Here is a 575,522-nt window from a genome sequence, read left to right on the forward strand (position 1 = left end):
GCACCACTAAAGAGCTGTTTGCTGGGACATGGTCCTTTTCCCTCCCTCCCTCCATCCCCCCTTTTGTCTTGATGTGGGGGAGATGGAACCAAAATTTTGTTTTAATTTCATGTTGGCTTTTTAAAAGGGCCTTTAAAAGGTGTCTAACCCATTATTATTTTCCAGTGCCCTTTATTTGAAGAGGGACTGGCTTTTTGGTAGAGCAGCAGCTTAGCATACAGAAGGTCCCAGGTTCAATCTCCAGTTAAAAACGATCAGGCGGTAGATGATGGGAAATGTCTCCACCTAAAACCCTGGAGGCCCTGACCTTGCTAGCCCAGGCAAACATGATCTCATCAGATCTCAGAAGCTAAGCAGGGTCGGCCTTGGTTAGTAATGGGATGGGAGACTTCCAATGAAGACCAGGGTTGCAGAAGCAGGCAATGGCAAACCACCTCTGTGAGTCTCTTGCTATGATGAACCCCACCAGGGTCTCCATAAATCAGCTATGACTTGATGTCACTCTCCATCACCACCAAGACCCTGGAGAGAAGCCTATCAGAACAGACAATATTGATATGTATGAACCAAGGGTCTGATTCACTATATGTCTGTATTCGTGTGTCCCGCTCCAAACTGATAATCTTCCAGGAAGATTGTTCTGTTCCTTTTGCACTTGGCAGCTGCCCAAGGAATTCACTCTGTTCCAGGCAAGATCTTTCTCCCGTTCTGAAGAGGGTCCTTGTTGGGCTTTTTGCAAGTGTCCTACACTCAGTCATGAAAGAGTTAAATTGTTATTCTGTTTGTTTAGTCAGATAGCTAGTAGTTAGCATAGGACCACTTAGGCCTCGAGAGAAGTTCCTGCCAGAGAAAGTGGGTGTCTTTAGTCTTAACGAGAGAATCCAGGATTGTCTATTGGATGAGCCAGTTTTTTGGGAGGGGGGCAATTAGCTAGCAACGTATACTAAGGTTGTATTGCTCTTTGTTCAGTCGTCTGCTACTACAGCGCACTTCTCCTACTTCACTAGACCATGCAGTCTAAGCTTCTCTCTCTCTAGGACCTAGCTGGGACTATCAAGATGTAGTCAGAAACTGTTTGTTGTTTTTCCTACAAAATGTACCCTTTTTACCCTATTATGTAGCAAAGTATTTTATAGAGCTAGAATCACAGAAGTCTGTCTACTTATTTCCATTGCGCTGTTATCAAACTCTGCAAACTTATATCTAGTTGCTGTGCAACCGCCAACAGTCCTAAGAAACTCTGAGGATGAACAAAGTCTGCAAACAGCTCCCTGCATCAGGAACTTGAGAGCTGGTGAAACCCTCTGGGCCTCGTGAATTTTGGCTCTTTTCGATTCGGGAAACAGAGCACTTCCCGCGGGCTCACCTGCTGCGATGCGTCTCTGTGCTTCCCTCTGCTCAAGAGTACAAGGTTGGCCTTGAGCAATTCTTCCTCCCACTTCCCCAGCTGGAACACATGCCCCGCTTACTTTAATTCTAGCCGAGGATGATATACGGTGCCCCAGCTCTCCCGTGGTGGGTCTCCTTGCTGTAGAAACACATGGATATCAAGAGGTAATGTTTGCTTATTTACTTACTTAGAAGAGAAATCTTTCAAATGCTCGAGTGTGGGCACCTTCTGCAACAGAAGTGATTTCCCCCCCTCCGGTTAAATTCTTCTCTGAGAGCTTCAGGTCTCCTGCTTTCAGCCTAAAGGAGACATAGCACAACGACTGTTTCTACCTCAAAAGAATACTAATACCTTGTTCTGACTCAGCGGCAAACGGCCTTTGTGAGAATGTTCTTCATATGAGATATTGATGGCGGTGTATCCAGTCCGAGCAGCATCTTGTCAGAGAATAAATAGAAGCTTCTGCCCTAGCTATGGGGCCATTAATGTTGTTCACAACTGATAAAGAGAGCAAAAGTATTCATAACGGAGCCGTATTTTCTTTTTCCTCTTGTATTGCCAAGGGGACACGGAGGCGGTGAACACAAACATGGTGATGGAAAAGAGATTTTATTCAGTATCTTAAGCAGGGCTTTTTTTCTGGGAAAAGAGGTGGTGGAACTCAAGACCGCACAATGACGTCACTTTGGGTCAGCTGGAACAAGGGGGGAGTTTTTTAAAGTTTAAATTGCCGTCGGCGAAAATGATCACAAGGCCGGTGGCCCCGCCCCCTGATCTCCAGACAGAGGGGAGTTTAGATTGCCCTCCGCACCACTGGGCGGTACAGAGGGCAATCTAAACTCCCCTCTGTCTGGAGATCAGGGGGTGGGTCCATTGGCCATGTGACCATTTTTAAGAGGTGTCGGAACTCTATTCCACCACATTCCTGCTGAAAAAAGGCCCTGATCTTAAGTGGTCTACAGAAGAAAATCACATCTACAGAAGAGCAAGATTCAAATTCAATAGCACCTGAAAACCCATCAAGATTTCCAGAGTACAAGCTTTTGAGAGTCAAAGCCCTCTTTGATCCAGAGGAGTTTGTTTGTTTGTTTGTTTAAATTTTTATATTCTGCCCTCCCCTCACTGGCAGGCTCAGGGCAGATCATATTTGTATACATTAAAATTACAACCGCAGTTTAAAAACATAATAGATACAGTATAAATATTTAAAAAAACAAATACAAGCAGCACAAAACAGTTCATTAATCCATTAGCCGTGTTTGTAGATGCAAAATAGTGATGAGTCCAGTAACACCTTTAAGACTAACCAACTTTATTGTAGCATAAGCTTTCGAGAACCACAGCTCTCTTTGTTAGATGCAACTGACGAAGAGAGCTGTGGTTCTCAAAAGGTTGGCTCCAATAAAGTTGGTTAGTCTTAAAAGTCCTCTTTGTAATTCTAGGAGATCTCCAAGTCCTATATGGAGGTCGACAGCCTTCTGCACTGCCAACTGTCCTCACCACAAAGCTATGCAGAAGCTGGGTAATAGATAATAGATAAATACACAAATAAATGCATATACAAATGAATAAATTCTGCAATGGGGATTAATATATGAGGAATGGAAGGGAGTGAGGAGGAAGTATTGCCATTATATATTTTTTAACTAATGTGAACCACTATGAGGGCTTTATGGTCCAAAGAACAGGATATATATTTAATAGAGAAAGCCAGTGTGGTGTTGTATAGTGGTTACAACATTGCCCTAGGAATGGAAAGACCCCGTTTCAGATTTCTATTCTGGCATAAAGTTCACTAGATAACACTGGGCATTTTCTCAACAAGGTTGTCGCGAGGATAAAATAGAAGCGGAGAGTACAGTGCGTGTTGCTCCAAGCTCCTTAGAGAAAGAGCAAAATAAAAATGCAGATGAGAGAGAAAGCCTTAGTGGGTTAATTTTTCTGTATGAATCTGTTTTAGAAGACACAGGATAGAATCTTAAAAATGGTATCCCTGCTCCATAATGGAATCCTAATTCCTGGATCCATTTCACATGTCGCACAAAGGTTTATTTCTGAGAATACAAGGAGCAGGCCCGGTGCGTGCATGGAAGAGGTGCCAGCAGCTGCCTTGAGCGCTGAACTCTGAAGGAGGTGCTGTGCCAGCCCCCAATGACCCCCCCGACCTGGAAGCGGGCCACATCCCCACTCGCCTCTCCACCTCTTCGCCGCTGCTGCCTGCCTCGACTCGGCTCCTGGCAAGCCGGGCACCCAGGCGGCGCGGCAGTGAGCAGGGAAGCAAGCGGGGAAGCGGGCCGCCTCCACCCGCCTCAGGTGAGGGGGACGGTCCTGTGTGATGACTTCACAAATGACATCATCGCACAGGGCTGGATGACAGGGCAAGAGTCGCCACCTTCTGCCTCCTGCCTTGGGACCCTCATGACCACGCTACGCTGCTGCCTCTCCCAGTCACCAAGAATACTGAAAGCAGGCTGGAAAAGCTGGACAAGGTATAATTTTGGAGATGTATTTAAAATTCATCATTTTTAAGCCTACAATATCAAGTTGGTTACCGGGGGGCGGGGGGGGGGGCGGCGCAAGTAGGCATCTCGCCTTAGGCGCCAGGAACCCTGGCACCGGCCCTGACGAGACTACCATAACTCCCGTGAAAGTGCCTAAATGATACTCGTATTTGCAAACTCATACATGTTACATGCACCCTTTATATTTTTGAGTGTATTTTAAAGCCACTTAAGGTCGAACTAAATGTGCAGGATTTTAAATAGTTGGGGCCAGGTTCCCCAGACCCACCTTGGGTGTGCAGCTACACAGCAGCTGTGCAGAAGGGCTGTTAAAAAATAAACGAGAGCCAAAAACGGCCTCAGAACATCACTGCAGAGGGAGGAAGGACTCCTGCCTCCCCCCTCAAGCCATTTTCCAAAATAGTGAGAGGGAAAAAGGATGTCCTTGTTTTTGCTGCCCCACGTGGAGTATTCTATGCATGTGGAGAAGTAAAAACACGGAAATACCCTCCCCCTGTGCTGTTTTGACCAGGGGAAATGTCTTGAGGAGAAAGACAAGAACTCTTCCTTATCCTGTAGTAGCATTCTGAGACTATTTGGGCTCTCCTTGATTTTTTAGCAGCCGTTTCCCGCAGCTGCTGTGAGGCTGTAGGGAACCCGAGTTGGGTCTTGGGAACCCACACCCAACGCTCCAAAAACGAACACATCTACTTTCACCTTTAGCAATCCAGCCCTCAATGCAATGATGTGCAACGTGGCCCCTGATAGGCAATATATTGAAGTTCGGGGCTTCAGAACATCGAAAAATTCTTTCCTCTACTTTTTATTTCAGTCTGCTTGGCTGCATCTCATGGCCACTCTTTGGAAATCATTATGTGATTTGAGCCCTGAAAAAGGGAAGCCGGGATTGCTTATACAAGACTTTTATACAGGAAAAGTTATGGCTTAGCTATACAGCTTGTGACCGAAAAGTTATAATGAGGAACACTTTTCATGTAGAATTGAAATGTCCATCTGTATTCTTGACCTCAGGGACAGCTTGATAGTGGGATGTATAACTGCTGGATCTTACAGTGCAATCCTAAACTGAATTATACCTTCTAAGTACACTGAAGTGATTTGGCTTAGAAGGGTATAAGAGTGGTTAGGACTGCAGTGTTAGAATCTCTGCTTTTTATACAGCACTTTCAACTTGCAAGGTATTTGGCAATCATTATTGTGTTATATTATATGACATGACATGATTATATTATTTAATATTATATTAGTTTGAACATGTACATCCTATCAGTGTCTGACAGTAAATGTAATCCAAACAAAATCATTCAATAACAATGTCCCGTAAATAGGACTAAAACAGATTTGATGATGGTTATATAAAAGCGAAACTGCACATTTTGCCGTGGTTTGAATTGGGGCTATGAGCATAGCAAGGGAGAAAGGATCTCAATTCCTACTTGATTAACCCTTCAATACTTGCTTTGTTTTGCTAATCAAGACCAGCTCTGTAGTGCTGTTATTAGTTAACTTAAAGGGGGGAAAGAGCTGTACTTTAGGAATCCATTTTTCACCCCCTTTGAAACACTTACAAAATAAACCAAGCACAGATAGGTGGCTTAAATCTCTTCTCTCTTCCCACATGTCCCCAATCTAAACTATGACTGTGCATATACATGCAACTTATTGGAGATACTTGTTAGTTTTTGTAGCAAAATTACATAGTCAAGAAAGTGTGGGAACCACATGTGATGGAACACTGTTCAGGCCAGTATATTGCAACAGATAAAACATCTTTTTATGGAAGCTGATTCATATTCACTTTTGTTCTTGTACTAGTAGAAGAAAACATAAAAAACGAATCTAAATAACATTATTCCCTGTTACAATTCTGCTGCATGTGAGTGTGTGTCTTGCAAGCTTGCACGGGAGAGCTTCTAGATCAAACAGAAGCTTCAAGATCAGCTAAAAATAGGCCTTTCATATACAAAGTCTTGTTCTAAAGAAAAGGGGGAAATAGCTCCCTCCCCAAGTCCAGGCATGCTGGGTCATCTCTGTTCCAACACAACTCACCTTTACAGATGGACAGAGATCCATAATCATTGTCAAATCTTTTGGCCCTTAGCTGAGTTTGTGTGTCTTATCTTCTTCTTCTGAACCATCTTAGCAGGTTGAGCAGTAATTAGGCATTATTTTTTCGGGAGGAGGATATTCCTGCTGTGGATCTTCAATTTGTTGTGCAAATCATCCACAGAATAACACTAAAGATGTGAAAGGTGGCATTTTCGTTTGCCCTCCCCTGCTGCTTAACCATGGTAAAGAGCTCTAGGAGTTTGGCTAGCTCTATATTGGTGTGTGTGTGTAAAGTGCCTTCAAGTTGGAGCCAAGATGCTGGCCAGGTTCAGAGTGAGGGCACTGTGCTCCAGTAGTTCCATTCTTACTTGACTGCCCGATTCTGGAGGATGGTGCTGGGGGACTGCTGCTTGGTGCTATTTCATCTATGCCCACAGTTTAATGTCTACATCAGGGATCCCCAACATTTTTGAGCCTGTGGGCACATTTGGAAATCTGGCACATTGTGGCTGGAGCAGCAACAAAATGGCTTCCACAAAATGGCTGCCGCAGGTGGTGGAGCCAGCCACAAAACGACTGCTACAGTGTAGCTTCGGTGGATGTTTTCACACAGGTTGGATAATACACTTTAGTGATTGTTTGCAAGTTCATTTTCCAGTTTCATGCAGGAAAATCCAGTTGCAAACAATTGCTGAAGTGCATTGAGAGTGCATTATCTAACGTGTGTGAAACCAGCTTTGTGCCACGGAAGCAGTTTCTGCCAAAGCAATGTTTTTAGAAATCTGCACTGCCAATCAATACTCCAGTGGCCAATCTGAAGTCATGTTTTGCAAAAGCCACACCTAGCCCAAAGCATTCTCTAAAAACACTTGGCAAGCAGCACAAATGGTGTTGGTGAGCACAAATGTGTCCACGGGAACCATGTTGGCCACCCCAATCTACATAAAGCCACTTCTAGGAGAGACCATCAGGACATTTGGAGTGAGTTGGCACTAATATGCAGATGACCCCTAGCTCTATTTCTCTTAACAAATAATAAAAAATAATGTCCAAAGTGAGCCCTAATCTAACCTACCTGGTTCCTCGTGGCTCTCAGACTCTGTCCTTGCTGGTGAAAAGACAAACAAAGGAAAAATCCACAGTACATTAATGTTATTTAGTCAAAGGCCCGGGCTGTCATTAGACAAAAAGCTAGTGGTAGACCCATTCTCAGTAATCAGGTTTCAGCCTGACAACATTGTATTATTTGGACTCCCTTCTAAATTTCTCAGTCTTGCCAGCACAACTGTGTCATTTCCAATTAACGGCACCGATAGTATTAAGCTCCAAAACCAATACTCCCTAAAATCATTGCAGAGCTGATCTCGCACACGAACTGTCAGGAAATTCACATTTTGCCTCTGACATCTGTTCATTGAGGTCCTTTCATAGCACCATCCTAAGAAGAGTTACACCCTTCTAGGCACCTTGACTTCAATGAACTTAGAAAGGTGTAACTTTGTTTAGGACTGCGCTGTCAGCCTCTCCTGTGAAATAGAGGGACGATAAAACTGACCTACTTTGCAGGGCCATTTTAATGATTACAGGCTGTCGATGCGCACAAAGTGCTTTGGACTATCTGAAACATTATATAAATGTTGAATATTATTACTGTTATTAAAACTTTACAGTTTTTCTGCTTCTGAGCTGTAGAGGGGTATATTTCCCAGCACAGAATTATGAACGTGATATTGTAGAGAACTCTTGATAGTTGAGACTCTTGATAGTCTCAACAAAGCACAATGCTATTAATACTTTTTTCAAATGATGCGCAAGCTTTCCCCTAGTGAGGAATGGCATGCCTCATGTGATCTTACCAATCATTTGGATCAGCAAGCTAATTTTAAATGCTTTCAGGAGACTAGCAAAAGGGGTCGAGAGAGCCATGGGATTTGAAGCATGCTCTTTGTCTCCGTGTTCTCAATGCATGGAAAACTCGTAGAGTTTACAAAATACGGTCAGAATGCCTCCCTCTGTTCTGATAGCCAGGGCCTGCTGCAACGAAGAAAATGTGTGATGCCAAGTTGCTCGAATGTTCAGCTGGAATCAGGGCTATCTGTTGTTACTCTCAGCCTCCTAAGGAAGGAGACTACAAACACCGGGTGTCAATGATCATTAGGTCAAAGTGCCATTCTATCTTTACTGCCGATTGATGTAACACAGCCTTATACATTGGAAACCAAGCCTCGGGTTGGTTTGTGATTGGGTTTGGAGAACCTGGGGGGATAATTAAGAGCTTGTTATGGAATAATTATCTAATTTGGTACATTTTTTCTATAGAGTACAACAATAAATGAAGAGCATTGTGTGGATGCAGTCCTGGGTCTACTGCAATAATTGTATTTTATCACACAATACTAGAGGTGAATTTTGATTTAGTATTTTACCTAAAATCATTCTAGCACTTAATAATAGACTATATTATATTTAAAAAAAATTCTCCTCCCCCACCCTTCTTCTTTTGTTACAGCTCTAGATAAAACACTGGGAGCATTTCATGATTGGTTTCTATATGTGTGGGTGTGTTTGATTATAAATTGTTTACAATTGACCACTGAGGAAGGCCTGAGGGCTGAAACGCATCTGGTTTTTTACTGTACCTTGGTCCATTTGTGTTGGTCATTGCACTGTACCATCATCTGTACCTTAAGATGTTTTAGTAAGTTTTAGCATGCCATTCAGGCCTTACGTTTTAAACTTGTTTTTAATCTACATTTGTGCACATTTTTGGGCCCCTTTTCAGCCATTTTCAGCCCCCTTTTTCCATTTTGGCCCAATTTCGGCCCTGAATGGCCAGGATTGGGTCCAAAACAGCCACGATAGGTGATGTCAGGGGGTGTGGAACCTTGGTAGCAAGATTCACCACCAAATCACCAGGGATTTCCCAACACAGTGGTGGCAACCCTAGGAACAATGACACACTTCCGGTGATGGCAAGAGGCGTGGCATATGCTAATGAGTTATGTTAATGAGTTATGCTAATGAGTTCCTCCAGCTCTTTTTCTACAAAAATGACCCCTGTTTATAATAAATATTTTCTAATATATTTTTAGGTTGTTACTTAACCCCTCTATTTTGTTCCGTCACTGATCATTAGGCCCGGCAAGCATTACACAGCAGGCTAAGCTAGTAGACAAGGTGGGTGGAGGAAGGCTCAGAGAACTTCATTGTAGGCTAGGACACAAAGGGTCCTGTGGATCAAGTGTTGTTGCCAACCTCCAGGTGGGGCCTGGAGTTCTCCTGGAGATACCACTGATCTCCAGACTGCAGCAAGTAGTTCCCTTGAAGGAAATGGGTACTTTTGAGGGTGGACACTATGGCATTATACCCCACTGAGGTCCCTGCCTTCTCCAAACCCCACCCTTCCCCAAGATTCACCACCAAATCACCAGGGATTTCCCAACACAGTGGTGGCAACCCTAGGAACAAGAAAGGGCCTGGGGCATGGTCATTACTGCATGGAGCTCCCAGAAGAGAAGGAATGTAGTTGTATGTTCTTTGGTTGCTTTTATTAAAACCACTTTTGTATTTGACAATATCTTGCTTTGGGGAGTTGATTGACTTCTGAAATTCCTGAAACAACCCTCGGCCTGGGGCAGAACAACATCTACCCTATCTACTCTCCCGCCAAGCTTCCACAACTAAATGAAAATTTGTTTCGAGGGTGGAATTGTGGGTGCGTATAGCCTACCTCGTCCCAATTTGTAGTAGGTCAGTAGTGGCAGCTACTTTGGAAATCAGAATTCCAGTAAACTGCCAGTGAGATCTCCAAAAGGTAATCTTCCAGGTCAGCTTTATTTTAAGAAAATAAGAACAACATTGCTTGATCAGACCATTGATCCAGTCCAGCGACCCATACACCGCACTGGCCTTTTGTCTACAAGGTTCCCTGAACCCATATCACTGGTTTTTTGAGGGTCACAGGGTGGCGGCGGGGGGCTGTTAGGAGAAGGGAAAGGTGGGAGGGTCCCGGTCCCTCTTTGCAAACTCTTTATTCTGCCAGTTTGTCAGTGCCAACCCAATATTATTGTATTTTCACCAAACCAAGACATTCTTGGCCATTGTTTCAAAAATGAATGTTAAGCAAGGAACAGAAGCTTTCTGCTGTCTAAAACTGGCATGAAATATTTGCTCCTGACTCGCTGTTTCTTGGTTGCTGTTCATCCCTGGATATCTGTAGGAGATGTTCAGCCAGCTAAGTGGCATTGCCTCCTCGTTGAATATGGCACTCGTGAAATGATTTTAATAAGGTCCTCTGACTTTTGACGGTGTATTCAGACATCTGCTTGCCACTTTAATTCATTTTGATGGCTTTTAAAAAGAAGTTAGAAGGTCAACATGATCCTAGCAAGGCTGTTTAGTGAGAAATGAGTCCAGCAATTCTGTTGAGTGAGAAATCCACAGGAACCTGGCGGTTTGGTGGCTACAGAGATGAATTTGGAATGGGGTCACCTGATTCAGTAGTCCCCGTACCATGGACTCACTGAGTGACCTTAGGCAAATCTCCAATATGTATGGAAACAAGCTGACAGTTGATGAATAGCCTGATGTCTTGGCGATAGATCCAAAAAGAAGCTTATGGGTTGTTCTGCTGTCAAGAAGCACATGAGCAAATGACACACAAACTGCATCCGGGAATCGTCCAGGCATCATGATTTGATGTGGCTTGTTTCTCAGGTCCGTATGCTCCCAGTGCCCAAGAATTCTGGTTTGAAATAAGCTTCTGTTCTTGTGACTCCATTTGTCAAGATTCTCTACATAGAACCATTCTCTATTTCAGAGCATTTAAACATGCTGTCTACTTATCTGTGGTAAGTCGCTAAAATATGTTATCACTTAATCCTGCTGATTGTGTAAACTGGCTTCCAAAATCCCACAAATCCTGCAGTTCTGGGATTGCAGCAGCTTTGGCGACTTGCATATTGTGTCTGTGATCCTCCTTGGTTCTCATGTTGATGGCTCCTTCCTTAAGCATCATCTCTAATCGCAAGCCAGCTTACATGAGTGATGTAGCCTAACTCATCCCACTTTCAACCCAAAAGCAAGATCTGAGTCCAATAGCATCATAAATACCAATTCGATTTCAAGGTAAGAGCTTTCGAAAGTCAAAGCTCCCTTCTAGTTGAACTTTAAGGTGCTGTTGGACCTGGATAGAATCACAAAATCATAGGACTGGAAGGGACCTTCAGGGTCATCTAGTCCAACCCCCTGCACAGTACAGGAAATTCACAACTACCTCCCCCCTCAAACACATCCCCAGTGACCCCCTGCTCCATACTCAGAAGATGGCAAAGTGCCTCCAGGATCCATAGCCAAACTGGCCTGGGGAAAATCGCTTCCTGGCCCCAAAGTGGCGATAGGCCTTACCCTGGGCATGTAAGAAGGGGCCACAAGACCTAAGCACTGATGCAACCCTTCCTGCCCTCCCTCTCATGACCTGCCCTGGTTCACAGAATCAGCATTGCTGTCAGATGGCCATCTAGCCTCTGCTTAAAAACCTCCAAAGAAGGAGAGCTCACCACCTCCCAAGGAGGCCTGTTCCATTGAGGGACCACTCTGTCAGGAAGCTCTTCCTAATGTTTAGCCAGAAACTCTTTTGATTTAATTTCAACCCATGGATCTTGCTCTTTGACTGCAGACCAATAGAGCTGCCCATCTGAAACCATTTGCAACCTAGTATCTTCTTAGCTACCATTGGAGCAATTCCCACCCCCTTCTACCCAAGGCTGGGTAACTTTCCACTTTCTCTGCCCAAGTGTACAATGGCCACAGATGAGGATTTACTTTCAGTGAAGGTGAGCCTTTAACTCTCACCAGTGAGGTGTCCTTCTGATGAAACGCATTCCAGTGTCATTGAACAGACATCCAAGGCAAAGGAAGAGAGATTCAACTCAGCCCTCGACGACGTTTCTGTGACATTTTCAAGCCATTAGTTTGATGATTTGCTAGTGGTTGGCAGACTCACCAAACCTTCCCCTAGAGGTCAATCCATCCTTTGGCACTCGAGTAATTTTGAATTGCTAACCTGTAGAGCTCTGATGAGGAGCAGAAATCATCCCAAGCTGAACGTCAATTGGTTTTGATCAGTGCGGGCCAAGATACAGGATGGCATTTCTTCATTGCCTCCCTCTCGTAATTGACCAGAGAAGAGCTTTGCTGATTTTTCAAGTTGGCAAGAAGGTGCGTGGGGGAGATTGCTACATGAGAAGTTAGGAAGGCAGCCGTTTGGGTGACATTTCACTTCTCAAGCGTCTTTGAATCCCAAGCTCTAATGAACTCTCTCTGGTCCTGCTCTCTAATGAACTCTCTCTGCTCCAGCTCTAATGCCCTGCATTATACCCGGTAAATAAATTGTTTTCTACGATGGCTTTCAAGGCTGCTTCCTTTCAAATGGGAAAGGAAATGAGACGCAGCTGCAAAGACATGCTGGATGGCTGGAGTTTTTTTATTTCCGTTTGAGAAGTCGCAGCAGTCCTTGCATGGCGGTTATCATCACAGCTAACAAGTGGCTCAGCGCAGCATTAGCGATGGATGACTTTGCTCACGTTTCACTCAGATAGAGGCTGGCTCTTCACATGGGGCTTTCTGAGACAGCCCTGTGCCTACTTGAATGCTTCTAATGTAACAAAGTGTCCTGTGGCACCTCAAAGGTTAGCCAATTGATCAAGGTGGCATTATGAGCTTTCAAGAAGTAAGAGCCCATTGTGTCAGCTGTCAGACCCCCTCCCCAGACTGCAAGGGCAGTTTATGGATATGAAATGTCATGAACCCCTTGCTGTACATCCTAGGCACTGCCTGGCCCCAGGCAGAGAAGATGCCAACTAGCCTGGAGACTGGAAAGTTACCAAACCATGAGCCAGAGAGGGGATTGACAGCTCTGGAGAGCAGCAGAGATAATGAGGCTTCCTGAGAAAACTTGCTGCTTAATCCCTTCCTCTACCTCCCCGCTCCTGCTTACCTACTCAGCACTACTCAGCACATCTGATATCCTCTGCATCTGGTCCGTACCAGGTCATCAAGCAATATTTTTTACCTATAGTCCATCCCAGATAGTCATATCACACCTTTCCCAATTTATTGTCCTTCCTCTGGACAAGTCATTAAGATATTACTTTGGGGAGCAAGACGTCAGCCTTGCCTCAGGATACGTTTTGCTCTATAACTAGGCTGCCCAGCCATGTGCTGTGTGAGTGTGTTCTTGACCCATACATGTACCCTCCGATATATCAGAGTCCTCTCTCCTCGCCGTGAAACACTGGTCATTTTGCTGCTGCTCCTGTGGACCCCTTCCTTCTTCAGGACTAGTAATTATTGCCTTCCCCAACTACTTTCTCTTACATTCCTTCCTGTTTTTCCTAATTAGCCTTGTATGAGTGCTGTGCGTGACTCTCTGTATGTTTGCTTTTTATTTTCTTTAATGAAAAAAAACCTTTCCTGATGAACATCTGCCTAATTTATTTGAGAGTTCCCTAAGAGAATAATCCCCATAAACATTGGTGGATATTCCTAGTTAGGAGATTCTTCTTTAGTTCGTCTCCTTTAATGCTAATTCCCCCAATTAATTAAGGAGACCTCCTATTTGGGTAACAATTGCACCAGATTCCTCAGACATCTGATGAATCAGGCCTATCAAACTTAATTTATGCATCAAGTGCCATTAAGCTGCAACTGATTTATGGCAACCCCTCAAGGTGTTTTCAAGGCAAGCAATGTTCAGAGGTGGTTTGCCATTGCCTGTCTCTGTGTAGCAACCCTGGACTTTGTTGTTGGTCTCCCATCCAGGGCCAACCCTGCTTAGCTTCCAAGACCTGACAAGAACAGATAACTGTGACCCTGTGAGGCAGATTAAGCTGAGATAGCGTAAATGGTCTAATGTCACCCAGTATGGGGATTCAAATCTGGGTTTCCCAGATCCTAGTTTGGCACTCTAACCATTACCCCATGCTTCTTGTCATGTTAAGGAAATAAATGAATCTAGAACTCCAGCACTGTTAATGAGTTAAATGAAAAACGCTACACAAAGGTCAATGGTGTATGAAAAGAAACAGAAAAGGCATATTTGGGCCTCCCTAATTATTACACTAGAATAAGAACTAGGCCAAAGTCAGCAGGCCATCCTGGTTATTTACTAGCGCTGCACTGACCATTTCTCTGATGCCAAAAGCCTGACTTCAGCTTAAAACAGTGTTAGGCAGAGCTTCTAAGATGACAGATCTGCACATATGTTTGAAAGTGCCAGGAAGAGTCCTACTCTATCTCTTCCTGGCACGTTCCCTAAAAGATGGACTGGACACTGGGCCTCCTTTTCTCCCCCATTACATCGAAAGCCTTCGATTTGATGGATAAAATGCCCCAAGTAGTCCTGGACCAAAATTTGTTGAGGGAACAGTGCTTGGCCACAGTGCGATGTACTCTGCAGTGTTTACCGCTGAACTGTCTCCTCAGCTCTCCTCAATTACAAGAGCACAGTAACTGCCCTAATAAATTGCACAGGTCTGTTTATTGCAGGTGAGGATGGAAAATTAGATGGCACCAAGAACCTTGCAGGATTACTGGCTCTGAAACAGCACTCATTTCATGATATGTGTCCTGTCCTTTGCCCTCCTGTAATTCCTCTAATTGATGTCTTTGTGACTCATAAATAAAATGCATCCCTCACAGAGTTATCTCTTTAACCTCTTGTATCATTCATCTAATAGCATTCATCTAATCTAATCTAAAAGGAGGGCGATGCTCTCCTTTCCAGGTAAAACAAGCCACAAGGGGGGAAGGCACACAAGACTAACATCTATGTTTTTGTGGATTACCCCGAGTTAGCAGAAAAATGTAAAATACAAAAAGTTTAAAAATACATACGGGGGTTAAGCCCTCCCCCCCGCCCAATAATCTCTAACACTACAAAAATGCTGTGTGATTGATTACCCCTCTGTCAAAGTAACCTGTGACATATGCACAGGTGCAGACATTGGGAAAAAATAGTACGTGATAAAGTAAAATTAAAAGAACAGGGTTCAGCTGGGTGGAGTGGGAAACATGACTGGGAGGACTGAGGAAGTATAAAGGAAATGGGAAATTAGAGAGAACAGCAGAACCAGGGGTCAATTGGGGGGGGGAGAATGAAATTTCCACTCTCTTGAAGTCCCCATAGGAGAGAGATAAATATAAGTGTGTGTGTATGTGTGTACATGAATGCATGCATGTGTGTTTATACGTATGTAATTCATACTAAGATATTCCCCACTATGTATGGATGTGGAGGATAGACAATGGCCAAATCCACACGCATTCAACATCTGCTTATCTTGTGCAGTCATGGCAGTTGGGTTCATTCCGCTACCATGCTGTGCATCATCACATTCACCCTCCCAGTGTGTCTTTGTGGCATAATCAGTTCTCCACACGCCACTGAGTAAAGCGTTATAGTGGGCGGTTCCCTCCTCTGTCATGAGTGTTGACGGCGCATGTCACTTCCCTTTAAAAAAAAAAAAAGAGTTAATTTTGCGATATACCGATATTCTGACTTTTAAGAAATGGCAAGGTCCCCTCCCCCTCAACTTTGATTGGCCCATTTTTTGCTCATCACAGACCACATTCTAACAATTGGCTGGTGATATGCGCATGCTGCAGGGACCATTTCTTTTCCCGCACAAACTGCTGTTCACTAAAGTAGGTTTTGCGGTATACCGACCATTCTTTATTCTGCAAATGCACTATGAAAGCCCATTTTTTTTAAAAAAAAGGGCCGGGCAAAAACAGATTTCCGCCATTATCACGTGGCACAGAAAGGAGGAGCAATTGTGGTGCAGTGATGGCGGGGAACACACGGAATGGGAAAGCGTGTGAGTATCTGCTTGAACAGTGCTGCAGTTGTGAAAAAGGCTCGGAAACAAAAAGGAAGTGTGGATTCGGCCAGTAAAAAAGCTGGCAGGAAGAAAATTCAATTCATTCAAAATGTAGTGTTGGAGGAGACTTTTATAGATACCATGGACTGCCAAAAAGACAAATAAGTGGGTTCTAGATCAAATCAAGCTTGAAGCAAAAATGACTAGACTGAGGCGATCGTACAATGGTCACATCATGAGAAGGCACGGTTCACTGGAAAAGACAATAATGCTAGGAAAAGTGAAAAGCTGTAGAAAAAGAGAAAGATCCAACATGTTCCCATAAGAGAAGCCACAGCCTTCAGTTTGCAAGATCCAACAAGGCTGTCAGTGATTGGAAATTTTGGAAGTCATTCATTCATAGGATCACTGTAAGTCAAAAGTTACTTGACAGCACATAAAACAGACAATCTTTTAGTTGGTAACTGCACAACATAAAAGGACAAATGGGCTTACTGGCAAAAGTGTATGTTGTTATGAATTCATGGAAGATAGGTCTACCCACCAGCTATTAGTAATGACAACTAACCTCTCTGTAGAGAGGTGAAATTAACAAACCCTCAGAGAAGCGGTTTAGCTGGCTTTGTAGAGAGAGGTGAAATTCAAACTACACTTCCCAGCTAACATTGCATCTCCCTTCACTTGAGCATCTTCGTGTAATTCGTCTCGTGTGGTTTCGCTCTAAGAGTCTCTGTAAATGTGCATGTTTTTAAAGATCTGGCAAACTTGGGTTATCTGCAGCCACACATCAGCTGTGAGGAATGGCTATTAAAAAATAAAATGAGAACCCAAATGGCCTCAGAATGCCACTGCAGGGGAAGGAAGAGATCCTGCCTTCCCCACCAGAGACCCGGCCATTTCCCTGTGTCAAAATAGTACCGGGGAGTTTTTTTTCCTTGTTTTTACTGCTCTATGTGCACTGAATGCTTCATGTGAAATAACAAAAAAAGAGACCCCTCCACTCACTATGGGCCAAGCTACAAGTAACAAATGACACTTGCCTGGCAAGTGAACAGACTCATGTGTATTCTTCCCTGTTCACTTGCCATTCCCTTGCACTCCACTTGATCAAGTGGAACGCAAGTGAATGGCAAGTGAACAGGGAGGAATACACGTGAGTCTGTTCACTTGCCAGACAAGTGTCATTCGTCACTTGTAGCTTGGCCCTAGGGAAAATGGCTTGAGGGAGGAGGGAGCACCCCCCCCCCATGGCTTTCAGAGGCCATTTCGGCTTTCCATTATTTTTTAACAGCCATCCCCAACAGCTGCTGTGTTGCTATAGGAGCCCAAGTTCGGTCTAGGGAAACTGGACACAACTCTTTTAAAACCTGCACATCTAGAGAGACCCTAACTCCTTAGCCAAATTCTATCTTGCTTATGGTGAGGGGACTCTCGGACCCCTGGGGTTCCCATGTAACCCAATAAACAAGCAGTGAATTTTTCTGGAAATGATTTACTCTGATATGAGTTTTCATGGGCAGCAGCCGACGTCATCAAATGTTTGACGAGGACTGAGTTGTTAGCCAGTAGATTTACATAGACACAAATATCCAATTAGCTCTGTCTTTGGGGACTTGGCACGCTCTTTTGGTCTCAACATAGGCAAGATCACTGGGAGCTTCTAGCGTGGCATAAATTACCCATGCATTATCCTCGGGCTTCGTTTGCCCATTACAGAAACAAGCATATTCAACTGTGTCTCAAGCAGCATGCATCTTTAATGGTGAGAGATAGATAAGATATTAGTAGTGTAAATTTGCCATTTTGTTTTTAGAATCACTTCAGAAAAGCCTCGCTGATCATTAAAGTCTGTTGCTTCTTCCACACAGTTAGCAAAAAAGAGAGAGAAATAATTAACGGCAACCCATTTAAATTTTCAACAGCGCTTTTTAGCAAGCAATTTAAATTTAATAAACTTCGTAGTCTGATTAATGTCTTAGTGCAGACTGTTCTAGATTGTGCTGCGTTTCTTGGTGGTTGTATTTGTAGGAATAAAATAACAGAGGGCAGTTTGTTTTCAGTGTAAAAAAACCTGCTTTGAAGAGAAGGATGCAAATATTTTGTGACTCCCTCCTCTCGAGCAGTTTATTGACTGACTGCTTGTTCTCTGATTGGCTGCAGGATTGTTGCAAATCGTGAACTCAGCCAGTCAGGAAGCACATTATGAACATAGCCAATGAGATTTGGCTTCCTGACCATGTCACCAAGGAAAATGTAGCCACTTCAGTTTTTCCTTCATTTCATTGGCCTCACTCTGAAAGCGGTAATAGACAACTCTGCTTTCACTATTCGTTAAATGACATCTATTCTGAGCTTTGTAATCAGTTACCTTGCATGTGCTTAGCATTTGGTTTAATATATGCACTAAATTCACACCTTTTCTCCCTACGACTGAAATACTACACATATAAATTTTATGTGGCAGGAAAGAAATACTGTCAAATTGGTGCAGAGTTTTGAAAATCAATTGTCTTCACTCCTAGCAAACCTGATGGCCCACCCATGTCTATCAGTCAGGCTGCACTGACAAGGTAAAGGTTACTGCCCAACTGAAGGACTCTCTAAGTATGCCAAACAATAGTTCTTTGTAAATAAAAAAGGAGAAAACCTCCCCTCCCCATGTTGCTTGAGGAGCAGTGAAGATTAGACATGGGCACGAACCAAAAAAATTTAACAAACCAGCGGTTTGTGGCTCGCTGCTGATGACGATTCCAAGATCGCGAACCGCAATGAACATTTCCTGTTGCCGAACCGGTTCGCGGTTCGTTGGGCGCGGAATGGCCTCCATGCACTTAGAGAGCCCATAATCCCAGGGAGTCTTTTGCAGACTCTCCTACAGCCATCACCCAAGTTTGGACAAGATTGCAAAAGGGATCTTGGAGTTATAACTTCTCTAATCCAAGGCCCCCAGGAAACTCCCACAAAAATCCAAGCTGAATTATACTCTCAGTCTCTCTCCCCAAAGGCTAGCAAGTGGCAAGACAGACCTCTGTGCCATTCCACTGCTCGCTGAAAGTGAAACCCAGCCTGGGAGCCCACGGCTATTTATAAGCACAGGTCCCATTGAGCAATGCAGGAGGTCTGTGTTTGGCCGTCAGAGCTGCCTATCAGGGTTTGCAGGGATGAGATTGGAGTGCCCATGGTTACAGAACACCCCCTTCCCCCTCCCTCCCCTGGGTGTCTTCTCCCAACTTGTAACCGCTTTGCAGCTCCGTGGTTGAAAGGAAGACCTGCCGATCAAGGTAAACTGGGCTTCCATTTGGGTTTCCAGGGCGACAGAAGTAGCGCAGACAGAGTTCAGGCATTCCCCCGGCTCCGTTGCCAGGGGAATTGATTGCTGGCGCCTGACTGTCTGGCTTCCCGAACTGCGGCCGAATGCACCAAACCAGGCGTCTCCTGAATGCTGGTTCGTTGGCCGTGGACAATCATGAACCGCCGGATCGTGATCGCATGATCGCCAATTTAGTGGGTTTTTGAAGTTCGTAATGCAGTTCATACCCATCTCTAGTGAAGATGTTCAATGCCTTCCCAGAAGCTATGGGATGTTGAGGTCAGTTTCATTTCAGTGGAGCGAAAGGAAAACTGTGTGTGTGTGTGTATGGTGGGGAGAAATCACACATGCAAACACATGATTTGGTGTTGTGGTTAAGAGTAGAGATGAGCACAGAACAAAAAAAAATGAACCAGGAGGTTCATGGTTCGTGGGTTTCATGAACCACGAACGACGGAACTGGAACAGTTATGAAACAGTACGTGGTTTGTGGGGTTTAAATGCTCCTTTCTGGCCTTAACAGCGTCAGGGAAAGGGGCGTTTGATAGTTTAAAGGGCCCTTTCCTTTCCTTTCCCCCCCTGCCGCCTCCCAGCTGATAGTGTAAAGGGACCTGGCCTTGCAAGTCCTTTAAAGGGGCAGTTTAAATGGCCATTTCCCTGGGGAAATGGCCATTTAAACTGCCCCTGTAAATATGACCCAACGAACCAGAATACAGTTCGTGGAAGTTCCGTGAAAAGGAGCTTCCACAAATGCTGGTTTGCGAACCCTGAACCGGCCTGGTTTGTGGGGGTTTTTGGTCATATTTAGGTTCGTTCCTATCTCTAGTTAAGAGCCAGTTTGATGCAGTGGTTAAGAGCGCAGGACTCTAATCTGGAGAACCGGGTTTGATTCCCCACTCCTCCACTTGAAGCCAGCTGGGTGATCTTGGGTTAGTCACAGCTTCTAGCTCTCTCAGCCCCACCCACCTCACGGTGTGTTTTGTTGTGGGGATATAATAACATACTTTGTAAACCACTCTGAGTGGGTGTTAAGTCATCCTGAAGGGCGGTATATAAATCAAATATGATGATGATGATGCTTTAATATCATCTACTTCCTCCTGGTCTTTTTAACTGGAGACACTGGGGATTGAACCTGGTACTTTCTGCATTCAAAGAAGATGCTCTACCATTGAACTATAGTGTCATTAGGATTGCAACCAAAAGTTCCTAACAGTTTTTCAACTTATAAATTAAGGAATGGGGGAAATTAGGGTCAAACATGCTTTAATGGTTTTGATTGTTTGCTGCCTGATGGACCTGAAGTTAGGTGGAAATGTGGCATAAAAATATTTCAAATAATTATATAAAATAAGGGACACAATCCTGCTCCCAAATACACCATTCTGTTTTGAGGTTGCTCAGTAATCAGCACTGAACAACCAGCCTGCCGTTAAGAAGAAACTCCATCAAATTTTATTGCGACTGGCTATATCCTGAACGGCCTCCAAACCAATTGCCCTCTTTGACGAGCTTTTCCAGAAGTGCAGAGCTTTCTGCAGTTGATGCTGAAACTTCTCTCTACACTCCCACCCCTGTCTTTCCGCCTTTGCTGAGAATACATTTCACATCTGAAAGCCATGGAGAATTTTTGTGACGAAATATACTAAGACAGTTACGCTGGCCAATGCGCTCTTAATGAAAATACAGCTGCAAAAATACTCATTACCACTTAACAAAGGGAACAGAAGAGGTTCATTTCATATTTAATAAATGACTGGAATGTTCATCTTCCCCCAAGAGTGACAGAGTAAAATAAAATTAAACTGATGAGGATCATTTTCCTCCTCCGAAATAATCATTTCTGGCCACTGGATCACAGGTGTTCCCACTTTTCAATTTATTCCTTAATTGCATTTTCTTTTTAGAATTTTCCCTCTGACTTCAAGTGTCATAATTCATCTGTCTTCCCTCCCGATTGCTTTGCTACAACTGGCTGTGCTAAAGCCATAGCTTAAGATAGCCCAACTTCTTTTTATTCCAATATGCAAAGGCACACCAACAAAAATATCCCCCCTACCCTATAACCTCACCCCAAATTTGTAGAATGTTCCGGGGGTGGGGGGAGGCTGAGTTGTGAATACATCAGTTTCCATTTTTATGCAGAAATTAACAATATCGGAGTGAGCTGAAATTTTTCAAGAGGAAAAATATATCCCTACACCCCCACCCCCCCTTTTGCAGTATTGCTACCATGTTATTTTTCCTGACAGCAACTCCTGCTTCCATTCCATTTTTCTGTAATGGTTTCCCCTTCTTTCCTTGTCTTGGGTGATTACATCCAATCTGAAACCTCACAGCAAATAAGATAACAGCACAGTGCCATGTAGCCAATCGCATTTGACTAATGATGACATCACTGAGGGCAAGGGAAAGTACAGGAAAGTAAGGGCAATGTAAGTGAATAAGTAAACATTTTTGCCAAACACCTTTTAAAAAATAACCAAAAAGGAGAGGAAGTTCTCTGACAAAGCCAGAAATCTTACTCAAAGATTTAAGGAGCTTCAGCAGGGTCCCTCGTTTAGAGGGCAAGCCAAAGCAATATACGCAACTGCAATATAGGGAAATAAACCACATGGAATAAATCCAGAGGAGTTAGCTGTGTTAGTCTGTAGTTGCAAAATAGGAAAGAGTCCAGTAGCAACTTTAAGACTAACCAATTTTATTGTAGCATAGGCTTTCGAGAACCACAGCTCTCTTCGTCAGATCTGACGATCTGATGAAGAGAGCTGTGGTTCTCGAAAGCTTATGCTACAACAAAATTAGTTAGTCTTAAAGGTGCTACTGGACACTTTACTATTACACAGAATAAAATGTGACTTACTTCTGGGTACAGCAATTTTATTCCATGTGGCTTGCTTCTGTTACAATGTTCTTAGCATTGCATCAGTAGACTTCTTTAACTTCCCTGTTACTCTACTGCAAAGGGCAGTTTCTTACCTGAGGGTAACCCACACACATAGCGTGATCCCATTGGCTCAAAATCAATTAAGATTACAAAGACTGCTAAAAATGCTTCGTGTGACTGGCAGAACATTCCAGCCATTAAGGGTTTCAAAAAGATGGTGATGGTTTTCAGGGCTAAATCTCCACATTAGAACTCCGTGCTCAGCAGCCGCTCGGTTGATCAGATTGAGAGCCAAGCTGCAAGTGGTGCCTGACACAGGTTGGACACTTGTCAGCTTCCCTCAAGTTTTGATGGGAAATGTAGGCGTCCTGGTTTTACAGCTTGGCTCTCCATTACAGCTGCAAGACCAGGATGCCTACATTTCCCATCAAAACTTGAGGGAAGCTGAAAAGTGTCCAACCTGTGTCAGGCATCACTTGTAGCTTGGCTCTCAGTCAAATATTTGGATGACTCTTTTTCCTCCAAAGGAAACGAGAAAGCAAAAGGAAAACATATTCATCACCAGCTCTGAGGCAATCATTTGCTAAAAATAAGGGGAGAGATTTGTCTCTTGCTGCTCAGAGAGAATCTGAATTGTATTCACTTATACTAGAATCTCAGTTTTGTAATCATTTCATTGTCAGATGAAACTGCAGTATACAGACAATTCTTGATTTCTCAAATTGTGTGTAAGACCTAACTTCTTGGGATTTTCATTCTAATAATGCTTGGCTGGCTCAGATTCACCAACTTCTTTCTTTCTTTCTTTCTTTCTTTCTTTCTTTCTTTCTTTCTTTCTTTCTTTCTTTCTTTCTTTCTTTCTTTCTTTCTCACTGAGACTCAAGGCAGACTACACAGTGTGAGGTTAGTACACTCAGTTTCGAGAACATTTCCATAAACAATGCCATAGGGTAAATAGATACAAGTTTACAAAGAGATCACATTAGTAAGAATCCGATATGGAGTTGTAGAAATGCTGAAACAGAACAGAAGCAATTCTAAGGCTGACATTAGACAACATGAAGCACAGGTAGCAATAGAAGCACATATTTAAAGCAACAAATAGTATGTAAGGCAACATAGTGATGAAGTCTATGGTTCCTAACTCATTAGCGAAGCATCGGAGACTCCCTCCCTACAACACAAAAGCCTTTTTTGAATAATTTGGTTTTGCATCATTTGTGGAAAGCTAGGAGAGTGGGGGCTCCTGTCCTGACCTCCTCAGGCATGTCGTTCTACAGGATAGGGGCCACCATAGAGAAAGCCCGTGTATGGGTTGCTGTTGATTTTGCCCATGTGCAGGGTGGCACCTGCAGGAGACCCTGTTCAGATGACCAAAGTTGCTGTGGAGGAACATAGGGAGGAAGGTGGTCCCATAGGTAGCTTTTCAAAGGAGCTTCTTTTTGACATGGGAAGGTCAACTCAGCTTCTAGATATTGTGCATCAAGAAAGTCTAGCAGAAAACCAACTATTGGAAGTGAATATATTCAGCTTAAAACAAGGGTGGTCTACTCCCCACCCACTCCCGTCTAAGACCTAAGATCAACTGAGGAGGTTATGCTGCCCATGCCTTCTTATCAGGAAGCCAGATTGACCTCTACTTGAAACAGCGCCTTCTCTGTTGTTGCCCCAGAGCTCTAAATTGCACCTCCTGGGGATGTGCACTGAATAGAATTACAAGCCTCTCCCAAAATTAAAACTGATCTCCAGGGTACAGAGATCAGCTACCCTGCAGGGTGGATTCTATGGTGTTATACCCTGCTGAGGTCCCGCCCCTTCCCAAACCCCACCCTCCCCAGACTCCACCCCCAGTTCTCCAGGAACTTCTCAATCCCAACTCAGAGCTGGAAACCCTAGACAGCCAAGGTCCTTCATTAATTGTTTTTCAAAGGAGAGTAAAACCATAAAACACCCACCCACATGCCTGCACATATTTCTCAGACCCATCAATTAAATCAGAGCCAAACTACAAGTGATGCCTTACACAGGTTGGACACTTGTCAGCTTCCCTCAAGTTTTGATGGGAAATGTAGGCGCCCTGGTTTTACAGCTTGGCTCTCCATTACAGCTGCAAGACCAGGATGCCTACATTTCCCATCAAAACTTGAGGGAAGCCGACTAGTGTCCAACCTGTGTCAGGCGTCACTTGTAGTTTGGCTCTCAGTTGCTCATATAGCCAGGAAGGGATACTAACAGTACCATGTATGTAGGCTTAGCAACCCTGCTCTTCCTTGGCAGTCTCCCATCCAAGTACTTCCTGTGGACAGCCCAGCTTAGCTTCCAAGCTATGTTGAGTTCAGGCTAGTCTGCCACCAGTGAGCCATGGAACCCGCTAAATCAAGAATTCTAATAGAGTAATGCTGCATAGGATTGCAGTGCAAATCTCGGGGCGGGGCGGGGGATCAAGTCTGTGCCTTTAAGGTTCCTCAAGACTCTGGTTCATTTGCAGGGCAAAAAGGTTGCCTAACCCTCTGTCAGCTGTCAATCTTTTATGCTCTATATCTCATAGACATTCCACATTCTTACTGCTATGCAATGAATTTAGGTCAATAAAACCTGTCTATTAGCAAAGCCTCTCCTCTCTCTTTTTAAACAGCTTTTTAGCAGGAGCAGTTCAGATTTAATCTGATATGACGTTTGCTAATGGATTCAAAGGAGGCTGTCTCACTAGCTCTGAGGTGCTCCCCTCATATCTTTTGCAAGCTTATCAACAGTCTGAGGGCAGCACAGGCCTTACGAGTTCTGATACCCAAAAGCAGAAAACTACAAGTGAAGGAAACAAAATCACCAATTAAGAGCAAGGCTTGCTTACTGGACGTTCTTCCTTCGTGGACTGCTCTGACCATAAGGATATAGTATTTGATTGTTGTAGAACAGCGGCTTGAGTATGCACTGTTTGCTTGTAATTCATTGCTATTAATTGGTGCTCAATTTTTCATTTAAATACATTGTATATTTGGATTTAGGACAGCGATGGCAAACCCATGGCATATGTGCCACAGCTAGCATGCACAGCCCTCTCTGTGGGCACGCGAGCCAAGTCGCCGATCGCTAGGTCCAGGGCTCATTTGGAGGGGGAACACCTGGAATGGCGTTCCAGTAGCTCTGAGCAGAGATCACATGGGTTTTGGCCCTGCCCATGTGATTCCTTTTCCTCAAGGCTGCCCGTCTCTTTAGCAGCAGGAAGTGGAGGCAGCAGCTGGGCTGCTAGGGCTGGTTTTCTAAAGAAGAGTAAGCTGCTTTGATTTAACTAGCTTTACTTTCAGTTGTGGCTCTTGAGAGAGAGAGAGAGAGAGAGAGAGAGAGAGTGTGCGTGTGCTTGCAAGCCGGGCTGCTGGTGTAAAGAAGGGCAAACTGCTTTGATTTAACTTGCTTTACTTTCATTCGTGACTCTTGAGTGAGTGACTGAGTGAGAGAGTGAGATACTGACTGACTGCCAGCCGGGCTGCTGGTGTAAAGAAGGGCAACCTGCTTTGATTTCACTTGCTTTACTTTCATTCGTGGCTCCTGAGTGAGTGAGTGAGTGAGATATGTTAATTAGTTCAGACAACTGTATGAGTTGTTTTTTCTTAACTAAAACCTCAGTATTCAGGTTTAATTGCAGTGTTGGCACTTTGAAATAAATAAGTTGATTTTGTGTTGCAGTTTGGGCACTTGGGCTCAAAAAGGTTCGCCATCACTGATTTAGGATAATTCTATTAATTATTCATTGTATTAAGTGCTGTTGAATGTATTACATAATTAATAATTGTTTGGTGATTTTGTTTCCTTCACTGGTAGTTTTCTACTTCTGTGTAACATTACTTGTAGGTGAAGGTGCCTCTGTTATTAATATTCTTACAAGTTCTGAAGCTGTGTACTGACCATGGCCTGGTTGTGGAGTGTGCTCGAATGGGGTGCAGATAGAGCTGCCAACCTCCAGATGGGGCCTGGAGACTTCCTGGAATTACAACTGTTCTTCAGACAACAGAGATCAGTTCCCCTGGAGAAAATATTAACACCGGAGACAAGCCCAGCTCGGTGTTAAAGCAAAAGCAAAGCTGAGAAAAGCTGCACCACAGTGTCAGTCCCTTTGGTTCCCGGGGGGAAGGCATTGGCCAGCTCTGCAACAAAAAGAACTTATGTTTTATAAAACTTTGGCAGGACTTACCTTGGACTTTCCTGCAATTAATAATTGTATACCTGAAGCACTGTGCACTTTAAGAAACGAAATCAAAAAGAGTCCAGTAGCACCTTTAAGACTAACCAATTTTATTGTAGCATAAGCTTTCGAGAATCACAGTTCTCTTCGTCAGTTGCATGGAGGACAGAAAGAAACTGGTCAAATATAGAGGAGGAGAGAGGAGGGGAGGAGGAGAGGAGGGAAGTAAACAACTCCTTTGATATGGAGATGCAGACAGCTCCTTTTGATGTGGGGGTCAGTTTGCTTGTGTAAAGGTTCAAAGGAGTTTGCCGTGTTAGTCTGTAGTAGCAAAATCAAAAAGAGTCCAGCAGCGCCTCCAAGACCACCCAATTCCACTGCAGTCTTAAAGGTGCTACTGGACTCTTTTTGATTTTGCTACTACAGACTAACACGGCTAACTCCTCTGGATCTTTAAGAAACGTACACTGTACTGGAGCACTGTGAACTTTTTAAAAAAATGTATGCTGATAAGATTAATGTTTGATGATTTTCTGATGGTATATGTTACAAATATTGAATTGTATGTCCATATGATTGACTTAGGATTCAATCTATGTAGTTAGATAATCACAGTGTAATTTGTTTCCTATTTGGACCCCTGGAGAAAATGACTGTTTTGGAGGGTGAACTCTATGACTCTGAGGTCCTTCATCTCCTCCAATCCTGCCCTCCCCAGGCTCCACTCCCCAAATCTCCAGGAAATTCCTAACCTGGCACTGGCTACCCTAGCGCAGAGGAAAGGTCCAGGGCAAAGAACATGGGCTTTGTCTAAGGGGAGATTCCTTGCTTCCTTCATTGTTGCCTTCCTGCAGTGTTGGTTTGACACCCAAAGGGTCAAGAGATGTGAAAGAAACGGGGTCTGAGTCCCCCTCCCCCACATTTAATAGGGGCCAATTTCAATTGCTTATGTGTGTGTAGAGAGAAGAGGTGACAGCGTTTCAGATTCCAAAGGGGATATGAATACGGTTGCCAACTCCAGGTTGGGAAATGCCTGGAGATTTGATGGATGAAGCCTGGAGAGGGCAGGATTTGGGGAGGCAAGGGACCTCAGCAGGGTGTAATGCCATAGAGAGCCAGTTTGGTGTGGTGGTTAAGAGCGGCAGGACTCTAATCTGGAGAACCGGGTTTGATTCCCCACTCCTCCACTTGAAGACAGCTGGGTGATCTTGGGTCAGTCACAGCTTCTAGGAGCTCTCTCAAACTCACCCACCTCACGGGCTGTTTTGTTGTGGGGATAATAATAATATACTTGTAAACTGCTTTGAGTGGGTGTTAAGTCATCCTGAAGGGCGGTATATAAACCTACTGTTACTGTTACTGTTACTGTTACTGTTACTGTTACTGTTACTGTTACTGTTACTGTAGATTCCACCCTCCAAAGCAGCCATTTTCTCCAAGGGAGAATCTACGTGGCTAGAAATCTGTGAGGTTTCTAGCCACCACCTGGAGGTTGTCAACCCTATTTGCAGTGCTTCTAGATGAGAAAGACCCTCCTTTTCCTGTGAACTTGGTGAGCTGCTACCAATCAGACAATATGAACTTAGCTGGATGAGTGGCCCAACAGTACAAAAGAAGAACGTGCCATCGAGTTGCAGCTCGCTCATCGCAACCCCGTTCGATGGGTTGTGCAATTATGTGCGCTGCTGTTTTTAAGTAATCTGTATCATAGGTATTTTTATCTTGTTTTCTGCTGCCATGTTTTATTCTATTATTACGATCTATGTTGTGCTCCGTTCTGAACCCACTGTGGGAAGAGCAGATTATAAATAGAATTAAATAAAGAAATAAATAAATCCAGGCAAAACACAGCAGAGGTGGTTTGGCATTGCCTTCCTCTGCATAGCAAAGTCGGCCTTCCTTGGTGGCTTCCCATCCAAGTACTAACTGCAGACAGCTCAGCTTAACTTCCAAGCTCCAACAAGCTCAGGCTAAACTGGGCCATTCAGGCTGCTGACAGTATAAAGCAGCTATATATAAATCTTGGGAGATGTAAGCGTGCCTCCAATTAATTCAGCAATAGAGTATGCCTCAGCAATCAGAAGTTTGGGAAACATTAGAGTAAATAGTTATCTGCGTAGTAAAAAAAAAAGCGTTCTGTCTCACAGCTGGTGCCTTTTGGCTCAGCTGAATATAAAAAGTTGCTGTAAGGGAATAGCTTTTAATTGGGTTATGTTCAATATTTTAATTAGATTTACGTAAAAGCATGCCGTGATGCTATTCTGGCAGCCAAGCTCAAATGGGCTTAAAAAAAAATCTCCGAAGCAATAAAAAAAATTTCATTTACCTCGGCAAGCTTTATATTTCTTACATACGAAATACATAAAAAGAGCCCTTTAAAATGATTAATGGCGCTCCTGGAAGGATTAAAGCTGTGTTGAATAATTAACATGTCCATTGTGTAATATGACTTTGCATCGGGGTGCCGAGATTCCAACACGTTCAAAGCTATGCATCCCAAAGGAAAGAAAAAGAATTCATTTTAATTACAGGGGCTGGGCTGTGGCCCAGGGGAAGAGCTTCCACTTTGCGTGAAGAAGGTTCCAGGTTCGATCCCCGGCATTTCCAGTTAAAAGGACCAGGCAATAGTAGGAGATGTGAAAGACCTCCACCTGAGACCCTGGATAGCTGCTGCCAGTCTGAATGGATGATACTTACTGTGATGGACCAATGGTCTGACAACTGTCTGAAGGCAGCTTCGTGTGTTTATTTCATTGTACCAAGGAAAGATCCAAGGTGCAAAAGACTATACCGAGAGCGGAGGAGAAGGAAGCATGTCCCTCCCTTTCCATCTAGAACTGATTGAACAGAAAATAGACAGCTTGGGGGTGAAGTGATGGTATGAGACCCCATAACATTTTCAAGTTTGCTCAACGGAAAGTCAATAATGCTAGGAATAATGGAAGGCAGTAGGAAAAGAGGAAGACCTGAAATGAGATGGCGGAACTCAATCGCTGCTTCTACACACATTGGATAATCCACTTTCAATACTCTTAAGTGAACATTTGGAACTGCTTTTCCATGTGTGGAACAAAAAATCCACTTCCAAAGGAAGCATTGAAAGTGCATTATTCAACATGTGTGGAAATAGCCAATAAAAGAAGCCACATCCTCCAGTTTGCAGGATCTGCTCAAGTCTGATAATGATAGGATGGTTTGAAGGCTTTCATTCATAGGATTGCCATAAGCGGGAGGTGATTTGATGATACATAACACACAACACCAATGATTTAAGTTTGCAACACTCCTTTTGTGGGGCTGTGGCTCAGTGGTAGAACATCTGCTTGGCATGTGGAAGGTCCCAGGTTCAATCCCTGGCATCTCCTGTGAAAAAGATCAGGGAGTAAGTGATGGGAAAGACCTCCACCGGAGACCCCGAAGAGCTGCTGCCAATCTGAGTTGACAGCACTGAACTTGATGGATTCGTTGTAGGGCAGGGTCATTTGTGATGTCCGAGAATGACCTAGTCCTTGCCTCTCTCAGACAGGTCTGCTAAGTGTGACATCACTTCCCGATGTTGGGGGCCAAAATCGGCCCTTCAAAGCGCGGGGGCACTCCTCAGCCGGCACAATGATGTCACTTCTGGAAGTGATATCATCATTCCCAGCCAGGAGCAAGCCCACTGCACGCTTGCCCAGGTTGCCTGCTGGTGGTGAGTGATCAATGGTTGTCTTGCTACCTCAAGCAGGCAATGGGTCAAACCGCTGGGAGTTTGCCCACCATTGGTGAGCACCTGGCATCCCTAAATGACATCATCATGAGTGAGGGACTAGGAAGTAACTACCCATGCACCTCTCAGCCCCACCCTCCAACAATTGCTAGGGGACTTGGCAGCCCTTTCTTTGCACCTTGCTGCCAACTTGCTGCCCAGGCAAGATGCTTCTGGCCCTTTGCCCACTGCCTTATTTCTCTTCTATTCCTACTGCTGTCCTTCACCTGGGAAGACCCCTATTTTCCATGCTGTGATGTACATGAGGACCACAGTTTCGGAAGTGATTCGCTGAGTACAAATTATGCCTGTTTCGGAAACATCTGTTTGCCCGTCGCTGCAAGAGAGTGGACTCGTGCCATGTCTAGAGGGACTCATGTAAAGGCTGCCCCTGTGAAGTCAACCCATGTCGCTTATGTGCTATCTGTCGCTGGCAACCAGTGACGGAACAAACAAAACAGCACACCAAAAGACTGCCAGTGCAATCCTAAGCAGAGTGTCACCCTTCTTAAGCCCATTGGCTTTAGTGGCTTTGGAAGAAGGTGACTCTGTTTAGGAGTGCACTGTTGGAGAAACAGCAATGAAATCCTTTTGTTTTTCTGGTGGTCTTGCCTGAGCCCAACCAGTGAGATGCAGGGCGAAGCCTGGTCTCTGGATATATGCAGAAGACTGGCCAGGGGTGTGGAACAGAAAGGACTGTACAATGTCACAATACTCGCCCAGGCAGGGGAGTCTCAGGGGAGGAAAGTATAGCGGGACCATAAAGGCTAGATAGGGTGCTTCTTGACCTTTCCACTGTCCACTCCTGCAGTATTCTCTTTGAGTGATTCTGCACACATTGGATAATGCACTTCCAATCCTCTTTATAGATCATTTGGAACCGATTTTTTTGTGTGCGGAACAAAAAATCCACCTCAAACGATTGATAAATTGCATTGAAAGTGCATTATCCAACATGTGCGGAAGCAGCCTTTGTTACCCAGAATGCTATTCTTAGAGTTTCCTGCATTCTGGCCACTTTAGGGTTGCCAGGGGCTCCAGGGCCAAAGTGGGTGTGCAGGGGGCCGGGGAGTAGGAGGAAGCAGGGTATTTACCTTCCTCATGCACGCAAAGCATGTGTACGCACCTGCGTTTCCCTGTTGTGACAGAAAAGGAGGAACCATTGGGTGAGTGCGACAGGGGAGCCATGGAGCATGATGAAGCCGAACTCAGTAGAAAGCTCATCAGAGGGAAGGCATGAAGGGAGGAGGTAGTGTGAGGCTCTTGTGGCCTCTTCTTACATGCTCAAGGTAATGCCAATTGCCACTTTGGGATCAGGAAGGAATTTTCCTCCAGGCCTGATTGGCTAGGGATCCAGGAGTTTTTTTTTGCTTTCCTCTGGGCATAGATCAGGGGTCAGTGCGGGAGGTGAAGGGGGGAGACAACTGTCAATTTCGTGCATTGTGCAGGCTGATTGGACTAGATGACCTTTGGGGTTCCTTCCAGCTCTATGTTTCTAAATCTTCTTCAAATGGGGTTTCTGCTTAGCTCGACTCCAGCATGCCCAGTGGCACCTCTTTTGTCAGCATAACAGGGAAGAACAGGAGCGAGGGAACATACTTCTCTCCCCCCACCTCCCCTCCACCAGTCAAGTGACTGGGGCCCGGGGGCAGCAGGTGGGGTGGGGTGGGGTGGGGTGGGGGGATGGAAAGCTTAGGTCACTTCCCTCCTCTCTCTGATTCTCCTTTTGTCCACCATGATAATTCAACACAATTTCTACAATCTCTTTTCATCCTGGCTTAGGGAGATAGCTAGAAGCCTTCACTCTGCATTTCCCATAGAGTATGTGGCTCTCTAACAATAAAGAACTTCTGCTCTTTTTCTAATGAACAAACCTCAGTGTGAACTTATTCCTTAAGTAGCCAGACTATACAATTCCGCTGTACAGAGCCTGAGCTCTGTTTTCAACGGGAATCAAGCGGTAATGCTTGCCCTGGGCTATACAGCTTTGGACCGCAAGGAAGTATTTGCCCATTTTAGTACTCAATACAACTTCTGTGCCCAGAGAAAGTTAAAAATTCCAGGAAGGCCGGCCTTGTCAGCCACCAGAGTAACAAAGAATCTCAAGGCATCTTAAAGATTTCTTTGTTTATTTGTTTGTCTTTTAGATAATTTATTTCCTTTTTTTCTTGTCTTTCATTTTCTTCTTCCTTTTATGTATATTTTCTGTTCTGTTTGTTTGGCTGGCTACTGTTGTTTGTCTCCTAGTCATCTTCTTTGGCTAGCTTTTGGGTACTGTATTTCTATGTTTTGCCTTCTTTGTTTTTTTATTTTATAAATCTCTTCATTTTAAAGAAGGAAGCAAACCAAAGCATTTCTGCCCTTAAGTAATTTGTCGTAATTTTTTGGCAGCGGTGCGCAATCAAAACACAATTTCTGTGGTACAGAGATGGTTTTTGTACCACTGCTTTGCCATGTTCTGAGGATCACGTGTTTTGGCACATGTTGGAAAACGGTTCTGCAGGTCAAACTCCGCAGTCCCCGTTTTCCCCGACATTTAGAATGTTGGTGCTACTTCCAACATTGCAAATTGGTGCTGCTTCATTTCTACCAAGAAGCACTGTCCCTGGTATCGTGATGTCATGGCACTGAACCATTTTATTAAATTAATTAACTCCATTTATATCCCACTTTTCTCCCAAAGTGGCTTACCGCATTTCTGGCAGTAAATGGAGGGGGAAGTGGACTCATGATGATTCTATTGAAACAGAGCCCCTGTGTATAGGTGAGGAAATCTGGGAAGGAAATGGTTTCAACTGCAGCATATCCACTGACATGTGGCTTCATAGATCGAGATGGGCAGCCGTGTTAGTCTGTCAGTAGCAGTAGAAAAGAGCAAGAGTCCAGCGACACCCATAAGACAGACAATGTGTGGTAGGGTGTGAGTTTACTTTTCACGGGCTGCAGAAGTGAGCTATGACTCACGAAAGCTCATACCCTATCACAAATGTTTTATTTATTTATTTATATCATATTTGTATTCCACCCTGCCCACGAGCAGGCTCAGGGTGGATAACAACATTAAGAACATTTTAAAAATTCCATATTAAAACATTTAAAAGCATCATACAAAAATATCATACAAAAATAGCAGCACTCTTTTTCCTGATGGCAGCAATAAAATCAATAGCAAATACAACAGTACAATTGAATATAGCAGCAGCTTAAGAACAGTGGTGGGCAGCTTTCACAGGGAGGGGGGTAGGTGTTGTATCCTCCAGCCAGCAGAGGCCCAGCCTCAGCCATAAGCCTGGCGGAACAACTCTGTCTTACAGGCCTGGCGGAAAGATAGTAGATCCTGCCGGGCCCTGGTATCGGTAGACAGAGCGTTCCACCAGGTAGGAGCCAGGACTGAGAAAGCTCTGGCTCTAGTTGAGGCCAGCCGGGCCTCCTTGGAGCCAGGGACTGATAACAATTGCTTTCCTCCCAATCAGAGGGACCTCTGGGGAATATACGGGGAGAGACGGTCCCCCAGGTATGCTTGCCGCAGTCCGCACAGGGCCTTATAGGTCAATACCAAGACCTTGAACCTGATCTGATACTCCACTGGCAACCAATGCAGCTCACATTGTTGTTAGTCTTATAGGTGCTACTGGACTCTCGCTCTTTTCTATTGTGGCTTCATAGCTGGAATGGCCCATGCATCTAATGGCAGAACTTGATTGTAAAGAATGAGCCCAGTATGAAACCATCCAAAATTTTGCCAGAGATTTTCCAGATTGTGCTTTACAAGGATCTGAGATGTCTCTAGTTGTGACTGCTTCCCTCCCAATGCAACAGGTGACACTTTCACTCACATGCACACACATTGTATACATATGTACGTGGCATTAAGTTGCAAATGACTTATGGCCACCCCAGCAAAGGGCTTTCAAGGCAAATGAGACACATCCATACGAGGTGATAGATCCGAGAGCTGTTGATAATGAACAACAATGTTTAACGTACAAGGAAATAACTAAAACTGAAGTGTCTAAACTTAGAATAAAGACGCAAGAGGAACTATCACCGAACTACGATTGGTTCCAGTATAGACAGATCAGAGATTTGTATAACTCGGACTCTGTAAAGGGAGGTATACGAACAGAGAATTCGGAACTAGAGCAGACCCTTTTTAAAGAGGACAAGAAAAGAATATCCAAGGTATACCAAGTACTGTTGAAATGGTATACCGAGGATGAGACAGTTAAAACACAAATGGTGAAATGGGCTATAAATTTTAATAAAGAAATAACAATGGAGGCATGGGAATACTTGTGGAAAACTACAATGAAGACAACGACATGTATTAATATTAAAGAGAACATTTTCAAAATGATCTATCGTTGGTACATGACACCAAAGAAGATTGCGCTAGGAAACTTGAACACTTCTAATAAATGCTGGAAATGTAGAAAGCATGAGGGCTCCCTCTATCATATGTGGTGGTCGTGTGAGGTAGCTAGGCAGTTCTGGGGGGAAATAATAAGAGAAATGAGTGAAATTTTACAGTTTCAAATAAATAAGAACCCAGAACTCCTGCTGCTAAACTTGGGAATGGAGGGAATCCCAGCCCACCATAGGACGTTGATATTTTATATGACTGCAGCAGCTAGACTTTTGTATGCGCAGAAATGGAAAGTACAAGAAGTGCCAACTATTGAAGATTGGATCTACAAATTGCTGTATATGGCTGAAATGGACAAGATGACAAGAAAACTGAGAGATCTGGACTCAGGGCAGTTTAACACAGACTGGGAGAAGCTGAAACAATATCTGGAGAAGAAGTGGGAGGTGGGAGGAAAACTGTGGCAGTTTGAGAACTACTGAAGTACAATAAAAGTATAAAAGAGAGGGGTGACTTTACCGGGGGAGGAAGAGAAATGTGAATTTATAAGCAGTTAGATTAATTAATTGATTGAGATATATATAGATATGTAAAGGTTAATTGATAGAATATTGATAGAGAATAATTAACGGTTTAAACATGAGGATTGAGTAATTAACAATATTTTTTTTTACTTGATAAGACTTATATGCACCAAACTGAATGTATAGAAGAGTTAAAATGACTGACTATGTGATGAGTTATATAGAAATACTATAAAAAGAAGAAATGATTAATATAGAGAGAACAAATCAAATTGTTTGATTTAAATGTGGGAAATTTTTATGGTTTATGACATACAGAAATATTCAAAACTGGAAAATGGGATAAATTGTTTATCTAAAGAAGTATAGTTTGGATGTTTAGTAAGTAAAAGAGTTAAAGATGTACTGCTTAATATAATGGAGAATATATATTTGTTTTAGATAGAGGAAATTAATAGAAGTAAGGGAAAAGGGACAGAGGGTGGGAAAGCTGTTGGAAGTCAACAAAAGGGGGGGAAAGGGAGGGGGTTAGAAACGAAAAATTAGGGGATAATTGAATGCAATGTAATGTAAAAATATTAATGTTCTAACCCAATAAAAATTTTACAAAAAAAAAAAAAAGGCAAATGAGACACAGAGGTGGTTTACCACTGCCTTTTTCTGCAAAGTCTTCCTTGGTGATCCCTCATCAATTTCCGACCCCGCTTAGCTTCTGAGATCTGATAAAATTGGGCTATACCATGCTGCCTTCCCTCCCCGCATATTTGTATAGCTGCATCTTTAAGACAGCAAAGGAAAAGAAAATCTAATTGTGAAAATTCATTATGACAATGCTTCATCTGGCTTCTCTCCATCCCCCCTAAAGAATTTTTCCCTCTTTACATTAATAGGGAGTTTGGGAAGAAGACAATAGTTTACAAATAGCACAGTTCATTTTTCTTTTTTGTACTGCCTGTGATGAAATTTAATCCCAGCGTCATAAATTTGGGGGGACAAGTAATGATCATGAAAGTGGAGGTAAGTGTTGTACTGTCTTGTTTTAATTAATCATATCAATTTTATGTATTGAGAAGGCAGCACTACCGTGTTCGGGAGGCTTTTTTTTAGAAAAAAAGAAAAAACAGGAGAGATTTTGGAAACATACCTTTTTTAAAAGTTTGCTTTATTTACAAACATGCAAGCAGAGCACAGCAGGGCCAATTTACTCCTAGAAGAAGAGCAGACCAGCGGTTGGCCCTGCCTTTGGATGCCTACAGGCTACCGTTGCAGTCCTTCACGAGGGAATGTGGCATGAGAAGAAAGGGTTAAACTCCTTCCCTCCACCTGCAGTCTCAATTCAAAAAGGACCCCTTGCACTGCTGCTATTTGCTAAGCTAAAATAAAATGGGAAGCCCCAAACACAGTCCTTCCAGCTGTGGTCTATGGTTAGGGTAGAAAACCTGTTTTTTCCACCCCACTGCTGCATGAAGCACTAGAGGGAGGAAATGAGGCAGGGAAACTGGAAGTGATGTCACAGGATGATGTAGGACAAGTAAGAACTCTACAGTGATGTCAATGTGCCAGTCCCTGCTAAACATGGGCACAAAGCCCAAAAAAACCGAACCATGAGGTTCGTGGTTCATGGATTTTCATGAACCAGGAACCACGAACTGGCATGGAACTGGGGCAGTTATGAAGCAGTTCCTGGTTCGTGGGGTTTAAATACCCCTTTCTGGCCGCTTAGCAGCAGCAGGGAAAGGGACTTTTAACAGTTTAAAGGGCCCTTTCCTGCCTTGCAAGCGACAGGTCCCTTTAAACTATCAGCCAGCAGGTAGCGGGGAGGATCCCCCCCCTTGCCGCCTGCCAGCTGATAGTTTAAAGGGACTTGTGTGGTGTAGTGGTTAGATCATCAGGCCAGGATCTAGGAAACTTGGAGTCAAATCTCCACTCAGCCCAGAAGTGCATGAGGTAACCTTGGGCCAGTCAGTGTCTCAGCCTAACCTACCCCACAAGGTTGTTGAGAAGTCAAAATTTAGAAATGGAGAACCATGTATGCTTCCTTGAGTGCCTTGAAGGAACAGCTCAGGTTGCCAGCCTCCAGGTGGCAGCTGGAGATCTCCTGGAATTTCAACTGATCTTCAGGCCACAGAAATAAGTTCTGGAGAAAATGGCTGCCTTGGGGAGTGGATTCCATTATCCCCTGCTGAGGTCTCTCCTCCCTCCAAACCCCTTTCCAGGCTCCACCCCCCAAATCTCTAGGAGTTTCTGAACCTGGCGCTGGCAACTCCAGGAACAGCCGAATAAAAATATACTAAATAATGAATAATTGTTGTTTATTTTAAAACATTTGAAAATGTTTCCTTAATTCCATACAGTTTACTGCTATTTTAAATAGCACTATGTAAAGAGATTGTGGTCTGTCTACCTATTCTTACCCTGCCCTTCCTTCAAGGAGAGGGTTCCCCCCCCCTTTTGACTGCATAACAACTCTGTGAGGAAGTTTAGGCTGAGAGAGTAATTGGCCCCAGGTTGCTTCTTGGATCTCAGCAGGGGTCTTCCGGAGCCCACTCTAACCTTTGTGTCACCACCAACATTAATTATTTTACATTTTGCCTCAAGTTAACTACAGATTACTATGGATTCAAAGTCTCAGGTGGCCTTGCTGGATTTCACCTCACTCAAAGCCTATCCTTGGATGAGCTGGGAGCCATCAATATCTTTGCGTAGAGACTTAGCTGTTAGAAACGACAAACAAGGAGAGTGTTTTGCTAAGCCGATTTCTACCGGTGCAAAGAAGACGAGTCCATCCCGTCGAGATTATTTCTGTACTTGTGATTAAATCTAACGGAACTCAGGCCTCCACCATTGATTTATTTCTGTGCATGGTTTGCAGAAAAGACTTGCTTGAATAAAGGAAGTAGTTATCCCAGTTGGGTGGACTATCCCATTTCGTTTCAGCAGAGCGCTCTCCATGGCCTCATACAGGATTCAAAGGGACAAAGGGAAAAGGAACAGAAACAAAGAGGCTGGTAGGCAGGGGGAAGAGACTAAGGGCACGGCACAGTAAATGGGGAAAAGGTCAGAGACTCCAGAGTAAAAGAATCGATTGGTAGTGGCTGGCCTTTAATAAATTTAAGTGGGACAGCATCATTAAAAGAGACATTTTGAAATGGTTCACGTTGACCCTGAGGAACAGTTCTCCCGCTATCTATCATTCATGACTGGAGACAACAGACGGTGGTGTGGCCCCTACTATAAAGGCAGCCGGGCCGGAAGCAGCATCTACAGATGCTGCTGACACAGTTTTCATTTCCACTGTGTCTTTCCTCCCTCCTTTTCATAGGTAGTTAGGATTGCCGGGTCACCAGCATTCCTATGCCACTTCTGGGTACCATAGAATTTCCAGTGATTTCTAGAGCTACCTTTTGTCACTTCCAGGTTGTACCCAGAATGACAGAGTGACTTCCGCAATGCCACTGACATCGCATGCACACCCCTTTGCCCACAACCCCAACCTTCCCGTTGGTTGCCAGGCTCAGCCTGGAAACCGTATGCAGATTTTATAATCATGTGCACCAGGAGTCTACCAACCATGCTTACTGGTAGCACGGCCAAGGGATTCTGGGGTCTTTTTTGGAAAGGAGCAGAGAAGCTTCCTCAGAAGCTGTTGGCACTGATGTTCCTGCCTCTTCTCTCTTGCCAGGGTCTTGTTTCATCAATCTACTTTTTCGGCATGTTTCCTTGCATTATAACAAATACCTTGGGGAACACTGAACGATCACGATGCTACGCTGAAAGATTACAATATGCGACTTCCATGATGAAGAAGATTCATGAAACAGGAGTCAAGCCAGGAATCTGTTGCAATTTCATTCCACCTGTGGGGAGTGTACATGGTGGAGTGCTGCCCAGAGGATGGTGATTCTTCCATCACTTTAACATATACCTGTGAAAGGAGAATACATTAACAAAGGGATTACAAACATTTATTCACACTCACCTTAATCATAATTGTAACCGTAACCGTAACTGTAATCACATAATCACAATCACAATCATAACAACGTTCGATTTATATACCACCCTTCAGGATGACTTAACACCCACTCAGAGTGGTTTACAAAGTATGTTATTATTATCCCCACAACAAAATCACCCTGTGAGGTGGGTGGGGCTGAGAGAGCTCCGAGAAGCTGTGACTGACACAGGGTCACCCAATTGGCTTCAAGTGGAGGAGTGGGGAATCAAACCTGGTTTTCCAGATTAGAGTCCTGCACCCTTAACCATTACACCAAACAGTCCTGCTACCAGCCAGGACTAAAGTACTTTTACTTATGAGAATCACATGGGAATCACCTATACGACCTGTCCAGAGCATTTGAAGATGACGTCAGGTGCAATATTTATTTGACATAGGATTTCTATCATTGGACTCCACCATAGATTGGCTATTGGATGTACTTGCAGATGGATTCTAGCACAATCATTTCATGAATGAATGTATAGATTATTGTGATATTTATTAACTGTCTATCGGAGGCATTTATATAGATTTTAGGATTTGGATGTGGTGTGCTGTTTATAAAAGAGATTTGGATATTACATTGAAAAAGTATTATTAAATATAGTGTTTACTGTATTCACACTATACTATAGTGTGAGCCTGTCTGACGGGGAGGGCGGTCTAGAAATGTGATTAAATAAATAAATATTGGAGGACATTGCACTTTAAGATTCATAAAACGTGGTTCATTTGAATGCTAAGTGACTTATTGTAGTACACAGGAGACGATCAATCTTTTGCTTTGCAGTTATTTACCCATGTGCCTTTGTTGGGTCCCAGTGGTTTTGGTTGGCAGCAACTCAATTACCGGGCTCAATTCATGAATTTGTCATCACATACAAAGTGCTTCACAGCTTTGGTCCTTTATAACTGTGGGAACATCTCTGCCCTATGCTCCAACATGGCAGCTTCTCTCTCGTCTGAACAGAGGTACCGCTCTGCAAATGGGGCAAGATCAATCCATCCCCTGCACATTCTTTCTCTGTTGGGGCCCCCACCTTACGGGACTGCCTGCCTGAAGAAATCAGGAAGGCGCCCACTCTCCTAGTTTTCTGCAAATTACGCAAACCTGAATGATTCAAGGGGGCTTTTCTACACAGGTAATAACACTGGACTGTAACAAAATGGTTCAGAAAGATACTTGGGTAAAAGACTGTGGTCTATACTTCTGTGTGTAGTTCGTACTTCCTGTTGCTGTAAGTTAAAAAAAAATGAAATCCTGCCCTCAAGTCATAGCTGACTTATGGCAGCCCCCTGGTGGGGTTTTCATGGCAAAAGACTAACATACGCAGGCATGGTTTGGGTATTCGTTGGAGGTCTCCCATCCAATTAATAATCAAGGCTGACCCTGCTTAGTTTCTGAGATTGATGAGATCAGGCGCTCCTGATCTGTTAATTATAGGATATTTTGGAGATCTTTCATTCATAGGGTTGCAATAGGTCAGAGGCAACTTGATGGCACATCACACACACACACACACATGTGCATCAGTCACATGATGGGGTAAACGGTGCAAAGGAAGCAAAGGAACGGGAAATGGCCATAAATTGCCATGCACCAATCCTGGAATGAACGTCACCAATTCTTCTAGCTAAATTGGGATTCAGGATAAGCAAAGAGAAAAAGGAATGAATAACAAATGAAGGAATAAAGGAATGAAACAGGGAATCCCTTCATTCCTAATGAAAGACAACTGTTGCTCCGCAAAAATCATCCACCATTCTGCTCTACATGTGACTTTGATTACCAGTAGCAATTCTGAGAGGCAAGTGGCAGTCCTTTAGCTCAGTCACGAGGACACTACACAACTATCTGGTTATGGAATGACATCAGTTTCAACTGGGAATTGGACAATCCAATTTTGCTTCCCCCTTGCACTGACGGCTGTTTTACGTACGTTTCTACAAGTTGAACGAAACGGGAAAGTGGTTGCCAGAACGATGCTGGAGTCTTATCATTTTCCAGACGTGTGGTACATGCAGTTACTTAGCCCAAGGGGTTTCTGGAAGTTTTAATGAGGCAGAGTGTAAATTGCTATTCCTAGGAATAAAGCTGAGCAAGTTAGCAGCGGATGATATGAAACAAAATCTATCCCTGTTCATGTAGGAAGACACCACTCAGCGTTGATGTTCGTGCAGTGGAATAGCAAGAAATTTGGAGTCCCCGACTCCCCACCCCCGGACCAGAATTTATGGGGTCCCAAGTTGGTTGAGCAATATATAGGCATGTTTATCTATGGCTGGGCTTGTTACCCTGAGACTCTGGGGGATCACATGTATGCAGTCATTTATACATGTACCCCAACTCTGAGCCTCTTGGGACCTGAGCCTTTGTCTACACAGATTGCAGATTGATGCAGCATTTTCCCATAAAAGCGACCCCATCTGAAAGCCAGTTTGGTATAGTGGTTAAGAGAGGCAGGACTTTAATCTAGTGTACCAAGTTTGATTCCCCACTGTTCCACTTGAAGCCAGCTGGGTGACCTTGGGTCAGTCACAGCTTCTCGGAGCTCTCTCAGCCCCACCCACCGCACAAAGTTGTTGTGGGGATAATAATGACATATTTTGTAAACCACTCTGAGTGGTTGTTAAGTTGTCCTGAAGGGCGGCATACAAATCATTTTTTTTTCCAAAATAGAATTTAACTGTAGCATAAGCTTTCAAGAACCACAGTTCTCTTCATCAGATGCAGGACTTTTGAGAGCTGTGGCTCTTGAAAGCTTATGCTACAGTAAGTCTTAAAGGTGCTGCTGGACTCTTTTCTATTTTGCTACTACAGACTGACACGGCTAACTCCTCTGGATCTATTATTTTTCAGTGCCCCCCTCTCCTAGTTCCCCAGGAGGAAATAGTAGTTTTGACAACCAGACAATATGGAATCACATCCCAGCTCAGCAGCTTCCTCTCCACAAATCCACTCTCTCCAGGGACTGTCCCAAAATCTCCAGGAAGTTCCAAGCTGAACCTAAGAGTGCAGCTCTCAGAAACCTGCAAAAATCCTTTCTCATAGACAGAGTAGGGACAATCCAGGGCGAGACAGGGAAGGCGAGAGCACTGAAGGAATGGTACATTGCGCTAAGAGGAACTTCACCACCTTGATTGTTTTAATTGTCCCTTTTCCAGCTCTGTGATATCTTTTGGAGTCTGGGGGTGACCAATGGAATTGTGGGGCTTCTGAGTAGGGTTGCCAGATCCCCTTAACCTCCCAGTTGGAGGCCAGGCCCCCTTAACCTTTGAGACCTCCTCGTGTATATTCTGTGTGCGCACTCACTTCCGGCAGGCTCGATGACATCACTTCTGGAAGTGACATCATCGAACCCGTGGGGAACATGCCCACTGTACTTTGGCTCGGAGGTTTCTTGCCTCCCGGGATCAATTTCCAGGGCCCTTTCCCCCACTGACCAGTTGAGTGGCAGTGAGGGGCAGAGGCTAGGAGTGGGGGATTCCCCGCCCCTACCGAGGGGCCTGGCTGCCCTATTTCTGAGGGACCCACACGCCAGAAGTAGCTATTTCTAGCCTTAATTCGAACTGAGGATGAGTATTGAGCTATTTAAAATAATGTGAAAGGCACTTTCTTTCTAAACCCTATTTGTGACTGCCAATCCTGAGAGAAGTATCTGGCCCCTGAGCCCTTAACGAGATTTCAACCAGGCCTAACTAACCTAGATTACTGTCACCTCAGAACTATTTTTAGCATCTCCCCAAACCTCTTTAGCTCTTGCTGTAAAATAAACCCAACGTTCAATTGTGTATAAAGGACGCCGCTTCAAAGATGCCACGGGTATGAAATGTCAGCATTAGCATTTTCGGCATCTTGAGAGCGGCTCTGATTTTTAAACAAGACCGAGTTCATTTCAGCTTAGTTACAAAATGAATCATTAAAAAAAAGGAAAAAAACATTCCAACTTCCTATTAGAGAGACCTTTCCTTTCAAGCAGAAGTCAGTGTCATGCTTATTGTTCTTTGAACAAAAGTTTTAATAGCGTTGGGAAGATGGGAGAAAATATTCTAAAAAATGAATTCATTTTGAAAATGTTAAATATACTGCCTCACCTGGACTCGTTTCTCCCCATTCTCCTCCTCCTTACATAAAGCTGTTCAGATTTCAACACTGGAAGCTGGAAAAAAAATGGCCCTCAGAAGTGGTTGCCATGGTTATGGAGTCCCCTAAGAAATCATGCGCTCCTGCATCTGCCCAGGGAAACATTTATGGCATAATAGAAAAGGAAACTTTCTTCCATTCACCAGAAACCCTTTTTCAGGCATTATTGTGATGACAATTTGAACTATCACCCCACAAACAAAAAGATGCATTTGTACATTTCCTGGTTAAGCCGAGTTTTAAAGGCCCGGCTACATGATGTTTTCACATCCAGGACTATGTATGGTGGTAAAGAGCAAGCAGAAGGAATGAGTTTGCTAAATCTTTTCCTCCAGGGTTGTTTTTCAGCTCAAGATCACCCTCCTCAATCTATGTTGTTCCCTACCAGGGGAAAGATAGTTTGGGGCCCTTTGTCCTTCCCACCTGTGAGTGAAAAGACAAGTTTTGGCGGGTGATTTCAGCTGAAAATTATCAGAAAGGAAAGGGTTAAGCCATCTCTTGCTCTCTACAACACTAGCAAACTATGCAGGTGGAGTTTAACTTTTTTTTAAAAGAAAGGATAGAAAAAAGAACCACATATAAAAGGTAATTGAAGCCACACAATTTTTAAAAACAAATAATAATAGTGTGCTTAAATGCTGCTCTTCCAGACCGATTAGTGCCCAACTCATAGCGGTGAACAAAGTCAGGTTATCCCCACAATACAGCTGGGGAGCTGGGGCTGAGAGGAGTGGCTTACCCAAGACCACCCGCTGAGCTCGTAGCAGTAGTGGGATTCGAACTTACTACTGACTTGCAGTTCAACCACTTAAGCACTATGCTACAGCAGCTTTGATACTTGAATAATAATAATAACATAATAATAACATTTGATTTATATACTGTCCTTCAGGACAACTTAATGCCCACTCAGAGCGGTTTACAAAGTATGCCATTATTATCCTCACAACAAAACACCCTGTGAGGTGGGTGGGGCTGAGAGAGCTCCAGAGAACTGTGACTAGCCCAACATCACCCAGCTGGCTCCAGATTAGAGTCCCGCGCTCTTAACCACTACTCCATACTGGTTCTCACTGCTACTCAATATGTAATTCCATTCACATGGAAAACTAGTATGTCAAGACAGAGTGAAAAACAGTATCTATAGTGGTTAGAGTGCCACCCTGGGAGATCTGGGCTCATATCTAGAGATGGGCATGAAATGTGAAAAAAACAAAAAGAGCGTTTTGTGTTTCGTCGCATTCCATGAATCTCGAATCACATACTTTCATGAAATTGTCCCATTTCATGAAATGATTCATTAGTTTCATGATTCGTCACAACCCAGGGCACTTCAATGACCCCCTTCATACCCAGAGATGCCAAACTCTCAGGGAGACTTCAGCAGGCTCTCCTCCACCCACCCTCACCTAACAAGCCAGTAAGAACAAATTAAATAAGAATATAAACAAATAAAATTAAAGGGGAAAAAAGGTAGGCTTCAGTCAAACTAGGCCCCAGAGCCAGGCAATGCCCTGAGACTGGGGTTGGGTGGGGTGGAGGAAAGAAGGCACCCTTACCCAACGACCTTCTCAGCAAGGCCAAGAACTGAAATAAGAAAGAGGCTTTTCAGTCTTTTTTAAAGCAGCAGCAAATCCAGACCAAACCTCCCAATTACACTTTCTCACTCCAAATCCCAGCAACAGGTCCTCCCTCTCCCTCCGGCTACTGGAACTGAAAAGCATGAGGCAGAGAGCTGTGCCTTGAAATGCTCACATAGAGCAGAACAGGAGGTCTCTGGTTGGCAGACAGACCTGCCTAACAGGGTTTGGAGGGATGAGATTGGTGTTCCCATGGCTACAGAAGGCCCATCTCCTCAGTTGCCTAGGGGATGAATCTCCCTGCTCCTTGCTGTTTAGGGCAGAATGGAAGCTCTCCAGTTGGCAGGGAGAGCTGCCTATCAAGGTTATGTGGGCTAAGATTGGGGTTTCCAATGGCAACAAAAGGTCTGCAGACATTCTGGGCCTATGTTGCCTAGGGAATCAATGGATTGGCACCAGCCTGTCTGGCATCACAAATCATTCATGAATCGAATGAATTGGCCCCCAAAGTCATGAATTTTGTGAAAACTGTGGCCCCACGAAACACATTTCATGAAACACAAATCAACCCAATTTGTCACAAAATTTGGTTCCTATTTCAATTTGTGCCCATGTCTGCTCATATCACCAGTGACATGAATCTTGCTGGGCACTCTTGGGTCAATCACTCACCCTCAGCCTATTCTAGAATTACATAGATTTAGCTACATCTCATGCCCTTGACATGCTAGTTTTTTAAGTGCGGGGGTGGTGGTGGATAGGTACAAATACTCCAACCTGTAGCATGAAATGGCACAATCTAAGTGCTGGTTCACCATTCAGGTGAGAAAACTCAATTTCGCTATTCAACAACTATAATGTTCAGCTTTTCTCAGAAGGTTTCATCGCACTCGAACGAGCTTGCAGGTAGGAATGCTGTGAATTTTACATCAAATGTGTTTGACAGTCAATGTTCAAATGCCATGATGATTTTTAAAAAGAAGCTGGGAGTTCAGAGAACATGGCAGTAGATCATTATAACATTTGTTCATAGAACACACCAATCATTACAATTTAAAGAAAAACCTCAAAAAGCCCTGCAGGGGCATGACGGGGGAAAAATTGGGGGCAAATGGCGACTCTCTTCATTGATGCATCTATGGATAGTTACATCAGTCCTAAATTATATAAATAATAAAAATAATTTTAAAAAATATTACCCTTTGATATTCATGTAAATGTGAGTGTAAAATGCTGTTGAGTCATTGCTGACTTCTGGCAACCCCATTGGGTGTTCAAGGCAAGACATGACCAGAGATAATTTGTCACTGCCTGCCTCGGTATAGTGAATCTAGCAACCCTGGGCTTCCTTGGTGGTCTCTTGTGCAAGCCCCCATCTAGGTCTGCCCCTGCTTAGCTTCCGAGTTCTGATGAGATTGCACTAGCCTGAGCCACTCAAGTCAGGGCATTCCTCGGAGTAGCCATTAATCAATGGCTTGGTTCTGTTCGGTTCTATATAGGTTAGCGGGGGGTTGATGTAAACTTGTTTGATGGGACAGCAGGATTTTCAACCAGTGGAACCTTATAGACCAACAAAAATTTCAGAGTGTAAGCTTTTGAGAGTCAGCTCTCTTTGGACTAAAATCATGCTATTCTACTGCAGACCAACATGGTTACCTATTTAATTGTTTGGTAGGTGTTCAGATTATCAGCTGCTGGAATATCTGATGGCATCAGAGACTGGAATGGGAGAACTCCTTCCCCTATCATTGAGTTTCACATCTGAGCATAATTTGAACCCAGATCCACTGCAGTTCAAAGGTATTTTTGGACGTTTTTGGTAAACAGTGTCCATCCTGCATGCCCTTAGTTTCAATTTTGTGCCCAAATGTGTCTGAAAGGTTCTTTGTTTTGTACTCATCTACTCAGTTGCAGCAAATTCTGCCTTCTCTGTTCCACAAAGAGGCAACGACGTGCTTGCAGCCTCATCATCTGTTTACTTAAGAGTAGGTCAGTGGATGTTGATTCTTCTAGGTTGTATGCTCCAGCTTTGATTGATTTCATCTTGAGTGAAAGCTAGGGTGTAGAGATAGGCAGGAACCAAAATACGAACCAAAATTCATGATGAACCAGGCCAGTTCGTGGTTCATGAACCAGTGGTTAGTCAGATCCCATTTCTGATGAACCACCATGAACTTTAGGCTGGTTCATTTGGTTCATTTTTTGGTTTGTCACTGCAGACAGCCTGGTGCTGATCAATCAGTTTCCTAGGGAACAGGGGATGGACTTCCTGCAGACCTACTGCTGACCTGGAAGTGACCTTTTGCTGGCCCAGAAGTAACAATTTTCTGACCTGGATGTGATGTTTTCATGAACCAAACAAACCAGTTCGCGAACCATGGGCAGGTTCGTGAAAGTTCATGGTTCGTGGTTCGTGAAATTTGATGAACCACGAACCACATGGTTCTTCCCCCCCCCCCCCGGTTTGTGCCCATCTCTACTAGGATGTATTTCAAGGTTAATGTATGAGAATCCCCGAAGTGAAACAATGGCCGTTTCCACATGGCTTACCTTCCCTCGGAACAACCCAGGGCATTGTGCAAAAATGCAGAAGATTGCGTTTTCTCACGTGAGATTTGCGCTATGTTGTGCAAATCTCATGTGAAAAAATGCGATCTTCCACATTTTTTGCGTGATATTCCAGGTCGTTCCAAGGGAAGGTAAGCTGTGTGGAAATGGCCAATGTCATCTTTGTTCATTCTGAAAGAAGACTTAATGGTCCCACGCCTTTTGAGAGGCAATGAAACAGGAGTGCACAGAGGCTTAATTGGCAGAGGGGCTTCCCAGATACAAGTATGTAAAAATTAAAAGAGACAGCCCCAAATGCCCGGGAGAATGCTGAGCATACTTGTTGCTGCCCCGAAACATGGAATGTTCAGAGTAGCGTCAGGTCAGTTGAAGGAAAATAACAGACTAAAAAGAAGTGCTGAAGAATATCAGAGGAGGAAGAGAGGAAGAGGGAACATTGCCAAAACCATGCAGAACTGGGGATGGGTGGGAGAGGGACAGAACTAAGGTAGCCACATCTGGATTAGGAAATTCCTGGAGATTTGGGGGTTGATCCTGGGGACAGTGGAGTTTGGAGAAACGAGAGACCTCAATGGGATATAACGCAATAAAGTCCATCCTCCAAAGTTGCCATTTGCTCCAGGGGAACTGGTCTCTGTAGCCTGGAGATCAGTTGTAATTCTAGGAGCTCTCCAGTCCAGACCCTCCCTGGAGGTTGGGAACTCAAGACAGAACCAACGTTCAGGGCTTGGTGGGTGTCTATGGGGGAGCATGTCAAATGCAAAAAAATAAGAAAAACCCACCCCAAACTCTCAGTCTGGCTCCATCAATGAAGGACTTGACTCTACAACATTGATGAAACTGAACAGGTGTGGACCAGATTTTAAAATACAGGGGCTGTCCATGACAAAGGAGGTCAACTGTACTGTGTAATACCCTAAGGAACAGCTAGGGTTGCCAACTCTGGGCTGCATAATTCCTGGAGATTTGAAAGTGAGATCTGGGGAGGCCAGGGTTTGAGGAAACGACCTCAGCAGGGTATAATGCCATAAAGTCCACCCTCCAACACAGCCATTTTCTCCAGGACAACTGATCCTTGTAGTCTGGAGATCAGTTGCAATTCGGGAGATCGCCAGGCCCCACCTGGAGATTGGCAACCAGAGGAGCATCTCTAAATTTGCAGCTTGAATGTGAGAAGTGCTGAGCCAGCAGGACAATGCATGCACCATCCTTCTTTTTGGAGGAGGTCCTTCTTGGGAAGCAGCCGGTCATAATTTTTCTCTGCTGGGAGCTGTTAGTAGTAGGAAGCTTTCGAAGGCATCACAAAGACCAGGGAGAGCACTTGCCCTAACAGCTATTTGCCCCATCAACATTACCTTCAATATTCAGAGCCTCTCTGGACCCATCTACGTTGCTGAGCGCATAAAGACATTGTGTGCCAATAACTAATGACCAGCCGGCACACATCATTCTTCTCCGCAGCAGTCTCTCCGCAGGCCAGCTTAGCAGCCCACTGTTATTCAGCGCACAATCACAAAGAGCAGGGCTTGCTTGTGAAAGGGCCTGCGGACGAGCCCGAGGCTGCCTTCTGAAATGGTGAAAGCCTGCTGTCAGTGCGTCGAAAGCCTCGCCACGGGAGCAGGCCGGCCCACCGATTTTGCTTGAGATGAAAATTAAGGCTTTTCATGACAGGGCCTGCTTGAAGCCAGCCTCCATTTTGGCGATTGGTTCTGGTATGCTTGGGGGACAGCTGTGAAGATATTGGAGCTAATTGGCATGCCTAAGTAAGTGTGTTTTTTAAAATATGTATCCTTTTTCCAAAGGGGGCAAGATAGAAGGCTGGCTTCTAGAAATCCCAGTTGTTGAAAACGGCTTTAGAAAACATTGGCCGAGACAACCAAAAGAAAAGTCACAAGGCAGCTTGGCGGCACTTGAATCTTGATGCAATGAGCCCTGTGGTGGATCTATGGAGGGCTCCATCTGAGGCAACCCCCTCTGCCAAAGCCACCCCCACCCTATTCCTCCTGTTCACCGTCCACCTCAATTCCCTGGCTTCTTTAAATGCCACTCACCTATTTGTGCATGAACAATAAGATTTCATGCGCTGTTTGCCACACTGTTTCTAAATATACCAGGAAAGGAGGAGAGAGTATGAACTGCTCTGGCTGTGGAGAAGAGGTGGAATCTGAGGGCAAGGTGATACAGCATCAAGCAGAGGTGGTGGTGGAGAATGTGGACGCTGATGCTGCCTTCCCAAATCTGTCGTTAGGGTAACCAGCAGCAGAGGGAGCAGGAGAAAATGCTGTCAGTGATGGCATGACTTCCACTTCCAGACAATGCACCTCTCTAGGAATTGCCAAAAACTCTATGGTTTTACCATAGAGGACTCATGCTACTTCTGGGTTTTTCCCCAGAAGTGATTTCATACCATAACCTCTTCAGCCTTTGTTTTTTGTATTTTTTTCTCAAAAGCTTGGGGCCGGGAGAGAGCGAGGGCTTGTCAGCCCTCATCATCCCACCTCATCTTGCCTCATGATAAATCTGCCAGCCTGACTCCAAGACCCTGAGAACCTCTTCTGAGAATGAGAGCCAAACTACAAGTGACGCCTGACACAGGTTGGACACTTGTCAGCTTCCCTCTTTATGGGAAATGTAGGCAGCTTGGCGGAATGTTGGACGAGTGACAGTTGAAAAGTCCGTTGGACAGCAGTCAGAGAGCCAAGCTGCAAGACCAGGATGCCTACATTTCCCATCAAAACTCGAGGGAAGCTGACAAGTGTCCAACCTGTGTCAGGCATCACTTGTAGCTTGGCTCTGTGAAAAGCCTAATGGGAACTCAGAAGAGCCCATCTCTGGCTGGGCTGGAAAACCAGAGAACATGCACTCTAGTTCTACTTAGGTGAATGTCTGAAACAGCTGCAAGAATTGGCACAGTTTGCCACAACATTCAATTCCTTTAGTGAATTCGTTTTTCTCTCTCCCCTTCTCCCCCCAATCCTGGTATGTTACTGATTTGCATACTTGCATTGAGGGGACGCTGTCAAACATTTGACTGTGTTAAAGTTCTACTCTGCCTTGAAGCTTGCTGGGCAATCTTGGACCAATTACTCTTTCGCAGCCTAACTTTATTCACAGGGTGATAAAGAAGTGTACTCTGATACGCTGCCCTGACACTTTGGGGAAAGGGCAAGGTATAGGGTTGCCACTCTCTAGGTAGGACCTGGAGACCTCTGGGAATTACAACGGAGCTTAAGACTAGAGAGATCAGTTCCCCTGGAGAAAACGAGGGTGGACTCTGTGGTATATGCTACTGTGTACTATCTGTTGCTTTCAGTATGTGGATAGTTAGGTGTGTACTAGCTATGTTGGTCTGCAGTGGAACAGTAGGGTTTTAGCCTGGTGGCACCTTAGAGACCCACAAGATTTTTCAGTGTAAGCTTTCAAAAGTCAGAGCTCCCTTCAGACTTGTGTCTGAAGAAGGGAGCTCTGACTCTCGAAAGCTTACACTCTGAAAATCGTGGTGGTCTCTAAGGAGCTACCGGACTAAAATCCTTTAAATATTTGCTACTGTGTACTAGTTGTTGTTTTAAGTGTGATCCTACTTGGTAGTTCTATGTTGCTTAATATCAATCTTAGAATTGCTTCTGTTCTGTTTCAGCATTTCTTCAGCTGTATATTGGATTTTTGCTGATGTTATGTCTTTGCAAATTTGAATTTATTTACCCTATGGCATTGTTTATTGAAATGTCCTTGATATTGCCTGTACTAATCTCACACTATATAATCCGCCTTGAGTCTCAGTGAGAAAGGCAGACTACAAATGAAATAAATAAATATAAATAAATACCCCATTGAGGTTCCTCCACTCCCAAAAACTTACCCCCAAAGGTCCAAGAATTTCCTAACCCAAAGTTAGCAGCCCTCAACCCCAAAATAAATGTGATAGGAGTAAATTTTCCCCTCTCCCCCTGACTGTTGTCCTCCTCGATCTAATAACGCAGGTTTGCATAATCAAAATGAATGTCACACAGAATAAATTGTAATGTATATTTGAGCCCTGATCTCGGCATAGGTTGGGCAGGTTAATGGAAATACGTAAAAACTGATTTCAAAATCCCTCTGTGACAACATCAAGTAGGAAGGGAGGAAAATAGGCATTCTCTTGGTTAGGAATAGATGTGTATTACAACTTTTCCCACCTGATTGCTGATAGCTTGCAGAGCTACCTTTGCAATGTTCGCCACGATAAGGTCAAACTCTTCTGAGGCTCTTTTATTGAAATGAAGAAGCAATACATTTTACAAAGCCACCTTTGCGTTTTAGCGTTTAGTAAGCTATTTTGTAGCAATCGATAAATCCCCTTGCTTTGCATGCTCAACAGCCCTGCTGGGTATGATGGATCAGTAGATAAATCTTTATTGTCTTGCTGGTGCCTTGCCAAAATGCCCAGAGAGTGGGTATTTTTAGCAACAAAATCACTCTCGGCAGCCAACCACCATATCACCCCATTCAATAAATTGACTTTATTGCTCAATGACATTATGCAACCTGTATCTCTAAGCTCTGCTATTGATTTAAAAGGCGAGCGGATAAGAATTTGAATAGCTGAAGAAATCATCTTCCGTATGACTGTGGATAAGGCCCTGCCAAATAGTCTGAAGTTTTGATTTTGGGATCCAGAATAGCTCTGAGAATGTCAAAAGGTTCTGATTCACATGTACAGAAATTACGATGGTGGGGAGAGTGCTGACTTATAGCAATTCCTGGTGACGTTTTCATGGCAAGGGACTAACAGAGGTGGTTTGCCATTGCCTGCCTCTGCAGCCCTGGTCTTCATTGGAGGTCTCCCATCCAATGACTGACCAAGGCTGACCCTGCTTAGCTTCTGAGATCTGATGAGATCAGGCTCACCTGTACATGCCTGAAAACTGTACCTGCACGGAAAACCCATATGCTGCCCAATTCACATGGTACGGTAACGACAGATGTAATGTTAATTGGGCCAACTGCTCCAAGTCAGCTGTGAAAATTGTTGGCAAATTGTGGTGTTGGTACTTACACTATTGACAATCATAGAATCATAGAGTTGGAAGGGGCCATACGGACCATCTAGTCCAACCCCCTGCCCAGTGCAGGATCAGCCTAAAGCAACTCTGACAAGTATTCATCCAGCCTCTTCTTGAAAACTGCCAGTGAGAGGGAGCTCACCACCTCTCTAGGCAGCTGATTCTACTTTTGAACTACTCTGACTGTGAAAAGGTTTTTCCTAATATCCAGCTGGTACCTTTCTGCATGTAATTTAATCCCATTGCTTCAGGTCCTACCCTCTGCTGCTAACTGGAACAGCTCCTGGAACAATCTTCCAGGTAACGCTATTTTGGCTACAATGGATATTGAATCTCCATACACCAACATCCCCAGTAAAGATGGACTACAAGCCAGTAGGAACGCTGTCTCTGCCAACACCACAGGTGACCTCGCTAACCAAGCTCTGACAGTTTGTCCTCACCCACAACTACTTCAGATTTGTTAAAGATTTATTCCTTCAGATCAATGGCACAGACATGGGCACTTGCATGGTACAATTTGCCAAAATGGCTGACTTGGAGAAGGGCTTTTGCAGCTCCCACCTGCTAACACCCCTCCTGTGCTTAAGATTAATTGATGACATTTTTATCGTCTGAACACATCAAAAAGAAGCCAGGAGGAGTTTCACAAGGCCTACAACAACTTCCACCCCATCGATCAACTGGCCCATGAATCAATCCACACAAGAAGTACATTTTTGAGACACTACTGTACATATACATGATGGAAGATTAAGAACCACCTTCTATGGGAAATCTATTGAACTGCAAATATATACACGCCTCCAGTCATCATCCTAAAGACATCAAACAATCCATCATCTACAGCCAAGCTCTATGTTACAGCCACATCTGTTCAGTCCCTCTGACAGAGATTCTCACCTGCAGGATCTACAATGGACATTTTTGGAATTACAATACTTACCTGATATAGTACGGAAATAGATGGACAAAGTCAGGATGATACCAAGGGATAACCTGCTACAAGACAGGCCTAAAGGAAACAACAATAGAATGCCACTGGTGGTCACATACAGTACTCAGCTCAAACCAGTTCAACGCATCATGAATGACTTGCAACCTACGTGAAACCACGATACTCTGCTTTCACAAGCATCAGGAAGCTAACCTTTTCTTGCCCTCAGACTGCCTTGTAACCTTAAACAACTTCTCACTCACAATAATGTACTTTTTAACAGGGACATGGACTCTGGGATCAAGGCCTGCAATAAACATAGATGCCAGCTCTGTCCTCATATTCACTCCAACAACAAAATCACCAGACCTAACAACTCCAGTTATACCAAGTTCATTCATTTGTTCAACTTCCAGTGTTACATATGCTATCAAGAGTCAGCTATGTCCTTCTACTCTCTACATTGGATAAACATGTCAGTCCCTGTGCAAAAGAATAAATGGACGTAAATCTGCCAGTAAGTATCACAACACTCAAAACCCAGTGGGGAAAATATTTTAATCCCGCAGGACATTCCATTGCTGGCCTGAAAGTGGCTGTCTTCAAATAAAGAAGCGTCAAGGACAGATTACAAAGTAAGATTGCTGAACTTGAGTTCATTCACAAATTCAGAATGGACCCCCAGAGATGAATGGAGAAAGAGGATTCTTACCTTATTATAGATGTTAACTTCTGCTCTAATCAGAGTACATTGTACCACTGTATCTTTGCATCTTGATGCCCTAGCTTACAACACTCCTCCTACCTTTTGGCTGGGATATAAAGGCTCAGCCCAGCCTCTGGACTTACCTGGAGAAGAGGGCAGGAAACCCTCAGGAGATAGATGTGCTGCTGCCCCAACAAACAGCCAGGTCCAGAATCTGCCAGCCATAGAAGGAAGGGAAGAGACACTCAAGCCTCAGAGTGTTAGAAAGAGCAGGTGGAAGCCAGCCTGCCCCACCCTCTGCTGGAAGGCTGGGAACCCTGGAAGGGATAGTAAGGACAGCTAAGAGGGGAGCAGGGCCAGAGGAGAAGGCCCCAGAGATAGGGACAGCCAGCTAGACAGCAACCTTACCAGCAGAGGAAGAAAGGCAACAAAAACAGCCCAGGGCCACGCCCCAACCTGCAAACAGGGAGGAAGGAAGTAATAGGGATCAGCTGGAAGCTCTGAGCAGGGGAGGCTTGGCAGCCAGCCAAAGAGCACAGCTATAGCTGCCCAGGGGCCTGAAGCTCAGAGCAAAGGAGGCTTGGCAGCCAGCCAAGAGAGGCCAGCTGTAACTGCCCAAAGCAGCCAGATGAGCTACCCCAGGTGCAGCTGCTTGAGGCAGCCAAGGCCAGGGCTAGAGGGCAAATGAGGGGTGTGGCTGGTAGGTGGAGCCAGGAATAAGGGAAAGGGTATAAGGGAAGTCCACCCCACAGGGCACGGTGGGATGGGTAGTAGGCAGAGGCTGGAAAGAATGAGTGAGAGAGGAAAGAAGGTGGTGAAGGAGATGAAGGAGGAAGGTAGACATAGGGACAGGACTAGGTTGAGTGGACTTGCTGGTGGCTTGAGAGGGTGCATGGGTGATATATACCTCCCCTCCTACCACAAAGCAGGATCCTGCATAATCCCTAGCGGCACCCCAATGATGAAGCCAGGTGCCCCGGCGCCCAGTGCAGCAGCGCCCAGGGGAAAACCTGACACCTACAACGCTTCAAAAAATGATAGAGCCTTCTATGCTGCCTCTGTTCCACGTGAGAAATGCAAAGCTACAACATCCCTGACAGGTGGTTGGCCAGCCTCTGCTTGGAGACTTCCAATATTGGAGAGCTCATCACCCCACTATAAAATTGACTTGAACTGCTGGCGCTTTGAGGAAGTTTCTCCAAATGTTCAACAGGATCTTCAAGCAGCAGTGTATCTAATTGACTATTGAACCAATGAAACTTGTTGGGAAGGGGAAATTCGGCTTGTGCATTTTTTTAAAGGGTCAAAGTCATCTCTAGTTTGGGTACAGCCAGCGCTGGTATTCTCAGAGATTGCTCTATTCTCCTGGTGGTGGTCCATGGTCCTGCAGTATATTTTGCTGCACATGAATGGCTCCATAATGTCACAATGAGGATGTGGAAGGGTGTAGTACAGCCCAATCTTGTCAGGTCTCAGAAACTAAGCAAGGTTGGCCCTACTTGGTACTTGGATAGGAGACCACCAAGGGAGACCAGAGTTGCTCTGCAGAGGAAGGCAATGGCAAACCACCTCATGTGCCTTGAAAGTCCCTTTCTGGGGATGCACCATAAGTTAGCACATACATGCATTTCTCTCACACAATAAAGCATCACAGTTATGGAGCTGAGGGGCTTCGCTATAACTGGCTTGTAAGGGCACTTTGGAAGGGCACTTTGTATGTAGAAGGTCCCAGGTACAGACCCTGCCATCTAGAATTAAATTGTCAGTAAAATGTGAGGTGAAAGACCTCCACCTGAGACCCCAGAGAGCAGCTGCTGGTCAGAGTAGATAAGAATGACCAGATAATTACACTAAGGAAAAGTATCTGGGTCCAGTGCAGTAAATCTAAACCTCTTGTTTAAAAAAATGCACTTTTTAAAACACTTCCTGAGGTTTCATAGTGTGTCTTGCTGACCCACAACGACCCTGTAGGGTAGATCAACATTTTCCCTGACAGGGAGGGAGTGGCTTGCATAAGGCCCCCTGGTGATTTCAGATCAGGGGCTTTGTATTTCATAGTTCACACAGTCCAGTGGTGCAGTGGAAAACTATTGTTTGATTTCCAGAACAAAAAAAAAAAATCTATTTTGGACTGTTGTGCAATTTTTTCACACCTGGTTGCAGTCATTGTTCCTTCAATCTGCTGCTTCCTCTGTGCTGTTTAAATTTTTTGCTTGAAAAGACAATGACTTGATCCTGCAGAGAGTTTCTGTGGGTGGAAGCATCTGTGTCCACAGAGCATGACTTTCTTGCCTCCCCTCTCCCACTGCGGGCCAAAATGCCCCACAAAATGCTGGTCCTTTGTCTCCAAGGAAGAGCAATTCAGAGTCATTTTGGGCTGTCCTGTGGGTAGGGGGAAGGCGAGGAAGTCATGATCTCTGGGCAGAAATCCTTCCACCCACAGAAACACTCTGCTAGATCCAACCTTTTGCCTGCCCTTTTTGTAAGTCTTATTACTGAGAAGCTGTGGGCCAAGCTAGAGGTGACGAATTACACATGAATGGCAAGTGAACAGACTCAGAGCCAAGCTGCAAGTGACGAATGACACTGGAACGGCAAGTGAACAGACTCATGTGTATTCCTCCCTTTTCACTTTCGTGATCAAGTAGAGTGCAAGTGAACAGGGAGGAATACACGTGAGTCTGTTCACTTGCCGTTCCAGTGTCATTCGTAGCTTGGCTCTCACATGTATGCCTCCCTGTTCACTTGTGCTCCACTTGCGCTCCACTCGATCAAGTGGAGCACAAATGGTGCACAAGTGAACAGGGAGGCATGCATGTGAGTCTGTTCACTTGTCATTCAAGTGTCATTCGTCACTTGTAGCTTGGCCCTATGCGCAGGGTATAAATGAAGTAAAGAAAGACATTTCTAGTCCTCCTGCTCCAAGGCTGCAGGCACGCCAACAAACCCTGTCAATGAAGATAAGGACTTTTCAAAAATGGTAGTGGAAATTTTTGTTTTATCTTTTAGATGGACAAATGATGAATGTATGCTCATCAGTTATTTAACTCAGAGCGTCTCTACACGAGACATCTTACACGAGGATGCTCGTGTAGGGAGACACAATGTTAGCTGGGAGGGGTAGTTTAAAAAGACCCAGAGCTGGCAGAGATCAATCCTCAGAGGGTTTGTTCATTTCATCTTCACCTCCCTGAAGGCTCTGTCAATTTCACCTCCCCTTTGGGGAGCCAAAGACAAAATTAACAAATCCTTTGAGGAGCAATCTCCTTTGGCTCTGTCTTTTTAAAACTACACTTCCCAGCTAACATTGCGACTCCCTATACTTGAGCGTCCTCATGTAAGAGGTCTCATGTAGAGAGGCTCTCAGCAGGAAAGCATGATGCAGGTATGGGAAAAAAATACTGGCACAATGCAAAGGGAGCCATTGCAATATCTCCTTAGTGCCACCATTTGGCGACTTGGTTGATCACACTTAAAAGGAACAGAACTACAGACACAAGGTGGCACGTAACTCCTTAAGATGATGATGTAACAGAGAACTTCCGGCTGCATTGTGGTTCGACAACCCCACCGAAAATACCCAAATCCCACCCACGGAACATACCAGTCCTCAGGGAAAGGCACCATCCCGACGGACTTGGATTCCACCAATACGATACAACTGTAAAATCTGGAGCAGTTTTTGAAAGGGATGAAAGTAAATGAGGACAGGCTCATACAGAGTGCCAGGAAGAAAATGGCCAAGGTGGTATCCCCCATCTTCTGCTTAGACCCCTTCCTCCACCCCTACCTAAAGAGACAGAATATCAATAAGTAATTCCGAGCTACTTTCGCATCTCGGTGTTGGGTGCAAATTAGGCGAAAGACCATACATTTTTCATTGTTGCTCAATATTCAGCACTCCATCTTGAACCTTATACTCTTCTTGACCTGGCTATTGTTGTTGTTGTTGTTGTTGATGATGTCATTTATAGTCAGCCTTTCTAAGAGACTTATAGGCAAAGGAATAATAATCTCTGTCTTGATGCATTGCCCTTATTTCATGCTGTTCAGTGCGAAAATCTCGAGGAATTCACTCCACGCTGCTCTATATTATGCCTCAGTGTCTATTTTGTGCATTTGTGTTTTATTTATTATATTGATGGAGTGCTGTTTATGAGATATATATATATACCAGTGAGGAAGGCCGTTGGGTTGAAATGTGACTGGTTTTTGTACCCACGGAAATGAAATGTCCTAATTTACCTGTATATGAGTGATTTTATTATGTATATATACAAGGTGTTAGTACTTATATGTTGAAACATATTGTGGATGTTTTTAATTCTACATATGTATTTTGATATGATTAATTCAATTTATACCAATGTTTTAAATCTTTTCTCTTATAACAATAAGAGATTTTCCCCCCTTTTGTTCCAACCTCTTTGGTCCCCCTCTCTCGAAATGACCATACAGAGAGAAATGCCGGAGTAACAGATATCCCTTGGCTTTCATTTTGATTTGGGAAATCTATTGATCTCTGCCTGATCTTCATGTTGGGTAGGTCTAGCAGCATAAAACAAAGGGCATAATATGGTGGGTGGGGCCAGCCATGATCGATGATACAAGCTATACATTTGGTAACACAAGGCATAGCAGTGCACAACTATACCTACGGAGAGATCTCAGGATTTTTTTAAAGAACTAACATTCCATGAATGCAGCAATAATTCCTAAATTGGCCCATCCATAAAAGGATATGCCATGATACATGGTCCAAAAGATTCCCCTGTGTCTTGCATAAGGAAATCACCTATTCAGCCTCCCTAGGGGAGTGACTGTGGCTCAGTGGCAAAGACTTGCTTGGTACACAGAAGGTCCCAGGTTCACGCCCTGCCACATCCAGGTAAAGTATCAGATAGTACATAATTTGAAAGATCTCTACTAGAGATTCTGGAGGGGTGCTGCCAGTCTGAGTAGGCAATGATGGACGAATGGTCCGATTGAGCATTAGGCAATTTTTTATGTTCATGTGTTCAATTATTAAGATTTTGGCACTCTAATGTTGTATAAGGGAAAGTGCTTTATGCATAATCCCCTTCATACGTGTAGTCGCCATTTTGTATGAATGAGGCAACCTGTGCATTTTCCAGCATCAGTATGCACAAATGCGTACCCTGAAAAAAAAACATGGAAATCAGGTGTGGTGCACACAACATGACAACTGGGTATACCGAGGCTCTCTCCTTGTGCATGGGTGGAACACCAAACTGAAAATGACTTAAAAAACAATTGAAACCTCAATTCACCAAGTAAGCAACATTTCAGGGAACCTTGGCAGAGCGATTTGAAGAAAAAGAAGGCTTCTCTTTCTCTCTCTCTTTTTTAAACAAAATTCATCCTTTTTTATTTTGTAATAGAGATTATAAATAAATTGAAAGTGTGCATGCAGTCAACTGCATAATATACAAGCAATATCTATGATAATAACTGTTTTCTTTGGCAGACCAGAATCCAGCTGGACATGCAATAAATCTACATATCAAAATCCATTGGTTTTTTTTGTGTTCAAGTCATATTGAATGGAAGTGAAAATATATATGTCTATATATATATATTTACTTTATATACACACACATATATATATAAACACACACATTACGTATGTGTCTTTCTGCGTGTATATGTGCGTGGGGGTGTGCACGCCCATTTTGCAGTATACACCTAGGATATGTATATAAAGAGGAATAGGCATCGTATTATATTAAAAGTGGATTTCGTCTTTTTCTGATTCGGGCGATTCGGGCCTTGAAACACTAAAAATATCTTGACAGGGTATTTGGGATGGTAGCTGCAAAGGTGAATGGGACTGAGGAGAAGGTGTCTGGGACGTGTTCTTCTCAGACAATATTTTTAAAATCTCTGCCACCTGTTTTTCCAGGACAGCCATCCTGCTGCTTAGCAATTGGATGTCTTCTTTGAGTTCGTGTTTCACTTCCTGAAGAGTGGTTTGTAAGGCCTGTTCAGGGATCGGGTAGAAGGGGTGCTTTGCATCAGCTTGGATGGGGCTGTGTTCCAAGGGGCTGCGGTTCTCACCAGCTTTGTCCAAACGAAGGTCACTTTTAGTTATCCCACTGTCACAAGAGTCCGTTTTCCTCAGAGGGTTTTTCGTCATGTCGTTCTCTGAATCGATGCCCTTGGGGTCGTCGGACAACAACCCCAGGGATTCGGCCTTGGTGACGTTGTTCCAGTCCTCCTTTTTCTCTTCTTGGCTCGCCATGTTGTTTTTCAATCGGAGCCACCCTTTCCCATTCCCATTTTTCATCCTCACGGGGCTAGTAACTTTGAGGCATTTGGGGTCGCTGCTGCCATTTGGCTTGAGCTCCATAGATTCCCTATTGTTCTGCTTGATGACTTCGTTGGTTTTCACGTAAGACAGGGACGTCTGGATGGGTGTGATCTGAGACACCGTAACCACACTTGTGCCAGTGATGGCGGCTCCATTCTGCATGGTCCGAGTCTCCACTTGGAGGGTGTTCCTCTCTGGGTCAATGATTGTTGTCCCTTGGTTTCGCATTTCCTTCTGCTGCTTGAACTTCTGGAAGAGTTTTCTCACAGGGTGGTCCACGGGGATGCTCAAGGTCACTTCATTCTTCTGCCGAAGGCGCTCCTCTTCTTCCTTTTTGACATCACTGATTTTCCGGAAAATAATCTACAAGAAAGAAAAATCCAACATGGACTTTAATTTGGGGAGGGGGAGGGAAGCAAACACTATTCGAGTGTGGAAAAATATTACAGATCTAGAGAGAATAACAGCTCCACATCTCTTTGGCGCAATTTTCTTTGAAATTGAATTCAAAGACTGTTGTCCAAGGCAACTTTTGATAATAGAGACAGATATCAAAATTCCATTTGTTCCCTGTTTGCAGCACTATTACTACCCAACTGTATGTACTTCATTGTTATTCATTGTGGTACAATATTCCCCATAGGACCCAGTTAGGACATATTTCACAATGTTCAGGGAATGACACAAATATCAAGAAAAGAGATTATTGAAAGGAAGTTAAGAAACAAGAAGATATTACAGTGTGAAGCGGAAACACTCTTGTTGCCTCAGAATATCATGTTATATGATGATCTATTGACACAGTCTCTCTATACACGGGGATGCTCAAGAGAAAGATCTTACACTTATTCTCTCATTTGAATACACTTGAATATAAGACCACATAGAAAGTCGGTCACTTGAACATCCCTGTGTAAGATGTCTTGTGTAGGGACTCAGAATCTACCACATTTTCCCCACCTTTCTTCCAAGGAACTCAAGGTACACAAGGTATCTTTTCTACAGCTTTGCTCCAGTCTTTCCCAATCCTGGTTTTGGCTGTGTCAGTGAAGCTGAAGGCAGCACTGTCAGGAGTTTAGACTCGGTAAAGGTGGAATAAACAACACTGAGGGCCAAGCTACAAGGGACGAAGGACACAGGTTGGACAACTTGTCAGCTTCCCTCCAGTTTTGATGGGAAATGTAGGCATCCTGGTCTTGCAGCTTGGCTCTCCAACTGCTGTCCAATGGACTTTTCAATGTCACTTGTCCAACATTCCGCCAAGCTGCCTACATTTCCCATCAAAACTTGAGGGAAGCTGACAAGTGTCCAACCTGTGTCATTCATCACTTGTAGTTTGGCCCTGAGACACCAGACCGAGATGCAGCCATCCCCTTCAGGAATCAATGGCAGCATCAGCAGCAGAAAATTGACAGCTCCAATGGCGATGGGGGCAGAGGAATCCTTGTAAGCGATCACTGCAAACTTTGCAATCACCCACCTCCTTTTCAAGGCCTCTTGTCCTCTTTTTGGTTCATTTGTAGGTGGTTGCACTCAGGTCTCTTCCATCTCATTTCTACTTCACTCTATAGGGACTGTTGACTATTGTAGTATATTGGCCCTCTTGGCTCACCGTAGGTGGTGGGATGGGGCTTACCTTCAGGCTGAGCTACTCTCCTAAGCCTTATTTCTGTTCTGGGTTTTTTGCTTATTCTCTCTGTAACTGCAGTTGTTGGTTTAATAACATTCGATTTATATACCACCCTTCAGGACAACTTAATGCCCACTCAGAGTGGTTTACAAAGTATGTTATTATTATCCCCACAACAATCACCCTGTGAGGTGGGTGGGGCCGAGAGAGCTCTGAGAGAGCTGTGACTGGCCCAAGGTCACCCAGCTGGCTTCAAGCGGAGGAGCAGGGAATCAAACCTGGCTCTCCAGATTAGAGTCCTGCCGCTCTTAACCAAACTCTTAACCACCACACCAAACTTGTCCTATTAACCATGAAGTTACAATAAATCTTTATTTAACTCTTTTGGAAGTGGCCTCTCTTTTCTGAAGACATCACACTATACTACTGTGTACTGTCTTTTGCTGTAATTATGCTCATACTGGATAGCCCTCCGTGACATTAATATGCCATGTCTACTCACTTATATCTTGTTTCAGCATTGTTTCAGCTCCGTATCGGATTTCTGCTTGCTTTCACATTTCTACTGTATTGCTTATTGAATGTATTATTTAACGAATATCCCAGCCGTTGATTGTACTGGCTTACACGGTGTAATCCGCCTTGAGTCTCAGTGAGAAAGGTGGACTACAAACAAATAAACCAGGCAAGTTTGCTAGGTTCCCCCTTGTCAATACCAGAGAGCAGGGGGGCACTAGGGGCCACAGATACTCACCTGTAATCGTGCACGATTCTTTAAAAACTGGCCCCAAACACTATGTTTGGGGCTGATTTTTTAAAAATTAGCCCTGGTACAACCCATCACTTTTAGGATGCACCAGGAATGACAATCACTGGAGGATGCTGGCATGTGTACACTCTTTGTGTGCCTGCCAGCTTGCCTCCTCTATTCCTGGGTGACTTTCCCACCTGTTGCCCAGGTGAACAGCAGCAGAGGGTGGCAAATGGTGGGGAATGTTGGCAGAATTCAGGACATAATCCAATACACACTTTGGATGAATTTACTGCAACAGGTTTTTGCAAAAGACCATCACTGCTAATTATATTGTAATTTTATTGTGCGTTAATCCTGTATTTTCTATTACTGTTGTGAGCCATCCTGAGCCTGTTCGCAGGGAGGGCAGGGTATAAATATGATAAAGTAAAATAAATAAAATAAATTGACTGCAGGGCATTAACACAACAGAGAGGCCTTCAGAGCACAAGCACTGAATGCTCAGCAGAGAGGGAAGAAAACGAGAAGTAGGCTGAACTGTAAGAGAAAATTTATTTTTTTTCTTTATTTATTTCAATTTTCTATCCCGCCCTCCCCGTGAGTGGGCTCAGGGCGGATAACAACATATTAAAATACAATTAAAAATCCATCTACGTTAAAACATTAAAACAACAGTGTATTAATACACATTTAAAACAGGGTGGTGGACAGCCTTCACAGGGAGGGTTAAGATTTTATACACCCCATACACCTCTGTAGTCTGGAGATCAGTTGGAATTCTGGAAGTACTCCCCACCTAGAGGTCGGTTACCCTAGGCACAATATACTACCAGACATGTAGGGATCCCATTCAGCCAGTGAGGGTGGAAGATCCCCTGCTCCCACCTTTTGCTCCCCACCACCGGTGGGGAACATTCAATAAACTCTATAAACATGGAGAATGCTCCACAGCTCCCCCTAAGAAAAAAGCAGACTAAACTACTCTTTTGACATTATTTACAGTAACTAGAATCTTAGCAGGCTGTTGCTTCTTCTCCAGCAGTGGATCCCCCACCATAGCATAGGACCTAGCAACCTTGAGACTGGGCCTTATGAAGGATACTTCTTCAGACGAGGGTTGCCAGAGCCCCTTACCCTCCTGGTGGGAGAGTGGGGACCCAGAGCTTACCTTCCTGGTGCTTGAGGACTCTCTTTCACCAGCGTGATGACATCACTTCTGGGAAATGACACCATTGCACAAGGCTGGGGAGCCTGCTCACGCCTCACTGAGGGCTGATTTGGGCCCCAAACAGGACTGATTCGGGCCGTTTGGGACCCAAATCAGCCCACTGCAAAGCACGGGAATGCTCTTTGGGTGGCACAATGAATGTTCCCCGCCGGTGGTGGGGGGCAAAAGGTGGGAGCAGGGGATCTTCCACCCCCACTGGCTGAATGGGATCCCTATGTGTCTGGCACTATATTGTGCCTAGGGTAACCAACCTCTAGGTGGGGAGTACTTCCAGAATTCCAACTGATCTCCAGACTCCAGAGGTCAGTTCCCCTGGAAGAAATGGCTTCTGCACAGCCCATACTCGCAGAGCCCCCTGAGCTCCTCAAACTCCACCCTCCCCAGGCACCACCCTCGAATCTCCGTGAATTCCCCAAGCTGGCAACCATAACTGGGGCCCGAATGTCTCACCTTCTCAGAACAAAGAAGTTTGGGCAAAGGGTGGTAATCAGGCGAATCTTGGGGCCAAGCTACAAGTGACAAATGACACTTGAACGGCAAGTGTATTTCTCCCTGTTCACTTGCCCTCCACTTAATCCACTTGCCATTCAAGTGTCATTCATCACTTGTAGCTTGGCCCTAAGGCTTTCTCCTCCTGGTGTACTCTGTGTATGTATCCAGAAGGCCAGAGTAATTTCTACAGAACTGAGCTAGCAGTTGCAGGAGCGATTTGACACTCTGAATGTTAATCCGGAAAATAAACTCGGTGATCAAAGCTCCCCTTGGCATCCATTTTTTTAAAAGCTTTCAAATACAGTAAGGACATGATTGCCGAACCTGAGTTAATGCAGCTGTTTGCCGTAATTCTGAACCTTAAACATGTTCATCAGAATGGAGTTGAAAAGGCAATAGAAAAGAAAACCAGCTTGATGCTTTTATCTCCCTGCTCTGACCCAAATACAGGGACGTGCATCTTCATTTAAAAGCTGTGTTTGCCCTCGTTTGACTCCCATATTCCACAGTGCAAGCGGCAGGGGGCAGCAAATTAAATTTTTAATTATATGTCACACACACACACCTCTCCTACTGCCAGCCAGTGTTCTAGTCACTTTACAAAACGTAATACAGCCCTGGTGTTAAAAAACAATATTAAAAAACACACTAAAAAATGACAACACTTTTTAAAAAATGAAAAAGTGGGGGTGAAACATACAGGCCAGATGATCTAGCACCACTTGGAGTGAGAAATAGGATTTAAGAGTTAATAAATAAATAGCTGATCGCTTTGGAAAAGGATTCATGGAAAATAGGCCTATTAAGGGTGGAATTCTATTTACGAAGATTGGAACTTCCATGCTTAAAGGCACTGAGCCTCCAAAGGGAAGGCCATTACTCCCCCCACATAGGGTTGTGAGGCTGAGTCTGGTAACCGATAGGAGGACATGGTGTGTTTGTGGCATGAGCATAACAATATCACTTCCAGTAGAAACATGAAAGTGATGACAGGTAGATCTAGGAATCACCAGAAATTCTATGGTAAAACCATACGGTAAAACAATAGAGTTTCTGGCAATCCCACGGCTACCCACTATCACTTCTGGGTTTTCCCTGGAAGTAACATTGTCACTCTTGCAATACCAATTGGCAATGGTTGCTTAGGGTGGGGGATCCCGCACACTCACCAGGGCTTAGCAGCCCTACTTTTACACAATCCCTAGGATGCTTGGCATAGCCACTTTTAAGTAGATGAGCCTGGATCTGCTCAAGCAAGTGGATCCATATCACATACTATATCCATCATATCAGGACAGAGGAAGCCCAGCCCGTGATTCCCAATATCAAAGACACAATCGCATTATGAGTTTTGGTGGGATTTGCACATGCACATACTCAACCCTGCACACACAGCAGTGTGTGTGTGAACGTCCCCTCCCCGTGCCCGCCGGGCCCAGCAGTCACCGCCACCACCCACCTTCCCACATAGCTGGGAACAGCGGGGCGCCCCTCCACTTTGGTCTCCCTGATCCAATCCACGGATCGGAAAGTTGATCGGTGTGGATCGGTGATTTGAGTTCGTTGCAGGCGCGGATCCATGATCAGCTTGATCGGTAATTTTTTTTGGATCGTGCCCACCTCTAGTTGCCATCAATTGGTTGCCACTTGACAGCATGTACGTGCATATTGTTTTTGTCTGCTGATTTAAGGTGGTTTGATGTTTCTGTTTCAGTGCTGCTTTATTGGCATATGTGCAATTTTAATGTCATCATTCATATCCATCCTCTTAAGCCCCTTGCAAAAATAAATAACTAATTTTTTAAAAAAATCAAACTAGACAACAAGACTTTTGTTTTGCTCCTGTAAGGCCACATAATTTTACAACTGAACACCGTTAGCTTGGATCATCATCATCATCATCATCGCACTTATATACCACTCTTCTAGACAGATTACTGTCCTGCTCAGAGCAGTAAGTCAGTGTTGTTGTTATCCCTACAACACAGCTGGGGAGCTGGGACTGAGAGGAGTGGCTTACCTAAAGCTCATGGAAGTCCTGGGAGTCAAACCAGCAGAGTGCTGATGTGCAACCCAACCATTTAACCACTATAGCACTCTTCCAGTCAGATTAGTGCCCTGCTCAGAGCAGTGAAGAAAAAATCAGTGTTGTTATTATCCCCACAACACAGCTGGAGAGCTGGGGCTGAGAGGAGTGGCTTACCCAAAGCCACCTGCTGAGCTTATTGAAGTACTGGGAGTCAAATCAGCAGAGTGCTGATGTGTAGCCCAACCATTTAACCACTCTAGTGCTCTTCTATATGGAATAGTGCCCCGCTTAGAGCTGCAAACAAAGTCAATGTTGTTATTATCCCCAAAATACAGCTAGGGAGCTGGGCTGAGAGGAGCAGCTTACCTAAGGCTGCCTGCTGAGCTCATGGAAGTACTGGGAGTCAAACCAGCAGAGTGCTGATGTGCAGGCCAACCATTTAACCACTATAGCACTCTTTTAGACAGATAAGTGTCCCACTCAGAGTGGTGAACAAAGTCAATGTTGTGAGCAGCTTACCCAAGGCTACCTGCTGAGCTCATGGAAGTACTAGGAGTCAAATTAACAGAGTGCTGACGAGCAGCCCAACCATTTAACCACTATGCTTTTGTACCAGGTACTGCATATAACTAACAACTATTATCACTTTATTTTAAACGAATCCTTCCTATAAGGATCTCTGGGTGTCATACCAGGTTGGCTTGGCCCACCACCACCTTGTTCTCAGAACCCCATGGTCCCTACCCCACACAAGATCTCCGACAGCAAGTATCGAGAAAGACCATTCTTTGCCTGATACATTGAAGAAATCACTGCCAATCAGAGAAGATGACCCTGAGCTAAAGGGTCCAATGGCCAAACTCAGTGTAAGACAAGTTTGTGTGTTGCATGGGTACACATAAAGTAGAAAATAAAATCTGGAGACTATTTAACATCAGAATTTGCAAAAGTGGGTGCCGAGGAGGTTGTTATACTGAACTTATTCAAGTTTGCTTGATATGCTTTGGAAAGGGGCCACGGAACATGCTCAAGAGTGAGTGGAGTATAGTGGTTAGAGTGCTGGTGTTGGACTAGAACCTGGGACAAGAGGATTCAAATCCCCACTCTGCCATGAAGTTCACTGGGCCTGTCACCCTCTCTCAGCCTGATATGCCTTACAGAATTGATGTGGGGATCAAATGGGAAGAAGAAAGAAATGGATGCTGCTTTAAAGATGCATAGACAGAGAGCAGAGCAATTTTTTTGCATGCAGAAAATCCTAGGTTCACTGCCTGGTATTGAAGGATCATCTCACGAAGGAAGCTAGGAAAAGCTTCCTTCTGAAACCCTGAAGAACTATTGTTTCCTTTATTTATACCCCATCATTTTCCCCAATGGGAACCCAAAGTGGCTCTCTATCGCCATTTTATCCTCACAGCAACCCTGTGAGGTAGGTTAGGCTGAGAGTGTATGACTAGCCCAAGGTCACCCAGTGAGCTTCCATGGCAGAGCAGGGATTCAAACTTGGGTTTCCCAGATCCTAATCTGACCCTACCAAACTAACCACTACTTCCCATGAGATGCAATGGACCAATGGTATGACTTGGTATACGGTAGCATGCTATTTTCTACCTGTTGGGTTTTAAGTACTAGTGCGGGGTTAACATTGCCTTCAACCTCCACCAGTGAGATATTTGGTTTAAAAAACAATCTCAAAGTCAAACACCCAAGGAAAACTTTATTTGAAATTACTCTGAAATGTCATGTCAGTACCAATAGAGATCGCTATCATGAAACCATGATGGTTCTGGATCTTTGACGGCTGATGCTCTATGAGAAATATGATGAGGGTTTTATTACCGAGGGAGGGGGGGAATTAAAAGAATAGGACAAGCCCTTGTTGTCTCTTCCTTTCTCCTCTTAGGAAATACAAATCCCCACACAGACAGTGGCATTTGTAAACACGAGGGCCATATCCCAAGGGAAGCCAATGGAAAAAAGAACTCAATTAATCACCGGGTACAGGCTTTCTCAAGGGAAATGGAAACACACTCCCTTGCATGGTGAGAACTGCACTCATTAATAGGATGGGAATCCAGTGTCAGAATCTATTTCCCTTATATGGGGGCTTAGAAAGTGAGCCCTGCACTGCTGGCTTGCGGCTTTAAGAAAAACGGCTACTGTTGCAGTCCTTTCTGCTCTCTTGGATTATGCCGGAGGGTTATTTGAGGGGACGGTCAGAAGGGGGGAAAGGTAGGCAACAGTGCTAGTGAAGGTTAAGTAAAGGTTAACTGACTGTCAGCCCTGGAAAGTGAAGAGCTCTCTTTATCTGTAACCCAGGGACGGGTGAGATAGCAGTAATGCGAGATTCTCCCTACCCGTTATCCTAACCCGAATCTTTCTCTTCTATCTCTCTAGGGCAATGCAAGGTAACTCAATCCAGACTTTAACGCATCCTCAAACACCGGCTTCAACAAACTTATGAATAAAAAACGAGTATAGTCGAGTGGGAGTCCATGGCTTGGATCTCAGAGCCAGCTGCTCCTCCAATGGAACGGCTTTTCCATTTGCGGAGGAAAGCAGCAAGAGAGGAAAGGGAAGTGAAGATGGACTTGGAACAAGTTGAACTGAGAGCCAAGCTACAAGTGATGAATTACACTTGCCTGGCAAGTGAACAGGGAGGAATACACGTGAGCAAGTGGCAAGTGAACAGACTCACGTGTATTCCTCCCTGTTCACTTGCCATTCACATACTCTCCACTTGAATGGCAAGTGAACAGGGAGGAATATACGTGACGTGAGTCTGCTCAGTTGCCAGGCAAGTGTAATTCATCACTTGTAGCTTGGCTCTCAGTGGCTCCTGTTGTGCTACAAACCAGTGCTGCAGGGCCACCGTGAGGCTAATGATGGGCTTTAGCTCTCCTGCTGCATCCTCCCCCAGATTGGAAGAAGTGAAGTGGGAGGCAATTTGTGAGCTGACACCAACTACTGTGGCTGATGAGGGGTCCAGGCCAAGTGGCCCCGGAGGCTCAGGCAGAGCTGCTGGGGCTTGGCACTGTGTGTTCCTGGCAGAGACCCAACAGGGAATTTTCCTGTAAATTAAAGGGCCAGTCTGGCTTGGGAGAAACGGATGGTTTTTGCTGATTCTCCCTACCTGCTGCAGACCCGATTCCCTTCCTCCACCCCATCCTTTAGTGTCATCAACCTGAAAAAGCATCGTTTAGTATGCAAGCCTGTGTGACTATATGTAGCAGTGTTGTAGGTAGGGGTGCTTTTGGATATTCCCAACTTGCAACAACCATTCTTGTTGCCTCTGCTGTGCAGGAGTGAGAGTGGGAGCCCCCAGCCGGGATAGCCGGGCTCCAACTGGCTCCTCCCTTCCCTATCAGCTGGTAAGTCCAGGGATTGCCGTGGCATCCCCATTATTTCTGCCAGCAACCTGGCATTCCTGAACCCCAAAAAAGTGCTCTGAAATAAATTTATGAAGCAATATCAACTTTTCCGAAACTTCGTGAAAATGAGACTTAATGCTCTTTCTGAAATTCCAAAACGAAACGAAAATGAAAATGAACAACCCCTTACGCAAACCGCTAGTTGTAGGTCCGGATCTTGTATCTGCCCTGAACATTTTAGGTGGCCTTTAGGTGGACCTAGACAAGTCATTCTATCCCAGCTTTAGTCTTGCTTGCTTGGGGGCTGGACTGGAAAGCCAAAAAAGCCCTAGTGGTTCCATTGCCCTCACCTGATGGAGGACACAATGGAGCCAAGGTAGTTCCATGCCACAGGAGAGCATTTATGCTTGCATGACTAAATTTTGTTCCTTCTCAAGTTATTCAAGGTCGAGTATAAAGGATTCCATATTCTGATAGACTATGTGACTGTGCTACCAGACACACAGAAACTTTGGAGCATTGTTTATTGGAATGTAACTTTTTTCACGGTATGTGTGTCTTACTCTTATTTTCTGTGACAATGAAGGGTTGGCCATACCAGACAAGATAAAAATACTTCTGGAAGGTGTGGACTTAGAAATAACACTGGCTGTAGACAAATTTTTGGCTTATGTTTTTAAATTCAAAGGATTTTAACAGTAGAAAGATCAAGAATCCAGTAGTACCTATAAGACTAACAAAATTAGTGGTAGGGTATGAGCTTTCGTGAGTCACAGATCACTTCTTCAGATATGGCTAGAATGTGAGTCCATCTGTCCTTATATCTTGGAAAGGAGAGGGATTACAGAAACTGAATAATAGCCTTTGAATGACAATGGCAGCCGTGATTGGATAGGGTGGGGTAGGGTGGGGTGGGCAGAAGGGTAGGGAGTGTGGAGAAATCAGCACTGGTAATGATCTATCTTGATCAGGGGTCATTTTGTGGAAAAAGATCTAGAGGAACTCATTAGCATAACTCATTAGCATATGCAATGCCCCTTGACATCACTGGAAGTGTGTCATTAGCATAACTGATTTGCATATGCCACACCCCCTGACATCACCTATCCTGGCTGTTTTGGACCCAATCCTGGCCATTCAGGGCCAAAATTGGGTCCAAAATGGCAGAAGGGGGCTGAAAATGGCCAAAAAAGGGCCCAAAATGGTCAGGATCGGGCTGCTGCTGAGTGGGAGAGTGATCCACCACCCATCAGAGGCTCGATCCGGACTGTTTCAGCCCCGATCCAGGCTGAAACGGGCCCAAAATGGCTGAGAGTCAGGTGGGCGGGGCCATCTGACATGTGACCTCTTTGGGGAACTGCTGGAACTGCATTCCTGCGCGTTCCCCCTCAAAATGAGCCCTGATCTTGATCGATCCCCAATGGATTTTAAGTGTGGTAAAGTCAGGACTTTTAAAAATGGGTTTTTAAAAATTATTATTATTTATTTTTATTGTTGTAGAATTTAGTATGGCATTGCTCAAGATCTGTTGGCCAGATAAGGAACTTCATATTTAAAAAAGAGCCAAAGTAGGAGGGGCCCCTGACAGGCAGAAAGGAAACCACTGCCCCACTCAATTTAACTATGAGGAAGCTCCCCCTCCCCCATTTCCCAGCTGTCGTCCTGGCAACCAAGTGGGAAATGCCTGGATGAAGGAGACACAGGCGAGCCTTCAGAGATACCAGAGCTAAAATGCTTCTCTTCTCTTCTTCCCATAGAAGCATCCCAGACGTAGCCATGGAGGCAGGCTTCTCACCCCTTCAGCTAGGGGGACAACTGAGATGACCTCCTTCCCCTCCAGCTGGTTGTCCCTTGGTCGACCAGGAGTTCCTCCTGCCTTGGGGGTGTCAGGGGACCAGTGGACAAAGGGAGCTCCTCGTCCAGCTCCTATGCTCCATTCCCTGGCCCCATCACAACACCCTGTCAAGTTTTGGCACCAAGAGGTGGCACTGTTGTGAAGCACTGTGGCTCCTCCTTCAGCTGGCCACGCTGTCTGCCTCCAGCCACCTCTGGCAACTGTAACATATTGTTATATCCTAACAATAGCAATAATAAGAAGGACAACAAATTTTGTGAATGAATATTTAAGACTTTTGGACAGTGCTTGCATAGTTGCCTTCCCCGGAGATATCATCTTTGCATGTTGAGTGTCTTTGATACATGCTGGAAAAAATCAATGCCTGTCACTTTATAATATATGTATAACTATTATGTATTATAATATTTGAATATTGAATTTATATGAACTGGTACAAAACCATATTAATTAGCACTTGAGCACTTTAAATGTTGTAATATACACAGAGTAGAGTATTTTTCTCCCGCGGGAACTTTCTTCCTTTGCTACGTTATTTTCTGTATCGGGAGAGCTGTTGTTGGTCAGGATTCAGACCTCTGTTAACTGTGGCTTATCACCCTTTGTCAGTGCAGCTTTCTTTATTAAGATGGAATTCCTCTAGTGTGAATTTGGGCCACAATGCAAAAGGAACGCATTAATTCAAAAACACACTTGATAACGTGTAAAGCAAGGGTGGGAAACCCAAAATTCTTGTGAAAGCCACAGTATCGTGGCCACAAATTTGTGCATGGCATTAACAGTATGGTTTTGCTTCTTCTTCTTTGGAAGGTCTTCTCTTTGTTGATGGGAGTAATTCAAGGAAGTTAACGTCAAAGACTCTTGAAAGCTCATCCCCAGGAATTCTTGTTGGTCTTTATGGTGCTATTGGACCCGAATCTTGTTCATCCTGGGGTTGTGGGAGGAGGAAAAGTTGTATCTGTAAAATTTCTCCTTATGGTGCAGCTATGAATGGGATTGGTACCTCTGCAGGATTTTATACCATTTTAACTGTCATGGGATTTTTTTGGTAAGGTGCTAAAAATTCCATTTGTTATTCCAAGCATGGCTTTCTCAGAACTACAATTCCCAGTAGCCTCTGCGAAGAAATTTCAAACCAGCTTTGGGACCCCACTGTGGATAATGCATATTAAGTTCCCAAATCTATGGAAATCGCTTTTTCTGGATGGGTGACAAAATCCCAAATGCACAGAGTCAGTTTATAACTGGGGACAACACTGGTAGGCAGTAATTTTAACTAAGAGCTTATTTTCCAAGTTTTTGTCTTACATCCCCCTTTGATTCAAAATTAGAACGGATTTTTAAAGTAAGGATATTCTGAGAAGCTTCAAGCTAAGAACTCCCTGAACGCCAATTACAGTGTAAACTTTCAGCGCTGGAACTCCATTAAGCGTGTATGCACTGAGCAGTCGGCAAAAGAAACACTGGTTGGACAAAAACTAATCCTCATTATGTAACACGGTCTATAAATACGCTCATCAAAAGTGAGCATGCAGAAAGACCTGGGCATTGAAGTTGTCCAAATGAAGCAACTCTTGCACACCATTTGTTATGTAAAATTATTTACAAAAAAAAGCAGGCGGAAAATTGCCAGCGAGTGGATTAAGTAATGATAAAGGGATTTGAAAGCTTCTAATACATGTTGTCAGGGAGCTCAGAAATAGAGGGATAAATTCTCCAAGGGTTTATGATGATGATGGTGATGATGATTACATCATGTATATTCATTGCCTCCCCCTCCCCCAATCTGAATACTTTGAACGTGCCAGAAAAGCAAAGGATATTGATGGAAGGGAGAAAGAACACTTTCATCCCCCAAACAGGACACATCCGCATTGCACGCATGCTTTTCAGCTCATGTTATGGCTCTGGTTTTCTTATGGAGCTCAAAAACCCTACTAGGGCTTCTGAGGCCTTTAGTTAATTGTGGTAAATAAATTATTAAAAACATTTTTGATTCTGCCTTTCCATCAAGGAATTTGGGATGGTTTACCTACTTCTCTCCTCCTCCATTTTACCCAGACAACATCCTCTTGAGAAAAGTTATTTCATTTATTTCAGATATTTACACTCCACCTTTTCTTTGTGGCTGAAGGTGGCTTACATGCACAAAGAGCAGTCAGTCCGCAAGTACTACCCCAATGCCTGCATCCTGTACCCCGCTAAAAGTCGAGCAGGACTCTGGAGAGAGTGACATAAAAATCTCCTAAATAAATTAATTAATAAAAGGCCCAGCAAACAAAACTGCTCACAGCCCCACTGAAAAGTATCTACATATGGTATCTCCCATCTCTTCAAGGAGCTACTACAGTGCAAACACGGGCTTTGATAGATGTCGGGTGGACTACGAGTCTCTCTACACAAAACATCTTACACGGGGATGCTCAAGTGACTTACTTTCTGCGTGGTCTTATATTCAAGTGTACTCTCTCTACCTAGCAATGGATGTATATCCACAATGGGAGAACAAGTGTAAGATCTTTCGTTTGAGCATCCCTGTGTAAGATGTCTTGTGTAGAGAGACACTATGAGTAGCTAGGAGGCGGCACATCAGGCTGAGAGAGGGTGACTGGTCTATAGTCATCTAGCACACTTCATGGTGGATCTGCATTTAGGACTATCACAGCCTAGCCCAACCTCCTTCCATAATTCCGACGGTGCCATGTTTAGTTAGATAAGGGTGTTGTGTCCCCTTCCCATTCAGTAGTATGCAGAAGTGGCTATGCATTGTTCTCCAGAAGATTGCTTCACATGCTATTGCTGGAGTCCATATGCAAACAAGAGACCGTCTGGTTGGTTACCAGCTCCTTCTTTTCAACTGCTAGGCTGCTCGAACTCTCCACCATACTTGCAAAGTGGCTTTTGATTGGTCACAGCTGCTGTCCAGAGCACTATCTCATGGGAATGGTTTTGGACATTCTCAAGGTACAGACTTCTATGTGCCGTTGGTGCTTCAAACTCCAGCTCTGGTGCTTTCGTTTTATTAGTTCGCAAGAATGAATCTTTGTCTTGCTGATTCCAGTAACTGGGTGTCTCAGGAGGGATAACAAAAAACCAGCATTTATTGCAATTAAAACATTGTGAAGGTATTTCCCCCCCTTAGGCAGTTTCACTTTGATTTGCAATTCAGTCTTCCAGGCAAACTAGCCTGTCACTTAAATTGCTCTCCCAATAAATTCAGCAAAATCCCCCTGTCCTAGAAGCCGCATTTGACTGTTAAAATGGCATTGTTAAATCTCATGCGGGGTCGGCGGTTGCAGGAGAGAAAGAGTAGCTGACAATTGGTTAATCTCCAGAATCAGAACACCTCGCTATACGCCTGTGGTCTTTCAAGCTGGAATTTTGCCTGGAAAGGAGATATCGAGGACTTAGTCTTCCCCTAGCTGCTGGAGAGAAATGCTAGAGAATAATAGTCTTTTTCATGGATTTTTTTTACTGCTTTACAAACATTCAAGCATGTGTGGGGAGGAGAAGAGGAAAAGACTCCCTGCTAGGAACATCACAAATTTTCAACACAGCCACAAATGTGCCGTTTCTTCTTAAACCACTCAAGCACTGACTCATGGAAGGTGCAAGGGCTTCTGCTGAAGATAGGAACATGGGACATCTTAAGGATAAAGGAGGTTAAAAACTCCCTTCCCATGGGAGATCCAGCTGGACTACAGTTGCCAACCTCCCAGTGGGGGGTGGAGATCTCCTGGCATTACAACTGATCTCCAGTCTACAGAGACCAGTTCCCCTGGAGCAAATGGCAGCTTCAGAGGGTGGGCTCTATGGAATTATACCCTGCTGGAGTCCTTCCCTTCCCCAAACTCCACCCTCCCCAAGATCCACCCTAATCTCCAAGAAGTTCCCAAGGTGGAGTTGGCAACTCTAGGTTGGACATCTTATTGATGGCCTTCCGGACTGTTCTTTTCCAGAAGGCCCTTGAGATGTGAGCAGGGCCGGCGGGCCTATTGAGGCCAGGTAGGCGGTGGCCGCAGGCGCAGGGTGCCGGAGGGAGTGCCGGAGGAGGCGCGGCGTGCAGGAGCACATGCCACAAAGCACCAGCCTCCTATCCCTCCCACCCTGCACCGCTGCCGCCGCCAGCACAAGCCCCCGGCCAGGCGCAGCCACCACAGGCAGGCATCTGCGGTGGCACAGGCAACCGAGCGGGAGAGCTCGGAGGCCGCCCACCGCAGCAATTGGGCCAGTGGCGGCGCGTGCGCTCCTGTGATGATGTCACGCGTGACCTCATCACGCAGCCTGGTGCGCGCGCGCACATGCGCGCGCGCAGGGGTGCCCGGCCGGCCGCCCGCGAGCGTGGTAAACCCTTGCGCCGCCCCTAGATGTGAGCTAAAGGCTCTCCCGCTCCAAAAGTGAATTGTTTAATCTCAAGATTTTCTTGAAACTTTATCCTGTTTGGTTTTTAGTGTTGTTGAGTTTCTTAAACAATGTATACTGTTATTGTTTTTGTTTAAAGTTTCTTGGGTGGAAGCTGCTGTGAGTTTGGGGGGGGCGGGGGAAGGATGATTTGGTGATACAGCAAAATGCTAAAATGAGTTACTGTTCTAAATCAACAATGATTTAGAATAGGTTATCCTGCACTGGTGACCCCGTTCTGCTGGCTTGGGGCCTCAGCATACCTGAAGGACTGCCTACTCTCTTACAAACCTACCCAACTGCTATCATCACCACCATCATCATCTATGAATCTATGATCTTCTGAGAACTTACTTCGGGTGCTCCCACCTGAGATCAGGCTGGTGGCAACCCAGGAGTGGGCCTCCTCGGTTGTGGCACAAAGCTCTAGAACTCTATCCTCAGAGACTCATTTGTCTCCTTCTGCTGCCATCCTCCACTGGTGAGTGAAGACTTTTTTGTTTCACCTGGCTGTGAGGCTTCTCCCTCACCAGCACCTCCACTTGACTGTCTGCCATCCTGCCAGCTCCCCAGGCAGGTGTCCTCCAGCCTCAGACGAGCAGGGAAGGGAGTTGCAACTCCTTGTTCCTTCTCCTGCCCTGGAAGTGACAGCGGACTCCAGCTGCCTCTCCCTTCACTTCCTCCTCAGGCATCACAGGAAATTGCCTTTAAAGGATTCCCATTGCCCCACCTCCCTGGGTTTTCTCCCAGTCCTCACCCAGCCTCCCTGAATGGCCCTTCTCCCAGCCAATCCGATAGCATGGCTGGGTATATTCTGCAGTCTCCTGGTCCCACCGACTCCATCCCAGCCCAGGGTGGGGCATTTGCTCTGTTCTCTACCTGGCTCACTCCTGCTGCTTCTGGGGGCTCTCCAGTGGCTCCCTTCCCAGCTCGGGGCCTGTGCTTGCCCGGCTCATGCTGCCGACAACCTCCTGTGGGCCTGGCTGAGGTGGAGCTGCCTGGGCAACTGCAGGAGAAGGGTGAGTCAGCTGGGTGGCTGGAGGCTGTTCCCCAGGGTTGTGCCTGGGCATTGGCTGCTGCTGTCCTAATGGTGAAGGTGGCCTGGGGCTCTGTAGAGGCACCTGCAGCTGAGGTACTGGCAGAGGCGGTGCTGCAGGGCCTGAGGACGGTGCCTACTGCTGTAGGGCTGGTGGGGGAGAGGAGTAAACATGAGAACGGCATCACTGGACACTGATATTCTCCCAGTGATTCCTCTTTCTTACCCTATGTTTTAATTGCTGCTTTTATATTTTTGCATGTATATTTTATCTTTGTTTTAATTGTTTTAATGATGTGTTTTGTTTGGTTTTAATGTTTTTAAGACATGTTGTTATTATGTATGTTTTTAATCTGTTAGCCATCTTGGTGGACCAAATGAGGGCAGAAAGTCAGGGTATAAACTGTGATGATTTCTACGATGATGATGACAACGATTACTACTACTGCTACTACTATTACTATCTTGCATTATTACCATAAAAACTGATACTCTGACATAGCTACAGAACCACCTCCCTCCCTATGTTTTTCCATGGCAGCTTTGCTCATCTGAACAGGGTCTCCTGTAGGTGCCAGCTTGCACATGGACAAAATCAACAACAGCCCGTACATGAGCTTTCTCTATGGTGGCCCCTACCCTGTGGAACAACCTGCCTGAGGAGGTCAGGAGAGGCTCCACTCTCCTGGCTTTCTGCAAATGATGCAAAACCGAATTATTCAAAAAGGCTTTTTACTCAGATAGGAGATCTGTAGGGATAGGGTCTCAGATGCTTCGCTAATGAGTCAGGGACTATAGACTTTACCTCTATGCTGCCTTTCATATTATCTATTGCTTTAAATATGTACTCCTATGTACTCTCTGTGCTTCATGTTGTCTAATGTCAGTTCTAGAACTGATAATGTTCTGTATCAGTATTTCTTCTACTCTGTATTAGATTCTTGCTAATGCTATGTCTTTGTAAACTTTTGTCTATTTACCCTATGGCATTGTTTATGGAAATGTCTTTGACACTGTATGGAAATGTCCTTGATACTGTATGAAATGTACTTGATACTGATTGTATTAGTATCTGTGTAATCTGCCTTGAGTCTCAGTGAGAAAGGCAGACTATAAATGATATCAATCAATCAATCAATCATTACTATAATAATGATGATGACAATGATGACAATTACTACTACTGCTACTGCTATTACTATTTTGCATTATTACCATAAAAATGTATACATGTTTTTGGAAACAACTGCATCTAAAGGGCATAAAAACAAAGCAAACAGGGGTGTAAAAGAAACACACAAATTTGGAACACCAGCTGCACCACCATATAAAATGCAAAGGCTCTCAGCAAGAACATATGAAAACAAAGGGGAAAAGAGCCTATTTGTACAAAGCTGTAAAATTATTTCTCACCATTTAGAACAACACTACCATACCCTTTCCTTGGAATCCAGCCAGGCTTGGCTCAGTTATGCCAAGAAATCTGCTACTACTTTCCCCGTTTAGGTTTTTTTCTTTGTAAACACGATGCATAAAATGTTTCCCTTTGGAGCCAATTATAGTTTGGTTGTAAAAGTGCATTATTTCCGGAAGGTCATTTGTTCTGGCAAATATTCCAGGGCTGTCATTTGTATGGAATCCAGCATGACCTTTGACAGATGCCTTCCTGTTACGGAGCCTTTCATATTAAAAATCAATGGTTTTAATGTGGCTCCCATGCACCAGAAAGGTGAGAGGTAGCACAGTGCAATGGTTAGCATCCCCAATTAGGAAGCAGGATGTAATCCTCCCTTGCCCATGAAGCTCGGTTGATGACCTGGGTCCTGGAACCAGTCATTCTTCCTCAGCATAACCAACCCCACTGGATTATTATGAGGATAAAATGAGAGACACCAACCTAGACTCCATAGAGGAAGGCTAGGATAAACACTACTCACTTATTTACAATGTTTTTATGGTGGTTTCCCATCCACATAGGGGCCCCAAGACCGTGAACGTAAAAAACATTAAACCATTTTAACATTAAAACATCATTTAATATAATAGATAAAATAATTCAATAAAACATATAAAACACACAAAACCAAAACCAAGGAGAAGAGCCAATAACAATTACTGCGATTATGGTTAGATCGATTTATCCTAGGGGCATCTGAATATGGCCCTTTTCATTTATTTCTCTTTTTTTGTATGTCATCATGTTTTTTCCCCATTTTGTTAATTTTTATTTCTGGTACTCTTAATTTGTTTCTTGTAACTTTAAGGTATCTTTTACACTATTTTTATCTTACATGCCATTAGAGAAAGGCCCGAACCGAAATATGAACCAAAGTTCATCATGAACCAGGCCAATTTTTGGTTCGTGAACCGGTGGTTCGTTGGAGCTCATTTCTGACAAACCACTATGAACCAGTATGATTTTTTGAGTGGTTCATTTGGTTCATTTTTTGGCTCGTCACTGCAGACAGCCTGGTGCTGATCAATCTGTTACCTAGGCAACAGAGGAGACGGGCTTTCTGCAGACCTTCTGCAGCCCCAGAAGTGACATACGCATGAACCAAATGAACCGGTTTGCAAAGCGGGCAAGTTCGTGGCAGTTCATGGTTTGTGAAACATGACAAACATGACAAACCACAAATCACAACAAACCACCATTTTCCTGATTCGTGCCATCTCTATATGACATCTTTATGCAATGTATCCACCAGGTGAATTTTATCCCATGTTGTGTTTGTACTCCCCCACCCCTGATGACTTGAAAATATTAACTTTTGCAACAGTACTCACCAGTACTGAGTACTGCACCTTTTGGAGTGAAATTCGCACAACCTATATACCTTGTTCAAACTATACAAGCTCTCTTGTGATCAAGCAGTAATAGATCATTCTAACAGTTTGAGAGCCAGTTTTGTGTAGTGATTAAGAGTGGCAGGATTCTAATCTAGAGAACCAGGTTTGATTCTCCATTCCTCCGCGTGGGTCAGTCACAGCTCTCTCCAAGCTCTCTCAGCCACACCCACCTCATAGAGTGATTGTTGTGAGGATAATAACACACTTTGTAAACCTCTCAGAGCCAAGCTACAAGTGATGCCTTATACAGGTTGGACACTTGTCAGTTTACCTCAAGTTTTGATAGGAAATGTAGGCGTCCTGGTTTTACAGCTTGGCTCTCCATTACAGCTGCAAGACCAGGACGCCTACATTTCCCATCAAAACTTGAGGGAAGCTGACAAGTGTCCAACCTGTGTCAGGCGTCACTTGTAGCTTGGCTCTGAGTGTGGCATTAAGTTGTCCTGAAGGGCAGTATATAAATCAAATGTTATTGTTGTTATTATTATTATTGAAAGCTTGGACAGCTCAGAACTTTACCATCCTTTCTATTTTTCCTTCAGTCTAATCTTGTGCATGCTGCTTATTCATAAGTAGAGATGGGCATGAACAGCAATACAAACTAAAAAAACTCATGAACAGCCCAATCTGCTGTTCGTGAAGAAGCTGTTCGTGAGGCCCCATTCTAAGCAAACAGGTGGTTGTTGCAAGCCTCATTTGTTGCTCTTTGTTGCTGTTCATCAAGCCAGACAGTCTGGCACCTGCATTCAATTCCCTTGGCAACTTGGGCAGGGATTCTCTGAACTCTGTCTGAACTCCTGCTATTGCCCTGGAAACCCCAATCTAAGCCCAATTTAGATTGATAGGCAGGTCTTCCTTCCAAGTGTGGATCTCCAAATTTGTTACCAGGGTGCGAAGACCAGGGGGGAGGGGGGCTCTCACCTCTGACTTTCAGGGAGAGACAGCTGCTGTTAGAGAGACAGGGTAAGTGCATTGGAGCTTGAATTTTCTTTGTGTGGTGGGATAGGGACCTACCCTTTCAGGTTCCAGGGCTGCTGCCAGGCTCTGGGGCCAAGCTATTATTTATTATTGATACATTTCCTGCTGCTGGATCAGGTAGGGTTTCTGGGAGTGGTGCAGTAGGGATCTTGATGGCTGGAGGAGAGCCTGCTGGCCCCCGTGAACAACGAATATGTTCGTGAATAGGATCATGTTCATCGTTGTTCATTGTTCATGGAAGGCAACGAACAACGAACACCATGTTTGGGTTTTTTTCTGTTTGTGCCCATGTCTATTCATAAGTAAGCCTCCATTCTGTCAGGTAAGAGGCACTCATCTTCTTGCACAACTGGATTGCAATTTCCCTGAAAAGCACTCACACACATGAAGCTGCCTTTATACTAAATCAGAACCATTGGATAATCAAGGTCAATATTGTCTACTCTGACTGGCAGCAACTCTCCAGGGGCTCAGATAGAGGTCTTTCATATTATCTACTACTAGATTTTTTTAACTGGAGATGCCGGGTATTGAACCTGGGACCTTCTGCATGCAAAGCAGAGACTCTTCTGCTGAGCCACAGCCCCTCCCCCTCTGGCTAGGCAAGTAAAGCTTTCCATCGGAAAGACAAGATTCTATCCTGTTTATTCCGCATCATTCTTCCTGATCTTTGTTCAGCACAATCCAATGCACGATTACTATGTCCAATTGGTTAATTGTGGTTTCTTGTCACGGGATTGCAGTTTCACATTCACAAGATCAGAGAATCCATAAAATCGCAGTGAGTCAAGATTCCCTGAAGAAAGTCAAGCCCCCGCTCCACATTGCTTTTCTTGCCTTCTCAACCCTGACATCTTTCAGCCTGATAAGCATAAATGATGATGATCTTTCAGCTGCTTACTCATAAGAAAATCCCACTGTGTTTGATAGGGGATTGCATTTCCTCTCTCATGTTCACAAGATCAGAGAATCAAGCTTCTAGCCAGACAAACAAGCCTTGAGTCCACTGCCTTTCTTGCCTCCACAGTCTCACCCATTCAACCTGGCTACACACAGAGTGACTCAGAAGTAAGTTCCATTATGTTCAGTAAGGTTTACTCTCAGGGTAAGCATCTACAGGATTGCAAGGTATCTCTGGCACACTGGTTTTTCTCACTATTACAATCAGGCTCAGATATGATCCAAGACAGCCTCAGGGGCCACTAAGCAACGAAAGCAGCTTTGATGTACTACCTATTTCCTTTTTGTCTCCCCCAGTTCCTTTACCGATGTTTTGCAAGCTCTCTTTCACAGAAGCCCTTTGGCTAGGCAAGTCATTGCTTTATCCACAGACAGAAAAGCCTCAGATTGGATGCCCTCTGCTAGTACCTCCTCCACTTTTCAGTCCAGTCCCAACCACTTGAGAAGGAGGGCAGGAAGGGTTACATCAGTACTTAGTTCTTGTAGTCCCTTCTGACATGCCCATGGTAAGGCTGATCCCCACCTTGGGGTCAGGTAGCAATTTTCCCCAGGCCATTTTGGCTAGGGAGCCTGACAGTGTTTTGCCGTCCCCTGGGCATGGAGTAAGGGTGTGTGTGTGTGTGCATGGAGTGTGTGTGTGTGTGGAGGGGAGTGTTTGTGAATTCCCTGCATTGTGCAGGGGGTTGAACTAGATGACCCTAGAGGTCCCTTCCAACCCTATGATTCTACGATGCTACATAGAATCTACACGGCACTAAACACACGGAACTAAACACCTTCATTTTAAACAAGAATTGTACTCATGTTAAGTGTCCTTCCTGAAACTGCAATTTCTTTCAAGTTGACTTATAAGCTTTGCCCCCTCTTCCTCTGTCCACTCTTGCCCTTGCATTTCTAAAGTCTCCCCCAGAAAGAGCCTGCTCAGATGTCAAAGGAGATCACTTTAAAATTATGAGCAGAAGAACTCTTTTGCTGAGTGTTGGCTCTTCTCATGTGTCTGGCTTTAATCAACATGGCTTGTTTGTAGCTCATTTTGGAGCTACAAATTAGCAAAGCATTTCAGCATCTCTCATGTTTATACACACATTGTACAAGCATCCTTATCTCTAAAAGCCAATGGTTGGGCACTGTGCCGACCAAGGAATCTGCCCTGGTTACCATTCAGTTTTCTGCAAACTGAACTGGATTTTAAAAGAATTAAGGACCAAACTACACGTGTGTATTTTTAACAAGTTCGGTCCCGTATCTCCAGACTCGAGCATTCCCTGAAGCCACACAGCAGCTGCAGGGAGTGGAATTTAAAAAAAAAAAAATTGAGAGGCCAAACAGGCTCAGAATGTAGGGTTGCCAACTCCAAGTTGAGAAATTCCTGGAGATCTTGGGGGGTGAAACCTGGAGAAACCTGGAGAAAGTGGGGTTTGGGGAGGGAAAGGACCTTGGCATGGCATAATTCCATAGAGTCCATCCCCCAAAGTAGCCATTTTCTCCAGGTGAACTGATCTCTGTGGCCTGGAGACCAGTTGTAATTCCGGGAGATCTCCAGCCACTACCTGGAGGCTGGCAACCCTATCAGAATGCCATCCCTCCCTGCAGCTGTTTTCCCATGCAAACACAATACACAAGAGGAGCTATTTCCCCAGTTTTGTTGATCCATGTGGAGTATTCGTGCACATGAAGCAGCAAAAACAGGGAAATAACTCCCCCACACAGACACCAGTGCTGTTTTTGTGCCGGGGGAATGGCTTGGGAGGGCACAGGAAAACTTCCTCCTCTTGCAGTGGTGTTCTGAGCCCATTTGGGCTCTCCATTTTTTAAAAAGCCATTCGTTGCAGCTGCTGTGTGGCTGCAAAGAACACAAGTTGGGTCTGGAGATAGGCCATCTCATCAAAAACACAAATATGTAGCTTGGCCATTGGAGTAAAATCCAAATATCAAGAGCAATTTCTTTGCACGTGCAGACAATACCCACACAAAATCATGTGAGATGTGTTCTTGGATAGCAAAGGCAGGTATTCTCCATTCAGCCTTCTGTCTCTTGTAGCTGTGAAGTCTCTTTTATTTGATTGCATTTTAAACAAAAGCTGTGTTCCGCCACCGTTGGTTTCTCAATGAACAAAGAAAGAAAAACCTGTTGGATCTCTTGGATACCTTCAACGAATGTTTATGTTTGCAGAATGTTGCTAGCTCGACAGGTTAATTGGTTACAACCATTTAGAACTCATCAACAAATCATGTCATAAGAATATTTAAAGGATTTTTTAAAATTAGCACAAGTCTCTGTTATAGTGGTACCAAATTAATGCCTCAAATCTGTATTTTTCAAATGTTCTCTCTTCAAGGAACGTTTACTGCAAGTGACTAGTCTCTCCTGAGAATTCTTGGCACTTTGTAGAGGATTCTGGGACATTTTCTAGAGCACAGGCAGCTCGTATAGGGCTCTAGCAGTGCGACTGAGCATTCTCTTGTGGCTGCACATCAGAGTGAATTTCGGTAGCAGGGACAAGCTGCACTTTACAGAAACCAGAGGAACCATCAGGATTGCACAGGGAGAATGTCTGGGAAAAACCGGTCTGATTTGTCATCATGGCGATAACTTATAGTCATTCTAGTGGGAGCAGCAAAAATGATCACTGCGGCTAAATGGAAAGACGATTACTTTCCCACCATTCAAACATGGCACAAAAAAATTATGGGAGTTTTTTATACATGAGAAAATCTCACAAGGTCTGGAACCATCTGATACTGAGGACTCCCAAGCCAAATTCATACAAAACTGGTTTCCGCTGCTGACTTATCTCAGCAAACATGACACTCTACCATCCTCCTATGTCCCCCAAGAGCTCACCCCCTTCTGAGGCATGGTGGGATTTTACATATGACTAGTAAGCTAAACTCCTCTGACATTTCTGTAGTGTATTCTATCTTCAATTTTAATTTCTTCTAGCTCACTGTTATATTTGATTACTATATTGTATTGTTTTTCCTGTAAATTGAATTTATTGCAATCTCTGTAATATGAACATTTAAAGAACAACAATAAAAGATTTGTAAATATGGTTGTTGGGGGTTTTCCGGGCTGTATTGCCGTGGTCTTGGCATTGTAGTTCCTAACGTTTCGCCAGCAGCTGTGGCTGGCATCTTCAGAGGTGTAGCACCAAAAGACCCGGAAAACCCACAACAACCATCGTTCTCTGGCCGTGAAAGCCTTCGACAATACATCGATTTGTAAATACTTAACAAAAAAAAGATTGCACAGGGAGCATCTCAGGTTCAGCAAGACAGCATTGAATTCTTTTGCCTTGCTATCATCGTATTTAAAACAAGCATTTTGTAGGAGCTTAGGGTCTCCTTCTCCAGATATGTGTGGTTCCCCCCCCCCGAATATGACATCAGTCTAGCCTAGATTAGAGAGCCAATTTTGTGTAGTGGTTAAGAGTGCTGGGACTCTAATCTGGAGAGCCGAGTTTGATTCCCCACTCCTCCACTTGAAGCCAGCTGGATGACCTTGGGTCAGTCACAGCTTCTCAGAACTCTCTCAGACCCACCCACCTCATAGAGTGTTTTGTTGTGGGGATAATAATGACATACTTTGTAAACCGCTCTGAGTGGTCCTGAAGGGCGGTATATAAATTGAATGTTGTTGTTGTTGTTAATTAGATTGCTGACATTGGGGCTGTGAATTATAGAGGACTTCACATCACAGGGTCTCATGTATTTCCTAACATTTCACCATTCAAATAACATCAGAATCATCAAAGGTGCCCTTAATAATCTCCTTCCACCCCAAAGTAAAAAATTGCCGCCACTGCTTTAAAATGGTCTCTACACCAACTCTGAGTTGAGAAATTCCTGGAGATTTTGGGAGGGGGGGGGAATCTGGTGAGGTTGGAGTATGGGGAGGGGAGGGACCTCAGCAGGGTATAATGCCATAGAGTTCACACTCCAAAGCATTTTCTCCAGGGTAAGCAAACTTGGTAGCTTGGAGATCAATTATAATTCTGAGAGATAGTCAGGCTCCAGCTGTAGGTTGGCATCCCTATCACCACTGATAACCTAATTCATTTACCAATCAAACTAGGAATGGGCAATCCCTGGCAAGCACAGTGTTGCATCAGACCATTTTGCTTAGTGCCAAGGGTAGGGCAACCAGTGGGACGGTTGGGAGTCAACATGAGGAGGCAAGCAACATCACTGACATTGCCAATATTGCTATGTCACTTTCGGGGAAAACCTGAAAGTGACACAGGGTAGCTCTAGGAATCACTGGAAACTCTGTGGTAAAACCACAGAGTTTCCAGCAACTCCTAGAGCTGCCCTTATGCCACTTCAGGTTTTTCCTGGAGGTGATCTATCTACATCAGCAATATCACTGTTCCCCCCCCCCTATTTTTTTTTGTCTCTGCACCAGCCACTGCTGGAAAAAGAGGCTACCAGCTGAAGACCTGCCATAGCAGGAAACCTGATAGCCCTAGCTTGGGGCTGTTGGAATAGGCTACTCAGCCTGCCTTTGGACACTGGGGGGCGCTGCATGTCTCTTTGAATGTAATGTATAAGTCTAGCAATTTGCTACTCTCTTGTCTAAGGTGGAAATGCCTACTGACTCCTCCTCTCTTGCCTCTGTGCCTCTTGGGAAATTTTCTCTCCCCACATGGTCTTCTAAAGAGGAAGGATGTAAATTCTCCATGCTCCACTATGGAGCTTCTTTTTGTCCACAGACCCACTTCCAGCCTTGCCACCTACTTTTTCAGGCCGTGGCATTAGAATAGGGAATGTGACTCTTTAGATTAGGATCTTTCCCTTCTTATTACCAGAAGATATTGTTATGGAAGAAATCTGCTACAATAAACTGTAAGTTCTATCTTTCTATGATTTTGTCTGAAGATTAATTAATTAATGCACATTTTTTAAGGGTTTAAATGTTTCTGACTAAAATATCTCTGCTATGTTACTCTGCTAAGTTACTGAACTAAACCAAACTAAATATATATTCCCAATATGGGTCAGATTGCCAATCTACAACCAAGGTATTGACAGCACTGCTAGGGCCAGTAGTGGGGGAGAAGGCAATAGGTGTGGCTTCTGCCTGTTATTGCTTCCTTCATGTGTACCAAAACCAGCCGAGACTAAGAGCGGGACCACAAGTGACGCCTGACACAGGTTGGACACTTGCCATCTTCCCTCAAGTTTTGATGGGAAATGTAGGCAGCTTGGCGGAATGTTGGACAAGTGACAGTTGAAAAGTCCATTGGACAGCAGTCGGAGAGCCAAGCTGCAAGACCAGGATGCCTACATTTCCCATCAAAACTTGAGGGAAGCTGACTAGTGTCCAACCTGTGTCAGGCGTCACTTGTGGTCCCGCTCTTAGGCAAATCCATGATACACTGGCAGAATCACTGGGACTTGCTTGCTCCAAGGATATCTGTCCAAGTTTGCTGGCACACCGACATATTCACAGGTGGACGATACATTTTCTTCTGGCTCTTGGCCCAATAAGGTTGCCTACCTGGGTTAAAACTTTAACATGTGCAGCACTGAAGTCCTTGAAATGTAACCCATCCAGTTGCTTTTGATGACGGGATCAGTTTCACGGGCACAAGGAATGGGGGTGGCAATGTGTAAAATAGTTGACAATCACAGTTATGATGCTTCCTTCTTCTGTAGCCTCCCCCTTCCTGAAAGGTCAGAAGCTGCTGGCCTCAGCTAAAGACGGCCTTGAAAGCATTTGGTGCTATAGAGAGATGAGGAATGCCGTAAGGTCTGTCGACTTGTGAGCAAAATGAAACCCTATTGATTTCTGTCAAGTCTAACGCCTCCACCTTATTACACCTTACACTTTCTCACTGCACTGCAAAAAGAACACTGGGTGGGGGGGCGGGGGGGGGAAGGGATGAATGGCCAAGGACAGAAAAGGGAGGAGGAGGAAGAGGAGGAAGAAAGGGGAAGGTCTATGGCAAGAGATGCTTGGATAATCTGCCAGGAACAGTAAGGTGAGCTGCTGACATGCAGAGACCCAGGATGCAGAGGTGGTGATTTTTCTCCAGAGCTTCCTTTTTGAGACGTTTGCGGTGGCATGTCGTCACAGCCGCAGCTGAACATGAACATGTGCGAGCAACATGACTGGAAAACCTAACAAAGGCACTCAAGTTTGTACTGATCTGGTGTATGAATTAGTGGAGCTCGTAATGATCAGACTTATGATGGATTGAGTACCATTTCCCCCTTGACGTTCTTCCTCGGCTCGGAATGACCCAATTGAGGTTGTGTGCATGGGCAAGTCAGCAGTCCAGCCAATCAGGCATGCAAAGCCAGCTCCTCTGTTGTAGGGGAGGGGCTGTAGCTCAGTGGGAGAGCCTCGGGTTTGCATGCAGAAGGTCCCAAGTTCAATTCCATGCACCTCCAGTTAAAAGGCAGTAGGTGATGTGAAAGACTGGAAAGTCGTTACTAGTCCGTATAGATGATATTGACCTTGGTGGACCAATGGTTAGGTTCAATATAAGGCAACTTGATTGATTAATTAAATTTATAATCCACTCTTCCCATAAGCAAGCTCAGAGCAGATAACATCAGTGTTAAAATATACAATTAAATTTGCATTAAAACCATAACTAAATATACAATTCAGTCATAAAACAGCTCTAGATGGTGGCCCGTATTTCCAACCCCAACCAAACTTCATGCATGTTCAAGGATTTTCCCTAGCTGAGTCAGTTCTCCTGATATTTTCCTGCAAATATTTTATGAGGTGACTCACCTTTATTATTCAACACCCTCTGCCTTGCGGCTTGATGTGTTGTTCAGGGTGATGGTTGAATTTTCAAGTCCCTCTCTGCCATTGAAAGGGCCGTGGGGTGGATGGAATCAAGTGTTAGCTCCCAGGGGCAATACAGTGTTACTCTATTTTTACCTTTCTTTCCACAAACATAAGGAAAAAATTAGTTTTTCCTAATTCTGTTAAGTATTTTAGACAAACTGTAATTTTATGGGTTTTTCTGCTTCCTTTTATAATAACAATATAATCATAACATTTGATTTATATACTGCCCTTCAGGACAAATTGACACCCACTCAGAGACATTTACAAACACTGCAATCCTAAGAAGAGTTACTCCAGTCTAGCCCCATTGAAATCAATTGTCTTAGACTGGAGTAACCATTCTTAGGATTGTGCTGAAAGTGTGTTATTATCGTCCTCAGTGCTTTTTTTCAGCAGGAACGCGGGGGAACAGAGTTCCGGAACCGCTTGAAAATGGTCACATGGCTGGAGGCCCCACCCCCTGATCTCCAGACAGAGGGGAGTTTAGATTGCCCTCAGTGCGGAGGGCGATCTAAACTCCCCTCTGTCTGGAGATCAGGGGGCGGGGCCACCAGCCATGTGACCATTTTCCCCAAGAGCAACCCACTGAGTTCCACCAACTGTTTTCCCAGAAAAAAAAGCCCTGATCGTCCTCATGACAATCTCCCTCTGAGGTGGGTGGAGCTGAGAGAGCTCTGAGAGAGCTGAGACTAACCCAAGGTCACCCAGCTGGCTTCAAGTGGAGGAGTGGGGAATCAAACCCGGTTCTCCAGATTAGAGTCCCACCACTCTTAACCACTACACCAAACTGGTTGCCTATCTGTTGGCTGTTTGCTGCTTCTATCTTTTTATCACCCCAGTTTTATATTTTAAGCTTTATCTTGCCATGTAAAAATGTAATTCTGTTTTAACTCTTTTGAATGTGGCATTTAGTTACATGGTGTGTATGCTGGTATGTTATGGCCTATGGCTACAACAACAATAAACTCACTCATTACTCCTAATAAGCGCAACACCATCAGCATACACACCAAAATTACAAATTGGGAGAGAACAAATGCTTTGAGAACAGATGAGCTTTTTCTGAGCATCCACTGAGAAAGCTGGTAAATACCGAGCTAATTCTGAATTGAGCCAAAGGGAGCGTGCTCATTACCACCCTCCTCATTTGATTGTACAGAAGCTGCTGTTCCAGATGTGGTCTCCTCCTATGGCTGCCAGTAGCAATATGCCAACACGACAGCGAAGGGAAGTGATCTCTTTCAGTAATTTCCCACTGACACACTAAACAGTATTGATGTGCCTCGGTTCGATCAAGGTAGTTTTGTCTCACTTTGCCAATTGCAAGCTCAGGGCCAAGCTAGAAGTGACGAATTACACTTCAATGGCAAGTGAACAGACTCACATGTATTCCTCCCTGTTCGCCTCCGCTCTGGCTCGCCCATTGAGGCTGGCCTGGCAGCCGCCTCAGGATGCTAAGGTGCTGGAGGGGCGCTGGCCCAGGGGCAGGGGTACGGGTGCCAGGCCCCCTCGATCTCCCAGTGGGAGATTGGGGCCTGGCTCTTAGCTGGGGGAGTGCATGTGCGTGGAGCGCGCGCACCTGCAGGCACGATGATGTCACTTAGTGACGTCACCACACAGCCCATTTGGGCGTGGATTGGGCCCGTTGTGGGCCCCTGCGGAGCGCAGGAGCGTTCCTGCGCTCTGCAGGGGCCCACAATCGGCCCAATCCATGCCAAAACGGGACCTATCCTCACCCATTTTGGCACAGATCGGATCCGTTTTGGCACGGATCGGACCCGTTTTAGGTCCCTGTGGAGCATGGGAGCATTCCTGCGCTCCACAGGGCCCCACAACGGGCCCGATCCACGCCAAAATGGGCCTGATCCGCACCCGTTTTGGCATGGATCAGGCCCATTTTGGCGCGGATCAGGTCCGTTGTGGGCCCTTGCGGAGCACAGGAACGCTCCCGTGCTCCACAGGGGCCCCGATCCAGGCCAAAACAGGCCTGATCCTGGCGGCTGCTGTGCATGGGGGTGCGCAGCACCACAGGGGGGCGCGTATTGAAGGTACGCCCCCCCCCGCTGGCCAGGTAGGTGTGGGCGGGGGTGGTAGGGTGGGGGCGGGGGATCCCCCACCCCCACCGGGGGTCTGGCAGCCATAGGCAGGTGTGCGTGCCATGGAGCTGCCACCACCACCAGCCAGGAGTGCATGCTGGTGGCAGCAGTGTGGGGCAGCTGAGCGGGCAGCCTCCTGTTCAGTTGCTCTGCGTGCCAGGAGCAGCCAACAGCCAGGGTGGCTGACTGCGCCTGGCCCACAGAGCAACTGAATGGGAAGGCTGGAAGGCCCCCCGCGCATGCACCAGCCCTATGTGATGATGCCATTAAGCTCCCTCAGGTGCTGGTGACACTGGAGCCGGCCCTGGCTCCACTTGCGCCCCACTCAATCACTATTGATCACTCGATCACAGGGAGGAATACATGTGAGTCTGTTCCCTTGCCATTCAAGTGTAATTTGAATGGCAAGTAATTTCCCACTGATGCACTAAACAGTATTGATGTGCCTCGGTTCGATCAAGGTAGTTCTGCCTCCGTCTTTGACAACTGCAAACTCAGTGTGGGAAAGGAACAGACTGCACAGCTGTCAGGACAGCATTTGGAAATGACAGAAAATTGTGCTACTCCAGAACAAGACTGCTTCCACAAAGAGAGGACAGATTCAAAACAAAAATCAAGAACCAACGCCTGCTGATTAATCTGTTGCTAGCTTGGCAGGGCCTCCCCCTGCTCTTGTTTGAACTGAAAATGCCACGGGAAAAAATTATTTTGTCAGAGGTGTTTCTGCCTGTTGCCGTAGGTTGCAAGGTCAGAAAAGAAATAATGTGAAGGCTCATTTTATTGTACTGAGATAGAGCTGCTAAAATGCAGGTGGCAAGGCACCAGCTCCAAGAATGAGCAGAGCTGGATACTAACACATCCTTGAATTGGCTTATGTTGGAACAGAAGGAATAAAAAGCTGGCCCTATTGAAGCTATACCCTGTTTAGAAGTCAGTCCAACTTCTAAGCTATACATACCCTGCTTAGAAGTGAGACCAACTTCAACAAGTCAAAGAACTGCTCCTCTCAAGCGTTCAACGGTTTCCTCAGTGCAGAACCACCCCAGTCCTTCGGAAGATTTCTTACTGTACCTTTGCAGCCATCCAGCAAATAACGATGAATGGAAAAGAGGAGATGAATGAACACAACCCAAACCAAGAAGGGAGACAGATGATTAGGGTCATAGAGCGAGACCAAAGAACCAGTAAAGAACAAGACATCAGGGAGAAAGCCGGTCTACAATCCTTTTACATCCTTTTGATATCCTATTGCATACGAGTCCAGCTAGATCAGTTGCCTACCGACACAGGCATCAATCTCAAGTAGGATTGCCAGCCTACAGGTGACGTCTGGAAATCTCCTGGAATTACAACTGATCTCCAAATTTCCTGGAGAAAATGGCGGCTTTGGAGGGTGGATTCTGATATCGCATCCCTGCTCCCCTCCTCAAACCCTGCCCTCCCCCTGCTCCGCCCCCAAATCTCCAGGAATATCCCAACTCAGAGCCGGCAATTCTAGCCTGCCAGCAAGATGCCTCTGGGAAGTCCATGCAAGTTCTGAAGACAACAGTTTCCCCTGTCCTCACCATCTGAGAGACCTGGGTTCGAATCCCTCCTTCGGCCATAAAGCCCACTGTGGGGTCCCGGGGTTAGTCACAGCCTGGATACAGCCAGCTTTTTCACTCGCTCTCATGCAATTCCTGCCCTACTACAGGCCCAGTCCTACATGGCATTTGTCCATGCAGGCCCCGTGATAGCATTTTTGATAGCCAAAAGGGACTCTTTTTTCCTTTTTAACCAGTAGGAAAGCTAGTTGTATCCAACCCTACTCTCTTAATCTAACCTACTTTATACTGCTGTGGTGAGATTGACAAAGGCCCTGAACTCCATATATGAAGGGGGGGGGGACAAAAAAAAATTCCCCGATTGACATGGTCCATGGGGCCATGTCTAGGAGGACCCTCTGTGGGCTGGCCTCTGGGTCGGTGGTTAGGCAGAGCAGACACCTCCCCCTTGCACACGGGGGGGGGGGGGCGGGGAAAGGACAGACAGATAAACCTTCTTCCATTAATTTGTCTTGTCCCTTTTGAATAAGAATGTCCTTGCAATAGTAAATGTGCAGTTGCCTTCAACCGCAAGCAGTTTCCTCAATGAGTTTCCGGCCCTCCACCGTAGCCCCCTACTGACTTCCTATATCCCTAGAGAAAAAGAATTATTCTCCTTGTATTTTCTGACATTTGAACAAAAGCGAGATGTTTTTTGAAAAACCAGTGTCTAAATCGAATGAGTAATTATTTTTAAAAAGCAACTAATTTTTAGCCATCAAGAAAAGCAACGAGCAAATGGAATCATAAATGAAAATATTTCAGGTGGCTACGCGTGTCAGTCTGCAGCAGAACAGCAAGATTCAGGTTCAGTAGCACCTTAACAACCAAGAAAAAATTCAGGGTAAAAACTATTTGTTTGTTTGCTTGTTTATTTGAGAGGTGTATTTGCCACCTCTCCGGAGACGTGCTTGTGGTGGTTATAACTAATCATGTGCCTTCAGAGCTGTGGCCAGGGGCAGGCAAGCACATTTGGTGCATGGAATGCTGATTTGCCCACCAAAGAATATTTGTGAAAAATGGCCTTTAGAATTTGCCACATGACAGCTTTCATTGGAACAATTTTTTTAAATAGAAAAGGAAATGTTATGATGATTTTAAAAAGTGGTGGTATGCCTTTGAAACTGGTACAGCTACGCTGCCCGATGACATTTGTATTATGTTGTTCCTCGAAGCAGCTCAGGGAGAGCATACCCCTCATCCTCTATTTTATCCTTACAACAACCCTGTAAGGTAGAGAGCTAGTGTGATGCAGTCGCCTATGTGTACAGTCTGGGAGATCCATTTTCAAATCCCTACTCTTCATTGAAGCTTTCTAGATGACCTTTCGCCAATCTCTCTCTCTCTCTCTCTCTCTCTCTCTCTCTCTCTCTTTCTCTCTCTCTCTCTCTCTCTCTCGCTCACACACACACACACACTCTCTCTCTCACTCTCTCTCTCTCGCACACACTCACACTCTCTCTCCCACACTCTAATACACATACTCTCCCTCCCTCTCCCTCTCCCCCCTTCTCTCTCTCTCTCTCTCACACACACACATTCCCCTTCTCTCTAACCTCCTTCTCCGGTTTGTGAGGATAGGAGAGTGATCCATGTACTCTGCTCTAAGTTCTGTGAGTGAAGGGAAGGATGGGATTAAAAAATGTACTGGATAGATTGGGGTGAGAGAATGTGACAGGCTGAAAATTTATGGCTGAGTTAGTCACTTCCAGGTGACGCTCTAGGAATCCCACCCAATCTCAGTTCCCTTTACCATAGAGATTAGAGGAATTCCTAGAGTGTCGTCTGCTCCATTTTTTTTCTTCTCAAATTATCGAGAATGGGAGGTTGAAGGCAGTGGTGAGAGATTGCCCACTACCACTAGGCAAATGGTAAGCCTGAATGCTAATGGCATCCCTATGTCATCCTACTCCCCACTTTAAGCACAGACGCCGGAACTCCTGCAAGGAGGAAAAAATAAATTACCTGCATTTTGTAGCCACAAAAAATTACAAGGAAACTGTGAGTCAGAAATGACATCTCCCCTGTCCCTCAGCTTGAAATCAGACAGCCCACATTGTTTTCCAAAAGTGAGGGAACCCCCTTCAGCAAATTTTGGAAAAAAGCTGAACTAACAAGAAATGCGTTAACTTATTCAGTGAGAAAAAAATATGGTGATTGACAGAAGCTCTTTTAAGGGCTATTTCTATTATTCCATACAGAAACCAGTGCTGTGAAACATCCAGGTTTAAAAGTCAGATGTCAGTCATTTCAAATGAGCATTCTCTGCTTCCATTGCCTGTGGGTTTCTATTTCTAGAGGAACAACCATTATTATTTAATACTAAAAAGTGAGGAATGTGCTGGATTTGAAAGGAAAAGCCATTAAAAAAAATAAGAACATAAGAACAGCCTTGGCGGATCAAATCAATAGGCCCATGTAGTCCTGCATCCTATTTCACAAGATTGTCCAACCAGACACCCATAGAAGTCCTTCAAGTAAAGACTTCTATTGTTATTCCCTCCTCCAGCACTGCCATTCAGAGAACTACTGCAATTGAACATGGAGGTTCCATTTATTTGTCATCATTATGTATTTAATGCATTTTTATCCTCCCTTTTCTCCAAGAAGCTCTAGGCAGAATACTTGGTTCTTCCCTTAATCTCACAACAACCCTACAAGGTAGGTCAGGCTGAAAAAGAATGACAGGCAGAAGGTCACTCCCTAATTTTAATGGCAAACGGGTCCCCCTATCCTAATCTAACATTGTAACCATTATACCATAGTGGCTCAAAACAACATGAATGAGAGACTGATCAAATATGGCATTTTTTAACTTTTTAAAATTCAGCACAGCCTTGGTATTTAGTAGACCTTTTATGTTTAGAATATATGCTTTATAAACGTGATGTGCTATTGAGTAAGCCAACAGTGCCAGAATGTGTACTCTAGCTTTCTTAACTGAATGGAGGGTCTAGTCTGATTATCACACCTCTTCAAGCTGCGAGCCCTGTGACAGGCAAGCCAACGTTTGGAAGTCTAGCCCGGAGCTTTGCAAATTGGACGGCCAACCCTGCTTTGCTACGAGTGCTAGGTTTCAGATCATAATGTTTATTTTGCTCCTACACACTCTTTATCAGATGATGGTGTAGCTAGGGAGAAAAGAAATCCATTCCAGCCGTAAAAGCATCCCGTCGAATGCTTCATAAATCTATTCATCACAGTTATGAAACTGACTCAAGCAAATAAAAATTTATACAGCCTTCATTAATTTGGCTTTAAAAACACACACACAAAGATAAGATCCAGCTGCCGTGCTACATATATCTCTGAAGACAACCCTAAAGGTATTTTTAATAGCTAATTTGAGAGGAGATTAGTGTTGTTTCCAAGGGGGCTTGCACTGATAGAGAGATCTGCTGCATGGTTATTAGATGACACAAACTGATTCCCTCTGTTGGATTTTGCCCCCCAGTATGGCCATACCCTTCTCAAGGCAACACCAGCCTGGAAAACAGGGCTAAAACAAATCAAATGAATTTCAACAGAGATAAATGTGAAGTTCTGCATTTGGGTAGGAAAAATCAAATGCATAATTATAGGATGGGGGAGACTTGTCTTGGCAACAGTATGTGCAAGAAGGATATAGGTAGGGGTCTTAGTAGACCATATGCTGAACGTGAGTCAGCAGTATAATGTGGTAACTAAAAAGGCAAATGCGATTTTGGGCTGTATCAACAGAAGCATAGTGTCCAGATCATGCGAAGTGATGGTATTGCTCTGGTTAGACCTCACCTAGAGTATTGTGTTCAGTTTTGGGCACCACAATTTAAGAAAGTTATAGACAAGCTGGAACATGTCCAGAGGAGGGCAATGAAGATGGTGAGAGGTCTGGAGACCAAGTCCTATGAGGAAAGGTTGAAGTAGCTCGGTATGTTTAGCCTGTAGAGGAGACAACTGAGAGGTGATATGATAACCATCTTCAAGTACTTGAAGGGCTGCCTTATAGAGGATGGTGCAGAGTTGTTTTCCACTACCCCAGAAGGTTGAAATTAAATCAAAAGAGTTTTTGGCTAAACATCATGAAGAACTCCCTGACAGTTAGAGTGGTCCCTCAGAGGAACAGGCTTCCTTGGGAGGTGGTGGGCTCTCCTCCTTTGGAGGTTTTTAAGCAGAAGCTAGATGGCCATCTGACAGCAATGCTGATTCTGTGAACCTGGGCAGATCATGAGAGGGAAGGCAGGAAGGGTTACATCAGTGCTTAGTTCTCATGACCCCTTCTGACATGCCGAAGGTAATACCAATCACCACTTTGGTGTCAGGAAGCAATTTTCCTCAGGCCAGTTTGGCCAGGGATCCTGGAGGTTTTTTGCCATCTTCTAGACATGGAGCAGGGCTCACACGGGGTGTGTGTATGTGGGAGGGAGGGAGTTGTGAATTTCCTGCATTGTGCAGGGAGTTGAACTAGATGACCCTGGAGATCCCTTCTAATCCTATGATTCTATGATTCCATCACCCAGTCAAAAGAGGATGAGAGGTAGGAAATTCCTCATAGCTTTATATAAAGGTCCCTGTGAAATTGCCAGCATCCTAGAGATCTGGATATTAAACTTGTAAATATTGAGACCACCTTGAAGTCGCATTAAATAGCAATCCTAATAGTAGAATTTCCACAACCCACTTGGAATTGTACCACACAGAATCCAGGAATCTGGGTGGCCTTGAAGATACAGAAAGCTGCCTCCCTTCAGCAAGTTACATACACAGTCTTTACTACAATTAGGGGGTTCACTGCTTTCAAATGCCTACTTGCTTTTTTCAGCTGAGGGGAGGGGGAGGAGGGACCCCCTCTTCCCCCCTCAGCTGAAAAATAAAGCAGGGCATTTGAAAGCAACAACACTTTTCTTGCTTTGCAAGAAAAGTGTTGCTTTCAAAGCCACAGGTTTTTTTCAGCTAACAGGAAGGGTTTACTACCAAGAAAGTTGGTTCTTCTTCCGAACTGTTGAGGTTTCACCAGACATTGGCCGCCCGATATCTTTGCTGTTTCTAAAGTCTAGAAACTTGCTTTCATAATAAAAAAGAAGGTTCAGATTTTCAGGCTGCTGCACCCAACGTTGAAAACTGCAGTGATTCAGTAACCATCGTGGGAATATACACTGCACAGCCATAGCTGCTCCCAGGAGAAGGCATCAAGCTACAAACGGAATTATTGGAATCCTCAAAGCAAGGGGAGGGAAATGTTTTACTGAAGAAACAAAGTTTATTCTACACAACGTTCTTTGTGCAATTTTGATTCGAGAAGGTCTTACCCTTTTCCTCAGGTTGCAGGTGAGTGTTAGATTCCTTGAAAAGGAGTTTGCAAATGCAGTATAAAAGTCCAGAACTTTCAGCAAGGCCTCCCTCTTTATAATGTGCAAATCGCAGTAGGTCAAGGCCCTCACGTTAGCGCACGCATGGGCCAAGGTGGTCTCCTTCCAGAAGATGTCACCGAACACATCACCTTTACCTACAAAATGCAAGGGAATGTCCAGTTAAAGTGTGTTTCTTAACTAGCTCTCTTCTCTAGCCACTCTTGCATCCCTGTGATCCTGATTTTATCGCAAATCCTGCTCAATTTAAGCCTGGAGTTGCCAGACCCCCGCTATGGTCTACTATTGCCAGGCCTCATGCAGATAACCCACTAGGGTGGCCAGCAGGAGGGGGTCCCAGCATTCACCTTGTCTTCACTCCTTGATGTCACTTCCTAGAGTGATGTCATCATGTAGGCATAGGAGCGCGCACGCACCTCGCAGCGGGCCAATCTGGGCTACAAACGTGCCAAATCAGACCTGTTTGGGCCCAAATCGGCCCACTGTGAAGAGTGGGAGTGCTCTCGGGGCAGTGTAATGATGTCACTTCCAGGAAGTGACGTCATTGCATTGCCCAGGGAGCATGCCTGAAAGGCCCATTTCCATGCCTTCCCCTTGCCGGCCAGGTGAGTTGTGGGGGTGGTCGGAGAATGGGAGCAGGGGATCCCTGCCTACACCAGGGGACCTGGGATCTCTATAACAAACATTACCCCAAAGCAACTCCATTAGTGGCACATATTTCTTAATGTCATTTTCGACGAAAACCCAGAAGTGATGGCTGATAGCTCTAGGAATCACTGGAAACACTGATTTCACCACAGTTTTCAGCAATTCCTAGAGCTTCCTGCTGTCATTTCTGGGTTTTTTCAGGAAGTGACATCACATTGCACATGATGGTGTGTGGCCTCCCTTGTCCCCATTCCTCCTGCTGGTGCTAGGTATGGCCTGGCAACCCTATTTAAGCCACCTCTGACAAATGAACTCTCAAGGCCTGAAAGCAATTGGCTGAGCATTTCTGTGTACTTCACTGTTTTTAAAACTAGTAAGTCATAGGTTAACGGAGAGGTTTCTAAGCAAGTTCAGAATCTGCAGAACACTCGTGTATTTATTTATTTTATTTACTTCATTTATAATCTACTTTAGAATTGTCAGGTTCCCTTACCCTCCAGCTTGGAGGGGTTACCTGTCACTCACCTTTTTGGACGTCTTCACGCACGCATGCTTCCAGGGTGGCACAATGCTGTCACTTCTGGAAAGTGACACCATCCCGCAGGCACAGAGAGCATGAGCACGCTTCACAGTGGGCTGATTTGGGCCCAAAACAGGCCCAATTCAGCCTGTTTTGGGCCCAATTCAGCTTGCTGAGTCACTTCTGGGAAGTGATGTCATCACACTGCTCCAGGAGCACACCCAGAAGGCCTGTTCCCATGCTCCCCGCAGGCAGCCAGGTGAGTGGTGGAGGGAGGCAGAGGGTGGGAGCAGGGGATCCCCTGCCCCTCCAGGGGACCTGGGATTCCTAGTCCACTTTTTCCCCCAATGGGGCCCCAAGTGGCTTTCTACATTCTCCCATCCCCCCTTTTGTCCATACAAAAGCCCTGTAAGGTAGGTTAGGCTGATCGTGTGTGACTGGCCCATAGATACCCAGCTAGCTTCCATAGTGGGGTGGCATTTCAAACCTGGCTCTGCTAGAACCTAGTTTGACACTCTAATCACTACATCATGCCAGCTCACTTTAGTATTTCTTTAACTCAAAGACACACTCATCAGGAAATATCCAATTAGCACTTTTGAAAATTTATTGCAATATCCATATAGGTTTATTTTTATTTTACTTTTTGACCAAAAAATTGAGTGCAGATATTCCGTAGGAAGGGGATTCACAGCTGCTGCTGAATCCAGGCATTACTGGGGGAAATGGGGCTGAGCATAGGGGAGGATTTGCCATTTAACTTACAGGGAAACTTCCCACTGGGCCGTTATCCTAGAGGGCCAATGGCAGCAAGGAGTAAACTTAGTCAAACCCTGGTGCCAATGCTTCAGGGGCCAGCTCAGCAGCAAGGAGGAGCTGTGCCTGCTCACTATCTGCCTCCTCCTGCACTGCCACTAGTTAGTAAAAGCCAGCAATAGGTGAGCCAATGCCATTTGTTGGCACCACTGATTTGAGAGGCTCTGCCACACTGGCTTGCAATGCCACAGGTGCCACTCCACTTGGCTTGTTCCAGGGCCATTTTCACTTCCTAGTCTACCCCTGCCAGTGTGCTTCCTTCCCTCACTCTATTGCCCCCCCCCCCCATCAACGGTAGCTGGGCAGGAGCATTGCACATAGAGCAAGACCCAGCAAGGAGCATTGCACGTAGAGCAAGACCCAGGTAGGTACAGTGGATTGGAGCCTGCATTCTTCTTGCCCTCTTTTTGATGCAAGAACAGGAGACTTCCATGCTGTCTGATACCATACCCAAAGACTTTCTCTCTCTATTCAAAAACTTCTGGAAAATGCATTATAAGAAAACACTAAATGGCTGGCACCCCCTTGCCTGTTATCTCAACTGCAGCATCTCTATAAAGTAGCCATTTTCTGGTTCCAAGATGTGTCACCATGTGGAGGGTCACTTAGACCCCTAATTCCTTGGGAAAGCAGTGTTTCATTTCCCACCTTTTATGTTGCTTGGGTTTTAAATGACCCCAATGCCATTTTAATAAAGTAAAATAATATTTTATGTTATTTTAATAAAACCCTTTTCCAAAGGTTGAAACACCACAAAATATTCTTTGTTCTATGAGAATACATGGAGTATGGTGTGGCATGCAGGGATGCCAGGCAACTTTTGGTGGCCAACCTCCTGCTGCCAACCTCAAATGAGCAATGGGAACAAAAATGGAACATCAGTTCCAGTTGGGTACCTGGAAGTGATGTTGAGGCATCATGTGTGTCTGGGGTCTGAGGCTCAGGCCCCAGACTTGCCAGGAGAAGAGGACAGGGGACAGCCGGGAGACAGCAGTGTGGCTGCCCCAACGGACACCTAGGTCCAGACCCCACCAGCACCAGAGGGAGGGAAAGAAGCTCCCAAACGTCAGAGGGTCAGACAGGGCAGATGGAAGCCAGCTAGCTCCACCCTTTGGTGGGAGGCTATGAGCCCAGGCAGGGAGAGCAAGGACAGCCAGGAAGGTACTCGACCGGAGGGAGAGGGCACAGGAAGCAGGGACAGCCAGCCAGCAGCAAGCCAGCCATCAACCTTACCAGCGGGGAACAAAAGGCAGCCAGGGCAACCAAGGGCTGCACCCCAACCTGCAGGCAGGCTAGAAGGGGTTAGCCAGGAACAGGTGAAGCTAGGAGCAAAGCAGCCACAGGTGGTGCTGCCTGAGGCCATCAACAGAGAAAGCCCAGCAGCCAGCAAAGGAAGTGCAGGTGTGGATGAAGCAATCAGCAGAGAAAGCCCAGCAGCCAGCAAAGGAGGTGCAGGTGCGGCTGCCCAGAGCAGACAGCAAAACAACCACAGGTATGGCTGCCTAGGAGAGCCAGGGCCATGGCTAAAGGGCTGGGGGCGTGGTTGGAAGGTGGAGCCAGGAATGGGTAAAGGTATATAAGGGAAGTTCTCCCAAAAGGTGGGGTGGTGAGCAGGAAGTGGGTTGTGTAGGAGCAAGGAAGAGGCGAGGAGAGTGAGAGAAAGGATGGAAGGAGGAAGAAATGGAGGGAGGAAGGAGAAAAGGAAGAACCAGCAAGGAGGAGGTGAAGAGGGTGGAAGCTGTGGAAGGCTGGAAGTAGGAGGATGCCGCAGGGACCCTGACAGGTTAAGCAGGCCTATGAGTGGTAGAGAGGGAGCAAGGGTGATGTATACCCTCCTCCTTCCACAGAGCGGGGGCCTGTGCAGTCCCTGTCCATGGCCAAGGGCCGCAGTTCAGGCACACCAATGCCATGTGCAGCTATGCCCCTGCCAAAGCCTGATAATGTGATATCCTTTTATTAGTCTCTCTCCACCCTCCATGCCAGTTGAAGATGCACAAAGAAAGATATATGTATTCACTGTGATAGCCTAACTAAATAATCAATGGAAAGACTATTTTTCAAAAGGTATGCACAATTTATAAACAAATACAAAAGGTTTCAGTAATTTGTATGTCATGAGCAATCATTCATATATACAGCACTTAGAGATCCATATCACAATAACCAAAAAACTATCATTACAATCTCATAAAAAGAACACTTGATATCAAAACATACAACAAACAAAATTCCACACACACACCCCAATATAGTTCAAGTCCAAAGGATGTGAAGCCAAAAGATTTTCAAGGATGGTTGTGGGGACAGAAATGAAATGCAGTCCGCTTGTGCTGACCAACGAGTGGCTGCAAACTCCGGGCAGTCTTTCTGGCTTCAATGGGCTGCACTAATGGGGGACTGGCTTGGAAACCCCATTTCTACAGAAGTCTTTCTCAAAGTGTAGCTGCTTACCTAAAATGTTCTTGTCAAAGCGTCTCTGTTCGTGATCAAACTTCATGGCTTGCATGCCTCTAAAGCTCCCTAATGGGGTTTCCAAGCTGTTCCCCCGTGAGTGTAGCTAATGGTTTGTGCAGATTCTTACCGTGATTTTCTCACCATTTAGTTGCTATTGAAAGGCTAGCAACCCTAACGGCAGGAGCACAGAGCACGAAGCTGCGAGTTTTCAAATTTTCACATACCTTTGGGGTGAGTTCTCAGTCACCCTGTGAACCCATGGGAAGGTTAAAAGGGAGAAGCGCGTGGGTCTCTAGACTGATTAGATTGTATGCTAGCATCGCGTAACCACTCATGGAATATACACAGGGCTGAAAATAAATATTTATGAGCACTTCCCTTCAAAACTCGAATGGGTTCATCTCATTTAATTCACCAAAGGCTGTGTTCAAAATAGCCACTGTTCCCAAAAGCTCCTGAATAGCAAACTGCAGAGCGGGCATCTGTTTGTCATTTTTTTTTAAAAAAATGAGAAGCCTGCCAGAGTGAAATGATGGATTCTCATTTGTAAAAACGGAAAATCAATGAAACCACAAGGACGGCTATGTCATAACAAGCGGCGTCAGTGTTATTAAAATATGCTTTTATAGATACTGTAAAACACAAGAAAGGAAGTGGCTGAGGCACTTCTCCTCCACTTGGACTCTCGGGGGAAGAATTTGGATTCTAGTCACATTCGGTTTGATGGGATTTTCAGCGGAAAGACGGAAACCAGTTCGGAAGCTCAGAGTAAAATCTAAGACGATGAGAAGAACCCTGATGGATCGAACCAGTGTTCATCTTGTCTAGCATCCTGTCTTACACAGTGGCAAAGCAGTTACTCTGGAAGATCAGCAACATGGCATCGAGGCCGAGGCTTTCCTCTGATGTTGCCTCCTGGCACTGTTACCTAGAGGTTGACTGTCTTTGGATGTTGAGGTTCCCTTTAGTCACCCTGGCTGGAAGCCATTGATAGACCTGGACTCCTAGGGTGGTGTCCGGAAAGGGCAGAATGCTACCATTGTGCTTTCTGTCTTACTCCTGCATTTTTTCTTGACTTGAAAGGGCCGCAAGAATATTTCAATTCAGGAAAACAAAAAGGGAGCAGATTGAAGACCCTTCTCCATATGTACTACAATACAGGGATGCCATTCACCCGGTGGGAGCAGGGGATTGCCCGCTCCCACCCACCACTCCCCGCCTCCACTCACCTGGTCGGTGGAGGGGGTGGTGGGGGAAAGGGCCTCCTGGGTACCCTCCTGGGGTGGCGCTATGATGTCACTTCCAGGAGTGATATCATTGCACCATCATCGCATCACCCCCGAGAGTGCTCCTATGCTTCTCAGCAGGCCGATTTTGGCTCATGCTCCCACAATGATGTCATCTGACTGTTGCTCGGGGTGTGGAGCCAAGACTCCGCCTGAATTCTCCATAATGCATGGTCAGAAAACAGGAAAGACAAGGAACAAAAGCAAGAGGCCTTTGCACATTGACCTGGGGGCATTTTCACTATGCACTACATGTCCCACCAAGCAGAGAGATGTGGATATGAAATGCAGTTGCATCTCTAAATATACAAATGTGCCACATGCCAAGTCATTTATCCATCTAGCTCAGGATTTACTATTCTGGCTAGCAGCAGGGAAAGGCATTTCCCAAACTCTTGCTAACTAAGCTCTTCTAGCTGGAGCTGCCTGGAATTGAACCTGGGACCTTGTGCATGTAAGCCAAGGGCTTTTTACTGAGCCACAACTCCTGCTTGAGCTTCCTTCCTTTTCACTTTTCTATCTCACCTTTTCTCACACAAACTAAGTGCCAAGGATACACTTTATCCAGCCCACTTTTTTTTTTACCCGCATGAGACACATGGCTCTGCCTTATACGGAACCAGACCCTCGGACCACCAAGGTTGGTATTGTCCACGCAGACTGGCAGGAAGCTCTCCAGGGTCTCAGGCTGAGGTCTTTAACATTACCTACTACCTAGTCTTTTTAACTGGATATGCTGGGGATTGAACCTGGGACCTTCTGCATGCCAAGCAGAGGCTCTTCCCCTAAGCTACAGCCCCTCCAGTTTCCCTTGATGTGCTCTTTGGTGTCTTGGTGCACAGCACAGCAATGTTTGGCGAGCTAGTAATTCACTGGCTATGGAGGGCAGGAAGCAGAAATAGTATCTCTGCAAACACATTGGACCAGGAAGCCTAGAGTTTACAAAGAGTTCTGTACAAAAGAAAATAGGCAGTACAGAATTAAGGATGTACATGACAAAGCAAAACACACCAGTGAACTGTAGCAATTTCCCCCGAAATCAAGTCAGTAAAAAGAGACTTCTCAGAATTCTCCTTTGCAACTTCTGGTGTCAAATATTCTCTCCCTGACCCTCTGTGTTTATCCAAACAATACGCAGAACTGCCAAGTCCAAGCAGCTCAGGACTGTTTACCCCGACTGGTAGCAGCACTCCAGGGTCCAAGCAGAGAAAGGTCTCCCCTAACACCTGTGACAGTGAATTCTTCAGCTGCAGATTCCAGCTGAGACCTTCTGCACACAAAGCAAGCTACCCTCTCTGACAAGCCAAAACAGAATCAGAGGCTTTGTGGGATGAGGGTGTCCCCTGTCTCACCTCATCTGTGCTGAGCTTTGTAGTTGCAGTACCACCGTCATGCCATCCACAATGGTGGCGCTGAAATGCAGCAGGCCACGGGTTCCCTCTCCTGACCAACTGTTAGGATGGTATAACAAAAAAGGTGCAGACCTAAGCAGAGCGGCAATAGCCTGGGAAGGGTATAACTCTGAGTCTCTCGACATGAGACATCTCACACGAGAACCCTAAGTATAGTTGTAATGTTAGCTGAAAGGGAAGGTGAAATTGATAGAGCCTTTGGAGAGGCAAAGAGGAAACTAACAAACCCTCCGAGGAGCGATCTTTGCCTGCTCTGTAGAGAGATAAAGTTGACAGAGCCTTTGTCTCTGTCTTTTTAAACTATACTTCCCGGCTAGAATTGCGCCTCCCTACAATTGAGTGTTCTCATGTAAGAAGTCTCGTGTAGAGTCTGTTTAGGTATGCATTGAAAATCCTCATCTGAGATTCTGGTGCCTTATCAAGAACAGGTTGAAAAACAGGCTAATGGTTCTGGTGACACTATTTGGCTATTTATCCTGAACCATCAGATACAGTGGGATATAAATCTTGGTCAATCCGTTTCTATTTATTTCTGTTCTTTCCGTTTTCATCTGCAGGCTAGCTCTCGTACAATAAGCTTGATTAGAATATTCTAAATGGATCTTTTTGAAGGACTTAATAGCTTTAGAAAAAGAATATAGGGGAACTGGGAATACACAATCCCAGTAATGATTTCTAGATAACAGTGCGGCAGAAAGTCAATGTTTGCCTGGCTGTGTTTGCTACTAATGGATAACTTACATCACTCTGCTGCTTTAAAATGTGTTTGTTTAACAGTGGTTAAATTTATTCTTTCGGTATTTAAGTGCGCCTCTTGTTCGCAACTGCAACATGAGGAAATTTACTGAAGTGTGACTGTGCTGACACAGTGGATTTTTTCGAAAGGTGTTTGTTCGGTTCTGAAATGTTCTTCAAAACAGAATTTACTACTGTGGGAGCTTCATTGGCCGCAATAGACTCGCTGAGCATCAGCCGGAATGCCGGTTCAAGCATAGAAAGATGATGTGTTGTTAGGGGAGAAACCAGATGTTGGACATTATCTGGCTCAATTTGAATATTAATGCAGAAAGGGGGGGCACACTAAGGCAAAATGAAGATGAACAGACAATTGGTGCAGAAGAAAAGGAATCTTTATTAATTGTACAACTCCTCCGTGTTTCGCATGCAGTTTCAATAGGGGAAATCTTCCAAGTACTTTTTAGTTCTGTTCCCGTGCTAAAGTGTATATACAGAAATGGAACTAAAAAAAATCTAGAAGATTCCCCCAATGAAGCTATATATGAAACGTGTAGTGGTTGTAAAATTATTAAAGATTTATTTTCTTCTGCACCAATTGTCATCTTCAATTTGAATATCCCCAATCTGATTTATTTTCTTTTTTGTGAGAAACATACCCATGAGTCTTTACTTTGGGACCAGGTTCTCTTTTTTGTTAAAATCTATCCGTCTCTAATATATTTTATTCCACACATATTTCAAGGAGTTCAGAGCTGCATATGTGGTTCTCCCTTCCTCATTTGCATTTTTTGAATGTTACTTTTGCATCAGTTGCAAATAAATGGTGCCAAAAAGGCATGTCAATGGTGTAAAAATGACATAGATGTATTATTAATAATAAATATTATTAAAGAATAATCAATGACAAAGATGAAACTTACATGAATCATAACCAATGAGTGTAAGAGAGTAAGAAATTAAAGAAAATTTCAAAATGGCCGCATCAGTTCATCCCTGTATATACAGAGGTCACTGAAAAAAGATCCCATGAAGTCAGTCCTGCAAGGACCCACTTTCCTATTCATCTAGGGTGAGTTAAAATTGTCTTCAGGCAACCAGATGAGAAATTTTCTGTAAGGTAAGTAAGGGTACAGCTGAACACATGAAGCCACCTTATACAAAACCAAAACAACATCAGTGTTGCCTACTCTGACTGGCAGCAGCTCTTCAGGGTCTCAGGTGGAGGACTTTTACATCTCCTACCACCCAATCCCTTTAATTGGAGATGCCAGGTATTGAACCTGGGATCTTTGTCATGCAAAGCAGACACTCTAACAAAGAGTCATGTCCCTCCCCCTTTTTTAGATTGTGGATGACTTATGTTGGCTAAGGATGCTGGAACATCCACCAGTTCAACTCACAACCTGGTTGCCAGTCACCAACAGAGAACTGATTTTTCGACGATCAGTGCGACTGTTCGTTGACCTATTTGTGAATATTCGTCAACCTATTTGTCACGATTAGGGAGATTGCTTCACTGTATTCCTTCTAGCTACACAGTACCATGCAGAAATTTGGCTTTTTGATCATGTGTATTTTCACACAGCCCAGTTGAATTCTACTACCACTCCATCCCTGCTGCCTAATGTTCCACTCAGCAGGCAATTGTTTCACTAGACAATTATATCAGTCACATATTATATATACATAAATGCTGTCTACCCTTCAGTATTAACCTAAGTAGTCCCTTCTGATGTTAAAGGCTGCTGATTCATTTGAATTGTTAGTGTCTTTGTGTCTGTGCAGTTTGGAAACAGATACAAACCTGTTCAGCAGGTGTTTGTGGATATTCCACACAACCTCTACAGGCTGGGTGATCAGCTGACATCCAATTGACACCTTTGAACATAGTAAGTTCAGCTGCCAAACACATCCATGGTGAAATTTGCAGCATTCCTAATTCTGGCATGTGTGAATAGATGGAACAGTAACCATTTTCATGGACTGGTAATTTTGTAGATTTCGTTGAAAATTATATCGCCAGGCAGTAGCTCTATCCAGCTCCGTTCACCAGCCTGAGATCCCACTGACAGAATGGGAGCTACAGAGGATTGCTCACGCTCCTGCATGGCTCCCATTCAGTTCAATGGATCTCACACAAGACTTGTTCCCCCTGGGTTGTATTCCATTTCAGCTATGGAGGCTGATTACTGCTTTTAACAGCTTTTGCTTGACATTTAGGAGAATAACACAGTAGAGATTTAAAAAGACGTTTCTGTATACAAATACACTCTTACACAACATGTGTGTACATGCACGTAGAGGAAATCATCGGCCAAACCAGCTTCTCCACTCCTCTATTCTGAAGGGGAGATTTCTGTCACCAAAAGCATGCAAGATCTTATGAGCGTCTAGACAGTTTGATTTATTCAGAAGCCACAACGCCATTTGATTTCAATAACATTCTGGATCCTTTTAAGCACAGGATCAAAAGGTAAAGCTGATGTTTAGAACCCAGTCCTTGCTACACAAACATCAAGCACTAAGTGGCAGGATACTGAGGGACTGTACGGTGACGTCTATCGTGTGTTCTGGGAAGATCTGAGCAAACAATCTAAAGCTCTTCTGAACTCAACAGCTTTCAGACATCTTTCAAAAAGGCAGACTGATTCTAAACCACTCTGTAAAGTACAGTGTGGTTAAAAAAAATAGCAGAAAGGTAATCCAACAGTGAATTTCCATCAATTTAGCATGCCAGGGGTAGGGGTCCAGCCATTTAGGGCAGGGGAGGGCAGACTTTAAGTTTTTAGGAGCTACTTAATATTTTTTAAAGAGTCACAGGAGTTATATATTTATGTATGTGCCATCAAGTTGCAACTGACTGATGGTGGCCCCAGCAAGAGGCTTTCAAGGCAAGTTAGAAGCAGAAGCGGTTTGCCATTGCCTTAGCCACAGGAGCTACCAGACACAAAATGGCAGCTCAGTGGGTGAAGACAGACATAAAAGGGTGGCTTGCACAAAAAATATTGTATTTCAGAGCAAGGCAACAGTGCTCAGACGAGGAAATCTTTCTTAAGCTGTTTCCTAAAGTAAACCACCCCCTCCCCAAGTGTAACTTGATGTACAGGTAAAAAATATATATACAGTTTACCTCTGTGTTTTTCCTGAAAGAGGCAAATACCAGCCTTTGATATGGGGGGGGGGGGAGTCCACAGCATGCTCGAGTCCAGCACAAGGGTGCATGTATGCACAAGCATGAAGGAGGAGGAGAAGAGGTGGATGGGAAAGGAAGTTGGGGCTGCCATGTCCCCATCCAGAGCAAAGGTGCGTGCATGTAAGTGTGTGCCTCCTTGTTTGCACCAAAGAGAAAAAAGGAGAGATGCTTTAAAGGGGAGGTTGAGAAAGTGATTACACAAGAACTGGAAGAGGAACTAAAGTGACCTGTAATTCCTTGGAGAGTGAACGGGAAATACAACCGTTCTCCAGGCAACAAAGATCAATTTCCCTGGAGAAAATGGCTTTTTGGAAGGCTGGTCTCTATGGCATTATACCCTGCTGAAATCCTTCTCCCCTCCAAACCCTACTGGCTGCAGGCTCCCCCCTCCCCCACCCCCAATTTTTTTTTCAAGGAATTGCCCAAATGAGACCGAGCCACCCTACTGTGGAATGACTATTTTTTAACTCTGCTTTTTCCACGTTCATGTGGGAGTAAGGTTGCCTGGTTTTCAAAGTAAAGTTCATTTGATTCAGTAACAAATGAGGTGTGATTTGTCCCTAGGTCTGGCATTGTTCTTATCCAATTACTCTTATTGCTCAAACCTCTGAGTCATCTCAGCTATTGCCTTGCTCCAAAAACACCAGAGAGAGAGAGAGAGAGAGAGAGAGAGAGAGAGAGAGACGTTGAGGCTCAAGCCTGGCTTTCTTTGGAGGAAAAACATACAGTCTTTAACATCTGGTTTGATTTTTTTTTTAATTTATTGGGTGAGTATAATAAAGATGTTTACATTTCCCAAATCTGCCCATCCTTAATCTATTCCCCCACCCTTTCCCTCCCCCCTTTCTACTATAGACTTCCAACAGCTTTCCAACCCAATATCTAACTACTCTGCTTAATATTATTTGACTATTTAGCAAATAAATTGTTCTCTTAACTCAGTTACTATTTCACATCATTGTCCATATTTCCCCCTTGTAATGATCACTAACTCCTCCCTTAATCAAAAAATAAAAATTATCTAATGCTCACATCTCCCCTTTTACGTCCCACTTTTTCCCTATATACTGTTTCAATTTCCCCCAGTCTTTAAAAAATTCTTCTGGATTTTGTTCTCTTAGCTTCCTTGTTAATTTGCCCGTTTCAGCCATATGTAGTAATTTTTGTATCCAATTCTCTACAGACGGCACTTCTTGTGTCTTCCACACTTGAGCATACAATATTCTTGCTGTCGTTGTCATGTAAAATACTTATGTTCTGTCTTGTGGAATAATTCCGTCTAAGTTCAAGTCCAGCAAAAGCAGTTCTGGATTTTTATTTATTTGGATTTGTAGAATTTGAGACATAGCTTCTATAATATTCTTCCAGAACTGCCTTGCAACATCACAAGTCCACCACATATGATAAAATGAACCTTCATGTTTCTTACATTTCCATCATTTATCAGACATTTGATTATTTCCATATGCTATTTTCTTCAGTGTTAAGTACCATCTGTACATCATCTTATATACATTTTCTTTAATATTGGTGCATGTTGATATCTTTAAGGTGTTCTTCCACAAGTGTTCCCACGCCTCCATTGTTATGTCTCTGTTACAATTTATGGCCCATTTCACCATTTGCACTTTAACTGTTTCATCTTCTGTGTACCATCTTAACAGGAGCTTATAAACTTTAGATATCTTTTTTTCCCCATCTTGCAGTATGCATTCTTCCAATTCAGAGATTTTCAGTTTAAATCCAAATTTCAAACGATCCGAATCGTATAAGTCTTTAATCTGTCTATATTGAAACCAACCATATTCAACTGGCAGCTCATCACATGTTTTCAACTTAGCCATATTTTGCTCCTTTTTCAAAATTTCTTCATAGGTCAAACATTGTTCTCTGTTGTAAATTATATTTGGTTCAACAACTTCTAGTGGCACCACCCACATCGGGATACCGTCATCTAAATATTTTTTTATATTTTGACCAAACCGTAAAAAGGCTTCTTCTTATATAATGATGCAAGAACATAGAGTCTGCTTTAAGTTTTTCATACCATAAGTAGGCGTAACATCTGGTTTGATTATGAAGTCTTACAGAGTTTTTTAAAAAATGATTATTTAGATATATATACAAATAACACTGAACCCACAGCAGTTTCTGCCTGCCCCTTTTTGTTGGAACTCGAAGAAAACCCTGCTGTTTCTTCTCTTTCACACACACACATCACTGTTCCCTCCAGTAATATGGGTTGGGTCACTTTTCCAAGCTTTCACTTCTCCAAACCTTCGAAGCTATTTGAGTTAACACCCAGTGAGGGACTGCCAGCTATCTTTTCTAAGTCATCAACATAATAAAGGGATGGTCAGCCAGCGGATGCAACATTAGACAAAGAATTTGCTTTTGATTCCCAAATCCCCAAACTCAATTTTGACAGAAGTTTTTCCTCAGAATTTCATCCATGTGGCCTAGAAATAGATTTTGGGCCTATATTGGCTCGCTGTGAAGCACAGGGGGCCCTCCTGGTAGCACTCCCACACTCTGCAGTGGCCAGAATCAGGTCTATTTGGGGCCAAAATAAGCCTGCTTCAAAATGCAGGAGCACTCCACGGCCATCACACTGCCTTGGCAGTGCTCTCGCGCTCTACAGCAGGTCGAAGTTGGCCCCAACCAGGCAGTGCTCCTGCGCTCAAGCAGGCCAATTTTGTCAGGAATTTGCAAGTGTTTCCATTTCAGTCACAAAAGAGTTAAACTATTTGTGTTACTTACTTATTTAGTAAACTTTCTTTGCATGTAACCATTAGGGTTTTGAGTAAAGATTCCTGTCATAGAAAGGGGAGTCTCTAAGCATAATGAAGTGGAATTAGGATTTCTTTTGGGGCAACTTGTTTATTGGGGGGGGGGGGCCATTAAGTGATGCTATATACTGAAGTTTTATTGCCCTTTGTTCAAGTTTTTCAGTTGCTGTTTCCCTCTCTTTCAGTTACTTTCTAGCAAAAATGAAGTCTATTAGCCATTTATTATTTTCTTCCAAAGTAACTCTATTTTTTATCCTCTTAGTAAAGTATTTTTACAGAGCTACACTGGAGTCTGTGTCAATTCTCATTACTTCCAATGTGCAAATCCTGCATAATCTCTGCTAATTTCTTACAAATTTCAGCCCCAAATGGGCCGAAATCGGCCAGCTGTGGAGCGTGGGAGCACTCCCAGGGGTGGCAGGAGACCTGGGCAAAGATGCCACATCCCTGAAAAGGTGAGTGCCAGGTCTGCTGCCTCCCTCCCAAAGGTAAGGGGACCTGGCAACCCTAGACTGTGTCTTCTTTCCTTCAGCCCTAAAAAATGAGAGTCAGATCTTGTTAATTATGCAATTGTGGGCAGAAGAATGGGATCAGCCACCTGTCTGCTTATATCACACAGACTCATATGTAATGGCCAAACCCTTCACTTCTACTTTTTCTGCAAAGAATGCTGCTAAATAATCAATGTTTTGGATGAATAAAGTGGGCGAATAAATGTTTTAAATAAACAAATGAATAGTTTGCCATTGCTCGCAAAACGGGTCTGGAAACCAAGTTGCGAAACAGGTTTTGATTGGCTTCTGCAAAGATGAATAACATAGACACATGACAAACTACACATCAATTGTTTGGCCTACAGTCTATTTTACAGCCATGCATTGCTCTGGTTTTAAACATGAGGATATGGTAAGACGTTAACTCACAAATAAGCGCACAATTCACAATAGATTTTTTTGGGGGGTGGATTTTAGAAAAGTTGCTGGTGCCAAAACACCTGAGAACAACAACAGTGTACATTTCTCCCCAGGACAGCCAGCCTAAAAATTATCGCAAAGCCCTAGACACCAGGGAAATCATAACACACCAAACAGGGCAGTATTGCGCCACTAAAAAATCGATGAAACTGAGCCGTTTTGTGCAACAAAGCGAGCTCTAAATACTCTTATTAGGAAAAGGGACACAGCAAGGACACCGATATATATGATTTGCTACTATCACAAGCTCTCTCCATACGGCTCCAGCTGAGCCAATGATTAACCACCGTGTTGCTTATTGCAAAGCCAGGCAAGGCCAACACCTACGGGGCTACACTTGATCCTGGCACCGAGCTCAAGCTCAGCCATGGGATTTCAGTTGCACTATATATAATTTTGCAGCAGCTGGCTTACATCTTCCTTGACGGCCTTGCCTCCTTATCAGAGTCAACCCAAACTGGAATTCAACCTTAAAAACTTATTCAGAGAGGATGAATTTAGTGAAATGGAGCTGAAACCAAAGCAAAACTCCCAGGTAGATTAAAGCCAAGCTGTCCTGAATGTGTGAGCATGAAATGTCTTGCTTATGGGAGGAAGGAGGGCTAGAGTTTATAGTTTAGAGACATGCCCTTCCATTAGGAAACAGTATGAAGGAACTGGACATTTGAGGGGTGGCCCTAAAGTAACATACAATGCTACTTTGTTCTAGAAAATAAATTTCGAGAATGGCATACAAACGGCTTTAGTGATCCTCGTATTAGAATTATTTGGTGCTATATCTCATTAGTTCAGTCTCGGTATCCCTTCACATTTCCGGGGGAGCTACACTAGATAACAGCAACAACAACAACATTCAATTTATATACCAGTCTTCAGGACAACTTAACACCCACTCAGAGCGGCTTACAAAGTGTGTTATTATTATCCTCACGACAATCACCTTGTGAAGTGGGAAGGGCTGAGAGAGCTCTGAGAGAGCTGTGACTGACCCAAGGTCACCCAGCTGGCTTCAAGCGGAGGAGTGGGGATTCACACTCGGTTCTCCGGATTAGAGTCCTGCCACTCGTAACCTCTGCACCAAACTGACTCTTGAATGGCTCCCGAATCTTGGGGGTCTGTAGGGGAAGCATGTGGGGATGTTGCTGGACGGGGGAACTGAAAATGCATAAACGGTTCGTCATGTGCACCACTTTGGATTCTGGTCAAAGGTTCTGATCAGACAGAGCATGTCACCTTTAGAAAAAGCTAATTTTTCTCTCGGCAATTACTAAGGAGCCAATGAAGGGGGAGCAGGGGAGCTCCCCCTTCCACCTTTAACAGCTCATCAAAGACTTTTCAGCTTTGTTCCAAGAGGCATGCATGTGTAGCCCTAGCTCTTGAATCAGGAAGGACAACTGAGCATGCAGCAACCATTTGTGTGTGTGATCACTCCAACCAGCTAGGGATGCGTACGGAGAATCCTGGTTCCATGTGTACCCTTAGCTGGGGTGGGGGGATGTCACCAGTTCAAAATATGAGCATCTGTAACCAAAAACCTGGGAAGATGATTTTTAGGGCAGTGTGGGAGACTCCTGGAACACCTCAGTTACCCCCATGCCTTTTTTCAACTTCTGTGATAGCTTTTTGCGGCCAGGCCTGCATACAATATTCTTAATGTAGCCACAGAATGACATGGAACAGAACTGGAAGGGCTATCTAATTCCTCTCTTTAACTATTTCCCACTTTTCTCATCCAAAAGAGTGACCCCCCCCCACCAAGTCAGTTTACATAATCAGTTGGCAAAAGGACCAAAATAACAAAATCAAAGCAGTAAGCTCAAAACAAATGATAGCATCGGTAATGTGCCCTCCTCTTTTCCACACAGCATCCTGCCTAGCAGCCATCAAAGCCACCGTCTCTTGCCCAAAGGGCACCTCAGAGAAGCCCGGCAATGGTAGGTTGACCTTAAGGAAAACCATTTTTTCTACAGGCCCAGGTTCAAGGCATGAGCAGTGGGGACTGGTGGTGCCCCTTGCCCAAGAGAACACCCGCTTGCTGGCGACACTGGTTACTGTGCAAGACACGACTAGAAAAGAGTCCAGTAGCACCTTTAAGACGAACCAACTTTACTGTAGCATAAGCTTTAGAAAACCACAGTTCATTGTCAGATGACGAAGAGAACTGTGGTTCTCAAAAGCTTATGCTACAGTAAAGTTGGTTCGTCTTAAAGATGCTACTGGACTCTTTTCTATTTTGCTACAACAGACTAACACGGCTAACTCCTCTGGAGCCAAGACATGACTGTCACCTTGGCCAGACCTCCCCAAACAGCCCCCTTCTGGCCCAGTAAGCCAAGGGATCCGTCACCTTTGACTTGCAGGGCTCCTGCATGGTTGCCTCCTTTTCTGTCTCTGCCATGTCCTCTCTCAGGCAAAACCGTGACAACATCATTTAGGAGACACTGAGAGCCAAGCTACAAGTGACTTTTTTCACGTGGAGAACACTTGAATGTTTTCGCAAGTTTTCCTGGGAACTGAAGTCCGAGTGTCCTTCCCTTCTCTGTTAGAATCGCTGCCTGAAGAGCCAGAGAAAGCCGGCAGCAGCAGCAGCTTTTGCAAATCGTTCCTCCATTCACACAAGCCTGCTGCTCTGGAGAAAGCCGCCATGTCGATGAAGCTCCCTGGGAACAGGATGCCCAGGGAGAAAGTAGCAGCTGCCCACCCCCAAATTATCATTGAGAGCCCTTGTGTCCAGCAGGCTTGTGACTGGAGGATCGATTTGCAAAAGGGAAGGACACTCGGACTTCAGTTCCCAGGAAAACTTGCGAAAACAATCAAGTGTTCTCCACGTGAAAAAAGTCACTTGTAGCTTGGCTCTGAGTTGTTTGCCTCTTACCTCTCTTTGTATGAGGCTCTCTGAGGAATGTTTGTTTCCTTTCTTATGCAGCCAGGCAGGTTGTTTGAGGAATAGATTTCACTTTCCTCTTCTTGCAAGTAGCCTAGCTTACTTTCTGTAGGAGTCAGCAGGACTCTGAATATTTGGAATTTTGCCAAATATCTGCAACTATAAAATTCATATTTGGAACTATTTGGAACTATTCCAGATAAAGCGTTATTTGGTGATTCTGAATATTTCCAAATCCAAATTGCACATCACTAATAAATATTCTGGATCATTCAACCCAATCTGTATTCATAATTCAAACCAGGGTCTCATAGGGCTATATATGACCCACTCATCTCTGAAGAGCTCGCCTGTTTCGACCAGGGCCTTTTTTCTGGGAAAAGAGGTGGTGAAACTCAGTGGGTTGCCAGCACAGGGGGCAACTCCTGGCAGGAGATGGTGCCCCTGGTACCACATGCACACGCGCAAAGTGCATGCACGCTCCCAGGACTGCACAATGACATCACTTTGGGTCAGCTGGAACAAGAGGGGAGTTTTTTAAAGTTTAAATCACCCTCGGTGAAAATGGTCACATGGGCAGTGGCCCCACCCCCTGATCTCCAGACAGAGGGGAGTTTAGATTGCAATCTATACTCCCCTCTGTCTGGAGATCAAGGGGCAGGGCCACTGCCCATGTGACCATTTTCAAGAGGTGCCAGAACTCCATTCCACCAAGTTCCAGCTGGAAAAAAGCCCTGGTTTTGACCCTATGTTAAAAGCCATCACCCCATCCAGCAGCAGAAACCTCATAAACTACTTGTGCAAAGAAGCACCTTCTTCAAATTGTCTTAAGATGGGTCTTAAGTATTGCTTTGACTTCTCAGTTATCTTGATAGTTGCCAACAACTGCAAAACCTTTACATGAAAAGGTTACGAATGTTTCCTTGGAAGGTATTTTATCGACTTAAATTGGGTCAAGGCTAAATATGGTGCTGAAGATATTAGACCCACCTCCTTGAAATGGGAAAGGAAGAGGAGGTCTTGGGGAAATAAAAAATGCTGCTGATGAGATCTTAATGGCACATCAGTTTACAGTCATTAAAGAAGTCGAAGCGTTGCAGGTCTCTTTGTGAATTATTTACTTCGGATGCTGATGGCTGCTGTGCTTATTGGGAAAGCAGCTGGGCACTTGCATTACAGGAAATTAGCCACATCAGAGTGAAGTTCCAAAAAGTGCTAAGCAAAACCATTAAAGCTTGCACATAACTCAAGCTTTCTAGTGAGACACGAGGGGTCTGGGGTGCTGCAAAACATCTGGCTGGTTATTTCAAATCAGCATGTGAAATTGATTGGCTGAGTGCTTAGAACAATAAAAGGGCAACACAAATGTTATTATCATCAGGACTTCAGATCAATGTTTAACAGTACCTTTTGTGTATGCTTTTTCACTGCTCAAAGCACTTCACAGACATCATCATGTAACCTTCGCAACAGCCCTGTAGGGTAGCTCAGTATTGTCTCCGTATTGAGGATGAGGCCATCTACAGAATTTGTGGCAGAGATGAAATCTGAACCAGGGACTTGCTTGATTCACAGTCCATTTGCTTCACTCTACACTAAGTGTTGCAGGTCAACCCAAAATTTCCAGCAATAAAAACCATCAGCTTATAAACAACATCTTAATAAAAAAGCATTTGAAGCCACACAAAAAAAATCATCCAGTACCAATAAAACAGAAACCTAACAGAGCAGAAGTAGTCACAGAAATTCACAGGAGAATAAAATCGTTTTCACCAGGTGGCTAAAACTCAAATAGAGTGAGCTTCTTTGGGGAGTAAAAATAAACACCTTAGAGATCAACTAGATATTATTCTAGGATAAATTTTTGTGGAATATAACCTAATCTATCAGATAAAATAACAAAATATTTTTTTAAAAAAAACTTGTTAATCTTTAAGAAGTCACTTGGATATTAATTTTTGCTGCAACAGAGTACAATGGCTGCTACTCCAACTGTGTCTTATACCTGGGGAGTTAGGATGACCCACTGGGAGGAATTGGGGGGGGCAGGGACAGGTGGGGAATGTCACCTCCAGCACAAGTCCCCATGAAACGTTCAATTAAACCATAGAGTTTTGGGTGAATCCTAGAGTGTCAGCCTGATGTGATGACTTCACTTCTGGGTTTGTGCCAGAATTGAAAACATGCACTGTTGGAATGCCAGCACATACCCCATTCCACCCCCAGGAAAATTGCCTGGAGGCCCTCTGTCAGGGAGATTGTTTCTTTCTATCGTTTCTAGGTGAGGGCTCAATTATTTTAATACTGCTTTGAGAGCTGAACTGAAGAGAAGCAGTATAAAAATTGAATAAATAAAAATAAAAATAAAGGAACGGTAGAATGTCTGCTTTGAATACAGAAGATCCCAAGTTCAGTCTCCGGGTGAAAGACCCAAAAGTCCCACTGCTTATCAGAGTGGACATTACTGCCCTTTATAGACCAGTCGTCTGACTCAATATATGGCAGCTAGGAAGAGGCTGTGTCTCAGTAGGAGAGCATCTGCCTTATATGCAGAAAGTCCATGTTGAATCCCCAGTATCTCCACCTGAAAGGAACTGGGAGACAATGATGTGAAAGATCTCTACCTAAGACCCTACAGAGCCATTACTGGATCTCCAGTATTGGTAAGAACAGACGTGATCACCACGGATCAGTATATGGATGATTCCTGTGTTCAGTTATTATGGAGATGATCATGCACTTAAAAGTGTCTGCCTTTGGTCACTGCCAACATAATCTGAAGATACTGGGAGCCACAGACAGGTGCTTGAAACTGATAGAAAATGTGTAGGGTCATATGAGAGCTTAGAATCCCTGGCCTGGTGATTCCAAGAGATTTAGGGCTTTGCAGATCAAAAAGAGCCCATAGCGATCTGACCAGTGCTACCACTATTACATCAGCAGCTGGCCACCAGTGCCAAAGTGGCCCTCAGAATTGGATTTACCCTCCATATTCACTCCATAGGCCCTGACTGGCTCAGTGCACTCACATGACCAGATCAGGAAGTACTGCCATCTTTCTTAACCCACTTTGGTTGTCCTCTAATGTATCAGTATACAGCTAAGTCTGATTGGCTACACAGCATCATGAGGTCATCCACTTTCACTGTGAGATCCCTGATTGGCTGGGATGGCTTTAGGATGACTTTAGCTCAAGGAGGACATGGGAAGATTTAAAAAACAGGCGCCAGTGAATAAGATTTTAGAAGTGATGAACACTTTCATTTATTAACAAGGATCTTCCTACCCCGCCCTCAGAAAATATTAGTATAATGAAAAATGTTGTTTCTGCACTGAAAAGAGTGAATATTTGGAGCACTCCTAAGTTTAAATATCTGGAAAATTGGACATAATATTGGGAAGAATAAGCATAGCACACCAGTCAACAACGGTCCTTTCTCATGTACCACACTCTTTAAAATCTAGTTTTCAGCCCCCAGACCCACACAAGGGCCGTTTCCACACATCTTACCTGCCTGTGGAACACCATGCAAAAGATACGGAAGACAGCGTCTTCCTGGCGGAATTTCACACAAAAAGACGCTGTCTTCCTGGTCTTTTGCATGGTGTTCCGCAGGCAGGTAAGATGTGTAGAAACGGCCAAGGGTTAGGGAGTTGAAAGGCCAACTCCCCAGATGGCCTTTCAAAGAGTCCTCTCATTCTCAGTTCTCCTGTTGGAGAATTCCTGCTCTACCTCACAGGGTAATTGTGAAAATAAATGAGCCAATTAGAGCAAAGCAAGATAAATACTATGCAAATAGTTAATACTAATGGGTATATTTCTGAGAAAGGTAGGTCATAGAAATCTATCCTAGGTAATGATTAGAGGGAAGAAAAGCAGAACTTCAGAGAACCTTAAAAATATGGTTTCCTGTCTCTTTTGGCCTTCTGCTTGAACTATACTCATTGTAGGGCAAGTTCAGAAAAAAAATATTCCCTTTCACTCTTTGATCTGCTCTCTGCCATCTCATGCATTATAGCTATCCGGGGAAAGGCTTTTTGTATATTCATCGGGCATAGATTCTCCTCCGTCCTTGCAAAAAGAAAAAAAAATAGGAAAGAAAAAAGGGGAAAGGAATTTGGATGAAAACCTGCACAATTAATAGCCGCATGCTTCTCTTCAATCGTCTGCCAAAGTACAGGAGGGACAAAGCTTTATGCAGACGCTCTTGCTGTTAAACTTCCTTTGAGCCAACTCTGTCCCTCCCATCAGTTGCTACATTGCACAGTTCGTGCAACTCCCTGAACAATTTGTCCATGATGAAAAGAATGAAAGGCAGTTCCAGTAATTAAAGTTGCTTGCCTTGGACTCCAGGTGGACTACAATTCCCACAAGCCAGTTATTGCATGGGACAGATACATAACACGTCAGACAGAAGGGAGAAGGTTAAAAGCTTTCTCCATTATTCCAGTCAAATGATACTGAACAATACAAAAGGCAAGCTGCCTACCCTTGCATCTGGCTCTCCATTGGAGCCTCCGTGCCAAATGAAATCGAGCCAGCAGGCTGTACTGTCAGAGCCAGCAGATGGCACAGAGGGCCAGAAATAAAGTCTTTTTCACAGTGGCACCTTCTAGAAGAAAGAATGACGTTCTGGAGGGAGTACAAAATCATTGTGAAGGACCTAGGGCAGCCAAGCACCAGGTAGGGGCAGAGCAGCAATGGGAGAAAAATCCCTAGAACTACCTTTTGTCACTTCCAGGGTAGCTCTAGGAATCACTGAAAACTCTATGGTTTTACCATTGAGTTTCCAGCAATTCCTGGAGCAATCCTTTGACGCTTCTGGTAAAAACTTCCAGTACGTATACAAGGCTATATATATATATATATTTAAAAAACGGAAGCTTCCATTTTTCAACCAGAAGTGCATCAACAGGGCCTCTGGAGTGTGCAGATGCACCCTTCTGCCATGTGCTCTGGTGGCTCCAGGCCGCCCTCCTCCCTCCTCCCCCTCCTGCCAGCCAGGTGAGAGAAGCCAGGGGGTGGGGTGGGGAATCTCCTGCCCCCACCGGGAGGGGGGTTGGCATCCCTAGGCAAGGCAGAATACAGGCAGGGGCAACTGCTAGGCATCAAAGCTAACAAACCCAGTTCTACTGCTATGAAACCAAGCTTCCACCCATCCCCTGTATTCAACCATCAGAATATGTCGAGTTTCTCAAATGCTCAAGTGCCATTTGTTGGATTCAGAGATGTCTTAGCTTTCACCAGTGAACAAAGACAGACAGGATGAACATCAGCCAAGGATGAAGCAGGAGGGATTTGCTGCTATGGAGTCTTCCCTCATGGGGCACAGTGTCTCACGCTGTGCCAAACACAAGTCTTATGGATTCCCTGAGGAATATCATTGGGCAGCTGAGCAAAGCAGAAGGCTGTATATTATCCAAAGCCAAATTTGGGGGTGGGGGTGGGAACCATAACCAAACAAGACAATCGCACCTGCATGGGGAAAAATAGGACTGCAGACGTTCATTGATCAGTCTATGCTAAGACTTGATTCAAAGTTTTGTTGCAAAGAGTAAAAACATCCTTAGGAACAGCACAATCTTGGTGCTCCAAAAGCTACCTTTGCTTTAAGAAAAAAACATGCAACACAGGGGAACAAAAACCTCTGTCCAGAAACAGCTAGTGCTTGCATGATGAAAGAAAACAACACCCATCTCTTGACTCTGTGGAGTAGCAGTGATGCTAAATTTTAGAATACCTGAGTCTCATTCCTCTGCATTTGGAGTAAGAATGTTTTTCAGGACCACTTTGGCATTTTAGTGAAATGGATGGACAAATAACACAGGCCTCTATGGTCCTTCTTATGCTGATGATATAATGGTGTATGGGTGAGAACGTTCAAATCCCTCCCCTGCCATGAAGCCTGCTGGGTGGTAGAGATGACAGTCCTTGGCTGGCAACCCCTAGAAGCATCAGAGGACAGAGACTTCTTGGAAGTCACTTACAGTTTTGAAATAAGAAATGATATTATGATGCTCTAGGAATTTTAAAAATCTCTATGGTTTACCATAGATTTTTTAAAGATTCCTAGAGTGTTGTGATATTGCTTCTTGTTCTGAAACCAGAAGTGACTTTCCAGTGCTGTTTCATTCCAATTTCCCCCCCTCCACTGCTCCATTGAGCGAGGGTGAGAGACAGGAAGCAACAATGGAAGGTCCCCCGCCATTACTGGCTAAGTAGCAACCCTTGTCTGTAGCCATTCACTCTTTCTCAGCGTAGGCCAGCCTCTCTCACAGGGTTGTTATGAGGAAAGACTGGAGCGGGAGAGAACTGTGCAAACCATTCTCAGGGATGGTGGGATGGAAATGTACACTAAAGAGATGGATCCACAGGTCTACTGGCTTTTTGTCTACTGTGCTCTCTTGAATGACTGTGCAGGGATATGAGAAGGGGTGGGCTAATCTATACTGACAGAAACACAGCAGACACAATGCACATGAAGGCCTGTAGGTGCCTTTCATGTCATTCAACAACACTGAGAACTTGTAGGGCTCGTAAGGCCAATCTGTAATTGCTTTAGAAAAGATAAATTAATTAGGAATTGGACCACACTAGAAGTTACATTTAACTCATGGACTTCGCAAGGTCTTGCAGTCAGACAGCAGCCGCAAATTCCCTGTGGGAACGCACTTCCACAGTGTCATTGGGGGCTGGTTTGGATAGTTTTCTGACCCAAAAGAGCCTTGAGGGCTTTATCTGAGAGAATGTAATTGTCTATCGGGCTTTCTCAGATATAGCTAATTAAACGGTATAAGCTGCAGAGTCAGAGTATAGTTTAGGGTAAGCAGTTGGTTTTTCATGTCAGAAGAAGTTCCACTTTGATCTCAGAAATCACCAACAGAAAAAAAGAAAGATCTGGGAGGAAATAAAGTCCATTGCCTGAGATGGAGGTGAGCTGTCGTCAGGGGGAATGGCCCGAAATGGGCTGGACGGGCTATTTCTCTGACTTGGTATAAGGTGACTTAATACGTATTTTCTGTTTCAGAGATTTTTGTTATGTTAAAAAGAGGAGAGATTGTGTTTTAAATGTCATTTACTTTAATAAATACTTAAAAAAATAAAAAAATACTCTTAAAGTATTTATTAAACTCAATAAGGATCTCCTAAAGGCCCCCTTGTTATGACGCTGCTTCCGTTTTTGTTTGTCTCCTTGCTCTTTCCTTGATATTAGAACAAGTTTCTCTCTGTGTGTCACATCAGACCAAAAGAACATGTTATGTCTCTCTAGAAATCACTGGGATCTCTATGATAAAAACACAGTTTGGGGCAATTCTTAGAGAAGATTGACATCAGTCTTCTCCAGGAATCTCCAAAAAGTCTTTTACTACAGAGTTTCTGGAAAGTCTTAGAGAGAATTCACTTCTCAGGGAAAATCCAGAAGTGACATCAGTCTTCTCTAGGAATCAATGAAAAGTCTATTGTTTTACTACAGAGTTTCTGGTGATTCCTAGAACAGTGTGATGTCACTTCTAAGTTCCCTCTCCCCATGGCCTCCCTCAGTCTCCCCCCCCTGACCTGGAAGCAAAAAGATTGCAGAGCATGACCAATTTCGGTGAATCTGGCCTACTGCAAGAGAATGAAGGCCTAGAGCTTAAGTGAGGGAACTGCTAATTTCTATGCAAATACATGATAGGTAACAACAAGGGAGAAACTTTAAATTAGAATTTCCCTTTTAGGAAGAAAAAAAAAGAATTTGTCAGGTTGTTAATTGTTTAGTGGTTAAGCTATTGTTTAAACACTTTCCCTTGAGTCATTCTGGCTTGCAGCAGGAGAGAGAAGGCCTACTGCTGGATTGTGGGGACTGCTAATTACTTTGCAGGCTCAAGCCAGGGAAATAAAGCATCAAAAGCAGGAGGAGCCGTTGCAGAGCACTTACAGTTGCCACTTTTTGTTACTGGGCACTGGGCACCATCCATTAGAATTTGCCTTAGGGTTGCCAGATGGCTTGTCCCCTGCAACTGGACAGAGTCCTGGCACTTACCCTTTTTTTCTTCATTGACATACGAGGAGCACATGTGCACCCAGACCAGCATAGGGTCGCCAGGTCCGCTGGAGCTCAGCCCAGGGGGTGGAGGGTCATGGGGAGGTGCATGGGGTGCATGAGAGGGGGACTCGTAGAATCATAGAGTTGGAAGGGGCCATACAGACCATCTAGTCCAACCCCCTGCCCAGTGCAGGATCAGCCTAAAGCATCTCTGACAAATATTCATCCAACTCTTCCTTGTTGTGCTGGGAATGGCATCATTCCTGGTGCAACAAGGAAGGGAAGGCCCTTGTGGAGGTTGATTTGATGAAAATCGGCCCCCGAGGGGCTCTTGGACCCATTTCCCCGGAGCTCCTGGGCCCATTCCCTGCACCCCATCCCCGGCCAGGTGAGTGGTAGCAGGAGGCAGAGGCTGGGAGCAGGGGATCGCCCATTCCCACCAGGGGACTGGTAACCCTAGCAAAGTGTGATGACATCACTTCTGTGACATCATCACTGGAGAGTAAGAGGCCAGGCGGGTGAGCAGGGAGGCTGGCTGGCTGCTCCCTGGGTGCACGGGAGGCCAGGTGGTTGGGCGCACAGATTGGTCACTCCCCAGGCACACAGCATGCCGTCTGTTCCCCAGGCATGTGGCAGGCCAGCCTGCTCGCCACACACACACACACACACACACACACACACACAGGGGTCCAGTTTTCGAACTTTGTTTCCCCCAGACAGTCTGGCCAAAACCCAGACTGTTTGGGGGAAAAGGAGACAAACCTGTCAAACCTAAGTATCCTTTCTGAGGGGCATTGAAGACCTTGTCTCTACACACTTACGTTTCAATTATACCACTGGTTATTCAGTTGTCTTTACGATAAATTTGTTACCTTTAAAATTGTACCACCTTGATGATTTTTAAAGCAATTTCATAATTGCTTAACAAGCCAAAAGGGTGCTGTTATTTATGGGCTTGAACCATCTCCGACTCGCCAACCAGGAAAGAAAAATCAGGAGAGTGATCTAGGCACCCAGGGTTCTGCTGGGTTATACTTGGCACAAAGGTGGGGGGATGGAAAGGGAGGCATGCGGGGTCTGATGGTGGGCAGAGGAGAATGCCAAGCAGTCTGCCCAGCACTCCCCCAAACCTAGAACCAACCCTGCCCATATGTGTTCATGCAAGTATATCCCAAAAGGTATGAGTTTGTATAGCATCATTATTCCCATAAGACCTCTGTGATGTGTATTTGCCTCTTCCCCTTTTGGATCATGGGAGTCTTTTTGACTCCCATCGTGATGTTTGGCCCCTCCACTGGGGCCATCAAGGACTTGGTTCCTATAATCTCCTTGCTTCCTCTGTCATCCTGTTTTCTTTGACCTCCTGCCTCCCCTCTTGCATGGAACAACTAGTATAGCGTTTGTGGAACTGGCTCTTTAGTGAGCTTCTAATATGAAATATTATATGATTTTTAGCTGTGACAGTTGTTGCTAGTTTCCTGGTCCAGATATTTATATCATTCCCCTTAGGAAACCTCATTTTTAGTTTACTTTGTCTGGATCTCAGTGTTCCTTCCAAGCTTGTAGCAGCACCTCACCACTTCATCACGGATCCCTTATGACTGGTGTGCGGATTGCTGTGTACAAAAATGAGTATACAATCTAAGTTGGTATCTTCTAGCAGGGAGAGGTGGTAGAAGCAAGGTAGCCTCCTTATGCTCAGGCTATTGTAGTATTAGAAAAGAGCAAGAGTCCAGTAGCACCCATAAGACTAACAAAATTTGTGATAGGGTATGAGCTTTCGTGAGCCACAGCTCACTTCTTGGTATCTGAGCTCACGAAAGCTCATACCTACCACAAATTTTGTTAGTCTTATGGGTGCTACTGGACTCTTGCTCTTTTCTGCTGCTATAGACAGACTAACATGGCTACCCATTTTAAGCTATTGTAGTATGGCTTTGGACTCAAATTAGAAAGTGGGCCATAAACCAGTGACCGGTATCTAGGGTACCCTTGATCATATGTGGCAGGACCATTACTGGTGTAGATCCCATTGCACACTTCTTCGAGGGCTAGAGTTATAATTATTGTGCTGGAAATTCAGTTCTGTTCTGCCTCCCTCCCACTTCTGCGAGAGATTTGCAAATTCATTTCAAGAATTAAAAAATGCATGCCTAGGAGGCATTGATCAGTGCTCCCACACTGAAAGGAAACGCTGTAATGTAATATCCAAGCAGTTAATTAGCAAAAGGTATTTAATCGGTTGATGAGCACTCACAAAACCATGTTTGTTGACACATGTTGTTGTTATCTGGCTCTTATATCCTCACGGTGAACCGGCAGTAACCTGTAACTAAAAATTATAAAGCATCATGTTGCAACCTTGGTGTGATATCTAATGCTTGGCCACCAACTGCGCTATTCATGACTGGAACAGGCTGTCTCTCTTAGAATGAAAGACTTGATTTACTAAGGCAGGATAGGGGGCATAACCACCCTATCACCCTGCCATTACAATCACATTGGATTGTTGTCCAGAGTTACCAGGATGTTTAAAATAATAATAGTAACAATGCATTTATATGCACCCTTCTGGACAGATTAGTGCCATACTCAGAACAGCAAACCAAGTCACTGCTGGGGAGCTGGGGCTGAGAGGAGTGGCTTGCCCAAGGCCACCTGCAGAGCTCATGGCCATAGTGGGATTCAAACCAGCAGACTGCTGATTTGTATCCCAACCACTTAACCACTACGCTACAGCAGTTCTCATGCATTTTTAAATGCACTATTCCACCCCTATCCTTTGTTCAATATTGACACTCTAACCTCTATGTATTGTCGAAGGCTTTCACGGCCAGAGAACGATGGTTGTTGTGGGTTTTCCGAGCTGTATTGCCGTGGTCTTGGCATTGTAGTTCCTGACGTTTCGCCAGCAGCTGTGGCTGGCATCTTCAGAGGTGTAGATCTCTGTCTTTTGGTGCTACACCTCTGAAGATGCCAGCCACAGCTGCTGGCGAAACGTCAGGAACTACAATGCCAAGACCACGGCAATACAGCCCGGAAAACCCACAACAACCACTCTAACCTCTGTTTTATTCTCAGTAAAGGGAGCTGAGTTGCTATGAGCCCATCTATTCACTTTCCACCGCAGCCTGAGTAGCCCAGATTAGCCTGAGCTTATCACAGCTTGGACGCCAAGCAGGGTCAGCCTTGGTTAGTACTTGGATGGGAGACCACCAAGGAAAGATCAGAGTTGCTATGCAGAGGAAGGCAGTGGCAAGCCACCTTGAACACCCCTTGAGGGGTCATCGAACCCCCCACTCTCCTGGCCGTCTGTAAATGATGCAAAACTGAATTATTCAAAAGGGATTTTTACTCAGATTGGAAGGCTGTATTGCAGGGCGATGATCTCAAAGAGATGCTTCACTAATGAGATAGGAATCATAGACTTCACCACTATGTCCTACCTGTTGCTTTAAGTATGGCCCTACCGGGGAGTTCTCTGTTGTCTGATGTCAGTCCTAGTATTGCTTTTGCTCTGTTTTAACATTTCTTCAACTCTGTATTGGATTTTTGCTAATGTTATAGCCTTGTAAACTTGCATTTATTTCCCCCATGGCATTGTTTATTGAAATGTCCTTGATACTGACAGCACTAATCTCGCACAACGGTAATGTGCCTTGAATCTCAGTGAGAAAGGTGGACTATAAATAACATAAATAAATAAATAAATAAAAAGCCAGTAATGACTTGACAGCACTTAATTATTATTAGGATTCACTTTCCTAAACACCATCTTTTCCCTCCCAGCTTCAGAAGGACATGATGACGACGACGACGACGACAACAACAACAACAAAAACAACAACATTTGATTTATATACCACCCTTCAGGACAACTTAATACCCACTCTGAGTGGTTTACAAAGTATATATCAGAACAAAACACCCTGTGAGGTGGGTGCCCATCTGTCTTTGCTTTGTTTTATGCAGCATATTATTTTAAACTGTATTTATTCTAATTAGAAAGAATGTTGTATTGGGTAGTCAGCAAAATCGAAAGAGGAGGCTCCTCCAACAAAAAACAAAGTCCACGAAGGCAATAAATTGCAAACGGAGGAAAAGAATCAATCAAAGATTACAAAAGTCAAAAATTTATTCAATAGTACAAGACAAATCTCAAATTTGAACAAAGCTATAAATAATACAAATGCACAATAAATAGAAGATAAGTATCCTAGGCAGGCAAGCTGCTCCTACAAACATGTGGAAAATGTCCAATGGGTGAAGTCCACCGAATGACTGGTCTCCATGAGGATAAGCGCAAGAAAAGGTAAACAAGGTAAGTTCATACAAAGAGGGTCAAAAAAGTGCCATGAAACACAAGAAGGTTGATCTTCTTTCTTCCTTTTAGACAGGTGTGTTGCATGGAGAGAAAACCATCATCAAGGAGTATATCCTCCACTGCCCAACAACCAGGGCCAGCTGTTGCCTGTTGTTTCGTGCAGAAACCTCTTCAGGGGCGGCAACTAATATCACCCTTGCAGTCAAACACAATCAAGAAACGGTTAGTTAACAAGAACGAAGTCAAAAAGGCAGCGGCCAAGCTTGGCCACTGCCTTTTGACTTTGTTCTTGTTAACTAACCGTTTCTTGTGTTTGGACATTTTCCACATGCGTTGTAGGAGTGGCTTGCCTGCCTAGAATACTTACCTTCTACTTATTGTGCATTTGTATTATTTATAGCTTTGTTCAAATCTGAGATTGTCTTGTACTATTGAATAGATTTTTGACTTGTGTAATCTTTGATTGATTCTTTCCCCCCATTTGCAGTTTATTGCCTTCGTGAACTTTGGTATTGGGAAATCAAACAAGCAATGACAGGGTGTCACAAACTCATAATTCCAAAACAGCAGAGAGTCCAGTAGCACCTTTAAGACTAACCAACTTTATTGTAGCATAAGCTTTCGAGAGCCATAGCTCTCTTCATCAGATGCAGATCTAGATCTATGACCATGGAAAGCAACTCCAAAAAGAGATCAAGAGGAAGGACTCTTCAGAGGAGGAGCATATGCCTTTGCATACATAAAGTAAGTTCTGAGATGGTTTAGAGATACCTTAAAGCCCTCTTGACAAAACATCCTATGAAGAAGGACTAGCTGGAATGGTTCAGCTGCATTGACAGATGCCACATCCCTGCAGTCCCTGACAGTGATTAGAAAAATCAGGCTATAACAATCCACGCAAGTTACCACTGGGAAGCAGTGACAGGATCACACATTACTTTTTTCTATGCATCTGAACCACAGGAATGTCCCTCACGGAAAGTTGTAGAAAGTCTGAACCACTGTTAACACTTTGGGCAGCAGCAGGAGAAAAAAATGGCCATTGTGCTGACAGCATGACATCACTTCCAGGGAAAACCTAGAAGTGATGTTATGTCTTGGAATCACTGTGATCTCTATAGTAAAAATACAGTTAGGGGCAATTCTTAAGAAAGGACTGACCGTAGTCTTCTCTAGGAATCGTCAAAAATTCTATGGTTTTACTACAGAGTTTCTGACAATTCCTAGAGAGAATTGACTTCACTTCCCAGGGAAAATCCACAAGTGGTGTTGGACCTCTCTAGGAATCAATGAAAATCCTATGGTTTGTTTTCAGTCCCAAGCATGTTTTGATAAATTATCTCAAGCAGAAGGGCTGGGAAAGACCTCTGCTGGAGACCTTAGAATGCGGCTACCATTCAGAACACATGGTACTGGACCAGAGGGACCAAGGGTCTGACTCTGGATCAGGCATCTATCTTCCATCTATCAATCCATGGCTTGGCAGCTCCCAGGGCAAATCCCAGCAGGAGGTGGCACCCCTGGCACTCCACGTGCACTACACGATGACATCATTTCTGGGAAGTGACATCATCGTGCAGGGTGCGGCCACCTCCCGGGAGCACTCCTGCGATTCAGGCTCGCCTCCCCACCCCTTACCAGGCAGCCCTCCTTGGCAGCTGCCTGCAGCACCGCCACCAGCTTGGCGCACTCCTCGGCTGCAGGACAGCCAGCTCAGCGCCCAGCGAGCAGGCTGCCCCATCGGCATGGCAGGCGGTTAGGGCGCCATGGGTGGCCTCCTGAAGATGGAGGATAGGCTCTCCTGGGCATGGCACCCCCTAAAAATTATGCACCCAGGGCGACCGCCCCTCTTCCCCCCCCCCCCCGTGCTACGCCACTGCACTAGATAATCCAGGATGCAATGCAATACAACATCAGCAGCAAGCAGCTCACAAGGGCAAATCGCTGCAGATGGCTCAGGCAAGTGAACTAAGCGACGAACTGCTGGCAAACTTTACTAAAAGTACTATGGCTTTGGATTGGCATCATCCCCATTCAGTTCTCAACCAATGCAGTAAAGAGATGAGAGCAGAAATAAAAAAAAGGAAACCGCAATACCTAAAATAGCCACCACCTCGTCGTCCTGAATGACTTCTAGGGACCCTGAGACAACAAAGCAGAGCGCATCGACGCTCTCCCCAGCATGGTAGATGAGGTCTCCAGGAGCACAGTGGATAGTCTGGAACTCCACCGCCAGGGCTCGCAGGCAGCCGTCGCTCGCTAGCCGAAAGGCCGGGTGCTCGTTGAAAACCTTCCGGTTGAGATGAACGCAGATATCTGCTCTCATGTCCTTGGGACAAATGGAAAGGACCTGAAGAAAGAGAGATAAACGGTGAGTGCAACGCGACAGCTGAAATCACTGTCATAAAAATTAAGCAGAGCATTTATACAGCGATTTAAGGCTCTCAAAATTCTCCCCCAATTACCTCAGTAATGCTCAGAACAAATCTGTAAGGTTTGCCAGTGTTGTTATCCTGATATTTTAGGCGGGGTGAGAGACAATCATTGGTTAACAGTGGGCAAGATGCTTCCAGAAAATTTTGTTGGCTACTGCTGAGCTTTCTTCTATCTTCTACTCTTGCATTAATACACACGAAAACCATCCAACTGTAATAAAAAACCTAAACACTAGAAGACAGTTTGTGCAGTGGTTAGCATGTCAGAGTATGTTGTAAGGCAGCTGGGTTCAATTCCTCACTCAGCCATGAAGCCCCCTTGGGTTACCTTGAACCCGTCATTCTTCCTCAGCTTAATTTACCTCAGGAGATTGTTGCGAGGGTAAAATGAGGAAGGGAGATATGAGTGTGCTAATCTGAACTCCTCGGAGGAAGGGAAAATGTAGCAGACAAATAAACCAGCCTATGGAACCACTTCCCACAACATTTAGGCTATGAACCAGTTCAACAGTAAATTCTGTATTTCTGAAAAGATCTTTCGGGCCCTGTGAACAGCAGTCACAGAGGTCTCTTTTTGATCTTCCCAAGTAAGGCTGTTCCACAGAGGGTATGCTACAACGGGTCCTAGCTGCAGACTTGCTGGATGAAAGGCCCTGTTGGCCTAACTTGTTCCATGGGTTTGTATTGGATGAGGAAGAATTTCAGGATCATTTCACTGAGGTTCTTACCCTTTTTGACCTTCTGAGGTGTTTCAGGATTCCTTGGAACATCCTTTTAAAAAAAAATCTGAGTTTACTAATTCACCAACTTATTTTGGGGAGTCTCACAGCCTCAGCCTATGTATGTCTACTCTGAGAATGATATTGTATATGAGTTAGGGTTACCAGGTCTTTTTACCCAACTAGTGGTGGTGGGGATCCGGAGCTTAACTTTTCGCCACCGTCATGATGCTCCTTGCACACAGGCCCTCCCTGCACCTGTGTGATGACATCATTTCCGGGAAGTGCTGTTATTGCGCCAGCTTGCGCGTGCTTTGCTGTGGGCTGATTTTCGACCCCAAATAGGCTCGATTTGGCCCGTTAGGCCCAAGTCAGCCCATTTGGGGCCCAATACAGCCCGCTGTGGTGGGAGAGATCTTGAGCAGTGTGGTGACATAGTCACACCACCCTGGGAGGGCTCCTGTGAGGCCAATTCCCACACCTCCTCCCCTGCTGGTCAGGGGGCAGAGGGTGAAAGTGGGAGATCCCTCACTCCCACTGGGGGATTGGATCCCTAATATGGGTTAAGAGGAGAATCTGTGCTGTAGGATGTTGCTGGGTCATATCTCAGCTGCAAGCTTACTAGGTGACTGTAGGCCTGGGGTCTTCAGCCTCTCCAGAGAGCAAGACACCAGCATTAACTTGCCTGGCTGCAACATGTGTCTCACTGATATCCAAACATGTGATATGACAGTCACACTATAGGAAGATGGGGAGCCTGAGTTTTAACTTCAGGGCCATGGTAGAATGGGTGAGCCATGGACAGGAAAAGCAAGCCTTGGCTCCTCCTCTTCCTGTCCTGTGGAACTGTGGCTCAGTGGAAGACCATCAACTTGACATGCAGAAGTTCCCAGGTTCAGTCCTCGGCATCTCTAGTTAAAAGGATCGGGTAGGAGGCGATGGGAAAGACCTCTGCTTGAAGAGCTGCTGCCAGTCTGAGTAGACAATACTGACCTTGCTGGACCAAGGGTCTGGTTCAGTATAAGGCAGTTCCATGTGTTCAAGCCAAGTACCAGGAAGGGCGTAATATAGAGAAGGTTAAGCCCTGAAGGGATGCTGTCTGTCACAGAGGGCCAAGCTACACATGACGAATGACACTTGAACGGCAAGTGGATTGAGTGGAGGGCAAGTGAACAGGGAGAAATACACTCGCTGTTCAAGTGTCATTCGTCATGTGTAGCTTGGCCCTGAGTGACCCTGCCCACTGTCCTACTGTTGTTTTGAGCTTTCATGAAAACAGGCAGGAGGCATGGTTTCCTTGCTCTTTGCGCATGTGCACCAGCAGCAGGGCCTTCTGAAAAGTCGGTGTTGGAGGTGGGAATGGCAGCTCTAAAGGAGCTGAAATATGGGGATAATTATACCGACCTACCTTATAGGATGGATGTACTCTGATAAAACGTCTGAAGTGCTTTGAACGCTGAAAAAATTAGGTAAGTGTGCAGTACCACTGGGCGAGTCTCACTTCAGTAAGACTTACTTGTTAGTAAGTGCTCTTAGGGTTGTATTGTAAAATGTTACAAAAGAAGGACTCCGCACTGAAAAGCCCTCTCGATCCTTTTGATGCTGCCATAAAAAAAGATTGGCATGTAAAGAGGGGAAAAATCTGATGTGTTCAGATATCCAAGAGGAGTTATCATAGCAAATGGAGTTCCTTTTTGTATTCACAGTGGTGGTACTTTCATCATGTTCTCTAGCAGTTGGGAAGGCGAGACCTCCACTGTGCTGGAAATATACCCAGCCAAATCCGCTGGGCAGAATTTAGTAATTAACCGAAGCTATGAGCCAAAAGGTTCTATTCACATTACCAGCCTCAAGCTGCCTCCACTGGAATAGCAACACAGAGAGACAGTTCTCCGCCCACCGAGAAAAGAATAGAGGAACAAAGCCCTCCCCACAGGATCTGTGCTTGATTTCCTCCCCCCCCCCCACACCCAATTTGAAAATGGATTCTGCTTCACAAACTGAGATTGGAGGAGTACATCGCAAAACAATCGGAGTTTAGAGGCAAAACGTCCAGGAGTGCTGAATCCGAGACTGTTCTCTTGCACAGCCACAAAAAGGAGGTTAAGAAAGATGGAGAGGTGGTGGGGCCCTCCTTCCTTGGAGGTATTTAAGAAGAGGTGAGGTGGTCACCTGACAGCTATGGGGATGTTCTGACTTCATATGAATGCATGCAGATCAGGAGAGGGAGTGCATGAAGGGATGAGCCAGTGTTTGGCTCTTGTAGCTCTTTCTTCCATGCTACTTTGAGGTCAGGAAGGAATTTCCCTCCAGGCCAGATTGCCAGGGGATCCTGGAGGAGTTTTTTTGCCTTCCCCTGAGCATAGAGTAGAGGTCACTGAGGGAGTGGGAAAGGTAGCTGTGAATTTCCTATATCGTGCAGTGGTTGGACTAGATGACCTTTGGAGGGCCTTACAACTTTATGCTTCTAAACTGGACTTGGGTCAGTGAGAATGAGGTTTATATGTCTAATCCATCATGATACAGCCATCATGATACAATCATGAGCTATGCTTGGCACGCTTCTCGGGCTGTTGCAAAAAGGGGCTGAAAAGGTCAAATAAGGACATTCCTCCTCAGAGCTTCTCTTTGACCACTTGTTTATTTTTATTTTCTTTACTTATTTCTAGTCCGCCTTTCTCACTGAGATCCAAGGTGGATTACACAGGGTAAGTCAATATGATTAGCAACTGGGACACTCAAAGAACAAATAGGATATGGTCAACACCTAGGACATTCAGTGAACAAATACAATGGGGTACGGGTTGCAAACATTTGAAAACAAAATGTAAATCTGAACACAGAGATTAAACATATCTGAAACCAAGCATGAAGTAATTAAACTTGACATCTTTAATATCTACAGCACATCTACAGTCTATGTTATAGAATTATTTTATTTCCCAATATCGTTTTCTATCACTATGGTTTTTTTTCATTCTTGGTTTTTCAAAATCCTATTCCTTGACTTTAAAAGCCCTCCTGAATAATTCAGATTTGCATAGTTTGCAGAAAGCCACCTGTTTCAACACTCTATAGCTCTTGGCGCCATGATCTAATATGTCACATTTTTATCCCACCCTTCCACCAAGGAACTTAGAGACCTGTACATGGTCTTCCCTCCTCCCTCTAACCTCATAACAACACTGTAATGTACATTAATCTGGCAGAGCGAGGCCAGCCCGAAGTCTCAGCTTAACCTTCCTCATCGGGCTGTTGTGGGATTGAAATGATGGACAACAAGGTATGTTATTGTGTGGCTTGCCTCCCTCAGTGGAGGTAACCTCAGCTCTTCATGTCTCCTGATGCCACAGGTGCAGGAAGAATACACTTCAAGGGCTTCCAGCCTTAAGATGCCTTAAGTGTACTGAAAAGCATCTAGTATGATATTAAAACTGAGCCTTTTGATTAAAAACAGGAATTCCCCTAGGTGCTCCTAACATGGAGCAGCCAACTGCCTAAATACACCGGACAAACATAAGTCAATAAAGCTTCTTCAGTCCTCCAGGGCTGCTCACCTCTTTTGCTCATAAGTAAAGACTCAGGTTTGCAGGGCAATGAACAAAGCTCTTGAATTTCCTTCCACCAGCACAATTCCGAGATGATACAACCAAAAACTTAGAAAGGGCTATTTCTCCATAACCTAGCTAATTTCAGCACAACAGATCCATATCCAACAGATCCAATATTGTCACCTTTTCTGGGTATGGTTCCAGTGTTAGTTCACAACCTTTTCTTCTCAAGGCTGGTTCCCTAGGTTGGTATCCTATCATAGCCCAGATCCTAAATTTGCACCAATAGGGTCCCAGATCTAAAGATGCATGGATCAGAATGCAACCCAAAGTTCAGCAATGGACAACTCATTTCCAAAGTTTTGGTCCAATCCCATCACAGATCCCATCACACCAAATTGGGCCAATCCCATCACAGATCCCATCACAGATCCCATCACACCAAATTGGGCCAACATAAGATGTCCTCCATTGGCACTCAGGTAAATTCAAGTGCAGAAGAAGGGCATTGCAAGCCATCCATTTTTGTTGTTGGTTCTGCCCAAAGAAACTTCTTCCAGGACCACAAGCATGAAATCACTGGATTTGCCATGTCAAGAAAAGTGGAATATGTTTTTCTCCAGCACTCATTTTTCTCTTCCTAGAATTCACCCTCCACTTCTTAGCTACATCCTAGTGTTACCCAAATAGGAGGTCTCCTTAATTTGTTGGGGGAAGTAGTACTGAAGGCACCGCAGCACGAGGGGGTATTTAGGAATCTCCACCTATGTATACCGGGATATTTCCTTAGAGAACTCTCAAATAAACAAGCAGATGTTCTACTGGAAAAGTGTCTTTATTATCAGAGGAATAAAAGGCAAGTGTACAGAAAACACAACATACACACAGAGCTAACAAACAGTGAGGAAATGGGGAAGCAATTTTGGGGCAAGGGTGATAATTACCAGTCTCGAAGAGGAGGAAGAGGTCCATGGAGGAGCAGCAAAATGACCAGAGTTTCACAGAGAGAAGCCCAATCAAATTGGAGATATGTGGACCGGTACCAAGGCACACACACACACACACACACACACACACCGAGCACATGACTGGGAGGCCCAGTTATAGGGCAAAATGTATCCTGGGGCAAAACTGACTCTTTGTCCCAAAACAACGGCTTAATGCCTTGTCCAGAGGTAGAACAATAACTTGGGAGAGGTCTAATGTGACTATCTGGGATGTTCTATAGGTAAAATATTCAGATGGGCTGAATAACATGATTAGGTAAGTGGGAGAGGAAAGGCGGAGGAAGGCATTGATGAGATTAGGTAGGGAGTTTTTCAGGAAGCCGCATTATCTCTTCTGTTCTCTGGGGTATGGAGAGCTATGAGTCAGTCATTCCCCTTATGACTCATGGCTTGTTAACTTCCCAGTCTCCAGGCCAGCTCGCATCCTCTCCACTTGGAGCCAGGCAATGTCTAGGACTCATGGCAAGGGGCTTATGATATTTCATATCCATAAACTGCCCTTGCAGTGAGGGGAGAGGGTCTGACTGCTAATATTAGCTTCTTCCTTGTAGCCAATCTATCTTACTGCCAACTGTTCCTTCCCCATAGCATCCTCGCCTGGAAAAGAACTCCTTCTGGTTCCGTTCCAAAATTCCCTCTCTGGGTTGGTTTCCTCTAATCTAGCCCTTTAGGAGGGACATAATTTGGACTGAAAGTAACTCTACCTAAGGTATCTAGCTTAAAGTAACATAACTATGCCTTTGGGTTGTACAAAGTGACTGACTTCCATTGACTTCTGACTGAGACTTAACTGCTTGCTCTTTTGCTATTCCATGCTGATTCCTCAGTTTCTTATCTGTATCTTGGTTAGGATAATAAAATTACTTTCTAGTTAAATGCCTGCCTTCCTACCATTTCCCCATTTGGGAGGTTTATTGTGCCAGGCTGGGAACTATGTAAAAGTAGACTTCAACAATCCTCCTTCTTACTCTGTTAGGGGTTTTCCATGTGTAGGAGACACTCTTTGTGTCACAGGCATCCATGTGGAGGTATTGTGTGTACATGTGAAAGCAGAAATGGGAAAACTCCTCCCCCCCCTGCACTGTTTTTGCACGGGGAAAATTCTTGGGAGAAAGGTAAGAACTTTCCCTCCCCTGACAGCAACTTTCCGAGCCCATTTGGGCTCTTATACAAGCCGTTCCCTAGAGTTGCAGTGTGTCTGCATGAGCCTGGGTTGGAGTCATGGTGAACTCATGAAAGAAGTAATGTTTAGAGTAACCCCCAGGAACTGATAGGGTAATAATGCCACTCTAAGCCCCTCATTTTATTTATTTACAAAATTTATATTCCATCTTTTTGCCCAGTCAGGTTGGTGCCGTGGCGAACTCATGAAAGAAGTAACGTTTAGAATAACCCACAGGAACTGATAGGGTAATAATGCCACTCTAAGCCCCTCATTTTATTTATTTACAAAATTTATATTCCATCTTTTTGCCCAGTCAGGTTGGTGCCGTGGTGAACTCATGAAAGAAGTAACGTTTAGAATAGCCCTCAGGAACTGATAGGGTAATAATGCCACTCTAAGCCCCTCATTTTATTTATTTATAAAATTTATATTCCATCTTTTTGCCCAGTCAGGTTGGTGCCGTGGCGAACTCATGAAAGAAGTAACGTTTAGAATAACCTCCAGGAACTGATAGGGTAATAATGCCACTCTAAGCCCCTCATTTTATTTATTTACAAAATGTATATTCCAACTTTTTGCCCCATTGGGGCCACCAACACAGCTCAGGGCCTTAGAGGAAGGTACAATACCTGGAAACAAGTCTCTAACATTGGGGAGGGGGCTGGCCTGGATAGCCCAGGTGAGCCTGATCTCATCCAATCTCAGAAGCTAAGCAGGGTTGGCCTTGGTTAATAATTGGATGGGAGACCTCTAACAAAGGCCAGGGTTGCAGAGGCAGGCAATGGCAAACCACTTTTGTTAGTCTCTTGCCATGAAAACCCCACCAGGGGTCACCATTAGTCAGCTATGATTAGTCAGCTATGATTTGATTGCTCTCTCTACCACCAACAATGGGGAGAGGGTGCTTTGGCCAACTTCAGACTGGACCATATGTACTTAAAATGATACCATTTTTGGAAGCGTCTCTTGCACCACCCTTGCAGCTGAACCAATGCAAAATTTCCTCTCCAACTCTTCTATTTCCCTCCATGGTGGTCCCACTGCTATAGAAGGCTGGAAGAGCCATATAACAGGCTGACTGCCATAGTAATGTTTCCCTACTGTGTTGCTAGCTTTATCCTAAATCACGGAATTAAGCATGCAGCATGACAATTGTTTTTGCCCAGTGGAATCCTATTTCACAGCAACCACCACCAACAAGCTGGCTGCCAACTTCAGCGCTTGTATGTTCATTGCGGGAAGATTGGGAACAGACGGTTTTCAAAGATCTGTTATTGGTGCAATCAAAAGGGCTGTTACGTAATAAATCTGGGCTGCAAGCATCACAGTCGGGCATCTGTCAGGGGGAGCGTGAAAGAACAGAGCTGCAAAAAAAAAAGCTTGCAAAACAGAACTGGCCCTGGAGGAAGGAAAAGAGAAGAAAAAGTAGAAATGTTCCCTTCCATCATCCTAGGATGGCTGTCTTGACATCCCTCTGTCCACAAGGTCTGGCATCTCTTCTTGAAAGATATCCATCGGAGCCTATCTGTGCATGCGGCATTTCTTTTCCTGAATTATTGTAATAATTATGTACACTGCTTTTAAAAGTTTATTTTCTATTAAGCACACTTTGCTGTACTGACTCACAGAAACAGGAAGGGAGGGAGGGAGGAAGCTCCCATGCAAAATCCAGTTTCTGCCAAGCCAGATCCTTCCCCCCTCCCTGCTCTGTGCTTTTTGAAATGGCCTCAATGAATTGCAGGGAAGAGGAAATCAACAGAACGCAATGCACAAATGAACAAGAAGGAAGCTCCTGCTGGTCTCTCCCATCGGGGCCTGGCCGCCCTACTCCCTGGATCATGCCTGGGAACATGGCCGGCATTGTTGGGCAACTGCTAAGTCTCATGTATTGGCAGGAGGGCTGTTAAAGCCCTCCCCGCCCATAACTACTAAGAAGGATGATTCAGCTCTTTCTCTTCTTCACAGACACAGCTGGTTCCTACTGGACCAAGGGCCAGATGCCCAGACTCAAGTCCCTCTCCAAGGGCCAGTGACAGCAAAAGCAGGGGAGGTCCGGTTTCTGGGAGATTCAGTGCAGACACTCTTCAGAAAATTCCCAAGGGACACCAATGTAGATAAATAGGGCTCCTCAAGAAGATACTTTTTATGCATGGGCATGCACTCATTTTAACATGTTCCCTGCAGTCACACAGCAGCTGCGAGGAACAACTTTAAAAAAAAAGGAGTGCCCAAACAGGTTTAGGATAGTACTACAAGGGGAGGAAAGGCTCCTGCCCCCGACACAATTTTTACATGTGAAAACTGTGCTGGGGGGTGGGGGGTGGGTTCTGATTTGCTGTTCCATGTGGACAATTCACTTGAGAAAACGGTTTGGGGGGCAGGCAGGAGCCTTTTCTCCCCCCATGGTGCCATTCTGAGCCCACTTGGGGTCTTCTTTTTTTTAGTTCCCTACAGCTGCCATATGACTGCAGGGAGCACGTTAAAACAAATGCATGCCAATTCAGAAAAGTATCACGTAGAGTCACCCAAAAAGGAAGCCTCAGAGCCTGCATCCGTATGGCTACCAGGGAAGGCCTCTCCTATTGTGGGAGGCCTTCCGTTAGTAGCCCTCACTGCCTGCTGCCACTTCAAGCATCAGTGGGAGAAAATTTCTTTTAAAACCTATCATCCATCATTGTGTGATCCACAATGCCACTTCCCGGGAAAACTTAGATGTATAGTTGTATAGCTCTAGGAATTACTGGAATCTCTATGGTTTTATCATAGAATTTCGGGCGATTCCCAGAGCAACCCAAAGTCACATCTATGTTTTCTTGCAAGTGACATCATGGTGCATGTGATGCCATGTCTCCTCATGTCCCTACTTCCCAAGCTCCTGCTAAGCCTGGTAACCACACTGGGAGGCCTCCAACTTCCCACTATAACAAGGCTCAGGATTGACCTCATTGCAATGAATTTGCTACTGGGATCCATATAAGCCTGTTCCTCGGTGAAGAGTCAACTTGAAGTGGACTGGCAGTGACAGGAAGTGATGTCAGTGGGCATTTCCAGGCCAGGATGATATAAAAGGACTCCTCCCTACTACTTCAGGGATAGCAGCTTGCCTGGAAGAGTGGACAGCTGAGTAGATAAAAGCAGTTCCCTATCCAGCATGGCTGGCCTCCGCCACTCCCCTACAAATAGGGTTGACAGGCCTCCTGTTAGGGTTGGGAGGCCTCCTGCCAATCAACTCCTACAAATAGGGTTGGGAGGCCTCCTGCCAATCAACTCCATTTAGAGTGGGTTGGAAAGAAAAGCAAACAAACCAAAAAAAGCCACCTGCCTCTGTGTCAGTACAACCTGGAAATGACAGAGATAGCTCTGGCAATTGCTAGAAACTCTATGGCAAAACCATAGTTTCTAGCGATTTCTAGAGTTCCCATTGTCACTTCTGGGCAAAATTGTCCTTGCAACCCTACTAACAAAGAAGCAGAGGGAACGTCGAGGGCTTATTAGAACACAGGCCAGCATCTCTGGTACTACATCAGAGGGTGACTAGAGGCGAATGCAACCAAACCAGGCATTCATGGGGTGGGAACTTGAGGCCCTTCAAGCCACAAGGGAGGTGCCAGTCCCTCCACTAAAAGAGAGAACAGGCTTTACAGCCAGCAGCTGTCAACCAGTGGGAGATGGGAGCAGAGACACGGGGGGTGTTATCAGTGTGACAGCCATTTTAAAATTTATTTTTCTCCTGCTGGCTGACAGTGGCAGCGGGCAGCAGAGGTTGCTGGCGGGAGGCTTCCCTTCCTAGCAGAAGGCTTGGCAACCCTAGCAAATAAATATGCCACGCAGTAGAACGGTATGTGCTAACTAAGTAATAAATGATGCATTTTATGTTGGTAAAGCAGTAGAAGGAGATTAGATTTGATAAGGAAGTAAAGATTGCATATATTTTGATTCTGCTGCAAATGTTTATTTTTTCCTTAAAACTTCAACAGAAATTTTACATTTCTAGCATAAAGGTGGGCTTGGCTACCAGTGGCCCGGCAGGGTATGCAACCCACCAGGAACGTCTCTTGTAAGTTACAAAACATGTTCACCCCTGCAGAAGGCCATGTGTGAGCTTTTGAATCTAGGCAGTGTAAAAAAAAATCAACATGTATATAAGGCACTCTAGGAAAGAATCTGTGAGAAAAGGCAACAGGTTGCCTCTATTTCTGTACTGTTTTGGAGACTGAGATGGGAAGCTTCAACTCCTCAAGGAGATACATCTGAAATTATTTTCTCTTTCCTCCAGCATTTTCTAAACATAGCCAGACCATTTAAGGCAAGCTTCTAGGACAACGGGAAAAGAAATCTACGGGGGATAGAAAAGACTGAAAAGCCAGGGAGAACAACAGAATCCCAAACAAAGATTTTAGTCGATGGGGCTGTATGCAAACACACACATGCACAGACACACACAGACACAAACCAATATATTTAATTCTCAATGTAGCAAAATCTGTATATCCAGAGACTGAAACCATGAATAGACAGGGCAGATCTTCCTACAAACTGGAGAAAAAACCACAGCTTTGCAGAACAATCAGAAATTAACTGGGATTGTTTACAAAAATGCCTTACAATGATACTGCGCCATGCAAATTTTTTTTTGAAAAACGTCTGTCTTAGGCAGGGGTCATTTCGTAGAATAAGAGCGGGAGGAACTCATTAGCATAACTCATTAGCATATGCCACGCCCTTTGCCAGCACCGGAAGTGTGCCATTAGCATGACTGATTTGCATATGCCACACCCCCTGACATCACCTATCCTGGCTGTTTTGGACCCAATCCTGGCCATTCGGGGTCGAAATTGGGCCCAAAATGGCAAAAAGGGGGTGAAAATTGTCAAGATCGGGCCACTGCTGAGTGGGAGAGTGATCTACCACCTGTCAGAGGCCCGATCCGGGCTGTTTCGGCCCCAATCCAGGCTGAAACGGCCCAAAATGGCCGAGAGTCAGGTGGGCGGGGACACCTGACATGTGACCTCTTTGGGGAACTGCCGGAACTGCCTTCCTGTGCGTTTCCCCTTGAAATGAGCCCTGGTCTTAGGGCTTTTTCAAACATCATGAAACCAGTCATACCAAAGCCAGGCCTTTAAGCAAATAAAAAAGCTCTTCCTCCCTCCCAACCAAGCAGGAGACCTTTTGTTCAAAGAGTCCTGTGTGTTTAAGAGAATGAGTGCTTTCTACAGTACACTGGAAAGCAAAATTGTACCAAGGAGAAGATCTCTGAAGATATTTTAAGAGCCTCAGAGCTTGCTACAGCTCCTTAGATTGATATTTTCAGTGGCAGACTTTTGGAGGAAATATTTATCTGTCATGGTGTACAGTTTACCTGTCCCTTTTTTATCCTCAATACCACCTGCGAGGCAAAGTAGCTTAGGCTGAAAGTTTGCCCTGTGCTACCTACTCAATGTTAGGAACTTAAAACAATACCTTAATTTATCTTGCTGATAAGGCACGATCCATACCTGTATAAAGGGAGGAAAGTGGCATTTTGATCTGCCCTTTTCTCTCCCCCGTTGCAGAGGCGGGGAACTTTTGGATGGCGAGAGTGTCCAACTGAGGCATCCCTTTCTACGCAACAGACAAATCTGCACTGCCTTTTCTCTTTTCTCACCCCTCTCTCCTACCTGCCTCCGTTAAGCCTCAGAGCCAAGCTACAAGTTGGACACTTGTAGGGGCGCCCTTTCCTGTATGTTTTATGTCCATGTCATCTGATATATGTTCGTTATGGATTGATAAGAAGGAGCACTGATGGCAGTCACTTTAGAGCAATTAGTAAAATGGTGATCTGTGAGTATATGTTGTATATATGTATCAAATAATGATGGTTGTTATAAGGGATGTATATATTTATTATATTTATTATATATTTATACAGATGTATTTTCATTACAGTCCAGCTTTAATTGTGCCCAGAAGAAGTGTTATATACACGAAATGGGAATTGTCTAATATGCCTGCATAATCCCGTCGGCACATCTTTGGAGATTATTGCAACTTGGATTGGACTGGAGTCACCTCTTCTCCTAGCTCTGTGATTTTTATGAGTGTGCCCATTGTGGCGTTTACTACAGTCTTGCTGGATATAAGTGTTTACCATAACAACTTGGACATAGGAAAAGGATTGTGTATAATTGTATTTATTGAAATTGTATATTTATTAAGGCACTTTTGGCACTTTTGCACTTCGCACTTATTTAAAAAGAATATTATACAATTTAATTGCTGGCTAACGGTTTATTCCCGGACTTGTTATTTCTAGTAATAGAGAGCCAAGCTGTAAAACCAGGACGCCTACATTTCCCATCAAAACTTGAGTGAAGCTGACATGTGTCCAACCTGTGTCAGGCGTCACTTGTAGCTTGACTCTCAGAGCAGACCAGTTACTTGCTGCTGTGAATCTGGTTTGGGATTTTTCCTTTAACTCCAGCTTTGAAATTTTCTGGAAAAGTGTGGATGGTGCCATGTGGGGCATTTGGGGAACGGAAGGAGCACAGCTTTCTGCTTCTCCTAGTATACCATAGCGCCATTCCGCCGAAGCTGCCATTTCTCCAGGGTAACAGATCTCTGTAGTCTGGAGATGAATTATAATTCCACAAGAAGTCCAGATTCTACCCAGAGGTTGGTAAATCTACTTGGGGAGGTTGCAGGTGACTTCCCCTGTCCCTTTTAATTCCCTGGGCAGTGTCTTCTTACACAAGGGAGGTGCTGCCTAGATGTGCAACGGAACCTGAGAACTGAAAAACAAGGCAGAATTTTTAAAAAATTTATTAAAGCAACTATAGTGCTGAACAAACCCCGAGAATGCACATTGAAGAAAGTGGGTCTTATAAGTTTTCCCAGGCTGTTGCCCTTTACTCTGGATTGGCTCAAATTTTCACTTCTGAATGGGCAAGGGCCAATCAGAGTTGCACTCACACCAGCAACTAAAATCAATCAAAAGTGTCATATGACATCTGTATAATACATAATAAGATGTAACTGTGATTGTAACTTTTTTTTACTACCAGAATGAGCATGTAAGCTTGGGCATATCTTGCTCGGGGTGACAAGATATCTTGAGCTGTTCCTATAGAGCTCTCTGTGAGCATCTGTCTAAGGAAGGATTGCCAGGTCCCCTTATCCTGAGCTGCTGTAGCACAGTGGTTAAGTGGTTCGGCTGCGAATCAGCACTCTACTGGTTTGAATCCCACTGCTGCCATGAGCTCAGCAGGTGGCCTTGGGTAAGCCACTCCTCTCAGCCCCAGCTCCCCAGCTGTATTGTGGAGATAATAATAACACTAACTTGTTAACCATTCTGGGTGAGGCACTAGTCTGTCTAGAAGAGCAGTTTATTATTATCCTCCTTCCAGGAGTGACATCATTGCACAGAATCTGGGATGCTCCACACCGGGCTGATTTGGGGCCCAAACAGATCCTGCATGATGATGTCACTCCTGGGAATGAGGTCATTGCACTGCACCAGAAGCATGCTTCCCCCCCCCCTCCAGCCAAGTGAGTGGGGATGGGGGGCAGAAATTGGGAGAGGGGGATCCCCCACCGGAAACCTGGCTGCCCTAGTCTGAGGTGTGATTTGAGTCCAGTGGCACCTTAGAGACCAACAAAATTTTCAGGATATGATCTTTCGAGATCCAAAGCTCCCTTCTTCAGATACTACTTCATCTGTGTGTGAAGAAGGGAGCTTTGACTCTCAGAAGTTTATATCCTGAAAATCTTGTTGGTCTCTAAGGTGTCTCTACTGGACAGGTGTCCCTGAAACTGTCTCAGGTGTGTTTCTTTGGTATGAGTGACGAAGGGCCTCTTCTGGTGCATTCGCTTCATCTCACCAAGCCTCCAAGTTACTTTTTGCCAGTGACCCACCTCATCTCCTGGCCCTTCCCCACCCCCCATAATGCCCACTAACTCTGCAGGTTTTGAGTCGGGCAGCTGACCTACAATTTTTTTAAAAAAATGATAATCAAATAACTTTGTTTTTCAGGCATAGAGTGGAGACATAAAGTGGAGTAATTAATCTAGCTTTCACTGAGAGCCAAGCTACAAGTGACGCCTGACACAGGTTGGACACTTGTCAGCTTCCCTCAAGTTTTGATGGGAAATGTAGGCATCCTGGTCTTGCAGCTGTAATGGAGAGCCAAGCTGTAAAACTAGGATGCCTACATTTCCCATCAAAACTTGAGGGAAGCGGACAAGTGTCCAACCTGTGTCAGGCATCACTTGCAGCTTGACTCAGGGAGCTCCTGTTCCATTCACATGTCTGGGATGTCACAGGTCTTCTTCTCAGGTGCTTGCAGCTTTTTGTATCATTTGCTGCTGCCCGGGGAAATTAAAGGTGGACATTGGACAGCAGTCAGAGAGCCAAGCTGCAAGACCAGGACGCCTACATTTCCCATCAAAACTTGAGGTAAGCTGACAAGTGTCCAATCTGTGTAAGGTGTCACTTGTAGCTTGGCTCTGAGTGGTTGCTTTTTTCTCCGTTTAAAACATTTGATTGGTTAATGAGCACAAAAGTATTGTTTTTTTTTTTAAAGAGAGAGAGAGAGAGGGAGGAGGAGAGAAAACGCTATTATGTCTTGGCTTTAAATGCCACCGTGTGATGCAGCTTGCTGGACCGTCACAGAGCCCCAGGTCGGCAAACCAAGACTAATCAGTTTTCAGCTAACAAAACAGTCAAAGTTAACACCAGAGCTCAGAGAAGGACGTTCAGAGGAATGATAACAATGCTGCTCATTAAATAAATGCGAACCTGTGCAAGCCCAGAAATGGCAACCAGAGCTAGGGATTAAATGATACCTCTATTTGTTCAGCGTGCTTGAAAACGAGCAGAAGGCCTAGCAAGTCAAAAAATCTTTGGAGAAGAGCGTGAGCAAGCTGAGCCATATTGCAAAACTGAGGGCAACTGGCAAGCCAGATGTATGTGTTGTTGGGCTGATGACTCTGGATTGGGACATTCCTGAAGAATTGTGGGTAGAGCCTGGCAAGGAGGGGGGGAGGAGTTCATCATACGATATATAGGCAAGCCATATTGGCGACGACTCACTTTTTATCCTCACGGAGGTGCATTGCCAACAACTCTGACCTCGAGGCCACTGTGAAGCGCCTGCTTGCCTCCAGGAGGGGGCCCACCGAATCAGTTTTCTAGAAACCATTGTATTTTTTTAAACACAATGGGCATTGTTGCTAGTAGAGATATAATGTCATAGAGATCGCCATCCAAAGCAGCCATTTTCTCCAGGGGAACTGATCTCTGTTGTCTGGAGATCAGCTGAAATTCTGGGAGATCTTTAGCCACCACCTGAAAGTTGGCAACCCTATTGTGTGTTGGTGTTGCCCTTTTCAGAAATTACATCCACACATACCGGAAGGCCAACAACATGTTTCAGGAGAGCATGCTACCCTTTGATGGTCCTCCTGATACAGACAGTATCCATGTCATCTGATGTGTATTTTGGTATGTGAAGACGAAAATCCTAGAAAATCCAGTAATCGGGTCCCATGTCCTGAATCTGTCAGCTAGGGTTGCCAACCTCCAGGTGGGGCCTGGAGAGTTCCTAGAATTACAACTGATCTCCAGACTATAAGAGATCAGTTTCCCTGGAGGAAATGCCTGGTTTGGAGGGTGGACTTCATGGCATTATACCTGCTGAGGTCTCTCTCCACCTTTTCTAGGCTCCACCTCCTAAATCTTCAGGAATTTCCCAACCTGGAGCTGGCATCTCTATATGTCACACGTGCAAAATATGTATTCTGTCCCTGTTCAGACAATGTGGCAACTGAATGAATTGGGAGGAGCTATGCACGGCTGCCATAGGAAAGAATAATAGGAGCTAAAATCAGGTCCTGATGGGATGCGCCCTAACTAACCAAATTAGAGCCATGGCCCACGTTCTGGTAGCAACACTACTCTTAATCAGTTTAATTAAACCGTGATTTGGAGGTGACATGTGAACAGAGCCAGTGATTATACCAAACCAATGAATACATGAGGCTGCTTTGTGCTCAGTCGGATCCTTGGGGCAGTCACACCTTGGGCTAGTCACACACTCTCAGCCAAACCTAACTCACACACTTGCTGTGAGGATAAAATAGAAGAGAGAATGACATTGATCAGTTTGGGTCTCCACTGGGGGAGAAAGACAGAGGCATAAATGAAGTAAATAAAATAACTATCTACAACAGTGTCAGGCCTGCTAGCCACAGTAACGCCATATTGTTTCTGAAGCTTTCTCATTCTGTAGTTTTCCAGTGTTATTTGTCTACAGGTTCACAGAGAGCCAGCTGTGTTCCCAGGAAGGCCTTATCTACCAGGACTAGACATCGACCTTGGAAGAGCTTCCCTCGCCTTCCCAGGCATCTACTGTAGCCGTGCAATGGGGGGGGGGGGGGAGTGGAAGGAGGTTTTGATAAATTGCAACTTGTAACTAACACGTCATTCTCAACAAAGCTTCATGGTCAGCCAGAAGCATTCATGCCTTTGGATTAATTATGGACACCTGTACCTTGAATATAATTTCTCAATAAAGAACCTTTTGACTCAAGAGACCTTGGATTTCTTGCAGCAAGGGGTGGGAGATGAAATCAGAGTAACTGGAATTCCATAAACTGACAAACAGCTTTGTCATATAGATCAGTATTTTTATATGTCAGCTAGGGTTGCCAATCCCCAAGTGTAGATGAAAGCCTCCAGCTGTAGATGAAAGCCAAAAGCTAAGAGAGGGTGGTGTGCCAAGCACCATCTTAGAAATTCACAGCTGAAGTGAGATTTTAACCTGGAACTCATACCGGCAGCTGCCTTATACTGAATCAGACTATTGATCCATCTAGTTCAATTGTCCTTTCTTTTAAGCTCATAAATAAAGATTTTTTTTAAAAAAAAAGATGGAAGGTCCGTTCAACCAAAGGTGCAGATATACCCCAATGGTGTATGCCTTACAATCTGGGGAGAATGTGATGTCACTTCCAGATGACACTCTAGGCTGCCTCCCCTACTCTCTATGGTCTTTATGGGGCTAGGAGATATTCATATAGCACCATCACTGTATGAAGGCCTCCACCTGCCCCCAGAGCTTGAAGGACTGGGCACTGGCCACAAGCACCTTTCATACGATTAAACTTTTTATAGCTTTCCTTTCGGCAATGAACCAAAATGAAATGAACTTGCAGTGAAGCTTTAGACCCTTCCCTTGTCCCTGTGACTTTATATACCTTTGGAACAAAGGCAAGGTTAGAGGACCTTTGGCTTCCTCACTTCCTAAGCCTCACTCAAACCAGACTATAATTAAAAAGACCTAGGGAGGGAATATGTATGAGGGCTTATGTTTTCTCTCTAGTCAAGAGAGCAAGCTTAATTGAAAATGCTGGCTGAACCAACGCTGTTTGCCGTTCTCTGTGTAATGACCTATTTTAAGAGAGACAACCTATTAATTTTTCACTTGCTGTCAAGTGTGTTTTGATTAAAGCTCAAACGTCCAAGTGTTTGACTGTATCCAGGCACTGAAACAAATATTGTTAAGGCCACTTCAGAGATCTCATTGAAAATTTGCCTTCTGAGGCCTCTCTCCACCACCACTGCTTTTCTTCCAGGCACACATTTGTTCCCTTGGAATTACTCTGGGTAAACTGGCTTGCCAAAGGTAATCTTAGAAGCAGCGCTTTTTTTCAGCAGGAACGTGGCGGAACAGAGTTCAAGAACCTCTTGAAAATGGTCACATGGCCAGTGGCCCCGCCCCCTGATCACCAGACAGAGGAGAGTTTAGATTGCCCTACGCACCTCGACCATTTTCGCCGAGGGCAACCCACTGAGTTCTGCCACTTCTTTTCCCAGAAAAAAAGCCCTGCTTAGAAGTACACAGCAGAAGTGAGATTTTAACCAGGAACTTAATGTGTGCTGCTTTGGGGTATGATTAGTCACAAGCAGGGGTCATTTTGAGGGGGAACGAGCAGGAACGCAGTTCCCGCAGTTCCCCAAAGAGGTCACATGACAGGTGGCCCTGCCCACCTGACTCTCAGCCATTTTGGGCCCATTTTGGTCTGGATTGGGCCTCTGATGAGTGGTGGATCACTCTTCCACTCAGCGGTGGCCTGATCCTGACCATTTTGCCCCCCTTTCGGCCATTTTCAGCCCTTTTTTGCCATTTTAGGCCCAATTTCGGCCCTGAATGGCCAGGATTGTGTCCAAAACAGCCAGGATAGGTGATGTCAGGGGGTGTGGCACATGCAAATCAGTTATTCTAATGACACACTTCCGGTGATGGCAAGGGATGTGGCATATGCTAATGAGTTATGCTAATGAGTTCCTCCCACTCTTTTTCTATGAAATGACCCTGGTCACAAGGAACTCAATATGAGACCTGCCAATTTCTTACAAGACACTGAGAAGGGCAGTTTGGTGAGTATCGTTGGAGGGGGGGGGGAATAGGATTACCAAGACTGGTTTGGGAAATTCCTGAATATTTGGGAAAGGAGCCTGAGGAGGATGGAGTTTAGAGGGGGGGGGCTCAGCGGGGTATAATGCTATAAAGTCTGCCCTCCAATGCTGCTATTTTTTCCAGGGGGACTGACCTCGGGAGATGTAATTCTGGGAGATGTCCAGGCCTCACCTGGAGGTGGGCAAACCTAGTGGGGTATCAGCTTCCTTATATGGAACACTTACTCCAAGTATTTAACTTTTTATCTGACCTAGATAGCCCAGACAAGACCAATCTTATCAGATCTTGGAAGCTAAGCTGCTGAATGATGTACCCAAGGAAAATCTCTATACACACGAAGGTTTTCTTATGGCTCTTCTGTATTACACATCAGTGAATTTTACACTGTGTTGGCTATCTTCTTGGATCAAATGCCATGTCAAAATATTAAAATTATTCATTTAAAATCTATGTACCCATCTCAGGTCCCTAAGTTGGCAAACATTTCAAAGATTGAAACAGCATTTAAATATATTAACGAGAGTTGGTAAGAGTCACTGAGGCCAAACAAAACAAAGAAGGGTTCTTCACCCATTGGTGGAAGAGAATGACGGAGGGAGACAGATAAAGCTCCCTGGGAAGGGAATTCCAAAGTTTTGGTGGCATGACCAAGGCCCCTCTTGGGGTACCACCTGTCTAGCCTCAGACAATAGATAAAGGAACCACTACAGATCGCTGCATTGGCGCATACCTCTGGCAATCTCAGCTGCCACAAACGCCCCACCACTTCAAGTCCCTAGAAACCACTCACCCCCTTGTCATTTTCTGCCAAGACCCCCCGAGTCATAAACCGGGGAACCCCCCCCCCCCCACACACACACACGCACCATGTCTGGCTATTGATGTGACTCTTGCAAGTGCTCCATTTATTGACTGAGTTGCAAGAGGGCCCATCCAAGGAGCCGGATGCCTGGAACATTCAGCTCATGTCTAAATACCGTTGGACAGATACGCATCTAAGAAAGCAATGGCGGATCTGAGGCTTATGTGGAAGCCCTAAGTCCTACCTGTCCTGCTCTATTCTTTAACCATTCTTCATTGGTTAAAGCTAACTTTTCCCCCTAAAGGACTTGTAAATCTAATGCTAACTGATCATTGTCCACCATCTTGGGCTAGCAAGATAGATAGTAAACTAGCCTCCTATGGCTTATCACAGCAATTACTGCTCAGTATGGGTTACAATCAAGCCAAAAAGGCCATTAAGCAGAGAATAATAGAGGTCAAGAGACAACACAACTTAAACAGATTCAAGGTTACTGTTTGATCCTGACCCCATGGTTAAGCTAACCCCTATGCCTTATCTTTTCGATCTTGCCAATCACGAACACAGGAGAACCTTTACGTTACTGCGTTGGGATGTTCTTCCATCTGCTGTACTGGACGGCAGATACAAAAAAATGCCACTGGAAGAACGCCTGTGTCCCTGTGGTGATGGGAAAATAGAATCACTAGAACATGTCATCTTTGACTGTAAAATACACATGCAACTACGAGAAGTTTACATAGGGCCTATACTTTCTGCCTATCCGGGTAGACATAGAGCTTTTCTACTTTCAAAAATGCTCTCGGATAGATCCCAGGATATAACATATAAGGTTGCTAAGTTTGGTTGGATAGAGGAAAACAACGGGCAACCCTGATGTGGAATTAGAGGAAAGCAACAAGACCAGGGAACCACAACGATATACAAAATTGTTGTTAATCAATCGAAATGCAAAACATGCAAAAGTGCCAATGTGAATAAATACAACGATGATTACAATACAATCATATAATACAAAAATACAGAGTCTATCAATGTATATCACATACAATTCAAGTTAAATATTCAAAGTCCGTAGAACTCATTCAGCAAATTTAAAGTGAAACATGCCAACAGTAATAAGCAGCCAGTAGGTAGGGAGTAGTGCAAGATGTTATTCCTTTGACAGTCCAATAAATTAATATAATACATCACAAATCACTGACGGGAATATGCAGGCAATTTTTCATTAACCCGTTTCGTGAGTGGAAACTCACTTCATCCTGGGCATATAACAGTTCGGACTGGACACAAAATGCAAAGCTTGTTCAAAAACACACTCTCCTACGGCTCATGAAGGGATGGTATGGATGGACTGACCATCCCTTCATGAACTGTTATATGCCCAGGATGAAGTGAGTTTCCACTCACGAAACGGGTTAATGAAAAATTGCCTGCATATTCCCGTCGGCGATTTGTGATGTATTATATTAATTTATTGGACTGTCAAAGGAATAACATCTTGCACTACTCCCTACCTACTGGCTGCTTATTACTGTTGGCATGTTGCACTTTAAATTTGCTGAATGAGTTCTACGGACTTTGAATATTTAACTTGAATTGTATGTGATATACATTGATAGACTCTGTATTTTTGTATTATATGATTGTATTGTAATCATCGTTGTATTTATTCACATTGGCACTTTTGCATGTTTTGCATTTCGATTGATTAACAACAATTTTGTATATCGTTGTGGTTCCAAGTTTGGTTGGATGGCAATAAAGAATAGGAGTTCATTACCAACTAAAGACAGTTCTGTTTTATGGTTTTATGGTATCTGGTTTTTACGATATACTGAAATTTAAATTTTAAATATTTTAAGGCAATGTAATCTATTACGTTACTGAGGTATTTTTTTAATCTGCATTTTCTAGTTTATCTCTGTAATACTGTTCATTCCTGTAATTCTTTTGCTGGTCTAGGACCATGATAATAAATTTGGGTTTTGGATAAGAGTGGAGTAAAACACCTGTGTTGCACCAGGGCTTGGGGGGATCTCTCTCATCCAGGGTTGCACTCTAGTGCTAAGGTGAGAAACTGATCCCACTTTTAACACAAGAGAACCAGCCATGCAGCGGCGTTGGCTCGAGGCACTGACCAGCCTTTCTTATGCCCTGCAGCCTAGCAGCTGCACTTCACAGGGTCATGTGCTTCATTGATAAAACGTGTAGAATTGTGACGGAACAGCTGGCATCTTTACAATCATTTCCCCAACGTTCTGAGCTTCAGACGGATTCTCAGTTCTCTCCGTCATTTTGCAGAAAGGATAAAACAGAATTGTTCTGGATGGCATGTTTACAAAAGAAACAGGGATGCAGTTATTGTCTGCGTAATTGTAGGCAGTTGTCGTTGCATTGTTCACTGTATATATTATAATGTTTTGTCGTGTTGTTCTCCAGCTTTGTAAACCTGCTTCGTTGTGTGTATTACACAGTTTTTCTCTAATTTTGTGATCCGTTCTTTAATACATTGTTTGTTTGTAGGCTTTATTGTTTGCTGTATATTGTTCCTATGGCATTGTTTTTAATTGTGTAATCTACCTTGAGTCTCAGCAAGAACGGCAGACTATAAATCAAATAAATAAATGCACTTCAGTGAAATCCTAAGCAGTGTCTAAGCCCATTGATTTCACTGGGCTTAGACTGGAGTAACTCTGCTTAGGATCTGTTAGAGGCAGTCTCAAAAGCTGCGAAAATATTATTTTTAATGCATCTAAGAGTGCAGCATGGTGCATGTGGAAAAAGGGGAGTTTTCCCTTCTCCCTAGTATGGTAGAATTAGTCTGATAGTTTAGCTGTATAATGTGAGACTCACCTCCATCAGGCATGGTAATGGCCTGATGGCTTAGTCTCATTTATTTATTTATTTATTTATTTATTTATTTATTTATTTATTTATTTATTTATTTATTTATTTATTTGATTGATTGATTGATTGATTGATTGATTGATTGATTGATTGATTGATTGATTGATTGATTACATTTTTAGACTGCCTTCCCCGTCAGACGGGCTCAGGGCGGTTTGACAACAAATTAAAAACAGTAAAAACATTATAAAAACATTAAAACATCGTATAAAAAACCATTAAAACTGGCGGGTGACGAATATTAAATATTAAAATGCAGCATTGTCCTGCATGGGTGGTGGACGGTCTTCAGTGGTATGGCCAGCGAGAGGACAGCCTAGCCCCCACCAAATGCCCGGTGGAACATCTCCGTCTTGCAGGCCCGGCGGAAAGATAACAAATCCTGCCGGCCCTTAGTTTCCTCAGACAGAGAGTTCCACCAGGTCGGAGCTGGAACTGAGAAGGCCCTGGCTCTGGTAGAGGCCAGGCGGACCTCCCTGGGGCCAGGGACCATCAGCAAGTTCTTAGTGGCTGATTTACAGAGGGTAAGTCTATCAATAATCACTAAGTGGAACCTCCATGTACAGGAGCAGTTTATCTTTTAGTGCTGAAGGACAGGAATCAATGGAGGATGGACATTGTCATCTCAAGCTCCCAGACTTGTGTTGTAACAAAACACTTGACTAGATGAACTTTGTACAGATCTAAGCAAGGACATCCTTAAAGTCTTCCAAGGATCTTTTATTGCCACGATGACCTGTGAGGGAGGTGAGGTCGAGAGAGAGTGACTCCCCCCTGAACCTCCTGCAGGAATCATGGCCCGAGTGGTAATTCGAATTCAGAGCTTGGTATGATTTTACCTTATACTGAGTCAGACCATTCCGCCTCCTCTGATGGGCAGAAAGGTCTTCCCAGCATCTGAGTTACTTAAAGAATAAATGCAAGATTCGAGTCTAGTAGCCCCTTAAAGACCAACGAGATCTCCAGGGTATAAGCTTGCAAGAGTCGAGCTCTCTTTGTCAAGGAGCATTAACTCTCAAAAGCTTATGCCCTGGACATCTTTTTGGTCTTTACAGTGCCACTGGATTCAGATCTTGTCTTCTACCACAGGCCAACCCTGCTGCCCCCCTGAAATTAAAGTAAAAATGCCAGCAATTGAACCCAGGATCTTCTAGATGTTAAGCAGATACAGCAGTTCCTCCATCTCCTTAGTCCAAACCCAACATTTTGCCCACTCCTCCACACCAACTCTTTTGCTCATGTCCAAAGACGCACACGCGCACACACAATTTTACAACATGCTCTTATCAGGTTATTCGGGCCAGCAAGTTATTTTTAAACCCTCCCATTCCCATACAATATAGTTTCCCGTCGCCATAGGAACCTGCTGCAAAGGTTTAAATATAGAACAGTGTCTTTAGGCACGTGCAGTCCTTCCCTGTTCCGTTCGTTATTTGGACTGTAGAGAAAGGAATTAATCTTCTCATAACTGGGCACTTTTATGCTGCCTGAAAATGTAGTATATGAGGTTGGGGTGAATAATGTTGTAACGGGAATCTCGTTGCCAAGATAGTCGTCAGCTTTTTTTTTTTTAAATGTTGAGTGGATATAGTAGTGCATATTATTTTAAGATGTTGGGGGGAGGGGTGCCTTATCCAGCTAAACATGATACTGCAATTATCGTTTTCATTACACAGCTGCTAAAGAATAAATGCACTAATATATTTCAGTGTCATGTATTTGGGATGTGCCACTGGATGGTCAAAAAGGCCATGCAGTTCATGAAAGCCAGGTGCAAAAATTGAAAGCATGTGCATTTGTGTGTGTGTGGTGCCCTCAAGTCATAGCTGACTAATGGCGACCCCTGGTGGGGTTTTCAAGTCAAGAGACTATCTGAGGTGGTTAGCTATTGCCTGCCTCTGCAACCCTGGTCTTCGTTGGAGGTCTCCCATCCAATTACTAACCAAGGCCAACCCTGCTTAGCTTCTCAGATTAGATGAGATCAGGTTCACCTGGGCTATCCAGGTGAGACATTTACTGCATTTAAAATCCACAGGTAGAACAGCAGAGAAGTTTTAATGACAATGTGATATTTATTTATTTATACCCTACCTTTATTTATACTTCACCAAATTGGGTTACATTATTTTCCTCTCCTCCATTTTATCCCCACAACAGCTTTGCAAGGTAGGCCAGGCTGAGAGTATGCAACTGGTCCAAGGTTCCCTGGCAAGCTTCCATTGCAGAGTAGGGATTCAAACCGGGCTTTCCCAGCTCCTAGTCAGATGCTATTACCCTAGCCAAGCTATTATTTATTACTGGTACCTTTCCTGCTGCCTGCTCAGGTAAGGTTTCTGGGAGTGGTGTGGTAGGGATCTACCCCTTCAGGTTCCAGGGCTGCTGCCAGGCTCTGGGGCCAAACTATTATTTATTATTGGTACATTTCCGGCTGCCTGCTCAGGTAGGTTTTCTGGGAGTTGTGTGGTAGGGGTCTTGGTGGCTGGAGGAGAGCCTGCTGGCCCCCACGAACAACGGACATGTTCGTGAACAGGTCATGTTCGTCAATGTTCATTGTCCGTGGATAGCAACAAACAATGAACACCATGTTCATTTCTTTTCGGTTTGTGTCCATGTCTAATCATAACCAAGTTTCCCATGCTGTTATTAGTGTTTCAATAGTGTGATCCTATGGAAAAGTGACACATAAGGAATTAATAGTGTTTATGTTGATGGTAGTCTGTAGGGTAATAGCAAATCTGCAGATTTTTTAACATTACATTATTGGTATTCTGAGCTATGGCAAATAGATACAGCAGAAAATCTGACATATCAACTTAGAGTAATTAAAGGTAAAGCTAAAATGTCAGATTTCTATCAAACATGGCACAATGTAATTTCACATACAAATCAGAAAGGTATTCAACATCCACATCTGATTCCTTCCTCAAATTATGGGAAAGAAATTAGATATAAAGCATATAAAGAAATAATTCTTTAAAAATCTGTTGTGCCATTAATGATTTCCTCTTTTAACTGTATCAAGTAAGATAATTTGAAAAATGTGTTGAATATTAAGCCCTCTGTCAAGAATTTGATTTGACATTCTCTATAGTTTTTTCTTAAGTGTTCTTTTTTATGTTTGTAATTTTGACAGTGGTTGTTTTTCTTCCTTTTTTTGGCTTGAAAATTAATAAAATATATTTTTTTAAAAAAATAATGTGACCCTCTGCAGAATTCCTCCCATCTAAACCAATGGAAAGCAAAGGGCTTAGACTGAAGTAGCTCTTTATAAGGTTGCACTGTGAAGGTGGAGAAAAGAAGGGTGGGTAAGGACAGACTGTTTTCCTTTATGATGGAGAAAAGATGGGTTGTTAAGCACAGTCTGTGTTCCTTTAAGGTGGAGAAAAGATGGGTTGTTAAGGACAGTCTGTGTTCCTTTAAGGTGGAGAAAAGAAGAGTTGTTAAGGGCAGTCCTTGTTCCTTTAAAAGGACAGAGAGCCCACCTTTGATTAAAACAAAGCAGGAATGATGTTAAACATCGCTCTTTAACATTGCGCAAAACTCACTGGATGAGGACGTCTTCACGGTGCGATTTTTGACATCACCCCGTCATGATTCCGTTTTCATGGCACAATGAAAGATTCTGTTTTCATGGCACAATGATGTCAGAAATTGCACCTCATTTCGTGAGTTTTGCACGATATTAAAGAATGTGGAAACGGCGCAGATCTATTCAGTGGGGCTTACTCCCAGGAAAGGGTTCTGAAGATTGCCCCGTAAACCCCTTCCCTGCACAGCCCCAGCGTAAACTGAAGCTTCATGTGCAACTTGTCCTTTACAGATAGACAGATGATCCATTATTTTCATCACATCTGCAGAGTGATGGATTACAAGCCATTATTAAGAGTCAGTGCTGTGAATTAGTAATAATAATAATAATCCATTTATATACCACCCTTCAGGATGACTTAACACCCACTCACAGTGGTTTACCGAGTATGCTATTATTATCCCCACAACAATCACCCTGTGAGGTGGGTGGGGCTGAGAGAGCTCTGAGAGAGCTGTGACTGACCCAAGGTCACCCAGCTGGCTTCAAGTGGAGGAGTGGGGAGGAATCAAACCCGGTTCTCCAGATTAGAGTCCTGCGATCTTAAATACTACATGTACTAAATGGTCTGGAATGCAGGGGAGTTAAAGAACCACCTGCTGTTTTCCAAACCTGGCCACCACCTGAAACCCGCCTGGGGGGGCTGCTGTGTGTAACCCCCCCCCTCTTTTGAAGTGAGGTGATTGACCGTGGAAGTCAGGGCTTTTCTTCCCTGGTCCTCAGCACATCCATTCACTGAACCTTTTAAATTTCTGGCACTTTTCCTTTATGGTGGCCATGTAACAAAGCTAAGAAATTTTGGATACAAATACATTCAGTTATCCAGAAGGTTTTAAATGAATGTATAAATGAATGTATAAATGAAGCCAGAGGCTTTCTTGTTGGGACTAATGGGAAAACAGTTGGAAGTTACACATGGTATACCTTTTTTTTGTATATATAATAACAGCAGCAAGACTGTTATATGCTCAAAAATGGACAGCATCAATATTACCTACAGTAGAGGAATGTTTGGAGAAAATGATGGACTATGCCAAGATGACTAAACTTCTTAATCAGGGAAAAGACATTAGATAAATATATGGTTACCTAGAAGCCCCTTATAGACTTTTTGTGAGAAACAGAAAGAAATGAATTAATGACTCATGCTTTTGAAGATTGGGAGGTAAGGAAAGAACGTTTAGAGGGAAAGAAGTATTTACTCGTGGTAATTTTGGAGTTAGTGTATAATATGTAATACTTTTATACCTTTTCACAGACAAAATTGGTATTTATTCCTATTCTTTTTTCCTTTTTCCTTTTTTTATTTTTCCCCATATAAATATGTGCTTTTTCTCTTTTTATTAACTTGCTTAAAAATTCTTAATAAAAATTCTTAGGAAAAAAACGTTTGCTTTCCGCAGGTTTTTTGTGGCTGTGTGGTTTTCCCCCAGGCCCTGACCTTTGTATTTTAACATCTTTTACTGATCCCTGCAATGGCTTTCTTAATTATTCCTTGTGTTTGCAGGTTGGTTTCGCTGCTGAGATATGAATTATTGATTTGATCAATGCTTCTGCTGCTTGTCAATTTTATTGACTGCCTTTGTTTTTAAGATCTATCAGAGCTATTTATACTTAATGAGATTTTTTAAAAGAATCATATTTGAATTGATGCTCAGTGATTGGGTGGGCATAAAAAAGTCAGAGAAACAAACATTCTCCAAGTTCCCCTGTGATCATATTTGATATTGTATATTTTTTAAAAAACAGAGAAATATTGAGAAAAGAATAAATAAATACAATGTTGGATTCAGAGAAATTATTTTTAGCATACTAAGCACGAGAGGTGGTGTGCTTGTGGAAATAAATTTCCCTGCCTCCCCCTTTCAATGTAGCCTGCTGTACACCTTGAAATTATGTCCCTGCAACCCACTGAGCTCCATTAAATTTTGTTTCCGGAGTCAGACGGCCACCATAAATTGCAAAGTGGGGATTCACAATGGGACAATGGGCAAAAATTCTTCCCCACCCAATCAACGTAAGAGCATACATAAGAAGAGCCCTGCTGGATCGGAGCAGTGGCACATCTAGTCCGGCATCCTGTTTTACTCAGTGGCCATCCAGTTTTTCTGGAAGGCATAAAGGCCTTCCCCTAATTTTGCCTCCTGGTATTGTTATTGGGAGGTTGACTGCCTCTGAATGTGGAGGCTCCCTTTAGTCACCATGGTTAGTAGCCACTGATAGACCTCTCCTCCATGACTTTATCGAATCCCCCTTTAAAACTGTCTATGCCTGTGGCCATCGCTGTAGCCTCTGGCAATGAATTTCACATCTTAATCACTCGTTGTTTAAAGTATTTCCTTCTGTCTGCCCTGAGTCTACTGCCCATCAGCTTCATTGGATGACCTCAAATTCTAGGATTAAGAAAGAGGAAGAAAAAGTTCTCTCTGTCCATTCTCTCCAGCCCACGCATAATTTTAATTTCATAAATGCCGTTACTCCAGTGGAAGAGTGCACGGGATACAACCTCTCACACAGTACAGCTCAGTGAATGTACAGCAGCAATGTAAGGAAACGCACTGGTAAGGGCAGAGGAGCGGTACCATGCCACTAACTTATACTGAATTTGGAGCTCTTCTGTAAGTTGATGAGTAGAGGTGGGCACGGACCGGAAAATGGACCAAAATTTAACATGGACTGGGCTGGTTTGGCATTCACGAACCGGCAGGTCATAGTATGCCCATTTTCCATGGACCCCATGGACTTTTTGCTAGTCCGTTGGCCCGTGGTCCATTAAAGCCTCCCCATCCCACTGGCAAGCAGTGCTGGGAGTGCTTTAACATTTAAATCCCCCCTTGCTCCAACTGACTGATGGGCCTGCCAATAAGCTGGTGCAAGGGGGGGTTAAATATTAAAGGGGGGTTAGAGTACTCTCGGCACTGCTGGCAAGTGGCTCCAGGAGCACTTTAACATTTAAATCCCCCCTTGCTCCAGCTGACTGGCAGGCCCACCAGTCAGCTGGAGCAAGGAGGTGGGTTAAAGCTCTCCTGGCACCGGCCCAGACTGACTAACTGGTCAGTTCCCGAACCGGTGCTGGACCATGAAAAGTTTGTGGTCCATGATCTGTGAAATGCAATGGACCACGGACCCACAGCCCATGGGTTTTTCCCGATCTGTGCCCACCTCTGTTGATGAGATAGTATAATGGTTGTCTGACTGCTATGCAAAGAGTGACCTATTACCACAATCTGTTTGAATGGGAACATATGTTAGCTCCCATGCAACCATGAAAATAGATGGGATAGAAACCAACAGTTACCTTTTCAAAGATTTTGGAATATTACCAATAGTCATTATTTTTGTCTGTTGAACATTTATAATACTGTCGATAAAAAATTGCTTCTTCAACAAGTTGTTTCATTAGCTAATGTTTAAATGAACATCCCCTTATTACAAGCATTGATCACTTGGCTGTATATATTAAGCAATGCACAAAAGCTTGACTCATTTAGCAAAGGGGAATTTCTCCATGCACGGTTGTACCTTCTCTGTGTCGATCCCTTTTGACATGGACCACGTGGAGACGATATAATCCATGACGCGTTCACTAAGGCCTTTGGGGACTTGGTATAACTTTAAGAAATCTCTCACGTTGTTCAGCATCTCATGGTAACGGTTGGTGTTGGCATACATTTGTTGGAAAATGGTGGTGACATTTCCAAAAATAGTTGCATAAAGAAGAGCTGGAAGAGAACAAAAAGTCAACGATCAAATAAACTGGAAATGTCGTTCTCATTAGTTTAGCTGACACCTTCGGATCGCCCAACTGACCGTTCAAAATCAGAGTTCCCATGAAATGAATTAGATGCATGAAGGAGAGCATGGGAAAGATAATATTGCAGTGAGCAGTCAGTCTTCATTAGGGTAGCCTTTTAGCCTGTGAGCTAAAGAGTGGAACCCTGCAAACAGAAGGTCGGAGTTTGAAAGGGTAGAAATGGGGCTTAGTGCCACTGGGCAGGGATGGAGAATGGCACTGAAAAGACCAAAGGAAGAAATTACTTGGGCCTGGTGTCTTAGGGGTGAAGCCAGAGTGCATCGATGGTGCCATCACTGAATAGACAGGGAGCAGTCAGGTACTCTTTTCTCATGCTTGGAGTCAGGGCTCATTTGGAGGGGGAACATGCAGGAATGCAGTTCCGGCAGTTCCCCAAAGAGGTCACATGTCAGGTGGCCCCACCCACCTGACTCTCGGCCATTTTGGGCCCGTTTCAGCCTGGATTGGGGCCGAAACAGCCCGGATAGGGCCTCTGACAGGTGGTGGATCACTCTCCCACTCAGCAGCTTCCCGATACTGACCATTTGGGGCCCCTTTTTGGCCATTGTCAGCCCCTTTTTGCCATTTGGGGCCCAATTTCAGCCCTGAATGGCCAGGATTGGGTCCAAAACAGCTAGGATAGGAGATGTCAGGGGGTGTGGCATATGCAAATCAGTTATGCCAATGACACACTTCCGGTGAGGTCAAGGGGTGTGGCATATGCTAATGAATTATGCTAATGAGTCATGCTAATGAATTCCTCCAGCTCTTTTTCTACGAAATGACCCCTGCTTGGAGAGAAAGAGAATCCGTAATGTGATTTTCTGCCGAGGAGAAGAGCGGGGGGGGGGTGGATTCTCTTTCTCTCTCTCTTGGGAAAAGCCATCCTGGATTTCCTGCCTCCTGTTACACACATACACACCTCCCCCAAGCTCCTAGAGGAAAACCCAAGTGGAGGCTTTTTGCCAGAGACAGAGAGAGAATCCCCCCACACACACCACTCTTCCCCTGGTGGAGAATCACATGGAACGGCTGTTATTTGTAAGATTACACTACCCAGGGAACCTTATAGGACCCAACACATGAAGAACACATGCCGGGTATCTCTAGTATGGCATTTGGCATCCATGTAGGGATGAGCCAGTTGACCATTAGAGATGTTGATCGGATGTTCCTCAGAAAAGATCAGAATTACTGTGTGATGGCTCTAGGGTTTCCAGCCCCAGCCCCAACAGTGGCAGGAGTGCTTGGGGTATATGGACCAACAAAATGGCATTGCACGACACCATGATGTCACTTCCGGCTAGGCACCCAGAAGTGACATCACTTCTGCTCTAAGATTTCCCACAATCTCTACAGTAAAAACCGTAGAGATCAGGAACATTCTTAGAGCATCACACAACATGACAACATCACTTCCAGGTTCTTAGACAGAACTGACATCACAGTGTTTGCAACATCAGTCCATTGAGCACCAGCAGGAGAAGAGAAACACTAGTGAGAGTTTGGTGGGCACGTGATAACTTAGATGGCTCCAAGCCTGTGGCAAGGCACTTGTGTGACCTGCTGCCACTCTCAGGTGTCTAGTTTAAGCCTGCATTGGTAAACAATGGAAAGAGAATGCTTCCCAAAACTGGCTTTGTGTTGAATCCTGTGGGTGGTTACAGATGTAGGTGACCAGGGCTACTAAGACCTGAGGGAGGGAGGGCAACTAGCAGTATAAAATTCTAAGGACCAAGTTTGATGGGAGCAATGCACCACTAGGAAATGTTAGAAGCATAACGGATCTAATCCAACATCTTCCTTATGGTCTTGGAAATATGAAAGGGAGCACAATAGGAGTCTTGCCTAAGAGTCTGTATGGTTCTCAGCAGCCATAGACATGACTGATTCATGATACATTGGAAGCGGGCATGTTTTTCCCATAACCATCCCATAACGCCACTGATGTGATTGTGAGAACAAGCATTTGAAATTAATGGAAGATACTTCCAAGGAACTGTGCACAGAACTGAAATCATTATGGTACATTATTTTCTTTAGAAAAGAAAAAAAACCTGCTATTTTTAAATTTGATTTGCTTGGCAATGGGCACTGTCTTGGAACATACTGCAGTGTGTTAAATTCTGTTTATTAACATACCGCCTACCAGTCATAAAAAACTTGCCCTATTTTTCCATCTCTTAGCGTCGAAGAGATTCTTCTGTACACACAGAAATGCAACATTTAAAAAAAGAAAACTCTGAGTAGAAAATTCCACACACCTCCACACCAAAATCCTGGACAAAGCCCTTGTGAAAGAGACATTGAAACCATGGGGGATTTGAACGGGGGACAAAGGAGCCGATGCAGCCGCATTCAGTGCCTTACACAGAAGTAAGTCATGTGATGTTCAATGAGGCTTGCTCTTACATTGCATAAAACTGCACAGTTTCTTGCTGTTACTTGAGGATTTCGGTCTTTATAAAGTGACAATATTCAATGATTTGATTATTTTTTTAAAAAATCATATCACAAGAAACTTGCTATTAGTTATTAAGTTGTAAGAAGGCAGGCTGAAGAGAAATGAACTTGTCAGTTTTGAAAAAAAAAGACCAAAGAAGGAAAATCATAGAAGTTTATAAAATTATGCATGGAATGGAGAAAGTGGAGAGAGGGAATATTTTTCTGCCTCTCCTAAAATATTAGAATTTGGGAGCACCCAATGACCTTGACAGCCAACAGATTCAGGATGTTCAGCGATTAATTAAATTGTGGAATTCACTGCCAATGGATGGACGCAGTGATGTTCATGACCGTGGATGGCTTTAAGGACCAAACTACACATTACATACACTACGTGATCACCCCAGAGCCTTGCAACCATACGGCAGCTGCAAGTTCTCCATGGGAACTCAATTCGGAAGTGCCTCAGGGGCCTGATTCAGACCATAATACAAGGGAATAAGAGCTCAGGCCTTTGTCCTATTTCCCTGACCTGAAATAGCTTTAAACTGGGGTTATTTGTCCTCTGGGTGGTGGAGTACGTATGCAAGCATTCGGTGCATGTTCCATGATGGAAAAAAATGCCCCCTGCAGCTGTTTCAGGTTAGGTAAACATCAAGGGGGCATCTGAAACTGGGTGCCTGAGACACTTCCAAATTGAGTTCCCACAGGACACAAAACTTATAATAATAACATTTGATTTATATACTGCCCTTCAGGACAACTTCATGCCCACTCAGAGCGGTTTACAAAATATGCCATTATTATCCTCATGACAATCACTCTGTGAGGTGGGTGAGGCTGAGAGAGCTCTGAGAGAGCTGTGAGTGACCCAAGTCCACCCAGCTGGCTTCAAGTGGAGGAGCGAGGAATCAAACCCGGCTCTCCATATTGGAGTCCTGCACTCTTAACCACTACACCAAACTGGCTCTCAAACTCGGTAATACATCTATTGCTGTTAGGGATCCCATTCCCCTGGTGGGGGCAGGGGGTCTCTTCTCCCACCTTTCCCCCTCTGCCTCCACTTAACTGGCTGATGGGGAGAAAGTTGGGGAATGGACCTCCCAGGTGTGCTTCCAGGGCTGGCGCAACAACATCACTGACATCATCACACCACCCCTCAAGTGCTCCAGTGCTTTGCAGCAGGCCAATTTTGGACTCAAATGAGCTGACTTGAGTCCATTTGGGGTCCAAATTAACCCAGTGCAGAGCACGTGCATGCTCCCAGCTTTGCGCAATGACATCACTTCCTGGAAGTGACCTCATCACATTGGCAAGGAACATCCGTGAAGCACCAAAAAAGTAAGCGCTGGGTCTTCACCCTCCTGACGGGATGGTAAGGGGACCTGGCAATCCTAACTGCTGGATCAGATACACATTAAACCTACAAGATAGTTACCTCTGGAAAGCCCATAAGCTGGAGTCCACAGCCACCCCATGCCAGCTGTATCCAGCAACTGGTATTCACTGGTATAATGCCCTTGAATGGGACAGACAGGGTGATATAGTGGTTGTAGTGGGAGACTGGATCCAGAGAGACCCTGGCTGAAATCCCTGCTCTGCCAGCCTTGGGCTGATCATATCTTGACCAACTTCATAGAGGTGATGTGGGATAAAATGGGGGAGAGCCACGGATGCCGCCTTCGGCTCCTGGGAGGAAAGGCAGGATAAAAATATATGGGATATTCCGATACAGCTGAGTTCACACAACGCAGGTGACCACTTTGCCACGCTGCCCCGTGCAATGATTGCCAAAACCATCAGGTGTCCAAAGCTGATTTCTGACGGCATGAATCATTCTTAGTTACCGAGCAGCCCTTCATATCAAGGAAACGTAAGATTGATTCTGGATCCTGTTCCCGTGCTGGACACTTTGGCTAGAAGCATTAGGGACCGGAGCATCCTTCTGGTTGTTTGTGCTGCAGTCAGCGCTCTCTGCTGCTCTGGGTCCAAAAATAAAAAAAAACCCTCCAGAGATTACTTTTGTCAGCTACCAAACAAACAGCCGGAGCCTTCCCCGCTGTCAAAACAATTATGGTGTTGCTGCTGCTTCAGCATTTCCCGATACCTTTCATTTGGTCTCTCAAAGGGGAAAATAAAAGCAATGCTTTGTAGGAAATGCTTTTCTTGCATGACTTAAGAACAGTTGGAATCATCATAAAGAATGTAGAACATGTTCCGCCTCTTAGGATAAGAGGGTTTAAGCTACTTAGAGAGGCATGTGGGAATGAAGATCCAGGCACACAACCGGTTACATCTTTCCTTCTTTCATTTATGATTTGCAAGCTTTCTGCCACCAAGGAACACTTTTCACATAGGCTTGTCTACCAAGAAACTCTGATGTGGCTGTCAAGGGATCCCACTGTGAGTCTCTTTACACAAGATGCCTGGGCGCGTGTTCATCCTGTGTAGGGAGATGCAATGTTAGCTTGGAAGCATAGTTTTAAAAGATAGAGCTGGTGGAGATCTCTCCAGAGGGGATGGATTCTCCCACAGATAGAATCCGTTCCCTCTGGAGTGCCACCTCTGGAGTGCTGGACTGTTTCCCCTTCTGGAGCCTTTGCTCTGCTGCCCTCACTGCTTAAAACTTTGAATTCAGTGAGCCTCGGCAGGGCAAAGGCTCTGGTAAGGGAGGCAGTCCGGCATGCCAGAAGCAGCAAAGGTCTGTAAGAGAATCCATCCTCTCCAGAGAGATCTCCGCCAGCTCTGTCTTTTAAAATTATGCTTCCCGACTAACATTTCATCTCCCAACACATGAATCATAGAATCACAGGGTTGGAAGAGATCTCCGCCAGCTCTGTCTTTTAAAATTATGCTTCCCGACTAACATTTCATCTCCCAACACATGAATCATAGAATCATAGAATCACAGGGTTGGAAGTGACCTCTAGGGCTGGAAGGGACCTCTAGGGTCATCTAGTCCAACCCCCTGCACAATGCAGAAAATTCACAACTACCCCCCCCCCACTGACACGTGTCAGAAGTCTTGTGTAGGGAGAGACTCTGTGCTGCAGAAAATTCTGGGGTGTGTTTTTAGGGTGCGGGATTAGCTCACGCAAGGTGCTGATAAGGTTTGTTAGGCCCCAACATTGAACCATTTGCACTAAAAAATACACCCAACATTCTTCCATGGCTGAGTATTGCATGGTGCAATGTGAAAGCCCAAATACAGGCAAGGCTCTGACAACAGATTGCTTCTCACTAAAAAAAACCCCGCAGAAAACTTTCAAGGTACTCCAAGCTTTCCCAAACTCATCTGTGGAGTCTTTGCTTTCAGAGAATGAAAATAAGATGACAACGAGACCGACAAAGAAATGATCTCTCCCCGTTCCTTGTTTTTGCTTGCTCATAAGGTCAAACAGCGGGAGATCATATTAAAGAATAAATATTTTATCAACATCTGTGCATTGCTCTAACCTGCTAGCCTGTATTGAAGACATTTTGCTTAATCAAATAGACCCTAATTAAATCAAGAGGGATTTTTAGATTAAAAATGACACATAGCTGACACAGGCTTTGATTTAATAGAAGAATGCATGAAACTGATACTGAACGTTTAATGCTTCTTTCTCTCAGCAGACGGTAGCCATGTGAGCCAAGTCAGACCGTGGGCCCATCTAGTTTCCCACTGCCTTTCCCAACAAGCAGATTTCTAGTGGTTTCAAGCAGAGAACAGGACTGCTGAGTCCACTGGTGGGGGTGGAGGATCCCCCAGTTTCACTCTCTACCGCCCCCATCTCACTTACCTGGCCAGTGGGGTGAGAAAGGCACAGGAACAAGTCTCCCAGGTGTGCTCCCAAGGCAGTGCAACGACGTCATTGACGTCATCACACTGCCCTGGAAGCACTCCTACACTTTGCTGCAGACTGATTTGGGTCCCGAACGGGGCCGGAAGTGACATCACTGTGCAGCTGTGAGACATGAAAAATAAAGAAGGCAAGAAAAAGGCAAGAGCCAGGTCTTCCCTCCCCCCTGCCGGGAGGGTAAGAGGATCTGGCAACTCTACCCATGTGCAGCAGGTGCAGTCCCCATGGGCACAATGACATCACTTCCAGAAGTGATGTCATCATGCCTGCTGGGAGTGGCCTGCTGTGTGCACATGCAAGATCACCCATGTAAGTGCCAGGTTCCTTCTCCATTCCCACTGGGTGGGGTCCTGGCAACCCTAGCTGAGAGCCACCACAGATCCCTAGATGAAGATTCTCTCTGGGCTCCTCTCGTACCCCCCAAATCCAAGTCAAACATCATATCAAGGCCATTAGCTGGATTCCCCTGGCAACATGGGTATTTAGGGTGATGAGGACCTTCCAAGTTGTCCTTCCAGTCCGCTCTCTCAGTGGTTCTTGCAGAGAGAGATCTTTCCCAGCATCCTCAACCTTTTTTGAGCCTGTGGGCACATTTGGAATTCTGACACAGTGCAGTGGGCGCAGGAGTAAAATGGCTGCTGCAGGAGACAGGACAAGCTACAAAATGGATGCTACAGCTCACCTTCAGCCATACAGTGAAGATTTTTGTGCCGTGGAAGTGGCTTCTGCTAACGTTTTTTTAAAAATCTGCACAGCCAATCAAATCTCCAATGGCCAATTAAAAGCCACGCTTGGCAAAAGCCCCATATAGCCCCACTGGGTGATTGAGCACCATAAAAGGTATCAGCGGGCACAATTGTGTGCCCATGGGCACCACGTTGGGAACTCTTGATCTATTGTCTGAGAGTACCAATTGGAGACACCATGGACTGGACCCAAGACTTCAACATGCAGACGCTGTGCTCTGTAATGAAGCCCCAGCTCCTTATATTTTAAAGTGGGCATTGTTATTATAGTTGGGGGTCACTTTGACCCCAATGCCTTGGACTTGTGGTGTTTTACTTACCTCCCCCATTGCTTTCACTGGGGTCTACATGACCCCAATGTCCTGACCTGGATAGCCCAGGTGAGCCTAATCTTGTCAGATCTTGGAAGCTAAGCAAGGTCAGCCTTGGCTATTAATTGGATGGGAGACCTCCCCCGAAGACCAGGGTTGCAAACCACCTCTGTTAGTCTCTTGCCATGAAAGCCTCACCGGGGGTCGCCATAAGTCAGCTATGACTTGAGGGCACTCTCCACCACCACATGACCCCAATACCATTTTAATAAAATTTAATGAGTCTACATAAAAACCCAAATGGACCTCAGAGGACAATCAGCCTTCTTTTACTGCAAGTGAATAAACAGAGTTAAGAGAAGTTTCCTCCTTAAAAGGCAATTATGTGTAGACAGGTTGAAAAAATTCTTTTGTTATTAAAATGACTTCTCTCCTAATTAACCAGAAGAATTGCCAGTAGATTGTTACTGTCACTCGGAATGAGCTAGTTTTTCTCAGAATACATTGCAACAGTTCTGCATTAGATAATCTGAATGAAATAATGGTCTGGGATTTTTGAAGTCGGAGACAGGCATAAAAAATTAGTACTTAAGCTAAATAACCTTCCATAGCAGGTGTATCATCATGAAACTCAAAGCACTGCTTGGCTTAATGTACTGGAAATGCTACAATTTAAGTGCTAAGCTGTCTTTATTAAAAAAAAATAAGCAAAATAATATAACATTAATATTCTCTAATACAGAAACTGTTTCCACGGAGATTTTAATGGGGATTTACAATTGGAGGGGCTAATAAAGTGCGCTGTAAAATGGAAAAGGGAAGTGCTTGAAATCTGCACTGGAAATGTTCTCTGCTTCACAAGTGAGGAGTCTGCACCAAAACCAGGGTCTCTCCACTATCTCCTCCCAAATGCAAACTCAAAGGACTGTATCCAACCACATTGCTTAGCTTACTGCGAAGCCTTCCATGTCCCAACATGCTATTCTGCAATGGAAGATGCTCTTCCTCTGTAGGAAGGTTGCTAATGCTGGAAGAAGGGTCTATGCTTATCTGGATTGGAGTGGTAGGATACAGGCCAGTGCTTAAGGAGTTTCAGCTGCTTGACAGAAACAAGCCCCCGTAGTTCGGTGGCATTATTGTGTGAATGGGTATTTCAAGAGGTAGCCAGAAGGGAGTGCGCAACATTTTTTTGTAAGTGAGATGGGGCCAGGCAGGGCAACTGTGTCCTGCCCTCACTACAGCAAGGCCAGGTGGGGCGGCCCTGTCCCCTGCTGCAGTGAGGCTGGCCCAGGTAGCCCTGTCCCATTCCTCACTGCAGCGAACCAGGCAAGATGGCCCTAACCCTCACTGCAGTGAGGCCGGGCAGGTGACCCCATCCTATACTTTGCTGTGGTGAGGCCAAGTTGGACAGCCCCATCCCTAGCCACATCCTGCCCTTTTTGGGGGGATGGGGTGACCCTCATAGGGGGCAGCCCCCCCAGGACTGGGTAGGCCCAATGGGGGGTGGCCCCTCAGGCCATCGGCCCCCTGGCACTTTTGCTGGTGACCCTAATGTCCAATCTGCCCCTTCACAAATTAACAACATGAAGAAGATACTGTGGCTCTGGTAGAGCATCTATCTGGCATGCAGGGGGTCCCAGGTTCAACACCCAATGTCTCCAGTGAAAAGAACCAGGTGGCATAAAAGACCTGTACTGGAGATCTTGGGGTGGATGGTAGACAGTTCTGGTGACCAGTATAGGGTAACATTTATTTGTTTATTTATTTATTTATTTATTTATTGATTGATTGATTGATTGATTGATTGATTGATTGATTGATTGATTGATTGATTGATTGATTGATTGATTGATTGATTGATTGATTGCACTTCTAGGCTGCTCTCCCGCCATGATGTGACCATCATGGCTGAATGGCAGTCTGAACATTATTTTGTGCCATGCCCCTAACCACTACAGCCCACTAGCTCGCTAAGCAGTCTTGACTGTGTGCATATTGGCATATGAAAAGTTCAAAAGGTTTCATATAGTATATAGAGGACGTAGACAATTACTTTTGGATTGCAAACCACCCTTTAATAGAGTCTTCATGGGATATCATTTACCAGATGATGTTATTTATCTCCATGCCGTGAAAACCCTCCACTGCCCACTTACACACATGGAGCTTCTGTTAAAGAGACAGGACGTTTTTCTCCAACTTTGTTGGCAACCGAAATCTTCCTGGACCCATGCTTTCTGCAGATGGTGAAGAAGGAAGCAGGAAGAGGATGCTGATGAGCAGGCAGGCCAAGAACATTTGACCAGCATAATCACAGTCCCTTCCTGCTTCTTTTGAAGGGGATACTGGGATGCTGAATTGGGGAGCCTCACCTATGACTGCCAAGCCTCTCAGTTGGGGCAAGGGATTCTCTGCCTTGAGCTCCTGTTGCCTGCCGCCACTCACAGGGAAAATAAAACAACTCGCCAACATCATGACTGTGATGATGTCACTTCTGGGAAAAACCTGGAAGCGACAGCAGTAGCTCTAGGAATCACTAGAATCACCATAGAGTTTCTGGTGATGGCTAGAGCTACCACTGTCAATTCCAGGTTTTACCCAGAAGTGACATCATCAAGTTTGTGACACTGCTCTCCCCCATGTTTTCTCCCCCAACCTTTCCTCTGGTTGCCTTACTCCCATCTCAATAATTCCAGAGGGGTGGTCATATTAGTCTGCTACAGAAAAAAAGAACAACATTTTATTCCAGCATCAGCTTCTATGGTGAAGTGAGCTCTAGTTCATGAAAGCTGATGCTGGAATAAAATTTATTTAGTATTTAAGCTGCATGAATAAAACAGAAAGCAAGACACACATGGGGGATTGTTCCATACAACCCATTTCCTCTCCTTGCATAAAAGCCAGCCACAGGTGGCAAGAAATGTCACTGGTGCAAGTCAATTTTCCTGTCTTGTCTTCATGCCCTGCCTGTCTTTGAAGACATTCCTGACCTCAGCTAGCTGAGTCAGTTCATCTCAGGCCCCAGACATCCTCTGGCAATTGGGTGCTGTGCTACAATTAGCATGTGGTTAATTAGTAGTATTTAACAAGATTTTTTTCAAGAGACCTGTTTCTATCATTGCGGCAGAGCTGAGAACTTCCATGCATTTAATGTTGAATAGCAAGCACACACACACAAAACCATCCTCGGCTGGTGTATCTACATCCTGTTGCAACCAGATTATTGAAATCATAATTAAAACAGTTACACAGCTGAGATTCTCATTACTGTCCATAGATGCTTTGTCTGGAATTGGCAAAAATTTAGATCTATTAAATAATTATGAGTGTGCTGCTAATGGTAATATTCAGCAGCCTGACGGAGAGAAATTAAGCAGGTGAATCTTTTCTTGGCATGGAAAAAACAAAAGGGGGGCTATACGCTTCATTCCGCTGTTTCAGATTGCTGTTAAGGGAACAGATGCAGATCCAGAAAGCAAGCCAACCAACTAAAAAGCAGCCGGCCAGAGCTAATGTGGTATAACGGTTAGAGCAGGCAGAGGTCAGCAACTTTTTATAATAAAAAAAACCATGCCAAAATTCAGAGGAAGAGATCAACAAAGAGCCAGCATAGGAATGCCCATTTGCATAAAGGTCCATTTGCAAGCACTGAGTCATTACTGACTAAGAGCGGAACTACAAGTGACAAAAGGCACAGGTTGGACACTTGTCAGTTTCCCTCAAGTTTTGATGAGAAATGTAGGCGTCCTGGTTTTGCAGCTTGGCTCTCCGACTGCTGTCCAATGGACTTTTCAACTGTCACTTGTCCAACATTCCGCCAAGCTGCCTACATTTCCCATCAAAACTTGAGGGAAGCTGACAAGTGTCCAATCTGTGCCTTTTGTCACTTGTAGTTCTGCTCTCAGTAATCCTCCCATGGGAGGATGTCGCATCATGATGTTTTCTTGGCAGACTTTTGTTATGGGGTGGTTTGCCAGTGCCTTCCCCAGTCATCTACACTTTACCCCCAGGAAACTGGGTACTCATTTTACCGACCTTGGAAGGATGAGTCAACCTTGAGCCGGCTACCGACCTCGGAGGGATGGAAGGCTAAGTCAACCTTGAGCTGGCTACCTGAACCTGGCTTCCGCCAGGATCGAACTCAGGTCGTGTAAGCAGAGCTTGGGCTCCAGTACTGTGGCTTACCGCTCTGTGCCACGGGGCTCCATTTGCATAAGTGAAAATATACAATTCGACATTAATAAGAGCTGATACAGCTTCTGCAGCCCAAATACTGGGATCTGCTGTAGTGTAGGTTAAGTGGTTGCAAGTCAACACTCTGATGGTTTGAATCCCATGACTGCCATGAGCTCAGCAAGTGGCCTTGGTTAAGCCACTCCTCTCAGCCCCAGCTCCCCAGCTGGATTGTGGGGATAATAATAACACAGACTTTGTTCACTGTTCTGAATGGGATACAAATCTGTCTAGAAGAGCAGTATATAATTGCAGTTATTATTATTTATTAGGAAGTGGCACAAATGCAGTCTCACAGTGAGTAATCAATGTACAACCAGAGCACCTTTTGTGATTCTTTTTATAATCGCAGTTAGCAAAAATCTGTGCATTTTTCATACTTGAATAACTGGGTGATGTTCCCTTTCTGTGAGGCATCTCTAAGAATCCCTTTAGTCCCATTCTGTTTGCCATTCTCTTTGCATATTGATTAGTAATAATAACTGCACTTATATACCACTCTTCTAAACAGATTAGTGCCCCGCTTAGAGTGGTGAACAAGTTAGTGTTATTATTATCCCCACAATACAGCTGGGGAGCTGGGGGCTGAGAAGAGCGACATATCCAAGGCCACCTACTGAGAACATAGCAGTAGCAGGATTTGAATACCTCTCCAATATACCTTAACTTAAAGACATTATTCTCATTTCCAACAAGCCACACTTGCTTGCCTAAAGAGCCACGTTTGGCTTTAAAGCTATGGTTTGCAGACCTATGCTTACCATTTTCCCACTAGAGGCAGCAGATCTTGGTGCAATGACATTACATTACTTCCGGAGAAATCCTGGATATGAAGTCATGATGCTCTAGGAATCACCAGAAACTCTCTGATTTCACCATAGATTTACCAGTAATTTCTGAAGCCGCATGACATCACATCCGGATCTTCCCCAGAAGAGATGTAATACCATCATGCCAATGCATACACATACCACCTCCCCCTTCTAAACTTCCAGCGATTGCCGGACATTGTCTGGCAACCCCAGGTAAGCCTCTGGGTATTGAACTAAGACATGGCAGAGCTGGGTCTGAGTCCCCTGTCAGTCAAGAAGATCATGGCATAGCTTTAGGCCAGTCATGTTCTCTCAATCCAGCCTATATAACAGGTAGTTTTGTATCAATAAAATGGAGAAGCAGCATATGTGCTGCCTTGAATTCCTAGGATTAATGACAGGATAAAAATGCATAGACAAATAGAACCCAGGTTTTAAGAATTAGGTAGAAGGCCAAGCTGCAAGTGACAAATGACACTTGAACGGCAAGCGGATTGAGTGGAGGGCAAGCGAACTGGGAGAAATACACTTGCCGTTCAAGTGTCATTCATCACTTGTAGCTTGGCCCTGAGTCTCAAATAGGGTTGGGGGTGGGAATCCAGCTCCTAGCTTCTAGGCTGGCACCAGCAGGTTTGTGCCCCAAGTAGATTCCAGACAGACAAAAGAAAACACTTCTTCTCAGGATGCCTAATTCACTTATCATACTCATTGCTAAATGGAGCTAACATTGCCATTCCCAGGTTGGGAAATTCCTGGAGATTTGGGGATGGATCTTGGGGTGGGTGGAGTTTGGGAAGGAGAGTGACGTCAGGCATTTTCTCCAGAGGAACTGGTCTCTGTAGTATGGAGCTCAGTTGTAATTCCAGGAGATCTCCAGGCTCCACTTGGAGGTCAGGCAGTTCTGTACAGTAATGGCCATTGTTTTAGTAGTGGCCATCAAGTGCCATCAAGTCATAGCTGACTTATGGTGACCCCCTGCTGGGGTTTTCAAGGCAAGAGACTAACAGAGGCCCTTGCCTGCCTCTAGCGACCCTGGTCTTCACTGGAGGTCTCCCATCCAATTACTAACCAAGGCCAATCCTGCTTAGCTTCCGAGATCTGATGAGATCAGGCTTGCCTATGCTATCCTGGTCAGGGCGGCCACTGTCTTAGGTATATTTAAAAGAGGACCAGACAAAACAGAACAGGTCGATGGCTGAACGGAGATTTCCACGTTTAAAGGTAATGTATCTCTGAATATCACATGCTGGAGGGCAATAAAATATCAGTTGCTGGAGGGCAATAAAATCAAGAGGGCAATCAAGATTTCCAGGTTTAAAGGTAATGTATCTCCAAATATCAGATGACAGAGGGCAATAAAATCAAGAGGGGTTTCCTGAGAGGCCTTCTAGTTACATAAATCAAATGTTACTATTACTATCTCATTGGCTGCCATAAGCAACTGGGTTCTGCTGTACTAGTTAGGCTGGGCTTTTCTTCAGTTTGCTAACTGTGTGGCTGTTGTAATGTGTTTCATACAGATTCACAATGTAAAGAAGCAGCAAAGAGCCAATTAAAGGATGTAAAAAAATTGTGGATTGTCTATATCCAGATAGAAAATTATGTTATGGTAATTTCGGCTTCCACAGAGCTTTCTGCTGCTATACTCCCCTCGGGCCACAGAGGAATGTTTGGCAGCACTTGAGGATTTCAGCTCGTCCCTCATTAAGGTAGCACAAAAAGTCTAGTTTGAGTAATTTCAGATTTGTCTTATGTCTTTCTGCATGAAATCTCACAACTCTTCCTTATATCCCCTCTTATTTATTGTGGGTAAAAAGGTGGTGTGGGTTGCATTGCTGTCATAACAGCAGTGACTCGAGCAACGCTTCCGTGAAGATAGTTTCAGGTAGGTAGCCACGTTGGTCTGCAGTAGAAGAGCAAGATGAGTCCTTAAAGACCAACAAGGTTTCCAGGGGTGAAGAGAACTTGGACTCTGGAAATCTTGGTGGTCATTAAGGTGCTACCGGACCCAAATCTTGCTCTTGAAAAACTCACTACTTATTCATTTCCAGACTTTTTCTCCCAGATCCTAACCTCATACAGATTCATTTTTTCTATACTAAAAGCTTCTCTGCAGTATGCTAGCCTAGAAGAAAGGCTTGTAAAGAATAAGCCAGTGAGACTGCAATACTCATGAATGACATGCTTGAAACTCAAATTTGACCTCCTCGTAATATCCATTTTCTCTCACTCTCCTTTTCATAGTAGATATATATATGGTATTTCAATATGAAAAGGTTTTTTTAATTTTAAAATTTAAAAATGTAACCGTATTAACTTTTGATTGTGTGTATCTTTTAAGATTTTTCATTTCTAAATGGTCCAAGTAGCTAGATCTCATCAAATCTTGGAATCTTAAGTAGGGTCGGCCCTGGTCAGTATTTGGATGGGAGATCACCAAGGAAGGCTGTGGTTGCTACGCAGAGGCAGGAAATGGCAAACCGCCTCTGAAATCTCTTGCCTTGAAATCCTTATAGGGTCCCCATACGTTGGCTGCAACTTGATGGCGCAAAAGAAATTGTGTTGTGTTTTACCCAGTCTTTGTACTGGGTGAACAGGTCTGGAAATCTAAGAAGTTGTGCTTTGTGGACTTTTCTACTGAGTATGTGCTTCCCCCCACTCCTATCAAAATTTCTTGTTTGCTTCCTTTGAAATGTCAATTATGTCTCCTGATGAGAAACTCTCACATTTTCCTCAAATTTTCACTTTGGGGCGAAATTTAGTGGCAATTCGACTCCCAGAGCTTGTGCACAGTGACTTCTGCATGGAAAGTTTCTTCAGTGGTCCCAGGTATACAACACAACATCCAGTTTTGATAAGAAACTGAAAATGACTACCATGCAGCTTCCATTTGCCTCCTGCTCATCCTCATGCTAGCTCAGGGTCCCCGCATCTGACGAAGAGAACTGTGATTCTCGAAAGCTTATGCTACAGTAAAGTTGGTTAGTCTTAAAGGTACTACTGGACTCTTTTCGATTTTGCTACTACTGACTAACACGGCTAACTCCTCTGGATCTTAGCTCAGGGTGGCATATATGTATCGCTACCACCACCTCATTTTATCTTCTTAACAACCCTGGGCAGTGGGTTAGGTTGAGTGACTGACCCAAGGCCACTCATATCTAGTGGAGATATTAACTCACATCTCTGTTATTTGTTCATTTGTTTGTATTATATTATTTATAGTCTGCCTTTCTCCTTCAAAAAGAGTCCAGTAGCACCTTTAAGACTAACCAACTTTATTGTAGCATAAGCTTTCGAGAATCACAGTTCAAACTCAAGAGGAGTTACCCAGTGCAAGTCGACCAACAGTTAGAGATCCCAGGTCCCCCAGAAGTAGCATCATCACATAGGTGCAGGAGCATGTGTGCACTTCACAGTGGGTTGATCTGGACCCCAAACAAGCCTGATCCGGCCCGTTTGGAGCCCGAATCAGCTCACGGTGAAGTGCAGGAGCACTTTCAGAGAGACACGATGATGTCACTTCCAGGAAGTGATGTTGTCTGCCCGACCAGAAGTGTGCTCGGGAGGAGCAAAGACAAGGTGAGTGCTGCCTCCCCTCCTGCTAGGATATTAAGGGGACCTGGCAACTCTACATTCAATACAATAGAATATGGGTCGCAGAAACTGGAAAACAAACAAATTTGAGTACGGAGATGAAATACTGCTGAAACAAATCAGAAGTAATTAAGTATGACATCTTTAATGATGCAAACACTACCCAATAGGAGCATATGTATATCAAGAAACAGTACCCTGTAGTATAGCCTACACTTCCCATCCATTTACCAAAGAATCTCTCTGAGCCCTTTCTTACATCCCTGTTTTATGGAAAATAAGAGAATGGGTGCTGTCTTGACTTCCTTGAATGGGCCATTCCATAAGGTTGGGACTACAGAAAATACGCATGTACATTTATTTATTTTATTTTATTCAAATTATACCTTGCCCTTCCCACAAGTGGGCTCAGGGCGGCTTCCAACAAATATAGTGTTAAAATACAATAAAAACCTATTAACATATTAACACATTAAAATCCAAGCGCCATCAGACAGATCGGCTACTACATGCAGTCAACTCTCTAGCCGCTACAATATGCTGACTCTCACTACAACGTGTTTCACATATATTAAGTTCAGAGGTGCAGAACCCTCCAATTGATCAACATTTCTATCACATCCTTCTAAGGAACTCATGGAAGCAGACATGATCCACCCCTTCTCCATTCCCTGTGAGGGAGGTTAGTGAGAAAGAGTGACTAACCCAAGGTGAACTGCATGACTGAACGTGGGTTTGAATTCAGCACTCCCTGGTCCTCCTAATCTGGCAATCTGACCGCTACAATATACCTAGAAATATTGCCAGCTAATTCACCTGCTACCACTTTCACTTCAGGCAAGATTTTGGTGGCCCCAGTCATAACAGTTCCTCAGCTCATGTCTAACATGTACGTCTGATCGTGTGAGTTTTCCTTTCACACTCTGAATGAGCCATGAAAAAAGAACACCAATGTAAATGGTGTACAGGGGCTGCAGTGCTGTGGTAGAACATTTGCTTTGCGTGCAGAAAGTCCCTGGTTCAATTCCTGCCATCACCATTTAAAATAATACCAACACTTCATCTGTACTCCACTCTTTAGGACAGATTAGTGCCCACTCACAGCAGTGAACAAAGTCACTGTTATTATCCCCACAGCAGAGCTGGGGCTAAGAGGAGGGGCTTAGCCAAGACCACTTGGTGAGTACCTGGAAGTAGAGAGATTTAAACCAGCAAAGTGTTGCATCACTGCCCAACAATCTAACCATGTCAAATGATCTGGTAGTAGATGATATGAAGGACTTCTGTCTGAGACTGGAGGGCCTCCAGTGCTCCACTGCTGGTCAGAGGAGACACTACTGACCTGTAACACCTTGAGCTAGATTCTAGGGTATGAGCTTTTGAGAGTCAAAGCTCCTTTAGCCTTGTCTCTCGAAAGCTCATACCCTGGAAATCTAGTTCATCTTTAAGGGGCTACTGGACCCACACCTTCCTCTTCTACTACAGACAAACACGGAAACCAACCTGAAGCAATACTGACCTGGACAGACAAATGGCTGACTCAGTAAAAGAGAGCTTCATGTGTTCACAATGTTCAAATTGTAGCCAAGCAAACTAAGGCCTCAGGGTCAGAGGAATTGCATCCGAGGGTACTAAAGGAACTCACAGATGTAATTTCTGAACCTCTGTCCATTATTTTTGAGAATTCTTGGAGAACAAGTGAGGTGCCAGAAGATTGAAGGTGGGCAAATGTTGTCCCTATCTTCAAGAAGAAGGATCCAGGTAACTACTGAACCGTCAGCTTGACGGGTCCTTCTTTGGTGGTTTTTAAACAGAGGCTAGAGGGCCATCTGATAGCAATGCTGTTTCTGTGAACCTGGGCAGATCATGAGAGGGAGGGCAGGAAGGGTTACATCAGTGCTTAGTTCTTGAGGCCCCTTCTTACATGCCCAGGGTAATGCCGATCGCCACTTTGGGGGCAGGAAGAAATTTTCCCCAGACCAGTTCGGCTAGGGATCCTGATGGTGTTTTGCCATCTTCTGGGCATGAAGCAGGAGTCACTAGGGGAGGGGGAGGAATTTTTGAATTTCCTGCATTGTGCAGGGGATTGGACTAGATGACCCTGGAGGTCCCAGCCGTATAATTCTATGATTCTATATTAACCTATGTAAAGTATAAAGTGGTTCCATGCACCTCCCTAAAACTTAATAGTGTGATACCATGTTCATAATTTGGGCTGACTTTTTCTTCACATGTGAAAAGATATCTAGACACCGAGCATGCTGGCAAATCCTGCCTAGTTTCTTCCGAGAAACTGGAAGAACCGATAATGAGTGATGGGTTTCTTGGACTGCCAAAAGCTAATGAGGACTTAGTTTGATAATAAAAAGAAAAAAACGCAATGTGTATCATTTTGCTCCTTCTCTCATTTCACCCATTAAAAAATAATCCCTTCCCAACCATGGACTAATTGCCATTTCCATGCACACAAACACACCCCTGCTCACATTCTGCTTTGCTTTGATTGGCAGCGTAAATCTAAATTGCACCTGTCAAACAACTGGCAGCGGTACCTGTCACCAGCAACCTGTCCCCTGGTTTTCTTTCAAAAGCAGGTTTTTCCTGAAGGCTCTCCTCACCGTATCATTACCGAGTCACTGCTGACATTTTAGAATTAAAGCCGTATCATGTTTGCTCCTCCGAAAGCCTTGCTGTGTCAGGAATGTCACAGGTAATAAGCATGCAACACAAAGGGGCACTCAGTGGTTCTGTAGGGCAGCCCTGAAGCCGACGGGGTCAACGCCGTCCGCTTCCATCAATAACTTCCATCAGCCGAGCTGGCAGCTGTCATCAGTGCTATACAAGAGAGTCTAACTGCTTTTTGCTGTGTAAGGACGGCTGTTCTTCTAATTTATTCTCAGCAAATTTCCTCAGAGGGACTCAAAGCTCCTGTCATATTAGAAGGAAAATTGAGGGACAAGACAGTTGCTCGAGTCAGACTCCCCAAATAAAACTTCCATGCTACCAAGAGATCTATATTCCTTTTAAAACACAAATGGGGAAATCAAAACATACTTCTTCCCCCCAGTTGGACTTCTGATCAGAGCACGAGGGTTATCTCCAAAGATCATTTTCTGAGGTTCTTACATTCTCTGGAAGACACTTAAAGGGTGCTGGTTTTGGTTTTTCAAAAATTTATAGGTAGTGGACTGCTCTGGAAACATCTTTCACTTCTCGTAAGAAGGATGCTGTTTCTTCTGTTCTGACTAGAGATGGGCACGAACTGGAAAAAAAACAAACCATGTGGTTCGTGGTTCATGAAATTTCACGAATCACAAACTTTCACAAACCTGCCCCTGGTTCGCAAACTGGTTCATTTGGTTTGTGAAAACATCACATCTGGGTCAGAAAATCATCACTTCTGGGTCAGCAGGTCACTTCCGGGCCAGCAGAAGGTCTGTGGAAAGTCCATCCCCTGTTGTCTAGGAAACTGATTGATTGGCACAAGGCTACTTGCAGTGACAAACCAAAAAACGAACCAAACAAACCAGCCTAAAAGTTTGTGGCGGTTCGTTAGAAATGGGATCTGACAAACCATGGTTCACGAACCATGAACTAGCCTGGTTCATGCTTAATTTTGGTTCGTATTTCGGTTCGTGCCCATCTTTAGTCCTGGCCAGCTCACTATTTCTCCCCATGCAAACAATCCACAAGATCCCATTGATCAGTGGTAGATCATCTGCTTAATAATAACCACACTTATACAGCGCTGTTCTAGACAGATTAGTGCCTCATCCAAAGTAGTGAACAAGTTAGTGTTATAATTATCCACACAATACAGCTGAGGAGCTGGGGCTGAGAGGAGCGGCTTACCCAAGGCCACCTACTAAGCTCATGGAAGTAGTGGGATTTGAACCATTAGAGTACTGATTCGCAGCCGAACTACTTAAGCACTGTGCTACAGCAGCTTGGCATGCAGAAAGTAGCAGATTCAATTCCCAGCATCTCCTGTTAAAATGATCTGGCAACAGGTGATGTGAAAGGCCTCCACCTGAGACCCCGGAGAACCACTGCCATCCTGAGTAGAAAAATACTGACTCTGATGTACCAAGAATCTGATTCAGTATGTCAGCTTCATGCGTTCACTGTTGTTTTGGATTACCGTTTTAGGAAACACCCAAATAGCTTTCTTGGGTCAATTTCTCTCTAAGGAAAGGGTATCAAAGACTTGTGCTCTTTGGGGATGCTCAGAGAACTTTAACACAAACACTTCAGTCAACTGTGCATAACATGAGTGAACTCCTTGTTTAGAAGCAAGTTTAGTCCCCTCGATGTTATTGTTTGATGCTCAGCTCAAATGCTGCACCCAGCAGCTTTGTGCCTGCAGCTGTGGCTGTTTTTTAACTCGTGCAGTCCATGAACTAAATCTTCTCGATCACCAGACAAAAAGGCATTTCTCCTCCCTAGACTGTTAAAGTGACCTGCTTATCCAGCTCAAAATTTTTAACACTTTGCATGAGGGCGATGCATGTTGTGAGCTGTGTGTTGTGATTTTTGCTGACTGGAAGGAGAAACTTAGAGTTCCCCTGGAGCAGTGTGAGAAGACATACCTGCAAACTGATACATATCCAGACACCTCAATAGTTATTGATGGACACCAAGTGACCGTGACCAAGGCACACTGAGACATCTAAATAGTAAATCTTATTTGAAAATGTCAAACTTCTTATTCTGATGATCTGGAACATATCTTGGCTATTTTGCAACAGCTACGTGGGCTGCCAGTTTGTTTCCAAGTTCAGTTCAAGGTTCTGGTTATGATGACTTTTAAAGCCTTCTGTGGTCTAGGATCCACATATCTGAAGGACCGTCTCTCCCTAATGTGTCAATCGCAGTCCTCTGGCTGCCACCTTCTTGTTGTTGCAACGCATAAGGTTGCCTGTTTGGCATCCATTAGAGCCCCTTCGCTCTTTATAGCAGCTACCACCTTCGTTCTTGGGGAAATGAGGGTGGCAGCATCCTTGAACTTTTAGGAGGTGCTGCAAAATTATTTTGTTTTCTAGAAAATGGGATAGGATCTGTAAGCATTTACTCGACCAGGAAGCAAAGGGAGCTTAAGTTTTATTTTAGAACTGTAAGTCTCTGTGAGTCATAAGAGGAAAGCGGAGTAAATATATTTTAACAGGAAATAAATAAATATGCAAGCAAGAGCATCAGCTGGCAATCTTTGGCCAACTCCCTTTTCAAAGAACAAGGGACATTGCCTAAAGTAAAATTCTCCTGTTATTGCGATGATGAGTGTCCTGTGTTTAGAAGGAAACGGTTGCATGAATGAGTGCAACAACTAAGGTTGTAACTCTGGCTTGGAAAATTCCCAGAGATTTGGGAGCGGTGCTTGGGATGGGCAGAGTTTGGGAGGGGTGGGAGCTCACGGGAGATGTGATGTTTTCGAGTCTACTCTCCGAAAAGCCATTGCCTCCAGAAGAATTGATGACTTTAGTCTGGAGACCCGTTGTAATCCAGGAGAACTTGAGGCCCCACCTTGAGGGTCATCATAACCCAAGCCGTATCAGGTTTCACCATAAACACTGAGGAGTGATGTGACACAAAGAAGGATGTGCTTACTAAGATGTGTAGTTTTAGGTAGGTAGACACATTGATCTCCATCAGAACAGCAGGATTTGAGTCTAGTAGCACCGTAGAGATGGGCAAGAGTTTTAGGGTATGAGCTTTCGAGAGTCAAAGCTCCCTTCATCAGATAGAAGTGGAGGTGCATGTGCCTTTATATCCCAGTCAGGAAGTGGGAGGTGTAGGCTCAGGGATCTCCACTCCTACTTGTATCTGAAGAAGGGAGCTTTGAATCTCAAAAGCTCATACTCTGAAAAATCTTGTTGGTCTCTAAGATACCACTGGTCTCAAATCCTAAAACATGTAGGAGCTGAAGGCATTTAAAAGCTAAGAAGCACTTGAAAAAGTTAGGGCAGCGTCTCTTCATGCCTCAGAAACTGTAGGAAGCCAGAATAGGATTTGGCTATACAGGGACGCCTACATGTCTCCCTCTTTCTTCTGCATGGTTTCTAGTCCCTCTTTTCCCCAAGGCCAGCACAGATCCGGTCTCCATTCCGGTCTTCCAGGCCCGGCGAAAGGATAATAAATCCTTCTGGGCCTTATTTGACAGAGAGTTCCACCAGGTTGGGGCCAGGACCAAAAAGGCCCTGGCCCTGGCCGAGGCCAAGCGGGCCTCCCTGGGGCCAGGGACCACCAATAGTTGTTTATCTCCTGATCAGAGCGTCCTCTGGGGCACATACGGGGAGAGGTGGTCCAGTAAATAGGTTGGTCCCAGTCCGCATGGGGCTTTGTAGGTTAATACCAGAACCTTGAATCTGATCCGGTACTCCACTGGCAGCCAATGTAGCTGGTGCAATACCGGTGTTATATGTGCACCGCTTGGCACTCCAGGGATGACATTTATAGGGACAGTGACTCTTTAAACTAGGACTCTTTCTTTCTCCTCCAAGATATTGCCATGAATAGAATCTACCTCAAAAACCTGTAAGTCCTATTCTTCTACAATTTGATTGCCTGAAGATTAATTACTGCATGTTGGGGGGAAACACTTCTGACTAAGTAACTCTGCCCTTATTTCTGATAAGGGCAGTGTCATCAAATATGCAAACATTTTTGCAGGGAGTGTCAATATACTGTCAAAAGGGGGAGGTTGTTGTTGTTGTTTTTATATGGCCAAACTTGTAATAAATATGCCCTCTAATAAATATGTCCAGTTTGCATAATCCTGGGAGATCCAGGTTTGTATCCCCATTCTGCCTTAGAAGCTCACTGGCTGACCTTGGGCATGTCACACACACACTCTACCAAACCTACCTCACAGGGTTGTTGAGAGGATAAAATAGAGGAGAGGGGAACAATGTAAGCCACTTTGGGTCCCCACTGGAGAGAAAGGCAGGGGATAAATGAAGTATATGGTTTAGCCTGTGCACAGATCTTTGAATTTCCCAGATGCAAATCTGCACATTTTTTTAGGCAGAGAGAACATCCAGTCCTGAGGGGAAAAATGCATCTTCATCGAACGTTTCTTCCACAAAACAATAATGACCATTAAATGTCAGGATCACTAATTACCACACTGATGAGTTTGACAAGAGATCAAAAGAGCATTGAGCTGAACCGCTTTCTGCAATACAGCACAATCTCAATCTTCTGGCTTGGCACAGCGTATTTCATATTTAATGGCTGCAACATTGCCATTGCAATTGACTTTTTGCTTTCGATTGCCTGGCACGACGAACATATGGCAGCTGTCTCTTGTAAAACTCCAGCTAACAATACGCTGACTTCCACAAAGCTGTTCCAGGGAGCCAAAATTTCAAATAAGTGAGCAGATATTTATAGATATGCACCGAGCACATTCTCTTCCGCATGAGGACAGCTGGAGAGTACAGGTAATATCTCCACAGGAATTACATAAAGCTGGAAGCACGCTGATAGTCAGTGGCCTCTTTGCCTTCACCAAGCTCTTCTTAATGCCTGTTGTCATCGCCATCATTAAGAGAGCAGTGGCGATGGGAAAATGGGCCTAACACCACAAGGAAACAATGCACGGCTATTAGGACTTGGGTCCCAAACTTAGGATCTAATGGATGTTTTGTAATGATTCAGCATCTAATGCCTTCTGCCAAATAGGGGGGCAGGGCAATTGTAAAAAAGCCTGACATAGAAGCAGTGGGAAAGTGCACTAACAAAATTAGTGGTAAGGTAAGGTATGAGCTTTCGTAAGCCACAGCTGTATCTGAAGAAGTGAGCTGTGGCTCACGAAAGCTCATCCCCTACCACAAATTTTGTTAGTCTTATAGGTGCTACTGGACTCATGCTCTTTCCCACTGCTACAGACAGACTAACACGGCAACCCGTCTTGACATAGAAGCTTTTATGATCTCCATGATCTACTCTAGTTTATTGGTTTTACCAGGCTCCCTTGTTGGTTTGACTGCAGCTTGGCCAACTATTTGCAAAATGAATGGACAAATGGCATTCAATTTGTTTGTTTCTAAGGTGCCAAGAAGTCTGGTCAGAGAGATGGAGGAGGTAAGAGAGAGTGACTTCCCAACTCTTCAGTCCAACCCATAGCCCAATACCCCTACAACTCCCAGCATAGACCACTTGCTCTGATTGATTGCCTCCTAAATAGAACACATTCCACATTCCAAGATGCTTGAACTGCACAAGTCCTTTGTCACATTTTCCTACAAGAATCAACACTTGGAAATTTTCTCATGCATTAAGTAGCTCTAGGATGTTTCCCTTTTGGGCTTGTGTTTGCTGGCCAGAATTAGGTTGGCAGGTGCTTGTAATTATTTTTAATGAACATTTTATTATTTTAATGTTGAGTCTGAGTTATTAAGGGTTATTGCCCATCTCAAGCCCTAGAGAGGTATTAATTAATTACGAATGCGTAAAATCTTCATTGCATTAAATTTTCATATATCTTGAGGCACGAAGACGTGTATCCAGCATAAACCTGGCAAGTATCTCTCAGAAGCCTGAATAAATCTGTTCATAAAGGCCAGATTCGTTTCATTTTGCAAAGTTCACTGGCTTCATGTTCTCATTTTTCAACAAGAGGGCTTAAGGTAGTTCACGTGTGAGATTAAAAATGGGAAGGCAAAGTTATCACTACATAAGAGGCAGTTTAGGCAAGCTTTTAAAAAAATCACCCATTGAGTGAAACCTGATGGCCTAGAAACACTATTTTAAAAGAGGTTCACCACAGGACTTTCCTCTTGCCCATCCTTCAGCCAGTTCAGTCATACACATGCTTCTCCATATGGTCAGAGGCAGGGCTTTTTTTCAGCGGGAACACAGTAGAATGGAGTTCCGGAACCTCTTGAAAATGGTCACATGGCTGGTGGCCCCACCCCCAGATCTCCAGACTCTAAACTCCCCTCTGTCTGGAGATCAGGGGGAGGGGCCACCAGCCATGTGACCATTTTCTCCTAGGGCAACCCACTGAGTTCCACCACTTCTTTTCCCAGAAAAAAAGCCCTGGTCAGAGGACATCTCAGCCCATAGGTAGCTTGAGTACAGTATGGATGGATGAACAGCAAGATTTGAGATTAACAGCACCTTAAAGACCAACGAGATTTCCAGGGTGTAAGTTAAAAGACTCAAAGCTCTCTTGGTTTTTAAAGGTGCTACTGGGTTAAAATCATACCCTTCTACTGCAGACCAACTTGGCTACCACCGAGAACTATCTGTATGGTTGGATGAGGAAGGTTTAATTTTCACTCTGCTATTGTTCAGAGGGTAGCTTAAAATTGTCTTCTGGGGTAGGCGGAAGGCTGTAGATCAACTTTTTCTAGCTGACATCAGTCTGCCAGAAGAGGAAGAGTCAATATGTTAATAGAGAGTAACCAAGAACAAATAGGATGCTCTGAAATAGTGGCGCTCACTCCAAAATAGCCCAGAAGATCCTGATCTCATCAGATTGCAGTAGCTAAGCAGGGTTGGCCATAGATAATAATTGGATGGGAGACCTCCAACTAAGACCAGGGTTGCAGAGGCAGGCAATGGCAAACCACCTCTGTTAGCCTCTTGCCATGAAAATCTCACCAGGGGTCGCCATAAGTCAGTTATGACTTGAGGGCAGGATTCCATTAATTCATTCAAATACAGGCAAAGAGCCACATTTTCAACAGATGCTCAAGTTCCTCCTGGAATTGTCCACACATAAAGGGTCTGACGGGTGTTTAAAAGGAGGGAACTCTAGCTCTGTTCAAATGTTATAATGAGCACCCATACAACCTGTAGTTATGTGTAAAATTGAAAAGAGTCCAGTAGCACCTTTAAGACTAACCAACTTTATTGTAGCATAAGCTTTCAAGAATTACAGTTCTCTTCGTCAGATGAGAACTGTGATTCTCGAAAGCTTATGCTACAGTAAAGTTGGTTAGTCTTAAAGGTGCTACTGGACTCTTTTCAATTTTGCTACTACAGACTAACATGGCTAACTCCTCTGGATGTAGTTATATGTACATCTGTAAGAAAAAGCCAAAGCCAAAGTACATTCACTTACAAATGAAACTGGTGATGAGTACCTAGATAAATGTGGGATCTCAACCACACGTTCAGCTGTACATTAGCTAAACGTAACATGTGAATTACTTAACACATGTATAAAGGAAACTCGAGTGTACATTGCACATAGATTGTACTGTGTTCCCTCTAACTTATGAACAGGGCATGTGTTTATGGAAGAAGGCCCAGAATTCTAAAAGCATTTTCCCTAAAAGATTCTGAAGATCAAGGACAAAAAGACTACTAGCGTTGGTTATTCTCTGGCAAAAGCCGCAGGAGAGAAACTGGGCTCCAGAAAAGGTGACAGAAAGATGGAAACTGACATCTAGTAGCTTCAAGGTTATCCTGCCTACCTCCTAACTTGCTATCATAGAATCACTCTAAAATTGCTAGACAATTCATGTTCAGCTGTGAAATTTTCCATTTTGTAAATGAGTTGATTACAAATAAAGCTGCCCCTTCTTTTTATGAATATCGTTTGTGATCATTTGGTGCCAGCCTTTAAAACCTCAACTCAATCTGCATCACCCAAGGGGCCAGGAAACGCCTAAAGAGCTTGGTTTGAAGAAAACATTTTTTAATGACTCAAAAGGTGATGGTTTAGGCTTCAGTCCAAAGGAATAATATCTCCCATGCACTGGGCTGAGGTTCTGAAGAGAGGAAGGTTGGATCTAGGAATATCTTTTTCCCTGCTGAATGAGGTCTGGGCTGAGCTTCCATTCCTTCTCTGCTACGGTGTTTAGCTTGGGTGGAGCATGAGCCAAAGCGCAAGACCCAAAGGGTTTCCATTTGTTTAAACTGTATTTTTGTGGGGTTTTTGTATGTTTCTTTGAGTCCCCATAGGGGAGAAAAGTGGGGGAGAAATTTTTTATATACATTTTTCTAAATCTATCTATGACTAATGATTTTAAGTGTGTGTGTGTGTCTTTAAATGCTTGGTGTGGTACAGATGAAGAGTGGGGGGGTGAAAGAGAGGAATGAGTGAGTGAGATGATTGATTGATGACTGTGAGTGTGGGTGGAGTGAACTGCAGTTTTTAGTTACTGAGCAGAGAAAGAACATTCAGTCTGGGTTTTGACAGGCAAGCTGTGTGCAGCCTGAGAGTAGACATGGGCATGGACTGCAATACGAACTAAAAAAAAACCATGAACAGCACAATCTGCTGTTCGCGAACAAGCTGTTCATGAGGCCCCATTCTAAATGAACAGGTGGTCATTGCAAGCCTAGTTCATTGCTGTTCATTGCTGTTCGTCAAGCCAGACAATCTGGCACCAGCAATCAATTCCCTTTGCAACTTAAGCTTTCGAGAATCACAGTTCTCTTTGTCAGATGCATGGAGGGCAAGAAGAAACTGGTCAGATCTATAGGTGGAGAGGGGAGGGAGGAGTAGATGCACACAGTAGCTTCTGATATGGAGATCAGTTTGCTTCTGTTAAGGAAGTCAGTTACTTCTGATAATGAGATAACCATTCAAAATCCCATTGGATTTTGCTGAATTGGAATTCATATGTAAATTTGACTCAGTCAAGCTGGGATTGAATAGAGACTATGAATGGTTATCTCAACTCTATCATCTATATGCAGGCTACTCCACCATGACTCCTTCAGTGCAGGATCTGAATCCCTGGTTTGAAGTTGTTTTATTACCTACCGTTAGCTAAAACTATAATTTCACATAACATACAAACACAGACATCCTGGCACATTCCCTGGCCAGGCCTCACCCTCACACTCAAGATAAAACCTGGCCATAGCACAAGTGACAAACAATTTGCCCAGAAAAATCAGGATTCTAGCAATCACCGGTGAGCTGAATCCTGGTTTCACAAAGGAACCATAAGTAAAATAAAAATACGGTTTTATCTTGAGGCAGAGGGTTTTTAGGTGTAAAGATTTTACTGCCGTAGCTATTATTTCCTCTGCTGGCCAACATATTTATGAAACATTTTTCACTGCTGTGGCCAGAGAGAGATCCTTCTACGGAAATGAAAGAATAGAGCTTGAATTCAATGGCAAACATTTGCATATAACAGTCCCTTGAAAATTTAGGATTGCAAATAACGGGGAGAAAAAAATATTCTGGAGAGTTAGGGGGGATTTGTTTGTCAAATTGTTTGTCCAGAAGATTTTTAGCTCATGACTCCGGGCTTATGAGTCCCAAGGTGGTTTACTGCCTTAAAACAAACAATAAACCTGACACATAACATCATGAAAACCAGCACTAAAACAGTAAAGTAGAAGATTAACGTTTCTAACAATGAGCTGTAAAAAGCAATGTAAAAATTAAAAGCCACTACAAAGTTTTGTTTTATTTCTGGGCCAGTTGCTAATTTTGTGTGTGTGTGTGGTGTGCTGAAAATGTGGGCTGATTGCCACAATTTTTCAAGAAAAGAGAATTTCCCCAGTAAAATTGTTACAACAATAACAAAATTAATAACATTTGGTTTATATACCGCCCTTCAGGACACTTAATGCCCACTCAGAATGGTTTACGAAGTATGTCATTATTATCCCCACAACAAAGCACCCTGTGAAGTGGGTGAGGCTGAGAGAGCTCTGAGAGAGCTGTGACTGACCCAAGGTCACCCAGCTAGCTTCAAGCAGAGGAGTGGGGACTCAAACCTGGCTCGCGAGATTACAGTCCTGCTGCTCTTAACCACTACACCAAACTGGCTGTCATACTTGAACCAGCTCACAGAGGCTCATTAAAAATCTAAGTTACTCATGGCTCCTCTCTGGAAACTCCCCAGGGTCAAGAAAAATATGGTAGCCAAAGACCAGCACCAAAGGCTGTGAGTAGCACAGCAACATGATGTGACAAGACCACCATGCAGACTGCTCTCTGACTCTGGCGTGCCTTTGCAGTTCCTTCACCTATGCTAGAACCAAAGCGCATGATCTGTGCATCATGCTCACCATCACTGGACACGTAAGCAAAAAGAAAATTATTGCAATTAGTGCTGTCATTGAAACAACAGACTCCACCAGACCTTACATTTGGGCCCACCCCCAGGTCCTGCCCATGAACCTTCTGTCTACAACCCTATTTTGTACACGGAAGTATTGGAAGCTATGACTTTAAAAAGTAGGATAACTATTAATTAGGGTTGCCAGATTGAGCCTGGAAACCAGCAGGAGGGCTGGGAGAGGGAACATGGAGGAGTGAAGGTGACGTTGCTGATGTTGCCATGTCACTTCTGGGTATAACCTGGAAGTAACAAAGGGTAACTCTAGGAATCAGCAGAAACTCTATGGTAGAGTTTCCAGTGATTCCTAGAGCTACTCTTTGCCATTTCTGGATTGTACTAGTGTGTCAATGTCATTTTCAATTTAAACCTAGTGCCAGAAGATGTGCTAGCGTTCGGCAAAAACCCTATGGCAGCTGTTGGAAACCTTATTTTCCAGGTGTTGTAGGTAGGACTGTCAAACCCTGGATGGGGCAGGGGTTTCCATTTACCCACCACCACTACAACTGATGGCAGGGAGGAAATTTTTAAAAAGTAGTGGCACAAGCATAGAGTTCACCCTCTGAAGATGCCATTTCCTCCGGGGAAATTGATCTCTGTAGTCGTATCGATCGATCGATCAATCAATTGATCGATCGATTGATTTGCCAGTTTGGTGTAGTAGTTAAGAGCAGTGGGACTCTAATCCAGGTTGGATTCCCCACTCCTCCACTTAAAGCCAGCTGGGTGACCTTGGGTCAGTCACAGATCTCTTAGAACTCTCTCAGCCCCACCCACCTCACAGGGTGATTGTTGTGAGGATAATAATAACATACTTCTCTACACGGGTGTTAAGTTGCCCTGAAGGGCAGTATATAAATCAAATATTATTATTATTATTATTATTATTATTATTATTATTATTATTATTATTATTATTATTATTATTAAGTAAAACAGAAACCAGCTCTACACAGCAGCTCATATTGCTCAAGCAAGCCAATACATCCCGTGAGGTGCAGGATGGTAAAACAATGATAAACGAGAATGATACAATGATAAACGGTGGAGAACTGGGGCGAGGGGGTTTCGATTCCCTCCTCAGCAGGAGACTGACAGGAGAGCCCACCCATGCCCCAATCTTAACTGTATGCCTGGCAGAACATCTCTGTCTTACAGGTCCAGCAGATCGCAAATCCCACTGGGCTCAAGTTTCAACAGAAAGAGAGTTCCCCCAGGCTGGTGCCAGGTCCAAAAAGGCCCTGGCTCTGGTTGAGGCGAGGTGAGCCTCCTTGGGGCCATGAACCACCAGCAGCTGTTTATCGGCCAATCAGAGCACCTTCTGGGGAACATATGGCAAGAGGTGGTTCTGCAGATACACAGATCCCAGTCCGCTAAGGGCTTTACGGGTAAACACCTGGGGATCAGATTTAACTGTAGAAGAAATCCAGACCCTAATTGGAGAAGTTGGCATGCCTACCCGCCTACAGATAGGTAGATGTCTTCTAAATAAAGCTTTTATTTCCCAGTCTGTCCCACTTTCAATATTGAAGTAGGGCAAGCGTGTGGCATGGAGGGAAGACTTGGATGATGGGCCACAGAGAAGCGCCGTAGTGGAGGGTTCAATTCCCTTAATCTTAAATAAACATGCTTAACACAGTCCTGTCTAGCTTACAGATGCTCATCCACAGATAACAATTCTCACCGTTCTTGTAAACTACTAGGAAATACAAAAAAAAAATTAAACGTATCCAGATAAGGAAGCAAACTTACTCATTTGGGGAAAGATATAACTTGGGGCGGGGAGGCACTATCTACAAAGGTAGAGCGTGCAGCGCTGAAAATCTTCCACAGTTAATATGCAACTATGATTTAATTACAAAGATGTCCTGTGAACATCTAGGTTAGCTGGTCTTCGGGGACGTGCCAGAGAGCACTGTTGACTTTTGCTTCACAGTTAATTTAGGTAGCTATCCTCTGAAGGCTTTTGTCTAATGATGATCCCTTATTCAGGCAAATGATTATTTCCCTCCACTTTACATATGTAAGTGAATATTGCCTACTTGGATCAGTCTTGAATAAGGAATTAAATAAAACTGCCTTTGGTTTCCCCAGAATTCCCAGTATATATATAGCCTATGTGAATTTGCACAGATACTAAGGCAGAATATTGCTACCAAAGGAAATAAAAAAGAATGCAGATGGAGTTATTAATGCCCTTGATGTTCTTGTAATCTAAAATTAAGCAGCACCAAATATTCACTGATGAATATTTTCAACATTAAGAGAGTTTTCAGAACACTGATAGGTCATGGTTTCCTTTCTAATTACTGGACTTTCCCCTAAGAATGTTTCAGATGGGTAGCCATGTTGGTCTGCAGTAGAACAGCAGAATATGCGTCCAGTAGCACCTTGAATGAATGAATGAATGAATTTATTTCGGTTCATGACCAGCTTTAAACTAGTAAAATAAGACATTCCCTTATTTGGTAAGTATTATACAAGTTAAAACTTCAGTTAAAATAGTACAAATATAAATATTATAAAATCTAATTAGCATACATCACATATCTTATAACAGTTATTATGAATATAAATATAGCCCCGCATAAACACTTTGAAATTAGGAAGCAGAGATCTTAAACAGCCTCCATATGGTAACCTCCTAAAGTGGTCTAAATTAAAGCCCGGATACGCCTGGTTGGTGTTTGTTGCGTAATTTGATCACCATCACACAAAATTTAGCTGCTGCCTTCGTAGTGGCTAAAGATTTGTCTTTTAATAGATTATCTAAACATGCACTGCCCGTCACAGTGTCAGCTCTATTTATAATTGGAAAAATCATCTGAACTCGAATTTCTTTATAGAGGGGACAGCACAAAAAAACATGTCCCATGGTTTCCACCTCAGCCAGTAGCACCTTAGAGACCAACCAGATGTTCAGGGTAGAAGCTTTTGAGAGTCAGCATTCCCTTCTTCAGATATCTGGTATAGTAAGAAGCAGCAATGAAATAACCAAGTCTTTCTTTTTATTATTAGTATTATTAATATTAAAAATAAGCGAGATTGGCTTGGAAAACTAAACACATTTTCCCCCTCCCCTATTCACTTTAAAAACATCTCAAAGCATGCCTCAGTAATGCTGTGAGCAAGAGGTGAGATGGTCTACTCAAAACCCGCATCCTCACTAGAGCTAAATTCAGATTTCTTATCTCTGTTGTTTTGCCCTGAATATCCATGTTGCAATGTTGCTTCTCTCTTGTGTTAGAAGAGGACTTGATGCTGTCCCTTTACTCAGGTTTCAGAGGGGGACAAACCCAAGAGTTAGAAAGATAGAGGAATCAGGGTATCACAGAATCACAGAATCACAGAATTGGAAGGGGCCATACAGACCTTCTAGTCCAACCCCCTGCCCAATGCAGGATGAGCCTAAAGCATCCCTGACAAATATTCATCCAGCCTCTTCTTGAAAACTGCCAATGAAGGGAAGCTTTTACTGTTTACTGCTCTGACTATCGTTTGATGTGTAGATTGCTATTCTCGGGACTTCCTAGCTTTGTCATACTTTTCTCCATTTTGCACCATGGATGCAGGACTTGTCCTGCCATCCGCGTCCATCCTTAGACTAGATAGACAGATAGGAATCTCTCTCTCCTCCTTTCCTATCAGAATATGGAGTTCCTATAATAAAGAATTCGTATTTCTTTTCTAAACGTAAGCCAAGTGTAAGTTTGTTGTTGTTGTTTTCTCTCACACACTCATACCAGCCAGCATACAAGCTCTAAGCATCCATCACGCTTACTCTGCAATCAATGCTACTCTGCAAAAAGGCCCAAATATGGATTCCTTTAAATAGGTTCTGGGCCCAGCTTATTGCTCTTGCTTTTAATATCTGCAAATCAAACTCGAGATTATTAATTTTTGTGTCACACGCCAATTTCCCCCCCATAGCATGTCCATATTTTTCAACGTTATTTGGACATTAATAAATCAGAATTGTATACTGTGGATTGTGTCCCACTGCTCTGTTCAGTGAATGGCACCATTTTCCTCCGGCACAAGGAGTCTTCCAGAGTCCATTATGCCAGAGGAACATGTTGCCATGCCAAGGAGAGCCATAGGATACAAGGCTGTAAATTATGTGTGATATGTATATCATACATTATTGCAACTGACTTATGATAACCCCAGCGAGGGGCTTTCAAGGCAAGTGAGAAGCAGAGGCGGTTTGCCACTTCCTTCCTCCGCAGAGTCTTCCTTTGCGGTCTCTCGTCAAGTTCCAACCCTGCTTAACTTCCAAGATCTGACGAGATCAGTCTATACCATGCCGCTTTCCTTCCCACATTATATAGAACCACCAAATAAATTGTATATAAAACCAACCACCATGCCCACACAATGTAAACAAGCCTACAAATCCTGACCGTGAAAAGCAGAGAATCGAAAGCATGGATGAACATACAAAAAAATAACACAACAGGGAAAATAAATCCACCTGTCCCCAAATGGCTGCGCATGTGATGCGATGTGAAAAACCTCGATCTGGGAACCTGGAAAACGGCTGTCAGCCAGAACGGACAATGCTGGTTTTGATAGACCAGGATCAGGCCCAGTAGAAGGCAGCTTTGTGGGTGCTCGTGTGCATGTGTGTGCAAAAACACACTTGTGAGAACAGTTGTAGATCTGAAACAGCTTCATCAGCAGAGAGACAAAGACGAACACCATTTTTTAAAAAAAAAATCATGACGTCTTTATTCCTTTATGAATGACTGGTTTAGTTCATTCTTCATTTAAATGACTGGCAGCAGAGCATGAGAACCAGCAGAAGTAGGATTGTCAGCCTCTGAGTGGGACCTGGAGATTATCTTGGAATTACAGCTGTTCTCCGGACGAGTGAGATCAGGTCACAGTGTGCGACTGCCATAAAAAAAGCTAATGCTATGCTAGGGGTTATTAGGAAAGGGATTGAAAACAAATCAGCCGGTATCATAATGCCTCTGTATAAATCGATGGTGAGGCCTCATTTGGAGTACTGTGTACAGTTCTGGTCGCCACACCTTAAAAAAGATATCATAGCACTGGAAAAAGTACAGAGAAGGGCAACTAAAATGATTAAAGGGTTGGAACACTTTCCCTATGAGGAAAGATTGAGGCGCTTGGGGCTCTTTAGCCTGGAGAAAAGACGACTGAGGGGAGACATGATAGAGGTTTACAAGATAATGCACGGGTTAGAGAAGGTCGAGAAAGATGTGTTTTTCTCCCTTTCTCACAATACAAGAACTCGTGGGCACTCTATGAAATTATTGAGCAGTCGGGTTAGAACAGATAGAAGAAAATACTACTTTACACAAAGGGTGATAAACACATGGAATTCGTTGCCACAGGAGGTGGTGGCAGCTACAAGCATTGCCAGCTTCAAGAGGGGACTGGACAAACATATGGAGCAGAGGTCCATTAGTGGCTATTAGCCACAGGAGATAGATGGTATTCTCTTTGTGGGGAGGTGGTGCTCTGTTGTCTTGGTGCTGGAAGGAAGGCAGTGGGAGGGCTTCTGGTGTCCTGGCCTCACTGACAGTCCTTTAGATGGCACTGGATTTCTAGCCACTGTGTGTGACAGAATGTTGGACTGGATGGGCCACTGGCCTGATCCAACATGGCTTTGCTTATGTTCTTATGTTCTTAGGTCCCCTGGAGAAAATGGCTGCTTTGGAGGATGAACTCTGTGTCATTATACCTCACTGGGGCCCTTCCTCTATTCAAGCCCCACCCCCAAATCTCCAGGAATTTCCCCAACCAGAATGCCCTACTTGTGCTTGTTGTGAGCAGAAAGGCAATTGTTCAGCAAGCAGTGAGAGTTGCTTTCGAGCAGTTTAAACCTGTTTGCTTTCGAGCAGTTTAAACCTGTTTTCTGGGTTGCATCCTGTGCAGTGTACATAGCTCTCATTAACAACCCCACCCATAGCTGCTACCTCACCTTTAGGGATGCCCTATGCAGAAGCCATCTATGTTTCCAAAGCTGCTCCAGCAAGAGTGAATAACCAGTTACATCTTCACCTAGTGGGAGCAGCGCAAATCTTATATTATGCACAGCAGCAAAGGGAGAGGGTACCGCCTCCTTGCCTTGATCGTGAGTATCCCAGAGGCATCTGTTTGTCCACTGTGGTTATCAGAATGTTAGGCTGGTGGGACTCTCAGGCCCAAGCTAGAAGTGACAAATTACACTTGAATGGCAAGTGAAAAGACTCACATGTATTCCTCCCTGTTCACTTGTGCTCCACTTGCACTCCACGCAATTGAGTGGAGCACAAGTGAACAGGGAGGCATACATGTGAGTCTGTTCATTTGCCATTCAAGTGTAATTCACCACTTCTAGCTTGGCCCTCAGTCGCATCCAGCAAGGCTCTTCCTATGTTATTGATATTTACTTAATTCTCCGTTTTTCCTCGACAGAGCTCAGAGGGACTGTGCTATATGTTACTCCTACTCCTATCTCATTCTCACACCAACCCAATAAGGTTGTTTAAGGCTGTAAGAGAGCAAATGTCCTGAGATCATCCAGAATAACTCACCAGAGTGGGATTACAACCAGGATCCCTACCAGTTCAGGCCCAGAGCACTGCAATTTGGTTGCCAAGCGGCCCGTTTTCCACCAGCATGGCCATTGTTGCCTCATTGAGACCAGTTGCCAGATGAATAGCATTACCAGGTGAAGACTAACAACTGACGGGAGCTTGGAGGTCAGGAATATGGGCTGTATTGCATGTGCCATGAGATTACTTTCAGGAAAACCCAGGAGTGGCATCAGATAGTTCTAGGAATCATGAGAAAATCTATGGTAAAACCATCATTTCTGTTGATTCCAAGATCTATGTGACATCATGTCCAGCTTTTCCCAAGAAGTGAAAGAGGAGACTGCTTCTTCCACTGCCCCTTCAGCAAGCAGTGGGCAATGCAGGTTGCCTAAGGGAAGCTTTTTTCAGTACAATAGAGGAAATAGGAGAGAGACCAGTTTTTAACTGTACAGGGCTGTTGAAAGCGGAAGTATTTGCTATGCGGTGCTCACTGCTGGTGGCAGGGTTTTTGGTGCCTGTGGCTACCCCCCCCCCAGACTGCATGATGATGTCACCATGTGATGACATCATCACGCAGTAAAGCCGGGCCCATTGGCCAGCGGGTGTCTGGGGTGGCACATGGAGGCCGCACGCCCTCTGCACGCCGCCCCAGCCGCCTGGCCGGGGGCATGTGGCAGCAGCGGCGCAGGGCTGGCCGTCTGCAGCAGCTGCGGGCCAGCCATGCCAGCTCTGTGGTGTGCGCCTCCGCCCCGGTGCCCCCTCTGGCACTCCAGCGCCCGCAGCGCCCGCTTCACTGCCTCAATGGTGGCACCAGCCCTGGCTGTGCTTTTAAGACATTTATAGCAGAAAGCTTGAAGCCAGTTTTAACTTTCATTCTCAGTGGTTTTTCTTTTCTCCACAGCAGCCTCTCTAAACACAGCAGCTGTCTTCTTATTTGCTTCTCTTTCTTGCTTATTTCTTCTCAGTCAGCCAGAGGGAACTCTGCATAAGATGCCTTAGTCATTTCTGTTGGCTTTGCCCCTTGACCCTTTTTCTCTGCCCTTTGACCTAGGGCTGCCAGGTCTCCACGTGGGGGTGGGGGATACCCCACTCCCAGCCTCCTCCACCTGCCACCACTCACCTGGCTGGTGGGGGGGGGGAGACCCAGGGAACACTTCCGCTGGCAGGTGCGGGGAACTCTCCCACTGGCAGTGACAACATCACTTCCTTACCTTAAGTGAATCCATCAAGTCCAGCGGTGGGCATGCCCCTGTGAAGGGCAGGAGCTTGCCTGCCACCAAGCGTAATGATGTCACTTCCGGAAGTGACATCATCACATCCCACCAGGAGCACACATATGCTTTGTGCGTGCACGAGAACATCATTAAAGTAAGTGCAAGGTTCCTCCCCTCCGGCAGGGTAAGGAGATCTGAAAACCCTACCATGATCCCTTGGCTCTGCACCTGGTTACGTGGACTCCAGCCCATGAACTCACTGAGCTTTCACTCCTTGACTGAACTGTCTCCACTCTGGGATGGACGGGCTCCGCAATGCCATATTTGTGCCTTCTAAGAACTGGCAACCCTACCTGCTTATAAAAACAGAGCTTCCAGGGATGTCGTTTCCACCCCGATCTGGGATCATCTACTGGGTTCTGTCATATGACCCAATGATTCGAAGCCTCTTCTCAATTTTGATCGTCACGTATGGCAGCATACCTTGAATTACACTAGACGTGCCACATCGACCTCCTGCCACTTACCCTGATTCCTTCTTAGTGCTTCCAAGGCCAACAGAAGAAAAAGAGAAGTAAATGAGGGAGGGGTGCACTGGGGTCATGCTGGTGTGCGGTGTCACTTCTGGTGAAAGCTGAAAGTGGCATCACAGCAACAGGGGCAATGCTCTAGGATGAGCCTAAAACTTTTTGGGTGAATCCCAGGTCATCACCCCCAACATCATGACCTTACTTCCAGTTTTCACCAGAAGTGATGTCACATGCTGATGCACCTGTCCCCACCCCCAATTCTTCTCACGGGTTGCCAGGCACATCTAGCAACCTTTAAATAGTGTTCAGGCTCCTGCTCTCCAATGATTTTCAGAGCGGATTGGGGAGTTTGAACCTGGATCTCCTCAGGTCTAGCCCGACACTCGAAGCACCACATTCCACTGGCTATCTTAATAAAATGCAAGCAACAGTCTAAGTACTTTCGGCTTTCTCAGAGAGCACGTCCATAATGCACACATATTATTAACTTCAAGGCTACCTTTAATATATACATTACCTCTGGCAGTCTGGGTGATGGCAGTACATAAATTGATTTTCCTAGAGAATAAGCAAAAAAAGATGGAAAATAAGAATTCCATCAGGGTTGCAAAACACTCAGTGGACCTGGCATCTAAATAACTAATGCTATTTTTGGTGCATTTGCCTACAGCAAATAAATATTAGCTCCCATGAAATAAGAGTGGCTGCTTCATAGTCAACTCTTTGTGAAATTATGCCTCCTTCTCATGTTTTTGTATCATAAAAAATGCTAAAGCTTCCCCAAATTAATCCTTGCTTGTAATGAATTCGCTTCCAAATTAGCAGAATCTCTAAGTTTCATCTTCCTGCTTTATTCAGAAAGTGAGAAAGCATGGAGGTATTCACTTGGCAGCATTTAGTAGTGGTGGGAAGAGGGACGGAAGGGAGGGTCTTATTAGGGTTGGCAGTACCGCCTTGGCAAATCACAGGAGATTTTGAGGGCAGTGCCTGAGGAGGGTGGAGTTTGGGGAGGATGTGATGTCATTTCTCTGCTGAAGCATAGTGGTGAAGTAGTTGGGCTGTGAATCAAATCTCTGCTGGTTCAAATCCCACTCCCACCATGAGCTCAGCAGTTGGCCTTGGGTAAGCCACTCCTCTCAGCCCCAGCTCCCCAGCTACATTATAGAGATAATAATAACACTAACTTTGTTCACCACTCTAACCTGTATAGAAGGGATGTATATAAGCACACTGTTGTTATTTCTGGGTTCCCTTAATACCATAGAGACATAGGGAAATTCCTAGAGCATTACTATGAAAGCCACTTTCTAGCCATTTGTTCTTCCACTTCTCAGTTTCTCGAGAGTGAGGGAATGAGCCCAGGGCCGGCTCCAGCATCGCCAGCAACTGAGGCAGCTTAGTGCTGCCTCTGTGCATACGCGCATGTGATGACATCACGCAGGGCCTGGCGCGCACACGGGGGGCCTTCCAGCCCTCCCGTTCAGTTGCTCTGCGGGCCAGGCACAGCCAGCCGCCCTGGCCGCCAGCTGCACCTGGCCCACAGAGCAACTGAACGGGAGGCTGCCTGCTCATCTGCCCCACACTTCCGCTGCCAGCATGTGCTCCTAGCCAGTGGCAGTGGCGGCAGCTCCGTGGTGCACCCCTGCCCCCAGGCGGAGGCCCTCCGGTGTCTTAGTGCTCTGAGGCGGCAGCCTCATTGGCCTCAATGGGCAGGCCAGCCCTAACTGGGCCAAAGGGACACCTTGATGTACCTATCAAAAATAAGGCTAAAACAGGGCAACAGAATCCCCCAATACGATGGGTGGATCCAAACCCATCCATTTTTATAAACAGTGTAGAAAGTACTGCATGCTTTGAATAAATAGTCCAAATTACAAGTAATAAATAATATCTATACAATAAATATCTACAACCATCAAAGCACTCTTCAATAAATCAATTGCATAATAGCCAAATATAAACCAGTACAATCTGTGTAAATTTAAATAGTTGCTCCTGGTACTTCTCTCTCTCTCTCTATATATATATATAGTGGGGGGGATTTTTTCTAGAAGTATAGGAATATCTTCTCCTACAGAGAGCCTCTTTGTTTGATACAGCTGTTTAGCACAGACCAAACAGAACAATAACAACAATAACAACATCCAATTTATGTACCGCCCTTCAGGACAACTTAATGCCCACTTAGAGCGGTTTACAAAGTATGTTATTATTATACCCACAACAACAAACAACTGTGAGGTGGGTGGAGCTGAGAGAGCTCTGAGAGAGCTGTGACTGACCCAAGGTCACCCAGCTGGCTTCAAGCGGAGGAGTGAGGAATCAAACCCGGCTCTCCAGATTAGAGTCCTGCCGCTCTTAACCGCTCACCAAACTGGCTCTCAGATGATTGTCTCCTCCAATTGACACCTTTGAACAATGTGGATTGTCGAAGGTGTTATTGGCAAAATTTGCAGTGTCCCTAATGTTGAACTTGGAGAAGGCTAAAGAGAGAGGGCATGGTCACGCTCTTCAGCTATCTGTAACACACAAGAGAGGGCAAAGGATGGTAGACTTGTTCTTTGCCGTTCCAGGGGGCAAAATTAGATTTAATGGGCTTAAATTACTGGAGGGGAGATTTGGGTTGAATATGAGAAGAAACTTCTGAAGCAAGATCTAAGTTCAGTAGCAACTTCCAACAAGATTTCCAGGGTATAAGCTTTCTGACAAAGAGATCATGACTCTCAAAAGCTTATACCCTGGAAATCTTGTTGTCTTTAAGGTGCTACTGGACTTGAATTCTACTGCAGAACAATTCTACTGCTGATACTTCCAAATGGTGACAGCAGTTCAACTACTGAACCAGTTATTGGGGAGAGGGGTTTCCCTCACTGGAGGTCTTCAAGCAGAGAGGAACCCTCCAGTTTGGGATTTTTTGCATTAAGCAGGAGGTTGGACTAGCTGGTCCTTAAAGGATCTTCCACATTTAGGATTCTATAACCTTTTCACTCTAACCATTCAATGCTAACAACCACCCTCTCTGCTGCTATTAGGTCTTTAAAGCCAAAAGATGGATCACAGGCCATTTCCTCACACCCTTAAAGGGACGGCCTACTCACTGAATGCAGGCAGCTGTTCCACATCACTCCAGATGTCTATGTTTTCAAAATGGTTGCAGTCTGTTTGGCGTCCATTTTTTTTTTTTGCACCTTTTCTGGCACTGCGGGAATGTGCAGTTCCAGAAAAGGCACTGAAAAAACAGAAGCCAAACAGGCCAGCAACCATTTTGAAAACATAGACTTCTGGAGTGAAGTGGAAAAGCCACTCGTGTTTGGTAAGTGGGCCATTCCTTTAAAGACGTGCAGAAACCGCCTGTGGAGAAACGCTCTTTTGCTTTGGAGAGTTAACTTTCTATGGGCTGCAGAGGGGAGGGGCCAGTTCTGGAGTGGAATGTGATTGGAGGGAGAGCAAGTCAGTTGATGGGAGGGAGTTGGAAGTTGGCAGTTGGTGGCTGAAGGGAGTTGAGGGAGAGATGGCTCTGAGGGGAGGGGTAGATCTAATCTAACCCCAAGTATCAAAGGATTGGGCCTGCCCTACACAACATTAGGGCATGAGGGAGACAGAGTAGGGGGTTCTGTTTCTGTTTTATTATTCCTTCCATTCACTGTACATTTGCCTGTGTATAGTTAGAAGTTCAATAAATGAGTTTTGGAAGTTATGAAGGAAAAAGGCTCTTCTGTTCCTCATAGTCTCCCAACCGCTTGGGCCCAGTAGTAGAGGAGGGAGGTTAGGAGGCTGTTCCGCCTAACCAGGACCCCATACAGGGACAGTGGTGGCAGCAACTGCCCGGAGACAGGAAAGGGAGACAGCCCCTTCAGGTGCCTGGCCAGAGACTAGAAAAGGGAGGGGTAGGCAGAGCGGGGTCTACCAGTGGGAGGAATGGCCCCATTTCGCCACACTGCCACATTAACAGCACAGGAAAAATCAGTTAGCATAACTTGGGGGTGGCAGAAGAATTCAACCCCCTACCTCAAATTGTCCTAGTAGGAACCAGGGCTGTAAGTGGCTAAACAGTATCGTCAAGACATATGTGGGAGCTCTTTGATCTTAAGTTCATCTAGTATCATCTGAGAACAGCTACATCCTCCATTCCTGATTTAAAGAAAAAAGCAAGACAAGATGGAGGTAGAGTTAACACTAATTCTTACTTATCCAGGCAAGCCCTAATCAGAAATAAAGCAGAAAAGAGGAGAGAGTCTTCGGAAGTTAAGACTCTGAATGCCATAATCTTGTTAAATCAGGTTGTAACGTAGAGCCCTCCTAGGGATCCATTCGGAGGGAAGCAACGGGATAGAAAGTTCTTTCACCTCTGTTCTATCTGCTTGAATTAAACACAGGTCATTGCTGTTATATAAACGTCTCATGTGTGAAATGTACAAAAAGCTCACAGCCTTTTAAAAAAGACAAACCCACCCAACATCTTGTGCCATAAAGCCAGCAACAGGATTACCTTGGGCATCTTGCATCCATAAAACGAAAGAATACCGCTAAAACACGCTCAAGAGAGGGAACGTATCAACAGCAATCAAAAGATTTTTTATTGTTTGTCGATGGTTTCTGTTCTTTGACCTTTGCTGTCGGTTTGGTAGATCTATTTGTATTGTGCATGCATGTGTTTTTATAATAATTTATGTTAATATAGGCACATAAAAACATATAATATATAACGCCGATTTTCTGACATGCAAATTGTGTTTGAAAATGCACACATTTTCTGGAGGAAATTCTAAGAAAAAAACGCAGTGCAAAGAAACAGAAAAGGACATTCACATGAAGTTTGGGTATAAGCAATTAAGGAGAGGGAATGAGAGCTGTTATATAATTTAGTTTACATGTTATCTGACGTCGATGCCACTGTAATCTATAAAGTGGCTTTTTTTACCTTGGCCGCTAGAAAAGTAAGAGCAAGTATGGTTTCTAAGACAGCATCTCATCAGTCTAAACAGTAAATCCAGGTCTTGCTTGTGTTTTGAATAATGTTAATGTTGCCTGGTATTTTAGAATTCTTTTAAATTTTATGGTTGTAACTAGGGGTGTGCAAGCCCTGCCTGTTTCATTAACTTGATTCGGATTTAACTGAATCAGGAAACCATTTCGGTATTCAGGGAATACCGAAACAGCAAGCCGATTCGGTATTCGCTTTTTGGCTTGATTCGGCCATTGTTTTCAATGAGAAAACCTTCTCCCGGCTTTTGCACACCCCTAGTTGTAACTTGTATATATGTTTTGTTTTGCCCATATACAATACATTTTACCTACCTATATAATTTAGTTGTATTGTTATATACTCTGAATATATCCTTCTATTAGTCTAATCTAAATTCAAACCTTGTGCTTGTATAAGTTCTTATGCACTTTCTATTGCTATCTTTTCTTTTTAAATATTTTTTTTAAAAAAATTCATTTGACCTATAAAAGGAAGAAGCTGTATCAAAACAGCTATTTGGGGGCCAATATAGTATCTTTAATTTTTGCAGGGCTCATTTTGAGGAGGAACGCACAGGAACGCAGTTCCAGCAGTTCCCCAAAGAGGTCACATGGCAGTTGGCCCCACCCACCTGACTTTTGGACATTTTGGGCCCGTTTCAGCCTGGATCGGGGCCAAAATGGCCTGGATCGGGTGTCTGATGGATGGTGGATCACTCTCCTGCTCATCAGCAGCCCAATCCTGACCATTTTGGGCCCCCTTTCAGCCATTTTCAGCCCCTTTTTGCTATTTTTGGCCCAATTTCAGCCCTGAATGGCCAGGATTGGGTCCAAAACAGTCAGAAGAGGTGATGTCAGGGGGTGTGGCATATGCAAATCAGTTATACTAATGACACACTTCCAGTGATAGCAAGAGGCGTGGCATATGCTAATGAGTTATGCTAATGAGTTCCTCCAGCTATTTTTCTATGAAATGACCCCTGAATTTTTGGAAGGAAAATCCTGAAAATCAACTGCTAGTCAAAGAAGATAATACTTGGCTGAATGGATCAATAGTCTGACTTGGCAGCTTTCAGCGTTTCCCCTAATGTGGGTATGGGTAGATCTCTTTAGGCAAACAATTCCCAAGGACAATAACTGAGAAAAGCTTTGGGTGCCCCAATATACAGAATTCTGTTTTCTTCTGGAATCCCCTTAGCAGCTATTTCCTTGAAAGGAAGTAGAGATATGAAAGCCCAAGGGGCAAAAAACAGAAAAATGTTGGGGAGAATTTTTTCAATGGAAAACATGAATATTTGGAGGAGCCCAGAAAGGGGATTCCCTCCGAAGAAACATCTTCTCTTTTAGAACAAGCGAAACATGTGCAAAGGTAGCATAATGTACCCCTCCTTTAGTGTTGTATGTATTTGCAGTTTTGCTTGTAGAAAATAAACAGTACAATCCTATGCTGAGTTACTCTGTCTATATCCATTGACTTCACTAGGCTTCGATTGCAATAACTCTGCAGAGAACCGTGCTGTAAGACATTTATACTTTTACATTTCATAAATATGGCAAATAGTGCAATTTTATGCGATAAGCAGGGAGGGGGGAATTGCAGGGAATTGTACCGGGCTTCCTCCCCAGCCACCCCATCGACTGACCCTGCTTTCCATAGTCGCCTTAAGGCTCTTAGCAGCTCCTGGGATGGTTTCTTTTTCAGCCTACCCATTCCAGCCGTGCCAGGATGGCTGCATTGGTTTCCCTCCTCCCAAGCCTGCACGCACCAGCTTTGAGCAACTGCCTGCCCTTTTGCCCAGCTGGCCTCCGTAGTGGCACATTTTCGACTGCTTCCCTTCTCATCTCCCTCCCCCATTTCCGGTTGTGGCTGTTGCCACGTCCCCCCTCACCTCGTCTGATTTTACTCTGTAGTAGCAGCGCTTCCCCCTGGCCGGCTGACTAGGGTTGCCAACCTCCAGGTCAGCAGAGATCAATTCCCTCGGACGGAATGGCTGTTTTGAAGGGTGGATTTTTTTGACCGAAAGTCTCCTCTTTACTTTTACTTTGTTCTCCTCGCCCCCTCCACCAGGCCCTTCCCTCCACCCTCAGTGATGACTATGGAAGAAGTTGTGTGTGTTATGCACATGCACGGAACATACTGTTTGGTTTGGGGGGGTCAACCTCCCCCCTTTGTGTGCATTCAGATTTTTCTGCACCCCTGGGACATTCTTCCAGGTTGCAAAAGCATCTGTTTTGTTGCCAAGTGGCCCCAATCCAGGGGTTTATAGATCCACATGGAGGGACACTGGACTATTAGATATATAATAAATGAAGTGTTCTATGTTATTAAAGTCTTAAAATAAGTTTAGGCCTGATAAGAAAGTAAACATTGCATACACTTCCTTTTCTCTATCAGATTCTATGTCTCCCCCCACCCCCACCAACACACACACACACACCATGGCTTCAAAATGTATGTGAATCCTACATCTCTACAAGGAATGACTGAGAGCAGGACACCAATAAATATACCATAAATTTATTTCGAAAGGACAATGGAAAGAGGGAAATAATAATCCTGCACCAGAGGCCAGGCTCAATATCTCTTTAAATAATATATATATATATTTAAAAATCAGTCTGCTAGGCTTCAGTTCCCTTTTTCCTACTGGTGCCAGTCTCCAGTTGCTGGCAACCCTTGGATGGGGTGGGGAGCAATAAGTTTATTGCCTATTTGACCTGTTTTCTTCCAGTTTTATGATCAGATACAGACAAGAGATGTTTTCCAGTGTCTCATCTTTGTTTCTTTGACCCTCCCTCCCAAATCATCATTTTGATTTCATTTCATCCTTTGTGCACGTCAAACCCCCCCAATGCTTTATTTTCCAGTTAATGTTCTATTCCCTCATCCCAAATGCTGCCTTCAAAATACACAACTTTTTCAATTTGCACATGACACATTCAGCCTTCTCCGTATATTATCTGTATAACTGACACAAATTGTATGTCTGAGCACCGTAGAAACTGTGCCAAAACCGTACGACGAGCACACAAAATGCACACAAAAGGCAGGCAAGCCTACAAAAGCAACCGTGAAAAAAGCAGAGGACAGAAACCGTGGGCGAAGTATAAACAAGCATCAAAAGAAATGAAGCTGGGCGAGTTTATTCATCACTGAGAATAATTCTCTTTCATTAACTCCATTACTCAGAGGCAAAAGGTTGAACTTGTAAACTTTTTGACTCCAGTTCCCTCTGAATCACCCACATTTCCATACCAAGGCCACTAGCGTCTCTTCGACATATGAATGACAAGAACTGTCAAAGCAGGAGTGTTTGCAAAGGACAAAATAAATGAGGCTAGAGGCGAACAGCCTTTTAAAAACATCACCGTTGTCCTAGGTGGGTAGCCAGCCAACAAGACCATTACTTATCTTTTTTTAATGAAGAAATAACCTTCTATTGGAATCGGCTGGGAACAATGAATGTCCTGCTAAACATGCTCTCTCTCTCTCTCTCTCTCTCTCTCTCTCTGTCTGTCTGTCTGTCTTTGCAACATGTTAAGAGGCTTAATGCAAAAAGTGAGGAAAACTTTTAGACCTGCCATTAAAAATTCAAAATGTTTTCCAAGCCATTACGTGCCTCTACATTATATAACCTGTTCGTTCTCTTTCACCTGTGCAGCCTGCATGGAACAAACGTGCCGGACACCACATGAGATTATAAATTGTGCATGCTGCTGCACCGGGATGTTTTCAAAATATATATTTAGCATCATTCTCTCTGGGAACATCTCTGGCGCAAATCACGTTGGAAGGAGGGAAATTAACACGGGATCATATCTGTGCTGTTCTCTATACTGCACCCATTTTTAATGTCACTTCCACGGGAGAGGTTTTTGGCTGCTTGTACCATTGAGTCAGAAACAAGCTTCAGAACCTTGAATACAAATGATCAGTATCGGTATGGGCCAACCTATTAATCAGATCGCTCCTTAGAGGGTTTGTTAATTTCATCTTCGCCTCCCCCAAGGGGAGGTGAAATTGACAGGGCCTACAGGGAGGTGAAGATGAAATTAACAAACCCTCTGAGGAGCGATCTCCGCCAGCTCTGTCTTTTTAAACTACCCTACTGTAGAGAGGTGAAATTGACAGAGCCTTTGGAGATGTCTGGCAGGATACAAAATCAAACTTTCAGCAACAAGAGACCTAAGGGCACAACTAGATGTGATGCTGTCCCTGGGCTGGAAAAACTGCTCAGGAGGAGGCAGGAGCCCCTCCTCCCCGTGTGCTTCAGTGGTGCTAACCAGAATCAGGACCCCACAACTCTCTTACATGGCTTTCCCATCACTACAAAATGGAAGTATGTCCCCAGGGTGAATCTAGGGACGGTGTCACATCTAGTTGTACCCCTTGTACAAGCATGTCCCCATTTGGAGAGGACTGCATGATTGAATGTTCAGCCATGTGAAAAATACCTTGGGTTACTAGCTTTTTAAACTGCTCGTGCACACATAGGAAGCCTCTCTCTGCTGAAGCAGACCTCTCATAGATCAACTTCAGTATCATCTACTGTTATTGATAGGAGCTCTCCAGGGTCTCAGGCTGAGATCTGTCATATCTCTTGTTACCTAATCTTTTTAACTGGAGATGCCGGGGATAGAACCCAAAATGTTCTACATGCAAAGCAAAAGATCTACCACTGAGCCACGGCCCCACTTCGCAACAGGAAGATGTCTTAGAATAGAAATACACATTGCAAATTACCTAGGGAGGCTCAAATGCAGGATTTTATGTGGTCCTCAATTCACATTGCTCAGTGCATGCGCATGCCACTTGCATCTGCAAGAGTTTCTGGAGGGCAGAGCACTAATTCAGCTCTGTTTCCGCTGCAAGAATAAGGACTGTAGGCTCCCTTGACTTGCCAATTTATATTTTGTTAAGGTGGGAGAAAGTGTTAAGATCTACATTTGAATCAATCGATGTGGGGGAAACTGCGATACTTTTAGCAGTTGAGAAGGAACTGATATTGAATGTGTGAATGTACTCAAGCGGAGCAAATTGAAGTGTGACTGCGCAAGCGAGTGCATTGGAAGGGAGGGGACACATGAAATGAGGTTCACTTGAGCATCCCTAGGTACTTAGTAATGTATATTTCCACTCTTAGACTGAATCAGGTCATTCGTCTGTCGAGGTCAGTACAGTAGTGACTGATGGTGGCTCTCTGGTCTTTCACATCACCTTCTGCCCTGGCTAGCCTGATCTCATTAGATCCTGGAAGCCAAGCAGGGTCAGCCCTAGTAGGTTCTTGGATGGGAGACCACCAAGGAAGTCCACCGTTGCTACAGCGAGGCAGGAAATGGCAAGCTACCTCTGTTCATCTCACCCCTTGAAAACCCTACTGAGTAGCCTTAAGTTGGTTGCAATTTGTCAGGACTTCTCTCCCCCTGATCCTTTTAATTGGAGATGTCGGAGATTGAACCTGGGATTTTCTGCACGCAGGTACTCGACCGCTGCACCAAGGTTCCTTCCCAAATAGCTCACGAAACTACCTTCTATCGAGTCAAACCACTGATCTATCAAACTCTGCATTGCTTACCTTGAGGAGATGCACAATTAGTTGAATATTGCATCCTTGTGATTATCCATCTCCTCTAGTTTCCTGTACACATATGTAGAACTGGCATCAGCTTTCCTGGGTACAGAAAGTTCTTTCCCGAGAGATTTGTTAATGGAAGATGCCAAGGATTGAACCTGGGGCTTTTTGCATGCAAAGTAGATGCTCTGCCACTGAGTCAAGGCCTTGCTATAAAGGGCCTGCTTTCTTGCAACTTGCTTTGACGTTTGAAAGAATAATGCTTTGGGTGGAAAAAGCAAGATGGCTACCCCATGGGTTCCCGGTAACCACAGTCAATACCAAGTATGGGAAATGCAGCTTTCAGCATTTTCCCGTGATTGGCAGGAGGCAGGTTGGCCGGCCTTCAGCCTCTTTTAAAACCTTCTGACAATGTGCATCAAATGGTCAATTGTGTTGCTTTCGCGGCTATCTGATAATGGAACACAAGGTGAGGACGTCATTCCTTGAGCATCCATTATCTTGTGCTCCTCACAAAGCAAAATTTAAGCTTAGGCAGCTGGGCAGAGCTATAAATAGAAGCCTGATATTTCCATTTACAAGTATTGTTAGATTACTAATTATGCGTCTTCTGTACCAGTAATAGGGTGACTTTTGCCAGCTACAGTGAGAAAATTTTGGATTAATTAGTATACACTGTTTATGTTGCATTCAAGCGCCTGTGGGCTCTTGTCCTTAAATGTAGGTGTGTAATAAGCATTCATTTTACCCTTCATCTGTGGAAATGAACACACGTTCGCCACCCACAATCTTCATGCATTCAAGAGCTGCATGTGCACAGAGTCTATTGCATATATAACAACATTCAACAGCTGGCCTCGCCCCCAACCTCTATGCAATCTATGGTTGCCAACTCCACTTAGGGAAATTCCTGGAGGTTTGGCAGTGGATTCGGGGAAGGGTGGAGTTTGAGGAGGGGAGGGATGTAATGCCATAGTGTCCACCCTCTGAAGCTGCTATTGTCGGGTACCCGCGTTGGCTGAGCTTTCTAACTGTGGACGATTCCTCCTCAGAGGAGGAGGGGCTGGAAGAGCCAGCGAGAGACCCACCCGCAGTCCCTGAAGAGCCATCCAGCAACCAGCAACCCGGTCCCTCGGTGCAAGGCAGTGAAGGAGAGGGGTCAAGCAAAAGAGGCGGTTTGGGAACAGCGAAAGAGTGCGCACCTGCAAGCGCAGCGATGGGCGGAGCTGAATGCCGAGGACGAGGCAGGGCAATCAAGTGAATGAGAAACACCTGGCCCTCATCCTCTTATGCCGTCCTGAGCTTATAAGTGGGAGCAACGTCGTTCACCACTCCTTGCGCCCAGCAGCTCGGCTCCTGGGAGCTTTGCCTCTGCCTCGTACCCTGCCCTCGCTCGGATAGACCGCCTGTGTCCTGACCTCGGCTTTGTCCTCGACCACCCCTTGCTTGTCTCTGCATTGAACTGAGGAGTGACGGCTCGGCTTTCTGACTCTCCTCTGCTTGCTCCCCTGACAGACGGCCTTTTGGGCTCCTGACCCCGGCATGCTTTGGACTCTCGCTCTCCCCCTCCCGCTCAGCCCAGCAACCAAGCAGGAACCCCAGCCCTGACCATGACACTGCCTTCCGGAAGGAAACAAGTGAGTGCCTGTCCCTGATTGAAGACAGAATATTTCATCAAAGGCAAGGGTATTACGACCTGCTCTGCCTTATGTAGTAGTAAAATTGGCTTCTGTTGCATATCTGTACCCTGCTATTCCATTCAATCCACTGCAAAACAAGGGAGGACATCTTGTAATTGTGATGCCTCATTGTGTAGGCATAAGAGGTCCTCCACTCTTATCTGGATAGTCCAGGCAAGCCTGATCTCATCAGATCTCAGAAGCTAAGCAGGGTGGGCCTTGATTAATAATCATATGGGAGACTTACACAGAAGACCAGGATTGCAGAGGCAGGCAATGGTATACCATTTCTGTTAGTCTCTTACCATAAAAAGACCACTAGGGGTTGCCATAAATCAGCTATGATTTGACGACACTCTCCACCATGGAGGGATCCTCCAACCTAAGACTAGGGCAGCTTGACCCAACTGCCTTAGCTTCTGAGCCAGCGTAATAGCCTGCCAGCATGAGCAGTTGGCCTACCATGCACTGCTCTTGAGCGCCACCAGTGCAGATGGTCACAGGGGGTACTGCATCTCAATTATAAAGCCTCTAGCCTGGCTTCTCAGAGTGTGCCATTTGTCTCTTGAGTGAAGCCTAAGCTGTAATTTATTTTATTTATTTACTTTATTTATACCCCACCTCTTTCTCCAGTGGGGACTCAAAGAGAATTACATCATGGTTGCGGGAGGACGGCTTCCTGGGTTTGAGTCTCATCTTCAGGCCCCATGGTGTACTCAGGCAGTGAGAACCAGCCCTTTAAGGTTGCGCTATGACTCATAACCTGGTAATGAAGGCAATGATTCCTGGTGATCTTTGCTTATTACTACATTTTAATAATTACTACATTTTAATAAATTTGGAGACAACTCCAAAGCAGCCGTTGTCTCCATGGGAACTGACCTCTGTCGTCTGGAGATGGGCTGTAATTCAAGGAGCTCTCCAGGCCCCACTTCGAAGTTGACAACTCAACACACACACAAATTTGACATGAAAAGACGGCAACGTTCAGAAACCAGATGTTTCAGTTCATTGGTCTGCCGACCTTCGACAAAGGAGCTCCAATAACAAGAAATAGCTGAATTAGATTTTATTGACATGTTTACTTGTATTGGTGGTGGAGAGTGCCATCAAGTCATAGCTGACTTATGGTGACCCCTAGTGGGGATTTCTAGGCAAGAGACTAACAGAGGTGGTTTGCCATTGCCTGCCTCTCAACCCCGATCTTTGTTGGAGGTCTCCCATCTAATTACTAGCCAAAGCTGACCCTGCTTAGTTTCCAAATGTTGACAAGATCAGGCCCTCTTGAACTATCCTGGTCAGAGTGTTTACGTTTATTAACAAGGACTTAAACAGCACTGAAGCATATTTTGCGTACTGTAGGAGTCAACGAAGTATAATGAAACTTGGAAGGTTGTGTTATACCACCCAGCACAACTGCTGTGAATGGTCCTTGACTTTCTATTATATTCTTTTGGGTTTTGCACAGAAATGTCACCAATTGTACATCTTCTATTTCAGAGCCACTACCAACATTTTTCTTCCTCTCACCATGTATATTTCTGTTGATGCAGGATTAGAGATGCTTGAACATCTGCTGGTTTGTTTCATCTTCTGCTCGCTGGTTGCAAAGAAGGAGCTGATTTTTTGCCAAGCAGTTCATCCATTCCCAAGCAGCTCAGTTCTGTTCATCAGGTTAACTTTTTGAGTATTAAAACAGTACACTACAGCACAATACAATACAATCAGCAGAATTTCATGCCTGCACATTGTCAGATGTTTAATGGGATTTCAAGATTGCCCCTCGACCACATTGCTGTCCTGGCTGCTCACTGTAAATTCATCAACCACTTTTTTAAAAAAACGATGATGTTCATTTAAGTTTGTGTTACTGCCAAGGTTATTTTGTGCATGCATGTTTTCACACAGCCTTATGGGGTAGTAGTAACACCCCTTCTCTCACACACACACACATGCACTGGCACATAATTTAATTATGTGACCTAACCATTCATGACCCTGGGGAAAAACCCATTTCTCTTACTGCACCAACACAAAATCAGCTTGCAAGGCAGAAGGAAGTAAATCTGAAACCCTACAGCTACTGTGCAGCCTTCTAGCTTCTCAGCAGCTGCTGAAGTTTGACTGCCGTGGAACAAGGAGATCCAAGAATCAGCACAAGAGTAACTGTGGTGGTCAAGCACAGTAAGACATCTGTGGTATCCCTGGTTAGGATACATGTCATGCATCTGAAAAAGTGGGCCCTCAGCACAATAAATCTGTCAGTTTTTCAAATGTCGCAAGATTCCTTTTTGCTCAAGTAGCAAGGGCATATATTCATCCATTTCTCCCCCTCAAGGAAATGCTGCCCTCTTTTTTTATGGATCTTAACTTTTCTACTAGTTTATATTGGAGAGAAGTGATCTTAGTTAGCATTAGGGAAAGATTTTTTCTTATGCTGTCTGTTGTCTCGATGCATTGCTATTGGACCTTCTCACTGAAAAAGTCTCATTTCTCTGATTAAGCCCCCACCTAAGCAAAAAGCATTCACATGCCATACCAGCGTCTCTATAAAAGGATGCAAATTGGCAAGAATGAAGTGCATCATACAACTGGCACAAGCAAAAGCTCGTCATTTGCAGCTGCCTTTTTTGGGACCTTGTTGCAGTCTCATCCCAAAGTCCATAAATATAAAATCCAATCCCATTTCAAGCATGGAAAATAAGCTGCAATAAAGAGTACAGTATTTACTCAGATGCAAGACTAGCTCTTTCCCCTTGTATGCCATAAAAGGAAGGGGGTCATTTTATATTTGCATACATGTTACATCCAGTAACAGTTTTCAGCATGTGTATAATATTGGGGGGAGTTCATCTTACATTCAGGGTTGAATTCCTTGTGAATAAATGTAGCATTTGTAGCGTCACGTGTCCAGCAGAATTCTAATCCCCCACAAAATACTCTTTCAATGCATCATGAACAACCCAGTGCTGTTATGATCCTTGCTAAGAACATGATAAATGTCTCGCCGATGAGAAGAGACTTTATTTCGTTTTGAAAGCCAGGCTAGCGTTTGCGTAGGGGAAAAATCCTCTTTAATTCTGCATTATAAAAATCCCAGCCTAATACTCAATGCAACTGTTTCGCTTCTGTGAGAGAGACAGAAGTTTTATGTCTCCTGTTAATTGCGATGAAAATTGGGAAAGGAAAACTTTGGCCCCTAACTGGGTGGGGAATGACTGCAGGGTACTAGAGAGTTAATTGGCACCAACGAAGCAACATCCTCTAATACACCATTGGGTAAGCTCCGTTTTGGTTTTAATCAGTATTGGCATGTGACCACAAACAGAACTCCAACATATGCCCTAGACAGCTTCAGGGCTTAATGCACACACAAACACAAACACACACACACAAGCACCACGGAGCAGTTTTCTAAAGGCAAGCACAGAATTAATACTGAAGTGAATTGTTGCAGGAATTGAAAATATTGTACCTTCCCAATCAGAAAATTCAATGGCAAAAAGTCTCAAATCAGTGAGGTGTAACATTGAATCTCTCAACACAAGATATCTTACAGGGGGACGCTCAAGCGACTTACTTTCTGTGTGGTCTTATATTCAAGTGTACTCTGTCTCCTTAGCAGTGCATGTGTATCCACAATGGGAGAACAAGCATAAGATCTTTCACTTGAGCATCCCTGTGTAAGATGTCTTGTGTAGAGAGTAGAGATGGGCACGAAGCGGAAAAAAACCAAACCATGCGGTTCATGGTTTGTCAAATTTCACGAACCATGAAATTTCACAAACCTGCCCCTGGTTCACAAACCAGTTCATTTGGTTCACGAAAATGTCACATCCAGGTCAGAAAATCATCACTTCCAGGTCAGCAGAAGGTCACTTCCAGGCTAGCAGAAGGTTACTTCTGGGTCAGAAGGTCTGTAGGAAGTCCATCCCCTGTTGCCTAGGAAACTGATTGATTGGCACCAGACTGTCAGCAGTCACGAACCAAAAAATGAACCAATTGAACCAGCCTAAAGTTCGTGGCGGTTTGTCAGAAATAGGATCTGACCAACTGCGGTTCGCGAACCATGAACCTGTCTGGTTGGTGTTTAATTTTGGTTTGTATTTCAATTCATGCCCATCTCCAGTAGAGAGACTCATTGTCTTGGACTAGGACTGGAGAAACCTGGATTCAAATCTTTACAAATGAACTGATACTGAAAAGCAATATACAGGATAACCAATTAAATAAGTATGGGATTATATCCAACCACTCTTTTGAACAGGGCTGTCAGGTCTCCTGGAGACCTCCTGGAGGTAGCTTTGGACCTCCCCCCACCACCACATACCACTTGGTAGGACAGTGGGGGAATGAGTCAAAAATTACTGTTGCATAGAGGGTGTGATGTCATTTCCAGGGCTGAACTCAGAAGTGACATCATACCATCAACATAATTGTGTGACATCACTTCCAAGTTCACCCCCCAAATGATGTCTGCTGTCAACACAATGGTGTCCCCCAGTATTGTGCTGGGGGCCAGTCACTAACTGGCAACCCTAACTCTGAGCTAAAAGCATCACCTCCCTTGGATGCAACAGGAACAGCCTGTCGCATTGGAGGAAGTCTCCTTGCTCCAGAGGAAGGTGCCTAGCCGTTGGTACAACCCAGGGCTCTGAGAGTCCCTTGCAGCCCAAAGGTATGTGAACTGGAGCAGCTGAGACTTGCAGCACTGAGAGTTGCAGCACATGTGATGAGCACTTCAACATGATACAGCTTGGAATGACAATCACACCCCCCAAGGATTTCACTTTAGGTGGCACGCCTGCAGCAACAATACCATCTGGTCTTGCTCTCCATTTACAGAGTTAATGTTTTTGATTCCGAATCTAAGGAAATGACTTTTGTAATGTATTTCAGATTTTATGGATGTGATAAAGTCAGTGATAAATTCTGACAAACATCGGTGCTACTGGATTCGCAGCCGAATATCTGAAATCTCTCAGTTGCTGTTGGGCGTAGTTGGGAATCTGGATGAAACACAAAACCAGCCAGCTGTCCATCTACAGGACACATCTGTCTCTTAAAAAACGACAAAGCTGCCACTGGGGTTTCTGCCCTGTTCTACACACTCTCACTTGCTTAAATACAGTGTACAAATTCTTAGACTGTACAAAATCCAAGTGCTCTGTTTTCTCGCTCATTTGTGGATCTGCCACATAGTTCTGGCTTGATGCCCCATATTTGCATCAGTGGGATGGCCGAGGGAAGATAGATCTTCTCTAGTGCAATTGTTTGCTGGGCCAAGGACTATTCTGAGGGTGTGGCACCACCACCCTATTACACAGTGCCCGTGGCACAGCACACTATGCATGTAGGTTGCTCAGGAACAAACAGGAACACGGTGCCTGCTTTTATCTTTATTAAAGAAATATGAGGCCATACAAAACGGGTGCCAGAGCATATTCTAAGGTCAATATTAAGTACTTCAACCCATTGGCTTATGATTCTGTCACTAAAATAGCCTTATTTTTTTAATAAATATTTTATTGGATAGGTTGAGAACAAACAAACAAACAAATATACACTTCACTCTTTCTTTCTCCTACAAATTACCAATTCATCCCAGCCCACCCTTCCCCTCCCTCCCTTCAGACCTCCCACAGCACTTGTACCCTTCATACAATATTCCCTCTAACTCTATTATTTTCCATAATCTTCAAAGGTAAAGTTACAGTCAATATAAAAATCAACAGATTACATAGTGCTCATCAAATGTTGTCCATGGACCACAATTGGTCCTTTACATCCCAATTCTTTTCCAAATACTCTTTAAATTTTCTCCAATCCATAAAAAAAATCATTTGAACTTTGTTCTTTTAACTTTCTAGTTAATTTATCCATTTCCACCATATACAAAAGTTTTTGTATTCATGCATCGACTTCTGGTATCTTGTCTTGCTTCCGATATTGCGCATACAGCAATCTTGCAGCTATTATCATATACCATAATAACATTCTATCCCTCATATTTACAGTTTCCATATTAAGTCCTAACAAAAACATTTCAGGATTTTTCTGCAAGTTACACTTCAAAACTTTCAATATTTCAACATAAATAGAAGACGAAAATTGCTTTGCCTTATCGCAAGTCCACCACATATGGTAAAAAGGAACCTTCATGTTCCTGACATTTCCAACACTTATTTGACATAACATTGTTCATGTTTGCTAGTTTTGTCGACGCTGAAAATAGCCTTATTTTAATAGCAAACACTTTTAAAAACTCCATCAATTTTGTTGAAAAATTCACTCATTAAAAAAAGTTGCTTCAGGGCCTCTCCAGGATTAGGGCCCCTGAAACTTAAGCTTCATTACTTTTACGGTAGATCTGCCCCTGTGGTCATGTGGACACTAACCACATGGAGAGGGAGAGCAGGCATGAGCATGCCGGCCTCCTGCCTCCAGGCGATTCCCAAATGATCTGCATTGCGCAAACACTCTGAGGAAGTGCCCATATGTCCGCCCCCACCCCATAATCAGCAACATTGGTTTTGGAATGTTGATCATCATGGCGAGAGGGTGTGCACACGGGCCCTTCCTCTACGTGTCTGCTCCATGAATACCACTTGGCTATCACGTGGAGGCAGAGGATGGGGCGTGCATGAGCCTGCTCTCCTTCCTCATGTGGTGAGCGCCCACATGGTTGAGCATAGATCCAGAGGAGTTAGCCGTGTTAGTCTACAGTAGCAAAATATCACAAATCCCAGTAGCACCTTTAAGACTAACTATTGTAGTATAAGCTTTCGAGTATCACAGTTCTCTTCATCATATGCATGATTGGGATATCTGCATATGGCTAGAGTTGCTGTGCAGATAAAACAAAAGTGGGAAAAACCCTTAACATTGTTAATGAAAGGGCAAATGGAAGAAGACTTCTCTGTACCCTGGGGTCCCTTCTACAAATGGATGACAAATAACTATAATCGGTAAACAGAAATATTATACTAAGATTAACTGTATAATGACATAATAGAACTCACAATTGATGTAATAAGATGGAATATAAGAGATAAAGAAATAGATAATAGGTATCGACAAGTAAAATGATAACTGTCTCATGTTTGTATATATGTGTTGAAAAACAATAAAAAATATTATTAAAAAAAAAAGTGGGAAAACCCGTGTCGACTTCACTGAGATTCCTTAAGGAAGGGTGAAATAAAAAATGTGGCCAGAAAGCTGTAGTTGGAGTTTGTGCACAACATGAGCTGCCTACCATCTCTTCCCCTGGAGTTTCCACCCTGAAAATGCCTTCCTAGTCCCCTTGTTTCAGATCTGGCATATGCACAGCTATTAAAAGACTCGAGCCTGAGAACGTGTTGCCTGACTTCACGCATACAGCGGCACCCAAAGCAGTTTCGTGTTTGTTACAGAGATCCAGTTGGACTGCAAGAAACACCCCAGAAGGTGCAGTGTAAATCATCAGCTTTAAACAGCACGCAAAACCAGCGGCCTTCTGCTTCAATCTAAAGAGATTTTTTTTAACTCTCTGTTAGTGTTTCTGTCATGTGGTTTAAAACGGACTGTCAATGTGCTCTGGTTCTTCTCAGTCCATCAGCTATATAGGAAAAGAAAAGCACAGCTGAGAGAAATGCTCTCCACCCCGAATTATATATATGAATTAGCCTTGTCAGGTTCCTGCTTTGGGTGAGAGACCTGCCCCCCCCCTTGACAGTGGTTGCTTTCTGCCACCATCCAGCTGGGCAGCAGGACTATTTGCCAGCTTTGTTCTGGCAACCCTAATATTATATGATATATGGTAGTGGAGGAAAGTGCCATCAAGTCATAGCTGACTTATGGTGACACCTCCTCAATGGGGTTTTCAAGGCAAGAGACTAACCGATGTGGTTTGCCATTGCCTGCCTCTGCGTAGCACCTGATAGACCTGATAGCTCAGGACCCATCAGTCAATACTATGTAGCAGCAGTCACCCTGTGTAGCAATAATTACAGTTAATCCTGTAGCAATAACTAACGGTATGTGATAGCAACCAGCTTTGCTTTGCAACAAAGCTAACAGTAATATGAAGTAACAAACAGCCTTGGTTTGTGATGGCAATAGACTTTGCAATAAAACATGACAAAATCCACAGGCTGTACATGGGGTGGTATGCATTGCTGAAGGGGAAGTCATGACTTTGGAGCATGATGCCCAGCCAAAGAAGACATGTATGCTTTGCTGTAGTAGCATTATAAAAGCTCTGAATATTCTGACCCAAGTCAGAGGAGCATGGTGACTTGCTTTTGAGAGCTCCATTCCTCTCCTTTATTGCAATGAAGCTTTCGTATCATTCTGCCTAGTCCAGCCTCTGTGTGGTGATTGGCAAACACACAAGGGAGCCAACTTTGGCACAACACACCCTTGTCTTCTTTGGAGGTCTCCCATCCAATTCCCAACCAAGACCGACTCTACTTAGCTTCTAAGATCTGGCAAGATCAGGTTTGCCTGGGCTATCCAAGTCAGAGCATATATAAAGTATATATACTAGAGATAATATAATAATTAGAGATCTGCACAAACGGGTCAAAAAACAACCATGTGGTTCATGGTTCGTCAAATTTCACGAACCATGAACTTTTATGAACCTGCCCCGGTTCCTGAAACGGTTCGTTTGGTTCGTGAAAACGTCACATTCAGGTCACCAAATCGTTGCTTACAGGTCAGCTGAATGTCACTTCCGGGCCAACAGAAGGTCACTTCTGGGTCAGCAGAAGGTCTGCAGGAAGTCCATTTCATTGCGGTTTGTCAGAAATGGGATCTGATGAACCGCTGGTTCGCGAACCATGAACCAGCCTGGATCCTCATGAACTTTGGTTCGTGCCCATCTCTAATAATAATACATATAAGAATATGTTATATATAATATGTATGAGGGAGTCTTGGGGTTCTGATCTCTGGAGCCACAAGGAGGAAGTGACTCATCTCCTGCAGCCAGGTGAGGCCTTAAGCTTCCCTTTACCCCAGATGACCAGGTCACAATCCCTTGAAAAAGTGCATACCAGCCATGGCAGCTAGGAAGCATGGGTCACAGAAAACCTTATCAATTCATCTGTTTGGTCTCTTTTCATCCTGCCTTCTCTGCAAGGAGCTCTGGGTGGCATATATCACCCCCACCTCCATTTTATTCTCACAGCAATGCCATGAGATAGATTAGGTTGAGAGAGCATGACAGGCCCAGGGTCACCCTGTGAACTTGATGGATAGGCTTGCCGGGCCTCCTGCTATGGTGAGAGGCCTTCTGATGGCAAGCTTTATTGTCTGTCTATGTTCCCAGTGGCTGCAGGAAAAAAATAAAATAAAAACAGTGATGTCACTTCCAGGTACAATCAGAAGTGCCGAAGGGTAACTCTAGGAATTGCTGGTATGATAGAGTTTCTACAGCAAACAAAGAAGCTCTCCCAGAAAATCAGACCAGACCAAAGGTGGAAACCCACAACCGGGAGTGAATATGAAGAACAATAATAATAATAAACTACTGAAAATATGTAATTTTTTTTAAATTAATGAGTGCAAAGTACTATGTGCTATTTCATATAAATACAATGTAGTGACAGTCATACACAATAAATATCTAAAAGTCCTACAAAATATCCACAATCCATAATAAATATGATCAAACAGACAGCTAACAAAATCCATTCATGGCGGTATGAAACTGACATCCAACAGAGAGCTCGTTGTTGATTCTTTCTTTCTCTCTCTCTGTAGGCATGTAAAGGTAAGTTGTTCCCGAAGGAAATAAATATTTCAGCAGGTAAATGTCCATATAAATAACATTAACCATTCATTTCTTTTCTTTTCTCCTATTGCAGGTGGAGCCGGAACTGGAGGAAGAAAAATAGTTCCACAATCCCAACAAGGGGCTGGCTAATAAATATCTTGTTTCATATGAACAACTTCAGCAGGGGTCATTCATTAATCTAGTCCACCATGCATCTCTGGAGGAGGGCATGGACTCCTCAGAAACCTCATCTAACAGCCAGGAGGGAATTGCAGGCTGACTGAGGCGGGAAGCAACAAGGCCATCCTATGCCAGGGTAGGGACTAGAACTTTCTCCAGCTGGTTAGCAAGGCATGGACCACGGCTTCCCTCTCAGGCAGGCAGTCTAGTCTCTCCCAACCTCATCCAACTGCTAAACCTTGCAGCTGCTATAACAACAGCAATAACAACAACATGTGTTTTATATACCACCCTTCAGGACAACTTAACGCCCACTCAGAGCAGTTTACAAAGTATGTTGTTACTATCCCCATAACAATCATCCTGTGAGGTAGGTGGGGTTGAGAGAGCTCTGAGAGAGCTGTGACTGACCCAAGGCCGCCCAGTTGGCTTCAAGCGGAGGAATGGGGACTCAAACCCAGCTCTCCAGATTAGAGTCCTGCTGCACCAAACTGGCTATGACAACAGAGCCCAGTTATCCAGTCTTCTGAGACCCGCACGTCTCACAAGACTTCCTTGGGAGATCGCAGGCATACTCTCACTGTGAGGGTCTAGTTATGCTAATGCTGCCAATTAAATTACAGGAGGAGAAGGTTAGATTTAAGTAGGCTTAAGGGTAGGGTCAGGTTTAGTTACAGGAGGGTCGATTTCTGACGAACACAAGAGAAACTTCCTAATGATAAAAGCCGTTTGACAATGGAACCAGATACCCAGGAGGGAGGTGGGCTCTCCCTTGCTACAAGTGTTCAGGCAGAGGCTGGCTGCCATTGGTTGAGGATGCTTTGGATTTCCTCCATAAAACAAGGTGTTGGACTACCTTATCATCGTTCTGATTTTAGGAAACTTCTCAGGCCCTGCTCTCTGTGCCCCTGCCTACAGATGAAAGACCGGTGCCAAACAGAGGCAGGGCTTTTTTGGTGGTATCACCTTGCCTTTGGAATGCCTTCCCCATTGAAGCTCTCCCGGTGCCTCCTTTCAGGGGCCAGGGCGAAGCATTGCTTTTTTACCTAGGCTTTTGAATGAGGGCTCTTTTAAAGCTGTTTTATGGGCTGCTTCTAGTTTGAGAACTCTTCTATGACTATCAATATAGACAACCACAATGATTATTTTGTGCGGTTTTTTACACTCTGGTTTGTTATTTATTTGGGGGGAGGTTTGTTTTACTGTTTTAGTTGCGAGCTGCCTCAAGCTGGTCTCTGGAGAGGTGGTGCTGGAATTTTTTAACGAATATGAATTCTCACGTAACATGCATCTTTCTATATAAAAGGGAAACCGTGTTTCTGATGATGCACTTTTATTCTGGTGCACCTGCGCAGGAGCACCAGGATAAAAAGAGTGTCCTGGCCAAAGTGGCCTCCAGAGGGAGCCGCCGCCACAGGATGGCCAGGCAAGCCTGCCCACCCTTCCAGAGTGCGATGCCTCTGCAGGACAGCCAGGTGAGCCTGCCTGCCCCTCCAGAGGGTGCTGCCACTGCAGGGTGGCCAGGTAAGCCCGCCCATCTCTCCAGAGGGCACTACTGCCACTGGAAGCCCAGCATTCCCAGGTTTTCTAGGGCCCGACTTTTTAAAAATGGTCTCTGTTGCTAGTTTTAAAATATGTTTTCTATATATCTGATATGTATAAACCCATATATCAATGTCAATACGAGTATAAATCCTTTATAGTTCCATAGTGATAGTCATCATTTATTATTTCTATATTATTTTTCTCATATAGTGGGGTCCACGAGAATATGAAGATGTGCACACACACACACAAGGGATAAAAGCATAACAATAACAGCAGTCCCCCAAAGAAAACATTAGCCCTCGGCCCCACCCTTCTCTGACAATAGGGTTGCCAACTCTGGTTAGGGAAATCCCAGGAGATTTGGCAGTGGATTCAGGAGAGGGTGGAATTTGAGAGTGGGAGGGATGTGATGCTGTAGCGCCCACCCTCTGAACCTGGCATTTTTCTCCAGGGGAATTGATCTCTGCGGTCTGGAGAGGAGTCACAATTCCGGGAGAACTCCAGGCCCCACCTGGAGGTTGGCAAGCTTACCTGACAAACGGTTCTTAAATCAACAAAAATTCAACCCCAAATCCTTTAAAATAGCATGATCTTTCTGATCTAAGAGATCCGAGCTTGACAGACTTGGGAACAGGCAACCATGGAATGAATCTTGCTGTTGGTGGACACAGAAAGAAGATGTCAGGAGAAATGGACTTTACACGTAGAATTGTATCTAAATGTATTGAAATGTGTATCTGGCAGGCTGGATCTGGCCAGCTTTGTTACTCGGTCTCACCCAGTTCCCTTCTTCACTACATGTCCCACATGGTTTTTGTCCTTGCAGCTCCCATGATCGTTTCTTCCCTTTTCACTAGCAATTAGGCTAGTTAGATCCAACCCAATTCACAAGTCCTCCTACTAGGTAGGGTTGCCAGCTCAGTGCAGACAACAGGCAAGAGACTAGGGAGGTGGAGACCTGCTGAAATAGCACTGTGTGATGCTGCAATGCCACTTCTGGCCACCTAACTGGAACTGACATGACCGGATTGCATGATGCTCTAGGATTTCCCGACAACTCACTGGCAAAATCCACAGAGACTGAGACTGATCATGGTTCAAGTCCAGTATCACCTTCAAGATAACACAGAGTTTCCAAGATATAAGCTTCTGAGAGTCAAGCTCTCTTCATCAGATACAAGTAGATATCTGGGTCTTTTTATCTCAATCAGAAGGTAGGGAGATTGGGGAGATTGCTAGAGCATTTTGAAATGTGGCAACGTCGTTTCCGGTTCTGAGCTGGAAGTGGTTTTGTGTGGTGCCATTTCCCTTTCCCCATTTGATCCACTGTCACACTTGAGGGAGACGGGGAACTCTGGCAGAGGATCCCCTGTGTCTAGCGGGCATCTGGCAACCCTACCACTAAGAAAACACACCAATGGGAAACGGGTTAAAATAATATCCATAATTAATTTAATTTATTAGATTTCGTACCTGCCCTCCCAACGAGTGGGCTCAGGACGGGTCACAACATTAATAATATTCTATACTATGGACAGCTCAGAAGAGTAAGTTTTGCACCTTGAAGACTAACTAGATATCCAGGGCATGAGCTTTTGAAAGTCAAAGTTCCTTTTGTCAAATTCTCCTCATATCCTGGAATTTTAGTTGGTCTAAGGTGCTATTGGACCCAAATCCTGCTCTTCTACTACTATGGATATCTGTCTGAAACTGCTCAGTTCAGAAGAAGAGTTCCTATGGGACAGGAGTTCAGAAGCATTCTCAATTTTAGTTGGGTAGCTGTGTTGGTCTGTGGTAGAAGAGCAATATCTGAGTCCAGTAGCACCTCAAAGATCAACACGAATTCTGGGGTATAAACTTACAAGAGACTCAAAACTTCCTTTGTCGAAATCATCCAGTAGATTTGACTTACAAAGAACGGGAGAGATACTAGATCCCAGGTATCTGTTGGCCATGAAAGCAGATGCCACCCAAGGGATTTTTGCCTCTTTGACTGATGGGCAAAGACCACTAGGTCACTCACTAGCAGCTAAACAATTAATTGCCCATTTGAATTAGCCAAGCAATTTGCAGCTAGAATAGCAAATTAACCAGCTGTGGCAATTTGCCTAATACCTCTTCAAATGTTTCCCCTTACCCAATTGAATTTATCTACCTAATATAATATACAGGGAATTATTTAGCCCAGCTGGATTAATTAAAACCCAGGTTTATAAAAGAGATGATACAGGTATGATATGAATTTGGAACCATGATACATTTATGGTGTTCATTTGTATTCAATGCAAGGAAACCAGCTGTGAAGCCTTTAGGCTTCTCCCATCTACATAAAACCTGTGCCTTAGATCATTAAAAGGCCTCTGTGTGGACCATTTGGGGTCCTTTTTGATATTTCTATCCAGTCACAGTTGAGCTCTTCTTTATTTTTGTCCAGCTCTCCTGTCCCTTCTCTCTATGTGAATCCACTTCATTAAAGGGAGCCCATGAGAATAAAAATAAAGTTTATACACGAATGCTTGGAGATCTGTAAATGCCAGCAACATTTTAATAACCATATATCTTGCCCCCAAACACATGTAATTACTAATCAAAGCCAGCAACATTGTGTAAAGATGCTGTTGGGACGAGAACATAAACTTTAAACAAAAGCAGGCTCAGTCATTTTTCATTTGAAGTTCCTTAATAACAACAACAACAACATTCCATTTATATAATGCCGTTCAGAACAACTTAAGGTCCACTCAGAGCAGTTTACAAAGTACGTTATTATTATGCCCACAAAACACCCTGTGAGGTGGGTGGGGATGAGTGGGCTCTGAGAGAGCTGTGACTGACTCAAGGTCACCCAGATGGCTTTAAGCAAAGGAGTGGGGAATCAAACCTGGCTCTCCAGATTAGAGTCCTGCCACAGTGGTAGGTTTAGGTGTTTATTGACCTTATGGCACTGTTTATGGAATTGTCCTTGAAACTGACTGTACTGGTCTCACACTGTGTAATCCGCCTTGAGTCTCAGTGAGAAAGGTAGACTGTAAATGATATAAAATAAATAAATAAATACACGCTGGGTTGGGAAATTCCTGAAGATTTGGAGGTGGAGCCTAAGGAGGGTGGGGTTTGCAGAGGAGAGAGACCTCAGCCATAGAGTCCACCCTCCAAAGCAGCCATTTTCTCCAGGAGAACGGATCCCTGTAGACTGAAGAACATGTGTAATTCCAGGAGATTGGCAACCCTAGATGGGTGAGACCATTCAGGTCTCTTAGGGAATAACCGGGGGAAGTGGTGATTCTGAGAGATGTCTGGCAGATATATACAAAAAAAGCAGAATCCCAACTCTGGCATAGGGCTGGAGTAGGTTGGGTTCCTAGGTAGGGTTCCCAGGTGTCTACCAGGGGGCGGGCAAATTCCCAGCAGTGTGCTCAGGTTCCCACTGATGACTAGATCAGTGATCCCCACTGACTCCGCAGGCAAGCCTCTGAGGGGCCAGGGAGCAGGCAGGGAGGCACAGCGTAGCCCGTAACCATTGTAGAGATGGCAGGAAGGCCACATGGGGAGGTTGCCCCATGCTGCACCTTCCCGCCAACTTATCAGGCAGGCCTCTGAGGAGTTGCGGAGCCAGCGAGGAGGTGCAGTGCAGCCCTGCAGCCGCCATGGAGGTGGCTGGACGTCTGCACAGGGGATTCCCCTGCTCTGCGCCTCCCTGCCGGCTCCACGGCCCCTCAGAGGCCTGCTGTCAACAATTCCTTTTATCCTGGCGCAGGTGCACCCACAGGGCCACAGTGCACTTGCACCAGGATAAAAAGTGAGTCGTCGCCAATACAGCTCAGCTTTTATGTATGGGATAATGCTGATTTACGTTGAAATGCATACTTTTTGAAAAAGAAATTAGTGCAAGGAAACCGAGAAGGGCGCCAACATCGCAGGTTCAATTTGCACAAGGGAGAAGCAGAATGGGAACATGGCTTTTCAGGCCAAAACACCACAGATGCAAAACACAAGAAAAAGCCCCTTAAACGAATGCCTGTGAATTTGTCCCAGCCAGCTTTTGTAACTTTCTACCTGGGCAAGAGTGTTCAGCCTCTCACTTCTATGAGTCAATGTGGTGCTCATTTAAGAGAGTGACTCGATACCCCTGGCACGAGGCCACCCACAGTGCAAAACAGGACTTATCTCCCGGTGTTCAGGCTCCCTCCTGTCATTGCATTTCAGCCATGACTTGCAAATCCACTCTTGTTCCAGTTCTGGATCTCCCCTGGAGAGGCGCCGATCAGGTGGGCTCGTGCCAAATTGAGGAGTGGTTTCAAGTTCTCCAAAGTCGTCAAGTGTCCACAGAGACAAGTTCAACCCTGCTAAAGGCTGCTTGAGGCTTTGGGGGAAGGGAGCAAAGAAGGCACATTTGAAAGTAACTTCTGCTTCAAGACTAGTAATTTGCTATAGTGTTAAAGGCAGCATTCCTCTAGGTCTTTGACTCCAGTCTTCAAATGCTCCCTTGCCTAGCTACATGTGCCCTGACCTGGACAGCCCAGGATCTCGTCAGATCTCAGAAGCTAAGCAGGGTCAGCCTTGGATAGTTATTGGATGGGAGACCTCCAATGAAGACCAGGGTTTCAGAGGCAGGCAATGGCAAACCACTTCTGTTAGTCTCTTGCCATGAAAACCCCACCAGGGGTCACCATCAGTCAGCTATGACTTGAGGACACTCTACACCACCACCTAAAGGTAAAGGTGCAAGCACTGAGTCATTACTGGCCCATGGGGGGTGGGGCATCACATCACAACGTTTTCTTGGCAGACTTTTTGTTACGGGGGTGGTTTGCCATTGCCTTCCCCAGTCATCTACAATTTACCCCCAGGAAACTGGGTGCTCATTTTACCGACCTCAGAAGGATGGAAGGCTGAGTCAACCTTGAGCTGGCTACCTGAACCTGGCTTCTGCCAGGATCGAACTCAGGTCATGAACAGAGCTTGGGCTGCAGTTCCATACAATCGAACCAATCCTATTTACTGGGGATAGTCCCTATATTCTGATCCTTGTCCCAATGTCCAGTAAAAGGGCACCTGCCATCAGGTACATGAAGGTTTGAACAGGGTGTGAGGCTCGGTCCCAGACTAGATCTGAGCATTCAGCTCTCTGAACCCTATTAGAACAGAAGCAGACAATCCCTCATAACCGACATGCAATAGCAGCCCAGCTTTCTGCTGTAGCACAGGGGTTAAGTGGTTCGGCTGTGAATCAGCACTCTGCTGGTTCGACTCCCCCTACTGCCATAAGCTCAGTAGGTGGCCTTGGGTAAGCCCCTCCTCTCAGCCCCAGCTGTATTGTGTGGCTAATAATAGCACTAACTTGTTCACTGCTCTGAATGGGGCACACTAATTTGTCTTGAAGAGCGGTATATAAATTCTGCTGCTGCTGTTGTTATTGCCTAGCCAAAAGTGCACCCAGAGATGATATAGCAGGGGTTAGATTGTTACAGGTGGGTAGCCCTGTTGGTCTGTATTAGAAGAGCAAGATTTGGGTCCAGTAGCACCTTAACAACCAACAAGATATCCAGGACATGAGCTTTCAAGAGTCAGAGCTCCCTTCTATAACATGGTGAGGAACTGGGTTCAAATCCCCACATGGCCATGAAGACTGGTGATTGTAGAACAGTCATAGTCTCTCAACTGAGCCCGCCTCATAGGGTTGGTGTGAGGATAACAAGGAGGCAAAATAATGCAGTCTGCCCTAAGCTCTGTAGAACAGCAGTTGGATACATGGACAGGTGAAGCTGCCTTATAATGAATCAGGCCATTGGTCCATCAAGGTCAGTATCATCTACTCAGATGGGCAGCAGCTGTCCAGGGTCTCTGGCAGAAGTATTTCACATCTACCTGATCTTTTTAACTGGAGATGCCAGGGATTGAACCTGGGACCTTTTGTAGGCCAAGCAGATGCTCTACCACTCCGTCATAGCATCTCCCCAAGGTTCTCAACCATTCACATCTTGTCATGGCCCAGTCTGAACTCAGTGAGGGTGAGGTCTCCTCCAGCAGCTGAGGCACCAGCATCCTCTGGCCCCAATACCACAGGGGAAGCTCAGCCAGGAACATCCAAGGCTACAGGTGCAGTGCAGCCAAGGGCCTCCACCCCACCCCAGGTTCACCCATGCCCAAAGAACACCGCATACAATGCCAGAGATTGAAACTGCAGGAGAGACGGCGCAGTGCTTGTCTCCTGAGCCAATGCCAGCTGCTGGAAAGCGATGATGAGTAGTATCAGGATGGAGCCCCAGCAGCTGGCTGAAAACCACGCCTGGCTATAAAAGCCAGTCTGGAGAAACTGCCAGGTGTGGAAGCAACTTGTTGATTGCCTACAACCACTCCCTAGAATCTTGTATCTTGTTCTTGCCTGCATCTTGACTTGATACTCTCGTGCTCTGACCTACAGACTGGACTTGACTTGGCTTTTGGATTCTGGACACACCCCTGGTGTTTACCTTGTGCTCTGACTATGGACTGTACCTGGCTTTTGAATCTTGAACACTCCTTTGGCTTCGTGTTAGTGTTTGGACTATCATCTTGGGCAGGCCCAGCCCAGCCCATGACATATATTACATCTCATGGATCACTCTGAGCTGAGCTACAAGAGACAAATCACATGAGGAGGAGCACATGAAGGGAGTAGAGATGGGCACAGACAGGGAAAAAAATGAACATGATGTTCGTTGTTCGTTGCTATCCATGAACAGGGATTCACGAACATCGACGGACATGACACGTTCACGAACATGTTCGTAGTTGGAGGTTCATGGGAGCCAGAACAGCCCCACTTGGGACTTAGCTGAACTTTTGCCGGGGAAAGGAGAGTCCATGGGTCTCCTCCTTTCATGTCATTTTCTGTTCACAGTGGCAAAAACTGGACTGTCTGCTGGAAGCTAATTGAGGAGTTACAAACTGACCTTCCCAATGTCCAATACTCACCAAATTTGCACTGTCCTCACTGTCCTCTGAAGACCCCCTAAGTTTCAGAGAGACCGCACCCCGGTAAAGGCATGATCCATGGGTCTCCCCTTTTCGTGTCATGTTCTCTTCACAGTGGCAAAAACTGGAGTGGGGCCTCACATACAGCTTGCTCGTGAACAGCGGATTGGGCTGTTCGTGGCTTTCTTTTTGTTCATATTCCTGTTCGTGCCCATCTCTAGAAGGGAGTTGCAATGTTAGCCAGGAAGATGAGTTTTAAAAGAGATCGGAAGGTTTTGTCAATTTCTCCTCTCTACAGAGCCAGGGAGATTGCTGGTCAGAAGGTTTGCTTATTTCCTCTTCACCTGGTAGACCGGGAGGTGAAACTGATGGAGACTTTGGGAGTCAAAGAGGAAATTAACAAAACCTTTGAACAGCATCTCCCTAGCTCTTTAAAGAGGGGAAATGGACAAAGTCTTCCAATCTCTTTTAAAACTCAGCTTCCCAGCTAACATTGCGACTCCCTTCACGTGCTCCTCCTCATGTAATTTGTCTCTTGTAGCTTGGCTCTCTGTCAAAGAAACTGGGTCTCTCCACAAAATAGCATTTATACTTTTAAAGGCATGCTTTTGTTAGCATTATGGTAAGTTTTAAGGGCATAAAAAACTGCAGAAGCACAACGGATAAGCCCGGGCAGGTAGGATAGGCAGGAAGCGGCATATGGATGACCTTTGATGGTAGGTGGGGGGAGGAAGGATTAGCAGAAACATCCAAGTGTCCAAGGTTACTACTAGGATGCCAAAAGTCACAGAAGTCACAGATCAATAATCTGTGGCAGGTATGACTGACAGGAGATGGCACATCACACCTCCAGAAGAACATGGGGCTCGAGCAAAATCTTACTAATTGTTATGAAAAACCATGTATTCCAGCTAGACTATCACTGTGTCCCGTCACTGGTATGCATATCATCAACTGAGAATCACTGCCTTAGAGGAAATGTGGGATAAAAATCTAACAGATTGATAGATACATGCTCCTCTTTGTATTTCAAGCTTCTGCATCCAGTTCAAGCCACTGACCTCCGGGACTGCGAGAGCATCGCCTCTAGGCTGAGAGTGGAGTACAGTTCGGTACAAGTCTTTTCAGAGAATGCTTCTCATGCCACAAGTTATGTGTTACAGTCTGGGCTGGTTGTCAGCCAATTAAAGAACTTTTAGTTGATGAATCATCTGCCTTCCAAATGGCTAATTTCCTAAATTTAAATAAATGAACACATTACTGAAACCTCAATTTGATGTCTTTGTGAGAAATTAAAGGCAATGCAATTTAATCAAGAAAAGCTACCAGACGGAAGAGCAATTTTCGCTTTCTTTTCATTCCCTGCTAGTATAACACACCACAGCCACAGGTTCTGGTGGTTTAGTGGAGCCTCCGTATTCAGTAGCAGTATACCACCAAATACCCATCTCGGGGGGGAGGCAACAATTGGAGGAAGACTGTTGCATTCATGCCCTGTGTGTGGGCGTCTCGCTGGCCACTGGGAGAAATGAGATGCTGAACTAAACAGACCTTCGATCTAGCAAGGCTCTTTGTGTGATCTTAAAATAGCCTTCAGAAATTAAACAACTTGGTCCTAATTATTTTTAAAACCAACTTGCTAATAAAAGTTGCCTCTAATATGCACCAATTAGCATTTTAGTTTATTAAACCAGTTGTTTATTTTAAAAAAACCTTTTATTCCACCATTCTCGCTATGGGACCTAAGGCAGTACACATTATAATTTTAAAATAGCAATTTCAAAATGAAGACATGTGGAACAACCATCAATCATTTGGGCAATATTGAAATCATTAAACCAGCAAAAACCTCTCTTACAGCTTATTCTGGAGGTCTTAGTTTTAGCATTTGGCTTAGAATAGCTAGCTATGTCCACAAAAAAGACGTATACATCTTGGTTTGTTTTATCATTTCTTCTGAGGTGTAAACTTCTTCTATTGTCTTAAAAGAAAGACTCTCTGACTTCTGCTGTTCCTCCCTTCCCAGAAGAACTCCCTGGTAAGGGGAGCTCAATATATGTAAGTGTCATCAAGCCATAACTGACTTATGATAACCCCAGCAAGAGGCTTTCCAGGCAAGTGAGAAGGAGCAGGGCTTTGCCATTGTCTTCCTCGGCAGAGTTCTCCTGAGGGAAGGAGTCCCCCTTCCAAGCACCAACCCAGCCAAGCTTCCAAGATCTAGAGTTGCCAGGTCCCCTTGAGCCCAAACCGGGGGTTTACCAGGTCCCTTTACTCCCCAGGTGGGAGATTGGGAGCCTGGCACACACCTTGTTCCTCAGGGGGCTTGCGCAATGATGTTACTTCCGGACATAACGTCATCGCACGGTGTCAAAGGCCGTCCAGGAGCACTCCCACACTCACCAAGGATTGGGACCTGTGGGGCACGATTCTCCCCAGAATGGGCCCAATGTGAGTGCAAGAGCACACGGCTCAGGAGGGTGTGTGGCGTGGCTTAGGGGCACGCCCCAGGGGAATGCACCCCCCACCAGCCAAGTAAGTGGGCGCAGGGGCGGAAAGGTGAGAGCAGGGGATCCCCTGCCCCCAGCAGGGGAATGGTAACTAGACATGGGTACAAACCGCATTATGAACCAAAAAAACCCATGAACTGCCTGATTGTCTGTTCGCAAACCGGCAGTTCATGAGGGTCCCTGGCCAACAAACCAGCGTTCGTTGGAAGCCCAGTTCGTTGCATTCACCCACGGTTCGTGAAGCCAGACATTCAGGCACCATCAATCAATTTCCTTGGAAACGGAGCTGGGGGAATGCCTAAACTCTGTCTGCACTCCTTCTGTCACCCTGGAAACCCGAATCGAAGCCCAGCTTACCTTGATCATCAGGTCTTCCTTCCAACCATGGAGCTCCAAATTGGTTACAATTGGGCCGAATCCACATTACCTCTGCACGTCCCGGTGTTGCGCTAAATGTCCGCGAAACACCCGGAAGTATAGCGTCTTTCAAGCGCGATTTCTGAAATCGCGCTTGAAAGACGCTATACTTCCGGGTGTTTCGCGGACATTTAGCGTAACACCGGGACGCGCGGAGGTAATGTGGATTCGGCCTTGGTTACATGGGAGAAGACACCCAGGAGGAGGGAGGAGGAAGGGGGTGTTCTGTAGCCATAGGCACTCCAATCTCATCCCTGCAAACCCTGATAGGCAGTTCTGATGACCAACCCCTTGTACACTGGGCCAACGTCAACTGGTGGCTCTAATTGTATTGAATGGGAGTTTCCTAGGGTCCTCGGATTGGAGAGGCTATAACTCCAAGATCCCTATTGCAATCTTGACCAAACTTGGATGCTGGCTGGAGGAGAGCCTGCTAAACACTCCCTGGGAATATGGGCTCTCTAAGTCCAACGGGGGCCTTTCTGACGCCCACAAACCATGAACCTTGAACCGGTTTGTCAGCGGGAAATGTTCATTTTGGTTCAGGTTCGTCGGCAGCGCCGAACCACAAACCACTGATTCATTAAATTTTTTTGGTTTGTGCCTATGTCTAATGGTAACCCTACCAAGATCTGATAAGATCAGGCTATCCTTTACTGTGGCACATCCCAAGATAAGCTCTAGCTGGACTCAAACCATCAGCTCAAGAAAGTCTTGTTTCACTCTACTCAGCCTCCAGTCACCCAGGGACTGTGGACATGAGGTGAAGGATTTTCTAGCATCCTGCACTTGTCCGAGGGCCAAGGACTGTCGAGACATGTTTTTTTTAGACCCTTTGGGAGACAGAGGGAATCAGGGCCTGCCCAAGCACTTCTGGCACCCTTGGCCGGGAAGGTAGTGACGTGACAGTTTCCCTCCATTTGACCTCATGTCAGCACAGCAGGAAGATGTCCCTTGACCCTCAGGGACACAGTAAGAGAAGGAGGGGCAGGAAGGGAAGGAGGGACAGACTCGCCTCACCCTGTCTCATTCCCCCAACACAGAAAGGGAGGAGGGAAACTTCAGTCTCACTGAAGCTGCCCACTGAGGCTGGATTAGGGTAACCAGGCCAAGCCTGGCAACTGCAGGATGTCTGGAAGTGAGGACAAGAGGGTGTGCAGGTGACATCGTTGATGTCACCCATGTTGTAACTTCACTTCCGGGTAGAATCCGGAAGTGACAAAGGGTAGCTCTTGGAATCACCAGAAACTATGGTAAAACTGTGGTAAAACCATTATCTCTTTTTCAGGTAAAACCAATGATGTTCCTGTTTTTTATTCTATTTTTCTCTTATCGCCACTAAGAGCAGCGATGGGCGATGGGATTTGTTGGTGGGAAGCCTTCTGCTATAGTGGTAGGCCGGATGAGCTTACACTGGGGGGCACTTCCCAGGACTGCCGTTTGCTACAGCAGACCCAGGGTCACACTACAAGTGACGAATGACACTTGCCTGGCAAGTGAACAGACTCACATGTATTCCTCCCTGTTCGCTTGCACTCCATTTGATCAAGTGGAGAGCAAGTGAATGGCAAGTGAACAGGGAGGAATACACATGAGTCTGTTCACTTGCCAGGCAAGTGTCATTTGTCACTTGTAGCGTGACTTCCAGACACAGGGGACAAGTAGGCTGGAAAGCACCCCTTCACCTCTAGCGCCCTAGGCAATTGTCTAGTACCTCCTAGTGGACCCAACAGACCTGGCTGGAATAAAGGTAAACAAACTCAGAAATTATATTTATCACATTGCTTAGAAATCACCTCGAGCATCAGCCAAACAAAAGGTTGGGTGTGTATAGATCTTTTCTATACATAACCGAAACATTCACAATGCCACATCTGGGAATCCTCGTTCCTGGGAGTTGTTTTTTCTATGCTCTGGAAGCAGCACATTCCTCTTCCCACAGATTTAATTCGTCCACAGATATTTGCAAGGCCAAGTCTCGTCTCCGCTTGAGAAGCGTACAGTTGCTGGAAACCTGCTGGCTCAGCTCTCCTGTTGCCGGAGGCTTTATGCAAAATCCAATAAGCAACACCTTGCCTGGAAGTCAGCCCGAATAAGCTCCCTCTGCGGATCAGCACAGGAGTGTTATGTAGCATTTTAAATTAATTTTATAGTCTAATTGCCATGATTCACACCAACTGGAAACGAAACTGCACATCATAAAAAAAAGGCAGAAGGGCTGTCAAAATGGCAGCCCCAGATGCAGCGCCCCTTTGTCATTTCTCGTTCAGCTTCTTCTATATCCAGACATTATTATCAAGCGTTCTCTTCCCCGGCTGCTCATCATTGACCAGTGGAGGCAGGGAAATAGATCTGAATATCCTGCCAGAACACAGAGTGTGTTACACTGCATGCCGTAGAGATGAGGGAATGTTGTCCTATCTAGAAGTTTTGGGTCAAGGGGTGAAGTACAACTGAGGGTACCCATCACGGTTCAGTGGAAAATAGGCAAGGTGATACTTCTAAGTACAGTAATATCCAGAAGTGTAGTTAGCACGAGTTCCCCAAGAGTCTGCTGTGCAGGGAAACGGCGGCTAAAATGTTTTAAATAAAAGGATTGCATTCACTGGGATGGCCAAATGGATATGGAATTGCCAGCCTCCAAGTGTGGCCTGGAGATCTCCTACAACTGCAGTTGATCACACTACGGAGTTCAGTTCCCCAGCAGCAAAAGGCTGTTTTGGAGGGGGGATTCTTTAGCATCATATCACACTGTGGTCCTCCCTTTCCCAAACTCCGCTCTCCCCAGGACCCACCAAACTACCGAACTATTCGAAAAGGCTTTTTACTCAAATGGGAGGGCTGTATTGTAGGGAAGATGCTTCGCTAATGAGTTAGGGCCCATAGACTTCATCACTATATTGCCTTATGTATTATCTGCTGCTTTAAATATGTACTCCTATGTACCACCAGTGCTCCATGTTGTCTAATGTTAGTCCAAGAATTGATTATGTTCTGCTTCAGTATTTTTTCTACTCTGTATTGGATTCTTGCTAATACTATGTCTTTTAAATTTGTATCTATTTACCCTGTGGCATTTTTTTTTTATATTTTATATCTAACATACAACTACTACATACATACATACCCTACAAAACAGTAACTACAAAAGACTACAATAACACAAGGGATGGGAAAAAAGAGAGAAAAAAGAGAGAGGGAGGGAGGGGTGGAAAAAAGGGGAAGGTGCCCTACAAACACTAAACACTACATTTCTGTTTTCCCTTCATACTGCCATTATTTAAAAATTAAAGCTTTATATTATATTGATGGAGTGGTTGACCTTACTAAATGCAAATTACAATTTATTTTCAAGTTAAATTTTTCTTCCCCTCCTGGGTCCCGGACGCAGTTCTCTCTGAGCAACTGCAGCCGCAGTGCTCGTTTCCTCCCCCTCCCCCTCAGACTTCTCCTTTTCGTCTTGCTTGGTGCACTGGAATTCTGGGTTCCTGTCCTCAAAATCCCTTAGTTGATCTTCTGATAATATCTTAAAGGCTTGATCTTTATGGCTGAACCAGATTCCTTCCGGGAATAACCATTTGTACTTTATTCCACGTTCTCTCAGAAGAGCTGCGAACTTTTTATACTTGAAACGTCTTTTCCGAACTAGAAATGGGACGTCTTTCAATATCTTAATTTTATTGCCCAAGAAGTCCAAATCCGCATTATATGAATTGTATAGGATAGTGTCCCGGATCCTCTTAGATGAAAAATCGATGATGATCTCGCGCGGCAACTGACGCTTCATTGCATATTTTGAAGTAGCCCGACGGGCTTCCAAAATGGCGCTTTTTACTTCTTCTTTAGTTGCCCTCGCGGGTGTCGCCAATAGTTCCAAGACAAGACCCCATAAATCCTCGTTTTCCTCCTCCTTCACATTCTGGAGGCGCAAAATTGTCTGTGTTCGTTCCACTTGTAGCCCAATCAACTGATTCTCCACCAGTTTAAGCTCTTTATTCGTAGCCTTCACGAGTGACGCACTTTCCCGAGCAGACTTCTCTGCCCCCCCCCCGCTGCTTCCTTGATGGTTTTCACTTCACTCTCAATTAAGCCCACCCTTTGATCTGTTTCATTCAGCTTGTCAACAAAGGGTTTTATAGCTTCACCAACCGCCGTCCGTACTATTTCCTCCAGCGATTCTCCCTTTAAGGCAGCCGAAACTGACTTGCCAAGGGCAGGACTTTGTTTTTTTGTTGCCATTTGGGGGGGGCGCCAACCAAATTTTGAAACTCAGCAAAGGGGAAGAGTGAGCCTTCTTAGCTTCAGATCTCACCTCTCCTTCACATACGCTTGTAATAACAGAAGGAATTCGCTTACTTGTAGGCTCTCGCCTAGTTCTGCTCTTTGCCGTTTCTCATGGCCCGGCAGCACTCGAGGCGCCACACACGTCCGCCGGCCTCCGTAGGGACAAACGGGCAATTAACCCCCCGCATTGATTCCGGGGGGCTCTTCCCGCAGCGTCCCGGACCCAGCCTCCCTCACTGGGAGTTTTGGGGGCTAATCTTCGCAGATCAGCCGCCCGGACAGGGTGTTCGGACGCTTCCTCTCGAGCCAGCGAAGAGGAGCGTCCGACATGGCTGAGAAAACGAAACCGAATCCCTACCCTGTGGCATTGTTTATGAAATGTCCTTGATACTATATTGAAATGTACTTGATTCTGATTGTACTAATCTCATACTGTGTAATCCGCCTTGAGTCTCAGTGAGAAAGGGGGACTATAAATGGCATAAATAAATAAATAAAATAAACAAATATCCAAGAATTTCACAACCCAAAGTTGGTGACCCTAAATGAATAGTTGATGGGGCATGACTCAGTTGGTCACCCATAGCTCTGGGCAAGAAGGTCAGATGTCCTCTTCTTTGAAGGACAGCTCTCTTTTTATTAAGCCTATCCTCTGAAATGTCCACTTTCTGTTTCTGTCCGTTAAAATGGCTGAAGTTGAGGAAGGGGAGTCTTAAGTTGAAATCCCCACACTACCCATGAAGTTTACTGAGTTATCTTGGGTCAGTCACCCAGTCTCGGCCTAACCTGCCACACAGAGTTGTTGTCAGGGCTTTTTTTCTGGGAAAAGAGGTGGTGGAACTCAGTGGTGGAACTCAAGAGCACACAATGACATCACTTTGGGTCTGCTGGAACAAGGGGGGAATTTTTAAAAGTTTAAATTGCCCTTGGTGAAAATAGTCACATGGCCGGTGGCCCCGCCCCCTGATCTCCAGACAGAAGGGAGTTTAGATTGCCCTCCGCACTGCGACAATCTAAACTCCCCTCTGTCTGGAGATCAGGGGGCGGGACCACTGGCCATGTGACCATTTTTAAGAGGTGCCGGAACTCCATTCCACCGTGTTCCCGCTGAAAAAAAAGTCCTGGTTGTTGTGAGGATAAATTGAGGATAGGAGGGGGGCAGGATCAAAAATGATGTGGAGAGAAAATGCAGTGTAAATAAGTGGTGGGTATCATAAATCCCATGCCAGAGGGCCCAAACCTGAACAAACGTGAAGATGCTCCTTAGATGCAACCACAAACAACCAGCACGAGGTCTGGTTTCAGAACAGTTTGCTCACAGCCGATTAGAAAAGTCTCCCTTACACAGAAAAGTGAGAACTCCTGACCCATTTCTGAAACCACGCGTCATGCCAAGGTCCACTTTCTGGATTTTCATCGGGGAGGGGGGAAACAGGCAAAGGAAGCCTTCCGACATGAGACCATCATCCCTCGCCGGTGATGTTGCAAGTCTCTCTTGCGCCGCAAATTGCTTGTGCTGTTTCCCTTTGGCAAATTAAACATTTTGCTCTTGTGCTATCAGGTCATTATTTTATCCACTGCAAATAGTCCGCCACCCACATAATCATAAGTGGGATGCTTAATGAGAATTTGTGGAAATTACCAGACTGGCAATTAAAGGTGAGAAATACTCTTCAGATGGAGGTTGAGAGCACCAATATCTGTTTTTCAGAAGTACCGTATGACCCAGTTTACCAAGAAAAAAACCACTCTGCCTGACTCAGCTTGGAATGACTGAATTTTAACCCAACTTTCCTTCAAAGAGGACAGGGAAGTATAGTCCCCCACCCCTACCCTACACACACTATATCCTCACAACAAACAAGGAAGAGGCCCCTATTTGGTTGGAAAGGCAGCACAAAAATGTTCCAAATAAATAAATAAAAACAACCCTGCAAGGTAGGTGAAGCTGATTTTGACTGGCTCAGGGTCATCCAATGAGAGCCAAAACAGATATAGCCGAGGTAACGGATCTGGGTCAGACAGTAAATGCTGTGATTTGGACAGGGGCTGTGCAGGAAGGGGGAAAGAAATCTACAGTGCCATCTTAGAAAATTTGAGTCTAGTTGCACCTTACCCTAAAAATCTAGTTGGCCTCTAAGGTGCAACTGGATTCAAATCTTGTTCTCCTGCTGCAGAATAACGTGACTACCCACCTGAAACTACCTTAGGCAGAGTTACTCCAGAGTTGATCCATTAAAATCAATGGGCTTAGACTGGAGAAACTCTGCCTAGGATAGAACTGGTCACTGCTTGGTCTCCTGAATTTAAAGACGTGTCTTTTAACAGCCTAATCAAAAAGAGTCCAGTAGCACCTTTAAGACTAACCAATTTTATTGTAGCATAAGCTTTCGAGAATCAAGTTCTCTTCGTCAGATGCCTGATCAAAACTGGGCAGATACAGAAGAGGAGGGGGGAAGAGAGAGGGAGAGGAAAGAAGGGGACATAAATCACAAGGGGACAGAATGCAATTAGCATGGAGGCAGTCAAAACATTCCTTTGCTTGGAAATGTAAACATCTCCTTTTGGTGTGCAGTCAGTTTGCCGTATTAGTTTGTAGCAGTGAAAGTATCCAATTCCTATGTAGTATAAGCCTTCGATGACCACAGCTCTCCCTGCCAGCTGCATCTGACAAAGAGAACTGTGGTCCCCGAAAGCCCACACCAGGCGTCACTGGGCTCCCCCAGGTCACGCCTCTGTAAAGAGAATCTGTTACCTGTGATAATGTGCCTGTAATTTTTCTCCTTTATAATGCTAAACTCTATGCAGGAAGCCCAATATTGATGAATGAAAATGAATGGACTGGTCCCTTGTCCTGAAAATGAAGGACTGGTCCCTTGTCCTCTCCCAGTCCTGAGACAACACCTGTCTGCTGCACACATCTGCAGTTTACTACTCAAAGGTGGACAGAAATCTGTGGTCTTTGACGTGCCTGTTTTAGACCTGAACGTTGCAGCTAAGTGAAGATTTGAACTTGGGTCGGTACAGTCCTAGTACAATGTTCTGGTTACAATAGTTTAGTGTTATTATACCTTTGGGAGAGGGAGAGGAGAGGGGAGAGAAGAATGCCTTTCTAAAATGTTATTAGTATTAATATAAGCACTAGAGTTGTTGTGACACCTCTGGGCACCATGGTACAGTTGTGCTTTCTTTCTTTGTGTCTAGGTGATAACATCCAAATAGTCTTGAATGGAATAGAAAATTACCAGCTGATTGACGAGTAAAGAACCAATCCAGCCCTCCCTGCTAGACATTTTACAAAAAGCTCCACCCCCATGACAGCTATTGCGTCATTGCCTCTGGAACTCATGACAGATACTTTGAGGTGGTAACCTCTATCCTTCCTCAAAATTCACATCTAATACAGTTGCATGTAACCGAACACACTTGCAGTCAAAATGCCATGCCACTCTACACGTACACAGACAAATGCAATCTTGCACCTCTCTAGAGTGAATGTTGGTGAACGTGCCGTAGCTTGCCTCTCTTCTGTGAGAGGTACAAGCAGTTCTACATACTTCTATTTGGTTTTTTAAAAAAGGAAACTCTAAGAGTCAGCTTATTCACTCACGCTGTCAGTGTCAGAAAGGCTGCCAAAGGCAGAATAAATAGACTGATGCAGTGAGCAGAGAAGAAACTTCAGCAGTGTCCAGCTACGGGAGAGGGCACTGCATGTTATCCCTGGTGTGGGAATTCAGATACAATGTGAGAATGGGTGTGTTGGGTTATGCTTTTTTAGAGGGTATAGCTGAGTTGCTAAGCAAGTGATTCTTAACAGGGGCCATACAGACTATCAGGGCTTTTTTTCAGCTGGAACGCAGTGGAACAGATTCCGGTACCTCTTGAAAATGGTCACATGGCTGGTGGCCCCACCCCCTGATCTCCAGACAGAGGGGGGTGGTTAGATTGCCCTCTGTGCCACTGTGCAGCAGGCAATCTAAACCCCCCTCTGTCTGGAGATCAGTGGGCGTGGCCACCAGCCATGTGACCATTTTCACCAACGGCAATTTAAACTTTAAAAAACTCCCCCTGTGTTCCAGCTGACCCAAAGTGATGTCATTGTGCGGTCCTGGGAGCACTTTGCACGTGTACATGTGGTACCAGGGGCACCACCTCCCACCAAGAGTTACCCCCTGTGCTGGCAACCCACTGAGTTCCACCAACTCTTTTCCCAGAAAAAAAAAGCCCTGCAGACTATCATGGGGCGGTCATCAAATCTTGGGGGGAGGGGGCGTTCAGAACTTTGGAGAGGGGCAAATGGGGGCATTTGGGATTTTAGGCAGTGCCTTCTCTCCATCTGAAATGGTGTCTGAACCTGACCCTTATTTAGAGTGTTGTTTTTCTATAGTAACTTGTAAGCCTTCACTTGTGGCTTACAGAAAATTTAATGATAAAGTTCAATACTTGGTGGGTGGTAGTGGATTAAAAGTTAAGAATCACTGTGCTAAGCAAATAAGCTATGATAAGAGAAATCCCTGCCTGGTTCAATTCTTCACTCCATACCAAACTTTCTAGGTGGCCTTAGGCAAGCCAATCTCAGAGGGCTCTTTTAAAGACTGCGACAAGATAATATATGCAAAGCGCTTCAAACAATGATGGGGCTATATAAATGCTAATTACGTGCCGGCGTAATTGGTAAATCTGCTATGGAAACATGCTTATCACATTGCAAGGAGATGTACTGCCTTCTCCTTCTGGGCTGAGTTTGTGGGAATCTTGTTCTTCTGGCTGTTAGCAGAAACTGTGTTTGTGTGACTGATTGGATGGTCCTTGTGTCAATCGTGAAGCCGTCGCCTCCCCATTCCTCAAAGCAGTTTTCTATGTGTTAATAAAATAAATTCCCATCCTTCTTTTAAAACATAAAGTGCTGAACATACCTACTTATAGAAGATGTGTGGTAGAAAACGTGCTGAAAGAGCTTGCCCCAAGGCTAAGTGGTCATCTGTACGGGCTCTATTGCTGTAACCAGTCATAAGGACAAAGCAGGATGTGTTGTCCTAAGATCCCAGATTAGTCCAGTGATTTATCTAATACATCATCCTGGCTGATTCCGCACACGTTGGATAACGCACTTTCAATGCACTTTATCAATCGTTTGAAGTGGATTTTTTGTTCCGCACATGAAAAAATCCGTTCCAAATGATCTATAAAGAGGATTGGAAGTGCATTATCCAACGTGTGCGGAATCAGCCCCTGTTGCACACAGTGGCCATCAGTTGCTTTGTAAGACCAATAAGGAAGGCATAGGCCAAGGCCTTCCCCTGATGGTGCACTGGTATTTAGAGGGTTCCTGCTTCTGGAAACGGAGGTTCCATTTAGCCCCAATGACTAGTAGACACTGATGGGCTGTGTCTAATCTCTATGCCCATGAATCTGTCTAAACCCCTTTTAAAGTCATCTATGCCGGTAGCCATCGCTACATCCGCACTGAGCCTGCTTGTGCGGGAAGGGCGGAATATAAATCGAAAATATAAATAAATAAAAAAACAAAAACAAAAAATCCACGAGCAACGAGTTCCACAATTTAATGACTCCTTGAGTAAAGAAGTATCTCCTGTTGTCAGTCCCAAATCTATTGCCTGTCAAATTCATTCAATGACCCTAAATTCTACTGTCATCAGAGAGAGAGAAAATCTCTTGCTAACTACTTCTTGCATCCTATGCATAGCTTTATAAACCTTCATTGTGTCCCGCTTTACACTGCAATCCTATGGACAGCTACTCCACTCCAAGTCCATTGACTCCAATGGGCTTAGACTGGAGTTGTAAGCAGTCGGCCCGGCCTCCGCCATCTTTAATAGCCATTTTAACATGGCTACTTGTGATGTTAAAAATCACCAGGCCTCTGGATTTAAAATGGCAGCTTGTATTGCGACCAGAAAGCCTCCAACCGTTGCTGAGTCCCTTCCCGGGAGAACACGACATGAACGGAACGCCGCACAAGAGTGCGGAGTGATGAGAGGTGATTGGATTTACAGTCCCGCCAGCCCCAAAGGAATCCAGTGCAACAAAGGTCTTGCAGAGTAATTGCACTTAACACATTCCTTTCCTCCCTTCCATGACGAGATCTCCTGTCTATGATTGTAAACCGCTCTGAGTGGGCATTAAGTTGTCCTGAAGGGCGGTATATAAATCAAAAGTTGTTGTTGTTCTTGTTAATCAAATGACATTCATAAGTATATACAGTTGTTCCTGGGAAAGTACATTCCCTACCTAAATCCATCAACTTTGCTCTGGTGGAATTCACTAACAAACTGTCCCTGTTGTACAGAGCTACAACATGTTCTGTATTTGCTTTCACACACACCGGCAGCTACTCATCAAGGTAATCAAACTCTTTGTCAAACCCAGGAACTGACCGTTGGAGCCTTTGTTCTAACAGCTAGGTGGGCTCTCCCACCTCAGGGCACATTTTACCTGTAAAGGTAGGGCCCTGGCCTCATTCAAATCCCGCACGCTTCCTGAGTCCAAGTGCTGCTCCTTTAGGGTTGCTTCCCTAAGTCTCTCCCTCTCTCCTGGCTGAGAACGCTGGTGTTTGAAACTCTCTTCCTCCACGGACCACGCTGCTCCTCTGTTTGGTAAATATACTCCTCCTCCCTATTCCAACTTCTGGCTAGCTTCCTAGGACTCTGTGTGTGTGTGTATCAACCGTTTTCAATTCACTTCTTGTGTGTATGTTAGTTTTTCCTCTTTAAATAAAATTATTCTTTGACCTTAAAAGCACCAGCCTCGTCTGCCACCTTTGAGAGGGGATTTAGTAGAAATTGGTGGAGATTTCCCATTTGTTACCCTTCTCGCATAGCTGTCTTCCTTGTGTGCTAATTCCCCCAACAACATTCTTACTCGCAAGGAGACCAAGTCTGGTAACAGACTATCTCACCATAGGATTGCACTGTTAGCCATCTTTTTTCTAAACTGAAACATTCCAATGTCAATGAATGAGCCTTGGAATTTTGAGGTCTTCTTCCTCCATTTGGACCAGGTTTGGAATCCTGGTTTGAAAGTAAGGAAACAAAGCAGTTGGTCATTCCATCTGATCTTTGGGTTTTTTTTGGAAGAACAAGGAAATCTTCAGTAGCTGAGGCAGACGTGAAAGGGGAAGGAGCATACAAGCTCAAGGATATCCAAGGCTCATTCTCACCAGGAAAAACCATGACTTATCATTACATCTAACCTTAGGTGGGGGACGGGCATGAGGACCTGAAAAGGAGGAGATATCCCATTCCTCCACTATACCAGTTACCCCTAAGTCTAGTTCCATTAGCCTATCATCCATTGGCTCTGTGTCCTTGCTTCACCACCCCATCTTTCCCTCTCCATTTCTTCTTTCTCTCCTTCCTTCCCTCCTGACCCTCCTGGCATTACTTCCCTCTTCTTTCTTTGCCCTCTCCAGAAGGAACTTAGGAGGGGAGGCATGGGGACACTGGAATCATGTGTGCCATGACATCATTTCCGGAGAAAACTAGAAATGATGTCGCATTAGGAATAAATGAAAACTTTATGGTAAAGCAAGAAGTGATGTCACGTCACTAAAGGGATCTCTGGAAACTATGAGAAAACCATACAGTTTCTGGCAATTCCTTTTTTATTTTTTTTCTACCACTGCTCAGAGTGGTGTCAGGCAGTAAGGGGTGCAATAGGAGATCTTTGGTCATAGTGGGAAGCCTGGAACTTTTACCTCTGGTTACTATTTTGAGTTGTTACAGCGAGACATGGGCACGAGCAGCATTACGAATGGAAGAAAACCCTCAAACAGCCTATTTGTCTGTTCGTGAACAAGCTGTTCATGAGGCTCCATTGTAAACAAACAAGTGGTCATTGCAAGCTTCGTTCGTTGCCTTCATCAGCGATTCGTCAAGCCAGACAGTCTGGGGCCTTTCAATCAATTCCCCTGGCAATGGCAGGGACTAAACTCTGTCTGAACTCCTTCTGGCTTTCTTTCTGGCTTTAACCCTTGAAAGTACTTCCAACAGGCAGTTCTGTTCTTGCCACTGTGAAGAGAAAATGACAACAAAGGGAAGGACCCATGGATCATGCCTTTCCCGGGGTGCAATCTTTCTGAAACTTGGGGGGTCTTGGGAGGACATTGAGGACTATGTCCCCTGCAAATTTGGTGGGTGTTGGACATTGGAAAGGTCAGTTTGTAGAGTGTTTAAAGGGCCCTTCCCCTTGCACATGGCAGGAAAGGGCCCTTTAAACTATCAGTGGCAGGCTGCAGGGGGGGTTTCCCCTGCCACCTGCCAGCTGATAGTTTAAAGGGATCTTTAAGGGGCCACGAACAACAAACATGTTTGTGAACAGAGTCATGTTTGTTATTGTTCATTGTTCATCATTCGTGGATGGCAACGAACAACGAACAGCTTGTTTGGGGTTTTTCCCCCCATTCATGCCCATGTCTAGTTACAGCAACCAAAAATGCCATTCAAATTCAGGGTTTTTAAAAATCTTTTACATGTATGTATCCACAGACATTGCTCTCAGCTTTGTACCTCTCACCCCCATTTTTCATAGCCTGAATTTTTGTGTAGATTGGAGGACAGGAAGATAACTCAGCCATTCACATTTGTTTAATGTTACGATAGATTCTCTTTACATTATTTTAATCCTTTTGCCATCTCTGTAGCTTCACTACATCATAGGAGGGCAGGGAGGAAAGGCCTAGTTAGCAGCTCCTCCCCCAACCCCGCAAAGCCATTTGCTTTTGGAGAAATCCACCATCCTTGCCACCCAACCCAAATCCTAAGTGGAGGCTAGCACTGTAGATTCAGTCTGGAGCAGGTCCAATGAAAAGAAGCAGAACTTGGAGATACTGCTAAGATCTCAGCAACAAAGGAGAAATCCTTCTGGGGTTTATATATTCAGAGCCTGAGCAGGCCTGATTAAAAATGCAGCGCTTATAGCCTGAGGTGTCCTCAATAACAAGAAATGGTTTCCTGGAGTTTATTTAGGAATTGCCGCAATGCTGCAAACATTCCTGTGCTTGTGAAAATGTGAGAATGCTGGAGAAAGGGACTTTGGACTCAAGGACTCAGGAAATGTCTTCAAAAACGCAAGGGGAGCATCATCTCTACGTACGGACGTACAGACTAAGGTTGATAATAACCTTTTAATTTTTTTTTACCTGCTCCTGCACCTTTAAAAACAGCTCGATCTGCAGACATGAGCAGGTGATAATGCTCCTCTTCCTGTTAAAACAGCTGCTTATTTCTGAAAGACAAGCAGCTTTCAAAGGCACCGGAGCATCTGTTGAAAGGCAGGGTGTTAAAGGGTTAAAGGATTGCATCAAGATCTGGGAGATACAGGTTCTGTATGAGAGGATAGCGCGACTCCTGTTTGGCTCAACCTATCAAAAGAGCCAAAAAAAGATAGAGGAGTTGACGCAAAAACATGTGGATTGGGTGGTTTATCTGTAATGAGTCCCTTTGTCAACTTTTTTCCAAAGCTACATGGCCCCAAACTCTTCAGCATTTTCAGAATGGAAAAGATGTTTCAATCCACCGGTCCTTTGGGTCACCCTTTCATGACATCCTTTTTGAGCTGAAAGCGACCGGAACAACACTGAGAATTTCGGACATGGCTGCACTACAGATCTATGCACGAATATAATGATCCTGGCCATTTTATTTTCAATCCCTTTCCTACACCCTTAATTGATAATATATTTTGTCATTAACGTTTATAAACTGTCCTCCCCTTTTTCCGAGCGCATTGGGAAATGTACACCGCACAGATTAATTTAAGCTATTTAAATATTCAAAAACAATGATGTTTTAAAATTAATAGCAGAAGCAGGAAACTTAGATACAGGACATCTCTCTAGTCTTGGAGCCTTCTGCTGTTTTCACATGCACAGCTACAAAATGGGGTAAATAACTCCCATGGATAACTCAGCTCGGAAAACAGTGTAGAGGGGGAGACAGGATCCCCTCTTCCCCCCACATACCAGTTCCAAACTAAATTGGGCCCCTGCAGATTTTTACAATGATGTTTCCCACAGCTCTTGCATAACTGCAATGAATGTTAATCAGATCTGGGAAACCTGGACTTGACGTCAAAAACACATTCTGTAGTTTGGCCCTCTTACAATGGAGATACTGCTTCTTCGTACAAAGGATAATATGGCCTATTCAGTCCAGTTTGGTGTAGTGGTTAAGAGCGTGAGACTCTAATCTGGAGAGCTGGGTTTGATTCCCCACTCCTCTGCTTGAAGCCAGCTGGGTGACCTTGGGCCAGACACAGCTCTTTCAGAGCCCGCTCAGCCACCCCCCCTCCACCTCATAGGGTGTTTTGTTGTGGGGATAATAATGGCATACTTTGTAAACCACTCTGAGTGGGCATTAAGTTGCCCTGAAGGTTGTTGTTGTTGTTATAATATTGTCTACTCTGACTGGCAGCAGCTTTCTGGAATCTCAGGAGAACGGCCTAACCAAATCCTACTGCTTAAGATCTTCTCACTGTAGATGGTCAGGACTGGACATGGGTTTTTCTGCAGACAAAGCAGATGCTCTGCCACTGAGCTGTGATCCATGCAGCCCAGAAGCTCCCCAAGGTTAGAATTCTCTCCCAATACTTAGGTCCTTTCACTAGAGATGCTGGGGATTTAACACAGGCCCTTTGACATAGGAAGCAAATGCTGTACTGCTGAATCAACACACCTCTGTCTCAAGCAGCATCAGCACATGAGGCTACCCAGGGCTTTTTTTCTGGGAAAAGAGGTGGTGGAACTCAGTGGGTTGCCCTTGGAGAAAATGGTCACATGGCTGGTGGCCCCGCCCCCTGATCTCCAGACAGAGGGGAGTTTAGATTGCCCTCAGCATGGCTCAGCGGCGCGGAGAGCAATCTAAACTCCCCTCTGTCTGGCGATCAGGGGGCGGGGCCACCAGCCCATGTGACCATTTTCAAGAGGTGCCGGAACTCCGTTCCACCGTGTTCCAGCTGAAAAAAAGCCCTGAGGCTAACTATGTTTAGAATTCTGAAGGTGGCACAGAGCTCTGCCCCTACAGGCAGCAGAGGATGATGAGCACTTGAAGATCTTGTCCATTTTTCATCTTTCTCCCTGCCTCAGGCCAGAAAACAGCCTTCCGACCTCTCCCTTGCACATTCTGCAAGAGGGGCTTGCATCTACCTGCAGGAGGGAAGAGAGAAATGCCGTCGACGTTGTTTTACCTATTGCAGCTCATTTCCCCTACACCCCAACTGCTCAACTGCTATGGAAAAATTAAAGTTGATCAACATTGACGTACCCTCGCAGGATCAGAGTCCCAAATCCTTTGCAAATATTGTGAATTTGCCTCCAGGACATCTGGTGATACTGCAACAGCTGCCTCTCGCTGGGCCTATTCATCAGGGGATTATCAGAGGCTAAATGAGCCCAAAGGAAAGCAAAAGTGTACCATGAGGAATAAACTTCCCCGTACAATTAGGATCTCTCAAGAGAACAGCGGAAGACAAAACTGTTCAGTGCCCCCAGACAACGAAGTTGATACTCAAGTTCCGGAACACTTTATGAAAATAACACAATTGTTTTCAAAGGATCTGAATTAGCAACCATGGACAGATTTTACTTGCGACTATGAAACCCAAGGCAAGTACTACAAGTGAGAAAAGCAGATCCAGAGCAGCCAATGTTTGGACGGAAGCCCAGGGCCGATCTTTTACGGACCTGTTTCGCCAACCACAGAGCCACCTGTGAATTCACTGCTTGGCAGCATAGTTGTATGAGCTGGGGGTCTCCATAGGGGGTCCAAATGCATGGGTCCTGGAATGTTCTTCCATGCAAAGGAGGAGGAGGAGGTGAAGGAGGAGGAGAAGATCCTGCTACATAGATGGATAGACGTAAGGAAAAGATTTCTACTACATGGACCCTTCTGCACATGTCAGATACTCTGCCATTGACCTATAGCCCTTCTCAAGGGTTGAGCACAAGCATTAAGGCAGACACTGCTACTTATCAAGAAGTCCTGCAAAGTGGTAGCCTATTTATCTTAAGAAAAGAAAACGTGAATTTCTTATAAGCAGAATTGAATATTATAATTATAGATAAGCCGTGGAATAGTAAAGGTCTTGTTTGGTTGTATTTTTATATCCAGTATCTTCTTTAGTCAGGTAGTCTAAAACTGGAAGACATTTTTCAAGAAAATATGATTTGTAGTTAGGGTTTTCTCTCTGAGCCATCTGGTCTGTGATTTTTTGCATGATAAAGTGGTCCCAAATGCAGTTTTTCCAACTATTCAAGGAGGGAGCAGTTCTTTGGTTCCAGTTTGAAGCTACTGTTAGTTTACCTATAGCTAGAAGTGAGCAAATGAGGTCCAATCTGGTAGTAGGAATCTCAGGATTTTCCCAGTAGTTTAATAAAATTATCTCTGGGGATTTGGGGACCTTATAGGTTGTTATGCGTTCAATTTGTGGTGTGCCGTTTACAAGTTAAAAACTTTTTCTTTCGTTATTATGTTCTAAGTTTATGGTTAATGTTGAACATTATTTCTGTGTTAATGAATATATCTGTTTAATATATTGTATATTTAAGTACTGTTGTTTGTTGAAAAACTTTGTAAAAAACCGAATTAAAAAAAATGTAAAAAGAAGAAGTCCCATTGCAGTGTTACTAGCACGACTAATAGCTTTCAATCGCCTCCTGATTGCATTTTCTAGCCATTCGAACTCACTGAAGTTCATATCCCACCTGATAGGCACTGCTGCTTTAATCATGCAAGAAAGAAGAAACAGCCACATCTGTAACTTATTTTTCAAAAAAAAAAGTTCAGTAGATCAGCAAGGAAACTGAAAGGCAGGGTGAGGTGGAATAATCCATAGTGTCTGGAAATAACCTCAGTTGCCTCCAGCTCCCATGGTGACAAGGAATACCATTCTCGCGAGATAAAAATAGAAGTCACAGCCTAACCTGACCTGCAGACTTTTCACACTTTGAGAAAACGAACTGAAACACTTTCGACACTTTTCGTTATTTCAGCACCATCAGAGAAATTCACCTTGACCCTCCATGGGCCCAGCCCGACTGTACCACGTTAAATCTCACTAGAGCTGAGCCATTTGAAAAAACGAAGCCATTGAGTGATAGTGGCCACAATTCTGCCGTACAGCTATGACCAAGAATACAGGATGATGTACAGAGAGAGTGTACAGGGCAAGAGATCCCTTTGCGGAAAAACACTGGGGGGCACAGCCCATCTCAGATCCATATCACAAGCGCTTTCATCTTCCAGCCTTCAGCAACAAGATGGCACAGACACATTCAAAATCAAAGATACAGATCTGAAGACCTGCATCCTAGAACAACTCTACACATTCCACAGCAAATGTAATTATCCACTGACTGTCGATTCAGGACGGAACGGCAGGCAATCTTAGCTCTCTGATGTGGGAACGTGTGCGCTCTGTGAATGTGCAAAAATGAACATAGCCTTTTGGGGGGGTATCCAAACACATGACACAGCCATGATCCTCCGAATGCTCACAGCTGCCCTTTCAGCTGAAATAGGCCCCACATGTATCACTCAGACAAAACGGTAACTGCTCCCAGTACGCGTGGTTGGATACTCCAAAATCATAACATCTGAAGAAGGTTTCAATCACATTCAGATTTCTTAACTGTACTCGTAAAAAATGTCATATGTGGACTGTGCTTGTAAGACGGATGCAAAGGTCACATAGCATAGCCACGTCTAGAATGATTCCAAGATCCAGTGAGCATTACCATATGGACGCATAGCTGCCGAGGCCATTGTACCAACAGCCATTAGCAGCACCTGGAAAAGACAAGGTTCTCAGAGTACTATGTGCGTGGGTGGACAGTCCCATCGTACAATAAGAATAAAACTGCCTAGGGCAAATTCTCTACCACTTCAACATAATGAGAATAGCTGTCTTGCTTCAGTGGTGATACCATACAAATCTCATGCAAAATCATTTTTTAAATATCATTGTGGCTATAAAAAAAATAAAATCCTACTTACAGCCAACCATCATCATGGCCACTGAAAATATCTTCTCTCCGTCGGTGGTTGGAGCGATGTTTCCAAATCCTATCGTCGTAAGGCTTGTCATGGTAAAGTAGAGGGATGTTATATACAGCGAGTCTTTACTGGGCCCACCTTCCCACTGCCCTGATCCAGTCGTGTTGTACCGATAGGGCATCCCGATGCTCTCGGCCAACTGGAAGAGCCAGCTGTCCGTCTTGATGGTATTTGTGATTTCGTCGATAACCTCGTAGTCCCCTATGCTGTACCATATACAAGCTAGCCAGTGGGCCACTAGTCCAAAGACGCAGACCAAAAGCACCAACACTGCAGCACCGTATTCCAGATAATGGTCCAACTTCCTGGCGACGCGGCCCAACCGCAGAAGGCGTACCACTTTTAAGGAACTGAAGAGGCTGCTGATCCCCTAGAAAGGAACAAAAATCCTTTACTTTTTGAGTATTGAATAACATGGGCACAATTCAAAGTGCTGGATCTTACCTTTAAGACCATAACATTTTATGTATGTGTGCATGCATGCATGTATGTATAGTCCTCTTTTCTCACTGAGACTCAATGTGGCTTAAATAGTGTAATTACACAGTGTAAGACAAGAGCTGCTGTAGCATAGTGGTTATGTGGTTGGGCTGAGGATCAGCACTCTGCTGGTTTGAATCCCACTAATGCCATGAACTCAGTAGGTGGACTTGGGTAAGCCACTCTTCTCAGCCTCAGCTCCCCAGATGTACTGCAGATATGATAATAACACTGATTTTATTCTCTGCTCTGAGTGGGATACTAATTTGTGTAGAAGAATAAGCATCCAAGTGTAGTTGTTGCTGTTGCTATCATTATTATTATTTAAGTATGATCAACAGCAGGGACATTCAGTAAACAATACAATAGGTTATGGACTGCAGAAATTTGAAAACAAGCAGAAGTCTGATATGGAGTTGAAACAAACATAAGCAATTGGACATGAATTACTAAACAATGAGGAAACAACCCAGTGGTAACATACTTACAGTAACAGTCAATGCACAGTAGTACAGTCTACAGTTCCTACCCCTTTATCAAAACATCTCTTTGAACTTTTCCTTACAGCACAGACCTATTACTTATGTTAAAAAGCCCTTCTGAATAACTCTGTTTTGCATAGTTTGCAGAGACCCAGGAGCATGGAAACTTTTCTGACTTCCTCAGGGAAGCTGTTCCCCACAATGGGAGCACTAAAAAAATGGGACTGGTGTACTTGAAGGACCACCTTTACCCATATTGTCTAGCACTGCAGTTAAGATTCTCCTCACAAGCCCTCCTCCCTGTGCCCCTGGTGTGGCACCAGAGACAAGACCTTTTCAGCAGTGGCACGCCCCCTTGCAATGCATTCCCCCTTGAGGGTTTAGGGTTGCCATGCCCAGCCTAGCAACCAGTGGGAGATCAGGTGGGGCAAGGAAATGGGGGGGGCTGTAAGCAACATTGTGACATCACGTCCGGGAAAACCCAGAAGTGATGTCAGGTAACGGCCTTTCTGGGAGGTCTGGCACCAGACAATCTGGCACCTTGGCAACCTTTGGCAATTTAGGCAGGGATTATCTGAACTCTGTCTGAACTCCTGCTGTTGCCCTGGAAACCCCAATCTAAGCCCAATTTAGCTTGATAGGCAGGTCTTCTTTTCAAGTATGGAGCTCCAAATTTGTTACAAGGGAGCAAAGAGCAGAAAGGAGGGGGGCTCCCAGCTCTGAGGTCTGGGAATCACAGAGAGGCCTAACATCAGTTCTGGGTTTTCCCAGAAGTGAAGTTTTATTTTTCTTTCTTTCGCGCATTAGCCACTGGAGTGCTGGTGGGCTAGGCTTGCTGGAGGTGGGAGACCTCTAGCCAGCAGCATGTACATGGCAACTCTAACCTACTTTTACTAAATATATCAATCAATCGATCGATCAGTCTATTGTCTGCCTGTCTCCCTGAGACCCAAGACGGATTACTCAGTGCAAACGAATACAATATAATCAACAGCTAGGACATTCACTGAGCAAAATGCAATGATCAGCTGTTAGGACATTGAATGAAAACAGATACAACAGTGTTTGGTAGCAGAAAATTTGAAAACAAGCATAAAGATCAACACAGAAATGAAACCTTTCTGGAAAAAAGCATATTCATTTAACATGACGTCTTTAGCAATGTGAGAATTACCGAGTAGAACCATATCTACATCAGCAGACAGTATCCAATAGCTGAGTCTCCCCAGACTTCTAACTGAGGGGTGTCATCTTTTTAAGGGGCTGCTTCCAACCTGAGCTCTGTTTTATGGATATCGTTTTAGGATTTTTATGCTGTTTTATGCCTTGGCTTGTTTTTATGACTTGTTTTTAATGGTTTACTTTTAATATTGACAATTTACGTCTTTTTAATGATTTTATGATATTGATTTTACACGTAAGGCACATCGAGCCCATGTCTAAAGAGATGGCATATATGTTCTCCAATGAAAGGATGGTGATACTGCCTACCTCACAGGGCCATTGCAAAGTTACAGTGATAATGCACACAGAGCTCTTTGATCACTGCAGCATTTCTTCAACTCTGTACTGGATTCTTGCTAATGCTATGTCTTTGTAAACTTCTATTTATTTACCCTATGGCATTGATTATGGAACCCCCTTATCCCACACCGGCTCACAGTGCCAAGGGGGTGGCAACGTCTGACTTACCATCCGTGGCTGTCGTACGGCTAAGTGTGTTGGGTTGGGGAAAGCAATGGTGAACTACCCTGTAAAAACTTCACTGTGAGACTCTGAGGATCTCTCTCAACGTGCTATAGGACAGAAAGGCCTGGAGGGAGACGATCTACGGAGTAGCCAGGGGTCGGACACGTCTGTGTGGCCTGGATCGGATCGGATTGTTTATGGAAACTTCCTTGATGTTAATCTCACATTGTGTAATCCATTTTAAGTCTCAGTGAGAAAGGTGGACTATAAATGATAGATAGATAGATAGATAGATAGATAGATAGATAGATAGATAGATAGATAGATGATAGATAGATAGATAGATAGATAGATAGATAGATAGATAGATAGATGATAGATAGATAGATAGATAGATAGATAGATAGATAGATAGATAGATAGATAGATAGATAGATAGATAGATAGATAGATAGATAGATAGATAGATAGATAGATAGATAGGAGTTAGCCGTGTTGGTCAGTAGTAGCAAAATAGAAAAGAGTCCAGTAGCACCTTTATGACTAACCAACTTTAGTTGCATCTGACGAAGAGAACAGTGATTCTCAAAAGCTTATGCTACAGTAAAGTTGGTTAGTCTTAAATGTGCTACTGGACTCTTTTCTAGATAAGTAGATAAATAGATACTCTTAGTATTATGAATGAGAGATCAGCAGTTGTACACACACTCTATTACCACTTCATTTTTCATGAATTTGCCAATTACATAGAAGCAGCAATTGTTCCTTTATGTGTGCCCGCCTTTCCCAACCGTCTTTGAGAAAGAATCACAAAAAGAACAATTTTCAATTACAGGAAGGATCTCTTTACCCGCTGCTTCTCTCTGGCCTCCATGTTCCAGCAAATGGCGTTCCACATTTTGGGGTGAAGCGAAAAGCAAGATCACACCCACTGGCATTTCACTAGTGAAACTTGGGGCACGTTACGGTAACGCCCAAGTTCTCACACAGGAGATGACTGTCAGAGATGCTCTCCTTGCTCCATCTCCTGCCTGCTATACCCATTTTTGTTCTGCAAAATTCTGCCCCCTGCTGATTTAAAAGCTAAGGCAGTGTTTGTTCTTTTTGATTAAAAGTATATTGTAGGAAGGGGAGGCCGTACTGTCTGCCAATATTCTATCCCAGTTCAAAGTATTCCTCAGCAGCTGCCATGTGGTAAAGGGCACCCTGTGCACTGCATGGTGCCATAGTGTCTATGCACATGTGTTTATGGATGTGTTCTCTGGAGACGATGCATTCACACGGTACTCGGGGACTGTCTCTAGACTCTCTGGGGAGGGCAGTGAACCCTGAAGGATGACAACATTAGCAACTCTCCCTGAAAGGAATTCAAGAAAGCATCTCCACAAAGGCAAAAATATCTGCCATCTTAATTATTCAACATGTTTGAGTCTGTTGTAATTCTTTTGTCTTTGCTGCTTTGGCTCGCACATTTTGCTTCCGAAATTGTCTCTTAACTTTTTTTTAAATGCTTTGTTAGCTTCTGCCACACACCTTGGGGCCAACTCTGACCTCATGTCCATCCAAGTGATATTATCTTAGGACCTGTGATTGCAAACTAGGGTTGCGGGGCCAGGACTAGAGATGGGCACGAACAGCAATATGAACTAAAAGAAGCCATGAACAGCCCAATCAGCTGTTCATGAACAAGCTGTTCATGAGGCCTCATTCTAAACGAAGAGGTGGTCGTTGCAAGCCTTGTTCATTGCTATTCGTCAAGACAGACAATCTGGCTCCTGCAATCTATTCCCTTGGCAACTGGAGGCAGGGATTGTCTGAACTCTGTCTGAACTCCTGCTGTTGCCCTGGAAACCACAATTTAAGCCCAATTTAGCTTGATAGGCAGGTCTTCCTTTCAAGTGTGGAGCTCCACATTTGTTACAAGGAAGCAAAGAGCAGGGGGAGGGGGGCTCCCAGCTCTGGTTTTGCAGACAGTGAGGGAGAGAGAGTTGCTGTTGGCATTTTGAGAGAGAGACCGGGAGAGTGCAATGGAGCTTGAATTTTCTGTGTGTGTGGTGGATAGGGATCTACCTCTTCAAGTTCCAGGGCTGCTGCCAGACTCTGGGCCAAACTATTATTTATTACTGGTACCTTTCCTGCTGCCTGCTCAGATAAGGTTTCTGGGAGTGGTGCGGTAAGGATCTACCCCTTCAGGTTCCAGGGCTGCTGCCAGGCTCTGGGGCCAAGCTATTATTTATTATTGGTACATTTCCTGCTGCCTGCTTAGGTAGGGTTTCTGGGAGTGGTGTGGTGGGGATCTTGATGGCTGGAGGAGAGCCTGCTGGCCACCACAAACAACGAACAATGAATATGTTCGTGAACAGGTCATGCTCGTCAATGTTCATTGTTCGTTGTTCGTGGATGGCAATGAACAACTAACACCATGTTGGTTATTTTATCTGTTCGTGCCCATGTCTAGCCAGGACTGGCAACTGGCGGGAGGGTTGTGGGTGGTGAATGGGGGTGGGGGTTGGAAGTGACAACAGCTATGTTACGATATCACTTTCAGAGAAAACCCAGAAGTGACATAGGTAGCTCTAATAACTGCCAGAAGCTCTATTTCCAGCCATTCCTAGAGCTACCCTGCAAGTGAGATCACGACATAGCCAATGTCACTTGTAAAAAAAATTCTCCACCACAACTCCAAGTGGAGGTGGGCAAACAAGGCCGCCAGCAGGAAGCCTCTCATTATAAAAGAAGGCTTAACAACCCTACTGCCAACTCCAGCTTTGAAAATCCTTGAATATTTGGGGTGAATTTGGAGGTACATTGAGAGGGAGCACAAAGGGTATCCACCACCTAGCCTTTGCCATATATTTTTGGAGGTGGCTGGGTGGTGGTTGCTGGTGAAATGTGCTGCCCTATGTCTTTTAAAATCTGCTGCTGGATTGCTTGTTGTGTGTGTTCTTTTTTAAATATTTAAGATGTTTTTTATCGCTTTGAAAGTTATTTGTATTTTATATTATTGTATTAATTGGAATCCGCCCTGAGTCTGCTGATGCGGGGAGGAAGGAATACAAATCGAATAAAATAAATAAATCAATAAATCACTTTGTCGTCTGACTTCCAAACACTTAAACAGGAATAAATGATGCCAGTCTTTAAGGTGGCACTGTTTCGTTTTGTTGCAACAGACTAACATGGCTACCCTCCTGGAATATTAATCATGCAGGACTATCTCTGGTAAACAGGGACAGTTGGGGCATCCAAAAGATGCATATGTTCCCACTGCCTGGGAGAATATTTAAAGGATACTAAAGAGGCAGAATGTGGGAATAAGATATTATGCAAACATACCGAAGATGCGTTCCTTTCTACAGCGCAGTCATTTATCAGAAAAGTTTCCCGTAGAAATTCGGAAAATGGCCATACCGCATCATCTACTTACTCAGTTCTTAAGGTAGGACATATGCCTCACCACTAAAAGTTAATTAGCCATTACAGCGCGTGTCACATGCCATTAAGCACTTCCGAGAGAGTTTTGGGTTGGGAGCCTCTGGGTTTTTCTTCCCAATTTCAAAGTCCGTATGTCTCATGTTGGGAGTTATTCAAGTCCTCGTAGGGAACCAGAGGTTCTTAATTTACTACAGTCTACAAAAACGTAACTCGTTTCTGCATTCCGAATCATTACTGTTCAATTATAGAAGCATTCCAACAAAAGGGTTCCACTGCAGACGATTCGGCAGCCAAAGATGATTCATTTAGCAGAAGGCAACGAGGCAAGTGTATGTTGTTTCAGTGCCAAGTTTAAATTGCCCTTTTCTACGCATCATTATCAAATCAGTCTAGTCAAAATGTTGCCTAATTATATTACGAAGCTGTAAAACACTGGAGTTTATTTTCAGCATCGGAATAAAGCTGGAACTCTTGTACGTGTCGGCGATGTTTTTTTTAACCTTACACAGACTCTAAAAGAGAACATGAATATTTGAGGTTTTCTATTGCCAAATGTTCAATCCAGGGTCAGCAACTGGAAGCCACAGGGCAAAATCCAGCCCCTTGAAGATACCAGCTGACTGATCAGAGAAAGAGCACAGAGGATGTTGTGGTGGTCTTTGGGGGATGGGGTTGACCATAGGTCACCGCTGTATCTCTAGTACACAAGCCGCCAACTTCTTCTTTAACGAAAGCTACTATTAATGTAAAATATCCCATGTTGCTATCTCCCAAGCATGAGTCTTTCTACATGAGACATCTTATACGAGGACCAAGTGTAGGGAGACGCAATGTTAGCAGGGTAACATACTTTAAAAAGAGAGCCAAAGGCTCTGTCAATTTCACCTCTCTACACAGAGCAGGCAGAGATCACTCCTCAAAGGGTTTGTTAATTTCATCTTCGCCTCCCAGAAGGTTCTGTCAATTTCACCTCCCCTTTGGGGAGGCAAAATTGAAATTAACAAACCCTCTGAGGAGTGATCTCTGCCCGCTAGGTGAAATTGACAGAGCCTTTGTCTCTGTGTTTTTAAACTCTGCTTCCCCACTAACATTGCATCTTCCTACACTTGAGTGTCCTCATGTAACATGTCTTGTCATGTAAAGAGACTCCATGTTACCAGGTTTTGTTTGGTCCTATCAGCAGAACATGGAATAGAAAGAGCATCAGAAATAAAGCCACCAGCTAAGCAGCAGAGAGAAAAATCCTTGAAATAAACACTTTTTCCAAAAAGCTTAGAACAGATCTTTGAATCATCTCTTGCTAGGGAATGAACATGCTACTGGTACTGACAAACTACCTGGTGGAGATCTCTGCTCTAGCAATACAAACCGTTGAATATAAATCTACTGTGGATTTCAAATTCCTCATCCCTGCTATTTGACCTGAAAAATCTGTACTTCGATATTGGCTCACCTTTGGTGAATCCAACCTTTATTTGGGAGGCGTTTGTTATTGTTTTATCACGGGAACTTTTTTACAGAAAAGGCACTCCATCAATATTCTTTGTGTTCTTATAAACCAGCATTATGCATCATAAGGATATGATGTATATAAGTGACACAAATGGGTTGTGCCTATGTTGCAAAAACATCTTGGTTCGTTTTGACTTGGTGCTTTGCCTAATAATTTACACCAAGATTGGAGGACTTTCAAGCAAGTAAAAAAAACTCTAAGCCCATGCAAGAAAGGTGGGGATGTTTTATACTTTGTTCTTTCTGAGAGTCTCTCTACACAAGACAACTCAATGTGTATTCGTCAAGTGTGGGGACATGCAATGTTAGTTGGGAAGCATAGTTTAAAAAGACAGAATAGGTGGAGATTGCTCCTCAGAGGGTTTGTTAATTTCATTTTTGTCTTCCTGAAGGCTCTGTCAATTTCACCGCTCCAGTCTAAAACTGTGTGGGATAGCAACCAGAGAGCAGCGAGAATGGAAATGGGCTGGAGCTGCATTCCAGAGCCAAGCTTGGACCTGGAGAGGTTATAATGGGCTGAAGTTTCCCTTCTGATATTTCACAGCCCTTTCACACAACTCCAGTGAATAGCAAAGCCTTTGCCCTGCCGCCGGCTCTGTCCTTTTTAACGACCCTTCCTGGCTATCATTGCATCTCCAGATACATGTTCTTCATGTGTCGGATGGCTCATGTAGAGAGACTCTAAGGCAAAGCCTGTGTTCTAAGGAAAGCCCACCTCCTTTTACTTCTCTGCTCTGGTGGAATTTTTCAAGTTCCCTTATCTAGCTAGCTTCAGCCAGTTTGTGTTTACTGTTTCTACTGACTTGGTGCCTGTTGTTGCTGTTTTAAATATAGTTACTCTCTCAAGGCCAAGCAATTATCCTGATTTCTACGCCAAGCTATTAAAAATGACCGTGCTTTTGCTTCCACCTATGTGTTGAACAAAATTCCTTGTTTCGCTCAACTGTATAGTTTAAAAAAATGCCTATGAATCTACAAACCTAACAGTGAAAAGCAGAGAACTGTAATGGTGGATTACAATATAAATGAATGCAGAAGGGAACAAATTAAGGAACGTTTACTCCTCCCTACATTAATCATAAATGAGTAAAAATTTATTGAAGCAAATGAGTCCTCCAAGAGATGTTTCAAGTCAAACTACTTATAAGGAGCTTAGCCTCCAAAGCCCTTACGAGTCTTTAATCCTCTTTTTCTGGAGGATAATGTTAATTCTGGTGTTAATGTTAGCAAAATACATCTTTAAATATTCCCTCCCTTAAGGGGGGAGGTAAGTGAGTGCAAGAGTTCTAAGATAAACAATTAAGTACCAGCTTAAGGTGCTGGTGAGAAACTACAGGCTTGTACCACCTTTGAAATACTACATTTCAAGTTAGAAAATCAGAATTAAACAGAATTTTTAAAAGTAACAATGGACTGTTATTTCATTTAAAAGGGTCAAATCCAATTAAAGTCAGAGCCACTGTGGCACAGAACAGTGATCTGGATGTGAGATGGAAACCTGGGTAAGACTTATGGTTGCCAACCCTGAGTTTGAAAATTCCTAGAGATTTGAGGGTGGAGTCTGGGGAGGGTGGAGTTTGGGGAGGGACCTCAGCAGGGTATAATGCCATGGATTCCACGCTCCAAAGCAGCCATTTTCTCCAGGGGAACTGATCCCCTGTAGCCGTAACATCAGTTGTCAATCTGAGAGATCTCCAGGCTCCACCAGGACATTGGCAACCCAGGAAAGAATCCCCACATATGAAGCTCATAGGTCAGTTTTGGCCAGTGACTTTCCCTCTGCCTCATCTAAACCACTGGACTGTTGTACAGGCAAAACAGAAGAGGGAAAAACCATGTGCCATTCTAAGATTTTAAGAGAAAGGAAGGGTAGGTTTTAAAAAAGTGATAGAGAAGAATAGAGAGCATCCTATACTACAGTGTTTAGAGGGAAGGCATTGTGTCTTTGCAGGTGGGTCTGTAACTCAGGGCCAAGCTAGAGGTGATGAATTACAGTTGAATGGCAAGTGAACAGATTCACGTGTATTCCTCCCTGTTCACTTGCACTCCACTTGCACTCCACTCGGAGTGCAAGTGGAGTGCAAGTGAATGGGGAGGCATACACGTGAGTCTGTTCACTTGCCATTCAAGTGTAATTCGTCACTTCTGGCTTGGCCCTTAGTGATCAAGCACCTGCTTTGTATGCATGGGACCCGGGTTCCATCCCCAGCACCTCCCATCAAAAGGATCAGTTGCAAGCATGGGAAAGACCTCTTACCGAAACCTGGAAAGCTGCTGCCCGTCAGAGTAGACCATACTGACCTTGATTGATCAGTGATCTGGCTCAGTATAAGGCAGCTTCATGTGTCCAAAGAAGAGTATGAAGGTACTTAATTTTACAAAAAAAAATGGTAAATTCCAGGACTGGATTAGGTCTAAAGACTTTTATACTGATCCATATTCCAGCACCAGATTAGCTGGATGCCTTTGAAGAGTGGTGGTGAATGCCCTCAAGTCATAGTTGACTTATGGTGACCCCTGGTGGGGTTTTCATGGCAAGAGACTAACAGAGGTGGTTTGCCATTGGCTGCTTCTGCAGCCCTGCTCTTCGTTGGAGGTCTCCTTACTAACCAAGGCCAACTCTGCTTCGTTTCTGAGATCGGATGAGATCAGGCTCACCTGGTCTATCCAGGTCAGGGCACCTGTGACGTAGATAGATCCAAAATACTGCGAAGCAGAATTCTCCCACTTTGCCCTCTTGTTACAGTGCACACCTGTGCACGCCTTATACAGTGCTTGCATAATCTGTGGCTCTATAACAAAGGAGAGGGGAGGGTAAGTGAAAATCAATCCCCTCTACAGTCAGTGGAAGAGCTCCACCAGCAGAAAATGAGGTCCGGATCCAACCTTACGTACTTAAATGTGTAATATGGTGCCCATATTCCTTGCTTTAAAAAAAATATGGATTCCTTTACCCCTCTGAGTTTGATCCCTATCCTGTCTCTATGAGGGAAGGATGTTTTGTTTGGGCAAGAACAGAGAGTCATTTTTTTACCATTTTTCCTTCCACTGCTGACCTTCTCCCCTGCCACAAGTCACTTTCACCGTGTTCCTAGTCCCCTCTGCGGTGGGGAGGGGAAGGCAGGAAAGATCTGTTCTACACCTTTTCCATCTCATCCAGCAATCTCCAACACCGCTAATGGCTACCACGATACCTACCAATGTTCCCCCCTCCCCCCACATCCACTTCCTTCTTCCTCAGAGCATCTCTTCTCCCAAAGCACAGAGGCAGCCCTGGCTTTCCTGCACCCCATGGAAGCAGGAGATGCTTCAGAAAGCATCATCTTGGTTTCTTAAGGAACCACAGATTTGGAAACAGCAGTCTCCACTCCTTGATGGCACTGGATTGGAGTCTCATAACAATTTGTGATCGGCCTCACCCCCTAAGGCAGCCATTTTGTGGTGGCTCCCACTGACTGCTTTCGACATTCCATTAGTGCCGATAAATCCTTGGGGCTCCTGATCGAATCCATTGAGAATTCCCAGAAATGCCCCAAACGGTTGTCAGATATGGAGCAAATCCCTCCTTTAGCAGTTATTCAAGTAAACGTCCTACATTCCTGTTGACATGTGGTGTAGGGTAGCCAGCCTCCAGGAATTACATCCAGTCTCAAGACCACAAAGATCAATTCCCCTGTAGAAAATGGCAGATTTAAAGGGAGCATTCCATGGCATTACAGCCTTGCTGAGAGCCAGTTTGGTGTAGTGGTTAAGAGCGGCAGGACTCTAATCTGGAGAGCTGGGTTTGATTCCCCACTCTTCCGCTTGAAGCCAGCTGGGTGACCTTGGGCTAGTCACAGTTCTCTGGAGCTCTCTCAGCCCCACCCACATCACAGGGTGATTGTTGTGGGGTAATAATAACACTTTGTAAACCTCTCTGAGTGGGCATTAAGTTGTCCTGAAGGGCGGTATATAAATTTAATGTTATTATTATTATTATTCCTCCCCGGCCCAAATTCTGCCCTCCCGAGACAGTGTCTCCAAATCTCCAAGGATTTCCCAAGCTGGTGTAGGCAACCATTACTTCTTTGCACAACACGTTTTGGGCACAGGCACAGACAGCTTTAAAAGGGGATTAGACCGATTCGTGGAGGATAGGACTATCAGCAACTACTAACCATGACTAAAGGGAACCTTTAAGAAAATCCCAGCGCTGGAAGGCAACTTCAGGGAAGGCCTCGGCCCTTATGCCCTATTGTTGGCCCTCGAGAAGAACAGGTTGGCTACTGTGTAATACAGAATGCCGGACGAGATGATCTGATCCAGCCGGTCTGATGGTCTGATCCGGCGGGGCTCTTCTTAGGTTCTTATTGTAAATTGTAATCCGCCCTGAGCCTGCTGGTGTGGGGAGGGCGGAATATAAATCTAATAAATTAAATTATCTTCTAATGTGGTGGTACATCTTATGTAAGAACATGTGTACTCCCTTGCAGAGAACCAAACCAGTCAGGGGTGGCTTTTTTAGTAACAAAATAGCATGAGAAGAAAGGGATAAAGAAGAGCACTGAAGCTATTCTCTTTGAAAAAGGTAGCCAGGTAGCTGAATTAAGGGAAGATTTAAACAGTTTCTTTCCTTACTCTTCCTGGGTCTTTGGATATAATAGTGTTGCTGCCGGCGTCTTGTTCATTAGCTGTGATCAATCACTTGAGGTTATGCAACTCTTTAATATTTTTATTATGTTTACATTTTATTGCTGTTTAAGCTGCTTGGTTTTAGAGTTATCTGTCGTTCAGTGCTTTGCTGGAAGCTTATGGAACAGGGCTTTAAAATTGCTTAAATAAATAAAAACAGTTTAAAGAGATGTTCTTTATTTAAGCTACTAGAGCTTTCTGATACCTGTTTTTAAAGCGGGCAGTTGGAGTCCAGGTATGCAGGGCCAATGGGAGGGGGGTACAGTCACCATGACAGCATTATATCACTTCCAGGGAAAACCCAAAAATGACATTATACCTCTCTAGGAATCACCAGAAATTCTATGGTAAAATCATAGTGTTTCTGGAGATTCCTAGAGAAGCATGCCATCACTTCCAGGTTTTCCCCAGAAGTGACATAATGCCCTCAGGCCGATGGCATGTTTTAGTTTATTGGCTGACAGAATAGCAGCAGGTAGTGGGAGTGATGGCAGTTCTTCCACCCTACTGGAAGACCTGGCAACCCTAGAGACAGAGACCAAGAAAGTCAACACAACCTACATCACTGGAACATGACTGGATAAAAATGGTGGAGCGGCTCTTTCCCTGCTCTGCCCACCGGGTTTGTGGGGCCACAATACTCTAGGACAGGGAGTGAAGGTCTCAATTATATATGAGGAGGGGCACCATTTCCCTTTCCAGGTAACCTGCCCCTCAATAACCAGGTTTTGACTGTATGTGGGGAGGGGACTTTAGCTCAGTGGTAGAGCTTCTGCTTGACATGCAGAAGGTCCCAGGTTCAATCCCCAGCATCTCTAGTTCAAATGATCCAGGTAGCTGATGCTGTGAAAGACCCTGGGGAGCCGCTGCCCGTCTGAAAAGACAATACTGATCTTGAATGGACCGGAGTCTGATTCAGTATAAGGCAGTTTCCCCGGCACTTGGCTCATAATGAGACTGACTGGGGGTGCTGCTGCGACTCATGTCCAGCCCACTGCCAAACTATCTCCCGGCCCAACTTAACTACCGCCCTGCGCCTATTCAGAAATTACATTAACACACATAAAATCAATGTAACGTGTACACTTGTTTTGTTATCTTTATGTGTACATTGAATAATGATGGTTCAACACATGTTGAGCTCAATGCCTGATTTAAACCCCATATTTATCCAGGTACTGGTCCTTCATTTCAATTGCAAAGTGAATGTGTGTTGGCTGTTGTGGGTTTTCCAGGCTGTATTGCCGTGGTCTTGGCATTGTAGTTCCTGACGTTTCGCCAGCAGCTGTGGCTGGCATCTTCAGAGGTGTAGCACCAAAAGACAGAGATCTCTCAGTGTCACAGTGTGGAAAAGATGTAGGTCATTTGTATCTACTCAGGAGGGGTGGGGTTGAGCTGAGTCATCCTGTAAGAGTTTCCCAGGGTGTGGAATGCTAATGGCGGGAGGCTTCACTGTATCCTGAGGAGGTTCTTTTGCATATGGATTGGTGCTTGATGTGCTAATCTTCTCTGCAGGGCTATTGTCGGGTATAGAATGTTTTGTTAGCCTGGTGTTTTTCAGAACTGGAAACCATGCTCTGTTCATTCTTAAGGTTTCTTCTTTCCTGTTGAAGTTTTGCTTATGCTGGAATTATCCTGGAATAAGATACTGCGCAAAACTGCGCAATAAGATACTAACGCAAACAGGGCACAGTATCTTATTCCAGGACACCAAAATACTGGACAACACTTCCAACTACTTTGTCAGACTGCACAGGGAAGCCATTGAAATTCACAAGCATAAAATTGATTGTCCATTGCAAACAGCTAAATTGCTGAATATATTTATGGTATAATGTTGATATAATTACTGCTGTTTGGGACGGAACATTCTAAAGATTAGTTGTAAATTAATTGGTAAGAAGTTTCAGGGCTGAAGCATATAGAACGCCCCTTAAGCCTAGAAACATTTGTGTGTGGTCTCTACAGGTACCTGCTTGAGGTGGGCAATGAATAATAATAATAACAACAATAACAACATTCAATTTATATACCACCCTTCAGGAGGACAACTTAACACCCACTCAGAGCAGTTTATGAACTGGGTTATTGTTATCCTCACGACAATCACCCTGTGAGGTGGGTGGGGCTGAGAGAGCTCTGAGAGAGCTGTGACTGGCCCAAGGTCACCCAGCTGGCTTCAAGCAGAGGAATGGGGAACCAAACCCACTTCTCCAGATTAGAGTCCTGCCACTCTTAACCACTACACCAAACTGATAAATAAAACAGTAAATAATATTAAATTAACACAATAAACCAATAAGACAGCTTTTCCGAACTCTTTTTTTAATAGTATGAATGGGACAAGCTGATGGAGCATGCTGCAAGTTTATGAAGGGCCCAGAGAAACGAGTTAGGTGGGCCTTCAACCCTGCCCTGTTTCCATAGAGATTTCCGCCTGTCCAGCCCTCTCTCTGGGGATCTGCCAACAGTAGCCACTTCAGTTGCCTCTGCCTGGTCTGCCCCTCTCTGACATCAGAGTAGCTCAGCCAATCACTTCAGGGCTTCAGTACCCATGAATTCCTCAGGGCTTCACAATGTTCCCCTTCCCTCCCTCCATTTACTCCTCCTATGCTGTATTCTGGTTATCATTTCTGGAGAAAGTTCCGTGAATTATGCTGTTTCTCTATTCCAGCCAATTCCCGGCTGCGTGCAGCAGCCTAAATGTTACAAATCTGTACTGCTGCCGTCAGCAATCTTCCAGTCTGTGTCCAAAACGATTACTTCACTTCCCTTGTTTCCTTAGCAAAACCCTCCTTTCTCTTCTAATTTCTCTCCCTAGCATTAAAGAAGGGGCTGGGGGAGAAAAGAGGCCTCAAAGCTCCCACCAAAAGCTTCAGAGATGGAACAAGCCCTCAGTTAAACCCAGCATTCGTTAGTGTGTCTCTCACAAAGGATTTGAATTTCAATAACGTACGCCCAACATCTGTTTCCCGGCTCATATATACAGTATGTTTGAAGGAATGGAGGGGGAATGTCTGAGAAGGGTAATTAAAATTCACTACCCTATTGCCTAAACAATCAGTTATAAATCTTGCATAAATTAAGATACTGTAAATAAATCCTTCAGGCCCAACTTTATCCTTGGGGTAATTCTGCTAATTTTTATGAGTTGATGGGGAGGGGAGAGAATGCGTATAAACTGAAATTTCCTTCTTTCCCTCCCCAGCCCAGGCATGCCGCAGAATATTCATTCCATCTCATCTTTTTAATATTTTCTTTCCAGCGCGGCAAAGACAGATTATAGCTTTCTGCACATTTCATGACGTAAGGACTGCCTGAAAATAGAAAGAACCCTCACTGATGTCTGTGTCATTATGTGGATAGGTGTTTTCAACTGTCTTTGAGGATTTGGGGATTCACTCCCGGGATAAGCACATAAGGAGACGGTTTCTGTCACTTAAAGAGTGACAAAGAGGGAATCTACTGGGTACAGCTTTTTTCACCCTGCATGACAGCAGGTACCAAAATAGTACCCTCCACCTAGGGTTCCCAGGTACCCACTGGTGGCAGGCAATCTCTCAGGAGTCAATCTGCCAGTGATTGATGGGAGGTGGCAAGGCCCCCAGAGATCACCTGCCTCTGGCAGGCACCCCAGGAATACACAAGGCGCACTTGCTCCCAGGAGTCACAACAATGTCATTTCCTAAAGTGACGTTGCGCCAGCCACGGGCATGCTCCTGAGCTTTGCTGGGGCCAATTTTGGCCCCAAACATGCCAAAATTAGTTCAATGCAAAGCACAGGAGCATGCCTACAGCTGGCACGATGATGTCACTTCCCAGAAGTGATGTCATTGCACACACACTGGGAACTTATGCATGCCACAGACACAAGGTGTCAGGTCCCCCACCTCCCACTAGAAAGGTACAGGGGCCTGGCAACCCTATCTCCAACTCATATTTCAAGGTACAGGAGCTACATCCTGCTTTGTGCAGGGTGAGTGCCAGACCTAGCTGTATAAGCCCAGGGGGCAAATTCTTCTCAGTAGTTTCCCCCATTGGATCCACGTCTTTGTTTTCCCTTTCCCTCCGGGACCATTCCCTTCTGCTGCTCAGAGGGCTGCTTGCAATATAAATATAAATAAAATAACTATCAAAATGAATAAAACAAGGTTTAACTCTATAAATAAAATAACTATCAAAATGAATAAAACAAAATTTAAAAACACAGTTGAGGACAGTTCAGGATACAGTGAAGCCTCCCTCCATTGGCATTCCACACCCTGGGAAACTCTTACAGGATGTCTCAGCCCAAACCCACCTTCCTGAGTAGATATAAATGACCTGCCAACATCTTCTCCACACTGTGACACTGAGAGATCTCTGTCTTTTGGTGCTACACCTCTGAAGATGCCCGCCACAGCTGCTGGCGAAATGTCAGGATCTACAATGCCAAGACCACGGCAATACAGCCCGGAAAATCCACAACAACCACAGTTGAGGACTCTCGATAAATGTAAAAACACAGTTAATGAAAAGCAGTCCCAAATAAAAAATGTCTTTGGTTGACTCTGAAGATTGGCAATGAGGGGACCAGGCAGGCACACCTCCTTGGGGATGCAATTCCATAGTCTTGGTTCTGCTGTCGAAAGGCCCTTTCTCGTGTATCCACCATGTAAGCTTCTTTAGCTGATGGGACAGTCAGGAGGGCCTCTTCCTGTGATCTTAGTTCCCAGGCAGGAAGATATGGGAGAAGTCACCAACATCCTGAATTGTGCTTGGGAGTGGACTGGTAGCCAGTGTAATTGCTGTAATATCAGGGTCATATGCTTCCAATAGTTGGCCCCAAACAGCAGTCTAGCCACAGCATTCTGCGCAAGCTGCAATGTCTGGATGCACTTCAAGGATAGCCCTAAGAAAAGCACACTGCAGTATTCCAATCCAGATGTAACAAAGTCATGGATCACTGTGGCTAGGTCTGACTGAACCAGGAATGGGCACAGCTGACACGCCAGACAAAGCCAGGCAAAAGCGCTCCAGCTAGGTTGCCAGCCTCCAGGTGGTCGCTGGAGATCTCCCGGAATTACAACTGATCTCTAGGCAACAGAGATCAGTTCCCCTGGAGAAAATGGCTGCTGTGGAGGGTGGACTCTACGCAATTATACCCCATTTAGGCCCCTCCCCAAACCCCACCCTCTCCAGGCTCCACCCCCCAAATCTCCAGGAATTTCCCAACCTGGACCTGGCAACCCTAACTCCAACCCACTGCAGCCAGGGTGGGCAGAAGCACTCCATCTTCCAGGGAGAATAACTTTCAGGAAAGAATATAGAGGAATCACTGCTTTGGCCTTGTTCTCTTTCATCTGGCCTTAAATCTGGTGGTGTTGGAAAGTGCCACGAATCATAGCCAACTTATGGCAACCCCTGTTGGGGTTTTCAAGGTAAGAGAGTAACATAGGTGGTTTGTGATTGGCTGCCTCTGCATAGCAACCCTCGTCTTCTTTGGAAGTATCAGGGCCAATTGAGGGGGATGGGGGAGGTGCCTGCCCCCGGTGCCACCAAAGAGGGGCGCCAGGCATGGCTGCCAGCCACTGGGAGCGTGTCGTGGCTTGCTGTGTGGGAGGCTGAGTGCAGGGTTGGGAAGCCCTCACCTGCCCCGCCAATGGGGCAGCTGGCTTGCCACGCGTGCAGGACCTCCCAGCCCTGCTCTCAGCCACCCGCATGGCAAGCCAGTCACCCTAGTGCATGCCCACCCCGCTGCCGCCACCAGTTCTGCAGCACACCATGCACTGGGGTGGCCGGCTTGCCGTGCGGGCGGCACGGGCAGGCGAACCACATGGAGGGCCTCCTAGCCCTGCGCTCAGCCGCCCGTGTGGCAAGCTGGCTGCCCCAGCACACGCCCACACCGCCGCCGCCAGCTCTGTGGCACACCGGGTGCTGGGGCGGCTGGCTTGCCACACGGGCAGCAGGCTTCCTGCCCTGCATGATGACATCACGGGAGTGACATCATCGTGCAGCGCTGGGAGCACGCGCGTGCAGAGGTCCAGACAAGGGTTGCATCGGGCGCCAACAACCCTAGATCCAGCCCTGGGAGGTTTCCCATCCAATTACTTATCGAGGCTGACCCTGCTTAGCTTCTAAGATCTGACAAGATCAGGCTTATCTGTGCTATCCAAGTCAGAGTGGCGTTAACTCTACGGGCATCCTCTCCTACTTTGTATCTGCCCACCACACAAATGTATCTGCCCACCCTGATGGGCACTTATGAGATAAATGTTTCCTTCAGCCAGCCACAGGTCCTACAGCTCAAAGACTTCCGGGCTCTAGCCCTGAGAAGCCTCTTTCTGACATAAGAGAACTTGTGTGTTGCATGACGTCTCCTTGCAAGCTGCTGTCACCTAAGCAGAGCTTAGGATAAACCCATTATTTTTAAGAAACAGACAGCGATGCTAACGGTTATTAGCCAGGCAAATAAATCCACAAAATTTGCTTTGTTGGTTTCACTGCTTAGTGCTTCAGCTACGTTCTTATTATCCTCATCAATTCATCCCTGTCTTCGTCGCACACAGGGATCACAGCTCGTAAACCATCAATCCGAGGGCTTTAGGAAACGTAACACTTTCAGTAAATTATAGTAAATGGTAGCGCTTCAGGGCTAATTGTGTTAGCTTCCTATTTATAAGGTTTGCCGTAGCACTCGGCGAACCTTCAGCACATGGAGTTTTTCTGCATTGCTACTGGGGAACTGAAGTGGCCACGTTCCCCATCCATCAAAATCCGCAAGAGAAATCACTGAAAATTGGTCTCTCTTATCTCAGTCAGACCTGAACAGAGTTACTTGTTTAGTCGCCTGTGGAGAGTGAAAATTGTCTCTAGGCGGGTAGAAAAGGTTACAAATGTGGTTTCAATTTTTAGGCCATAATTGACTAATGAAGGCATTGTACAACTGTTGTGATGTACCAGGGACAGTTCTGATTTTCTTGTCCTTGTCTCTGTTTTTATATTTGGGGGAATATCTTATGTTGCTGTTCTTGTGAGAGGGAGAAGGAGTTCTCTCTATCTACCTCCTCCACCCTATGCATAATTTTATAAACCTTTAACATGCTCCTGTCTTAGTTTCCTTTTTTCTAAACTCAAAAGGATCAGGCTTCTCATAGGTAAAGTCTTCTAACCCGCTGATCATGTTGATTTGCCTTTTGAGGTAATTATGGTATTTTTTTTTAGATATGGTAACCAGAACTGAACATAGTATTCCAAATGAAACTGCAGCACCCAGGGCATTACAGTACCAGCTCTTGGGTTTTCAAACCCTTTCCTAATAATCTCTACTACGGAATTTGCCTTTTCCACTGAGTTGTCATTCTTACTGAATTATTTACCACAAGCCCGAGATGGTTAGTTTTAAGTTTTAGCTGCTACTTTTAGATTTCGGGTTATTGTTTTTTCATTTGGTTTTTCATTTACAGTTTCATATACCATTCTCGATTAACAGCAAAAAAACAGAGTATAAATCTTCTAACTCAGGATTCTTCCACAAACTTGACTAACTCCTGATTTCTTCTGCATATCTGCCCTGATTCTGCATTTTTACAGTTGTGGAGTTGGTTTATATTCTTCTGCACACACCTTAAACAATCAGGATTTTCAAGCAGGAGAACTTTTGTCACCAGTGGTGTCACACAGCACCTCTCCATTTAAATTTTTTCTGCATGCATATAGAAATACTAGCAACAAAACCTGTTGTGGGGGAAAATACAATGGGCTCTAGAAAGAGGAGGGCAGGGGGGCATTGCTTCCTCCTCTGCACCTGATTCCAGCCTAGTGAAGACGGGGGGTGGGGAAGGCATTGCCGCCTGCTCTGTGCCTGATCCCAGCTGAGTGAAGGAGGGGGCGGGCATTGCCACCTGCTCTGTTCCTGATCCCAGTCAGGTGAAGGGGGGTGGGCACTGCCTCCTGCTCCATGCCTGATCCCTACCAGATGAAGGGCAGGGTGGGCATTGCCACCTGCTCTGTGCCTGGTCCCGGTGGGTGACGGGCAGTGGACATTGCCTCTGTTCTTGAAACCGGTGGAGTGAAGGTGTGGTGGGCATTGCCCCCTGCTCCATTCCTGATCCCAGCTGGGTGAAGGTAGGGGGAGGACATTGCCACCTTCTCCTTGCCTGATCCTGGCTGAGTGAAGGAGGGAGCGGGCATTGCCACCTGCTCTGTTCCTGATCCCAGTCAGGTGAAGGGGGGTGGGCATTGCCTCCTGCTCCATGCCTGATCCCTACCAGATGAAGGGCAGGGTGGGCATTGCCACCTGCTCTGCGCCTGGTCCAGGTGGGTGACGGGCACTGGACATTGCCTCCATTCTTGAAACCGGTGGAGTGAAGGTGTGGCAGGCATTGCCCCCTGCTCCATTCCTGATCCCATCTGGGTGAAGGCAGGGGGTGGACATTGCCTCCTGCTCAGCACCTGCTCCCAGCTGGTAGAGGGGGAGGGGGACATTGCATCTGCTCCACTCTTGATCCCAGCTGGTGAAGGGGGAGGGCATTACCCTTATTCTTATTCTCAATCAACTATACCTATTGGAGTAAGGAGATTAGGCGAGTGGCTACAAGGGAAAGGACTCTCTCCATGATGACACCTTTTGTGGAGCTCCCTTCCCACAGCAACCTAGCTTGGTTGCTTATTTATGACACTGTTATCCCACCTTTTTCTAAAGTGCTCAGGACAGCATATGTAGCCCACTATATTATTTTTTAAACAAAAGTCTATGAGGTAGGTTGCCCTGACCTGGATAGTCCAGGTGAGCCTGATCTCATCAGATCTCAGAAGCTAAGCAAGGTCGGCCCTGGTTAGTAATTGGATGGGAGACCTCCAACGAAGACCAGGGTTGCAGGGGCAGGCGATGGCAAACCACCTCTCTTAGTCTCTTGCCATGAAAACCCTGCCAGTGGTTGCCATAAGTCAGCTATGCCTTGAGGGCACTCTCCACCACATCCGGTAGGTTAGGCTGAGAATCAAACTGGCCTGAGATCACCCAGGGATGAGTGGGGATTCGATCACCCATGGATGAGTGGGGATTCGAATCTAGGTCTCCCCACTCACAGTCTGACACCCTCAGACAGCTACGTTACACTGATTCTGTTTAATTCCAGGGGCTTCCTGGTTCACCCAGGCTTTGGGTTAGTTTTAGATTGTAAGCTCCTTAGGAAGCCATCTTTTTGCTATTAGTAAAGCTCCATTGATGATGGAGGAGGAGGAGGAGGAGGAGGAGGAGACCATCACCGTAACCATCTCTGGACCCTGATTCTTAATGTCATCTCACCGAAACATTTCCATTCGAAAATGCAAATTTCAGTTTGAAACCTCAAGCACTATATGAAAATTCTAATGGATAGACAATCCTTTGAATTGCAATTAGATTACAGTCTGCGAGCAGCATCCTCTTCGCACTTGTAAAAATGTTTTATCAAGTGCATGACATAGTTCTAAATTATATCACAGTGAGAGCGGGACCACAAGTGACACCTGACACTAGTCAGCTTCCCTCAAGTTTTGATGGGAAATGTAGGCATCCTGGTCTTGCAGCTTGGCTCTCCGACTGCTGTCCAATGGACTTTTCAACTGTCACTTGTCCAACATTCCACCAAGCTGCCTACATTTCCCGCCAAAACTTGAGGGAAGCTGACAAGTGTCCAACCTGTGTCAGGCGTCACTTGTGATCCCGCTCTGAGTGTTCTCCCAGGGTTTTCCTGCAGCAGCCCCTCTCTCTCATCCTTCCAATCCAACAGCATAAAGAAGTGCTCGTTTGGGGTTGTTCGATCTTCCTGGGATAGGGGAAGGAGCTGCTTGGCTTGGCTCTCTGCCATTCATCCCTTGCCCATTTCCCCTGCCTGATTTCCAATGTGCCTTTTGAATCAAACACTTTGCACATTCTCACTCTGCTGCCTGGGAACCATAATTCAATCTAGTAAATTACTCCAATGTGATGGATGCCACCAAGTGAGGAATGTCTCTGACTGCAAAAAAGCAGTTTGCATACTTGAAATTTTAAACAATGCAAGGCCTGCCCTTGATAATGATTCCAGGGAATGTTGCCCCCCCCCTCCAATAACATGGATCAAGTGGTTCCCCAGCCAGCCCCTATGCCGAGTAATACCAATCGGACAAAACCACTTAACTTCCAGCTCATCTTCTATGCCTAATAAAGCATCGATGTGGTTATTTAGGGTTCTCAACTCCAGAAAAAAATAGGGGCAAGTTGTCTTACAATTCATTCAGTTATCATATTCATGAAAACAGACTCCTTCCTAAACAAAAATAAAGACCCTACGTTCTCATAAGAAAAATAACCCTCCAGATTAGCATTCCTCTAACTTTCACCAGCCACCTTTATTGTGCACTTCCATCTCTTCTTTATTTTATTTTTGTGATCTAAACATGGCATTATTGCATTAAGAGAGGAGAATGCGGTAAAGCAACCGGAAAGGACATTGGTGGTTCATGGCATGGTGTAAAGCAGACGGACCTTTGGAAGTGGATAGGGCCGTAGGGTCCCCCAGTGGGGGCAGAGGACCCCCCACTCCCAGGCTCTGCCTCCACTGCCACTCATCTGGTCAGCAGGAGGAAAAGGCCTGAGGAATAGGCTCCGGAGGCAAACAACCTCCCAGGCCAGTGCGCAGCGAGTGCATTCCCACCAGCCAGAATGACATCACTTCCTTAAGTGATGTCATCACACTCGGCAGCAGGCATGCTCCTGCACTTCACAGGGACCCAAACTGGCCCCTGTGAAAGACAGGAGCATGCAAACTGCCACACACGATGACATCACTTCTGGAAGTGATGTCATCATGTCCCACCAGGGGAAGATAATTAAGATCGTGTGCAAGAAAAAGATTGCGCGAGAAGTAGGTTGTGCATGAGAAGATCATTAAGGTTAGTGCCAGGTCACATGCACACCCCACCAGGAGGGTAAGAGGACCTAGCAACCCTCGAATGGGAAAATTCAGGAAAGTCCCTTCTTCTGCTCAACGTTTTTTTTTCTGCTTTAAAAAGAATCTTTGCGTGTAGCTCTGCATGTGTATCCTTTCTAGAACAGAATAATCTGTTAAGTTATGCAATAAAATGATGAATATCGCTTAGACAGCTGCCAATGAAAACAATGCAGTATGCCAGAATACAAATATGCCTGCTGAATTATCCCCACAATTACTGGCTATGAGGTTGCTTTGTAGGCGACGTTTGAAAATTTTGGGATCTTGTCCCAGCAAAACAGGCTAACTTGTTTGTTTGTTTAAAGTATCCACACCTTGCACTCTCAACATATCAGTTCCCGAAACATCTTCCAATTCATCATCATGAAAACTGAACTGAATAAAGAATACATATGATATGGGTGTAAACAGGACCAATACTTGAAGAGAAGTAGGAAGGTGCCCTGTCTCCCACTCACAACTGAGGCCCCAAATACGCACTATGATTTCTCAGATTGGGGGTCCCCCAATCAGACGTGGGTGCTTTTAGACACATCAGAAGGGAGGAACCACATTGTCTAAGCAACCAGGCCCCTGATTTTGGCTTGTAACCATGGTGCAGGGGAATAGTGGCTTCTAGAGATGTGCACTCGAAAAAGATTCAGGTTTCCCATTTGCAAACAGCAAGAAAAGTATTGCTTTCAACTGGTTTCCTGCCCCGCCGCCTTTTTTACCTGATAGGAGGAGGAGGAGGGAGTTGCAGTGAGTCACTACAACTCCCTCTTCTCCTCTCCCATTGGGTAAAAAGATGCCAGAAAGCTCAAAGCAGCACTTTTCTTGCCATTTTCAAACAGCAAGAAAAGTGCTGTGGCTGCAGCCCGAAGCTTTTCAAAATGCTCCAAAGCTTTCAGAAAGCTTTGCTTTGGTATTTCCGAATCCTCTCAGCAATGCTGGGCCCAATTTGAAAATACCAAATCTACCTGAATCGGGCCTGATTCAGGTTAAAAACCCAAATCGGAAACTCAAAGTGCATACCCCTAGTGGCTTCCCCCCACCCATGCCGTTGTCCTGACATCCAATTTGGAGCCATTTGCTCCAATAGAGCGAATGGCTCCATGGGGAGTCATCCTCCCAGGGCTATTTCAGGTGGACAGAACAGCACAGGGGGAAGACTGAAACTCCACCCACACTCCAATCCAGTCATGATCCAAACTGGTGCCCTGGGCCAACAGAAAATATGTTCCTGATGTCTTGACTGCCAGCATCAAAATCACAATGAGGGAACCCCAACTTTACACAGTATCAGGTGTAGTTCGGGTCTCACTGGCCCTGTTCCCTGCCTCCATACCTGGGCCTGATGTGAGAACAAATACCACCAAACTGTACACATCTGGACTCTGTCTAAGGTTGCCAACTCCAGGCTGGGGAAGTCCTAGAGATTTGGTAGTGGCGTCTGGGAGGGTGGAGTTTAAGGAGGGGAGGGACCTCAGTGAGGTATAATGCCAGAGTCCACCCATCAAAGCAGCACTTTGCTCCAAGGCCGTTTCCACACAGCTTACCTTGTTCCGGAAAACAGCAAAATCTCGCACGAAATCGCACGAGAAGACGCTGTTACCACGCAAAATTGCACGAGAAGACGCTGTTATCGTGCGAGAAGACGTGATAACAGCATCTTCCCACGAGATTTCGCTGTTTTCTGGAACAAAGTAAGCCGTGTGGAAACGGCCCGAGTGAACTGAGCCCCGTAGTCCGGAGATTAGTTGTAATTTCAGAAGATCTCCAGGCCCCACCTGGAGGTTGGTGACCCCAGCTCTGCCCCATAATTATTCAAATGCATGAAAAGCAGCATTCCTGTTCACAGAGGTAAAAAAGTGAATGAAGGGAAAGAAAAAAAAGAAGAGGAAAGGTGGTAAGAATTGGCAATGTGTTTGCAATTATGAGGCCACATGGAGCTGCCTTATAACAGGTAAGTATCTGAAGAAGTGAGCTGTGACTCACAAAAGCTCATACCCTACCACAAGTTTTGTTAGTCTTATAGGTGCTCCTGGACTCTTGCTCTTTTCTGCTGCTCCAGACAGACTAAGATGGCTATCCATCTTGATTTATAACAAGTCTGTCTGAGTCTGTCTTGTCTACTCTGACTGGTAACAGCTCTCCAAGTTCTCGTGTATGGCAAGTCTGGCAACTGACAGGAGCTTGAAGTCTGGGGACATGGGGGGCATGCCGTGTTGCATAAGCCATGACGTCACCAAGAAAACCTGAAAGTGACATTGGGTAGTTCTAAAAATTATTGAAAAGTCTACCATAGATCACGGATCAGATGGGAAAGCTTATGAAAAAGCATAACCTTCAAGCAGTATTCAGACCCACCCGAAAAATACAACAGATGCTACGATCAGCAAAAGACAGTAGGGACCCCCTCACCTCTTCAGGAGTATATCGCATACCCTGCAGCTGTGGACAAGTTTACATCGGGATCACAAAGCGTAGCATCCAGACAAGAATAAAAGAACATGAAAGACACTGCAGACTTGGACAACCTGAAAAATCAGCAGTGGCTGAACATAGCCTAACTCAAACAGGACACAGTATCCTATTCCAGGACACTAAAATACTGGACAACACTTCCAACTACTTCGTCAGATCGCACAGGGAAGCCATTGAAATTCATAAGCATAAGCACAATTTCAACAGGAAAGAAGAGACCTTAAGAAAGAATACAGCATGGTTTCCAGTCCTGAAAAACACCAGGCTAACAAAATACTCTATACCCGACAATAGGCCTGCAGAGAAGATTAGCATATCTAGCACCAATCCATATGCAAAAGAACCTCCTCAGGATACAGTGAAGCCTCCCGCCATTAGCATTCCACACCTTGGGAAACTCTGACAGGATGACTCAGCCCAACCCTACCTTCCTGAGTAGATATAAATTACCTGCCAACTTCTTTTCCACACTGTGACACTGAAAGATCTCTTTCTTTTGGTGTTACACCTCTGAAGATGCCAGTCACAGCTGCTGGCGAAATGTCAGGAACTACAATGCCAGGACCACGGCTATACAGCCCGGAAAATCCACAACAACCATCAGTCTACCATAGAGTTTCTGGCAATTCCTAGAGGCACACAATGCCACTTCCGGGTTTCCCTTGTAAGTGACATCAATGCATACATGACATCATCTTTTTAAAAAAAATTCGCCCACTGCCTGTTCCCTCTAACTGGAAATGCTAGGACTGGAACCTTCTGCATGCAAAGCAGTTACCATACCATCTCAGCTAGGATAACGTGCAAAGTTAATGTTTAAAGGGCTTTCTTTTCTGTTTGTGTGCTATAATAAATGTCCTTCTGACACATTCATCACTCCTGTTTGAAAGCAGGCCATTCTCTAAGCTGAGAAAGGGCCTCCATTTGTCAAAAAATCAGAGTCCATAAATGACACTAACATTTTTGTTAAGACCTCTGAAGGGGGCATTAAAAATGAAGCACTGTTTGAATGGAGGAATTAATGCCATTCAGTCTGATCCAAAGCATGTTTACTTGGAAAGCAAGTCAACAGGACTTACTTCCTAGTAAGTGCCCAAATAACAGCAGCGCAAACAACTTATCTTCATTTGGAAAGGAAAAGAGTCTTTCTTTTGGCATATTTACACTCCATCTTCCTCATGCATCACGCCGAAATGTCCTCTCACGCATCTTGAGCATTGTAAAGAATGATTAAATATAATCAGCTGCTGATTAAAAGGGCCTGCCTGGCTGAGCTCTGCTGCTGTTGCGGCGGTTGTCATGTTGTCAACGTTTTTAATCCTACTGCAGATGGTTTTAGCCTTTCAAAGCGCGAACTGCTTTGTGTGCCCTCTTGACGAAAGGCAATATGCAAATAATCGGTCTCAATACAGCCTGGACGTGGCTCATCTATTAAAGGTTCATAGGCACCGTTCTACTTGCTCTGCCAGGTCACTGTTAACGGAGAGTGGTCCGTGCCCCCTCTGATGGGATTATTCACTCATTTAGACTGGATCTTGTCTTCACATCGGTAGTGATGTGGTACAGATACCTCTGGGAATGCTAGGCCTTCTGGCCTTTTTTATAATTGCATCTGTTGTGTCCCCTCCCCTTCTTCTGACTGCACCCAATTGCATGTGCAATATGTATCTTCAACAGAAGGAAACACCTCACGGTCCTGACCAAGCAGTCTCTGGTTTGTAAACGCTTGCATCTCAGGGCCAAAATACATGTTCCATTTGACTTGTGTCTGGACACAGGTGCCTGACCTGACATATAGTCAAACATAGGAGCAGAGACTAACTTAAATCTTTTAAAAGCCAGTTTGGTGTAGTGGTTAAGAACATGGAACTCTAATCTGGAGAACCGGGTTTGATTCCAAGCCAGCTGGGTGACCCTGGGTCAGTCATGGCTGTTCCAGAGCTGTCTCAGCCACACCCACTTCACAGGGTGATTGTTGTGGGGAATAATAGTAACATACTTTGTAAACTGCTCTGAGTGGGTGTTAAGTTGTCCTGAAGGGCGGTATATAAATCAAATGTTGTTGTTGTTGTTGTTGTTATAACATCTTTTTCCCCCACACGGCTCCAAGCACTGCAAGGGGGAAGGAGGGGCTTTGGTCTTCTCTCCCACATAATTTTCACCAGCAGAAATGGTGACAGGAGGCCTGTTTGCCCTTTCCTCTGGCTCTATGCATTCATTCCCATACCTCTCAGAGCCAAACTAAACGTTACCTTTTTTACAAATTTGCCCTGGAGTCAACTCATGTTCCTCCCAGTCACACAGCAGCTGGAGGGAACATCTTCTATAAGAAAAAGAGAACTGAAACGGCCTTAGAATGCCACCATGGGGGGAGGGAGGGCTCCTGGCTTCCCCACCAAGCCATGTTCCTGAGCAAAAAGAGTGTGTGGGGGAGAAAGATTATTCCATTTCTGCTGCTCCATGTGGAGTATTCTATGTATGTAAAGCAACAGAAATGGGGAAATATCTCTCTATGCGCGTGTGCACACACACACTGTTTTCATGTGGAAAAATGACTGGGGGCGAGGCAAGAGCCCTCACTCCCCTCATTTGGGCATTCTGAGCCCATTTGAATTCTCCTTTTCTTAAAGAAGCCATTTCCTATAGCTGCTATGTAACTGTGGGGAACGTGAGTTGGCTCGATGGGAAGCCTGCAAAAATGGTACCGTTGAGTTTGGCTCTCAAAAAGAACCTTAGGCTTCTATCTTATGACCATTCCCCTCATGTTTCTCTCCAGCCACTGAGGAGGTGGTTATTCCATACAGAGCTCACTTCCCCTGCCACTGGGACTCCCAAGTGCACATGACCAGTGTTGTTCAAGAAACCCTTCTGCACGGGGAAGTATTCCCTGCTGAGGAAAAGAACATTACAGTGGAGGACACAGTGGAGGAGAAAAGAGAAAGGGTAATGATGTCACAAGATCCAAGGCATAACCAGGGCTTTTTTTCTGGGAAAAGAGGTGGTGGAACTCTCAAGAGGAAAATGAGGGAGAAACACACAGGCCTCCTTACAAAATGGCTATTTCCTCCAGTGGAAATTATCTCTGTCTGGAGATCAGGGGGTGGGGCCACCGGATACAAGAGGTGCTGGAACTCCATTCCACTGTGTTCCTGTTGAAAAAAAGCCCTGGGCATAACTATTGCTTGAACTGGAGGTATGAAGGACATAAATTGGTATCCAGAGCTGGTGCTCTTCAAATGAGCTGTGGCTTTCCTCAAACCAACTCAGGGCCAAACTACAAGTGACACCTGACACAGGTCGGACACTTGTCAGCTTCCCTCAAGTTCTGATGGGAAATGTAGGCATCCTGGTCTTGCAGCTTGGCTCTCCGACTGCTGTCCAACGGACTTTTCAACTGTCACTTGTCCAACATTCCGCCAAGCTGCCTACATTTCCCATCAAAACTTGAGGGAAGCTGACAAATGTCCAACCTGTGTCAGGCGTCACTTGTAGTTTGGCCCTCAGACTAATGACAATGACAACAAATGGAATAAAAAAGCAATGAAAATAACAGTATCGAATCATCCATAATCTACGTGAGGGACATGAGAAACAACAGCAACTGCAACAATGCCATCCAGGACTGTTCAGGCCGAGTTTGCTTACCTCGTCCACATTCTCAAAGGCATTGATGATGTCATAAGGTAAACATGACAAGAGGTCTATCACAAACCACGTTTTCAGATAGTTCATCCTAATGAGTTTGGGATCGGAGATGACTTCTCCACCAGGTCCAACAAAGGTCGTGTGGAAGTTCAACACAATGTCCACCAAAAATATAACGTCCACCACGCTATCCAGAACCAGCCACGCGATGTTGTTCTGCTTTGTTTTGAAGGACACGTTGTAAGGAACCATGATGGCGGTATAGAAGGTGAGGATCAAGATAACCCAGTCCCACGTGGTCTTAAAAGCGCAGTAGTGTAAAATGATATGCGGTGGAGTCTTTGGGGCTTCCTGCTTGTATTGTGGAAGAATATCAGAGCCCAGCTGGAGAACCTGAAACCAGAGACATGAAAGATTTATGGCTCTGGTTCCTTTTTATTAGATAGCAACAGGAAAATCCCCCGGGTCTAATTCAGAATGGGCTCAAATTAAAAAAGAAGATGCATTCCCCTCCCCCACAAAAAAATCAATATCGACCCATTCTGAAATGTACATTTCATCACACTCACAGTAACATTATTGGTAATGTGATGGCCTATTTCGGTCTTTTCGCCTTTCATCTCCTGCTTGAACCCAAGCCCAACCACTAGTGTCCTTGGCCCAGTTACCAGATTTCATATGGTCCCATTCCCATTCTTTGAGTAAAGAAGAACTTCCTTTTGTCCATCCGGGACTTCTTTTTGTCCATCCTGAATCTATTACCCATCATCTTCAATGTGAACCCTGAGTTGTATCAACATGGGAGAGGGATTCAGCCTAGGGAAGGACACATTGAACACTGGGGCCCCAGTAAAGCATACCCATGTTCCCTCCCATACATGGGCCCAGACTGCATCCCCAGGCCCCACCCTATGTGCCCCCATCACCTATTTCTCTTTTCCAGACTTAACATGGTGTGAACACCATCAAGGTTTACTGTAGTAGGAAACTCTCTTTGGGGAGTAGATGCTGTCGCAAGCAGGAGCAGCAGCAATTATGGAGGCTGCTCAGTGTGGGAACCACATTTCCTTTGGTTCCAGCAGTTATAAATGCTGCTTTAAGCATGCGCTATAGCACCAGGGTCCTGACCTGAATACCCCTGGCTAGCACAATCTTGTAGGCTTTGGGGAGTTAAGCTGTGTTGACCCTGGTTAGTACTTGGATAGGAGAGCACCAAGGAAATCCAGGGTTGCTAGCAATGGCAGACCGCCTCTGTTCATCTCTTCTCTTGAAAACCTTACAGGGTCACCATAAGTTGGCTGCAACTTGACATTCTTTACATACACCTGGTGGTGGGAGCCATAGGAAATGCAATTTTATAGTTTATGAAGGAGTTCATAACAACAACAACATTCAATTTATATACCGCCCTTCAGGACAACTTAACACCCACTCAAAGCGGTTTACAAAGTATGCTATTATTATCCCCACAACAACAAGCACCCTGTGAGGTGGGTGTGGCTGAGAGAGCTCTGAGAAGCTGTGACTGACCCAAGATCATCCAGCTGGCTTCAAGTGGAGGAGTGGGGAATCAAACCCAGCCCTCCAGATTAGAGTCCCATGCTCTTAACCACTACACCAAACTGGGTCTCATAGAGATGTCCTGGACCGTTAGAGCTCTTATGGTTCCCCAGTGGTCCTGTATACTGCCATGTATGGTCACTGCCATCTAAGGAAGCCAGGGAAGCAGGAGACCTCTCACTCTTACTGTTCCAGGCTTTCACTTGAGCTCGCTGGAGCAGCGGGGAGGGGGGGAATAAAGAGAAAAGGCAGTGTTAGGAAATTCCTAGACCATTAACTTGATGCCGTGACATCACTACCAGGTATGTAAACGGAAATGATGTCATGGTGTTTTGTGCCATAGCATCACCCTGCCCCTCCCAAGCTCCCAGAGGTTGCCAGAAAATGGCTGGCAACCCTATTGCCTCCTCTTGGACCTACCAAAGGCTATACAAAAAGCTCTTCACACTCCTAGATGAAGGGAAGGAGGGTAGTGAGTGGCCTGGTAAAATAATCCGTTATCAACTGGATCATAAAACCTCAAAGCCTTCAGGCCCAGTTTGGGATGGACTTAAGGAGGGAATCCGTGAGCCCTTCCAATTTTCAGAAGCATCCCCCCATTCTGTAACGTTGCTAATTATGTCAGTAGAGACTCACAGGCAAAGAGTTTGCTGGCTATCTCATATCAATGCAAGGACGACAGCCTTCTTCACATCTACAACTGCTGGCCCTGCTCCTCAGGGAAAGACAATCATATGAGGTTCAACACCATCCCAAATTCCTGCTTCTCCCCTCTGGGCTCTTTCCATCCTCCAAGCACCATTGGTGCACAGCAGTGGGCTTTCGAGCAGAAGCACTCCGCTCTTTTCCTCTGGGCCTTTCTTACATCCAGAAATGGGAGATTCCCTCACCACCCCATGATGTTGCCTCTGGGACAATCTTTCATCTTTGAGCTCCCAGGAAAGAAGGTGAGCATGACACTCTCATCCTTTGTTAAGCCCCACTAGTGCTGCATGTTGCTTCCCCTGGAAGGGCTTTTTGTCCTCATTCAAGCCCCATAAATGTTCACTGTTGAGGTTTGAAGGAACCATGCTTGGCTTCAACCCCCTTGGCACCCCTCCCATCCAGAAATGAATCGTTACTTCTCAAAACTCCAGAGACATCTGATGGTACCTCCCATTTTTGGCTGGAAGGGACATCCAAAGGGAAGTAGCAGAATGTATGCCTCTTGTTGGTCAGGTGCTGGCCCCTGGGTTCCTCTGTGCTGGCAATCAGGGGGTGCGTTGGGGCCTCCTGTTATCCTAGCATCACCCTAACCATGCCACATCTGCTAGCCCTCTGACTGTTGCAACTGTGACGTAGCCATCTTTTTCATGATGTTCCTACCTTAGAACTGACAAAGCAACCTGCCTACATATCAACCTCCCTTGCAGAGGTCCCATTCCCCCCCGGGGGGGGGCAGAGGATTCCCCATCATCTCTCCCATTGCCCACCACCGCTTAGAGCAGTGGCGGGAGAAAACTTATTAAAACCACAGTGTTGCATGTGGCATCATGTCAGTTCCAGTAAAAAATGGAAGTGGCATAGGATAGCTCTAGGAATCACTGGAAATGCTATGCTTTTACCATAGAGTTTCTGGCAATTCCTAGAACTACCTATGTCACTTCCAGGTTTTTTTACCCGAAATGATATGAAGTTGCAGCCAACATCATACTCACCCTCCATATCCCTGTCCACAGCCCTCCTGCTGTTTGCCAGGCACTGCTAGGCAATTCTATTCCCTTCCCTCTCCCTGATGTCTGATGCTCTTTAGACCAGGAGGAAAGGTGAATTGGGCACTTTTACACCTGAATGTTTGGCTGATTCGTCTTTTGTCTGCTGCACTTCTCTCTTCTGTCTGAATTTCACATTTGGGAATGACAGACCCTGTCTCGCACTTACTTCAGCTAATCTCGAGTGTTTGTGGACCACCTCAGCTTTGTTCATAGGCGTTAGCTGTTGCAGAACGCTCCGGCTGTTTGTCAAAGCTCTTGTCAACCGAGCAAACTTTGTCCAGCCTGTGGGAATAAAAGGGGTGGGTGGGAAACGACCATGAATTGCATTGAGTGTGACAATCCATTGTCAGCCAGCCATTAATTCACTGTTGGAACTAACAGCCATAACCATTTCACAGTGTCAACAATGACATCCAATTTTCATCCGCACCACTCCTAATATAATAATCAGGTTTTGCTATTCAATAGAAATGAAGATTGAAATGTACAACTCTGGATCCCAATTGAACCACATCCTTCTGACAGCAAACGATATTGGCAGGTACAAGATCTTTCCAAATCATATCAGCTGCTACCGACAGTGTAGCCACCTTATTACAGGCAATCTCCAATCATTTCCATCCCTGAGGAACTTGTTTTGTACTTGTCTCATTAACACGGAAGCGACTTTTTCCAAAATTGGAAGTAACAGAGCATCTCGCAGCTTAGACTGTACTGTGAGTTGGACTGTCTAGATTTCTGCAAACAGCATATCATATTGATTTACCAACCCCTCACCTTGCTGGGGACTCGGCAAAAGAATGTTAATTTAGTTATTTTATTTATACCCCATCTTTCTCCCTGATGGCAACCCAAAATGGTTTACATAATTCTCTTCTCCTCCGTTTTGTCTGCACAACAACCCTGCAAAGTAGGTTAGTCTGAAAGTATGTGACTGGCTCAAGGTCACCCAGTGAGCTTCCACGGCAAAGCAAGAAATTGAACCTGGGACTCCCAGATCCTTGTCCGACACTCTAACCACTATTCAGCACTGTTAATGTTTCCTGAATGGGCCGTTGATCTGCAGAAAGGGTGGGCTGTAAGACATGATATGGAGTCTGGATTCAGTCAATGAGAAAAGAGAGTTTGGCTGAAACTGGGATGCAGGCAGGGCTCATTTCAAGGGGGAATGCGCAGGAATGCAGTTCCGGCAGTTCCTCAAAGAGGTCACATGCCAGGTGGCCCTACCCACCTGACTCTCGGCCATTTTGGGCCTGTTTCATCCTGGATAGGGGCCAAAATGGCCTGGATCGGGCCTCTGATGAGTGGTGAATCACTCTCCCACTCAGCAGCAGCCCAATCCTGACCATTTGGGGCCCCTTTTCGGCCATTTTCAGCCCCTTTTTGCCATTTTGGGCCCAATTTCGGCCCTGAATGGCCAGGATTGGGTCCAAAACAGCCAGGATAGGTGATGTCAAGGGGCGTCAAGGGTCAAAGGTCAATATGCAAATCAGTTGTGCTAATGACACATTTCTGGTGATGTCAAGGGGCGTGGCATATGCTAATGAGTTATGCTAATGAGTTCCTCCAGCTCTTTTTCTATGAAGTGACCCCTGGATGCAGGTATAATCCCCAAGAACTAGCTGGTTTAACTCAGTTGGGGCAGAGTCAATGAATGAGGACTAGCAGCAGAGGAAGAATCTGTTTGCTAGGGAACTGGGGAAGTTTTTCTGGGTTCTTCTTATCCCCTTGTTTAAGGTAACTGGGAAACGATGTAAATAAAAACGTAATTAGTAAAAAAGGGGGATTAAATGTAGTACAATGGGATTATTGCAGTAAATGTATTGTAATATATTACTATGTCTTTCAAACTACAGACCGCATTCTGGTTACTGGGTGGTCCAGTTTGTTGGAACGGAATGCCTTTCAAAGGGGAGTGAATTAGAAGAATCCGGCACCTTGGTGGAATTCAGAAGAAGCTGGACTTGACTTGCAGCGAAGTTTGTGCAAGCAGGAACACGTTGTTTAATTGAACTCAGAGAGACTCGCTATTGTAAGATTCTATTCGGCTGTCACCCATCACCCTGGGAGCTTGGGGTGTGGGGAAAGGGACAGAAATGACATTGTGCAACACGTTGATGTCACTTCCAGGTGAAAACCCAGATGTGATGTCAGCCCATTAAGTGACACTCTGGAATTCCCCCCAAACTCTACGACACACTAACTAACTAACTAAATAATTAAACAACTTCAGTGCCTATTGCTTATTATTCAATATTTCTTATGTACACAAATTGCCTTCAAGGTACTCTTATGACACGCAATCTTCCCACCTCAAGAACTGTACAAAAAGTGCTAGTGCAGACATTGATAGGGGAGGTGGGAAGATTGCGTGTAATAGAGTACCTTGAAGGCAATTTGTGTACGTAAGAAACATTGAATAATAAGCAATAGGCACTGAAGTTGTTTAATTAATTATTTAGTTAGTTAGTGTGTCACGATATACTGTTGGGACGTCTGGACACAGGGGCAGAAGGGAGGGCCAAACTGCCTGCCCCAAACAGGCAAATGGTAAACCTAGTCTTGCAAGTTCTAATTTAGCCCCATAGAATCCACAGAGGCGGACGTTATCCAGGCTCTCTGCATCTCTTTTTTGGGCTGAGAGGCGCAGTTAGCAGGCGTGCTATCTGCTTGCAGGAGTAATTTCTTTCCACTAAGCACACTGTGTATATTTGTAAATGAAGCAAATACTACAAAATTCCAAGGGAGAAGCTGTGTTAGTCTGCTGCAGCTGAAATAACAAACTCTGCATTCAGACAGCCAACTTAATCACAGTTAAATAAAGATATACATGATCATGGTGATTTGTGTGCACCTCCTGTGCATACACCCGGTTGTCCCCCCTCTATCCTCTCCCACATCCTTCCCATGCAAACTGCCATAAAGAAATGGCGGTTTAAGACAACCTCCAGTTGCCCGTAATGACAAATACAGGCTCTCAACCAGAGTTCCATCACAAACTGGAGTTCTTAACCTGGCTTTATCCTTTATGTAGGATTCCAGTTAGTAGAATCATAGAATCATAGAGTTGGAAGGGGCCATACAGACCATCTAATCCAACCCCCTGCCCAGTGCAGGATAGAGGGAAAACTAACTCCAGTTAATCCATATGCCTGCATTTGTACACGAATACATAACCAGAACTGGGTTTCAACCATTCCTTCTTCACATTCTGATAGCGATAGCGATAGCGATAGAGATAACGATAGCGATGACAATGACGACGACGACGACAACGACAATGATGACGACGACAATAACAACGACAATGACGACGATGATGACGACAATGACAATGACAACATTCGATTTATATACCGCCGTTCAGGACAACTTAATGCCCACTCAGAGCGGTTTACAAAGTATGTCATTATTATCCCCACAACAAAACACCCTGTGAGGTGGGTGGAGCTGAGAGAGCTCCGAGAAGCTGTGACTGACCCAAGGTCACCCAGCTGGCTTCAAGCAGAGGAGTGGGGAATTAAACCTGGCTCTCCAATTTAGAGTCCCGCGCTTTTAACCACTACACCAAACTGGCTCTCAAGATGGGAGGAAGAGGAGAAGCCAGATGCATAGACAAGCCCAACATAAGCGGGGTTCATACAAATTTTTTTAGCCAGGAATGGGATTCAATCAGACATCCCAATGCAGTCACAGACTCTCACAGGATCTTAAAGACGAACAGAGCCTTCATGATTCAGAATTAAAGCCTTCTTCATTAGATGCATGAATTTACAAAGAAACCCCTAAACTTCCCATGATCCTTCATTCAAAGGAAACTAATCCAGGCAGCACTATCCCTGGAACGTCATTCTACTTGTAGAATTCGGGTCACTTCAGGAAATAAAGACAACCGAGAATGTAGCATCCCTGCATCTTGTTTTCATCCCCATTTGTTACCTTTGAATCATTTGGAAGAGAGGCCCGTTTCAATGGTGCTGCATATTTTTTTTAGGAGATTAACAATTTTGCATTTCGAATTTCTCATACCCATAGGAATATATACCCTTCTGACCCAGAGTTTCTTATCCATTAGCCATAGAACTTAACCCAATCGCTCAGCTCTTCCAACACCCTTCCTGAAATTAAGGTGGGAGATGGGGGAAGTGGAGGTTTATGAGGGGTGCTATCAGAATCTCCAACATGATGATGTCATTTTTGGCACAATGCTGGAGGTGATGCTCTAGCATTCATCCCAAATTCTATGGTTAATCATAGAGTTTTAGGTACATGATAGAGCATCAACCAATGTGATGACAAAGTGGAGCCATCATGTTGGGGACACCATCTGGCAACTGGAAACATCGCCTAAAATCTGTTCCATACTTGACATTTTTTCACAGTGAAAACAAACACCAACCAATGCATTTCTTCTGCGTAATTATCTAGGCTTGCCAACTTCCATGTGGCAGCTGGAGAGCTCCTGGAATTACAACTAATCTCAAAACTATAAAGATCAGTTTCCTTGGAGGGTGAGCTCTATGGCACCTACTGGGCCATAGTGAGCTCCTACTGGGGTCCCTTCTCTTCTCAAACCCTGCTCTCCCCAGGCTCCACTTCCAAATCTCCAGGAATTTCCAAACCTGAAGCTGGCAACCCTATAATTATCCTAACATCCTTTAGCAATTCCTCACCTATTCATGGAAGAGAAGTTGATCCATGGTTGCTAGCCATGGTGACTTAAGGGAACCTGAACATCCAAAGACTGAATATCTTCTGAATAGAGATGGGCATGAACAGCAATATGAACTAAAAAAAGCCAGGAACAGCCCAAACAGCTGTTCGCGAACAAGCTGTTTGTGAGGCCCCATTCTAAATGAACAGATGGTCATTACAAGCCTTGTTCATTGCTGTTCGTCAAGCCAGACAGTCTGGCACCTGCAATCAATTCCCTTGGCAACCGGAGGCAGGGACTGCCTGAACTCTGTCTGAACTCCTGCTGTTGCCCTGGAAACTCCAATCTAAGCCCAATTTAGCTTGATAGGCAGGTCTTCCTTTCAAGTGTGGAGCTCCAAATTTGATACAAGGAAGCAAAGAGCAGGGGGGAGGGGGGCTCCAAGCTCTGGTTTTGCAGAAAGTGAGGGAAAGACAGTTGCTGTTGGCATTTTGAGAGAGAGACGGGTAGAGTGCACTGGAGCTTCAATGTTCTTTGTGTGTGGTGGGATAGGGATCTACCTCTTCAAGTTTCAGGGCTGCTGCTAGGCTCTGAGCCAAGCTATTATTTATTACTGGTACCTTTCCTGCTGCCTGCTCAGGTAAGGTTTCTGGGAGTGGTGCAGTAGGGATCTACCCCTTCAGGTTCCAGGGCTGCTGCCAGGCTCTGGGGCCAAGCTATTATTTATTATTGGTACCTTTCCTGCTGCCTGCTCAGGTAGGGGTTCTGGGAGTGGTGTGGTAGGGATCTTGATGGCTGGAGGAGAGCCTGCTGGCCCCCGCGAACAATGAACAACAAACAACGAACATGTTCATAAACAGGTCATGTTTGTCAATGTTTGTTGTTCGTTGTTTGTGAGTGGCAATGAACAACGAACACCATGTTCGTTTTTTTCTCTGTTCGTGCCCATGTCTAGTTCTGAATATCAGTGCTAGAAGGATATATCAGGGGAAGGCCTTTGGCCCTCCAGGGTAAGTGATTGGTAACTATGTGACACAGACTACTGGGCCCAATGGACTGATCCCTTGAGACTTTGTTAAAGTCATCCAAGGGTCCCATCACCTCCCCCATCAACTTTGTGCTTTTGATTGCCTTGATAAAGAGGTTTCATCTCAGCAGGCCCTTCTAAATTCTCTTATGCTTTCACTTTATGTGGGATTCAGTAGCAATTCTCTCTTTCTTCCTTTCTCCATGAGCAGATTCTTCCCTGCCTTCCTTCTGGAATCTATAAAGATCCAACACTTATTTACAAGACACTTGGAAAGAAGGCCTGGCTGCCGGAGGGGGAAATAGCGTCAGTGTCTACAAAGTAAATCTTGAAAATGCTGAGATCCAGCCTTGAATCTGGCTATACGTAAACATATCAAGAGTGGATGCTGACATGATCCATTCCATCCGTTTCCTTTGATCAGCAGATGCTAGCTGGATTTGGACCAAAGCAGCAAAAGCTCTTTTTATTGCCGTTCTAAATCCCACCGCCCTGTCCTACGGGACAGGGAAAAAGTAGAGAGAACAAATGAGCCTATAAAGAGAAAAACATGGTGAAGTTTCTGGAAAACTGAAACTAAACCCAATGGGGGAAACTACAACTGTCAACGGAAAGTCCGTCCATGCCTGGAGTCGATTCAATGCAAAATTTCAGTTTTTCAGTTTTGTCCTATAGTAGTGAGAACATCATATGAGGATTTGGGAGTCTCAAATCCAAATCCCCACCTTGCTCTATCTCTCAGTAAGGTGACCTTTGGCCAGCCATTCTCTGTCTCTCTGACCTACCCTACAGGGTTGTTGTGAGGATAAAAGAGGAAGGGGGAAACTACGCATGCTTTGTTAAGTTCCTTGGAAGAAAGGTAATACAGAAACAATGGGTGAAATTTTCTAAAAACAGCAGATCAAGCAAAAGATATGGGCAAATAGGGAGGAGACCAAGTTGTTTCCTCTCTGTTCTGCGTGTCTTTTTAAATTAAATTTTTAATATATTTTTACCTCGCTTTTCCCTTGGTGTAGGGGTTATACTGGATCCAGTGTTATTACTAGAAAAAGAAGTTAAGGCAGTGGCAAAAATGCTTTCTACAACCTCACTCTAGCCTGGAAGATGGCTTCTTATCTTGACACGGCTGACCTGGCCACTTGGATCCATGCTATGTTAACATCAAGGCTTGACTATTATAATGCTCTATACATTGGCCTCCCATATAAGTTAACTAGGAGGCTCCAATTAGTGCAAAATGCTGCAGTTTGACTGTTATCAGGAGTGAGCAGGAGCATGAACATCACTCCCATCCTACAGTCGCTCCACTGGCTACCCATCGTTTACCATGCTCAGTTCAAAGTATTAGTTATTACATACAAAGTTCTTCATGGCTTTAGTCCGGCATACCTACAGGACTGCAACCCTCCCTATGTTCCTCCACGGCAGCTTCGCTCATCTGAACAGGGTCTCCTGCAGGTGCCAGGCTGCACACGGGTGAAGTCAGCAGCAGCCCATACAAGGGCTTTCTGTGGTGGCCCCTATCCTGTGGAATGACCTGCCTGAGGAAGGCAGAAGAGCCCCCACTCTCCTGGCTTTCCATAAACAATGCAAAACTGAACTATTCAAAAAGGCTTTTTACTCAAATGGGAGGGCTGCACTGTAGGGATGGGGTCTCAGGTGCTTCACTAACAAGTTGGGGATCATAGACTTCATCACCATTTTTGCCTCATATATTATCTGCTGCTTTTAATATGTACTCCTATGTACAACCATCACTCCATGCTGCCTAATGTTAGTCCTAGAATTGATTATGTTTTGCTTCAGTATCTCTATGTCTTGGATCCTTGCTAATGCTATGTCTTTAAACTTGTATATGTCTACCTTATGGTATTGTATTGAAATGTACTTACTTAATACTGATTGTATTAACCTCATACCGTGTGATCCGCCTTGAGTCTCAGTGAGAAAGGCGGACTATAAATGACGTAAATAAATAAATAAATACATCATTCCCTTCCCTTCCACATTTATCCTCACAACCACCCTGCAAGGTAATAGATCCGGAGGAGTTAGCCATGTTAGTCTATAGTTGCAAAATAGTAAAAAGTCCAGTAGCACCTTTAAGACTAACCAACTTTATTGAGGCATAAGCTTTCAAGAACTACAGCTCTCTTCTTCATGCATCTGATGAAGAGAGCTGTGGTTCTCGACAGCTTATGCCTCAATAAAGTTGGTTAGTCTTAAAGGTGCTACTGGACTTTTTATTATCCTGTGATGTAAGATAGGCTGAGAGTGTGTGACTGGCCCAAGCTTCCATGGCAGAGTGGAGATTCAGAACTGGGCCTTTTAGATCCTAGTCCGACACTATTCAGTACCCCATGCTGGCTCTCTGTTCACCTCTTCAGATCAGATTCTTTTGAAGAGCTCCCAAACCTAGATTAATAACTACAGGTATCCTCTTGCCCCCATTTCCCCATTTCTGCTTGTCTGTATGCCATGGGTGACTCCTCCGTTTGTCTGAAGCTTCTCAGCTTAGTCAGCTATTTCAAATTTTTGATGGCAGATGGTCAGTCAGTCAAGACGTTTAGGTCATTAATCTGCATAGCGATCAGATTAAAGCTTTTTCATATTTTCCCCCTGCGGGTCTGTGTCCCAGAAACGACAGACCGTGCCTCCTGCTGAACTCTCGGGGTTCTGTCAGGTCTTTCCACACTTACTGAATATTGATAATAGAGAGTGCCTTCAAGCCATAGCTGATTTTATAGAATAAACAAAAAGCAAAATAAAAGAACCAAAACAATTTTTTTTAAAGGAAAAGCCTCAGGCCACAGTTCTGCTTACACTGACTGCTATACAGGGCCAATGGATTTCCTGTAGGTTTCTCGAACAAAAGCTTGCCCTAGATTTGCAACCAACCGATGTTGGGATAGTTTCCAAACCTGGGGATCACCTGTTTCCAACATGAAAACCACACATTCCTCATCCATTACAATACTGGATAGCAGTGTGTGTGAACAACATCCTGGGCTATGGGTGGATGGGAAGCTAAATAAGAGTAGTCCCTGTGATGCAGCAGCAAAAATGGCAAACACAATCTTGGGGTGCATTGACAAAGGCATAACATCCAAAGCACAGCATGTCGGTGTCCAACTCTATACTGTACTGGTCCTCCACCTTGAGGACTGTGTGCCATTCTGGAGGCATCACTTCAAAAAGGATGTGGACAAATTATAATGGGTGCAGAGGAGAGCTACCAGGATGAACAGCTCTAGCAAAACTACAATTTCTGGTAGTCATCTTTTAATTTTGCTTAATTCCATTGCATCCTGTGCTTCCAGTATGTCATGATCCCTTTGACTCTGCTGTTTGATATCTTTGCATAACCACACATAAAGGCCTTTCTAGTGAGAAGCCACTCCATTAGGTTGCCAACCTCCAGATGGGACTTGGAGATCTCCCAGAATTACAACTGATTTCAAGACTACAAAGATCAGTTCTCCTGGGGGGGAAATGACTGCTTTGGAGGGTAGACTCTAAGACTGAGGTCCTTCCCCTCTTCAAACCCCATCCTCCCCAAGACCCAACTCCAAATCTCCAGGCAGTTCCCAACCCAGAGATGACAACTTTACACTACATGCATCCGACAAAATGGGCTGTAATGCTTATTTAGAACAAAATCTTGTTTAATGATACCACTTGAATCCAGTTTATTTTTGTTGCGGTAGACTATACCTCTGGAATTATTTTTGGCATTGCATGGATAAATGCGCCAAACCAAAAGCAAGGTTTCAGAATATCTACAGGAAAACAGAATGTTATCATCCAATTTGTGGGGGTAAAAAGTGGCAAGCAGACGGACAGGGTGATGGGCAATTAAGCCAGTTGTGGATAGAGGACTCTTCTAACATTCCAGCCCAATCCAAATCATTTTAACCTCATTTCTAGGCCTCCACAAGTGATTTTAAAAAAGCCCAGTGGCACTTTAAAGACTAACATTTCTTTTGATACAAACTTCCGTGAGACACCAGCTACTTTGTCAACTAGACATGATGGGAAATCGTGCTGAGAAATCTCATGGGGGAAGATTGAGGGGTGGAGTCCAGGATTAGTGTGAATTACACAATAAAATGTAAATGTAAGGGGACAAGGTGGGGTTTTGATGGGTGTCAGTCCCATTATAAATCAGCAGAATTTGCTTAGCGGTTACCTATACTGGATGGTGAGGGAAGTCAGCGGTTCAGACAGATAAGCAAATAGATTAAATGAAGATTAACTGGTATTGGTACAAGGCTAGAGTCTGATAAAACATGCTAAGAGCAGCCAACTAAAATTTCCCAAAAGCGGGTCATGCCCAGCTGTTAGAGATTATGGTGACTAAGTAAGCTCAAGTCTAAGTTTAAAGTGGGTTAACATGTAGCACTTAATTTTTCTATAGGTTCTATATCAATACTTTCATATTGTATATTCTCTTTGAAGTTTCTTTTTTTTAAGAAAGTGACTTTGAGGTCTGTAATGGTATGTCCAAGGAGATTAAACGCTACCCTTCCCCCAGCCAATGGTTTCTTGAGTGTTGTGACTCCTTATGTCTGATTTGTCTCAGTCTCCACATTTATGGTATTTTATTTTTATTTTATTTGTGTCATTTATAGGCCCTTTTCACACTGCTTACCTGCTGCCGGAACGTTGCAAAATACCGAGCAAAAAATGCAGAAGATAGCGTCTTCTCACGAGAGTTTTGCGCGATGTCGCGCAAAACTCTCGCGAGAAGACGCTATCTTCCGCGTTTTTTGCCCGATATTTCGCGACGTTCCGGCAGCAGGTAAGCAGTGTGAAAAGGGCCATAGTCTGCTTTCTCACTGAGATTCAAGGTGGATTATATGGTGTGAGATCTGCACAGTCAACATCAAGGACATTTCAATAATCAATGCCCATCTAAACTAACTCGGAGACGCCAATTGGTGCAAAACGCTGCAGCTTGATTGTTATCAGGAGCGAGCAAGAGCATGAACATCACTCCCATCCGCAGTCACTCCATTGGCTACCTGATAGTTACTGTGTTCAGTTCAAGGTATTGGTTATCACCAAAACTCTTCATGGCCTTGGTTCGGCATACCTACAGGATCGCCTCCCTCCCTATGTTCCTCCATGGCAGCGTCACTCTTCTGAACAGCATCTTCTGCAGGTGCCACCCAGCACATTGGCAAAACCAACAGTACAGGCTTTCTCTGTGGTGGCCCCCACCCTGTGGAATGGCTTACCTAGGAGGTCAGGAGAGCTTCCACTCTCCTGGCTTTCCATAAACGATGCAAAACCAAATTATTCAAAAAGGCTTTTTACTCAGATAGGAGGGCTGTATTGAAGGGAGGGGATCTCAGATGATCCGCTAATGAGTTAGGAACAATAGACCTCACCACTATGTTGTATTGGATTCCTACTAATGCTATGTCTTTGTGAACTTGTATCTACTTACCCTATAGCATTGTTTATGGATACATTCCTGATATTGACTGCACTAATCTCACACTGTGTAATCCTCCTTGAGTCTCAGTGAGAAAGACTATACATGAGATAATGAATGAATGAATGAATGAATGAATGAATGAATGAATGAATGAATGAATGCAAGGTTACAAAGACATAACATTAGCAAAAAATCCAATACAGAGTTGAAGAAATGCTGAAACAGAGCATAAATACTTCTAAGACTGACATTAGACAACATAGAACTCCCCAGTAGGGTCATACTTAAAGCAACAGGTAGTACATAGGAGCACATACTTAAAACAACAGATAGGACGTAAGGCAACGTAGCGGTGAACTCTATGGTCCCTAAAATCACTGCTCTCTCACACAGAGACCAACACACTTAGAAAGCAGAGGGCCATTGCTGGCACATGATGGCATATATTAAATTAGATGATGTGAAACAGATGAGCGTTTGGTGGTGGAACTAATATTATTAAATCCCTTAACAGTATTGTCCAAACGTATTATGGCGGGGTGGGAGGCACTACAGGAGAGCCTTGTATGCTCCATGAGACATTAGCAGGCCATTACCCAGGCATGAGACAATAGATCAAAGAGCTGGTCCTTCGCACTGCCTCTGAGTAGCCAAACAGACTGCCAGATGTAGACTACATCAAAGGAAATCTATGGCAAGCACCATCTTCAAAGGTTTCCGGGCATTTGGATGCTACAGAGTCTAAAATAGGTCCGGAGAGCCAAATGGAAATATTCTTGCAAGGAAAACCCCTTGCCTTTCCACATTCCAATAAGAAAACATAAGTTAAGATGGTGGCTTTACAGATCCTGTACCCTCAAGAAATCCTTTCCATGTTGACATGCTAGGTGTAAGTTGAGGTAGGGTTGCCAGCTTCAGGTTGGGAAATTCCTGGAGATTTGGTGGGGGGGGTGGAGCTTGGAATGGGTGGTGTTTGGGGACGGGTCACAGCAGGTTATAAGGCATTAGAGTCCACCCTCCAAAGCAGCTATTTTCTCCAGGGGAACGGATCTCTTTCACCAGGAGATCAGTTGCAATTCCAGGAGATCTCCAGCCACCACCTGGAAGCTGGCAACCATAGAATGACCTGCAAAAATGAGGAACGGGCATGTGCTCAGCCACAGGTCTTGGTCAGCCGGTATTGCCTCCCATCTCCTTGTGCCTCTGGTAAAGCTGCCAACTCCTGGTTGGGAAATTCTTGGAAATTTTGGGGGTGGAGCCTGGGGAGGTTGGGGTTCGACGAGGTGAGGAGCCTCTGTGGAATATAATACCACAGGGTCTATTGTCCAAAGCAGCCACTTTCACCAGGTGAACCAATCTCTATAGTCTGGAGATCCGTTGCAATTGTGGGAAATCTCCAGGCCCCACCAAGAGGTTGGCAAGCTTAGCTTGTGGAGAGGAGGCTTAAGTTACCTGTTTACCTGTACATCTCTCAGAGCACACTTGTGCACTGCAGAAGTCTCTGTTGCATGTTTTATGGCATGCAGTCAATTCAGTTTGATGAGACCTATTGGACTTCTGAACAGAAAATGTGCCCTGGAACGCAGCCCAGCCCTCCCCTACTGCTGTACATTGCAGGGAAAAATCAGTAGGAAGAAGTTCTGCAGGGCAGCCAGTCTGCCACTCATGACTTACCCATTGAGGAATCTCCATTAAGTTTCAAGGAAATCAGAGATGTGCTACGCGTGGGTGACTCCATGGAAAAAGTAACAATAACAACAGTGAGCAGAGATTGGAGTGGGAAGAGAGAGCTCTGTCTGGTCTATTAAAATCTTCCCAAATAGGAAAAAAGAGTGTTTATTTCACATTGATCTTTACTTGTTGGAAGCAAGTGCCATGGATGCATTTGAATTTACGTTCGAGGAGGCTGTTTTGCCTTTAACAGTTTACATGTCAATGAAATAAAAAAAGTTGTACTTTCTCTGTGACTTCATAGAAAACTTTCTTATACTGCTGTTGGACCACATCGCTCAGGAGTCACCAACCTTTTCGAGTCTGTGGTCACCTTCGGAATCCTGAGAAGGGGGTAGTCAGTGCCATCTTAAAATGGCTGCCACAGAAGGTGAAGCCAAACCCAAAATGGCTGCCATGGGAGGCGGGGCTAAATGGAATACCTCCCTCTTCACACCTCCTGGGGAGAAGGAAAGTCTGAAGGGAGAATGGACCTGCACAGTGATTTAGGAAAGCCCAGATGCTTTCCAGTCCTCCTGATGCTATTGCAGTCATGGAAACCCTTTCATTTGAATGAAGGCAGCCAATCAGCTATGCCTTACCACATCCCAGCCTGCTTTTTGAAAAGTTCAGCAGGCACCAATGCACTGGAGGGTGCCATAGCACCACATAGGGGAGCCCTGCTCATTCCAGACAAATAGACAGCAGCTCTCCAAGATCCTTGAATCTGAGGGATTGAACTTAGAGCCAAGCTACAAGTGATGCCTGACACAGGTTGGACACTTGTCAGCTTCCCTCAAGTTTTAATGGGAAATGTAGGCATCCTGGTCTTGCAGCTGTAATGGAGAGCCAAGCTGTAAAACCAGGACACCTACATTTCCCATCAAAACTTGAGGGAAGCTGACAAGTGTCCAACCTGTGTCAGGCATCACTTGTAGCTTGGCTCTTTCTGCATGCAAAGTCAGTGTTCTACCACCAAGCCACATGCCCACTTCCTTAATAAACTGGTCTGCCTATCTTAATACAGCAACTGGTTTCTAGGCTCTTAGGCAGAGATCTTTCCTAGCTGTGCACCCAAGATCCTTTAACTGCAGCAGCTGCTGGAGACTGGATTGGGACCTTGTGTAATGTACAGCATGCCCTTCGCCGTGGAGCCACCACCATTTGATACACCTTTGCGACTCCATGCTAGGACAAGCTGTGTCTTTGGATTTTCTGCGTGTCTCTGACTCAGACAGGATGGCAGGCAGTTTTAGGGTGGGCAAATGTGCAGCAGCACTGCCATTTATCTCCTGGCCCAACGTTAGAAATCCATTGACTCGGGAAATAGCAGGCGACATTCTCCACACTTGGTACGCTTGAACTTCGACAGCAGATCTTCCAGTCCCTTGGTTTTCCGGCTGCAGTGGCTAGGACCCGAGGCTCTTCTTCACCAGTGGTGGAGCATGGCTCACAAGCTACGTTCTTCAAGCTGAAAGGAAGTGGTTTTCCCCCCCAGGATGCATTTAATGCTTTCGCTGCTATAGCAAATCCATCACATCTAAATGCACTGAAATGCTCAGGACGTGGCATCGACTCGGTAGAGCTCTGGGTAGTCAAGCAAGAAGAGAAGCATGGACGCATCCCAGCCTCGGGGAGGCTATAATTTTCTGCAGAAAAGCGCCCACTGTGTTCATTCATTTGCCTTTTAAAATCAATGAGGCATTTTGAAAACGAGTTCATGTGCAGCGGTTTGGCAGGACATTGAGGAAAGGTTCTTCTTCCAGTCCTCTTGTTCATTTCGGCTAATGATGGTTTAAAAAATGTGTCGCTCGCCAGCAATCAATAGAGAAGTTCAGTAATTTGGTTCTCTTCATGCTCAGTTGTAAATATAATACATGCCTTTCTCCTCTGAGCATGCAGTGCCCGAGACCTCCAGCAGCTCAGCTCCAACAACATTGAAATCAATGTGAGATTTTGTCATTGGCTTTGACAATTCAAAAGGCCATTAGCCATCTGCTGTTGAACAAGCACAGAGCAGGGTGGGAGACATGTTGTTTCCAAATATGCAGCGGTTGTACGGAAGAAAGTTGTGGCCAAGTTTTACTCCCCAGCAGACATCCATCATTTTAATTCCCTGCGTATCTATCCATTTTATACTTTGGGTTCCCTGCAGGGAATACAGCTGGGCAATAACTATGCTTGGTAGCACCAAACCCTCTACTTCCTTCCTGGGAGATCTAGGTGTGTTGCCTCTCAGAAAATTCACTAGATGACCTTGGACAAGCCACCAGTTTTGTGGGCCAACCATGTCCCATGATATTGTAGGATGTGGATTTAATGAAAGAGATTTTATATATTTTTCTGTGCCTTTCAGTATTATGCACTTTTACTATTCTCAGGTGCTATTGTAGCATTTGTAACGCAACTTGCAAGAAAACGACACTTGAAACAAAGGACCAAAGAAGAATGTATGTTAAACATGTTAATCACTGTGAGAACTGAGAATTAACAATACAATGCTTGCTGTATGGTAGAGATGCACCTGTCACATGCACCTGCTGTATTATTTAATACAGAGAACTCTTTGTAGAACTGTCTATGTAAAATGTAGCAATAGAAGCCTGTAGAAGAAGATAAAAACTATGTGGCTAAAAGAAAGAAGAATTTAGCTGTAAGTTAGTTAGAGTAAAAGAACTGCCCAAGGCTAGCAGGACATTCCAGAAGGGGAAAGATCACTCCCCTCTCATGGGACCCGGAGGAAGCAACTCTGAATCAAGCCCCCCAAGTTTGCAAGAAGCGACAGAAGGGCACCTTGACTGAGAGCGGGACCACAAGTGACGCCTGACACAGGTTGGACACTAGTCAGCTTCCCTCAAGTTTTGATGGGAAATGTAGGCATCCTGGTCTTGCAGCTTGGCTCTCCGACTGCTGTCCAATGGATTTTTCAACTGTCACTTGTCCAACATTCCGCCAAGCTGCCTACATTTCCCGCCAAAACTTGAGGGAAGCTGGCAAGTGTCCAACCTGTGTCAGGCGTCACTTGTGGTCCCGCTCTAAGATTGCCAAATGTTACATTGACTGGAATTGTTGGAGAATAAAGTTGCAGAGTGGTTATTTCCACAGTAGAATCAAAAGACAGACACCTGTGGTTTTTAGCTCTAGAAAAATACTTTTACTACATATCAGGGGAAAGGGTACATTTGGTGCGAAAACAAAAACTAATTCCTACATCTCTACATCTTGGTGATCAGGCTAGAAGAGAAGAGAGACTAAACTGCAGACTCAACAAACAGCAATAAAACCTTAGTATATGTTGCTAGTTAATTGCTTCCCAATAAACTGATTCATTCAATAGATAATCCTAGATATCTCTTCATTAAGATTAAAGACTCCACTTTCTATGGTAGGAACTTTTACTTGAGGCCTGCATGGTTCTATGCTAACTAGCTATATGACTAAACAAACAGAACAACAATTTAACTCTTTCATGACTGAATGTAGGGCACTTGCTAAAATCCCAATAGGAATGCATCAGAATTCAGCAGTCTTGCTGAAGTGGAATGACTGTGAACCCAGCTAAAAGTGACGCTTGACACAGGTTGGACACTTGTTGGCTTCCCTCAAGTTTTGATGGGAAATGTAGGCGTCCGGTCTTGCAGCTTGGCTCACCATTTAATTGAAGTTTGCAGAGCGGCAGTCTATGGGAGGGAGAACATGCGGTTGGGAGGGGAGTGCAGGCATCGGGGTCTTTCCAGGAGCCCCGCTTCCCCTTTGCTGGGTGTGTGGGAGCAGTTTCTGTAAACTTCAGTTAAATAGAGAGCTAACCTGTACGACCAGGATGCCTACATTTCCCATCAAAACTTGAGGTAAGCTGACAAGCGTCCAACCTGAGTCAGGCGTCACTTGTAGCTTGGCTCTGTGAGTCTGTTCAGTGGCTGGATGGGAGACCTTCTGAGAACTTTATGGAAGCCACTTTGAGTTTCAAGATGGAAGAAAGGTGGGATGTCAAAGAAATAAAGTAGATGCTCCACTGCTGATTTTCAAAGGATGCATTGTGAAGTGGGCCATGAATTAAAAGGTAAAGGTGCAAGCACCGAGTCATTACTGACCCATGAGGGGGACGTTACATCACAACATTTTCTTGGCAGACTTTTTGTCACAGGGTGGTTTGCCATTGCCTTCCCCAGGAAACTGAGTACTCATTTTACCATCCTCGGAAGGATGGAAGGCTGAGTCAACCTTGAGCCAGCTACTTGAACTTCTGTCAGGATCAAACTCAGGTCGTGAGCAGAGCTTGGGCTGCAATACTGCCGCTTACCACTCTGCGCCACGGGGCTCCTTGGGCCATGAATTGCTTGCAGCTAAATTGTGCGATTAGGAATCCAGAGATGAGACAAGAGGCTCTGAGTGTCCTTCCTGCTATTGGTGGGGAAAGGAAAAGAAATGGTGGAGCCGCCACAATCCCTCCTCCTTCTTTGTCCTGCTGAGGGTTGTCAGGTCCCCCACCAGCTCAACCAGTAGGGAGCAGAGAACCACTGGGGTGGTGGGGAGGGACAGGACTTACTGGCTTCATGGGATGCTAGCAGGTGTAATGTAATGATGACATCATTGGTGATGCGCTGACATCACTTCCAGAAGTATCATCGTTATGTTGCCAGCCTGCTGGAATGGCTCTGGTTTGGAGGCAAAAACTCTACGGTGCGCCAGATCCAAGTCTGGCACTCTAATCACTACACCATGCACATTCTCATTGAACACAACAAGCCCAGAGCATCGACAGTCAAGTTTGCCAATTGCCAGGAGATCTCCCTATCCAGTCTCTGAATTGTATCAAAACAGTGGAACTGAGACTGGCACTAAATCTTTCCACCCAGACATCATTTTCTCAACCATGCCTATATTCCAAAGCCGCTCTTGAGCTGCACGACAGAAAGTATGGATAAGCATAAGCATGAGAAAGTGTTGAATTCCCCTTTCTGGCATTGCTACTCCCATTAGATTCAGAATCCCCTCCACACATATACCACAACTGAATTAAAATACAACCATAAATATCAGGGGACCCAATCATGTCCTTCTGGCTGAAGGCTATAATTCTGCCCTGGGGAAAGAGTGGGGTGTCTGCTGACTTCATTCCTTACTTTTGGCGTGTGATTCTTGCTGCTAGCTCATACATCAAAACAAAACGCTTCCCTGTGACGTTAAGCATTAAAAGCATCAGAAGTTGTAAAACTCACTACGAGCAAAGCGGAATTGTCCTTTCTTTGTTAGAAATGTACTATCGGCCATATCGGCCAACTATACATAAAAGCAGCAAATCCCACCCACCCCTCTCCAAAGAGCGATCAGGAGACAAAAATACAATTCATAGAGCATGACGCAGCTGTTTGCTAACCTCCCCAAAGCCACAAATCTCAGGAACTGAACCAACCGTCCATCAAAACAGAACGGCTTTGCCCTGCCTGTGGCATCTAATCACGGAAGATGCTCTCTGTACTTCAGGGTTGTTATCCCAAATGGTGGGTGCTACCACCGAAAAGGACATGGAACTTACAGAAGTGAAAAGGGGGGTGATGGGGATTGGGAGAAGTAACGGTGAAGTAGAGAAGGGGCAAAGTAATGAGAAATCGGAGGTTTCCTCTTGTACCATATAGTATATCTAATCTAGAATTGTTTGATGTAAAAGAAAAAGACTGATTCAAACATTTAAATATGAACGTGGAAATCACAGGCTATTGAAAATATTTGGGCTTTCTTTAACTCTCTTTCTTACCTCTATACTAAGGTAAAATCTCCCATTTTTTTACATTTTTTAGACCAATAGGAGTCTGGCACAGAAATTCGCCAAACAAAACTTCTGATGGCAGGGAGAGAAGCAAAGAGAAACTGCTCGACTTCTGGAGGTCAGACTGCGATACTCTTTGCTTTATTTGTTGGCTCAGCTCAGAACTTATAACAGACGTGTCCGCAGTTTAAAACAACCTACAGCAGTAGACATACAGAATTTCTACAGCAAAGTCACCATAGATCATCATCTTAATAGGGTATAAGAGCAGAGATAATATATAAATTACATAAAATATTTATACAGAATAAATATTTCACGTGATTTCGGCAAACAATGTAAAATCGAATTATTCAAAAAGGCTTTTTACTCAGATAGGAGGGAAGTATTATAAGGGAAGGGTCTCAAATGCTTCGCTAATGAGTTAGGGACCATAGACTTCACCACTATGTTGCCTTGCATACTATCTGTTGTTTTGAATATGTACTCCTATATACTACCTGTGCTTCATATTATCTAATGTGAGTCCTAGAATTGATTATGTTCTGTTGCAGCAATTCTTCAGCTCTGTATTGGATCCTTGCTAATGCGACGTCTTTGTAAAATCCTATGATATTGTTTATGGAAATGTCCTTGCCACTGATTGTACTAATCTCACACTATGTAATCTACTTTGAGTCTCAGTGAAAAAGGCGGACTATAAACAAACAAACAGACAAATAAATAAGAATTTTAAAACCAATGCATTGAATATGTATAAAACAGGGTAGGGAAATATAAATACCGGTTTCTCTTTTCATTTCTAAGCCAGGTTGGTGTAGTGGTTGAGAGCACGGGACTCTTATCTGGAGAGCCAGGTTTGATTCGCCACTCCTCCATTTGAAGCCAGCTGGGTGATCTTAGGTCAGTCACAGCTTCTAGGCGCTCTCTCAGCCCCACCCACCTCACAGGGTGATTGTTGTGGGGATAATAATGACATACTTTGTAAACCGCTCTGAGTGGGCATTAAGTTGTCCTAAAGGGTGGTATATAAATTGAATGTTATATTATTATTATTATAATAATACAAGTACCACTTCAGTGTTGTTTAAGGGAGTTTACTATGGTTAGATGTTTTGCTTAACATTTCCTTTATTTGTTGGTTCATTTGACTAAGGTCTCGAGCTCAGAACTTGTAACAGACATATCCACAGTTTGAAACAACCTACAGCAGTACATACATACCGAGTCACTACAGCAAAATCATCATAAATCATCATCTTAATAGGGTATAAGAAGAAAGATAATATATAAATTACATAAAATATTTGTTCAGAATAAAATATATAAATATATACGAATTTTGCTTTGAAGAAATATAAAGCAGGGTTGGGAAAGACATTGAGTGATTCCGCACACATTGGATAATGCACTACCAAACCTCTTTATAGATCATTTGGAATGGATTTTTTTATGTGCGGAACAAAAAATCCACCTCAAACGACTGAAAAAGTGCATTGAAAGTGCATTATCCAATGTGTGCGGAATTAGCCTGTGATACTAAGAAGACAGGGGCAAGGAAAGAAATGTGGCACCCGACTCCAAGAACAAGGATTCTGAGTTTGTTTCCCTCTCCACGAAAAAGCCAGAATTTGCATGCTTCTAAGAATAGGGCATTTAAAAGTTCACCAAATATGTTTAGGGATGTAGACGTGATCTGGAGACTTCCCATCATTGCAAGTTGTACAACATTCCTTCACGAGGGTTGCCACTTTTTATTTTACTGGTCTTAAAAGAAGCACCCCCTTTTCTCCAATCAATATGTGGCTGAGCGTTTGAAAGAGGCACACGATTATTGAACTTCGCATTTATATGGTGCCTTGGAAGTGTTCAAAAAAACTCTTCCTATTATGGTTAGCATTTTCAGCATTCAAAACTCTTCTGCCCATATTATCTTGTTGTAATCCATACAACAGCCCTGTTAAGTAGGACAGGATCATTACAGTTTGGTGGAGTATTTAAGAGCGCAGGACTCTAATTTGGAAAACTGGGTTTGATTCCCCACTCTTCCACTTGAAGTCAGCTGGGTGACCTTGGGTCAGTCACAGCTTCTAGGAACTCTCTTAGCCCCACCCACCTCACAGGGTGTTTGTTGTTATGGGAATAATAATAACATACTTTGTAAACTGCTCTGAGTGGGTGTTATCCTGAAGGATGGTATATAAATTGAATGTTGTTGTTGTTGTTGTTGTTGTTGTTGTTGTTGTTGTTGTTGTTGTTGTTGTTGTTGTTGCTGTCCCAAGCGCTGGCAACCAGTGGAAGGCTTGGGAGGGGTAGAGGAATTCAAATTGCTACTGCTCCAATGGCATAACATCACTTCTGGCATGATTTTGGAAGTGATATCATTGTGTTGGGATGGTATTCTAGGATTCCATTGAAATTCTATGGTTTACCATAGAAATTCTATGGTTTTAACATGGTAGCATCCTAGAATGTCACCCTGGTGCAATGAAATTGTGACAGTGATTTCCTTGTTGTTTTCCCCACTGCCGCCCACTATAGCAGGAGATCTGGCATCCCTAGCTGAAACTGATAAAAAAAGAAAGGCTTGGATAAGGCCAACTAACAAGTTCATGGCCGAAGCAAGATTCAAACCTGGCACCTGCTGATCTATAACTCAGCTTGTTAACCAATGTGGCTGTTAGGGATGTTCCACAATTTTTGCAGTGAATGTGTTTTAACTATGATGATCAGATATGAGCCGACCACCAGGTTGGTTTGGTATGGCACCAAAGAACTTCAACGGCTGTCTCAGCAGGTTTGCAATAGGTGTTTGCAAAATGGTGCATGCATGCAAACACTGCCAATCCAAACAGGTCAGCAGCCATTAACATTGTTAAGTACTCCTTAAACTAACACCAAATGGCAGGATTTAAAAAAAAACAGTATTTATTTATGACCGATTTATATGATTTGTGACTGGTTCCACCATCTGTTTAAACAGTTGCCTGCCAAGCGGTTGCAACCATACAACGAAGAGGGAGGAAGAGAAAGAAATCCATCAGGCTGTGTGAGAAGGCACATGCATGGAAAGCTGATTATGTTGTGCTGTACGGCTAGGAAGAAATATGTTGACGCAACCTGCCAAACAGCCACGAAACAGGTCAACAAACACTCAGCCCATTGAAAAAATTGGCTCCCTTTTCGCAGCTGGTAAACAGGATGAAAGCCAATTTAACAGGTGTTCGAGCATCCATATCTCTGTATTACAGATGGGATGGGGCGGATGAGGGGGGGGACAGGCATGAAGTAAGGTATCTTGCCTAAGGCTTTTCAACACTGCAGTGACCAAGACACCCTCCAGAGACCAAAGCTGAGGGTGACCATTTTTCCTCAGCTCATTGAAGCCTGGTGTGTGTTGGGGAGGGGGGCTTTTTTTCCCTGCAATCCTCCCTATAGTGTAGGCTAGCCTCCTGGAAGAGGTCAGGATGTCTCACATCTTGCTAATATTTGGGAGGGGGCCTGCAAATTATTCCTGAGGGTGTGTGGTACTGCTTAACAGGGACGTGTTGAAATTGAGGTTGAGGAAATACGGAACTCTAGTTCCTAATTACTTCTTCGACAGGGATGGTTTCAGTAGTTCTGTTGTTATTTAATACACTAGCTGAACCCATGTTTTCCCTTTGGGATGTTGGAGTCTGGAGGCAAATCATAATCCACTAAGGGTCCCTACTTTTGGAGTGAAAGGCAGGATTAGAAGCAGACCAAGGCTGCAGTACCATTTCTGGCAAAAAAACCCAGGAAGTGACCTACCATGTTGGCATGATAAGGCTGAGGGCCTTGGGAATGTTTAGTTTGGAGAAGAGGAGATTGAGGGGGGACATGATTGCTCTCTTTAAGTATTTGAAAGGCTGTCATTTGGAGGAGGGCAAGGAGCTGTTCCAGTTGGCAGCAGAGGGTAGGACGCAAACCAACGGGCTTAAATTACATGCACAAAGGTACCGGCTAGATATTAGGAAGAAATTTTTCACGGTCAGAGTAGTTCATAAGTGGAATCAGCTGCCTAGGGAGGTGGTGAGCTCCCCTCCACTGACAGTTTTCAAGAAGAGGCTGGATGAATATTTGTCAGAGATGCTTTAGGCTCATCCTGCATTGGGCAGGGGGTTGGACTATTTGGACTCTTCCAACTCTATGATTCTACAATCCCCCCCAACACTCTGCAGTTTTACCATAAAGTTTCTGAGGAATCCTAGAGCATCATGCCAACATGTTAATGTTATTTCCAGCTTTGCACCAAAGATGCAATGACTCCTTTCCCCCACCATTTCCCCTCTCTACCATGTCAAGTGGGCAGTGGGCAGATGTCAGGAGGACTCCCGCTGCAGCAGGAGATCTGGTAAACCTAGCCAGAACTGCACTAGGTGGTGCTCTTGAGCTCATCCTATAGTCTGGGGCTATATAACCAAGTTGGTTGGGGCAGGAGTTGACTAGGGTTCCCAGGGTTGCCAAAATCGGTCCCAAATGAAGTGTGCAGCATCTCCATGGCCAGCGTGATGACGTCACTTCCGGAAATGCTGTTGTCACTCCCCCTGGGAGCACACACACCATGTGTGTTCCCAGGGTGCCTACCACTGACAGACAACCTCAGGGGAGGTTGCCACCTCCCACTGATCACTGCCAGATCAGCAGGCAATGGGGGAATTGCCTGCCAGTGGCAGGCACCTGGGAACCCTAGGTGAAACATACCCTGGTTAAATTAATATTATCCATGGCACTGATGCGCTTTTCAAAGACAATATCATCAAGGAAGTACGGGTTACAGTTTCTCCCTTTTTATAATTGACTAGCCGTGCTATTTTCAAAGCCCGTTCAGGAACCAGGTTTCTTCTGGTAGCCTTACCGTTCACAGTGGTGACTAGCCTTCTCCTTAATAAAACATCAGCGTAGCTCTATTGGGTTGCAATTAACCTCTTTGTCATGGACTGCCTCATCTTTGGAAGTGAAGGAAATAATGAAGGCCTTTAAATCAATGTGCCAGTCGAGATCGTAATCAGGAACAAAAATGCCGAGGTTAACGACGACGCGCAAGGTAGAAGGAGCGCAGGAGGGTAATTACAGCAATGCTGATTCTTGCTGACATGCATGTAAGCGACGCCATCAGACTATGGGAAGGGTCATTGTGTTCATTATGCAAGCCGCTGCTCAGTGGTTAAAACACACCCAACTACTCACAATATTGGAAGTAGATCAAGATGGGTAGCCGTGTTAGTCTGTCTGTAGCAGTAGAAAAGAGCAAGAGTCCAGTAGCACCTATAAGACTAACAAAATTTGTGGTAGGGTAGGAGCTTTCATGAGCCACAGCTGACACAGCTCACTTCTTCAGATCCCAGAGATCTGAAAAAGTGAGCTGTGACTCACAAAAGCTTTTTTAAAAGGGTTTCCTTTCTCTATTGTACCCACTATAAAAACAAAAAGCAAACTTTTCCTGAATCCTGACCTTGTTTGCTACGCAAAATAACAATCTGATGAGAAAAAGAAGCGACTGATCTTCTGGTGGTTATTTTGTAGTGAGGAGCTTCACTGGATATGCTCAGATTTATTAATATGTTTTTTTTAAAGAATAAACCTTTCCATTAAAAACATCTTCTGGTGCAAAATTCTGCCCTCTTTTTTTCAGGGTAGGGCATGAACTTTCGTGAAGAACTTTCCGAAGAAGTGAACAGTTGCTCACGAAAGCTCAAACCGTACCACAAATTTTGGTGCTACTGGACTCTTGCTCTTTTCTACTAATACTGGAAGTAGCACATCCTTAGATTGCATAAATATGGAGTTTAATAGTTATAACTGGGAGAAAGATCCAGCTTCGACTCTCCACTCAGGAATACCAACAGATTGACTCTGGGCCAGCCCTTCTCTCTCAGTCAAATCTATCTCAATAAAATGGGCCACCACACTTCTTTTCAACCACAAACTGCGTTAAAAAGAACGATTCATAAAGGAAAAGAGTGGTAGTAAAACACAAATATTCAGTAAAATGGAATTGTTCAAGAGGGTTTTTTAATAAAAGGAACAGCATTCTATTTTGAAAAACTAGACAGGTTTTTTTCCTCCTGTGTATTTTGCATTAGATGTATGATAACTGTTTTTATTTCATTGTTTGCTAATTTTGCGATCCAGTTTTATTGCACTGTTTATCAGACATATTAAACTGGTCTGCATGGCATTGTTTTCAAATTCTGTAATCCACCGTAAGTCACAATAAATGAAAATAAATGAGGCTTACTCTACACAAGCCATTCATCGCTAGGAACCACTTAAGACAGGTGGAGGTGGACATGTAATTCAGGAATGGTTTTATCTGGTAGACATTGATTTCATGTTTACTCCAGAGGAGAACAGGCACAATACTGTTTTTGAGCAAATTTCTCTCGGTAAAAGACTATAAAAGTTTCCACACATGGACACCCCCTCCTCAGGGGAAACTTGGTTCTCTGCTGTTGCCCTTATATGAAGAAATGGGAAACATTTGCCATCCTTATTTTACAAGAAAAAACAGACCAACGTCCCCGTATATCGAACCAATAACAAAAGTTCACAACTTATACACCATTTATCTGCCTAAGAAATTAGGCGTCCATAATTATGTAACAAAAATAATACCAATAAGGAACAAAGGAGCTAGACAAAATAATTGGCTCCTCACAACGCACTGGGCTTTTGTTATTGGTTCGATATACGGGGACGTTGGTCTGTTTTTTCTTATCTTACCCGTATCAGCCCTTTGCTGGATCCTTATTTTACAGGCTCCGAAATTCTACAGGATGCCAGCTCATTAAAACACCGACGTAAGTATTGCCAATGTCAAATGCCCTCAGTGTTCACTTTTTTCTAGACATGCTCTATTGCTACCGCTAAAAGTTTTAAGGTCTTGCTTTAACAATAAATACAAACTGTGGCACTATTCTGCATACTCTGCTTTGGAATATGTGGAGAGGACTTGTGCTGAATAAAACTATCTGGTCACCTTAGGGTTGCCAAACTCCAGTTGGGTTGTGTGATAAGAATTATGGGTTTTAGATCTGAGACCAGGCCACTAATAAATAGGACTCAATCCAGGCTTTGTGGGAAGAAGTTTCCAAGTGCTTTTGCAGAGGCCTTTTCTTCTGTATAACTCCCCCTCCAGCAGGTAAAGGGAAGAATAATTGGAGCCTAGTTACATCTTGTAGCATGCAAGGCCTCTGGCTTTGCCCCTAATTTTTAGCAAGTCATTCTGACAAATGTTTTCAGGCCTCTCTCCTCTTGAGCCAAGGGCCAAGTTCCTCTTTCCAATTAGTGGAGGCCAAATAAGAAGTAAGGGTCCATTTGGTCCTTGAGTAGGGACAAGTTGGTTCTCTTTGTTTACAAAACAACTGGCAGTGTGATAATAAAAGGGAGGAGTTGACAGCTCACTGACCATACAGCAAAGAGACTTCCTTAGGAAGCCTTTGAGCTGTGGGCAGAGGGTAGCCCAAGAGCTCTTGACCGGGAGAAAGGGGCCGTGATTGGTAAAAGTATAGAATTGTGTGATCAGTGTATTGGTACTCATAGATTTAAGTGCTTAAGTCTTTAAGTTTGTATTCTGCTATTTTAAGGTATAGAGTCAAGTTAAGTATTGCTTTCCTCTTTTAGTTGCTTTATATACATTGGATTATAATCAATAAACTCGTATATCCTGGTTAAGCATTATACCTCTTGTATAGTCTCAACTTTCTCAAAGGAAGGGCAGTGAGCTGTGTTCAGTTATCATCCTTAGGACTGCCTTGGTTGAGGGAACCAGACACCGAACCTTTGGGAGCCAGGAAGATCTGGGCTCCCCTTATGCAGCCAGGTGAGGAACACCCCCAAAACTTCCCACCACAAGTTGAAACAAAAATGTCTGCTGTGAACAACTTACTAAACAATATCCAGAGGAGTTAGCCATGCTAGTCTGTAGCTGCAAAATAGTAAAGAGAGCTGTGGTTCTCAAAAGCTTATGCTACAATAAAGTTGGTTAGTCTTAAAGGTGCTACTGGACTCTTTAATATTTTACTAAACAAGCCCTTTCAAAACCTATCTCTGTGTTAAACCATACCAATAAACATCACTTTATCAAAAACGAATGTTCTTATTTTGTGTTCAGTGCAAAATACAGGATTCACAAAGTGCAGCAGTGTTTGTAAATATAATTTAAACAGAGACAATATCAATAGCTCTCCACATCCTGAGTTAATTGCACATATAATGCTTATAACAGTAGAATCCATATAAACAGTTGAATCCTAAATCAATAAACTTAAAAGTACAAATACAATAGGAATTGCAAATGGAGGCATATATTGCTTTAAGGAGAAGATGGAACTGAAATCCAGAGCGGCTTCATAATCCATCCCAACAGGTAGCTAGCTTCTGAACCTGTTTCAGTCCATCCTTTCTCAAGGTATTTCGCTGCTGAAATGAAGTGATGTTTATTGGCAGGGCTTTTTTTCTGGGAAAAGAGGTGGTGGAACTCAGTGGGTTGCCCTTGAAGAAAATGGTCACATGGCCAGTGGCCCCACCCCCTGATCTCCAGACAGAGGGGAGTTTAGACTGCCCTCCACGCCACTCGGCAGCGCGGAGGGCAATCTAAACTCCCCTCTGTCTGGAGATCAGGGGGCGGGGCCACCAGCCATGTGACCATTTTCAAGAGGTTCTGGAACTCCGTTCCACCGCATTCCTGCTGAAAAAAAGCCCTGTTTATTGGTATTGTTTAACATAGAGGTGGGTTTTGAAAGTGCTTGTTTAGTAAGTTGTTCATGGCAGATGCTTTTTGTTTCAGCCTTTTCTGCGAATCTCTCTTTTTTCCCTTAAACTCCAGTTGAGGCCTGGAGATTCTCCCCCCCCCCCAGCCCAAGGAATTACAGCTTAATGATATCCAAAATGACCTAAATGCTCCCAAATTCTCCCAAAATTCTCCTAGAAGGAAAATGTTGCACCTTCAAGAGGGGATTTGCATGTGTGAATGAGCAATTGTTGATTGAACATCATAGACAGTCTTTTCATATTACCACAAACACAATGCTTTTCAGTAAAGATGTAATTCATTCATTCCACTGTAATCTATCAACAGTGCAATCCTAAACAGAATTACACCCTTCTAAGCCCATTGAAGTTAATGGGCTTAGAAATACATACCTCTGTTTAGGATTGCACTGTGAGTAATGAAGAGTCTAGAATATATAAAATTACCTCCTTTCTCTCCAACATTGTACCTTCTGTACTGAGAAAATCTGCTCATTTAACTTCCCCATGCTATTTATTTCTTTTCCAGGCAGAAGCAATCACTATTTCTCTTAAGTAAGAAATCTATAGCAGTTGCTCTGTATCCAAAACAGATTAAGAAAGTGTTTTCTAATGTGAACGGTGGAGCTGCAAAAAGTACTTTAGCTATAACGCCAGATTATCCATTTTGTTAGCATTGAAAGTGAAAGAAAGTATATTAACACTGGAACAATTTGGTGAAGAGAAAGAAACCATCAACTGGACGTTCAGAATGAGCTGCTTTTTTCATAAATTACTTATGAGTTGCTGAATAGAAAACACACATTGCATGGAGTATTGCCTTTTGCAAACCATTTTTCTATTGATTTGCACCTCTGGGCGGACAGACGTTTATTCAATAACAAGACATCTAAATGAATTCGGAGAGGAGAGGAAGGTAAGATTGGTCACTTACTATTCTTGAGCACTTTAGGAAAATTTCAGGGGGGCAGGAATCTGCAATCTATAGCTCCCTTTCTTCAGATCTTCACCAAGTTCACAAAACGCTGCAGAGGGAGCTGGGCTTGTACTCACTGCCCCGATTTAGAATCATAGTGTTGGAAGGAACCTCCAAGGTCATCTAGTCCAATTCCCCGCACAAAGCAAGAAATTCACAACTACATCCACCACCACCCCACGCCACACACACCCTGCTCCATGCCCAGAAGATGGCATAACACAGTCAGGATCCCTAGCCAAACTGGCCTATGGAAAATTGCTACCAGACCCCAAGGTGGCAATCGGCATTGCCCTGGACATGTAAGAAGGCCACGAGAACTAAGCACTGATGTAACCCTTCCTGCCCTCCATCTTGTGATCTGCCTCGGTTCATAGAATCAGCACTGTGTCAGATGGCCATCTAGCCTCTGCTTTAAAATCTCCAAAGAAGGAGAGCTCACCACCTCCCGAGGAAGACTGTTCCACTGAGGGACCACTCTAAATGTCAGGAAGTTCCTTCTAATGTTTAGCTGAAAACTCTTTTGATTTAATTTCAACCCATTGGTTCTGGTTCAACCTTCTGGGGCAGTGGAAAACAACTCTACACCATCCTCTATAATGACAGCCCTTCAAGTACAAAGACATCGCATTAGCAAGAATCCAACACAGAGTTGAAGAAATGCTGAGACAGGACATAAGCAATTCTAGTACTGAAATTAGACTACATATAACTACCCAGTAGGCTCGTACTTGAAGCAACAGGTAGTACATAGGAGCACAGACTTAAGGCAACAGATAGTATGCAAGGCAACATGGTGGTGAAGTCCATGGTCCCTGAACACCTTCATAGGAGAGATTCTATAACCCTTTCATCATTTTGTTTGCCCTCTTCTACACTTTTTCCAGTTCTGCCATATCTTTTTTGAGATATGCTCATCAGAACAACTCACAGTATTCCGAATGAGGCTGCACCATAGCACTATACAGAGGCATTTACGATACAAACTGTTTTGTTTTCCAGTTCTTTCCTAATAATCCACAGCACAGAGTTTATCTTTTTTTTACCACTGCTGAACACTGATCTGACATTTGTGTGGAACTGTCCACTTCAACCCCAAGGTCTCTTCCTCTCTAACTTGGCCTGACTCTTGGTTTAGAAAGCTGGAGTGTGGATTATGGAATGCTGGGTTCAATTTCTTTGATATACATAAAAACGAACAGAGCAAGCTGCTTTGGTTGTTCCCTGAAAACATCTTGTCTGGGCAAAAGAAGAGAGCTAAATCAAGACAATATCTTTATTAAGGCCATTTTTTAATGGTTTGGGATCAATATGCTCTTATTGCTAGAGCAGTGTCTCCTTTTAGCATCACTCTCCTGTTATGAAGGTTTTTTGGAAACATACCAGAATGGAAATTTTGTATGTTGGGAGAAATAATAATTGGCTAGTCTGGATTCTTTTCTTTTTTAAAGAGAGAAATCGGATGGTTTCTTAAGAAGCCACTTAAAAATTTATGAGAATTCTCTCTGATAATGAATGTTGTTAACAAAATGCCATTTGTTGAGGAATTTACTCCCCTTTGACAAAGTTTTATGTAGTAGCGTGCCATTTAAAGATCTTTTTTACTATTTACAGCAGGGTTTTCCAACATGTTGGCTCATCCTGCATTGGGCAGGGGGTTGGACTAGAAGGTCTGTACGGCCCCTTCCATCTCTGTGATTCTGTTGCGCATGGGCACCATGGTGCCCACCAACACCGTTTTTAGAAAGTGGGTAGGGCCAAGTGCAGGTTTTTGAGTTTCTGATCTTCATAGTATAGTGGCTTTATGTAAAGCACATTTTAAAAAGTGGAACCTGATTCTGACTAAACATGATAAGTCAGCATGGCTAAAATGCTTAATAGGAATGCCTAATGCCTAATAGGAATTTCTACATTAATTTTCAAATCTTTCCGATTTGAATTTTTAAAAAATAATCCAGGTGGAAGTTGATAAGAACATCATTACATTAAATTCTGGTAACTTTTCAAAAATCATTTCAGTTCCTATTGTCCGGATTGGCCACTGCCCGCCCTGGGGAAAGCTAGTGACTGACTGCCCCCCCCGGGAGCCCACTGAGCCAGAGATGCCCCAGCCCCCTCAAGCCCCAAAATGTCCCAGGGGCGGCGTGGCCAGGGGATGAGCAGCAGCTGGAGAAGGAGGCTGGACATGAGCCACAGCTTCCCCTGGTGCTGGTGAAGCCACTGCAGAAATGGGCTGGGGCAGCAGCACTCCACCCCAAGAGCAGGGCCGTACCACAGCACCTGAGGCTGGAGCACTCCCCCACCAGGAGCGAAGCACAGGAGGTGGGATCTGTGTGGTCAGAGGTATGTCACCCCCGGAGGAGTGGGCCTACACTGCATATCTGGCGCAAAGCTGCCCCATTCCTCTGCCCGTGTTGTGGCAGCCAAGGTGTGACCACACCCAATGCAGCTGGGCTGAGCATACCCCATGCAAGAGGGTGGCCCCCTGGGAATGGAAGAACCATGGGGCCCAGCACTTCCCAATGAAAGCCCACTGGGCACTGAGCTGGGACAAGGAATGGTTAAGCTTGAGCAGCAAGTTTCCAGCCTGTCATGTCCCCCATTCCTGGAGGGGGCTAGATAGGGAGGGGTTAGGTGCCTCAGGAGATTGGCTGCCCCCCAGGAGGGGAGGAGATGCCAGTTTGGTGTAGTGGTTAAGAGCAGCAGGACTCTCATCTGCAGAGCTGGGTTTGATTCCCCACTCCTCCACTTGAAGCCAGCTGGGTGACCTTGGGTCAGTCACAGCTCTCTCAGAGCTCTCTCATCCCCACCCGCCTCACAGGGTGATTGTCATGAGGATAATAATAGCACACTTTGTAAACCGCTCTGAGTGGGCATTAAGTTGTCCTGAAGGATAAATTGAATGTTGTTATTATTATATTATTGAAAGGGGAGTTTCCCAAAGAGTCCGAGGAGGAAAGGCTGGTGTGACCTGGCTGGAGGTGTGTCCCTGCTCAGCGGGTAGAAGTTGGCACCAGGTGGGGTAATCCCCTCCCCGATTCCAAGGCCTAGGGAGGATCTCCTGGCAAGACAATGGAGCAGCAACCTGGCAGGACAGCCGGAGAGGCGATTCACACGCACCTGTCATCATCTGGCCAGAACCTCATTCTTACTATACACATCAGACGTGCAAATGAGCTCTCACCAGCCCTTCAACACCAACTATCATCATTACAAGAAATAACACAAGCTGGAAATGCCTGGCCTCATGAGAGACGGGCTCGTCTAAAGGAGAGAAGGCAGCAGGAGAAACATTTTTTCTTTATCCTTTTGAGCGAGTTAGATTCCTGAAAAATGAAGACAAATTCTACCAGATGAGGGTTTCTTAGCTAGCTCCATATATGTACTTATTTTGTGTGTATGCAAGAAAATATGTCAAAGTGATGTATAACTTCACGCTCTGAGATTCTGTGGTTGGGTCCACCTTGGCAGCTATTTTGTGGTGGCAGCCAGCACCCTCTTCAGCATTCCAGATGTGCCCATAGGCTTAAATAAGTTGGGGGGACCCTGATCTACAGGGTAGTGTTTCAATATAAATCTCTGGATCTAGAACTGCCACATCATTGGCACGAAATTTGCCAGCCCGTGCCACATTAAAACACTTTGCCAAGAAACTTGCTGATCATTTGTTGGGGTTTTTTTTCTCCTGTCGTTGCACCCACTTAATCATCTCCTGCTATTTATTTATTTATTTAGACAGCTGCCGAGCTATCGTTTTTATCGTTCAGTTCATTACATTTCATTCTCCTACTCATTTTTTAAGTTGCAGTTTTGCTGTTCGTTTTTGCAATTGCTTTTTTATTGAACGTGAGTCCATTCAAGCCAACTCGATCGAGGGCTTACGGTTTTAAACGTATTACTTTTAAAGACAGATACGGTAAGGGTACTTATTTTATCAAGGTTCAAAACTGTCAGGGCATCTATTTTGGACTGAATGATGGGCCTTTAGCCATTTTGAAAGTGGGGATAGTTTAAAAATCAAGACCTTGGAAGGGAATAATTCCATCTGCAGGACCCGCCATATCGACCCATCCAGCCCCCGATTAGTATTGCGTTATTATCTGAAATTCCAGTGCCTAATAGCATAAACTGTCGGGGTTATAAGACATAGCAATAACTTCACAGCATACTAGAATACATTGGGAAATGGAGTCTATCATGCCTGCACATCAATATTTCATCTGCATTGAATTTTTCAGTGAAACTCAGTCTTTCGTGAATAATGGGCCCTGCTTCACATTTATACACCGTTTCGCTATTGCAAGATAGTGACATTTTACTTATATATTACGTACAAATCTCACAGCCCCAGAAAAAAAGATCTTAAGAACAAAGTGTTTTTTTAATTAAATTGGGCTTTTCAGCTACAAATTCTATCACTTCTGAGTGATGTGTTATCCCACTGCCTTCTTCCCCTCCCCTTCAAATTCCTGCATTTCCCTATAAATTGTGATTTACGTATCTCTCTGGCTCATAATTCTAGCTGGAAGGCCTCTAAGTATATTGCAGTGTTGTTTGGAAGAGAAAGATAATGAATTATGTATTTGCCAGAGTGTAATGTCTGGCAACACAGGACTGCATCTTCGAAACACTGGTATAATGCAGGCAACTTCCTTTATTTAGAAAAAAACTGTCTCGTATGAGTCCAGTGGTCTGTCTTTACCAGCGTCACCTGCCCTGACCTGAAGTAGCTTCTCAAGACATCAGCCTGAAAGTCTTTCCACATAAGAAATCTGACGCATGAAGAACACATGTCAGGAGATGCAATGTTAGCCAGGAAGGGCAGTTTAAAAAGACAGAGCCAGCTGCAGGGCAAAAGCTTTGCTATACACTGGAGCTATGTGAAGGGACTGTGAAATGCCAGAAGGGAAACTTCAGTCCATTATCACCTCTCCAGGTCCAAGCCCAGCCCTGGAAGGCAGCTCCAGTCCATTTCCATCCCTAGCTACCCTTTGGTTGTGACCCCACACAGTTTGAGACTGGAGAGGTGAAATTGACAGAGCCTTGGGGAGGCAAAGATGAAATTAACAAACCCTCTGAGGAGCGATCCCCACCAGCTCTGTCTTTTTAAACTATGCTTCTTGGCTAACATTGCGTCTTCCAACACTTGACGAACACGCGCCAAGGCATTTCGTGTAGAGAGGCTCTGAAGTATTCCCAAATGCCATTCCTCTGCTTCATATAGTGGTGATCCCAAAGGTACTGCTGGGGCCTTCACTCTATCATTCTCCAGCCCTCTCAAAGAGTGATACCAGGTACTCCAAGAAGCTGTGGGAAGCAAACAGAGAAAAAAGTCCAGGGCCAAGATTTCTAGCTTTATTCTCTAGTGTTTCATCCATAGCTGATGTTTGTGGTGTGGACAACTAGCAGCTTTATGAGTCCATTATTTAGTGAGGCTCTTGGGGAAAACCTGCAGGCAGTTTTAGAATGAGAAGATGCTCGCTTCAAATGTGAGAGTCATCCAGGGAAGGTGAGAGAAGAGACATCCTGATTCTTTCGTCTTAAGATATTGCATTAATCTGTTTAGGAATTCCATTCATCTGTTTTGGAATCGGGGTGGGAAAAAAGCATCCATTGTCTCTTTGCGAAAGCTACAGCTGAAGAATTTCAAAATTTTGCAAGATGGATTTACAAAAAGCAAACAAATCAATAACAACATTTACCCCAAAGAAATAAAACTCTGAATGTAAGATGGTGCCCTTGAAAAAAGGTGATACACAAAACATGTGGGGGAAACCTTGTGTTGGGAGGGGGGAAACCAATCTTCCTTTCAGGTATATAGAGTAGACAGATAGACATATATATGGTTAGATTTTCTAAATAAACAATTTGCATGCCACCACTCCAAATACCTGTTTGAAGCGGCTTACAAAATAAAACATGATAAAATCACAAACAGCATTAAAATCATTAACAGTAAAAAAAAAATTTCAAAAACCTGCCAGACAGATGGAACAAAACTCTCCTTTCTAATCATTTGTCACTTTTTATTAGAAGAAATTCCTTTCCAAGTTACCTTTCGTTGAATCGTCTTCAATAGGCTGCTTGAACAAAGTGATATCCTTAAACGTGCAGAGGAATAAAACCACTTTGTCGTGCTCATTTCTGATGGGTGCAATTTGCATGTAAAACCAAACAGGTGTTCCTGTGAGGAAAAAAAAAGAAGGCATGAGTTAAAACACAAGGCATTTGGAGCAAAATAACAACGCAAAGGCGAGCTCTCTCTGTCCTCATTTGTTTTGTTCTAAGGCAAAGTCTCTGCCACAGACATTTATTTGTTTACTTGTTTATTTATTTATGCCATTTATAATTTGCCTTTCTCACTGAGACTCAAGGCGGATTATATAGTGTGAAGTTAGTACAGTCAATATCAAGGACGTTTCTATAAATGATGCCACGGAGTTTATAAATGTGAATTTGCTAAGACATAACATCAGCAGAAATCCAATTCAAAGTTGAAGAAATGCTGAAACAGAGCATAAGCAGTTCTAAGACTGACATTAAACAACATAGAACTACCCAGTAGGATCATACGTAAAGCAACAGGTAGTACATAAGGCAACACATAATACATAGCAGTACATAATAGTGAAGTCTATGGTCCCTATCTCTTTCGAGCAGCAGTTCTTGGAGACCACCTCCCTACAGTACAGTCTCCTGGGCATGTAAGAAAGGGCCACGAGAACTAAGCCCTGATGTATGGATCTGAAATATCATATCATGAGTATTTCTGTCAAAAGCGGCAGCCACGAGGTGAGGATACTCACTCACTCTCTGATGTCGACGTAAAACTTAAAAGCATTCTTGAGAGTAGAGGCGGGCACAAACTGGGAAAAAAACAAACTGTGCGGTTCGTGGTTCGTCCCATTTCACGAACCACGAACTTTCACGAACTTGTCCCTGTTTGCGAGCTAGTTCGTGGTTCGTGGGGTTTAAATGCCCCTTTCCGAGCTGCTGTGAAGCAGCACAGAAAGGGGCGTTTCATCCCCACTGGCTTGGATCAGCTGCTTGGTGGGGAGATCCCCAACAAGCAGCTGATCTGGGGGGTGAGATGCCCTTTCCCTTCTGCTTTGCAGTGACATGGAAAGTGGTATTTCACCCCTGCAGGCTTGGATCAGCTGCTTGGCGGGGAGATCCCCAACAAGCAGCTGATCTGGGGGTGGAAATGCCCCTTTCCCTTCCACTTAGCAGTGGCACGGAAAGGGTTACTGGGGTTTAAGACGAACCAAATGAACCAGCAGACCGGTTCATGGAAGTTCATGGAAAATGGGCTTCCACAAACTGCCAGTCCGTGAAGCACAAACCGGCCCAGTTTGTAACAAACTTCAGTTCGTCTTGCGGTTCATGCCCATCTCGACTTGAGAGGGGTAGCATCCCCATCCACCCTAACCCCCATAGAATTTACGACATTTTCCCCCACCCTCCAAAAGATTTCTGGCCACATAAATGCTATTTTTTAATTCAGAACTGCCCTATGAAATAAGTTAGGCTCAGAGACAGGCCAAAGGTCATCCAGTGAGCTTTGTGACAAAGCAGAGGGTATGACTCCGAGTCTCTAAATCCCAGACCAGCACTCTAACCATAACACCACACTTCTGTAATTTTCTGTACAAATAAGGTCAACAAGTTTCTTTCTTCCCATTGTATCTGAAGCAGTGAGCTCTGCCTCACGAAACCTCATACTGGAAAAAACGATGTCTTTAAGGTGCCACTGGACTTCTGTTTTTCTGTGATAGACTAACAAAAAAACCTCATTGGAAATAAACTAGACACCTTATAAGGCCCCGTCCCATTCTCAAACTCTATAATTCTAGACATTTTTTGATGAGGAAAATTTTAGAATCATCTCTAATCAATACATTCTGTTCCCCACCACAGCCCTGTTGTGTGTTTCGTCTATAAGGTTGCCAACTCTAGGTTGAGAAATATGTGGAAATTTGGGGGTGGAGGCTTGCAAGGCGGGGTTTGGGAAGGGGAAGGGACTTCAGTGGGACATAATGCAATAGAGTCCACCCTCCAAAGCTGCTGTTTTCTCCAGGGGGAACTAACAGCTGCTGTAGCAGAGTAGTTAAGTGGTTGGGCTGCGAATCAGCACTCTGTTGGTTCAAATCCCACTGTTGCCATAAACTCAGCTGGTGGGCTGAGGTAAGCCACTCCTCTCAGCCCCACCTCCCCAGCTGTATTTGAGGATAATAACACTGACTTTGTTCACTGGTCTGAGTGGGGTGCTAATCTGTTTAGAAGAGCACTATATAAGCACAGTTATCATCATCATCATCATCTATGTAATCTGGAGATCATTCGTAATTTCCAACCTGGAGGTTGGCAACTCCACTTGTCTAACTTAGATCGTAACCCTAAAAGCATGGTGTAAGCTATTTTGTTTGTTCCACATACAGTGCTTACTATAGACATGTTCTGTACAAATGAACAAATATTACACGTTCAGCCCAATTTCATACATACTGTTTTTCTTATACAGGAGGATTTCAAAGCAGTTCGACTCATAGTTGTCAAATGTCTGTCGGACTTTGTCAATAGTTTTCTTGTCTGTGAGTTCCCCATACATAAAACTGGAAAGAAAGAAAGAAAGAAAGAAAGAAAGAAAGAAAGAAAGAAAGAAAGAAAGAAAGAAAGAAAGAAAGAAAGAAAGAAAGAAAGAAAGAAAGAAAGAAAGAAAGAAAGAAAGATTCTCATTGCCTTTGTAACCAAAAACAACATATTTGCAAACAATAGAGACTACAGTGTAACTGCAGCCGCTTAACTATGATTTACAACTTGCATTTCCAATATTTGCAGTTACAAAATTTTTATGAAACCCTCTAAAAGCCAATAATGCTGGCAGACTCCTGTGCTGGAGGAAAGATTTATATTGCTGTCAAGTTAAATGACACTGGTGGTATACTTCCAAGAATCCACTGCTCTCTCTTTTTTTTCAAAGAACAACTGATAGCACTTAAAAAGTTTTATGTTCTTAACACCTCCAGCACTCAAAATGCTAAAATGGATAACATCGCATGTGGGTAAAGCTATAGCATCCTCCCCAATGCCCCAACTTAGACGGAAAAGGGACAAGGATTAATCCCAGTGCTTGCTGGACATTAGTTAGCTCGTTGGATATGTTCAGCCATGCTTCCTTCTCAGGTCTGCCCAGGGCTGAGGTCATAGATCAGGGCTGGGTGGGATGAATCTGGAAAGCCAGTGAGATGTAGGAGTTTAAAATTTGGACTAGTATCTGGGGGTGTGTCTGTGTCAGTGTTATGTGCTGTCAAGTTGCCTCCGACTTATGGCGACCCTATGAATGAAAGACCTCCAAAACATCCTATCATTAACAGACTTGCTGTCTGGGGGATCTGGGTTCAAATCCGTGTTCATCCTTGAAACCCACTGGGTGACATTGGTCACACTTGTTATCTGCCTAACCTACCTCACAGGGTTGTTATGAGGGCAAAATGGAAGAGGGTAGAATCATAGAGGCAGCCTTGGGCTCCTTGGAGGAATGGCATACACACAAAAGATATGGAGGCAGATAAACCATTAAGTAGCCTTGTCTGTACCCATCCTGGGCTCCCTGCAGGAGCAGTGGGTTACAACCTGTAGTTTCGAAGAGAACAAATACTTTGGCTACACATTCGTGGAAAGGAGCTTTGAGCTTTCCCTGGTTCATTGCTCGTTGTTCTTAACACCTGGAGCTATCAGTATGTGGTACCCCTCTCTCTGTCTCTCTCTTCCTCCAAACTCTAGTTCAGAACCCATATCATTTGAATTAAGTTTCTACTCCTCGACTACACTGTTAGGCAAACAGCTGTGTAGCAATAATGAGAAATAATGGTTTGCATATAACTGCTCGGGCTCCCATGTAAGCTCCTCGCAAATAGAAAATAACCATATCAGGGAGAAGGATGGGCTAACCCTTTTCTACATGCAGGGAACCAGCAGAGTTCCCTTTTTGGCAATTTACCTCCACAAGCAGCTTGTGAGGTGGATTAGAGGGAGAGAAAATGACTCGCCGATGGAGTTCTAGGACTAAATAAGGATTTGAACGGTGATCTTTCCAACCAGATTCCAGCATGCTAGCAGTGAAATGAGACAGAAGCCGCCACCAGAGTGAAACATAACACCGCTCATCTGCTCTTACAACCCACCCCTTGCATGCACAAAAAGGAACCACAAAATGGCCAAAAAGGAAAGTGTAAGTAAAAACCCTTTTACTGACTTCCAAGTAATCCTCTCTCATCATGTGACAGCACAAAGGGGGCTTGCATGCTGCAAAGTGGTTCTGCTAACAGCTTAAGGAGTAGGGTTGCCAACTTCGGGTTGGGAAATTCCTAGAAATCTGGAGGCAGAGTCTGGAAAAGGTTGGGCTTGCAAAGAGGAGAAACCTCCCTGCAATGCTGACATGTCCTTCGGGGGAACTGATCTCTGAGCCAAAACACACGTTAAGAAAAACCTAGGTTCAGCACGTGTTCTCTTACCTCAAGGTTTGCTGGGATCTGTAGGCGTCCTGGAAGCTTAAAGTTTAGCATTTACAGAGCAGCAAAAAGGGAAAGGGAAATACAGGCGCCTGTATTTTAAGCTTTAAGCTTCCAGGACGCCTTTAAGCTTCCAGGACGCTTACAGATCCTTTAAGCTTCCAGGACTTTAAGCTTCCAGGACCCCTACAGATCTTTAAGCTTCCAGGACGCCTACTTTAAGCTTCCAGGACGCCTACAGATCCCGGCAAACCTTGAGGTAAGAGAACACGTGCTGAACCTAGGTTTTTCTTAACGTGTGTTTTGGCTCTCTGTTGTCTGCAGATCAGTTGTAATTCTGGGAGAGCTCCGGGACCTGCCGGGAGGCTGGCAACCCTAATCAAGGAGCCTTCCCTTGACACCCCTCCCACCAGAGGAAGGCATCGCTGTTGGGGGATGGAATCCCACCCAGCCAAATTCAAAAGCTCTGTGAGGTCTTCTCTGACCCCAGGAAAGCAACTTACCTGCAGGTGCTGCTTTTCTGCATGACGTCGGCTCGATGATATCCAGAAAGTTTACAAAATCCGTCATTACTATAAACTACAGGCCAGTCCACAATCTGAGCGTTGCCCAGTAAGAAGCTTGATTCTAAATGGAAAGAAAGTCAACGTGAAAATGAGCTGCTGCATAAAAGGAAACCACAGAAGTGATTGACAGACCCGCCTACGTCGGGGAATGGTGATGTGTGCAAGGCGGTGGGGGCCCATGTCGAACAATTGCTGGGTTGGAATAAGAAGTATTTGCAGATCTCTGGCAGCAGGGAAGGGGTTGGTGGGCTACGACTGCACAGAATGCAGTCGCCATATCCAGAGAGCAGCAATCAAATTACCACTCTGGAGTTCTTCTGGAATTACAAGTGATCTCTGGACTGCAGAGATCAAGTCCCCTGGAGGAAATGGTAGCTTTCAAGGGCATCCAAGAGTGACATCACATCCCTTCTGAGTTCCCTCTCCTCCCCAAACTCTGCCCTTTCAGGTATCCCCAACTTATCTCCAAGAATTTCCCGATTCAGAGTTGGCAACCCTAAGTAGCAAGCAGGTGTCATCATGGGGGCTGAGGACAGTATTAGCTCAAATTCCCAATGGATGCTCTTGGGCACATGGTGTCTTCACTCTGCCAAGCTATTTCCTGCTTCTTTGCCCATTATGCAACACCCACTGGCATCGGCAGGGCCCCTCCTCCACTCTAGGGTTGCCAGGTTGAACTTGGCAACTGGCATGAGGGCTGAGGGTGGGGACATGGAGAATGCAACATTGCTACATCAACCCAGAAATGACAAAGGGTAGCTCTAGGAATCACTGAAAACTCTGTGGTAAAATCATAGTGTTTTCAGTGATTCCTAGAACTACCTTTTGTTATTTCCAGGTTGTATCCAGAAGTGAAGTAACACCATTGGTGACATTGCTGGATTTTTTTTTTTGCTTTTAATTTTTCTCCCACCACTGCTCGATGGACAGCAAGGCTTGCTAGCAGGAGGCCTCCCACCTTACCAGGAGGTCTGGTAAACTTAGTTGCCACACAATGGTCAAATAATTCCTCTTCTGCTCCCCCCCATATGTATTACTACTGCGAGTGGAACATGAGTGGAAACATCTGGTAGCATTCTATATGAGCCGTATTAGCATGAAACCATTACACAGAAGCAAAGGAGGAGTTTTTTTTCCCAAAGACGTAACTACCCCTCCTGCTTTGAGAGCAGAAAAGCTGGCATCTGGCATCACAGCCTCTGCTGATCTTGGACTGATCCCTTGGCATACCACTGGTGAACTCTTTTGCCCTCCTTCCCACCGAAAACAAAGAACAGAATTCAAAATGACAAAAGTAAATGCATTTTAACTTCATCCATTATTTTTCTGGTTTTTTTTTTAAATTGTAAAATATCAGCTTCCTGCATTGCTCATATTTCCAGTGCAGGGGAGTGTTGGCTTACAAATAATAACATCTCAGAGCCTCAGTTTGCCTCAGGACTGTGCAGAGACAGGAAGAAATGTAACCCGTCAGCTCCCGGTCAGTTTCACTGTTCAAAACTAGGATCCCTGCTGTGCTTTAAAAACACGCATTTCCTCTTTAAAATAACCCAACAGGGAGCCTGGTTTGAAATAATGGGACCCAAACAAAGTGTAGGTTGAAGGGTTAAACTACTTCCCTAAAAGGTTCCCTACAAGATTCCCTACAGGTTCCTTCAGTTGGCATGTTAAAAGTGGCCAGAGATGCCATGATCTTTGCCCCATCCGTTTGCGCCCCGAGGTACTCCAACACAGAGGACTGCATGACCCTCCTGATATTCACTTTTCTCTGTTTATTAATAGGTTTCAACCCCTCCCACCAGTGGGTTGACATGCTATTTTTAAAAAAACTTCCCACTGCTTGCTTTAAATTTGCATCTAATTGTATACAGCATATGTAAATAGGCCAAAGGTGGCAATTCCAGTTATGCAAGCTTTTATCTTGAGGTGTCGAGCTCTTCATTTGCAACAACGTGAGTTGCTTACATTTGCTCAGGCAGCGTAGGATGGAATTCCTGCTTTTCAGCAAGCAAACAGTGGGGTGTGCGACAGAAAGATCTAAAGAGTTCAGAATTTCCTCCCTATGTAAACAGAGCTCCTGGTGAAATATTTAGATGGGTATGAAAGCCAAATGCTATGTTTTCCCCTGGAATCAAGGGGTTCAAGATAGCGCTCCAAATGGGAGCTTCCACACTAGCTAATATTCTGGAATTGTCAAGTAAAACAGATGTTTGAACGTTCTCTTTTAAAAGGAGTTCTTAAGGCTCCAAGGTGGTACATCTTGCTACAAGTTTGATATTAAAGAATGTCTTGTTTTGTTACTTCATTTATATCTCACCTTTGTCCCCAACAGGGACCGAAAACAGCTTACATTATTCTCCTCTACTCCACTTTATCCTCACAACAGCCCTGTGAGGTAGGTTAGGCTCAGAGGGTGTGACTGGCCCAAGGTCACCCAGCCAGCTGACCACACATAGTGATCGAGTGGAGCGCGAGTGGAGCGCAAGTGGAGCACAAGTGAACAGGGAGGGATACATGTGAGTCTGTTCACTTGCCATCCAAGTGTCATTTGTCACTTGTAGCTTGGCCCTACGAAAGAGTACGGATTCAAACCTGGGTCTCCCAGATCCTGGTTCAACACTCTAACCACTACACAACATGTTTCTAACTAGCATTCAAGGAAAAAGATTATGATCTGCTGCTCATAGTATTTGTAGATCTGAATATAAGGCTAGATAACCAATGGAAGACTTTTTTTAAAAAAGAGGAAGAAGTCTGAGATTGGGTATAGAGATCTTCCTTCAGAGGAAGGCTGAATAGAAAGGAGGATTCTGATCACTTGCAGTTCAACAATGGGTGTTGCCTGAGGCTGCTCCTTCCTCAGATTTCTGCCTGTCCCATCTGAGGCCATAGCTATCACCTCCTTCTCCACTAATCTCTCACCCTTGACAAATCTGCCCAGAATAGCTCCTTCCCCCACTAGGGCTGCAATCCTCTAGGGGAGCTGGAGTTACTTGGGAATTACAGCTGATCCCCAAACTACAATGATCGGTTTCCCTTAGGGTGGCCACTAGGGGTGTGCACCTGGAAAAGATTCGGGTTTCCTGCTTCAAGTTTACCCAAAGCGGGAAAACAATCCGGAATAACCCGAATCCCAAAGCGGCAAGCTGCATTGGGATTCAGGTATTTAAACCAATTCGGTGTGCTCCGTAAAGATTCAGGGTTTTTTACCTGATGGGAGGAGGGAGGAGGGGTTTTACAGAGCACACCAAAGCTCAAAGCAGCACTTTTCTTGCAAACAAAAAGGAAGATCAAAGACCTTCCGCGGAGGGGAAAAAACAATTAAAAGCCTCTATGTCGTTAAAGTGCACCTTGCCTCAATGTTAATTTCAGTCACAATGTTTTCATTCAAACAAAGGCAAAGTGCAAAGTGCTAATTCATCAATAAATACGATATTCAATAAGATATAAATATACATAGCAAAGTTAATACAATATCCCTCATCAAATTGAATCAGAGGAAAAGTACCAAATGCTAATTCGTCTATAAATACTGTATTCAATAGGTTATAATTATAACTGCAATAAGCAATATGATATCACTTTATATAATAGAATTACAACGTACAAAAGAGTTCACATCCAATTCATAAGTCATTGGCATCATCATAAATCCAAGTCATATGCTGCCGGAGATATAGACCCCCTTATTATTCAATGTGCTTGTGTGTCCTTGGCTGGGATCGCATACACAATTCCACAGGTGGCTCCGGATGACCAAGTGGATCTACAAAGGTGAGTTCTTATAATCTATTGACTGTCTTTCTTCTCTTTATTATAGGAACCAAACCTGGACTCTGTTGGTGACTTGGGAGTTCCACAAGGTCAGCCCCAAGAACACCTCCTGAAGCCACTTGCCAAATCCACAACTGTGTGCCTCAGTCCAAAATCCACTCAACAGGCTGCTAGCTACAGTCCTGTTTCAAGGACATCTTTTTCAAGAGTGTGATAAGGCAGCCATAAATTTCAATTCATCAGTCATTTATTGGTATGGAGTCTTCCTAGGTGCTTCTCCCAAAAGCTCTATTCAGGTGTAAGAACAGAATACACTACAGAGTTTAGGGGGATTCTAAAAACATTGCCCTGATGTCATGACATCACTTCCAATTTTCCACCAGAAATGATCTTGTGTGATGGTGGTGCCCCCTCATTCCCACCCCCCAATCAGCCTTTGAAGCACCATTGAGGAACACAGAGAATTACTGGGAGCTCTCGTGCTATATGGGAGACCTCCCCATCTAGTTCCCCTAGAGAGCCAGTTTGGCATAGTGGTTAAGAGCGTGGGGCTCTAATCTGGAGAACTGGGTTTGATTCCCCACTCTTCCGCTTGAAGCCAGCTGGGTGGCCTTAGGTCAGTCACAGCTCTCTCAGTGCTCTCTCAGCCCCACCCACCTCACAGGGTGTTTTGTTGTGAGGATAATAATAACATACTTTGTAAACCGCTCTGAGTGGGTGTTAAGTCATCCTGAAGGGCGGTATATAAATCAAATGTTGTTGTTGTTGTTGTTAGAGAAAATGGCAGCTTCAGAGGGTGCCCTCTATGGTATCTCACCACTGCTGAGAGTCTCTCTACACAAGACATCTTAAACGGGGATGCTCAAGTGAGAGATCTTATACTTGTTCTCCCTTTGCGTATGCATATGCACCGCAAGGGAAACAGAGTACGCTTGGATATAAGACCACACAGAAAGTAAGTCACTTGAGCGTCCCCATGTAACATGCCTTGTGTAGAGGGACTCTGAGCTCCCTCTCTTCCCCAAACTTCATCCTCCTAGGCTCCACCTCCAAATCTCCAGGAATTTCCCCAGGCAGTTGGCCCCACTACCAGCCTTGGGTTGCACTTCCCCTCCCTCTCACTTTGCTAGCTCTGCTTCCTTTGATCCCGCCACTGGCTCCACTTCCTTTCCCCCACTCCCCTCTTGCTTTTTTTAAAAAAAATTTTATTGGTGAGTATAAATTCCAAATTTAATACATACATTCTCTTAATATCTAATTAACCCTATCCCCCACCCTTTTCCTCCCCCCTCCCTATCGACTTCCAACAGCTTTCCAACCCCTAACCCTTCTTATTACTTTAATATCCCTTACTCTAAGCACAACCTAATTCTTTTACACATATTCTATCAAATATACTATCAATATAATATGCATCTTATACCCCTCGATATAGCATAACAGTGTAATGTAGTATAATATGTAACAAGGATGTTATTTTAAACTTATTCTATTTCTTTTAAATATATATTCTATCAAATATAATGTGTATTATAAAACCCCTACTGTGTGCCATGCCACCAATGTAGCACAGCACCCAACACAATATAACACAATCTCATAGTATAATATACAATCTGATCCTCTGACATGATATATTATATATAATATACCACATTAATATATTTATTTAACTGTTACTCCCCTCTTGCTGACTGCCATTTCCGCCTCTTGCCTGTTCTCTTTTCCCTCCCCCCACATTTAATTATGCATTACATGAAAGGAAGGTTTCAGGATGGAATTCAGATAGCACCAATGAGGAGGGGAGAAGAACAGGCTGTTTTAGATCTTTCCTTCCTGCCAGAGAGCCTCTGAACATCTTGTTTGCAGAGTTTGTTATCTTTCCGCCGGGCCTGCAAGACAGAGCTGTTCCGCCAGGCATACGGACGGTGCTAGGCGGGGGCCCCCTGGACAGTTGTTTATAGAATATGCCCTCTCTACCAGCAGTACCCCCATCTAGTAATTTCTCTTACTGCTAAGATGCTCTGTAGATAGTTAAAGATTGGTCAGTTGAACTCAGTGCTGCTATGTACAAGTGGATATATATATGTATGTATGTATGTATGTATGTATGTATGTATGTATTCTAATGGCGTAATTTTGGAAGTTTTATGGCCTTTTATGGCTTTTAACCTATAATAATTGTTTTTCTGTATTTTAATGTGTCTGTTGGTTGTAATTCGCCCTGAGCCTGCTGGTGTGGGGAGGGCAGAATATAAATCGAATATCAATTAATTGATTGATTGATTGATTGATTGATTGATTGATTGATTGATTGATTGATTGATTGATTGATTGATTGATTGATTGATTGATTGATTGACTGATTGATTGATTAAATTTTGCAACTGCTTTTGCATCTTCATAATCATCAGAGCAGGGTTTTCTCTGCTGTGGCACCCTGTGTCTGGATTATTTTGCCCTGAGAAATTCATGGGTCCTGCCCCACTTTTAGGAAGCAGGCCAAAGCGACGTTAATTCCTCCCGTCCTTTAGAACTATGTGGGCTCTTCCCATCTTCTCTTTCAGTGTGTTTTTATGCTTTGTTCTTTCAGTGCATTTTAATGTTTTGTTTAATGTTTACATCTGTGTTTTAATTACTGTCATTTGTAATGCTTGTTTAATGATGTTTAACGTTCAATGATTGCTTTGTAGGCTGGCTCAGAAGCCCCTTGGGACAAAAAGGCAGAAGAGAAACTGAGGAGATGAAAAAAATAAAATAAAGATAATTATCCCATAAACAAATGAAGTCCAAATAGGCTAGAAAGGGAGTGTTAATTTTGTCTAATCCGGAAGTGTGGTTTTAATTTCCCTAAATATACATCAGAATGAAAAATATGAGCTTATCCAGGTAGACAGTGAATCTCCATGGGCGCAATGAGTCTAAGGGTTTGTTATTTCTGTACCACATCAGTACTCTGCCTTCCATTTGGTAGCTGCCTTTGGATAGTTTTGTAGCATGTTTGCACTGGATCCTACATGGCCATACCAGAATTTGCTTTTCGTGTTGAAGTATCTTTGGCCGAACAGCTAGATGGTTACTCTGAAAGGGTTCTTTATTTCAACAAAGCATTTCCTTCAAATTTTGCGATGTACTGGATCCTAAGAACCACCACAAAGGGGTGCTAGTGAGGGGAGTGTTGTTTAATCCAGAAGAACCATTAAAAACATTTCCCCCCCCCAAAAAAGGACAAAGATTGGGTTGCCAACCTGCAGGTAGTATCTATATACAACCCAGGGGCGAAATTCAACATCAAAGTTTCGTAAGTAATTTTTATCAGTTTTTCGAAATGTGCAAAGTGCAAAGTGAGTGATGCGTGTGAATTTGATTGGTGACCATCTATGAAAATCATACCTGTGAGGAAGTAAGAGTACAAAACGGGAATTGGAAACCTGCTAGCAAAAACCCATCGGCTGTATGTTTAAAGGAATGTTCAGCTCTACTTCTTCTAGACAATGTGACGGTCTATGCCACTGAATTTGTCAACGAAAGAAAAATTGGAAATTGTATGGTTTTCACCAGTTGGACTTTTACTACAGGAACTTTTGACTGTACCAGTTGAATATTATAACTTTGTCTCATTGTATTTAATTGCATAGTAATTGCCTTTGCACTTTGCACATTTAGAAAAACTGATAAAAATGGCTTATGAAACTTTGACACTGTATTTCCCCCCTGGGTTGTATATAGATAGTGTCTGACTTGTCCGGGGGACCCCCGCTTGTTGTTGTTGTAACCTGCAGGTAGTGGCTGGAGATCTCCTGGAATTACAACTGATCTCCAGGCCACAGAGATCAGTTCCCCTGGAGGAAATGGTTGAGCGGAGAGACGTGGTTGAGTGGAAAATGGTTGAGTGGAGAAAACGGAGAGTGGACTCTATGGCATTATACCCCAATGAGGCTCCTTCCCTCTCCAAATCTCGCCCTTCCCAGGCTCCGCCCCCCAAATCTCCAGGAATTTCCTAATATGGAGCTGGCAACTGTAGCAAAGGCCCATCTAACCAACTGATCTGTTTTCCATCAGAAATTCTTCAGGAAGGTATCAAGCGAACACCTCTCTTGTCTGCACTATAACAATTCCAGTTTAGCAGTATGCAGCCCCTGAACATGGAAGTTCCATTTAACTGCATGGCTAATATCTATTGATAAACATGCTCCTTGAGTTTGTCCAGGCTGGTGTTTGTAGCCAGTAGTGAAGTCTTTAATTGAATTGTACTGTGTTTTGCTTTCCCTGAATTAATGGTGTTAACCAAAAAAACCCCTATGCCATTGTAAATATCTATTTCATTCCCACTTCCTTCCACCCCAGTTTGTTGCTTGGGTGAACTGAACACTTCCATATCCAAACTAAAAACTCTTGCATTTTTGTAAGTACCCCTGTGTGGAGAGTGCCATCAAGTCATAGCTGATTTACAGTGTCCCTTGGTGTGGTCTTCATGGCAAGAGACTAACAGAGGTGGTTTGCCGTTGCCTGCATTTGCAACCCTGGTCTTCACTGGTGTTCTTCCAGCCAATTACTAACCAAGGCTTAGCTTCTGAGGTCTGAGAAACTTGAAAATATTTGACAGGGATTAGGGAGCATTTGATGGTGTGCCTGGAAATTGTGTATATACATAAGCACACACACAGATGCTAATCCCTGTCAGCTTCTCCCTTCTTTAAACCACAAATCTTACATTCCAAAAGGAGGAAGTACAGAAACTCCCATCAGGACCTACCTTTTCTGTAAATTAACATTCCTAACGTTCTTCCTAACATTCACTAATGTGACTTCCTGACAATATTGGTGGGAATTGTAGTTTTTCCAGACACCAAAATTAAGTTGGAAGCTTGAGAAAACCATGCATTCATTCATTCAATCAATCAATCAATCAATCAATTTTTATACTGCTTCTCTTCTATTAAGATCTCAAACTGGTTTGTTACAATTAAAATCCAACACAAAAATATAATATATTCAATAAAATCACAATAAACCAACAGCCTAATACAAATTAAAAACCACTCCGGTCCCAGCCCCAGCTAATAAAAACTCTGCAAATAACATGAAAATTGCAGGTAGATAAAAACGCACAGCAATTTGCCCTGCCTCACAAAAGAATATTAGATAGCAAAGGCACTGTTCCAGTTCTACCTCACAGAGTTTCCAAAACATCAACAAGTCCTGAGCTCGAGTGCCTTCCAACAGTGCACTCCAAAGAAGGGCGCCACAATCATAAAGGCCCTCTTCCTGGTGGAAGAAAGTCATGCCATCTCAGGGCCAGGAACCACCAGTCAGCCCTGCAATGACGAATGAAGCAGGCGGGGGGGGGGGGTTCATAATGGGAGAGGCGAACCCAAAGGTATGAGGGTCCCAGATCATGAAGGGCTTTAAGGTAAGGATCAACACCCTGAATTAGATCTGGAGGCAAATTGGTAACCAGTGCAGCTCCTTCAAAATCAGTGTGATATGAGCTGACCATGGCAACCTAGCAGCCACATTTTGCACCACCTGAAGTCTCCAGAGTGTCTTCAAGGGTAGCTCTATGTAGAGCAAGTTGCAGTAGTCTAAACGAGAGGTGACTATTGCGTAAATCCATGTGATAAAGTTGGATTGTGATAGCTATGAGGAGAACTGATGAGCCTTGCAAAGATGGATAAATGCTGTTCTAGCCACCATGGACACCTGTTTGCCCATGGAAAGCTTAGAAGCAAGCGAAACCCCAAACTCTTCAAGGAGTCTGCAGCAGAATGCTGTCAAGTAATGGGAGTGACAAATTCCCCACAGCTGAAATCCTTCTCAGCCAAAAGACCTTAGTCTTCAAAGGATTTAACTTAGCCAGCTAGCTACCCTTCAGCCACTCCTCTACGGCATCCAGGCACCGGGCCAAGGAAGAAATACTTGCTTCTGGTTGCTTATCAAGTAGAAGGTAGAGTTGGGTATCATCAGCATACTAGTGGCATCCAACCCCAAAACAAACTAACAGGATCTCATAGTGTAGTTCCCGTTGGGATGAACTTTCATTCTCACCGACCATCTTCATAGAGCTTCCATGGAGTGTCCATCTATCCCATCAACCCAGCATATCTTCCCCAGATATTGCCCATTTTCAATTGTACTGTTAAAGGGAAAGGAACCAACCTATCGGAGGATAGAGGACATTATCACTAGCTCTAAATATATTTTTAAATCTATATTATAAATATTTAAATATTTTAAATTGAAAAGTGCAAAAGGGCTAAAGGTGCTATGTACGTGCAAGGAATATACAACATCTACAAATACAATGAGTAGAATGAATACAAAAATCAGGTCCTTATCAATAATAATTGTTGCACTACTGAGAATCTCGTATTATAAGACACGACTGGATGTATCAGCCGCCCTGAGCCCATCTGTGGGGAGGGTGGGTTATAAATTGAATAAAAGAAATAAATAAATAAAATAAAAATATGCTGTTAGAGACTTAACTTGATCCAAAGATACTATTAAGGTGCAATGTAGGAGATCCAACTGAGGAGGAAATGTTCCCCAGTAAACTTTACAGGCGAGTAATTTGTCACAAGTTTTTTTCACTGGTGATTCTTTCTTTCTTTTCCAGGTACAAAAATAGATATCCAAGGATCCTTCAAGATGACAATTCTTATAACTGCTCCGTAACTGCTGGAGGGTGGAGCTAGTGATAGGTTGGTTCCTTTCCCTTCAACAGTTCAGTTCTCAGAGGAGCCCCTTGCTTTATGCTCCGTTTTGAATTGCAAACAAATGTGAATATATTCAAGGATAGACTGGGGAGGAGAAGCGGTCCTGGGAAAAGGCCCTGCCTCCACCCACCCTGGCCTGCCCCAGACCTGTCCTCAAAGGATGTAGGGAGCACCTGCCTAACCAGACCGAAGCAGGAGGTGCCCAGCCAAGATGGGCAGATGGGCAGGGTGAGGGTGAGCGGTGAGCATGGTAAAGAGGCCTGCCCTGCCTCTTTACTACAAGGAGGCCAGGCTGGTTGGAGGCATCACATCCTTTATTTTATTTTGTATTTACTTCATTTATACCCCACCTTTCTCCCCAATGGGGACCCTGTTGGAACAGGCGACTCGGCCTCCTTTGGACACTGGGGGGCGCTGCATGTCTCTTTGAATGTAATGTATAAGTCTAGGAATCTGCCACTCTCTTGTCTAAGGTGGGAACGCCTACTGACTCCTCCTCTCTTACATCTGTGCCTCTTGGGAAATCTCTTTCTCCCTCCTGGCCTTCCAAGGAGCAAGATGTGAATCCTCGAAGCTCCATGGACCTTTTTGTCCACAGACCAACACATACAACCTCGCTGCCTACTTTTTCAGGCCGTGGTATTAGAATAGGAAATGTAACTCTTTAGATTAGCATCATTCCCTTTTTTACTAGAAGATATTGCTATGGAAGAAATCTGCTACAATAAACTGTAAGTTCTGTCTTTCTGTGATTTTGTCTGAAGATTAATTAATTAATGCACATTTTAAGGATTTAAACACTTCTATAACTCTGCTATGTTACTCTGCTAAGTTACTAAACTAAACCAAACTAAATATATATTCTCAATAACCCCACCTTTCTCCCCAATGGGGACCCAAGGCAGCTTACATCATTTTTCTCTCCTCTATATTATCTTCGGAAAGAGCCCCGTGGCACAGAGTGGTAAGCTGCAGTACTGCAGCCCAAGCTCTGCTCACGATCAGAGTTCGATCCTGGCGGAAGCCAGGTTCATATAGCCGGCTCAAGGTTGACTCAGCCTTCCATCCTTCCGAGGTCGGTAAAATGAGTACCCAGTTTCCTGAGCGTAAAGTGTAGATGACTGGGGAGGGCAATGGCAAACCACCCCGTAAAAAATCTGCCAAGAAAACGTCATAATGCAACGTCCCCCCATGGGTCAGTAATGACTTGGTGCTTGCACTTTACCTATATTATCTTCACAACAACCCTGTGAGGTAGGTTAGACTAAAAGTGTGTTACTGACCCAAGGTTACCCAGCGAGCTTCCATAGTAGGGTGAGGATTTGAACCTGGTTCTCCCAAATCCTAGTGTGACACTGTAGACCACATTGGATCTGAGAAGTATTTTGCAGCAGCAAGGCCAGACAGGGGCATCCCATCCCTCATCGTGGGGAGGCTGGGTGGGCACATCCCACCCCTCACCAGGGCAGAGTTGGGCCAGGTGAGGGTAGACCAGGAGAGCATGTTCCTCACCATGGTGAGCTCTCCTTCCCCATACCTCCCCTTGCACTTGCCCTCTCTTTGGGTTGGGGAGGCCATAGGGTGGAACTGTGGCCCCCAGGTTTGAATGGTCCCAGTGGGGGGCAGCCCCTCAGGCCATTGGCCCATTCGTTTCTTCCTTGTGGTCTAAATGGCCAATCCACGCCTGAATATATGAGGTTGCTTGACATGAGGAACTCTGCATTGCAAGCAGAGTAAGTTTGATTTTCAAACTTGCCATTTGCGAAGATTTCCGCATCGCCAGTTCTATTGTCATAGATCCAGAGGAGTTAACCATGTTAGTTTGTAGTAGCAAAATAGTAAAGAGTCCAGTAGCACCTTTAAGACTAACCAACATGCATCTGAGAAAGACAGCTGTGGCTCTCGAAAGCTTATGCTACAATAAAGTTGGTCAGTTCTATCGTCAGAGGGTCAGAACATGTTCTCTCTACACCCTTCCCAATTTTGTAAACCTTTATTGTGTCCCCCCTTAATGCCTTCTTAAAAACCTCAAAATCCTCAAGATCCCCAGCCTTTCTTTGCAGGGAATATTCTCCAACCCCCTTGATCATTTTGGTTGCCTTTTTCAGTGTCTTTTCTAGCTCTACAGTATTTTTTGTTAAGAAGGGACAGTCAGAATTATATATAGTGTTTCCAATGCAGCTGCACTGAAGATTTATATAAAAGCATTGCATTTTATTTGCAATCCTTAAATCCCCAGCATGAAATTTGTCTTTTTTCATGGCCGCCGCAGACTGAGTTGACATTTTCATCACGCTTTCCGCCATGACCCAAACATCCCTTTCCTGAATACTTCCCACCAGGTAGTTCGCATTTCATCAATGCATACTAGAAGTTAGAATCTGTTGCCTCAATGTATGTTACTTTAGACTTCTTTACACTGAATTTCATTGCTCATTCGCTTCATTCAGTAAGATCCATTTGGAGCTCTTCACAAATCCACTTAGAGCTAAATTACACGAGACAAGTTACACGAGGATGCTCAAGTGAAGGGAGATGCAATGTTATCTAGGAAGCGTAGTTTAAATTTCGCCTCTCTCTACAGAGCCTGCAAAGATCACTCCTCAGAGGGTTTGTTAATTTCCTCTTTGTCTCCCTGAAGGCTATGTCAAATTAACTCTTAATAATACTCTGGTACTATCTGGAAAAATATGGTTACCTCACTGTTCACTCCTCTCTATCTAATACCCACTGGTTTGCAACTTCTTCCCATGCTCCACCCCAGTTGTCCATTCTTCATGGCTGAAAGGGTACATGATAACATTGGCACATCCCCGAGTTGACCCAGGGATGTCTGATTCCCAGGGGAAAATGGACATGCTCAGGGCTTTTTTTCTGGGAAAAGAGGTGATGGAACTCAGTGGGTTGCCAGCACAGGGGGCAACTCCTGGCGGAAGGTGGTGCCCCTGGTACCACATGTAACCCTAACCCTAAGACCCTTAGATCCTTTTCACACATACTACTGCGAAGACATCTCCCCTATCCTATAATTATGCATTTGATTTTTCCTACCTAAATGTGGAACTTTGCATTTATCTCTGTTGGAATTTATTTTATTTGTTTTAGCCCAGTTTTCCAACCTGTCAGCCTGTCAAGATCATCCTGTATCCTGACTCTGTCTTCTACTGTATTTGCTACCCCTCTCAATTTAGTATCATCTGAAAATTTAATAAGCATTCCCTCTATACCATGGGCAAGAAAAAACAACTCTGTTCCATCCTCTGCGTGACAGTCCTTCAAAGACTTGAAGAGGACTTTAATATCACCTCTCAGTCATCTCCTCTTTGGGCTAAATGTGCCCAGCTCCTTCAACCTTTCCTCATAGAACTTGGTCTCCAGGTCCCTCACCATCTTTACAGCCCTTCTTTGATTGCCTACATCAAAGCCCTCCTCTAGAATGTCAACATCCGTCTTGAACTGCGGTGCCTGGAATTGAACGCAGTACTCCAAATGAGGTCTAACTAAAGTTGGTTTCCAATAAAGGCTTTCTCAACAGCAACACCTACTCTTTGGAACTAAGAGCCAAACTACAAGTGACGCCTTACACAGGTCGGATACTTGTCAGCTTCCCTCAAGTTTTGATGGGAAATGTAGGCGCCCTGGTTTTACAGCTTGGCTCTCCATTACAGCTGCAAGACCAGGATGCCTACATTTCCCATCAAAACTTGAGGGAAACCGACTAGTGTCCAACCTGTGTAAGACGTCACTTGTAGTTTGGCTCTCAATCTCCCTTACATTGTAGGGGAGGGCTTCTTCAGAGACTTTCTAGAAGGCTTAGGGGTTGGCAACCTCCAGGTGTCGGCTGGAGATCTCCCAGAATTGCAACAAATCTCCAAGTGACAGAGATCAGTACCCCTGGAGAAAATGGTAGTATCAGAGGGTGGGCTCTATGGCAGTATACCCTCCTCTTCCCAAACCCTGCCCTTTCCAAACTCCACCCCCCAAAAATCCAGGAATTTCCCAACCAGGAGCTGGCCACCCTAAGGAGGGTGGCTAGACTGCAGGTGGGGCCCTGGAGTTCTCCTGGAAAGACAAGGGCATTGTGCACGGAGGCTGTGTAAACCGGCCAGTCTTTGTTCTTGTGAATAAAGCACAGAGCCCAGTAATCCAATGTAACTCATGCCAATTTAATAAACCCTGCAGGCACTAAGGATTCCTGATGGTCCGTCATCCCAGCACAGCCCATCTCAAATCAGGCTGCGTTATGTCTTTTTGCTGCTGATATACACAGCTGTCCTATTTTGGGGTACAGCGAAGTCACATAGCATTTTCAGTGGCGTGTGTGGCCTCTGCAACAAAGGAACTTTTTAAAAGAAATTGAGCACGCTGTTTGAAGAACCTCAGCACAGGGAGGCCGCGTCTTGTCAATCGAGCAGCTGCAGCAGTGAGCAGGAGGGTTTTGCTACTGTAAAAACAAAGTAAGGTGGCTGGAGATCTCCTGCAATTGCAACTGATCTCCAGGCGACAGAGATCAGTTCTCCTGGAGAAACTGGCTGCCTTGGAAGGTGGACTCTATGGCATTCTACCCAGCTGAGGTCCCTACTCAAACCCTGCCCTCCCCAGGCTCCACTCCCCAAATCTCCAGAGCTGGTAATCCTACCTTTGCATCAAACGCAAACAAAGGCTACATTTCTGATGCCTGGAGTTGCACTGAGGGCCAAAATACACGGTACGCCTGACTCATGCCAGATCATGGGTGCAAATCTAGACTCACAGTCAGATATACATCAGGGGGACTTGCCTTAGACAGCACTCATTTGCTCAACACTGCAAGGGAGTACTGCAAGGGGGGAGAAGCTTCCAGTTTCCTTCATACCCTGCTTTTGCTGGCAGAAACGGGGGGCCCTTTTCTCTGGCTCCATGTGCCCTTCTTAGGAAAAGGGGTGAAAAGCGCCTACTACCGTCATTTCCACCAGCATCATTCTCCCTTCCTCCATTTTGTCTTCAATGGCGTATAATGCCATAGAAACCACTCTCCAAAGCATCCAGTTTCTCTCAGGGAACTGATCTCTGTTTTCTGGAGACTGATTGTAATTCCAAGAGATCTCTGGGCCCCACCTGGAGGTTGGCAACCTTGCACCCCGCAGGCAGCTAGCTGAGAAAGCAGACAGTTGTGGATTATATCATACGAAGTTGCCTTTGTCAGATCATTCGTTCAGTCCTGTCTACCCCAACTCGCAGCAGCACTCCAGGTTTGATGTAGAGAAAAACGTCACCACCCCTGAATGGCCAAGGATGGCAGGATTTGAAATCAAGATCTTCTGTAGGCAAGGCAGAAGCTGTGACACTCAGCCATACACTCTCCCCAAAGGACTGTGGCCTCTTGCAACCAGCCTCATTTACGTTACAACGCAAGATAGTTGCAGGTTGATAGCCATTTTGGACTGCAGTAGAACAGCAAGGTTGGAGTGCAGTTGCACCTTAGAGACCAACTAGATTCTACGGTATAACAACAACATTCGATTTATATACCGCCCTTCAGGATGACTTAACACCCACTCAGAGTGATTTACAAAGTATGTCATTATTATCACCACAACAAAACACTCTATGAGGCGGGTGGGGCTGAGAGCGCTAGAAGCTGTGACTGACCCAAGATCACCCAGTTGGCTTCAAGTGGAGGAGTGGGGAATCAAACCTGGCTCTCTAGATTAGAGTCCCATGCTCTTAACCACTACACCAAACTGGCTCTTGAGAGTCGAAACTCCCTTTGTAAAATACAAGGACAAAGTAGGAATTGTTATAATCTAAGATGCAGAGGAGTTAGCCGTGTTAGTCTGTGGTAGCAAAATCAAAAAGAGTCCAGTAGCACCTTTAAGACTAACCAATTTTATTGTAGCATAAGCTTTCGAGAATCAAGTTCTCTTCGTCAGATGACTGATACAGAGACTGGTCAAATACAGAAGAGCAGGAGAGAGAAGAGGCAATTAGGGGGAGGAAGGGGGAGGGAGCAATCAAAACATTCCTTTGCTAGTATATGTAAACATCTCCTTTTAGTGTGTGTATCAGTTGGCTTCAAAGGAGTTTGCCCTGTTCCTGGACACCACTGTACAACTACATAATGGACGAATAAATACCACCTTATACCGGAAACCAACAGACCGATACTCATATCTACATGCCTCCAGCTACCACCCTAAACATACCACTCGGTCTATTGTCTACAGCCAAGCCTTACGTTACAACCGTATCTGCTCCAATGCTCTCAACCGAGACTCACACTTAAGAGATTTACAACAAGCATTTTTGGGACTACAGTAAACACCAAATGAAGTGAAGAAACAAATCAACAGGGCCAGACTAGTACCCAGAAACAGTCTGCTCCAGGACAAACCTAAAGGAACTAACAACAGAACACCACTGGTTGTCACCTATAGCTCCCAGCTCAAACCCATCCAACGTATCATCAGTGAGCTACAACCCATCCTGGAAAATGATACCTCTCTCTCAGAAGCCCTGGGTGGAAGACCTTTCCTTGCCTACAGACAGCCCCCCAACCTTAAACGACTTCTCACTCACAACCATGAATCGGCCAGCAGAGTCACCAGCACAGGTACCAGGCCCTGCAACAGACCCAGATGCCAGCTCTGCCCCTATATCTACCCAGGGAATACAATTACAGGACCCAATGGCATCAACTACACTGTCTCTGGCTCTTACAGCTGCTCATCCTCCAATCTGATATATGCCCTCATGTGCCAACAATGTCCTTCTGCTCTGTACATTGGACAAACCAGCCAACCTCTACACAAATCTGACATTAGAAATGGAAACGTCCAGAAACCAGTGGGAGAACACTTCAATCTACCAGGACATTCCATCAAAGACTTAAAGGTCACTGTAGTTCAACAGAAACCTTTCAAAAACAAAATCCAACGGGAGGCTGCTGAACTGGAATTCATATGCAAATTTGACTCTGTCAAGCTGGGACTGAATAGGGACTATGAATGGTTACCACAGGTAACAGATTTCCTTTACAGAGGTGGGGTCTGGGGGAGCTCAGTGGCACCTGGCGTGGGCTTTCGGGAACCACAGATCTCTTTGTCAGATGCCTCTGGCAGGGAGAGCTGTGGTTATCGAAGGCCCATACTGCATTGGAATTGGATGGTCTAGCTGTTTGGCTTCTACAAACTAACAGGGCAAACTCCTTTGAAGCCAACTGATACACACATTAAAAGATGTTTACATATACTAGCAAAGGAATGTTTGATTGCTCCCTCCCCCTTCCTCCCCCTAATTGCCTCTTCTCTCGCCTGCTCTTCTGTATTTGACCAGTCTCTGTATCAGGCATCTGACGAAGAGAACTTGATTCTCGAAAGCTTATGCTACAATAAAATTGGTTAGTCTTAAAGGTGCTACTGGACTCTTTTTGGTTATAATCTAAGTAGAAGAAGGACTGGGTATTGCAAATTAGAGGAGTCTCTAGTGCAACTGGACTCAAAGCTAGCTTCCTAACTAATTTGCAATACCTTCTCCCACCCTCCACCTGGATTACAAAGACTCCAACCTTTTTCCACCCCTTGTATTCAACACTTGAAAACTCATACCCTGGAAATCTAGTTAGTCTCTAAAGTGAAACTGGACTTGAATCTTGCTCTGATATATCACAAGTGGATTTAAGGAGAAATCTCAAGATTTACAGTGCAATCCTATGCAGAGTTATGCCAGCCTAAGCCCATTGATTTCAATGGAGTTAGACTGGAATAACTCTGCATTAGATTGCACGGTTACTGCTGGTAAATCTCCATAGGATAACTGCAATAGCTAATATTTTGCTATCTGCCAAACTGGTGCCTCTTATAATGCAAACAGTCATTCATTCAAACACTGAGGGGCCAGGGAAGCATTGGATTATTTTTTTTAAGGAAAGAAGAATACAGGTTACATAATAGCAGGAGAGCCAAAAAAAGCCGAATCATTCTAGAAGACATGACAAAATAATTACCCAAGATCGTTTCTTTCTTTAAAAGATTTGAGTAGAGTTGGTTTAGTGGGGGAGAAAAAATATCATCCTTTAATATTCACATGATGTTCTAGCATAATTATTCATGTTTCACAGCTGTCCTTTAAGAGAAACAAGAAATGGTGTTGAAAAAAGAAGCCAGGCAAAGTCAAAGTTGCAGCCAAGCTGTTGTAACCAGAGATGGGCACGAACAGGGAAAAAAACAAACCATGTGGTTCGTGGTTCATCAAATTTCACGAACCATGAACTTTCACAAACCTGCCCCCAGTTTGCAAACAGGTTTGTTTGGTTCGTGAAAACGTCACATCCAGGTCAGAAAATTGTCACTTCCAGGTCAGCAGAAGGTCTGTAGGAAGTCCATCCCCTGTTACCTAGGAAACTGATTGATTGGCACCAGGCTGTCTGCAGTGGCAAACAAAAAAACGAACCAAATGAACCAGCCTAAAATTCGTGGCGATTTGTTAGAAATGGGAACTGACGAACTGCTGCTTTGCAAACCATGAACTGGCTTGGTTCGTCACGAATTTGGGTTCATATTTTGGTTTGTGCCCATCTCTAGTTGTAACTCAGAGAGTAAGAGAATAAACCATGACTTAGCAGGTGTGAGTGCAGATCCTGCCTTGGTCATAAATTTCATAAGTAATCTTCAGAAAGTCAGCTCCTTATTCCTTTAAAGCACTTGTATACCACCTCACCACCAACATGTCCAAGGCATTTTGCTGAATAATAAAGCCATTCCAAACTATAAAGCACTCCTATAATCAACATCTAAAATGGAATAAAAACCACACAGATCTGCTGAAACAACTAAAACATTAACATGAATAATAATACTGGCTTATCTTTCAGGGCTTTTGTAATGGTGTGGACTACTAAAGCGCTGTATAAATGCTAGTATGAAATAGAAGGGGCTTAAAATGGAGAAGAAATCAGTTAAAGAAATTGAGGGTCATACACAGCTCACTGGATCTTTTCTACACAGAGTAAGCTACCCTTGGTTAAGGGAGAGTCATGGCTTTGTGTTATAGCCTCTGCATTGAGTACAGAAGGTCACAGGCTCGATCCCTTGCATTTCCCAGTTTAAAAGGATCAGAGTGATGTAAAAGTCCGCTGCTTGAGACCCTGGAGAGTCGCTGCTGGTCAAAGGAGATAATTCTGATCTTGATAGACCAAGGGTCTGTCTCAGTATAAGGTAGCTTGTTGTTGTCGGGCGGAGCTGTGGCTAGGGTTGCCATTCCCCCACTTGGGGTGGGGGATCTCCTGATCCCACCCTTTCCCCCTTCAGCCCACTTACTTGGCCGGTGGGGGGGTGCACTCCCTGCGGCAGCACGCCCAGCAGCACGCCATGTCCTTGGGTGGGGGGCGCACTCTTGCACCCACAGCAGCTCATTTGGGACAAACGACGGCAACGGCAGCAAGAGCAGGCTTCAGCAGTGAGAGCAGACAGCCGTGGCCATGGCGGCAAGAGCAGCTCCAGTGGCAAGAATGGCCCCGGTGGCCCCAGCAGTGAGAACGGGCCAGGCCGCGGTGGCTCCGGCAGCGAGAGCGGGCCACGGTGGCAAAAGTGGCCTCAGCGGCAAGAGCAGCCCCAGCAACAAGAGCAGCCCTGGCAGCAAGGACAGGAGTGCCCTTTGACCCAGGGGTGCCCTTTGATTAGCATGATGATGTCACTTCCCAGAGTGACATCATCACGTGCATCGGGAGTGCGAGCGCTCTATGTGTGTGCACCTTATGAGGTGAAGGCCATCCTAGGAAGGTAACTATCAGAAAGGGAAAGCCTAACTAGCAACTCTTTGTTCCCTCTGAACACATGAAGCTGCTTCATACTGAGTCCAAACCTTGGTCCATCAAGATCAGTATTGTCTATTCAGATGGGCAGCGGCTCTCCAGGGTATCAGGTAGAGGTCTTTCAGGTCATCTCCTACCTGATCCTTTTAACAGGAGATGCCGGGAATTGAACCTGGGGCCTTCTGTATACAAAGCAGATACTCTACCACTGTACCACTGCTCAGCATCATCTGTTCTCCTTGGCAAGCATTCCTCAAGGTTTAACAGTTATTTCCAAACACTTGCAACCTGAGATTCTTTAGCAAGTAATACTAGGGATTGAAGTTCCACGGAAAACCCTGTTTGATCTACTACTGAGCCACAGATCTTCTTCTTGGAATAGGACCAAACTCCTCCAGCTTTCCATTAAAGGCACCAAGGTGATTGCCTAGGGTGCTAGAGGTGGAGGTGTACCCAAAATTGCCCTGCTCACCCACCCGTGGCAACTATGTCTGCTGTGGCAAGCAGCAACTCCAAGCTGTGCTCCCGACTGCAGCAGGTATCCTACAGTGAGCCCATTCCTTCCTTCCCTCTCTCTGTTGGTGTGCATGCGTGTGTGTGTGCAGGGCTTTTTTGGTGGGAAAAGAGGTGGTGGAACTCAGTGGTGGAACTCAGGACCACACAATGATGTCACTTTAGGTCAGCTGGAACAAGGGGGGAGTTTTTTAAAGTTTAAATCACCCTCGGCAAAAATGGTCACATGGCTGGTGGCACCACCCCCTGATCTCCAGACAGAGGGGAGTTTAGATTGCCCTCCTCGTGGCAGCATGGAGGGCAATCTTAACTCCCCTCTGTCTGGAGATCAAGGGGCAAGGCCACCGGCCATGTGACCATTTTCAAGAGGTGCCAGAACTCCGTTCCACCGCGTTCTGGCTGAAAAAAAGCCCTGTGTGTTTGTGCGTGTGTGTGTGTGTTTGTGTGCCCAGACCTTTTGCCTCCCAATCTGCTCCTATGAGGAAGCATGGCAGCATGGCAAGCCGCAGCCCAGTTCTAGTGAGGGTAACATGAGTGGGGGAGGAATGTGGCATCTTCCCCATGGTGTTGGGGGGAAGAATGTGGGCAGAGGTTTCCCTGCAGAACTCAATTGCTTAGGGCACCAAAAATCATTGCAAAAACCCTGTAGCTTTCTTTGACTGTAGGAAGGGAAGCATAGTCTGGTATAGATAGGGTTGCCAAGGAGATCTCCAGGTGGGGTCAGGAGATTTCTCAGAATTGCAACTGTTTTCTAGACAACAGAGATCATTTCCCCTGGTCAAAACAGCCGCTTTGGAGTACGGACTCTGTAGCATTATAGCCTACTGAAGACCCTCTCCTCCACAAAACCCTCCCTCCCGAGGTTCCAGCCCCAAATCTCCAGGAATTTTCCGACCCAGAGCTGGCACCCCTAGGTGCATGGCCTGTCGAACTGTTCCTTTCCATGCAGTTAGTTGGTAAATAAGCAGAGCCTCTAATGAGGCTCTACTGTCTCCGATGTGCTCACCTTCTCAACCATGGCTCCTCGTCGCCAGCTTTGGGATGGGAAAATGTCTTGGGCATCCCAGAAGTTTTGTCTGCCGTAGCCAATTATAGGTGAGCAGCAAGGAAGAAGCTGCCTTTGATTGAGGGTTGGGCTTTCATTCAAAGCTGATCTCCAGGCCTATTTCTTCCACTGTCTCATTTGCAAACCTTTCTGCCCATCAAAAAATATTGTCAGCCATCCACACCAGCTTCTGAGCCCATGAAACCCAGCTGCAGTTCCCTCCTGTCAAAACACCTTAGCCGAGAGGCTTTTTGAAACACACCGTTTCAAAAATAAAATACAATAAATCACACAATGCTATCATTTAACATCCCCCCACTTCAAGTGTAAGCATAGTTACCTTGGTGGGATGGGGTTTAATTGGTGTGTTAAAGAGCGGGGGGGAAATCACTTCTGTCATTGAACTCTGGCTATCACCCAAGAAGACCAGGGATGAAACCGCTTGTTTAAATATATATCTAGTATGCAATTAGCTGCCTTCCATTATTCACTGGTCACATCTAACCAATAATACTATTTGGTCCTGTCCCTGAAGCTTGCAGATTGCTGGACCCAATAACACCTGGTGCGACCCCTTGTGGCCAATACCGGGACTGCCGGCTATCCTCTTGTATCTCCTGATACCACCTCTAGCTCAGAAGAAAATGGACTATGAATATAAAGTATCAAGATTTGAGTCCAGTGGCACCTTAAAGGTGCTACTGGACCTGAGTGGAACAGACCAACACAGATACCCACGTGAAACTAACTGCAAAGGATGTTTCTGTTATAACCTGCCTATTGAATGGGAATACAATTGGCCTTTTCCCCCCAGAGGCATATCTTTCTAGAAGTTCTGCTCCAAATTGTGTGAAATCTAATGAGGCCTCTAACTCCTCCTCCTTTCATCTTTCTCGCCTCTTGTTTCCTTTTTCTTTTCTTTTCCTTTTGGTACTCAACATCTAACCAGATGAAGAGCTCTGTAGACCTCAGATGCTTGCTACTATCTGACAGTGTCTTAATAGAAAAGTATTGTGTAGAGATGGGCATGAACTGTAAGTTTGGCATGAACCAGGCCAGTTCGTGGTTCGTGAACCAGCGGTTCATCAGTACCCATTTCTGACGAATCGTCACGAACTTTACGCTGGTTCATTTGGTTTGTTTTTTGGATTGTCACTGCAGACACCCTGGCGTTGATCAATCAGTTTCCTAGGGAGGATAGGGGATAGGCTTTCTGCAGACCTTCTGCTGACCCGGAAGTGGCAATTTGCTGACCCAGAAGTAGGATTTTCATGAATCAGATGAACTGGTTCGCAAGCCAGGGCAGGTTCGTGAAAGTTCGTGGTTTGTGGCTCATGAAATGCAATGAACCACGAACCACATAGTTCGTTTTTTTCCTGGTTCATGCCCATTTCTAGTATTGTGCCACTGCTGGTTGCGGATTTTAACATTTTGGGGAGGTTACTCTCCTTATCTCAAAATCAGCATACACACTCTTCTTCTGTTTCTCACGCCCTGCATCCCAGTTCATAAGACCACAAATTCACAACTCAAAGGAAAAAGAAATTTGATACAGCATTTTTTTAAAAAAAATAAAAACTTAACTGAGAATTCTACCATACTTTTTTGAAAGGAGCATTTGGGACCTTTTCGAAAATGTTTTACTAATTAAAAAAAACTAAAATCACAAAATTCAGTATATTACAGATTTAGAAAATACAAAAATAACATCCCAAGGGTGAGAGGGGGAAAAAATCAGACTCACCTACTATCAAATCAGACAGACATACAAAAATAGATCTTCAGGAATTTATATCCATGTTGTAGTGAAAGTATTCAGAAATAGTCTGCTAGGAATGTAAGGAGTTTGTCAAGATTAGGCATTTCTACTCAGAAGTAAGTCCCACAATGCTTAATGAGGTTTACTCCCAAGTAAGTGCTCTTGGTGTCATCTGTGCTTCTTTTCCAAGCTTACAGGGTACTTGGTTCTACAAGACCATGAGGCTTTTGAAAGGAGCAGAGATGAAAACAGGTCTAAGCCTTTACAAGGTACAATAAAGCCCTTCTAAAACCCAAATTAAATCCAAGCTGAAAGGAAATATGCACCAAATTAAGCTTCCATGGGGTACAATGACAGACACCAGTTTAGTTGGCTTGAAAAGAGGATTGGGCACATTTACAAACAGAGGTACTCCCAATGGCTATCAGCTGCAATGGCTAAATGGAATCTCCATGTTCAAAAGCAGTAAACGTATAAGTCCCTGTGCTGAGTCACAACAAATTTTAGCCACTGAGTCATAGAATCACAGATTTGGAAGGGCCCTCCAGGGTCATCTAGTCCTACTCGCTGCACAATGCAGGAAATTCACAATTACCTTCCCCTCCCCCAGTGACTCCTGCTCCATGCTCAGAAGTCCTGATGGCTGGCTTTGTTAAGGCTCCTGGTCGGTTTTGTGTGTGAAATAGGAAGTTTGGACTAGATAGGCCAGCAGATTGGATCCCGTGTAAAATTAACTGATGGATGAATTTTCATCAGTCTGGCAGCATTTCTTCACCTCCCTCCTTCCACGGAAGTCCAAAATTGCCCCTGGGGAATAGGGTACCCTAAAACAAGAAAAGAATGGCCCTTTTCACACTACTTGCCTGCTCCTGGAACGTTGCAAAACATCGTGCAAGAACTGCGGAAGATAGTGTCTTCTCGCGAGAGTTTTGCGCAATGTCGCACAAAACTCTTGCGAGAAGACGCTATCTTCTGTGTTTTTTGTGCGATGTTTCACGTTCTGGGAGCAGGTAAGTAGTGTGAAAAGGGCCAATTACCGCAGAAGGTTACCATTATTTATTTATTTATTTATTTATTTATTTATTTATTTATTTATTTATTTATTTATTTATTTATTAGATTTTTAGTCCGCCCTCCCCACCAGGCAGGCTCAGGGTGGAGTACAACATTTCAATTTACATAAATACAGTTAAAAACAGATAAAACAGTATACAAATAACATTAAAACCATTTTATACAATACAGCTTATCTTCAGATGATGATGATAAAATACTGCTTTTCAAGCCCTGGCTCATATGTAGGGTGGTGGACAGACCTTTAGCGTGGCCAGTGGGGGCCCAACCTAGCCTCCACCATATGCCTGGTGGAACATCTCTGTCTTACAGGCCCGGCGGAAAGATAATAAATCCTGCCAGAGCCCTGGTTTCCTCAGACAGAGAGTTCCACCAGGTCGGTGCCAGGACCAAAAAGGCCCTGGCTCTGGTGGAGCCCAGGCAGGCCTACCTTGGGCCAGGGACCACCAACAGTTGTTTATTTGTTGAATGAAGCATCCTCTGGGGTACATATGGGGAGAGGCAGTCCTGCAGATATGCTGGGCCCAGTCTGCATAGGGCTTTATAGGCCAACACTAAAACCTTGAACCGGACCCGGTACTCAACTGGTAACCAGTGCAGCTGGCATAGAGGGGGAATCAGCAAAAATCAGTCCCCTCTTCCATCAGGAGAAAGGTTCCACTAGATCCACCCATTGATTGGATCCAGCAAAGCTGCTTTTTTATGTTTTTTAAATGGTGGGGGAAAATACTGAGATATGTTTTGTATATGCAAGTTCCAGAAGAAACACATTCATTGGTCTTTGGCTCAGCAAATAACAGTGGCTTTCCTTGCTAGCCATTGCAGACATACTCTTAATGATTCCAGGCATTGCATTTGGGCTGGTGGAGGGCATCCTTCCTTGGCAGTTTGGTTGCCTAATTGACAAGCAGGTAAGATACAATTTTTTTTCTTTTTCTGATCCCCCACTTTGCAGAAAATCAAGTTTTTATTAGCAACTTAGGACAGGCATGCTATTTAAAAAATGCTTCATTTGCACTGGCAGTGGAGAAACAAGGCATATTATACGACTAGCTGCAGTGAACATCTTTTAAACGATTTTCAATTTGAACTTGTTTTATGCTAAGATGTGCACCTGGGGGTTGTTTTGGTTTCAGCTTAATTAACTTATCCTGTCTACCTGGCTTTTGAATTCTGGATTTTATTATGACTCGTGATCTATAATGAACTTCAGGCTGAACTGTTTTTAGACTACATTTATCAGTTTTCAAAGGTAGTGGAACAGGTGAACTGAAAACATTGGATCGGATCCACTGGAGCATTTCGGCAGATGGGGAGGGATCTCCAGCTGTGTAGCAAAAGTTTCAGGCTTCCTCCATCCTGCTGAGGCCTCAGATGCCCCCTCCCAATGTTGTTCCCTCTTCCCCAACTGAGAAGTGAAAATGTTGTACGTCACAGGTAGAAATCCTCCCATCCATGGAAATGCTTCAATCAACCCAGACTAATACTAGATCATTCCAGAAGATTTAAAATGTCCTGAGGACCTCAAAAGGAAACAATCAATGGTGGCATCTCCTTTTGTGGGCTAGAACATGTTTTGGCTAGATGGATCCTTGTGTGCAAAAGACCGTGTGCCACAACTAATGTTACGGTGCTATACGAGTCTCTGTTTTTGTTACAACTGACTAGGGATGCAATGAAATTGCTGCCAAAGAGAGAAAGTAAGAGAGCCAGTTTGGTGTAGTGGTTAAGAATGGCAGGACTCTAATCTGGAGAGCTGGGTTTGATTCCCCACTCCACCGCTTGAAGCTAGCTGGGTGCCCTTTTTTTATCCTTCTGCAGCCTTATCCCCCCTAGCGAGAGCCAGTTTGGTGTGAAAGCCAGTTTGGTGCAGTGGTTAAGACCAGCAGGACTCTAATCTGGAGAACCGGGTTTGATTCCCCATTCCTCCGCTGGAAGCCAGTTGGGTGAAGTCAGCTGCCCCACCCATCTCACAGGATGGTTATTGTTGTGGGGATAATAATGACATACTTTGTATTGTCGAAGGCTTTCACGGCTGGAGAAACCCACAACAACCAATGACATACTTTGTAAACCACTCTGAGTGGGAGTTAACTTGTCTTGAAGGGCAGTATATAAATCAAATGTTGTTGTTGTTATATCATGATGAAAGTGCCCCATGGCGCAGACTGGTAAGCTGCAGCACTGCATCCCAAGCTCTGCTTGCTACCTGAGTTCGATCCTGATGCATGGTTACATCCAGTTGGTTTTTGTTTGGGGCGCACATGTGACAATGCAGAGAAGCAAAATATACTCCTGATGTCTAGCAACTGAAGGCAGCAATAAACAGTTCACGTTCTAGTTGTGGGATTCGTGTTAGAAATTCTCCTAGGTCAACCACACTTCTGGAGGTGTGAGATGCAGGACCAAGCAAAAGGAAGTAGGACTTCATACAATGGGTAGTTGAGTTGCAGAACTCACCACAACCTGTTGTGATGGCCAGTGGCTTAAATCTACCTGATTTAAAGGTAGGTTGAACAAACCTATGGAGCACAGGCCTATCACTTCGTTATTAGGAGGTTGTCGCTCCACTGGCTATCATTTACCATGCTCAGTTCAAGGTATTAGTTATTACATACAAAGTTCTTCACGGCTTTGATCTGGCATACCTACGGGACTGCCTCCCTCCCTATGTTCCTCCACGGCAGCTTTGCTCATCTGAACAGGGTCTACTGCAGGTGCCAGGCTGCACACGGGTGAAGTCAGCAGCAGCCCGTACACAGGCTTTCTCCGTGGTGGCCCCTATCCTGTGGAATGACCTGCCTGAGGAAGTCAGAAGAGCTCCCACTCTCCCGGCTTTCCATAAACGATGCAAAACCGAACTATTCAAAAAGGTTTTTTACTCAAACGGGAGGGCTGTATTGTAGGGAAGGGGTCTCAGATGTTTCACTAATGAGTTGGGGATCATAGACTTCATCACTATTTTTGCCTTATATATTATGTGCTGCTTTAAATATGAACTCCTATGTACCACCAGAGCTCCATGTTGTCTAATGTTAGTCCTAGAATTGATTATGTTCTGCTCCAGTATTTTTTCTACTCCGTCTTGGATCCTTGCTAATGCTATGTCTTTAAACTTGTATCTGTTTACCGTATGGCATTGTATTGAAATGTACTTGATTCTGATTGTATTAACCTCATACTGTGTAATCCGCCTTGAGTCTCAGTGAGAAAGGCAGACTATAAATGACGTAAATAAAAATAATAAATAAATAATGATAACCAAATGTGACCTCTGATTTAGGTCTGACACTGGGGAGCAGTCTAAAATCTGGGTACACTAAGGGGGAAGCATGGTGTAGTGGTTAGAGAGTCGGACGAGGATCTGAGAGCTGCAGATTCGAATCCTCTGCTATTGAAACTTGTTGGGTGACTTTTGCCCAGTCATACAGCATCACCCTAACCTTTCTCATAGAGTTGTCATGAGGATAAAATGGAAAAGGGGAGATGGATGTGAGACACTGGGGTGAAAAGTGGGGTATAAAAGAAACAAATAACTACTGAATAAATAGTAAATAATCTGGCCTCATCTCTGGAACAGATAAAATTAAAATATCTGGAACCATATAAGATTCTGAGGAAGCTGGAGATCTTTAGAACCTTATCGAGGATTCCACAACGAGAAGATCAAGAACCTTGAACAAGGTTCCCTCAAAAACATCTTGGCCACCACACACTCGGGTTTCTCTTCAACTCACACAAATCTTTCGCCTTAAAAACATCTTGGCCACCTTTCTTCTAGGGGGTACTCTTAGTTCATATGGAGCACATCCAACCAATGCCCTGTATGAATTGGGTGTGCATCCCAACATACTTTCTAGGAGCCTCTGCAAGAGGCAGGGGTTCTATGGCAGATGCAGGAAGGGGTCCTTCTGTAAAGATGTGATGCGGTGGCAAAAAAGGCTAATTCAATCTTGGGTTGTATCAAAGGGGCCACAGCGTTGAAATTGCAGGAGGTCATAGCCCCTCTCTATACTGCCTTGGTCAGGCCACACCTGGAGTATTGTGTGCAGTTCTGGAGGCCTCACTTCAAAAAGGATGTGGACAAAATCGAGAGGGTGCAGAGGAGAGCGACGAGAATGATCAGGGGTCTGGAGACTGAGCCCTACGAGGAAAGGCTGAGGGCCTTGGGAATGCTTAGTTTGGAGAAGAGGAGGTTGAGGGGGGACATGATGGCTCTCTTTAAATATCTGAAAGGCTGTCATTTGGAGGAGGGCAAGGAGCTGTTCCAGTTGGCAGCAGAGGGCAGGACCCAAAGCAGTGGGCTAAAACTACATGCAGAAAGGTACCAGCTGGATATTAGGAAGAACTTTTTCACTGTCAGAGTAGTTCAGAAGTGGAATCAGCTGCCTAGGGAGGTGGTGAGCTCCCCCTCACTGGCAGTTTTCAAGAAGAGGCTGGATGAATATTTGTCAGAGATGCTTTAGGCTGATCCTGCACTGGGCAGGGGGTTGGACTAGATGGTCTGTATGGCCCCTTCCAACTCTATGATTCTATAATATTCGCGTACTACCACACTTAGCTGCAAAGAACACAAAAAGAGAAATTCAACCACCTAGAACGGCATCTGAAGAGAAGGGACGCCTGACTGGCTTTGCAGAAAGAACAGACGTCTGTGGAAAAGGCCCAGCTGTGTAAGTAACATGCGCATCAGAGAGAACTCAGCAGCAAAATGTGCAGGCTGTTAGTCCCTGGCCCCAGGGAGTTCTGTCTGGCCTCTACCAGAGCCAGGGCCTTTTCAGTCTTGGCTCCAACCTGGTGGAACTCTCTGTCTGAGGAGTCTAGGGCCCGGTGGGATTTGTTATCTTTCTGCCGGGACTTCAAGGCGGAGATGTTCCGCCAGGCATTTGGTGGGGGCTAAGCTGTCCTCTTGCAGGCCATACCACTGAAGACCATCCACCACCCATGCAGGAGCTCATAAAATGTGATGCAGGTCATTATGTAAGAGCCACGCCCTGCGCCTAAAATGCTGAATTTTAATATTTATACTCGCCATTTGAGAAATTTTATTGCACATGGAATATGCACATGGAACATGTTTTTAAATGTTTATTTATAATGTTTTTATTGTTTTAAACTGTATGTTATAAATTGTATGTTGTTACACCTCCTGAGCCCATCCAACGGGGAGGGCAGTCTAGAAATGTAATAAATAAATACATCTTTTTGCGTACTTCCAAAAAAAGCTAGCCAGTTCACATTCAAAAGGAATAAACCCACTAATCAAGATTGGTCAACCAAAAGCTGAATCAAATCTCATCTGTCGATCTACCTAATACATTTTGATCTGGCTCTTCTTCCAAGAGGAGCTTCCGTCCTTCTCCCCTCCTCATTTTACCCTCTTTTTACCCTCTCAACAACCCTGCGAGGTAGGTTAAGCTGCGAGACTTAGTCCAAGGTCATGCATGACGAAGTAGGGGTGTGAGCTTGAATCTCCCAGCTTCAAACCACTGCACCACGTTAGACACAATATATAAGCCCACACAGTACACGCTGACCCTCTCTGCCACTCTGGCTCCATCAGTAAGCATAATTCCCTCTTAGCACACTGAGGAGACAGTCCTAAGCAGAATTTTCTGGAAATATGCTCTACTGAACAACATGGGGCTTATATCTTAGCAGACCTGCTTCAGTTTGTTCCCTGACTGCTCCTTTTCCAGGCCCTCCTTCTTGTCCTTCCTCTTGTTCCTTTTGCCTACCCCGTGTCTCTCTAGGTTCCGATTCATCCAAAAGCAGCCAGAGGTGGCCTGAATAGGGTAATTTATCAATTTTGCACCATACAAAAACCACTTCATGCAATGAACGGCAGGTTTTACTCATTGAAAGGATTTACTCCAGATAAGAGTCCTTAAGATCAACTGAAATCACCACCTGCCCGAGTGGCATATAAAAACCAGGAATTTGTACAGCTGGTGCTTTAAAAAAAAAGAAGAAATCAAAATTCTGCACAAAGAATCTGAGTATAGACCATGCCTCCCCTCTCTTAGACCACCCCCAAAACACTCCCTACATTCCAGGAGACAAATTTCCATTATGCCCTGAATATGGGGGTCATTTGGGGTCATTTTGAGTGTTCCCAAGTCAACCCAAAACAGCTAATTTCTGGTATAATTTTGGCTTTGGTATACCCAAATGCACACTCCTAATGTGGTGAGCCTTGAAAGATATACTAACCAGATATACCAACCACTGACATAACCCCTGCCTACCATCTTGAAGGCTGCCCTCAACCACTAGAAAAAAGTCCAGTAGCTCCTTTAAGACTAACCAACTTTATTGTAGCATAAGCTTTCGAGATCCACAGCTCTCATCGTCAGATGCAAAGTTGGTTAGTCTTAAAGGTGCTACTGGACTTTTTAGTAATTTGCTATTTACTATTTTACTATTTTGCTACTACAGACTAACATGGCTAACTCCTTTGGATTTCATCCACTAGAACTCCCTTATCTCCTCCACCTCTGCACATTTTCATTAGACCGTTCTTGCACACTTTCAATCCTGTTTTCATGGTCTTAAAGACTAGAGAGTTCATTTTTAAGAAGGCTGAGAGCCAGTTTGATGTAGTGGTTAAGAGCATGGGACTCTAATCTGGAGAACCGGGTTTGATTCCCCACTCCTCCACTTGAAGCCAGCTGGGTGACCTTGGGTCAGTCACAGCTCTCTCAGAGCTCTCTCAGCCCCACCCACCTCACAGGGTGATTATTGTTGTGGGAATAATAATGGCATACTTTGTAAACCGCTCTGAGTGGGCGTTAAGTTGTCCTGAAGGGAGGTATATAAATCTAATGTTATTATTCTTATTATTATTAAAATCAATGCCAGATTCTTAGGTTGAGTGGTGTACACTCAACCCTATGGATACATCACTAGAAAAGGAAAGCAGGTCATGCAATAGGATGGGAAATCTGCTCTTCCTTCCCTCCTCAAGAAAAACTCAAAGCTCAAACTGAAAGTAAAGATCATGTGTTGCAGCCTGTCTATGTTATGCACATTGCAGGCTTTTGCAGCCTCAGTTTTCCTTGGGGCCCTGCAGGGAAGGGAGAGAAGTTTAACCATTTAACCTCCACTCAGTTTCACTATTACAAACATGGAGATACACTCCAATCAACTCAATGCATCATGCCACTGTGGGTGCCACAGTGGCTAGGGTGCTGAACTGAGCCCGGAGGGCACCAGGTTGAAATCTCTTTCTAGGAAGCTTGCCTTGACCAGGTGTTCTCTTGGAGCTTAACTGACCTCACAGGGTTGTTGTGAGGATAAAATGAAGGAGGAAAGAGAAGCATATTTGCCATCCTGAGTTCCTTGAAGGACAAGTGGTATAAAAATATAAAGAAGCCTCAGAGGTGGGAGAAGGACGTCTGGGATCATAATGAAGCAACAGTAGAAGCTTCTCAGAAAATAATTAGTGGAAAGATTAGCAAGGGGGATGTCATGAGTAGAGTGGAGCGGTTCACCACAAAAGAAGAGGAAAGAGGAGGGGGAAATGACCAAGAAGCGAGAGAAAGCTTCCTTTCCTTGCACATTTTTCAGAAGCAAAAAACTCTCTAAACTCTGATGAATTATGAGCTGATTTTCAGCTCAGAAACAATGTCCGAATTGGGATCCTTTGCCGTTTCAATGGATCTGTCCTTTGCCCTGTTCCGTAATGCAGCAAAAGAAGACTTTGGTGAAAAGTAGGTCAACCACAAACTGACTAGAGCATAAGTTAGACTCAGATTTTATCAGTGCTGCCACATTCCTGATTCTTCCTCCCCCTGGCTCCCGTTTTTGAGACTAACACAATATTAACCTATCTGCTTACTTTTCAGTCATCCTAACCAACGGTATCAGGAGGGAAAGCAGCTCAGTACAGCCCGATCTCTGCAGATCTCAGAAGCAGGCAGGGTTAGTGCTTGGATGGGAGACCAAAGAAAAATCTGCCGAGGAAGACAATGGCAAACCACCTCTGCTTCCTCATTTGCCTTGCTTGGGGTCGCCATAAGCCAGTTGTGACTTGATGGCACTTCACACACACAGATACCTCAACTGTATAGAACTCATCATGTTCCTAGACCCCATGGAAAGATTTTCTCAGCCGGTCTAAATTTCGCCTATCTTCCCAGTTCAAGCAGATTGTCAATGTTATTCAACAGACTCTTCCCTTCAGCAGGAATGTTTGTGTACTTTCCATGACATCCGATGATCCAACGGCTGATAGAATGGGAACTTGCAGGTAATTGCTCCTTTTTCTCTGTTAAAGATCTCTGCCTAACATAAAGAGGACACACAACTGAGTTTTAAAAAGGACTAAGCAAATGCAAGGAAAATGAGAATATTAAGAGCTAAGGGTGCTAAAGTTTTCTTATGTAACTTATAACGTTACAACAAAAATCACTGCACATATTCATATTATTATCACAACAATTACTAAACAACTTTCTATATTTACTCAACGCAAGACATTTTAAAGAGTTATGGAACTTGTAAAATTATTACATAGTTATTCAGCCGATATTCAAATCTAGTCAATTACAAAAGCAAACCGTGACCTACTTACTAGTACAATTAAAGTTACAGTATAACAAAAGGTACAAGAAAGTCTTTTATCACATCCAATCAGGGCTCATTTCGAGGGGGGACGCGCAGGAACGCAGTTCTGGCAGTTCCCCAAAGAGGTCACATGTCAGTGGCCCCGCCCACCTGACTCTCAGCCATTTTGGGCCCGTTTTGGCCTGGATTGGGGCCAAATCCTGACCATTTGGGGCTCCTTTTCGGCCATTTTCCGCCCCTTTTTGCCATTTTGAGCCCCCATTTTCAGCCCTGAATGGCCAGGATTGGGTCCAAAACAGCCAGGATAGGTGATGTCAGGGGGTGTGGTATATGCAAATCAGTTATGCTGATGATGCACTTCCAGCGATGGCAAGGGGCATGGCATATGCTAATGAGTTATGCTAATGAGTTCCTCCAACTCTTTTTCTACGAAATGACCCCTGCATCCAATAATGATCAATCTCCAAGAAACTCTTAGTTGGTTATATTGCTGGCAACAGACAGTATATGGAGGACACAACACATGAAGCAGCTAGCAGCTACATACAATCAAAAATTCAAAGTGCAACAGTGCTTGTAAGTTTCAGAACCTAAAGTGCGAAGGCCAGCCTCATAGAACCACACCTCCTATAACCACAGAATACAAACCGAAAAAATTTGAGTAACAAACCAGAATACAGCCGTATGAATAAATACCAGGAACAGCAATGAGCTTGTTCATAAATACATAGAAAGTTTCAAATGAATAAATAGATATTCAAATCTAGGTCTCAGGGCTATGTCGACTTCGTTAATTTTCCCTCTTTTAAATGGACTGCTTCACTTTGCATTGATAACGTTGCTCTTAGCCATATCTTTTGCATCTCAGACTTTAAGTATCCTCTGACTTTAGCAATCAGCATTTTAGCTGAAGTTAAACAACCTGAAATGTAATTTGCAGGCCTAGAAATGTATTTTTTAACGCTCCTTGGGCAGCTAATAGGGCTGCCTCCCTCTCAATACTATCCTCAGAACAGCCCTGTGAGGTAGGTTAGGCTCAAAAAGGAGGAAAGGCTAGCCCCAGGTAATCCAGTGAACGTTGTGACTCAGGTCTCTCCGAACCTAGTAGGACAGTCTCACCCTGGCTTTCCATTTGCTGTGATCACATAACAGCTTTACAATAAGATGGTTAGAAGACCCGCATCCCTTAAATACCATATGCACCCCTGGCTTCATTGCCCTCTGCTTTCCTGTCTGTCCACAACACAGGAAATTGTGATGACAACACCAGCCTAGACATCGCAGGGGTGGGGTGGGGGGATAAGCAAGCACAGTGTCAACCCATACCTATTAGGGGAAGGGGTGTTATCCGATCTGCTTCCAGTTCAGCACACACTTTACTGCACATCATCTACTGCAATCTTTTGAACGATTTAAAGATGATTGACAGACAGCTGCTGTTTCCTAGAGGGTCTGATTGTGGCTCTTTCAGAGATAGGAAATTGGGTTCAGTAGACTATAGGTTTTGACGTGCTGTAAAACATCTCAATAGCACATTAGCTGATTGTATATTTTGAAATTCTGGCTACAGCCATCTCTCTACTCTCCCCATCTCAATAGACAGCATTTTGTCAGGCAACACAGTCTTGGGAACAGCTGTGACTCAGTGGAAGAGCCTCTGGTTTGCACGCAGAAGGTCCCAAGTTCGATCCCCAACATCTCCAGTTAAAAAAAAGCAGGCAGTAGGTGATGTGAAAGAACTCGCCTGAGACCCTGGAGAGTCGCTGCTAGTTTGAGTAGACAATACTGATGTTGATGGATCAAGGGCAGGGCTCATTTCGAGGGGGAACGCACAGTTCCCCAAAGAGGTCACAGTTCCCCAAAGAGGTTTGGCAGTTCCCCAAAGAGGTCACATGTCAGGTGGCCCCTCCCACTTGACTCTTGGCCATTTGGGGCCCGTTTGGGCCGATTGGGCCTCTGATGGGTGGTGGATCACTCTCCTGCTCATCAGCAGCCCAATCTTGACCATTTTGGGCCCCCTTTCAGCCATTTTCAGCCCCTTTCTGCCATTTGGGCAGGATTGGGTCCAAAGCCGCCAGAATAGGTGATATCAGGGGGTGTGACATATGCAAATCAGTTATACTAATGACACACTTCTGGTGATGGCAAGAGGCGTGGCATATGCTAATGAGTTATGCTAATGAGTTCCCCCAGCTCTTTTTCTACGAAAATGAGCCCTGATCAAGGGTCCGACTCCAAAGAGCTCAGGCCAGCGTACGTAGCCCTCCTCTCCTCCATTTTAGCATCACAATAACCATATAAGGTAGCTTGGCTCAGGGCTTGGGATAGCACCTGCTTTGCATGTAGAAGGTCCCCGTTTCAATCCCCAGCATCTCCAGCTAAAAAGACGAAGTAGGAAGTGATATAAATGACCTCAACCGGAAACCTTGAAGAGCTGCCGAAAGGGAATAACCTGTCCAGGGTCACCCAGCAAACTTCGTGGCTGAGTGAGAGTTTGAATTCAAGTCATGGCCATTAACCATTAAGCATTACCCTACTCCAGCTGTCTCATCTTGTCACATCAGACGAAAGCCCATCAAGTCCAATACTCTGTTTCCAAAGAGTGTCTCACCAGCTACTTATGAGCACAAAGCTTCAAACTACCGAGGACTGGGAGGTTTTTGGCAAGAGTTCCATCACCCGAACCGTTAATGGCCGGGATGTGAGTTCCTCTATGTCTGTAATATGTTTTTTTCATGCAGCTAGTTGATGCAGCATGCATTTGTGTAGGCAGACACAACGACTGGCAGGCAGGCAGACGATAACCGGATGGGGTATCACGGCTACCAGAATTGTGGATCTGTCTGTGATGACCCATTCCAGAGTTTACAAATTTTCCTTCTTGTCATCCATATAATTAATTATGCCCTAAGATCAGTTGGCTTTACGAAAGGTAAAAACGTGCTTGCACTGTTGGAAACAGGTTGAAAGATTAGATCCAGCAAAAAAAGTAATGGTGGATCTAGATAGCCCAGGTGAGCCATCAGATCTCAGAAGCTAAGCAGGGTCAGCCTTGGTTAGTAATTGGATGGGAGACCTCCAATGAAGACCAGGGCTGCAAAGGTAGGAAATGGCAAACCACCTCTATTAGTCTTTTGCCATAGAAGCCCCAACAGGGGTCACCAGCTATGACTTGAGGGCACTCTACCCATATCAGAGATTTTTACAGTAACTACTGTTATAAGATGGTGGTGTATGCAGGGTCCCAAGCTGACTAACAGTGATGACAACACCACTGTAACTGTAACTGTGTAAAGAAAACTAACAGTGCCATCCTAAGTAGAGTTGCATCTTTCCAGGCCATTGACTGCAATGGGCTTAAAGGGCATAACCGGGCTCGGGACAGCAAGACAAGGATCTGGTAGCACTTCTACATTCCCAATTTGGCAGCTCTTCTTCATACTGGGGAAAAAAATGAGGCACACCTCTTCTGAAATATGCAGTTTATTACCGTTTTAGCTTGATAGTAACTTTTTTTAATAATGCTTTTTGTATAAGGGTTCTTTGTGCTGTTAGAGATCATAAAGTTGGAAGAAGCTATTTTTGAACGGCTTGGTTTTATATTGCAACTTTGCTTCCTTGCATGAATCTCTGAAGAGGCGGCATAGAAATAGACTAAAAAAAGAAAGAAAAGGGAATAATTGTGCAAATAGACTACCTTTTTAAAATTTACTGGGAATTTGCTTTGTGGTGTTTTTAGTTCGCTTTGGACTTGTGGAGTCCTTGTGGAGAATTTGACATAAAGATAAAGGCCCATCTAGTCCAGTGGAACTAGATGCAGTTGGAAGCAGGATACCTCTGGGATATTTGCAAAGCAGAACATGATTGGCTTTCCCCTCTTGTGTCCCCCGCCCCCCGACATATACTGCATCTACATGGGGCCCGGAAAAGTGGGCTGTAGCCCACAAAAGCATATGCTAAAATAAAATTTGATTCAATTCGATTTATTAGATTTATAGCCTGCCCTCCCTCCAACAGTACTAAAACATACAATACAATTTACATTAAAACAATAAAACTACATAAATAGTAATAAATACAGTACAAAAGGCGTCTGCTATTGATTCCAGGGAAAAGCTGTCACAGAACTGTAAAAATGCAGCTGGCAAGATAGACTCAAATCCAGGGCAGGCATGGCGGAACATGGCAGTCAGGAAGAACGAATCGCCAGCACCTCAGCTATAGGCGGAACAACTCCGTTTTACAGGCCCTGCAGAACTGCAACAGATCTCGCAGGGCCTGGATCTACAGTGTCCCACCAGGCAGGCACCAGGGCTGAGAAAGCTCTGGCTCTCATCAGGCCAGGACCACCAGCAAATAAAAATGTCTTTAAGTTGTCACTGGACTCCCGTTAATTTTTTTCTGAATATGTGAGTTCCATCTAGTTATTGGTAGATCTATCATCCATGAAGGTGCTTAATCCCTTTAAAAGTTTATAACAGAATGTCTTCTTGTGGAATAGTTTCAGGTGGGCAGCCCTGTTGGTCTGTAGTAGAAGAGCAAGATTTGGGTCCAGTAGCACCTTAGAGACCAACTACATTTCCAGCGTATGAGCTTTCAAGAGTGAAGCTCCCTTTGTCAGATCCAATAAAGGGAGCTCTGACTCTCAAAATTTCATACACTGGAAATCTAGTTGGTCTTTAAAATTCTACTTAACCCAAAACTCACTCCTTTTGTGGAATGCACTCTTGGTTTAAATCTAACCATTTGCAACCTTCTTTGAAAGCCACATGACAGAAAGACTGCCTAGAAATTCTGTACCCTTTTTTTTTAAAGTGTGTCAGTGCAGTGTAGTGATTCAAGTGTTGGGCCAGAACGTGTAAGATCCAGGTTCAAGTTCCTGCTGTACTTTGAAGCTTGCATGATGATCTTGGGAAAGTCTCTCTCAGACTCACCTACCTCACAAGGCTGTTGTGAAAAGGAGGAGAGACTGATGTCTGCCGCACTACACTCCTTGAAGGACAAAATAAAAACATAGAAAATAAATAAATAAGACTACCTTTTAAAAATGTCTGTTTTACTGGGAATTTGCTTTGTTGTGTTTTTAGTTCGCTTTGGACTGTGGTTCCTTGTGGAGAATTTAACAGAAAGAAAAAGATATCAAGACCCCCTTCTGTATCAGAACAATGGCCCGTCTAGTTCAGTTGCATCCTGCTTCCAACTGCAGGATACCTCTAGGATATTTGCAAATCAGGATAGAAAAAGAGACATGTTTCATACATTTTAATAATAAAATTCAAGTACAAGTTTTGCTTTGTTCAGCATCTGAGATAACTGTCAGGGTTTTTTTCTCTATAAAACTGCAAGTCATCTTTTTCAATCATATTTGAAAAGTGGGAAGTGGAAAAACCTTGCAGGGGTGCAGGAAAATATATATACACACACATACACAGCAGTAGTATTTTGAAGAGTTAGCAGCCTCATAAAGCTGCCTCTAGTCGAGGAATCAGTGAGATATGAAACTGTGGTGCCTTCCACCTTCTGCTAAAGTCACACAACTTTGTCTCCCTGGTTCCCTAGGAGCCCTTTCATCACATATGAAACAGTGCAATCCTAGGCAGAGTTGCTCCGGTCTAAGCCCGTTGATTGAACTGGAACAACTCTGCTTAGAATTGCACTGTTTTTCTTAAGCCATGAGGGGGAAGGGGGGGCTGAAGACACCAGGAGCAAAAAGACTGCAAAACCCTGAACCTGAAGATCACCTTTTTAAAACTGTCTCCAAGAATGGAAACAGATACAGAAAGAAATGAAGTGTATGCACAGGCATGGACCCACCCACCCTCCCACCCACCGATAGAAAATCCCCATCAGAATTCAATAATTCAGGAGCTCAAGAAGAATAATTTTCCTTCTCTTCCTTTAAACCTTTAACTTAGTCTCAAGAGCTTTGGCATTCTGTATCTCCTGGAGCACGCTCAGTCCTTATTGGGCCTTTTTTGTTGACTCTTCCCACTTTTTTTCTTTTAATTTACAATGTTGTATTTTCTGCATACCTCAGGGCTATATAGGGGATCCCCAACTATATAGGAACTCCCACCCAACCTGATAGTGGCCTGCGTTTCCTTGCTTTCATGGTCCTAATGGTGACCGGCTGCTACTTTACTATCTGATGGAGCAAGACAGTGTTGCACTTTGACTAGAGATAGACTCGGGTTCAAATTCTTGCTCTGCTACTTAGTTCGTGTCATGGCCTTGAGCAGCTCTCTCTCAACCTGCAGTGCTTCCCAAGGATAAAAGTAAGCTCCTTGTAGGCCCGAGAAGAGAAAGATCCTCATGTGATACATAAATAAAGATCTGATCGTGCTATTTAATAAATTATTGCCCAGGTGTTATAGGGACTTTACTGGTTCCAAGAGCACGGAAACATGACCAAGATGCTAGAGAAAAATCATTCCAGCATTTCAAAGACCAAAAAAAAAATGTGTGAAGCATCAAAAATAAACTAAACTGCGGTAGATAATGAACCTGCCACGACAGGTGGCCTATATTATCTAAAGGCATCACTTTGAATGTTAAGTGTATATTAGGCTTTTGCCAAAAACAGTGCATACATCAATGTCTCATCCAGGCATTTGTTTTAAAGAGCTTGATTAATAAAGAGATTTCTGAGGGGGAGATTTCTGTCTTTCTTTCTGTATTATTGCACAATACGTGTTACAATCAGGGCAAATTCTTTTCCTCAGGAAAAAGTGCTGTTCAGTTTTTATTATGCTCACTTCTTGACACTCACTAGATCTATTATCAAAGCATTGGAATCATCAAGTATTTCAGAGAAAGCCCTTGGAATCAACTAGATTTCTGAAGTCTGTGTGTGTGTGTGTGTGTGTGTGTGTGTGTGTGTTTTAAACACCATTTGGAAGGAATGAAGGGAGAGAAGTTAAAGTAGGCGAACAAGCAAAACTAAGCTTGCTTTCCCTCTGATCTTTTCACCTGTTCAACAGTGTCTAAAAAGGAGAATAGCTTGGAGCCTTCTCCAGGCCTTTGGTTGCTACTGCCAATGGGAAGGAGGGTGTTTGTGTACACAATGCAATCTTATTTGCTACCAACACACACACACACACACATACACACAAACATACCTGGATTTCTTCTCTCAAGCCTCACTCAGGCAATGCACATTATTATTATGCAAGAGGAATGAAAGATTGCTCCAAAAGACGCAGCAAAAGGGGGAGGGGTCTGCATCCGAAATCCCCCCTTTCCCCCAACAGGCCTCCTGTGCTTGTAACTCCTTCCTTGAACTTGTCAGTAGCACCACCTCCTTCAAACCCCTCCCCCCCAACACACCCTGTCAACTTTAGATTGTAAGCTCCATGAGAGCAGAGACCTGTCTCTTTCGGTATTCACATAGATTATGTAATAATAGTAATAGAAATAGTAATAATAATATATCCAGCAAAGTTCACAACACCAATAGGAGTTCTCATCATGTTTGTAATTAGTTAGCCAATTGGTCAGTCGGCTCACCTATATTTCTCACCCACTTATACCCCAAGGGGCTCAAATCGTGTCTCAGAACCCAGTTCTGCAGAAACAAGCACTTTTCTTGGCTTCAAACACGTTCTACTGAAGCCAGAGGGGATGCGTGAGGGGAGTCACTAACTTTAGGCTAGTTTAACCCTTACTTTCCCCTCTCTTGTGCCAACCCAGCCCGCTGTGGCTGCACAAGGGAAAGGGGGGAGGAGGGGAGATTCTTCACTCACCACTTGAGCGCCTGACGATGTTCTCCAAAAACGTGTTCTGTGGTGCCACCAGCCCTCTCTTGCCCCCCGGCATCCTGCGCTTACAGAGCCGGGCTCTGGAGCCAAGGGGTGGCAGTGGGGGCGGCTGGGAGGGGCTCGGAAGGTGTCTTGCGCCCAGTGCCGTGGAGTAGCTGAGGGAAGGTAGATGAGGCAGTTCATGGTAGTAGCGCACCGGCGGCTGCTGAAGCCCGGACTGTGGCAACGCCGCGCTCGCCGCTCGGGAACTGCAGCCTGCGAAGGGATTGCGCCTGCGCGTCTGCCCGGCTGTCGCTGCTGCTGCTGCTGCCGCCGCCGCCGGCAGGCAACATGACCACGCTCTGCTCCGAGCCGCCCCCCACCCCCTGCTCCGGGCCAGCTGCCACCAGGACGGGGGCGACTCAGCCCAAGTGAACAGCTGCCTGGTGCCTTCTGGCTGCGCTCCCCAGCGCAAGCGAGGCGCGCCGGAGAAGTGAGACGCGGAGCGGTGGAGGAGGTGGCAGTGGCGGAGAATCTCACCCAACTCTTCCCGAGTGTTGTTTGGAAAAGTACAAAAGAGAGCGAAAAAGGAAGGATCCCCACAGTTCAAGGCGAGCGCTCGCCTGCGCCTTGCCCATAGAAAACGTCCCGCCGAGAGGCGCGGCGCGAATTCCCGGAGGAGCCCAACGGCCGCGCGTTCAGAACCCCGGGTAGCTCCCCCGCCGCGCCTCGCGGTGGAAGGTCCGCTCCAGCTGGGCTCCAACCCTCGGAGATTTCAGTACCCTGGACAGCTCTCTGCGGAAGCTCGGCGCATGTTTGGCCCACCGGTTGATCCCACCGGCCGTGAGTTCAGGACCCTGGATAGCTCTTCCCGCCGTGCCTCCCTGCAGAACGTTGGCTCCAACTCCGGAAGAGCCCACCTGCCTCGCTTTCAGGACCCTGGACAGCTCGCTGCGGAAGCTCGGCGCTTGCTTGGCCGACCGGAGGATCTCACCGGCCGCACTCTGGACAGCTCTACCCGCCGCTCCTCGTTGCGGAAGGTTGGAGCAGGCTGAGCCGAGCGCCTTCCGCCTTCATCGCTCCGCCGCTTGCCTCGACGTAGCCCTTTGGATCCGGCCGGCGGTCCCCCAAGAAAACCAGCTGGCAAAGGAGGCAGGAGGGACCGGGCTGCGACAGGAAGCTGCTCGTAGAAGGCAGTGGAAACTTGGAGAGGGATCCAGAGGATCAAGTCCACGCTGGAGGAAGGGAGCTCAAACGACCCTATCCCGCATTGGTCGAAGCGGATGAGACGGTTTCTCGAAATCGAAGGCGCCAGAAGCGGGGCTGCGAGCCGGGATCCTGGCCCCGGCGGGTCTCAAAGTTCTCCGTTGGAGATGTTCTCCCGAGGCGGCGAGCGCCCGGGCTTCCTTCCGCTTGGAGAGAAGGCGGCTGAATAATTCATAAGACCGAGGCGTTTGTTTCGGGGCGGGGGAGATCCGAGAGAAGAATGGAGATGGGGAGGGGGGAGAAGGGGAGGCGAGAGGGTGGCAATTGGTTTGGCACCGAGGTAGAGGAGGAGGAGGAGGGAGAGGAGAAGGAAGGGACAACTTTCTTGTCCGTCTCAGGGGCGAAAGAGAACGCCAGCAAATGCAGTTTTGGCACCTGCTTTGGGCGGAGACTAGAGGATTTCCCATGTCTCCGAAATCCACAAACCACGCCCCTTCTCTGACCCACGCTAAATGGAGCCTCAGTGTTCTGAAGCAGTTTACCCCTGAATGCCAGTTACTGGGGACCAGCAGTGAGGAGGAACTGTTGCCTCCCTGCCCTGCCTATGTTTCCCAGAGACATTTGGCTATCGGCTGTAGGCAGCAGTCTGCTGGAGGACAGGGCGTCTCTCCGATCCAGCGGCGCTCTTGGCGCTGAAAGAGAGAGTCCTGCCTGCTTCTGTATTTTCAAGCAGGTCATCTTTGTAGCACCAAAGGGACCGCGTCTTTGGGAAAGTTTAACGCTACGCGAGGCCGCCTGCGCATCTTTACTCAGAAGTAAGTCCCGCTGTTCAATGGAGCTCAGTCCCAAGTTAAACGTACATCGGATTACTGCCTTAGTGGTTTAGTACTGTGACATAATCTCCCACCTACCCTCAGTGCCATTAGTTCCCTTCTTTCTCAAGCTCTGGTCATTCCACCGAGCTCTGATCACCAAAGAGAGATTCCAGACTCAGGGCATCTCTTGCAGTGCAATTCTATGGAGAGTTACTCCAGTTTATGTCCATTGGTCTATGCTACTATGTATATAGCTCCTGCTGCCTGTTGCTATATAGAATCCTACTCTGTGATTTCTGGACCGCTTAATGAATCATGTTGATACTTAGTTTCATTTCAATTCTTTTTTCAGATGTCTGGTTGATTTCAGATTTATACAATCCAAATCCTATTGCATTGTTTATCGGAGGTCCCATCCTATTGATTGTATGGACTTACTCTGTGTAATCCCCCTTGAGTCCCAGTGAGAAATAAACAAAAATAAACAAAGGTGGTTGTTGTGGATTTTCCGGGCTGTATTGCCGTGGTCTTGGCATTGTAGTTCCTGACGTTTCGCCAGCAGCTGTGACTGGCATCTTCAGAGGTGTAGCACCAAAAGACAGGGACACAGTATGGAAAGAAGTTGGCACAGTGTGGAAAATTACCTGCCAACTTCTTTTCCACACTGTGACACTGAGAGATCTCTGTCTTTTGGTGCTACACCTCTGAAGATGCCAGTCACAGCTGCTGGCAAAACGTCAGGAACTACAATGCCATGACCACGGCTATACAGCCCGGAAAATCCACAACAACCATCATTCTCTGGCTGTGAAAGCCTTCCAGAATACAAAAATAAATTATGACCAGGTTCAGCTCATCTCAGTCCCCAGGGCAGATGTGTTCATTTCTTTCACTGAGGTTTCGCTGGAGAGAGCAGATGGGAGGGGTAGGGGGATCTAGAGTTTGTAAGCCTGGAATTCCTTGAAGTTTTGAACAATGAATAGAATGAAAGGGGGGTGAAGCTAAAATTCCCTCCCCTTTCACAAATCTGCAGGCAGACAAAAGCAATTCGCTGCCATTAAAGCTAGGAATTGCTAGCTCTGCTGTGAAAGGGCTGGATCTCACACATGCTTCCTTAGAAGTTAGTCCCACTGAGTTCAGGGGAAACTATCCAAGCATATGTGCACAGGACTGTATACATCTCAGAAATACTTTGCTCACATATTCTCTTGGCATTTCATCAGTTAAACTAGGTATCACATAATACAACAAACAAGAGTTATAAAATCTCCAAACCCACTGATGCTTAGAATGCTACATTGCACTGCATGTGCTATGACCTACCTTCAGTGGAGATACTTGCTTGTCTCCAGAATCTACACACGCAGCATTCTCCTTTCGCCGTCTTTTAAAATGCAATTTCTCAATAGTATCTTGTTCCACTTAATATAGAACCGAAGTCTCAAATACATTATCCATGATAAGATTAATTGGTAATGGTCGGGGCCTTTTGGCTGATAAAATATGTTTATGTAAATGGATTTCAGTTACTATTATGAATAATATGCTTGAGGCTTTGGTCCTATATTAAGTGGTAGAGGATTTTATCTGGAAGTTGTATCTGAGACACAGCGAGAGAGAGAGAGTTAAGCAATTAGGCCAGAACAGAAAACAGTACAAAATCCATTTTTTCCCCACCGGAAGATAGCTGTGATCTCGTTCAGGACAGAACTGGAGAACCACCCTTTCCCGTATATTCTTTCGGCACTTGGAAGGAACCATGCATTCTGGTGTCCATTCCATTTTGCTGTTCTTTAGAATATGCTGTTTCCCATCATCATTTGTTATATCTGAGCCAATGTATTTAGGATAGATTTAAAAGCACATGGAGAAGATTATATACCATCGTAGCTATTATACCTCTGTGGCTTGGAATAGAAGGAAGAAGGGAAGGGAGAGAAGGGGAGGTGAGAGAAGTGGAGGGAGGGAGGGAAGGAAAAGATAGATAGATAGATAGATAGATAGATAGATAGATAGATAGATAGATAGATAGATAGATAGATAGATAGATAGATAGATAGATAGATAGATAGATAGATAGATAGATAGATAGATAGATAGATAGATAGATAGATAGATAGATAGATAGATAGATAGATAGATAGATAGATAGATAGATAGATAGATAGATAGATAGATAGATAGATAGATAGATAGATAGATAGATAGAGAGGCTGGCTGGCTGGCTGGCTGGCTGGCTGGCTGGCTGGCTGGCTGGCTGGCTGGCTGGCTGGCTGGCTGGCTGGCTGGCTGGCTGGCTGGCTGGCTGGCTGGTTGGTTGGTTGGTTGGTTGGTTGGTTGGTGGGTGACCTTGGGTCAGCTGGGTGATCTTGGGCTAGTCACAGTTCCCTGGAGCTCTCTCAGCCCCACCCACCTCACAGGGTGTTTTGTTGTGGGGATAATAATGACATACTTTGTAAACCACTCTGAGTGGGTGTTAAGTCATCCTGAAGGGTGCTATATAAATCAAATGTTATTATTATATGTATTATTATTGATTGAATAATTGAGGGACACCATGTTGATTATTGGGATCATGACGATCAGCTGTGTGGAGCAATAAATCCAAGTCTTCTGCTTCCTCTCCAAATCAGGAGCAGTTCCTGGCACTTTCTAAAGCCAGTTCAGTTCCAGCAGCCACATTGCAGAGAGGAGCCAATGCGTACCACCTGTTTGTATGCATGGGTCCCTCTCTAGCTAGATATACATGCAAAAAGCCTTGGATGTATATGTGGCCCCTGGGAAGATGGGGAAAGAAGAAGGGGCCCCTGGGAAGAAAGGGGGAAAGGCTGTCTTCATTCAGATAGATTCAGAAAAGCTTTAAAAATAGTGGGAAATGACAAGCTGCTGTAACTGGATTCTGGTTCCTTTCTAGTGCTTGCCCAGTACTAAAAGATATGTTGTATATTAGCAAATGATTTTGTTGGGAGTCATGTCCAAAAACAGCGCTCTATTATTTTCAGTTAAAAAGAAAATTGGCTGTCAAATTGCTGATTCTTTGTTGCAAGGGAATGTATGACTCCCCCCTCCCTCTGCACTAATTTGATATTTGCTACTTTATTAGTGCTGGAACTTCTTTATTAGCTACTGCCACAAAGTATTGAGCTAGCACGTTCTTAGCGAATGGTTCCTTTTTTTGAAATTGCCCATCAAAGACATCACTCGGAATCAAATCCATTAAGTCCCTCTGGACTTCACGCAACACAGGCTTGGTGCAAAATATTTAAAATCTGCCCAAAGTTTAAATGTGCTGATTGGATAGCGAGAACGTTTCAACTTTGATTTCCAGATCAGAAAATTAAATTCAGTCATGCTTTTTAAAAATGCTCCTTTCCCCTGATCTTGTGAGGAGACAGAGGACACACATCAGATATTTAGAATATTTTAGCTAAGGTGATGGAGGGCAAGAAGTGAAGGAGTGGCAGAGGGACCTTGGGGACAAAGGCTGCGTTCAGAAGATCTGTCACCAGCTATTGCTATCTGTAGCTCAAATGCAAGTCTAGACAACCTCCGAGGACGCAGGAGGGAAAATTATCCACAAGGTGAGCTTCAATCCCCATCTGTCTGAAAGAGAGGAACAGAGAGCTCCAGTATTTGGGGCCTTCAGGTGAGCAGGTGGGGAAAAGAGGTGAGACACCCAAGCGGCTGGGGCAAGATGTTCTGCCAATCCAGGGCTTTTTATTTCTGGCAACAAGACCTGCTGCTGCTTGCTTTTTCCTATGCCAGGGCCCCTATGGGATCAATGAGTCAGGCTGGACATTAATTGCTCTGCCGGCTTTCTCAGCACTCTTGACCCATTCCAGCCTCCCCTTCCAGACGAGATCAGGCCTTGGAGACATTCTGCGAAACAGGTCAATGACCGTTGCCTTGGGGAAATTTCTGCCTCGGCATCCCTCAGAGCATTTCTTATGACTTTGCTCCTCTTTAGTCCCCCAGCTGTTTGCTATGCCTTCCTAGTATATCGGGTGAGGAGCTGGAGACACCTGAACATGGAAAAATCTGACTCCTGAATAGGATCTGTTTGCGCCCAGATGCCAGCCTAGAGGGAAGAGAGAGGCATAGTGTGAGTGGGTACCGAGACAGAGCTAACATTCATCTTCTCTGCAAAATGGGTCTCCTGCAAAGGCAACATCTACATGCAAATACTCGGAAGGAAGGGAGGGAGGGAGGGAGGGAGGGAGGGAGGGAGAGAGGGAGGGAGAGAGAGAGAGAGAGAGAGAGAGAAGAAAGAAAGAAAGAAAGAAAGAAAGAAAGAAAGAAAGAAAGAAAGAAAGAAAGAAAGAAAGAAAGAAAGAAAGAAAGAAAGAAAGAAAGAAAGAAAGAAAGAAAGAAAGAAAGAAAGAAAGATGCATGCACAAATTGTTGCATAAATATTTAGGCTTCGGAGTTGTAAAAAATCAGCATTTTTCTTCATAGCTTCATGCTGCCGTTGTCTACATGGGAATAAATTTACTTCCCAAATGTGCCCCTTTTTATCCAATGCTGATGACTGTGTCCTGGCAAGCAAAGTCACTTAATTTGCACGTTGGTTCAGCGCAAGTAATGAGCTGCTGTGCTTACTCAGCAAAATTCCACTTGGCCAAAAAAAAACAAAGGAAGAGAATGTCCATAGAGATAAGTTAGCAGCCATAACATTGGGAGAATGTAGTGCCTTTTGAAGAAGGGTACAAACGTTACCGAAGCAATGAAGGGTGGGACTGGAGCACTAATTCTGTTCAGCATTAGGGACATGGAGTGTGTTACAGTTTGCGCTACATTTCACCCTTCACCCTTCAATCATACCAAGGTCTGGCCTTACCAGTCATCTAATTCAGTATTTTATCTTGCAGTCCCTCTTTGTGCACCAATGATTAGAAGCAACTGCTTGTTAGACGAAGGCTAGGAGGCCTGATTCAGGAATGAGATTGGAAACTATGACAGGAGGTTTGCAGCAGAAAGGGGTGAGTGGGGATTCTGGAGCTACCAAGCAGCAGTCATGTTAAATCATGGACATATGTGCGTTGTTGAACGTGTGAGTATGTGTCCATATGTGTTCAAGTAGAATCATGGAATCATAGGGTTGGAAGGGACCTCCACGATAATCTAGTCCAACCCTCTACACAAGGCAGGAAATTCACTACTACCTCCCCCCCCCCCACACACACACACACACTCCCAGTGACCCCCCTCTGCCATGCTCAGAAGATGGCAAAACACTGCCAGGATCCCTAGCCAAACTGGCTGTCAGATATGCGTGCAAACATATCTGTCATGAAAGTGTTCTGTAATGGATGCTGATCCTCTGAGACTATGATAAATGTATATTGTACTGTGTACTGAAGTTATGAGATATGCCTTTCGGAGTTAGGATTGTAACTGTTCCATTTGTCTCGCAGGTGGTTCTGGGGCAGACTGGAGAATGACCTTGGATGCCAGGCGAAGTCTGAGAACTCAAATGACTTCACTCTTTCTTTCTTTCCCAGGCTCCTCACCCTTCACCCCCCACCCCCACCCCACCTTGGCTTCTAACCATCCCTATCCTAAAAGGTGGGAACTTTCCCTGTAACTAACCTGGCCTTTCATACCCACGTCACTTCTGCCAATGCTGTAGTCATGTGTGCACTGAACTGACAGATCCTGAATAAAGCAACTTTAACTCATGCACTGGAGTGGCTGATGTAAAGTACTATTTGGGTCTAACTGCCAAAGCCTGATACTGGCCTGGAAAAAAACTGCTTCCTGACCCCAAAGTGGCGATCAGCATTACCCTGGAAGTGTAAGAAGGGGCCACGAGAACTAAGCATGGATGTAACCCTTCCTGCCCTCCCTCTCACGATCTGCCCAGGTTCACAGAATCAACATTGCTATCAGATAGCCATCTAGCCTCTGCTTAGAAACCTCCAAAGAAAGAGGGTCTCTGTTAAGGTTCAACAAGGCAGATGGGATGAAGAAGGGAAATCCTAACCATCATTTTTACACAAGAAGCAGCACCCTATTCAGCAGGTTGCAATGGTTAGAGTGTTGGACCGGGATTTGGGAGACTCGGGTTTCAAGCCCCACTCTGCCACAGAAGCTGGCTAGGGGACCCTGGCCACTCGTGAACATTCAACCTAACTAGGGTTTTTTTTGGGGGGGGGGAGAGAGGTGGTGGAACTCAGTGGGTTGCTAGCACAGGGGGCAACTCTTGGCGGGAGGTGGTGCCCCTGGTACCACCTCTGCGCGCACAAAGTGCACGCATGCTCCCAGGACCAGTGATGTCACTTTGGGTCAGCTGGAACAAGGGGGATGTTTTTAAAAGTTTAAATTGCCCTTGGTGAAAATAGTCACATGGCTGGTGGACCCGCCCCCTGATCTCCAGACAGAGGGGAGTTTAGATCGCCCTCTGCACTGCTCCAGGGGTGCGGAGGGCAATGTAACCTCCCCTGTGTCTAGAGATCAGGGGGAGGGGCCACCAGCCATGTGACCATTTTCAAGAGGTTCCAGAACTCCGTTCCACCACGTTCCAGCTGAAAAAAAGCCCTTAACTTAACCTACCTCATAGTATTGTTGTGAGGATAAAGTGGAGGTGAGAAGAACAATGTTGTAAGTCGCTTTGGACCCCCATTGGGGATAAAAAGGAGGGTATAACTATCTAAATAACCCATCCAGAGTGTTTAAAAACTTCAAGTGATATGAATAGGGGCCTGGAGATCTAATCACATCTGGCCAGTTCTAAAAGACCTCCTGGAGCTGCCATTTCCTTTCCAAGCACAATTCAAAGAACTAGATCTTCATTTTGATGGCCTAAATGCACCAGGATCCTGGGACCTGAAGGGCTGCCTGTTTCTTTATCCATGACCACATGAAACTGCTTGTACTGAGTCATGCTGCTGGCCCATCAAGGTCAGGATGGTCTACTCAGACAGGTAGCAGCAATTCAGGGTCTCAGGTTGAGTTTTTTTACATCATCTACTGCTCTTTAACTGGAGATACCAGAAACTGAACCTGGGGCCTTCTGCATGCAAAGCCACAGTCTCTCCATCTGGAGAGCCAGTTTGGAATAGGGATTAAGAGTGGCAGGACCCTAATCTGGAAAGCCAGGTTTGATTTCCCACTCCTCCGCTTGAAGCCAGCTGGGTGACCTTGGGACAGTCACAGCTCTCTGGAGCTCTCTCAGTCCCACCCACCTCACAGGGTGATTGTCATGAGGATAATAATAACATACTTTGTAAACCACTCTGAGTGGGCATTAAGTTGTCCTGAAGGGTAGTATATACATAGAATGTTGTTATTATTATTATCTCTCTGTGTGTGTTATGTGCCATCAAGTCGCCTTTGACCTATGGTGACCCTATGAATGAAAGACCTCCAAAACATCCTATCATTAACAGACTTGCTTCTGTTCTGTTCTGACATGGCTTCTTTTATCGAGTCAAGCCATCTCATGTTAGGTCTTCCTACTGCCCTCCATCTAGATAATGTAGTTTTACCCCATTCTTCTTCCATGGCGTTCACCTAAGCTGGTGGTGACACCCAATTGCTGTTTTGTTTGCTGCTGGCTGCAAGTGTCTTATTCTGTTTTGATTGTCTTCAGTTGTTATTATAATTGATTGCTTTGCTTTTTTAATTTTAAGCTGTATTGCAAGCCTAGTTTAGGTGGGCACATAGGGTATAAATGATTAAATGAACAAACACATTTTGTGATTTCAGGTGTTTGTTTTTTTTCGAATAGAGAAGTGGGCAGGTTCCCTTTGCCTTCTCCTCACACACATAAGAGAGGAGCCTGCATCAGGACCAAGCCCTCAACTGTACAGGATGCTGTCGTGCAGGAGTTTTTTTCTGGGAAAAGAGGTGGCGGAACTCTCAAGAGGGAAATGAGGAAGAAACACACAGGATTCTTTGAAATATTATTTTCAAGCACTATTGCCGAGTATTTTCAAGAGGTGCCAGAACTCCGTTCCCCCACGTTCCCCCTGAAAAAAAGCCCTGCTGTTGTGGGATTGCATGTCTCTAGTTGTAGCATAGTGGTTAAGTGGTTGGACTGCAAATCAGCAATCTGCTAGTTAAAATCCCACTACTGCCCTGAGCTTAGTAGGTGGCCTTAGGTAAGCTGCACTTCTCGGCTCCAGCTCCCGAGCTGTTTTTTGGAAATAACAATAACTCTGTCCTTGTTTACCATTCTGAGTGCGGCAATAATCTGTCCAGAAGAGCAGTATATAAGCATGGTATTGTTGATGGTATTATTTATCGTTCAAATAAACCACCCTAGAAAGCTAGCACTTATCTTTGCCACCTGTGCCTCTCCCTGAAATTCTACTTTTTTATGCTCGAGGAGGTTTTATTTGAACGGCCAAGCAGGAAAGTGTGGCATTCCCTCCCCAATCTGGAACCTAAAATCTCAAAAAAGCTTTACCACTGATTCTGCCAGTTCCAAAACTGGTCTTTGTCTGCAGAATGTTTTCGTTACAGAGGTGACGGCCCTTCGAACAGCAATTTCCAAGTTAATGGAATGCAAAAGAGCTGTTAGGATACCACAACCACAAAAATTAATTCAATAGCTAAAGTCTCCAATGAGCTCAAAGTTTAAACTCACAAAGGAGGTTACCTGCTATGTCTCTGTATGACATCCTGTCCTGGTTTTGCCTCTTCCCATCTGCCTCCCATCCCCACATGCTAAAAACACACCAGGTTGCATGGATTGATGGGAACTGTGGTTTTCTTCAACATACTCATTAACATTCAGGAAGCATTAAAAATACAATGCTCATTAAACCAGGCAGGAAATTGTGCTGAAGAAGATAGGGACGAGTAAATTGTGGGATCTGGCTATATTGTTCAGAGAGGTGGCAGGTTACCTCCCTGCATCTTTGGAATAGATGAGAGTGGTATGTAGAATCGTAGAATTGGAAGGGACCTGCAGGGTCATCAAGTGCACAATGCAGGAAAGTCACAACTACCTCCCTCCCACACTCCCAGTGAACCCAGTGATGCCCGGAAGATGGCAAAAAACTCCAGGATCCCTGGCCAAACTGGCCTGGAGAAAATTGCTTCCTGACCCCAAAGTGGTGATCAGCATTACCCCGAGCATGTAAGAAAGAACGACAAGAACTAAGTACAAATGCAACACTTCCTGCCCTCCCTCTCATGATCTGCCCTGGTTCACAGAATCAGCATTGCTATCAGATGACTAACTAGTCTCTGCTTAAAAATTTCCAAAGAAGGAGAGCCCCCCCCCCTCAATCCCCGAGGAAGTCTGTTCCTCTGAGGGACCGCTTTAATTGTCTGGAAGTTCTTCCTCATGTTTAGCCGAAAACTCTTTAACACGTTAAGGAAGGTGGAAAGGAGCAGGGAAAGAGCCAGCACATAGCTACACATGTGTCTTTTTCGAGTATTTCATAGGACACTCAAGAATGCATCCTAGAGATATTTGTTGACGGCGGCAAGAGTGACATTTGCAAGGAAACGGAAAGAAGAGGAATGTCCAACCAAGGAAATTTGGAAAGACAAGATGGCAGAATATGCAGTGATGGCAAAACTGACGAGTTATATAAACAGAAGACCAATAAGTGAATTTGAAGAGAAATGGGGGAATTATTTTCCTTATAAAGAATAAAATAAATAAGACGTCGCAGTTTTATAAAGTAGAATAAGATTGCTATATTAATCAGTTATATAAAGAGTTACGATGAAATAGTGCAGCAGTAATGGAATGAGGATTATATATTGATATATTGTTAAATATTGAATATAAAGCTATGATAAGATGGAAATGGGCAAATGTTAATGACAAGGTAGATTGCATGATGTATTTAGTCTGGGAAGGTAAATGTGAAAATATACAGTAGCTGGAATAGTATATGTATTCTTTATTTTAATATTGATTAACTATGAATAAGATATGTTTTGAGTACTCTGTATTTTAATAACTCTTGTAGAGCAAAATCCTACCCCTCCTTTGACCCTGTATCTCCCCCTCTTTTTTCTTTACCCCTTTTATTTTGAAAATATTTAAAAAAATAAAAAAATACATCCTAGAGCATTTTTAGCATTCAACAGAGATGCTTGCAAAAAAGATCAAGATAGGTAGCCGTGTTAGTTTGTCCGTAGTGGTAGAAAAGAGCAAGAGGCCAGTAGCACCTAGAAGACTAACAGTTGTGGTAGGGTATGAGTTTTCGTGAGCCACAGCTCACTTGGTATCTGAAGCAGGGAGCTGTGGCTCACGAAAGCTCATACCTTACCACCAGTTTTGTTAGTCTTATAGGTGCTACAGGACTCTTGCTCTTTCCCACTGCTTGCAAAAGAGTTAGTGCTTTTGGATCGAGCATAGGGTCATTCACCCATTACTAAGCTTAACCGACTTCTTCCCTTTGTTTTTCCTCATCCCCTACACCTAGTATCCAAAATCCCAACCAAACAAAACCTTGGCACTTCGAATTCTGGATTAAAGCCCCAGAGTCCATTTCCGCTACACTGCTTCATTTTTCCACTCCCATGTTTTTGAAAAGATGCAATGTAGTTCAAGATTCTGGCCATCTGCTCAGCTTCACGCATCCAACTTTCAGCTTTAAAAGGGGGGGTTAAAAATTACTGGTTTCAGGGGGACTAATTGGCTAGGTTTTGAAGGCGCTTTCTCCAGAGAAAAGCCTTGAAATGTCTCAGCTGTCAGAGTGATCAAGAGGTGAGGAGTGCAAGAGGCAGGAAGAGAACCCAGGCCCCTCTTTTTAAACATATACCTTAAGGTGCTGCTGGAAGGGTTGTCAAGGTCACTGAGTTTCTTTCAGACTCTTGGATAAGTATGTTGATATAAACCATGGATGCGGAGCTACAAAGAACACTGGTTTTCTTATGGGAGAGAAGGATGGAGCCAATCTGATATATGCCCTCATGTGCCAACAATGTCCTTCTGCTCTGTACATTGGACAAACCAGCCAACCTCTACGCAAAAGAATAAATGGACACAAATCTGACATTAGAAATGGAAACGTCCAGAAACCAGTGGGAGAACACTTCAATCTACCAGGACATTCCATCAAAGACTTAAAGGTCGCTGTAGTTCAACAGAAACCTTTCAAAAACAAAATCCAACGGGAGGCTGCTGAATTGGAATTCATATGCAAATTTGACTCTGTCAAGCTGGGACTGAATAGGGACTATGAATGGTTATCACATTATCACAGGTAACAGATTTCCTTTACAGAGGTGGGGTCTGGGGGAGCCCAGTGGCACCTGGCGTGGGCTTCCGGGGACCACAGTTCTCTTTGTCAAATGCATCTGACGGGGAGAGCTGTGGTTATCGAAGGCTTATACTACATTGGAATTGGATGGTCTGGTTGTTTTGCTGCTACAAACCAACACAGCAAACTCCTTTGAAGCCTCACACAAGCCAATTAATCTCCATACCAAAAGGAGATGTTTACATTTACTAGCAAAGGAATGTTTTGGTTGCATCCTCCCTCTCCCCCCCTAATTGCATCTTCTCTCTCCTCCCCTCCTCCCCACTCCTCTTCTATATTTGACCAGTTTCTGTACCATGCATCTGACGAAGAGAACTTGATTCTCGAAAGCTTATGCTACAATAAAATTGGTTAGTCTTAAAGGTGCTACTGGACTCTTTTTGATGTTGCTACCACAGACTAACACGGCTAACTCCTCTGCATCTATAAGGATGGAGGAAGACTCTGCTAGATCAAACCAAAAAGTTATCTAGGCCAGTATTATATTCCCAACAGAGATTATCTAGATGCCTTCGGGACGTTGTCAGTCAGTACCTTTACTTGCATAAAACAAAGTCAAACAAAATCAATATTTGAATATGCAAAATACAATCCAGAATCAGTCATCTCTCCATGCCTTAAACCTTGTAGTCTCTCAGAGCCAAGCTACAAGAGACGAATTACACAAGGAGGAGCACGTGAAGGGAGTCACAATGTTAGCTGGGAAGCTGAGTTTTAAAAGAGATTGGAAGGCTTTGTCAATTTCCCCTCTCTACTGAGCCAGGGAAGATGGCTCTTGAGAGGGTTTGTTAATTTCCTCTTCGCCTCCTGAAGGCTCTATCAGTTTCACCTCCCCTTCTAGGAGGTAAAGAGGAAATTAACAAACCTGGATCTTTACTGGCTCTGTAGAGAGGGAAGATTGACGATCTCTTTTAAAACTCAGCTTCCTGGCTAACATTGTGACTCCCTTCACGTGCTCCTCCTTGTATAATTCGTCTCTTGTAGCTTAGCTCTCATTCTCAAGGCAGTCCAAAGAAATCTCACTACTGAGATGGTAATAGCAAAATAGGGTTAATTGGGGCTTCTGCCTTTGGGAAGTTAAGACTGAAGACATGAAGCCAACAGCCCCCCGCCATTCATTGACTCTAGTCTAGCATGCCTTCACTTTCATTCCTTCCCTTGATTATCATCCTTCTCTCAAAGCTTAGATTGGAGGGGTAGGGACTTGTCTTCTTCTGCCTGCAAAGTGTCCACCATATGCTGATAATGCTGTATTTAAAATAAGTGAATGAATTGATGATGGGTATCTCCCCATAGGCTCTGTCACATTTTTGAAAATCTGAGCAAAACCTTCCAATTTATTTATGTCATTTATAAGCCACCTTTCTCACTGAGACTCAAGGCAGATTACAGAGTGTGAGACTAGTATAAGCAATATCAAAGACATTTCCATAAATAATACCATAAGGTAAATAAATACAAGCTTACAAAGACATAGCATTTGCAAGGATCCAATACAGAGTTGAAGAATGCTGAAACAGAGCATAAGCAATTCTAGGACTAACATTAGACAACATAGAACTACCCAGTGAGATCATATTTGAAGCACAGGCCGCACATAGGAGCACATACTTAGAGCAACAGATAGGACATAAGGCAACATAGTGGTAGTCTATGGTACATAACTTATTAGAGAAGCATCTGAGACCTCTTCCCTATAATACAGCCCTACTATTTGAGTAAAAAGCCTTTTTGAATAATTTGGTTTTGCAACATTTGAAGAAAGCTAGGAGAGTGTGGGCTGTCCTGACCTCCTTAGGCAGGTAGTTCCACAGAGTAGGGGCCACCACAGAGAAAGCCCATGTATGGGCTGCTGCTGAGTCTGACTTCACCTGTGTGCAGCTTGGCACCTGCAGGAGACCCTGTTCAGATGAGCGAAGCTGCCATGGAGGAGCATAGAGAGAGAGGTGGTCCCATAGTCCAAGGATGTGAAGAGCTTCGTAAGTGATAACCAATACCTTGAACTGAGCTTGGTAATTGATAGGCAGCCAATGGAGTGATCGCAGGTTGGGAGTGATATTCATGCTCTTGCTTGCTCCTGATAACAGCCGAGCTGCAGTGTTCTGCACCAACTGGAGTCTCCCACTTAACTTAGACAGGAGACCTGTGTATAGCATCCTTCATTACGCTGGGTTGCCAATCTTGGCATGAAGCCACAGAAGCTGCGGGTTTCCTCTCCCCTAGAAGCCATGAGGCATCAAAGAAGTTGAAATCTGGCACGGTGTAGTGGTTAGTGCGTCAGATTAAGACTGAAGCAACTCCGTGTTCAAAATCTCCACTCAGCCATGAAGCTTGCTGGGTAACCTCTCACATCCTCCTGACCTCACTTTTTTATGTTATTTATAGGGCCAAGCTACAAGTGACAAATGACACTTGGACGGCAAGTGAACAGACTCACATGTATTCCTCCCTGTTCACTTGCGCTCCACTTGATCACATGTCACCGTTCAAGTGTCATTCGTCCCTTGTAGCTTAACCCATAGTCCACCTTTCTCACTTGGACTCAAGGCAGATTAGAGAGTGTAAATTAATGCAGTCAACTGCATGGACATTAAATAAACAATACAATCATACAATACAATGTTTGTATTATATTATGTATGTTGTACTCTGCTCTGAGCCCACTGGTGGTGAGAAAACTGACTAGAATTATTATTGTTGTTGTCATTATCATTATCGTGTTGTCGTTGTCGTCGTCATCGTCGTCGTCGTCGTCGTTGTCGTTGTCGTTGTCGTTGTCGTTGTCGTTGTCGTTGTCGTTGTCGTTGTCGTTGTCGTTGTCGTTGTCGTTGTCGTTGTCGTTAATAGAAATAATAATAATAAGGCATCCAAATGCATATTTGCAGAGATCTGAACACAAGCAGAAACTTCTGCAGAGCCGAAAGAGAGCATAAGCAATTCTAAACCAGTGCACCTCTTTGAAACCACTTCTCTGCAGTGCAGCCCTCCTGTCTGAGTAAAAAAGCCTCCTCGAATAATTCGGTTTTGCTGTTGCGAAGTTAAAATGGAGGAGGAGAGAACTGTCCGGAGCTCCGCTCCTTTGGGGGGAAAGCCATGGATAGCTAATCCCAGCAGAATGGGGAAGGGAGAATGTAACCCACAGTTACGTTCCCGGTCTATTCTTCCATTCATGCTTCTTTCCTCAAAGGATCGGGCCCAGCAAGCAGGGGATCCTATAATGTCTTTGGTGGAACGTATTCTCTAAAATTTGTCAGCGAAACATTCTGTAGTGGAGGAATGTATTTTACAGCACACGAAAGAGGTCCTCTAATGAAATCCATGGGAGCTGTTGAACAGAAAACAGCCTCACCTATAAAAGCATAATAAAGTAGAAGGATAGGTTAATTTTACTTGAGAGGGGAGCCGAGCCATTTGGGGGCTGCTTCCTTTCAGAAAGTGGTGTGTGATAGACTGAAAAACCCAGCAATACATTTTGCTTCCCATAATCGTAAATCAGGGTGTGGAGGCACACTTTCCGCCGTTCCCGTTGGGCCTTTAGCAAGTGATAATGATGGGAAGCAGTTACACCGCTGGAAAAATATGTTCATATTTACCGAGTGTGTTTTACTGCATAAAAGTTCTTTCTGCCGCATATTTCATTAATCATCCCTCTCCAAAACAAAACTTTTAAATAGGCTATTATTATTTTTATTCCCATTTTCTGCATGGAGAGCGAAGGAGCCGACCTAGCAAGGAGCCTATCCATTAAATTCATGGTTGAGCTGGAATATAAATCCAGGTTTCGCAGAACCCCATCAGCGCTCTCTCCATCAGGCTCCGTCGCTTAACAGCAGGGCTAAAATTGCTGGGGAGGGGAGGAGACATGGGGGGCATCCCACCATTTTTTGTGTGTTGACTTCCTTAGGGGGAAGAGGAGAACGATGTAAACTGCTTTGATATCCCATTGGGGGAAGGAATATAATCATAATCATAATCGTAATCGTAATCATAATCATAATCGTAATCGTAATCGTAATCGTAATCGTAATCGTAATCGTAATCGTAATCGTAATCGTAATCGTAATCGTAATCATAATCATAATCATAATCATAGATTTATATGCCACCCTTCAGGACAATTTAACACCCACTCAGAGCAGTTTACAAAGTATGTTATTATAACCCTCACAACAATCACCCTGTGAGGTGGTTGGGGCTGAGAGAGCAGGGCTTGATCTAGGGTTTCTGGTGCCCAGGACAACCCAGGTCCAGCTGCCCTCACGCGCACGCGCACAGCGCACGTGCACTCCCGGCGCTGCGTGATGACATCACAGAAGGGTGTGACATCATGCAGGGCGTGACATCACAGAAGGGCGTGACATCACGCAGGGCGGCGTGCTGCCAGCGGAGCAGCGGCAGCACCAGCAACTGGGAGGCCACCCACGCCCCTTGCCTGCCTGGCTGAGAGGGCGGCTGGCTTGCCGCGCGCTCCCTGTCCTGCGGGGCAGGCGAATGGCATGGGTGGCCTCCCAGCCTTCCGTGCCACTCGTTTGCCCAGCAGGGCAGGGAACGCGCGGCAAGCCAGCCGCCCTCTCAGCCGGGCAGGCAAGGGGTGTGGGTGGCCTCCCAGCCCTCTGTGCCATTCGCCTGCCTGTCTGAGAGGGCAAACAGCTGGCTGCACGCTCCCTGTCCTGCTGGGCAGGCGAATGGTGCGGAGGGCTGGGAGGCCACCCATGCTGCTGCCAGCGCGCTCCCAGCGGCTGGCAGCTGTGCCCGGTGCCCCCTCTTTGGCAGCGCTGGGGGCTGACTACCCCCCCTGCCCCGCCTCGATCCAGCCCAGTGAGAGAATTCCAAGAAGCTGTGACTCATCCGAGGTCACCCAGCTGGCTTCAAGCTGGGGGAAGGAGGGAGGAGAAAGGCTGACTTGTGTTTGATTGCTTTCTCTAAATAAGTACGTAAATAAATAATACTACCAGCCATCCTTGAGGAGCATTACAAGCCAATGTTTCCTTGTAGTGGAGGGAGAGAAAAGGGTTGATCTTTTTACATTTTTTATAGTCTGCTTCTAGCCTGGGAACTGCTATGAGGCTCCTTTGAGGCTCTTCCATGTTTTCGGCTGTTTTGATGCTCCTGCTGGGTTTTTAAGGCTTTTTTTTTTTTAATGGTTAACAACTTTTAATGGTGTTAATGTTTTTATACCATTTTGTAAACCTCCTGAAGAGGTGGCAATTGTTCCTCTCTTGGCTACGGAACCATGTCATTTAGCTAAGGAGTTTGTTTCTCTTTCTTTTGCTGGGGAAGAAGTATATATTTCAGAAACAGTAGCTATTTTTTTTAATGTAAGCTAGATCTTGGATGTGGAAAGAATTCTTTTAACCAAACCTGTACAAATACTATTATTTGTTTCAATTACTATATTGTATTACTGAATGAGATTAGCTGACTGTATAATAAAGCAGTTTGCTCATTTCAACTATTTTTAGAATATGGTGGCAGTTGTCCTGGATCAAGCCAAAGACTCATCTCGTCCAGCATCCTGCTTCTCATGGTGGTCAATCAGATGTTTCCAAGATGCTCCAACAGTCGCCCCCTATGGCCTATCACATTGCTCCTCCCCATAGAGTTCCCATGTTGGAAACTCTAATGTGATAAGAGTTCCCAACACTGCCTAGGCAAAGGACAGATTTAGGGGCCAGTACTGAGGGAAGGTGGAGTGTGGGAAGAATGTGATGTCACTTGCTGTTGACAGTCTAGGAATTTCCCCTAGTCTTTATGGTCTTCACCACAGAGATCAGGGGAAATTCCTAGAGCGTCTCTATGGAGCTGGGAACATGGAATTCTGTGCTGTGCCGAGGTAGTTGGGAAGCTTAGTATGGAAGGACAAGACTGGACCTTCCTTATTCTATTTAAGAGAGGGATTTGTGGATTTCATTAAGGGTCCTGGAGCTTTCCCTGGTAATTTGAGCACTGCTTTATAGTAGGCTTTATGGTTGTCACCCCTTCACTATACAGCAAAAATTTGGAGAAGTGTCTCCCATCAGACATGCTCTGGAATGCTGAAAAGGCAAACAGAAGGGAGGGCAAACGTGGATGATTGGCTGACTGGCTACTGAGGTCATAGTAGGCCTTAACCCTGAATTGTAAGAGCCAATTGTCCATGGCTGTTCCCAGGGAATGTTGCACCTTCTTTAAATGGGTGCTAAAGTGTCTCAACATGAAGTTTCCATATACCATTGGTTTATATAGCTCCATATCATCCACTTCAACAGGAGGGAGCAGCTCTTTGACAGAGAAGGGCCTTCCCCAATGCCTGCTACCTGTGAACCTGTAACTGGAAGTGCCAAGAATTGAACCCGAGACTTTCCACATGGAAAGCAGACAGTTTACTGCCGAGCCACAGACTCACCATGACTCAGTGCTTGTTTATTTTTTTCCAATTTCGAGCCAATGCAGCAGCTCCCGATCTCTACCCACAGCATAAAAGGTTGAGAGGGAGACGGGTTTTATAGGCCAGACTCTTATTTATGATCTGTATCCCATTTCCTCAGTGTCCTCATCCCAGTATATTTCCACCAAAGATGTTAGAAATCCGCATCATTTGTATTGCATCGTGAGCAGCGCAGCTGGATTGTACCGTTTTGCATGAAAGTACCATATTTCCTGCATCAATTGTCAATGCAATTAATCCACGAGTTTTCCCTATATTTAGCAAGAGTTTCTGCAGTGCCAAAGTCTCCAACAGCACAACCTCAGCATTTCTCTGAATGCTGGGAAGTTCCCGGGCTGCTCTGAAGGTTAGGGAAGAATATCTGCCACCATCTCACAACCTGAAACCTGCAAGACAGAAGAAACCCTCGTTGGGGGAAATGGCTTGGGAGCATTTGCAGAAGAGATCTGGTGGCAGGTTGTTGCAGAATGTGTAAGGCAGAATTGTCCAGGAGGGGATTTTTAGAAAGGAAAAAGGAGGCTGTAGGAAATTAGAATTCTACGGGAGACCACTTTCATAAAGGGCCGTAGTTGATTGCACTTTTTTTGGTATTTATCGTCTCTCTTTTTACTGTTTTCTATTTTTTCCAATGTAGCCTTTTGCATTGTTTAGGGTCTGTCACTTCTTATACTTTTTGATTGTGTTGTTACACATTCTGCAAGAACACACTATATATATACTTTTATGCTTTTGTGGTTCTTTATCATTTAAAGAACCAGGTAGAACATTCGATGCACTTGGGGAACTGCCTCCACCCACCGCAAAGTTGATAGAAAAATATGACTATATATGCTACAAAAGGTGCCCCATGGCGCAGAGTGGTAAGCGGCAGTACTGTGGCCCAAGCTCTGCTTATGACCTGAGTTCGATCCTGGCAGAAGCTGGGTTCAAGTAACTGGCTCAAGGTTGACTCAGCCTTCCATCCTTCCGAGGTCGGTAAAATGAGTACCCAGTTTCCTGGGGGTAAAGTGTAGATGACTAGGGAAGGCAATGGCAAACCACCCCGTAACAACAACAACAACAACAACAACAACAACAACAACAACAACAACAACAACAACAACAACAACAACAACAACAAGAAGTCTGCCAAGAAAATGTTGTGATGCGATGTCTCCCCATGGGTCAGTAACGACTCGGTGCTTGCACAGGGCACCACCTTTACCTTTACCATTACCTTAACCTTTACCTTTACCTGTTTGTTACGAAAAACAGCCTAATGAAGACTGCTTCTTTATTTATGTTTGTTTCCATGATCATGAGATTCACTTTGCCAGAAGGAGACATGTTGTTTCTAATTTTCTATCCAGCCTTCTCACATTATTTATTGCATTGCACTGAATCCCAATAAATTTCAATGTTTTCCAAACCACACAAAATGTTAGCAGGGCTTCTTCGAAAGGACAAAATAGTGGGGGTTAAAAGTAGGGTTCCCCCTTGGAAATTAATAAGAGGATTCTTTCACATATATAATTATATAATTTGATATATAATTGTTCTATTTATTAGTCTTGATTTTAGTGCAGTGTTACTTTCGTTTCTGCCCCATGGGAATTCACAAGACAGGTGGAGTCTTCCTTTCTCCTTGCCTGTATTCCTTCCATCCTTTTCGGAAAAGATGGGAAGGGAACAGATGAAATATTTCAAGTGGGTAACCATGTTGGCCTGTAGTAGAAGAGCAAGATTTGGGTCCAGTAGCATCTTAAAGACCAACTAGATTTTCAGGATATGAGCTTTCGAGAGTCAACTGCCCCTGTTTTGCCTGTTGGAAAAGATTTCATCAATGCCTTGAAAAATACTATTTTTAGTGATTTTGCCTCTGCTGCACTAGAGTACATCAACCTCCTTGCTTGTCCAGATGGTAAATTTCAAGGGGCGTCTCTGAGCTTAGCTATTTCTTAACAAGCGCAACCTGATCCATTATGAGATCAAACATTCTCTTCCTTGTTGATGTATCTTAAAAGTTGTTAACCTTTCGGTGGGTTGGGAAAAGGCAGAATAAACTTCAACATCACACCATGTCTCCTCCTTCTGGCAAAGAGAATCATTTTCATTTCATTTTATTTTATTTGCGGTCTACGGCCAGATTTAAACTTATAAAACAAAGCATTTCATTATTAGGTAAGCAATATAGAAGTTAAAAGAATCTTCAGTTAAAAGGATACAAATATGAATGTTAAAATATCTGGTTAAAATTACATCATATCATTGGGGCTTTTTTTCTGGGAAAAGAGGTGGTGGAACTCATTGATGGAACTCAGGACCGCACAATGATGTCACTTTGGGTCAGCTGGAACAAGGGGGGAGTTTTTTAAAAGTTTAAATCGCCCTCGGGGGAAATGTTCACATGGCCGGTGGCCCCGCCCCCAATCTCCAGATAGAGGGGAGTTTAGATTGCTCTCTGCGCCGCTGCGCCACTGCACGGAGGGCAATCTAACCTCCCCTCTGTCTGGAGATCAGGGGGCGGGGCCACCAGCCATGTGACCATTTTCAAGAGGTGCCGGAACTCCGTTCCCCCGCTTTCCTGCTGAAAAAAAGCCCTGCATATAATTAAAATTGAGTATAAAATATCAAAGAGCATCCTACCTAAACATTTTAAAATTTGGAGACAGAGACCTAAAAACAGCAACAATATGGTAGCCTAATATGGTCTGAATCAGAGCCCAGGTGCATCAGATTGAAATTTATTGCACAATTTAATTGCCAGCACACAAAATTTGGCTGTTACAGTACTAGCTGGAGATTCATCTATTAGTAGTTTATCTGAGCATACACTGTCCATCACTATAGCAGATCTTTCCATAAAAGGAAGAATTGTCATGACTCGTATTTCTTTTATTTTTAAATAATTTTTTATTTTAACATCTAGAACAATAAACTACAAAAAACTACAATAGTACAAGGGGAGGGAAAGAAAGGAGAGAAAAAAAAGAGGGGGAAGGGGGGTGGAGAAATGGGGAAGGCAACTCACAAACACTAAACACTACACTTCAATGTTTTCCCTTCATACTGCCATAATTAAAGAAAATAGCTTAATAAAGTAATGATGGAATGGTTGATCTTACAAAATACAAATTACAGTTCAAATTAAATCTTCCCCCCCCCCCCGGCCTCGGACGCAGTTCTCTCTGAGCAGCTACAGCCGCAGCGCTCGTTGCCTCCCCCCTCCCTTCAGGCTTCGAATCTTCTTCTTTTTGCTTGGTGTCTGGCCCAAATTCTGGATTTTTGTCCACAAAATCCCTTAGCTGATCTTCCGAATTAATCTTGTAAGCTTGATCTTTATAACTAAACCCGATTCCTTCCGGAAGTAGCCATTTGTACTTTATGTCACGTTCCCTCAAAAGAGCTGCCAGCTTTTTATACTTAAACCTTCTCTTCCGGACTAAAAATGGAACGTCTTTCAGTATCTTGACTTTATTTCCCAGAAAGTCCAACTCCGCATTATATGAGTTATATAGGATATTGTCCCGGACCCTCCTGGATGAGAACTCAATAACAATCTCGCGAGGCAGCTGCCGCTTCATTGCATATTTTGAAGATGCCCGACGGGCTCCCAAAATGGCGCTTTTTACTTCTTCTTTAGTTGCCCTCGCGGGTGTCGCTAAAAGTTCCGAGGCAAGATCCCTTAAATCCTCGTTTTCCTCCTCTTTAACATTCTGGAGACGCAAAATGGTCTGTGTTCGCTCCACTTGCAGCCCAATCAGCTGGTTTTCCACCAACTTTAGCTCCTTGTTCATTGCTCTCATAAGTGACGCATTTTCCTGAGCAGACTTCTCTGCCCCCCCCGCTACTTCCTTGATGGCTTTCACATCGCTCTCAATTAAGCCCACCCTTTGATCTGTAGCATTCAGCTTGTCAACAGAGGGTTTTATGGCTTCGATAACCAATCTTTTCACCAGTTCCTCAAGCGACTCGCCTCTTCCCTGCAGGGCAGCCGAAACTGACTTGCCCAAAGCAGGACTCTGCTTTTTTGCTGCCATTTTAGGGGGGGGACCGCCAATCTTCTGAGACTCTGCGAGGGGGGGGGAATCCAAATCTTCTAAACTTCAGATCCCACCACTCCTTCACATGCGCTTGTAGTAACAGAAGGGATTCGCTTACTTACAGGCTTCCGCCTAATCCTGTTCTTTGCCGTTTTCCATGGCCCGGCAGCACACAAGGTGCCACGCACATCTGCTGGCCTCCATAGGGACAAACGGGCAATTTACCCCCTGCCTCAATCTGCCAGAGGGCTCTTCCCGTCGCGCCCCGGACCCAGACTCCCTCCCTGGGAGCCCTGGGGGCTAACCTTTGCAGATCAGCCGCCCGGTCAGGCTGCTCGGCCGCTTCTTCTCGGACCTGCCGAGAGGAGCGTCCGACATGGCCGCGAAAACGAAACCGGATTCATGACTCGAATTTCTTTATAGAGGGGACAGCGTAAAAGGACGTGTCCCATAATTTCCACCTCAGCTAGACAGCAGGGGCAGATCCTCTCAGAATATGTGATCTTTTTATATCTCCTTTCCAAAATCATTGGTGGCATGGCACTACATCTAGCCCTCCTGTGAGGAGGAAAATTCAAAGATTTAAGACATTGGGCCATTATCATACTAAATTTTGTTGCCTCTGGAGCCCTGAATCCAGGGGACTTCATTAGGTCTTGTTGGCATTCGATGGCGCAAATTCTTTGTTTGATTGTACATTTTGCCTGGTGAATGGTTTGTGACAGAAGAGAGCCCGTTGAGAGGCCTGCAAAGAGAATCTTACGATAATGGAAACAGGAGAATTAGACAACTCATAGACAAGGTAGAATGTTCTGTATGCTCAGGGAACAGCCTCCACCCACCGCAAAGTTTATAGAAAAATATGATTTTATATGCTACAAAAAACAGCCTGTTGAAGATGGAACATGCTCCTTTATTTATGTTATTTATAGTCTTCCCCCCATACCCCATCCATTTGGAGCAAGGATCAGCACCCTTTTATAATTATAGAGCCAAATGATGCCAAAAGACAGAGCAAGAGATCAACAAACAGCCAGTATAAGAGCGCTCGTTTGCATAACTGAAAATATGCAACATAAAATATTGATAAGTCGATGTGTCGATTAATAATGTGTACAGTTCTTGCAGGGCAAACACTGATTGTTGCGAGTCCTTTATGAGAACATTGGACAAATGAGGTCTCACAATAAGTAATAAGTATACACAGGAGTTTTCCTGTGCATACGCAAGAGGGTATAATCATACCCTGTGTGATTGTTGTAGGGCACTGACAGATGTCTGTGCGCTGCTTGGATTCCTGGAAACTGCTTGGCTTTATCATTTCCTTTTCTATAAAGCATCTCTAGTCCAAACTAGATGAGATTTTCTGGCCTGGGTCTAGTCTGGATTCACCTAACTCAACTCTGATTGTCTCATGGTCCAATGTGATGTGCGGAATGTCAGTGCGAGTTCTTTATGGAAGCAACCAATCCAGATTCTGCATTTCCAGCAGTCCTTTTTGCCTTCTCCGTTGCCATGACAATGTCTTCATTGTTTCCACTGACCTTTTCAGTTCAGAAGGGTACCAGGGGGCCAAGGGAAATCCAGGAGCCTGTGATGGATTTTGCCTGAGTCAATTGCAGCCATTTGGGGAAGACCACAAATCCCCTTTCAAAAAGGAGGTCAGGTCCCCAAAAGGCCAAACAAAAAGATCAGCAGGTTTCCTATGAGGGAAGAAGGAAGATTTGTGGGAGGGTGTCTGTGCTTCGGCGGGGATTTGATCAGATCATGAGGAGCACATTCTCCCACTCACACCTCCTCCCTGCAAACAATCCAGCATACAAAAATCATCTGAGAGCCAAGCTACAAGTGATGCCTGACACAGGTTGGACACTTGTCTGCTTCCCTCAAGTTTTGATGGGAAATGTAGGCATCCTGGTCTTGCAGCTTGGCTCTCTGACTGCTGTCCAATGGACTTTTCAACTGTCACTTGTCCAACATTCCGCCGAGCTGCCTACATTTCCCGCCAAAACTTGAGGGAAGCTGACAAGTGTCCAACCTGTGTCATTCATCACTTGTCGTTTGGCTCTAAGTTCTCTGACCACATAAAGCTTTAAGCATTGAGGGGGTGAAGGATTCTGACGGGAGGAAAAGAACTTTCTCTGATCCCAATTAAAGCTCCAAAGAATCATAGAATCACAGGGTTGGAAGGGACCTCTAGGGTTATCTAGTCCAACCCCCTGCAAAATGTAGGAAATTCCCAAATACCTCCCCCCACACACACACAGTGACCCTTACTCCATGCCTAGAAGATGGCAAAACTCCATCAAGATCCATGGGGAAAATTGCTACTGCTAGGTTGCAATCAGCCTTACCCCAGGCATGTAAGAAGAGGCCATGAGAACTAAGCACTGATGTAACCCTTCCTGCCCTCCCTCTCATGATCTGCCCAAGTTCACAGAATCAGCATTGCTGTCAGATGGCCATCTAGCCTCTGCTTAAAAACCTCCGAAGAAGAAGAGCCCACCACCTCCCAAGGAAGCCTGTTCCACTGAGGGACCACTCTAAGTGTCAGGAAGTTCTTCCTAATGTTTATCCAAAAACTAGGCAGAAAGCAGAGATGAGGAGATCAGGGGAAATAGGAACTGTTGGAGCTTCCATTATTTCTATCAGTGATCAGTATCTGAATGGTGAAACCTGAAGGTAGCCCCTGACCTTGTGGCTCTGGTGAGACCAGAGAGGTGATGGGTAGGGGCTCATTTCAATGACCTTTGGCAGCAGTGACTTCTGGGCTCTAGTGACATCGCAATCCCAGGTGAGCAAAAGGCAGCCTTGTTTAGTGGGGGCACAGTCAGGTTTAGAGGATGGCAACTTCAGGGGCATTCGGGCAAGCAGGAAGAGGAGGCGGAAGGAACTGGTCCATGTGAATAGCTTGATCGGTTCATTATGAGAGAGCAAGCATGAGAGCCAGTTTGGTGTAGTGGTTAAGAGCGGCAGGACTCTAATCTGGAGAGCCAGGTTTGATTCCCCACTCCTCCACTTGAAGCCAGCTGGGTGACCTTGGGCCAGTCACAGCTCTCTCAGAGCTCTCTCAGCCCCACCCACCTCACTGGGTGTTTGTTGTTGTGGGGGATAATAATGACATACTTTGTAAACCGCTCTGAGTGGGCATTAAGTTGTCCTGAAGGGCGGTATATAAATCGATTATCATCATCATCATCTTCATCATCATCATCATCATCATCATTAGTGTTTAGAAGGTCAGACTGGGGATCCTCGGCTTCAAAGCCCTACTGAACCTTCTAGGTTGCTGGGTGATCTTTGGCTAGTCATTATACAACACTACTCTTAGGGTAGTTGTGAAGATAAAACTGGGGAGAGGAGAACCAAGTTAGCCACCCTAAGCTCCTTGTAGGAAAGATCATATCAAAATGAGATCTATCAGTTATTGAATATCTTGCTTTGTGGCATGTCTATGAACTGGAGTGAGCTTCCAGGAATCAGGTGAGGGGCCTCTGGAGGATCACAAAGCTAGATCAGAGTTCCCAGACAGGCTCATCTTGGTCTGTCCTTAAATCATAATTCCATGTTTGGTGTAGTGCTTAAGAGCGGCAGGACTCTCACCTGGAGAGCCAGGTTTGATTCCCCACTCCTCTGCTTGAAGCCAGCTGGGGAACCTTGGGTCAGTCACAGCTCTCTCAGAGCTCTCTCAGCCCCACCCACCTCACAGGGGGATTGTTGTTGTGGGGGATAATAATAACACACTTTTTAAACTGCTCTGAGTGGGTATTAAACTGTCCTGAAGGGTGGTATATAAATCAAATGTTATTATTGTTATTGTTGTTGTTATTACATTTCTCCTATGGACAGAGAAAACAGCGGCAGACAACAGAGGAGGAGGAGGAAAGTTGGCATATGTGAGTAGGCGATCCTGTGGACAGAAGAGCATCAAGAAGGTAAGTTGTTCTGTGCAAACTGACAGGCTTGTAGCATAACCTGTGTACTTTAAGCCTCATCTGGAGTTACTACTTTCAGAAGCCCCCTAAGGCCCATCTGTCATGTAGAGGTTGGGATAGAGACCGCACTGTTCAAACCGGACCAGTCACACAAGACCCGCCATTTATGGAATATCTCACTATGTTCCAAATCTATGAGCTGATGTGTGCCCATTCTTCCAGGAATCAGGTGAGGAGCTTAGGAGGACCACCCAGTTAACCAAGGAAGATCTGAGTTCCCAGAGAACTCAGTCACAGGGGGGGTACTATTTTTTCATTTGCACTAGGCTCAGACTGCATACCTCTGATCTTGAAGCTTCTATCTAACGCCTCCTCTTTCTGTGCCCTTTGTTCTCTCTTCCCTGCTGGTCTTGCAAGAAGCAAGACCTTTCAACCTTTCTGCAAAGCTCTCCTCTGCAAGCTTGCAAGAGGCACACCTATGCTCTCAATACTCCTACTCACGTGCAACTGGATTCGCTGGCCACTTTTAATAGGGGAAAGATTACATTAGGTTTCTATGTTTTCTTTTGCTACTGCAAGAATACAAGTTAAAGTGAATCAGCTTCAATAAAAGTAAGTTTAACTGTTGCAATATAGTGGGCTGGCAACTGTTTCACCACATAGGATTCCAAGCTTTCCTGGCTGTGTAACTTTGCTGCAGCTAGTAAATATCCCCAATAAGTGGACAAACCAGTGGACAGAAGATCATCAAGAAGGCAAGTTCTTCTGCACAAGCAGGCCAAATTGCAGTATAAGCGAGGGGTGGCTGATGAGGTGCAAAGCAAGTAGATAGACAGCATGGCGGTTGAGCAGGTAGGAAGCAAGCAGAGCGGAAATGAAGTACCAGCACTGAGCTTAGTGACTGAGATATAGGCAGATTTCCCTGCTGCATGGGGGATGCCATAGTTTCACATAGTTTGGGCGTCTGGATTCAGTCACCATCAATCCACTGGTCACATTGCAAATGAAAGAAGAAAGGAAGAAAAGTTTATACCTCAAGGCTATTTGCTGAACTGACTTACCTTGTACCTTGGATATATGTCAAGGCTATTTTCTGAACTGACTTACCTTGTACCTTGGAGTCTTTACCTGTGGAGTTTATTACACAATATGTATTGACTATGAATTGTTGTTGCATATGAGAAAATGAGCACTTGCCATTTTAAATTGTTCTAGTAAATTTTGGATGCACTTTAGACTTGGCGGGGGGGGGGTCCCTCTCTTGTTTCTGTATAGTTTCACATGAGGCCTCAAAAAATGAATGAAAATCGATTATTTCCCCATCACCAACAGAAACTTTTGTGTGTGTGTGTGTGTGTGTGTGTGTGTGTGTGTGTGTGTGTGTGTGTGTGTGTTTGTTTGTTTGTTTGTTTGTGTCATTTATAGTCCGCCTTTCTCACTGAGACTCAAGGCAGATTACACAGTATGAGATGAGTACAATCAGTATCAAGGACATTTCAATACAGTATCAAGGACATTTCCATAAACAATGCCATAGAGTAAATAGATACAAGTTTAAAAGGCAAAGCATTAGCAAGAATCCAATAGAGATTAGAAAAAATACTGAAGCAGAACATAATAAATTCTGGGACTAACATTAGACAACATGGAACATTGGTGGTACATAGGAGTACATATTTAAAGCAGCAGATGATATGTAAAGCAATATAGTGATGAAGTCTATGGTCCCTAACTCATTAGCGAAGCATCTTCCCTACAATACAGCCCTCCCATTTGAGTCAAAAGCCTTTTTGAATAGTTCAGTTTTGCATCGTTTACAAAAAGCCAGGAGAGTGGGGGCTCTTCTGACTTCCTCAGGCAGGTCATTCCACAGGATAGGGGTCACCACAGAGAAAGCCCATGTACAGGCTGCTGTTGACTTCACCCGTGTGCAGCCTGGCACACTTTTAGAACTTTTTCACCAAGCCAGGGTGCCAACTGAGTGTTTATAGCTTTTACAGGGCAATTTTATCCATCTTTACTCTGAAGTATATCCCACTTCCTTCATGCATTACTATTTTGTCTAGAAGAAGAGCACCCTTTATGTACCCATGTGCTTCTTAACTGATCACTGAAAGAAGAGGCACATCACCAACAATAAGGGAGGTAATGGAGCTAGATGGGCATGGTTAATGGAAGAGAGTGGTGCTACAAGACCAAGCAATTTATTCCTCCATTTTAAACCAATGCAGATAGTAGACACCATGTACTCAACCCATTATGCCTTGGACTTGGGGGTACCTAAAGGTCCCACCCCATCTTTGCTTGCTGTGCTGCTTTTCTACTTGCAAGGAATTTTTAACATAGGGGAGCATTTCAAACTGTTATCCTCCACCTGCATTTCCAAAATTGTGCAGTCTGTTCTCCCGCTTCTAGTCTCCGCAACCTCATTTCCCTGTGGGTACGAGCCATGCTTTAGAGACTCTTAACAGATGCTCAGAAGCACCTGAATTTGTATCTCTCTATCTGGAATGGGCTTTTTGGCTTTCAGCGCATGTTATGTTCACGGACTCCTACCGTGTCAGATGCTCATGTGGTGCTGTCTGTCTAGGCACCCGGCAAGAGCCACCCACGTATCTATAAAAATATTTCCATATATGCCTTGCTGGGAAGCAAGAGGCAGTCGGAAATGCTTAGAGCTGCCCTACATTCTTGCTGCATCCCGCTCAACTGGGCGGGGGGGAGGGCACTCAACAAGGCTTGCCTCAGTTATAAATTTAGTTTGGTCAGCTACCGATAAAAGAAGCACCATGCAGCATATATTAAAGAACACGAGATATCCAGCACGGCACGAGGAAGAAGGGAAGCCTCATCTTTGCTGCTCTATATTTGCACAGTGTCCCCAGACTAAAGTGGGTCATTCTTCTGATGATGCAAAACTCTACTACACGGTGGGTTTTAAACGGAGCAATTGGCTGGTTGTTTCAAATGAATGTGAATTTTGGCTTGCCTCAGCAATGCAGTTCTTGGCCACCGGCCCCTCTTCTCTCTGACTTTGCCAGTCAGTGTTCTTGCCCAGCTACCAGTTTTGCATTCTCGTCCGCTTTCTTGGTGTTTGATCAGAGCTCTTCTATGGATGGGGAAGAAACCAGCTGTGATGGACAGGACTGGCTCCAGCTCTGCCTCTCCTGAAACACAGCCAATGGGAGTGGGAGGAATGCCGGGCCAATGAGAGTTGGTGTCCATTGGAGGGAAAGAAGGCTTTGGGGAGCTGCTGAGGGAGAAGAGTTTGGACTCTGTGAGGGAAGGAGGCAGAGAGAGAGAGCTGAGTCCAAACCTGTTCTGTTATATTGAAATATTCTGTTTAACTCCAGTTTGTTTATGAGTTTAAAATTCGTTCACTTCTATGATTCATTGTTGGCGGTCAGACTTGCCCTCATGATCTTAAGAAGGCTTATGAATATGGCTATGCCATAAGCCCCTTCTTTGCATGTGTGTCAGGCACAAAATTCTGCCCAAGCAGGCAGAAATATGGAAGTCAGATCCCGGCTGGGAAACAAAACATGTTAGCATGTGGGATGACAGGCGAGGCCAGCTCTCAGCCTCCACACTTCAGCGATACACAAAGATCCTAAGACAATTGGGTCTTTCCAGAGTTCCTGAATTAACCACCGCAACACACCCTACCAATCTTCCCTTATCCACTCTCCTATTCTCAGGCTACTCAGGGCTCTGATAACCTTACCAGTTAAGTGTAGTGAGAGCTAGTTTGGTTTAGTGGTTAAGAGCGCGGGACTCTAATCTGGAGAACCGGGTTTGATTCCCCACTCCTCCACTTGAAGCCAGCTGGGTGACCTTGGGATAGTCACGGCTCTCTGGAGCTCTCCTAGCCCCACCCACCTCACAGGGTGTTTTGTTGTGGGGATAATAATGACATACTTTGTAAACCGCTCTGAGTGGGCATTAAATTGTCCTGAAGGGAGGTATATAGATCGAATGTTGTTGTGGTTGTTGTGGTTGTGGTTGTTATTACCCACACATACATCACCAGTCATCAATCATCCTTGATCAGTTCTGCCCAGGAAGACTTTATCAAACCTTCCCAGTTCATTGTCTCACCCCGGAGAGAGCTTCCTAATTCTTTGTCCCATCCTGGAAATACCCATTACGTCTTTGTTTTGCGGCAGAAGATGCAATCTTGCCCTCCGGTATGTTCCACAGTATAATTGGACTACCCCTCCACCATAGTGGTGTGCATGCTCTCAGATCCACCCTTGGACCTCCGTTCAAGTTCTTCTGCATTGATGTGCTGGTAACTCAACAATCTCTCTCCCAAACTCCCTCCTCTGGATGATAACGATCACCCATACCCTCAAACTCTGTCCAGTTTTCACCACGGCTGTCTAGTTAGCTCTGAGTGTGTGTTGTATGTATTTTTGTGTGTTGTTGATCTTATTATTTTCAATAAAAATCCCCTTTTTGAGTGAAACATCTGTCTGGTCATTGAAAGAGTTCTCTAGCTGGAACAATCCTCGTATACACAGGCAGAGATCCCAAAGTTACCCACCTCTCACTGCCCCTCCTTGCATGCTAATTCCCCCAACTTGCAAGGAGACCCTCCTCATTGGGTAACATCATCTAGTAAATAAAGTTTATTTTTGTTTTATTTAAGCCTGGTTGGCTTGAAATCATTGGCCGAAGGAAAATATCCCCCCCACACACACACTCACAAATGCTCTGGTCACATTAAATGGGCCTAGTATAAATGGTGGCAGCGTATATATAAGGACAGTAACCTCTAAGTTCCTTTTTCCCTACTAGCTCTGGGCTGTAACTGAGTGAGGGGAGGTAAATACAGGGAATGCACTGCCTGTCTGGTGGAGCCTCTGGAAGAGGGAGAGGGGACACGGTGAGGATTTGAGTCAGGGCTCTCTGCCTGCTGTAGTGGAGGCTAGACAGGTGGTGTGAAGTTGCCCAGCCTTTACCTGCCTAGGAGGCCCCAAACCTGTGAAGGGAAGTTTGAGATGGGTGGCAAAGGGTGTGAAAGGCTTTGTGAGTGGTCCTCACCACCATCCTCATCCTCATCATCATCATAACAACAACAACAATAATAACAACATTCAGTTTATATACCACCCTTCAGGATGACTTAACAACCGCTCAGAGCAGTTTATAAAGGATGTTATTATTATCCCCACAACAAACACCCTGTGAGGTGGGTGGGACTGAGAGAGCTCCTAGAAGCTGCGACTGACCCAAGGTCACCCAACTGGCTTCAAGTGGAGGAGTGGAGAATCAAACCTGGTTCTCCAGATTAGAGTCCCACACTCTTAGCCACTATACCAAACTGGCTCTCCATCCCAGCCATCTCTTTCCCTTGCACCTTCCCCCTTTTTCTCACAGCCTAAACTGGTGAAGCAGTGTAGTATAGAAGTTAGAGCACTGATTTAGGAACGAGAGAGCCAGGTGCAAATCAGCCATCAAGCCCAGACTGGGCAACCTTGAGGCAGCATCTCTGTCTCTCTCCCTCACTCTCTAGGAACATAAGAAGAGCCCTTTAGGATCAGAAAAGTGGTCCCTCTATTCCATCATCTTGTCTCTCTCAGTGGCCAACTAGTTACTGTGGAGGGCCAGCAATAGCGCATAGAGACTGAGGCCATCCCATGATGTTGTCTCTTGGCTCTGGTATGCACTGCCTCTGAATGTGGAAATGCCCTTTAGTCTCCTTGGAGAGTTGCTACTGATAGACCTCTCCTCCATGGATCTGTCTAACCCCCTTTCAAAGCCATTGTGCTTGCAATTATCACTACATCTTCTGGCAGCAAATCCCACATTTTAATTACTCACTGAGTAAAGTAGTCTCTTCTCTCTCTTATCCTAACCTACTTTGCAGGGTCATTGTGAGGATAAAATAGGCAAGGCAGAATTATACCACTCCGAGCTACTCGGAAGAAAGGGAGGATAAAAATGAGAGTGCAGAAGCGGTGCTCTCGATGAACCCTCTCTTCCGGCGGCTTTGAGTTTTAAATGTTGCATTTGTAAGCTGTTTTTCTGACTTTGATGGATGATTCGTGTGTATGATTTATCCCTTTCATAGGAGAAGATAAACAAGTGCTGGGTACGTTAAGGTTTGGTACTTATGATGTTCAATTGTTTTTTTAAGGTGACAACAATATTGTAACCACTCAGCGCATGCACGCACACACGCACACACACCAATTGCTGAACAGTTACCTTTTAAAATAAGTTTTCCCATGGGGAAAAAAGTCCATGAATATTTTTTTAAATTTTTTATTTCAACAATAACCATACAACAATACCAAGGCTAGTAGCAAAATAGAGATTATGAGTTACAGTAAGGTCTATAGAGTTTGTCTAAATATCTACAGCATTATAGGATGTACGTTAAGTCCATGAATATTAATGCTACCCTTCCTAGTTAAACAGATCAGCATAGCCAGCTTTATAGGTAAAGATGTACAGTTTGCATTATTTGTTCCAGCCATTGAATAGACAGCCTAGGGCAGGGACCCTCCAAATCTAGCACCTGCCAAAGGCTGGTGTCAGTCTGTGGAAGACAGAATACATTGAAGGTGACTCCCCACCCTTGCAGCAAGAAATCCAAGCTCTCTTGAGTCAATGGGTTTTTATAGAGAGATCACAGGCTTCGCCATACATATGTCCATAGGTTACACAGAAGCAATTAAAGGCGTCTGGCTGTACACAGGTCTCTCTTGTTAAGAATGACGCATTGGGTACACGATACATTATATCAACCCTTCCACATGTCCCCCACCCCTCCCAGCCGAACATAATCAGTAGTGGAACGGGAAGGAGCCATCCCAAGGCCGCTGCAGTGAGCCATCCGAGATAAGGGCTCGCCCATCCGGGAGTCTGGAAAGCAACAAGGGAACAGGTGCACAAGGCTATTGCAACATATCATAAGCTGGGTAACAATATGGAGGGACAGTGAGCAACAATCCTGACAGCTGGTGCTATCAGAAGAGGGAGAGGATACTGGTGAAGAAGGAACTAAAGAGTCCTGGGCTTGTTCTTCTAAATGAAAGGAAGTTCATGTGCCAAAGCTTTTTTCGCTAGTCACAATCTCTCTTTCTAGTATATTTGTATTGCTCCCTCCATCCAAGGAACTCAGGGCAGCATACCTGATTCTTCTTTCCCCCTTCACAACAGTCTTGTAAGGTAGGTTAAGTTCAGGGGGAGGAATAGGCCCAAGATCACCTAGCTATCCATGACACCACACTGATGAGGAAGGGGTTAAAGAACCTTCGGTCTCTTTGGCCAAGCTCTTGTCCCTGTTTGTGCCAGCAAGAAGGGAGGGAGAGTAAAGATGAGCCCTCCACTTATCTGTAGGCTCACAGAAGAGAAAGCATGTGACGTTTTAAAAAAATGGGGGTGCTTCGGAGCTGGGATATCCTGCTGCTCTTCGTTGTTTTGGGAAAGACTGCAGCAAAGCCAGGCTGGCGGCCATGTGGTCGGCAATGTCCAAATTTTCTTAGTCCTACCTACATAGCAGCCATTGTCCCTCGCCCAGTCCCAGGCAAGACATTTCTCACCCCCACACCAGGAAGGGCGAGTTAAAATCGAATTATGATAATGATAATGATAATGATAATGATAATGATAATGATAATGATAATGATAATGATAATGATAATGGGCTGCGATTTTTAAACATTGGTAATCTATATATCAATATAACGGTATTGCAGTATGTCAATTACTGGTTAAAACCCTCAGAAAATGCCCCCCCCATGGCTCAGGGTAGGTTTAAGGGATTGCCTGCCACGGCAACCAATCTTCCACCCCAAGCCCCCTCCAGTGTTCTTCAGCAAGAACAAAACGGGGTGGGAAGCAATGTCACGTGACATTGTGATATCCCTTCCTGTTGTGTCTGGAAGTGGCATCATCATGACGCTCTCGGAATTCCCCAAATTTCTATGGTTACCACAGAGGTTGGGAAATTCCTGGAGTGTCATGATGTCGATTCTGTGTGCAACCAGAAGTAATTGAGAGCCAGTTTGTTGTAGTGGTTAAGAGCATGGGACTCTAATCTGGACGACCAGGTTTGATTCCCCACTCCTCCACTTGAAGCCAGCTGACCCTGGGTCAGTCACAGCTCTCTCAGAGCTCTCTCAGCCCCACCCACCTCACAGGGTGTTTGTTGTAATGACATACTTTGTAAACTGCTCTGAGTGGGCATTAAGTTGTCCTGAAGGGCGGTATATAAATAGAATGTTGTTGTTGTTGTTGCTGTTGCTGCTGTTGTTAATGTTAATGTTCTGAAATCATGCTGCCTGTCCCCTCCTTTTTGCTCTTGTTGGAGTGAAGAGCCTGGCTGGCAACTCTATGCATGCAAATTGTCTGTCACTGAGGCTGGGCCGGAGAAATGTGGGCAAGGCCGCCATCTGGAATCCCCTTTGCCACTGCACTCTATTGCCAGCCGTAGGGGCATAGAGGCTTCCAAGTGGTAAAGTTATAAGACTCTGTCAGTCTATGGAAGACAGGATACGTTGAAGGTGACTCCCACCCCTTGCAGCAAGAAATCCAAGCTCTCTTGAGTCAATGGGTTTTTATTGAGATATCATAGGCTTCTCCATACATATGTCCATAGGTTACACAGAAGCAATTAAAGGTCACTTGTTAAGAATGACGCATTGAGTACAGGATACATTATATCAACCCTTCCACATGTCCCCCCACCCCTCCGGCTCTCCCAGCCGAATGCAATCAGTAGCGGGACAGGAAGGAGCTGTCCCAAGGCTGCGGTGGCGAGTCATCCGAGATAAGGGCTCGACCATCCTGGAATCTGGAAGGCAACAAGGGAACCAGTGCACGAGGCTATTGCAACATATTATAGGCTGAATACCAATATGGAGGGACAGTGGGCAACAGACCTGACAGACTCCCAAATAGTTGGTGTTTCTGCAATACAATGATCCCCTCCATCACCCTGTCCTGACTCAACACTCTGACATCCTCCTTTATTAATTGCTTCGCACGACGGATTAAATACAAGATAGACACTGGATCTCCCGATATGTGATCCCCTTGTAGTGATGCCACCGCCGCTTCTTTAGACTGCAGTGAAGTCCAACATGACTAATTCATTAACACGGAAAGTGTCCCTAATTTGCTGTTCCACTGGATACTTAAATAACATAACCACTTACAATGGAAACACCGGTCCGGAACAAGCGTGGCTTTCCAAAATGCACGTCAGAGTCCTCCTACTACAAGTGGGAGGAAATGAAATGCCTTTTTCTTTTAAAAAAAAAAAACTAAAAAAGATTAATGTTGCAATTTGGTCGGAAATGAATATGCCAACAGAATTCTACCGTTGCAAAATATCTGGGATTTAAATGATGTACGCCGACACTTGCGAACAAATTAATGGGCCCAATCGGCTCACCGGTGTTTAGGCGGGGAGGGGAAGAATGCCCTGTTAGGAATCACAGCAGATTTGCCACTTTCTGCATGGGGTCTTTAGGAGAATGACAACTGTCCAGAATGACTACTGATCTCCAGACTACGTATGGTTAGTTCTATTGGAGAAAATGACAGCTTTCAAGGGTGGGCTCGGTGGCGTCACATCCCAACTGAACTCCCATCCCCAAAGTATGCTGGTGTTGCCAGGTCCCCTGGGGCCCAAACCAGTGGGAGTGAGGGATCCCCCACTCCCAGCCTCTGCCCCCACTAACTCTCACCCGGCCGATGGGAGGGAGGTGCGGGAAATGGGCCTGTGAGCTCCGGAGCTCTTCGGTGCCATGCCAGGCTGTCAGCATTCCCACTGGGGAAATGGGACTTCTAAACTACGCCCTCTCCAAGCACTACCCCCAAATCTCAAAGACTTTCTCAAGCCGGAGTTAGCACCACACAATCAGAGAGAATGGTGCTAAATTAGAAGACAGGGTGTGCAGGGCTCAGTTTCACTGCCTTCCATCTAAAGTAATAAGCATGCGCTTACTATTAGGATAGCAAACCATGATGCTGACCTTCATTTGCTCAATAAATAAGTTGGAAGGTGATTTTTTAAATGAGATTCAGAGTGTCTCTATATGAGATGCCTCAGCGCATGTTCATCAAGTGCAGGGAGATGCAATGTTAGCAGGGAAGGGCAGTTTTAAAAGACAGAGCCAGCGCAGATCACTCTTCAGAGGGTTTGTTAATTTCATCTTCTCCTCCCAGAAGGCTCTGTCAGTTTCACCTCTCCAGTCTAAAACTGTGTGGGATCGCAACCAAAGGGCAGCCAGGAATGGAAATGGGCTGGAGCTGCCTTCCAGAGCCAGGCTTGGACCCAGAGAGGTTCGAATGGGCTGAAGTGTCCCTTCTGGCATTTCACAGCCCCTTCACACAGCTCAAGTAAGTAGGGCAAGCCTTTGCCCTACTGCTGGCTCTGTCTTTTTAAACCACCCTTCCTGGCTACCATCGCATCTCCCGACGCCCGACACATGTCCTTCACATGTCAGATGTCACGTTTAAAGAGACTCACAGTTTGGTCTGCTTATTTGTGCAATCTGGGCAAAGGATTCTGGAGAGCTTTCTACGCAAGCCATGCCCATTGCTAGTCAAATTTTTATTTAGGTATTCATCTCCCCCTTTTCTCCTGAATACGGTTCCAAAGGTGTGTATAACAATATTCTCTCCTCCTCTCTTTTATGCCCATCATAGCCATGTGAAGCAGGTTAGGCTGAGAGAGAATAAATGGCCCAAGGTCACCCAGGGAGCAATCTTAAGCAGGTCCACTGCTCAGACTTAGTCCCGTGTTATTCAATAAGGCCCACTCCCAGGAAAGCATCCTTAGAATCGCAGACCCAGCAAGTCTTCGTGGCAGACTCGGAGTTCAAATTCCAAGACTCCATTCCACATTGGGCCTCACCTGAGCAGGGCCGGATCTAGGGTTGCAGTGCCTAGGGCAACCCAAGTCCAGCCTCTCGCGCATGCACACAGCACGTGCGCACTCCCAGCACTGCGTGATGACGTCACTTCCATGACATCATCACGCAGGGCAGAGCATGCCACCCACGTGGCAAGTCGGGTGCCCCGGCGTGCCGCGGAGTTGGTGGAGGCAGTGTGGGGGGCTAGGAAGCCCCCCCCCGTGCCATTCGCCTGCCCTGCAGGACGGAGGGCAGCCGGCCACCCCCTGTCCTGCAGGGCAGGCAAATGGCACGGGCAGCCTCCCAGCCCCCTGTGCTGCCTTTTGCCTGCCCCGCAGGACAGGGGGTGCACGGCAAGCCGGCTGCACCCTGTCCTGCAAGGCAGGTGAAAGGCAGCACAGGGGGCTGGAAGGCCGCCTGAGCTGCCGCCCGCACGCTCTCGGTGGCTGGCAGCGGTGCCTGGCACCCCCTTGTTGGTGGTGCCGGGAGCAGACTACCCCCCTGCCCCCCTCGATCCGGCCCTGCACCTGAGCTAAGGAAGCCTACTAAAGGTCTCTTTCTCAGACACACATACCCCAAACCTTGTAGCCTGCCCTGGACCAAGACTTGGGTCCAAATGGGCTTCTAAATGGAGGGAGTTCCCTTAAACTAGGAGAATACATGTCATGCTTTTTTTTAATCTTGGGGAGAGGGGCTGTGTAGAAAATATGCAGGGCCTATAAAACGGAGATGTTCTGCCGGGCCTTTGGCTGAGTGCCAGTGGGGGTCCCCCTTCTTCCATCTAAGACCATCTCCAGGAAAGCTTTGCCTGTGGATCTCGAGAGGATCTTGAGAGTTCTACAAGAAGAGGGTTTCAATCAAGGTCAGTGGTTTGAAGTGGTTAAAAGCCCCCCCACCCCCAGCTCAAGAAGTCAGTGATACATAATGGGGAGGTAAGATATTATTTGTCCAGAACATCTTTATCCACAACTTTTGACATCAGAATGCCGGCAGACAGAAGGGGTGATATCCTTCGTGTACTGGTACTCAGCATAACAGCTTCAGCATCCTTTCCCATCAAGGACCACTGGGGGCCTTTATAATCGATGACATGGATTTGTTTAAGGAAATCAGCCACGGTCTGTTACATAAAATATGTCAGCTCCATCAGACGTCCCCGGGAGCTCTTTCAGCTTGTTACTTCCCTGCTAAGATAAGATCCAGTAGGGATGGATACGTCGGCCCTTTTCTGATTCCAAATGTTATCGTTGAGAACGATTTCAGCACATCCATTTTTGCTGTGGGTATCGCCAGTTCGCTTGTTTCTTTTATGCATTTTTACCCCTTTCTTACATATGCAAAGAATACAGAGTTTATGTGTGTAATGTACCTCGTTCAAAAGTATCATACGGGTTTATCAATGTGCAGTGAAAGCCAAAAAATGCACAGGTTTTACGGGAAAATCATTGGTGCTAGTAAACAGAAAATGGCGCAAACGGCAAGACTCGTGAGTTTATTTGGGCAAGGGAGAAGCAAAATCAACTCCTCCATATATTCACCTCCCAAGCCCAATCTAAATAAGCTATGAAAATAAATCCCATAAGTATCTTAGCTCCATGAGCCCCTGCAGGTAACCAGCTAGCTCGGTGTTGCCCAAGATCCAGCCCAGGCAGAATTACATTAAGTCCATTGGTGTTTCTGCTTGCGCATTGCTAAGTCCCAGCCCTACCAATCAGGGCCGGATCTACGGGGGGGCAGGGGGGTAGTCTGCCCCCGGCGCTGCCAGGGAGGGGGCGCCGGGAGCAGCTCCCAGCTGCCGGAGCGTGCAGGCGGCAGTGCGGTCAGCCTCACAGCCCCCACACTGCCTTTTGCCTGCCCTGCAGGGCAGGGGGTGCGCAGCAAGCTGGCCACCCCCTGTCCTGCGGGGAGGCGAATGCCGTGGGCAGCCTCGCAGCCCCCCGCACTACTTTCGCCTGCCCTGGAGGGCAGGGGGTGCACGGCAAGCTGGCTGCCCCCTGTCCTGCGGAGCAGGCGAAAGCAGTGCAGGGGGCTGCAAGGCCACCCGCGCCATTCGCCTGTGGGGTGGCGAATCGGGCAGGTGGCTTCTCAGCCCCACATGCTGCCTCCGTCCGCCCTGTATGATGACGTCACCAAAGTGACGTTATCACACAGCGCGGGGAGCGTGCACGCACTGTGCTCGCCTGCGAGACAGTAAGCCAAGGGTTGCCCCGGGCGTGGGCAACCCTGGATCCGGCGCTGCTACCAATCACAAAAGCTATCACGGCATCAGTTGCACCCAGCCAGACAACTCTAGCAGCTGACAGGGGAAACCACACAGCGTCCAAGAAGGGGGGCAGAAACTGGAGCCTTCACTGTATTCGAACAGTCCTTACTGTATTCAAAAAGTGATGCCGGACCTACTCATTATATATGAAAACATGTTGCAAAACCCCAGAAAGAGTGGTTCCTTCTTGGAAGAAAAAGGAACTTCTGGAGAGAGCACTTTGGAGTGGATAGATCGGAGGGGTCTCGTTTCTTCCTATCATTTTTTTTTCCTGAAAGCACGCCTTCTTTTAACTACTCAAGGTTAAGACAAAAATATAATTACACCCTGCCTCCAACCTCAGCTGGTTTGAAACTGATACATAAGGTTGCCAGGCCTGGCAACCTGTGGAAGGTCAGGGGGTTTGAAGATATGATAGGGGTGGCCACCAGGTAACAATATGACACCACTTCAAGCACTAGGTTGAAACTCTATGGTAAAACCATAGAGTTTCAACAATTTCTAGAGAGGCATGACATCACTTCCTAGGCATAACATGACAATTCCTAGAGAGGCATGACATCACTTCCAGGTTTACTTAGAAATCATGTCATACCGTCAGCCAATGACCATTTTGAAAATTTTATTTCTCTCCTGTCATCAGTAAATGCAAGCTGGGAGGAGGGTATCCCTCGCCCCCCACTCAGGGGCTGACAACCCTACCAATACACAAAAAACATCCTTAGCAAAATAAATGCAATTAAATGTATATACAAAAATAAAACCTAAAATTGTAGTGTAGTCGTTTTTAGCAGAAAGCAGAGAATAGGGGACTGGTTAAGAAGCCACTCCCTTCACTTCTTCTCATTGCTACGAATAAACTCGCTCCTCCCCACACATACACATACACACAAACACACACCTGTCTTCTTTACTAAGTGATCAGGAGGGTTTTTTTTAATGCATATTCCTATGTATTGCAACATTCTGCCCTAAGGTTACAAAGTGAATGAATATTCACTTTGAATATGAATGAATGAATATTCCTCAGCACATTGTTTGGAAAAAAATCCTACATTATAATGAGAAATGCTTACAAAATGCAACAGCTGAAATTCAGAGAGGTACACGGAGGCAGAGAGGTAAGCTGCAGTACTGCAGCCAAAGCTCTGCTCATGATCTCAGTTCGATCTTGGCGGAAGCCAGGTTCAGGTAGCCGGCTCAAGGTTGACTCAGCCTTCCATCCTTCCGAGGTCAGTAAAATGAGTGCCCCGTTTCCTGGGGGTAAAGTGTAGAGAACTGGGGAAGGCAATGGCAAACTACCCTGTAACAAAAGTCTGCCAAGAAAACGTCGAGATACAACGTTCCCCCATGGATCAGTAATGACTCAGTGCTTGCACAGGGGACTACCTTTACCTTTACCTACACGGAGGCCTGCTCATTGGGAAACACAATCCCCTCCCTCCTTTAGACACATGAATCCAGCAGAGTGGATCTCTCAGTTGCAGTCACTCTTGCGGATTTCACCAGCTACTAATGGCTGATTTCCCCATGCATGTGCCTTACTTGGTCACATGATGGTTTGCACGTAGGTTTACCATTCGCCAGCTTTCGCAGGCAAAATCCCAAGGATTACATCTATTGCCCGTTTTCAAATGGTAGCGAGAAAAGAAGAAAGAAAATTCTCCAGCCTGGTCGCTAGCACATCACTTCCAGGTACAACCAAAAGTGACACTGGGAGCTCAAGGAATCACCTTACAATTTTACCTTGAAGCTGAAGTGATGTCTAGAGCTACCAGAAGAGTCCAGTAGCACCTTTAAGACTAACCAACTTTTCTGTAACATAAGCTTTCAAGAATCACAGCTCTCTTCATCAGATGCATCTGATGAAGAGAGCTGTGATTCTCAAAAGCTTATGCTTTCGAGCAGATGCATCTGATGAACAGAGCTGTGATTCTCAAAAGCTTATGCTTTCGAGCAGATGCATCTAACGAAGAGAGCTGTGATTCTCGAAAGCTTATGCTTTCGAGCAGATGCATCTAACGAAGAGAGCTGTGATTCTCGAAAGCTTATGCTACAGTAAAGTTGGTTAGTCTTAAAGGTGCTACTGGACTCTTTTCTGTTTCGCTACTACAGACTAACACAGCTAACTCCTCTGGATCTAGAGCTACCAGAGTCACTTCCAGGTTGTATCCAAAAGTGATGCAGTAACGTGCCCCCCCACATTCCCTCCCCCTAACCCTCACACTGGTTGTCCTATTTCCATGTGTGAAAAGGCCGATTTACGGAAATCCCACAGAGTTTTCAAAGCAGGAGACGATCAGAGGTAGTTTGCCATAGCCTGGAGAAAAAGTCCTGTATCTTTAATACAGGCTTACTGTGTGTAGGAACGCACAGTGGGAGATTTTTGTGGCATAGAAGTAAATAACATCATCGCCTGGTAAATGACATCCCATAAATCCTCTCTTAAAGAGACTGGATAATTTTCTCCAGGCCACTTGGCAAATTCGGTATTGAGATGCCCCAGCCCCCCACCTGGCCATGGAACAATCAAGAAAAGTATGTGAGAAAGCACACACCAAGATTTGTTTTATCTTTACATCCCCAGGCCTACTTGTACAAACACAGGATACAGTACAGAAATGCCAATAGGAAACCATCAGCAGAGCACTCCACTGGATTGAATTTGGACTTCCTGTTGGAAGAGGAGGATTCAGCGCTGTCCCTTTCCTCAGGTTTCAGAGAGGGACAAACCAACGAGTTAGAAAGATAGAGCGGTTAGGGCACTCTGCTTACTGTTTACTATTGTTTACTGCTCTGACTGTCCTTTAATATGCAGATTGCTATTTTCAGGATTTCCTCCTCCTGACTTCCTCCCTCTCCCTCCTTCTCTTCCTGGCTTTGTTCCAGGCAACCCCTCCCTCCTTCTCCTCCCTCCATCTTGGCAGCATGAATGCAGGCCTTGCCCTGCCATCCATGTCCATCCTTAGACTAGATAGGTAGTTAGGATCTGTCTCTCCTCCTTTCCTATCAGAGTGTGGAGTTCCTGCAATAAAGAACTCGTATTTCTTTTCTAAATATAAAGCAAGTGTATGATTTATTATTTTCTCTCCTGCACACACACCAGCCAGCAGAACGAGCTCACAACCACCTATAATCACGCTTCCTATGCCAAATGGTAGACTCTGCAAATGGCCCAAACACGGAATCCTTTAATTAGGTTTCTGGGGCCTACATCATGATTTATTTATCACTTCCAAATTGAAATTCCACTAGCACAAATATGACTCAAAATCACATTTGGAGAGACCCTCCCCTGGCCCGTTTAGTGTTCATTATGAGTCCACCTGAAGCTTTTCCAGTGCCCCCGGCATTTGCATGAGAATGGCAGCTTCATCGATTGACACTTTTCTCTCACATTCCTCAAAAGCGTTTGAGAAACTTTGGCAGTCAACGGAGCCGGGAGGAAAGAAGTGAAACTGGGAGGAAGATCCAGATTATTTGTTAAAAATGATTTTAAAAAAAAATCCAGTCTGTCTCTCTAAATTGCTCAGGGCCTCTGCTGATGTTAATCCTCGTATGTAGACCGTGGTGATGGTGACCCCATTGGCCACAGAGATAAGAGCAGGAGAGCTTTTACAATAATGCAACGTCATCTCTCAAAAGGCTTCCCGCAAATCTGCCCGTGAGAGTGGTAGCGAGGGAGAAGGGAAGAAATCCAATTTCACAAAAGCTTTAGAAACACATGACGCGCCACAAAGCCACGTCAAGCTGCTCTGCAGAGCCAGATGGGAAGGAGAGAGGAGGGAACCAGATGTGCAACAGCACAGGCCTCATTGACAGAAGACACCAGCTGCTAATAAGCAGGCATTTGCTTATTTATTATCAGTGGGCCAACTGGGAAATATTGCGATCCTGCATTTATATATAAGCAGGAGCCACAAGGAACTTAATATAACACTTTTTTGCTAAGTAACAGCCTTCTTTCTTTCTTTCTTTCTTTCTTTCTTTCTTTCTTTCTTTCTTTCTTTCTTTCTTTCTTTCTTTCTTTCTTTCTTTCTTTCTTTCTTTCTTTCTACTCCACATTTCCCCTGAGTGGGGACTCCAAGTAGCCAGCATCGTTCTCTTCTCCTCCACTTTATCCTCACAACAACAACCCTGTGATATAGGTTAGGCTGAGAGTGTGCGACTTACCAAGGTCACCCAGTGAGCTCCCATGGTAGAGTGGGATTCGAACCTGAGTCTTCCAGCTCCTAATCTGACCACCACACCACACTGCCTTTCGGTCAGGTGTGTTTTAGACTGATATGTTTCACTGTTGAACATCTTTTCCACTCTTATTTTAGTTCCGTATGCATTTGCCTGGGTAGTTGTTGTTTTTAATATATGGGCCGATTCCGCATGGCTTACCTGAAGCTGGGACGTTGTGGAACATGCTGGAAAAAATGGGGAAGATCGTGTTTTCTTGCGTGAGTTTTGAGCGATGTCGCGCAAAACTCGTGTGAGAAAACGCGATCTTCCCCGTTTTTTCCAGCATGTTCCACAACGTCCTGGCTTCGGGTAAGCTGTGCTGAATTGGCCATGGTGTTTTAAATATTTTCATCAGTTTTTACCATTTTAATATGTTGTACATTGCTGAAAGATGGGGCATAAATATTTTAATGAACAAAAAAAATACAAATAACCCAAAACATTACTACAGAAAGACCATAGATGATAAAACTAATGCAATAAAGCTAATAAAGTGCAAAGATATTTGGAGGATATCCAGAAAGAGAAGCCAAAAACAGACTGAGCCCCTTCTCAAATCCCCTCCCCCAGTTTTTAAAAAGTTTGTACAAGTCTTGGGTTGAGGAAGTGCCGTGATTAAGCACCTTCTTCGGATGCAGAAGATCCCTGGGTCCATCTTTGGCATGTCTAGCTCCATGATCCCACCTAGCAAGTGCCAAGAAAGACCTTTCATTGGTGTAGAAACCCAGAAGGGCTGCTGCAGGTCAGAGCAGACAACACTGAGACTGAGTAGGGTGGTCAACCTCCAAGTGGAGGTTGGAGAGCTTCCAGAATTACAACTGATCTCTAGGCATATGTAAATTCATATGTAAATTTGACTCAGTCAGGCTGGGATTGAATAGAGACTATGAATGGTTATCTCATTATCAGAAGTAACTGACTTCCTTAACAGAAGCAAACTGATCTCCATATCAGAAGCTACTGATTGCATCTCCTCCTCCCTCCCCTCTCCTCCTCTATTATCTGACCAGTTTCTTCTTGCCCTCCATGCATCTGACGAAGAGAACTGTGATTCTCGAAAGCTTATGCTACAATAAAGTTGGTTAGTCTTAAAGGTGCTATTGGACTCTTTTTGATTTTGCTACTACAGATTAACACGGCTAGCTCCTCTGGATATAGGCAAGAGAGATCAGTTTCCCTGGAGAAAATGGCTACTTTGGATTCAATGATATTATATCCTGCTGAGGTCCCTCCTCAAACCACAGGCTCCACTCCCCAAATCTCCTGGAACTTCCTACCCAGAGGTGGCAACCATAAGGGGGTGCCATCATATCATTTCTTTGTTGGACCCATAACTGATGCCATGTCACTCTAGGATTCAGCAGAAACTCAGTGGTTTAGAGTTTACACGGAGTCCTAGAACAGTGGGATGTCATTTCTGGGAGAATTCAGGCTTGATTTGATCTACAAACCACTCATTTGTCTTTTTGGTCGTCCATGGTATTCTCCGGTACCACATTTCAAACGAATAAATTTTCTTCCTCTCAACTTTCTTTACTGTTCAACTTTCACACCCATACATAGTAATGGGGGATACCATAGTTTGGATTGCCTTGATCAATAAAAAACATTAAACTTGAAAGCAAATATAAAATGCATGATGTCTACACTGAAATCTCCATCTGAAAACATCTTACTCACTGCAGTGTTTCCTTATGTCTGAACTTAGCCTTTGTCTAGGGTTGCCAACAGCCTTGAGGAAAAGTGTCCTGTCTCTATAACAGAAGCTTAATGGCATGTTATTTACCAGGTGACACCACTTACCTGCATGGCCCAAAAAGCTTCAACAATTTTTACACATTAAGCCTAAATTAAAGGGATAGTATTTTTTCCCCCTCCAGGCTGTTGGCAACCTGACCTGTGCCTGAATGCACATTATGAACAATGCCATCCGGTTTATTTGGTTGGAGATGAAATCCATCACTGGCTGAAAAACACAGGCAGGAGAACTAGAATAATATCTTAATAATGTTCGATTTATATACCACCCTTCAGGACAACTTAACGCCCACTCAAAGCGGTTTACAAAGTCTGTTATTATTATCCTCACGACAATCACCCTGTGAGGTGGGTGGGGCTGAGAGAGTTCTGAGAGAGCTGTGACTGACCCAGGGTCACCCAGCTGGCTTCAAGTGGAGGAGTGGGGAATCAAACCTGGCTCTCCAGATTAGAGTCCTGCCGCTCTTAACCACTACACCAAAGAGGCTCTCCAAAAAAGCCGCCTGTAAAAGAAGTGAGTGTGTTGCTGGCTACACCTTGTGCATTGTGAGGGAAGAGGCTGCTCTCACTGCACACGCCACTCGCGTCAGAGCTCCTGTGTGATTGAGGCAGCCGGTGTTTCCCCCCCTGGGCTTTCGTGTCACTTTAATTGACTGCTTGTTGGCATCCTGCCGTTCTTTCCCCATGGCCTTGTGAGCTCCTTAAAGACTTCCGAAGAGCGTGAGGCAATTGCACGGACAGCCACCCCCCAAGTGGCCCTCTGGATGCTTTAGAAATGTCTTGTTCAATCAGAGTTGAAGAGTGTTCATGTTTCAGTAGTGTTAGCATTCGCTGCCAGGGCTAGGAGGGCTTGATGCTCAATCCTCTTTCGAGTCACTTCTGATCGGTCTTTGTGAGGCTTGGATCGGGTCCACACAAACCAATTACTCACATCTCTCCCTGTCATGAAGATAACCCCGATGGGGATAGTTTTTTATAGTTATCAATGACCAAGGCACTCTTTCTCTACAGCAAGGGGCCCAAGTTCTTCATGTTTCCCAAGTGGATTACTGCAAGCAAAGTCTGAAAGACAAAATAAGAGACTGATTCATAAAAAGATTGGAGTGGCTAACAGTTACAACAGCTACGCTTAGGGCTACCAAGCAATGATTGGCAACCAGTCAGTGGTTTGGGGATGGGAACATTGGGGGGGGGCTGTGATGTCATGTATGCCGTTATGTCACTTCTGGTGAAAACCTGGAAGTGATGTAGGGTAGCTCTAGAAATCATCTGAAACTCCACAGAACCTGGAAGTGATGTAGGGTAATTCTAAGAATCACCAGACACTCCATGGAACCCAGAAGTGATGTAGAGGAGCACTAGGGACAACCAGAAACTCTATGGTTTTACCTAGATGACTCCTAGAGCTAGCTTACGGCACATCCGGGTTTACATTGGAAGTCACATAGCAGGGCAAGCAATAACACTGGTTTTTTACCAACATTTCTCTTACCACCACTTGGAGAAAAAGCAACAACGGGATCTGGAACTCAGAGATCTCCTGCCCCCACCAGGAAATTGTAACCCTAGCCATGTTCCATGTCATAAGTTACACACAAAGAATGACTCTGTGACTAGAGATGGGCACGAACCAAAATACGAACCAAAATTCATGATGAACCAGGCCGGTTCATGGTTCGCGAACCAGTGGTTTGTCAGATCCCATTTCTGACAAACTGCCACGAACTTTAGGCTGGCTCGTTTGGTTCGTTTTTTGGTTCATCACAGCAGACAGCCTGGTGCCAATCAATCAGTTTCCTGGGCAACAGGGGATGGACTTCCTGCAGACCTTCTGCTGACCTGGAAGTGACCTGCTGGCCCAGAAGTGATGGTTTTCTGACCTGGATGTGACATTTTCACAAAGCAAACAAACCAGTTCACGAACCAGGGGCAGGTTCGTGAAAGTTCGCAGTTCATCGTTCGTGAAATTTGATGAACCATGAACCACATTGTTTTTTTTTTCTGGTTCTGCCCATCTCTACCTGTGACCTACCAAGGATTGGGCAGGGGTTGCCAATATTTTGCAATAAAAAATATCAGCTTTGATTTTTGCATGCCTGCTGTCCAGGGTCTGAGTCCCAGCCCCCAGATCTGCCAGGAGGGAACAGCGGGAGGCAACAGGGAGGCAGCAACCCTGCCACCCCAGCCAGCAACCAGGGTCAGAACCTGTCTACTCCAGGGGGAAGAGGCAAAAGGCCAAAGCCTCAGAGGGCTGGAGGGAGCAAGGAGAGACCAGCTAGTCCCACCCTCCAGGGGGAGGAGAGGGGGCTAAGCAGGCCAGAGGAAAAGGGCCAAGGCAGGGGGGAAAGGGGCCCAGCAGCAGCCCAAACAGAGCTCTTACCTAGCAGGGAGGAGAAACAGCCACAGCAGCTCAGAGCCACGCCCCAGCCTCCACCTCAGCTTGAAGACAGCAGCCTGGCTCAGGAGATGCTCACAACCAAGCCCCTCCAGGTGGAGCCGCTGAAAGCATTCTGTAGGAAGAGCTGGGCAGCCAGCCAAGGGGCCACAGCTAGGCCTACCTTCAATAATCAGCTCAGCCAGAGAGGCCTGGCAGCCAGCCAACATAACGCAACTGTTGCTGATCCAGGCAGCCCAGCCAGCTACCCCAGCGGCCGCAGCTTGAGACAGCCCAGGCCAATGCTGGGAGGCCAAGGAGGGGAGTGGCCTGGCAGGCAGGACCTGCAAGGTGGGCGGGGTGCTGAGAGAAGGCCCTATAAAAGCTGGCTGGGAAGAGCCCTGAGGTGGTGGGTGTGAGTGAAGGCTTGGAGAAGAGTTCTGGGAGGAGGAGATGATGGAGGATGCAGGGGGTAAGCAGGCCATGTTGAGCAGGCCAGTGAGTGGATTGAGAGGGAGTCAGGGTGATGTATACTGCCCCTCCTTCCACAGTTCAGGGTCCTGCAGCATCCCTGGCGCCCCTCTGATGTCAGGGCTGGCCCAGCTGGTGCCCAGCCCAGCGGCAGCAGTGACAAGCCCTGACACCTGCAAGATACTATTTCCTTTTCCGTATATAGAGGCAACAAACCTCTGAAACTGTGTTAGGGGGCAGCATCAAGGGAAAGCCTCTGTGCCCTGTTTGTGTGAGACAGGATGTTGATCCAGAATGGACCTCCGGTCTGATACGGCAAGTTCTACTTATGCAGAGAGAATGAGTGGCAGTAGGCATGGGGAAGGGAGAAAGAGAGAGAAGGTGTGCCAATTGGGGGAAGAAGAAAGAGAGTCTGAGAGAAGGAGGGAGAGGAGAGGAAGCTAAGGAAGGGAGAATGGGATCGCTGCTCCTGCAAGTTCTTTGTGGTCCCCGCTTGTAAAGATATAGCTTCTCTCTCATATCTCTTCCATTCCACCTCTTATTCTAAGCCATTTAAAGTCTGCCTTTGCATACAGGCTCTTGCATCAGCAATAAAAGTCTCTGTGTTTGCCAGGGCAGAAGATTGCAAAGAGGATGAAGCTGGACTTGCAACATTCTGTCTCTTCAGCTGTACATTTCGCCTGCTTAGCTTGCAAGGCAGCTGATCATCTGCATGATAATTTTATTAGCATTATTGTATGCTGGGGATGGTCAGTGCAGTACGAGCACAAAGAACTGGCACGATGTCATTTTAGCTCAATTCTTTGAAAAGCATGCTTTTAAATTAAAGGCTGCATTTAATCCAGGGTATTAAACAAGGGGAGAGTTGCTTAGTTTTCTTCTGGTCACTGTTTCCTTTGCTCGCCACCAGGGGGAGACAGAGAGAGAAACATGTTTCTACCGAAGCACCAAAATAGCCCATGGCAAAAGTACCACCGCATAGCAAGATTCAAGCCAATAATAAAAGCAAATTCATAATGTCGACAGCTACAAGGCAATGTGAAAATCCTCAGCCTGCCAGAGAAATCCAAATTCCGACACTTGGTATATGTATTTTAAAAAGAGCAGATTTTGGGTTTCCATCTCTGTGAGTAGGTTCAAATGAAAACATACTTTGCAAGAGGCACTATGGGACTCCAGGCAAAGATTCCCTCTAAGACCCCCTCCAGGGTTACAAACTCACCTGGAGAAGAATGCCCTGTATCTTTAATGGCAGATAACCAGCTGGATCTTTTTGTGGCATGGAGGTAAAGTTATTTGTTTATTTTATACGCCCCACCATTCTTCCCACTGGGGACCCAAAACAACTTACATAATTATCCTCTATTTCATTTTAATTCTTACAACAACCCTGCAAAGTAGGCAAGGCCATGAGTGTGTAATTGTCCCAAGGTCACCCAACGAGCTTCCATGGCACAGTGGGATTTCTAACCACTATACAACACTACACTGTTCTGGCTCTCATAACATCATCGGGCAAATAGTGTCCCATTAAGCCTCTATGAACGGGACAGGGCATTTTTCTCCAGACCTGTTGGCAGCCCTATCTCCTGCCACCACATTTGTGTGTCCCCCTTACATTATTATTATTATTATTATTATTATTATTATTATTATTATTATTATTATTATATTACACTTCTAGACCTCCCTCCCCATCAGACAGGCATTCATATGAACACCTTCAAGAGGCTTGACTAGAACAGGTTTTGCTATTAGGATCACCTGGCCCAGCTCCCCATCCCCAAGACCTTAAGGAAGAAAACCTGCTCTCTCCAACCTTCATCTTCTCAGCAGCTCTAGCGGTTTGGTATTGCACAAAGGAACAAGAAGAAGAGAGGGTGGTGTAGTTATCAGGGCTGCTTCCACACACACATTGGATAATGCACTTCCAATGCACATTAGGGATTTTTTGCAACCGGATTTTTCGAAAATCCAGTTGCAAACCATCTCTAATATGCATTGAAAGTGCATTATCCAACGTGTGTGGAAGCAGCCCAGAGCGAAGCTTTTCATGGCATGGAGGTAAATTATGATAAATTTATGTCCCATTAAGCCTCTATTAAGTGGTCAGGACTTTTTTTTCCCTCCAGGCCACTTGGCAATCCTCATTTCAAATCCCTGTTCTGGGTCTTTTCAGTTAAGCAAAATATATAACTAAGAGGAAGAGAGACACAGCAGGTGTTTTTAAAATTATGGATAGGGTGGAGGAAATGGATAGAGGGGTTTTTTTCTCCCTGACTTATAATTACTAGAAATTGGGGCACTCAATGAAGTTGATGGGAAATAGATTCAGGACAGACAAAAGGAGGTACTTCTTTACTTAATGAGAGATTGAATTGAGGAGGTCATTGCCACTGGAAGCGGCGTGATGGCTGGGAGCATAGGTGGTTTTAAAGGGGGCTTGGACAGATTCATGGGAACAGAGGTCTATCAATGGGTAACTCTACTTCTAGAGGCAGTCAACCACCTAATACCAGTGCCAGGAAGCAACATCATTGCGAGGCCTTGGCCTCTACTCTCTGTTGTTGGCCCTCTAGAGTAACTGATTGGCCCCTGTGTGAGAGCTAAGCTACAAGAGACGAATTACACGAAGAGGAGCACATGAAGGGAGTCGCAATGTTAGCGGGGAAGCTGAGTTTTAAAAGAGATCAGAAGGCTTTGTCAATTTCCCCTCTCTACAGAGCCAGGGAGATTTCTGCTCAGAGGATTTGTTAATTTCCTCTTTGCCTCTTGAAGGCTCTGTCAATTTCACCTCCCCTCTGTAGAGAGGGAAAATTGACAAAGCCTTCCAATCGCTATCAAAACTCAGCTTCCCAGCTAACACTGCGACTCCCTTCACATGCTTGTCCTCATGTAATTTGTCTCTTGTAGCTTAGCTCTGAGACAGGATGCAGGAATGGATGGACCACTGGTTTGATCCAGCAGAGCTCTTCTTATGTTCTTGTGTTATCTTCTGACGCCAGGTGGTTTGGACTCAGAGGGAGCCCCTGGAAGGTGGTTCATAGAATCATAGAGTTGGAAGGGATCTCTAGAGTCATCTAGTCCAACCTCCTGCACAATGCAGGAAATTCACAAATATCGACCCCCCCACACACACACACACCCCTCCAGTGACCCCCCTGATCCATGCCCAGAAGATGGCAAAAAACCTTCAGGATCCTTGGTCAAACTGGCCTGGAGAAAATTGCTTCTTGAGCCTGAAGTGGTGATCAGCATTACCCTGGGCATGCAAGAAGGGATCACAAGAACTAAGCATCAATGTAACCCTTCCTGCCCTCCCTCTCATGATCTGCCTAGGTTCACACAGCCTGTTGCTGTGTGGCGATCGCATGCAGAACCATCGTATTCCTCGAAGAATCCTGCAATATATGATCCCCTTACAATACACAACTGTGGGACTATTCTTCTGTATTGGGGAACAGTCCAAGGACCGCATAAGGCATACAAGAAATCTCCTATAACAGATGGTTCTTGCAGCCAGGATGACTCAAGTGCAAATGTGGAAACAGCTATCTATTCGATCTTTAAGGTCGACTCGCGGCTAAACAAAGTTTGGTATATGTCAGGGGTGGCCAAACTTGCTTGATGTAAGAGCCACATAGAATAAATGTCACACGTTTGAGAGCTGTAAGACATGATGTATTGAAGTGACTTCAGATGAGGAGGTGAGTTTGGGGGAGTGTCCTGAAAGCAACGTCACAGGAAGGGGTGGGATTTTGGTGCAGTATGTTGGAAGTGACATCATTGGAAGGAGTGGAGCTTGGGAAGAGTCATCACCTGACCTTTAACTTGGAAGTAACATCACAAAAGAGACGTCACATCCTTGTTAGGCTTCACCCCCAAAGTCCCCAGATATTTTCTGAGTTAGATCTGGCAACCTTGACGTTTGTATTGAAAATACAAAAGACATGGAAAGAAGGAAGGAAGAAAAGGGAGGGAAAGACATGGAAAGAAAGGAGGAAAGGAAGGTAGGGAAATAAACTAAAATAAAATAAAATGTATGGCCATGGCAATACTCAGAAACCTCTGGGAGCCGCGCAATATGTCTAGAAGAGCCACATGTGGCTCCCGAGCCGCAGTTTGGCCACCCCTGGTATATGTGGACTATGAATAAGATTTCAACTTGCAGGTATACGTGGGCATAGAAATTGTGGTCAGCCTCCAAATTTTGGATACTTGGACCCCATTTATTGATTTTGAGACTGTCGTAACACATACTGTGAAATACAGCAACAGATACTAGAATATATTTAGAGGTTGTTACCGATTTGAGTTTAGGAGAGTAGGGTGGTTGCATTAATGTTTAGTGAAATAAAGATTATTGGAGATATATTATTATATATATTTGAAAATACCTCCAATAACTCTCAAGACTATTTGTTGGTTTGTTTATTTAATAAAATTATTATGAAATAAAATTAATTCTAGCCTGCCTTTTCCCAAGGGTTCAATGTGTCGACGAGCAGAAAAAGAGCTCAGATCACCAGTACAAAAGCTGAACAACGCACACACCCAAAGTAGCAACAGAGCTGACAGCTTGAATGATGCTCTCCAAAAGCAGTCACAGAACCAAAAGCAATGAGAGCTCTCTGGAATGAGAGGTTCACCCACCATCTTGGCAAGGCTGTTCCATAAAAAGTAGCCCTGCAACCGATGGTCAGAGATCAAAAAGAGGAGCATCAAACTGACCTACCAGAAGGCGCAAGAGCAGAAGTTGGCCAGAGGAATGTAATTGGCACCTGAATTCATATGGCAAGCTGCAACCCTTGAGATATGAAGAGTAATTGCACAGTAAGCAGCCACTTTCTGCACCAACTGAAATTCTCACATAGTCTTCAAGGGAAGCCCCATGTAGTGTGAGTTACAGTAGTCCAGCTAAAAGACGATAGTAGCGAGAGCTGGTATATTTAGGTCAGATTAGTCCAGGAAGGAGGATGGACTTATGTGTAAGATATAATGGAAAGAAGGCATGCAACAGCATCAACTAGTTTTTCCAGTAGCGAGTCTGGGTCAAACAGCGCACACAGACTCTGAGCAGATATACCAAACATAAACTTTCCCCATCCAGCCTTGTTCTATCCCATCTTATTTAACACATCGGCTTTCCCAAGCGGCGCCCCATCCATCTTGTCCAGATTCCGTTTCTGCTGGTCCCCTCTCAACTGCTTGACCGCAGCTTCAAGCCGGAAGGTCAGGGCAGGTTCTTGAGGGCTCAGATAACAAAATATGCCTGGGGGGCTTCTGTCTGTTGATGACAACTGATCCCAAAGCGAGGAGCTAAGCTTTCACCGCATAGATCTTCAAGCCAAACGTGTAAATTGATTGTTCTAAAACTCCCCAAGCACAGATAACCAAGTCTGCAGCTGAACAAACTTGTAATCGCCTACGCTTTCACTGCGGGTTCCCTATTTCTTTATACAAATCTGGAAGTGAAGGACAGGGGGTCAATCGTAAGGAAGTTTGAGATCCACTCACTCGTGGAATGGCTCCCTCTTGACCACGTTTCAATTTTCTGGGTGGTCTGGAAGTAACTATTTGGAAGTGATTAAAGTGCCACCCCGTGTCTGTGAGCATTAAAATTAAGTTATGAAGTAGTGTGGCATTGCCCTGACTGTTTTAAAACCCACTTCATTTGCAAAGAAGACCTCCAGCTGTTCTGTTTTCAGATTTAATCATGGGGGTGTCTCGGACTGCTCAAGATGACCCACATTGCGGGTTTCTGGGTCATGTGTAAGTACCGTCACAATTTTTGTCTCTGTCTGAATCTGCCAGCGCCAAGCATTTTTATCTGCGTATCCCAATAATGATGAGGAAGCAGAACTAAAAATAGCTGAACACATTTTGTTAGACAGTCTTCAGTGGCAGCTTTAAGAACTTAAGAAGATAAGAAAAGGCCTGTTGGATCAGAGTCAGACCAAAGGCTTATCCAATTCAACATTCTGTTCACCCAGGGGCCGACCAGCTGCCTCTAGGAAGCCCCCAACCATGATGCCTGTAATAGCCTTCTCCAGCCCGTGTTCCCTGACAACCAATATAAAGATACAAATTGCCTCTGGTACAGGAGGGAGTAGATAGCATAACTAGTAGCCATCTTGGCTAGTAGCCCTTGACAGCCCCATCCTCCATGAATTTATCCACTCCCCTTTTAAAGCCTTCCACGTTGGCAGCCATCACCACATCCTGTGGCAGTGAGTTCCACAATTTCTTTATGCATTGTGTAAAGAAGTACTTCCTTTTCTCTAGTAGCACCTTTAGGATTAACTATTTTTACTGTAGCATAAGCTTTCAAGAATCACAGTTCTCTTCATCAGATGCATGCATGCATCTGACAAAGAGAATTGTGATTCTCAAAAGCTTATGCTACAGTAAAGATGGTTAGTCTTAAAGGTGCTACTGGACTCTTTTCTATTTTGCCACTACAGACTAACACGGCTAACTCCTCTGGATCCATTCCTTTTGTCTGACCTCAATCCCCCAACCCTCAGTTTTATTGGATAACGTTGGGTTCCCACCCACCACCCACCCCCTGTAGTTTTGAAAGCAAGATTCGTACTTTTTTTCCTTTCTGCATTTCCATCGAGCATACGGTAACCCTGTCCTTATTGGATCACAGTGGTCACATGGGTCATAACGAGTGGGTTGCATAAGCCTTTGACAGCTGCCATATTTTTGCTGCTTTTTGGATGGGCCCCACTGCTAGTCCATGTGTGGTAAAAAGAAAGGATACCAAACTTCCTGCCTCTCTTTGCATGAATGTTGAGGACCAAATTAGACAGGATGGGAGACATGCCGCCATTTTCTAGACTGACTTTCCACCAAACTGGAGGGCCAGTTTGGTGCAGTGGATAAGAGCGCAGGACTCTAATCTGGAGAATTGGGTTTGATTCCCCACTTCTCCGTTTAAAGCTAACTTGAGTGACCTTGGGTCAGACCCAGCTTCTCGGAGCTCTCTCAGGCCCAACCACCTCACAGGGTGATTGTTGTGGGGATAATAACGGCACACTTTGTAAACCGCTCTGAATGGGCGTTAAGTTGTCCTGAAGGGTGGTGTATAAATCGAATGTTGTTGTTGTTATTATTTAATTGCTCCCCAATGCTGTTTTGGGCCAAGAAAATGGCACAGGGGAAGGCAAGAGACCCTCCTCCCTCCTAAACCACAGTGATTCTGGTAGAATCGGGCCCTGACAGCAGGATTCAAAGGAATTCCGCAGTGGGAACTCGTTCTATAAAATGGCGGCATCTCACCAGGGCAAATTCTGGGACAGTCACTCAGCAGTACACAGGCTTGCTTTTCCGTACAGGCACTTTCAGAGACTCTTCTCCCCCCATCACAGCAGTGCTGTCAGGTCCAACGTTGGAGCAGAAGTCCAGGGCCCCCAAAGCAGGTGGTGTACATTACCATCATAAGGTTGGGGTCATAAAACCATTAAGTGTAGGATCTAAAATTTCCTAACGGCACCACTAGCTCTCCACAAAACCTGCCCCTTGCTTTCTCTGTTTCCCCATCCATCATGTCCTGGCCACTGCCCCCCACCCCCTACTTCACTCTCTGTACCACCGTTCACAAGTTACAGTGTACGCACTTGCAATCTGAGTACAGTGTACACTTGGTTTTTCTTTGTGCGTGTGTTGAGTTATGCTCATGTGATATTCAAGGCATGTATAGCCGAATGTGATATGGACAGTACACCTTCATCCAGGTACTGTTCCCGAATTTCATTTGTAAAGTGAACGCACACTGGCTTTTTCTTACAAATCAGCTGTACACATGTTAGGGGTGGCACCTTCCAAGTGGGCCTTGGAGAGCTCCTGGAATTACAGCAGATCACCGGGCGACAGAGGAAATGGCAGCTCCAGACTGGTCTTAATGCATTGCTTCCTGGACGAGAATGAAAGAACGAACAGACCCTATCGAGATCCTCTGCAAACCAGAGACAAGAATACATTACAGTGAAATATGGACTGTTATGAGTTTACCTACATGTTATCATCGGATTGAGGCTGTGGAACTGGAACACATTTAACCAGGCCATTTCCACACGGCTTACCTTCTTTCGGAAAACAGTGTCTTCACGCGCGAAATCACGCGAGAAGACGCTGTTATTGCACGAGAAGACGCTGTTATCACGGAAGACAGCGTCTTCTCGCGCGATTTCACGCGATAACAGCGTCTTCTCACGTGATTTCACGCGTGAAGATGCTGTCTTCCGAAAGAAGGTAAGCCGTGTGGAAACGGCCAGAGTCATGAATGAAATGTTTTGTACTGTGTTGTTGTTCTGTTGAAAATGGATAGAATGAAATGTTTATTTCTGTTATAACCATTCTTATACTGTGCATTTTTCACCTAGCACTTTCAGTAAACACTATAAAGTACATTACATTGTTATTTGATGCCAGTCTTATTGTATTTGTATTGTGCCTCTGAGCATCTGCAGAGTGAACTTCTAAATTTTTGCAGAACCCCCCTTCCTGCCCCTCTTCTCTTCAAGTTTCTTTTTCAATCAGAACAGAATTGATCCAAAACTGACTCGAAAGTCCTTGGAAAAGGAAAATAAATAGATTGTTGGATTTCAGTGAGAAACTGGGTAAAGAGGAATTAAGAGAATTTCTCTTAACAATGCTATGTTCGTCTGACGTAGCTCCCTGTCACATGCAAACAGTGGGGTGTGTCTCAGGACGTTACCTGGGGGCTAAAGAGGGTTCCTAGTTATGGAAGAATTTGAGACCACTGCTCTAAAGAGCTCAGGACAAGAGATATAACTTTCCTCTTTGTTATGCTACCTCCACAACCAACCTGCGAGGTAGGCCAAGCTGAGAGAATGATTGGGTTTCCCTAACTTACCATGCAATTCTAAACAGAGTTACTCTGGTGTATTTCAATGGGCTTAGACTGGAGTAGTTCTGTTTAGGACTGCACTGTCGGTGAACTTCGTGGCTGAGCAGAGATTTGAATGATCTATTATTTAGAGTAGTCATATGCCCCCTCTTCAGAGACCTGCTCAGGGTGGCTCAATTATAAAACAACATATAACCTATCCATATATAAACAAGGCATCAAAACAAGCTAGGAGCATTAAAACATCATAAATTCACCTCCCGTGTCCCGTTTTTTTTCCCCCTGTGCTTGGAGGTCAGCAATTAAATCTTTTTCCAGCATGGTGCTGAAGCCCCTCCCCGCATACCAGATCTCGCTACAAGATAGGATTATGCAAAGTGAAGAAAACGTGTGCCCTCTTTGGGTTGGCAGCCCCTTTTGGCTGCTCCAGAACAGCCTTCGGTTCATTCACAGGTGGAGGTTGGATGCCTCCGTGAAACACAATAGCGCTTTGTTCTCCTGGAAGGGGGGCGGCTGTGTTGCATTTCCAAGGATGCGATTTTTTTTTAAACTCTCCATGAATGATTTATCAGTCAGCTGCATGCATATGTTTCAGCCATTAGAAAAAAAAAACTTGCCTATTTTGATTCCAGGGAAAAAAGAGTGTGAGAGAGAATGGGATAGAGAAAGCTATATAGTCGTCGTTGGCAAAATAATACATTACCCATGGAAGCTTTGGCTTTCGAGGCCAGTTTTAAACCATTCTCGTGATCCAGAAAATAGATTCAGCATCTGACAGGTTTCGTGTGCCTTTTTCACTTACTAAAAGCCTGCTGGAATAATACTGCCTTTCAAAGCATTCTAAATCTTGTCGCTCTGTACATCTCCTCTGGCAAGGTATTCTATAAAGTGAGGGTAATTGTGGAAGAGGCCATAACACGGCTATAAGACAAATGGACCTCCCGGAATGAGAGGATCACTAAAAAAAGGTATTCCATTGATCTTAATAGGTGCCCGGGCATCTCTCAAGTGAGACCTCTCTTTCACCAGGTACCACAATAAGAACAGGCATGTCTGACTTTGACCTCTCTGCAATATTCTTCCATGATGGGGCTTCTTATCATTTTTTGTCTCTTAAAAATAACACTATGATGCAGTTATATGGGATACATATCATAAAAGGTTATTATGTGAGGCTACATGTAGGAGCCTCACACAAACCAACTAGCTAGTAAGAAAGCTCCAGGTAGATAGACTTGGGGCTAAAGCTAGAACAAAAGATGCAAAGGGTTTAGGAGTAGAGATGGGCACGAACTGAAATATGAACCAAAGTTCGTGACGAACCGGGCCAGTTTGTGGTTCGCAAACCACCGGTTTGTCAGGGCCCATTTCTGACAAACTGCCATGAATTTTAAACTAGTTCGTTTGGTTCATTTTTTTGGTTCGTCACTGCAGACAGCCTGGCGCCAATCAGTTTCCTAGGCAACAGGGGATGGACTTTCTGCAGACCTTCTGCTGACCCGGAAGTGGCCTTCTGCTGGTCTGGAAGTAACTATTTGCTGACCTGGATGTGATGTTTTCACGAACCAAATGAGCCGGTTTGCAAACCAGGGCAGGTTCGTGAAAGTTTGTGGTTCGTGGTTCGTGAAATGTGATGAACCACAAACTGCATGGTGTTTTTTTTTCCAATTCGTGCCCATCTCTATTTAGGAGGACTAACTCTGGTTGCAAGCTTAAGCCTTCAGTTCGGCTTGAAGAAGCTTGCAGAGGAATAACCAGGTTAGTCTATTGCCACAAAACAGAACAGACTATTTCTCGGCTCATTATCCTAAGTAAAAAGCTTTAGTAGATGTCTTTTTTTTAACTTTTGTCCTCTTTCTGGGCTTAACAACTGGAAGGAAAGGGGGGGTTGCCTGGGGAGACTGCCATCTAGGCTGAACTTTCCCATCTACTCAGCCCCACTCCTTGACTCCTGATGTTTTTTTAAGGAGATGTAACCTGGAGGTGCTGCCTTTTGCCTGGGGAGACTTTGTCAGTTAATAGTTAATTATTTTATGCATTATAATAGGATTTCATATTTGTTATCAGCCTCAGGTATACTGTGGAGCAGAAAGGCAGGATATAAATAAACAAACAAAACAAAAGATCCGGTGGCATCTAAAGCACTTAACTCTGATTCACAAAAGCTTGAGCTGAAATAAATGTTGTTAACTTTTAAGGTGCCACTGGCAGGGACGTATTAACCCATGGCTGGGCCCCTAGACTTTCAAGTATTTCAGACCCCCTCCAGCACTTCAGTCTTTCACCCCCACAACAGCTGACAGCCGGACCCCGGTACAGTAGTCACTAGACCACAAAACATAGCTCTATATCCATTTTGGGGTCTCCTGAAGAATTCTATTCACAATGTTTATATTTTTATTGTGTGGGTAGAACTCTTCAGGAAAGCACATTTTTGGGAGTATACTTGTTCTATACTGTAATATTTTGAGGTGAATAAAATTTGTATGATATGTAATTGATGGATAATGGTTTTAATATCAGAGATAATTTGTTTCACTTCAATAAAGAAGCAGTTAATTATCTTATTAATAGAAGTTATATAAGAGAATCAATTAATTGTAATTTTTTTGTGGGGGGGGGTGTCTCAGCAAAATAATTGACAAGCCTCTAGTCCCTGTGGGGCCCCTAGGCTTCGGCCTGGTCAGCCTTATGAATAATACAGCCCCGGCCACTGGATTCCTGTTTTATTTTAGAAAAAGCTTCCAGCAAGGTAAATGAGCTTCCAGCCCAATAGCTATCTTAGCACCGCTGCTTAAGGAAGCAGCAAGGTTTGTTTTTTTTAACAAGGGTATCTGGAGTTAAACACCACACCTAAAGATATATACAGATGACATCTAAGATTAATGGGAACGAAAGAGTGAGAAGAAGAAGAAATGCATTCGAGAAGGCAAGAAACAAAAACGAGAAGAGCAGAAGGACTCGAGCACGGCCCAAGGGAAACCCGAGGCCCCTGATGGGAATCAGGAATATGGACATTCCCACAACTTGCGCATGAACTCAGAAAATCCCGATGTGTCATCACATCTGCCATGGAAAACTAAAATTAAAACTGTGAAGCTATAAACAAAGCAGCTGGACGGCCAGGCACTGCTCAAGGGGCAACAGCTGTATTTTGTGGGCGAGTAACCCGACACTCTTCATGGTCAGTCAAATTCAGAAATAACTGTACATTAATAAGCCATGCTTCATGGTCCGCCCCACGGGTTCAGCCCCATCCCCCCAGCTCGAGTCAGTAAGTAATCATTTTGCAATTCACATTATGCAATGTTTGCCTTTGGGAAAGAGAGCAGCGTTTGCAAATGAGAGTGGAGGGGAGCCAGGAAATGTCGTCATCTGGCCATTCTCTGGAGGGTCTCCAAGGTAATTGTCTCCCCCCCCCCTTTTTTTTTTGGTTCATTGTTTCATTACATTTACTTTTTCAAGGCTGGATCAGTGGTATCATGAGCCAATAGTAACTGCTAGGCTGATCAAAAGGTGGGCAGTGTTTAGAGAAGAAGCTGTGGCTCTGTGCTAGAGCGTCTACCTTGCATGCAAAAGGTCCCAGATTCAATCCTCAGTGTCTCTTGCTCAAGAATCTTAGGTAGCAAGAGTTGAGAAAGTCCTTTCTTTGCCTGGGACCCCAGAGAGCTGCTGCCTATCACAGTAGACCGAGCTGAGCTAAACGGGCCCAAAATCTGACTCCATATAAGGCAGCTTCATACAATGTAAAGCAAGGACCACATTGCGTCCCCAAAATTAAGAATTTCAGGAGGGGCTGCTTTATTTTACCAGCTGATACTTGGTCTTGAGTACAGAATCCTCATTGCCTAGATGGTTGCAGCACAACTGGATGATGTATGTTGGTTGTGGAGATCAGACACATTCCAAGGGGCACATCCAGGAGTACCTGCAGTCTCCAAATTTCGGCCTCGTACAGTCTCCCCTTTAGATGCTATGATTTCACTGATGCCAACTGTAAGACTAAGCAAGCGTTTGTACACTTGCAAGACTGGCTTCCCCATAAGGGTGTCCTGGTTTGGACATAGTTTCAGGTGGGTAGCCATGTTGGTCTGTGGTAAAAAATGCACTCTGTCCAAACCAGAAGAGCAAGATTTGGGTCCAGTATCACCTTAAAGACCAACTACAAGGGTGCGCTGGCTCTCGAAAGCTAATATCCTGGAAATCTAGTTGGTCTTTAAGGTGCAAATGGACCCAAATCTTGCTCTTCTGGTTTGGACAGAGTGCGTTTTTTCACAGGTACAGTGGGGGAAAGAGAAGGAGATGATTTTACCTGATTTTCCTGAATTGCTGCATCCCACAAGGCAATTTATTTGCATGGCTCAGCTAACCCTCAGTGCAGATTTTTGGGGCAGGATGCTGTAAGGGAAGGGGGAGGGGGAATGATCCACTCTGCAGGTCCTCCCATGAGTTTTTCTGCTGCATCAACTGATCATCGTTTATTGAGTTTATTTAAGAGCCAACTGAGTAGGGTTATTGCTTCCCCTGTTCCAGTGAGAGACATCCCAATGATTTTCCCCAGCCCCACCCCTTGCTCAATAGAACAGTTGAAGGAAAATGGAGGTAGTGGTGTCAGTTGATGCCTGCGACATCACTTCCTGTTCCAAAATGTCATGACACTCCAGGAATTTTCAAATTCTTATGGTAAAAAATCATAGAGGTTTTGGAAATTCCTAGAGCGTCGTGATGTCACTTCCTTGGGAGCCCTCAGCCCTATGGACCTCTGGGGCAGCTTGCCCCTCTGGTGCCCCTATTATGATTATATTGGCTGAGGAGGTTCTGGTTGTCTTCAGGTTCATGTTCCTTCACACAGGTCCAACGAAACACACAACGGTGGGGAGGCGTAGTCAAAAAGAAGTCGGCAATTCTTGTGGCATTGACTCATGTCCCTGTGGAGGACCTGCTGTATGCCTTGAGCTGCATTGTTGTACCACATCCAGTCAGTTCAGGACACTGGCCTATTGTCAGCCTGAGCACAGAGGTCAATTAAAGCAAAGTTCTGCCTTCCCGTTGAATTTTCGCATCAAAATGAAGGACTGCATTGCTGAGAAGCACATCCACTTTGGTCAATCTCACAGTGAATGCCTTGTTCAGTATTAAGGTACACCCTACGTCTCTCATTAGCCAGCCAGAGATGTTAGCCTTGATTGTTAGACCTCACTATGGTAACCAAGCTCCAATTTAATTTCTCTTTCAAACAATAAGACGGGATGTGAAGGGAGCCATTCCTTGGTACACACAGAGAGAGAATTCAGGCTTGTCTAGAAAAAGCTCCTTGGATCACATGTGGGCGAGTTACGCCACTAACTCGATTCAGATGACCCTGGAGATTCCTGGTGACTAAGGAGCATTGTTTCTGATGAATGGAATTAATAAGTTATTTTTCATTCCTCTATGAATGATTGAAGTCTCGATAAGCAGCGAGGACATTGCTGGTCGCAACATTTTGGAAATAATAGGAACCCAATTTAAGACTCAAAGAAGAACTATAGTGTACATACATAGGACTGCTTGGGGGATGGGGAAAGTCAAGACTCCTCATGGAATGGGATTCCTCCAAATGGACTGGAAGGGTGTTGGGTATAATTTGGAACAGAGAAACTGCACAATCAATGCAAAAGGGGATTTTTGGTCTGTTTTATTAATGCAATAAAAATATTTGATTTATATACCGCCCTTCAGGACAACTTAATGTCACACTCAGAGAAGTGTGTTATCATTATCTTCATGACAATCACTCTATGAGGTGGATGGGTCTGAGAGCTCTGGAAGAGCTGTGGCTGACCCAAGGTCACCCAGCTGGCTTCAAGCGGAGGAGTGGGGAATCAAACCTGGTTCTCCAAATTAGAGTCCTGCTGCTCTTAACCACTACACCAAAGTGGCTCTCCATGTGCTTATTGTTAATACACTAGGGTGATGAACTGCAAGCAGACTCAAACAACACTTCTGGCATTAAACATATACTTTCAGAAATTCTGCTCATTAAAATGGAATCGGTTAAGGGCAGAACAAGAAATATCTGCTTATCTCTACACAAACGCACTGATTGCTGTCACACCCTCGTCCCTTCATTTAAAGTTGACCTTTTAGGCTGTGAGCCTAGAGAACATTCTTGCCTGGAATTTGCCAACCTGGCTGATAAGATGGGCTGGTTCTAAACCAAGTGACACCCCAGGCAAGGATTCCCCCCCCCCAAAAAAATTCATTCAACTTTTGAATAGCTCGTTTTTAAAAAAATGCATTTTTAGCCAGCCTTCATAGCTCAAATGCCTAATTTGCATGCATAAGTTACTCCTGTCCTATAAGACAATACATTCACATGCTCGGAACTCTGCATCTATATTTCTTCATGCCATAAAATGAGTGAATGAAAACAAACTTGCTTGGGTTTGAGACTTACCGATCTCATTATGTTTGATTATTTTCATGATATCGATGATAATCCCAATCACCTGTGGCACTGATTGAAAACTGAAGGCTTAAAGCTAAGCTACAAGAGATAAATTACACGAGGAGGAGCATGTGAAGGAAGTCGCAATGTCAGCCAGGAAGCTGAGTTTTAAAAGAGATCGGAAGGCTTTGTTAATTTCCCCTCTCTACAGATGGCTGCTCAGAAGGTTTGTTAATTTCCTCTTCGCCTCCTAGAAGGGGAGGTGAAACTGATAGAGCCTTCAGGAGGCAAAGAGGAAATTAACAAATCCTCTGAGCAGCAATCTCCCTGACTCTGTAGAGAGGGGAAATTGACAAAGCCTTCTGATCTCTTTTAAAACTCAGCTTCCCGGCTAACATTGCGACTCCCTTCACGTGCTCCTCCTCGTGTGGGGTGTGGGGAAATGCTCTGCACCTCTGCTTTTGCTGCTTGAGTACTTAAAAGTACCTTTCCATTCTGTCGCATCTTAGAAAGATATTCTGCTGTTCAGCAGGGGGAAGCTGTTTATATGATTGATACAGCCTTAATTCAGAAGAGTCAAGTTCTCCTTTGACTTAATGTGCTTTGGTGACTTCTTAGACCCTGATCTAACTGAGGTGGTCCAATGCAGCAAGTGGTCTTTATGAGATGTTAACAGAGGGGGAAATTCCTTCCTGCTTAAAAACATGGATCATGCATACCTCGTGATCAAGGAACCTCCTCTTCTTAGCCCAAACAGCTCTGGGTATTTCTGTGGGGGGGAAAAGAGAGTAAGAATATTTTCATTCCTAATGGACTAGGTAGAAACACTACAGATTTCATATCGATGCCATCTATATGTGGGTCTAACAACTGACTCAAATTAGCTTTAGCAAGGCCTAGAGTATGCCAAGGGGGAATATAGCCATTGAAAGGATAGACTGTCAAGGTAATCTGAGAGGGCTGGATAAACGAATGATTTTCTCCTCTTAAATCCTTTTCTACTTTGCAAGGCCCTGGATGGGATAGTTGGGCTATTCTTAGACTGTAGAAGAGCCAGTTTGTTGCTAATTTCCTGTATCTTGGATCTAATCTTGCCAGTATCTTTAATATAGACATAGTCGGCCAGAATCACAGTCCTGCCTAGTTGGTTTCGGACCCGGCATCTCCCTCGCTCGATCAAGGGACCCCTTCATCGATAGAGTCAAAAACATAGAACTATTATCTAAACATTGAAATTGATTTTTAGTTGCCAGCTGTGGATTTAAAAAATCATCTATCCTACTTTGTTTGCAATATGAGTTTGTTATATTCCCCAAAAGGTCATGCTCTTTTTTGGCCCATTAAATGAAACGGTGCTTGCAACAGAAAGCCAAAAGGAGAAGGGGAAAAGAAGATGAAAATCAAAATAGACTAAGGAAGCGCTAATAGATAATATATAGCTAAAAGATCAAAGATCAATTACCTGGGACATATACTTGACTCAGTAAAAAAAAATTAAACACATAAAACATAATATATAGATAGGCGAAAGCTAAGTACACAGAGAGTAGCCAAATCAATTGACTCTCTCTCCTCAGAAAACTATTCTTCTCCGCTCACTGATTTAATTGGTGAGACAGGAGGAGGTGAGTAAAGCAGATAGAACTGCTGTTATCTACACTGCTACTCAATGACTAAAAACAGCCAAACCAATCAATAAGTCAGCTCCAGTATAAAACAACAGGGTGAGAGTCAAATACAGAGTGGAACGCTCAACTGTCTTTCACCAAGTAGTAATTAAAAATCATTAAAATCACTCAAACGAGCTACTATATAAAATAGTTTAAATCAATAGTTAGGTTAAAAAAAAATCTCAACTTTCAAATTAGACACAAACAAAACACAAACAATAAGCCCACCCCAACAAACTAAATAAACTAAAAAATAATAAGCTAACAATCAAAATTCCCTGTACTTTTCAGTCCTTCCAAGCCCTTTCATCTACTCAGCTTTCTCGCTGCTACAGCCCCACCCAACCCAGGGAGGGAGAGGAGATTTTGGCACTGAGTCAATAGAACAAAGAAGAGGGAGAGAAGAAAAGCCTAACAATTAAGCAGACTAAATTAAACAAAGAACAAAAGACAAAAACTCGAATAAAAGAGAATCAAATAAAGATAAAATGCCCCAGAGATTGAGCACAGCCTCATAGCATCCTATTGCATAAAAAAAAAAAACTGGTTGAATAGGCACTGATATAAATGGAAGCTTCCCCTTGATTATATGAGGGCCAAACTACAAGTGATGCCTAACACAGGTTGGACACTTGTCAGCTTTCCTCAAGTTTTGATGGGAAATGTAGGCAGCTTGGCGGAATGTTGGACAAGTGACAGTTGAAAACTCCATGGGACAGCAGTCAGAGAGCCAAGCTGCAAGACCAGGATGCCTACATTTCCCATCAAAACTTGAGGGAAGCTGACAAGTGTCCAACCTGTGTCAGGTGTCACTTGTAGTTTGGCTTTAAGAAGCAAAAGCCATCAGCCCTGTATTTTAATGTTGTTATCCGCCCTGAGCCTGCTTGCGGGGAGGGCGGAATATAAATACGATAAAATAAAATAAAAATAAAATCTGAAGAACTTGACTCTTGAAAGGTGGTTTTCAGACTCAAATCCTGCTTTTCTACTACAGACCAACACGGCTACCCACCAAAAACTATCCTCTAGTTTAGATGGCTTTAAAAGTGGATTAGACTTGTTCATGGAGGAGAAAAGTCCACCAATGGCTATTACAGAAACTCCATGTCCAGAGACAGTATACTTCTGAATAACATTTGTTGGGGGTTGGTCAACATTCATTGAGGGTAACAAGAGGGGACCTGACCTGGATGTCCAAGTCTAGCCCGGTCTCATCACGTCTGACCCAGAAGAGATGTCACTTCTGTGCAACACTCTAGGAATTCTCTCAAATCTCTATGATAAAAACCACAGAAATTGGGGGGGGGGGGGTCATAGAGTATAACCTAAAAGTCATCACTTCCAGGTCAGACACTGAGACCACCATCTCCTTTTTTCCCTCCCACTGTGAGCAGCAGCAGTATGAAAGCAACCACGGCAACAAAGGATCCGCCACTGGAAGCAGGCATATGGCAACTTTATGTACACACATTACAGTGAACATGCGTAATCTTTCGTGCGCATGCACATTTATTTATTTGTAAGAAAAAGCAAATACACATTCGTTTTAGAAATAAAAACAGAGACTAGTATTCGGGTGATTGTAAGGTGTAAATGATGCATTGAATGTAACCTAAGAATTAAGGCATATACAAACACAAATCATGTGTACAGTAATACATAGATTTTTCACGCATTCACTGTAGTGTGTGTATAGGGCCTCTGAATACAGCCCCCTTCTACGTACCTTGAGCTGAGAACCTGATGGCAAAAGCAAAGACTCATCTGTCTATAAAATGCAAATGGCAGCAGCACGCAACTGTGCTCCGGGCTCTGCAAAAAAACGAGAGGGGGGTTAACCTTTCAACCTCAGAACAGTTTCATTATTCCAAACTAGTTCCCCTGCTCTGCTATTAGCATTTTAAGGAGAATGTGTCCTTCAAAAACATGTCCTTTCTCCTAAAATACTAAGAATAAAGTAATGAGTTCAGCTCTGAAAAGCAAAATCAAGTGGAGGTGGAAGGATTAAACTCCCTTTCCTTTCCCTGCACTGCCCAAGGCAAACTGAGGCTACACGAGCCAGACATTTGTGCTTTATAGATGAGCACACAAGCCACATGTGATCTTTGTCACATCTATCTTTGCACTGAGTCTCCCAAGCAATCCTGAGCCCTGATTTTGCAGGTACTCAAATTTTGTTTTGCCTTGACTTCCTATGGCTGAGCAGCGAAAAGTATAGTCAGGGAGTAGAAGTGGGTTTCGATGTCTATGGGTTAAATGGGATTTCTCATCTATAGCAGTGGTTATTATTATTTATATTATTTATTATATTTCTAATCTGCTCTCCCCGCGAATGGGCCCAGAGCGGAATACAACATATGTAAAATACATAAACATGTTAATTTAAAACCAGATAAAAACGTCAATAAATATATAATCCTGGTTGTGGCAAGGCAGACTTCTTTGGGGTCAGGGACCACCAAGAGATGTTTATCCGTTGATCTGAGTGTCCTCGGGGGAACATAGTCCTCGGGGGAACATAGGGTGAGAGACAGTCCCGTAAATATGCTGGTCCCAGTCTGCTAGGTGTTTAAAGGTTATGGGGTAGAGCAACAAAGTCTCCGCATCTCTCTTCTTGTGTCCGTGGTACAAACTAGGCCCCTTTACCTCAGGTTAATTAACTTGGGGCCAAGCTACACATGACGAATGACACTTGAACGGCAAGTGGATTGAGTGGAGGGCAAGTGAACAGGGAGAAATACACTTGCCATTCAAGTGTCATTCGTCATGTGTAGCTTGGCCCTTGGATTAACTACAGGAATTCATTGACCTGGACTTGTCCTGGGGTGTGGATCTAGTCTATTATGTTGTGCATCTCCATACTCCACGCCCGTTGCTGAGGGGAAATCTGTTATGGAATCCTCGTTGAGTGGTCCATAACGGAGGTAAATCAAAGCACTTGCATTTAAGATTATGTTACAATTCAGTATTTTTAAAACAGATTTATGAACAGGGTAAAGAGAAAAGTTGGCCAAGAAAGCCTTTATCTTGCATTCTATGCTATATTTTTAAGCGACTCCCTTTTAAAACAAACGTGTTTAATTTAGCCTGAAATCCCCTGCTGAGGCGCAATGAAATGCTTCATTCCTAAACATTAGCTATGAACATGCAGACACATACAAACACACACCCCAGTTAAATATGATCTTTTCTGTTTCTTTTGGTTCCTGTATGCTGTCATTGTGAACAGTTTTGGTCCACCCATTTTCATTCCTGCTATTGGCTATTCTCTTGTGACTTTTAAAAAAATTATTTTGCTTTCTTTTCCACCAAAATGTACAGTTTGTTTATAGGCATCTTGTATAATGTATTGGCATACAAATAATGCATACGTTTTAGGGAGGGAATTGGCACAGGGACAAGGAAAAAGAAAATGGCATTTAAAAGACTTGTAGGATGTGAATGAGGGAGAAATAAAACCAAATACAGATGATCGAACTGAATCAGCAAACTTGTGGCCTCCTGAGAGTCGGTTTGGTGTAGTGGTTAGGAGTGCAGGTCTCTAATCTGGAGAACCAGGTTTGATTCCCCACTCCTCCACTTGAAGCCAGCTGGGTGACCTTGAGTCAGTCAGAGCTCTTCCAGAGCTCTCTCAGCCCCACCAACCTCGCAGGTTGTTTGTTGTTGTGGGGATAATAATAGCATACTTTGTAAACTGCTCTGAGTGGGTGTTAAGTCATCCTGAAGGGCGGTATATAAATTGAATGTTGTTGTTGCTGTTGTTATGTGTATAAACATCTATCTATGAACTCCCCCCTTCCCCCCCATAGTGATAATCTGGAGGCCATTAGCTCTGGCTGCTGACCTAAGGGCCAGTTCACCATATGAGCCCCGGAGGACTCTTCGGTCAGGTGGGAAGCATCTTTTAAGGGTGCCTGGCCCTAGGGAAGCCCGTCTGGCATCGACCAGGGCCAGGGCCTTTTCAGTCCTGGCCCCAGCCTGGTGGAATGCTCTGTCTTGTGAGACCAGGGATTTGTTAGCATTTCGCCGGGCCTGTAAGACGGAGCTATTCCACCAGGCATATGGCTGACACCGGGCGGTGCTCCCCACCTCCTCTGTGGAGGGGAGGATCAAACCATATGCCCTCCTATGTGGATGCAGATGTTATTATTATTGTCCACACTTGATACTGTACATAGTTGCTCTGGAAAAACCGCTGTATGGAACATCAAATCTCAATTATGTGCTGCTTTTATCTATTTGTATGTAAATATATGACATTTATATACATAGCTGTAATTTTAATGATTAGATATAGTGTTTTTAATGTTTTTAATGGTATTAACATTTGTATTTTTGTTATCTGTCCTGAGCCCATGAAAGCGGGGAGGGCGGAATATAAATGTAATAAATTAAATTAAATTCATGTGTTTGCGCCTGTTTGTGACGAAGTGCAGGTGAGGTAATTTGAGACTTCTTTTGAGATATGCAGGTAACACCATATTACAGGCAGAAATAGTGAAGACTTGAGGGGATGGGCTTTCTGCAGACCCAGAAGTGATGTATTCACGAACCAAACGAACTGGTTCACGAACTGGGCATTTTCATGCTGGTTCATGGTTCATGAACTGCTACAAACCACAAACTGCAACGAACTGCCATTTTCCCAGTTCGTGCTCACCTCTAGGAAAGAGTTTTATGATAGCATTTATAGTTGTTTCTCAAGATTTTCAAGACATTTTTAGGTAAGGAATCCTGCTCTGTGCCCTCCACCTGTCCTGTTACATCAAGTACAGCTCCAATCCTCAAGACATCCCAGCTTTAAAGCAACAGTTCAGTTTCATTTATTTTCTCGCTTTGCTTATCTACATTTCACCCCCCAAAAAACCCAGCCATCTAAAGTTTTATGTATATTATGTCATTTTTATATCATAATACTCAGTATGATCAAACCAAACCTATAATTGTTGGTTACATCTCATAGGTCTGTAAGTTTATGCTGTGGCAAACAAACAGTGCAATCCTAAGCACTCTTACTCCAGTCTAAGCCCACTGAAATCAATGGGCTTAGAGTGGAGTAACTTTGCTTATGATTGCAATGAAAGCAGAGCTCATTTCGAGGGGGAACACACAGGAACGCAGTTCCAGCAGTTCCCCAAAGAGGTCACATGTCAGGTGGCCCCACCCACCTGACTCTCGGCCATTTTGGGCCCGTTTTGGCCTGGATTGAGGCCAAAACAGCCCAGATTGGGCCTCTGATGGATGGTGGATCACTCTCCCACTCATCAGCAGCCTGATCTTGACCATTTTGGGCCCCCTTTCAGCCATTTTCAATCCCTTTTTGCCATTTTGGGCCCAATTTTGGCCCTGAATGGCCAGGATTGGGGCCAAAACAGCCAGAATAGGTGATGTCAGGGGGCGTGGCATATGCAAATCAGTTATACTAATGACACACTTCCGGTGATGTCAAGAGGAATGGCATATGCTAATGAGTTATGCTAATGAGCTATGCTAATGAGTTCCCCCAGCTTTTTTTCCCCTACAAAATGACCCCTGGCTGAAAGAAACAACCATAAAATATATTATTTTAAATGCATGTTGTTTCCCCCCTCTAAACTTCCCTCCCACAAACCTCAGTGTTTTTTGCAGATCGGATGCGGCTTTTAGTCTTCCTTTCCCAAGCCTCTTGAGATCAGGGCAGAAGCCACAATAGAAGTGTATGAGGTAGGGGATGTATTGATACAGCGTCAAGATGAACTTTAAAACAATGTAAGGTTCCCTTTCCTCTCTGTGGGATTCTTTTCTTTTTTAAGTGCTTTGTTTTATACATGGGGTGTTGGTGCAAGGAAAAGGAGGGAAAAGAAAAGTGAATCATGTACATTTGTGAGAGAGAGAGACAGGGCTGAGTTTATTTTTAAAATTTATGTATTATTTATTTATTAATAAAAATCCACTCCTCCCCCCACCTTTCTGCCCTCACAGGGCCACCAAGGCAGCTAACAAAATTAAAACACAGAAATTAAAACATCTTCTTAAAACTCATTAAAACCAAAACATAAATGCATCATGAAAACAATTTAAAACCGAAATTTTAATTAATTAATAACTGTGCTTACATACCGCTCTTCTGGACAGATTACGGTCTCACCCAGAGCGGTGAACAAGCTCTTGTTGTTATTATCCCCACAATATAACTGGGGAGCTGGGGCTGAGAGGAGCGGCTGACCCAAGGCCTCCTACTGAACTCATAGTAGTAGAGGGATTTGAACCAGTAGAGTGCTGATTCGCAGCCGAACCACTTAACCAGTGTGCTAATTTAAAATAAACACAAAAGGTAAAAGCAATAGTTAAAACATTGGGGGGAAAGAAGGGATTTACTTCATTTATACTCTGCCTTTCTTCCCAATGGGGACCTAGAGTGGCTTACATCATTCTCCTCTCCTCCATTTTTACTCACAACAACCCTGAGAGGTAGGTTAGGCTGAGAGTGCGTGACTGGCTCAAGTCCATCTAGCGAGTTTCCATGCTAGCATGGGGATTTGAACCTGTGTCCCCCAATTCCTAGTCCAATACTCTAACCGCTACATCAGACTGGAGGTTGCATGCTGAGTGTTTATACTCTGCCTAAGCCTTTGCTCAAAGGCAACTTGCTTCTGAAATCTAAGCACGTAGCAGACGGCATTTGGTTCAGTAGAGAGGGAAATATACGTGGCACGGTCTCAGAGGCACTTTTCTTCCCATAGTCCAAGAATCAGTCCTGGTATTAAAAGCAGCAACTCTGCCGGAAAGTTACATATCTTAAATTATTGCTCAGTTCAGCAAAGATTGCAGGTAACATCAGTAATCCAAAGCTAAATCTTGTTAAAAGTATTAAATCATGCACTTTCTTTTTCTGCATGGAATAATTAGATGATGTTATGAAATAAAAGCAAATGCTAAACATCAACTTGTGCTGAGGCTTAGAAAGGGCAGAAGGCCAGAGGGGGTGGCCTTTTCTTTGAACCCTGTGTCTACAGTCTAACACAGGAAAGCACCTCCAGCCATGGTGGTGGTACAGTGTGCCATCAAGTCATAACTGACTTATGGCGACCCCTGCTGGGGTTTTCATGGCAAGAGATTCACAAAGGTGGTTTGCTATTGTCTGTCTCTGCAAGTCTCGTCTTCGTTGGAGGTCTCCCATCCAATTACTAACCAAGGCCAACCCTGCTTAGCTTCTGAGACCTGACAAGATCAAGCTTGCCCGGGCTATCCCGGTCAGGGTGCTTCCAACCACGGGGGAGAAGAAAAGCAGGGACGTACAACTTTGGCCTTTGGATGATGACACCACTCAGCAAAGAGTTTGTTTTCATTTCAGATGAGAATTGCACGGCAACATCTGAGCAGGAGCAATCTATCTGAGCAAGAAGAACTTGGCATTTCGACAGCAGTCTCCAGAAAGGTCCACGGCAATTCTTAACTTCTCCCAGATGTTACTAATCACTCCTCACAAGGGTCAGTCCGAGGGTAACTCCGATTGCCTCTTATATATATCCCAGATGATCCTTTCAAATTTGCATGCTGTTGCTGGCTCCTGGAGAGGGGCATCAAATGGAGAGCCTGCCCAGGCCATGGAAATGGCAAGTTACGGGACAGCCCTCCTTCACCACCTCCCGAGAGTCAGCATTCGAGACAGACAAGTGGCACAGGAAACCTATGAACTTCAGCCTGCAGTGAGACCTCTCGTTTTTTTCTTCCTCTATGTCCTGGCAACGTTCCTGTGAAGTCCAAACACACACAGAGCTGCTATTGTTCACAGCCCTTCAAGAGCCCCACTGATCCTAATATGGAATTCAGCAGGAAACCCATGATTTCCTGACATACAGCAAGCCGAAGAAAATAAAGGGCTTGCGTGGAAAAGCAAGCGAGGGAGAATCCATTAAAACCCCTCCAGCTTGCCTTCTCTTTTGGAAACGAAATGGAAAATGGAGTGGATTTCGCAGGAATCCTGAAGTTTTCAAGCCAAACTGGAGCCTAGGAACAGCCACTCAACTCCTCGGCCGGCTGCTATTTTTAAGCTGTGTGAAATACCAAAGACTCTGTGTCCAAGATGAAGATTTCCTGACTCGAGCAAGCAACACGCGTGTGGATTTTTGGTCGCTTCACCCACATGTTTCCTTTTAGTTTGGAACAAGGAGGCTCGGACAGCCTAGGAAACAAAGTTATGATTTCTTGAAATTCCCCTGCTTAACAAACTAACGACACATTCACTCAGGACGAGCCCTGGAGTGATTGCACTCCTCCTTTGTGTTTTGGTCCCGGGCCGTTTTCATGGGCACCAAGAAGTGTGGCTCAACAAGAAAAGCAGAAGGGAACAGGATGAGCGGCAATGGAGAAGAAGAGAGTGACTCCTGCAGTGCCAGGAAGATGCTGAAATGTGTGGTGGTCGGGGACGGTGCCGTCGGAAAGACTTGTTTGCTTATGAGCTATGCCAATGATGCTTTCCCAGAAGAGTACGTGCCCACCGTTTTTGACCACTATGCAGGTAAGAGCGCAGTATGCTTTCCAAATGTATTTATTAATGGTGCATGCAATGCTAAATTTTTTCATCCCGTACAGTTAATCTCTCTCCGCTGTTCTGCGTATTACAGAGCACAAGGTAGGAGACACAGATTCTAGATCATATCACTTTGTTTCCTAACCTTCCTTCCGTGCCAAAAAAACCGGTTCCTGCATGTAGAAAACTAGCCCGTGATGGAGATGGCCACATTACAGCCTTTCTCCCTTGAGATGCTAATTTTCCACATGCGTGAATTGTTTTTGTACGGGGAAGCGTTCTAAAACTGGGCCCCGCACCTGCAGTTTGAAGAGGTATGATCCCAAACTCTGCCATTTCTGTTGCATGACGATGAGGTCTAAAATTCAATTCCTCTGCTAAATGCTTTTCTGCTATTTCATTTGTATGTTGGGGGGGTTGTGTAATTATTCACCATTTCTATTGTTTTCTGTGATTTTTATTGGTATATAATATTGGTAATATTTCCTTGCTGTAGTATATGACTGAGAATACCTCAGTCCAGTGGCTCGTCGAGGGTAAGGCGGCCGGGTCTGCAAAGGTTGGTTGCCAGGGTGATGGAAGCCAAGCCTGTTTTGATTGGGCTCTGGGCCCGTGTGTGTTTTGATTGGACCAGGGACAGCGTGTGTTTGGAGTTCCTTCCCAAGAAAAGAGGCTGCACAAATGCCATGCCAACATCAGGCCCCTCCCATTGTTCAGGTGGTCTGTAATGCAAAGGTAAAGCCTACAATCAGCTCATTGATCTTCCGTCTTCTCTCTCATGTTAATCGGATTCATGGGTCGTCCTTAAACCATGAGTGTAACCCCTGTGAGGTTAATTGGTTTAGCCCAGTGGGGTGGAGTCAGAAGCTAGAGGCAGGCTGCTGAGGAGGAGGCTGTTTGCTGGGGAGCTTAATAAATTATAAGCTCTTATCACCTTGAACAAGGGCTATAATTCCCCAACACGAAGACAGAAGCCTGGGGTACAGTTGCTTCGAATGGATGAGAGAGGACTCATCACTTCTTGGATGTTGAACTGTTTGCCTTTTCAAGGACATGGTTGATCTGGAGTTTTTTTGTATGGTTGCACTTAAGAGTTAATTTTTTAAAAAAGTTGTATTTTATTGTTTAAAAGTTTAAAAGGGGAAAAAGTTACTTCTTAAAATTGAGTGAAAGTTGCTTTCTGAGCCCCATAGAACCCATGAAAAGAGAAGTCACATGAGCATCTTCCGCACAGCTGGGAGAATGCCTAAATGACCCGACAGAGTTGGTTCAGACAATTGCATGGTCTTTGCCACAGAAACGGCATCCTCGAGGCACCCTTTGTGCAGTCGGCTCCACCAGCTCAGCAATATGTGTCATTCCCATGTGTGTGTCTTATGCGGCCCTCTGCCTTGAAACCAATCAAAGACTCCTTGAGACTAAAGCGTGGATGAATACTATCGCATTTTGGTTGCATCTACATTTTAAGACTAATGAGGATAGCCTCATCTTTTACATGCTGATGGCGTCTCAGTCATCCATGTGGCTTAACAACATAGAGAAAAAAAATTAACTCAATACGGATTAATATTGAAGATTTGTTTCCCTCACAGAAAAATCAGCTTATGCACTGATCAGAGAGTGGCCGATTCCGCACACATTGGATAATGCACTTTCAATGCACTTTATCAATCGTTTGAGGTGGATTTTTTGTTCCGCACATGAAAAAATCCGTTTCAAATGATCTATAAAGAGGATTGGAAGTGCATTATCTAACGTGTGTAGAATCACTCAAAGACTCCTTGACATCAAGATTCAGAATCTCAGGAGTCTTGCAATAGGCAGATGTTCACCCCTGGGTTTGGGGTTTTACCCCATGGGTATAGGGCAGAATATCTCACTTGTTTAGTGGCCCCACATTATCGCGGAGCTTATTCGTTAGCTCGGTTTAATGTGCTACCTTCTGCGATACTTTATGGGAGATTCCATAAAACGCCATATGCTAACAGGTTATGCACTTGTGCTCAGCGAAACACAGAAACCCTGGAACATGTTTTTTTGTATTGTACTTATTACTGTGATATACATCCCACACGCATTGACCCGCTGTTGAGAGAGCAAATTGGAAAATCTGATAAATGTAAAGTTATCTTCCTATTGCCTACTCAGAACCAAAAAGTTATCGAAACTGTAGCTAAATTTTTGTATCTGGCATCTATGAGGCGAGTTGTGTATTTGTAGATTGAGTTCGGGTTGCGTCGAGTGTTTTTGTTAACATGGATGTAATGTCAATAAAGGTTGCTGCTGCTAATATGTGTCATTTTCGGTTCACATGTGGCTTGGAGAACGTGGAAAGGGCACTATGCCCTGGCCCAAATCACATAGAAGAGACTCGAGTGTCATTCTTAGCATTACACATGACAACGAACTTCTCTTTAGAGCTGCAGCTGAATATTTAGGGGTTGATTCTTTCCATTTCAGAATATTTTCCTGAAAAACAGTGATCAGGCTAACATACCCTTTCCTTTTGATGCTAAATCAGTTGTTTCTCCTATCCCCTCTTGCCTGGAATAGAAATGTTGATATCCTTAGCCAATCAGGGATCACAAAGAAAATGGGTGATATAATAATACATCATCACCCATCAAATTCTGACTACATAATGGGTTGCTTCAGATATCGTGCAAAGCCATGGCTTATTTTAACTATGGTTAGTTTGTGAAACTAGGATTCAGCTTGCAGATAGTCATTTATCCCCATTTTCTCTCCGCAAATGCTTGTTTCAGTGCCTTGGTGCTTTCCCCCAAGTTCTCTGCAAACACCTGGCTGCTATCCCAGCCTGCACTGTGATCTCCAACGAATGGAAATGCCTCACAGTGCCACCAACTCCCTTGCCATCGGCTGGTTGTTCACAAGTGTGGGAAACCTCCTTGGGAATCTTCACCTTCTCTCAGTACCCATTTCAGTTGGCAGACAAGGGCGAGAGGGCACAGAGAGGGGAATTGCTAGCAAGAGGTAAGGAAAGGTCAGAGATTTCATTTTCAGGCCGTTCTTGGCAGGCTGGGCTGGAAGCAAACTGAGGGCAGGACACAAGCAAGGATTAAGACCGGATTCTGTATTCATGTGTAATGGGAAACTACAGTTAAGACCAGGGCTTTTTTTCAGGGGGAACATGGGGGAACGGAGTTCCAGCACCTCTTGAAAATACTTGACAGTAGTGCTTGAAAATAATATGATTTCAAAGAAACCTGTATGTTTCTTCCTCATTTCCTTCTTGAGAGTTCCACCACCTCTTTTCCCAGAACCTCCCCGCTCCCCCGGTTAAGACTGTTTCAATGCCAGCTGTTTGGCCCAGTTTGGAAACTAAAGGCAATCTAAACTCCCCTCTGTCGAGATCAGGGGGCGGGGCCACCAGCCATGTGACCATTTTCAAGAGGTTCCGGAACTCCGTTCCACCACGTTCCTGCTGGAAAAAAAGCCCTGCTTTTGGCTATCTCACAGTGATCTCTCCATTCCCTTTCACGTGTAAAACACATGCAGGTTTAGGATTCCCGGATGCTTTGGGGTTACGGGAGCGATCAGACAACCCCCAAATGTGTATGTTCTCCTTGCTATACCAACCACAGCAGACTTTTTCACTGATTGAACACATCGATAAAGTACATGTCCTCCAGTGCCAGGACAGTTCCTCTTCCAGTACACGTGAGACGGTGTTAAACACATGAAGCTGCCTTATACTGAGTCAGTTTGGGATGATCTGTTCAGCCTGATAGAGGCTCTCCAGGGTCTGGGGCAGAGCTCTTTCACATCCGCTCCTATTTTATCCCTTTAACTGGAGATGGTGATGCTAATGATTGAACGTGGGATATTCCGCATGCAAAGCAAGTAATCTCCCACTGGGCCATATATTCCCCAAGTATGAATAAGACTAGCTTGAAGACACACAGAAAATCAGTTGGGTTTTTTTTCCTGCCCATGAGAATGATATATGGACCATTTATTTTTTCCTAGTTAGAAAAGAAGGGGAGTCATCTTGATAGGAAATCAACCTGTGATGAAAAGGTTGGTGGTGGAGAGTGCTGTCAAGTCATAGCTGACTTTTGGTGGCAAGAGACTGACAGAGGTGGTTTGTCATTGCCGGTCTCTGCAACCCTGGTCTTTGTTGGAGGTCTCCCATCCAATTACTAACCAAGGCCAACGCTGCTTAGCTTCTGAGATCTGACGAGATCAGGCTCACCTTAAGCAATCTTTATTTCATTTCATTTCATTTAGAACTTTTTGTGCTGCCTCTCCAGGAAGCTGCCTGAGATGGCTTACAAAATAAATAATTTTTTTTTAAAAAAAAAACTTTAAAAGATGTTAATTTCAAATCCGGCATTAAAAGACCAGCCTGGCATATTTATAGCCCACTTTTCTCTCCAGAAGTACCCAGTGTGGTTTACAACACTGTTCTTCTCTCCATTTTAGTCTCACAGCAGCAACTCAGTGAGATAAGTTAATCCCCCAGCAAGTCCTATGACAGAGAAGGGGATTGAACCTGGGTCTCCAACCATTATACAACACTGTCTCTGAAAGTCATTATCCTTTAAGAAGGGAAAGGGGTCTGACTTACTGGAAGGTCACCTGCTTTGTATATGGGAAGTCCCTGTTGGAAGAGGAGGATCCAGCGCTGTCCCTCTTCTCAGGTTTCGGAGGGGGACAAACCAAAGAGTTAGAAAGATAGAGAGGTCAGGGCACTCTGTTTACTATTGTTTACTGCTCTGACTGTCCTTTAATATGCAGCTTGCTATTCTCAGGATTTCCTACTCCTGACTTCCTCCCTCTCTCTCCTTCTCTTCCTGGCTTTGTTCCAGGCAACACCTCCCTCCTCCTCCCTCCATCTTGGCAGCATGGATGCAGGCCTTGCCCTGCCATCCATGTCCATCCTTAGACTAAATAGGTAGTTAGGATCTGTCTCTTCTCCTTTCCTATCAGAGTATGGAGTTCCTGCAATAAAGAACTCGTATTTCTTTTCTAAATATAAACCAAGTGTGTGCTTTTGTTATTTTCATTCCTGTACACACACCAGCCAGCAGAACAAGCTCACAACGACCTATAATCACACTTCCTATGCCACACGATAGACTCTGCTAACGGCCCAAACATGGAATCCTTTAATTAGGTTAATCAGGAGCTGGAAAGACCTTGGAAAGTCACCACCCCACAGAGCAGACAATACTGAACGAGATGGTCCACCAATATAACAGAAGGCAGCTTCGTATGTTTACCTGAACTGCTACTCTGATGAAACTGAGAGCCACCCCAGAATTCCAAGGGGGGGGGACTATCAGAAGAACGCTCCCTTTCTCTCTCATGTCATGTCTGCTTTGGCCTCAGAGATTGAAATTCAAGGCCCAAATCAAAACCACCTCACCACAAGCCAGGGTTTTGCTTCCTGCAGCCCTTTCAGTTTCTAAACATCAGGTCTCTTAAATCTAAAACACACGCACACTTCGTGTCAAACTTCTGTTTTCTCGCTCCCTTGTGGTAAATGATTCATGCTCTGCAAGAGTTAGGCCTTACCTCTGAAGAGAGCTTTTGAGGGAAACCAGAGAGGCCTTATTTTAATGGCATTTGCTGACGTTTTATTGATGGATTGGAATATGAGTCCGAAGCATTCAGAAGTTTTACATTGTTTTTAAAAAGTACACGCTTCTGTGGTTAAAATTCAGAAGCAATGTTAATCAGACATAAGAGGAGATCATGAAATATCCTTGTTAAAACAAATAAAAAGGCATGTATTTTTAGTAAAAATTCTGCCTATATGGATAACTTATGCAGTTAGGGTTTTTCCCCCTGATTAGTATAATCTTGTATCCAAAAGGACCAATTGAGACAAATGAAGTTTTTAGATTCCACCGGTGCTGGAGCACTCTGGTTTTGAGGGAATGGAGTAAGATTGCCAGGCCGAGCCTGACAACCAGCAGGAAGGCTTGGGGGTGTGGACAAAGGGGTTTGCATAGGATGTCGGTGACATTGCCAACGTCGCTCTATCATCCTGGGTACAATGTAGAAGCAACAACGGGTAGCTCTAGAAATCACTGGAAACTCTATGGTACCCAGAAGTGATATAGCAATGCTGGTGACCTGGCAATCCTAGCATAGAAGTGTTGAGCAAACCATATGATTAATCATAATTGTGATGGGAAAGAAAGTTTTGACTTTGTCATGAGTTGGATTTGACTGATGTACGAGAGAACTGGGAAACGGAGGACAGTGAACTCCTAATTTTGATAGGAAGACATTGTTTCAGCCCTGTGTCAGATTTCTGCTTGTTTTCAAATCTCTGCACATTTGCATTTGTATACTTTATTGCATAGTTTATTGAATGTCCCTGCTGTTGATTATATGGACTTACACTGTGTAATACACCTGCAGTCTCAGTGAGAAAGGCGGATTATAAACAACATAAATAGGTAAATAAATATCTGAACCCGTTTTCTCCCATTTGCTACCAATATGCAACTAAGAAAAGATCGTTTTCACACTGCTTACTGGCCGTGGAACATAGCACTGAGTTCCCGGAACGACAGCATCTTCCTGGCGTGATTTCGTGCGAGAACGAAAGTTCCCGCACGAAATCGCACCAGGAAGACGCTGTCGTTCCGGGAGCTCGGTGCAATGTTCCATAGCCGGTAAGCAGTGTGAAAACAGCCAAAGTCTTGATTGTTCTCTTTCCCAGCGACTTGCTGGTAGGGTTCATTCACCAGCATGAATCAGCCTTTGGAATCCCACTGCCAACTTAGAGCCAACAATCTTTTTAATTTACTTTGTTAAAAGTTACAAGCCTGCCTTACTCCCATCTGGTTGGACCCCAAACAGACATGACCAAGATCATGGATCATTTCCTATGACGAAAAGCTAGAGAGTCTGGGATTTTTCAGTTTAGAAAAAAGATAAAAGGAAGGGGATGACCGAGGTTTAAAATAATGCGCGGGGCAGAGAGAGTAGATAGAAAGAATTTATTCTTCCTTTTCCAAACTACTAGTACTTGGAGTCACTGGATGAAGATGATAGGCAATTGGTTCAGGACAGACAAAAGAAAACACTCCTTTACTCGACAAGTGATTAAAATGTGGGATTTGCTGTCAGTGGATATAATGATGGCCACATTTATACATACGGATGTTCCATCAAGTTGCAACTGATTCACGGTGACCCCAGCAAGGAGTTTTGGAGGCAAGTGAGAGGCAGAGGTGGCTTGCCATTGCCTTCCTCTGCAGAGTCTTCCTGGATGGTCGCCCAACCAAGTACTGACACTGCATAGTAGCTTCTTTGCTCTGACATGATCGGACTATATCATGCCACCTGCCCTCCCGGCCACATGATAACGTGGCTGTAAAAAGGGATTAGATACATTCATAGAAAAGAGGCCCATCAGTCAGTACTAGCTACGGTGACCAAAGGGAACTTCCATGTTCCGAGGCAGTCCACCTCTGAATGCTAATGCTTGGAACCAACATCAGAGGAAAATCTCAGCCTCCTTGCCCTGTTTGTTGGCCTTCTGGGGTGACTGGCCATTATATGAGACATGATGCTGGACTAGATGGGCCATTGCTATAATCCAGAAGAGGTGATCTTTTGTTCTCACCTCCGTTGGTCTGTAAAAGGCAAAATGTGGATATGCACAGTTTCAATTGGAGTGGGATGTTGCAGGGAGGCACAATTTAACCATTCAATGCCCACTTGGTTCACCAAATTGAAAGCGGGCTCCCCATTCTTGCATGGTATCAACAACAATAACAGCAATAGCATTCTATTTATACACCGCCCTTCAGGACAACTTAATGCCCACTCAGAGCAGTTTACAAAGTGGGTTGTTATTATCCTGACAGCAATCACCCTGTGAGGTGGGTGGGGCTGAGAGAGCTCTGAGAGAGCAGTGACTGACCCAAGGTCACCCAACTGGCTTCAAGCGGAGGAGTGGGGAATCAAACCTGGCTCTCCAGATTAGAGTCCTGCCGCTCTTAAACACTACACCAAACTGGCTTTCTATAAGACAAAAGGGACAGATTTTTAAAAGGTGGGTCTTTGTTCCCATTAAAGTGCTAAGAATTCAGGGTGTCTAATTTCAATGAGCAAAAGACGTCTTAGAGTTTGAAGTCCCCTTTCCCCTTCCCTGTGCAGCCCTGACCTCAGCTGGGGCTACACACATGTGCAGCTAACCTTGTTCAGACTGATGGAGCCATATGACCTTGGGTCACTTTGGTTTTGGCCCTTGCAGCTAATTGGCACAGCATCCTGGTGCGCAAGCTCTACATAAGGCATGGGAGTAAACCTTGGGACAGGAGCATTCTCCTATGACATGGGATATGTGCATATGTTCCTATGCACATACTTGATGGAACGTTCCACTTCACCCACACTGCCCACGCACAAGCCTATGCCTATAATAGCATACGTGCTTTGAGTCTCTGTGCTGGGATGCTGTGCGAACCAGGCCCTACCTTTGCAAACATTTGCAGTGATGTGTAGCAAAATCGAAGAGTCCAGTAGCACCTTTAAGACTAACCAACTTTACTGTAGCATAAGATGCATCTGATGAAGAGAGCTGTGGTTCTCGAAAGCTTATGCTACAGTAAAGTTGGTTAGTCTTAAAGGTGCTACTGGACTCTTTTCAATTTTGCTACTACAGACTAACACGGCTAACTCCTCTGGATCTATGAGTGATGTGTAGGGATCCCATTCCCCTGGTGGGGGGCAGGGGATCCCCCTCTTTCACCCTCCTCCCCCTGCCTCCACTTACCTGGCTGGCAGGGGAGGAAAGCACAGGAACGGGCCTCCCAGGTGCGCTCCCGGGGCAGCACGACAACATCCCTGCCATCATCGCACCACTCTAGGAGCGCTCCCACTCTTCGCCACATGCCAATTTGGGCCCTAAACAGGGTGAATTGGGCACGTTTGAGGCCCAAATCAACCCACTGTGAAGCAGACATGCACCCCTGTGCCTGTGTGGTGAAGTCACTGGAAGTGACGTCACCAAACCACTGCAGAGCCACACATGCGCTGCATGCGCATGAGTAAAGACTAAGATGGGAAGAAGGAGGTAAGAGGTCCCCTTACCCACCGGGAGGATAAGGGGAACTGGCAACCCTATTGGTGAGTGACAGGGCTTTTTTCTGGGAAAAGAGGTGGTGGAACTCAGTGGGTTACCCTCGGAGAAAATGGTCACATGGCTGGTGGCCCCGCCCCCTGATCTCCAGACAGAGGGGAGTTTAGATTGCCCTCCGCACCGTGGTGCGAAGGGCCATTTAAACTCCCCTCTTTCTGGAGATCAGGGGGTGGGGCCACCAGCCATGTGACCATTTTCAAGAGGTTCCAGAACTCCGTTCCACCGCGTTCCAGCTGAAAAAAAGCCCTGGTGAGCAAGTAGATAGATGATGTGAATGTTGAGGTAGGTGCACAATGCCCACCATGGCTGGAACCCAACAGGGCAAGGTGGTCACCATGCACTGAAATGGTCACATCTTCACTTGCAGTAACAGTGCATAGATTTGCATCCTCTGGCTGCAGTCCTTCACAGAGTTATTTTAAACCCATTAATCCTAATGGCTTTAAGCTTGTTTAACTCTGTTCTCTCATTTATTTGCCACTGACAGGTTTAGAGCCAAGGAGGAAGACTGAGTCATAAATCTTGCCCAGGCACCCATCAGATAAAAACAATATAAAAGTGTTTGCAAGGGCTAAACAATGCATTTCCTAATTATATCCACAAAGCAACATAGGACAAAACTGGTACAAGGAAAGCCCCGGGCATTACAGAAAGCAAATGGGGTCTTTAGAAAGTGTGCTGCAAATTCTTTGGTTCTCTTTGGAGGGAAAAGCAAGAAATGTTTTCTTGTACCTCCTTGAACAATAAATAGTCTCAGGGATAAGATGAATTAAACTGCTTAGGGTGCTGAGGCCAGGTTAGGAATGGCACGTCACATTTATATCAGAAGTACTGCATCTCTCTAAAGCTGAGCTTTCTATAGAAAGCCCTGCAAGCTTGCAGAAAAAGCTGGTTGTGCATAGCGTCAATTGGCTAGTTCCCATAACATCACCAATAATAACAACAACAACGTTTGATTTATATATTGCCCTTTGGGGCAACTTAACACCCACTCAGAGTGGTTTACAAAATGTGTTATTATTATCCTCACGACACTCTCCCTGTGAAGTGGATGAAGCTGAGAGAGTTCCAAGAGAGCTGTGACTGATCCAAGGTCACCCAGCTGGCTTCAAGCGGAGGAGTTGGGAATCAAACCTGGTTCTGCAGATTAGAGTCCTGCCGCTTTTAACTAGAGATGGCATGAACCGAAATACGACCCCAAAAAACCCATGAAACAGGCTGGTTCGGGGTTCCTACACCAGGGTTCGTGGAAGCTCCTTTTCCGGAACTTCCACGAACTTTATACTGGGTTGTTGGTTTGTATTTACAGGGAAATGGCCATTTAAACTGCCCCTTTAAGGGACTTGCAAGGGCAGATCCCTTTAAACTATCAGCTGGCAGGTGGCAGGGGGGATCCCCTGATAGTTTTTGACCTCCTCCAGCCATTTGAGGGGCAGCAAGGCCGTTTTTGGCCTTTTCTGTCCCTCTGTGGGCCTGCCCAGGGATGGAGGAGGCCGAAACGGCCTTGCTGCCCCTCGTGGGAGGAGAGGGAGGAACCCGCACCACAGGGGAAGGTAAGTGTGGGGCTGGGGCAGGGGTTGGAGCTGGGGTGGGGGAGTGGGGAGTGCCAGCTGATAGTTTAAAGGGACTTGCTGTTTGCAAAGCAGGAAAGGGCCCTTTAAACTGTTAAATGCCCTTTCCCTCCTGCTGCGAAGAGGCCGAAAAGGGGTATTTAAACCCCACGAACCACGAACTGAGCTGTAACTGGCCTCAGTTCCATGCCATTTCGTGGGTTTTGGTGCATTAAAATCCACGAACCACGAATCTCATGGTTCGTTGGGGTTTTTTTTGGTCCGTGCCCACTACACCAAGAACTCCATCTCCCATTGGAAGAGAAGTTTGGAATGTTTTTTTTAACGAGGGTGTGTCATCAAAAGGGTGACAAATAAATTGTTAAATGGATGAGAGCCAGTTTTTAAAAAAATATATTTTAACAAAACAGAATTCACCTGGAACCTGATACCTCTTAGCAAGGCTAAGAGGTGAGCCAGAGGTCTGTGTTTCAGTGGCAAAGCTGTGCTCATTCTTCTAGAAGAAAAGACCCGCACTAGCAGAATGGATTCATGGGATTATACTTGTAATGTCCAAGAGCCTTGAATGTTTGTGAGAGGCAGGGGGTAGCTAGTTAGCAACAGATTATTAAGATGGGAAGAGTTAACTGTAATTTGTTAAACATGACTGGATTGTTCACTCCTGCCAAAATCCGTGGCAGGGAGGGGGAGAAATAGGTGCGAGATGACTTAATTCCAGGTCCCTTCCAAACTCCCGCAATTCAAAAGAAGGAAAGGCCGTGTTTTCTATTAACGTCCCTGGCAAAGCCATTGAGCGAAAGCAGAAATAGGTTCTCCAAAGACTGGATTTGCTTCCTTGGAAAGCAGCAGCTGTATCGCAAAAGGGGGACTCTGTGGATATTAATAAAGCCTCCGGAAAATGTTTGTCCTTTGGGGAATGTGACAAAAATACGGCAATAAAACGGTCTGTTGACACCAACGCTGCCCTTGCTATTTCTGTGCTTGGTGTATAAAACATACGACTGCACATACCGAATCTCCCACGAACAGAAAATGTGCTTTCTTGAGTTGCTAAAACTGTCCTCCGTTGTCAAAAGGGGTTTTCTTTTGAGATGGTGTATTTCAAAGACAAATGCATTTTATCAGGGCTTTTTTTCTGGGGAAAGAGGTGGTGGAACTCAGTGGGTTGCCCTCGTGGAAAATGGTCACATGGCTGGTGGCCCCGCCCCCTGATCTCCAGACGGGGGGGGGTAGATTGCCCTCCGTGCCACTCGGCAGCACGGAGGGCAATCTAAGCTCCCCTCTGTCTGGAGATCAGGGGGCGGGGCCACCAGCCATGTGACTATTTTCAAGAGGTGCCAGAACTCCGTTCCCCCACGTTCCTGCTAAAAAAAAGCCCTGCATTTTATATACAAGTGCAGGTCACAGCTTTAACGCAGAGACAAGAAGTAACAGGGAAGCAAAGGGTCTAGTACCATCTTCCCCCCTGCTTCTTATTGGCTGCAAATTTCCCCCTCTGGAAAACCCTGGTGGTGGTTGCTTTAGCTAGCTTTGGAACTCTTGTCTATGATGGTTGTTGTGGGTTTTCCGGGCTGTATTGCAGTGGTCTTGGCATTGTAGTTCCTGACGTTTCGCCAGCAGCTGTGGCTGGCATCTTCAGAGGTGTAGCACCAAAAGACAGAGATCTCTCAGTGTCACAGTGTGGAAAAGAGAAGAGATGTAGGTCATTTGTATCTACTCAGGAGGGGTGGGGTTGAGCTGAGTCATCCTGTAAGAGTTTCCCAGGGTGTGGAATGCTAATGGCGGGAGGCTTCACTGTATCCTGAGGAGGTTCTTTTGCATATGGATTGGTGCTTGATGTGCTAATCTTCTCTGCAGGGCTATTGTCGGGGATAGAATGTTTTGTTAGCCTGGTGTTTTTCAGAACTGGCAACCATGCTCGGTTCATTCTTAAGGTTTCTTCTTTCCTGTTGAAGTTTTGCTTATGCTTGTGAATTTCAATGGCTTCCCTGTGCAGTCTGACAAAGTAGTTGGAAGTGTTGTCCAGTATTTTGGTGTCCTGGAATAAGATACTGTGCCCTGTTTGAGTTAGGCTATGTTCAGCCACTGCTGATTTTTCAGGTTGTCCAAGTCTGCAGTGTCTTTCATGTTCTTTCATGTTCTTGTCTATGACATATTTGCATTAACACGTCTGTGAAAGGTTGGGTAATTCACAGGGTTTTTTTTAACAAAAGGAAAAAACCCCAATCCTAGACCACGTACTTAGACACCGTAGTTGAAAGAATGTTAAGAATGCTTCAACCAAAGGCAAGTTCATGACTTAACAAGCCAGGGAAGACCTTTTAAGCAGCTTGATTAATCAATCACATTTTTATTTTAACATTCTTCTAGTAGCTCAGGGTGGGATACATGGTAATCCCGTCGCATGAAGTGGCCTGCATTGAGTCAGACTGTTGGGAAATCAGCAGAGTTTAAGGCAAAATGGCACATCGGAGTTAATGAGAACAGACACAGTTTTCCAGAGGGGGAAATTTGCACCCAATAAGAAGCAGGGGGGGAGATGGTACTAGACCCTTTGCTTCCCTGTTACTTCTTGTCTCTGCGCTAAAGCTGTGACCTGCACTTGTATATAAAATGCAGACTCCAGTGTAGCTCTGTAAGAATACTTTATAAGGATAAAAAATAGGGTTACATTGGATGAAAATAATAAATTGTTAAGCTGACTACATCTTGCTAGAAAAGCGACTGAGAGAGACCGAGCAATAAAACTTCAGTATATAGCATCAGTTAATTGCCCCCCTAATAAACAGGTTGCCCAATTGAAAACCCTAATCCTACTTCATTAAGACTAGTGACTCCCCTTTCCTTGGTGGGAATCCTTATATTCGAGGCCTAAGTGGTTACATGCAAATAAGTTTACTAACTAAGTAACGCAAATAGTTTAACTCTTTCATGCCTGAAACGGAAACACTTGCTAAATCCCAACACAGACCCTTGGCCTATCAAAGGTAGTCTTGTCTGTTCTGTGTGGCAGCAGCTCTCGAGGTTCTCAGGCAGAGGTCTTTCTTGTCACTTAATATCTCATTTTAATTACAGATACAGAGCACCGAACCTGGGATCTTCTGGAGGCAAAGCAGATGCTGTCTCACTGCGCCTTTATACCGAGTCAGACATTGAGTCAACATTGTGCACTCTGAGTGATAGTGGTTCTCCTATGACCGAGAGTCTCTCTACACAAAACATCTTACATGAGGACGCTCAAGTGTAGCAAGATGCAATGTTAGCCGGGAAGCGTAGTTTAAATTTCACCTCTCTACCCGAGGGTAGTTTAAAAGACAGATCCGGCAGAGATCACTCCTCAGAGGGTCTGTTCATTTCACCTTCGCCTCCCAGAAAGGGAGGTGAAATTAACAGAGCCCTTGGGGAGGCGAAGATGAAATGAACAAACCCTCCCAGGAGGGATCTCTGCCAGCTGTGTGGTGAAATGGACAGAGCTTTTGGCTCTGTCTTTTTAAACTACACTTCCTGGCTAACTTTGAGTCTCCCTACACTTGAGCGCCTTCGTGTAAGATGTCTTGTGTAGAGAGGTTCTCAGTAAAGGTCTTTTCACATCACCTACTATTAAATCCTTTTGAGGAGATGCTGAAAATTGAGCCTGGGGCTTTCTACATGGATAGCAAATGCTGGACCCCAGGGGTCATTTTGTAGAAAAAGAGCTGGAGGAACTCATTATCATAACTCATTAGCATAACTTATTAGCATATACCACGCCCCTTGCCATCACCGGAAGTGTGTCATTAGCATAACTGATTTGCATATGCCCTGACATCACCTATCCTGGCTGTTTTGGAGCCAATCCTGACCATTTAGGGCCAAAATTGGGCCCAAAATGGCAAAAAGGGGCTGAAAATGGCTGAAAAGGGGCCCAAAATGGTTAGGATTGGGCCGCTGCTGAGTGGGAGAGTGATCCACCACTTGTCAGAGGCCTGATCCGGGCTGTTTTGGCCCCAATCCAGGGTGAAACAGGCCCAAAATGGTCGAGAGTCAGGTGGGCAGGGCCACCTGACATGTGACCTCTTTGGGGAACTGCTGGAACTGCATTCCTGCACGTTCCCCCTCAAAATGAGCCCTGCTGGACCCTTATCTTACCCTCAAAAGTGCTGGAGAAGCGATAGCCTGCTAAGAATGTAGTTACCGTAAATACTGCTGAAAGAGTAGTTTAGTCTTCTTGAACCCTAGGGGGAGCTGTGGAGCATTCTCTAGTGTTTAAGTTTTATTTAATGCTTTTTTCTTGCAGTTCAACCTACCTCTTGTTGTTTTTCTCTCCGCTGTGCAGGGCTTTTTTTCTAGGAAAAGAGGTGGTGGAACTCTCAAGAGGGAAATGAGGGAGAAACACGTGGGAGTCTTAGAAATAATATTATTTTCATGCGCGATTGCCAAGTATTTTCAAAAGCTGCCGGAACTCCATTCCACTACATTCCTGCTGAAAAAAAGCCCTGCCTCTGCGTGTTAGTATGTGTTAGCACTTGTGCTGTGAAGACCTTTCTGTTGCATTAATGGCCTGCAATCAGTTATTGACTTTTGCAAAAAATCCTGTAGCAGTAAAATCATGGAAAGCAGATTTCAAAGCATGGATTGGATTATTTCCTGAACTCTGCCAACCAAAACAACCCTGTAAAATAAGTTAGGGTGAAATACTGCGATTCGCCCAAGGTCACCCAGTGATTTTCACGACTGAGTTGGGATTTCATATCCAGGTTTCCTGCATCCGACTCTGACACCATAACCTGTACTGTGGGGTTCTATGTGTGGGGCTGCAGAAAGGATGTCAACGGGGTCATAGCAAGATTCGCATCCAGTGTCACTTTAAAGCCAACAAGATTTTCAGGGTATAAGCCTTCAAGAGACACAGTCAAACTACAAGTGACGCCTTACACAGGTTGGACACTTGTCAGCTTCCCTCAAGTTTTGATGGGAAATGTAGGCGCCCTGGTTTTACAGCTTGGCTCTCCATTACAGCTGCAAGACTAGGATGCCTACATTTCCCATCAAAACTTGAGGGAAGCCGACTAGTGTCCAACCTGTGTAAGACGTCACTTGTAGTTTGGCTCTGTTCCTATCTACAGGTGCCAGACAGGGTCAGAGTGATTCTGTCACTCCTAAGTGTAAAATCTACATTAGTTGCCAGGTTTGTTTCTAGGTGCAATTCAATGTGGTGTATTTGATTTGGGGTTAGGATACCAGATTTTATTTGGGTTTAGGAACATTTCCTACGGAAATCTTGAGATCAATTCAGATCTTCTTCTTTGGATACCCCCAATTTTGAGGCCAAGAAAAAAGTGACAGGAGGGAATGCCTACTTGAAAGTGATAACAATAATTATGGAACTCTCTCCCTCTTGTAATTTAACTGGCACCAACTTTGGTTCTACTTAAGGGCCAGTCAAAACAGTGTTGTTGTTTTTTCATCTCACTTTTGATGACGTTGTTGCTATGATTTAACTTGAATTTGCTTTGAGTTGTCAATTCTTGTTATGATCTGAATCCACTGGCTGGAATCTTAATGCTCCCTTCCATAAGGGAAGATCACTTCTATATATGGTTGCCAACCTCCAGGTGGGGCCTGGAGTTACCCTGGAATCTCCATACTACAGAGATTAGTTCCTCCGGATGAAATGGCAGCTTGAAGGGCAGACTCTACGGCATCCTCTTCCTCCTGCTGAACTCCCTCCTCTCCCCAGACTCTTGCCCTCCCCAGCCACTGCCCCCAAATCCCCCAGAATTTGTATTGTCAAAGGCTTTCACGGCCGGAGAACGATGGTTGTTGTGGGTTTTCTGGGCTGTATTGCCGTGGTCTTGGCATTGTAGTTCCTGACGTTTCGCCAGCAGCTGTGGCTGGCATCTTCAGAGGTGTAGCACCAAAAGACAGAGATCTCTCAGTGTCACAGTGTGACTTCCTGGAAGTGATATCACTTCCTGGAAGTGATATCATTGCGCCACCCCGGGACCACACACATCTAAAAAGGTGAGGGCCAGGTCCGCCCCTCCCAGCAAGAGGGCAAGGGAACCTGGCAACCCTAATGCCGAAAGAGCCTTTCATCGGAACCTGCACAAAGGACCCTCCACTTCCAACCTCGGCACTCAATGCATTGCGTTGCCCTTCCTTACCAGCAAAACAATTAGAGCGGAAGACAGAAGTCCTGTTATGGTGTCAATCAAACCAAGCCCTCATGTAGGATAAATAAATGCCATATTTTAAAAAATGCTATATTAAAAAATAGAACTCCTTGAAGCACCGGCAAGAGCTTCATCGCAATTAAAAGCTGACTAGACAAATGCAAAGCGCTGCTAACTCCATCAGAAGCTGGAGAGATGAGATTTATGAAGCACAGCAGTTAATTCATCAGGCTGAAGAAGGCTGCACGGGGCTTTCCTCCTTGCGGGAAAGGCAGCACAAATAATGTGTATAAATTACGAAACAATTTGCTTTTATCAAGGCAAAGAATTATTTAGCTGCAGAAAAATGTGAGTCTCCAGGCTTGTTTTGTGTTTACTTGGGAGTAAGCCCCATCTAGGGTTGCCAGATCCTCTCACCTTCCCAGTGAGAGGGGGGCCTGGCACTCACGTTTTCTTTGCTCTTCGCTCAGGCCCAGGAGCACACATGCGCTCTCGGGATGGCTTGATGACATCACTTCCAGGAGTGACATCATTGCACCACCACAGGAGCGCGCCCGGGAGGCCTTTCCCCCCGCATTTCCTCCCCACACACACCAATCAGGTGAGTGGTGGTGGGAGCAGAGGGAGGGAGTGGGAATCCTGCACCCCCAGGATTCCCACCTAGGATCCCTACCCCATCAAATTCAAAGTGCATTTCAGACAGACACGATTTCAGCTGTGAATCCACTACAGGAAATACATTCACTGCATTTCAGACATATAACCTCCTTCTGGGTTTCTGGATTTCAGAAGAAGCCAGATCGGCAAAGGTAAAGGTAGTCCCCTGCGCAAGCACCGGACATCACATCATGACGTTTTCTTGGCAGACTGTTGTTGTTGTTGTTGTTGTTGTTGTTGTTGTTGTTGTTGTTGTTGTTGTTGTTGTTGTTGTTGTTGTTGTTACAGGGTGGTTTGCCATTGCCTTCCCCAGTCATCTACATTTTACCCCCAGGAAACTGGGTACTCGTTTTACCGACCTCGGAAGGATGGAAGGCTGAGTCAACCTTGAGCCGGCTACCTGAACCCGGCTTCTGCCAGGATCAAACTCAGGTTGTGAGCAGAGCTTGGGCTGCAGTACTGCAGCTTACCACTCTGCACCACGGGGCTCTTAATTGGTTAGACCGTGCATTAGTCACAAAGCCACCTCTGTCCTTTTCAGAGCAAAGTTGTACCGCTGTGTTGATTGGCTGGCCACTTTGTTAATCGTGAAGCCCCTTCCCCACTTACTCAAAGCTCAAGATTCGGGTCTAGTAGCACCTTAGAGACCAACTAAATCAAGGTGCTACCGGACCCAATTCTTGCTCTTCTACTACAGACCGACATGGCTACCCACCTGAAACTTACCCAAAGGTGACCGAGTCATACCTTGCTTCTGACACCCTGTTTTGGCCCACAGACGCTCAAATAAGAAGCAATTTGCAGAGGCAAGGTAGAAACAGAGGTACTTGCTTAAAATGCAAACACCAGAAGTGCTTGAGGAATAGTTATGTCTCTCTTAGGCAGGAGGCTCGGCTGTACTTATTCCCAAATTTATTGCTGTACGGGGGAGAAAACAGTGTGTTCAAATTATCTGGAAATCATAAGTAGGAGGGATAAATGGATTTTCTCGGTATTTTATCCTCCTGAGAGTTCCTCCCTGCAGGGATCATTCAAAGTGCTCCATGTCCTAACATTTATTTCTCTTTTGTGCCTCAAACTGAGTTGTTGCGGCACAAGCCAAACGAGGCCGCCTTCACGACTCATCAACGTTCATTATTCTGATCCAAAGTCATTTTCTTTCTCACGTTATCTGCGAAAGTGGCACTTAATACCATTCCTTCAAGAAATTGTTGGGTCTTTAGAGCAAAAGCTATTGGGAGCATCATGTGCACAAGCCACACTGAAAAGGCATGAAAAGCAGGCAGGTGTGAGCTCGTGGGGAGCTTGTGCAAGCAAAGTTTCCAGGTCCAAGTGAAAGGCACGAGTGTGCATAATGGGGAAAATGAGCCAAAATGACAAACGAATTTTGCTGGTTTGGTTCGTTATAGTGTATTCCGGAACGCTGAACCAAATTCGGGAAACTGAGTTGTAACGAAACCCACCCAGCCCCGCTCCTCCCATCACTTCTTGTGTTTTTGTGCATGTCCGCTCGGTTCTTACTCGTGGGATGGGCAGCAGGCAGGCCAGCATCATTGTGGAGGAAAGGGGAATGAGCCAACTGAAAACAAAGTCACCCGTTGGAGGGGAGGAGGGGAGATGAATCTTTTTCTTTTTCGACTGCTTCCCAAGCAACAACAGCCAATAGAAACTCAAGGGAGAACCGTCACTCTAGTCCTTCCAGCCCATCGCCTTGGAGGGGAGGGGGGAAGGTGAACTTGGGGGGGGGGGCAGTTCCAAGGCAACAGCATTTTCTCTCAGCCAATGGAAACTCAGGGAATCAGTAAAGTTGCTGGCTCGCCCTATTTGAGTCCGTGAGTGTCAGGTTGGATCCTGCACGATGAAGCTTCCTGAGTTGCCAGGAAGGTTTCCCATCAGCCCCCTCTTTCCTTCCCTTCAGGTGCCCTAGATCCCCTCCCCCTCTCTCTTGCCCAGTCCACTAGGTGGCCAAAGGAGTGTCTAGCAACTGGCAGCTAATCAAGGCTGGGCCCCACCTTGCCTGGCAATTACAGTCAGGAAAGCATTTGTCCATTTCCCTGTCACCATGTGCACCTGCTTGCTGACACTCGTTCTCCTTGGGGGGCTGTTAGAGTGTGAGTGTGAGTGTGAGTGTGTGAGAGAGAGAGAGAGAGAGAGAGTGTGTGTTCTGCTTGTGCACAAAACTTAGTGAGTTGATGAAATGACAATGCCCAGCAAGGATATTAAGGAAAGCAGCAAAGTGCACGCGTGGCCACTGCTGAAATTGATATAACGGTAATGGTGAAACAGAGAAGATCCGAAATAATCTCGGAGCCACCAAAAACAAAACAATAACAGCAGTAGCTTCATTCCAAAACCTGGATCCAATTACAAAATGGCAAAATTCAAATTGCACACCCCTAGTGAAACCTTTCAGGGTTTTGAGGAAGAAGGGTGCTGTGCGTCACTGCACACATAAAGACACATTGTCCATCATGAGCTCATGCTTAAGATCAGGGATGAGGAGTTGGTTTTGTTCCTGTCATCGTTTTGCTCGCAATTCAGTAATTTACTTGGTCTCTGTAGGAGTAAATGGATGTCATTGACTTACATGGAAAAAAGCATAGATGCTTTGGAATCAACATTAATAGTGATTACACCTGTCCCTTGCCATTTCCCAGTAAATAGTTAAGAAGCAAACATTTCTATTTCAGCTTAATTGCACAGAACTTAGTAAGATTCACTGAAGATACAACTAGGGATGGACAATGATGTAGACGTATTTGTTTATTTGGAAAACATTTACAATGTACAATACAGTTTGATGTAGTGGTTAAGAGCGGCAGGACTTTAATCTGGAGAACCGGGTTTGATTCCCCACTCCTCCGCTTGAAGCCAGCTGGGTGACCTCAGCCTCAGGTCAGTCACAGCTTCTCGGAGCTCTCTCAGCCCCACCCACCTCACTGTGTGCTTTGTTGTGGGGATAATAATAGCATACTTTGTAAACTGCTCTGAGTGGGCATTAAGTAGTCCTGAAGGGCAGTATATAAATCGAATGTTATTATTATTGATGGTTGTTTTGGGTTTTCCGGGCTGTATTGCCGTGGTCTTGGCATTGTAGTTCCTGACGTTTCGCCAGCAGCTGTGGCTGGCATCTTCAGAGGTGTAGCACCAAAAGACAGAGATCTCTCAGTGTCTGACACTGAGAGATCTCTGTCTTTTGGTGCTACACCTCTGAAGATGCCAGCCACAGCTGCTGGCGAAACGTCAGGAACTACAATGCCAAGACCACGGCAATACAGCCCGGAAAACCCAAAACAACCATCGTTCTCCGGCCGTGAAAGCCTTCGACAATACGTTATTATTATTGTTATTATTTAAAAAATTGAAATACATCCCAAAATACAGCATTTACAAGAACAAGCTAAAACAGAATCTTGAAATAAATGAGATAAGCAACAACAACAACAAAAAGGATGTGAGCTCAAATCTAGAAAAGAGCTAAAAGGTTGCCAGCCAACAATTCCTAGAGCAGGGAGATGTCACTTCCAGATTTTACCCAGAAGTGACATAATAATAATAACATTCAATTTATATACCGCCCTTCAGGACAACTTAATGCCCACTCAGAGCAGTTTACAAAGTATGTTATCATACACCAAAGCCATTATGTTGACATGGCCCACCCACATTCGCATGCACCCCTAGACGCCCCCTGGCAACCAGCAGGAGCGTTAGGGGTGGTGACACGGGGGTGCAATGTCGGCAGTATTACTAAGTCACTAAAACCCAGAAGTGAAAGAGGATAGCTCTAGGAATTGCTGAAAAATCTATCATTTTATCATAGTGTCTCCAGTGATTTTTAGAGTTACTTATGTCACTTCCAGGTTTTTTTAACTAAAGTGATGATCCTTTTGCTTGGAGAAGAAGTCACACCAGTTATGGGTAGCAAAGGAATGGCAAAGAGTTTGGCTAGTGAAAACAAAAGATAATAATAGTAGCAACAACATTTGATTTATATACCACCCTTCAGAACAACTTAATGCCCACTCAGAGTGGTTTACAAAATGTGTTGTTATTATCCCCACAACAATCACCCTGTGAGGTGGGTGGGGCTGAGAGAGCTCTGAGAGAGCTGTGACTGACCCAAGGTCACCCATCTGGCTTCAAGCAGAGGAGTGGGGAATCAAACCCGGCTCTCCAGATTAGAGTCCCAGCACTCTTAACCACTACACCAAACTGGTTCTCAGGAAAGACAACTATGAACAAATGAAGCCTGCACATCCTGAGAGACACTGGTCTTGTCTACTCGGGCTGGCAGCTGCTCTTTCAGAGTCTGGCAGAGTTCTTTTCCATTACTCTACTACCTGATCTTTTAAAGTAGAGAGGCCAGCGCTTGAGCCTGCAACCTTCTGTATGCAAAGCAGATGCTTTGCCACTAAGCCACAGCCCACCACGTGAATTGTCTCTTGACCAAGCATTCTGAAGCACTCCGCTACTAGCTGCATACACACAAGCACATTGCTTGGGCTAGGCGATTCCTGGAGAGCGGTGCCTACTGGGACCGACCAAGCACGCCGACTAATTACTTCTTCCAACAACAGAGACAAACAGCTTATTCAAATGCAACCTTGCAAAGCCGTCCAGTGGCCCCCTTCCAGGTTTTTTTTTAAAAAAAACTTACTTGTTTGAAACAATCACTCCCTCTGATTAATGATCTCATAAAGTCATGGATGAAAAGCCCAGTTGACAGCCAGCTTCATAGAGATGCGCAGAGAACTGGCTGCCAACCTTTCAGACAAATTGCTATCAAAAAAGGGCATCACGCTCCCACTCATTTAATGGAGGTAGATCCAGTGCATAGGTTCCCCAAAGGATCAATTAATTAGATAATTGTGTAATATATGGAAGGGCTTCATATGATTGGCAATAGTTGAGTGTAATGCAGGAATATACTTAGTTCCACAGCAATGTGCCCAAGGGCCAAACTATACAATACGTGTGATACAAGCAGGGCTTTTTTTCAGCTGGAACGTGGTGGAACGGAGTTCCAGAACCGCTTGAAAATGGTCACATGGCTGGTGGCCCCGCCCCCGGATCTCCAGACAGAGGGAAGTTTAGATTGCCCTCCGCGTGCAAGATCAGGGGGCGGGGCCACCAGCCATGTGACCATTTTCTCCGAGGGCAACCCACTGAGTTCCACCACCTCTTTTCCCAGAAAAAAAGCCCTGGATACAAGTCAGGTCAGGAGTTCCCCCAGCCTGACTAGCATTCACACATATGATTGGGGAACTCACCTTCCCAAGTGTCCCTTTGCTCAACGCAGCTGAAGAGCACAGCTTGGGGGAAGAAAGAGCATCCCCAGGAGAAATGTGTACTTCCAGATCCCAGGAGCACTGCAGTAGGGTTGCCAGCCCCCTATACCCTCTTGGTGGGAGTGGGGGGGGGGGCTGGCACTTACCTCGTACCTCCGGCATGATCCTCCTTGCATGCGCGGAAAGCACATGCACGGTTCCAGTGCATGCACAATAACATCACTTCCAGGAGTGACATCATCTTGCTGGCCACGGGTGAGCTTCCATACTTTGCGTGAGGCCAAAACTGGCCCCAGCAAAGTGTGGGAGCAGGCCTACAGCCGGTGTGACAACAACACTTCAGGAAATGATGTCGAGCCTCCTGGGAGCACAGGCGCCTCACGTGTTCCTGGGATGCCTGTCGGTGGCGGGCTACCTCCTGGTGGCTAGTTGCCACCTCCCACCAATTGCTGGTGGATTGGCGGGCAATGGGTCAAACCTCCCAGAACCCTACACTGCTGTGGGGCAAACAGGCCCCCCACAGCCATTTCCACCCCAAAAAACAGTATAGGAAGGAAGACTGAACCTGTCCTCCCTCGCACGGTGCTCCTGAGCTGTATCAAGCAACAAAGTACTTTGGAAGGTGAGTTCCCCGCACATACGAATAACTACAAGTTAGATCAGAGGGCTGCCGACCCGACTCATGTCACATGTATTGTGTAGATTAGCCCTGAGTGGAATGAAAGGGAAGAAGTCACTGAATGGCTATGGGCATCCTTGCTGTAGGTCCAAGATTAAGGTCCTCACTCTGCTTTCTGCTCTTAGATTCATGCAGCAGGGACAGATGTGCTCAACACAACATCTGCTTATTCACAAGAAGATTTAGAGATGCAAGCAACCGGTTTTTGGGAAAAGGGAGCTCATGCAGTCTACACTTCTAGCTAACAAACCAAACTAATCAGAGACTCCTCCCTATGAGATTAAACCAACTTTAACACAAAGATCTGATGGAAAGTAAAGTATTCCTCTGTAATGTATACAATAAATATACCGCCCTCCCTGCATGGGAGGATCTTTGGTGCAGTGATGAAGAATGTGCTGCGCATGCAGACATTATCAGGCTCAAAGGGACGCTATGGCCTATTGTTGATCCTCCATAGTAACCGGTTGGCCACTGTGAGAGATGGGATGCTGGACTAGATGAACCACTGGTCTTATCCAGCAGGGCTTGTCTTATGTTCTTATGACTTTGGAAGAAGAACTAGAAGAGACCTTTGCCTTAGGCCTCAGAGGGTCACCACCAGTCAGTGAAGTCCCCAACCTTGGGGCACTACTGGGATTTTGAAAAAGCATAGTGGGAGCCACCGTAAAATGGCTGCTACAGGAAGTCAGACTAGTCACATAATGGCTGCCAGGTGAGAGGACCAAAGCCAGGTGTCCCTGCTATGACAGGGGCAGCTGTTTTCAAATGGGTGTTCAACAAAGACCCAAAGGTGATTCCTTCCACAGTTTTCTGAATCAGTAAAGGAAAGCCATGGTTGTCTCTTTACTTTAGCGAAGAAGGAAGTGGGTACGAGGAAAGGTAGCCAGGTCTCTCGCCATAGCCAGGTCTGCTGCCCTGGAGCTTGGGTGTCTGCCACTGCTCGGTAGAGAGTGAGGTGAAATAGAAAACACCACAATGTTACTGCCAGAAACAACATCAGTACATTGGTACAATACTCTAGGATTCTACTTAAACTCAATAGTAAAACCATAGATCTTGGATAGAATTCTAGAGTATCACATCAATGTCATTTCCTATTTTGCATGTTCCCACCCCCTACAACTATGGCTTCTAGGTCCCCCCCCCCAGCAACCAGAGAAGGCTCAGGGGACTTACCGCTGGGGGGGCTCATTGGCAATATCATTACATCACCAGCAGTGCACTAACATCACTCCCTATGCATCCAGAAGTGACATCAGCATGTCTCCAGAGGATGTCAGAGATGCTCTGGTATTTGGGGGAAACTCTATGGTTAAATCATAGAGTTTTGCCTAAATACCAGAGTGTCTCTGGCATCCCCAACAACATGCTGACATCACTTCTGGGTGCAAAGGGAATGTCATCAGCAACATCCCTCCCCATTTCCTGCCATTTCCCCCCACTCGCAGAGGCTGGCAAGTCAACCTACAACTCTTACAGATTGCCAACACTTGGCTGCCAAACCTAGTACCAGGAAACACACAGTTTGGCAAGATGGCTTCTATGGGCACCACACTGGAATGCACTGTTATAAACAGTTCTTGGTTAAGTGATAGATCAAGATGGGTAGCCTGTCTGTAGCAGTAGAAAAGAGCAAGAGTCCAGTAGTACCTATAAGATTAACAACATTTATGGTGGGGTATGAGCTTTCATGAGCCACAGCTCAAGAAGTGAGCTGTGACTCACAACAGCTTATACCCTACCTCAAATTTTGTTAGTCTTACAGGTGCTACTGGATTCTTGCTCTTTTATCTTGGTTAAGTCAATTCAACAGTAGGAATCTATAGAGTATATGTTCAAAGCTACATACCGGAAGAGAAGAGTAACATCTACAATGTATTCCCTGCCCCCACCCCAAATATCTCATCCTCAACCCTCACCCTTAACCAAAGAGCATTCATAGCTAAGACCACTACAAACAATTCAAATTTGAGTTTTGCAAGTGAATTAAAGCTCACGATAGTAGTGTGTTGAAGGACACTTTTTTGCCAAATTCAATTCAGATTTAATTCCAACAGTTTTTAGGTATGCCTGACTTTCTTTGAATTGAGCCTACACTCCATAGAAACCTAATGTCTAAAGTGCCCTTTATTCAGGAAGCATAATTTGGATGTCAGACGACAGCCATGTGGAGCCTAACGCACACTGGAACTCTTCATACTCTTGAAGACTCTGTATGGAAAAGACAATGCTGGGCTTTGATCCTATCAAGAGTGGGGAATGAAGACACAAGAGAGCCATTTTCCGAGAGCCCTTTCACTAAGCCGAGATGCTGCCGTATCTTCAGCAAAGGGAACATTCTGAAAAGTTCAGCCCCAACGTAAGCCTGTGGCTTTCCCATCACGCTTTTAAAAAAAACCCCTGGCTACAGGCCAATTACAGCCCTTCACTGAGCTTATCTAAACGACTACAGAAAAAAAAGAAGAAGAAGCCCACAGTTTATTACTAATCTCAGTCATCCTGTCCAAAATTGTGCCAACAGGCAAGAATCCAAAGACGTTCAGGCCCGTGAGGACGCTAAACTTCCACAGGAGTGCAGAAAAACCACGGCATGGGGCACAGGCCATTTATCTTCCTAAGCATTGTTTCTTATAACTAACTTCCTAGTCAGGGGTCATTTCGTAGAAAAAGAGCTGGAGGAACTCATTAACTCATTAGCATAACTCATCAGCATATGTCACGCCCCTTGCCAGCACCGAAATTGTGTCATTAGCATAGCTGATTTGCATATGCCACACCCCCTGACATCACCTATCCTGGCTGTTTTGGACCCAATCCTGGCTATTCAGGGCCAAAATTGGGCCCAAAATGGCAAAAAGGGGCTGAAAACAGCCATAGAGGGGCCCAAAATGGTCAGGATCAGGCTGCTGCTGAGTAGAAGAGTGATCCACCACCTGTCAGAGGCCCAATCTGGGCCGTTTCAGCCCCAATCCAGGCTGAAATGGGCCCGAAATGGGCCCAAAATAGCCGAGAGTCAGGTGGGTGGGGCCACCTGACGTGACCTCTTTGGGGAACTGCTGGAACTGCATTCCTGCGCATTCCCCTTTGAAAAGAGCCCTGTTCCTAGTCATCATGATTGCGAAGACAGGGAAAAGAAAAGCTAGGTTTTCTAATGAGCAATTGGTGGCAACAGGCCTCGAATTTGGGTAGATCAAAATTGTATGTGGGCCTTCAGGACACTCGGGTGCTGTCTCTCGCTTGGCTGCCATCCTGATAGCTCCTCCACAAGAGCTCCTACAGGCCTCAGATAGGGCAGCGCAAGGCGGGATCGTGTCGCTCTGAGCTAAGGCTGCCAGGTCCCTTTACCCTCCCAGCAGGAGGAGGGGAAAGAGCCCTGTTCCTAGTCATCATGATTGCGAAGACAGGGAAAAGAAAAGCTAGGTTTTCTAATGAGCAATTGGTGGCAACAGGCCTCGAATTTGGGTAGATCAAAATTGTTTGTGGGCCTTCAGGACACTCGGGTGCTGTCTCTCGCTTGGCTGCCATCCTGATAGCTCCTCCACAAGAGCTCCTACAGGCCTCAGATAGGGCAGCGCAAGGCGGGATCGTGTCGCTCTGAGCTAAGGCTGCCAGGTCCCTTTACCCTCCCAGCAGGAGGAGGGGACCCAGCACTCACCTTTTTCTTTGTCTCCACATGTGCATGTTCCCAGGTGTGATGATGTCACTTCAGGGAAGTGACATCATCAAGCCACTTCGGGAGTGCTCCTGTGCTTCTCACTGGGCTGATTCGGGCCACAAACAGGCCGAATCAAGCCAAAACATCATCGTGCTGCCCCGGGAGTGCACCCAGGAGGTCTGTTCTCCTGCCTCCCCCCCCCCACCCCACCAGCCAGGTGAGTGGTGGCAGAGGGCAGAGTGTGGGAGAAGGGGATCCTCCGCCCCCACTGGGGACCTGGCAGGCCTATCTGGAACCTCTGCTGCTCCTTCACACTCTCACGGTGCCTCCACACTGCTCCTCACCTGTCTTTGGAGCCCTTTTTTATCCTCCTGCAGCCTTGTCCCTCCTAGGGTGGGCCAATCCCTAGGACAGGGGCTGGAGTACCACCTGAGGGAAGCTCCACTTTTTCCCTGGCCCGTCCCCATGTGCTGTGGCATCCGGGCCTCTCGGGACCCCAGCGTAGAGCTGTGTAGAGGCTGGCAAGCAGGCCATTTCCATTGCAGCCTGCCGTGGTCCCAGCTGACTAAGGTGGTCACGAGGTTGCCCCGTGCAGTGTCAGCATGTCTGCAGTGTGGTCTGGACAGGTCATCTCTTCCCACCTGACTACTAGCCATGTGCTGCTGCCAGCTGTGTCCCTAACAGCGTCAGCTGGTGAGTCTGGGACATCACGGATAGGGCTCTGGGCGGCACTGGGGTCGCAGCTGGGGTGAGGGGGGCTAAGTCCGGAGCGTGCAGAGATGCTGCCCCTGAACATTGATGTTGTTTCTTTTCACATTTTTAAATGTACATTGCATTTTTTTCTCATGGGGTTATATTTAGTCTCCCTAATCCTGACTTGGCTGCCCTGTTCAATTAGACTAATAGTCCATTCCTTCCAGAGTTGCATTTCCCACAGTGACCAACCAGATGATCTGAAAAAGCAAACAGTAAGAGGGCCGATGCCAAAGTTCCCCTGCTGTTGCCCACTCCGAGCAACTGGCATTCTAATGTGTACTGCTTGTGATATTGGCGGCTCCATTCAGCCATCATGGCTAATAACCATGCTCCACAAATCAGTATAATCTCAAATCCATCTAACTCAGCAGCTGTCATTACATCCTGTGGCAGTGAGTTCCCCAAGCTAAATAAGCACTATATAAAGAAGTACGTTAAAGTCTGTACATAAAAGCAGTTAAAAATGACTAGGGATGCAGCCCAAGCATTAAACACAGTTCTTCAAAACTCCAGCCACAGTAGGAAAGAAACACAATCATGGTTTCTCCTATTCATTCCCTCTGTGTTCCTAACATCTGTCCCCTTCCTTTGTTGGCTATGTAATACATCTGGCCTACAGGAATACCACAGGCTGTAGAGGAAACAGGGGAAGCTGCAATGGAGTTCTGTCTTGTTTTAGCAAGTTTTGAAGGGGAACCCTTAAACATGGCATTCTCGATTCTAGTTCGATAGAAACTTGGTTTGTTTTTCTCGTAGGACCAGGTTAGGATGCAATACTGGGAGTTGCCAAAAAAGGGGATTTTTAATTCTGTGGTTGCCCTGACCTGGATCACCCAGAGAAGCTAGGTCTTGTCAGATCTTGGAAACTAAGCAAGGTTAGTGATTGGATGGGAGATATCCAAAGAATACCAGGGTTGCAGAGGCAGCCAATGGCAAACCTCCTCTGTTAGTCTCTTGCCTTGAAAACTCCAGTAGGGGTCGCCATAAATCAGTTATGACTTGATGGCACTCTCTACCACCACCAATTCCCCAGTTAAAAGTTTGGGGAGCCATCGGGGAAACAATTTTTGTGTATCTCAAAACTCGCGTAGCCTTTGTGTATCTGTTGTGAGAGGCCTTCCTAAGTCTGAAAGTGTTTTGACTCTTTATCTGCACATAATAGAAAGATGGGGCTGATGCCCAGAAATGATTTCACCTCCCTCAGGCTGGCCAGACTTCTGAGATAAGCCTGCACCACGTGCTGAAAATTTCCTGCCAATTGGGAGTGGCTCAGGAAAGAATGAGATAAAACAGACTGATGAGTTTAAAGCTGATGACAAGAACGTACAGCACATTGGAAAGGGCAGGGGAGAAGGGAGGAAGAGAGTCCCTGATTAAAGCTTGCAACAAGTTATACTTAGTCATACAAATGCGCAAACAGACATGCCTGAAGTTCTAGATGTGTATTCAGAGCTAATCAGACCAAACACTCTCCATTTGCTTACCTTGGAAAGATAACTCTAATTTGACAGAAAGTACCTCCGATTTTCAGTAAAGAACGGACCAGACCATGTCCAAATATTACTTTTCACAACTATAGGTACACTCTTTAAATTTATCTTTAACTTTCTTAGTATCTCTTTAAGTTTATCTTTAACTTTCCATTTCCCAGATGTACGTGGTCAGCAAAGAGAAACAGGCAGGCAGGCAGGCAGGCAGGCAGAGATGATAGATAGATAGATAGATAGATAGATAGATAGATAGATAGATAGATAGATAGATAGATAGATAGATAGATAGATAGATAGATAGATAGATAGATAGATAGATAGATAGATAGATAGATAGATAGATAGATAGATAGATAGATAGATAGATAGATAGATAGATAGATAGATAGATAGATAGATAGTGTGCAGTCAAGTCGCCTCCAACCTATGGCAACCCCATGATTGAATGAAAGATCTCCAAAAAGTCCTATCAATAACACACTTGCTCAGATCTTGTAAACTGGAGGATATGGCTTCTTTTATTGAATCAATCCATCTAATTTTAAGTCTTCTTATTTTTCTACTGCTTTCCACTTTTCCTTGCATTATTATATGTATCTGACAGGGACGTCCTCCAACCAGAACATTTAGCCCATGTTCATGCCAAACAGGATTGCTAGAATCGGCATCTCTGCGTACAGCAAGTTTTTCTCCCAATGCTTGCATTGGATTATGGGGAAGGGGGAGCTTTCTCAACAGGACACATTAGCCAAAGGTATTTTATCATTTGTATTAGTTGTTTAGCTTATTTATTGTTTACTTTTCTCACTGAGACTCAAGGTAGATTACATAGGACATTGGATGAATAATGAATAGGACTAGGACTACAAAACTGAACAATGAGAACAATAGCATGATCACACAGTGGACAATACACAACAAAGAATGCACAAGAATAATGCAATAGGACCAAGAATGCAAAATTTAACAACAATATGAACAGCGAACTGTGCTGGTATAGTGCGATCAATGCAGAATCAATGTAGACAAAAAAACAGGTAATGTTGCTGTCTTGCAACAGTTCTATTTCATTAAAAGAATACCTTCCTGAACACTATAATATATCAAGATGGGTAGCCAAGTTAGTCTGATTGTAGCAGTAGAAAAGAGCAAAAGTCCATTAGCACCTATAAGAGTAACAAAATTTGTGGTAGGGCATGAGCTTTTGTGACTCACAACTCACTTCTTCAGATACCATCTTCTGAAACTAAAGAGTGATACCATCTGAAGAAATCAACTGTGACTCACAAAAGCTCATACCCCACCACAAATTTTGTTAGTGTTATAGGTGCTAATGGACTCTTGCTTTTTTCTACTGAACATTAAAAGAATGCCTTCCTGTTTTGCACATGCTGCAGAACAATCGTACTGTGGGAGCCATAAGACAGAGGTAATGCTGGCCAAGAAGGCTGTGGCTTGGAAGGACACTGCACTCCCCACTTTTGATGGGGGCCAACTGACACTCTCTGATTCAGTTAATAGAAATGGGGTTATCATGGACCTGGCATTACTACCAGAGATGCAAACTAATGCAGCTGCAAAAAAAAAGGAATTTTGTGAGGGAGATTAGGCTGAGAAATTGTGAAGGGCCCAAGGTCATCCAATGAACTTCCAGGGCGGGGATTCCCACACAGTAGTCCCATGTCCTAGGACAATAATATAGCCACTATGTGACACCGTCTTCTACTTGTATTTATACTCCCAAACAATCTCTCCTTGCCTGGTCCACCACTACAATAGGAGGCACTGAGGGCCAAACTCCACAATACGATTTTTGGCAAGTCAAATCTGAGTTCCTCAAATCTGCTCCACTTTCCTCACAGCCACACAGCAGCTGCCTGGAGTGGCATGTTAAAAATCTTCAGGAAGTCCATTTGCAGCTCAAAAGTTATGCCAATACCTCCCTGCCGGTGCTGTTTTGGCTTAGGGAAATGGTGCGTAAGGGAGGCAGGAGTCCCTCCCCTCCTTCTGCTGCCGTTCTGAGGTGAATCAGGCTCCTGACAATTTTTAAAATGACAGTTTGTTGTAGTGGTTAAGAGAGGTGGGACTCTAATCTGGAGAACCGGGTTTGATTCCCCACTCCTCCGCTTGAAGCGGGTCAGTCATAGCTCTCTTAGAGCTCTCTCAGCCCCACCCACCTCACAGGGTGATTGTTGTGAGGATAATAATAACATACTTTGTAAACCGCTCTGAGTGGACATTAAGTTGTCCTGAAGGGCAGTATATAAATCAAATGTTGTTGTTATTCTCTGAACTCTACTCACCAAAAAAGTATCATCTGGCTTGGTCCTAACTCTGACACTTTTACAGGAGGTTAAATAGCCTCTCTCCCTGTCTCTCTCTCTTTTTTTGTCTTACTTTGCAGTAGCCCTTCTTGGAGTAAATTAAATCCCAAGAAACTATGCTTCATTAAGTCTCGCTGTAGGTGTCCTCTTCATAATGCACTCGAGGTCATTGTGAAAGCCAAACTATCGCCTGTGGAGCTGGTTTATACTGTAATAATTAGACCACTACAGTGAGATTTTGCGCAGTTCTGGGAATGAATAACAACAGGCAAGATTGTCATTAGGAAGCAAGAGCCTAATTGTCGTAAGAGAAGGGGCAGACCGCAGAGAAAAGGGGCAGGGGACAATCGTCAGTTTCTTAAAACAGAAATGCCCTCAGAGACTCCAGCCAATGGAGAAACAGAAGCCACTGTGTGTGCAGACATGATGTAGCAGCTAGCAGTATGAGCTTGGAAGCTGTTGCCCGGTACAAATCTCATACCAGCTACCATGCAGTAGAGCTGAACTTGAAAAGGGCCTGTTTCATTAACAACTTTATCAGCTTCAAAAAAGACACCGCTGCCCCCCGCCCCCGGAATGATTTTTTTCCAAAGGGTCACTGTAAAAGACTTCAAAAGTGATTGTTACAGGGATCCCTTATTGGCTAGGATCACCATGGGCTCAGTACACAAAAAGGCCTTGCCTGCAGTGCAATTATGTTTCATTTGCTCTTTGTAACGTCACAGCATATCGGATCCAATAAGCTATGAATGTTTATGTTATCATGCTCCATATGTGATCGCTGATTGGTTAGGATGACCTGAGGAGGAATGGGGAAAAACTTCTCGTATCTCAAACCTCAAACCTCAATTTCTCATGCCTGCAAAGAGATTAGATGGGGTAGGTCAAAGTTCTGCAAGTATGATCTCAACCATTGAAAGGGTTCACACCAAGATAGGTTCTCCTTCAACATATCTAGGGGGCTGTTTGAGGTGAGAAATATTTTATGAGTAAAGTGTTAAATCCTTGTTCCTGACACACTGACTGCAAACCCAATCCATATTTGACCCACTGTATTTGCAGTTAAGGTGGTGAGGGAAAGAATAGGAGATAACATTCATGTATCTCCCACTGTTGCATCTACTTTGCTATGCTATATAAGAAACAATTTTAAAAGGTTGCAGAAGCAAGAAGCATATAAAGGGGACCTCCGGTTTGGTTCATTTCCCACTCTGGATCTACACAGTTGTGTAACTTGGCAACCTCGCAGCCTGACTCCCGGCCGTGCTGAGTTTAGAACCACTAGAGACAGAACTTCCGTGACAGAACCTGACAGGCAAGGAGAAATCTATTAACAGGAACATCAGCAGCCTGTACTTGGACAGCCTTGCTTGTGGACAGGGAAATTATCTAGCGAAGGTAGAGAATAGGGTCCATTTTAACACAACGTCAGTCCACATCACCATCTCAGATGTATTTATAGCAACATGGCCTGATTGAGAGAGGGCAGCGTTCCCACTGGCTCTTGGGGGGGGGGATGCCTTTAGAGGCTTAACATATGCTCCGTTATTGAACTGGAAGCAAACTGACAATTGCCCGTTTTCTTGGCCGTGTGTATCAAGAGAGATGTTGTTACACAGCCCCTTGGCGCAAATACCTCCCAGCGCTTTCCCAGTTCCCCTTTTGCCACATAGCTGAGCTTGCAAGATTCTCTATAATATCACACTGAGATTTGGCCTTCTATTCTGGCGGATCATGCGTCCCTCTCGTCCACCATTCTGCATCCAAACTGCAAGCCAGGTGCTGTGAAAACTTTACAAGGACGGCATGAGGGCCTTTTCCTGTTATCCCCCCCCCCCATTAAAGGTATTCAGGGGTATACTCTCCCAGACTTGGGAGGCTCCATTTAACAATTAGGTTTAACAGTTATCGGAGGATGTGCCCACCATGAATTTATCTAATCTCTTTTACAACTGCTGTCTCCTGACTACAGATCCAGAGGAGTTAGCCATCTTGTCACAAAATAGTCAAGAGTCCAGTAGCACCTTTAAGACGAACCAACTTTATTGTAGCATCAGCTTTCGAGAACCAGCATCTGATGCATCTGACGAAGAGAGCTGTGGCTCTCGAAAGCTTATGCTATAATAAAGTTGGTTAGTCTTAAAGGTGCTACTGGACTCTTGACTATTTTGTCCTGGCTACAAAGACCAGTTCCCCTAGAGAAAATGTTACCTTTGGCGTGTGGATTTTATGGTCCACCATAGAGTAGCGTTGTTATAGGGAAGGGTTTTTTTTTTCCAAAATTCACTTTTTTAGATATCGCTGTTGATTCCTCTTATTCTCTTCTTTCTTTTTTAAAAGCAGGATTTCTCCTTGCAGAGGAATCAATGCACCCCTTTGTAACTTCAGCCCTTTCAGTTGTTTTTTATATTACATACCACGGAGTAGTACTGTAGCAAGAGAATGCAAAACTATGAAAGACGATGAAAGACCAGAGTTAGTATCATTCACAATAAATCTGTCAGTCTTTAAAATGCCTCAAAATACTTTTTGGGTTGTGGTAGAGAGTGCTGTGAAGTTATGGCTGAATTATGGTGCCCCCTGCTGAAGTTTTCAAGGCAAGAGACTCACAGAGGTGGTTTGCCATTGGCTGCTTCTTCGATCCTGCTCTTCATTGGAGGTCTCCCATCCGATTACTAACCAAAGCTGACCTTTTTTAGCTTCCAAGATCCGACATGATCAGGCTTGCCTGGGCTATCCAGGTCAGGGACTTTTGAGGTTACATAGGCAAATGACCACATATGAATTTGAAAATTGAGTTGAATTGAGATACGCACTCAGGTTGAACCATGTGGCTCTTTTCTTTGGGGATTTCCTCTGGTACAAGGAACCAGTCTTCTTCCATCTGCACTGTCTTCCAGTTTGCTTCCAAGTCCATTTCAAGGTGCTGTAAAATTCCTATATGGGTCTGCGTACCATAAGGACCACTGACTCCCATATGCTGCTGTAACACAGTGGTTAAGTGGTACAGCTGTGAATCAGGGCCAAACTACAAGTGACGCCTGACACAGGTTGGACACTTGCCAGCTTCCCTCAAGTTTTGATGGGAAATGTAGGCAGCTTGGAGGAATGTTGGACAAGTGACAGTTGAAAAGTCCATTGGACAGCAGTCGGAGAGCCAAGCTGCAAGACCAGGATGCCTAAATTTCCCATCAAAACTTGAGGGAAGCTGACAAGTGTCCAACCTGTGTCAGGCATCACTTGTAGCTTGGCCCTGTTCTGTACTGGTTTGAATTCCACTACTGCCATGAGCTTAGTAGGTGGCCTCAGGTAAGCCCCTCCTCTCAGCCCCAGCTCCCCAGCTGTATTGTAGGGATAATAATAACGCTAACTTGTTCACCGCTCTAGGTAGGGCACTAATCTGTCTAGAAGAGTGGTATATAATCACAGTTGTTGTTGTTATTATTTATCATCATCATCATCATCATCCTCAACTTCAGGCACTCAACATCATCTGAGGTTAGATTAATGGCAACTTGAGAAAGGGCCTTCTCAATCATGGCACCAAAACTAAAGTATTCCCATCCCAAGGGAGATTTGTCTGTCTCCCTCTATCAATTGTAAGTGGTCGTACTTGCCTTCACGATATTAAGGCTTATGAATATGGCAATATCATAAGCCCCTCTGCTTATGTGTTTAAAACACAGACAAGCTGCGTGGCTAGGTAGGAGATGGAAAAATACTAGAACGTGAGAAGTGAAGTAAGGCTAACTTAGCCCCACACCCTGGAGTTTGTGCATAACCTTAGAACAAGGGAGGTCTCGAGAAGCACTTGGATGAATCCATTCACACACCTTTCCAATTCTATCCTTTACCCACTCGCCTATTATAGCCTCGCCCATCCAGCCATCGTGAGTCACCAAATAATCATTTTACACCTATAGTTCCTCTCAGGAAGACCAAACCAAACCTTCCTAGTTCATTGCCCCACCTGGGAGGCAGCTCGCCAGCCTTATTGTCTCACCCTGGAAACAGTTTCTCAGTCCTTTGTCCCACCCTGGGAAGAACCATTAAGGCATTGTTTTCGGGCAGAGACTCAGTCCTGCCTCAGGGCATGTTTCACAGTGTATATGACTGTCCTGCCATGTGCTCAGTGTGTGTTCTGGACCCTCCACACACCCTCAGATGGCATGTCTGAGCCCTTTGTCATGAAGTACTGGTCACTGAAGCTGCTCTCCCTCGGACACTCTCAATCTTCTGGACCTGGTAACTATAAGCCCAACTCTGCAACTCTCTCCAACTTTCCTCCCTGTTTTTTTTTTCTAGTTAGCTCTGTGTGTGTGTGTGCTGTGTGTTTTGTGTGCAATTGATCTGTAATATTTTAAATAAAAAACGCTTTTTGATTGAATATCTCTGCCTGCTTATTGAACGGGTTCTGTAGAGGAAGGGATCCTCGTAGACATTGGCGCAAAAGATCCCGTAGTTACCGCCTCTCGCATAGCCGTCTTCCTTGCCGCTAATTCCCCCTCCCCACAATTCTCTTATTGCAAGGAGACCAATTCAGGTAACGCATTGTCTTCCACCAGTAGGTGAAGAAGACTTTTCTGTTTTGTCTGATGTTCCCTTACTGGCCCTTCTCTTTTTTAAAATTGCTGGGTTTTATACATGTACTGTTTCTAAAGTTGCTTGCATTGTCTTTTAAGTGTTTGCAATGTGCTAAGACAATCCAAGCAACTTTAGAAACAGTGGGCAGAGAGGCAAGATAGACATTTTTTAAAGACAACAAAACTGGCGGCTCTATACAGTTTTCAAGGCAAGAGACATTCACAGGTGCTTTGCCATTGCTCGCCTCTGCATTGCAACCCTGGACTTCCTTGGTGGTCTCCCATCCAAGTACTAACCAGGGCTTAGCTTCTGAAATCTGACCAGATCTGGCATAATATTATTATAGCCTTCCATGGATGCTCAATAGAAAGCTGCTTTCACCAGAGGAAAGCATCCCCCAGAGATCTGCAAAATTCAACCCCGATATGGGTCATTTCAGTAACTTGCACCAGCCAAACACAACGACCAGTCAGTGCTTAGAAAGTTAATGTCACTAATCAAGGAGGAAACAACCTACATTGCCATTTTAAACGTGCCTTTGGGGTTCCCAGGAGAAAACAGTTTGTGGTTTGTGGTGGCTTCCTCTCCGTTTCCACTCTGGATAGCCACAAGCCATTGCAAGCGCATGATGTGGTTGCTAATTGCAGAGAACAGACACATTGTTATGTAAGAGGATTAGCTGGGAAGAAAGCTGTCTGGGTTGGTTGACCGAAAGAAAATAAATTGCATGTGACTCTACATCTGAAATCTGTGCAGGAGCAAGTTGGTGATCATATAGAAGCCAGTTTTTGAGCTTTGTCTTGGTTATGCTTTAATGTGGCCAACAGAGTAACCAAGAAATGGAATTCAAGGGGTGTCAAAGTGGGCACAGTTCTTCCTGGAATCAGGCCATTTGCCAATAGTGTCCCTGACGGCACATTTTTTTTCATCTGTATAAGTAAATGGCTACCACTCGTTCCTGTGAAAAAAAAAAGAATATGGCCTCACTTTGGCATATGGTTGCAATAGGAGCAAAGCCAGAACTAGGTAGCTCACTTTCCGTTGAGATGTCCTGGTGGGAAGAGAGGATTTGGTATGTTGGTGTGCAGAATGCATAGACACGCTTTGTACTCCCTACACAATGGAGTGCCTACAGTGTATAGGCTTCCTTCACCTAGGGTTGCCAGCAGTTTACCGGCAATCCCCAAGGAGTGGTTCGGCAACAGAGCCTGGGGAGGGGGAGTGTCACAGATGCCATGATGTTACATCCAGGTGATCACCCAGGAAGTGATATCTTAGGATATGTGACACTCCAGGAATTCCCCCAATCTCCGTTGACTTTACCACAGAGATTGAGAGAATTCCTAGAGCATCATGGACACTGCAAGGTCACTTTCAGGTGCACACCTGAATATGACATCCAGCATTCACACCATCATTTACACCCCTGCCCCTTTTCTTCCATCACTCCAGCTCAAGGGATGGAATATGGGAGTGGGAGATTGCCCACCCTAGTAAGCCTACCTCCACCTCACCTATATGCTATAAAGAAGAGTGTTTTGCTAATCACACGGCTTTATTATACAGTCAACTGAGCTCTTTCAGTAAATAATAATAATAATAATAATAATAATAATAATAATAACTGTGCTTAAATACCGCTCTTCTAGACAGATCAGTGCCTCACCCAGAGCAATGAACAAGTTAGTGTTATTATTATCCCCACAATACAGCTGGGGAGCTGGGGCTGAGAGGAGTGGCTGACCCAAGGCCACCTACTGAGCTCATGGTAGTAGTGGGATTCGAACCAGTAGAGTGCTGATTCACAGCCAAACCACTTAGCCACTCTGCTACAGCATCTGTAATTTTTTTTAATTTATAAAAGAGGGACAAGCCTTGTGGATCCATGCATAGGGAAAGCTGGAATACCTAATGTTCCTTCCTTTCTTGTTCCCCTTACATCTATAAACACAGCATGTTAATCAGCACACACCCAGTTGGGTTTCCAGTAAGATTACCAGCCAAATGGCTAGAATGCATTCTCTTCCTTCTGGAAGCAGGGAGGTTAAACTGACCCACAGTGGGATGATTCTCCCAAGAGTAGATTATAAATTCTCTGGACACAGAGAGGAAGTTCTCTTGTCTTACAGTCTGACCAGGGAGGCACAAGTCATGGAAGACTAAGCCTTTACCTAGGGACTCCACCCTGTCCACATAGCAAGGTTGAAGTCCCAACATGAGAACTAAAGCACTGCTGAACTTTAACTGCTGCAACTTCAGGTAGAACTAGCCTGTCCTATTTAAGCAACATTTAGGATAAGTACCAAGTGCAGGGAAAGGGGATTACATGTTTTCACTTTTTCTTTGCACCCTTGCTCAAATGGAATGCTAGAACAGACCATGTGTATTCTTTTTATTCATTTATTAAATTTTCTTATGTTTCGAATGCTCTAAACCTCATCCCTTGGTCTTATTTGGTCCTATTTGATCTTGCTATCTCAAGTTCAGTAATGAGGATGGGGAGGAGATAAGAGCAACAAATCTGGAGTGCAAGAGCTTAAAATTACCCTCATGCTATCTTATAAAAAGCAAGGCAGGAGGCACAGTAACTAGGGAGAGCCCCTAGATTTCAATGCAAGTACTGAGTGCTAGATGTGTGACTCCATTTAGCAGGAGACACTCTCCTTGTGATAGTTGCAGTGGTTGTTACCCAGTTTGTTTTTGGTAACCCCCTGGAAGCAAGTGAGCGGAGATTCAGGATTAGAGATGGGCACAAACCGGGAAAAAACCAAACCATGTGGTTCATGGTTCGTCAAATTCACGAACCATGAACTTTCACGAACCTGCTCCTGGTTCACGAACTGGTTCATTTGGTTCGTGAAAACGTCACAGCCAGGTCAGAAAATCATCACTTCCGGGTCAGCAGAAGGTCACTTCTGGGCCAGCAGAAGTTCACTTCCGGGTCAACAGAAGGTCTGCAGGAAGTCCATCCCCTGTTGCCTAGGAAACTGATTGATTGGCACCAGGCTGTCTGCAGTGATGAACCAAAAAACGAACCAAACGAACCAGCCTACAAGTTCATGGCGGTTCATCAGAAATGGGGTCTGACAAACCATGGTTCGCGAACCATTAACCAGCCTGGTTTGTGCTTAGTTTTGGTTTGTATTTCGGTCTGTGCCCATCTCTATTCAGGATAACCAAAGTGTTTTCCAAAGTCCCAGGAACCCAAAGGAACAGTGAGTCCATTGCTTCACAGCATGGTTTCATGTTGCTGTTTTGTTGAGCACACCGTTTTTGGTAAAACTAGTTTGCAAATGGATTGAAAAAAGATTGGATGGGAAGAAATTCTATTCCATCACAGAAGGCAGAACAATCTGCATAGAGGCAGGATAGTCTTAGGTGGACAGCCATATTGCTCTGCAGTAGAACAGCAGGATTTGAGTCCATTGCACCTTAAAGACCAACAAGATTTTCAGGGCATGAGCTTTCGAGAGTCAGGAGGCAGGAGTTTCACTGGCTAATTTTTTATGAAGTTATATATATGGATGATTGTACTCATGACAGAGTAGTTGGAACAACTAATTTACAGAGAGAAAACATCATTAATGTATCTCTCTTTAAAAGACATTTTATTATAATTTTGTTATACACACACACACAAACATATTCTGCAATAATATTACATATCACAGTGAGTCAAGCAAACCATAAACTACTTTTCTTCCATAGTGTTACATTTCTCTGTGAGTTAGATGAATTATAAATAATTATCCATAAATGGAGTGATTTAACATTAGATTTCTTAGTGAGACTTAGTATTTCTAAATATAGAATACAGAACATAAGTACTCCAGATTATTACTCTAAATCTAACCATTCGTCTTCGACAAAATGTTAATTTGACAAGAAGAATTGGCTCCCATAATTTTTGCAGCCATTCTTCTTTTAAAGTCACCGTACTTTGCAGAGTCTAGCAATGACCCTATAGGCTAATGGATCCCTTTCAAAACAAGGCATACTTTGATCTCCAAAGTTCTGTCTTGGGTCGTAAACTTACTGGCTAAATGTAGATTCTGGAGAAAATGGCTTACATGTCTATTGCTATTCCACAGCCAGTAGACTTCACATGGCAAGAAAGGGAAATCAGAGTGAAGCCCGTTGTACAGCGTGGCCAGAAATGACTTCTGTGCTTGAGTGTTCAAATAGGTATGTGCACAAGCTCAGTGTCAGGAACTCTGATGTGGCTAAACTAAACTTATTTCCCTAACATAGACTGAAATGCTCCATGATCCTGCCCTGTGATTCGGTTGGGACAGCTCGATTCCCCGCATGAAGGCATTGAAAGCAGGCACGGCTGCTCAGCACGTCCAGGAAATGCAGACCTGAGCTCCGTACTTTGATTTTAGCAAAGTGGCCATCCCTTGCCAGGGATTGTCACGCCCTGCAAGATGGCACCTGACCTTAGCTTACTGAGTTTGTCAGAGGACCAATCCTGGGGCTTGGATTTTAACTGGGATGGCGAAGACAGGAAGAGAAGGGTTAACACTTTTTCCCAAGAGACCGAAAAATCTCCATTGGCTACATGGCTACTGACTGTGCATCAAAAGCCAAGCAGATCTGGGCTGCTAGTTAATGGAAGCAGATCTGGGCTGCTAGTTAATGGAATAAAAAAGCATAGGATGTGAGAGGGGCCAGCCAAAAAAAATGGAAAAAAACATAATGAACCTGTGGAGTTTGTGGGAATAGGTACAGGTAGCAACAGAGAAAAACAGACCCTACAGAGCACCTGCCAGCCAGAAATTTAGTACCTTTTTGGAACATTTTATCATACCTTTCCTCCAAGGAGCTCTGAGGGTCATACACTGGTCTCCCTTCCTCCATGTTACCTTCACAACAACCTTAGGAGGTAAGGTCAAGAGATCACCTGGCTCAGGAGCACCCAGTAAGTTTCATGGCAGAGTGGGGATTTCAACCTGGTCTCCCAGGTCCAAATCTGACTCTCTACCAGTGACACCAACCTGGTGCTCGCAGCAAGATAAATGAACCAAGGGTGTGACATCATTAGATCCCCTGAAAGTTCGATTCATTTGTTCAGGAGTCAGCTGTTAAAACAAACCAGCGTTCAGAGGAACTCATTGTTCTGTATTTTCCACATTCTTCCACCCTTAATCATAACTCTCTTTCGTTATGATGGCATTGTGGAAAACTTAATTTCATTCCCCTCCCATCCACTTCTTCCACGGCCTTTCCTATCTGCCTCCGCAGTCTGTTTCCTCTACTGTCTGTCCTGGCAAGAGGAAAGTACCAAAGTCTCACTTTTAAGAGGACTCAGTGACAGCAAATGGTGCCGAACGACATCCTGGTCGAAAGGAATGTTTATCCAAAGCACGAGCAAAAACAGGCACTGCTGCAACCGCCCACAGGTCAGATCTCTTTGTCTTTGCTCAAAGGTTAGCCCGGCGGTCAGTCAGGGCTGGCTCCAAATTTCAGTGACTGTCTAGGTAAGAGGCCTCTGGTTTATTAAATTTCCCCCGCATGCAAAAAGTTCATCCCGCCTGCAGTGAGAATACACTGCTTGTGCCATTTTCCATGATCGCCTTCCCCACTGCAAGAGGACAGGTATGGTTGTTGGGTTTTACGGTTTGACCAAAAGTTTCGGGTTTTTTCTCCAGGCTAGAATCAAGCGGAAGGCTACGTTGCCCTTGGCTTCAGAGAGTTTTCCACTCGCTCCTCAACTAAAACCTCATGACCTGTTGATCAGACTGTACCACTGAGGCACTGCATACAGCCAAGCTCTTCCTCTGACCACCCATGGATCATGATGATACTAGATGATACTAGACCCCACCCCCTAATCCACCAACCTCTGCCCTTTAGTTCCCAGGCACTGCCCACTAAATGTAAATGCCAGTCTCAGAAGAACACAACAGGCAGAGTGGGGCATTTGATTGATTGGTTGGTTGGTTGATTGATTGATTAATTGATTTTACATAATTTATATCCCACCTTTCTGAGCTGGCAAGGGCCACCAAGGCAGCTAACACACATGATGATGATGAAATCACATTTTAAAACCATTAAACTCAGCCAAGAAAACCATCATTAAAACAATTAAAAACAGAGCTAAAATACATACGGAACCACACCACAATTAAAAACATTGGGCAGGAAGGAGGGACCATGGAGCGAATGACAAATGAAACAAAAAAGTTTTCACCTGCTGGCAAAAGATAGCAGCAAATGAATTTCCTTGGGCAGAGAGTTCCAGAGTTTTGGTGCCACTACTGAGAAGGTCCTCTCCCGGGTTGCCAAAGAAATAATCTCAGAAAATCGGGGCACCCAAAGCAGGAGATCCAAAGATGACCACAGTGGTCGGGTAGGTTAATATGGGAGTAGGTGATCCCTTAAGGTATGCTGGTCCCAAACCATATAGGGCTTTGAAGATCAGCACCTTGAAACATGCCCAGAGACAAATTGAGAACCAGTGTAGATGGACCAAGACTGGTGATATGTTCCCCATATCCCACTCCAGTCAACATCATGGTGGCAGCAATCTGTGTCATTTGAGGTTCCCAAACACTTCTCAAGGGCAGCCCCACTTAAGGTGAATTGCAGTAGTCTAAACTAGATGTGAGCCCCATGGCACAGAGTGGTAAGCGGCAATACTGCAGCCCAAGCTCTGCTCACGACCTGAGTTCAATCCCGGCGGAAGCTGTGTTCAGGTAGCCAGCTCAAGGTTGACTCAGCCTTCCATCCTTCCAAGGTCGGTAAAATGAGCACCCAGTTTCCTGGGGGTAAAGTGTAGATGACTGGGGAAGGCAATGGCAAACCACCCCATAACAAAAGTCTGCCAAGAAAACGTCGTGATGCGACGTCCCCCCATGGGTCAGTAATGACTCGGTGCTTTACCTTTTTAAACTAGATGTAACCAGGGCATGCACTTCTCTCTAGACAAGATGCTTTGGTGCATGTATGTTAAGTGTAGGGAGATGCAATGTTAGCTGGGAAGCATAGTTTTAAAAGACAGAACAAGCAGAGATTGCTCCTCAGAGGGTTTGTCAATTTCATCTTCACCTTTCCAAGGCTCTGTCAATTTCACCTGTCCAGTCTAAAAATGTGTGGGATCACAACCAGAGGTCAGCAAGGAATGGAAATGGGCTGGAGCTGCCTTCCAGAGCCAGGCTTGGACCTGGAGAGGTTATAATTGGCTAAAGTTTCCCTTCTGACATCTCACAGCCCCTTCACACAGCTCCAGTGTGTAGCAAAGCCTTTGCCCTGCCGCCGTCTCTGTTTTTTTAAACTACCCTTCCGGGCTAACATTGCATCTCCCGACACATGTTCTTCACCTGTCAGATGTCTTGTGCAGAGACACTTGCAGAGACTAGATATAGATCACAGGAGTTCCAGGGCTCAGCTTGCGGGGCCCTTTTGACAACCCGGGACCCCAATCAAGAGCAGATGGGGATAAGACCGTACCTCAGTTGCAAATGCTGGCAGTGAGCCTCTAGGGAGAGCGGTGACTCAAAATCAAAATCCTTAGCAGTAATGCCAGTATAAATTATTAGGAACAAAAGTGGAGCACATGTACTCTAAAATTCTCCATTCTCTCTTCTGCAAACACTAATGTCAAATATTCTCTACGATGTCCCAGGAAACACAAACATTCACCAAAGATTTTCTTCCTAGAGTTGACATCTGATGCTCTTTGATTTCAGCATTTGGCAGCTGGAATGCAGTAGGATTTGATAGTTGACATTCAAAGCTATTGAGTAATTAATACATACCAGTATTTTTATCTGACAGTATCAGATGGTTAGTATGCAGTCATGTTCAGTATAAAATAGCTGACATGCCACGCTATTAAGCCTTTGACAGTTCTTAATAGGTAAAATGCCATGATATTTTCGACTAGCAGATAACAGCCAAAACAATCGAGACGTTTAACCCTTCCATTCCCCCAACCATTTTGCCCATTGAACCTGAGTCTATTATTAGCCCTGGAAGAGAAAAACAAGATGAGAACCCCCCTCTGTTCTTGTCTCTTACCTCTTGTAAGGTTAATAACAGTGTGGGAGGGATCCGTTTCAAATGATAAAATGGCACAGGAAAAAGAGTTAGCTTCCCTCTCACGCCACACTGCAGCCTTCATTCCAATTGATGCCCCATGCAACCAGCCGCTGTTGTCCTCTTTTAAAATGCAGGGATGAGCCAGTCACAGATCTACGAGCCTCGCATCTGATTTGGCACTCGAATTTTGAGACAAAGTCCAAATTCAAACAGAAATTCTGAACTAGCCTTTCCCGTTGTCAATCTGACCAGTGCAGGAGGGGGAGGCAGATGTTGAATGTTCGCGAGTATTGATTTCCCTAGGATGTCTAGTACAGTTCGCCAAGAATTGGGGACATGGCCTTAGATCCATCAAGTGCTGATGAGAAGAAATGAGGTGGTGGGGGGAGCCCAACACACCTATGTCACCTCTGGTAAAAAACAGAAGTGATAGGTGGCAGCTGCTCTAGCATTTTGCAAAAACTCTTTGGTTCCATAGAGTTTTTGCAAAATGCTAGACTGTCTGCCATATCAATGTATTGTCTGCCATATCACTTCCAGTTTTTGCTGGAAGAGACATAGGTGCCCCACAGCAACATTGGCACGCCAGGTTTTTCCTCCTAGGGGTTGCCAGCTGTGGCCTGGCAATGCTAGCTGTGGCGCGTGATGCTTGCACAAAACGAAAGTTTTCAAGGAGCCTTTGTGCATGCAAAAGTGCTAGGAACAGAGGAAGCAAGTGCCACATTGGAAGGAAACCTTTCATTGGCTAATTTCTAAAAAGAGAAGTGCAGGGTTCCAGGCTGCCTGCAAGTCATCATGACCTCTCTGCCCTTAATACAGTCTGTGATTATTAGTCGCTGTTGGTAAGGTAGAAGAAACTCTGAACATGTTCAGACACCCTCTACTGTTATTTCATGTGTCCAAAGTCTAATTGCAAAATCTGGGCCTAAAACCTCTGAGTCCTAATCTGGAATTAAGCCTGGTTTATTCATTAAGTGGTTGGGATGCTATCAGCACTGTGCTGGTTCGGATCCCACTACTGCCATGAGCTCCACAGGTGCCCTTGAGGAAGCCATTCCTCTCAGCCCCAGCTCTTCAGCTGCATTGTGGGGATAATAACAACACCGACTTTGTTCATTGCTCTGAGTGTGGCACTAATCTGTCTAGAAGAGCGGTATATAAGCACAGTTATATTATTATTATTCCTACCACCCTCTTTTTCTTTTGATGCACTCTAGAGTTGCCACTTTTTTTAAGGCAGGGCTCCTGCAAGTATACTTTGAAAGGGTGTTTAGACATGAAGCTGTCTTCTACCGAATCAGAACATTGGTCCAAAAAGGTCAGTGCTGCCTACTCACACTGGCAGCAGCTATCCCAGGTTGAGGTCTTTCACATCACCTTCTACCTGATTGTTTTAACTGGAGATGCCAGGAATTGAACTCGGGACTTTTTGCATGCCAAGCAGATGCTCTACCACTTAGCCATGAGCCTCTCCTCCTAATTCATGGAGGAGAAGTTCATCAGTTCAATGGAGAGGTCCATCAATGGAGGAGAAGTCCATCAATGGAGGACAGGTCGATTCATGGAGGAGAAGTCCATCAATAAAGAGGCTCATCAATGGAGGAGAAGTTGATTCATGGAGGAGAAATCCATCAATAAAGAGGTTCATCAATGGAGGAGAGGTCGATTCATGGAGAAGTCCATTAATAAAGAGGCTCATCAATGGAGGAGAGGTCAGTTCATGGAGAAGAGATCCATCAATGGAGGAGAAGCCCATCAATGGAGGAGAGGTCAATTCACGGAGAAGAGATCCATCAATGGAGGAGAAGCCCATCAATGGAGGAGAGGTCAATTCATGGAGGAGAGATCCATCATGGTGACTGAAGGGAGCCTCCATATACAGAGGCAGCAAACCTTTGAATGTTAGTGCTGGGAGGCAGCAGCAGGGAAGGGCGTAAAATCATAAAGAACATGAAAAGAGCCTGCTAGATCAGACCACTGGTCCATCTAAGCCACCATACTGTTTCACAGAGCGGGCAACCAGTTGCCCTGGAAGGCCGAACAAAAAAGTTATAAAGGCCGAGGCCCTGTCCTGCGGCTGCCTCTGGTATTTAGACATTCTCTGCCTCTGCATATGGAGGCTCCCTTCAGTCACCATGGCTAGCAGCCATTGATGGGCTCTCCTCCTCTAGCCCCTCAGCCTCTATGCTTTGTTTGTTTGACCACCCAGGGCAACTGGTTGGCTGCTCTGTGAAACAGTATGGTGGCCTAGATGGACCACCGGTCTTATCCAGCAGGCTCTACTTATGTTCTTATGCCTTTGACAGTTCCTTGACCTGAAGGAACATAAGGAATGAAGGTTTTCCTGGCATGGAGAGGCAGTGATGAGGAACGATTTACTTTCTAAATATCTGTGTGTCATGCAGCAGCAAATGGTAATTGGACTCTATCGGCAAATTTTTAGATACAGACCAGACTGGAAGGCAAAGTCATTGTGAGCGACCAGAGCTGATCTATGTACTTGAACACAAATCTGCCTCAGTCATGGAGAAAGGGCAGGGACTGAGTTATGTTCTTAACATCAAAAGCACTACGGAGCACAAAACGTTTCCCCTCGCGTTGACAACGCTCAGCTCGGAATGTGCTCAGCTCAGAAGATAAGCAAGAGGAAGGAGGGAGGATTTCATTCTCTTCGCCTCCTCACCCTATTTACATTTAGAATGGACTCTGCCTTACCACCCACTTTCCACTGGATTGGGTCAACTCCATATTTAAATACAGGCCATATCACATCCGATTCTTCTGTGGCACTGATCAATCTTCCATGGGATGTCGTATCTTTGCCTCTGAAAATGTTTATTCTTCTGGCTCATTAGTCTACTTCAAAGTAGAAAATATGCAGCCTTTTAAAAAGATAATATTTTATCCTCCTGACAAAACATTTTAAGGAGATAAATGCCCACCCAAGTATATAACAATACTCCATCCCTTCCGCAGCCATGGATAACCAAACAGCTTAATAAATATCTCATGGGGGAAGTAATAGGAAAGTTACAGGGAATAGAATTAGCCTTCTTATAGAAGTTGTTCCAAAGCTTTCTGTGAAAATGCCAGGAAAAGTAAGTCCGTGGGATGGAGTAAAACAAGTCACAATATAAAAGGATTCTTAAATCATTTTAAATTGTGATTTATCATTAGAATATTGTTTGCTTATTAAGATATGTGACTTCGCCATTTCCACCCATTCCTGGATTCATAGTAAACTCAAAAACATTATATCAGATAACGCCACATAGAAACTCACCCAGAAATAGAAAATTTGAAATTGAAATTGAAATCAAGCAAAAGAAGAAGAAGAAGAAGAACAGCTTACTGCATTTAACAAATTGGGGTGCAGGAATGTCCTTTTTCGGAAAAGAGCATTTAAAATGACAGAAGCCAGATTTTAATTTCTTCATCAAAAATGAAGGACGGCAGCTGATTGTACTTGTAATGTATTGATTGTAAACTGTTGTTGACCAATTAATAATAACTGCCTGGATGAAGAAATTGATTTGAAATGGGCTATTTGCTAGCTTCCCATCACAGTTATTATCAACATATTTTCAACGTTTATTATTGGATGCCTACAGAAGAATTCTTTATAAAATTGAATTTTGAGAATGGACTAGTTATATTTTCTGGAATTACCTGCACCGTCTGATAAAAAACATTTCGATTCGTTGTTAAGAATTAGTTGTGGTACTGCAGTCTATGGTTTCATGTTATAGAATTGCTCAATATAGCTTGATAGTAGAAAATGTGGCAGGACACCTGAGTGGCTAATTGACATTGACAGAGAGGTTGTGGAGAGGCATCTGGCTGCACTGGATAAATACAAATCCCCTGGGCCGGGTGGAGTGCACCCAAGAGTGCTGAAAGAACTTTCTAGAGAACTTGCAGAACCCCTGTCCGTCATCTTCAAGGCCTCCCGGAGGACTGGGGATGTGCCACAAGATTGGAGAAGAGCGAATGTTATCCCAATCTTTAAGAAAGGGACGAAGGGTGACCCGGGAAACTACAGGCCAGTCAGTTTGACTTCTGTTGCTGGGAAGATATTAGAACAGATTTTAAAGGGATCAATCTGTAAGCATCTGAAGGACCGCTCAGTGATCCGGGGAAGTCAGCATGGTTTTGTCCCTAACAGATCTTGCCAGACCAACCTGGTTTCCTTCTTTGATCGAGTGACCAACTTACTGGATCGGGGAAACTCTGTTGACATGATTTATCTGGATTTCAGTAAAGATTTTGATAAGGTCCCACTTGACATTCTGATGGGCAAACTGGAAGACTGTGGACTGGACTATAGGACAGTTCAGTGGATAGGGAACTGGTAAGAGGAGTGGTGGTCAACGGCGTTTCATCAGATTGGAGGGAGGTGTCCAGTGGGGTGCCACAGGGCTCGGTTTTGGGCCCGGTACTTTTCAATATTTTTATCAATGATCTGGATGAAGGAGTGGAAGGGCTGCTCATTAAATTTGCTGATGATACCAAATTGGGAGGAGTAGCAAACACCCAAGAAGATAGAATTAAAATTCAACAAGACCTGAATACTCTGGAGAAGTGGGCAGCTGTGAATAGGATGCAATTCAACAAAGACAAGTGCACAGTATTACATCTGGGCCACAAAAATGGGAAGCACAAATACTAGATGGGGGATACACTTCTGGGCAGTAGTATATGTGAAAGGGATCTTGGGGTAAGAGTGGATTGTAAACTAAATATGAGCAGTCAGTGTGATGCGGTGGCAAAAAAGGCTAATTCAATCTTGGGTTGTATCAAAGGGGCCATAGCATCGAAATCGCAGGAGGTCATAGCCCCTCTCTATACTGCCTTGGTCAGGCTGCACCTGGAGTATTGTGTGCAGTTCTGGAAGCCCCACTTCAAAAAGGATGTGGACAAAATTGAGAGGGTGCAGAGGAGAGCAACAAGAATGATCAGGGGTCTGGAGACTGAGCCCTACGAGGAAAGGCTGAGGGCCTTGGGAATGTTTAGTTTGGAGAAGAGGAGGTTGAGGGGGGACATGATTACTCTCTTTAAATTTTTGAAAGGCTGTCATTTGGAGGAGGGCAAAGAGCTGTTCCAATTGGCAGCAGAGGGTAGGACCCGAAGCAATGGGCTAAAACTACATGCACAAAGGTACCGGCTGGATATTAAGAAAAACCTTTTCACCGTCAGAGTAGTTCAAAAGTGGAATCAGCTGCCTAGGGAGGTGATGAGCTCCCCTTCACTGGCAGTTTTCAAGAAGAGGCTGGATGAATATTTGTCAGAGATGCTTTAGGCTGATCCTGCACTGGGCAGGGGGTTGGACTCGATGGTCTGTATGGCCCTTCCAACTCTACGATTCTACGATGATTCTATGATGATATAATAGCTACTAAGAAAAGGCACTGGCATTTTGTAAGAATATAGGAATATCATACATGTTTACATGGCAAGTTGCACTTTGATTATAGCTGTGTTGAAATAGTACTGATTTTTGTTAGATGCTTGGCCTTTCGTATGTAACCAATTTATGCATTTGTACCACCTTACTTGTTTTCTCCATAATGTAGGTCTTTGTAAATATTTTTTCTTAAGTGACTGTTGATTGATATAAATATATATATTTAGTTGGTTTGTCACGGCTGGTTTTTGATTTTGGTTTCTTACCGTGATACTCTCTTCCACCCTGCCTTTTGCTCATCTGCGTGATGTAGTGCTCTGGCCTTGCAATTAGAGAGGGATCATCCTGCCACATCTCTGCTGCAGAATTTTCTGTTCACAGAGGAAACGGGTGATGGGCTGTCACTAGAGATGCCAGGTCCAGGTTGGGAAATTCCTGGAGATTTTGGTGGCAGAGCCTGAAGAGGGTGGGATTTGGGGAGGGGAGGGGCCTCAGTGGAGTACAATTCCATAGAGTCCATCCTTCAAAGCAACCATTTTCACCAGGGGGACTGATTTCTGTTGCCTGGAGATCCGTTGTCATTCCGGTAGATCTCCAGCTATCACCTGGAGGCTGGCAAGCCTAGCTGTCACTCAGTGGCAGAGCATGTGCTTTGTATACAGAAGGTTTCAGCTTCAGTCCCTGGATCTGGTGTGAAAGACCTCAGCCCAAGACTGTAGAGCACTGTTATGACTCGTCAGAATGTACCACATCAACCTTGATAGACCAATGGTCTGGCTCAGAATAAGGCAATTTCTCATGGTCACATCATGTGTGCTTATGGTATTTCTTCATGAGGTCTTCCTCTTTCAGGCATAGCTAAGTCACTAACTCTTGGAGAACTATGCCAAGCAGGCTCCTCGGCAAGTGAATAATACTTACCGTTGTACAAACTAAATGAGTCGGATCTCGCAGATCTAGGGTTACAAGCTTCAGGCTGGGAACTTTCTCGATATTTGGGGGATGGAGCCCGGAGAGGGCGGGGTTAGGGAAGGGAGGAATCTCAACGGGGTATCATGCAATAGAAAAGAGTCCAGTAGCACCTTTAAGACTAACCAACTTTACTGTAGCATAAGCTTTCGAGAATCACAGTTCTCTTTGTCAGATGCACATCTGACGAAGAGAACTGTGATTCTTGAAAGCTTATGCTACAGTAAAGCTGGTTAGTCTTAAAGGTGCTACTGGACTCTTTTCTATTTTGTTACTACAGACTAACACGGCTAACTCCTCTGGATCTAATGCAATAGAGTTCATCTTCCAAAGTAGCCATTTTCTCCAGTGGAACTGATCTCTGTTGCATGGAGAATAGTTTCAATTCTGGGAATTCTCCAGCTACCCCCCCGGAGACTGGCAACCCTACATGGATCTATTCCACCAGCAGAAGCATTTCCTGCTGTATGAAGCAGCCTTCCTCTGATGCAAGGCTCCTTCCATCGGTGGAAAGCATCTTAGCTAGTGGAACTGACCCAACCCTATCTTTTTCACATATAGAAATGAAATGCTTTCCCCGTCACCCCTGCTATCAAAAATATGGGGGATATTACTTTAATCCTGCAGGAGCGAGTGTATCAAGACATTAAATGAGCCAGTTCATCTTGGCAGAATTGCACTACCCTTCAGCATTTTAAGATTCGGGGAAGTGGCAAGTGTTCTAGGAAGCTTCAGCCAACCACTGCCAAACCCTTATTGCAACCACAAAACCCCTTAGCACATTGCAATATGGATTTATGGCTCATTGTTTAAAGTTAGAAAGTGCTATAGTCCTTGAAGTTATAATATAAATGGCACCTATGCTAATATTTTGGCTAGCCTTAGTGGACGAGAGTAACTCACCTTTTGGTTTGTCATTTGCTGTTCAGCTAATGGAACCTGGAGTTCTCGAGAAGATCTGACGGCCAAAAACCAGAATAAATGTGCATTTTTCTACGTATTCATGTCAGACGTGGACTGTAAAAGAGTGATCCTGGTGAAAAGGACGGAATCGAACTATTCCTCACAACCCTTGCAAGTGTTCCTATTCAGGGCTTTTTTCTGGGAAAAGAGGTGGTGGAATTCAGTGGTGGAACTCAGGACCACACAATGGCGTCACTTTGGGTCAGCTGGAACAAGGGGGGGAGTTTTTTAACGTTTAAATCGCCCTTGGTGAAAATGGTCACATGGCCGGATGCCCCGCCCCTTGATCTCCAGACAGAGGGGAGTTTAGATTGCCCTCTGCTGGCGACATGGAGGGCAATCTGAACTCCCCTCTGTCTGGAGATCAGGGGGCGGGGCCACCGGCCATGTGACCATTTTCAAGAGGTGCCGGAACTCCGTTCGACCGCGTTCCAGCTGAAAAAAAGCCCTGTTCTTATTTAAAGAAGATTGTCTGATACGGACATTCCAACTCCAGGATTCTGTAGGAAATCATTGCAAAAACAACATTTAAGCTCTGTGTACATTTAATGCAGCAATATTCAGTGATTCTGGAGCCACTTGTGGCTCTTTGACATTCCACCTGTGGTTCACCTGCCCCATGTTTCAGGATCGTGGGCAAGGCCATTGCCAGGTGGGGCCCTACAATTGGCAAGCTGTTCCCACCTTCAAACAGCTGCTGCCAGAGAAAAGGATAAGCTGCAAATATCCTTGAGATGCAAGCCTTATGCCAAGGATGGAAGTAAATGTAACTCTTTTGGCTGGTGGTAATTGTAAATGTGGCTTTCCATGATCCACAGAGCAAATAACAGTAATTTAATGGGAGCAGAAGTAAAAAACTCAGGTTCATTTCACACAAAAGAAAAGCAAAAACAAGCCAGGGGTTTTCAGTTTGAAACAGCAGGGAAGCAAACTTCTAAATATAATATATAGGAAATAGGGCATGCTTGCAGACCCAGCACTTCTACAGATGTTAGAAGGAGACAAAGTCTGTATCCAGTTAACAGGTAAATTAACTACCCTAATGAAAACGGCCCCAAAGCATCAAGAATGGCCTGTTACCATGCAATTTTTATATGCCAACAAAGATTCTTAGAGCTCTTCAAAAATTAACAACTAAACGGTGCCACAAGGATTTTGTGATTCCTTAAGATGCCAGAAGGATCTTCGCTGCATGGGATGCAACAGACTCAGGGCTTTTTTTCAGCTGGAATGCAGTGGAACGGAGTTCTGGAACCTCTTGAAAATGGTCACATGGCTGGTGGCCCCGACCCCTGATCTCCAGACAGAGGGGAGTTTAGATTGCCCTCCGCGCCACAGCAGCACAGAGGCATGGAGGGCAATCTAAACTCCCCTCTGTCGGGAGATCAGGGGGCGGGGCCACCAGCCATGTGACCATTTTCTCCGAGGGCAACCCACTGAGTTCCACCACCTCTTTTCCCAGAAAAAAAGCCCTGAACAGACTGATAGAGCTCTCTCTCAGAAAATTGCCATGGTTTTTTCTTGGCCTCCTACCTCTTTCCATCTATTTATTTTTTCAAAAGCCTCTAGTCCTCACTGCTGACAAACAAGATTGGAGGCCTGTACCACCTTAAAGACTAACTAGATTTCCACGGTCTGAGCTTTTGAGAGTCGAAGCTTTAGCTTTAACTCTCAAAAGTTCATACCCTGGAAATCTAGTTGGTCTTTAAGATGCTACTGGACTCAAATCTTGTTATCCTACTACAGAGCTACACAGCTACCCACCTGAAACTGTTGACAAAGTACATTTAAAAAGAAATGGGTAGCACTTCTCCAAAGCCAAAGGTGGGCTCAGCATGTTTTCCAACAGTCAGGGAAGGGAAAGTCACACAACTCTACGTGACCACTTGTGCTTTCCCATGAAAATACACTTAATTCCGCTTAATTTATGCCGCCCTTAAGAGCCAGCTTTTCTTGGCACCGAATTTGTGCCACTTTAGTGCCGAGTACGCACAACCGTGATTACCGCTGCATAACAGGGACTACATTTTGGGCCTCCATCCATCTCACTTTTAGGCTTTATCAATATAGTGAGAGAGAGGTAGACAGATTGAGAACTCAGCAGGTTTTCTCACTAACAAAGCTGTCTGGACTTTTGCCTGTAGTAAGAAGGCAGCCAGACAGATCACCCCTATAGATCTGAAAATAAAAGGATTGTTTCTCTCTCTGTCTATCTACACCAGGCGTGCCAAACGCAGATTCTCCAGCATGTGTGTAGCCCTACAAAAACAGGGTTATCATATTTTTACTGTTTTTAGGCTTAAATATAAATGTGATATGCAACATTTATCTCAGAAACTGTGTAAATTTACCCTTTTCTCACAGAAGCTGTTATTATTATTATTAATAATAGCAGCAGCAGCAGCAGCAGCAGCAGTAGTAGTAGTAGTAGTAGTAGTAGTAGTAGTAGTAGTAGTAGTAGTAGTAGTAGTGGTAGTGGTAGTAGTAGTTGTTGTTGTTATATCCCACCCTCCCCGCAAGCAGGCTCAGGGTGGGTTACAACAGAACCCAACATTTACAAGACATTGTTGGACCCAGCATTTACAAGAGATGAGATGGTCAAGCTGCATTTTGATAGTACCACTTCAGACAGCAAGTAAGAGAATTATAGTCCCCCCATCTAAAAAATTATTTAATTTCCTGACCCAAGCACGGAGTTGCTATAGTATAGTGGTTAAGTAGTTGATGTGTAAATCGGCACTCGGCTGGTTCAACTCCCACTACTGCTGTGAGCTCTGCAGGTGGCCTTGGGTAAGCCCCTCCTCTTAGCCCCAGCTCCCCCGCTGTATTGTGGGGATTATTATACGAACACTGACTTCGTTCATCGCTCAGAGTGGGGCACTAATCTGTCCAGAAGGGGAGTATATAAGTATCATGTTGTTGTTGTTGTTGTTGTTGTTGTTATAGGGGAGAATCAATTGCACCTACCGTGTAGATGCAAAAGCAGCCACAAGGCGGAAGGAAATGCAACTCCACTACCGTGGCTGCTGTGTAGCCACAAACCTGTCAAGCAGTTGCTTGACTCAAGGAGGGGCAAAAAGATCCAGTGCTTGCGCACAACCGATTATGGATGTTAAAAACAGTGTGTTTGCCTGCCGCTCGCAATCAAGTTACTCCATGAAGTTTAACAGCCTGGACTTGGGCTCTGTTCTGCTGGCATGTCTTCTGAGACAACTTCAGGCCCTCCTGTGACTGTGTTTGATGCAAATGGGACCCTATAAGAGCTAGGCATCTGTCCGAGGCCGGGCCGAGCGCCCCCGGACTTCGGCGGCCCCCACCCCCTGCCCGACGGAGACCCCGGCCCCACTCACCTGGGCTTGGGGGCCGGAGGGGAACGAGAGGCCGCGGCGGCAGCAATGGGCCCGGACGCCCTGGAGGCCACGGCGGCGGCGAAGAGCCCGGGCGCCCTGGCGGCCGCGGCGGCGGCAAAGGGCCCGGACGCCCCGAGGGCCGCGCCGCCGCCAGGAGCACCGGAGGGCCGGAGGGCCGTGCGGAGGCGGCGAGGGAGCCCGGGAGCAGGAGAGGGCTGCGTAGGGCCGGGCGAGGCTGCGCCGGGTCGCCAGACGCCGGCGCAGGCGCGCGGCGCTCGCGCAAACGACGGCCAGAGGCCAAGGGGTGGGGGAAGGGGCCGACCTGCCCGGGGCGAGAGGGCCAATCAGGAGGCCACCGAGCCTCCCAAGCAGCACAGGCTATGGAGGAGGCAGCTGCCCACGGCCAGGGAGGAAGACCATAGGCCAGGGAGGCCAGAGGGGGGCAGGGCAACCTCACAGGCCACCCACCAATGGGGTAAGGGAAGGTGGGTACACTGGGCATGGCCGCAGGTGGCACAGGTGGTGGGCATGACGGTGGGGGGTGGCACCTGGGAGCGTGGGTGGAGCTGAGGGGGAAAAGGGATTTAAGGAGGCTCCGGAGGCAGGCCGAGGAGGAAGGTTGTGGTTTGCCAGAGAGAGAGAGAGAGGTGTAGCTGACGTTGGTGAAGGAGGCCTGGCTGTCCTGAGTAGTAAAGGCACAGCTGGCCTGGGTGGAGCCACGTGCTGACCGGTACCACCGGTTCAGACAAGGGCTGCCCGCGTGTCTGAGGCCGCCTGGGAAGGAGCCTCCGTCACCCTGAGTATTCCCCGGCCCCACCAAGGTGCCCAGAACAGACCCGTCGGGGCCAACCCCCCCAAACCCGTCGCCTCGACCGCCAGGGGGCGCTCCGCGGCGTGACATAGTGGTGGAGAATGCAGGCACGGATCCTGCTGTGAGAAGGCCCAGACCCCACCTGCCAACCCCGCCGGGGTGGACGAGACCTCATGGTTACCTACGCCTGGCGACCTTCCGCCCCCCCACCCCGGAACCGAACCTCACGCCGGAGCCAGAAGCGGCTATGGACCAAGCGGCCGCTGGGCCGGCGGGCGGCACGGGACAGCCCTCGGCCCCGCAACCGGTGGACCTGGGCCAGCTCGGGCAATGGATGGCAGAGCAACAGGTCAGGCTCCTGCGGGACGTGGCGGCGCAGCAGCAGGAGTCCCAAGCCTCGCTGCTCCGAGGGTTAGCCCAGGCTTTTGGATCCAACCCAGTCACGCCCGCCCTAGGCCACCTTCGAGGAGCCCCGTTTCAGCTGACCAAGTTGGGGGAGGCCGACAAGATCGACGCTTATCTGGAGACGTTCGAACGTACGGCAGAGGCTGCCCAGTGGCCGCGGGACCAGTGGGCCTTCATCCTCGGGCCGTACCTGACCGGGGAGGCCCAGGCGGCCCTGAAGGCGCTGCTCAAGGAAGAGGGCGCCGACTACCAGCTGCTGAAGGCGGCCATCCTCGATCGTTACGAGGTGACGCCGGACTCCTACCGCCAGAAGTTCCGGTCCGTCACCTACAAGAAGATCGAGCGCCCCAGGGACCTGGTCAATTCGCTGAGAGATGCTGCTTACAGGTGGTTGCGGCCCGCCATGGAGGGGGAAAAGAAGATTGTGGACCAGGTGGTCCTGGAGCAGCTGCTCAACATCCTTCCCCCCAAGGCACGTCAATGGGTGGCGTGTAGCCGCCCTGGGAGTTTGAGGGAGGCCACAGCCCTCCTCAAGAACTTCACCGCGGCCGTGGACCCCCGTGAGGCACCCAGGGACCCCCCGCCGGGGGCATGAGGTAGAGGGCCCACACCCCGCCCTACGGAGACTCTGCGCCCAGGGCGCGCCCGCTCGGGAGTTAGGGAGATGCCCAACCCCCGTCAGGGGCCCTCTCGACCCCCAGTGATGACCACCGGCAGGGAGGGGGCCTGGGGCCGACCCCTGCTGGGACCCAGCCCGGCGGCGACCCCGAGGGGCCCGCGGGACCCCGAAGATCGAGAGCCTTGCTTCAAGTGCGGCCAGCGAGGCCACTTCATCCACGACTGCCCCCTGATGGAGTGCGATGCCGGCTGGGAGGAGGCGTATCCGGTGACGGCTCGGCCCTCGCAGCCCCCCCGCTACTGATAATGGTCGAGGTGGCCGGCCGACGCCTATCGGCTTTCCTGGACAGCGGCAGCTCATTGTCCATGATCCGCACTCGGCTGCTGCCCCAGAACCTGCCCGTCGTCCGCTTGACATCAGTAGCGTGCTTCCACGGCCACTCGGAGACCTACCCCGTGGTGCGGGTGCCCTTGACATGCCAAGGCCAGACCTGGGAGGTGGAGTTGGCCCGCGTCCCGGCCCTGCCGTATCCGGTCCTCCTCGGGCGCGACGCCCCCAGCTTCCATCGGCACCTGCAAGCGGCCCGGAGGAGTCTCTACCGGCAGACGCCTCGGCGAATGAGGGCACCTCGGTCTCCCACCCCAGCCCGGGGCCGGAACCCCTGGATTGGTCCACGGACCGCAGCTTCGCCGCCCCCCAAGCCGACGACCCCACGCTTGGGGGCCTCCGAGATGCAGTGGCGGTGAGTGAGGGGGTCGTGAGGGACGCCCGGCGGGCAGGGAGGGTGCCACGGGTAGTCCAGGAGGGGGGCGTGTGGTACCGCATCACGACGGCCCGGGGTGGCGAGGTCCGACAGCTCCTAGTTCCCCAAGACTACCGCCAGGATGTTCTGACCCACGCCCATGACCATAACTGGACCGGACACCAGGGCCCTGCTAACACCCTCGCCCGGGTGCTAGCCCGGTTCTTCTGGCCCTCGGTGGCCCACGACGTGAAGACCCACTGCCGGATCTGCGAAGTCTGCCAGCAGACATCCAGCCGCCCGCCCCCTCGAGCACCGCTAGCCCCACTGCCAGTGATCCGGAACCCCTTCGAGAGAGTAGCCACGGATTTCGTGGGACCGCTGCCAAGAACCGCCCGGGGTTGTCGATTCCTGCTCGTCCTGGTGGATTACGCCACCCGGTACCCGGAGGCCGTGCCCTTACGGACCATGCAGGCACCTGGCGTGACACACGCTCTGGTCCGATTCTTCGCACAGGTGGGCATCCCGAAGGAGTTGGTCACGGACTGTGGCACCCCGTTCACGGCTGCCCTCACGCGCCACCTATGCCGGACCATGGGGGTACGACAGATCTTCACGTCAATATACCACCCCCAAACGGACGGCTTGGTGGAGCGGTTCAACCAGATGCTCAAGCAAATGCTGTGGCACCTGGCCCACGACCGCCCCGCCCAGTGGGACCTCTTCGTGGACCCTCTGCTCTTCGCCGTCCGGGAGTCCCCCCAGGCCTCGACGGGCTTCACCCCCTTCGAGCTGGTCTACGGGCGCAATCCGCGAGGGATCCTGGAGGTGATGGAAGGCCACCAGGCATCCCAGACGGCCCCGCAGGGGAGGCCAGCCCCGGAGTATGTGCGGGACCTCCAGGAACGCCTGGAAACGGCAAGAGAGCGGGCAAGGCAGAACCTGGAGAAGGCTTGGGCCGCCCAGAAAGCCCGTTATGACCGAGGGACACGGATAAGGACCTTCCAGGAGGGGGACTGCGTCCTAGTCAACTGCAGGGTCTTTGGACCCACCCGGCAGGGCGACCCGTGGCAAGGCCCTTACCCTATCAAGCGGGTGCTGGGGACCCACTCCTATGAGGTCCAGTGTGGCCCCTCCCCTCGTCAGACCAAACGCCTACATGTCAACGACCTCAAAGGATGGCAGGAGTGGCCCCAAGGGGCTTGTCAGCTGGCGGACGACCCCGCCGACCCCCTGGCCGGTGAACTCCCCTGGACAGACCGGCGGACGGAGGAGACTATGCCGCGCCTCGATGATGCCCTGGAGCCCGCCCAACGGCGACAGCTGCAGGACCTACTAGAGAGCTTGCCAGGCTGCTTCTCCACCCGACCGGGGCGTACCCAGCTGGCCGAGCACGCCATCCCAATGAACCCCGGCCAAGTCGCCCGGGTCACGTGGAGACCCCTACCTCAGAAGCAGTGGGAGGCGGTGGCCCGGGAGGTGGGGGAGATGCTGCGGTTGGGCGTGATCCAGCCCTCTCACAGCGAGTGGCACAGCCCCATTGTCCTGGTCCCGAAGCCGGACGGCTCCGTGCAGTTCTGCGGCGACTACAGAGAGGTGAACAAGGTGGCCAAGTTCGACGCGTACCCCATGCCCCGGGCTGATGTGCTGATCGAACAGCTGGGGGCCGCACGCTACCTCTCGGCCTTGGACCTGACCAAGGGGTATTGGCAAGTCCCCATGGCCCCCGGGGACCGTGAGAAGACCGCCTTCGCCATGCCCCAAGGCCTGTTCGAGTTCCTGGTTATGCCCTTCGGGCTACACGGGGCGGCCGCGACCTTCCAACGGTTGGTCGATTGGGCCCTCGCCCAGTGCCAGGGGTTTGCCACAGCATACATAGATGACATCCTCATCTACAGCCCCGATTGGCAATCCCACCAGCGCCATCTCCGACAAGTGCTGCAGGCCCTCCACGACGTGGGACTAAAGGCCAACCCCACCAAAAGCCGACTCGGATTCCAGGAGCTGAAATACCTCGGTTTCCTCGTGGGGCAGGGACAGCTGAAGCCCCTCCCGGACAAGGTGGCCACCCTGGAAGCGTGCCCCCTGCCGAAGACCAAGAAGCTGCTGAGGGGGTTCCTGGGGCTGGTGGGCTATTACAGCAAGTTTATCCCCCAGTACGCTAGCCGGGCCAGCCCCCTGACGGACTGCCTGCGAAAGGACCAGCCCAACCAAGTTCAATGGACGCCTCCACGGCTGCAGGCCTTCCACGATCTCAAAACGGCTCAGTCAGGGTCACCAGTGTTGCGCAACCCTGACTTCGACCGGCCTTTCATCCTCCAGACAGACGCCTCCGACAGTGGCCTTGGGGCAGTCCTGTCGCAGGACTACGACGGGCAAGAGCACCCGATCTTATTCGTCAGCCGAAAGCTTCAACCAGCCGAACGAAGGTACGCCGTCGTGGAGAAGGAGGCCCTCGCCATTAAGTGGGCTGTCGGAACGTTACAGTACTACCTCGCCAACAACCCCTTTATCCTCGTAACGGACCACGCCCCCCTGGTCTGGATGTCCCGTCTGAAGGACCACAACGCCCGTGTGCTGAGGTGGTTCTCCCCTTCAGCTTTTCAATCCGACACCGCCCAGGGAGGTTAAACGCCAACGCCGACCTCCTGTCCCGGATGTTCGCCAGCGAGGTACCGCCCGACGCGACACAAAGGGGGTGTGTGTGTCCGAGGCCGGGCCGAGCGCCCTCGGACTTTGGCGGCCCCCACCCCCTCCCCAACGGAGACCCCAGCCCCACTCACCTGGGCTTGGGGGCCGGAGGGGAACGAGAGGCCACCGCGGCAGCAATGGGCCCGGACGCCCTGGAGGCCGCGGCGGCAGCGAAGGGCGCCCTGAGGGCCGCGGCGGCGGCGGCGAAGAGCCTGGGCGCCCGGACGGCCGCGGCGGCGGCGAAGAGCCCAGGCGCCCTGGCGGCCACGGCGGCGCCAAAAGGCCCGGACGCCCTGAGGGCCGCGGCGGTTGCCGAGAGCCACGGCGGCCCGGGGGTGGCGGCGGCGGCCAAGAGCCACGGCGCACCCACGGGCCCGCCTGCCGCCAGCGTGCCGCTGCCAGGAGCACCAGAGAGCCGGAGGGCCGCGCGGCGGCGGCGGCGGCGAGGGAGCCCGGGAGCAGGAGAGGGCCACGTAGGGCCGGGCAAGGCTGCGCCGGATCGCCAGATGCCGGCGCAGGCGCGCGGCGCCTGCGCAAACGACGGTCAGAGGCCAAGGGGTGGGGGAAGGGGCCGACCTGCCCGGGGCGAGAGGGCCAATCAGGAGGCCACCGAGCCTCCCAAGCAGCACAGGCTATGGAGGAGGCAGCTGCCCACGGCCAGGGAGGAAGACCATAGGCCGGTGAGGCCAGAGGGGGGCAGGGCAACCACACAGGCCACCCACCAATGGGGTAAGGGAAGGTGGGTACGCTGGGCGTGGCCGCAGGTGGCACAGGTGGTGGGCATGACGGTGGGGGGGCGGCACCTGGGAGCGTGGGTGGAGCTGAGGGGGAAAAGGGATTTAAGGAGGCTCCGGAGGCAGGCCGAGGAGGAAGGTTGTGGTTTGCCAGAGAGAGAGAGAGAGGTGTAGCTGACGTTGGTGAAGGAGGCCTGGCTGTCCTGAGTAGTAAAGGCACAGCTGGCCTGGGTGGAGCCACGTGCTGACCGGTACCACCGGTTCAGACAAGGGCCGCCCGCGTGTCTGAGGCCGCCTGGGAAGGAGCCTCCGTCACCCTGAGTATTCCCCGGCCCCACCGAGGTGCCCAGAACGGACCCGTCGGGGCCAACCCCCCCAAACCCGTCGCCTCGACCGCCAGGGGGCACTCCGCGGCGTGACAGCATCTTTCCCAAGCTCTAGAGCTCACTGGCTTCAGACCTCGCTGTGGTCAACTGTGTGAAGCAGACCCGCTTCGTTTTTCTTGAAAGTGAAGAAAGGGTTGCCGTCTTCCCTAATCTGGGTGGCTGAAATTTGCATAGCATGCAAATGACTTGCTAATTATGCAAATCAAGCACATTTATTATTCTCGGCCAGAGTTCTGCATCTATTGCTATTTTTTTTTTAAAAAAAGAGTGTAGAACACAATCCGTTTGCTCCTACTGAAATGTGTTTAGGCCCTGTCTCAACTACCTCCACAGTAACACCGAATCTAAGAGTTTCTCTGCACAAAACCGTTAAAAAACTACCCGACTCAAGATCCGCCCATAATCTCAGCCAGTTAATTGAACCCCAAGACGCACACTCACAGAAAACTCCTAGCTAAGAGTTGGCTGTGCCTGCTACTCCACACCAAATTTGGAAAACCTGAATAAGCTTTTTGATGTTCACCCAGTTAAAGCATATGCTGAAAATCAGTATACAGAAAATAATATTCCATCTGTTGAATATTACATATGCAGTTAGAAGGCAAAGATTCCTACTGTGTGAAAAGATGAATCAGACCTCAAAGATTTTGCGAACATTCAGCGTGTTAATAAATCCTGCCCCACTTCAAATTTGAAATTGAGCTGTGTGTCAGGAAAATAATTACAAGCCAGTCAGATGTATTTAGATTTTTAGAAAAACCCAATTCTCTTCAACCCCCACAACTTCCAATGACAAACATCAGAATACTTGTATAGCCTCCATTCACTAGGCAATGCCACTAATTTGGCTTCTTTTTAAGTAGCTAGAGTACAATTTAATATTAATTTTCAGTTCTGAAAATATAAAGATCACTTTGTTTTTCTGCTTTTCTTAATCTTACAGATAGGACTGGGAATACGGTTGCCAGGCAGTGGCTTGCGCATGGCAGGAGAATGGGGGAGGGGGCCAGCGGGACGTGGTGGGACAGTGTCCCATCTTGGGCCTCTCCATCTGACCTATCTCAAAGGCTTGTTCTGAAAATACAGTGGAGGAGGAGAAAGCTCTATTTGCCATCTTGAGTTTTTGTAAGGGGCAGGGCTTTTTTTCAGCCGGAACGCAGTGGAACGGAGTTCCGGCATCTCTTGAAAATGGTCACATGGCTGGTGGCCCCACCCCCTGATCTCCAGACAGAGGGGAGTTTAGATTGCCCTCCGCGCACCTCTTTTCCCAGAGTTCCACCACCTCTTTTCCCAGAAAAAAAGCCCCGGTAAGGGGGAAGTGTATCAGGCCTGGACATTTCTATCTGTGTAGGTCATATCTGAAAAGAGAATTTTCTTTATAAAGGAAGGTCAAGGAAACGGTTATCAGGAAGTTGTGTAGCCAGTTTCAAAATATCATGACGTCTTGTTCCTTATACTGATGGGGCTCCAAAAAATATTCTGAGTGATGACTGTTCTTCACAGTGCTCAGCTGCATACCCCCTACTCCCATAGGAGCTTGGCCCGCAGCTGAGATTTATTTTGAAGGCTCTAACTCTGTGTGCCTTGGCCTGAGGGAGTGAACACCAGAGATGACCTTTTGGGTTGCGGCACCTTAACTACGGAACTTCCTTCCCATAGCAACTTGCTTAGTGTCGAGTTCTTTGAATGGCAGGCATCAAACGAAATGAAAATTTTGTTTCCCAGATATTCAAAGATTCGTCTTTCGTTTTTGAATATGATTTCTGCTGGCACTACTCGAAACTATTTAAATTACTTCTAAGAATTGATTTGATGCTGCTCTCTGGTTTTATTCTCTACCGTGTTGCTGGAGATCAGAGTGGAGTGTTTAGAGCCATGATAAACACTCAGTGGCTTGGGAGCCACATGCGACTCTTTGACATGTCACCTGTGACTCTTCTGTTCCCCAATGTGGCACCTGCCCTATGTTTCAGGAAAGCGGGTAGGACTGTTGCCTAGTAGGACTTGTGGTTGGTGGGTTATTCCCACCTTGAAACAGCTGCCACTGGAGGAATGGATAAGCTGCAAGGAGCAGGCCATGAATGGAGGTAAATGTGACTCTTTTGGTTGATGGAAACTGAAGAACTGGCTCTCCCCAAGCCACAGACTGAGTTCCCCTGGGGAATAGTGTAGAAGTATGATACAGAAAACCTGAGTTCAAATCCTGGCACTGCCATGAAGCTAGCTTAGATCCAGTGCCGGTGCTAGGGTTTCTGGCGCCTGAGGCCAGATACCTGTTCCCACATGCGCATGCGCAAAGCGCACGTGCACACCTGGACTGCATGATGATGTCACTGCACATGATGTCATCATGCAGGGCATGCCACTGCAAGCCAGCCACCCCATTGGCGTGGCAGGCAGCTGGGACAGTGCGCAGGTGGCCTCCCAGCCCTCCCGCTCAGTTGCCCCACACCGCCCCGGCTGCCTGCCGCACCTGGATGGTCCGCAGCTGTGTGCTGGCAGCGGCAGCAGCACAGGGCAACTGAGCAGGAGGGCTGGGAGGTTGCCTGCTCAGTTGCCCCACGCTGCTGCCACCAGCACACACTCCTGGCCGGGCACAGCAGCTGCGGGCCAGGCATGGCAGGCAGCCGGGGAGGCGTGCATGCATCCTCCCAACCCTCCCGGTCAGTTGCTGCCTGGCCCAAAGCTGCTTCACCCGGCTGGGAGCGCATGCTGGCGGCAGCGACAGTGTGGGGCAGCTAAGCAGGAGAGCTGAGAGACTGCAGCAGCTCAGCTGTGGGCCAGGCACGACAGGTGGCAGCACTTGGGCAGCTTCCCAGCCCTCCAGCTCAGCCGCCAGCGCTGCTGCTGCCAGCTCCGCAGCACCGCCCCCCCCCACCAGTCAGTGCTCGAGGCAGCTGCCGGCACTGCCTCCATGGATGTGCCAGCCCTGCTTAGATCCCATTACCCTTGCACACAGCCTAACCAACCTCACTGGGTTGTTGTGAGAATAGAAGAGTGAACCAGGTCTGGCGCTCTGAGCTCTCTTGAAGGAAGGGCAAGATAAAAATGTGCTAGGTAGATCGACAGACTTCATTCTTGATCTCATGGCATTCCCGGCGTTTGTAATTTTTTAATACTGCTTGCTCAGAAGCCATCTCAAGAGTACTGCAAAGGGGTTTAATTTAATTTTAATCACCATGACTGAGCACTTTAGGGAGCTTAAAGAGTTAAAGGATATCTTTCGGAAATTGTTTATGTAAAGAAAGTATTTCATCTAAGCTTAAAAATAACTCTCCTGGTTCACTTTATACATTTCTGATGCTAATGTTTCGTACCCATAACAATTCATCCACAGGGGGTCTGGGTGTAAGGGTTCTGGTAATTTCTTTTAATTTAGGAGGAAATCACAGATTGTGCAATTCTTTCTTTGACACTCCGCCTGATGATGCGACAGCCCCCGCTGTTGAGGAAGACCAGCTACAGGCCTGTTTAGTAGTGGTTGAAGGTCACACTAGTCATGTTGGAGTGTATGTTGTGTTTTAGACAATGCACTCCTAAGCAGAGGTGCGCTCTTCAAAGACCATGGACTTCAGTGAACTCAGAGAGGCACAGCTGTGCTGAGGAGTGCACCGTAAGCGTGTAGATAACTTTGAGCTTGAACTGGATGGAAAATTTTGCTTTGGAAAGGGAAATTCACTTATTCTCTCCATCTGGAGGTAATTTTTGATGATGAAAACTTGTGACACGCACACACGCACGCGCACCCCGCTCCTCTGCCTTTTCCACTCGCACACATCTTTCTCTGCACAGCACAATGTTCTCACTCTGGAATGTTGGGGGGGGGAGGAACCCACCCAGATGCAAGCGCTGAACTTGAGGTATTGCGATAATAAATGCTTCCCTCTTTAGCAAGAGCCCCGTAAGCGGCTGCTTGCCAAAGTGACAAAACAGCTCTTAAAACCCAGTCAAAGACAATATTCTGCGCAGATTTGGGAATATAAATCTAACTCTGTCAATCAACGCCATCCCGAGCGTTTAACAAATCAAGATTTGGCTCCCACCTTGCTCGAGAAGGGCTGTCAGAGGGCTGTTGTTCTATTTATCTTCCGGACTTCGCATTCCTTCACTGTTTAAAGGACAGATTTGTTGTACATTGAATTCCTATTACCAGCCTGTCAACCCTCAAGCCGATAAGAGCGAGGAAGAATCTTTCCTCTCGGGCAGGGCTGTTCATTAACTGTCTCTTGCTGGGCTTTGTGTATCTTTATTGGGACTGGCTGGTATTGGTCATTGATTTAATAAATAGCATAGATCCGCTGTCGACAACTAGATTTACCAACAAGACATTTTTGAGGAGATGGAGGGGAAGATCCATCCATTCCTCCTGTTGCCTTGTTACACTGGCCTACTCACAGCTGCCTCTCCCTTTACTTCTCCTCCAGCGTTGTGATTTCTGTCCTTACCCCAGGAGCATTTGAATGTCCAAATAGCTATGCAGTCTGCTTTCAGTCTAAGTTAGAAGCTGCAGTACAGAGTAAGGCACCCACGTTCAGGGTGAAAGCTTCAGTTCTCAACACTCTAGTGCATTCTTACAGGGTATGGAAGCAAAAAATGCTCTGATTCCAGAATCAACTGATATGAAAGGCACCCATTAGAGCCACAGGTCATACCTTATAGTTTGGGTCTTGGATCCTCACCCTGGCCAATTCCGCACGGCTTACCTGAAGCTGGAATGTTGCGGGACGTTGTGGAACATGCCAGCAAAAACGTGAAAGATCGCGTGAGTTTTGAATGAGAAAACGTGATCTTTTGCGTTTTTGCCGGCATGTTCCGCAACGTCCCACAACGTTCCGACCAGGTAAGCCGTGCAGAATCGGCCCCTATGTGGATCTCAGGAATGGGAAAAGAAAGGTGGCCTGGCACCACTTCCCTAATTGGAAAAGAACCCCTTCCGATGTTTTATGCCCGGGAAGAATAAAGGACAGGCTCAATATAGGGAACCTCCCCTCCCAAAAAAATCTTGGAAAACTTGGGTAATTGTAGCAAATCTTTAAGTGGTTGACAGGGCAAATGTATACTCACCAAGGCCCTTAAATAAGCTAGAGATGTAAATAAATAACAATAAATACTGATGGGGTGGGCATCGGTTGTCATAAGCCCCATTGATTTTAACAGGCATGTTTAGCAGGTATTTAATGTTTTTTTAATCCTGCTTTTCAGCCCAAAATTGAGAACCGGAGTAGGTTACAGCAGTTAAAGTTACAATTGTCAACTAAATACAATTTTAACCGGTATTTAGGGGAGAGGTTTTCAGCAAGTGGAAGGAAACGATGACGGGATGGTGCCTAACTGCTGCTTGGGAAATTCATGGAGATTGGGGGGGGGGGGTTCATGGGAAAGCAGAGTTTAAGGAGAAGAGGGAGTTCAGAGGCGATGCGACGCCACAGATTCTGCCCTCTGAAGCTGCCATTTCCTCCAACGGAACTAATCTCCGTAGTCTGCAGATGAGTTGTAATTCTGGGAGAGAGTTCCAGACCCCACCAGGAAGTTGGTAACCCTATAATGCTGCCTTCTCTCAGTGGTGGTCTCGGTGATGGCAACAAGGAGGACGATTTCTCCTAGAGCTGGACCCAGCCACCGTGGACCCAGACTCGCATTGCTTCCCATTGAGATCAAAGCAACCGATCCGTGCTTCCCTTTGCGCCACTTGCGGACAAGGATAAGAATTACAGTCTTGGTTGGAATGGACAGCAAGTGTTAAATGATACGTGAGGACACAAGCAAGTACCTGGTGGGTAGTGCTGGGGCCCGAGCAGAAGGGGGAGAGGGATGAAGTTTCTTGGTTGCCTTGAGAGGAACCTGCCTGGTTCTCTTCCGATTCAGGCAAAAGGCCAGATAGCTTTTGTTAGCCAGAAAACCTGCAGAGTCATCAAACCGTCTTCCTGGGGCAAGGACACATTTGAAAGTAAGATGGATGTCGTTCCAAATTTAGGCCCGTTGTTTGGCAATAGATAACATGCCATATGGTTATTTACTTATTAGCAAAAGACGGGTCTTTGTGATGAGGTCGTGATAAGAGGGCTGGTCTGTCTATGGCATTTTTATCCTGCCTTTCCACTAAGAAGCTGAGGGCAGTGTACACGTTTCTTCCCTCCTTCATTTTAAGCTCACAACAAACCTATAAGGTGGGTTAGGCTGAGCAAGAATAGCTGGCTCAAAGTCACACAGTGAGCTTCTTGCAGGGCTAATGAGCCTCTGGTTGGGCAGGAGACCCACGCCCTGAGCGCCAGTTGCCTGCCAATGCTCCAAGTAGCAGCAGGGAGGATATTTTAAAAACTCACCTGTGTGCAAAGCATGATGATGTCACTTCCAAGGGAAACCCAGAAGTGATAGCAATAGCTCCAGGAATCTCCAGAAACTCAATGGTTTTACCATAGAGTTTCCAGCAATTCCTAGAGCCACCATCGTTTCGTCCATGCTTTCTCCCAAAGAGATGTCATCATGCTCGTGGACTGGGCCCCCTGCCATGTCCCCACTCCCAAACCTCCTGCCAATTGCCAGCCTCATTCTAGCAGCCCTGTGGCAGAAGGAAACTTGAACGAGGGTGTCTCTACTACATTACACTAAATCTCATACATATTTGCCCAGTTGTTCTCAAACTGACTCAAAACCAGTCATGACTTTACTGCAGGTGGATTGCAAGATCAGGAAGGAGGAGAAGGAGGAACTGCCAGTGGATGATGGCCACGAGCATCAGTGGCTTTAAATGGGGATTAGACAGGCTCATGAAGAAGTCCATCCATGGCCACCAGGAACAATGGCTAAAGGGAGCATCCACATCCAGAGGCATATAACCTTAAAATACCAGTGCTAGGAGGCAACATCAGGGGAAATCCTTGCCATGCTTTTTGGCCTTCCAAGGCAATTGGTTGGCTACTGTGAGAAACTTAAAGTTCCCGACTGCAGGCTGGAAAATTCCTGGAGATTAGGGGGGGGGCAGAGCTGCCTTGACCTGGATAGCCTAGGTGAACCTGATCTCGTCAGATCTCAGAAGCTAAGCAGGGTTGGCCTTGGTTCGTAATTGGATGGGAGACCTCCAATGAAGACCAGGGTGGCAGAGGCAGGCAATGGCAAACCACCTCTCTTAGTCTCTTGCCCTGAAAACCCCACCAGGGGTCACCATAAGTCAGCAATGCAGTGAGCAACGCAGGAGGTCTGTGTTTGGCCATCAGAGCTGCCTCCAATCAGAGATTGAAGCGCCGATGGCTACAGAACACTCCCTTCCCCCTCCCTCCCCTGGGTGTCTTCTCCCAACTTGTAACCGCTTTGCAGCTCCGTGGACTTAAGGGCACTCTCCATCAACCACCACAGGGGGCAGAGCTAGATGCCAATTTCCTGACCGGAAACAGTCCCAAGGAATGCTCTTTGGCTTGTTGGGGAAAACCACATGTCTCCCAGGAGATCTGGCTCTTAATTGGATACCACACATGCAGGAACTGAGAGGAACTTGCAACTCAAGGGTGACTAGGTTAACGTCCCACACCGGGCAGGCACACTAGACCAAACCTGCGTACTCCATAATGTGTGAATCTTCCTTAGATGTTCCTATTGTCTGATTTCCTTCACCCACCCATTTCTTTTGTTTGGTGGACCTTTTAGCCTTTCTTGGAGGAAAAGAAACAAACAAACAGAGGGGTATTTAGTTAAGGGAATAATGTAATATCAAATAAGTGTGATTATCCATTGATGGAACTAAGCAGGTCTGATGTTGGTTAATACCTGGATGGTACTGCCTGGAGTTCCTTTTTTCTAGGACCCCAGGAGGAAGGGAACAACACAAATGTGATAAAATAAATAGAGTGTTAATGGGTGAGTGAGAGAAGACCTAAACAGATCCGGTGGCCATCTCGCTTGATCCCAAATAAGCATCCATCGTTTCCAGGATCTCATCAAGACAGCAGTTTCTGACACAAGACTCAAGCCTTTACAAAGAGCCAGCCCTTGGACTGAATGAATAAGGAGGAAGGGGGAATGAATGCAGCGTGTATCAGAGCCAGACATAACCCAAACACTCACAGTGGGAGAGATCTCCGTGCAGCAGGTCTGGGGTCTAAAGGCACGGATGCACCATCTGGAGGTGGTTTCCTGACCCTGGAGATGCCTCCGATCTCCAGCTGCCCAGACACAACCTCCGGTCTGTGAAGTTCAATTCTGCATCTGTGGAATAACAAAGGATCAGCTATATGGACTGAAGGTTGCTTTCATTTAGGGAGCAGGTTCTTTCTTTTTTTCTTTTTGCCCACTTTGTGACACTTGAGCTGATCTCCCGAACATCAAAGGGAATTGATATGAAAGGATGAAAAGGTAGACTCAAGCAGACATAACGGCACTCCCTTTAATTCATCAGCACCCTGCCCCCACACTCTCATCTCTGCATTATCCCAACCTGTGCTATCTATCTTTCATGTTACACTTTCTCTAGGGATTGGTCAGGGCTCGTTCTCCAGCCCAAGAAACCTTGGGACTGCTTGGGGTGGCCCACAGTGAAATCCAAAGCGGAGTTACTCCAATCTAAACCCATGGGATTAGACTGGAGTAACTCCATTTAGGATTTGACTGCCAGTGAGGAAGGCACTGATTCGCCACGCTGTCATGACTGGTCAGATCTGAGCTGAGCACCTGGACTCAGGTTGGACATGGCTGGTGGGGATACAGGAAGAGGGAATGACTTACCTTACTTGGGACAACAAAATACCTTGACCCAGATGCTGCTGCTGCCATCAACAACGATGATGATGATGATGATGATGATGATCATCATCATCATCATCATCATCATCATCATCAGCCAGTTTGGTGTAGTGGTTAAGAGTGATGGGACTCTAATCTGGAGATCAAATCTGGAGATTGGTCTCTAATCGGATTGGATTCCCCACTCCTCCACTTGAGGCCAGCTGGGTGACCTTGGGTCAGTCACAGCTCTCTCAGAGCTCTCTCATACCCACCCACCTCACAGAGTGTTTTGTTGTGGGGATAATAGTGACATACTTTGTAAACCGTTCTGAGTGGGCATTAAGTTGTCCTGAAGGACAGTATATAAATCAAATGTGGTGGTGATGATGATGATGATGATGATGATGATGATGATGATGATGATGATGATGATGATGATGATATAGCTGTTGGCTCATTATCACAAAGTGTGGTCATGGCTACTAGCTGAGATGCTTTTTAAAAAAGGGATTCAGGGTGGAGGAAGGTCTATTGATGGCTATTAGCCCACCTAGCTGACTAGGGCCTCCATGTACACAAGCAGCAGCTTTGAATACCAGATGTTGCTGGGGGACAAAAAGCAGAGGTGGGTCCGTTGTCTTCACTGCCTGCCATTAAACCTCTTAGAAGAGTCTGACTGCCCATTTTTGGAAACGGGACCATGTACTGTGATGGACCTTTAATCTGATACAGCAGAGATCCTGTGCTACAAGGATAGATAGTCAGTGTGGTGTCGTGGTGAAAGCATTGGATGAGATGTTTGTTCAGTTCCCCACTTAGCGATGAATCCCAATGGCTGACCTTAAGCCACACTCTCTCTCTCTTTCTCTCTCTTAACATCACCTAACTCAATAGGGTTGTTGGTGAGGGTATGGAGGTATGTATACCATTCTGAGCTTCGTAGAGGAAAGATAAGATAACAATACAGCGGAAAGATAGTAATCAGGGATTTCAAGAGTTTATGGATGGCAAAAACTGGGGTCAAATTTGGTCGAAAATGTGTCCTCTTGGGGGCTCTAGCTTCACCAGTTCTGGCAGTAGTAACAGCAGGGCAGGAGCAGTGGGAGCGGACACATCCAAGATGTCACTAGATGTATTCTTCTGTTGTTTTTCCCCCTGACACCCTTTCCGGTTTTCTTTTTACAGTAACTGTGACGGTAGGAGGCAAACAGCATTTGCTTGGACTTTACGACACTGCTGGGCAGGTAATACAATTTCATTTGATTCATGTATAACCCTTTGCTTGATTTTCTTTTTAAATTTTAGTTGTATATGGAAGAGTGTTTTAATGTTTTTTACAATGTTTTTATTGTTTTTAAACTTTATGTCAAAATTGGATGTTGTTACACCTCCTTGAGCCTGTCTGACGGGGAGGGCGGTCTAGAAATGTAATAAAATAAATAAATAAAATAAAAAATACCCTTGTTTGGTCTTCTGCACTCATAATTAAGGCACCTGCTTCATAGAATCATAGGATCATAGTGCTGTAAGGGACCTCTAGGGTCATCTAGTCCAACCCCCTGCACAATGCAGGAAATTCACAACTACCCCCCCCCCTGACTGCCCCAGTGCTCCTCGCTCCATGCCCAGAAGATGGCAAAACACCTCCAGGATCCCTAGCCAAACTGGCCTGGGGAAAATTGCTACCTGACCCCCAAGGTGGTGATCGACATTACCCTGGACATGTAAGAAGGCCACAAGAACTAAGCACTAATGCTCTCTCCCTCATGATCTGCCCAAGTTCGCAGAATCAGCATTGCTTCCTTTTCTTACTTGAACACATTGGCTTTTCTTTTCCCTAAAAAACATACAAGGATCATGATGCAAAGCTACCTCAAAGGAATTTCTGTGATAAAAGATACGCTGATCCTTACTGAAGCAATTCCCATTTTTCCCACCTCCTTTGCCTCATAAGAAGAACATAAGAACATAAGAGAAGCCATGTTGGATCAGGCCAATGGTCCATCCAACACACTGTGTCACACAGTGGCCAAAAAACCCAGGTGTCCTCAGGAGGTCTGCCAGTGGGGAAGGGACACTAGAAGCTCTCCCACTGATTGCCCCCCCCAAAGACCAAGAATACAGAGCATCACTGCCCTAGACAGAGAGTTCCATCTATACCTTGGGGCTAATAGCCACTGATGGACCTCTGCTCCACATGTGTATCCAATCCCCTCTTGACGCTGTCTATGCTTGAAACTGCCACCACCTCCTGTGGCAATGAATTCCATGTGTTAATCACGTTTTGGGTGAAGAAGTACTTCCTTTTATCTGTTCTAACCTGACTGCTCAGCAATTTCATTGAGTGCCCACAAGTTCTTGTATTGTGAGAAAGGGAGAAAAACACTTCTTTCTCTACCTTCTCTATCCCATGCATAATCTTGTAAACCTCTGTCATGTCACCCCTCAGTCGTCGTTTCTCCAAACTAAAGAGCCCCAAGCGCTTTAACCTTTCTTCATAAGGGAAGTGTTCCATCCCTTAAATCATTCTAGTTGCCCTTTTCTGCACTTTTTCCAGTGCTATAATATCTTTTTTGAGGTGTGGTGACTAGAGATGGGCATGATCCACATTACGATTGAAAAAACCCCACGATAATGGCGATCGCACGATCGCAATCCGGCAGATCGTGATCGGCCATGGCCAACGATCCAGCGATCAGGAGAGGCCTGGATCGGGGCGTTCGGGCTCAGATCGGGAATCTAGACACTTAGGCGCCAGCAATCTATTCCTCTGGCAATGGAGCCAGGGGAATGCCTGAGCTCTGTTTGCCCTCCTTCTGTTGCCCTGGAAACCCAAATGGAAGCCCAGCTTTCCTGGATCAGCTGGGCTTCATTCCAACCACAGAGCAGCAAAGCAGTCACAAGTTGGGAGAAGACACCCAGGGGAGGGAGAGGGAAAGGGGTGTTCTGTAGCCATGGGCACTCTAATCTCATCCCTGCAAACCCTGATAGACAGCTCTGACGGACAAACACAGACCTCCTGTGTTGCTGAATGGGAACTGAGGGGAGGCGGCTCATCGCCGCCTCCCCGTGCCCACCAGGCCCGGCGGCCGCCATCATCACCCACCTTCCCACATAATACCAGCGTGCCCCACTTTGGCCTCCATGATCCACGATCCACGATGCACGGCTCGGGAACGGGAGATTATTGATGCGGGTTGTTAATTCGGGATCATCGGTGGTGCTGATCCACAATCCGCTGGATCGTTAAAATTTTTTGGATTGTGCCCATCTCTAGCGGTGACCAGAATTGTACACAATATTCCAAATGAGGCTGTACCACTGATTTATACAGGGGCATTATGATACTAGCTGATTTGCCTCAGGTGGGACGTATCAGGGGACATGGCTCAATGGTTGAACATCTGCTTGGCATGTAGAAGGATCCAGGTACAGTTCTCAGCATCTCCAGTTAAAAGCACCAGGTACTAAGTAATGTGAAAGACCTCTGCTTGAGATCCAGGAAAGCCGCTGCCCCCATCTGAGTAAACAATACTGACCTTCATGAACCAACAGTCTAATTCAGTATAAGCTAGCTTAATGTGTTCATGTGTGTTTTCACAAGGACATATACTCGCTGGCATACACAGATTCCAAGAATCTACATTTCCATGTTGGTTCTCCCCTTTTTAACAGTATCCTGAACTTCACCATAGTGTCTTGGATGTTTGAATGAGGTACAATGAGCAAAGGAGCCCCAATCTTATCTAAATATCTACTGCCATCTCGTGGTTATTCCAAGAGATCTATTTGGCAATAAGTAACACAAATAAAGGAGTCATTTACATTGGGTAAGCTGAACTCTGTCTCACAAAAACTCAAGCTGGAATGCATTTTGCCAGTCTTTAAGGTGCCGCCGGACTCCTGAATTGCCTAAGTATATGTATGTTGTGGTTTGTATCCTATGAATGGGTTTTGTGCACACTCAATAGCCGCTGCTGTGAAGTACACTTCCCTTTGCACTGGCACTTAACTTTGCACAAGATTGGTAGTTTTCAATAGATCGGGTGATAACAAATGTCTTAGGAGCTCAAAGCTGGGTGGAGATTTGAACCCATGTCTCAGGGCCAAGCTACAAGTGACGAACGACACTTGAACAACAACTCGAGTTGTCAGTCTATGGAGTTCAAGTCACTTTGATTTCATCTCCCACCCCTTGCAGCAAGAAATCCAAGGGCCAAGCTACACATGACGAATGACACTTGAGCGGCAAGTGGATTGAGTGGAGGGCAAGTGAACAGGGAGAAATACACTTGCTGTTCAAGTGTCATTCGTCATGTGTAGCTTGGCCCCAAGTCTCTTGAGTCAAAGGTTTTTATTGGAAGAATATATATCCAAGGTACAAGTGTCCATAGATATCCAAATGCTACAGAAGCGTCCGGCTGAACACAAGGCCTTTGTCGAGAACGACGTGTTAGTCTCTTGCAACACTATATCAAACCCTCCTTTCCATCCCGCCCCCCTGTACACCCGGTTAGTATAGACAAACTGGGGAATGTGAAAGTTATTGCTCCAAGGTCTCTGCAAGTCTCCTCAGATAAGGCTGTCTTGGGAACCACATCTGTTCCTGTGAGCCTGCGCACAAAACAACACTGGAAAATTACAGCAGAACAGTAGTGAGAAAGCAATATGGCAGTGCTGTGGGTAACAGACCTGACAGCAAGTGTATTTCTCCCTGTTCACTTGCCCTTCAATTGCACTCCACTCAATCCGCTTGCCGTTCAAGTGTCATTTGTCACTTGTAGCTTGGCCCTCAGTCCAACATCCTAACCATGCCATCACGCTGGTTTTCATGGGTATTCATAAGGCTTAGTGCAACCTACTCCGAAACATTTGCAAGGACAATATAAAAACAGTTGTGTGGATGACCCTTAGGAAACAATCCTCCTCCCCCAGTGCTTTGGAGAAATTTAATGATATCAGAGCCAGAGGAGTTAGCCGTGTTAGTCTGTAGTTGCAAAATAGTCAAGACTCCAGTAGCACCTTTAAGACTAACCAACTTTATTGTAGCATAAGCTTTCGAGAACCACAGCTCTCTTCATCTGATGCATCTGACAAAGAGAACTGAGGTTCTCGAAAGCTTATGCTACAATAAAGTTGGTTAGTCTTAAAGGTGCTACTGGACTCTTGACTATTATTATATCAGTTTTCTCCGAGTTTCACTGCTGCTGCAATGCCCTAAAGATGTGTTCTTTTTTTTACTTGGCAGGAGGACTACAATCAGTTACGGCCCCTCTCCTACCCCAACACAGACGTGTTTTTAATCTGTTTCTCAGTCGTGAACCCCGCCTCGTACCACAATGTCCAGGAAGAATGGGTGCCGGAACTGAAAGTCTACATGCCTCATGTGCCTTATGTCTTGATAGGAACTCAGGTGAGTGGCAGAGAAGGGTCCGCAAAGAAGCTGCTGGAGTAGGTTGCCAGGTCTAGGTTGGGAAATTACTGGAGATTTGGGGGATGGATCCTGGAGAGGTCGGGGTTTGGGGAGGGGAAGGGCCTCAGTGGAGTTTAATGCTATAGATTTGACCCTTTGGAGCAGACATTTTCTCCAGCGGAACTGGTCTTTGTTGACTGGAGATCAGTTGTAATTCTGGGATATCTCCAGCTACCACCTGGAGGCTGACAAACCTATGCTGGGCCCCAATACGGGCCCCAAGCCTGCCATTAACAACAGGAGCTTGAATCCTATGTGTGAGTCCTAGACAGTGCTCTTCCTCTTCCTTTAAGATTACAGGTTGTCCAAGATTCATGCTTTTCAACAGGCCCTGACACCAATGGAAGTTTTAGGGGAAGAAAATAGGAGCTTCTCGTAGAGCTGGCAAGCCCCTGATTGTGGTAGGAGATTCCCCACCTAGAGTGCATGTGGCCCATAGCCACCAGGAGCAAACATTTTTAAAAACCTGTGACATCATGGGTATGACGATGTCACTTCTGGGAAAACCCAGATGTGATGATGGGTAGCTCTCAGAATCACGAGAAACTCTATGGTTTTTCCATAGAGTTCCTGGCCATTCCTACAGCTATCCTCCCCCACTTCCAGGTTTTCCCCTGTGGAGGGTACGGCTGGCCGTGATTCAGACCTTATTATTCACCCCCCATGGATATTTGGATTGTGGAACTTTGAACTCTTGTTCCTGCTCTTGACATATAATATACGCCCAATGAGGGATTATTCAGACACTGGATTCTGGTTGTTATGTATTTATGATGTATATTATTGACTGATCATAGTTTATACTATGGTTTGTGATTGATGGTGACTATATTCTTTATGCATTGTACTCCACATTTGTACCTGATTAAATGTGTACAATTTTTCATAATCTTTACATTGTATAGTGATAGTGAAGAGGGGAACTGTTGGTGCTGCCTCGCTTTGTTCCCCCCCGAGTGCCCATCTTCTGGTAGACTTTCCCTAGAAGTGACCGTGTCACACCTGTGATGCCCACCCTTCCAATCATGTCCCCACCCACAAACTTCCCACTAGTTACCAGGTTTGGCCTGGCAACCCTATTTCCAAGGCAGACCCTAACTAGCGCTCATGGAATTTGTTCAAGGGATCCAAGTTATAGTGATGGGAATCTATTTCCAGCATCACTCTTGTATGTAGGGTTCCCAGCCTCCAGGAGCAGGGGCCGGAGTTCTCATGGAATTACAACAGAGCACCAGACTACAGAAATCAGTTCTCCTGGAAGAAATGGCAGCTTGGAGTGTAGACTGTATGGCAGGGGTGGCCAAACTTGCTTAATGTAATAGCCACATAGAATAAACGTCAGATGTTTGAGAGCCACAAGACATGATGCATTGAAGTGACTTCAGATGAAGAGGCGAGTTTGGGGGAGTGTTCTGAAAGTGACGTCACAGGAAGGGGTGGGGTTTGGGTGCAGTATGCTGGAAGTGGCATCATTGGAAGGGGTGGAGCTTGGGAAGAGCTATCACCTGACCTTTGACTTGGAAGTGACATCACAAAACTGATATCACAGCCTTGCTAGGCTTCACCCCCAAAGTCCCCAGGAATTTTCTGAGTCAGACCTGGCAACCCCAACATTTTTATTGAACATATGACAGACATGGAAAGAGAGAAGGAAGGAAGGAAAAAAGGAAAAGGGAGGGAAAGACATGGAAAGAAAGAAGGAAAGGAAATAAACTAAACTAAAATGTATGGCCACAGCGATACTCAGAGACCTCCAGGAGCCACACAATATGTCTAGAAGAGCCACATGTGGCTCCCGAGCCGCAGTTTGGCCACCTCTGCTCTGTGGTGTCACATCTTGTATACGTAAGTCCCCCAACCCTTGGTAGAGCAATTTGGGGGTGCACAGATGACTCCTGGGGAGGACCAAAGCAAAGAAGATACAACTTCTTCCAACTCCTTCCATGAGCTTTTCCGTAGAATCCAACCCCACCGTCATAACTCAAAGTAGGTTCAGACAATGGATTCCTTTGTAGAAGTCCTGGAATTACCCCATGAACTTATGGACAGATTGCACTACCGGCGTTATGAATGAGCTGGGAAGAGCCCATTTGAATCTGCTTTTAATTGAAATTGACTAGGAAGTTTTTTCTGATTTGTCTTTTTATACTGAGGGAAGGGGGGGTTGTATTTATGTTTTCGAGGGGACCACGTTAAACAAAGAATGGTAGAGGGGATATAAAAACGTTGAAACTGAATAAAATAAAGGTGCGAACGGTGCTCTTTCAGTTTGTTGCAATTTAAACAATAGGCAAAGGCACACTAAGGACACCCCAAAAGACCGCTGCTGCAGTCCAAAGCCTAATTCAAGTCTGTTGAATTAGGATTGCTGCCAGCTCCGGGGGGGAAGCACATCTGAGCCTGTAATGGTACCACAACAGGAAGAAATTCAACCAGTGGGGAACATCTTGGTATGCTTTAATGCATGAGGTATACAGAGCTTTTACATACTGTTAGCAGTGAGACCCCTTCTCTTTATTGAAAGGGCAGCTTATGAATGTGAAATATCATAAGCCCCTTCCTCATGTGCCAAGCACAAAATACTGTCTGGCCAGGCAGGACAGATGCCAACTCCAGCTGGAGTTGGAAAATTACCAGAAGGTGTGTCAGGCTGACTAGCTGCCCCTCCACACCCCGGAGAAGCACTTAAGTGAAACAAAGGGACCGGATAAGCCCTTCCCATCTGGCAATCGTGGGACATCAAGCACCCTTCTCGCCTATAGTTTCTCTCAGATATGTATAATCAAGCCTTTCTCAATCTATTGTTTCACCTCCGGACAAGCCATTAAGCTATTGTTCCAGGGGCTGAAGACATAACTCTGCCCCAGGGTACATTTTGCACTATAACTGGCCCCAAAGCATGTACTGTGCATGTGTTCTGGACCCATCCACATACCCTCAGATTACGTCTGAGCCCTCTCTTCCCCTTCCATGAAGCCCACTTAGGCAGCTGCCTCTCCAGACATCCTTTCTCTCCTAGATTGGTAAATATCACCCTACCTTGAGCCTCTCTCCCTCTTCCTCACTGATCTCCTAGTTAGCTCTCTCTTTGTGTGTGTTGTTTGTTTATTCTGTGCAATTGCTCCTTTACAGCTCCCTCAATAAAACCATTCCTGTTGAACACCCGCCTGGTTCATTCAGCGAATTCTCTAAGGGAATAATCCTGGTATATACTGGCAGAGATTCCAGTTACCCCATCTCTCTGCTTCTCCTTGTATGCTAATTCCTCCAACTCACAAAGAGACCCCACACTTGGGTCTCCTTGTATACCATATACATCATTTGTGTATAATACATAACATGTATGTGTCTAACACATAATACCAATTTATTGATGTTTAAATCACGCTGAAAATGCATTCTATAGGAAAAATTCAGCACAAGGAAACAGAATGGCATATAATAAGGAGCTGCGGGATAGTTCACACAACGGAGAAGTAAAATCAAAACAAGGATTTGAGGGAGTTGAAATTGCAAGTATGAAAAATTTGAAATCATCTCTATGGATTCCTGCTCAGAGAGCGCTAACGAAGATTTATATATCTGTTAACTTTTAGATTGACCTCCGAGACGATCCCAAAACCTTGACCCGGTTGTTCTACATGAAGGAGAAACCCCTGACTTACGAACATGGCATCAAACTGGCAAAAGAGGTACTGTGGCTTTCACAGAACAAGAGCGAATATTAGACCACTTAATGGTTTTGGTGCTACAAGTAATTCAAATGCATAAAGTAAAAATGTGCTTGTGACTAAGAGTTAAACTGGGACCAGAGGGACCACATTCAAATTCCCTCTCAGCCATAAAGTTCAGTGGATCACCTTGGGCCCGCTGCTCTCGCTCTCTCCCCCACAGTCTGACCCACCTGACAGAGTAAGGCTAAAGGATTAATTTCATCAAAATGATTATATTTCTCAATGTTATTTTTGCACCTACTGCATAACACATGGCACGAATCAAGCTATGTAAAATACAGCTGTTCAGGAAGGCAGTTTTATAATGGAAGAAGGAAGTACTACAACAGAATGCTTCAGGAAGATGTTTCAATAGTAGTGTTGCCAGCCCCCCTTCCCTAAAAAGCAGGGATGGGGTTGGTAGGCAGATGCAGGCCCCCCAATCCAGTTTCCTTGCACAGGAGTGCTCCAGAGGCCCTGATAACACCACTTCTGGTTGAAGTTACGGGGTCTCAGCAGGGCCAAAACTGGGACCTGTTGGGGGCCTATTTGGCCCCACTGAGCAGGGTTCCCAGGTGCCCGCTGGTGATACACAAATTCCCGAAGGTTTGCCCCCTTGCCCTCTGATCCATCAGGGATCGGCGGAGGGTGACAAGCCACCCACCACCCAGGAAGCACAGCAACGTCACTCTCAGAAGTAACATCGTCATGCCAGCCATGCAAGTGCTCTCGCACTTTGTTTGGGGCTGATTTTGCATAGAGCACAGGAACGCTCCCATAGCCGGTGCAACAACATCACTTCTGGAAGTGACATCATTGCACAGCTGCCAGAGCATGCATGTGCACAAACAACAACCACACTGATGGTACAAGGTAAGGGCCAGATCCCCCTCCTCCTGCTGTGAGGGTATAGGGTCCTGGCAACCTTACCACTGAGACCCCATAGCTTCCGGTTTTCAACAGAAAGAGTATCATTGGGGCCTCCAAAGAGCACATCATTTTTCTGCATGCTCCTGTAGCTCCCAACCTGCCTCCCTCCTCCTCTCCCACCACTGGCCAGATGAGTGGGGGGAGGGGGGGACACCGCGCACCAACCAGGGGGTTCCATCCCTATTCAATAGAAAGAACAGGACTGTTCTCTACTAAATACTTCCAAATGGTTTAATGTTTTGATCTTGCTCTCAATGCATTGCTGCTTAATATCATTTCTTGCACCGTTTTAGATTATGCCTCACTTCAGATTTCTGCAAACCTAGTCCTATTATTGTCGAAGGCTTTCATGTAGGGTTGCCAGGCCCCCTCAACCTCCTGGCAGGGGACAAGGGCCTGGCACTTACCTTTGGGGAGAGGGGGGCGAGTGAATGCAGAGTGCATGTGCGCATGCCCCACAGGCGCGATGACGTCACTTCAGGAGTGACGTCTTTGCACGGCCCCTGGGCAGGCCCATTTTCGGGAGCTGCAGTGCACTCCTGCACTCTGCAGCGCCAGAAACAGGCCGTTCTGCAGCAGATCAGGCCCATTTTTGAGTTGTTGTGGAGTGCAGGAGCTTTCCTGTGCTCTGCAGCGCCTCAAAATGGGCCCAATCTGTGGCAGAACGGGCCTGTTTGGGGGGCTGTGGAGCTCAAGAACATTCCTGCACTCCACAGCGGTCCCAATCCGGGCCAAAACAGGCTCGATCCCGGCAGCTGTGGCACACAGGAGCGCGCAAGGAAGGTGTGCATGCCCCCGCTGCTCAGGTAAGTGGGGTGGGGTGTGGAGAGTGGGGGCAGGGGATCCCCTGCCCCCACCAGGGGTCTGGGATCCCTACTTTCACAGCTGGAGAACGTTAGTTGTTGTAAGTTTTCCGGGCTGTATGGCCATGGTCTTGGCATTGCAGTTCCTGACGTTTCGCCAGCAGCTGCGACTGGCATCTTCAAGCTCTTACAGGATGACTCAGCCCAAACCCACCTTCCTGAGTAGATATAAATTACCTGCTAACATCTTCTCCACACATTGACACTGAGAGATCTCTGTCTTTTGGTGCTACAGCCCAGAAAATCTACAACAACTAACTAGTCCTATTACATTGTTAAGTAGGTGTCTCCCTTATCCTATTGATTGTACAGACTTACATTATGTAATCCGCCTTGAATCTCAGTGAGAAAGGTTAACAGAAATAAATAGCAGAAATAAATACAACAAATACCAATTTTTTTGCACTTGGGGATCAAACCAGGGGCCTTTTATTTTCTCAGTGGCTAATTTGATAATTGAATCACAGCCTCTGCTTTTTTCGTTATTGTTCCTCTATACACAGAAACGTGTTTATTATGGCCCGTACCTGGATCAGAACAAAAAGTACCAAGTGCTCTTGCACATTGGAGAAAAAATAGAAATATTGTTTAGCACTCACCTCCAGTCATGCCTGGTTTTCTCTCTCTCTTTCAAGATTGGAGCCCAGTGCTACTTGGAATGCTCGGCTTTGACGCAGAAGGGCCTGAAGGCCGTCTTTGATGAAGCAATCCTCACTATTTTCAACCCCAAGAAAAAGAAGCCACGCTGTGCCGAATGCTGCAGCTCTTGCAAAGTTCTATGACGCTTCCTGGAAATTGAAGCCGCACAATGCTGGCATCCAGCTAAAGCATTCCCCCCCCCCCACCACCACCCCTGGGGGAACGAGGGACATGACCAGAAAGGAGCCAGTTCCGAGGCTCCTCCCAGTCTGCGACTCCTCAGTCCTGCAACCTCTTCAGTCTTCTCATGTCTATTTGCTTTTCTAACTGCTGCAGAACTGTATTGACAAGACAGCCAGGCCCAATATCATGGCCATTTTTGCTGTGCATGCCAGTTGATATAGAGTTGCCAACTTTCAGATGGGGCCTGGAGATCTCCTAGAATTACAACTGATCTCCAGGCTACAGAGATCAGTTCCCCTGGGGGGGAAATGGCAGCTTTGGAGGGTGAGGGTGAACTCTATGGTATTATACACCACTGAGGCCCCTCCCCAAACTGTCCTCCTCATGCTGCAACCCCAAATCTCCAGGATTTCCCAACCTGGAGTTCGCAATCCTATGTTAATTACATAAATGCTTTCTCCCCGCCCCCACCCCCCATGGTCTAGATCCATGTGAAACATGATTCAATGGAAGGAAAGTAACTCAAAGATCCTACACCATCACCAAGAGACATTGGATTCATTATTTGCACCTTCAGAAGGGAAGGAATTGATCTCACCCACAAGAACATGCAATAATTATTACTGAATGTGAATGCAGCTAAAAGATGTTTCTTTTGGCATTGGCAGGGTTAAGATCCAAGAGAAATGTAGGAAATTTGTTTGAATTCAGACGATCTCCATTTTCAAAAGATTTAACATAGAATCCAAACAGCCTGTCCTGCAGTTTGTCTTCCTTTTGTATAGTAGGCATAATCCAAAGAGAAGCCACACAACGTGTTCGCATTTATGCTGAGGCTTGTGGAATCCTTGCCTTATTCAGTCCAATGCTATACAACTAGGGTTGCCAGCCTCCAGGCAGTGACGGGAGATCTCCTGGAATTACAACTGGTCTCCAGGCCACAGAGATCAGTTCACCTGGAGAAAATGGCTACTTTGGGGGGGGGGGTGGACTCTATGCCATGCCGAAGTCCTTTCCCTCCCCAAACCCCACTTCCTCCAAGTTTCTCCAGGTTTCACTGACCAGATCTCCAGGAATTTCCCAACTGGGAGCTGGCAACCCATCCAGTCCAACACTCTGCGTCACACAATGGCCAAAAACCAGTGTCATCACGAGGTCTGCCAGTGGGGAAGGGACACTAGAAGCCCTCCCACTGATTGCCCCCCCCCAAAGACCAAGAATACAGAGCATCACTGCCCTAGACAGAGCATTCCATCTATACCTTGTGGCTAATAGCCACTGGTGGACCTCTGCTCCGTATGTTTATCCACTCCCCTCTTGAAGCTGTCTATGCTTGAAGATGCCACCACCTCCTGAGGCAGTGAATTCCATGTGTTAATCACCCTTTGGGTGAAGAAGTACTTCCTTTTATCCGTTCTAACCCGACTGCTCAGCAATTTCATTGAGTGGCCACGAGTTCTTGTATTGTGAGAAAGGGAGAAAAATACTTCTTTCTCTACCTTCTCTATTCCATGCATAATCTTGTAAACCTCTATCATGTCACCCCTCAGTTGTTGTTTCTCCAAACTAAAGAGCCCCAAGTGCTTTAACCTTTCTTCATACGGGAAGTGTTCCATCCCTTTAATCATTCTAGTTGCCCTTTTCTGTACTTTTTCCAGTACTATAATATCTTTTTTGAGGTGTGGTGACCAGAATTGTACACAGTATTCCAAATGAGGCTGTACCATTGATTTATACAGGGGCATTACGATACTAGCTGATTTGTTTTCAGTTCCCTTCCTAATAATCCCCAGCATAGCATTGGCTTTTTTTATTGCCGTCGCACACTGTATCGACATTTTCAGTGAGTTATCCACCACGACTCCAAGATCTCTCTCTTGGTCAGTCTCTGCCAGTTTGGACCCCATCATTGTGTATTTATATTTGGGATTTTTGGCCCCAATGTGCATTACTTTGCACTTGGCCCCGTTGAACCTCATCTGCCATATTTAGCAACGGTACCCAAACTACATTGCAAAGTACCACTAGATGAAATCTGTTCTTTGCCCCATCAAGGCCAGGAAGATGTTGAGGCATTTCATGCAAAAATGATCCTCAATTATCCATGAAAACAGCCACATTTCATTCCAGTTCTTGACCCAACTATGAAGGATCCACAAGCTCCCTGCACCGACCCAATTGCTTTATATGATTGTGGATGTCTTATTTTCAAATGTTTTCTACCAACTGTGTCATTTAAGTATAAAAACATAAGAAAAGCAGCCATTTGAACAGACTGTTTTGTTTTTTTAATAACTGTGGCCTTCTGTTACTAAACTGCAGGTCACTTTTCAGGAAGTTAGCTATGAAAAGTTTCAAGGTTTATTCTAACCTTCCCTCCACCATACAAGTAAATAGTGCAATGCCCCCCACCCCAGCCTGCAAGCACACCAAATATTTTCTTCAGCTAGAGGAAGGATGGGAAGAAGAGAGGAAGAACAGGAAGATAAATAGTTAAATGTTTTTTATCTTCGTTGATTTGATTTGTAAGAAAAACCTAACTCCTTATTAAACCCCAACTGACCGAGACAAGACAAAGATTGCATGTCAATCCATGCATAAAATGCAAACTGCAGGCTTATGAAGCCTCAAATTGCCTCAGAGTTGTGCAAGGGGGAGGGAGAGAGAGAGAGAGAGAGAGAGTTTAACCCTTCAGGCTCTGCCCAGTCTCATAAACATGCTTGCAGTTTGCATTCTAAAGGAGAAAAGATATGTCCGTTAGAAATGTATTTTTCCCCTTTAAAGTTCTGGTTTCAGATATTGAAACTAAGTAGGAGTTGAAGGGTTTTGTAGCATGGTCCCAAGGCAACCTGAGGCTGCTGGAGCCTGCAATGTATACTTCATGGACAGATCAAGCAGTATGACAATCTGGTCTTATAGAGGTTTTCACTGTACAAACGGTGAGTGCAGAAGACGGACATTAAAACTGACTCCGAAAAGCTTCCAGCAGGGGCATGAGCAAGCGTGTATTATGAGTGTTTCTCATAGTGGCCTTTGGCTTGACAGTGGTCTCTTCCATCCTGTCTGACACCCAAAACCTTTCTGGAGGACTCTGATTTCAAGGATGCTTTTATAGAATATACGGCAGTGATCCCCAACGTGGTGCCCATGGGTGCCATGGCATCCGCCAACACCTTCCCTGACACTCACCAAGTGTTTTTAGAAAGTGGGCAGGGCAATCTTGGGCTTTTGCCCAGTAGAACTTCTGATCTGATTATGTGCAGATTTTTTAAAATGTTGCTTTGGCAGCAGCTGCCACTGTAGCACAAGGATCTTCACTGTGCAACTGAAGGTACGCCACAGCAGCATTTTGTGGTTGGTTTCACCTCCTGTAGCAGACATTGTGTCTACACTAGAGATGGATACGAACAGAAAAAAACCTGAACATGATGTTCGTTGTTCATTGCCATCCACGAACAGGGACTCACAAACACTTACGAGCATGACCTGTTCATGAACATGTTTGTGGTTGGATGTTCATGGGGGCCGCAGGCTCTCCTCCAGCCATCATCCAAGTTTGGTCAAGATCCCTACTGCACCACTCCCAGAAACCTGACCTGAGCAGGCAGCAGGAAAGGTACCAATAAGAAATAATAGCTTGACCCCAAAGCCTGGCGGCAGCCCTGGGACCTGAAGGGGTAGATCCCTACTGCACCACTCCCAAAAACCTGACCTGAGCAGGCAGCAGGAAAGGTACCAATAAGAAATAATAGCTTGACCCCAGAGCCTGGCAGCAGCCCTGGAACGTGAAGGGGTAGATTCCTATCCCACCACACACAAAGAAAATTCAAGCTCCAATGCACTCTCTCTATCAAAATGCCAACAGCAACTGTCTCTCCCTCTCCACTGTCTGCAAAGCCAGACTTGGGAGCCCCCCTCCCCCCAGCTCTTTGCTCCCTTATAACAAATGTGGAGCCCCACACTTGAAAGGAAGACTTGCCTATCAAGCTAAATTGGGCTTAGATTGGGGTTTCCAGGGCAACTGCAGCAGTTCAGACAGAGTTCAGACAATCTCTGCCTACATTGCCAAGGGAAATGATTGCAGGTGCCAGACGGTCTGGCTTGACAAACAGCAACGAACGAGGCTTGCAACGACCACCTGTTCATTTAGAACGGGGCCTCACGAATAGCTTGTTCGTGAACAGCAGATTGGGCTGTTCGTGGCTTTTTTTTGTTCGTATTGCTGTTCGTGCCCATCTCCAGTCTGCACCCACCACACTGTGTCAGTATTCCATAGATACAGGCTCAAAATGGTTGGGGACCCCTGGAATATGGAAAGATCCGGAGGTATTTCCCATCACCCATCCGTTCTGGGTTCTCTCAAGGGCATGATAGGAATGCTGCCTTGCATTTCTCCTATGTGCTCAGTACATGTCACTAACAGTCAGCCCTGAGCTTTATTTTTCTCTTGACTCGGGCAAGCTTCAGAACCATCTGTCAGATGCACTCGTAGCACTTGCCTTGCAGTTTCAGCTAAAATAGGTCTTGGCACAACGTGTAACTTGGCCGAAGGACTGTGGTGCGTATATTTTCCTCCCAGATAGCAGATCGTGGTGCTAGTGCATCTACCATTCCTGCGGCTGCAACAATTAGTTGTCGAATGGGTCAGATTAATGGATTAAGAACACTTTGATAAATTAACAGAGCTATCCAATGCAGAGTCGCTCGCCTAAGCGCACTGAAGCTGATGGATTTAGACTGGACTAACTCAGGATAGGACGACACTGCAAAAATCTGCCTGTGGTTTTTTGAAATACTTTTAGTGAAATTTCTGAAAACCATGAGAGGGCATCACCGTCGTAGAACAGACGTTCCTTTTCTCTCCTGCAGGAGGAAATACCTCTTCTGAGAGCCTTGCTACAAGTGACATCTTTCACGCGAAGGGCACTTGATCATTTTCGCAAGATCATTGAGAGCAGGCTTGTGACTAGAGAAACGATTTGCAAACGCAGGCTTTCTCTGACTTTTAAGGCAGCGATCCTAACAGTTCTAACAGAGAGGGGAGGACTTCACCGACATGTCAGCTTTCTCTAGAGCATTCCCCACCCCCACCCCCAGCAAGACGATTTGCAAAAGCTGCTGTCGTAGGCTTTCTCCGTCTCTTCAGGCAGCCGTGCTAACAGAGAGGGGAAGGAACAGAAGGAAAAGGGGTGTGGGAGAGGGACTTCAGTACCCAGAAAGACTTGAGAAAATGATCAAGTGCCCTTCGCGTGAAAGATGTCACTTGTAGCGAGGCTCTAAGATGATGGTTGCGGAAGCACAGGTTCCCTTATCTGAAGAAAAAGGCATTCTTCTTAACTCTTAAAACTTCTGTTTTCTTCATATGCAAACATAAGGAGGATTAATATATTAACCATTGTTAGGGAGACCGTCCTAACTAATACTGGCAACATTATCTTCAATCTATCATGGAGAATTTCTTAAGTATTTCAGTTTGGCAGGTAGTGGGGTATAGCTGTATTTTTTTACTTCTGAAGCATCAAAAATCTTCTTATAAAGTGTCTTGGTGATATGGAAAAGATGCTATCCAAGCCATGCATGTGTTAAAGCAGTTAAAGCAACAGTTATCCGGTGGAAGGTACAAATGCTCCATTTTAAGAGAAATCCTCATTCCTTTAGGGGGATGAAATTTACTGAAATCAAATTATCTTGCCACAATCCAAACCTACTGGTGTGCCGCAGACAAGTCTATCTTTGAAGAGCCCAGCTGTCCTTGAACTCAGCTGTTAGATAATGTATCTGGAAGACACCAATATCTCCAAAGGTGGGTACTGTCCTCCCAATAATTATGGGGAAATCAAATATATTTTTGAATCGTTATTTCAGCCAAAGTGACATAAACACCCAAAGCAAGGGGAAAGAGGAAGTTTTGCCAAACTCTGGGCCTTTTCACACTACTTACCTGCTCCCAGAACGTTGCGAAATATCGTGCAAAAAACGTGGAAGATAGCATCTTCTTGCGAGAGTTTTGCGCAATGTCGCACAAAACTCTCGCGAGAAGAGTTTTTTCCGCGTTTTTTGTGCGATATTTCGCAACGTTCCGGGAGCAGGTAAGTAGTGTGAAAAGGGCCTCTGTTGAAGAGGACATTACATATGGTTCCCAGACATTCTCCATCCTGAACGTTTTTCCCTGTTTTTTTCTGCTCCACGTGGAGTATTCTGTGAATGTGGAGCAGTAAAAACAGGAGAGGAAAGCTTTCCCCTGCTATTCTGACACGGGGAAGCAGCTTGAGTGAGGAGGGAGGAGCCCCTCCTCCCCTCGCAGAGGCATTCTGAGGCCTTTTGGGCTCTCCTTTATTTTTTAACAGCCATTCCCCAAAGGTGCTATGTGGCTGCAAGAAACTCAAGTTAAAACACGTAACTCTTTAAAAATGTGCATGTCTAGCTTGGCCCTGAGCGACATCTGCTGTCGTTGCAGTGCGGCTTGCTTTCTCTAGCATTCCAGCCTTTCCCATTTTGTCTTCCTAATTCCCAAACTTGAGTCCATCCATCACAAAACACAAACGTTGTGCATGTTCTGGCACTGATGTCTGGGAACTTTCATCTCATAAAACAAGTTCTGAAATATGTGATTATTTGGGATCCGCAGGGAAACTAGCTGAATGAGGAATGGCTTGAATCCAATATAGTGTAATTCCAGGTTCAAATCCCCACCATGCCATGGAAGTTTGAGGGTTGATCTTGGGCCAGTCATGCATGCTCAGACTAACCCACCTCACAGGGTTGTTGTGAGGATAAAATGGGGTAGAGAAAGGGTTGCCAGTCTCCAGGTGGGACTTGGAGATCTCCCGGAACTACAACTGATCTCCAGTCTGCAGAGATCAGTTCCCTGGAGAAAATGGCTGCTTGGAGGGTGGCGTGTACAGCATTATGCTAAGGTCCACCGCCTCCCCAGGCTCCACCCCCCAAATCTCCCAGAATTCCCCAGTCTGGAGTTGGCAAGCCTAACTGTGTGCCATAAACTTGACCGTACACAGACTTTTTTGTATCTTCGAGCTTGGAAATCTCTCCCTCTGGCTATGCATGGAGCAAACCAACTCTCCGCTTTCTTTGGGAACTGAAACCAAGGAGTTTCTCTCTACTGCAATGCTCAGAGCCAGTCTCAGCTTTCCTTTGCCTCCTTGAAGTGGGAAGGCTCTTTGGATGACTGAGCCCAATGTGCATTGCTAGCACATAATAATAACAATAAATAACAACTGCAACATTCGATTTATATACCGCCCTTCGGGACAACTTAAAGCCCACTCAGAGCAGTTTACAGTGAGTTATTATAATCCTCAAGACAATCAATTGTGAGGTGGGTGGGGCTGAGAGAGCTGTGGCTGACCCAAGGTCACCCAGCTGCCTTCAAGTGGAGGAGTGGGGAATCAAACCTGGCTCTCCAGATTAGAGTCCTGCTGCTCTTAAGCACTACCCCAAACTTGCTGTACCCATTGGGACGCAGCTGCCTCTGTCATCCATTGGATCTCCAGACTACAGATATCAGTTCCCCTACAGAAAATGGCAACTTCAGAGTGGACTGTATGGCATCAAAAACCCGTTGAACTCCCTCCCTCCCCAAGCTCCGCCCTCCCCAGGCTCCACTCCCTATAATATCCAGGAATTTCAAAATCTGGAATTGGCACCCCTAAGGAGAGGACAACAACATAAGCCACTTTGGATCCCTATTGGGGAGAAAGGCGAGAAATAAATGAAGTAAATATTTTTTTTAAAACAACTTTAACTTGTACAGCAAGTAAACCATCTTGCAAAGCAGTCTTCTAAGCCTCGTTCGAGAACAAACTACTGTCATGTGATCTGAGGGGAAATCCACAAATATCCAGTTCCATAACTTTGTTAAATATAATGGACTGTCTCTAAATTACAAATCCTTTCAGTCCAAGGTGTGTCAATGTGATGAATGAGTCCAGGGCTTTTTTTCTGGGAAAAGAGGTAGTGGAACTCAGGACCGCACAATGACGTCACTTTGGGTCAGCTGGAACAAGCCGGGAGTTTTTTAAAGTTTAAATCGCTCTTGGTGAAAATGGCCACATGGCCAGTGGCCCCGCCCCCTGATCTCCAGACAGAGAGGAGTTTAGATTGCCCTCTACGCTGCTGCGCAGAGGGCAATCTAAACTCCCCTCTGTCTGGTGATCAGGGGGCGGGGCCACCGGCCATATGACTATTTTTAAGAGGTGCTGGAACTCCGTTCCGCTGTGTTCCCGCTGAAAAAAGCCCTGAATGAGTCTAATTGATGGAGGCTGCTGACTTGGCAGGCTCAAGAGTGATACGCACTCCAAATAAGTTCTTTAAATTCTGCATAGCTTGTCTGCAATGACCCTAAGGCAGATAAGATCTCAGCAATCCAGTAGGACTCTCCTCAGCTACCCAGCCAGCTGCTGCGCTGAACACCGCCAACAGCACAGATGCAAAAATCAGGCAAAATATAGCTTTTTTCAAGCTGTGAACAAACTGTCAATGCAAGCACCTTGAGCATTTGCCTTGGGAGGCAACAGGCACAGCGAGCAATTTTTGAACATGCTGACGTTTTTTTTGCGACCTTTGCATCATCATGAACAATGTGAAGGTGTTCTGATGTAACAAAAATCTGCCACACCGCAGGGGGAAAGGGGAGACTGGATCAGGAACCGTAAGGAGTTCTGCAACCTAACAAGGGCTCCCGTAGCATTATTGACATTCTGTCATCAGAGTGAGGCACTTCATGCAACCTGTACACAGCGACCCCGTAAACTTCAGCAAGAGTGATGTGCCACGTAAGGAACGGCAAACAGAGTTCTGAGCAATTACAACGAAGCGAGCCTCCTGGATCGAAAGAGCAGTTCCCACTGCAGCTTGTTAAAACCCCACAAGAGCTCCTTTAATTAAGCTGAGCAAACTCCTTCGTTTTCATTGCTCCGTGGAGTTGAGACCGGAGCACATAACCCACAGTGACAAATGTTAGATCAGCTGTTTAAACATCACCCTCGAACCATCACAAGCCTCCAAACGGAAATGGTGCGGTGGAGATGCTGATGTGCTGCCCCCCCCCTCCAAAATGCCTGATCTTTAAAGAAAAACCACTGCTTGGGAGGTGATTGGAAACAGATGTTTTTTGCAGAGATTCTTCTCTTAGTTTAGCTGCAAGAGTTTATTGTGCAATTGCTACAATACAAGCCCCTTCTGCACTGGGAACAACTCCTCAGTATCCCAGAAGTCAAGCTGAAAGGCAGGGCATCGGCTTGTCTGGGCCCTTTCGCACCTCTCACATTTGGTCAGTGTGGTGCCATTCTTTTTAGTCCACACGGGATTGATGAGCGATGGTGCTTCCATCACCAGTGCCATCATTGGTGATGTCACAGTTCAAGCCCTTTCCTTCCTTCCTTCCTTTTTCTTTTGCAGTATGGGGAACTGAATTGGTGAAATTGGCCTATGCAGAAGGGGTTACAGTTTTGCATTTGGTTCTGTGGAGATGCTGATTTCCCCACCCACCCCCCATCCAAAATGCCTGATTTTTAAAAGAAAAACCACCACTTGGGAGGTGATTGGGAGCTGATGTATTAGGCAGAGACTCTTTAGCTGGATCAAGACCTTTATTATGCAATTGCAACAATACAGTCTGGCATTTGGTTAGTAGCCACCCACCTAGTGCAGTTGATTCGGCTTGTCTTTTAATCGATTAAATATAGGTAGGAAGAAAGCGCACATTACCATGGCGCCAGTGTGATCCTAAGCAAAGTTACTCCAGTCTAAGCCTATTGAAATCAATGGGCTTAGACTCTGCTTAGGATCGCACTGTTAATTAGCTGTTTCCACCAATTCCCCCTTCCAGCTGCAGACCACCCCTGCCCGTGTAATTCCTCAGCATCTTCTATCCCCTCCGGAGCAGCATTTTGTGGAGATCAGAGGGCTGCAGTGGGAGGGGGAAGCAAGGAAGTTCCATTCTGCTGGTCGAATATTTCATCTGGATCCACCTACATTTCTTTGGGAGGGTATTGAAGGAAGCGAGGGAGAAATGAAAGTTTAATCAACAAAAGCTACCACTCAGTCAGAAGAAAAGGCCACCCTCAAGATCGGCTTTTCTTTTACACAGACGTAAGCACAAACCACAGATGGGGAGATGTTTGTGTTTGCATAGATTCTCCCTGCAAATGCAAATGCTAAAAACACTGAAGCTGTTTCCACGTGGGCATTTTTTCCCTCTGCTTTTGTTTCCACCAATCACCCTCTGGTTGTCCACTTTCCAGGTTTTCCCAGTCCTCAGAATGGTCTTTCTCAGATGTGGTTGACTACAATCTTTGTGGAAAGAATACAATCCAAGCATGCTAGTTGTGCTGCCTGGAGAGGAAAGTGTGCAGTAGAATAATAGAATCATACATTCATAGGATTGGAAGGGACCTCCATGGTCATCTAGTCCAACCTCCTGCACAGTGCAGGAAATTCACAACTACCTGCCCCCCACACCCCCAGTGACCCCCTGCTCCATGCCCAGAAGATGGCGTTCTGAAGGTCTCGTTTACATCTCCACCATTTCACTTCAGACACCTCCCTTGTGACTTCCGTTTTCCCTGCCATGTTACAGCAATTAATGATCTTTGTCAAGCCATCTGGTGGTTCAGTGCTGGGAAATGCAGGGGAAATGGCACCTGATGAAGGGAGGGCAAGGAGCTGTTCCAGTTGGCAGCAGAGGGTAGGACCCGAAGCAATGGGCTAAAACTACATGCACAAAGGTACCGGCTGGATATTAGGAAAAGCTTTTTCACGGTCAGAGTAGTTCAAAAGTGGAATCAGCTGCCTAGGGAGGTGGTGAGCTCCCCCTCACTGGCAGTTTTCAAGAAGAGGCGGGATGAATATTTGTCAGAGATGCTTTAGGCTGATCCTGCACTGGGCAGGGGGTTGGACTAGATGGTCTGTATGGCCCCTTCCAACTCTATGATTCTATGATTCTAAAGTGCACAGAAAACTCCTGTGTGGCTTCCATCGCAAATGTACATGCCTCTGCTATATCAAAAAGAGTCCAGTAGCACCTTTAAGACTAACCAATTTTATTTTAGCATAAGCTTTCGAGAATCAAGTTCTCTTCGTCAGATGCCTGATACAGAGACTGGTCAAACACAGAAGAGCAGAGGGAAGAGGCAATTAGGGGGGGAGGGGGAGGGAGCAATCAAAACATTCCTTTGCTAGTATATGTAAACATCTCCTTTTGGTGTGTGTATCAGTTGGCTTCAAAGGAGTTTGCCCTGTTAGTTTGTAGAAGCCAAACAGCTAGACCATCCAATTCCAATGCAGTATGGGCCTTCGATAACCACAGCTCTCCCTGCCAGATGCATCTGACAAAGAGATCTGTGGTTCCCGAAAGCCCACGCCAGGTACCACTGAGCTCCCCCAGACCCCACCTCTGTAAAGGAAATCTGTTACCTGTGGTAATGTGATAACCATTCATAGTCCCTATTCAGTCCCAGCTTGACAGAGTCAAATTTGCATATGAATTCCAGTTCAGCAGCCTCCCGTTGGATTTTGTTTTTGAAAGGTTTCTGTTGAACTACAGTGACCTTTAAGTCTTTGATGGAATGTCCTGGTAGGTTGAAGTGTTCTCCCACTGGTTTCTGGACGTTTCCATTTCTAATGTCAGATTTGTGTCCATTTATTCTTTTGCGTAGAGGTTGGCTGGTTTGTCCAATGTACAGAGCAGAAGGACATTGTTGGCACATGAGGGCATATATCAGATTGGAGGATGAGCAGCTGTAAGAGCCAGAGACAGTGTAGTTGATGCCATTGGGTCCTGTAATTGTATTCCCTGGGTAGATATAGGGGCAGAGCTGGCATCTGGGTCTGTTGCAGGGCCTGGTACCTGTGCTGGTGACTCTGCTGGCCGATTCATGGTTGTGAGTGAGAAGTCGTTTAAGGTTGGGGGGCTGTCTGTAGGCAAGGAAAGGTCTTCCACCCAGGGCTTCTGAGAGAGAGGTATCATTTTCCAGGATGGGTTGTAGCTCACTGATGATACGTTGGATGGGTTTGAGCTGGGAGCTATAGGTGACAACCAGTGGTGTTCTGTTGTTAGTTCCTTTAGGTTTGTCCTGGAGTAGGCTGTTTCTGGGTACTAGTCTGGCCCTGTTGATTTGCTTCTTCACTTCATTTGGTGGGTACTGTAGTCCCAAAAATGCTTGTTGTAAATCTCTTAAGTGTGAGTCTCGGTCGAGAGCATTGGAGCAGATATGGTTGTAACGTAAGGCTTGGCTGTAGACAATAGACAGAGTGGTATGTTTAGGGTGGTAGCTGGAGGCATGTAGATATGAGTATCGGTCTGTTGGTTTCCGGTATAAAGTGGTATTTATTCGTCCATTATGTAGTTGTACAGTGGTGTCCAGGAAGTGTACCTGTTGTGTAGAGTGGTCCAGGCTTAGGTTGATAGTAGGGTGAAAGTTATTGAAGTCTTGATGAAATCTCTCAAGAGCTTCCTTCCCATGGGTCCAAATGATGAAGATGTCATCCAGGAATCTTAAGTATAGTAGTGGTTCCAGTGGATGGGAGCTGAGGAAGCGTTGTTCCAAGTCCGCCATGAATATGTTAGCATATTGTGGTGCCATGCGTGTGCCCATGGCTGTGCCATTAATCTGTAGATATAAGTTTTCACCAAATTTGAAGTAATTGTGAGTGAGTACGAAGTGACAAAGTTCAGTGGCGAGGTGTGCTGTGGTTTTGTCCAGGATAATATTCCGTATGGCTTGCAGTCCTCATGTGCCAACAATGTCCTTCTGCTCTGTACGTTGGACAAACCAGCCAACCTCTACGCAAAAGAATAAATGGACACAAATCTGACATTAGAAATGGAAACGTCCAGAAACCAGTGGGAGAACACTTCAATCTACCAGGACATTCCATCAAAGACTTAAAGGTCGCTGTAGTTCAACAGAAACCTTTCAAAAACAAAATCCAACGGGAGGCTGCTGAACTGGAATTCATATGCAAATTTGACTCTGTCAAGCTGGGACTGAATAGGGACTATGAATGGTTATCACATTACCACAGGTAACAGATTTCCTTTACAGAGGTGGGGTCTGGGGGAGCTCAGTGGTACCTGGCGTGGGCTTTCGGGAACCACAGATCTCTTTGTCAGATGCATCTGGCAGGGAGAGCTGTGGTTATTGAAGGCCCATACTGCATTGGAATTGGATGGTCTAGCTGTTTGGCTTCTACAAACTAACAGGGCAAACTCCTTTGAAGCCAACTGATACACACACCAAAAGGAGATGTTTACATATACTAGCAAAGGAATGTTTTGATTGCTCCCTCCCCCTCCCCCCCTAATTGCCTCTTCCCTCTGCTCTTCTGTGTTTGACCAGTCTCTGTATCAGGCATCTGACGAAGAGAACTTGATTCTCGAAAGCTTATGCTAAAGTAAAATTGGTTAGTCTTAAAGGTGCTATTGGACTCTTTTTGATTTTGCTACCACAGACTAACACGGCTAACTTCTCTGCATCTATGCCTCTGCTATGAATGCGAAACAGAGAATCCCTGCCGTGTGGATGTAGCCAGAGGCCCTGTCCACCCAAAAAGTGTCTCTTCTCACTGTTAGTACTGAAACTTTGAAAAACCTTCCTCGACCCGAACTGGAAAAGGTCTGCTACCGTCAGCTAGATTTTTAACACAACAGCAAAGGCCAAAAACAGCTGGATTGTGTTTGATAGACAATCTTTCTTCACTTGGCTCTTGAAGCTATTCTGGCAGCTCCTCGCGCAAGAGGTGGTCTCCTCTTAAAAAGAACCACGAACAAGAGGCAAGAGCAGAGGAGCAGACTTGTTTCAACAGACATCAGAGAGATGGCTTTTAAGAGAGAGACATCAAAGCAGATTCTCTGTTCCCCTACTGAAACAATGCCCCATCATCAGAAGAATCGAGGGGATGCTTTTATCAAACAGATACTTAGATTTCCCAGACATGAGCATGTCATTGTTGGTTCAGGCTGTCTGTGTTAGTTTTCTGCTCTCATTCTCTTTTGATGTCTCTATCTTAGAATCACAGGGTTGGGAAGGACCTCCAGGGTCATCTAGTCCAACCCTGTGCACAATGCAGGAAATTCACAACTACCTCCCCTTCCCCAACTCACACTCCCAGTGACCCCGGCTCCATGTCCAGAAAATGGCAATACAGTCAGGATCCCTAGCTGAACTGGCCTGGGGGAAATTGCTTCCTGACTCCGAAGGGGCGATAGGCAGGGCTTTTTTTCAGCTGGAACACGGTGGAACTGAGTTCTGGAACCTCTTGAAAATGGTCTCATGGCTGGTGGCCCCGACCCCTGATCTCCAGACAGAGGGGAGTTTAGATTGCCTTTTCTCCAGCGGCGCAGAGGGCAATCTAAACTCCCCTCTGTCTGGGGATCAGGGGGCAGGGCCACCAGCCATGTGACCAGTTTCGCCTAGGGTCATTTAAACTTTTAAAAACTCCCCCCTTGTTCCCGCTGACCCAAAGTGACGTCATTGGCCCTGGGAGCATGCATGCACTTTGGGCGCGCACATGTGGTACCAGGGGCACCACCTCCCACCAGAAGTTGCCCCCTGTGCTGGCAACCCACTGAGTTCCACCACCTCTTTTCCCAGAAAAAAAGCCCTGACCCTGGGTATGTAAGAACGAGCCCAAGAGAACAAGGCACTGACATGTAACCCTTCCTGCCCTCCTTTCCCCAGATCCTCATAGCCAGAGGCCAGCCTTGGCAGACTGCGCAGGCTACTTGGGGGCAGCACAACACAAGAGACACCTGGAGGCCAGAAGCATATCCAAGTATTTTATTCTACTTCCTGCATAGCTACCTCCCTACTGTGATTGCCAGACCTCTTTGTTTATTTTGATTAGTTTAATATAATAAAAAAACCATAAAGATACTATTACACAACAACTAACCAACCAACAAACAAAAGTAACAGAAAAGATCAAGAAAAATTATATAAACTAAAAAGAAGCCTCCAATTTTCTCTGCGACAAATATTAATATTTTCACATTTTCTCTATGTCAAAAATAAAGGCTCTCCTTTTTCTAATGTCCACTTTCCTTACTCCATCAATCCATGAGTCATCAAATCATTATTGTATATTTCATGTAAAAATTCTGTAAAGGGTTTCCATTCATCGATAAATGAACTTATCGGCAGACCTCTTTGTGAGGGTACACTCAGTTTTGAATACTGAATTTTTATTAATTCGCTGAACCTGCACCATTTGAATATTACAGGACATTCCATTGCTGACTTTGTTCATTCACAAATTTGGAACAATGGACCCCTCCCTCAAAACACACACACACACATCAGGGCTCAATAGGGATACGGGTTTCTTATCTCTCTACAGATGTACATTTTCTACCCCTAAGCATTTCTCTAATCAACCTTTATATTCTGACTTCCTTTCTTGCAACACCTCTCCCAGCTTCTGACTGTGATATAAAGGCTCAAGGATCTCCATTCCTGCTTGTATCTGACAAAGGGAGTTTGATTATTGAAAGCTTATTCTCTGAAAAACTTGTTGGTCTTTAAGGTGCCATTGAACTTTAACTTGTGCCTTTAACAGCGGCTCAATTAACTGATCTTAGTCGATTGTATGTTGTATTACTAGATATTTGTGGAATAGATTACAAGAGGTGTAATATCTATTAATTTCTCTCCTTCAAGTTTCTGCTCAAAGCACAACAGCAGCAAGATTTTCTTTCCTGGTCACTTGGCAACATTTTCAGTCTGCACAGGTGCAATCCCACCCTGTCCTACTTAGGGGTTGACAGCTTCACTGCTCTGAGAGGGTTCCTCTGCCCTTTAAAAGTTTGACAGGAGTCCACAATTTCCCCTTTGATATAACTTTTCAAAGTACAGGAAATCTCATCATTCCTACTAAAACTCTATGGTTCTAGTATAGAGTTTCTGTCAATTCCTAGAGCTACCCTACATCACTTCCATATTTTACCTGGAAGTGATGTCGCAATGTAGCTGATATCACCATCACCACCTATTTCCCACCCCTTCCAGTCCTCCTGCCAATTACCAGGCTATGCCTGGCAACTCTAGCTACACAGTCCTTGGGTCAGGTCTGGATCCATGGGAGTGCCAGTCAGAGGTAAATATCCCACTGGGAACTGAAGGCCCAGTTCAGACTAGGACTGCAATGCACAGGAAGAGGTGGTTATTCCTTCCCCATATCATTTTCCTAAGCTTCTCCAATTGCCCAGGCCCAGTATGGAATTCCCCAGGCCCAATCTCCCACCCTTGAGAAATGGAGAAGCAGGAGATAAAAATGGCCCCATAGTGACACTCTAGGAATTTCCCTTACTCTCTATTGTCTTTACCACAGAAACGTGGGGAAATTTCTAGAGCATCATCCAAAAGTGACATCATATCCTCCCAAAATTCTACCTTCCACAGGCACCACCTCCAAAATCTGGGGAATGCTAGGATTGGGAACCCTATATTTTCCTGACCTGAAACGGTTTTCTTGCCCCACTGCAGAAAACTTTGTATAGCTCATTGGTGCAGATGGATCCTGCCGTGGGGCAAACAGAGGTTCCCCAGGTCCATTTCAGGCAAGAGAAATGGTGTGGGGAAGTTTTGAGAACCCTGGTCATGTGTGCCCTGGTCCCAATGTAAACTGGAACTAATCTCTGAGTGTGGAACTCCCAACTAGAGATGGGCACAAACTGAAATATGAACGAAAATAAAGCACAAACCAGGCTGGTTCGTGGTTCACGAACCACAGTTTGTCAGATCCCATTTCTGATGAACCACCATGAACTTTAGGCTGGTTCGTTTGGTTCGTCACTGCAGACAGCCTGGTGCCAATCAATCAGTTTCCTAGGCGACGGGATGGACTTCCTGCAGACCTTCTGCTGACCTGGAAGTGACCTTCTGCTGGCCCGGAAGTGATGATTTTCTCACCTGGATGTGCCATTTTCATGAACCAAATGAACCAGTTCGCGAACCAGGGGCAGGTTCATGAAAGTTCATGGTTCGGGACTTGTGAAATTTGAAAAACCATGAACAACATGGTTCGGGTTTTTCCCGGTTTGTGCCCATCTCTACTTCATACATATGTCTGAATGAAAGTAATGTGTGAATCAGCCTGTCAAAGGGGTAGCAAAAACATAAAGCCTATCACTAGTACGCTTCTGAGGCCAACATTCAGCATTCAAGGCATGCATTTGGTGGGCATGACGGGTCACATTGTGCCCCCTTAACCTCCACTAAGTGAGAATCTTCACTACCTAGCAGAATGATTTTAACTGAACCAAAGTTCAGTCTGAACAGAAGCCAAAGTTATACAGCCTGGGAGACATTTACAGCACTCCTTGATGAAGCAGCTATTAATAGCTAGAGTGTCTCGATTTTCAGGAACTGGCTGACAAATTTAAACTAATGGGGGAAATAAAACCTTTATCAAAAAAAGCTTATTGAGAGTGTGAATCCTGATTAGTTGCATAATGGCCATCTAGCAGAAGGTGTCGGGGGAAGAGATTTTATAAGACCATTAAAAGAGCCTCAGGAATTCAGTTTTAAAGCATCAGATTAGAAAAGGGAGTTGAATCATCCTTCTTCGGAGCACCCCAATTAGAGTTTAGATTCAGGCTGCCTCATCCGTAGGAGAAAGATGGGACATTGATCCTAGGCATTGATCCTAAGGCCCACTCCAGCAACCTTATCCTCTACGGAAGGTTTTGTGTAGCAGTGGTATTGATATACTCTGGCGGTTGCTTCATTCTCTCACATTGTTTTTCCTCTCTGGAGAAGAGGGTGACACGCGTGGTTCACCCTTCCCCCATTTTGTCTTCACAACAACCCTGCAAAGTCGGTCCAGCTGACAGAGAAAGGGATTCACTCCAGACCAGCCAGGGAAACTTCGCAGCAGTTAAAAGCTGCAACCGCACAGTGTGGATTCTCCATTTCACATTCGATATCACTGCAGAAGCATTGGAATTGGCAATGGAGCATTCACATGGAAATTTTCTGTGCACTTTCTGTTCTTATTTTCCTAGCATCCCCACTACAATGAGGTACAAGCACAGAGCTTTTTTTAAAAAGAAACCTCAGTAATTGCTATTACCTTACAACAATTGCAGTTTTTTTAAAAAAAATCTCCCCGGTGGCATGATGGAGGAAATGATGGCTACATGGTGTTGATGTGGTTAAGACCTTTGAAAATGTGTGCCTTTCCATCCCGATGGCACTATACACTGGGCATTTCCCTTATAGGGACGACCCACTCACAGAACGCTGGCAATTTTCCCCCAGGAATCCAGACGTTTCCATTTGCAAAATGGTTGCAGGCTATCCGTATTTTTGGCGCCTTTTCTGGCAACACACTTTCCACAATCCCAGAAAAGGTGCAGAAAAAAATGGAAGCCAAACAGCCCACAACCGTTCTGCAAATGGAGATGTTTCCAGTGTTCCGTGAGAGGGCCGTCTCTATAAGGATGTGTGGAAATGGCCACTCTTTCCAAAAAGAATGAGAGAAAAGCAGACTTGGGCAAGAGTGTACCAAGGATGCTGAAAGGATCATCAGAGCACAATTAGAACAACTGGATTGTATTGTGTGGAATGGGAAAATCCGCTGGCAAATGGTTGCTCGAGTTGATTGGAAGTGGATTAAAAGTGCATTATTTGGTGCGTGCGGAAGCAGCAATGTCAGGAGAGTGCTCAAAAAACAATGCTTTGGTTTGGAAGTGGAGAAAAAAAACTAATTGGGGAGGCTGCCTAATGATTTGAACTCTGGAATGCTAGATTCGAATCCAACACTCTAACCATGAAACCCCATGGAAGCTGCCTTCTATTAAATCAGACAGCTGGTCCATCAAGGCCAGTGTTGTCTAGTCAGACTAGCAGTCGTTCTCCATGATCTCAAGGTAAGTCTTTCTCATCACCTACCAAGTGAGCCTCTTAACTTGAGATGTCGGGGATTGAACCCAGGGCTTGCTGCATGCCAAGAAAAATGTACGACCGCTCCATCTCTAGCAGTTGATAAGACATAAACATTGCACACCATTGCTGTCTTGCCACGATTGTCATTTTAATTGTGATTGATTTACAGCAGAGATGCCTTTGGCAAACATGGGAACAGACTGTGGATAGGAGAGAAGGACACTGAACGTCTTCCACCTGACAATTGCCAGTTACTATTATTCCTACCCCTTCATCACAGTGCGGTTGTCACAATTCATCAGGCAGAACCAGCAACATTTAAATAAATAACACAAACAACATTTAAAGAGGCATCTTTAAAAAAAGAATTAAAAATAGCCTTTTAAAATTGATCCCAAGAGCACAAGGAAATGGTGCACGTTATTCAGAGCCGTTTTTGATACAGCAGGAGAATTTTAGGCTAGCTTTGCTCCTCGCATTTCGAAGAGTAATCCTTGCTTCTGCTTTAGCATTATCATAGAATCATAGAGTTAGAAGGGGCCATACAGATTGTCTAGTCCAACCCCCTGCCCAGTGCAGGATCAGCCTAAAGCATCTCTGACAAATATTCATCCAGCCTCTTCTTGAAAACTGCCAGTGAGGGGGAGCTCACCACCTTCCTAGGCAGCTGATTCCACTTTTGAACTACTCTGACCATGAAAAAGTTCTAATATCCTAATAATTATGATGCTTCTCTATCATACTGTCTGCACTGCTGCTTTAAAAAAGAGCACAGTCTTGTTGTTTCTCTCTATCGAGCCCCAGGATGATAAGAAAAGTTGAAACTGTCCTATAGAAAGTTTCAGCAACTGGCAAAGTTGAGTAGCTACCGGGATGCCCCGTGGGCCTGCTGCCAAGTCCAACCCCTGAGCAAGGGGGCTAAAGGGACACAAAAGGATCACCCTCCACTTCTCCCCTTTCAGCCACTCCCACAGGAAATGGGGTGTTGTTCCATGTCTCTGAAATCTCTTGGGTAGGGCTGCCTGCTCCAGTTTGGGAAATTCTGAGAAATATGGGTAGTGATGTCTGGGGAGGGGAGGAAGGTCCATGGTGACTTGATGCCATTGAGTTCTCCCTCGGAGGCTGCCATTTGCTCCAGGAGGACTGATCTCCGCCATCTGGAGATCAATTGAGATTCTGGGAGAACTCCAGGCCCCACTTGGAGGTTGGCAACCAGCCCTGGGGCAATCTGCCCTTTCCTGCTGGAAGGTCTGTGAAGGGGGAAGGAGTGGGGTGCGAGTCTTTAAACATGGGTTTTTAAACTGGGAAGGGGCAGAACTCCTGCAAGGAAGAAAGAATTATAATAACGGTGCTTACATACCGCTCTTCTAGATAGAGTAATGCCCCACTCAAAATGGTGAACCAAGTCAGTGTTATTATTATCCCCACAATACAGCAGGGAGGCTGGGCTGGGGGTCAAGCAGGTGTTTAAAGAGCGGGTTTGGGTTCCCTAGGCCCAGATCGAGTTCCCTGCTGCACCAGCAGCTTTGAGGAATAGGTGTTAAAAAATAAAAGGGAGCCCAAACGGCCTAGGAATGGCTCCTCCCTCCCTCCTCAAGGCTTTTCCCCATGTCACAAATTGGGGGAGGTTTTTTCCTCGGTTTTTACCGCTCTGCGTGCATAGAACACTCCACCTAGAGCAGAAAAAACAGTCACAGGGTTTTCCTTCCTCCCATGCCATCTTGACACAGGGAAACGTCTTGAGCGGGGAGGGAGGAGCCCCTCTTTTACCTACGGAGGCATTCTGAGGCTGTTTGGGCTCTCCTTTATTTTTTAACAGCTATTCCCCAAAGCAGCTGTGCGGCTGCAGAGAACTCACGTTGGGTCTGGGAAACCCAAGGCCTCCTGCTGAGCTCATGGCAATATTGGGAGTCAAACCAGCAGAGTGCAACCCAGTCGCTTAACTACTATGCTACACTATACCCCTACAGCTATGAGGAAGGAGGGGCGCTTTAACCCTTTTCGCGTAACTCATTCACCCTTGCAAATGTGCCCCCTCTCTGCAGCCATTATTTTCCCAGCTGGGCTTACTTTATATTCGTTTCCCATTCGGATAGGAAGAAATTATTTTAAAAACTGCTAGGGGGGTGGATTGTAAAGGCAAATCAATAGAAAAGCTGCAGAATTTAGGTTCCTGGTAGTCCCAGCTTTCTTTTTAAAAAGAGCATGTTTCTAGCCCTTTTGGTGGCAAATATGCATTAGATCCAGAGGAGTTAGCCATGTTAGTCTGCAGTAATCGGCTAGCAGAGTCACCAACACAGTAACCAGGCCCTGCAACAGACCCAGATGCCAGCTCTGCCCTCATATCTACCCAGGAAATACAATTACAGGACCCAATGGCGTCAACTACACTATCTCTGGCTCTTACAACTGCTCATCCTCCAATGTATATGCCCTCATGTGCCAACAATGTCCTTCTGTTCTGTATATTGGACAAACAAGCCAACCTCTGCGCAAAAGAATAAATGGACACAAATCTGACATTAAAAATGGCAGCATCCAGAAATCAGTGGGAGAACACTTCAATCTACCAGGACATTTCATCAAGGATTTAAAGGTCACCATAGTTCAACAGAAATCTTTCAAAAACAAAATCCAACAGGAAGCTGCTGAATTGGAATTTATATGTAAATTTGACTCAGTCAGACTGGGATTGAATAGAGACTATGAATGGTTCTCATTATCAGAAGTAACATTTCATTATAAGAAGCAAACTGATCCCATTATCACAAGCTACTGATTGCATCTACTCCCCCTTCCCTCACCGCCTATATATATCTGACCAGTTTCTTCTTACCCTCCACGCATCTGACGAAGAGAACTGTAGTTCTCGAAAGCTTATGCAACAGTAAAGTTGGTTAGTCTTAAAAGTGCTACTGGACTCTACTAAATATACATTAGAAACTGTCCAGGTAACTGGTCAGCAGCAGGGATTTCACTCTGATGTGCTACAATTTACTCTTCTCTTTGTCCAACAAAATCAGAATAAATTATACAAACTGGTAAAAATGGTATAATAAGTTATACAAAGAAGGGGGGATTTGCCAATATGATTCATTTACCTGATGGGTTGGATCCTGACAAAACTGGCAATTTCTACTAATTCTTCCTTTCTGCTGCAGACCCCCCCCCCCGTTTCATTCCTCAGGGTCCACTACCCAGCAGAAGCAGAAGATTGTTGAGCTGCAGTAGGAAGAGGAAGGAAGGAAAGTTTAATTCTGCCGCTGGAAAATTTAGTCTGGCTCCAACTCAGTTTATAATTTGCAGAACTGGAGTTTTCTTTTTGCAGAATTTTGATTACATTGATGCAGATTATAAAATATTCTTATTATTTTGGCCCTGAATATTGTGATCAAACCAATCTCTTTTTCCAGGTTCAAATGCACCCATTAAGCAAGTTTCTGTCTCTGAATATACGTTGTACTCTAAATATATTGATCAGACTGTTCCAGGCAGACCCTTGAAGCAGCAGATCGCTAGAAGGCATTCACAACTGAAGCAAGAAGTTTCATTTCATGTAGCACTTTCAGTGTTTAAAGTGCTTCATGTACTTTACCTTGCTGCACTTTACAACATTTCTAGACAGTATTATTTATCCCCAGTATTATTTATCTCCAGCTGAGGCTGAGTTCAGGGCAGAGGTGAGATTTGAACCCAGGCCTTCAGATCATACTTCATTGGCTTAGGCAGAGACATTTTTAAAGCCAAGCAGCTGTGCTCCAATTTATTACCAACCCCTACTACTGCCCTATGGCAGTTTACTCCTGGGCTAAATTTTGCCCAAAGTGTCCCACTGCAGTGGATTCAGACAGTTTCACATTCAGTAGTTGTGGTGAGACACACGCCGCAGTCACACCGGATGGCTTTGGGGTACGTGTAGAAAGGACTGATGTTGGCTGCGCAATGCTGCAGTTTCACAGTTACCAGCTTGCTCTCGTTGTACGTGCAGACGCGATGGTGTGCTTCGATATACGGGGGATCCAGCACGGGTTTCTGTCCATGAGAGAGGAAAGAGAGAGGTTGGTAGAATGCTCTAAAGAGATGGACATTTTCTTTCATCTCTCATCATAATAGGCTTTGATTGAGTCACTGTGTGCAATTGTCTGGCAGAGGAAAGGATGAACTACAGCACACAATGAGTAGTAAACCTTAAGGAAATTCGCTGCCACAAAATGTAATAACGTCCACTACTTTAGGCCTGATTTATGAGGCTGGCAAAGCAAAACAGCTTTCCTTTGCATCTTTGCAGAGGCTGTTGTTAAATCTGTGCAAAGTAGCTACATGTGGTTAGTTTGCAAACTAGAGATCTGTAGCCCTTGTGGGAGCTTCCCAAGAAGTGAGCATCATTTGGACTGCGAACACAGGGAGCCCCCCACAATTGCCGTACAGTAAAGTCTCGTGGCTCATATTCAGCCACCACCACCGAGCACAGCAAGGCAAGCAGAAATGGCTGCTGCGGCATTACAGAGGTTGGCAAGAGGGCTTGGGTAGGGTTCCCAACACTGCTTTGGCAAATGCTGGGAGATTTTGAGTGCAATGCCTGGGAAAGGCAGAGTTTGCAGGTGACGTGATGTCACTTCCAGGTGACTGTCTAGGCTGCCTGCTGTAGTCTCTATGGCTTTACCACAGAGATTAGCAGAAAATTTTATGGTGTCACAATGTGGAGGCCATTTTTTTCCTCCACCTCAGTTCCTCAGAGCGGGAAATTAGGGCTGGGGTAAGGAATTCCCTGCCTTGGGTGGGTAAATGGGAGGCCAAGGCTGAGGTTTTAAGCAGCTACCTAGAATCAAACCCCTGTCTGTGGCTGTGCAAGCATCTCTAGGGAAAGAACATGATGTAAATACTGAGAAGCTATGAAAAACCTGTTGACATTCCTTTGATGCGTATAAATGGGTAGCAGAGCAATGATCTCCAACATGGCACCCACTGACGTGCTTCCTAGCGCTTGCTTGCTTCTTCCTCAAAAAGAAAGCCAATCCTGGCTTTCCTCCACTTCATTGGAGCAGAAAGTGCTTCAATGACCCCAGGAAGCATCTCCTTTGGATATACAGGAAGTGCTCATTTGGAAATAATTATCCACATCATAGGAGAACACTTGGCATAGGACCTTCCAACATTCTGTGCTTGCTCCCAGCGGCAGCCATTTTCTGATTGTCCCCATTTTCCATGGCAGCCATTTTGTGTTTGGCCTTGTTACCATAAGGATTGTTGATCTTAAGCAAAACCGGTCAGCTATTGGCCTGTGAGTGGATCAGGGCCCCAGTAGCTGTATCAGCAATGCTCGAGGTACCAGGAATCAAACTTGGAACGTTGTACATTTTGTGCTGTACCAGCGAACTGATAGAGGCGTTCTGATGCTAGAATTTGCATCTGGAGAATACAAAAGTTAGCTGCTTTACATTTTAGGTAATGACAATATCACATTGGGAAGGTGGTAGTCTCTTGTGTATTCAGGAATTTATCATTTTTATTCTACCTTTCTTTTTCATTTTTCTTTCATGATTCTCTTTCGTTTTATCCTTGCAACAACCCTATGAGGTAAATTAGGCCAGAAGATAGAATGACTAGCCCAAATCACCCAATGAGCGTAATGGCAAAATGGTTATTAGAACCCAGCCCTAGCCTGGCACGCTAACCATTGCACAGCACTGTCTTTAACGTTCTAAGGCGTCTAAAAAGTTTTATAGTTCACTTTCAGGATCGATTTACCCATTGGAAAAAGTTAGTAAAGTAAAATTAAAGCTTTCCCCATCACTTGTCACAAACCAGTAAATTAAGCACCCTCTGTTTTGTTTCGGGTTTTTCTAATTCACTCAAATCCAGCAGGGCTTTCCCAAGAGTATGATGGAAAATTAAGCTAAAGGGGTTTTTAAAATTAGTCACGCTTTTGTTCTGCTCCGCATGTGTAGACTTGTTGACTCACACTGTCTAATCCACCCACTGCACAATTACCACAATTCTGAGGTATCTAAAATTAGAAATAAACATATTCTGGAGAACTGGAATAAAATGTATCATTTGTGAATCAGGGGCTCAGTTTTAATCTCCAAGGAATTGTCTGTCAAGTAGAGTAATAAAGAACAGTTTCCCCTTAACTGTTTACACCATAAGAGGCTTTTGAAATTATATAATGAGAGCATTACGTAAATGGGTTAGAAATATTTCTGGCTTTTTTTTTTTTAATTCAAGGAGGAAGGACCTGCCATGTGGAATTTTAAAAGAAAAGACTCTCATCGCAGCCAGAACCCGGCTTATGATATTTAGTCGCCAAATGATGCAAAAACTGGCTACAAACTCTCTCGCACCTATGCTTATAAAAGCACAGACGGCCCATTCTTTCCCACACAAATATCTATCATTAGATATCTTGAACATGTTGATCTCACATTTTATTTGTTTTTATGTCATTTATAACTCACCTCCAGGGCTTTTTTTCTGAGAAGAGGTGGTGGAACTCAGCGGGTTGCCAGCACAGGGGGCAAATTCTGACGGGAGGTGGTGCCCCTGGTACCACATGCACGTGCGCAAAGTGTGCACACGCTCCCAGGACCGCACAATGACATCACTATGGGTCAGCTGGAACAAGGGGGGAGTTTTTTAAAGTTTAATTCGCCCTTGTTGAAAGTGGTCACATGGCCGGTGGCCCCGCCCCCTAATCTCCAGACAGGGGGAGCTGCCTGGAGATCAGGGGGCGGGGCCACCAGCCATGTGACCATTTTCAAGAGGTGCCAGAACTCCGTTCCACTGCATTCCAGCTGAAAAAAAAGCCCTGCTCACCTTTTTTTCTCAATGGGGACCCAAATTGGCTCACATCATTCTCTTCTCTTCTGTTTTATCCTCACAACAAGCCTGTGAAGTAGGGAAGGCTGAGAGAGTATGACTGGCCCAAGGCTACCCATGGTAGAGCAGGGACTCAAACTTGGTTTGTCCAGATCCTAGTCTGTCACTCTAGCCTCTATACAATGCTGCCTCTCATCTTTCTCCAAGGACCTCAGGACATGGTCCTGCCTTCCCCAGTTTAGCCTCACAACAGTTCTGTGAGGGAGTTCGGTCTGAGAGAGTGACTGGCTAGCAAGCTTTGCAACAGAACAGGGATTTAAACCGAGGTCTCTCAGATTGTAATCTGACCCTCTAACTGATTCCGCACACGTTGGATAATGCACTTCCAGTCCTCTTTATAGATCATTTGGAATGGATTTTTTTGTGTGCGGAACAAAAAATCCACCCCAAACGATTGATAATGTGCATTGAAAGTGCATTATTCAACGTGTGCAGAATCAGCCAATATTGACTTTCTAGCAGTACCATCCTAAGAACAAGATTTGAGTCCAGTAGCACCTTAAAAACCAACAAGATTATCAGCACTCAAGATTACTGGACTCAAATCTTGCTGTTCTGCTGCAGACCAACTGAGACTATCTGAAGCAGAGTTACACCTAAGTCCACTGAGAGAGCCAGTTTGGTGTAGTGCTTAAGAGCAGCAGGACTCTAATCTAGTCACAGCTCTCTTGGAGCTCTCTCAGCCCCACCCATTGCACATGGTGATTGTTGTGGGGATAATAATAACATACTTTGTAAACCTGAGTGGGCATTAAACTGTCCTGAAGGGAGGTATATAAATCGAATATTATTATAACATTATTATAACATTCAATTTATATACCGCCCTTCAGGACAACTTAATGCCCACTCAGAGCGGTTTACAAAGTATGTCATTATTATCCCCACCACAAAACACCCTGTGAGGTGGGCAGGTCTGAGAGAGCTCCAGAGAGCTGTGACTAGCCCAAGGTCACCCAGCTGGCTTCAAGCGGAGGTGTGGGGAATCAAACCCGGCTCTCCAGATTAGAGTCCTGCCGCTCTTAACCACTACACCAAACTGGCTCTCAATGGGCTTTGGAGGGTGTAACTCTGCTAAGGTTGGCATTGTAAACAGGATGAATTAATTCATCCCAAACCATGTTGTCCTTTCTGGGGCAAAGCTCCAAATAGTTTGAGACTGTTGGCAGTTTGTTCGCTTATTGAGATCATCTATATCCCAATTTCCTCAATGAAGTTTACTCATAATAGGCTAATAAGATTAGATGATTCTCCATTGGCCCTTCAAAAAATTCCTTCATCATGTTTCAAGATTGCCCAAACCTTATTACGGCTCTGTATGTGCTGCGACTTTTGTGCAGGCAAACGATGCTGGGGGTCATAGCAGAACGTGGCGTTAGATGTCGAGTTTCCTGAGGAGTAGTTTTCTTTTTTAAAAGTATCTTGCATATTTTAAAAGCAGCCAGTTTATTTCGAAGTTCAGTTCAAGGTGCCAGTTACAACCTTTGAAACCTTTCATGGGCGCCCACATATATAAAGGGCCAGCTTTTCCCATATGCCAGCTGTGGTCCTCATGTGCTATTTGTTCTCCGAATTCAGGTTGCCCACCTGGCATCAGCTACAGCCCATGTTTTTGTTTTTTTACTGTAGCTCCCATTCTGTGGAATGAGTTTTCCTGAGGCGAAGGGAGAGCCACCTCTAGACATTTTTAGGAGGTGCTGTGAGGCCATTTTATTTGCCAGGGCTTTCAACGGGGTGCATTTATTTACTTGCTTCGTTTATATCCCTCAGTCCTGAAGGTTTCCATTGTGATCTTGTACCAGTCACTCTCTCTTAGCCCAGTCTAACGCACAGGCCTATGGAACAGCCTGCCTGAGGAGGGCTGAATCCACACGTACCCGCATAGCGCTAAACTGTGGGAATACCAGCGTCTTCCTAGCGCGATTTCTGATGTCATCGCACAACGATGCCGCTCTCGTGGCGCGATGATGTCAGAAATTGCACCAGAAAGATGCTGGCATTCCGACAGTTTAGCACTATGCGAGTACGTGTGGATTCAGCCGAGGTCAAGAGAGGCCCCACAGTCCTGGCTTTCCGCAAACAATGCAAAACTGAATTATTCAAAAAGGCCTTTTTCTCAGCTAAGAGGGCGGTATTGTAAGAAAGGGGTCCCAGATGTTTCACTAATGAGTTAGGAACCATAGATAGGGCCAAGCTACAAGTGACGAATGACACTTGAACAGCAAGTGTATTTCTCCCTGTTCACTTGCCCTCCACTCAATCCACTTGCTGTTCAAGTGTCATTCGTCACTTGTAGCTTGGCCCATAGTTGTGGATTTTCCGGGCTGTATAGCCGTGGTCTTGGCATTGTAGTTCCTGACGTTTCGCCAGCAGCTGTGGCTGGCATCTTCAGAGGTGTAGCACCAAAAGACAGAGATCTCTCAGTGTCACACTGAGAGATCTGAGACACTGTGTCACACTGTGACACTGAGAGATCTCTGTCTTTTGGTGCTACACCTCTGAAGATGCCAGCCACAGCTGCTGGCGAAACGTCAGGAACTACAATGCCAAGACCACGGCTATACAGCCCGGAAAATCCACAACAACCATCGTTCTCCGGCCGTGAAAGCCTTCGACAATATATAGGAACCATAGACGTCACCATTATGTTGCCTTACCTATTATCTGTTGCTTTAAACGTATACTCGTATATACTACCTGTGCTCCATGTTGTTTAATGTCAATCCTAGAATTGATTATGTTCCACTTCAGCAATTCTTCAACCCCATATTGGATCCTTGCTAATGCTATGTCTTTGTAAACTTGTATTCATTTACCCCATGACATTGTTTATGAAAATGTTCTTGACACTGTATGGAAATGCCTGCCCTTGTCCTTGCCACTGATTGTACTAACCTCACACTATGTAATCTGCCTTGAGTCTCAGTGAGAAAGGTGGAATATAAATAAATAAAGGTTGGTTGTGAGGACAAACATGAGGGGAAAAACTGTAGCTCACTCTGAGCTACTTGGAAGAAAGATGTTAAAAATATGATATCAAAATATATTTTTACCTGTTTACTTTTTATTTATATCCCACTTTTCTCCCTGATCAGGGATCCATCATTCCCCTCTCCCAGGGCTTTTTTTTTCTGGGAAAAGAGGTGGTGGAACTCAGTGGTGGAACTCAAGACCTCACAATGACGTCACTTTGGGTCAGCTGGAACAAGGAGGGAATTTTTTTAAAGTTTAAATCACCTTCGACAAAAATGTTCACACGGCCGGTGGCCCCGCCCCCTGATCTCCAGACAGAGGGGAGTTTAGATTGCCCTCCGCACTGCTCGGCAGTGCAGAGGGCAATCTCAACTCCCCTCTGTCTGGAGATCAGGGGGCGGGGCCACTGGCCGTGTGACCATTTTTAAGAGGTTCCAGAACTCCGTTCCACTGTGTTCCCGCTGAAAAAAAAGCCCTGCCCTCTCCTCTACTTAATCCTCACAACAACTAGCTTGTGAGGGGAGGTTAGGCTGAGAGATTGTGGTGGGCCGAAGGTCACCTAGCAGGCTTCCTTTGCTCAGTGGGGGATTCAAACCTAGTCACCCCAGATCTTAATCTGGCACTTGAACCGCTGCCCCACACCAGCCCTTGCAAAATAATTATCCATTTCAAATGCTTCCCTTTGTCCCTATCTTTAGAGACATTGAGAGAAGTATGTTGGACTTTGCATCTTCTAATTCTAGCAACTGGTCAAAGGTCTAAAATTTAGCCCCTTCAGAATCCTAACATGGTTCTCCTGAGGCATCCTCACCTCCCAAGTTTCACATCGCCCCCAGCAGGCATCTGTGGTGATGCGCATTGCCCGGCATCCAGGTTTCTTGGCCAGGAAGGTGAACTCACGGACAGCACAGCCAGTGAAAGTCTGCAGGTTCACGTTGGAAGGTTTGGGGGCAAACACACAGCAAGCCAAGGTCAAGAATGCCACAGAACTCAGCAGCAACAACTGTTGGAACTTCATGCTACAAAAGAGGTGGGAAAGCGGTTTACACATATTTGCTGTTGATTGACTTACAAAGTTTGAACATTGTTTTTCACAGAGTTCCAAAGTGGTTAACAGCCAAAAGGTAAACTTTTTAAAAAAACCAAACAGATAAACCAGGGATTTGACAGTCACAGAGGTCTATCAGTAGTTACTAACTATGGTGACTAAGGGTGGAAATACACTTTACTAAATGCCTAGGGATGCTCAAGTGAACCTCATTTCATGTGTCCCCTCCTCTAACTTTACATGCACTCGCTCGTACAGTCACACTTCAATTTTCTTCATGTAAATACATTCACACATTCAATATCAGTTCCTCCTCAACTGCTAAAAGTATCCCAGTTTTCCCCCACCTCCCACATCCATTCATTGAAATGCAGATCTTGACACTTTCTCACACCTGAAAGAAATGCAAATTGGCAAGTCAAAGGAGCCTACAGTACTTGTTCTTGCAGCGAAAACAGAGCTGAATTGGCATTCTGCCCTCTGGACATACTTGAAGATGCAATCACACAATGGGAGCTCTCGTGAAAGCAGAATTCACGTGTGCCGAGCATGAACAGCCTGCACATGAATTGAGGACTACATGCAAAATCCTGCACTTGAGCATCCCCAGATAATTTGCAACATGTATTTCCACTCTATATGGAACCTCTCTAAGAGCCCTGTGGCGCAGAGTGGTAAGCTGCAGTACTGCAGCCTAAGCTCTGCTCACAACTCAAGTTCGATCCTGGTGGAAGCCGAGTTCAGGTAGCCGGCTCAAGGTTGACTCAGCCTTCCATCCTTCCAAGGTCAGTAAAATGAGTACCCAGCTTCCCGAGGGTAAAATGTAGATAACTGAGGAAGGCAATGGCACACCACCACATAACAAAAAGTCTATGATGTCCCCCTTGGGTCAGTAATGACTCGGTGCTTGCACCTTTACCTTTTATGGAACCTCTACATTCAGAGGCAGCAAACTGAATACCAGTGCCAGGAGACAACATCAGGAGAGGGTCTTCAATGCTGTGCCCTGTTTGTGGGTCCTCCTTCCAGAATAACTGGTCGGCCACTGTGTGAGACAGGATGCAGAACTAGATGGACTACTACTCTTATGTTCGTCTTATGTTTTTATCTCCCCAGTGTTGACGGTTGCAACACAGGCAGTTGCCTTGTACCAAGCTAGCTTTTCGATCTATCCAGGCCAGTATTGTCTGCTCTGACAGGTAGCAGCACTCCAGGGCCTCAGGTACTGGCCGCATCCTACTTGATCCTTTGGAACGGAGATTTCAAGGATTGAGCCTGAGATCTTCTGCATGCAAAACGGATGATCTACCGCTGAGCTTCGAATCCTCCTGCACTGAGTGGAACTGGAGGGGAGGGCTGTATTGCATGCATCATCCCTAGTCTTTGCAGGTTGCCCACTCCAGTGAAGGCAACATCCCGTTCCGGCAGCCCTGGCCACCACAGGGAGAACAGCATCACAGGGTACCCAGAAGTGATAGAATGTCCAGCTCAAAGTCTCTCTTACTGCAAGAGTCTCGAGCTGCTGAGGGACATTGTGGTGCAGTGGTTAGTACATAAAAAGAAGACTACGGAGTCCCAGGTTCAAATCCTCGCTCAGCCTCGCTCACTAGGATGGAATGGGTTTAGTCCAGACACTCTCGGACTGACCTTCCTTAAAGGATTATTATGAAGCACAAGCTGGAAGAGAGATCTTTTTATTTAAGAATTTTATTTAAAGAAAAGAAAATAGAATGAAATAAGTACATAGTATAAAAGTTACACGTATTCTAAATTAAACATTAATTTGAGAGTTATACTTTTTATACAACCAATAAGTATATAAATAAAACATATGTAAAAGTTTTGGGAATAAAACAAGCAGTATCTTTAAATTTCTTTAAGCTAATAAAGTCATTATTACATGATACATGACATTTCTCCTTCACTCTTCTTTGCTTCCCTCCCTCTAAGCTACTGTATCAATTAATTTAGCCTAAATAATCAAAGAAATCCCGCTGGAAGAGAGATCTTGAGAACATTCATTCATTTGTCTGTTTGTTCATTCATTCAAAAATTGTACACCCTACCTATCTGCTCTCATACCCGCTTGCAGGGAGGACAGAATAGAAATCCAATAAAATAAATACTAAAAACTGATACTGGTTGAGCACCGGTATTATTGTCATGGTGACGCCGAATGAATCCATAGGATTGCCATTTGCCACGGTGATGAAATATCTGTAGCCCCAAGAGGCCCATAGAGCTAGAGGAAGAGGCCTCACCTCATTGGTTTTGATTGTATGTAAACAGGGCTTTTTTCTGGCAAAAGAGGTGGTGGAACTCAGTGGGTTGCCCTCGGAGAAAATGGTCACATGGCTGGTGGCCCGCCCCCTAATCTCCAGACAGAGGGGAGTTGAGATTGCCCTCCGTGCCGCTTGGCGGCGCAGAGGGCAATCTAAACTCCCCTCTGTCTGGCGAGCAGGGGGCGGGGCCACCAGCCATGTGACCATTTTCAAGAGGTTCCGGAACTCCAACCTACCACGTTCCAGCTGAAAAAAAGCCCTGTATGTAAATCTCTTCAAGCCCCTCTGATGGTGTGAGTAAGATAGAATCTTATAAAAATAAATCAATCTCACCAAAACTCAAACTTCAATCTGCTTCTTATCCTGCCAGAGCAGCGTCAGCAGTTGTCTTTTCTGAGACAGCTGTGCAACCACTCGATTTGGACTGTAAGAGCATCTTTCTAACAAAGCTTACACAATCTGGCCCAACTGCAGGTGCAAAACTTCCTTTGATTTCACTACTTCCATCCAGGAGAGTGGTATATAAGCACATGGTTATTGTTATTATTGAGATTGACTAAGTTGGAGAGGTCATTCACCCTGCATTTCACAAATCAGTTTATTCTAATAGAAATTCAGATATAGTGGTAGTGACATCGTCAGTCCTCTGAGACTCTCTCTACACAGGACATCTTAATGGGGATGCTCAAGTGTAGCGAGATGCAATGTTAGCAGAGGAGCATAGTTTATAAAGACAGGGGTTTGTTAATTTCATCTTCACTTCCCAAAGGGGAGGTGAAATTGACATAGCCTCAAGGGAGGCAAAGATGAAATTAACAAACCCTCTGAGGAGCAATTATTATTATTATTATTATTATTATTATTACTATTATTATTCTTATTCTTATTCTTATTCTTCTTATTATTATTATTAACTATATCCCACTCTCCCCGCAAGCAGGCTCAGGGCGGGTCACAACAGAAGATAAAATATACAAGATAAAATCACAATCACTTAACACAGCTTTCTAATAAAACACCTGCTCACTATATAAAAACTATATAGCATCTGACAGAGGTGAAGGTGCGGCTTAACCATGCGTGGAAGCTCATATATGGGGCGTAGAGGGTCAATACCCCCTACAGCCATAGAGGAGACCAGGAGAGAGGCTCATTTGATGGAAACCCTGATGGCCTCAACCATACGCCTGGCAGAACATCTCCATCTTACAGGCCCGCCTGAAGAAGACAAGATCTTGGCGGGCCCAGGTGTCCTCAGACAGAGAGTTCCACCAGGAACTCTGCCTGCTCTGTCTTTTTAAACTACTCTCGTGTAGAGAGGTGAAATTGACAGAGCATTTGGCTTGGTCTTTTTAAGTTATGCTTCCCAGCTAACATTGCATGTCCCTACACTTGAGCATCCCCACGTAAGATGACTGGTGTAGAGACACTCTCAGGAAGTCAAGTTTTCTAGGGCTGGCAGGATGTTTTTGTCCCTGTCTGATGTATTTCCACACCTGAAAGGCAATGTACTGTTAAGAAACTGAATCTATTGTTCAGGTGGGACTTAAGCCCCCAAACCTAGCCAATCTCCCATTTTCTGTCTTTTTTAATTGTCACAGCGAATGAAGAATATTTGCATTACCACTGGATGTGTTGTTCTTTGCAACCTCCTGGCTGAACCCATGGCAAACAAGAGCCAAAAAAAAAAATCTCTTACCTAGCTTGGCAGGTGCCACTCTTTTCCCCCGTTGCAGTTCTAAGTTGCAGAGAGCAGTTTGCAAAAGTCAGGAGACTGGCTCAGACGCCTCTGGCAGGGCTTCCTCTCAGCAGATCTCTTTCCCAGCTGGTCCTGGGTTGCTTCATTGCTCACATTTATAGACGAAGGCCTTGTCAATCAAACGACAATGGAGGCAGATCCTTACATGAGCAAGCAGCAACATCAAAGACCAGAAGGTAGAAAGCGAAGCTCCTCTCTCCCAATGCTTTTCAGCTTCAGGGGTATTGTCTCTTTGAACATCACCTGACTGTAACAAAAGGAGCATCTTGGTGGGGCTGCAGAATTTGGGGAAGGAAAAAATGAGCATGCCACTAAATCCCCCTACCCCCACTGCTGCCTGCTTCGTGGTATTTTCAACCCCCTGCATTAAGAATTGTGTCGAGTCAACTTCTCCGGTATCTGTTCTCCAGGAAAGAAAGAGCTGAGCAATGAAGACAAAAGGGAGAATCTACAAAGAGTGCGCCCTGACTCTCTCTTTGCTTTTTTATGCATTGGTTATTTCTGCTAGGAATATTCTTTCTACCTATGCAAAGACTCGCCATGTAATAGCTTGCTCTAGTCAGTGCATTTCTGTAAGGTTTGACTCCCTTTTTCTTTTTTTTTAATGTACGTGAACATTTCCTGGAATATAAGTAATCCTAGAGAAGGTCAACAAGAAGTGGCTCGGGCTAGCCAAAGGAGTAGACCCATCCAGCTCTTCCACTGACGAAAAAGGGACGAAGGGTTGTCCACACGCTGTGGACTGGGCATTAGTCATGCCTACTGCCCACCTGACAATCATCTCCAACGAGACCTCTCTCCCTTTATGTCACCTAGAATTATCCCTCATTAGTCAGTTCTCTCTAGAAATCATCAGAAACTCTATGGTTAAATACCATAGAGATTCCTGGGATTCCTAAAGAGGCGTGACATCACTTGTGTCTATTCCCTGGAAGTGACACTGTCCCATAAGCCAGGTGCCATTTTTTATTTTATTTTTCTCAGAGCAGTGGCAGGAAACAGGAGCTGGGAGCAGGGGATTCCGTACTGAGGTTCCTCCTCAAACTCCACCCTTCCCAGGTATCACTCCCAAATTTCCAGGAATTTCCCAACTCAGGTATTTGAGGGACCACCTCTTCTTGGATGAGCCAGCCTACCAACTGTGATCTAACAGAAGTTAGGTCCAGTGATTGTGTTGTCAGAGTGAATATGGGGACAGAATAGCAAAGAGTCCAGTAGCACCTTTAAGACTAACCAACTTTATTGTAGCATAAGTTTTTGAGAGCCAAATCTCTCTTTGTCAGATGAAGAACACTGTGGCTCTCTAAAGCTTACACTACAATAAAGTAGCGCGTCTGCAGTACTTTAATAACGTAGTGCAACATGCATCTGACTAAGAGAACTGTGATTCTCGAAAGCTTATGCTGCAATAAAGTTGGTTAGACTTAAAGGTGCTACTGGACTCTTTGCTATTTTGCTACTGCAGACTAACACAGCTAACTCCTCTCGATCTATGGGGGACAGAGTTGGCATCTGACAACACCAGTTATACCATCTCAGACTCATTCACTCGTTCATCGTCCAATGTGCTCTCAAGTGTCAACTGTGCCCTTCTGCTTTCCACATGGGACAAACAGATCAGTCCTTGCACAAAAGAATAAATGGACATAAACCTGGCATTAAGAATCAAAACACTCCAAAACCCAGTAGGAGAACGTTTTCATCTTCCGGGACATTCTGTTCCTGACCTAACCGTGGCTGTCCTCAAACTAAAAAGCTTCAAGGGCAGATTACAAGAGATTGCTGAACTTGAGCTCACTCACAAGTTTAGAACAATGGACACCCCTCCCGCCGCCCCTCAGGGCCGAATAGAGACATGGGATTCTTATCTCACTACAGATGCTAATTTCTAGTCTAATCAAGCTGCAGTGTAACACTATACCGTTACATCCTTACTCCCGTCATTGATTCACCCCTCCCACCTCCTGATGGGATATAAAACCTCAGGGATCTCCCCTCCTCCTTGTATCTGAAGAAGGAAGGTTTAACTTTTAAAAGCTTGTACTCTGAAAATCTTGTTAGTCCCCAAGGTGCCACTGGACTCAAATCTCGCTGTCCAAGCAAAAGAGGTAGCATAGAAATTTTCTAAATAGATAAATATTTGGGTCTGCCTGCCCATAAATCAAGAGGGATTCATTTAAGTCTCCTGGAAATTTGCAGTCAGTTCTATGGACCTGGGAACCGTTTTGTCACAAAAGCACAGATAAAAGCACACACCCAACTTAGATTGCTCAAAATAACTCCTGTTGTTCCCTTAGCTTTCGAATTACAACTGGTTGTGGAAAGGGTTTCAGCTTCTATGACAACGTGACCGGTAACACCGCCGATCCCATAATCCCCTCCTATGGGCAGAAATGTTGAAGCCACAGAGGTTCAATCTGACGTCATCCTCGAGCTGATCGCTTTCCTATTGTTTCTGACCAGCATGCTGGAAAAGCAATGAACACCTCGTTCCAACATGTATCTTCATCGTTTTTCCTAAGGTTTTATTTCCAAGATTGCCTTGGTGATGAACAAAGTTTGCAGTCATACGGTGCTGGAGTGGGGGCCTCTCGGAAACAAAGCCACTATCTTGCTCCCCAGTGGAAGAAGAAGTTAAACCAGTTCCATTTACCAATATGCAGATACAGGATGCATTTTAATATACTGAGCGAAAGCAAAGCTGCAAAACTAAAAGTCATCCACAGAATATCAACAACAGGACAATGAGATCTGAGCATAGTGCATGCCTCAGGGTGTGAGAGAAGGGCTGGCAATATTAACTGCAGGGCTAAGGCATACGTATTTTGCGTACATTATCCCACCATTCCTGCAAGAAGCTCAGGCTGGCATAGGGCTTCCAGGTCTCTGGCTGGCAGCCTCATTTGACCACCATCACTCCAAGCAGTGGGAGAAGAAGAAAAAATTAAACAGCAACATTGGCTGTGTTGCAATGTCACTTTCAGGTAAAGCGCCATAGAGTTTCTGATGATTCCTAGAGCTACCCTATGTCACTTCCAGGTTTTACTCTGGAAGTGATATTGTGACATAGCCAGAATAACTCACCCAATTTCCCTGCCCCCAACCCTCCCACTAGTTGCCAGGCTGGTCTCCCCAGATCTAGTCTGCCAATCTGGACACAGGGCCAGATTAAGATATGCTGAGGGCCATGCTACAAGTGATGGGGTCCCTGGATTTAAACTCATGTCTGTTGACTCCATTTTTAATTGATTTGTAGTTTTTTTTTAACACAGAGCCACAGGGCCCTCTCCTGAACAGGCACACAGTGGGGCAGCCTATTGCTATATTACTGGTACTTGTTTATTACTTTTCAGTTAAAAACACACATATCCGAGATGGCATTCAGTTGCAATACTGATTTGAAGGTTAGCATGCAAGTGCTTTCGCTCCTAATAATGTCAAATTTAAGATGTTCCATAACATTACAGAAAATGCTTGTTTTTTATATTAAACTTGTAATTTAGGGTTTTTAAAATTTTGAACAGCTTCGTAACCTGAATCCCTAAACTGTAGCTTACATAGCTTGTACATAAAACTTGTTCTTTCTGTACACTAAATTCTAGGAATGAAAATTGATGGTTTCTCTCCTAACCCCAAAAGCTTCTAGAACTTGGGCTACCAACTTCCAAGTGGGCCCTGGAGTTCTCCCAGAATTTCCAATTTCAACTGATCTCCAGACATTCAGTTCCCCTGGAGGAAATGGCAGCTTTGGAGAGTGAACTCTGGCATCACTTCCCCTCTGAGCTCCCCCACCTCAAAATCTCCAGGAATTTCCTAAGATGGAGATGGCAACTCTATCTAGAACAAGGATGTCAAACACGCAGTCCATGGGGCCTGCCAAGAGCACTCGAGCAACCTGTAGGTCAATGCGTATCAATCTGGAGCAATATGCAAGAGCCCAAAGCAGCTGGCCGTATTCCAGTAAGGAAGTTGCTCTGGCCAGACCCAATGCATTGAAGCAGACGACCAAGAGGTAGGCTCAAAACATGCCCAGCCAGAGTGGTTTCCTTACAGGCTCAGATGGCTGTCAATTCCACGTCTCTCCAGGCAAACTATGGACCTTTCTGTTTGCCTTATAGTAAGGCCCTCCTCCTAGCTGCATGAAACAGGATGCTGTACTAGATGGACCACGGGTCTGACCGAGCTAGGAACACCATGCCTAGAGTTTTCCCAGAATTACAATTCATCTCCAGACTGCAGAGATCAGTTCTCTTGTAGATAATGCCCAGATAAGATATCTGCCTAGAGCTTCTGGGTAGAATGGTAGTACATGAAAGTGAGAAATATTGAGTATAACAACAGAAAGTTGGGAAATGCATACATATATATGGATGCTATGGCTCGGATCCCACCAGCTTTTCAGCCGCGTGTTGCCTGAAGACAGGGAGCTTGGAGAAGGACCTCAAGGAATGATCTTAAAGCACAGGACATTTCCTATTGGCACAAATAAGTGGGTACTAGATCAAATCAAGCCTGAATTCTCTCTAGAAGCTAAAATGACAAGACTAAAGCTATCATACTTTGGCCACATAATGAGAAAAGACTCTTTGGAAAAGTCAATAATGCTAGGAAAAGCGGAAGGCAGCAGGAAAAGAGGAAGACCTAAAACGAGATGGCTTGGCTCAATCAAAGAAGCCCCGTCCTCCAGTTTGCCAGATCTGAGCAAGTCTGTTAATGATAGGATGTTATTCCTTCATAGGGTCGCCATAAGTCAGAGGCAACTTGACGGCACATAACACACACACAACGCAAACAGTGGCGATAAAGCACTTCAAAGCACAACACGACTTTTGAGACAGTTACAGATTTTCTTTACACATTTTATTTATTTATTTATTTATTTAATTCAGCTTATACCCCACCCTTCCCGCAAGCAGGCTCAGGGTGGCTTCCAACAAAGACATACAAATAAAACATACAATAAAAGCATCATAACAACATAACCAGATATCATGAAAAAATCCAGGCACCTCTAAGCAAAACAGGCTACTGCAAGATCACTATAAACCACGGGCACCGCCTTGATGTAAATCATGGGCGGTTACAAAAAGAGGGCATGACAGTCAGAAGAGGGGGACAAAATGCTGGCTCTTAGTCAAGGCCTGGCAGAACATCTCTGCCTTGCAGGCCCCAAAGAACTATAAAAGGTCCCGCAGGGCCCAGATCTCCATTGGGAAAGCATTCCACCGGGTTGGAACCAGGGCAAAGAAGGCCCTGGCCCTAGTCAAAGCCAGGCAAATGTCTCTCGGGCTGGGGACCACCAGAAGCTGCTTATCCACCGAGCGCAAGGCCCTGCGGGGGACGTAATGGGAGAGGCGGCCCCATAGGTATGCAGGTACCAGTCTGTGAAGGGCTTTAAACACTAGAAACAAGACCTAGAACTGGATTCGGAACTCAACCGAGAGCCAGTGCAGCTGGCATAACACAGGGTAGATATGTGCACCTTAAATGGTAAGGATATTTGCTGCTGCATTCTGGACCAGTTGTAACTTCTGGGTCAAGCCCAAAGGCAGCCCAGCATAGAGCAAGTTGCAGTAGTCCAGCCTAGAGGTGACCATTGGATTACCAAAGCCATGTCTTGGGACAAGAGAGAGGGCGCCAATTGAGCGGCCTGCCGAAGATGGAAAAATGCAGATCTGGCAACGGCTGCAACCTGGGCCTCCGTAGAAAGTATGGCATCCAGGAGCACACCCAGGTGCTTCACCATCGACAAAGGCTGTAGCTGCACTCCGTCAAGGGCTGGGAGCCAGATGCCCAATTCCGTTGTCCCACGACCCAGATACAGAACCTCCACCTTCTGGGGATGCAACTTCAGGCAGCTCTGACCCAATCACCAGCGTACTGGTGACAACCCAGCCCAAAGCTACAAACCACCTGGGCAAGGGGACACATGTAGATGTTAAATAACATCAGGGAAAGAATCAGCCCCCGAGGGACGTCACACACCATTCATCTCTAGCTTTTGGAAACTCTTAAAGAGTGCCAACTAAGTAATTTTGCTTCTATCAGGCATTGATCTGTGATTAATTCAAAGGGTGCTCATAAAAATTCATTTAATAATATACTATATCAGCAGAAGGGAGAAACCCACAGAAGGTTCATTATTCATTATTTTTAGGAAAAGACAAGTATCTGACAAAATGTGTCTCTGCTGCCACGGCTTACCCCTCCAGCTACTAAACTTGCTTGGCTCCCTTCTGGCCTTCCGAACCCCACCAAGATGGGTCTCAGTGAAGTTGAATATTGTTTAATGGTGCATTATTTCAAAACAGTCTAGCAGCACAGGAGGTTGAATTCCAGAAAGGAAACACTGCTTCCTTTGTAATGCTAAGGAGAGCCCTGAGTTCAATGATCATCGGCACCTGGAATCTGCTTTGCGTTTACAGACCATGTGTAAATCAATTATTGTCTGAGGACAACCGCGTGTAGAAAAGAATCATAATATCCTCTTTGTGTCTGTGAACAAATCTGTGAACTAATCGCTAATTAGCGCCCTCTGAATTCCACATTTCCTCGCTCAAGCAGACCGAGAATGTATACCTGGTAGTTCTCAGAAACCATGGGAACTCCCCCCAGCCTGCACAGCCAAACTGTGAGAGAATAACAAACATTTTGGGATCGAACCAAAGTACCCCTAAAATGGCACAAGAATATGCAAGGCAAGCCCATCTTGCTTGCTCCCCAGCATTTATTACTCTAATATACACTGTTTCTGAACATGGAGGCTCAAGTTCGCCTAATCCGTCATATGATTACTGCCTTTTCTGTGCTTTTAAGAAGGGCATGAGAGGCCGGAAACCCACTGACTGTCATGTCTGTACCCCTACATCCGTGTCATTGTTCTAGGTGGTGGACCATTGCTGATGCTCTACCTTAATTTCATTTTGCAAATGCTCTATCCATCACTTTCGTTTCTCCAGCAGTCTGAGGACACAGCTGTCTTATCTCTTTCCTTTGAAGCTCACAGAAGTGACCTTGCACTGTCTGAAATGTTACAGTTTACTCTTATGCCTTTTATCCTGTCTAGGCGGATGTATAAACCCTAGAGGAAATTCCCAGACCCTTTCCTGCGCAAACCTGTGGTCTAAGTGGGAGGGGGGAAATGATTGAGTATTTAGAGCTGTACTTTCTTCAAGTCTCTATTCCTATCAAGGAAGCATGTACTGCTTAGATGCTTTCTTGCCTCTGAGTAATTCTATGGACATATATATGGAAATGATTGGATTTCTGAATAAAACCATTTATCCAAGAGCTTGGACTTCTTGTTGCAATGGTACAGAGACCTGTCTGCCATATCCTGTCACCCATAGCCTGACCCAACTTTTCCCAAAACAGAAGACAAGGGGAAACTTCACCAGTTAAATTATTGCCTGCTCCCAAAGTGGTTAAAAGCAGAAAAACCCTGTGAGAAATCCTATGGCAATTCTTATCCATGGCAGTACGATACAATCAAAATGGTTTTTAGTTTATGCAGTCATATTTGAAGAATGAACTGTCTCAACTCACGCCCATGCGGACTAGGATGCTCACCCCTGAGTAGCATCAGTTTTCCAGTTGCAAAAAGGCCTTTTAAAATGGAGACTTTTAGAGATTGGACACACTCAACAAAAGCCACGATGCTTAGCTTGCGGAAGGTCACGGGTTCAGTCCCTGGACTCTCCAGTTAAAGCACCTCAAGGTCAAGTCATTCCCTGTAGTTCCTGTGTGGCTGTAGAAAACCCAAGCTGGGTTTTCTTTAAAAGCTCTTTAAAAACCTGCATGTCTAGTTTGATCCTCTTTGTTTTCCCTTACAGAAAAATGAGCTTATGCACTGATCAGACAAAGACTCCTTGACATCAAGATTCAGAATCTCAGGAGTCTTGCAATAGGCAGATGTTCACCCCGAGGTTTGGGGGTTTTACCCCATGGGTATAGGGCAGAATATCTCACTTGTTTAGTGGCCCCACATTATCGCAGAGCTTATTCGTTCGCTCGGTTTAATGTGCTACCTTCTGCGATACTTTATGGGAGATTCCATAAAACGCCGTATGCTAACAGGTTATGCACTTGTGCTCAGCAAAACACAGAAACCCTGGAACGTTTTTTTGTATTGTACTTATTACTGTGATATACGTCCCACACGCATTGACCCGCTGTTGAGAGAGCAAATTGGAAAATCTGATAAATGTAAGGTTATCTTCCTATTGGCTACTCAGAACCAAAAAGTTATCGAAACGGTAGCTAAATTTTTGTATCTTGCATCTATGAGGCGAGTTGTGTATTTGTAGACTGAGCTCTGATTGCATCAAGTGTTTTTGTTAACATGGATGTAATGCCAATAAAGGTTGCTGCTTGCTAGTTTGGTCCTCAGGCAGCAGTCTTGGGAAAGGGCCTTCTTTGCCTGAGACCCTGACAGGGTTCCCAGATCTGGGCTGGAAAATTCCTGGAGATCTGGGGGTGGATTCTGGGGGGGACCCACTTTGAGGAGAAGAGGGACCTCAGTAGGGTATAATGCCATAGAGTCTACCCTCCAACGCAGCCATATTCCTCCAAGGGAATGAATCTCAAGGGGGCACCAGTTTGGTGTAGTGTTTAAGAGCAGCAGGACTCTAATCTGGAGAACCGGGTTTGATTCCCCACTCCTCTGCTTGAAGCCAGCTGGGTGACCTGGGGTCAGTCACAGCTCTCTCAGAGCTCTCTCAGCCCCACTCACCTCACAGGGTATCTTTGGGGATAATAACAACATTGATTTTGTAAACCGTTCTGAGTGTGGTGGTAAGTTGTCCTGAAGAGACGTATATAAGCATGTTATTAAGGTTACTATTATCCACTCCCCAAACCCTGCCAGGCTCCACCCCTGAAATCTCCAGGAATTTTCCAGCCCAGAGCTGGCAACCCATGGAGCCGTCCTATCCTTTCCTGCTAGCGGTGGCTGCCATATTTCCATGTGAGACTTCAAAGATACAAATGAAAATCAGTGACTTCCCTCACAACCAAAAGAAAATTCTAGAACACTGGCCACACCCTTCTGTCTATATGGGTTTTTTAAATGTTTATACCACTTACAGTGTGATCCAATGTAGTTTCTCCAGTCTAAAAGTCCACTGCAATCAGCAGACGTAGACCAGAGTAACTCTGTATAGCATTGCGATGTTAGTGTCAGAGATGGATGTTGAATAACGACTGTTTTTCATTTGGAAAGTTTTTGCGCACGTCTAACAAACCCCTTTTCTGACAGAAATAACTCCCTCAAGTTATCCTCTCGTCCCTTTTAAGCACCTACGGTACCCAGTCAGGACCATTTAAGCACGTGAAGGTTGAGCATTATCTTGGAAAAATCCACCAATCACAATCAACAGGAGTCTCTACAGGTACTTTTGATTATTCTTAGCTATTTCCCTGTTCTAAGGAGAAACTTTTTTCCTTAATGGAAGCTTTCACACATTTTTTAAAATGCTGTTTATTTAAAAAGAAACAGTCTCCCTTGAGGCTAAACAGTACCTCAGGGCAGGGCAACGCAACTATTGGTCACCAACCCCTTCACCGAAACCACAGACTCACCACCCCGTCTTTACCTTCAACACTCTCGTTTCCCCATACCTATTATCTCTTTGTGACTCTGCTCATTTTTCCTCTTTCCACCTTTTTCTTGGCTTCTTTTCTGATTTCAAACACTTTTTACTCCCACCCAGCTCAAAACGGTCCATATTCTATAAAAAAAGGTCACTTCTTTTAATGTCCAATACTTTGCTTTGTTCCCACATATGACATTCTTCAAGTGTAATGCGACTAGATTAGATCATGTGTTGTTTCCAGTGGGTTGTTGTCAATAAAGTGATCACTATGGACTCTGTGGGGTTTTCCATGATGCAATAGGTGACTCGGTATGCCTTGGACATGGGGGACGCTGCATGTCTCCCAGTGTGTATGTGTAACGCCCTTGATAGTAAACTGCTTCTCTTTGTCGAAGGTGGGAACACCTCTTGACTCCTGCTCTGTCTCTGTGTCTCTTTGGAGATTTCTTCTTCTTGCTTTCTCAGAGCTCCTTCATGAAGGCCTCATCCACAGACCCACCTGCAGCTTCGCCGCTGGACTACTCTGGCCATAGTATTTATAGGGAAAGTGACTCTTTAGACTAGGGCTCTTTCTACTCCAGGATATTGCCGTGAATGGAATCCACCTCAATAAATTGTAAGTTCTATCTTTCTACAATTTGCTTGCCTGAGGATTAATTACTGCTCGTTGGGGAAAACGCTTCTAAGTAACTCTGCTTCCAAATAAAATATTACTATTTCTAATATTCCACATGAGTCTTTCCATCGGTTCTGGCTCCATGCAGCTTCAGTATCCCCTGAGTCCCATATGTATTTTTCCCACTTTAGATTTCACATTGAATTTTTTTGGTTTCCCCCTGGGTTTTTCAGTTCTTTTGAGACCACTTTTACACCGATCTTTTTCTGGAAGCTGATTTTGAGTTGATTTTTTTCCTCGTGCATATTGTTTCTTTCAGTTTAGTTTGTCCTACCCATTCCTAACTACCTCCAACCCACTTTTTTATTTTCTAAACAACAAAGGAGATACAGAAAAGAAGGAAAAACAAACCTCCAACCCACTTTTTGATCATTGGATGTTTATCATTGCCGAAACATTCCTCCCCACTTTAAGGATTTGTTTTGATCTTTTTGTAATAATCAATTTCATATTGATAGATCAACCTACCATTGTAATAATAGGTGGAGCAGGTTCTCTAAACTCCCAGCTTTCATTTTTGAAAAAAAAGTCTCTAGTCCCTTGCCTTGTGGAGATATCAAGAAAAAAGCATATCTCCACAAGGGAAAGGCTTAGAAATTTAATTTTTAAAATCATAAATTACATATCAATGCATTGCTCTAACTTTGCAATAAAGGGTGCAGCAGGTTTTCTGAATTTGTAGTTTTCATTCTTTTTAAAGTAAGTCTCTAGCCCTTTCCCGTACATAGATATGCCTTTTCCTTATATCTCTGCAAAGGATAGATACTTTTAGAGAACCTGCTGCATTTTTATTACGTTAGATTGATGCAGCAATATGAAATTGACAATTTTTTTAAAAAGAAATTGCAAAAGTCCTGGTGGCCCAGGAGAGGTGGCTTTGGCCACTTTCGGTGCCAGAAAAAGCAGCAGTGATTGAACACCACATAGCCGCTGCTGCTCTGGGTGCCGTCTCAACAGAAGTCAGTTTGGCCCACTGGTGCTGGCCTCTTGGCAGGGCTCTTGGGTTGGATAGACAGAACTTAGATATGGGTGGTAGAGCTGCTCTCCTTTCAGGCATTCTCATGCACACACCTCCCCATGTGTTTGTTTTCAATCTTTTAAAGAATTTGGCCCTTATATTGCTCTATTGATACAAGCATGTGCAAAAACTAAAAAAAGAGGGGTGCTGCGACCTCACCTGTGATGCTAGCGAGGACGACGGATGACAGCACCCTCATGTGTAAATCTTGATTATTTAAGGCATGTGTAGAACAAAATAAACCACCTCCACAACTATAAAAATGCAAAGGGAAAGCAAACATGTGGAACAACCGTACCCAAATCAATATCAATGCTCGGGGATAGACTCCTAAGAAAACCAGGAATAAATCGAGTGTGCAGAAAAGCCCTGTGTTTCACTAACCAGGCCCTGGGAGCAGTGTTCCCGCTAATGTGAGCACGTGAGCAATTGCTCACAGATTCTGACTCCTCTGCTCACAGCTTCTCAGCTGCAGCTCACAGGTAATCTCTCAGGTGGCCCCGCCCTCCCCCTTAGCTGGTGCCAGCAGGTAGACCCAATAGGGATGGAGTCTTGTCCCGCTACTCTCCTTCCTTCCTGGTTGTGGCTGACTTAGCCCCTAGGGTGGAGTCAGAGAACACCTCCAGGCGCTCTAGCTGGGGGACAGAGCAGAGCTGAATGATGGGGCCTGGCCTGATCTGTGCAGCCTGAACCCGCTGGGATCCTCTCAGTCCCAGGCTGTAGGGGAGAGGAGGTAGCACCTCAGCCACCACTGTGGTGAAGGGGATGTCTAACTTGGCCTTGGTGCAATAGGAGGCTGGCAAGAAGGACACAGAGGAAGGGAAGGAGGGGGGAGGGCTGGATCAGGTGCTCAATGTGCCTGCCAATGGCCAGATGAGGAGGAGAAGACTGTTGCCAGGATCAGGACCTGGCCACCCTGTCTTGGCAAGCCAAGCACCCCCATCTAAAATCAGTGAACGTAGACCAGAGTAACTCTGCTTAGGAGCGCACGGTTGGGGGTTTATTTTAGTGCAGCTGCTTTGGGGCTGGCTCCAACTTTCTCATTTTCTTTTTTAAAGCGGCCTTCTTTGCAGGCTCACAGCCCTTCTTCGCCCTCACCCCAAATCTGGATCTGGAACTAAAGTGAGCCTCCAAGGGCAGCTGTGCCCGACTTGCCTTCTCTCCTGCAGCAGAAGCCGAAGGAAGGCCTTCTTGTTCACAGGGGAGTCTGTAGGCGCAGAATGAAACAGGGAGCCTCAAAGATTGCGTTGTTGTTTCTAAGTGAGAAGCAACACAAATTAAAGTAGTTTGTAGGTTATGTTTTGTATGTTTTGTATGTTTGTAGACTGATTTTTTTTAAAAAAAAAAAGGTGCACTCAGAACTAATGAAAGTTGGTGTTTCAGCTCACAAAGCAGATTTTCAGCTCACAACACTGCACAGCTTAGAGGGAACATTGCCTGGGAGTGACTGTCTGTGTCCTGAATCAGTGTCTGGAAGCGGCTATCAAACGGCTGAGGGTGAACAAAGTGGAATCAAATCCCAGACAAAATGGAGACGATGTTGGTTGAGGACACCATTGAATAAATCATAAGAGCTGTCCTGCAGGATCAGACCAATGGTCCACCAACAGAGCAACCCTATGCAGAGTTACTCCAGTCTAAGCCCATTGACCTCAATGGACTCAGACTGGAGTAACTCTGCATAGGATTGCACTGTTAGTCTAACATCCTTTTTTTACACAATAGCCAATTAGATCCTGCCAAAAGGCCTACGTTCAGGACATAGAGGCCAAAGCCTCTTCCTATCATTGCCCCCTTACTGGTATTCAGAGTTACTGCCTCAGAACATGGAGGATCTCTTGTGGCTAGCAGCCATTGATAGACACGTCCTCCATGAATTTGTCCAGTCCCCTAAAGCTATCATTGCAAATGGCCATCACGACATTCTGTAGCAGCGACTTGCACAAGTTCGTTACTCTTTGAGTGAAGAAGTACTTCCTTTAGCTTCTCCTGAATCCACTACCTAACATTGTCCTGAGGGGAACTAATCTAACTAAAAGTGACAGAGCAAAGGTTTCCCAGAGCAGATCAGGTGAAGGGTGCTCTTATATTCCAGCCTAATTTGGAAAAGAAAGTAGAAAATGTTGCTAGAAGTGCCTTTTAACATGTGGTATGTTGGCTTTAATCCATTCCATAGCAGTCAGGCTTTACTGCACTGACCTGTACTTCTTCCAGGCTTGACTACTGCAATGTATCCCATTGGGGACTGCCCTTGAAGACAATGTGCAAGTTTCAGCTGGTGGAACATGCAGCTTTCCTTGTGATATCTGATTTCAAGTGGTATACAGCTAGCTCTGTGCCCGTTAGACTGGGTTTTAGTTCAATTAAAATGCCACTTTGGGTCTTTAAAGCCGTTAAGGGCCTGAGAACCACACACCTGAAGGTCTCTCTCTCTCCTCATGTGGTCACATCCCATCACAGAAGGATAGCTGGAAGACAATTTCATGGATCCACCCAGTGTGAACAAAGATCTTTTTGCAGGAAGCCCCTATTTTATATGATCACCTCCCTGAGAAGAGGAAGCTGCAAAAAAAAATCATTATTCCATCTGCTATTAGGGTTGCTGGACCAGTTTGTGGTGGTTTGCAATATTTAATTTTTTTGTCTAGGGTCTTTTTTATGTATTTGATCAATTCTGTTAAAAAACTGCTTTGAATGATGGAAAAGCAGAACTCATCTTTTAAAATAAAATTAATAGGACCAGATGGCAATGAACCCTTTTTTAAAAAGTCATCTCAAAAATTATTAGCAAGGGCAACCATTCCAATGGTCTATTAGCCAGTTAACCACATGCTATTCCTTGGCTTCAAGATCCAATCTATAAAAATGCAATTGATTTGCAGATTTGGACACCACTGTGTTTAATCCATTTAATCAGTCCTTGGAAAATATAAATTCATGGTGCAATGCTTGTAAAAGTGTCAGGAGACAACACAGTACAACGGGATCTACATTCCTGATTCAAACACATCCTAGATCTCCCCTCTCTCCTACCCCTTCAAGAAGCATCCACATTATAACTGTCAAGTTGCAATTTACACGGGGCCAGACTTACACCAAGAGCCATAAAACATCAAAGACTAGGACTGTGTTAATTATATAAATAGATCCCGCATTATCTGGTTGGCCACAGCTGGGAACAAGATACTGGCTGTGTGACGCTCTGGCGTGATCCAGAAGAATTCTTTCTGTATCCTTAATCTTTAAAAAAAAATCTGTATTAAAAGCTGCAGTCCCAAAGCATCAGTAAATTCTTCTGCTGCACATAAACACCAAGGAGTCTTGTGGCCACAAAGACTAATAGATGTGGCAGACATTTCTGCAGACTAGTTTCATGTGAAGGTTAGGTCTGCTACATCTCCCACCTCTGGGTCCTACCACTTCTGCTGTTCTTCAGAGGAGCAGTGGAAGCAAAATGGGAGGGGGCAAAATGGGGGGAATCAGTCTCACACTAATGCTATGGCGTCGCTTTCATTGCAAATCCAGAAGTGATGTCACCAGGCCACTCAAGAATTCATCCAAAACGCTTATGTTTTTACCATGAAGTTTTGAGTGAATCCTAGAGCGCAGCACCAATGCCCTAAAGTCACTTCCAGGTTTGTGTAGTAGTTGAAAATTGTTGTTTTTTATCTTTTGTATTTATTTTAACTTCAGGTTTTAAATTGTTTTAATGATATATCTGTGTGCCAGTTTTAAGCTCAGGTTTGATACAAGGTTTGAATCTTTACTCTGCCAGGGAAGTTTGCTGGGTGACGTTGGGCCAGTCACACATTCTCAGCCTAACCAACCTCACAGGATCCATTGGGGAGAAAGGTGGGGTATGAATGAAATAAATAAACAAATGATATGTGTGTGTGCTGGTTTTAAAGATGAGGTTTTAATTGGTATGCTTTGTTAGCCACCTTAGTGGCCCTATGAGGGCAGAAAAGGAGGGTTACAATTTTGTGAATAAATAAGATCATTTGCAGAATCCGAAATCCTAGTCATGGCTGGCTCCATTGCACTGATTGCACTAGCCACGTGGGGGGCAGAACTTTGCTCACATGTATATACACATATCCATGCACAGGGCCGGATCCAGGGAGGGCAGGGGGGTAGTCTGCCCCCGACGCCACCAGGGAGGGGGCGCTGGGAGCAGCTGCCAGCTGCCAGAGCATGCAGGTGGCAGCGCGGCAAGCCAGCCACCCCCCACGCTGCCTTTTGCCTGCCCAGCAGGACAGGGTGCAGCCGGCCTTGCAGCCCCTTGCGCTTCCTTTTGCCTGCCCTGCAGGACAGGGGGCATGTGGCAAGCCGGTCGCCCCATCCTGAGCGGCAGGCGAAAGGCAGCGCAACGGGCTGCGAGGCCACCCGCGCCATTCACCTGCGGGGAGGTGAATAGCGCGGGTAGCTTCCCAGCCCCGCACACTGCCTCCGGTGCTCCACCCTGCACGATGACATCACCGAAATGTCATCACAAAGCACCAGGAGCGCACACGTGAGGGGGTCAGACTAGGGTTGCCCTGGGCACCATCAACCCTATATCTGGCCCTGTACACGCACACAGAAAAACATTAGAGCAAAAAACCAATTTCCACATGAGCTGCCCTTGCTTTGCTTTTCGCCATCAAGTCCCAGCTGACTTATGGAAACTTTAGGCCAGTCCTTGTTCTACTTTATTACAGCACTGAGTCTTCATTTCAGCCGTGCTATAAACCTCTCAATTCAATCTGAAAGCCAAAAATTGCAGGGAGCCTGCATTCCTTCCTAGTAACTGGTTCATCCATAAGAACAGAGCAGCCTGCACAGAGAGACCTCTCCTTACTCCCCAAAAAACTGCCTGTTTTTGGATGTGTAGGAGGGGTGGTCTACAAAAGGCACAGATGCAACCTAATTATGTTCAAGTTTGGTTCTTTGGGTTTGTTTTTTCCTTTTTTGCTGGATTCTTTAATATGATTCTGCAATATGTTCAGGCGTAAGGTTGCCAGTTCCAGGTTGAGAAATTCCTGGAGATTTGGGCGGGGGGTGGGGGGGGGTAATCTCAGCAGGGTATAATGGAGTCCACCCTCCAACGCAGCCATTTTCCCCAGGATGACTAACCTCTGGTTCTGAGAGATCTCCAGACTCCATCTGGAGATTGGCAACCCAAGTTTGGGGTCATTACAGGATTCAGGCAGTGTTTAAGTTGGATTAGATGGAATACATGCCCACTGTGCCTTTTTTTCTCCCCATCCAATGGGCATGAAATCCCATTGCCCTCACCCAGGAATCTTTTCTTCGCAGGTTGCAGACAGAAAAAGAAAGAGTCCCGTCTTATGCACCATTACATTTCTCCCTTGAGAAGTGGGCACACAAGGCCAAACCAATTAGTTACATTCTGAACATAAACACCTGCTTGTGAATTCAGGGGTGGTGTAGTGCAAATAGCATGCTACAGTACATACCCTTTTAATGGATATGTAAATGGCAAAAACCAGTATTTGTGACATTTTAGGGTAGGGCAAGGTAAAATAATCACTTTTCCTTGTCAGTGTTGAATCCTCAATTACCAACATGACCAAAGAGAGTTTAAATACATCCATTTAAACATATCTATTAAATACATATATTTTTATGATGTTACCCTACAAAGGAGAAAAATGAGGTAATGCTACCCTCTGCTGTTCAAACGGTAAAATGCAACAATCTACCCAGAACATCAGGATTTGAGTCCAGTGGCACCTTAAGAGACCAAGATCTTCAGGGTATAAATTTTTGAGAGCCAAAGGTCACTTCTTCAGATTCTCTGACTTTTGAAAGCTTTACCCCTGACGATCTTGTTGGTCTTTAAGGTACCACTGTTTTCAAATCCTGTTCTATTGCAGACCAATATAGCTATCTGGAACAACCTATCCTCGTACCATATAAAAGGCTAACAGTGTTCCAGACAACTCACTTCCTACCCTGGTGCATCACCAGAGGGTGCTCCTGTGGAGGGAAGCTCAGAAGAGGCAGCCCATCTGTCCGCGAGTGCACCACGGTGGCAATGCCCATCCAATGCGTTCACTCAGCTGGGATAGGAGCGGAGCAGGTGGCAATGCCCAACCCCCGACTTCACCCAGTTGGAATCAGGAGCGGAGCAGGTGGCAATGCCCACCCCACCCCCCTTCACGCAGCCAGGATCAGGAGTAGAGCAGGTGGGGTGTAGTGACTAAGAAAACATTTACTCAAATAATTTACCGCACAATCCCCCCAAAATATGCATCTATTTAGAAAGTAAGCCCCATTGAACAGAAGTGAGTAGGATTGCTCTCTAAATTGTGGGACTTACTGCCATTTGACATACCGATGGTCATGAAAACAAATGGCTTTAAAGGGGACTTACCCAGATTAAGGGTTCATCAGTGGCTACTAGCTATAGTGACTGAATAGAATCTCCACCAAGAGGCAGTCCAGCTCTGAATATCAGCACAAGGAGGCAGTATCAGGGCAGGACCCGTTTATTGGCTCTGCAGGACAACTGGTTAGCCACTGTGTGATGCAGGACTCTGGAAAAGATGGACCACTGGTCTGATGCAGCTGCTCTTATGTGCTTCCATTTTCTCTCTCTCCCATAATGCTAAAAATTAGGGCCAACCAGTGAAATTGATTGACAGAAAGTATTCCTTCACACAAAAATCATAGGATTTTCTGCCACAAGAGGAAGTGGTGGCTGCTTACATAGGTGGCTTTAAGAGAAGACTCGACCAGTTTATGGAAATCTCTCTAAGGATGGCATGGCAGTTGATCCTCTCAGCTTTTCACCCACTCACCTCAAACTTCCCATTACAGGTTTGGGGGCTCCCAAGCAGGTAAAGGTTGGTTCACCACACACACCACCGGTCTAGCCTCCAATTTAGCAGGCAGAGTCTTGACCCAATTCCTCACAGGGTCCCTCTTTTCTTTTCCAGAGGCTCCACCGGACAGGTCCCTATATTTACCTGCCCTCACTCAGTTACAGCCCAGGGCTATGGGGCAAAGGGAACATAGAGGTTATTTATTTCCCTATATATACACGCTGTCACCATTTAAACTTGGCCCATTTTATGTGACCAGAGTGTTTGAGGTAGGCCTCCGTGCGGGATATTTTCCCTCAGCCAACAATTTCAAGCCAGCCAGGATTCAACAAAACGAAAATTAACTTTATTGGCAAGATGGAACATAGGAGTGATTTTAAACTCATAAACTGGAGTTAAACCGAGTATGTTTTAATGTAACTCAACAGGTTTGGAATAAACGCGCAAGCTCTCTGCCATCTTCCCTCAACAGTCAAAGCCCTTCCCCCTCAGCAGCTCCCCAAAGCCTTCTTTCCCTCCAACTGACACCAACTCTCGTTAGCCCAGTATTCCACCCACTCCCATTGGCTGTCTCTCAGGAGAGGCGGAGCTGGAGCCAGTCCCATCTGTCACAGATGGTTAAATGGAACCTCCCCAGCCCTCCATTGCTGGGTGTGGAACAACAGAGGGAAGGGCTTCATGCCCTTCTTATGGTCTTCCTAGAAGCAAGTGGCTAGTCACTGTGATGAACAGAGAGCTGGACTGCCTTACCTGTTACTTTTTTGTCCCAGCCTTTCCTGCAAGGAGTTCAGGGTGGCATAAACGTTTTTCCCATCCTCCGTATTATCCTCTTGACAATCTTGTGAGGTCAGTTGGGCTCAGGACAGAACCCAGAACTCACCACCCAGCTGGCAGGAGTGATTTCCTCTCCCCATCGCAGCCTCCCAACGTGAGCGGCTGTTCCACAACCCCTGAAATAATCTTTCCATGGGTCAAAAGTGATTGGAGGAGCAAAAAGAAACACTGGAAAGCTTAATCAAAAAGAGTCCAGTAGCACCTTTAAGACTAACCAGTTTTATTGTAGCATAAGCTTTCGAGAATCAAGTTCTCTTTGTCAGATGCCTGATACAGAGACTGTATCCTGATACAGAGTCTCTGTATCAGGCATCTGACGAAGAGAACTTGATTCTCGAAAGCTTATGCTACAATAAAACTGGTTAGTCTTAAAGGTGCTACTGGACTCTTTTTGATTTTGCTACCACAGACTAACACGGCTAACTCCTCTGCATCTATGACCACTGGAAAGCTTCACGCCTGTTCTATGGATGTGTCCTTGGATACAAGCCGAAGTATAAGCTTGATTTATTGGAACCTCTCACACCCTTGAAAAATGAGTGCATTTTATGGTGGGGGAAATTTGTGTGTGGAAAAATAAAATGGTGAAAAAATACAGAAACAGGTTTGGTTTTTGCAAGGGAGAAGTACAATCAAAGCAGGAATTTCTGCACGGAAACAGCAGAAAACCACACGGCTTTCTTTGGACACTGGTATGAGGCATACAGCCACGTCAATTAGGTCTCTGCAGAAGTGGCATATACATTCTTTATATACATTAATTAATTAATAAAGTACAGAAGCTGTTTCCAGCTGTAAGTAGAGCACATCAATATGACAATGATAGCTTTTATAACCATTAAAATTTTTAACATACCTGGGATTGGAATTTGCTGCAGTTGCTGGAAGGTAGAATGGGGGGCATGGGACATTTTAATCCTACATTGTAATTTTTCTGGCCTTTAGGTAACTCCTTCCACAACTTGCATTTAAAATAAGGCCATTTGGAAAAGCATCCCCCATGTTCCATCTGGGCTGTATGAGACAGCATTTCCCAGGTAATTTGCAAACTTCTGTATGCCTACAACTTCTACCTACAAGGCACGGCTGATAGCCAGAAGTGAAATGTATTTGCACAATCCCCTGCACCAACTCTAAAAACATGTGGGAGAAATGTGTGTTCTTACACTTGCCAGAAAAACAAAATGATGCCTAGACGCAGCATCCCCGGCCCCTAAGCTCATGAAAGCTGCCAAATACTGAATCTGATCACTAGTCCATCAAATGGGGAAATGCCTTCTCAGACTGATCACAGTCCGGGGGAATGATCTACAAATCTCGGTGAGATTATTCAGGTTTTGAGGCAGCCCCTTCTCCACCCCTGTGAGAGTAGTTCTATACTGCTCACGTTAACTCCAAGGATAAAACCCCAGATTTTAGATTTCTCTCTTAGGTAGACCTCCTGTTCCTAGATATGTCGTGGGAGGGAATAAAAGAGATGCTAGCAGAATAGCTAAGTTCCTGAAGTTGCTTCCATTCATCCTCCAGACTGTGTGGTTTAACCGTTATGGCGGAGGATGTTCTACTAGGCCCTATTTCCAAACAGGACCGGAACATGCATCGTTTGCAAATGCTAACGCAATGTGCATGCAAGATGGGGGGGGGGGGAGAGAGTGCTAATGGCACTTTTCGCAATGTCCCTTGTAAACAATCAATGGAAAGTAGCTCCCCTTCAGCAGCTAGTGTGAGTAAATGCCATTTCCCACAACCTTCTCTTACCCAAGTTGGAAAACACAGATGGAAAATGTTCTGGATCCTGTGAAACCTGCCGCCATGGCAGAAAGTCATTGTCACACACTCGGAGAGAACGTGCTCAAAAGTTCACTGATGGAGTTGTTTTTCCGAGCAACGCAGGCTTTACTCACCATAGAGGTGAGAAGGAGGTGAAGGACAAACCACCACAGGGGAGAAACGCCATTGTTCTTGGCACTGCAGGGCTTGTTGAAGGCAATCTTTCCCCTCCTAGCACATCACGTCACTAAGATCATTTTCCTCTCCCTCCCTTGCCCGAAGATAACAAGACTAGTCCTGCCTGGACCCTGCCTGCAACTAACCAGGGCGTTTTCCATCCAGGGACTGGCTGGTGCAGTTGCCTCATCGCTGCTATGGCAACTACTATGTGGCCAATGCAGTTTCCATATGGCAAGTTTCCCCATTTTTTTAAAAAAATAAGCAATTGAATACTGTTATATTAACGAACTGTTAAACCAATGCAGGCATCATGTTCTCCAAATTACTAGCTTTCCTTAAAAAAATAAAAGTCCCTAATCCCTTTCCTTGCAGATATAAGCCTTTTTGCTTTATATCTACAACCAAACAGGCTAGAGCCTTTTTTAAAAAAGCCGAGGATTCAAGCAAACTGATACACACATTGATCTAGAGCTGGGCTCAGGAATGCATTTGGATTCATCTTAAGAATCAAACACTGCGGGCAGTGGTCACTCAAAATGGAGTCAACAACTTCAGACCCAGGGAAACCAAGGGAGTGGCACGAATGCACCATGATGCTGTGGGAAAAAACTACTTCCCAAGAGCATCCAACTTGGGCCAAATAACCCCTGCGGAAACACTTCAGACAGAACTGCTGATGTGTCTTCTTGCAAAATGCCCCTGGCTCAGCAACCAAGAGGGGGACTCCCCATCAGCATTTCCTGACCAGCCACCTCTGTAGATAGCAATGCAGAACGGGGAACTGACTTGATAACCTTGGAGATGTTTCTGGCCTTTTACCTCCATATTCAGAGGTATGAACCTCCACACTGAGGCAGTCAGCTTCTGAATACCAGTGCCAGGAGGCAGCATCACGGGATGGACTCAGTCTCTATGCCCTGTTGAGTAACTGGTTGGCCACTGTGTGAGACAGGATGCAGGAATGGATGGACCACTGCTCTGATCTAGCAGGGCTCTTATGTTCTTACTGTATATTGATTTTTTGCTCATAAAGAGACAGGAGAAACCCTGGTCCTCGCATTGCGTTTTTTAGTTCCCTCTGACACGGGCCTGACTTGAAAATAATGTACCTGCATATCTCTGAGGCTGAAATAGCTTCCTCCAGTGCAATGCTCAAGTTCCTTCAAGCACCAGAGAGTGACTGGGTATCCAGATAGTAACATTGTCAAGCATAACAAAATATTTTTCATCTTGGGAAAGTGTCAAGTCATCTGTGAACTAAAAATATTTCCCTGTCTTCTCATTAGAGGTAAGAGTACAGCAGAGGAGGCTTTGCATATGCTAAAGAGGTCACCTGAAT

At 45.2% G+C, this 575,522-nt stretch overlaps 3 protein-coding genes across 3 annotated transcripts; 1 reads left to right on the forward strand and 2 right to left on the reverse strand.

The window, feature by feature from the left end:
• Nucleotides 1–59,583: 59,583 nt before the first annotated feature.
• On the reverse strand, nt 59,584–362,488 carry KCNH5 (potassium voltage-gated channel subfamily H member 5). Its single transcript, XM_054971983.1, has 11 exons — nt 362,416–362,488; nt 321,369–321,492; nt 318,860–318,966; nt 316,410–316,538; nt 282,169–282,284; nt 278,689–279,081; nt 249,291–249,720; nt 159,814–160,013; nt 129,756–130,008; nt 97,534–97,730; nt 59,584–60,531 (listed from the first exon to the last, which is right to left on the reverse strand). The coding sequence occupies exons 1-11, from the start codon at nt 362,486–362,488 to the stop codon at nt 59,584–59,586; spliced, it is 2,970 nt and encodes a 989-aa protein (XP_054827958.1).
• A 74,422-nt stretch (nt 362,489–436,910) lies between these two features.
• Nucleotides 436,911–521,685, forward strand: RHOJ (ras homolog family member J). The gene is made up of 5 exons (XM_054972468.1): nt 436,911–437,493; nt 508,821–508,879; nt 512,884–513,048; nt 516,705–516,800; nt 519,250–521,685. The coding sequence occupies exons 1-5, from the start codon at nt 437,280–437,282 to the stop codon at nt 519,394–519,396; spliced, it is 681 nt and encodes a 226-aa protein (XP_054828443.1). The 5' UTR covers nt 436,911–437,279; the 3' UTR covers nt 519,397–521,685.
• A 20,499-nt stretch (nt 521,686–542,184) lies between these two features.
• On the reverse strand, nt 542,185–549,211 carry GPHB5 (glycoprotein hormone subunit beta 5). Its single transcript, XM_054970371.1, has 2 exons — nt 549,005–549,211; nt 542,185–542,373 (listed from the first exon to the last, which is right to left on the reverse strand). Exons 1-2 carry the CDS (start codon nt 549,209–549,211, stop codon nt 542,185–542,187), a joined length of 396 nt encoding a protein of 131 aa, XP_054826346.1.
• Between the last annotated feature and the right edge of the window lie 26,311 nt (nt 549,212–575,522).

Source organism: Eublepharis macularius, chromosome 2 (assembly GCF_028583425.1).
Source record: "Eublepharis macularius isolate TG4126 chromosome 2, MPM_Emac_v1.0, whole genome shotgun sequence".
NCBI classification, from domain to species: Eukaryota; Metazoa; Chordata; class Lepidosauria; order Squamata; family Eublepharidae; genus Eublepharis; species Eublepharis macularius.

Excerpts from the sequence above, each read along its gene's own strand:
- RHOJ (XM_054972468.1), top strand. The coding sequence starts at position 437,280 with ATGGGCACCAAGAAGTGTGGCTCAACAAGAAAAGCAGAAGGGAACAGG. Across the intron at positions 508,880-512,883 it reads TTTACGACACTGCTGGGCAG|GAGGACTACAATCAGTTACG; the intron begins GTAATACAATTT and ends TTTACTTGGCAG. Across the intron at positions 516,801-519,249 it reads GCATCAAACTGGCAAAAGAG|ATTGGAGCCCAGTGCTACTT; the intron begins GTACTGTGGCTT and ends CTCTCTTTCAAG.
- KCNH5 (XM_054971983.1), bottom strand. The coding sequence starts at position 362,488 with ATGCCGGGGGGCAAGAGAGGGCTGGTGGCACCACAGAACACGTTTTTG. Across the intron at positions 318,967-321,368 it reads CAGAAAAGCAGCACCTGCAG|TTTTATGTATGGGGAACTCA; the intron begins GTAAGTTGCTTT and ends CTTTCTTTCCAG. Across the intron at positions 282,285-316,409 it reads TGAAGACGATTCAACGAAAG|GCTGGACAAAGTTTGCTCGG; the intron begins GTAACTTGGAAA and ends TTATTCCCACAG.
- GPHB5 (XM_054970371.1), bottom strand. The coding sequence starts at position 549,211 with ATGAAGTTCCAACAGTTGTTGCTGCTGAGTTCTGTGGCATTCTTGACC. Across the intron at positions 542,374-549,004 it reads GGCGATGTGAAACTTGGGAG|AAACCCGTGCTGGATCCCCC; the intron begins GTGAGGATGCCT and ends TCTCATGGACAG.